This window comes from Rousettus aegyptiacus, unplaced genomic scaffold (genome assembly GCF_014176215.1).
Source record: "Rousettus aegyptiacus isolate mRouAeg1 unplaced genomic scaffold, mRouAeg1.p scaffold_m13_p_15, whole genome shotgun sequence".
Lineage (NCBI taxonomy): Eukaryota > Metazoa > Chordata > Mammalia > Chiroptera > Pteropodidae > Rousettus > Rousettus aegyptiacus.
Genome location: NW_023416290.1, coordinates 58,452,235 through 59,010,142, shown reverse-complemented (window position 1 = coordinate 59,010,142; position 557,908 = coordinate 58,452,235). Strand labels below are relative to the sequence as shown.

At 57.6% G+C, this 557,908-nt stretch overlaps 5 protein-coding genes, 2 long non-coding RNA genes and 2 pseudogenes across 48 annotated transcripts; 7 read left to right on the top strand and 2 right to left on the bottom strand.

The window, feature by feature from the left end:
- The first annotated feature begins 3,229 nt into the window (after window positions 1-3,229).
- On the top strand, window positions 3,230-134,615 carry PTK2 (protein tyrosine kinase 2). 25 transcript variants are annotated; one of them, XM_016133577.2, is made up of 36 exons: window positions 3,239-3,385; window positions 22,792-22,891; window positions 40,400-40,626; window positions 47,775-47,941; window positions 55,053-55,140; window positions 60,016-60,095; window positions 60,650-60,712; window positions 62,777-62,831; window positions 65,385-65,525; window positions 65,988-66,065; window positions 67,174-67,281; window positions 68,739-68,856; window positions 72,578-72,608; window positions 75,720-75,772; window positions 82,194-82,277; window positions 83,219-83,236; window positions 89,244-89,300; window positions 90,591-90,611; window positions 91,675-91,772; window positions 95,412-95,496; window positions 96,602-96,702; window positions 98,284-98,399; window positions 99,247-99,347; window positions 100,543-100,632; window positions 103,222-103,426; window positions 114,722-114,833; window positions 118,919-119,005; window positions 121,023-121,160; window positions 121,790-121,927; window positions 125,701-125,763; window positions 128,921-128,960; window positions 129,181-129,287; window positions 132,174-132,182; window positions 133,124-133,279; window positions 133,932-134,012; window positions 134,268-134,615. In XM_016133577.2, the coding sequence occupies exons 3-36, from the start codon at window positions 40,432-40,434 to the stop codon at window positions 134,478-134,480; spliced, it is 3,297 nt and encodes a 1,098-aa protein (XP_015989063.2). In that variant the 5' UTR covers window positions 3,239-3,385; window positions 22,792-22,891; window positions 40,400-40,431; the 3' UTR covers window positions 134,481-134,615. The 25 variants fall into 25 exon arrangements, with proteins under 25 accessions (XP_036088985.1, XP_015989063.2, XP_036088980.1 ...); XM_016133580.2 differs by lacking the exons at window positions 3,239-3,385; window positions 22,792-22,891 and adding exons at window positions 23,940-24,019; window positions 24,354-24,490; XM_036233087.1 differs by lacking the exon at window positions 22,792-22,891 and having other exon boundaries at window positions 3,260-3,385.
- Window positions 134,616-144,389: 9,774 nt separating this feature from the next.
- AGO2 (argonaute RISC catalytic component 2) lies at window positions 144,390-223,128 on the top strand. Of its 7 annotated transcripts, none has more exons than XM_036233070.1 (19): window positions 144,390-144,558; window positions 177,993-178,188; window positions 186,797-186,917; window positions 190,779-190,960; window positions 192,296-192,432; window positions 193,202-193,336; window positions 194,065-194,152; window positions 195,553-195,700; window positions 196,395-196,514; window positions 196,683-196,805; window positions 198,341-198,474; window positions 200,039-200,223; window positions 201,294-201,453; window positions 202,763-202,853; window positions 204,711-204,905; window positions 205,563-205,697; window positions 209,000-209,101; window positions 210,924-211,123; window positions 211,382-223,128. In XM_036233070.1, exons 2-19 carry the CDS (start codon window positions 178,112-178,114, stop codon window positions 211,488-211,490), a joined length of 2,442 nt encoding a protein of 813 aa, XP_036088963.1. In that variant the 5' UTR covers window positions 144,390-144,558; window positions 177,993-178,111; the 3' UTR covers window positions 211,491-223,128. The 7 variants fall into 7 exon arrangements, with proteins under 7 accessions (XP_036088963.1, XP_036088960.1, XP_015989069.1 ...); XM_036233067.1 differs by lacking the exon at window positions 144,390-144,558 and adding an exon at window positions 144,967-145,144; XM_016133583.2 differs by lacking the exon at window positions 144,390-144,558 and adding an exon at window positions 145,447-146,407.
- Window positions 223,129-224,273: 1,145 nt separating this feature from the next.
- On the bottom strand, window positions 224,274-227,442 carry CHRAC1 (chromatin accessibility complex subunit 1). The gene is made up of 3 exons (XM_016133584.2): window positions 227,247-227,442; window positions 225,600-225,726; window positions 224,274-224,973 (listed from the first exon to the last, which is right to left on the bottom strand). Exons 1-3 carry the CDS (start codon window positions 227,391-227,393, stop codon window positions 224,858-224,860), a joined length of 390 nt encoding a protein of 129 aa, XP_015989070.1. The 5' UTR covers window positions 227,394-227,442; the 3' UTR covers window positions 224,274-224,857.
- Window positions 227,443-227,656: 214 nt separating this feature from the next.
- LOC107504412 lies at window positions 227,657-235,846 on the top strand. 4 transcript variants are annotated; one of them, XR_004954682.1, is made up of 4 exons: window positions 227,657-230,782; window positions 231,388-231,525; window positions 234,680-234,873; window positions 235,395-235,846. It is a non-coding gene; the product is annotated as an uncharacterized LOC107504412 (long non-coding RNA). The 4 variants fall into 4 exon arrangements; XR_004954681.1 differs by adding an exon at window positions 231,632-231,772 and having other exon boundaries at window positions 227,657-231,525; XR_001595472.2 differs by having other exon boundaries at window positions 227,657-231,525.
- A 4,970-nt stretch (window positions 235,847-240,816) lies between these two features.
- On the top strand, window positions 240,817-459,646 carry TRAPPC9 (trafficking protein particle complex 9). 9 transcript variants are annotated; one of them, XM_036233060.1, is made up of 23 exons: window positions 240,817-241,005; window positions 255,741-256,334; window positions 262,651-262,796; window positions 265,334-265,459; window positions 271,482-271,508; window positions 276,133-276,254; window positions 277,618-277,743; window positions 285,077-285,293; window positions 287,446-287,589; window positions 300,630-300,756; window positions 310,078-310,223; window positions 315,120-315,205; window positions 318,027-318,153; window positions 318,944-319,076; window positions 320,584-320,747; window positions 322,954-323,106; window positions 331,587-331,711; window positions 394,400-394,542; window positions 407,355-407,465; window positions 422,030-422,183; window positions 430,896-430,986; window positions 458,296-458,516; window positions 459,069-459,646. In XM_036233060.1, the coding sequence occupies exons 2-23, from the start codon at window positions 255,751-255,753 to the stop codon at window positions 459,234-459,236; spliced, it is 3,441 nt and encodes a 1,146-aa protein (XP_036088953.1). In that variant the 5' UTR covers window positions 240,817-241,005; window positions 255,741-255,750; the 3' UTR covers window positions 459,237-459,646. The 9 variants fall into 9 exon arrangements, with proteins under 9 accessions (XP_036088953.1, XP_036088952.1, XP_036088950.1 ...); XM_036233059.1 differs by lacking the exon at window positions 240,817-241,005 and adding an exon at window positions 250,200-250,420; XM_036233057.1 differs by lacking the exon at window positions 240,817-241,005 and adding an exon at window positions 250,692-250,803.
- On the top strand, window positions 383,745-383,863 carry LOC118612355 (annotated as a pseudogene).
- Window positions 455,046-473,449, bottom strand: LOC107520464. The gene is made up of 4 exons (XR_001599323.2): window positions 473,360-473,449; window positions 469,372-469,441; window positions 462,605-462,771; window positions 455,046-455,140 (listed from the first exon to the last, which is right to left on the bottom strand). It is a non-coding gene; the product is annotated as an uncharacterized LOC107520464 (long non-coding RNA).
- On the top strand, window positions 467,406-467,523 carry LOC118612200 (annotated as a pseudogene).
- A 10,098-nt stretch (window positions 473,450-483,547) lies between the features above and the next one.
- KCNK9 (potassium two pore domain channel subfamily K member 9) lies at window positions 483,548-548,215 on the top strand. Its single transcript, XM_016164290.2, has 2 exons — window positions 483,548-483,931; window positions 535,965-548,215. Exons 1-2 carry the CDS (start codon window positions 483,649-483,651, stop codon window positions 536,804-536,806), a joined length of 1,125 nt encoding a protein of 374 aa, XP_016019776.1. The 5' UTR covers window positions 483,548-483,648; the 3' UTR covers window positions 536,807-548,215.
- Window positions 548,216-557,908: the final 9,693 nt, after the last annotated feature.

Below are 557,908 nucleotides of genomic sequence, written 5' to 3'. Positions count from 1 at the left end.
CTGGAAACGGCGAGCGTGAGCAGCCCTTTGCTCACGTGACCCCGGCAACACTGGCAAGTGAAATTTCAGATGTATAACGAAAGCCGCACAAACAGTCCAGATATCCTGTGAGCCCAGAACGTTCCCTCCTGGGCAAGGTGCACTAGGTGCTTGCGGCCATCCCGTCTGCCTGCTGGCCAGAATGTGGAGGAGGGACTCTGCCTTCCAGTCCCTTCCAATGGCCCTCCTTTGCCCTGCTCCCCCTTTGGGTAACTTCCCCGGGAGCATCCTGTCCCTCCCTTCTCTTCCGCTCTTGCAGCCTGCCGCTCTCCCTCTCCCCATTTTACAGATGAAGAAGTCGAGGCTCAGAGGTCGAGTGGCCTGCTTAGGGCCACCGGGTTGTCACGTGGGGGAACTGGGATTCGAACCCAGGTGTGATGGACGCCTTTCTTGGTCCACTGCTCCTGCCTCTCTCTTCCCTGACCGGCCTCTGATTCTTAACACTTAAGGGCGAGCATCCCCGGGGTGTATGTGACAGGCCCAGAGCTCCCAGGGGGCACATCTTACTGGATCTAGAAGTGTCTCCGGTGCCCCACTTTCTTCCACTGCAGTTTCTCCAGGCGGAGCTGTGTGCTGGTCAGTGCCATGGCGTGGGCAGTCACCGGGCCTCAGTGTCTCCTAGGTGACATCAGCTTCCCTGGCCTCATTACTGTGATCCGCCCCCTGGCTTTACACATGTGTTTCTGCTTCTCCGCCCTGAGCGAGCCCCTCCCAGGGGCAAGTCCTCACCAGCCCAGAGGGGTGGGGGCTCGGGCTCGTCAAGGGGGCCCTGCCCCCGGGGCTGTGCAGCTGCTTTGCCAGCACACAGGAAGCCCTTCCTGAAAGCGTCCCACACAAGGTCAGCGCTCGGCCCATCTGGCGCAGCGCAGGAAGGGGAGAGCCAAATGGTGTTCTGTGCTTTGTTGTTTTGTGTGGGGTCTGAGCGCAGCGGAGGCTGCCCGGGGGAGGGGGAGGAGCGCCGTGCAGTGGGGGGACCGTGGCTCCGAACACCAGCCCTGCTGTCTCCTTGCTTCTTTTTTTTCTGGGCCACGGTTTTCACGTCCATTAAATGGGGATGCTGTGTGTATGCGGCAGGATTGCTATGAGGTTTAGAGGCAGTTTGGGCTGAGTGCCGCTGACAGTTTTGCAGGTCCCTCTGGATCTCATGTGGCTCGGTGGGCTGAACGCTTGACCGGGGCTGAGTGGCCTAGGGGAGCCTCACTCACGTGTCCGGTGGTTGGCAGCTTGCTGGCCAGGGGGCCTCGGTTCTCTCCCCGTGGCCTCCTCACTAGGCTAGCTTGGGCTTGTTTATTAAAACCACAGGGCTCTCGAGGCCTCAGCTCAGAACTTGTACCTCACCGTGACATATTTAAGGGTCAAAGCAAGTCACAAGACCTGCCCAAATTCAAGAAGTGAAAAACTAGATTCTGTTTCTTGTTGGCAGGAGTGTCGGTGGCCACGTTAAGTCTCCAACACTAAGCACGATGCCCTCCCCCAAAGACACCCTTAATACAATCCCCGCTGTCCCTCGCCCCCCTCCCGTGACTCCCATTCCCTTCTGATGCTTTTCATAATACTTCTCACTTCACGTCACCCACAACTTCATTCACGCACTCAACAAACATTTTATTATGTGTCAGGGACCCAGAAGTGAACGAAACAAAATCCCTACTCTAATCAACCGAATATTCCAGCAGAGCGGACAATCAAGAAATAAACAAGGACACATTGTAAGGCTTTGGAGAACAACAGAGCAGAGTAAGAGGGTGGGGAATGTGTGCGAAAGGATTAAGGGGAAGTGGGTGGTTCCTGTTATAATAGGAACCACAGAGTGGTCAATTGACACCTAATGAGATGACTTCAGACTTGAAGGAAGTGAGAGGGATTAGGTCCAAGCAGAGGGGCAGAGTTCCAGGTAGCGCAGGCAGCCAGTGCAAAGGCCCCGAGGCTGACAGGGAGGGCGCGATGACTGCGCACACTCTCGAAGGTAGTTAAAAAAACAAGCATGATGCGTTTCATTAAAGAACAAAAAAGAAACATTAAATACGGTAAAACTCTTGCTAAGCGGTTTATTTTACCTGATTCCGTTATAATGAGAGCTAAATTACAGCTTCTGAGAAAGGGACGGAGGGTCACCCGTGGGCTTCAGGTAGCTCACCGTGCTTTCTGGCTTGTGGTGAGGATTGAAATGACACCATAAAAATGAAAGTTGCTGCTTCTGGTTTCATTTCCGACCGCAAGGTTGCCAGTGGTTTTTTTTATTTTTTATTATTTTAAGAACACAAATTAACTATCACTTTCTGCAGTAAACTGTTCCGAAGGTACCTGATGGCTAACGAGTAAACGGAGGCACCAAGCAAGACCACGAGGCCTCTGGCCGTCCGCAGTCGGCATTTTTCACCTCTTCCATTACACCCCTGCCCCCTATGCTCCTCACAACCAATCTGCTCCTCTCCGACACTGGCTGTCACTTCAGACACCCCCCCACCTGAAGACTGCCAGGTCCCGGGGATCCTCCTCCCCTCTTTCAAGATCCAGGGCCTCGGGTTAAGGGCCCCAGATCAGCGCCCCACAGGCCTTAGGCAGAAGCTCCAGCTCATTTAGAAAGCACCTTTCAGACCATCCTCCAAGACCAAGTCTCAGTACACTCCCCGTTAGCTATGATGCCACTAAAACAAATTCCTGAGCCTCAGTTTCCCTATCTGCAAAGGGGCCCAAGACACGGAACTCCGTGAGGTGGGCGTGAAGCCTGGAGAGGTCACCGGCCAGGCTGCTGCAGGGTCCGACACCGGTGGTTCCGACTCGGGGCAGGGCTGTAGGGCCGCCGACCAGGGCGTCTGGGGTTTGGGGACAGGGAAGGGGTGCGAACGCTTCTCTGAAGTGTGCCCGCCGCGACCCTGAGCGCCGAAAGTGGGTCCCGCTGGCACGTCCGCCCGGCAGGGCGCCCCCTCCAGCCCCCGGCCAGGGCGCCCTCCAGCCGCCACTCGCGGCCGCAGCCACGCCCGCGCCCAGCCCCGTAACGTCCCAGGGCCCGGGCCCGGCGTCGCCCGCGCGGCCTCAGGCGCGGAGCCCGGCGGCGTGCTGCGCATGCGCGCGCCGTGGCGCGCAGGCCCGCGCGTCCGCGCGGCGGAAGCTCGCGGCGGGCGCGCGCGGCGCCGGGGGCGCGCACCTGAGCCGGCCGCCGCGCACGCGCGGCCCGCGCCGACGCAGCACGGCCCCGAGGGCGCGAGCCCGCCGCCGCCACCGCCGCCGCCGGGCCGGGACCGCTGTGCGCCCGCGGCGTGAGGCGTGGGAGGGAGCGCGGCCCCTCCGCCCGCGGCGCCGCCCCGCCGTCCGCCTTCGCCTGCCTGCGCCGGGCCGCGTCCGGGTGAGTGCCGGGCCGGGCCGGGCCGGGCCGGGGCGACTCCCGGCGCTGGCAGTTGGCAGGGCCGCGGCCCGCGGGCGGAGGGCCGAGCGGAGCCGGACCCGCCAGTCCCGGCGCCAGATGCGACGGAGACCGGCTCCGCCGGCGCCGCCCGCCCGCCGGCCACGGCTCGGGGAGGCCGGGGATGTGCGGAGGCCGGGGGCTCGGGGCGGCCGGGGCTGGGCTTCCAGGGAGGATGGGGCTGAGGGGAGCTTGGGGGCAGGCCGGGAGCTCAGTGAGGCCAGGAATTTGGGGAGACGGGCTGTGGGGAGGCCGGGGGCATCGGGGAGGCTTGGAGGCTCTGGGAAGCCAGGGGCTCGGGGAGGCCGGGGGCTGGGGGAGGCCAGCGATATGCGGAGGCCGGGGGCTCGGGCGGGCCGGGGCCGTGGGGAGGCTGGGGGCTCGGGGAGGCTGGGGGCTCGGGGAGGCCGGGGGCTCAGTGAGGCCAGCGATGTGGGGAGGCCGGGGACGTGGGGAGGCCGCGAGCCCAGGTCGGTCCGGGTGTTCGGGGCGGACGGGGAGGCCGAGGATGCAGGGGGGGCTGGGGGCTCCGGGAGGACGGCCGACCTCCGCCCCAGCGGCCAAGTGCCTCCAAAACAAAGGGGAGAGAGGAAGGAGGAGGAAGAGGGAAATCGGCGGGGACGCCGGGGGATCCGGAGTGGAGACTCACCGGCCCGCGGGCGGGGAAGGCTGGGCCCCGGGGGCTGGGGGCGGGTGAGCCCCGAACCCGCGGCCGGGGCGGGCTCCATCCCCCGCTGCCGCCGCTCAAGTTTTCTGTGGGCCGGTGGTCCTCCCTGCGGTGGCCCGAGAGACCCCCTTGGATTCATTGTGCCTCCCGAGTTTCCTGCTCCGTCCCAGCCCCCCGCGCCGCTGCTGCGCAGTGTTAGGTGGGACAACTACTTGCTGTCTCTCTGTTTCCATTCCTGTCGCCCATTCTTTATCAGGAGGGCGTGTGTGTGCGTGTGTGCGTGTGTGTGTGTGTGTGTGTGTGTGTGTGTGTGTGTGTCTGTCTGTGTGTATCTGTTACTGGGCTTGACGTGATTACAGGATTTTGTAGCTTGATGCACTAACGGTAAAAACATTTTTTTTGATCCATTTCAACAGTGTCTCATTCTTGCATGTTTAGCCTGCAGCTGGGTTTGGGGCAGTGCAATGAAGATAATAGTAATATTGTAGTAATTATAGGGACCGGTTGAAATCCGGTTAAACTGCAGGCGATGTAAGAGTTCAGGGATCTGTGTTTAAGACGGCCATCACAGGGACTTTGACTTAGAAGGTAAATATTTTCATAGTTGGAAAAATAGACAAGCCGTTACTCTTTGAAATGAAATACAGAGCCTCACCCTTAATTTTTTAGTTGTAAAACGAGTAGTGAAAATAGTCTCCTCTTTGAAATGACACAGCTAAGTGGAGCGCTCTGGTCAGTTTTCCCATCTTTGAAAACCTCTGAAAAGTAGGAGGAAAGTATGTGGACGAAGTGGTACATAAAGTAGCATTCAACTTGTTTTTGTCAAAGTACAGTGTAGATATTTTTATCCAGTTGTACTATTGAGTCAGTTTTTAAAACCCTGCTAAACACATGGAACTTTAAAGGAAGTTCGGATTTCGGTATCTTTATGAGCATATTGTTTTATGTTTGTGGCTCTCCTTGGAGGGGAAAGACTAGCCGAGCTTACTGTTAGATTCCTTTGAGCACTTTTGTGTACTAAATGCTGCAGAAGTGGCAAGATTAAATATTATAAATTCTCTAAAGAATTTCTTTGAGGTCATTATCAAAAAACCCATTTTAATAACGAACACTGGAAAAGATCGTTTAAAACGCATGTTCCCTTTTAAAGAAGCCCACAGTCACGTAAGACTTCGGTACATGTAGGCACAGAATGAATATAATAGGCATCAGACAGCAAGTCCTAGGGTAAATAAAGGCACCGAATCCAAAACTTAGTATTTCTGGTTTGGGCAAATACTGGACTCCTACAGGAGATGTGACTTAAGCCTCTTTTGAGACTGGCAGTTCGACTGGGAGTGCAGTTCTGTGAGTGCAGCCGTGATGAAGTGTCTGTGGGAAGCGGAAGTTATGAGCAGCAGTGTGGATCTTTAAGACGTTTTTAGCAAATTGCCTCTAACAGTCCATGCCCATTGCTGGAAATTACAGAACTTAATGTCCCAGTTCTCAAAACTGGGTTCTTCAGCTAGGCAGATAACTTTCTTGGTAGGAAGTTGGAGAAATTGTCGAAATAATAAAATTGTATTGTTAAAGTTAGCCCCTTTAAAAATTGATTAGCTCCTGCAGAAGAAATCATTCATTATAAAGTATTTTATGTGTGTGTGTGTGTGTGTGTGTGTACTATAATTAAAAAGTAATTTTGAAAATTACTATCCTTCTTTTGGATGTTATTTTGAGTAGGATCTTAGTTTAAATTTCTAAAGATTTTATGGAATCCTTTTCCCCTGTATTTTAAGGTGTCTTAATTTTGAGAAAATAAAAATTGTCTTAAGGGTAACAGAAGGTACAAGTGTTAATATTTAAATCTGAAATCTTTGAAATTAAACCTTTTTAAAGACATTTTTACATAGAATAAATCTTGTTTTAAATTTCAGTAGCATTAAAAATTCTGTTATCATATTTGTGAAATGAGATTTCTTTTTGCTAAAAATATCAGAGAAGTTTAGTTCCTATAGTACTTTATTTCGCCTTAAAGCTCTTGTTTAAGAACGTATTTTCATTACTGCTTAATAATTAGGAAATAAATGCTGTGGAGGTCTTTGAGACTTTTTAATGATGCCTGTTTAAATGATCTAAAACTCAAATTTTTAAAAATTGGGCATAGTAAACGACCTTGTTTGAATGAGTTGTGACAAAGCCCGGGAAGTTTATTACTGTGAAGGGCGAGCAGCTCACCAGAGGGGGGCGGGGGGGGGGGGGAGCAGAGTCGCTCCGCGCTGCGTGCACCTGCGCCTCGCTCCCCGGCTGCACTGAGAGGTTCTTTAGCTTCTCCAAGAAACTGTTCAGTAGCATTATTTGAGCCCTGTATTGCTTTTTCTCTCTACCAACATTTTGGCAAAGTTTTTTTTTTATCCCCCTTCATTTCATGACTACCGAAAGGCAACCTAATGCAAGAGAAATGAAATTCATGTCTACCAGTTTCTGGCATTAATTTCTAGGAATTGTGCCAAAGCTTACCATTCAGAACTGCGTAAATAAGTTTGTGATTATACAGCAGCAGAGGAACCCCCGCCGTTCTTATCTATAACAGTCGTTTTGTTTTTCATGAGGCTCTGATGGAAATAAATTCAGATAAGCTTGTATAGTTCAGCTTCCAATTTAAATGGAATTTTTAGCAAATGCTATGAATTAAGAGTGATTTGCATAAACACTACTGAAATGGTTTATAGACAGGAGTAGGAAAAACGTTTTTGCCCCAGTGGTACCATTCGCACTCTGGAGCCATTGGAAGCCTCAGAAAAATACTAGTAGTGTCACCCCAAAGTTTACCTATTTTTAACAGCGTGAATGTGTTTCCGTACAAACTTGGTATTTAATTAAAATAATCCGACCTAAATCTTATGTACATACATCGCCATTTACTATAAACTTCTCAGAACCAGAAAAATGACAAATTATTCAGAGCATCATGACGGGAAGAAGTGCAGCATCGCTGGGTACCTGTGTGAGGACGTGTGTCGGCAGGTTAACTACGTTTTTACAGAAGGGTTACAAAGAGGCTCTGTGCTGTAAGTCACATGCGTTGAACACCATGTGCCGGACCTGAGCTGAGTGTGTAATGCTCCATCCTTTATTCCTCACAAGAATTGTAGAGTCGTAGTGTTATTTGTCTCCTCGTTTCATAGGTGAAACACTGCAAGTTTAGAGTTAGAGGAGCTCGCCCTGGGTCTCTCAGTCCAAAAGTGGCAGATCCTGGTTGGCCGGGCCCAAGGGACCCCAGCCAGTCTGTAAAATCCTAACTCGGTCTCCTGAAGCAGGAGGAAATGGTGTCTAAGAGTAATTACTGTGTTTCTGGGAAAGCTTAACTCTTATTTTCTATTTGAGTCTGATACTTTCAGATCATGAAATTCTTATGTGGCCAACGTAGTGTAGGTAAACATTTTAATGACTATACCAAAATTGTTTAATTATTTTAAATTAACATGGAACTAGTTAAAAATGTATAAGGCATGGTATAGTGATCGATGCTTCTTTTGGTCAAAGGACATGCTTTAGGAACTTACACATTTACAGGGTGTTTTCATTGGTGACTTTTTTTGGGGGTCGATTTTATTTATGAATGTAGTTTTGTGGGAAGCAAGGAGTAACGTAAGGTGAAAGCAAATTGCACGTTTCTCACGAGGGTACACACCCCACGTAGTAACCCTGGTATTGATCCTCTGTAACATTACTGCTTTAAAAATGCTTCTGGAATGAATGTGCTCATTCTTGCCAATTTAGACGTTTCCATCCTGCTTTTATGGGTTGACATACTCTCCTTTATTTGGGCCAGTGGACCAAAACCGAGGCATAGAAGAACCTAAACAGCGACGTGTGTGGGCCGCCTGTGCCCAGGACCTCCTTCTGCCCTCACCGTATTTGAAAGTCTGTGCCGTGGTTTGCGTTCTGCGAACACCAGCAGCTCCTGTCTGCTGGCGACCAAAGCGCCACGCACTTGGCTTTGCAGAACTGAAGAAGGAGCTTAGACGATTTTATGCATTATGTATCCTCAGTAGATTATGTGTCTTCTCATGAGAATTTAAGCACCATGAGGGCAAAACTTTGTTTTACGCAGTATTGCATCCCCAGCGTCTGGCGCAGGAAATCCTTACGAATGAGAAGAACCCAGGCGTGTCATTGGAGGGCTTCGTTTGCCTTGGTAAAGGAGCTCGCTTAGAGACCTCACAGGACTTGCTGCCAGGGGAGAACTTGGATTATCCGTTTTTACTGTGGTCTGCTTTATTTTAGATTGCTGGTATTATCACGATTGGGCCAGGAAAAAATACTGCTCTGCCCGTCACAATTTCAACATGTTCTTTTTTTCTAGATATTGCCCCTGTGTTCATAGAACTTAAGTTCTGAAGACAGACAGTTGCTCAAGGTGCCGCTAAATGGGTGGGATATTCAGAAGGTGCTTGATGACTGGCCCAGAGCTCTCGTGTCTTACTGGCCAATCAGCTGGACCCCCTGGGTGCTCCGCATGGCTTCGCATTGTGCCCTGAAACCGTTTTTTAAAAAGCCGTCCTCTAAGATCGCAGTGCCAGTTACGCAGTGTGCAGGCTTTCCCTTGACCCGCTGCTCGGAGTGCTTTACTGTCATGCTGTCATTCAGATAAGACATCTTGAGAGTGACAGGTCGCTTACCTTTACTTAGGTGAGGAAAGTCAACATTTGGGTAAAACTGTTTGCTCTTCCTCAGCAAGGCCCTTAGTGCTATACACTGAGGGCACACACGCGTGTGCGCGTGCACACACACGGTTCAGGTTAGCCAACGGCTCTCATTGTAGTCCCTGGGGGGCATCATTGCCACCCCCAGAACTGAGAAATGCTAGAGCCACACCTCGCACCTACCTAGACTGTGGGGTGGGGCCCGCAGGCGTCCTAGCGAGGTGTCCAGGGGCTTCCCATGCCCGCCGACGTCCGCGGACCACTGCTTTAGAGCGCTTTAAAATGCAGGTCCCAGCGGCATGGCTCAGCTATCGATGGCCACACGTGTGGCCACTTCGATTCGCGAATGAGAGTGCCTCCCCTTGGGGACTCTGACGTGTTTCTTTAGCAGTGACTTTTGTCGAGGTACTCCGAACGTTTTATTCTGAGACCACTTAATTCTTTTGAATCTTGGGTTGGACATTAAGTGAAGAGTTTTACGTCCACACAGTTGGTATGACTTTGGGACGTGAGGCTTTTGGCGGCTAGGAGAGTGTACACGTGAGGCTTTGTTTTGGTGCTGAAAAATCGGCCGGCTTATAGTGATGGTAGGATGATTGCCACGTCTTGGGGTGACCAATGAAACTATTGTGTGAATTGATTCTCTGCCTAACGTTCAGTTCATATGTAACTTAAATACATTTTGTTTTGCCTTTTGCCCTTTTTTTCCTAAGAAAAAGGCTAAGTAGAAGTTACACAGTGTACAAAGGCGGGTCGGTGATGTGCCGTTTATCTGTGTCTTATGCTGAATTAGACGCACCTGTCGGCAGGTACAATATTGTGAGCCGGGGACAAGGCTTCTGCGTCGTCCTTTGCATATCCTTGGGTCCCGGACAGCTTCCTCACAGCACGAGGGTGGGAATGGGGTCAGCAGTTTGTTTACTCTCCTGCCAGGTCCTGAAGGGACTCGGTACCAAGACTAACATAAGTGACCGTTGCGCAGCTGTGTGGTCAGGGGTCTGTAACTATGTGAAAGTTGTTACAAAAGCAGAGAAGAAGGATGAGGGGTTGACAGATGGAATTAAGTGCAGTGTGCACACAGTGAAAAGGAGGTTGCCATGTGACCCCCCCCCACTTGGCTCCACCTCCCTCACCCCGTGACCAAACTTCCAGTCAGCTGCCCAGCTCTGTGATCTGGTGTCTGGTGTGAACAGTGTCTTTCTCCTTAAAATTGGGCAGATGCAATTAAACTGATAGATTAGAGCCAGGTAGGCGGTGACCCCCGTTAAGTGTGTCGGGGTGCCTGGCCCAGAGTGGCTTCTCAGCAAAGGCCAGTAAGCGACGCCCCGTTACCCTCGCCAAACCGTTAGGCTCTGGCCAGCGCCCGTCTTCCCTCCGGTTCTCTCTTCAGTCCCCCTCGGGTCTCCCGGGTCTCTCCTGCCCACGCCTTCTGGTGGTTTCTGTAGAACTACGCTTCGTGGTTTTGAACAGCCTTTTCCTGGTTGTAATGAGGTTGCACGTCTTTTTATGTATTTCCTGACCGTTTGGCCGTTCACTGTTCCACCAAGCGCACGTATCTTTTGGCGAAGTTTTTCACAGTCGATTCGGAGACTCCTTTGCGCACTCACAACACGAACCCTGCTGGTTATGAATTTTGCCGCTGTCTCTACCCACTTTGTCGTAGGCAGTTTCACCAACTCGGCGGCTTGTCCCGTTTCGTTTCGTCTTGTGAACAGACGTTTTTAAGCGTCACCTAGTGTGGTTTATGCGTCTCTTCCCTGATGGCCGGTGCTTTTGTGCCGTGCGCCGCCGAGGGGAGCGGCCTTCTCCCGGCTCGGTGGCGCCGCCCCGGGCGCCCCGGGCGGTCCGCGCGCGCGCACCCGCTCTGCGCCCTGCTCCGTCCCGAGTTCCTGCTGCGTCACCGTCACTCCCGTCTCACCGGGGCGCCCTTCCCACTCGCCTCCTCAGGTGTACTTCGCGTCCTTGACCTTTGCAGAGCTGTACACGTGTGAGAACCGCTTGTCAGCTCCCGCACATTCTTCTGGGCGTTGTTGGGGATCACAGTGAATGTACAGATCGACGCGCGGAGAACCGTTCCTAGTCTCGGCTTACCGCAAGCGAAGCCTGGGATTATTTTCGTGCGAGTCCTTGTGCGCACGTCGCCTTTCGTTTCTGCTGAGAACGGCCGGGCCCTGAACTCCAGCGGCCGGGCCGCGGCAGGCGCGCGCTTAGCTCTTTAGAAAGCGCCGCGCCGCGTCCTAAGCGCGTCCTGAGCGGCCGCGCGCGGCGCGTTCCCGCCAGCAGCGAACGCGCGTCCCCGTGGGTCGCCTTTTACATTTCAGCCCTTGTAATAGAGGTCTGTGGCCTTTCATCGTGGTTTTAATTTATACTTCGCAAATGTCCAGTGATGCCGAGTATCTTTTCATACACTTGTTCGACATCCACATATCTTCTTTGGTGTTCAAATATTTTCCCCATTAAAATTTTTTTTCTCGTACGGGTTCTTCGTTCTGGATACGTATTTTTATATTTATCACATATAAGTTGCGCTTTTCTCCTGTGCTGTGGTTTGTTTTTTTCTTCTCTTAACATTGTCCTCGAGGGCAGAAGTTACACATTTCGATGATGTCCCCTTTATCAGTTTGTCGTTTTACGGATTGTGCTTTTTCGTTTCCATATTTAAGAAATCTTTGCCTAGTCCTCGCTCACAAGGGTTTTCTTCCATTTTTTTTTTTTTTTGTTTTTCCCCTCTAGAAGTTTTGTAGTTTTAGGTTTTACATTTAGGTCCGGAATTCATTTTGAGATAATTTTCATTTAAGATCGTGGCATATGGATCTAAGTTATTTGTAGGACTCTTTGGAAGCCTGGCATGAAGGTAGCTCCCTTCAGAGAGTGTTTGTTTTTGCTTCAAGCAGTCTGGGCTTGCCTTGAACCAGGTTCAAGGCTTGAGGTGCTTTGGACCGTCCGGAGCCGTAAGTCTGCCGGAGAGGTGGTCTCCTTCTGGCTTACTCTCGGCCCGAGCTGTGTAGCCTTTGGGCTGCTGTTCCCGCAGACCCTTTGTGGGACCCAGCCTTTGATGCTCGGCCCTCTTTCCACGTCCCGTTGTGATAAAGGAAGTTGGCGATGTCAGGATTGGCAAGTGAGCTCAGGGCAGAGGTGGCCTCTGCGCTCGTGTGTGTCCCGGCTCCTGGTTTCGCTTTGGCTTCAGCCTGGTGTTTCCATGTTGTCTTGTCACTGCCCAGTTGCTTTTGATGTTTTTGAAGGATCTCGTCCGGCTTTTTCAGTCTTTTTCAAGGGGAGGGTCGGCGTGAGTAGCAGCCCGCGGTCGGGAACCACGGAAAAGTTTTTTATTTCACTCCGTGTCGAGAGTCTGGACTTGGACCTGCTGTCTCCTGTGGTGGCCGCTAGCCACAGGTGGCTGTAGAGCTAAAATTAAATTAAAAGTTCCATTCGACAGTCACACCAGCCCTGTTTCAAGTGCTCAGCTGCCACGTGGGACAGTGCAGACAGAGAACCTTGTCACCGCCGCAGGAGGGCCTGCTGGACAGCGCTGGCCGGACCCCGAGGACCCCCTCAGGGACTGGCCGTGGCCCGCGCCCGTGTCGGAGAACCACTGGCACAGGCGTCCTTGCTGTTTAGAGTTTGACTTTTTCGGAAATCTGCCACGGGCTGGCCATCTGTCCGTAAAGAAAAGGGCCAGGACAGTGGCAAACCGGCCTCGTTGTGGGGAAGGGGCGCCCGCCACCCTTCCTCACCAAGACTGCCGGCCAAGTGGACAGGCTTGCGAGTTACGTCGCCCTCTGACGTGTTGAAACGGGAGACGTCGCTGTTTGCGCTGGGGCCCGGCCAGGGCTCGGGGGACTTTAAGGGGCAGGGACTCGTGCTCCCTGGCCGATGTCCTTTCACTTTCTCAGCCACCTCTGACAGCTGCCGCTTTCTCTGTCAGGGTCAGACGGCGCAGTGCTGTGGCGTCGCGTAGCTCTTTAAATAAGCGTTTTTTTTTCAGTTGCCAGTAGTAAGGATGATAGAAAACTGCTTTGCACTAAGAATTTTGAAAGGTGTATAAATGGGAGTTGTATGACAGTGCCTAATACGTGAGTATTATACTTAATTAAAGTTAAAATAGGAATCTTCAGTTTTATTTTAAAACTTTGTGGCAGTTTCCAGACATATGCGAAAACTGCGTATCCATTACCACCTCGACAGTTATCATGTAATTAATGTCGTTAACTCTCTTCAGAGGGACCACTTTGTGTTTAAAAGATGTGACAGCACTTGCTTTGGGGACCTGTATGCTGACAGTGGACAGATATTGTGGCCTCTGCTGCAATGCGACATAACAATTCATGACACGTTTCTTTAAGAAGATGGGGAAGGAAGAGGACGTGGCTCCAGAGGTGTCCCGTAGTCCTAGTGACGCGGACGTTAGTGGCCTGTGGACTTGGAACTTGTAGCGGAAAGGTTCCGTCCGTCCTCCCCTCCCTCTCTCCCTCCCGTCTTCCTTATTATACTCGAGTCGGAGTAGCCGAAGCCGGCCTCGCCCTGCCGAAGGGGTTTCGTGCTCCTGCGGGCGGCACACGCGTGCCCGTTCGAACGTAGACGGCAGGGTGGAGGAGAAGCATGCAGCCGTACTAGGGCAAGGTTCGTCAGAGAACTATGCTTAATACGGTAGTCTTCATTCCAAAAATGATTTTATGAAATGCTGAAGAGCCATGAAAGAATGTAAGATGTGTGTGAGGCGTCGATCAGGAGAACTCCGAGCCCCCAGAGGAAGGACACCAGCGTCCCCACCGGTGCCCTAGCTTAAGGGCTGGCCGGCTCTCCGTTGAGGGCCTGCCGGGAAGCATTTTAGGCTTCGCGGGCCACACGTGGCCCCTGTGGCACACGCGCAGTCCTGCCGTCGTGGCGGGACAGCAGCCATGGACGGCGCGGAGAGGACTGAGCCCCAGTTTTCTGTCTGGACCGTCAAATTTGAATTTCATATAATTTCACGTGCAGTGAAATATTATTTCTCGTTTTTTTCCAGTCGTGTGCAGTGTAAAGACTGCGCTTAGCTCATGGGCTGTGGGCCCCGGTTGGGGTTCGCCATGGAGCACCCCCGCCCCTCCGCGGGCCTCTGCGTGCCCCCGTCGCGCCCCCGCTCCCCGTGGAGCCGTAGGCGGCCGCCCCCCTCCGCCCCTTAGCTCCTCCCCCTCCCCCTCCGGGCCCTTTGACCATTTGACGGCGCTGGTGTTTGACTTTCCTCGACGTTGCTTCCTCACTTGGCCGTGGGCCGAATGTCTGTCTGTTCAGTGCTGTGTCCCCGGCTCTTAAAACCGGTCACTGAACGAATATCGGATTTATCATCTCTCCTCTCCGTGTCAGTTGTTGGAGTCGCACTGTGTGCGTTTGTGTGACTTGCTTTCCTCTGCTCCGCGACTCTGAGACTCGGCTGAGGGCGTGCGCGCTGTCAGGGTCCGTCCGTCCGTCTCCGGCTGTGAAGGCGGACGGCAGGGGACGGCAGGGGACGGCAGGCGGGACGGCAGGGGACGGCAGGGGATGAGCCTGCGGCTTTTCGCCGTCGCCGACGCCGCCCAGCACATCGCCTGCCTTCCGCGTGCATGGACACCTGCAGCCTGTACGCCTCGGAGGGCAGGTGCCGGGGTCGGAGGCCGGCCAGCCTTCGGGTCGCTGCGTCACTGCCAAAGCGCTCTCAGAGGCCTGTACCAGTTTCCAGCCCCGCCGGTGAAGGGGGGGGACTGCCGGGGGCTCCCCCTCCTTGCCGGTGGTCTCATTTGTGTGGCTTGTGCAGTCCTGCCATTCTGGAGAGTGTGTCCTAAGGTCCGTTTGTGTCTGTAGATTGCGTTTCCCTCGTCGCTGAGGCCGTCGAGCCTTTTTAATACGTCGGCCGCATCTCTTCTCCGAGGGCCTCGTGAAGTCACGGGGCCCATTTTCCTTTGCATCTTTTTGTCATTGACGTGCAGCTGCTCCTTCTGTGTGGAGAACAGTCCGTTGTCACTATGTGAGTCGTAAATATTTTCTTCCAGTTTGTGGTGTCTTGGAACTAAAGTTCTTAATTTTAATATCAGCTTTATCAGTATTTTCCCTTATGAGGAGTATTTTTTTGTCTCACTTAAGGACTCTTTCTTTACCTGTGGGTTAAATTTTGATATGAGGTGGTTTTGTTATTTAGTTCATAAAGCATTTATTCTATTTAATAAATATGTTCAATATTTAGCTATGTATTCTAATTTCTATTAAGATTCCTTTGATGACTCATGATTTAAAATGTTAGATAAATTCTAAATCAATGAATTGTTCTACGTACCTTGTGAGTTATTTCTAAAATTGAATCGTACTCAAAAAATGTGTTCTGTATGGAATCAGTTCTTTGAAATTAATCTTATCATAACTAGACCCGTATCAGACTTCACTTTGGCTAAGGTCTTGGTCTAACTCAGAAACTTCTGGGCACCGAGCTACGTAAACTCCAGCTCTATGTAACTTATACCTTGATTATGCAAAATAGATCAGAAGACTAAGTTTTTAGTAATAGTTCCTTACACTCGGTTTCTGCCTCTGGGAACACCTGTGGCGTTCGCTGGCCCAGGTGGGGGTGTGCATGCGCTCTGGCAGCTTTCGGCCTCTGTTCTGCCCAAAGCGAAGCTTAAGGACAGGTGACCGCCTCCACTGCCGGTGTGGCCAGCTTGGCTGACAGACGGGGGGCTCGTGCTGAGACGGCAGCTGCCTGCCTTTCAGTGGCATTTGTTAATTAAGCTGTTTAATTTTACTTTCTCAGGGACTGTGGAAAAAAAAAAGGAAAGAAGATTTTTAGTTTATGACCATCTGAGGCCATTTGGGCGAGTGCTCCTTTTGGGTGTCCTTTTCATTTTTGTTTTGTTTGTTTACAAAAAGTAAGATTAACTTGACCCTTATAAAAATTAAATGAGTCAGAAATTAAATTTTGTTCCTTCTCTAGAGTCTCAAGTATTAGTAACTGCCGCCGTGTGGGCATCGTGGTTTGTATAGGGGGCAGGTCTTTCTAATAGAAAGAGCATCTCCTGGGGAACAGGAGACCTGGGTTCAAATATTGGCTCTGCCTTTGGTCATGTGACTTACGACAAGTTGTTGAGTTTTCGTAATTCTCAGCGTCCTGTTCTGTAAAGTCTGTGTTTATGATCTCGGCCTTTGAGGTTTTACGTACCGTTAGCACGTACCGCGGACACAAACGCACCGTGCTAGCGTTAGACCTTCCCTAGGCTCACGTCGTGTGCTGCCGCCGAAGGCCCAGTGCTCTGCCCGTTGTGTGTGTCCCTGGTTCTTGAGCTGGTCTGTCCGGTTCATGCACTGATTCAGCAGTCATGAAACACCTGTCTCGTTTCTGGTACAGGATTAAGACCCGAGGGGACCAAGACTGGTCCGGTTCGGTGACGTGCAGCACGATGCCCACAGTGCTCATGTCATAGCAGGTGCGCTGAGGAGCCGAGGGCACGTCCCAGGGGCGGTCAGGTTCAGATGTTTTCTGTTAAAGGCCAGACAATAGACACTTACGGCCTCGTGGGCCACGTGTGGCCTGTCACTTTTTTTTAACTCTTTAAAAAGTTCAAAACCACTTTTTAGCCCAGGAGCTATACAAAGCTGGCTGTGGACCATACGCAGGTCCCAGCTGCCAGAAAGGGACCATAGGCACTCAGGGGACGGGGCGGCGGGGCCACAGAGGGGCCTCCCAGACAGTGGGCACACTGGGGCAAAGCACAGAGGTGCGAGAAGCTGGCACTTGTGGAACTGAATGTTTCTACCCCGTGTGGGGCACAGGATGGGTTGGGTAAGACAGAGGCGAAGCTGACGTCACAGGCAAGATCAGTGTGGTGTGCACATGATTCTGCTGTAGAATGATGTGCGTGGCAGGCAGGGGCGTGCGTGGACTGGAGTTCGGGCTCCAGTGACGGAGGCGTCAGGGAGATAGATGCACCTTAGAAGGCGAGGGGCAGACCCGTCATCGAGGAAGTGGCTGCTCACGGCGCCTAGCCATGAAGTGACGGGCAGAGTTCAGACGGCCTGATTTAACAGCTCCTGTTCTTTTAATTATTTAACTACGTTGCACAGACGAAGGAGGAAGGCCTTAATTAAGAGCGAGACTGAGGGTCTGGAGAGCAGGGGTTGCTGTGAAGCCTGTCTCTGAGTTCATCGCCAGGCCCTGAGCAGGTGACCGGGGCGCAGGGTGGACGGAGGGGTCCAGGGTCACTCCAGCGTGGCTGCCGGCTTTCTCCTTTGGTGATGAATTCACAAAGCTTGTTTTGCTCTTAAGCACATACTGATGATCAGACTGTTGCTTTGAGGAGGTGACATTCTCTCCTAGGTCTGTGAACCCTGGAAATGGTAAGAGGATCGTGTGTGCGTGTGAGTCGTTTTCCCTGGGGAGAGTCTCGAGGGCTTTCATCAGCTTATCAAAAGGAGCCCAGCCCCCAGGGGGAGCTGCTCTGGTAGACTGTGGACATCTGGCGCCCTGCAAAGGTCTGAGGCGGTGGGGGCAGGCTGATCATCCAAGTAACAGGAGTGTGACTTTAATATAATACATCCCACACTGCTAAGTGAAATGCAAACACAGGCAGCTGTCTCCTGAAGTGAACCATTTCAACCGGCAATTACGACGTTTCCCCTGGGCTCCCTTCCCCCTCTGAAAGCCAGAGCAAAACAGGATTTTGGTACGCAGGGGCCAGCCAGGTGTTTGGGGTGCTAAGTGGCACCGGATGGTTTCATCGTGCTGTTGTACATTAGACAAAGCTAAACTCTTACGCCTTTAGGCAGTAGTCACATGGCTACGAGAGAGACAGGTGTCACTGTGAAGTGTAGGGGATGCCAGTGCCCCAAACGAGCGTGGTTTCTTCTACAGCGAGTCTGAAACAACACCTAAATCGCGTCGTGACGGGGAGCTCTTAGGTGACACCTGCAGGAGAGGCAGGGCGGCTGGTGAGCAGTTGTTGAAGCACGAGCACCGGGCAGTTAACCTGGCGTTCCGGAGTCGAAGTGGCATCGGGTCGCGCTCGACACCATTATCGTGTCATTTAGAAATTACAGACCGCAGCAGACTGTACAGATTGTAGCAGTCCTGCGGAGAGTCGGTGAACTTGGGGGGAGGTGGCTGCCTCAGAGGGGAGAGGTCAGAAATGGGTTTATGCCAGCGAGGGTGTCTCTCTTCCTGCCGAGGAAGGTTGTGACCTCCATGAGGGCAAGTGCTGTGAATGGGGACGATGTAGTGAGTGGTGGAGTTGAGCGAAGGTGCCAAGCTGGACCGTCGAAGGCGCCGCCCGCGAGCCGCCTGGCTGGGGCGGCCGTGACGCCGTGCTCGGGCCGGGTTCGCAGTGCGCCGTGCGTAGGCGGCACGTTTGCTCTCTGTGTGGAAAGGACAGCGTCAGTCGCACCTGTCGGGAGTTGACCTGGTAGAACAGGTCGCAGGAGGAACTCAGTTTAAACGTAAGTTGTCTATATTCGAGTTAAGTTTGTTATTTTGTTTTTTCATTTTAAAATTATGGTCGACCTACAGTATTATATTAATGTCAGGTGTAGAACGTAGCGAGTCATCGAATTAATCTCTGACAGCTCACGGTGGATTATTTGGTTGGCGAAGAGTTGATTTCTTTGATTTGCATGTTCCCCAGGAGCCTGCCCTTTTGACCGTTTTGCTGGAAAGCATTCACACTTTCCTCTGGGTCTCCCCCCCTTTATTCTTATTGCTTTACATAATCTCGAATTTTAAAGGTCGATCTGAATTTAGGGATCTGATGTTCCCGAGTGCTCACCGAGTGCTCAGTGCTCACCGTAGAGACGAGGGAGGGCGAGTGACTGTTCCATGGTGAGTGGGGAGTGCCCTCACGACGGTATTAGCTATCTTGACTTTTAGCTCAGAGGCGACACTTTTGGTAGATGAGGACGGTGTGGAGACAACTCGTAAAACTCAACTCGCCTATTCATTGGCGGAGGGGAGATTGAAACAGTGGACACCGTTGGCCAAGTGGCGTAAGCAATGGCCGTCGTTGACCGTTGCCCGGATCGTTCCCAAGCCGCTGTGCTTGCCGTCCATTCGTTTATTTCCGCGTTACCTCGGATGTCTGAGAACCACGAATGAGACTTACGTGTTCATACGTTCTAGGTTTTGAAAGACATTGTGTTAGTTCTTCTCACCTCCAGTTGCATTTACGGGGCTTCCCTGAGGCTCTCTGGAGCGGTCTCCCCACGCCGGCCCTGCCGGGTGACGAGAACTTCTCCAAAGACACAGCCCCTGCCCTCATGATGCTTCTGGGTGGGTCAGTGGTTCTGAAGGGAGCTTACTCAGAACCGCCAAGGAAGATGTCTTGAAAACGCACGTGCCTGGGCCGTCCTCCTGAGCTGTCGAGTTTTCGTCCTGGTGCAGAGTTCAGTCACTGCATTTTAAATCACATCCCCGCGGGTCGAGAAGCGCTGCTCTCGCGTTGGTGAAAACGTGTTGTGAATCCCAAAGACCTGCAGGCCTGGGCGCCCCCGTGACTCTGAAGGCTCGGCGACTCTCTGGAAGGACTCAGAACTCGGGCGGCCGTCACACGCGCGGCCGTGGCTTCTCACAGGGAGAGGGTGCAGATGACAGTAAGCAAAGGGGTGGCGCCGAGGGCGGAGCCGGTGCAGTGTGGCCCAAGGCTCCCCTATGAATCACACTGGCGGCACAAGCTATCCGCTGAGACCAAAGGCCCCAGCCAATCGAGGGTGACCCTAGCAGGCAGGAGGTCCCAAGGGCTGAGGGGCTGCTTCCCACGAGCGAGCTGGGCAGCGGGAGGGGGGCCTTCCTTTGGGCAAGTTTAGTCCTTGAATACGTGCAGCCTGAGAAAGTAAATTACTACTTCTGTCATTGCCGAGGAGTGTAAGAAATTATAGCTTTTAGGTAGAAGATACGGGTTGCAATCACATGCAGTGTAATTTACTACAAACCTAAAAATCAGAAATCCTGCACATAAGATGTCTCTAGGAGTGTGTCACATTTGACACCTGCCCTAACGTTTTTATCAGGAATTTGCATGAAGATCAGGAGTCACACTGGGAGATAGCTCATTTTTTGAATCAGAATTTTAAAATATTTTGACAGGTGGTAACGAAGTGCTAAAATCAATAAGGTAAAATTGATCAGGAGTAAATGTAAAATGGCAGACTTACTTTGAAAAGGAAACCAGCTGAGAAAGGTAAGACTTCTATTAAATTCTTCCTGATCCTTGCCCGTCAGCATGTCGTCGCGTCGAGGTTCCTCACTTCCAGTTGACGGTTGGTCTGTCGGGACCATTTTCCAGCAGTGTTTGCTCACTTCACGGCTGTCACGTTTCGATAATTCTTGAAGTACTTCAGACACTTTCATTATTATATTTGTCGTGGCGGTCTGTGATCAACGGTCTGTTATGTTACTATTCTATTTTTGGGAGCGCCATGAACTGTGCCCATATAAGACGGTGCCCTTAATTGATCAATGAATGTCATGAACTTAATCGATAAATATGTCCTTATTGCTCCGCCGACCGGCCATTCCCGCATTCCCTGTCCCTCGCCCTCTTCTCTGGCCTCCCTAGTCCAAGACACAACAATATTGAAATTAGACCGATTAATCACCCTGCAGCGGCCCCTAAGTGTTCCAGCGGAAGGAGGGGCTGTGTGTCCCTCACTCTAATTGAAAGCTGGAAACGACCCAGCTCAGTGAGGAGCCTGTGGGACGCTCGGCGGGCCGCAAGCAAGGCCTCCTGTGCCGGGGGGCCAAGCCGTGAGTGTGAAGGGAAAGTTCCTGAAGGAGATTACAAGTGCCACTTCAGCGAACACACGATCGATAAGAAAGCAAACAGCCTATTGCTGCTACAGAGGACGTTTTAGTAGTCTGGATGGGAGATCAGACCAGCCACACCCCGATCCAGAGCGAGGCCCGGACTCTCTCCAGTTCTGCGAAGGTGCAGGAGAGAAGCCGAAGCCGGCCGAGGCTGGTTCGTGAGGTTTCAGGAGAGACGCTGTCCCCATAGCGTGGAAGTGCGAGGCGATGCCGCAGGTGCCGGTGGGGAGGCTGCAGCCCGTCACCCGGGTCTTCCGGGAGCACTGATGGGCGCAGCCACACTGACCAGCAGATTGTTCAGGGTAGACAGAGCAGCCTTAGACTGGAAGGCCATGCCGTCTAGGACCTTCGTAGCTGGCGAGGAGAGGTCAGTCCCTGGCTTCAGAGCTTCAAGGCCACGGCGAGTAGGGGCTGATGCCGCCGTGACTTTTGTTGAAGCCGGTGCTCACTTACCATTCTGAAAGTCCTGGACCTGTAGGAGTTATGCGCAGTCTCCTGCCCGTGCTCTATAAACGGGAACACAAAGCCCGGATGCCAGCACATCTGTGTACAGCACGGTTTACCGAGCCCACGTTGAGACGTACTGCTCAGAAAAACACCCTTCCAGACATCACTGCTCAGTGACAGTGCGCCGGGCCCCCGGGAGCTCTGACGCGCGTGCGGGATGGGTGTCACCTCCATGCCTGCAGACACCGCGTCTGTCCTGCAGCCCACGGATCTGGGAGCGACTTGGGCTTCCAGTTCTCCTTCTTTACAGAATATCTTCTGTGAGGACATAGGCCGTAGATAGTGGTTCCTCTGATGGACCTAAGCAAAGTAACCGAAAACCCGGAAAGGACCCCCCATTCCAGATGTCATTGAGAGCATCCATGGTTCACGGAGAGGTCAGAATGCCAGCATTGACGGGAGTTTGGGGAAGTCGATTCCCAGGCTCATGGATGACCCTGAGGGGCTCAGGACCAGTGGAGGAAGTCACTGCGGATGCCGTGGCAACCGCGCGAGAACGGGACGTCGACCTGCACACGTGACCACCTGTCGCCTCACGGGTGACCGGAAGAGCGGTTTCTCGAGGCGGAATCTGCTGGTGAAGATGCTGCGGAGATTGTTGACGTGGCAACAAAGGGCGCAGAATGTTCGCAGTGCGGCATGGGTTTGGCTGGGGCGCAGCGGGGGGGCACGAGCGCAGGTCTGCGGGACGCGCTGCTCTGGGGCGCGCCCTGGCCGCCGCCGCCGTGGGGGGCGCTCGTTCGCGGGGCGCTCGTGGGCCGATGCCGGCCTTTGTCTCATCTCGGCGTCGGCTTCTCTCGATTTTCTTTTTCCCGAGGAGTTAAGGGCTTCCTGTCCGTCCTGTGTCGAGTGAGTTTGGAGCGGCCCGGCACGCAGGCCGGTGCGGCAGGAGACCCGTCGTGGGCGGCCTCCTCCCCTGGCTGCCGCTCGCCCTCCAGAGCCACCAGGCAGCGCGTGCGGGCGCCGTGTCAGGTTTTCTAGCCGCGTCCTCCGCGACAGGCAGGACGGGCCCTCCCGTTCGCAGGCTGCTTCCGCTGGCCGGCGATGCCCAAACGCCTCTGTGTCCCTTGATCAGTTCTCTCTCCCGGTCCCTATGGGAAATGCTCCTTTTAATGACTTCTTAGGTTGGTTCTAAAGGCCCTTCTTTCCCCGTCTCTCTCAGGTAGATAAAATGACCCCGAGATGCAAAACGCGACTGAAGGCCGGCCTCGTCGCCAGTGTGTTCACTGTGCCTGTTGACTCGTTGGCGTAGAATGGCGCGTCTCTAACATTGTGAAGACTTTCTCACGATAGGATTTTCTGGGGCCGTCATTTGCAGTGCAGCGTGGACAGTGTGGCGAGCTCGGGCACGGGCTTTGGACAGGTCTTGCTTTGAGGCTCAGCTCCGCCCCCCGCTCCTCGTGTGACGTGGACGGCGTTGCCGAAGCTCCGACTCTGTCCTCCCCCGTTCAGGGGAGGTCGCCCTGACTTCTGCACATGTGACATAACGGCGTTCTCAGGACGTGACCAGTCGTGTAAATCATTAAAAACTTACTCTTTAGGGAAGCGGGTAGAAGACAGGGGCTTGATATCGTATTTCTTCTCCCTCGTTCCGCCCAGCATCCTGGGAACGAAGCCGACCGTGAGGTGGCAACGCCATAGAGCTTGGAAAAAGCAGTGACCGCAGGGGTCTCATGTGCGTGATGTGCTTCCTCGTCAGGTTCCCTTTGACTGCTATGGGAAGAGGGAAGAGAAGCTAGGCGCATTTCTTGTAAATCGTCATTTGACTTCTTCACAGAGCTATCGTGGCCTTCTGAACTGTGAGTATAATTCTCTTGCTACACTTGTGTATTTCCTTTGTTTTGTTTGACTTTTTTTTTCCCCACCTGCCTTGGGGTTACTTTGACATACAGTAGAAACAAACAAAAGATAATTGATTTTGCAGAGTAGGTGAGGGAAGAAGTAGAAGTCGTTTAGTGACTTCTGTGTGTCTTTTTTCTGATATAGGCAGTATTATGATAATGGTTAACAATAATCCTACTAATAAAAACAACAGTAACAACACATGCTTTAGAGTAGTGCCTGGTACACTGTACACACTCTAAGTCATGACTGCTGATTGAGACCTCACAGTCACCCTGTGAATAGGGTTCCTCTTCTCCCCGTTTCACATGCACGTAACTGAAACACAGAGAGGTCAGAGGTTATTACGGTGGATTCGGAGCTGGGACGTGGGCTCCATCCGGCTTCGGCGTGTGCGCTCTTATTCTCATGGGCGCTGGATGCAGCTGTGGCTTCCCGTACTGACTCTACTGAGCACCTGAACCCGCTTTCTCCTCTGACAAGGGGCGTTGTTACAGGACCACAGCTCCCCTGGGAGGTGTACCGTGCTCAGCGCTCACAGATGTTAGTGGTGATTATTCGCTGGTATTTTCCCCATTTAATGAGAAGAAAACCGAGCCCCAGAGAGATGGGGTTATTTGTAATTCGTTAATTTGTAATGTTGGAATTGGTTTTTGCTCCACAGTAGAGAAGTTGTAGAAGTGAGTTTCTCTCCCAGTTTGTCTATTTTCATACTGCTTATTCTGGTAGGTTAGTGGTAAATTGAGGACAGGCAGCTGATAGAAGATTCATAAATCTCTCGGGCGTAGACATTGGTAAGCATTTTGTATTACCATCATGTTGCTATGGTAAAAGCCTCATGAACTTGGGCTTCATGGATTTACAGTTCGTGATAATTTGTAATCATGTTGAATTTGACTTTGGCCATGTCTTTGTGTGACATTTCCGAGGGGCAGGGAGGGCCCTGGATTGTGTTTTTCGTTTCCGTCTGAGGGTCAGCTCACTTTCCTCCTTTGTTCTCCCCAGACCCACGCCTGTGTCTGCAGAGATGAGGCATTAGGGGAAGGAAGTGATGTCATGCGAGTCCAGTTTCCCAGCAAGGCCTGGTGCGTGGCTCCTGTTTTTGCAGGCCCCCCTGCTCTGTATGGGCTGCGAGAGGAGCCGACTCCGGGGGTGCGCCGTGCCGGGAGTGTCACGCTGCAGGCGTGAGGTCACAGACCGGCCCCCTTCCTTGACTCGCCCCTCGCGGTGCGCAGTATGTGTTTCTTCCCACGACCACATGTGATGTGCATTCAGGTGCTGGTCTATTTCTGAGAGTCTTTGGGGGCCGAGGGCTTGTTACTCCATCTCTGTATCTTTTCTGCTTAACCCACAGATAGTTTTCATTAAATGTCGAACGCAGGAATATTTAATACCACACAATAAATTCTCTTTCCTTAGATCTGAACAATGATAGCAGCTTTAGCCGTTAGAACGAGTCCACCTCGGTAGAGCAGAAGACAGTTGTGTGGAGAGGTTACGCAGAAGTTTTCTTCTTAGTGTGATGCGCAGTGGACGAAGGCCGGGCAGATGACCAGGTGAGCAGCAGTGAGCTGGCCAGTAGAGATGCAAGAAGAATGTCCCGTAGGCAGTTGGAGATAGGACCTGGAGCTTGGGAGAGCGGTGCCAGCCGGAGGTGGAAATGAAAGCCCAGTGCCACCCTGTGACGCCCTGAGGGTGTGCGCGCCTGCGCCCTAGGGCGCTCCGCCATGCCAGGTCCCGCTGCTCACCACCAGGGGGCCGCCTGCCGCAGCTGCGGTGGGGCCTGCCAGCCGGGGCCTCAGGCAACCGTGGTCCGCTGTCTAACGGGAAAGGCCTTGAGACTGTTGCTACTTGCTAAATGAGGCGAGTGATCACACCACGGTCAGTTGGATCTATAAGGTAAAGAAAACTGTACAGCGATGGAATAAAGTAAGTCGGATAAAATCACCTTCAAAGTCAATTCGAGCAGTGTCGGCATTAAATGACCACCTGACTTGCTTTTGACGATTCTGTTATTTTGATCAATATAAGCTAAAGAACCCTCTGTGTTACAGCATTTTTATTTAGGTTGAAATTTTTGCAGTTTCTTGCCCTGTCCTGTGTTATCATCATGTCTCTACCTGTATATTTGAAAAACTAAAGTGGCATCTTTTTGCAGATTCCAGGGAACTTCCTAACAGTTTCTAAACCTATAATTTAGCTTTCTCTCCTGTATGGTAAAACAAATAAGAAATGGCCGTTAATCCTCTAGTTCAGGATTGTTGAGGATTTCGTGCCCTGTTAGAGTCGCATTTCCCTTTGCTTCTGCACATCTCAGTGCTGCATCATTCAGAGGTCGCGCGTGCTTCCTGGTGGCTCTGCCATGTGTCCAGCATGCACTGCGGTGGCTTTTGCATGCATTTGTGCAGGGGGCATTGCCGACCCCAGAGGGCCGGCCCGTGAGCGCAGGCTTTGGTGACAGGTGTTGCGTAGGGAAGAGAGCCACTCACCTATTTCATGTTCTTTCTGCGGGCGCATTTCTGCTCCTCCTCTGTCCCTTTCGTCCTCGCCGTGGGCCAGTCATTCCCTGTAGGCCGAGTGGGGCCTTCTTCCTTGGAACAGCGCCTGCCACAGAGTGGGCATTACCCGGGCGTCATCATGATGCCATCCTTCTCGCTGGTAGTATTGCTGTTGCCGTTACGTTGTTCTATGACTGGCTTGTGGTCACTATTCAGTAAGTGATGGGCCTTTCTGCTGTCCTCGTTGCACAGATGAGCAGACATAGTCAAACGATTCTTTGTGTCACGGACAGAACTGGGGCTCCTTTGTGTCTTCCAGTTATAAAATCAGTGCCTTCCTTGGCTCCGGGTGGGTACTGTCCCAGGTGGGTACTCTCCCTGGAAACCTGGCAGCGTTCGGAGTTTCTCCGGAGTGATGTCAGGGACGTGGGGAACTTGTTACGAAGCTTTGCAAGGAAAGCGGGCGATGCCAGTGCCGTCATCTCGCGGAGTGCGCTGCTTAGAGACCTGTCGTTTGTCTTCCAAAGGTGATTGTGTCCCTTATTATAACTAAATTTCTTTAGTCCTTACCCCGTTTTTGTGGCAGAAAGAGTAAGACACAGTGACATGGAAATGATAATTCTAGGAGTCTGAATGGAAGTAAGTTTAGGATAGGATACCTAACGTTCCGAAGTCAGGGTATGTTGTAATTATCAGTTGCCAGTGGAGAGACCGTATTGTGAAGTGTTGATTTTATTTACATCTGTAACTTGATTAATGCACACATAAGTTTTGAATTATATATACACACACATATATGTGTGTGTATATATGTGTGTGTATATATATGTGTGTATATATATGTATATACATATAATACGAATTACATTTTTCTGTTACATTCCTCCCGTTGTGCGACATGGAGCACGTACCAGCACTTTACTCCTCAGGGGAGCATTGGGAGCTCCGGCGTTACTGCCTACGGCAAGCAGATAAAACCCTGCCAACTGGGTCAGAAAAGGGGCCGCAGACTTGTGTTTGTATGAACTGCTGTTGGTGACATTTGTAAGTACTTCGTTTAATAGTTCTTTCCCAGCGACGTCCTCATGACGGCTGGATTTCTGTAGGGAGGCCGTTCGGACAGGCCGTGTAGTGTTTGGCACTGTCCTTCTGGCTTGCCGGTCTGGCTCCTGGCATCGTCTTCTAATGGTTTTTATCTACTCTTACACGGGATTTTTATTTTTGCTCTACTAAAATTTGCAGTGGGAGCTCTGGTAGGAGCATCAGAATACTCCAGTCGAGTGATTTATTTTTTATGTGGTTGGGAGAGAGGCGATCCATGTGGTTTTCCTAGATTTTATTTAAAGGTTTTCAGTAACTTTAATTCACTTACTTATTCAGTAAATAGTTCTCAAGCCGCCTGTGCCGGGTCTTGGGGGTGGACCGAGGTAGGCCACGCTCTCAGAGAGCTTCGTGTCAGGTCCTGGCAGTCTGCGTCTAGGTAGCACCTCTGCAGCCGTGGCCTCTAGAGCAAACCAGGAATCCCCTCTGCCGCGTCCTCGTTTCTCACAGGCGCGGGACGGGCGTGTGGAGGATGCCTGCGCTTCTTACTCGCCATCTTCGTGACGCGGCCCCAGAGAGGATGCGTGCAGACCAGACACGGTTCTTTCCCGCCATGCAGGTTGCTCTGTGGCGAGGACAGCCAGACAGTCAATGTGGCGTGTAAACGAGTCACATGGGGTTCCAAGGGGGCGTCAGTGCCGCGGGGAGGGGGAGAGTAAGGCGAGGTAAGCGTCGGGCCTGCAACCTTAGATGAGGTGGTCGGCTAGGCCTCGTGGAGTAGGTGACATTTGGGCAAAGACTTGGCCCAGGGGAGAGAGTGAGCCTTGTGGCTCTCTGGGGCAAGAGTGTCCTGCCCGCGGGGACAGGCAGCGTGAAGGCCACGAGGCCCGGCCGTAGGGTGTAGATGCTGCTGTAGCATCTCTCCAGTTCGGGGCAGGTCCCTGTGCCTGCGTGTGTGCATGTGTGTGAAGACCCGTGGCTTCCTGGATGCCGCGTGGGCTCAATGACACCGTGTCTCTTCCTGGTTGTCTTTACACATCTTTAAACAATGTGATAGCACTGATTTTGCTTAGAAGATGTGGGAAGTAGTTGCATCAGGATTTAGTGTATAGAGTATCGTAAGTGACTCGTCGAAGTAGCATTGATTTTTGACTTTTGAGAGTCATGAGCTCTGAGAGACACCCACGGCTGGCTTGGGTGGTTTGTGCAGTCAGTTGATGGTTCAGATTCAGCCCCAAGCCCTTCTCAGGGGTCTGAGTCGGATGTCAGACTTGCTTCGGCTCTTATGACAGTGGCCGTGGACCTTTTATGTCCTGGGCCCTCCTGGATAACGGTGGAAGTGGGGGTATTTTTCATGTATTCGAATTGACCTCTCTGCCTGTTTCTTCTGTTCTTTTTCTAGTTTGCTTGCCTAGGGTTTTCTGGAGCCCTTTTCTTCCCAGTGTTGCCCGGGGTCAGAGTTCACATTGGTGAATGATGTGTTTCCACTGGGGCACATAAGAGGTCGCTTGAGCTCTGGCTGCTATGAGGAGCCTGCGTGTAAAGCCCGGAGACAAAGCCGCCATCAGGAGGAGTGGGTTAGGAGTGAAGCAGACTGGCCGGGGGCGTCACAGGCCACAGATCGGGCCCCTGTTCTCAGCCTTTGTTCGGTTCGGCTCTTGTCTTCACAAGTTAGTGAATTCATAAAGCCTCAGGCACGGTCACCGTTAGGTAGAGCGCTTGCTCTCGGTTTGCGGGGTTGACCACTAACGGAGCGGCCCGTATGTTTGTTGAGCTTGACTGTATTCCATATGTTCGGACGACAAAGGATCTCGTTGCTTATCATCTTACCGCCGAAGTGGAATGGGTTCAAATGGCCGAATCTTTGGGATGACCTTGACTCTGTCTCAGTTTGCATGGAAAAATAAGTAGCTTTGCCTTTTTGAAATGTTGCCAGTACAGATCGTTTCTTGTCCTGCTTCTTCAGTACGAGTTTCTTTCTCGCTTATACCTCGAAGCTAAGAACTGATCATGCATTTCATTTGCCTCAATGTCCTTTAAAAATAATTTAAAAAGATTTTGGCAACCTCGGATTCTTGTCTCTATGTGTTTTCCAGGTAGTTTTATATGTTTACAAACTTACTATGAAAGTATCGATCTGGAAAAATGGTTTACCTCAAAAATATTCGGGTTCCTATGGAGGTATTTTTTACACTTGTTTTGAATGTCGCTGAGGATTTTTTCTTTTTTTCAAAATGATTCTTATTTCATCAAGGTCACTATTTTAACTGTAAGGTCAGAATTAGGCTGGAAGAACGCCAAAGGCATAACTCGGAAAACAGTGGGTTTGCGGGCCGCGTTCCGGGCCCTACCTGACGCGCCTGCTCCCGGGCCGCGATCTGGGTCATGCCTGACGCGGCCGCTCGCTTCTGGAATCTGTGCCAGTGTCAGTTTTGCAAACAGAACTAGATGGACTGAGCAGAAGGGGGAGATTAGCATGTTAATGAGGCGCTGGCGGCTGGCCTGCCTCCCCGCCCTCCGTCCCCTCCTTCCCCGGCGAATCTAGGAGCGCAGACCCGCGGGTCACGTTACCGGCTGCTTTCCTCCGCGCAGTGGCTCAGTCTGGCCAGGATGGTCTGTGTTTCAGATTGCGGAAGCACGAGAAGATTCTGTAACTGAGAGGCAGCCTTCAAGCTCCTGCAGGATATCACAGCAGCGACACCTCCCAGACTTGGCTTCATGCTCTGAAACGCGGGGCGCAGGGGGAGCTCCCTATGGGAGTGATGGCCTGGGGCTCGGTGTGCAGACTCCTGGCGCGGGCCTTCTAGCCCGGAGTTGATGTGCTTGGAACTGGCGGGCCAGGAGGCCCCGAGGGCGGCGGGGGCCGCCCGCATGGAGAGGAGCGGCTGCAGCCCGTTCCCGCTGTGCTGGGCCGAAGGTACGGGGAGCCTGGGGGTCTGGGCCGTCTCGGTCTGGCTTGAATTCATGCTTTTGCACTAATGGGTAGGGTAAGAGTCTCTGAGAATTTACTTTAGATAGATTTACAATTAAATTGAAGGAAAAATGCAAATGTGTGTGGTATGGGTTTACAGCTATTTCATGAAACCAACTAGCTTTTTCAAATAGGAAGTAAAATTATTTTCATGGAAATACATTTTAAGTGAGTAAACTCTTTTTAGTGCTCAGTCCTGTGTTTTTCGAGGTTTTATATTTTATTTTGTGTTTTAATCAAGGGATCCATATCCATTCTGTGATGTGGAAGGTTTTAAAGGATAAAGAGGCCAATTTTAAATAGGACTGTAGCAAAAAAGTAATATGGATTTTCTTATTTCAAAAGTTAGTTTCTATTGCTCACTGTAAAGACTATGTTTACCTTGAAACACTGTCTTATTTTAAGGTGACCTTATCACCAAGGGTCAGCAATGCTGTGAATAAAGTTTTCCACCTGATAATGTTAGGGATTTTTTTTTTTTATGTGAGAATAGAAATACAAAATGTAACATTGTCATTATACTATTCAAGACAGTACTTGGGGAGCATGTTTAGAAGCTGAAATGCCCTGCAATTCATGTATAAATAAGACTAAAACATTCAGTAATGAATGTTTAACCTGGGCGATAAAGTCCTTAATGAAGAATTTAATAAGAACATTATTATTTTTAAAATCATACTATTTACATACATATCATGTTACTCCACGCAGGAAGTCTGTTCAGTAGGCAGGGCCTGCCCTGGGTAGCGGGGAGCAGTAGCCCCACCAAAGAGGCCGATGGGTCAGCGCCAAACTGCGGGCTCACCATTAAATCGATTTTCATTTATTGATGTCATTAATTATCTATTAATTCTTTTCTAGGCTTTTAAGCATCTCTAAAACAAATGGTATTAGAACTCTTAGTATGCTACTGTCTGAACAAAGCACCTGTCACTGTCAAATAATTAAATATTCAGAGTAAAGATTTTGCCGAGTTAATTCAAACTCTTGAATTTTAAAAGGCTTTGGGTTTGGGAACTTTTAAAAATTAGGTTTAGGAACCTCAGGTCTAGTATAATTGAGGATGGTCAGTAATGAGTGCCCAGAGGCGGAGTTCTCCCCTTGATGAAGATTTCGGTCCCTCCCCGGGCTTGCTGGGGTGCGTGGGCATCACGCCCCCTCCATCGCCGCCTGCACGCACCCTTCACAGCAAGGCTCTGCTCTCAGTCACGAAGTCTAGGCAAGGGCCAAGACCAGGGGTCCAGTAGCAGTGGGATAGTGACTGATCAGCTGCTGGGTTTTTAAAATTCAAAGTGACTTTAGAAATAGGAACATCGGGAGAGAGATCGTAGCGTTTTCACTCTTCCCAAAGTGCTGGATCGAAGCAGCCGAGTGTCCCACTGTGCTTGCCGGGTGGCGGAGCACGTGAGTGGGGCGCTTTTCACTGAGTTGCCGTTCTGAGAGAGGTCGGGGTCGGGCAACGTGGCAGGACTCCGTGTAGGAGGCGGGAGAAGGAGGGGGTAGCGTCAGGTCAGGGTCGGTCTCCTTTGCAGGGCCGGGGCAGGCCCTCTCCGCAGATGCATGGTCTTGCCTCTGGGTTCTTCAGGAGGAGGTTCTGAGCGCGCTGAGAAGCCCGTCCCGGTGCCCACATGGCTTCCGCAGCGAGCCCCGCGCAGGCGTCTCGGTACCTTCCCCACCTCCTCGCTTACTCTCCTGCCCCAGGACAGGGAGACCGGAAACCTTAGATTTTATTCTGGTTGATTTTTGTCATGCGGTCAAGATAAAGATGTGGTGTATAGGAATAGGCTGGATTGGTTATTTTCAAGTATGAAAGTTACTATTTTTAGATAAAGACAAAGTAAAAAGCCCAACTCCAAAGAATAAACAATGTCTGTTTGCAGCTGGGTGTCTGAACCTCACCCTCGATCTTATCGGTCCCATTAACCTCAAAAACGGCAGTGTCCCGATTTGAGAAGACACATAAAATACTTATTAGAACAGGCTAAAAATAGTGATACAGACCTATATTCGTGTACTTTGAACCGAAACCTTTAAGATATCCTTAAAGCTCCCTGGGATCTTTTTTATAATAAAGTTTGTTACACTGTTAAATTTGGTGTGAAGAATCCACCTTAGAGCCCACCCGTGGAAGATTGATTACATTCTAACATTTTGAAAAGGACTTTGTTACAACATGTATTCAACTGTATCATAATTTCTTAGGCTTAAAGATGGTTTTGGTTTAGAGCATTGGAGTGAATGTAATGTTCACAGCGCTGAGTTTGGTTGCAAAGATTAAATGCAGAAAGCCCTGCTTAGAAAGTTCTTTGATTATATCAGAATGTACATTATGTGTTTCACCGTTTGAAAAACTGGGAAGGATTAGAGGCGTCAGAGCTCTCGTTGTTAGGAATGAGTGTGTTGATGTTTTTTCCTATATCCTTCAGCAGTGGATTGAGATTGAAGATACTGTTAATGGTTCGTTCGTGTGACTCTGGATTCTGTGGTTCCCCTGAATCGGTATTTTAAACTCGCCTCTTCCCTCCCCCCATCCCGCCCTCCCTCCCTCCGAGCAGCTCAGGGCACAGCCGTCTTCTCGTCTGTGTCTCAGGGCTCCGGTGTCAACTGCCTCTTGACGTCTCCGTTTGTATTTGTCACGAGCATCGATCCTGACCTGCCAGAGACGAGCCTCTTGTCGTCCCTGAAATCCGTTTCTCCCCACGTCCTCTCTGTCTCAGTAAGAATGTCGAACCCACATCGACGCAGTTGTTCATGCCACAGACACAGGAAGCCTCCGACACCTCCTTCAGTGCGTGATGAGTCCGCCTTTTTACCCCCCGATTGTCTCTGAAACGCGTCTTCAAGTCCTCACCTTCTCTCCCTCCCTCTCCGCGGCGTCCGCCTGGGTCCACGCAGCCCTCCTCTCCCTCTGGACCGTGGGGGCGGCTTCCTGCTGGTCTTCCGGTTTGCTCACGTGTTCATCCTTCACACAACTACCAGAATGATTTTTTGAAAACAAATCTGTTGTGATTTCTTTTTAAAACTCCCCAGCGGCTTCTCGTTGGAATCAGGTGGAACGCGGGTCCTCAGCGCGGCCGCCAGGCCTCCCCGGGTCCGGCTTCTCCCCCGGACGCAGCTTCGGGCGTCGCGTCTTGCTCCTCGGCGGCGCAGTCGTGTTGGCTGTTCAGTGTCGTGGAGACCTGATGCTCTTTCCTCTGAGGCCTTCTGCACCTGCGGTCGTCTTTTCCTTCTCTGCCCAGCCGACCCCTACTTCCCTTTCCAGTGTCAGCTCAGGTGATCTCTGTCCCTCTCAGCCTAGCCCAACCCCTCCCTGAGCCGTCCCTTCCGGTCCTGCCCAGCGTTTACCGGGGCTGAGCGTCACCTGTTGTACTTATATGATTTCTCTTTTCTCTGGTACGTCGATTGTGTCAGGTCGTTTTCTGTTTTTCGGAAGTAACTGACACTGACGAATATCACCGTGACGCGTGAAGAAATTCCCGGTAGGGTAAGCTAATCCACGTGCCTCAGACAGCTCGGCGGGAGGAGTCTCCCTGCAGAGACGCCCACGCCGCATCCTAGTTCTTAGCAGACGGGTCTGGGTCAGGCTCCCAGGGTCGCGGCCCTGGGGATTCTCCCTGGTCCTCTGTCCCTCCTGTGGGATCGTGGCCGTCCAGCGTGACAGCTTGAGGGGCCAGTTGACTCATGGGGAGACAGATTAAAAATCTATATGTGAGCATATAAGATATTTTATAATCGTATTTATGTACATACCAAGATACCTAGAAATTTACAGTAAGACGTATTAAATACTTTCTGAAAGGGTGAGCACAGAGCTCGGGGACCGGCTCAGGTGCCCGCTGCGTAGGAGGCCGTCAGCGGGTGCCGAGCGGAGCCCCGCGGGTTCTCCAGCTGCCTCGGTGACGTGAGAGGCCGCGCCCCTCTCCACTCTTGCGCCCCCACACCCGTCACAGGCTGCAGCCGCACAGCACTGCGGGCACTCAGCTGTCTGGAAGCACCTGCTGGGCCCCCTTCGGGCCCCCGACGTCCTTGCTGCTCGTCCTGCGTGGAACTCCGCTCTGTCACCGGCAGTCCTGGCTGGTGACACCCAGCGTGCCTCACAGTACGTGGCCGTGAACCTGGGAGGGCCGGGTTCGGATCTTCCTGCTCTTCAGATCCACGTGGTCTGACCTGTTGTCGGCACTCAGTGATTTGGGGGTGAAAAGACACCCGAGTCGGTGGGCGCTGAGCCCTGTTTGGTTCAGGCAGATGGGGCGGGGAGGGGCTCCGCGCCGTGAGCACCAGCGGGAGTGTGCAGGAAAGCGTGTCTTCCCTGCGGACGGAGTCAGAGTGGCGTCGAGGCTCCAGCGAGGGCCCAGTGGGCCAGGCTTGCTCTCCCGCCCAGTTTCTTCGAGGTGCAGGGCTGGGCCCTTCTTCCCAGGCCTTCGCCTGGCCTCTCACGGGTGGCGTTCCCGGGGGTCGGTCCCAGACTTTCTGTCTGGTCCCTGCCTGCCGGTCACACGCTGCTGTCCCTCTCCCTGGGCAGCCTCATCCTGCCCTGTGGCTTTGCACGCCTCGTCCGCCCCTGTCCGTCCCTGCCTGCGCTCAGCACCTCGTCCTCTGGTCCCTGTGAGCCCCCAGCCGCTCCATCGTGGAGTCCTCGGTCGTGTCTCTCCTGGTCTCCTTCCTTTGTCAAGCTTTTCACGTCGTGACCACTTACTCGTTGGTACATGTCAGCGTAATGTGTTCGCATCACCGGCGTGTAGCACGGAGCGGGTATGTCGCTAAGCGAGCTTCTGACAAACCGACAATGTGAACGTAGAAGGCGTCTCTGTCACTGCGCAGGGGGAGTGGGGTCGGGGGGCCAGGCGGGCAGCGAAGGAGTCGAGGACGGGCGGGCGGTGCCGGAGCAGGAGCGCAGCCGGCTGCGCGGCCGCCTCCCTGTCCCTCACTTTGCAGTTTGTGCCATCGACTCCCTCCCCGCAGAGGCGATGCAGTGAGCATTAAAATGCATTTGCCTTTCGGATCCTTTCACTCGTCCTTGCTCTGTTTGGGGACGAGAATGCTGCTGTCCCCCAGGGTCCTTTTCCTGTGCAGCGTTAGAGCTTTCAGTCGCTGTGCGTGGTTTGCTCGTCCGCGACCTTCCCCGTGAGGCAGGGGCGCCGCGTGGCCCAGTTTGTGCCCTTTGCCCCAGACTTCCGTCCGCCTTCTGTGTACGCCGCCCTCTCCAGGCCCCGGCTCGGACAGTAAGCTACGTGGAAACCCTGGCGACCACCCCTTTCGATTGGGGCCGTCCTCCCCGGTCACCGGTCGCCCGTCTCTCGCGCTTCGTGTCTCCTGCGCGGATCACCCTCTGGTTGACGTGTCTTGGTGGTCCCGCCCCGCAGAGGCGCACCCCGGGGGCGGGGGGGCTGGGTCCTGTCCGCTGTGCAGTGGCTCCTGGAGTCGAATTACTTTCTCGTCTCGCTTGTTGGAGCTGCGTTGACCGAACAGATCAGTCTGGGAAAACCGGCCCGCGCGCGGCCTGAGACGTGTGTGCGTCCGGCTCGAGCGTCGTCTTCCCTTCCTTCCTGCTGAGAGTGCGCAGGAGAGCGCGGAGGCCTTGCCGGTTCCTCGGTGTATCGTCAAGCAGCTCTCGACCTGGTATGGAGGAATGGATTATCGTGTGTCCTTGTTGACCAGGGTGATGCCAGCACGCTTCATTAGCACCCTCGCTTTTTTTTCCCCTAGGAAATAAAGTCCTGCAGTACTGCCATGTAGGAAGACCAGGTGCCGTAGGTGTAAAACGAAACAAAACAAAACGGTGCCGCCGGGACCTCATGGGAAGCTGGTTTACTTTTTCACTGTGACAGTCTGCTTCGCAGAGTCGGCAGACTCTGGGAGAGGCCGAGCGAGGACCCCGGCTGGTGCGTGTTTTCCTCGTCTTAACTTTCATCGCGCACGTGGGGGAACGGGGTCCCCGGTGTCAGGTTTGAAACGTCCCTATTGTTCTTTTATAGGGCAGGGTTTGGAAGAAAATTCTAAAGGAACACCTGTGCTTAATTTGGTTATTGATTTTAATAATACGCTTCAAATGTACCACATCTTGTCGTTGCAGGGGTGGTGATCTGTTGTTCCCTTTTTGACAAGGATGCATAAGGCCGTGCAGTGTGACAGGAAAGATGCTTCTCTGGGGCCGTGATGGTGCTTTGAGGTATTAATTAACCGGCGGGCCCGGGAGGACTTCCGTAGAGAGCAGGCCTACTTAGCCGCCCTTCCCGCGGCCTAGCGAATTCAGGTCGCCCTTCTCAGACAGTCGCCACCGGCGCAGCTGGCTCTGCTTCTCGGGTCTTGCCGAGCGTTTCGCCTTTGTCGTCTCCTCCCCCGGGAGAGGTGTCATCACTTCCACTCTCAGGTGAGGGGTCGGTAGTGTCTTCGGAGTCGTGTAGCCGCGCGTGGGGAGCGTCTCGCTCAGATGTCACTGCCCGTGAGGCCGTGTGAGACGCGCCTCTGCTGGCCAGGTGGAGGCTCCGGGGCCACCCGGGGCCCACTCTTTCCGACGCTGGTTTTTGTGACGAGGCCAAGGACAGTCTCTAGGGTAGCTTGTGCGTAGAAAGCAAGCAGATGACTGAAGGCAGCGGCGACTCGGTCTCGCTTTTCTGAGGGGCACAGCGAGCCAGCGGGCATCTTCAGGGCCGGGACAGTGGCCCTGCTCCTGCAGCAGGTCGCTGTCGGCACGTGTCGTTCAGAACACCGCTCTGTGGAAACTTTCTGATGGAACATACCGCTGGACTGCTAGCCAGTCCTCGTGCTCACAGGCAGCTTTCGCTGTCCCCGTGGCCCCGGGACCCGGCCAGGAGGCGCGCGGTGCGAGAGACTGGTCCAGGAGAAAGGCGGTCCGGACACGGGGCCCCTGCCGCCGGTGGCAGCCTCTGCCTTCGAAACATGAGACCAGAGCCGAGGGGAGCGGAGAAGACAGTTCACGGGCAGCGAAGCTGAGACCCCAGGCGGAAGGGAGGCCGAGCACGGGGCGACACCTCCCAGTCTCCGCGTGCGACCCCGCAGAGCTGGGAGGAGGCGCGCATCCGTGACAGATGGACAGGACTTGTGAAAGCACTTGCGGGAACAGGGCGTTAAAGTGCGGGAGCAGCAGCGAGGAGTGATGCGGGGGAATCCCTCGGAACGTGGAAAGGAAGGACAGGTGGAGGAGAAGAGAAGGAACTAGGGTGAGGAGTGTGGAAGGCCCACCCTCTGGGAGCAGGATAAAACGGCGTCACGGATGGGCGCGAGAGCGTTTCCGGAACCGGAGGGTGACGGTTTCTGGATCGACGCTGCCCCGGTATCGAGGCCCCTGCAGCCGCCCCTCGGGCTGCCTGCTCACCCTGCCAGGGCTGAGGTGGCCTCCCCCAGCTCCTACGGCACCCGGTGCCGCTTGGGCGGACGGGCCTGTGATTTTGATCTTTTTCTTTACAGCTCTTGCTACGATCGTGACTTCCTCGTCACACTGGTTACAGCTGTAGTTAAATGATTACAAGCGTGCGTGTGTCTCCTGACCAGGCCGAAGGCCCTTCCGGGTGGGATTACGTGTGTCTGGTTTAAATTTGCTGTCCATATCCACACCTGTTACAGCGCCTCGCCTACTAGTTGGCTCAGTAAATATTTTTTTAGAATTAATCCATCTAAGCGAGGTGCAGCCCGCTCATCTGCCTGCGAGGGCTGGCGCGCACGCGTGAGCGAGGCAGGCGGGCAGAGCGGCATGCGCGGCAGCGGCTCGTGGCTTAGGACGGCAGAGCGAGGCGGTGACTGGCAACGGGGGAGCCCTGCCTCTCGGCCGTGCCGCCACGCAGCAGTGTGGCCCACGAGCGCCAGCCTTCAAGAGAAGACGGAAAGCCAGCCCTGCAGAGCGCGGCCCCCAGGTGGGCGGCCTAGCTTCGAGTTCAGGCCCTGGGCATCTGGCTGTGGGCGGTCACGCCTCTGTCTCCACGTTTGAAAGTGGGGAAAACAAGGTTATTCTGAGGATTAGTGATTGCATTTCGCAGTGCTTGGGACAGCCCTGGCATGCTAAGTGCTGCGTAAGTCATCGCTTAACGAACTTCTGGAAGCCCTGGTCTGCTCAGCCCTCCCCGCTCGTGAGCAGCCTCTGCCGGGGGTGCCAGCCCGGAGCGGGATGCCAGCCCGGAGCGGCCTCTGCACTCGGGGAAGCGCGCTCGGCTCTGCACGCTGCCGCGAGCCCTTGCCTTATGCTCTTTTGATTTTGCAAAGAGCTTGAGAGAGGGGGGAGGGGGAGAGGAGGGCCACTTGGGAGGGAGCGCACGCGCCGGGGAGTCTTTCCCCAAAGGTAAACCGTCATCTCCGTGGGAATAAAAGACTCAGAGCCATGAGATTATAATTTCCTTTCAAAGGCTTCAGAGCCCAGATCAAAATGTCAGAGCCATGTGCCCCAAGCCTGAGAGCAGTGGGGACCGACCAGGGTGTGTTCCCTTTCCAGCAGAACATTCTGGAAGCCTAGGCCCCCTGCTGACCCCTCTCCTTCACTCCGGCAGGAGGTCAGGCCTTGCAGCTTGTGCTGTTCCGCACACTGAATGGATCCTCTTACTCCCTGCCTTCCCCTTCCCCCCACAAACAGTGTCTCCCTTCTTCTGTCCCTTATCTCAGCAAGTGGTGTCACTTTCCACCTAGCTGCCCAAGCCGGAGAAGTGGCTGCTGGCGGCTCCGCTTCCTGCCTCGTGCAGGCTTCTGGCCGTTCACGGCGGGGCTGCCCCGGGCCCCGCTGCTCCCTCGTGTTTGAGTCTCGGGCGTGGATTCTCCCCCGTGTATTGGGATTAACATGCCCTTTTTAGGATTCGTGTCAGGATTGAGTTGAACGGGGCATACCACGTATAACCTGCTGCGTACCTAACGTCAGTATTCAGTAAAAAGCTTTTGTTTGTTTTTGTTTTTTACCTCGTAACCCTTGGCTCAGCTTTGTCTTTAGCCGCTAGACATAGACTGTCTTTGAGTGAAGTGGGATTTTAATTGACATCTGCAAAATCACCTAACCTGGTTTCCAGTGAATCTTCCTGTTGGGTGGCCTTCATGTGCCCGGCAGCAAGGCCCGCAGGAAGACTCCGTGTCACCTTCAGGCGGTCCCCGGTCCTTGCTCCCCTCTGCAGCAAAGCGCCGGGCTCTGCTGCTGTGTGGAGCCCGCCTCCGTCGAGCCACCCCCCGCCACGCACTGCGCTGAGCACTGGGCGTCAGCGGGGCCCGGGCCCCCCGAGTTACCTGATGCAGAGGCCCTCGTTTTGACTGGGTGGTGAGGCTGACGCCTCTTTGTTCCGGAACTAGTTCCTCGGCGTCGTTTCCGAGCGGTCGCGCTCAGCCTGCCTCTCCGCCTGCCGCCGCCGCGTCTTCCTCCCTCCAGGGGCCCCCTCCAGGGCTGTCTCTACACGCTACGGCGACTGAACTCGGTTTGCACGCCGCCTTCGGTTTGGAAAGTGGCTTTAAGGGGAGCAGACCCGACAGTTAAGAGGCGAGGAGGGATGGGCACGTGCTCGACCCCCTTAGCGCGTCCGGGGCCCTGAGACGCTGGGACACACAGAGCACAGCGCCCCAGTCGCCGCCGTGGGTCAGGGGTCAAGTTTGCAAGAGTGTTGGGGACGGAGGTGCCAAGGACGTTGGGAAGGAGTGGGAACTCTGGCAGGCAAGACTCCCGGGGCGTGCGACCGGGACGTGGCGAGGAGAGCGCGGGGGCTTCGAGGCCTGCGTAGGCCAGGCCGGGCACCTGACGGCGTCGGGAAGGTGCGCGCGCTGCGCCGCTAGTTGCGCGATGAGGTGGCGGGGACGGCGAGCGCCTTTGCGTTTACCTTGGCGAGTTACGTCAGGGTCCCCGCTCTGTGCCGAGGACCGCTCGCACTTCGCGGTAGCTCAGTACGTGCTAGGTCTGTTGCTGATAACGGGCCATGGCAACACTCGGTGGCTTAAAATGACAGTAATTAGTGTCCAGATCTGTAATCGGGACGGGGCCCAGCGGGCACAGGTCACCCCCTTGCAGGTGGTGGCGACCGTCCCACAGGGAGCACCTGCGGTGTGCGCCTCAGTTCTTCACCCCGTCGTCCTCACCAGATTCCCGGGTCCCTCACACCCGTGATCTGGGCTCACTGTCAGGGGCTCTGCTGGTTTCTCACTCACGTGTGCCTTTTTGGGGGGCGACCTTCAGGCTCTTGAAGGTGCGGCACTGGCAGATGCCCTTCGGGAGACGGCAGCCGTCGCCTGTCCGCTGTCTTGGGTGCCTCAGACCGTCTCAGACCCTAAACGTTCTTCGGGTTGCGTCTTAATCCGACTTTGCCGAGTTTTTTTGGCGAGAGTTTTGGTCTCGCTCAAGCTGTTCCCTCACATTCGAATGAAGGCCTCCTACCACACTGTCTAACGGTCCAGTTGTTATGCTTTTTGGTTTTGTTTTCTGTTGCAACATGTCTGACTTCTGCAAAGTGACTAAGTGGAAGGACCTGGTTTTAGCTATAATTTTTCATCACCCACGCCGAGTGTGTATAATGACTACTCATTGAATTTTTGTTGCATGAAGAAAACTTGTATCTCACGTATAGGTTTTCAAAAATGGGCAGCAAAGTTAACGTGTTTGGTTTTCCTGTGAGATCTTCCCACAGATTCAAAGTCTGTGACTTAGAAAAGGGGAGGGCCGAGTTTCAGTGCTCATTGATGACAGCGAATTTGTGACAGAGCTGAAATAGGGCTCCTGGCCTTCGAATAATTTGTTTAGCAAACATTTATTACGCGCTACCGTGAATGGTGTGCTGCCCTGGGGCGGGGTGGGGGCGGGGAGACCCAGGGGTCATCTCGTTGGGTCAGGCCCCGTTCTCCTCATGCTCACTCTCATGTTCTGTCCGTGTGATCACGTGTCACGTGCAGAGAATGTAGAACAGCGTTGGTGATGTACGTATCGACATCTCGTTTTAATCGGATTTCAAATACTGTCTGATGAAGATGACCTTTTTCTCGTACAGAATATGACAGGTACCTAGCATCTAGCAAAATAATGGCAGCTGCTTACCTCGACCCGAACTTGAATCACACACCGAATTCGAGTGCCAGGACTCACCTGGGGACAGGTGTGGAACGTTCCCCCGGAGCGATGGAGCGCGTGCTCAAGGTCTTTCATTATTTTGAGAGCAACAGTGAGCCAGCCACCTGGGCCAGTATCATCAGGCATGGGGACGCCACCGACGTCAGGGTAAGTGTGCTCTTCAGGCGACGTCGTCATGTCGACTTAGATGAAGCGTTCATGGCGTTTCCCAAGGAGATAGAGCGGAATCTTTACTCCCCTGTCGCAGTGTTCACTTTCTCCCTGTAGTTCTTATTCACGTGATATGTGACTGACTAGCGTTTCAACTGTCGTAAAATTTCTTGGGAAAATAATAACCAAGTCATATGTTATTTATATAATGCCATCGACTTGTTTTTCTCCCCTGGGTTTCTTTTTAGTTCCTCAAAGGACACAAAAAACCCCCAAAGCAATTAAAAAAGCCTCTAATACTTCTTTAAGAAAGTTATTTGTAGAGCGTGTAACGTGAAAGTATTTGCATGACACCAGACAGGTAGTTTCTTAAAAAGTGTTGACCATTTTCCATGTACCAGACACTTGCCGGGATCTGGAGGTAGAAGAGGCCCCTGGCCGTCCAGCTCAGCGTCCTGGGGCGCGACGCCGCGGCCCTGGCTGCAGGCGGTGCGGAGGCGCCAGGCCACCCGCAGGCGCGGGACCCGGACGTGGCCGTGAGCCTGGGAAGGGTTCCTGTGGGCGGCGAGGGAGAGGTGGTGATGGAGTGTGGGAGGGCCATGGCCTGCACGTTTGCTGGCGAGGCCTGGGGAGGTCGCACGGCGATTTCAGAAAACCAAGTTCAGTATGTAAATTTCAGGAAGTGTTTACTTTGCTCAAATGTTAAAGAAACGCCTCCTCCTTCCTGCCTCCTCTGCCTAGTCCATAATCACCTTTAAGGGGGACAAGTGTCCAGCGACTAGGATGAATAGATAAGTCTTTTTTCCCCCTTTGTTTTTATAAAAATGAAACTAATTAATTTGCTGTTCTTTAACTTATATGTCTTAACTAGTTTTAAATGAAAAGGTAATGGTAGAATTTAGAATTGAGGCTGCAATAGTACATTTGAATTATATCTGATTTTCTGGTATCTCTGTAATGTTGTAATACTGACTCTTCATATGGATTAATTATTAAAAGGAGATCGTATCAGCCTTAATGAACTTAGAGCATTTGTATATGAGGGGAACCTTTCCAGGATTATGACTTTGAACAGACGTTTAGCAAATGTTCAAGATTTATCATGTCCGATTCACCTCGGCGATATTCCACGGTGAGCGTGCCATGACATTAGTGTCATACTTGCGCATGAGATTTTGGGCACACGGAGGGGCAGTGATCACTGGGCACCTGTCAGCCTTTAGCCAGTGTTAGAAACCTACCAGAAATCAGAATATTCACATGAAGAAAAATTCGTAAGTTGGATACACCTACCTAAGTTATGAGAACATGTTCATCAGACTGTGGTGAAGATCAGCTCAAGCAAATCTATATAGCCAGAAAGCAAGGTGTTTCATGTCATAGTCATTGATAAACGTTTGAAATTAGTTACTCTTATCAGTTGATGATTCTCAGCTTGGGGCTGAGAAATCTCGATTGACATTGATTTGCCACAGTCCTTTCCTGGAATAGCATGGAGTCCACATGCTACAGGGTCACTGCGACGGAAAGTGGCATTTTTCATAACCCACTTTCATCGAGTGCTCTACTGCTGTCACATTGAAAATGCACTCGTTCAATCATAAGTTAACTGCTGGATGGAGCCGCACGGGGCGGTACTGGAGAACATGCCCTGACGTCCTTCTCCCCGAGACGAGGTGTCGAACAGAGGAACGTCGTGGATGCAGAGACCTGCACGTCGTAAGGCAGGGATGAAATGAAGCAACGCACAGCATTCAGGGGCCCCACAGCCTCAGAACGGAGCTCAAGAGCGGGAGTGCAGCCACTGGGCAGAAAGAAACGGACCGTGTCGTGGTAGCGGAGAGGAAGCCATGCCCACCATTTCTGGAAAGGAGACAGCTTTTTGTCACCCAGAGTCGCTGAATAATTAGATTCAGTCTGAGGCTGTCCTTGCACTGCCCGACGTGGTCGCCGCGTGCTCGACCGTGGCTGGTCTGAACCGACGTTGCGTAAGTGTGAAACACTCTCTGGGTCTCAGAGGCTTAGCGTGGAAACGAATGTGAAATATCGCATCGGTTTCTGATGGCACGTCAAAAGGGTGATGTTCTCGACATATTTAGGTTAAATAAAACATTTTCAAAATTGAATTCACTTGTTTCTTCTTTATTCTTTTTAAATGTGTTACTAGAAATTTAAAAACGACATGCGGCTTGCATGGTAGTGCTGCCGAAAGTTACGCTGCGAATCATTATCAGGGAGACGGGGCCAGAAGAACGAAGCCTTAGGAGAAGTCGAAAGATTTGTTTTCATCGGGAGTGCGTCTGGATTCTCTCGATAGTTCATTAGAGAAGTTTTATTTCTCATGTTTCAATTAATAAACGTTACTTCGTGGCCTACATGTGCTAGTCATGCCTTGCTGGCTTAATGCCGGGCCGCTGACGAGGATCACGGACTCCGCTGTTGCCGGGCACAGCGCACAGGACAGCAGCGGCAGCACGCATGGAGCAGGCGACCTCGGGTGCCGCCCAGGAACTGTCACTGGCGCACGCGTGGGGCACCTGCCTCCTCGTGGCGGGGTTTGCGAGATGGCCAGGCGGGCCCCTGACGTCCGGTAACCAGCCTTGACCTGCCTAGCTGCCCAGGTGCCGCCACAGTCAGGCGCGCGTCAGAAGTCCGGTTGTGATCACAGAACCCCCTGGAGGGCCGGCGTGCTCCGCCGTCGACCGTCGGGAGGCCGTGGCTTCGGCCGCGTGCCGGCGCCGTGGGGGTGGGCGAGGGGCGGGCTGAGCGAGGCTGCCCCTGGGAAGTGACCCTTCAGAACGTCAGGAGGGTAGAGAGAGTCCCAGATGCCGTCAGAGACGTCTCCTGCCCGCGAAAAGAATGGCGCTATGGCAGACCTTTCGTCGGCGACGCCGGGTGCGGGGAAGTGTTGGACCGGCATCTTCACAGGGCTGGGGGCATCTCGTCCCTCAGGCCTGCACCAGGTGACGCGTCGGTCACGACGGCGTGGCGTGGAGTCTTCCGCCGAGAAGTCAGGGTGGAGAGTGGACAGCAGAGGCCGCCTCTGAGAAGGCCGTCTCCCCGGCACCGCTCTCGCGGCGTCCCAGGCTCCTGGAGCCGCGGCCGCGGGTTACGGCCGCTCTGCCCGCGCCACATCGGGCCCCGTCCCGCCTGGTCTCGTTCTCTCGTTCTGGCCTTAGCGCCACCCGGCACGTCTGTACCCAGCTCCCCTGTCTTCCTACTCCTTGCTCCGGGAGAGCTGCCCAGGGCTTCAGCCTGGGGCTCTCTCTCCTCGGTTCCTGGGGTCCTTGGAGTGAGCCAGTGTGTTAACTAACCCCGTCCCCGTCATCTTCAAAACGTACCTCGACGCACCCACTGCATGCGACCTCCGCCGCGGCGCTTTTCTCGGCCGCCATGCCGTGGTCTCCGGACGCCCGCCCTCCCCACGTCCCCTGGCAGTGCGCTCACGGCCCGGCAGCCAGAACGGCCCCGCCGAGGACCTTTCAGGGCCTTCCCGTCTGGCTCAGTGAACACGCAAGTCCTCAGGGCTCCTCCCCTCCTTTCCCATCATGCCCCGGGACGTCTGTCCTACTGGTCACTCACTTTTACTTTCCACTCCCCAGACCGCTTTCTAACACTCTTCTAAACAGTGGTTGGCGCAAAACCTCCAATAACTCACCATTTCTCTCAGAGAGAAGCCAGATTCCTTTGGTGGCCTCCAAGGACCCCCAGGGTCTGTCTCCTCGTTGCTCCTTGCTGCTGATTTCCCGTGACTGCCTCTCACGTCTGCCCAGCCCGAGAATGCCCTCCCCTACCTCGTCTGGTCCCCGTCACCCCGGTCGGCCGTATTTTCTCGCCCGCTGGCCAGCTGCCCCTTTGCATGCAGTCATCATCACGTCTTTCTCCTACGAGAGAGAGACCGGAGGGCGAGGATCATGTCTTACCCATCGCTGGTCCGCCAGCACCGGGCACGCGCCGGGCCCTGCACACATCTGCTGAGCAGGTGAGCCACGGACGCTCTCGAGCGAATGCGCACGAAGGCGGAGGTCGCATGGCTTCCTTCTACCAGCCCGGAAAGGTCATCGCTTCCCAAGCACCGTCTAAAAGCTGAGTGACCGAGTGAGCCAAGCCAAATCATAAAAGGAACTTGTAGAAACAAGCAGGACTACAGCTTCATCTCATTGCAAGTAGTCGGGGAAGTGTAAATTACAACCACAGAGAAGTGTCCCCGGCTCCCTGTGCTGGCCCGTCAAGGCGATAACCATTTTGAGATCGATTTCAACCGGTATTGGTATTAAGTATCAAGTGTAATTGGTGTAGTTTTGGTGCACGTTTTGGGTGTCTTTGTTAAAATGTTCCATTTTACGTAGCTTTTGACCCAGCATGTCTGTTTCTAAGCAGTGTTTCTACACATGTATGCTAACAGCCAGAAGGGTATTCATAGTAGTGGTATTTGCATTTTTACCTCCCTTTTTCCCCCAGAACAAGTAAAAAAGAAAGTAATTGTCCGCCAGTAGTCAGATGGCTGTGTGCATTCAGTGTTACATTCTTGATAAGATGTAAGCATTGGCTTCTTTTATTTTCTTCCTTAAGAAGAGTTATTTTACTATGAATGTCCAATATGAGAATTTAATCAGGAAAATTGTATATTTTCAAAGTTTGGGATATAACATAAATGGATAAATGGAGCTTTCGGAGTAGCCGAGTATCGATTTGTATGCTGCAGGACTAGGTTGTCGTGAGCCTTCAAAGCCAGGATGAGAAATTTAAATTTAATTCAGCAACCGTTAGGGCATCTTGTGACCCAGCTCTTTGAGCTCCCCAGGGACAGCCGCTTTTCCAAAGTTGTTTTTTTAGTTATCCAGAACCAAATATTTGGTACTCAGAATTTTTTAAGTCACTGGGTTTATGCATTTAGCATCCTTATTCAATAAGCAATTTGGTCATAATTTTGGCTGCTGTCCACACCGAGCCAGAGCTGAGGTTCGTGAGAGTTGGAGAACGGGAAACAGGACAGAGCACAGCGTGGAGGCGGAACGAGGAAGCCAAACATGAAACGAAAAGAAGCGCCTCTGTCGTCGCTTTTGCTTTTGCTGTGGGAGTCTCGTCTCGGCAGCCCAAACCCGGAGTCCCTCCGGGCGGCCTCGGGCAGCACGGGCAAGCGAACGCACTCAAATTCTGTCTGTCCCGTGGAACTCCGAAGCTGGGACCTGCTTTTCTGCTAATAAGCTCCAGGGCTCTGGACTGGGCTTCTCGAGCCGTTCTGCCTCTCTGCAGATGGGCCCCTGTGTGCCCCGTGGGTTCGGAGGACATGAAGGTCGCCTTTGCACGAGGGGTCATTGGGGCAGGTGCCCAGAGAAGGTGGGGTTTCTCCTGGGGTGTGGAGAGATGGTTCCTGTGCTGCCCTTCGAAGGTCGGACGAGGGCACCGGGACCGGCCGCAGTGGCAGCGAGCCGTGCGCAGCGCAGAGGGGGCCTGTGTTTTCGTCAGGGTGGCTGGCGTTGGCGTGCCCTGGGTGGCGAGCGGGCAGAGCCGAGGCATGAGGACAAAGGCACCTTTGTGGGCATTGGACAGCGGCGCCAGCGCCCGTCCCCCGCAGCTCAGCGACCGTGCACTGGCCTGGAGGAGACGCCGGAGTCGCCTGCGAGAGAGTTACCGGAAGAAGGGCGCCCTTCCTTTAGGCAGGTCCCTGCCCCACAGCACAAGACTTGAAGGCCGGAGCCCAGGCTGGAGTCCGACTCCCACTGGCCGCCTTGGCCGGGCGCCCTCGGGCAGGGCACAGCCTGCGCTGTCTTTCTCAGTGGCCTTGTTAGAAATTCCTGGCCTCGAATCCTAAAGCCAAAAAGGACATTTTCCACCTATCTCAGTCCCACCCATCCTTCCTGTCCCCATGGGACTTCTGAATACGCTGTCCTTGACTCTCCCCAGCCTGGCCCTTTGTTCCTGCCTTCTCCCTGCCACCACGTTTACCTGCTTCCTCCGCCCCTGCCCCCACCGCTCCCCTGTGCTTGGTACCAACGTCCCCGAAACTGAGCATCTCTAAGGGAGGCCGGCCCCGTGCAGGCACCGGGGGCGCAGCACAGGGCTCGGCCCTGCTGCGGACGCGCTGGGCCCTTGTCGGTTTCCCCGTGTAGCATGTGCCATTGCGTTTCCTGGCGAGGACTGGGAACTGCCGTGATCAGCGGCGTCACACTGTGGCAACTACTGTGTGCAGGAGCTTCTGAGATGTGTCTGACGTGTAAGTTATATGATAGCTTCAGTTAATTGCTCATTTTTAAAAACCAGTGATGATTTTCTCTAGTAGCTGTTTTCATATTAATATCAACATCATTTAAAAAACTTCATGGCCTAACGGACCGAGAAGGTTGCAGGGACTGATGAGCACGGCCTCACGAAGGGCAGCGGGCGGCGTCCATCACGTGCCCAAGTGAGGTCCACGCATGCGCCTGCTCCCCAGCACCTGCACGCGACTCCCACACCTGCGCAGGTGCAGGCCAAGGGTCACGTCTGCGGCTTCCCCTGTGCGCAGCCCCGGGAGAAGGCTCACTTCTCCGGGGGGCCTTCCCCCATGACCTTCCGGGGTGACCTTCACCTCGCGGAGCTCACAGGCCCCGTGCGTGAGAAGCATCAGATCCGGGGGCTGCTTTAGATCGCTGCTCGTTGATCTGGAGAGAGCCAGTAGGGCGGTCAGGGCCAGCTGCGGATGACGTCATGCATCATCGCTGTTATCAGCAAAACTCCCTCGTGTGTTTCTGGACGAGTGTTTTAAAGAAACAATATTAGTTGCAGCCTGGTCTCGAACAACGAGCTGTCCTTGGTTCAGAAAGTGTGACCTGCCGCACCCTGGTCCTCAGCAAGTGGCCCCGAAGGGCGGTGCTTCGCCACGTTTTGGCAGAGGGGGAGGAGCTGCATCGTCAGTGTCCGTGGCTCGTTCGTCAGTAATGAGAGGGAAGAGCAGGGGCCTCTTTTTGCATTTGAACTTTTTCTTGTTCATAAAAATACTTTCTGAGAAAAACGATTCCTGAGTCAAATTAAGTGATTTATTCAACTTGATACTCTTTTACCAAAGATTTCCGATAATAAATGAAAAGAAATGAACATTGCATTAATTTTTAGCATACGGTTTTTTGCTTATAACAGTCGTTTTTGTGGGGGGTATGTTTTAGGGCATCATTCAGAAGATAGTGGACAGTCACAAAGTAAAGCACGTGGCCTGCTATGGATTTCGCCTCAGTCACCTGCGGTCCGAGGAGGTTCACTGGCTCCATTTGGATATGGGTGTCTCCAATGTGAGGGAGAAGTATGAACTTGCACACCCACCAGAGGAGTGGAAGTAAGATCACAAACCTACTTTGGTGTCGCTCACACTTGCTTTGTTTATATAGTAAGTCACGCGCAAGCGGATGAATGTCTTTGCTTAATTTTCACACTGATTGTCATTAAACTGCTGTGTAAAGTCGGCTGGTAACTGTTAAGCTGTGACCCCTTCTGCACTCGTCTTTGGTCTGGTCTGTCTCTGGGCCCCGCTGACTTGATTGCCTGAGCGTCTGACTCGTTCCGCTGTGCTGGCTTCTGCTGGACACGCCGCCCTTGTCGGCGCCACTTGGCTTCAGCCTCTCTGCTCTAAGGGCTGCGGCCCCATTTCCTTGCCTTCCTGTTCCGCTGGCATCCTCGTGCATGGCAGCACTTGACGCGCCCCGAGGTGACCACACCTACTTACCGTGTTAATGGACCGCATGGCTTGCTTTACTGTGCCCAGGGTGTGTTTGCTGTTCGCGTAGGACAGTACAGCAGGAAGTGATCTGGTCACCCCTGCTGACCTTAGGAAACTGAGACGATTGAAGGTGAGTTAAAGGCATTCCCGACAATTGCCCTTTCCTCGGCTCTCTCCCAATGACACTTTTCATTACTACGCAAACCGACAGGTTAGTAGGGAATCCTGCGTTTGAAACACCGACGTCGGATTGAAGCGTAACTCGTGAGAAGGGGGTTCGTGTGTGTGTCGATAATGCTGCAGCAATGGGGGGGTTGGAGGTGGGAGAGGCCGTTCGGATGTAGCTCCTTCAGCCAAGCCTCTGCGTTCACTAGACACGTTTGGGCTCAGAAATCTCTAGTTGAATAAAATCTTATGCCAGTGACAGACTTTATCCAAGGAATATACTCGCGTCTTCAGACTTACCAAGGAGCTACAGCTGAGCAAACGAAATAGTCCGTGACAATGTGGTGTGTGGCTGGTTTACATCAAGGGCTAGTGAAAACCTGACCTCCAGCTATTTAGTCAGTTAATCAAACAAGTGTTTAAAAACTAAGAATATTTAATAATTAACATACCTGCAGGTCTTTTAATTTAACACAGTTCTATTATTCTCTTAATTTATGTAGACATGCAGAGGCATTCTTCATTATAATATTTTTTATGCTCCATAAAATGTTCGTTGAGTATCAATCTCTTGAGCACATGAGCTTTGTTTTTGTTCTTTTAAGGCAATTTATTTTACCTTATTTCAAGTAGAATAGGCAGTACTTTATTAAATGGAACTTGAATCCTCAAAATAAGAAAAGTTTGGGCCGGGTTACATAGAGCTTCACATAGGCTGACCCTGCTGGAATGAAAGGTCATGAAGATGCTCCTACTGCTGATGCTACCCATGACAGTGAGGGTGATGGTGTTGATACATTGTCACCACCGAGTGGCTGGTAAGAACCAGGTGGTATGTCCACCATATGCCATTTGTAATTGTATATGCATAATTCGTAAAATGTGTATTTCATTTAATGCTCCCAAAACCTTAAGAGGTAAAGACGATTGTTAAACCCTATTTTACAAATGAAAACAGGCCCAACAAAATCAATTTAAGTTGCATTCACGTAAGTAGTTTGTGACACAGCTTTGACTTGAATTTAGCTATCTGTGACTGCATAGTGCATACAGGTTTTAAAAATCAATGTGCCTATCTCGATAAGAGTAACACAATCTTAAAAACGCCAAGAGTGTAGCTCGGCTCCTAAGGTTAGTGAAGGTGGCGTGGATGGAAGGTGACAGATATTTTCCTTGGAGAGTTTGGCAGCACAGGAACCCCCTGCAGACATTTTCAGGAAACAGGAGAATGGTTTCCGGCGGAGGGTGTCAGATTCAGGAAGGAACGCTGGCAGAAAATGGGGTGGCTCCAAGTAAGCATTGGCTCTAACAAAAATAACGTAAAGAACGGATTTTTAAAAAATATTTAATGCGTGTCAGAAAAGGTGGTGAGAATTAAAGCTCTGTCAGCGAAGTTTTAAACTTATATCTTAGGTAACAGCTAAAACGTTAGCATCGGAGTTTATAACTTAAACAGGTGCCTAAGTAGATGTGAAGGAAACGCAGCACATGGAAGAAGTGGAGAAGAGGCGCGAGGAGACGGGACGAGTCACTAGTAAGATTCGAGGAGTGAATGCGAGTTACTGACACGAACGGTCAGAGATCAGTGGTGTGTGAGTAGAATACGTTCGTCCCAGCCACCTGCTGTTCACGAGAGCTGTGCGGAACAGTGGTGGCCAAGCGCGTTTCTTTGATTTACGGGAGGAAGAATTTTTTACCAAAGATCTGTACACATGCACATGTGTATATCTTAGAGCTATTTATATGTAATGGATCTACAGAAATAGTCTACAAAACTATTCTTAGTCTTACTATTTACACTAAAATCTAAGGTTTTCTCTTCAGTGTCATTCTGTTCTACTTCATTTAGATAGAAAGATAGGTAGATAGATACATGAACAGACAGACAAAAGAATTTCAATACCCACTAACCAGTGGGGTAGGGGTAGATTAGATTCGTTTTATTAATATCCTGTGAAAAAAGTTTTAAGACCAGCAAGCATTATTAGGGACGTAGAGGCCAACTACATACTATAATAAAAGGCTCATCAAGAATTTAATATGTACAGTCTGTGGCCTTGCTACCCTGAACAAGACCAGTTCCATCTGATCTTGGAAGTACATGGGGCCTGGTTAGTACTCGGATGGGAGACCACCTAGGAAGACCAGGTGCTGTGGGCATAAAAAATAAAAAAATAAGGGATTGTAAGCTGACAAGGTCCTTGCAATCTGCAAGGTCAACCAAGGGTTGCTTCACCTAAAAAATTTAAAAAATAATGATAGTATGTACAGAAATAGATATAATTCTAAACTTATAAATTCCTAAAGAAGATATTTCTCAAAATATGTAAAGCAAAAATGTTAATAAAAGAGTAAAACTCACCTAATAATTAAAACAGAAGGAAGACAATAGTAAATAATTTTTAAATTGCGTGTTTATTCTTTCTATAGTGGAAACGTAAAATTTTGCACATAACAGTATATGAATCAGTTTAAAAACACATTCTCAAATATTTCAAGGTTCAGAGCACAGCACCCAGCTTTCCGAGGGTCCGGCTTTAATGCTTGACTCCAAAGCCCCGGCGGGCTCTGCGCCGTCCTGCTGCCGGGAGCCCGCGGCAGCGGCCGCCGCCCGTCCCTCCCGCCCGTCCAGCCCGTCCAGACGCTCCCTCCCTCAGGCTCCCGGAGCCCCGGCCGCCCCCTGGAAGCGGTGCTGCTCCTGCTCTCCCGACCGTCACGCGGCTTCTGCTTAGCTTCTGAGTGTGGCCTGCCCCCGAGTCTCTCTCCCTCCCCTGCTCTCTCCAGACCTGCGTGAAATCCCGCTTCAGTTGGATAGACACGGGAAACCATGAACGTTATGGCGGTCACCCAGGCAGAAATCACAGATGTGGCGGACTAGGGCGGTGGCAGTGGGGGGGCACGAGGACATTCGTACAGGGGTATGCTTTAGGGTACAGCTCTTGAGATTTGCTGGTGAATCTTAAAATGTAAACATCCAATGACATGTGCAGATCCTTCCTGCTTAGAAACTTCTAGTAGCTCCTCGTCCGCCCAGGGCCAGCTCCAGAGTTTCTGAGCCCCTCGCAGTGCTCGGCATGCCAGCGACATGGGCCTTTGAAATGCCCGTGTGCTCTTCGCAGGCGCGCAGGCCGGGACCCGTGAGGCCGGGCCCCGGGCTCGCCGGCTGGCGCAGCCGCCTGTCTCTCCTCGCCTCCGCCTTCATCTCCTACGTCTCGCTCGCTCCGCTGGCCACTCCGGCGCCCTCGCTGCTTCCTGGAGAAGTTAAGCGCGTGCTCCATGCGATCGCTGACCTTGAACTCGGTGTGATCGCGGAGTCTGCTCTTCTGCCATTTCCAGCATGGCTTGGGTCTCCCTTCGTTCAGGGCGAGTGCTCCGCTGTCCCCCCCTCTCCCCCATGGCCGTCTCAGGCCGTTCTGTCCCTAGAGCCCACTGCTGACTGATACCTTTCTTCCGCGGACACCTAGGATTCAGCAGTCACCCAGTAAAAAATTTTGAGTGAGAACTGAATCAGTGATAACGAAATTGTAGAATAAACAAGAAGCACAGTAATTCGATGGTATAGTAACTTGTATCCAATTAGTACTAGTTTACGTTAGTAACAGAGTTCCCATAGCAACACCACTTCCTGTGCGTTAGACGCTGCGCTATGCACTTGACTAGGCAAAATGAACTCGTATCACGATCGTCTTACCGAGGAGGGCGGGCTCTCCGCTGCGCTTCACAGCGGCCGGACGCCTCTCCCAAGGCGCCGCCTCCGTGGGTGGCGGAGTGGAAACCGAGGCCAGGCGCGCAGCTGTTTCTCCTCTGCCGAGTTAGACGCGGCTGCAAGAGACAGAACACTCGGGGATTCCGCTCCTCCCCAGCGGACCCCTCAGCGCGTAGGTGGGCGCGTCAGGGCAGCGTGGTTCTGGCGCCAGTTCTGATGAAAGCGCGGGACTCGTGGGATAACGGGACATCGGTTTCTGCTCCTGTGAGGTTCGAACAGGGATGTTTTGTGTCGTGTGCCATAGAGCTGTTCATGTTGTTAAATACACCTGCGCTGTAGGCTTGTTCGCGTGATCTTCGGTTCTGCACAGACCTCAGGAAGCCAGCGTGCAGCTCACGTATTTGGGTACAGCCGTCTCGGGGATGAGCGGAGGAGCTAGGACATGTCACTGGGGAAAGAAGGGCCGGCTTGGTAAGTGGCTATTCTTGTAGGAAGGGTAACAACAGAATTAGATCCTGCCTCAAACAGTACGCAGAAATCCACTTGAGATGGATCAAGTTTTGAAAAAGAGAAAGTTTAATGGAAAATATAGTCGAATGTATTTGGCCCTGGAGTAGAAGATTTTCTAAATACTCTAAAATGTTCACTGTAAAGGGAAAGAATCGCGGGTTTGACTTTAGTGAGACTGAGAGGTTCTCTCTATCAGAAGATACGTTGGTAAGAGTACAGAGCAGGTCGCAGCTGGGAGAGGACCTTGGCAGCACACGTGGCGGGCGGAAGCCGGTGCCCAGGCTTCTTCCGGGCAGTGTGGGAACGGCAGGCAGCTCAGTGGACAGGAGACGTGAAGGTATTTTCATAAGAGGAAACAGGTTTGGGCACTTCGTAGGGGGACACCGTCTGCTTCGCTGGCGATCACTTCAGGGAGATGCAGGTTAGGGACGGAGGCGGCCTGGACCACGGTGAGAGTCCCGCTCGCTCTGCCTGGTGAGCGCAGTAGCAGCCGGGGGGGCTGCGGCTCCCGCGGGTCTCGCCTGCTCCGCTGGGGAGAAAGCCAGTTGGGGAAACCGTTCGGGAAAGCAGCCGAGCGTCCCCGGGAAAGCCCGGCCGTCGCATGCCCTCCCGTCCTGCGCTTCACTCCAGGTTCTGCCTCGAGAGGCTCGCATCTCTGGACGGACCGGGCACCCAGGAGTGCGCCCGGACGAGCCAGCGCCAGGTCAGCCGTGGGCCGGTCACACAGCGGGGTGTTGCCCAGGTCAAAAGGGACGGGCGACGGGGACAGGCACCCCTGTGGCTGGATCTCAGCCAGATAGCACCGCGCGGCAAGCCAGCCCCAGGGCGACGGCGCGGGTGCTCTGAGCACCGGGACGGCCGGCGCGCACGCTGCAGGGTGTCCTTTCCCTTGTCATGTCAGTTTTACCTCAGTCTTTAAAAGCGACTTTCCAAAGACGAGGTACAGTGCCCGGAATCACCTACTGGAGTCTGTTTGGCGCCTCTGCTCTCCACTGCGCAGAGGGGCCCCCCGACCTGCGCAGGGTACGGAATCATTCACCCAGAGGAAGGGCGTCCTTTTTCAAAGAAGGCAAAAGAAAATGAATAATGATAGTGTAGAAGTTTTAGATCGTATTTTGATAGTGACATTCTATGTGCATATGTCTTAATTTGAAAAGCTAGCCTTTCATCGTAGTACAGAATTCAACAAGCGGTCCTAAAGATTTCAAGCGGTAAGACAGTAAGCGGAGGAAAGCTCTAATGAGTTTGGAAGTGACCCCTTTAAACACAGGCGAATCTCCCAATTTTCTCATTTATTAATGGACGTTAGCTGGATGCTTCTGTCCCGGACACCGACGGTGCAGAGATGAGTAGGTCTCCATGTGTCTGTGGCTCTGCATTTATCGACCCCGCTGGTTTGAAACTGCGTCTGGTGGGTGTTTGCTGCCACAGCTGCAGGACAGTCGGTCTTATGTGTCTGGGAACTTTTAAAAATTCTCAGTATGTATCAAAAGTTGCAAAAATAAGAGCCTCCCTGAATGTTAAAATCTTGCATAAACAGTCCAGTTATTGACACCAGGAAGTTCACATTGATTCATCGCCATTAGCCACCACACGGGTGTGATTCAGACTCCACGGCTGCCACACTAGTGTCCCCCTTCCGGTCCGGGGCCCCGGTCGGGACCCCGCGTCGCCTTTCACCGACGTGTCTCCTTCGGCCTCCTCCGGTCTGGGCGGCTCTCTGTGTTCGTCCCGCGTGACCTTGGCAGCTTGGGAGAGCACCGGCTGGTTATTTGTGCTGCGTCCCTCAGTTAAGATTCGTCTGGTGCTTTCCCTCGTGAGGACGTTCGGGTTATGTGTTTGGGGCAGTCTGCCTTCGGGCATTTGTGCGTGTTCTTGTGGGAGAGGAGCCCCGTGTCTGCCTCTTAACCACGTGGGCCCTGGGCAGCGTACAGAATCCCCCGAAACCCTCCCCCCGTGGCGACAGCGGTGAGGTGCTGACCTGGTCGTGCTCCGCGCACAGTAGCGCGGTCGCCCTGGCCTCCTCCTCCTTCCTCTGGCCCGCGTCCTCGGGTTCGTCGGGTCCGTACAGTGTCGCCGGGCCAGGCCTTAGCCAAGCGCTCGTAGGGCGGCAGGGACTTCTGGCTGCTTCTTATCACACTGTCTCCTTGTCAGGTGGTTGAGCTGAAGACACTTGTGTGCATGTTTTTGTGCTGAAAAACAAAACATTTACAGATTGCTTTTATTTTAACTTACTCTAAAAGTATTTCGGAGTTATTGGCAGTGCCTTACTCACCGTCATATTGTAGCTGTAGACTGTGCATTGAGATACTTGTTTCTAATTGTTCTGTTTTGTGAATTATCTTTTAGATATGAATTGAGAATTCGTTATTTGCCAAAAGGATTTCTAAACCAGTTTACTGAAGACAAGCCAACTTTGAATTTCTTCTATCAACAGGTACAAGAGGGTGATTTAATATAGTTGTTTCTTTTGTTTCTTTGAATCCTGTTTACTACCTGGTTTTTATTAGGATTAGCGTAAACCTAACATTTGGGAGACTGTGAATTTGTCGTTACAAGGCAGTGAGAATCTTAACTAATGAGAAATTTAAAATTTTGTGAATTTTTATGTGCTCGTGCAAATCTTAAAAGATACTCTTTCTTCGTGGAGACAGTAAGTCCTTAAAGACAGAACACGACCATTTGTTCTGTCTTTAAGTCAAGTACATTTATTATGCCCGAACATCAGCAGGTTTGTCAGATGTGGAATTCATCGTCAGAGCCAACTACGTCATGTAACCTTGGTAGCAGTTTGTATGATGATAAAGCCAAAACTGACTTTCCACTAAGAGTAGGTTACTTTTATCCCATAAGGTGTTAGTCAGGCAATAAATATATGCGGCCTAAATGAACCAACACAGTTTTATGACCAAATAAACGTCACTTGTGAATATTCACGAAGAATGCCCCCCAAATTGTCTAATGAATGTCAAAGAGACATTTGTACATACAATTTTGCCATTAAATGCATTTGGTGATTTTTTGGTTGAATAAAAATATTCATTAAGTACCTGCTGTGGGCTGGGAATGCAGAGATTAATTCCCTCCCCGGCACCCTTCAACCCCGCAGCCCAGTGAAGGTGCCCCTGAACCACTGCGCACGGTCGCCCCCGTGGGCGGGGCTCAGCCGCGTCGGCGTCACACACGCGGAGCAGCGCGGTGCGGGGAGCTCGCACGCCGGGTGTGCCCGCCGCGTGCCGACGCCCGCGGGACTCCGGGCCCCTCGCCGGGCTCCTCGCGCTCCACTGCGTCTCGTGCTAAAACGCGCCCGTGCGAAACCTGCCCCGTGGGTCGTCCTATCGATTCAGCGAGAAGACACGTCCACCGCGTAATCGCCCCACGAGTCTTTGAAGCTGGGGCCGCGGACAGTGCCAGGCGTTGTCCGGCCGCGAGCCCTGACACGGGCGTGAGCGGCGCGTGGCGGGGCGGCCGTCCCCTCCCTCCCCGCTCGCTCTCTCCAGGAACTTCCTCCCACCCGGTCCTGTCCTGCGGTCGGTGACGTGCTGCTTGAGTCAGTCTGCTGGGTTTCGAGTTGGTGCGCCCCTCGTAACAGCGGTGGGCTCTTCGTAGACAGGGAAGGTGTCACATCAAACGCTATTGCTTAAAACAGCCCATCTGTAAAACATGAGTAATGTAATTCCATTTATGTGAAAAAATGTGTAGCTTTTATTTTCACCCCGATCTGACAAGGAAGCTTCGTAAGTAGGATGGTTTCCGCATTGCTGGTTTGGCAGGTGGTCGTATATTTATTTCTCTTCCTGTGATGAAGTCGCAGTGCAGAACCCGTCCCGTGCACGTGCGGAGCTGTCAGAACTGTCGCAGATGAGCCGCGCCACGCCGCGCAGGTCCCCCCGGCGCGGGGAGCAGGCTTCATCCCACTGCCGAAAAATCAGTTAGAAGCAGAACACTGCCCCCTGCCAAAAATAAATAAAAAATTGGCCCTTCAGCTGTTTTTGTTTTAGCCAAAGTCTATTTGAGAAAGCAGCTGAAATATTTTGTAAGAACTTGTTTGGAAATTATCACTAAAAATTCTAAGATAAATTATTTTAAAGGGGCATCAGCATTTTATGACACACATTCTTTAAATACTTTTAATATTTGATGTATGTAATATAAAATGTGTACACATACATTCCTGTATTTTCGCTGAATTCCAGGCTAAATTGATCCGTTTTTAAGGGGCTCTGAACTTGATGACATTGATTCTTTCAATGGTGGAGATCCTGTAACATTTGACTCGCGTGTTCTTTTGTAAGGTGCGATGCTTAATCAGGTGACGACACCCTATGACCCTGCCGCCCAGACGAAGAGCGCACATCCCGTGTCCCTCAGGACTCCGTGGCAGTCTCCGCTGCCTTTGGTTTTTATTGTCGCTGTGGAGAGGCTGCTCACTCTGTGTCCTTGTGGGCGACCTGTCTTTTCCCTCGGGGTGGCCGTCGGGCCTTTTCTTCGTTTTGCAGTTTTTATTACAAACCAGGCGTGGCCCCGCAGCTGCTCGATCCGGTGAGATCCCAGTCGTGCAGCTCGTGCCTGTGGGGCGTGTGTCCTTCCTCAAGTAGGAAATGTCTTCGGTAATAACTATCAGATACTGCCTTGTCTTCGTTTTTTGTTATTCCTCCTGGGATTTCAGATTAGATCTACATTAGAATGTCTCAGCCTGGATTAACTTCTCTTTCCCATTTCTCTCCTTGTCTGTTGAGATTGATGATTCAGAGAAATCTGTCAGGTCACCAGGTCTCCTCAGCTGTGGCCAGTTTGATGTGCAGTGCGTTTGTTGACTTTGTATTTTTTTTTTATTTTTTAAGTTTATCACCCCTCCCCCTCCCCACACACAAACACACTTTTAAAAAAAATCTACCAGGCCATGTTTTATGGCCCTTATTGTTTACTGATTTTTCTGCCTTTTATTATCGTTTCACATGGAGTTACTATCTCTATTCTGAATCTGAATTACAGCATCTGAAATCTTGAGGTTTCCATCTGTAGTTGGTGGCTTACACTCGTTTGGTGACACATTGCCTTGTGTGTGGTTATAATCTGTTATCTTGTTGACCTCGTGTGGGGATCTTCAGGATCTAGACTGGGGAACAGTGAACATTCCTGAATGTTTTCTCTGCTATTATTTCTGTTTCAGAAGAATCAGTATTTTTATCAGCTTTTTTTTTTTTAATCAGGGCAGAGATAAAAGAATTATGTTTAGATTCTCTCTACCACCATTCCTACCTCGAGAGAGAAAGACAGAGAGAGAGAGAGAGAGAGAGAGACAGAGAGAGAGAGACAGAGAGAGAGAGAGGACTTATAGTACCCTACCGTATGTTATTACTTACTTTGAAGTTGCATCCAGCTTCGGCCCCTGTTCATTACGTGCCATGCCTTGGGATGGTGTCTAGGAAAACAGTGTGCCAGGGGACGTGCCGAGGGTTGGGTGACGGGCTGGACCGGCTGGAGGGTGTTCTGTGGATGCACAGTTCCGTTTAAAGATGTCCCCGATGTGACTACCAATGTGAGATGTTGTAAGCGATTCACTCAATGTTTTGACCCATTTTAGAATATTCTGAAAGATATTAATCAGCACACTCTAAAAATAAACTAGGATCATGTTGTAACTCTACTCACTGTAGAGCAGGAGTCTGTAGGTTTTGACACTAAAGCAAGACAAGTATGTTTTGCCTCCTGTGTGTGAGGAATAGAAATTCCTGTTGCTTGTAAGACTTGTAGGAAAGTAAAGAGGCACCCGAACTCCAGTCTGATCACTGTTCATTCATTCATTCGTTTGCTCACTCATTTAGTCAGATACTATTGCGCACAGAGGTCTAGGTGCTATGCAGAAAATAGAGCAAACACTTTGAGGGGAAGTGGTGCTTAGGGCAGAAAGAGCAGACAGTTGTCCTTGCTCAGAGCCACCACCGCTCCCACCGGAGGAGGAGAGGTAGGTGAGTACAGGCGCACCTGCGTTGTGACCCTTGGTGTGTTAACGAGGCCATGGCCGTCTGAAGCCTTTTCCTTTCTCTGAAAGAAAGGGATGTGGCAAATTAACTGGAGAAAATGAGACTCTGCGTCGGCCAGCTTCGAGGCAGGTGCTGTTGACGTCCCAGTTCCGCCCGACCGAGGTTTATCGTCGGGATTTAAAGCAAAGCTCACGCCGTTGTTTCTTTGGTTGCTTGGCGGTCGGCTGGGAGAGGTGTGTGGTTTGTCTCAGCGTGTGCTGGTTAATGTTGGGAGACGGGGTCTCTGCAAGGGATGCTCATGACGGCGAACTGTCCAATGTGAGGCAGGCAAAGTAATTCACTGGGGAGTAGGAATCTTTTAAGCGACAGCCTAGGAAGGAATGGTTTGGAATTTTTCTAGGGTTGTGGCCAACACACTTTTCTGTAAAGCGTCAGAGAGTAAATATTGTAGGGTTGAGGACCAAGAGGCAAAATTAAGGGTAGTGTGAAATACTTTATGACGAGAGGCAAGACGAATTTCCACAGTTGCGTTTGGCGAAGTTAATAATCTCATAGTTGAGCGCAGTTTTTTTGTGATACAGGTCTACTGAAGAGAAGAATGGAGTTCCTTTAGGGGAGAGAGAACATTTCACTGAATTGAGGTTCACAGTGGGCGCTCCCCATCATTACAGTTAGTTACGGATGTGGACCCTTTAATAATCTGTGGGGAGGTTTTACGTATTTCGTTTTTGAAATTGTCTTCACACTGATAGGTATTTTCAAATACCGATAGAGCCCATCACTTAGTCGAGCATAATCACTGTTGGAAGGCATTTATAAAACCCGTTAGATTCCTCTCTTTACATTCGACTCTATCATTACTCGGCGGATCAGCCCTCCCGTTGTTGGGCGGCCCGTCAGTTGCAGGGCTAAATGGGTTTCGAGATCCGTAAGTTTCCTTCGGCCCTGCACAGAGGTCCCACGGTGCCGTGGAACTGAGGTGTGCGTTCAGAAGACGTGAAGACCGCGCTTTCGGGGTCGTCTCTCCTGCCTGCTGGTTTGCGCTCTGGCAGCGCGGGGCGGGGGAAGCAGCTCGGCGTGGCTGTGCTCGGTGACGCCAGTCGTTTCTGAGCGTCCCGGCGAGGCGCTGGAGGGCACGTCAGCTCTTCGTAGCGGCGGAGCCGTGTGTTTCCTTCACCGCTTTGCCCGTCTTCATCTCCAGCCGCCGGCACACTGAGTGGCGCGGGGTGCACGAAGTGTGTCAGGGGGCCCAGCAAACATTTACCGGACGCGTCGGTCTACAACGGTTTCTTTTAAAACAGTGTCGTTCCCCCTTTCTGTCGTAGGTGAAGAGCGATTACATGCTAGAGATAGCCGACCAGGTGGACCAGGACATCGCCCTGAAGCTGGGCTGTCTGGAGATACGGTGAGGTGGTGACTGCGTTGCGGTCTGTAGTCGCCATTGGTTTTCGGTATTTTTGGAAACTATTCAGGTATTTTCCTCATAAATATTATCCATAAAATATTGACTAACATTTGAGAAGATTCCGAATAGGTTAATCTTTCTGTTACGTGTCTGATACAGTTACTCCCGCGACACGTGCCTTTGAAGGGCCGGGTGTGGCGCACACTGGCCACAGCGGCCGCCTGGTGTCCCTGTGGCCGTCCGCGTGCACACGCTGTGTCCTGTGCAAAGACGCAGCGCGGACGTGGCCGGCGTCTGGGTCTCCCTGAGCAGAGCCAGGCCCGCCCACGCGACGAGGGAGCGAGACCGCGGCGACAGGAAGCCTGCGCGGCCTGCGCGTGGGCCACCAGGACCCGGGGACGTGCCGTGAGCCACGCGCGTTCCTCGTCGAGCGTGTCAGGACGTGTGCGGCTGAGTCCCCAGTAGTTAGGCGCCCCCCTCACAGGTTTTATCACATAACGACATAGACATTTTTCACGCGTGTGTGTAAAAATTCATCTCTCTCCTCGTTTCAGGCGATCGTACTGGGAGATGCGGGGCAATGCGCTGGAGAAGAAGTCCAACTATGAAGTTTTAGAGTGAGTGTCACGCTGCGCCGTCAGAGCAGAAATCCACAACCAACCCGCCCTTCACACTGGAGTTTTCATCAGTTTCTCTATTTAAACATTAGATCGGAAACACGCCTGTTTCTAAAACTTTATCTGGAAGAGGGAAAGTTTTATTTAGAAAAGAAGTCTTGATAACATTAGCTGTGTCAACAGACATGTAAATTTGTTAATTAAATAAATGTCTTAAGGCTAATAATGTCTGTGGCATGCCAACATATACATGATAAACTTTTTCTCTGTATTTAATGATATCGGGATGAAAGTTTTACTTTTAATTTATATTGAAATCTATACTTGCCTATAAATTGCCTATAAATTATTTATATTCTCTTTACAAGCTTACTAAGGATTTTTTTGTTAGTAAAAAGAGTAGAGATATGAAAGTTTAGAATAACTGAAAAATTGTCCAGCCACGAAATCATTTTGCCTTTTGTACTGTTAGATTAGATTGCTTTAAATGCATTCAGAGCCATGCTGGAGCGTACGCCTTGGGATGCTAGAAGGTCTGCACTTCCTCATTCGGTGATTAATTTAGCAAAGATGATTGACGTTCGTTATGTCCCAACGAAAGCCGGTTTCGTTTCACGAGCAGCATGGCGGTCTTAGGACGTCCTTTTCCTAGCCGTGTTACTCCTGCAGTTCTCGTGCTGTTTGGAAGACGCTGCTAAAGTAAAGTGAAAGGTCGTCGAAGTGGAAATAAGTACTTTTGGAAGTTAGTCACGAAGCAGGTATAACCGTGCGAAATCGTGACTGGCGGTAGCGATGGTCGTCGTTTTCGATAATCGCACGAGCCTCCTTTGTGCCGAGTCATGACACGGGCGTGGCCTGGGCCGTCCGTCTGTCCTGGGAGCTGGGAGCTGCTCGTCACTGGGCTTCGGCGTGCTGGGTCAGTGCGGCACGTAGCAGGCAGCCGCCGAGCATTTGTGCTTGTGTGCCTGTGAGGTCACCCTTCTCAGAGGTGGGGCCAGAGGGGAAATAAATGTGTCCTTGACCCAAGAATTCACTTCTGAGGAGCTTGGTCATGTAAGTCAAGCTGCCGTGCCCACAGGCCTCCCGAAGCCCCGTGTTCAGGGTTCACGGCGTGAACTCGCCGCAGGGCGAGGCCAGGCGGGCGCCTTGGGCGCGCTGTCGCCGGGGCCGTCGGGTGACGTCTCGTCAGCCGTGTGCGCGTTAGGGTCCCCTTCGTGCGGTCTGAGGAGGCGCCTGCATTTCACTTTCCTTCTTGATCCCTCTGTATTTCCCATGTGTCTCCTGACGGTTCTCGTGGTCCCCAGGCTTTATGTCATTTTAACCAGCACAGGATTGCCATCTAGTGGCCACAAAGCCCAGGTCACTTGGTACCCAAAATAAGTAGGAGAAAAGAGTGAGCTGTTCTTTCCCACCTGTTTTCTTAGCCAGCGAGCTTTGAGGCTCTGCATAATAACGGTTGATTTTGTGGTCTGATCTAAAGAAAGTTAGTGGGATTCCCAACATTTCACACGTTCAGCTTTTAGACCTTAGGTAAATCACTTAATTTCTCTCTTTTTGTTTCCTATGTAGAACTGAGACAATAAACTTTGATTGAGTCCCTTTATCATCAAAGTTTATTTTTTAAAATAGTCAACTTTTAGGATTAATCCAATGGAATTTTTTTAAGATTTCCATAGTATATCCCGAATCTTGCCCTAATCAGGCCAGTCCACTTTCTCTACAAATACAGCAGTACCCATTTGGAACTTACCTGTATAAAGTGAACCTTCAAGCAGTACTTGAAAAAGAACAGTATATTTATACATTGTGATTTGCAGTGTTAAAAAAACAAAAAGACTTTCTACTGAAACCAAGTCGTAGTGATGTTTTCTGCAAATATCTAGAAAACAATCCGTCCCACCCCTTCCGTGACTTTGCTGGTGAAGTGGAGCTGTATTACACTTCCTTCCTGAGTTGTGTGTAAAAGGGAAATAACTTAAATTGCTTTTCTTTTCTTGTAGCAGTGTCACTGTATTGATTGATTTGGTGGCGTCATTTGTTAATATGCTTCTTTTTATGTTTCAGAAAGGATGTCGGTTTGAAGCGATTTTTCCCCAGGAGTTTGCTGGATTCCGTCAAGGTAATTGGTTTGCTGTGTCATAATCAGATGCCACGCTGCGCCACCGCCTCCCCTGTGACATGTGAAGTTATGGTGCGAGGGGCTGGCGGGTCCTGTAGGCACGTTAACGCTGGGGGGTTTTATCGTGCAGCTTTCTGGTCATTGGCCTTCGGAAGCACCGAGACGCCGTGAGCCGCCAGAGGCTGAGGAGAGGCAGGTAGATGCAGCGCGGGCCCCGGGGCCAGCGAAAGGCTGTCCATGGCCAAAGAGCGAAATCCGAATGCATCGGTAGCTTAGCAAACAGCACGGGGCCGGAGCCGGTTTCTTAGTTTTACCGCTGTGCCAGTGTCGTGGAGGCTTTAGAGGGGGCTGGTGAGGAGCGCTAAAGAGCCCTCCGTACTGTCTTCATAGCTCCCTAAATCTAAACTTAGGTAGCAAATCCAAAAAAATAGCCAGATTTCAAAAATTTATTTGAATGTAATTCACAATAGAAACCTAATTTCAGAACTAGAAATGTTAAGAGAGTGCGTTATTAATTTCTTGACATATCTCTACAATCCCAAGTAATAAAAGTGCTTTCCTGGAGTGCTATCAGGAATGCCTAATACTCTTAGAGAAAACAGTCGTCCTTCCCATGTCCGTGATTAGCAGGTGGCCGCAGCAGGCGTTCGTTCCGTCAGGCACAGGAGAACCTGACTCACTCGTCCCTCAGCACCCGATGCCTGGCCTCTGCTGGGTGCCGGCCCCCGAGGGGGGTGCCGGGAGGATGAAATCCGTGTCTGTGTCTGCATGGAAAGTGACCCTCCGATACAGGTCCCTGTAGACAGACGAAAGGAGGCGCTCTGTAGATAGCTGCACCCTTGTTCACTGCAGCATTATCCACAGCAGCCAGGCACGGGAGGGGTCTGCGTGTCCACCGACGGGCGAGTGGATAGGAAGATGTGTGAGCACACACACACACACACGCGCGTGCGCACTGCATCTTCAGTGAATGTTACTCAGCCGTAAAAAGGAAGACGATTTTGCCATTTGTGACACCACGGGTGGTCCTAGAGGGCATTTTGCTAAGTGAAATGAGTCAGACAGAGGAAGATAAATACCGTGTGATCTCACGCCTATGCGGAACCTGAAAACAAACGAACAAAAACCAGACTCGTAGATGCGGAGCGCAGGGTGGCGGTTGCCTCCGGTGGGGGTTTTGCTGTGGGTGAAACGGGTGAACGGGATCAAAAGGCACAGAGTTCCAGTTTATAAAACAGACGTCATGAGGACGTAACGTACAGGATGGTGACGTTAGTTAATAATACTGTGTTGCAGATTTGACAGTTGCAAAGAGAGTGAGTCTTAAAAAATTGTGATTATGTGAAGTGGCGGATGTTAACTAGGTTTATCGGATGTGGCAATCATTTGCAATATATACAAATATAGAGTCATGTTGTACACGTGAAGCTAATATAATGTTGTGTGTCAATTATACATCTTTGCGTGCACTGTTACCGTATCTGTATTTAGCATTTAGCGGGTAGGTGGGTAATTCTTTGGTTAATGTAGTCTCAGCCTGTTATTCTTTTGTTGGACGTTTTCTTTAGCATTGCATCTCTAGGGGTCCACTGTTGCTAACAGCATCTGATGAGTTTTAGGTCAACTAGCATGAAATTTTCTTTGTAGTTAAAAATGGCTGAGTAGCAGCAATTTCTGATGACGACCTAATAATGATATCGCTTCATTTTGGAGAAGTCTCATAATCTGAGTAGTTTTCTCTGTGTATGTGAATTGGTTTAAAATCGACTCGCACGCACAGATGCCTTGTTTCCTACCCAGAAAAAGCAAGCGTATTGCTCCATCTCCTTCGGTGCACGTCGGCGCGTGTGCTCACCTGTGTGCACGTGCTCACCTGTGGTCGTCGGCACCCGTGTCCGCATCCTATCCTCCGCGCTCTGCTTTTGAAAGTGTCTGCGTGCGCAGGTCGTTTGCCATGTTTCTCCATGTAACACCGGTACGGATTCTAACACTAGCTCCTCGCTGGAGCCCTCAGCGCCCCGTAGGGCCCCGATGCACAGACACACCGTGCGTGTGTAGCCCGGCCCCGTGTCGCCCCAGGCGGCTGTGCGGCGAGCCTCCTTGTGGCTGAATCATCCCTAAGGAATAATGTCCTGCGTCCAGACGTGTGGTTTTTCATGGTTTTTGACTTGTGTTGCCAAGTTGTCCTTCAGGAGCGGGTGCCCTGAGGCCTTCACCTTTCCCAGGTCCCTGTCATGGGCAGATGAGGACATGCTTTTCATGCTTAACTTTTTACATGTTCTAATAAGTAAATCATTGCCTTACAAATTTTTATTTAAGAAATAAAATTTGAAACCACTGAACTGTACACTTAAAAATGGTTAAGGCGGTATGTCTTATGATTTTTTTTTTTTAAAGAAGGAAGTGAAGCTCTCGTAAGTATCACATTTCGTTAACTGTGAATGTCGGTATCCAGCGCAGGGCGGGACGGGTTCGTCCTTGCTGTTGGGTGGCCTTGCCGCGGTCTGCACTCGCTGTCGACCCTGAAAAGATTTTCGTGATTGTGTCACGCAGGCCAAAACACTAAGAAAACTCATCCAGCAGACGTTCAGACAGTTCGCCAACCTGAACAGAGAAGAAAGCATTCTGAAGTTCTTCGAGATCCTGTCCCCAGTGTACAGATTCGATAAGGAATGCTTCAAGTGCGCCCTCGGTGTGAGTGTGGGGGACGAAGGGGCACGCTGGGTCGCTTTGCTGTGCTTTTCTTACCCGCGTGTATCTATCAGAGTGAAATTGAATTTGTCACATTTTTAACAAGCTGAGAACATGGTATCAATGTGAGATGAAAATCACCTTTTTCGAAAGGTATGCCACGTTCATAGTAGATTATTTTATCCCAGCCCAGCGATTTGTTGATGAGCTGCGCTCGAAGGGCTAATTTACCTATTCATGTAACCTTCCCGGGAAACCATTCGCTTAGACTGCCTGGGCTGAGCACAGCTGAGCTGTCGAGGCTGGGCAGACAGGCGTGGGGTCAGTGGCGTTACGGGCATTCCGTGTTACTCGGTTAGAGAGATTGTGGCGAAGCCCACTGGTTCCTTCCTGTGTCATGGCTCTTTGTCTAAAATACATTTTTCTTTCTGCGACTTCTGTTTCCACTTGTTTCGCCTTCAAAAGTCGAGCTGGATCATTTCGGTGGAGCTGGCGATCGGCCCAGAGGAAGGCATCAGCTACCTCACGGACAAGGGCTGCAGCGTAAGTCTGCCGGCGAGGCCGCGCGCCCACCCGAGCCCGGCACCCACCTCGCGCCCACCCGAGCCCGGCACCCACCTCGCGCCCAACCGAGCCCGGCACCCACCTCGCGCCCGCCCGAGCCCGGCACCCACCTCGCGCCCGCCCGAGCCCAGCACCCATCTTGCGCCCAGCCCCATGTAGAAAAAGTGGTGTCGTGCCAAGGACGTGGGTGCTCGCTGGGCCACGCACAGCTGGGGGACGAGAGGGGTTCAGGACTCCTGTGGGCTGAGCAGGGGAGAAGCCAGGAAAGGAACCGCGAAAGGCCAGGGAGGCGGAAGGGCGCCCCCCGGGGCACGGGCCACCAGGCCGGGACAGAGTGGGCCTTGGGCCGGGCTGCGTGCTGCCAGAGGCCGGGGCGGGGGGCACGCGGGACCGCCTGTGGGTGTCCGTGCACGGGCGGGGAGGCCACAGGACACGCCTGTGTGTGACAGCGGAGTCGTGGGGACATTTTCCTGTGCAGGGAAGCCGAGGATGCGTCACCCCTGACCCAGAGTTCAGTGGCATGGCCGGTGCTGAGCGGGGCCACGTGACGCTCCCAGAGCAAGAGGCTTAAGCAGCTCGCTGTTTCTGAATAGATGTGTAGGGACCGTGACGCGCGAAACGACGCTGCCACGAGCTGCTAGGAGGGGAGGGGGCGGGTGGGCGTGTTCTGTCTGCATGAGAAAAGTTTCTTCTGCTGCGAAGCTGCAGTTTGTCCAGCCTGTCGGTGCGGGCGGGTCCTGCAGACACCGGCCGCCTCCACGTCAGGAAGTTTCAGAGACGTACTCGGGCCCGGCCCCTCCCTGGGGGTGCGGGAGCACGATGTTCACTCCGACCAAGGGTTTCACGCGGTCACCCCCAGGCTGGTGAGGACTCAGGTCCTCCGTTCCATGTCTTGTGTCTCCTCTCTGGTACCGGTGAGTCCCTCGTCCCGTTGCTGGGATGAGATGGAGTGCTCCTCGGCCGTCGGGAGCACGGCCTCGAAGCGAGCTCCGCGGACGAGCCGCTCCCCCCAACGCGGGGTGAGGCCCGCGGCTGGGGAGCCCTCCCAGCGTCGGTGGGCCACACTCCGTGCCTTTTCTTTCTGAAGCCCACACACCTGGCCGACTTCAATCAAGTGCAGACCATCCAGTATTCAAACAGCGACGACAAGGACAGGAAAGGAATGCTCCAGCTGAAAGTCGCAGGCGCGCCCGAGGTACGGACACGCCGGTCGCCGCGGGGCAGGGGGGGGCCCGAGACGGAGGGGCGTTGAGGACGAGGGTGAGGTCTTCACGGATCGTCAGAAGCACAACTTTCCCGTGTAATTGTTAGATGACAAATAGCAGTGCTTAAATGCCCCCAAGAAGAGAATGGGACACAGATTTAACAGGCGTTCGGGAGCGTCATTGTGAAGATGACTGAGAGTGACAGTGCGTACCCCGGAAATCAGCTTCGCAGACTTACGTAAAAACACGCCCACCCTGTGAGCTGCCGTCCGCGCCGTCCCCGGGGTGGGGGTCACGATCATGACCGCGGCGCCGGTGCGTCCTGCTCACGTGCCCCCCGCCGCTCCAGCGCTTTGCCCAGAGCCAGGTGCAGCCCCTGTCGGTCTCACAACCCAGTGGAAGGGGCGCCCCGAGGTGCTGGGGTCACCCCCACTGGGTAGCTGAGGGGACCGAGCCCGAGGGGTCGACCGCGGTCCCAGTAAGCGGTGGAGACGGTTCGCCCCGGACCGTCCAGAGCCGCGTTCCTCACGAGCCCGGCTCAGCGCTGCCGAGGTGGCGCGGCGCCTGCCGCGGGGGGCCGGGGTGCTCGCGGTTGCTCGTGCCGGTGGCCCCTGGGGGCCGGGGGCCCTCGCGGTGCCCCTGAGCCACCTCACCCGCCCTCGGCCTTCCTCTTCGGGTCGTGTCGTTTCTGAGGCTCGAGAAGTACACTGGATGGTACCTTAAAATCCTGAACCGTACTGCGCGCGGAGGGGCCCTGTTTGGCACCGTCCTTTTCAGACCGTCCTTCCCTGTTGCTCCCCCCCGAATAACACGGGGACGATGCAGGCGAAATAATGGTTCGCCGAGGGGGTTGCGAATGCTGCACGAATTAGCACGTGCCTGAATTTGAAAGTAAAATACGTCTTTGACGATCTCCTGGGTAACACTTAATGATAGGTCTCCAGGAAGTTTGTCAAAATCGCGTGTTTTATGTCTGATTTCTAAGCTCTTAGGCAGAACGTGCTATGCGTGCTAAAAATAATGAAATCTGACTAATTTTCTGTAATGTTAGAAAAATTATGATGGATGGTTTATAAAAATTTACTTCACATTAGTTTAGTTACTAAACTAGGCTCTGATTATCTAAATTCTTCTCTTAATTAGAATGTGCCAGAGAGGCCAGACATCCTGAAGGAAAATATTTTTTCACTTCCTTTTGTTCCAGAAAGTGAGTCTCCGTTGAAGTGATTTTCTGTCGTTTTCATCTGGGTTTGCCTTCTGTCACACGTTCTAGGAATAGCGTCCTTAAAGACCAAACTTCCTTTTTTGCGCAGACCGTGTGACAGATCTCGCTTCGCTCCCACCCCTCTGTTTGCGAGTGCCTAGAGATCTGATGTCAGCGCGCAGCTGTCCCTTTGATTGCTGGAAAGAACAATACCGGCTCTCTCTGGGTCTTCTCCCCTTGCAGCCTCTGACGGTGACAGCCCCGTCCCTGACCATCGCCGAGAACATGGCCGACTTGATAGATGGGTATTGCCGGCTGGTGAACGGAGCCACGCAGTCTTTCATCATCAGACCCCAGAAAGGTGAGCTGCCGTTTCTGTGCGAGCGGTCCCGCCGAGCTGTTCGCGAGCCTCGCCCCGACAGCCCGTGACCCCTCTTCTCCGTAAGTCTGTAAGTGCGAAGACCAGACGCACGACTCGGCCGCGGGTCTGTGTTCTTGTTTCCCCAGGGAGGGGATCCAACTCACCTCCCAGGGGCCGGGCTTTCAGTAGAGCTCACGGAAAGCTAGTGCGCTTTGAGCAACATACTCGGAGCATTTTCTAGGGTACCATTAGTATTTTTGAATAAACTTCCAGGATTCTGTTCTGGTTTTATTATTTTTTTCTTAAAGTGTCTCTTACAACTCGTAAATAAAGCCTCTTCTCCCTTTTTTCTTCTACAACTCAAAAGCTTTTTTCTTGTACATCCACGAACAAAATTAGCTCTAGGTCATGATGTGAAATGAATGATTAGGATGAAGAACTGTCTTGGAAACAGGGCTGTGCCCCATCAGAAACGACGGGGGCTTTTCGCAAGGGGTGTCTCGAGGGTCTGGACTTCTGAAGTCCTCCAGGGAAAACTTCCGCAGAGGAGCACGGCGCAGCGGGCGGACGCGCGGGGCGGGGAGCTGCGTACGTGCCGACCCCGGCCCTGTGCTGCCGTCCGCGGATTGCTCGACCTTTCTGTGCCTCAGCTCCTTGTCTGCGTCACCCGAAGAGTGGTGCCAGCTTCTGTGGGAGCTGGGAGGACAAGGGGCCTCACGTGTGACCCGAGCCGAGCCTGGCACGTCACTGTTCGTAGGTTTTTGTTCCCATCACCGCTGCTAGTTGCCGTGTGACCTCGACACACTGTGTGAACCTTGACGTCTAGATTCCTCATCTGTGAGAGGAGGGTGGTACCAGCCCTGCAGTGCGGTGGCCCCTGTAACGCAGGGGGCTCTGTGGCAGGTGGACACTCACCTCTGTGACGAGCACGCGTGCCGAGGAAAGAGCCCGGGAGGGCCGAGCGCTGTGCGGCCACGTGAGCCGAGCTGGGTCCGATAGTGACGAGGATCTAGAAAAGCACAAGGGGAGCAGACAACAGAGGCCTAAAGACACAGAGGACGCCCAGCCTCCCCGGCAGGCCGGGGCCCCATGTCGCAGAGCAGGGTGCAGGCCGTGTGGCTGCGTGCGTGCGTGAAGGAATCACGGGGACCGTGGCTTAAAAGTCAGTGGCACGATGCCGTGTCCTGAAAACAACAGCCAAACCCGTAAGCCACAGGCCAGTGAGTGCGTGCGTGGCTTCCAGGACGTAGCCAGCAAAAATGTTTTCCCCGCTGTGATCACACCAGTAAAGCCTGTTTGTTCGTTTTCTTCCCCAGATAGAGCATATGTTTGTTGGAGCTTGCTTTATAGGAAATACAGTGAGGAAGTTGGTTTTAGAAGTGTCTGAAGGCCTCTCGGGTAAAACTTTTGCAGCCATAAGCTCTTGAGTTTTCATTTTGTGCAATAAACAGGGGCAGATACGTTGCAAGTATTATTTCAATGTTTTGAAAGAATTCCCTCACTTGAAGATAGTATTTTGTGAGAATGTTAAATATGACATGGCGTCTGTCTCCTTTTTAGTAAATAGTTCTTTAAATTTCATGCTAATTTACCAAAATGTTCTTTAACAATTTATTGGTACAAATTAAAAAAAAACGGTCAGACATTAAGCATTAGATGAGCCATTCCATGTTTAAAGCTTCAACATCTTCCTCTGTTGGTTTTTAATTGGCTTTTTTCCTTCTCTAGGGAGAAATATTTTGATATCAAATCTAGTGAAATGAAGTGTATTAAGTTCTTCATTCATATGAAAAGAACATAACTGAGAATGCTTCTCGGAAACTAGTAGAGCGTTGGTCGTTGCCAATTTCATGTTGTCTTTATAGGATGAATTATTAAGCTTAATAATTTACTTATTCTGAATCACAGCGTATTTATTTATTACATAGCTTTTATAATAGATACCTAAAATGACAATATATTGCCTAATTGAAATGGTATTTTAAATTAAATGTTTAATGGACTGCATTCAGAAATACATTCAATAACCGTTTTCCCCTCTGAGGAAGTAAGAACTTCAGCAGTTCAAACAGGAGTCACAGGGGTGCGCTGTGTGAAAGGCCGTGGGGGGCGGGGTGCTGCTGGGCGTGGCGGAGCCGGCGGTGGCCGCCTTCCCTGGGTGACAGACTCATCGTAGGGTTTTCCAGTGATTCTGAGTCTGTAACTTGGTTATTTTGCTTGAAGACTTTGATACCAAAGTCTTAAAGAATGAAGAAATTTGGACTTCTTATACAAAGAATCCAAACGTGCAGGAGATGTGTATGTTCTTTGCTATGTAAACTCACGACTCTCCCTGCAAACGAGGCAGTTCGATCTTTGTGTTATAGGTAAATAAAGAGTCATTCAGAAAGAATCGCTGACTTGGGGTCCAGTGCCGATTCGGTTATTCATTTACCGAACAGTGGTCTGTGAGCCTCGAGCGCCAGGTGCTGCACTAGGTGTCAGGGACGCCTGCGGGCGCGCGCAGTCTCACCTTCGAGGAGCCTGACTCGCGGGACGCTCCCCGTCCAGAGCCACGCGAGTTCCAGGAGGGGCTCCGTGGAGGAGGCCGTGTGCGAATGGAGCTTGGGAAGATTGAGGGATGCTGCTTCCCCCAGTCGGAAGAGCATCTCTAAGGGGCAGAATGTGTGAGGGCAGCATGGCGCGGCCACGTGGGGTCGGGGGACGGCAGGAGAGTCTGGAGAGTGTGCCGAAGGTAACGCGAGCCGTCTGGAGGAGGGGGGCCGAGTTCGAGGGCAAACGCAAGGAGGACGTTCAGGGCAGACAGTGCACGTGAGCACACTGGGGGCGTTACCCAGGAGCTGCCCGGGAAGGCATCAGAGACGCGGGTGGTAGGCGGACCCCTACCTGCCTTTACGCCCTTCCCACAGACGCACCTGCAGATGGTGGGTTAAGTGTTGTGGGTTGAGCCCAGGTGCTGGCATTTCATCCTGAAAGCTGTGGCGAGACTCACATTTTAAGCAGGAGGATGACCTGATGAATTTATATTTGTAGAAGATTATTCTCATAGTAATGAGCCTGCTGGATTGATCTGGATAAAAGAGACTAAGCCAGCGGCTGCCGAGCTGCCTGCTCTAGGAGAGCAGGGGCGGGGAGTGTCGCCCCCGTCACCGAGCACAGGCTCGAGCTTCGCTGTGACGAGACCAGCGGGAGCCAGGCACTGCCCAGAGGGACGAGCCCGCCGGCCGTTGGCGGGAGGCGAGCACGGCGGGCGGAGGGCTCCCGGAGTGGCCCGGCCGCCCTGGCTCCCGGCCCCTGTGCCGCGTCCGTCCCTCGGGGGCCGGCCCTCCGTGCGTCTGCGCCCACACTTCTGCGTGTCTTCTGCACAGGGCTGGGGGACGCTGCTCATGAGCATGTTCGGTCCTTGGTCAGAGCGCTGACTTTGACCGGAAGACAGCCTCATCTTTTGGCGCCTCCTGGAAGGGCATCTCCCGCCAGGTCACCACCTGAGCGTGCTGTTGCCGTTAGGCAGGACCTTGTCACCATACGCGCCTGCTGCCTGACGGTTTACGTTCCGTACAAATATCGTGAATGAAACAAGAAAGCCCGAAATAGTATCAGCTTCCTTTAAAGGGTCGTGGCTGAAATGCTGGACCGCCTCTCATCCTCCCCAATTTCTGCTCGTAATCTTTTCAAGAGGAATAGAAGGAACCTCACCATTTTTTTCTTTTTTTTTCCACAGAAGGCGAACGGGCTTTGCCATCAATACCAAAGTAAGTGCCGCCTCGTGCATGTCGATGCTTCCCGAGCTCGAATCTGTCAGGGAATCACTGCGTTTTATCATCCGCTTGCCGGGACAGTCAGCTTTCCCCATGAGGCAGTAGGGATTTAGCAGGTATTTCCAGTAGGAAGTCGGTCGTAAGTCGCGTCATGTGTTTAGGTTTAACCAAACGTCTGTAATAAATTTTCCCTTTGCTTTAAGCTTAGTGGGGGCTCGAGGCGCGTAGTGGTGATACTGGGGAGGCAGGTGGCAGTTCCTTTAGAGCCATCGTGGGTCTTTACAAGAACTTGAAAGTAGCTGCTGTGCCGGCTGTTTTCCAAGTGAGAAAATTAAAAATAAGTAATTTATGTTAATTTTTTACTTGTTTGGTTCATAAATTTTTTAAGAGATACGTTGATTACAGAATTTTAAAAATTGAATAGTGACGCCAGAAAAACTTATTTAACACCCCCTCTGGGCTCGGCCAGTGTGCCAGGAGTGGGGGACCCAACGAAAGTGAGCCGAGGCCCGCGGACGCACAGGCCAGTCTGCGTGTCCAGCCATGCGCTGAGTGCACAGCGAGGTGTGAGCAGAACCCCGGGCACCTGCAGAGGACGCGTGCCCCCGGGAGGCCCAGCATCCTCTCTGCCCCGTCCTACACTGTTCTCCGCCGCCGGCCCCTCACTGGGCCCTGCGGCTCTGCTTCCTGACCCATCCGGCCCGTCCTCTCTGCTGCCTTCCCACGGCCCTTCCCCTGTTCATGCCTCTGTCGCTGTCACCCGTCTGGGCTATCCAGTAGACTCCTGTGTCGGGGTCCCCAAGACCCCCCCAGGATTCTCGATTCTCTAGAGAGGACCCAGCGTAGGTCACACTCGTGGCTGTGGTACAGCAGAGGGCCACAGAGCAAACCCAGCGCAGGGAGAAGGCGCAGGGATGACCTCCCGAGGGGACAGGGCAGGCCCCCAGGGGCCCTCTCCCAGCGAACTCGGGCCGGACGCCCCTGCTTCCGCTAGCGGGCGGTTGCCGCGCCTAGGAACGTGCCGAGCGCCCGCAGGCGCCCAGTGTGAACCGCGTCCGTGCGGACCGTTTGGGCACAGCGATGTCATCGTCGCACCTTCAGTTAGGGGGCAGTGGGAACCCCCCTAAAGTCCACGTCCCCAGCGACAGCCCCGGAGGACAGCAGTCCGTCCGTGCTCTCGCTGGGCTGACGTTTACTGCTCACCTCCCGCCCTGTCGTTCTGTCCACTCGGTCCCACAGCGTGAAGGACCCATCCTCAGTCCAGCCCTCGCGTGGCTCGCTGTTGCCCTGGGGACGAGTGCCAGCCTGCCGGAGCCAGCTGGCTGGGCCCCGCTCGCCCGCGTAGCCTCCCGCCACCGCTCCTCAGCCGCCCTGGCGTCTTGCAGGCGCTCAGTGCCACCCTCCTCTTCCCGCTGTCCCCTCGTCCTCGGCCGGGCCCTGTCCGCCTGGCTGGTCTCATCCTCGTCTCCTCCCCTGGAAACGTCCCAGGACCCCCTACTCCTGGGAGCGTCCCTCTGTCTTTGTCCGTAACATCTGCTTCGCCGTAGAACCGTCACGCTTTACAGTGACTCTCTGTGTGTCCACACCCCTGTGTCGCGTGGTGTCATAGTTCCGACACGGGCACAGTGGCTGTGCAGGTGCATGGGCGGACGGAGTGGGCCGGTTTGCGTCTAGCTGTCAGGCAGTGTGCTTCACAAACTCAGCAACGTTAATATTTATTAACGTCCCATGTCAGGCCTGGAACTCATGCTCAGAGGACCTTCAATTGTGGAAAGTCTCCAGGGAGTGACTTTGAAGCTTAAAACACAGGCATGTTAAGCATAGATATAAAAGCGAGTGAAGAAGGTCGTAGGTTAGAAGTGGTCGTAGATACTGGAAAAACTGAGTAGATAAAGCAAACCGTAAGGGAGCGGCGGCCCCTGTCCCCGCTGTCGCCCAGGAGGACAGTGAAATCCACACCCGAGTGAGCAAGGCGGCTCGCAGCGGCAGAGATGCGGTGTGGCCAAGGGGACCCCAGTCTGTTGGCCACAGAATGCGGACGCAGATGGGGCGCCTTCTTAGGAATCTGCCTGTGGCTTCCCAGGAAATGCATGCAGTTCAGCGGTAGCTGCGATACCGGGAAACTGATGATTTGTCAGAAAAGAACTTTTGTTAAACTTTTATAAAAAAGGTTTTTCACATATTTAGAAAACTCAATGAAAGTAACTCAATTCTGTGGCTTTATACCATAATTATTCATCATAAAGGGCTTTCAACTGCACACTGAATATTTCTAGTTCTCAAAAATGATCTTAATTCTGATATTTTCTAGTGTGAGTTCTATGCACCACAACAAGTTTCTATTCAGTGCTTCTGTAGTAAATGCTCACGTACCTGGAAAAAGCTTTTACTACAAAAAGGTCAAGGTAACTTTGACATCTGAAGACTGTAGGGTGCCTTTGTTCTGTGTGTTTTATTCTTTCCAAAAATTTTAAACTAAACTAAACTTGTATTTTTAAATCGTCACTAAAACTTTTGGTGAGACTTTTATGTGGGTCAGCATGTAAAGCGCTAATGTCATTAAGCCATCTCCTGAAACAAGTGGCCAGGCGCATTGAGCTTACCTCTGTCCAGTCTAAATGATGACACATGTGAATGTACTGCCTGCTTCCGATGCGTGCTGAGTTTAAGAAGGAACAGCCGTGCAACAGCGTTTCAGGTCATGTTTCAGAGCGCACATCTCAGTTCTAGGTGTTTTCCCCGCTCTGTGTCGTAACTCCGGGCGGTCCCTTGCCGCCTAGCATTTAAACGTAGCGTTTACGCAACCCGAGTCCGCCACTCTCAGTGGTACCGCAGCATTTTCTGTCACTGTCACGGGCTGCGCTCTCCGAGCAGGTCAGCGTTACTGGTTGTCTGTCATGATTTCTGCTCTTTAAAACGTGAAGGCGGATGGTTATTTTAAGGGCTTCGCGTGGTAGAGCCCGAGTTTTTAAAAAGCCTGCGCTCTGGCAGGTCAGTCCCCACGGGACGCGGCCCGGCCCCCCCGATGGCCGGCAGCGCTGGCGGGGGGCGTGGGGCCGCCTGGGCCCGCGGGCGGCGTTCACAGCATGTGCGTCTCTGTTGCAGGCTGGCCAACAGCGACAAGCAGGGGGTGCGGACACACGCGGTCTCCGTGTCAGGTAAGAGGCTCCGCGCAGACGCCGCAGAGCCGGCCGTGCGGGGGACGCGCCCACGGCAGGCGGGCGGCAGCAGCGCCGTGTGGCGGCCACGTCTCCTGGGACAGCTCGTGAAGGTCCAGCGTTCCAACTGCCTGCTTTGCGTAATGCGCCCGCATGAAACAGGCTTCCGTGTGGCTCGCTGATGTTTTCCGCACGAGATGCATACGTACGATGCCGTGTGACTCAAGAGTAAACAGAGCTCCAAGTGGTGTCTCGGTTTTACTGTCTTGTTCATGTTTAGAGTGAAAACGTTTACTTTTGAAGTTGCCATTGTAATTTATCTTTGCAGTTCAGCAGAATTTAACAATATACTTTGTATATTGTTTCTGAAGTTAAGGATACGTGAAACATTTTTTAAACAGTTTTTGTCTTTCACAATTAACATATAATGGTGTTTGAATATTGCTTTTTAAAAAATATAGTTAAGATACTGGCGTCAGAATTATGTTAACTCTTTGTTGGTGTGATGAGTGTGGTGTATTTTCTGTGCTGTGTTTTCAAAATATATGTGTCTTTTCCCCATCAAAAATGCAGAAAACAGGAGAAAGGGGAGAAAAAGGAAAAAACATCTTTTATGGAAGTGTGTGTGTGTAAATGTGTATCTGCATGTGTACACATAGTACATATGTGTCGTATACGCGCATATGTAGGTATACACGTATACGCATTCACACGCATGTACCCTGGTTTTAGATATACGAGTTGCATTTCTACAACACGCAGTAGCTTCCTCTTAACTCTAGTATCTGACCATCTGACTGAGAGGAAACCTGATCCCCGTTGGTTTAATTTGCCTTGAGTTAGCTTTCTCTGCAGCGAAGTTCTGTGCTCTCGCCCGGTTGGTGGCGGGATTCTTCTCCTGTCCCAGCGCACCGGTGTGACTGCTCGTGGTCCTTTCACTGTGCACAGACGCCCCACAAGCTCCTTTCAGGAGATGCTCCTGCGCACACTTGTGTGCTTGGTGGAGGTACTCTGGCGGCGAGCTCGGGTGTGACAGATGTGTGTCGGCTGCTATGGCCGAGTCATCGCCCGCTTCCTCACGGGGTGGCATGGAGGGTGGGGAGCCGGAGGCCTGGCGGGCCCGGGGCTGCCGGCGCGGTCTCAGGCGTACGGTTAGTCGGGGACGCTGTGGCCCTGAGACGTGCTCGGCCTTGGCGTTTGTCGCCCGTCCTCGTCCAGTCCTGCTGGGAGCGGGAGACCCGCATGTGAGCCGGGCCCTCGGGGAGTTTGTCATCTCCCCGGGGCGGGAGGGCCACCGCGTGCCCGGCGGTGGGCATGCCGGGCCAGCGGAGGGAGCACTCGCTGGGCATCGTTCGCGCAGATGAGGCTTGAGCCGGCTGAGCGATCCACCCGTGTCTGGGCGCCGCCCACTGGACTAGGAGCAGCGTGTGCCCCGCATGTCCCCACGTGTGCTGCTGGTCGAGGGAGCCGGGACGCCCGTGGGGCCCATCCGGGCTCTTCAGCCAGTGCTGACGTAAACGGGGCCGCGGGGCGCCTGCAGGTCTGGGGCTCCTCCCGAGTCCCTGGTCCCCTGCGTCAGCGTCCTCAGTTCTCCGGGTTCGAAACCCGAGTTCGTTTCTGGGACCGCTGTGGGCTTCACCTCGCGCGGCCAGGCCCTCCGTCATGCTCCCGCCTTCGTCATCGCCGCCTCCGTGTCCCGTCTCCAGAGGTGCGGACGTCGGTCCCCTCTCGACGTCCGTCCCCTCTCGACGTCCGTCCCTTGGCTGACGGCCACCACGCTTCTTTGAGTAGACGGGTGGTCTGCGGTCAGAGGGTCCCAGAGTCGCTCCGGCCCCCGCCCGCACGCGCGCTCTGGCCGGATGAAATTGGGAATTTGCCCCTCCGGCCCCACTTCCTCCCCAACGTTCCGCAGGAGCGGTCGCGTCGCGGGGTTCTTCTTATCGTCGCCCCTCAGAGTTGGCAGCACTGCCTCCCGAGGGCCCCCGCTCCGGTAACGGGGGGCGCGGGCAGAGGGCCGCGTGTCCAGTGGGCACCTCGTGCCGGCACTGGGTTGACAGCCCTGTCGCTCCTCCGTCATTCCGCCTACCGCTTGCTCCTCCGGTGGGGCCGGACCCGCAGGCCTGGCGAGCGTCCATCTCCGCGGAGACTGGTACAGGGCGCCTCGCCCGCCCAGCGGCCCACAGCCCGGCTCTTCCGCTCGTCCCGCAAGCTCTTGAGGAATACCTAGGCCACCGGTCCTGTCACCAGGCCCGAGGCTCGCTCTCTACCTTGCCACCTGCCCTGTGCCCTGTGGGTGCGGTGCGAGTGGGGAGGCCCCCCTGCGCCCCGATGCCCGCGGGCTCCGCGTCTGCGTCCCCCGTGGAGCCGGTGCCGTCCGCAGCCGGCGGCCGAGGCTGCAGCACGTCCCCGTGCGCTGGCCACGACTCGCCGCCTCCTCCAGCCCCTGGCCAGCCCCGCACGGGAGAGCGCGGCACCTTACATTTCCCACGAGCCCTAAGTGCCCGCTGTGCGCCGGGCACCGTTCTGGGCGCGGGGGCGCGGCCGCGAGCACAGCCGGCCCTCCCTTTACGGCCCCGGCGTCCCGTGGAGGAGACAGACCGCGGCGCGCGCTAAGGCAGGCGACGGCGCAGTCGTTTAAAACGTGGTCCGGGAAGGTCTCTGAGCAGGTGACAGGTGCGCAGGTCCCTGAGTGAAGTGGGAGGCAGCCACTGCCGACCTTGGGGCCAGTGAGCACCGGGCCCAGGAGCGGGGGCCGGGCGCGCCCAGCGTGGCCGAGGTGGCAGGCAGGGTCGGGCAGGGTCGGCCCAGCTCAGGAGCTCGGCCAAGGCCACAGGCCGCTAGGAGGTGACAAGTCTCTTCTTCCGTGTTCAGTGGGGTGTGCGTGGCATTAGACAGTGTCTCATTTAATCCCTGCTCACCCTCCCCCCACCGCACAGTTACGGGGCAAGAAACCCAGAGAGTAAACGACCTCGTGGACGGCCGAGCCGGGACTGCGTCGCCTTGCGGGACCTCCTGCGGGCCTTCGCCCAGTGAGGCCGCCTGATGCCCCGCCTCCGTCCCCACGCGAGAGGGTCCGCCCTGGCCGTGAAGGCCACGTTCAGATGTCACCGCTCAGGACAGCCTTCCGCAGTGTCCCCAGCCACAGGCGGGGGGTGCGACTCACGGCGGCCGTGGCCCCGCCCGGCCCGCATCGCGGCCAGAGGAGGGCGCCTGGTCCAGGCCCGGCCTTGGGCTCGGGGACCCCTCGCCTCTCCTTAGCCCACGCCGACACAGTCGGGAAGCCGGATGGTGTCCCCGGAGGAAGGGAGCAGTGCTTGGCGGAGGGCGTGGCTCCCGTGTGGTCCCCACTCGTGGGGACAGCACAGGACCGCGTCACTTTCGACGCCTTCTTTTTAAGTTGAGGCCATTGCCTTACGTCCCAGGCTCGGTGCCGACGATGCCGTGGTTGACGAGGTGGTCTGTCTGCTGTAGGCTTGATCTAAACGCCAGCTTTCAGGAATTTTTAAAACGTGTCCCAATTTAGAGTATTGTCGCCTAGTACATGCAAGGTTAGTTTTTATAAATTATACGCTGTACGACGTAATTTAATCAAATTAATGCTCCTGATCATCGGTGTGTTCAGAGTGGTAAGTATCATCCGATGCTGTTGGCTGGTTCCCAGCGCCTGACTTGCCGTAAGTTCTTCTCACTTCAGCCGTGGTGTTAGGAGAGACGGAGACACCTTTAGCCACTGGGAGGCCGACAGTTGTCCCTGAGCAGGGAGAGACAGGATGGCTGACTGTGCTGTGGGTGAATACAGAAGCGACTGATCAGACTGCCCCACTGTGCGCCTCATTTCCCCCGGGCCCCCTCTCTCCGCATCCCCCCCTCCGCATCCCCCCCTCCGCATCCCCCCTCCGCATCCCCCCTCCGCATCCCCCCCTCCACATCACACCATTTGAATGCTCTTCCCCTCTTGAGATCTAAGGCTGCCGCCAAATCCCATCCCTCTCCTCTCCGGTTTCTAAAAGACTTGAGAAAATACTCTGGCATCACGTAGGTGCTGAAGCGTCCACGTCACACGTTGTAAAGCAGCACCCTTGAGTTGAACTTGACCTCTCAGTGGCAGGCACGTTGCATTCACCCGAGGGCCCCTGGCAGGGAGTGGCTGGAGACACTTTCCCGTGAAAAAGAGCCCAGGTGAGAAGCAGAGCAATGATAAGAACGACACACATTTGCAGAGGATGTTTTCTTTACGAGCTCCTCCCCGGCCATGCAGGCCCTCAGCCCCGTGGATTTCGTTCGCGATGTGGAGAGTGTTTCCGTCTTCTGGCTAACACCCTCCACGTGATACCGGGCGATGCGGTGCTTCTGAGACTTTGAATCCAAGTGTAGCTCTGTCTCTGTAAAGTGCGCTTCGTGATTGGCAGCGTTTACGTGTGCTTGGCTCATAGCCTTCTTAGTCGTCTGGCTAAAATTATTAACAACGATGAATAAACTTTAATGATCTTTTTAAAATTTGTTACTAAAATACATGAAGCTCAGGTATCTCGCTATGTATAAAAACAAATATTGCTACTATCAAAAGACCCTGTTATTTATTTTCTTTACAGAGAAAAACTTTAAAGGACAACTCGACACTTTTAAACTATAAATTCTAGAATTTAACTTGAGGCTCCCCTACCCCTCGTTTGTAGCATGTTGTGGCTGCAGAATAATTGAGTAATTTATTAAAATCAAGGTGCATGAGTTAGGACGAAAATATTTGATACTTTTACAAGCAAGAAATCGTATGGATGAATGAATGTTATTAAGCTTTTGAATGTTTAATTTTTAAAACTTTTGATTGTGGGGAATTTCGGACATACAGAGCAAATAGAATAGAGTCGTGCGATGACCTCCGGGTGCTCACCACCCAGGTTCGCTCGCTGACCGCTGTGGCCAGTCGTGTCTCACCTCCGCCTCCACCCATCGCAGAAACACCCGTTCCCCAGGAGTCGTAACGTGTCTAAGGGCCAGCTACGCAGTGCTGGCGGACCTTGGTTTGCTGCGTCTCCCGTCTGTCTCCTCTGTCCAGCAGGACTCTTTCTTTTTTCTCTTCCCCGATTGCAAGTTATCTATTGAAGAAACGGTGACGTGCTCGCGTTCCCCACCCACACCCCGGACCTGGCCGGTCGCAGCTCTGTGCTGTCGCGTCGAGTGTGTCCCTCGCAGGCCCCTGTGGTCCCGCATCTCCTGCAAGCTAGTCGCCAGGCCTGAGAGGAGAACCGCGGCATGCCATCTGGAAACGCTGCCAAACTTTATGTTCACCTCCACTTTTTTCTGCCCCTAACATGCCAGTAACGCCTGCGAGTTGGGCTATCTCCCCGGGCCCAGGCCTGACGTCCAGATCCGTGTGGGGGCCCCTCCCACGCCCGACGCCCCAGTCTGTGTGGGGGCCCCCTCCCACGCCCGACGTCCCGGTCCGTGGGGGCCCCTCCCGCGCCCGACGTCCCGGTCCGTGGGGGCCCCTCCCGCGCCCGGCGTCCCGGTCCGTGGGGGCCCCTCCCGCGCCCGGCGTCCCGGTCCATGGGGGCCCTTCCCGCGCCCGGCGTCCCGGTCTGTGGGGGGGCCCCTCCCACGCCTGGCGTCCTGGTCTGTGTGGGGGGCCCCCATCCCCCTCCCGCGCCCGTGTCTCTTCTGCCGCCTGTGTCGCTGCGCAGAGCTGTCGTGTGTCCCTCCTTTGACTTCACTTTGATCTGCCCTCTGTCGCCATCATGCACGGCGATGTTGCTTCTCCAGTTCCTTACGGTCTGTGATGTGTCTCCTCGGTCCAGTTGCCTTTCCGATGCGTTTCTGAGTGGTGAACGAGGGTGCGGATGCATAAATGATGCTCGCGGTGGGGGCTTTGGCATCTGCATGTTCAAACATCCTCATCACCAGGTTTTTATGGTCAGGGGACTTATTTAAGGTGCCTTTGAAGGTCTGCAAGTCTGTTTTCGCTGATGATTTGGGGAGAAATGACCCAAAAAGCTCTTTCACAAAGCAGGTTCTAGTAGTTTCCTGCAATTTTTTTCTCCCCCATGGTTGAATATTAGATGCGCCTTGAATTATTTATTGGTCTTTGTTTTTTGTCTCGTTTCATTTTGTTTTGGTTTTCTTATTTGTAAAAATATCTGTGCCTCTACATGGCTGGCTCTGAGGAGCTGTGAGACTTGTTATGTCTTGCTAAAAGTTTGCTTCTAGCGCTAATCTTTGCTAAAAGAGGAGATTGCATTTTAAAATATTAATGTGTTTTTAAAACCCAAATCAATCATAATAAGAAATTGTGTCAGTAGTCAGATAAAATGTTGCAATTTTGTGTTTGTTTTTATAGCTATACCTTAAGATGTAACGGAAGTTTTCTTTTGAATTGAAATAATGTTTCTGTTTTTCTCTTTTCTCCTCCTGCCTCTTCGCACAGGAGTCAGTCACTGCCAGCATAAAGTTAAGAAAGCCAGGCGCTTTCTCCCTTTGGTCTTCTGTGCCCTCGACCCTCCCCCCGCGGGTACTGCCCTCACTAACCGCAGTGCCCATGCCCGGACCGGACCACGCGCTGTGGCTGGCCCCGCGCAGAGGCACCTTTCCTGGGTGTCCGCGTGTGTGCTGCCCGCTGCCCGGCAGCGACGGGGGTGCGGGTGCGGGTGCGCGCGCAGGTCTTTGGGCCGCTCTCCCGAGAGCGGACTTTCCTTTGCCTGCTTGCAGATTCGTACGTGCATGGCAGGCCCGGAGGAGCTTCCGGTGCCACCGTGGGTCTTAGTGTTGTACCCCGGGGGCCGGCGGACACGCCGTGTTTGCATCTGGTAGCGCATGCAGCTGGATGGGGAGAGTGGCCGCGAGGCCCGGGGGCTGCTTTTTCTGCTTCGGGGGCAGCTGTTCAGGGGTGCCGCAGCCAGGCTGCTAGGAGGGTTTTCCAGGAAAGCAAAGGTGATTTGTAATAATGGAACAGGAATTTTTCCAAATGCCGTGTCAGTATAAATGGAAACTTGACTTGTCGTCAGAGCCTCAAGTGCCAAACTGCTTCAGGGCTGGGCTCACCAGAGGAGCCCCAGCCGGTCCCCTAGTCGTCATTTAGCACACACACGACTCACTGGTAGTGTTGAGGGGGATAGAAGCCATTTTTACCATTTAATCGTGAGAGGCAGTCTAATTAATTTTGCTTGGCATTAAACTGACTTTAAACTCTACAGCACTGCTATGTAACTGTATGATGTGTTGACAGCTTAAAACTTAGCATAATGCCTTAAATCAAGTAAACATACTTACTGCTACAATCTTTCCTTTAGCTTTCGAATTAGACCTTGGGGGGTATTTTTTTTGTTTTCCTTACGCTTTGATTTACTTGTCATTTTAATAGTGTTTTCCCTCTCTCCCCTCCTCCCTCTCCTCTCTCTCCTTCCCTCTCTCCCGCCCTCCCCCCCTTTCTTTGCATGCCACCTGGATCTGCAGATGAAATTAGTGGGGACGGTAATATTCATTTTCACATTCATGTTACTAATATAAGATAATTATTTATTGATGTAAATGTAGTTCAATATTTAATGAAAGGCGAAATGTGGTTTTAAGCCAGCAGAACAAGTCCGAAAGTGATGGGCTGAACAAATGGTCTCTTACAAATCGTTTGGGGCTTTGACACGGAAAGCTTATGTTTATTACATCAGCGGTAAATTTGAGTCATATGAGCTCATAGTGAATTTTTAGATTTCATTATTAAAAATGTAGAGTCAGAGAAAACAGTGTCAAAATGGTGTCACTCAGCAAGATGAGTCCTACTGGACAGCAGTGGCTGTCCAGGAAAGCAAAGGTGATTTGTAATAATGGAACAGGCATTTAGTGTCTCCTGTTTCCCGTTTGCCTCGGGCACGGCCTGTGTGAAACTTTGCACCGTTTATACAAAAGAAGGGGGAGGGGCGTTTGTGCGCCTCGTGATTACATGGAAGGTGGACGCGGGCGTCACCTCTGTTCGCCGTGGCGAGCGGGTTGGTGACTCTGGCTCAGTGAGCGGAGCCCTCGCAGCGAAGGCCCTGGACTCCGTGTCCTCGGGGACGTGCACCTGCTCCGCGGCTCTTGCAGCCCGGGGTTTGAGCTCATTTCTAGGCGGAGACCCTGGCCGTGGCCGGCCGGCAGCGTCGCGGCGGGCCCCCGTGGGAGCAGGGTCCACCCTGCCCCTGCTTCTGTCTTCGCTGTTGTGCCGCTGAGCAAACGCGGTCACAGGGCTGAGGGACGAGCTAGCCCGCGGCCGCCGGACGGGCTCAGGCCCCCGCCCCAGCCTCACGCCCCCCCCGCCCCCCTTCCCCCCGCTGTCCTGGGTCCTGGCTGCAGCCCACGCGCTGAGTCATCGTGAGCAGATTGCTCCGTGTCCTGCGTCCGTGATGCGAAGGGCCTCCGGGGTTGGGGGGGTCGCTGCAGCAGCCCGAGAGCTAGAGAAACGGCGGCACGTCATCGGCCGTCACCAGCTGTGTGTGAAACGGAGCTACCATGCATTTTCCCCGCACCCGAATCTCCCGGGACAGGGCCCCTAAGCGCTGTTGTTCCCATGTGGCCGACGAGTGAGCCAGGCCTCAGGCGTCGCATCACAGGTCTGGGCCAGTGGCCCACAGCCCGGGGTCCACGGGCCAGACGCGCGCGCCCCCTCCTTTCACGTTGCCCTTGAGCTACATTGAAGAATGAGCGGTGCATTCTTCAATGGTTGGAAAATCAAAAGAACAGTATTTGTGGCATCAACTGCACGAAATTCAAAGTTCAGCATCGCCGAGTGAAGTTCTGTTGGAACAGTCACGCCTCTTTGTCACCTGGTCGCTGTGGCTCTTCCTTACCCACTGGAGTGGGGACAGCAGAGCCGAGTGGGCGCAGCCGAGACTGTGCGACCGGCCAAGGAGTCGTACAGCTAGCTCAGGTCGGGGCGAGGCCTGCGTCCTGGCCCGAGAGCAGACCCTCCCCGCAGACCCTCCCCGCAGCTCCCTGCGGCTCCAGGCCCCGCGTGTCGCAGGCAGGGAAGGAACTGTGCAGTTGGTGAGTCCGCTGACTGGCCAAAGCCGTCTAGTCACAGCGCGGGTGGGACCGGTGACTCATTCACACTTCCCGATGACAGCGGGGGGGGGTGGGGGGGGGCCCGTCATGGGACCAGCTGGCAGAAGGTCAGGTGTCCAAGCCAACACCAGTGCCACCAGGGGAGAAGGGCCACCGTTTCCTTCCAGGCAGGCGGAGGAGGTGTGGGACAGTCACCTGTCTGCAGCCTCTGCCCCAGGAAGCTCAGCAGGGTGTCAGCGCCCACACGTTTTTGAGCCTGGAAGTTTCCGTGGGGCCCCGCGACGGCGTTCCTCGCCCACGGAGGCCCCTCCGAGCCTGCAGCCCGACCCCCTTCCCGGCGACGCCAGAGGCCTCAGGCGCGTTCTGCGCGGTGTTCCCCGTGGCGACTCCCCGTGCGTCTTTTCGCCTCGCGTTGAGATGGGAGCTCAGCGCGCCCCTCGCTTCCGCGCTGCGGCGGCCGCCTGTTCCCTGTGCCCCCCCGTCCCCACTCGTCACGACACCAGGCCTTCCGCACTAGAACGTCGTCCAGGGTTTCCGGGGTCTCCACATTCAGCTCACGGGCCAGCGACCCCCAGACTGTCTCCCGAGTCCACAGTAGCCGGGGGCTCCCGGAGCGGCCCCGGGGGGACGTTCCGCGTCTCACGAGAACACGCGCCCATCAATGGGCCTGAGGACGGCCGTGCACTGGAGCGCCGTTCTGGTGCCAGTCCCCAGGGAGTGGCTTTGGGACCTCGAGAAACTTACATACCCTCTGGGTGCCTCAGTTTCCTGCCCGCGAAACAGGGACGATGACATCAGCACCACCTCTTGGACTTTTTCAAGGGTGTCAGCGCCGACACGTTTCTGACCCCGTGCGTCATTGTGGCCGCGTCCGCGTGCAGTCAGCTCTCGCGTGTTCCCTGCGGGCGTCAGTGCCGAGTGGAGGGCGCGGATCTGCGAACGTGTCTCCTGCTCTCCTGACGGTCTCCGTTGACCATGCCATTCCTTGGGAGGCCCCGGCCGTCGCGGGCTGGGCTCCAGGTGTCGAGAGGCCCGGGGGTGTGTAAAAACGCCTCTCCCGCCTGCGTCGCACCGTCCCGCAATCCTAAAGCCAGGAAGTTAAAACAGAGTAGAACCAAGTCGACATCGAGACTTCTTGGAGACACGTGGCCAGCGTTGCCATTCGCAAACGCCTGTGGCGGTTACAGTGGGACTTCAGCGGGTCCGCGCACCCTGAGCAGTATGGGCCCCGCTCTGCGAGAACCCGCGCAGGAAGGGCACGCGCTCCTGCCTTCTCTGTTCACGCGACCCCCACGGCACACGTCTGCGCCCCAGGTGTCATTACGGGTATTTCCCAGGTGGCCTGGATGATCCCCGCAGGTTTCCTGTGGAACTCACAGCGCGTCAAGGGGGGAGAGCGCAGGCTCCTCCTGGCGACCGGAGTTTCCCCGGCGCGGTTTGTGCGCTAGCCTGACGCGCGCCAGCCTTGCCACTTCCCGTGCGTCGGTGTTTCGGAAGTTGGTATCTCCGCTGAGGGCTGTGTGGAAGGGGGCATCCCCAGCAGCCGTCACGGCCAGACAGACGGGGCGGCCGAGCCTCTCGGCCGGTGGGGAGCCCAGCGCCCCCAGCGCCCGCAGCGCCGAGTCCCCGCAGCAAGCGCAGGAGCAAAACCTCATGCACTCAGCAGGGCCGCCCTCAGCCAGCATGGCCCCGAGTCCTCGCAGCGACCTCGTTTGACATGTGAGGGCGCAGCTGAGGCAGAGCCGGGCAGGGCTTTCGGGGTCGGGCAGGCGGCCCCGGCGCGTGGTCCTGTGCGTCGTCCCGAGTGCCGCGCTCCGCCCTTCGCTCCTCGGCTGCTCTTTCCCACGTCCACAGGGACGCGGCCACTCATGCCACGTTCCGTCTCCCGCTCGGCAGGTGCTCACGCAGCACCCGCTCCGTGCCGGGCACACAGGGCTCTGCTCCCCTGGGGACGGGGGCCGTCAGTGGGTAGGGAAAGATACCGAGGAAGGTTAAGGTCATGGGTGTGGGGGGCAAGTCACTTTGCGGAGGGTGACGCTGAGCAGGTGGCACTCTGGCTGAAGCTGGAATTGCTCTGAGCAGCAGGAGCGGTGGCCGGTGGGCCCTCCGTGAGGTGGCCCCACTTTGCTGTCGGGCAGTTTTGTGCCTTCTCCATCCAGGCGGCAGACACTTTTTCCCTGACAAACCTTAAGGATGGGGACAGTGACCCCCCCTCCCATGGCCCTGTGACACTTTGGTGCCCGTGGAGTTGCGTAGTCCCTAGCGTCTCCTTAGGCGAGGAGCCAGGTGCAGGGCTGGTCGGAGATCCTGGAGCCATGTAGCGACAGGGCGGCCGGCGGCGGGGAGCGGAGCTGGGAGGGCCAGGGAGGTCTGGGCAGCTTTCGTCCCGGAATCCGGCCACCTCGGCCTCAGCGAGCGCCTTGTCCGTCCTAAGGCCTGTGTAGAGGAGGCAGGAAGGGAGCACCCGTTTGTGGCCATGCGGCCTCTGTCTCGTTAGCTTCCGGGGGGAGAGGCCGCAGCCGCGCCCGCTGGTGACCGGCTGTCGAGAGTGAGTGGGCGCCCGTCCGCGTCGGCCCCCCTGAGAGCAGGAGCCGCCCCGCCAAGTCCCGTTTCTCGCGTGGGCCCCGCGGCTCCCTCCCGTCTCCACGTTTCACCCCACGGCGCCTTCTGTTAGAGCATCTTACCCGAAAGCAAAGCCGAGGGCCTGGGACGGGACAGTCGACTGTTCCTGACGTTCCGTGAGGACAGGATGAGAGGGAGGAATGTAGAAACAAAGAGCGGAGAGTCTGAGGCTGGTTCACGTTTTCTTTAGTCCTGTGTGTGATGTTATTGACGAAGTTAGAATAATATAGATTATCTACCTGTCACATATAGTACTTCTGGATGCTTCATACTTGCTAAATGTCCTAAAAGAGAAATAACTTTACATTCTGCCGGCTGAAATTTTAGTGATGATTACAAATTCAGGAACAAATTCTCCCAGGAGCTCTGAGGTTTGATCTCAGCCATTACCACAGCCATACGTGGGGCGAGTGAGTCCTGGAGTCTGAGCTGCATTTAGTCTCCGTTTGTTTGGTTCGTGTAATTTTAACATCCAAATGAAGCAACAGCAGCACGTCAGAGGAGAGGGCTGCGAGCTTTCGGCCTCTCCGGGGTCCCCGGGGGCTGCCGGCTGCAGTTTTCAGAATGGACTCCGTCCACGCGGTGACTCGGGCAGGCACCCCCCTTCCCCCCCGCCCAGCACCCAGACCCTCCGCGCAGGCACCCAAGGGTGTTCCTCTTCGCGGGATTTTCAGTGTGATTGTTACCCAAGTGAGTGCTGGTTTTCTTCACGTGGGTTTCTCTCCCATCGATGTGGTGGGTTTTTAAAAAACATTTTATTATGAAAAATTTAGGCACAAGCAAAGAAACTAGGATCATGAACCCCGTCTACCCATCACGAGTTTCGCAGAGTCCCGTGTTCTCGGCCCCCCCGCACGCATCCCCTCACCCTAAATTACTTAGCAGCAAACGCCACACTTTTTCACCTATGAATGTTTATCTTAAAAGAAGGGGAGACCCCCCTTTAAACACAACCATGCCATCCACTGAAAACACATGAGCGAAACGTCACCTGAACTCACTGCGGCGTGCGCTGTGTGCACACGTCGCCCCATAAGCTCACACAGTGTGACGTGGCAGCGATGTGCCCAGGACACCGGAAGAGGAGAGCCGGCGAGGGGGGGAGGGCGCCGGCCAGCAGCGGCCCTTGCGCCGCGGTGCTGGCTGCGCGGTTGCCGTGTCACCGACAGGGACACGCGGGGGCCCTGGGACGCCTCCCTCGGCTCAGGAAGGAGCGCACTGTTCGCTCTCGGCGTCGTCTTGGCACCTCTTTTACCCTTTTGACATTAATTATGCTCTTCACGTATCTGAGTGAAGAACTTAACAAGAGATAAATTCCTGGTTGCTTCCGCCCTGAACAGATGGAATAAAATGGCCCAGTTAATCTCAAAAGTCAGGCTGCTGTTTTCGTTTTCCAGAGGAGAGCGTTCAGGCGATGCTGTAGAGTCTCGTGAATAGCGCCAGACACCGTGCTTTTGAGACGCCGGTCGCGTTTGGAGACCTCCCCGCAGACGGGGCGTGTGGTGTGGCCGGGGCAGAGGCGGGCAGTCGGCGCAGGCGGGGGGCTGCCAGTCACCCATGCGGTCATTTCTTTTCCACAAGGGCCTTCTGTGTTGGCGCCGTTGGCTCTGAGAAACAGGCCTGTGTCCTATAACACAGGACCATGATGTCACTTTTCTTTCCATAAATGACTCATGTGTGAGCAAAAATTGAGTAGTAGTGTTTTAAGAATATGACAGCGTAGTAGGGAATTTGAGCAGACCGTTTTGCCTTTCAAATTATGTTAAAAGCCAGGAGGTCAAATATGTAACGTCTTCCAACACATTTGTTTCCTTTCGTACAGAAACAGACGATTATGCGGAGATTATAGACGAAGAAGATACTTACACCATGCCCTCAAGTAAGTAGATATGCTTTCGCTGTCCTTCAGATTTGACAGATTTTTAACTTTTAAATATCTCGCATTTAAAAGTTTTACGTATTTCTTGTCTTTTTAGAACTATTTTTAATACCTCATTGAGTGCATTACCGATATATTCTTTTCAGCCTTCAGAATTCTGTATTTTAAGTGCCTAAAACTCAATAGTAAGTTAGTTCAGTTAAAGGACTTTCGTCACCTTGCTTTCTGGCTCTATGGTAGTGCGGCCTTCGTTGGTTAGGGTGTCATCGAAGTTAAAGTGTACCCTATATCCAGTTTTGAATAGGTGCCGAGCAGACTTTCCCCTTGGGAACGCCGCCCCGTACCGCCCTTGACCGGCTGCTCACGGGGCATCCGGGCGGCTCCGGTGGGTGGTGTGGGGGCAGAGAGCCCCCTGCCGCCGGGGAATGCCACACGCCCTTCTCCCTGCTGCGCTGCTTCTCGGTTGGGGACAGTCTGGAAGCCCCAGGTCCCGCGCTGGAGCGTGCAGTCCCAAACCTTGATTTGGAGACACCCTCGAAATTTCGTTCACACAAAAAAAAATTGTAAACCCGCCTCTTAAAGAGGCCTCGTTCCGACTCCACCTCTCAGGTGACCTCGGTAACTCGGCACCTGCTGCCCAGGTTTCGGTAGAGCTCTGCATGTTCGTGACGTAAGCGTTGGGGTGCTGTGCCCTGTTGCGTAAATGTTTTAAGGTGTTGAATGTAGATTTACTGTACACACTGAGGAAGATGTTACTAAAAACAGATGCTCAGGTGTGCGCATCCCGGCCGACCCCCGGGCCCCCTCCCAGGGGCTCCGGTGTCGCGGGGCGGCGTGAAGCAGAGGCCAGCACGGCGACTTGTGTGCGCGGTTGGACTCGCAGACATTTGGAAAAACGTTTAAATTTGGGTTTAAATTTTTGATTATCCATTTAGTCATTTTTACATTCCTACAGAAAAACTAAATTTTTATTTGTATGTTTATCATTCAGAGTCTAGTAGTAAATGTTCAGCGTGGCTAACTTTTATCCATACCCCACAAAACCGAGTTATCATGTAGGAATTTATGAGATGGAAACGGAAAGCATTGTTTACATCACATCGAATTAAATTGAGATTTAGTTTTTACTTGTGTCTTGTCCTCTTTTTTAAAATTATATTGGTGGTTACAATATTTGACAAAGTAAATGTTATTGAAGTGTGCTCTCCGAGTTTATTGTTGTTAACCTAATTGCTTTTAGTTATTTCTAAGCAAGGTCTTTAATTTTTTTCTCTCTTAATTGCAATACAGAAAGCTATGGAATAGATGAAGGTAACAGGATTCCTTTAAAATAACTGCATTTGCTTGCAATTTTCAACCCGTGGAATGATATGGGATGTTTCAGTTTTCTGTTAACTTTTATTTTTTGCTATTTTTCATTGGTTTACTCAACGTAAATCAATGGAACTATTAGCTAAAGTGATTTTAAAGAGGAAAATAACCATCTGAAATGTGGGTTGAGTTTTCTACATGATTTATAATTTGATAAACCAGGGAGAATGTTTTAAAATATTTGGCCATCGTTTTATTCCATTGGTGATTACACTAATGGGGACATAGCAGTTTGGGCTACGGGATGACTTTCCTGATGGGACGAAATTGAAATTCGTACTCTGAGGTTAATTGGATAAGAATCAAACTTTCCATGCGCCTCAACGGCCTAAAAATAATTGGCTTTATATAAATCAGCAATTTAATCCATTAATTTGAGGCAGATGCTCCTAAAAACAAAATATTCATGATTTGTGTGATATGTTCAACCTGATTGCAGTTTACCTGATTTTGAAATTGGTTTTCAGAAGCTACCTCTTTAAACTCTTTTAGCTTCATGAATAATACCGAGACAGGGTTATGATAAAGTGGAACACTCTTAAACTTTTAAAATGTACGGTTACTCATGACAATTTTTGTTGCCTCCATATTTACAAACTTTATTTATAAAATAATTGCTTTAAATAACTTTTTAGCCTTCATATATTAATACCGGAACTAATAGCACTTATTAATTAAGCATATAATTTAATATCTGGAGAAATTATTTAGAAAGCTATCATATAGCTATAAACTAAATCGGACACTAAAAATAGTTAAACAATCTGCCTTTAATAGAACTCATTGTGTTGGTGGTGCAGCCAGTGCCATAATAGTTACATAAATTCCTTTAAAAATGCTATTTAAGAGAATTCCACTGTGTTTAAAGCATTTCCATAGAGAGATGTGTCCCTGATGAAATCTTTACTCGTGGATGATAATGAAACAAAATGTGTCCCCTGTTATTTCTATGTGTGGAATGTCGCTCGTAAGCCCCTTTTGACGCATGCATTCTGTTCTGCAGCCAGGGACTATGAGATTCAGAGAGAGAGGATAGAGCTGGGGCGATGCATTGGAGAAGGCCAGTTCGGAGACGTGCACCAGGGCGTGTACATGAGCCCGGTGAGTGCGAAAATCCGGGCCGCTCGCGACTGGTTGGGTTTGAATCGCTTTTTGTCCGTCTGTGTAAGTCCTTAGTTCTTTGAGGTATGTACAGTTTTCTTTTTTAAGCTCGTGTACGTCAACTTACTCGGTACATTCAAAAATCAAAAAATTGTCAGAATTAGCGCCCAGAGGGCTGGGTCCGGCCCTTGATTCATTCTAATCTTTCGGCCTCTGGCGTCAGTAACAGATCCCACAGACGGTTGCCCCGTTGCGTGGATCTGACAGACAGAGGGCCCGCGTCAGAGGCAGGTCGCCAGTATTCCTGCTCACCTGCATTTTCAAGAAAAGAATATTAACTTGCCCCAAATTGCCCTCCGAGAGATCCGTGAATTTTAAGTCATTTCTTTAGTAATAGCTTTATTGAGCTATACTTCACATCATATAAAATTCACTCTTAGTGCGTGCAGGTCAGTGGTTTTTTAGTATTTTCACGGAGTCGTGCAGCCGCCATTGCAATCAGTTTGAGAACGTTTTCTTTGTCCCCAGAAGAAGCCCGTTGGTAGTTACTTCCTGTCTGACCGTCCCCCAGCCCTCGGCAAACACCCATCTACTTTCTTTTCCTATAGACTTGCCTGTTCTGGACGTTCCGTGTAAGTGGAATTAAACGATACGTGGCCTTTCGCGGTTGCTTTTCTTCCGTCGGCGCGGTGTGTTCCGAGTCCTCCCATGTCGTGTCGCGTGGCGTTTCTTGTGCTGGCAGCGACACCCCGTTCTGCGGATAAACCGCCCTCCGTTTATCCGTTCATCAGCCGATGGTCGCTGGGGTCGCTGCCACGTTCTGGCTGTTACGGAGAATGCCGTGGACGTTCGTGCGCAAGTGCTCTGCTTCCACGGCTCCCGCCCTCGCGCGCGCGTGTTCCGGGGCGGCCTTGCTGGGTTGCGCCGTAGCCGTCGAGCCCGGGGCGAGCTGCTGACCCACGCTAAGGAGACTGCGCCGCGTACGCGCCTGGAAGCCGCGCGTGACCTGCTCGTTTCTCCACGTCCTTGCCAGCGCTCGTCGTCGCGTCTTTTCATTAGATCACTAATTTTTAAACGGCAGTTAAAACTAGTGGTGTCTGCGAGTGACTGACCCGTGGGGGCGCCCCTGCCGTGCAGAGTGCCAGTGGCGTTGCCCCCAGGGGCTCCGCACTCAGTGTGTCCTGCCCACGCACGCGCTGGCGCTGTGCTCCTCATGGCTTCCGTGACCAAAGGCCGTGAAAGTTCTTTGGTCAGGGGCGACAGACACTTGCCACCATGCAGCCAGCGAAACACATCAGAGGCTCCACTTTTCAAAGTTCAGTTACAAAACCTTTACCTTTGAACATACGGGTGCGTAAATCTTCTGAAATTCGTGTTTTGGTTGTCTTTGGATCCATGCCCAGAAGTGGAATTGCTGGGTCAGAAGGTAGTTCTATTTTTCGTTTTGGGAGGCTCCTCCACAGTGTTTCATGGCGGCTGCACCCGTTGACATTTCCGCCAGCAGCGCACAGGGCTCCCCGTCCTCCCTGTCCTCCCTGTCCTCCCTGCCCTCCCCGTCCTCTCCAGCACTTGGTGTTTGTTGACTTATCGATGCTGGTCGTTCTGACCGGTGTGAGGTGGTGACTCATCATGGTCTTAATTTGCATTTCCCTGATGATAAGTGACGCTTAGCATCTTTTCGTATATCTGTTGGCCATCTGTATGTCCTCTTTGGAGAAATGTCTGTTCAGGTCCTCTGCCCGTCTTTTAACTGTACTGTTTGGTTTTTGGTGTTAAGCTGTGTGAGTTCTGTATGTAGGCCGGACGTTAGCCCCTCGTTGGACGCATTGTGGGCCACTATCCCGCCCCATTCAGTAGGTTGTCTTTTCGTTTTGTTAATGGCTTCCTGGGCTATGCAAAAGCTTTTTAGTTCGATGTAGTCCCGTTGGTTTATTTTTTCTTATCTGTCTTTTGCCCGAGGAGCTATATCCAAAAAACTGTTGCTAAGAGCAATGTCAGAGAGTTCGCTGCCTGTGTTTTCGGGTCCTGCGTTTAAATCTTTACTCCGTTTTGCATTTGTTTTGTGTATAGTGTGAGGAAACGGTCTAGCTTTGCTTCCGCACGTATACCTATCCAGTTTTACCAACGCCGTTTGTTGAAGAGACTGCCTTTGCCCCCTTGTATGTTCTTGCTTCCTTTGGTCGTAGATTAAGCGATCGTTGAGGCACGGCTTTGTTTCTGGGCTCTGTTCTGTTCTCTTGGTCTGTGTGTCTGTTTTTATGCCAGTACCATGCTGTTTTGATTACTATAGCCCCGTAGTGTAGTTTAATATCCAGTAGTGTGATACCTCCAACTGCGGATGGATTAGACGCCCTCCCAGGGGACCCCGTGCTCAGCGCCCCCCGCACCCGTGTGGCAGCCACGCCCTCCGTCTCCTCCCACCGGGAGCTGCAGCGTCCCCGTCCCCTTGCTTGGTCGCGGCCCCTGGGGACCCTGGCCGGAAAGGAGGAGGGCGCAGCGGCGCTCGGACCCGCGGCGGCCCCCGCGCCGTCCCCTGCTCCTCCCCTCGCGTCCGCCTCGCCTCTCTGGCTCCTCAGCAGAGTGCGACGCACCTCATCGAACACTCGGGACGACGCGTGACGTGAGAAACAGGTGGTCCCGGCGAAGACGTTGCGGGGCGAGGGGGGGATGAGCAGGAAGCCGCTCGCGGGCGCCGGGCGCTGTGCGAGTTTGCGGGGCGCCTGTCCCCGCGGGCCTCCGGCGCCCCGTTTGGACTGTCGGGACGAGACCGGCTTCCGTGCCCCGCAGCACGCGCGTTTGCTGGGGTTCCCCCACCTCGCGGGGCAGCTGTGGCCGCCGCGCTTCCCCTCTCCTCCCTGAGCTCGCTCGGCTGGCCGGCCCGGCACCTCCGTCTCCCAAGCCGGGCTCCGCTGGTCCGGGGCTCTCGGCCGGTGCGTCCGCGTCCCGGCCGCTTGCAGACCTTCCAGCCCCGACACCCTGGACCGCGGTCACTGTGCTGCCACCCACTCGCCTGGGCGGCTCGGGCGGCTCTAACCTGGCACGCCCAGAGCGGGGCTTCCATCTTCCGCTTCTGCGGCCCCCCCGTTTCCCTGGGCCCAGACCCCAACCCGACATCTGCTTGCGTCCCTCAGCCCCGCAGCAGAGTGGGCCTGCCCAGCTGCAGGCCGGTGACCCACCCCCTGTGGGTCCGGGAGGCCCCGGGGACACCGTGGCCTAGGAGCTCAGCGCCCCGCCCCACCGCAGAGGGAGGCCCGGCTGGCAGCGCCGCCCCAGCCCGCCTGCCGCAGAACGACGTGTCTTGCAGTCTGGACCCGTGTTCCCCGCGTGGCAGGGGGTGGGGGGGTTGCTGTGGGCGCTCACGGTGTGCCCCCAGCACCTGGAACGGCACCGGGGTCGTGGAGCCGGTGGCGGACGAGTGGCCGGCGGCGTTTCGCGCGCACGTCCGTGTTCAGAGGGTTTCCTGCGGAGACCCGGCATGCTCCTCTCGCGCTCAGGGTCTCACCGTGCTGGTCAGTTCCGGTTCTGCCGGGTCCAGAGCCACGGAGGCGCAGGCAGACAGCCGGCCGTGAGCGCGCCGCCGAGTCGCACGGAGGGCCTCTTCTGGCACGTGTGTGTGATTCTGTGATTTCCCCAACACAGGAGAATCCGGCTTTGGCGGTTGCAATTAAAACATGTAAAAACTGTACCTCGGACAGCGTGAGAGAGAAATTCCTTCAAGAAGCCTGTAAGTTTCTAGAAACATCTGTGGAACTAACTCCATTTGATTTTGCATCAGTGAAATCCAAACTGTCTCTGAGGAAGAAAAAGAGCGTTTTGACTTTATGAGAGAACTACATTTATCTTGCCTTGTAAATTAATACTTGTGTTTGTCGAGGCCAATGTCTGCCTACAGGTTTTCCCAGGTAAGCCCCGGTGTTTGGGGTGTAAAGGTAGCTTGACTTGCTGTCTGTCCCTTTATCCTTCGGTGCCATGTACCATTAAGCGTCACGCTGGCACTGGGCACACGCAGAGATGGCCCTGGCCCGGGTGCTGCCGGCCCCCAGCGGTGCTCACAGGCCAGGGAGGAAGCAAGGACCGCATGACAGTCCCCTCCCCCTGCCGCAGCCGCCCCCTCCAGGGCTCTGGGCTCTGGGCTCTCACCTCCCACGAGGAGCCGAGGAGTGTGCCGAGGTCTCTGTGGGCCGTGGGTGGAATCTTGTCTGCTTGGAGCCCAGGGCTCTTTCCTGCCTGCCCTCAGGCCGCACGCCCTTCTTCCTCTCACAGGGCTGTCCCTCTTCTTGGACCACATAAATAATCCCTCCTTAGAGAACTTTGTCAAGGCCCAGGTTCTTTCCTTCTTTAAGTATTCATAGTTAAATGTGCCTTGCTCCAAAATTATTATTGTCTCTCCCCCCCTGGAGCTTAAGTTCCATGGGATCGAGGACAGTGTTTTGCTCACTATTCAGACCCGGTGTCCAGCACGGGGCTTAACCCGTAGCCCGGGAGAGGCGCTCGGTGGTCGTTGGCTGTGTGAATGAATCTCGGTGTCCTTCGTTCCTTGTGTATCGAATGACTACCATCTGCTCTGTTTCCCTAAGTATTTACCACGTGACAGTCTGATAAGTTAACAAGTCAGAGAGGAAATCGTATTGTAATTTCATCAATTAAGTGTAATTATGTGCTTAATCCCGCTCCCGTGTCTCTGCTCGAGCACAAGGCAGGGCCTGGCCGTGACTTCTGTCTCTGGTAGTTTATTTCTGTAGAGCGTTTAGGCCGAGAAAGCAGGCGGCATGAGCCGTCCCCGCCTGGCACCCCACAGGGGAGTAACCGTGGGCACTGTTCCCCCCCAGTAACGATGCGTCAGTTTGACCACCCTCACATCGTGAAGCTGATCGGTGTCATCACGGAGAACCCCGTCTGGATCATCATGGAGCTGTGCACACTCGGAGAGGTACCGCGTGCTTGGACCTGCCCCCGCGGGCCGGCTGCCAGGGCAGCCGGCTCCTGCCGAGCAGTCGCGCGGTCTGCGCTCCGCGGGCTGCGGGTGTCCCTCGTCTCAGGGAAGGAGGTCCAGGGAGCGCAGAGCCTCGGGGTTTTGATTCAGAGAACATGAGTATCACGGCTTCGTCCTTAAATTCCCAAGCGGCTCCCTCAGCCGAGTGTCAGGGCCGCAAGCTGCCGGCCTCGCCCGTGCCGTTCCCTGAGGAACCAGCCCAGTGATATGAGGATGAGAGGAGCAGTGTTAACGGGGTTTGGGTAAATTAATGCAGAATTTAGTTACCTCTGCACAGTTCCTCAATCTTCTAGAGAATTCACTGTGCGGAGGCTTAGACAGACTAACATTAGTCACAGTTTCTTTTTAAAATGTGAGTAAGAGTGTGAACAGCTCTCCTCATCCGGCCTTCTCCAGAGTACAGAAACTAACTCTTTAATCACCTGGAAACCTGGTAGAAATGCAAATCCTTGTGCCCCTCCCCAGCCCTGCTGAGTCAGACCCTGGGCGGTGGCCTGGGCCCAGCACCTACTTATCAGACTTAGTGTTCTGGTACCGAAACTTGGTAACTTAACCTTCTAGAGTGGGACGCTTGGTCCTTCCTTTTAAAGGATGCCAGGCAAGGGCTTGCTGTTCATGAGTGTTGGGGTTGCCAGCTACCAGGAGCCAAAGTTTGGGTCCTCGTCCCCTTCGAGGGGGCCTCAGCCCTCCCTCCCAAAAAGCCCTGCCCAGTGGCCCTCGCCTTCTCCTCCTGGTGCGGTGACAGTCCCCAGAGGGAGGAGGGAGCCTCAGGCTTCCCAGCGTCTGTCCTCTGTGCCACCTTCCCGGAGGCGATGGAGCGCTTATCTCATTTTTACATTATTTTTTCCTTTTGAGGAATTTGCTAATTCTCCTGAGTTAAAAAACTTGCTAAATGTTTCTTCTTTTTTTTTTTAAGTGTTAAATTCCTCTGCCTTTCTTTGCTCTGTTAGCATTTAGCTGAATTAATCCTGGGTGGTGGGATAAGTGCCCAGCATGTGAGGGTTTTATCTTCCTGTACCCGAAACCCCGTGGGCTGGGAGGGACAGTGCCTCTTGCCTCTCCTTGGTCCTCGTCACCTGTCCTCGGATCCGCCTGGGACCTGGTGAGGTTTGGAGCGGGGCGAGCTGGCCGTGCTTGCGTGTAGGGCTTCTCCGAATGGTAACCAGATGTTTTTGTCCTCCAACTGCTATTATTTAGCAATATTTTACAGTATGCTTTTTGTTCTTTCCTTGGAAGGATCTTTCTGTATTTTTTTCCCCAGAAATTTGTCTGCAGTCATGAAGAATCTAATTTTACAATAGGATTTCAAATAAAGAATGAGTAACCATAATTTCTGAGCTAGTGTGCTTCATTCGTTATAGGTTTTTTTTTCGTGTTATCGTTAGGGGAGGACCAAGGCCGTTCTTAGAAAAACCGTGCTGGGAAATAGGCAGCATCGCGTTGACCGGGCTCCTTCATGTTGCTTTTGAGTCCCTGTCACTAATCCTGTCTCCTCTCCCTCCTGGCTGCTGCCCACAGCTGCGGTCGTTCCTGCAGGTCAGGAAACACAGCCTGGGCCTGGCGTCGCTGGTGCTGTACGCCTACCAGCTGGGCACGGCCCTCGCCTACCTGGAAAGCAAAAGATTCGTGCACAGGTGGGTCCAGGCGCCCCGCTGCTCAGCCGCCCGCGTAGTACGCAGTGGAGAAATGGGGGGAGGCCCTTGGTACCCCGGCCCGACCGTACACGGTGCTGGTGTGTCTCGCCGCGTGCGTCCCAGCCGAGCGAAGTGTCATGGCATGTTAACACGTGCATCCACAGGGTCTTTGTCACAAGGGGGTGGAAATATCTCGCTGCTCTCAGATCAGGTATTCCTGCCACAGATGCTGGAGCCAGTACGTGGCACTAGAGCAGGGAACATACAGTCCTGCAACAGAGATTGTCCTAGGACTTCGAAGCGCCCCATAGCGTCACAAGTGACATCCAAGGGCATTCTTTGGAATTTCCGATTGTAACTTGGGCCTCTAGTGTGACTGGAAGTAAAAGCCCTTACGGTCTGTTGGCCCGGTTTGTGTCGAGAGTTTTGTCATCCAGCGTTAGAACAGGCTGCAGCGGCAGGCGCACTCACAGGCGCTCAGAAGGTGCCTTTTCCTCTGCTTAATGACGTCCCTCAGGAAGAGTGCGTCGCGGACCGTGGTCGTGTGCCCCTGTCCGTCAGCACTGCGCTTGGTTGTAGGAAGGGTAATGACGGTTTCATTATTTGGTGATAAACTTTGCCATCATTCAAAATACTGATTTTCACGTTAGTGACTGAATATCTGCCACAAGGAATACATTTGGAGTAAAATAATAAAAGTATCTTTTTTGGGTATAGAATGAGTTTCCCGTTCGCACTGTATGTAAATGGTCTTTCAAAGTACCTATATGTCTTCATATAATGTGGATGAGTTTGTGATTTGTTTGCCTTGTGTTAAAATTTATTGTCCCAAATTCTTCCTTATCAGGGACATTGCTGCTCGGAATGTTCTGGTGTCCTCAAATGATTGTGTAAAATTAGGAGACTTTGGATTGTCCCGCTATATGGAAGACAGTACCTACTACAAAGGTAAGAAATCGCTAATAATAAGCAGACGGGTTCTTTAGTGCTTTTTATTTCTTAAGGTGTTTTTAAGACGCATGCTCAGCTGGTTGTTGATAGGCGTAAAGTCAGCGTGGTGGCGGAAGGCCGGGCCTTTCAGCAGCCGGTGCTGGAGCGTTGCTAATCCACACGCAGAAGCGGGACCGCAGCCCGAACCCCACCCCACATCCACTCGAGATGGGTCATACTCGATTACACAATGTGGGCTTCCGGGAAGAGACATAGGAGTACGCCTTCGGTATCTAGGGCTGCACTCGCTCGGCTTCCAGGGCACTTGGCTCGTATTCAGAATGTCCGTTACGCCCGAGACACTGCTCCTGCCTTCTAGAATTAGAACTCCTGGAGGACGGCTGTTCCGTCCTGGGCAGTGCTCGTCACCCAGCAGTCAGAGGACTGTCTAGCGAGGGTATGAGTCGCTCGCTTTGCAGCTCGTTCGCCTCTGCACTAACATTTGTCACGCCCCAAATCAGTACTTGCGATCTTTCGTGGTCTCGTGTGGACGTGCGGGGCAGTGAGAAGTCTGTCCCTTCTAGCCGGAGGAGGGAGACGAGCGGCCCATCAGCACAGTGCAGGCGCCTCTGGCTCTGGGACAGCTGGCCGGGTTTAGGTGGCCCCCCTCCTGGCACCTGCTGGTGCGGCGGCCTTGGGCAGGTCACTTAACACGCCTGCGCCGCGTTTCTAAGAAAAGAGAAGCTGCCAGGAGAGGTCGTTGTGGACTGAAGACGACCTCTGTGAGATGCGTGTGCACGCCCATGTGTCCCCAGGCCTCAGTGGCTCTGTGTTCGAGGAGGGGAACGGACTGTGTCCTAGCGGGCCAGCTCCAGAGCGTGGCTTCCGGCCAGTGCGTTAGCGTCCGGCCTGCGAAGCCGCGAAGCCGCAGGCCGATTCCTCCGGCGGACGGGCTCTCTCCGCCCTGCCCCCGCCTTTCTCCAGAGAGACGAGGACGCCAGTGTTTTATGTCCGCACCCCGGCGTAACCACGCTCCCCCAGACCTCCGGATGTCAAGGAAAGGAGAACTAGTTCTCCCAAAGAAGCAGAAAGCCCCAGGGGTCAAATATTTAAAGCTTATATTGTATTATTTAAAAAAATCTTAGCTAGTTCTAACTGTTAGGTTCTTCAGCAGATCACAAGGAAAATTCACTTTCTAAAATTAATCTTCCAGCTTCCAAAGGAAAATTGCCTATTAAATGGATGGCTCCAGAGTCAATCAATTTTCGACGTTTTACCTCAGCTAGCGATGTGTGGATGTTTGGTGAGTATTTTGACGTTTCGTGTTCTTTAATATGTTCTGCAGCATAAACCGAGCATTCTTTCTTTCCGGAGTGTGCGGGCTGGTTTGCCTTCCCGTGCCGGCCCGCCCCCTTCGTCGGTCCGCGTCTCGGCTTCGGGCGCCGGCCGTGGAGCCAGCCGTGGAGCCAGCCGTGGAGCCAGCACGTGCGCTGGCTTCCGCGCGGGGCGTCCGCGGCGCCCTCTGCCCGAGTCCTCTCCCGTCGCGCTTCCCTCCTGTTCCTCTGCCCTCCCCCCTCCCCTCGCAGGCAGATACCTTGCCATCTTGCTCTTTCTCTCTACCGACTGTAAGTAGTTAACCTGTCCGTCCGGTTCCGTGACCCCCCAAACCCGGGGTGTCCCGAGTCGAGTCGAGTCGCACTGCAGCCCTCTGTTCTGGGCTCTGACCTCGCTCTGTCTCGGGCCTCGAAAGTTTGACCCTGCATCCTCCATGGCTTTGCCTCTTTGATGCCTGGCCTGCCCCGTCCCGCTCGCTCCAAGCCGGCCACCGCCGTCCTCCTCTGCCCCGCGAGCCGCTGCAGCCCCTTCCGACGAGCGCGGACACGTGGCTCTCGCCCGCCGCGCGCTTCCTCCAACTGCTTTATCTGCCTTTCGACCTTGCTGACCCTTCGCGTCGCGGGCGCCGTGCCCTCCCCCACCTGCCTTCCTGCAGGAGCACCTGTCCTTGGGCCCGCTCCTCCGGCGGCGGCGTTCTCCCTGCCACACCTCCGGGATCACGGGAGATGGCCCACTGCTGTGAAGCCGACACACAAACTCCCTTGCTCTGCGTTTCTGACTTTCTCTCTGTCATAACGCTCACGTCGATCCTCTGAACAGTCTCGTGTGCGCATTTTCCGTCAGATTTTAAGCTACTTCCGAGGGGTAGTGTGTTTACATGCCTTTTTCCTAGAAATAAAAACAGCTTTATACGCATCAAGTCTCTGTTCTTAGTCTTTCCTCTGTTTACTTGCTGTCGGGCTTTAGTAACTAGTGTTGGTGCCTTCATTGATACCAGATACGGGAAGGACGTCTTCAGTGGAACGGGAAGTAGGCTCCAGACACCGCCTGATGTGGCCTCAGGTCCCAAGACCTCATTTGTTAGCTGTGTGACCCAGAGAGCATTTTCTTATCCTTTCAAGGAAATTCTAGATTTCAGAGATTCTAAGATGCCTGTTTTTCTACATTTTAACATTTTTGATACTGGGATGTGTTGCAAGTCAGTGCATTTCACCTTGGGTGTTAATTGGGGGCATGTTTTAGGTGGCTGCCTTGAACACTTGGTCTATTTTGTTCCTACTGCTAATAATTTCTCCTCTGGATGAGTTAAGAGAGCTCTTTGGTAAGAATAAAATAATTCTAAGATGCAACAAAGGATTGTGTCAGAATTTGGGTGGCAGCATCCCTCCCTTTGGTCATAAAACAGAATGGTGTATCTTACGTAACGGCGGCATCTCAGGGTTGATAAACACAGTACTTAAAGAAACATAAGGCGTGAGGATTCAGGACCACACCTGTCCGCTCAGCAGTGCCGGAGGTGCACCGAGGTCGCCCAGAGCGGTGCCCGGTCTGTGCCGATAACCGCACGCCTTCGGTGAGCAGAGCAGAAATAAGGCGACCTTTCTGTCGTGCACTGTCCCCTTGGGGCTGGTTCCGGGCTCTGATTCCGCTGCACGTGCATGTGCGCCTCGCCTCCGTGGGGCGCGCACCGTTTTGGGGCTGAGGGTGCGGGAGGAAGGCCGCGGCTGCTCTGGGGGCGCGCACTTAGACTCAGGAGAGGCGGGGTCGGCCCGGGGGGCTCAGGAGACGCGCAGAGGAGCCCACAGGCGGCCCTAAAAAGAGGAGAATGTGCGAAGAAGATCGAAGGGCGTTAAGTTAGAGGAGTTACCACGAGCAGAGGCACGTTCGTGGCCTGTTCGGGTGGCAAGGTCTCTGGTGGGGCCAACGTGCCAAGGGGGTCAGACGCCGCCAGGAGAAGGCCGCCCCCGTGGGGGCCGGCGTTGCTGCGGCTCCCGTCGCTAGGTCAGACGGTGCAGTAAACTGTTTGAGGCTGGTTATGGACTTCGGGCGAGAAGTCCCGGGCGTTCCTGTGGGAAACGTGGTGAGGAGTGAGTGGCTCAGCCAGGTGGCGCTGCCAGTGTGTCTCCCGGGCCGGGACCGGCCAGCTCAGGAAGGGCAACTCTAAAGGGCCCCGAGCGTTCTGGAAACGTACGGCTTACGTTTTGGGGTCGTCTTTGTTGAGCCTCAGGCCAGCTGCTGTGGTCGCGAGCAGGTGGGGCAGAAATGGGGTCCAGTCTGGAATTCCTGCAGCTCGTTTCGAACTGGTCCATTAAGCCAGGAAGGGCCCCGAGAGCGGCTGGGCCGTTCTCCAACACAGGATTTTTGGAGAAGTAAGCCTCTTAGAAAAATGACGTTTCCCTTCGAAAGCTTCGCATGCCAGTGGCCACGCGACGGCAGGCGAGGGCGGCCGTTCGCGGCGCGTGAGAGGTCCTCGAACGCTGCGTCGCGCAGCCGATCGCCCAGAGCCGCCCGGCGGCTGCCCCCGCTAAGCGCGCTGTCTGTGTTCACCGTTCCCCAGGCGTGTGCATGTGGGAGATCCTGATGCACGGCGTGAAGCCTTTCCAGGGCGTGAAGAACAACGACGTGATCGGCCGGATCGAGAACGGCGAGCGCCTCCCGATGCCTCCGAACTGCCCCCCCACGCTCTACAGCCTCATGACGAAGTGCTGGGCCTACGACCCCAGCCGGCGGCCCCGGTTCACCGAGCTCAAAGCCCAGCTCAGGTGGGAGTCGGGGGCGGGCGGGCCGGGCGTGGGCGGCATCCCGGGGTCGCTTACCGGTGCGTCCGAGGCCGACCTAGTTCAGGGGCGAACAGGATCGCCTTTTCAAATAGGGTTGCGTTTATCTCTGCCTTTCTAGAGTCTTAAGTAGAGTGTGTCCTAAAGTCTCAGCAAACGTCAAATCACGATCAGATCTCTCGGCCCTAACTTCCAACCGACGCAGCGTGGCCCACAAGAGCCGTAGGCGTGTGACCCGTGCGTCGTCTCCCGTCAGCTTGCACGAGCCCTGCATTCTCGCTGCGGCCCCCGCGACCACTTCCGGTCCTCCCAGCGCAGCTCGCCGTCTTCCGCGGGCTGTGTTCCGTCTCAGAGGTGCCCTTGACTCCTGCCGAGCCTGCTCAGCTCAGTCTTTAGGATCCAGCTGAGACGCTACCTCCTGCAGGAGCCCTCCCTAGTCGGCCCTGCCTCCAGGGGGACAGCCACGCTGCCCGCCACCTTGTGGCCCGTCCTCTGTGCCAGGCACTGTCAGCTCCCAGCTCCCTGGAGGGCACCCACAGGGGCTTCTCGGGCACTGAGCCCTCGGTCTGCGCGGGGTCAGCCCCGCCGGCTGGCCCAGAGGCTCCCTCGTCTGCCGTCTCTGTCCCCAGCCAGGCTCCGCCCGCCGTGCGCCCCGCTGCGCCTTCTCGTTTCTGTGGCCCCGGCGCAGAGCTCAGGACCAGGCCCCTGACAGGTGCTCAGTAAGCGGTTGTCGAAGTCAGTTGAGTTAAAGTCTAGATTGAGATTTAACACTCCACTAAACAAGATCATTTCATATAACACGCGTGTGTGTGCAGGGAGCTCAGTTACATAACCCACCAGCCAACGCCTTGGCTTGTGAGTCGCCTGTTTTTATATTTGGGGTCCTTCCCTGATTTCATGTGAAATTGTTTTTGTTCTATTTGCTATACTTCAGCCTTTTGTTCATAAAAATTACCAAACATTAGGGTCCAGGAGACCCTGAGCTCATCTGTCCCAGTCTTTCCCCCTAGTGCTCGAGCTCTCTCTAAACTTCCTGCGGCCTCGCCATCTCTCCAGCAGCTCGACCCGCTGGGCGAGGCTCCTGGCCGGGCACTGACCGGGCAGACCGCCAGGGAAGAAATCAGGCCGGCGGGCGGAAACACAGGAGGTGGATCCTGTCAGCGCCGTTGGCTCGGTGGCTTTGTGCCAAGCTGCGTTCAGGAGGTTCAGTAGCGAATGGCACATAGTCCTGCCCCAGAACTTAGGTCCCGCGTTACTGATGCAGTGAGAGGTGCGCCCCAGGGAGGGCTGGCTGCTCCCGCCCGTCACGGGCACCCGCCCAAGTCCTGTTTTCTAGGGCCACACAGAGCAGGTCGGCTCTTTATGTCACGGGGTAGGTCTTCAGCAATTCTAGCCAGCATTCTTTTAGCAAAAATCTCATCTGTTCTTACACAAGAACATAATTATTTTTTGTTCCTCTTTGATCTTTCCTCACAATGTGGCAGCTTCTGTCCTTGAAACTTGCCCCGTCTCTCATTCCGAGTGCCTCCCCCGGCCTCCGCGGCACCTCGGCCCTGGGCCGCTGCTCCTCCGCCATCGCTGCGGCACGGGCCCGCCTTCCCTTCTCGGCCGCCTGGCTCTCCGGCCGCTGAGGCTCTGCTGCTCGCCTCCGTCTGCCGTCCGCTCCTGCCCTGCCCTTTGCTCGGCCTTTTAAACTGCGGCCGGACATCACGTTTGTCCGCGCGGCCAGCTCTCGCCCTCTCCTGCTGCGGGTGACAGTGGTGACTTTGTCTTCGTCACCATCTCGGACTCAGCTGACTGCCGGACAGGCCTGACCGCAGTGTCCGCAGACCTCCTCCCGCTTGCCCTCCCGTCTGTCCCTGTCCGGCACGACTCGTGAGTCGATCTCCCTGGACCGTGGCCCAGGAAGAGCAGCCCCCTCACTCCGTGCGGGCTTGGGGGTGCCTGCTGCTCCCCGCATCAGGTGGGCGCTTCCGGAGTAGCAGTGAGGGGTCCCTCCGTCGTGGCCGGACGGCGTCTGTCCATCTCCTTCTCGCACTGGCCCAGCGACGCCCCCGCTCGGCCTGGAGCATCTTCTCTCGCAGCGCTCGAAGCCCTGCCCATCTCACTCTGCCTCTTCCCGCCCTGGCTCTTCCTGGCTTCCCAGCCGACTGGCCTCCGCCCTCAGGGCCTCCAGAGCACTCGCTCTTGCCCCGTCGCCCCACACTGCCACGCCTGGCTGCGTCCCGTGCTCGGTGCCCCAAACACGGCGTGCGCCACACTAGCCGGGCCTGGCGCTGGTCACGGGCAGGGTGACCAGAACACTTTTCCTGCCCTCGAGGAGCTCACAGTCTAGTATGTCTCATCCCCTACTAGACTGAAGCTCCTTGAGGACAGGGATCGTCATACTCACCTCGGTGTCGCCGCACCTCCGGGCCAGGAGCCCGGACCCAGTCAGGGGTCGGGGAGCCACTGAACCCGCGGCTTAGTGCGTGTGCGCTAACCGTAACGTTAACCGAAGCCCGCTCCTTTAGGGGGAATTAGCTCCCGAAACTATCCACGATGAATATTTACAACTAAATATAATTACTTCTATACATATACCTATACACACTTATATACGTATACGTAATATAATGTACCCAGACTGTAATTTATGTATATCTTCTTGTGCTCCATTGGCATAGGTCACGAGCCTTGATTTAGTCAGAAAAGGAGTTTAACTTTGCATTCAAATATGTCTAATGTGGCTACCGAATAGATCAATAAAACTTAGCTATAATATAATTGCCAGATCACTTATATGTAACAGTGTATCACGTAATTAAATGCGTTCTTTTGAGGTTTTCAGAATTTTAACTATATCCGAGATGTTAACAAAGTAATAAGTTTTGGATAGTCCTTACTTCAGGGCAGTTAAAAATGTTTCCCAAATCTCACTCTCCTTGTCTACCTTAAAAGAAAATTTTGCAGATAGACTCATTGCTGTGGGATTCCACTCGTCTTTGGCCGTATGCTTTTTACTCTATTATAAATGGGAGAGAGGCGACTCTCAGGATGACTCTTGTTAGACAAAGGCGTGACGTGCTTGAGTCATACTTTCACAGGTTGCTCTCAGCGACTCAGAGTCTGTCCTCCTTGCGCCTGCTCTCATTCATAGATGCGAATCCACTGAGAAACGGAATGAGATTAGCCTACCTGCAAGGGCGAAACCTTCTTCGTCGGAGCAATTTCTCTTAATCTGTGTGCTCTGGCCTTTCCGTCCTGTGTGACTGACAGGTTATAAGAGTACAGTAACTATTTTTTGAACGAAGAAGTCGTTTCGTGGCCGTTTAACTCCGTTAATTCTTTGACTGACACCTTGCCAAGGACACCAACGACCGGCTTCGGTACTTGCCTCTGGGCCCACGTTCCAACGTGCTGCCCCCCAGCAGTGCCCTGCTTGACTCGCGCCATTATAAAAAAAATCTGTCAGTTTTATGTCAGTTTAGGGAAGCGTCTTAAGTTAATGTGTAGCTTCTTAATCCTTTTCAGAAAAATGAAAGCAATGAAAAAATGATCAATTAAAATTTTCATACCATGATTTTTATGTTTTTTAAACTTTTTCCCAGCTTTATTGTGATGTAATAGACAATCAGTTGCTTATATTTTTACACTGTACAATTTAGTGAGTTTTTTTTTCAATTGTAGTTGGCATACAATAACATGCCGGTTTCAGTTGTATACTTTTTAAAACGTTTTATTGACAAAGATGTGAACATGCAAACATACCAGGAGGTGGACGGCTCATCTTGTTTTCGCGGCGTGGGCACACGCATGTCGCCAGCACCCAGAACAGGAAAGCTGCGCTGAGGCACCCCGAAAGCCCGCTGCCCCCCAGCCCAGGGGAAGCACGGGCCGCGGCGCCCTACCAGGCCGAGGCCCCCGCCCCGGCGTCGTTCAGCCCCTGCTTTCCCGGCGTGCTGTGCGAGGTCCCCCGCGCCCCGGGGGCCATGTGCGTCGTCCGTGGGGGGCGCACGCGGTTTGCACACTCCGCTGCGGGTGGGGCTTTGATCCTTCCCGCCGGGCTGTCGGGCCGCTTGTCGCTTGAGCACCCCAGTGAGCTGCAGAGGCGGCTATGTATGTGTTGTGTGTATAATCGTGTCATGTTTGCTGTTAACCTTATACAAAGCTGACCTTTGATCTCTTCGGTCAGGGTCATGACTTAGCTTGGAGTGGTTGTAGCCTCATATTTATTACCTTTTCTTTTTATATTAACCTCTTAATATCATTATACCCAAGTGAAGTTACAAAGTATCGCAAGACACAGACTGTTTCAGTTGATCTGTGAGGCTGCCAGTTCAAGCCAGCAACACCTGTAGAGTACATGGGTGTGTGTGTGTGTGTGTGTGTGTGTGTGTGTGTAACACGCAGAGAGCACTTGACTTTGGAGGAATTTAGCCTGGTGTTTAGAGTTAGGTATTTTGTATTATGAAGGTTGGAGTTTAAAAAGAAGTTTGAAAAGGTCACGTGGCCTCGGGCAGGTGGCTTCTGCACTCTAGTTTTCAGGATTAAATGAAGTCACCTGGAATCCTCCAACTGGACATGGCTCCTGCTGTGCTGCGGCTCCAGGGGCCGTGGTGACACAACGCTTTTCCTGAAGGCCCAGAGGGGACCTGGGGGTCTTAGGGTACAGAAAGAGTATCAGTTACCTTTTAAACTGCTGATCGAATTAAAAGTGTTTGCCGTTATTACAGATCCCGAAATGCAAAGCATATCTTTTTGACATTTGATAGAGACATGGATTTATCATTTTTAATCTGTGAAAAGCATCTTATACAAGTTTTTGATTCTTCACTTACTTACCCTAAAATGTGAACTCTGAAGTAAAAGCTCTAGGTTTGGTCGATGAGGCAAGGTTCCTTGTGCTTCTTCACCGTGCGCTTTTGTAAGTGGTTTTGTATTTGCTTCCAAAATCCCTTTCAGAGGTGGAGCGTAAAGTCCTCCTTAGTCACCGTAGCAGCATCTCCCTTCTCATCGCTGTCCTGTTGGGTCACGACGGTGTCTAGAAGATCTTTCCCACTCGTCCCCACGCTCATCTCAGAATGTCCCTGGCGTCTGAACTTTAAGGGGTTTTTTGGTTTGTTTCTTGGTTGGTCGTTTTTATCTTTAGCCTTCCTGGTAATAAAAAGTAAGTAGTAAATCTACATTTAATGGGAATGTGATGTAATATTTAAATTATTTGCACCGAAATCACGTCTCCGCTGGGCCTCATCGGAGGGTCGTTCTCACTGTCGTGACTCAGCCACGCAGCGAGGGGAGCTTGGCGAGCACAGTTACTCCTCCACGGTTCGGTTCGATCTCGTGTGGCGTCCACAGGTTTGCAGTGAGACAAGCTTGCGTTTCGTTTATAAAGTCCGCCCTCACGTCGCTTTCCCACGCATCGCCGCGGCCGGCTCCGCAGCCACTGGTCACGCGCAGTGGTACCGGCCGTTCCACGCAGAGGCCCCGCGGCGCTCCGCCCCGTCGGGGTACCCAGCGGCAGGAACCAGTGGAGGGGGCCCCACGGCCCGTGTCCCGGGGCCCGTGTCTCGGCTCTCGGCGGAGAAGGTTGGCACGTGGAAGCCAGCAGCAGGTCCCCCACACCTCTCTGTCCTCTGAACCCCGTATTTGCCTCTCGGCAGCACCCTTCGCATTGTGTTCTTATGGTTGACCTGGGTCTTCATCTACTGCACACGTGGAGGCCGCGCAGCGCCTCGGGCCCCCACCCCCGGGCCGTGGACCGGGACTGGTACCGGCCCTGGCCTGTCAGGAACCAGGCCGCACGGCGGGGGCGGGGCGGGGGGGGAGGTGGCCAGCGAGCTGAGCCTCGTCTGATCTGTAGCCGCTCCCAGCACCGGCGTCACCGCTCGGCTCCGCCTCAGACCGGCAGGCACCAGATTCTCACAGGGGCGCCGGTCCCTGGGGCCACGAAGGTTGGGGGCCGCTGCTCTAGATGGCACACGCGCTGCTTACGTCCGTAAGTGTTAGTAACCTCACAACACGCGACTGCGTTTTGGGTTTTAAACAGCATTTTAAGGAAAGGAAGGGAAGTCTTTGCACTCACCCCGCACCGTGCTCTTCCCCAGGGCCGCCCTCCCCTCGGCCTCCCGCTGCTCGTGGGGCAGGTCTGTCGTGCACTCCGTCCGTTTTGGGTGGTTTTCAATCTGAAAAATTTGTTTTTTCAGGGAAAAGGATTGTGTTTACTAAATACAGAATTCTAAGTTGACAGCCTTTTTTCCCGTTAGTGCTTTGATGCTGTTCTCGCAGTAACCTCCGACCTCCGTTACTTCTCGGGAGAGCTCCCCGGCCTTCCACTCCGTAGTTCCCTTCCACGTAGTTTGTCCTTTTTTGGCTGCTTCCACGACTTTCTCTTTTCCTTTGGATTTCAGCAGTTTAAGTAGCATGTGCTTGGGTACGATTTTTGTATCGATCATACTTGGGGTTCACCGAACCTCTTGAATCCGAACGCATGTGTCCGCGACCATGGTGTGTTCAGGTATTTTGCCTGCTCCGTTTTCTCGCTTCTGACACTCCCGTTTGTGCGTGGTGAGCCTTTCGGTGGGGCCCGGCAGGCCCCAGAGGCCGCCGTTCGTTTCCTCCCCTCCACCCCAGTCTTTTTTCTCTAGATCCTTCAGATCGGGTAATTTTTACTGATTTATGTCAAGTTCCCTGTCTCCTCTGTCATCTTCATCCTACCCATCCCCCGATCCTGTGGGGCTTTGATTTCAGACGTGGTATCTTTCATTACAGAATTTTCATTTGGCTCATTTTTTGCAGTTTTTATTTCTGTCGATATTTCCTATCTTTTCATTAATTACGAACAAGTTTTTCTTGATGTCCTCTTTAAAGTCCTTGCCTGCTCATTCCAGCTTCCGAGTCATCTTTGGAGTCAGCCTCCTTTAGATTTGTTTTCCTCTTGAGAACGGGCCATGTGTGTGCATGCGTGTGCATGCGTGTGCGTGTGTATCAGGTAATTTACATCGTCCTGGACATTGTGACTCTTTATTCAGTTATTCTCTGAAGAGTGGTGGGTTGGTTGGCTGGTTGGTTTTAACAGGTAGTCAGCTTGGCTGGTCTCGGATTACAGACTCGCTCCGTGCTGCGGGCCGCGTCACCTTGCGGTTCTCGGCCTGAGGCGGCTGCTGGGCGCCTGCCTCCCTGTGCGTGGCTTCGTGGTCAGCCGGAGATGTGGGCGGAGTGTGTGCTCCCGGGCTCTCTTCTTCTTCGTGGGCTTTCCTCTCTCACTTCCCAGCAGCCGTGGGGGCCCCGACAGTCATCCGGTTCTTCAAACCAGTAAGACTGGGGTCTGCTTCTGGCTCACGGCCATTAGAATGTGGGACCTCACTCTGCACCAGTCCCCTCCTCTAGAGCCCGCTCCCCCGGAATCTGGAAGCTTTGGGTTGTCCCCCGGCTCCCACACAGCTACTTCTGAAGTCCATAGTCCAAAAGTGCTATGTGCTGGAGGGCTGGTCACAAAGAAGCTACTTGAACTTGCCAGAAATACAGCGAGGTCACCATTTTAAAGTAACGTTTTGTAGAAATCATTTTTTTATTAATAACTCTGAGATGGGTAACACCACAACCGAACAGAAGGGCCTGATGTCCTACAGGTTTAGAGATGTAATAAGAGAGAAATGCGGTTTCCGTGCACTCGTGAAGCCAGACGCCTGCCTGTGGGAGAAGCAGCAGAGGCCTGAGGCCGGGACCTCGGCCGTGACATTCCGCTGTGACATCGGGCCGAGGGGCCGGACCCTGACACACACGCCCCCCCCCCCCGTTTCGTCTCAAGTCTCCAGCCCTGGTTTCTGCAGAGACACCAGGGGATTTTTTTATTGTTGTTAAAAGGTCAGTTCCATTCCTTTGTGGTGAGGCAATGTTGGGGTAATTATAAGAGATCGTGTTTCAAAACTGGTATTCCCATGAACTTGCCAAAACAAGCCATTTCCCTCTTGGCTTTTTTTCCTTCCAATTTCTTGCTGCTATTTCTGTGGATATCTTTCAGATTAGTCTAAGTAGCTACAAACTCAGATGATTTTATATCCAAAGCAAATTTCGTGATGTCACCATGAAATTATTATGTTTAGGTGATCGAAGGTCCACCTTTTTAAAAAACAGTTATTTGGGCAAAGAGTATTTCTTATATTTAAAGAAGAAATGTTTTTAGTTTCAAAGAAAAGAATAGTAGCATGGTCACTCAGGAAAGATGCTACAAGAATGGAATGGACTTAAAAACTCTGTTTTCCTTGGTAGTGTACAACGCAGGTAACAGTGCAGAACTGAGTTACATTTACTTAAGGTTTTACTGTTGTTTTTTTCCCACATATTTAATGTTCCCACCCAATAGCAGAAAGGACAGGCGGTGTTCCGTTTATGAATGTCTGACAAGTGGAAATAGGCCAGGCTGCCTGTGCCGCCCGCCCCAGTGGAGACGCAGCCCCGAGCCGTGCCCTGCCCCCTGGGCCTGCTCCGCGGGCTTCTCAGCTGCTCGGGCCGATGGCCCTTTTCCGCTCTCACCCCCGTTGGTGCTGGAGACTCATGTTTGTGTCTTAGCTCAGTACCGGAGTCAAGGGGCCCATCAGGCCGCTTTCTGGCTCTCCATGAAAATACCTCAGGAGTGAGGTCACATTTTGTTGCTCTGAACGGAAATGTGATAAGACTTCTCCATCCCAGCTCGCAGAGGCTGTGAGGCCAGGTTTCGGGGAGCGCTGCGGGCCAGGGACAGGCAAGCAGAGCGACCCTTCCAACTGCCGATGGCCTTTTACTCTGAATTGGTCTCTTTGATGACTTTTTCTCTTAAAGCAAGGGGAGTGAAAAATGAATCTAGAATTGAACGAAGTATCTTTTTCTCCTCTTCAGGCTTCTCCCTAGATCGGATTTGTAGATAAAGACGTGATCTTGCATGTTCTGTTTGTTTCGTGGAAAGTCTGAGCTTTTGTTATTTCATCTGCTTGCAAGTTCGAGACTTAGAAACCACCATCCCAGGAAGGAACATGAGGGCTCGTTGCCAGCTCACAGCGGGCAGCTGCAGGCTTTCAAGTGGAATACATCGCTTCTAAAAATATCTGTAGTTTGGGAAAATATGTTTGCATCTGACCTCCGTGGCACTCCACACGTCCTGTCTCACTGGTCTTGGTTCTCGAGCAACTGGGAAGGGGAAAGTCAGAAACGTCCTCCCGTGCACCCTCGGCTCCGGGCGCGGGGCGGCCTTCCCGCCGTGAAAGCAGAGCCCACCGAGCTGTTCGTGCCCGGGCTACTTCGAGCGGTCAGCTCTGCCTTCCCAGCGGCGTGTGCTCTCGCTGCCCGGCCCTCGCTGTGCTCTTTGAGAGATGAGCCTGGCGCTTCCGTGGCAGAGCGTGGACGTCCCCGTCGCATGCAGATGCTGTGCAGCCGACGGGAAGTCGGAGCCAAGTCTGATGCGCCTGGGAAGCTCGCGACCCAGATCCCGTTAAGCAGAGAAATGGCATAGGTGGTGGCGCGTGACGGACGGCCAGAGCGAGCGCTTCAGACAGGAAGTTCAGGGGCTCGGTGGGCGGGCGTGGGCGGACGGGGCCGGGAGGCTCTCCGTGTGGCCAGGGACCTCGTGGGACCCATTCGGAGAGGATTCTGTGGGGAACAGCCGCCTTAGGATCGGGGTGGCCCATTTCACAAGGCAGCGCGTGTGCGATGTATTGCCTCGGGGGGCTGGGGATAAACGGGGGCTTCCTCGCCTTTAGGGCTGTGTCACGCTCGGCCTTCTCAGCTGCCTGGATTTTCATTATTTGAAGAAGTTGGGAAAAAAAGGCAATTATTTTTTGTTTGATTTTTATGGTTTGAAACTATAAAATTTTCGGAAGATTTGACTCAAGGTCCGTGGGGCAGGTAATTGGGCCCGTGGTCCCGGGCTGGACTCCTGCTCCGCAGCCTTTCCCCGCTGAGTGCAGGAAGCTGGGCGACGGGCCAGACGGGCTCGTCGCCGGCCAGTGGGTGCAGTCGCCGACTGTGGCTTTGCTCATCTGTCCGCCGTCAGCGTTGACGCGTGATGTGACCCAGGACCGGTCCTGTCCCGGGCGTGTGAGGACAGGCCGTCAGGTGGCAGCCCTCGGCCTCGCGGGGCACGGGACAGGCGCGCGGACGCTGCCGGGGCGTGTGAGCCGGCTCCAGCGCAAAGGTTTCACGTCGCTTTCTCGGTCGCGATCATCCAGCTGGAGCTGGGAGAAAACCAAGGTCGTGCTTCCAGGAAGGGAGTGGAGCCTTTTGACTGCAAGCTTTTCTCATGTGATCATGGAGGAAACGTTCCCTCTCCTTTAAAAAAAAAAAAAAAAAAGCCGCCTGCCATCTGTAGTGAGGGCTTGCTGACTCAGGGCGGCCGAGAAGGGAGTCTTGTCTGCGTTTCCTGACTCGGAGGGCGGTTGCGTGAGTCGGGCTGTGTGAACGGCCCGCCCCAGTCTCGCCGGGCAGGAATGTCCGCTCGCAGCAGTCGAGCGCGTTCCCAAATTGGAGGGGTCCGGGGCGGCTGACCTCACTCTCATGAGTAATCCCGGGTGGCTGTGCGCCGCGCTCCGCCGGGAGGCTCTGCTGAATGAGCCGCATTATTAGGACGGCGAGCGGCGGGCGTGCGGGAGGGAGCTGCGGGGCCACAGTGGGGACGAGGGTCCCCGGGACCGGCCCCCCGTGGAGCCGCAGGGAGCCAAGTGGAATGGGCACTGAGCGGGGGCTCGCGCCGGCCGCCCTCGGGGCAGCGTCTGTGCCGGCATGCGGCCGGGACTGAGACACCACGGGCCGTGGGGGCGGCAGGCGGCCCCGGCGCAGCGGCGGTGAGTATCGTGCCCCGCCGAGCGCCCCCCAGGGAGGGCGGCGTGTCGCCTCGTTCTCCTGGGGAGGAAAGTCCTGCTCGAGCAGAACAGAGGGGGGCCGCAGCGCGCAGTTCCGGGAGCCTGCCTGCCCACGGTGCGTGGCGTCCCGTCGTGGGGGGGCCGCGTTCGCCTGCACACCGCCCTGCGACGCGTCTGTGCTCGACGCAGTGCCGGTGCGTCTGTCCCGCTCCGAGTGGGCGTGCAGCATTCCGCCTCGCCGTCCCCCTCGCGCCCTTGTCTGCCCAGCTGGCCTCTCGCCTGGGGCCATGCCGCGGCGGGGCGTGCCTCTTGGGCCCAGGCCGTTCCGAGTCGTTTCGTGGCGGGTCAGACAGCGGACCCTCGCTCCGTTCTTGACTGTGGTCGCAGCCGGCAGCCCGCGGGCGCTGCCGGGCCGGGCCGGGCGGGCCGTGTGTGCGCTGCCCCCTCACGCCCTGTGCTCTCTCTCTAGCACGATCCTGGAGGAGGAGAAGGCTCAGCAGGAGGAGCGCATGCGGATGGAGTCCCGAAGACAGGTCGCGGTGTCCTGGGACTCTGGAGGGCCCGACGAGGCACCGCCCAAGGTAGCGGGGGCCCCGGCTGGGGTTGGGGGAGCAAGTACGGGTCACGCTAAAAGCAGCCGCTGTCAGACTCCACTTTGTCCGCTGCTTCTCTGCGGGGCCCTCCTGAGCACTTGTTTTCCTAATTTGCATTTCACCTGTTCTGATCCGAGGGTGATTGGATTCGCTTCAACCTCAAATTGCCCTTCCTGGTCCGCCCCCCCAATCCCCTCCACATTTGCTTTATTTTAAAGTGGGTCAAAGTCCACCTGACCGTGTTCCTTTGGGTTTGGTTTGGTTTTATTGAGAAACTTGTGCCTGTGGCCCTGGCCGGGGTGTTGGCGTGGGCCTTCCTGAGCCGTGCTCTGGCCTCGCCCGCCCCCTTGCTGCACAGCCTTGACCTTCACTCTTCCGGCCAGCAGACCACCCCAGTCTTCCCCTGCTGCCCGGCTGTGCTGTGCCGGGGACTGGGACGTAGTTGGCCCTTCGACACTCCCCTTCGGTCGGGGGTCCCCAACCCCCAGGCCTTGGACCGACACTGGTCCCTGGCCTGTCAGGAACCAGGCCGCGGGGCAGGAGGGGGCGGCGGGCCCACGAGCGAAGCCTCTCCTGCGTCTGCAGCCGCTCCCAGTGCCCGCATCACCGCCTCGGCTCCGCCTCAGGCCTCAGGCCTCAGATTCTCACAGTAATAAAAAGTAAGTAGTAAATCCACGTTTAATGGAAGCCCGGCTGCCGCTTCCTGGAAGAGGAGCTCACGACACTGCGGCGGTTCGAGCCGGCGTCTGGCAGCCGGCTGCTCAGGAAGGAAGCGAGACTGTCCCGTCAAGGAAAACGGCCAGTGGTGTTTGCCACCAGTGACAAAATTTGAATTTTCCAGCAAAAATGTAAATATTGAGAAACTCACATCCATCCCCGTGACCTTGATGGTTGAGACTTTTCAGATGAGTGCAGGGTGACGTTAACATTGTGTACCGAAGCGTGTCAACACTGGGAAGGTCGGTGTGACCGGTGACCCATGCTCCCCGAGTAACGCAGGAGGCTGAGTCCCACGCGGGCGGACGCGGGCCCTTCACGGCCCAGGACGGGCTGGACCTCGGCAGAGCGGCGCGCCGCGGCCCCGGCTTCCCTGTGGCAGTCGCCGCCGAGAGCCACAGCCTCTTGATTTGGGTCGTGGTGTCAAAAAGTAACACACACACACTTGTGCCGTGAGGCCCTGTCCAGCCGCGCAGCTGCGTGAGGCCGGAGCCCTGTGCCCCGCGGCCGGGCGTGTCAGGCCGCTGGCCGCAGGGGCGGACGTGAGCGTGCGCCCCGCAGGCCTGGGGAGTCGCGCCGTGCAGGGGCGCCACCTCTGTCGATCGTAGCCTTTTGGGGGCGTTTGAACAACAGTATTTTTTAAAACATGTAATTAGTTTATTTTTAAACACCTATTTTAATTTCTAATAATATAAATATTGGTAGATGTATTCCAGACCCACGAAAGCGCTTGAGGTCAGCAGTTATTTTTTGGAGTATAAAGGGGTCCTGAAAATAAGTTAGAGAGTAGGTGCGACAGGGTTTTCTAGAATGGCAACACATCTTGGTAAAATTAAACCAAACAAAGTGAAACCGCCCGTCCGTATGCGCAGGATGCTCTTCTGGAAAGTCCGGTGTCTGATAAGCTGCAGACTCGGTGTGCGCCCCGGGTCCCTCGGAGCTGGCTCTGCGTTCCGATCACAGGGCTTCGCTGCCGGCCTCCCCGCACGCTGCTGGGAGAGACCCTGCTGCGGACCGGGCCGTCTCCTGTGCCCGCCACCAGCCCAGGGCCCGCCACAGTGGCCGTCGGATGCGGCCTCTCAGACACCCTCGACGCCTGCCGGGGCGGCGCCACCCGCCACATGTTTGGGACACGTCAGCGTGCCCTCTCTCTGCCTCCTCACCCGGGAGGATGTCGCAGGAGCCCCCTCCACTCCGCGGTTTGCTTTGGGAAAACCTAAGCGTCTGTCTGTGGGGAGATGTAAGGTCCTTGCTAAGTCGTAGCAGTTAGTGGCAGGCAACACTTTCGGGGCTCACATGGAAGCCGTTCTCATGGGGGAACCTGACAGCCCTGTCCCCACTCGTTCAGGGAGAACACGCGGGCACGGGGAGGTGAAGTGCCCTGTCACACACGCTGGCCATCCGCTGCAGAGCCCGGGCCTGGACCGCTGCGCCCGGTTCCCGTTTGCGGGGGATGCAGGGGACGGCTCGCAGTGCGTCCGGGCTTCTTGGCTGCAGGGCGTGGTTTTGTGCTGTTCTTCGCAAAGTCGTTTGGTTTTCATCTTTGTGCCGTTGTTTTCATTCTGACATAGAACCTTTCCGGTGTTATCACTTGCTGCCCTTTATTTAAGTCCCCGTAGGATGTCGTCCGGAGTCCGTGCCATTCTCAGGCTTGTTCCTCTCGTATCTGCCTTTTTATTTGGTGAATCAGAACTGCACTTGTCCCAAAGCAGCAGCACAGCACAGCAGGCCCGGAGCCAGGCGGGTCTGCCGTTCCTGCCGCACGGCTCTGTCCCCCACGACGTGGGCCGGAGACGCTGTGCGTGGCATTTCTCTGGGAATCACGGTGAAGCACCTGGCCCCGTGCACGCAGGACGCACCGAGCACAAGCTTGTATTTGGCCTGTGTTCCTCAAGATGCCACCTCCAAAACGTGAGCCAGGGGACACGACCGCAGAGCCGCGGAGGGTGTGTGCCGTCCCGGTTCCTGCTCTGCACCTGCCACGCCTGGACCCCAGGAGCGTCTTCCGCGCGCCCGCTGCCGCGCATGCACGCTGACGCCTTCAGACGGCCGTCCCGACAGTCGGACCTTTTGCTTCCTTTAAACGACTCGTTCGAATGAAACCTTCACAAACGTGCATCGGAAGCGCAGTCCCTTGGGCTTCGTGGAACCGGCTTGGGAAGCCCCCCGCCCCCAGCACGCAGCGAAGCCCCTTTCCTGCCCCTCGCCCGTTGCAGGGGCCTGGGGGCCCGCCCTTCAGTGCGCAGCGGACCGTGTCAGGACTGTTTGCAGCGCTCGAGGGACGAGTGCGCGCCTTGCCCGAGGTTAAGGGGCCCGTGACAGTGGGGCCGCGGCAGCGCACGCCCCGCGGGGCGGTCCCAGGCCGGGTCCACAGCACGTTGGCGGGTTCACGTCTGCTGGGAGCCACGGCGCCGCCCCGTGGGAGAAGGAACGTGTGACGCCCTCGGAGGGCGGGAGGCGTCCTGCAGGCAGGGGGGGCCGTGTAGCAAGGCGGAGGGTGGGGGGGGACTTTAAGGGTCCAGACGTGCTCAGAACCTCGCACGAGCAGAGACGTGCCCACCCCAGACTGAGCGCGTCCGCAGGCGAGATGCAGGCCCCGAGGCGGCCCCGTCCCCCCCGGCTCACTGGGGCCCGAGCCCGTTCCCTTTCACTCTGGCCGTCATTTGGGTGGAGAATAATGGGCTTCCGCTTTGCAGCTCCCTCAGGTTCAGATGTCACGGGCTTGTCTTCTGTGTCAAACCAAACCTTTCTTCTGCCGTGAGCTTTGAATTCAGGTGTCTCAGAAACAGTGAGAATTTTAGAGCTGGAAGAGACTTCACAGTTCTTCCAGCTCAACCTCCAATTATCCGTGAGGCATAAGCTGGTCGGTTTCCCCGCTGGTCCTCGGTCCCCCAGCCCCCAGGTGGCCGAGCAGCGTTTCGCGCAGGAGCTCGTTGGCCGTCGGTCTGTCCTCATGGCGTCTGCTCAAGTCCGTCGCCCCCTGCTTGATTAGAGTATCTGTTGTTTATCCATCTTTGCTTCGTCGATTGGGCTTTTAGTGTCACGTCTAAAACCCCGTCGCCTCTCCACGGGCGCACGTTTCCTCCTAAGAGTCTTCTAGTTCGCGGTCTCACGTGGAGCGCGACGGCGCGTTTTGGGTGTGTGCGCGAGCACGTCGTGAGGATCGGGCGGCCTCACTTCCTGCCACCGTCGCTCGCCAAAGGGGCCGTTTCCCCCCCGAAATGTCTCGACATCCTCTGTCGTTCTTTTCAGCTAAGCTCTTTTAGAGAAATATCTTTTTCTAATATTTTCAATAACAGGATTTACTGAAATAATCAGAATGCTTATTCACGTGATGCTCTGTGATTGGTTCACAGCCCAGCAGACCCGGTTATCCTAGTCCAAGGTCCAGCGAAGGATTTTACCCCAGCCCGCAGCACATGGTACAGACCAACCATTACCAGGTAAACCCGTCGTTCAGATACGAGGTGTGTTATTTTGGTTTTCAGCACATCTAGGGGTGGGGAGGCACGTTGTATTTATTTTTTATTTGTGTGTTTATTTGTTTATCTGTGTGATTTGGCAAGCAGAAGGGTAAGAACATAATCAGCCTAATAATCGTCCGAGTGACCGTGGTCTCGGCATCCGCTGCAGAGGCTGCAAATAGCCGCTGGGTCCGACAGCGGTCGGGGCGGGCGTCACGTGCCCCGCGGCCGTCGGGTCTGCCTCCTTCCAGTTCTGAGAAGGTGCAGGGCAGATTCAGAGGCGATCCTGAACTGGGCAATTTCTATGGAAGGGAAGAACAAAGTTCAAAATGGCCTTTAAAATCAGATGAGGTGCCCACTGGACAAGGGTGGAAAGAACGTTCGGCTTATAGGCAAATACCCTGTACAAGTGAGAAAAGAACATCTTTGAAAGAAAAGGGCAGGAAGCAGGGTCAGTAATTTCTTGTTCCTGTTTTGAGGGGCGGTGTTAGCTTTTCTTGAGGCGCGGGAAGTCAGCTCCGGGGGCGCCAAGCAGGCGCCGGAGGCCGGAGTCGTGCGGAGGGGACGTGAGGGCGGCAGGGAGCGCGCGGAGCCCGGCGGCCGTGCGGGTCCTGGCGCCGTGGCCAGGCCGCGGCACCCTCGGCACCTGGGGCCCGGTCGCCTGTCCCCATGGAGCGGAAGCCCCTGAGGAGGGGGACTGGTCTCCACTGGACGCCGAGACCACTGTGCAGAGTAGAGTTCAGTGAACAAGTTATGACATTTCGTTTTTTTCTCATCGAGCGCTTGAATGGTCAGCCGCTCCCAAGCCCCGAGTCCCCTTACCTCGTAAGCGCGAGCAGCGAGCGGGCGTTTCCTGGTGTTCCTCTTCGGCCCCAGATGCTCCTCTGATCCTTTGGCGTGGTCGGGGTCACGCAGAAAACTGCCCGAGATCATGCGACATCTCTTTGTTGTGGAAATCCCTGGAAGTTCTCGGGAACTAATGTGTTCATTCTGACCAGAAATAGCGGTGACGTAGCATTTTATGTTTAGTGGCACTTTCTATGATTAAATGTTTTCATTCTGGTGAAGTGTGAGAACTCTCAGTTTTATTTGGAAGTTTTATCAGCTGCACGTCGTCCGGTAGAAATCGCTGCTTGGAGGCCGCGCAGACCCCCGAGGCCCTGGTGGGAGGCGGTGTCTCTGCGGGGAGTCGGGACTTGGCTGGGCTTCCTCTCGTTATAGAGCTAACCGAGCCCTGGCCGTCCGGGTCTCGCCCGGTGGGTGCTGGAGGCGCGTGCGGACTGCGTCCCTTGTGCTGAGCGAGGCGCCTGTTACAGACACCCCCGGCTCGCCCGCGCCGCGGCCTTGTCCCCGGCTCCAGCCGAGCGTCTTTTCTCTGGCTGGTCATCGCTGTTAGAACATGAACTTGGCTGCTCCCCACCCGCCCTGATCCCTGACGTGTGGGACGGGGGGAGTCGGGTGTTGGGTGCTGGGCAGGAAAGGGTGTCGTAGAGCCGCGCGTGGCCCAGCGGCATTCGTGGCTCCCGCTGTCCCACGCCCGGGTCGTCTGCTCCGTGTCGCAGTGAGCGTGAGATTTGGAGCAGGTCGTCTCCGTCTGACTTCTCAGCGTGTGTTCGTGCAGTCTGTCCAACGTGACCGCAACAGTGTTGCTCCTGAGGTTTCAGCTGAGGATCCACTGCCTTGTCCTCCCCAGTTTCTGCAGGCCCCCCGCACTCCTTGGCCCATGCCCGCCCCCCTCCGTCTCCCAGGCCAGCATCCGCGCCCCTCGGGCCATCCAGGACGATCGCCCCATCTCCAGATCCCTGATTTGTAATCCCGTTTCCAAAGCCCCTTTGCCGTGTGAGGCGCCACATCCACAGGCCCCAGGGGTAGGACAGGGACGTCTTTTGGGGGCCGTTAGTCCGCTGCCACCGCGTTCTGTTTAATCTGAGCTGCTTGCTTTCGTGGGGGAAGTCGCGCTGCGTCAGAGCCTGACCGGCCACTTGCTCCTCTGCAGGTCTCTGGCTACTCTGGTCCACACGGGGTGACAGCCATGGCCAGCAGCATCTACCCGGGACAGGCCTCTTTCCTGGAGCAGGTGGACCCGTGGAGTCACAGGCCGAAGGAGACGGCGACGTGGACGCCTGCCGCGGAGGTGAGCCGGGCGCGCGCGGGCTCCAGCTTTCGGGGCTTCGCCCGGGGCACCTTGCATTTCTGCACCCCAGGGTTTCTCGACCTCAGTGACCTAATTCTAGATCGAGATCCTCCATCCACGCAAACGCCGTCTGGCTCTGTGGGTCTTTCTCACTAAGGAAGGAGAGATGCCGCCATCGGTAGCCCATTTGTTTGAAAGGCATCAGCACGAACAGGGCCCGAGGGAGACAGACGCGGCCTCCCGTGGGCACCTCGTGCCGCGCGCCTGGCACGGCCGACCCTCCTTATCGCACTTCCAGGTCGTCTCCCTTCCACGGTCACGAGCGACGAGTTCTTTGCGCGTGTCTGAGCTTATTTCCTGAACCAAATCCCTGTGGTGGGAGCTGAGCGAACCGACTCTGCTTCCTGAACGCGGTTTGCGCGCGTGGTCGCGCGCCGCCCCGGAGCGGTGCCCACAGCACCGGGGACCGTCGCCGTCCCCCGTGCTGCTTTGCTGTATTGTGGGGAAGGCGCGTGCGCACGTGCGGGCGCGCACGCACACACGCACGCACACACAGGCACACGCACACGCACCCACAGCAGGGCCCCGTAACCAGACCGCGAGAGCAGACGTGCTGTTTTTAACTCCAGGACTCTGCCGTGCTGGACCTGCGGGGCCTCGGCCAGGTGCTGCCGCCGCCGCCGCACCTGATGGAGGAGCGGCTGATCCGGCAGCAGCAGGAGATGGAGGAGGACCAGCGCTGGCTGGAGAAGGAGGAGCGGTTTCTGGTAATTGAGCTTCGGGGACGTCCTTGCACTCCGCGCCCTGCCGGCGTCACCCCGCTGCAGGGCTGCGCGTCTCCGAGGCGGGAGACTTAGCTTCCCCTCTGCCTCCTGAAACGTGCCACAGCAGGTTCTTTGCCTTGCTCGAGTCAGGTATTCAGGGTGAGCCTCTCAGGCGGCGTTGCGGGCTCGGGTGCGAGCTGCGCGGCGGGGCGGCGGGCCCCCCCCCCCCCGTCCTGGTCCGGCAGGCGTGCGCCCCTCCCACGCGTGTGCGCAGTTGTGGGTAGGACGCGTCTTTCTCGGCGACTCTTGCTGACGCCCCTCAGAGGTCCCCTGGGGACAGAGAGGAAGTGGCGACACAGAGCCGTCTCTGTGCGTCGCGTAGCACAAGGGCTCTTTTGGACTCGGGGCCCTGCCGAGTCCTCAGCCTCAACCCCGCCCCCCGCCCACGCGGCTACTGCAGTCTTCCCGAAACAGTCTGAGAAGGGCGGCGGCCGAGTGGGCCCAGGACTTTCACTGTCCCCCGCAAAACCTCGAGTGCGCCTTGCCCTGGGTGGCCCAAAGGCGGTCCCTCGTGCTCAGACGCAGGGGACGTCCCCTGGGGCCGGCCCTGCCAGGCCCTGTGCCGGGGGACTAGAGGCCAGTGTGGGTGGGACGCAGCCCGGCTGGGGGAGCGCGAGGCCGCGCAGACACGAGCCTCGGGCCGGTTTCCGGCGTGCGGCGGCGGCCCCACACTCCACTCCGCAGAGCTCGCCGCCGTGATTCCGATCTCACTCTTTCCATGGGCCTTTCGTGTCTTACACCGTAGTTTAAAGTTAAAGCGACCCGCACATTCAAGTTTGGTGAAGCACGTTTTAGCCCGTTGGAGGGGCCAGTGCCCTCGCTGCGGGGTGTGCTGGGGCCGACCTCCGTGAGCCCGCCCGGTGCACGCCCCTGAGCTTGGACGTAGATCGCGTTAGGGGGGAGTTCCTTCTCACTTTGTTTAAAGGCCTGCAGACACCACGCATACTCCGAGTCAGTTAACTGCCAGATAGGACTAGTGCACACGTACGTAGCGCACACCCTTGTCCCACAGTTTAACAGTCACGAGAACACACAGTATTCACTACGTGCCAGTCACTGTCCTACGTCACCGCCACTCTGGGAAACGGGTCCGACATCCTTGATCTGAGTCTCGCAGGTTCTGTGCGCTTCGGAATCCCACGTTTTTCCCTTCCAGAAAGTCCGGGTGGCACGACGTCCATCCCACGTGTTCTGTGGTGTTTCAGGAGCGTCCCCGAGGTGAAAGCACCGGTATTTCTGCAGCAGAGCACGTCTTTACATTAACATACACGAAGACGGGCCTCGCATCGGTTCAGGTCACGTTTTGCCACGAAACTAGTTTTTTCAAATGTAAAAAAACCCAAACAAACTTGTCTTCAGTGGTTTTTTAGATTTTGGAAATGAGGATAAAGGAACGGGAGCCTAGCCCCTCACGCTCATTTCAGAGATGAGGACATTGGCCCGCGTCACTCGGCCAGCGTGTGGCAGAGGCGGAACCCTCCCGGCCTCCCTGCCACCTGCCCGGGCACGTCCTGCATCATGTCACGCTGAAGACAGCTTGGCGTCGTCGTCTTTACGTGGGTCCACGATAAGGTCATAAAATGTTCACGGACATTGCGAGGGATTTACTTTTGGAAAAGTTTCGCGTTGTCGAAATTCTAAATTAGCTAACTAAATTAAAGCATGTCTCGAGGTGAGAAGTCAGGCTTTGAAAAATGGTCGGTGTTTGCTGTGCTCATCTGAGCGAATCAGTTTGGATGTCGCACGGGTTCTTAGAATGCAGCTTGTCCTACGGTTTCCACTTCTTGCCAAGACAGCCTGTTTTCCCACACCGATGTGCCTTTTAAAAACTTAGCGTTTCAAGCTCTCCGCACTAGAGTCGGCCCGTTCACTGGCGCCGCGTGTGCGGCCGCGTGTGGCCAGGGGGTTCGCTCCGCGGCGCTGCGGGAGCCGCCGCCGGGATGATGCTCTGATGGCCGCGCGCGCCCGGGGGTCGGGGGTCGGGGGTCGGGGTGGCACCGGGGCCGGGGCCGCAAGGCAGGTGGGGCTCGCGGGCGGACAGGCCCGGGAAGCACGTCCTGGGCCGAGGGAGGGGCGCGTGTGACGACGCGGTCATCAGACTCGCCAGCTCGCCCGCGTGAGGCGTGCCTGGGGCCTGCCCGCAGGGAGGCCCACGGGGGCTCCAGCACAGCGTCGGTCTCCTGAGCGACTCACTGTTCAAAGCGGAAGTCTCGAGACCGCCTCGACTCTGCAGGCTGGGCGGTTTTTTCTTTTAACTGACAGTGTTACTGTTGCTATTCTGGATGACACTGTTGAAATTCTGAAAATGGCCCAAATGTTCGACAAACACAATTGTTTCTTTTACGTGACACAGTGTGGCGGTAACTCAGTACTGTGCCAACGTCACTTCGTTAGACCCTGACCAACAAGCCTGTGCAGCGGGCACCGGTACTGCCCCACGAGAGGGACGGATGAAGAAGCAGGCCCGGGTCGCCCAGCTCGGGGGGGCCGGGGCCCGGCGGGACCCATGTGGCCTGGCGCCGGAGCCCTGGCCGCCCTCTGCCCTTTCCGCGTTACGGCGGCGCTCGTGCCGCAGGACCTTCTGCGGCCGTGTGCGGTCACCCTCCCGTTTCCACTAGGTGACGCTCTGTACAGGTGATGAGACACAGACATGGTTTCGTTTTTGTAAAAATGTTTTAGAGAGAGAGAGAGACGATGCTCATTTCTCCATCGCTTCCCCTGACAGGTGCTTGTGACCGTGCCCTGGGCGCCGGGTCGGGTCAGGTGCAGCGAGTGCCGACGCGTGGGGCGTGAGGGCGCTTCGTGGGAGGGAGCAGCGGTCGCTGCGCGGTCCCTGCCAGACAGGGCCCCCTAGGGCCCCCTGCGCGACGGCGGCCGCCGGGCACAAGGCAGACGCTCCCCAGGGAGGGGGGCGAGCGGCCGGCGCGTGCGGCCAGCGTGGGCAGCGTGGTCACGGGGGCAGCATGGGCAGCGCGGTCAGCGTGGTCAGTATGGGCAGTGCAGGCACTGGGGCAGCGCGGGCAGCGCGGGCAGCGTGGGCAGCGTGGTCATTGGGGCAGTGTGGGCAGTGCAGGCAGCGTGGTCATTGGGGGAGCGTGGGCAGCACGGTCACTGGGGCAGCGCGGTCAGTGTGGTCAGTGTGGGCAGCGCGGTCAGTGTGGTCAGTGTGGGCAGCGTGGTCAGCGTGGGCAGCGTGGGCAGCGCGGCTGCCCGGGGCTGCACGGAGCCCAGCGCGGCTGGCGGCTGCGTCGTGCGTTCTGGGGCGAGTGAAGTGGCTCCCGCGTGTGCCGAACCCAGGCCTCCGTTTGCTGCCTGTGCCCCGGGTGCCGGGGGCGGGGCTCGTCCCTGGCCCGTCGCCGCGCTGGCCCGACAGCTGTGCGCCATCAGGAAGTCGGCGTGGCGCCTGTCGCGTGCAGCCCGGGTCGGGGCTCCCTCGCTGAGGAGGGAGCTTGCTCTGCTGCTGGGAAGGGAGGCGAGATGCAGGGCGCCCAGCGTGGCGGGGACCGCCCCTGGCAGGCGCATGTGCGGAGTGGGGGTGCTCTGCCAGGGCAGCCAGCCGGGCTGGTCATCGCTGCGTTTTGAGAATTTTTCTGAAACTGGGGACCTTTCCCTCTTCCTGTTCGGAGGACAGTCGTGTTGTGAGAGGAAGCGGCTGCATACGGCACGTGCCGCTGCTCCTCAGACCGACCGTGAGACTGGCTTTGTTTTCCCCCTAGAAGCCTGACGTGCGGCTCTCGCGAGGCAGCATCGACAGGGAGGACGGAGGGCTCCAGGGCCTGGTAAGCAGCGGCCCGGGTCTCACCGGGGCTCGGACCTTCATTTTTACGGCACATGTACTGATGGCGTGCTGTGGAACAGTCACCCACGTACAAACCCAGTGCCCGCTTTAGCCTAGACTGCCGAATACGCGACACATGGCCCAGCATTCTGACGCAGATGCCGACGCTTTCGGCCTCATCCCAAATGCCGTCGTTCCACAGTAAGCTGAGCGCTGGGCCCTGAGGAAGGATGTACACGTGTTAACTGTTGATACACATAAGTTGTCATCTGCCAAATTTTTATACTCTATCTCCAGGGCTATAAAAGTTTCTGCAGTCACAGGAAACTTATTTTAGCAAGAGTTTTTCTTCTGGGTGTCGTGACAGGAGATGCCTGATGATCTCTTCAAAGCATCAGCTTATGATTGCTCCGAGTGTGTTAGAGCCCTGCTAGAACTATTCCCTGGTCTTCTGGGGAACATCATTAAAATTGTTAGCCTTTTTTTCAGCAGATGTCTGGTTGAAATAAATGCAGATTTCTTCGACACCTAAAAAAGTTTCAGTGGAGAAGGGAAACCTGTGCCCGGTGGGTAGCAGATGGATGGAGCTAAGTCTCTACCCCAGGAAAGCAGCATGGAAGCACTGGTTCGCTTCCGGACAGGCGTTGTTGCCCAGCCCCACGGTGCCCTGCGCAGGGGACCGCCAGGAGCTCCCCGGGCCCAGCCAGCACCGGAAGCGCTGGAGTTTGCGACCGGAGTGAGCTGGTGCGGTGGGCTCTCCCGCAGTGGGCACCCTTGGCTCACGAGCACGAGGTGACACTGACCGCCATCGAGCATCACGCATACCGCGAAGAAGCAGCCTGTCCTAGCGTGAAAGTTAACCCTGGTCACAGGCCAGCTATTCAGAACATCACCGATGGGAAATTTTGCTAGAAAAGGAAAAATGTGTGTGTTTCAGTGCGTGGCGCACAGGACACCCAGAAAACATGTAGAATGACTAAACTCGGGAGTTGTTCCCGGCGCAGGAGGGCTCTTCAGAGACTCTGTGAAGCGTGACGCGTGAAGGGTCCACGTGTGCTCTCAGCACGTGCTGCTCGCCAGGCCCGGGCGGCAGTCCCGGCTTAGTGCTGACGGGGAGGGCGCTTGGTCCCGCGGGGCGCCGTGCGGCCCGGTCCTGCAGGGTGCCCTGTGGCCCAGTCCCGCGGGCGCTGCGCTGGGCGCTTCGCTCGTGCCGCCTCCCGGAGTCCTCAGCGTCCCCGTCGAGGCTGCTGCCCCGCGTGCTCCACAGATGAGCGCACTGCGGCTGGCTGTGGAGCACTGTCCCAGGGCCGGGCGCCGTGCTCACACACAGGCCGGCGGATGGCCCGCCGGGCCCCGCGCGACTGCGCGGTTCAGGCCCTGGCTGCCCCCTTCCTGGGGGTTGGCACACGCTGTGACCACATCGGGTTTTTTCTCTTCTGTCCTTTGCTAAAGACATCTATGTGGTTTGGCCGATGTCTGAGGCATTCCAACGAACGCTTTTGAAAATGTGCCACGGTTTCCGGGAGAACCGTTCGGCCGGAAAGCAGTATGAATTGTCGCTCATAAACACGGCGAACTGGCTGGGGGGAACCGATCCCATCAGTCTGCATGAAAGGCGAAAAGCGCTTGGAGTTTCAAACTGGCGCACTTGTCTGGTGACACGAGCTCGCGGCCGGTGAGTGTCATCAGCCTCGGCGTGGCCGTGGGGAGCAGAGTCCCAGGCAGCCGGGCGTGTCCCCCGGGGCCAGCGGCTGGGCCAGCGCGGCCGACACCACATAGCCCCACAGGCCCCCGAGAGCGGGCTCCGCGCCCACCCTCCCGGGGCAGACCTGCGCGACGGCCCCGCACAGTGCCTGCTGTGTGTTCCTGTCGCACGAACCCAGAATGTTCCGAGGTCAGGGTTGTCAAGTTATTTGAACTTTCCTATTACCTATCAACCGGAAAGTTCGTTTTTGTGCTTTAAACCTTTTTAAACGAGTGTGGTCTGTGGCCGGGATCAGTCTGCACGGCACGGCCGGCCGTCCTGTCTGCAGAGCTGCGTCCACGTTCCCCTCTGCCCCCCCTTCACGCCGCACGTCCTGCCCCCCACGCCCAGCCGCAGCCCCTTTCCCCGGACGCAGCTCCTCTCGCCCGCTCTGTGCAGCCCGCTGCCCCGCGTTTGTTTTTCATACCCCCCACCCCCGCTCTCAGTTCCGACGGGGCGGGGGCTCTTCTGTGTCTGGAACAAGGCAGGTGTCCAGGAACTGTTGAACAAATAAGCGACAGGTAAACCGTGAAGTGCAGCACAAAAGCAAGTCACTCGGCCCAGCCCCGAGGCGCTGCGGGTCTCCAAGTCCGGAGCTGAACGGGGCGCAGAGCAGCCGGTCGCGTCTGCCGTCCTGCAGTCCCGCAGTCCCGCAGTCCGTGTGTTTTAAGGACCTGGGTCTCTGAAGGAGCAGCACCTCAAAATAGATATAAGCCATTTTATTATTTTAAAATAAGCAAGGAAAGTCTGTTCACAAGTAGACTATAGTTCTAAAAATATTTCCTTTTATTTAGTTAACCCAGGGTAGGCTGTTTACGGCATGACGACCTGCAATTGGGCCGGTCCCAAGTGGAGCCGCCTTTCTACCCTGTCCCTGGGGAGAAACTCGGGGCTTCCACTTGGGTATCTCGGGTTGGCCTGCGGCTGCGTCCAGACCGGTGGGAGGCAGACTGCCAGGTCCTGGCACACACAGGGCTCTGGTGACAGTGACAACATGGGCACGGGGACTGTCTGGAGGCCCCAGTGCTATGAAGCCTCTTCCGGCAGGGCCCCCGCCGCGCCCCTCCCCACAATGGGCGCGCGTGGCTCGGCGGCGGAGGGAGCTCCCTGCGGGCACAGCCGGGGACGTCCGTGGGCCTCACTCTTTCTAAGAGTTTAAACGGGTCGTGACGGCCACAGCCCTGTTCCCGTCGTGCCCCGTGCTTCTCGGCCACGGCCCGTGTGTCGCGCCCTGCCGGCGTCGTTCGCTCACTTGCCTAGCCACCCCCCCAGCTGAGGCGTGGCAGCTGCCCCCCTCCGCTGGCTGGCCTTCGCGCCCCATGTTCGGCACAGGTGCAAGGGGACGGCTTGGGGGCGGGGCGGACGCGGCCCCGTGGGTACCTGGCGCCTCAACTGACCTTTTCTGTCCCCACAGACCGGAAACCAGCACATCTACCAGCCCGTGGGGAAGCCAGGTAAACGCAGCGAGGACGCGCGTCGGGGGGTCCCTGGGACTCGGGGGCGCGGGCGCTGCCTGTGTCCGCCCCTCGGCTCTGGACGGCGAGCGAGGCCGGCGGAGCGTGGGCTGCCGCGTGTCACGTGGGGGCGTCGGCGGTGGGGGCGGGCGTCGCCCTTGTTTGGGAGCCGTTTCCCGCCTAGAGGTGCTCACCGAGTGACCCCCGTTCCCTTTGCCAGATCCTGCGGCTCCTCCAAAGAAGCCACCACGCCCTGGCGCCCCCGGCCACCTGGGCAGCCTCGCCAGCCTCAGCAGCCCTGGGGACAGCTACAACGAGGGCGTCAAGGTGAGCGGCAGAGCCCGCATCCTGGTCGGGGCTCCGTGGAGTCCTTTGCTCTCGGTCGATGGCCCTGTGACCCGAGGTGGAGCTGGCGCTGAAGGCAGGATCGTGGGGGTGGGGCTGGGGGGCTCCAGGACGCAGCACCGCCTGCTCCCCGCCTTTCCAGTCTGCACGAGCTTTTCGGGGAAACTTTCTTCCCCGTTTTTCTCTCACACGATGGGTCCTGGGGCCTAGGTCGGGACAGGGCCTGGCTTTCCTCTCGCCAGGCAGCGTGTGGCTTCAGGCTGCAGTGCAGGGTGGCTTCTGGTGTGAAACATTCGCTGGACCAGGGTGCGAGGCCCGCCGCAGTCACCCAGGGCTGCGTGGGAAGCTGGCCGGCGTCCGGCCGGGCCCCCAACCCACAGAGGGCTTGCGAGGGTGCGTGGCTGCAGCCCTCCCGCCCCCGGAGGAGGGGCCGCTGCTCTCCCCTGGAGACCAGTCTCCTCTCCAGCTTGCTCCCTCCCAATTCTGACACCTTTTTTTTTCGTGTTTTAATATCTCCAAAATCAGGACGGTGTGTCGGTTCACTTGGCAGCGTTTTTTTCTTAGTGGTACAGAGAGAAATTGCATCTCGTCCTGAGTGTCCCCTTAGAGTCCAGCAGCTGTGGCTTCGGTTAAGGTGAACTCAGATTCACTCCTAACCGCCGTTGACTCAGGCCGCCCTGCGGCCCCGAGCTGCGGCAGCCCGGCCCGGGCGTCCTGAACCCTCACGGCAGTAGTCGTGCCCTTTCTCCCACTCTTCACGAGACGGCCAGGTGCGCAGAGGTTCAGGGCGTGTTCAGGGTTATGCCCTCCCCACAGCTGAGCCCACGCTCAGCCTGGCCCTGGCCGTCCGCGGCGCCCCCGCCAGAGCCGAGGGGCAGTTCCTGGGTAGAAGAAGGTGTTCCGCTGTCTCCAGGAGTCACAGTGGCCGTGCTGGGGAGGAGGAGTGTCACTTCCAGACACAGGGTACACGGCACCTGGCAGCCCAGAGGGTGGTGACCGGCGGGGAGCAGGCTGGCACCCGCTCAGACCGGCTAGGCCGCTGCCGGCATGGCGCGGTGACCTCGGGGCTGAGGGTGGCCCTGCCGGAGGCCGCGTCGTCACAGTCAGTGCGGGCTCTGGAGCACCGCCCAGCGACTGCTGTCAGACTGGGGCGTCACTGGGGAGGAGCGAAGGGGGACACAGCCCTTCCCGATGTGGCTTCTCCACATGGAGGAGAGGAGGAATTCAGCTCACGAACTGTTCTTGTGTTTTATAAGCCGCAAGAGCAGACTTTCAAGATGGCTTGTGTGACGACAAAAACACAGCTTTAGCAGTCGGTCGGATGGCGGCTTAGAATTCTGACACGTGTTCGTTTTCCCAGCGGGGCTAACGCACGAGTAAACGCAGCCGGGGGCGCCCTACTCCAGGGCGGTAGGCGAGCAAGAATCTTGGTGGAATTCGTATGCTCGCTTAAGTATGTTAAGTACAGATCTTTTCATTAGTGCGAGGGACATGTCTCTGTTTATTAGCCATCGGTTCAATAGAGGTTATCAAATCAGCCTTAAAAACACCGCTGTTTGGGTACAGAAATGCTCACCTGTAGCTGCGTATAACTGAAGTGATTCGTCTGGGTGACTGTCAGCCAGAAGCCAGGCTCGGGAGCCATTTCAGTTCTGAACTGTCCGCACCGTCTGGCACCTGCCAAGCTGGTCAGAACCGGCCGCGTCTGTGTGGGTGCTGGGCTCCCAACTTGGGCGTCTCCAGGTTGTCAGGCTCCAGAAGAGAGAAGACCAATAACTGATGTCTCTCCAAACTAAGCTTTCGCTTTGAGGTGCCACCGGGAATGGTCCCCGGAAGCCCTGTGACAGTGCTGTGACAGGAGTTGAGCAAAGGGGGATATAAGAGAAAAAGAACCAGCTTTACGCAGGTTAGAACGAGGTGCCCCACCTCCCAGAGACGAGAGCCATCGCGGACCGCGGTGGGCTCTGCCCGCGGCTCCCCAGGGCGCCGGGCCGCAGCCCTGGTCCAGCCCGAGGGTGCGCGGGCCATGTTAAACGGGACGCACGGGGACCTTCGCTGGGGCGGGTGAAACACACGGTCACAGCCAACCTCTGGCAAGTGCTCACGACAGCGAGCCGTGCGGGTCGGACCCCGACGTTTAAGGTTCTGCCCAGCTCATGTCCCAAACAGTGTACTTTTCCCAGACCACCCTGGGAAGGGTCAAGAGCACCCATTACCCCAATCAACTCTGCCTTTCAGCGAGAGTAGGGTGGCCTGGGTGTCAGCTGTAGAGAAACAACATCGAACAGAACCTCTAAATGTAAAGCAAAGGAGCCAGCCAGAAGAGTGGGTTCAGAGGAAGCGTTTTTGTTTTAGTTTTGTTTTTGTTTTTAAAATAAGCTCCTCATGTTTTCATAAACACAGCTGAAGCCAGGGATCTGTTACAGCAGGATGGCCAGGCAGCGAGGCCCATTCCCGAGGGGGCCGAGGGGGGTGCGGTTTCTCCCAGTCACTCAGCGGTCCGAGGGGCAGCGCTCAGTGATGACAGGTGTCTGTCCTCCGTCCCTTTCGAAGACCCCTGGTTCTTTGGATTCTTGCACGGCCGGCCAGACTGTCACTGTCGGGCTTTGCATGTCATTGTCCTCGTTGGCTCGTGAGGCGGGCCGGGTGCATGGCAGACCTCTGCCGGCGCGCGGCGTCCGGGGCGCATGGCCGGCAGCTCTGCCCGACCGCCGGCGAGCCGGGGGCTGGCGGCGGGCGCACGCGCCTTTCACTCTGCTTGTGTGTGTTTGTGGGGGGTGCGTCTGCTGCCTTTATTAATATTGTTTTTCTTTTTTCCCTTTCTCTGATAATTTCTTTAACCTTTCCTCACCTTCCGTGCGACAATAGCCGTGGAGGGTAAGCACCTGTGTCTGTGTGTCTGTCCGCCTCTGCGCCACCCCCAGCGCTCTGCATGCGGCTGGCCCGGAGCCCAGAGGCCAGGGGGGCGCTCCCGCGTGGCTCGCGACAACACCGCCTTCGCAGCTGCCAGCAGTGAGGTGGGGGCACCTCTGCAGGGTCCTTCTCTGTCTCATGCCGAGACTTGGAACTCCCAGGTTCCGGTCTCGTTGGGCCAAGGCAGCCCGAGGGCTCAGACACGGGCACCTGGCGGTTCAGACCGCGCCCCGCAGCAGAGTCCCACACGCGGGACGCACCGCTGTCCTCTGGGGTCTGGCCACACGCACAGGCTGGCCCGGGCCTGGGTCAAACGCCTAAATACCGTGAGATTTCCCAGAAGCCCTTGCGGAGCTCAGCTCCCCGTCTGCCTTGGGTGACGCCCGGCGATGCTGCTGTGCCCAGGCCCAGGGAGCCGTGTCCCGCGTCCCTGCGCCAGGGGGTGCCGCCGGCTTTGCCGGTGCCACCGCAGCCTCGCGTGGGCCGCGTGTGCTTCCCGCAGAGCTCGGGGCAGGTGGGTGTTCTTCGGGTCTTCACGCAGACTGGGCGCCGGGCCTCTTAGCTCTCTCTAAAATCCTCAGCGAGCTGTAAAGCCTACGGTGTTTTCCTCTTTTGGCGAATGATTCTGGGGGTGTCGAATCACTTCTCTGAGAGAATCTGGGGCTTTTCCATAAAATCGTATGATTCCAACTCATTTCCTTTAACTGAGCTCAAAATTAGAAAAAGCGATTGCCTCATTTGTCACTCATCCAAACCAGTTCACTGTCACCCTCAAAGTGAACTGTGCCCCGAGCAAAGTCGTTGCGCGGTCTGCCTCCGCCTCCTGAGGTGCTTTGACCCGGGCGCGGCGACCTGCCCCCCCCCCCCCCCGCAGAGCGGGCGCTGACCGGCTTCTGTGTTGGCAGCTTCAGCCCCAGGAAATCAGCCCCCCTCCCACCGCCAACCTGGACCGCTCCAGCGACAGGGTGTACGAGCATGTGACGGGCCTGGTGAAGGCCGTCATCGAGATGTCCAGCAAGATCCAGCCGGCCCCGCCGGAGGAGTACGTGCCCATGGTGAAGGTGAGCCGCCCGCGCCGTGCGCCCGCAGCCCGCGTCCCGTCCCCGGGGGAGGCCGCAGGGCCCCGCGGTCGGGCCTGGCGCTCCGGCGGGTCCGTGCGAAGGCAGCGCGGTGACCGCCTGCCGCCACCGCCGAAGTCACACGAGTCCCCGGCCCCGCCGGCCTCGGGGTGGGCCTGTCCTCAGCGGCAGGGTCTCTGATGCTTCCTGTTCACGCGCACGACCTCGAGTGAGCGAAGCAAGCGGCGGCATTGCCGTTCGTGTAAAGCTGAAGGATGCGCCGGCGAGTCCCGTGAGGCCGGGCGGAGCAGACGCGGCGGGTGCCCTCGCCTGCACCGGCGTGCGGGCCCTTCTGAGCCAGGAAGCACCAGAGGAGAAGGGGAGGGCCCTGGGGCGCCGCCCCGAACCCCCGGGGTGCGCTCCTCCGCCAGCCTCTGTCCCTCGCCCCGCTCCCGGACTCGTGGCGTGATGAGCACGCAGAGCTGAGTCTCGGCGGGAAAATGACCCCATAACTTAGGAGCCGAGGCTCCAGGCAGAGGGAAAGGCGGGTAGCAGTGTTCTCCACAGTGGGGGGAGGGAGCAGGAACCGACGTAACCGGAAGGGGAGGCGCCGCGCGGGGTCCGCCGCCCTCAGCACTGCGCTCTCGTCTGTCAGGAGGTCGGCCTGGCCCTGCGGACGCTGCTGGCCACGGTGGATGAGACCATTCCCGTCCTGCCGGCCAGCACCCACCGAGAGGTAGGGCCCGGCGCCTCGTCCTGCTATGGGACGATGCGGGCGGGCGGGCACCCGGGGGCAGGGCGGGCGGCCCGAAGCCGGTCAGCGGTGGCCATGGCTGTGCTGCCCACGGCGACGCTGACTTTGCAGCCTGTGGCGTTGAGGACGGTCTGAGGGCAGAAGGACCGTGTTTCTCACGGAGGTGCCGAGGGAGGCGTGTGAACCCCCTGGGAGGCTCGCGGGGAGCAGCTCCTGACCCCTCTCTCGTCCCTCCAGATCGAGATGGCCCAGAAGCTGCTGAACTCCGACCTGGGGGAGGTCATCAGCAAGACGAAGCTGGCCCAGCAGTGCGTCGTGACCAGCCTCCAGCAGGAGTACAAGAAGCAGGTGCTGACCGCCGCCCACGCGCTGGCCGTAGACGCCAAGAACCTGCTGGACGTCATCGACCAGGCCCGGCTGAAGCCGCGCGGCCAGACGAGGCCGCACTGAGCCGCGCCAGGCCGCGCACCCCGGGCTCCACCAGCAGCGAGGACGCCGCCCGTCCTCCGTCCCAGCAGCACAGTGCGACGTCTCCGCCGACAGCGGGCCGGAAACCCCGTGCGGTCTCACCACGTTCTGAGTCGGGCTCGTTTTTTCTCCTTTTCTTTAATCGGTGTTAAGAAAAGTTTAGCATCCAAAATGTGGCATTTTTCTAAGAATGAAAGTTGTACGTGGGTCGCTTTTAAGAGTCACAGAGCAGAGCTTGCGTGCGCGAGGCTGTGTCCGCGGCGAGGCCACGGCCAGACGCGTCGGCTCCTGGACGCGCCGAGCTGTACGGTGGGAGGAGACGGGGCGGAGGGGAAGCCGACCAGAACATTCCCCGCACCGGGGGTCTCGTCGTCGCTAGGACACTCTTCAGTTGCAATATGCTAATACCACTTTACAGAGAAAGAATATTAAAGCTATATTTTGAAGACTTGAGTCATTTCAGAAAAAGAACTACGACCCTTTCGTCTCTCCTGCCTTTTACCTTCACGTGGAGGTGTGAAACGTTGGGTCGGAAACCAGCTGTAGACACCCCCGAGACACTCGTCTTTTCCCACCGGAACAGCGTGCCAGTTTTGTAGCGATGCTCCCAGAAGCAGAAAAGCTTCGGGCCAGAGCACCTCCGCCCGCCGCGAGAAGAGGTTCTGGAACCATCCGTTTTCCATTTTTGTATAATTTATAGAGAAAGATTAAAGCCATGTTGACTATTTTACAGCCACTGGAGTTAACTAACCTTGCGTTGTGTGCGTCTGCCCAGGAGAGAGGTGAGCGAAGCAGACCGGGTCCCCTTCTGTGCAGGGACACCACCATCCCGTTCAACGGTTTTGAGACTGCGCCCTCCCTGTAGTTTGTCGGGGGATATAAATTATTCTCAGGAAGAATATAATGAACTGTACAGTTACTTTGGCCTATTAAAAAGGTGTCACCATTAAGGTCTCGGTGTGTCATTTTTCAGGCGACTTGTCAGAGTCAGTAACGTACAGGGAGCTCTCAGCGGTCGTCGGTTTCTCTCCTCCTCTGCCTTCCGGGCAGGTCAGGGATGTCGCCACAGAAGGGCGGCCCAGGGCGAGTCACCCGTCCATCGTCCTCCTCAGTAAGGGCGGAGGTCGGAACGGGAGCGGTGCCGCCTGTGAAGGAGGCCCCTGGCAGCCCGGTGCCTGTCGCATCGTTCCAGGCCAGCGGCTCCCACCAAGGTCGCTGTGCAGGGGACCGTCAGCGGCGAGTGTCCCGCCCCGTCCTGCCGGCATCTGGGCCGTGGACGGAGCGGATGGACCAGGGCCACAGCACGGGGGCTCGGAGGTCAGGCCAGGCGCAGGGCCTCCCAGGCTGAGGGGTCGGATGCGCCCTGGGGGAGTACGTGCTTTGTCCTGCTGTGGCTGTGACATTTACGTCATCCGAGGTCACAGGGGTGTCACCCCTCTGGGTTTCTCCTATGCTTTGGCATCCTTCGGTCCCCGCGTCTGCGTCCTCGCCGCTGCGAAGGCGACCGGGAGGACAAACAGGGACAGTCGGGTGCCCGTGGCGCGGGGCTTGGCCGTGGCGTTTGGCCAGGCGCGCTGCTCCCTCCCGGCCAGGGCAACCCAGACTGCCCCTGACGCTGGCTGCCCCATGGCCCGGGGGCAGGGGGCCGAGGTGCCCAAGTGAGGGCACGGCCCCTGAGCAGGCCCCTGAGCGACAAGTCTACCTGCAGCAAGGGCCCTGCGCCTCCCGGGTGGACTTCGCTTCCAGTACAAAGAGGAATTGCAGGTGGCCTCGCACATCCCGTAAGTGAGAACGAGGGAGGCGGTAATGACGCGTCAGCGCGTGAGCTGGGGACAGGCGCAGCGGGACCCCAGAGGCCACTGCCTGGGCGTGTCAGGATGGTGGGCGTCTCGTTGGGCGGAAAGGGGAAGCCCCTTCAGACAACGGCAGCGGCGATCGTTCTGAAACCGAACGGCTGCTTTCTGGGACGATCGCGTCACGCAGGATACGCCGGCTAAAACCCAGGTCACACTTCACAAGCTCTCGCTTCAGATGCACGTGGACGGCAAGGCCGTGAAGACTCGTTAGATCGATTAGAGAACTACTGTGAGTCTGACCGGTTGTCCTCCCATTTCCCCTTATCCGATACTGGACGTCTGCCACCTTAACGGCAAAAAGTGCCCACGGTGCGTGAGCTGCGGGGGGTGGGGGGGCGGACGCTGTTCAAGCAGCACACCTGCCTCTCTCTGCCTGTAAATGCGTGAGGAAAGGGGGCAGGGCTTCGTGCCAGAACGAATGGAGTCGGTTCCGAGTTTCACACTCGACTCTCACTTGCTGGATCTCAGCAGCCAAACGCGCCGTCGGCATCCACGTTCACGCGCAGGCGCCACGGGGAGCCTGCGCCTCGCAGCACGGTCCTCGCCCCCCGAGCAGCGGGTCCCTCTCGGTGCGGGGCGCATTGTGCTGTCACAGGCTAAGCCCGTTAGAGAGCTCAGGTGTGTGTCCCTGCTCACGGAACGTGACAGCCACGTCAGTCGTCCGGGACCTTCTCCGTGGACTCTCGGCCTGACCCGCTTTTAGTAATCCGCCTTGAAGATGCCGCCTTCATTCCCTTCTCTGGAGTCTGGACCAGCCCTGTAAATGCGCGTTAGCGTCGGAATGAAGTCGCCTTCCAACAGAAAGTCACCAGTGGCTGAGTGTCTGGGGACCGGCTCTGCGGGTCAAGTTATGCACGGTCCGTCCGTCCAAGAAACCGGGTAAACGAAATTTGCTGCTCTAGGAGTTGGACCAAAACGTATGTCAAGAACTAATAAAAACTGTCTAAAAAGTGTTTACTGGCAAAAGCGTAGCTGAGCGAACTATTTTTATGTCCACCACGCCTTTCCGAATGTTTTGGGTGGAGCATGGCAGCTCTGGGAGAAGGGGCCGGGCGCCGGCCTCTGAGCCCCGTCCCGCAGAGGCGCGCCCCACACCCCCCTGGGGCGGCCACATGGTCCATCCCATTCTCTCCTCAACTCTTGACATTTTCCTTGTGGCTTTTCTAACCCCTTCGTAGCGTTAACCTAGGAATACACTGGCTTCAGAGTGAGAGGCAGCAAGCATTCACTTGAGATTTTAACACACAGCTCTTCAGGAAGCCTCGTGTCATCCAGGGGACCAGGCCGGGTACCAGCCGCGTTCTGGCCGGGAGACGGGCGGGTTTACGGGCAGTGGAAGGGGGCCTGTGGCACCGACACAGGCAGGAGGAAGGCGTGTCCGCTGGTGCAGGCGGCCGTCGGTCTGTCTGGGCGCCGCGGCGCGGCCGGCAGTGCTCTCTCGGCAATCTCGCAACCAGTTCAGGGCACAGAGGCACTTAGGCCCCGTCCGCCCGTTACTCGGCCCCGTTTTCACATTCCGAGGTCTGAGGCGTGAGGCGTGCGAGGCGGCTCCTCGGGGGTGGTGGCTGCAGCTCCACGTTAACGCGGCTCCTTTTTCTTTCTTTCTTTTTTTTTTTTTGACAGCGGTTAACATAAATTTTAGGGTCACTTTGTCAATTTCCATTTTTCTAAAAAGCCCCTCGGGGTTCGGGGCCAGTCGGCGTCCACTGTGCAGCTGCGTGCGCTGGTCCCCTCCACGTGTGCAGCAGCCGGACGGGCTCACAGCCACGTGGCTGGGGTCTCCCGTCCCCTCGGGCACCTCGGGCAGGCTGTGCGTGGGGAGGGCGCCAACCCTGAGGCCCAGCCACGCCGCAGCCGGCTGCTCGCGTCCCCGGGCCTGAGCAAGTCACCGTGGTCGAGCCCAGCACCCAGGGAGTGACAGCCATGACCTTTGGACAGTACCCCGCCACACCTTTCTTGCAGACCCCCCGACTCTCCTGGGGTCATAAAAGACCTTTTTGGAAGCCAGGCGATTCTGGAGCTGCCTCTCCTCCCCCAGGGCAGGGCTCGTTGACCTGCCAGCCGTTGGTCATTGCACCTGGTCCTTGGAAGGAGCTGGCAGTGTGACTCCTGGCACAGCATTCGGAGGGGTCCTGAGGCCGGAGTCTCACTGCTGGAGCACGCGAGCCGAGCGGGGGTCAGAGGCGGGGACAGAGGGGCAGGAGCCTTGTCCCGCTCGCCGGTTCTTACCGGACTCAGGGAAAGAGGGAGCCCCGCGTCCCCGGCAAAGGCGCGCTGTCGTGGCCCTTTGGCACCTTCCCAGATTTGCGATGTATTTGTGTTTTGATCAGTTGTAAACTGATCATCGTAACGATAAATAAATCCAGAAGAATTTGTCTAACGAAGCCTCAAAGGAAACAAAACTAACGTTTCGATCCACGTACACATTTTTCTCATAGAGAAGTATGTGGAGTGAGCATCGAGACTTTCCACTGTGAAAACGTCACCTCAGGGTAACTCTGGAAGCAGAAAGAGGAGACGCGGGTCGTGTGGCCACGGAACGACCGCCAGTGTCCCCGGGGCTGCAGGACGGCCGGTCCCGTGCTGGCTCTAAGCGGACCGCGTCACACGCCATCTGGCTGCGTTTTAAAAAGTGCTGGGATGGTTTTGTTTTTCAGTGTCAATATTTACGATCTGCCAGAAATTGTATTCTTTGTAACTACTTTGGCTTATGAAACGTTTTAGGTGTCAACTTAATGTGTGAAGGGGATAAAAATATTTAAAATATTTTTAGGGAGTACGTGATTGAAACTGGAGGCTACCAATGCCAAGTGCTTCCGTGAACCTCACGGTCAGAATAAACCAAGAGACGAGCTACAGAGCCCTCGTGGCGACCGTCCCACTGTGCCCGTCGGCGGTGGCTGGTGCCGCGGTCTAGTTCCGAGCCTGGCCCTGCTGCCGGCCAGCCGCGTGGCCTCTGTGCCTCAGTTTCCCGCCTGCCACGTGGAGGCAGTGCTCTGAGGGTTGGCGACAGCGGGCACCAGGCCGGGGAGCAGCGTGCTGGCCGGTGCTCAGCGGGACGTGTGCGGCCCCGGGGCGGCGGAAGGGTCCGCTTCCCCGAAGGGGGACAGCGCGCGCGCCCTCTCAGCGTGAGGGGTTTGCGCGGATCGACTTACGCCGCCGTCCTTAGCAGTGACTCCACAGCACCCATGTCCCAGTTCTGATTGCCCTTCGCGGGTGGGGCCGTGGGGACCCTGGGTTTTGAAACAGAGGCCCCGGGTGAGTGTTCGGCACCACGTGCGGAGTACCCACTAACATACCGGGCCCATGGCAGGAGCGAGACGCACGTCGCCTCACTGCCAACCACACCCGGCTGCGCGGTCCCATCGAGGGTGCTGTGCTAACCCTCAGCGGCGGAGGTCGGGCGATCCGTCCCGAGCCACGTGGCTCCACCCACTGCCTCTTCAGAGAGGTGAGGCCACCAGGGTGACGTCGATGGGACAGAAACCGGGCGCTGCATGAATGCTGGCTATCCCTCCTCGGTTCGTCAGAGTCCCCCACGCGGCACCACTCAGAAGGGGAGGCGTTGTTCCGAATCTGGGCAGACGAGGGAGGCGTGTCGGCCCACGGCCGCCTCTGGTTTGGGAACGAGATCGCCACACTCACCTCCGGGTTAGCCGTGGGCTCGGGGCGTCACGAGGACAAGCGACGGGGGGCACGGTGGCTCAGCACAGCTGGGCGGGGGGCCGGGGACTGGTCCAGAGGCAGGTTACACCGCGAGCAGCAGGATGGACAGCAGAAGTTTGGACCAAGAGTGACACGGCCTGCGTGCTTCGAAAATTGCAGAGGTGAGGCTACAGGAGGCTGAGGGGCGTGGGCGGCACCCTTAGGAGCCGATTCCAGCAGCCGGGGCAGGAGGCGACGGGGGAGAGAAGGGCGGGTGGCCCAGGGGCGTCAGAGGTTCTGCTGACAGTCCCGGCGATGGGTGGGGGAGTGATGGAGAAGAAGGGGCTCATCGTTAAACACGTGACCGCGCCCCCCGCAAGCTTCGACCCCCGCGGCTGCCCAGCGAGTGCCTTCTCACGCCTTCCTCCTGACTCCGGGGCAGCCGGGCCCTGCCAGGTCCTTGAGCATCCACCTCCCGGTGACTCACGAAGCACACGTTTGCGGCCTTGTGCATGTCTCGTTTCGAAGAGTCTGTCTGAGTGTTTTGCCAGCTTTTCGACTGGATTGTTTTAAAAAATGTGTTCAACTCACGTATTCTGGACAGGTTCTTCTGCCGTTGCTGGGTATGTATGTGGAAGTGCCCTCCCACTCTGGGGCTCGCTATCTTCAGGATGCCATTCTCTGACTTCATCATGGGCATTTCAAATATACAAAACAGAGGAGTGCGATGGCCCCACACGCCCATCGCTTACCTTCTGTCCCCTCTGGGCCCTGCGTCCGAGTGAGTTCCCGCCATTGCATCGTACTCGAAAACGCTTCGGCATGATTCTCTAAACTTGATAAGTTCTTTTACAGTGACACAACCAAAACGCCATTTTCACAGCTAAAAAAATGAGTAGTTATTCTTTAACATCATCAACTATCCAGCCAGATTTCTGATTTTACTAATAGTCTCCCAAATTTTTATCTAGCTAAAAGAAAATCGATTCCCAATAAGGGGCACGTGTATGGTGTCTTTCGATAAACAGACATTCTTAATTCAATGACATCCACCATTTCATTCTTTCCCTTCGTGATAGAGTTCTTTTGTGTCATTTAAGAAACCTTTCCCTACCTCAAGGTCATGAATCAGTCCCCTGTACAGCCCCATACAATGAGTACTGTTTTGCCGTTCACGTTTGGTCTATAATCCATCTGAACTCGGTAGTGATGCACCTTTCCCATACAGGTGTCCAGCTGCCCCAGTGCCGTGTATCAAAAAACCCATCCTTTCCCCCCTGCTCTGAGGCGCCGACTCCTTCACCTGCGTGGTGGCACCTGCCGGCCCCTCTCTGCTCCTGCACCGGCCTGCTCACCTGTGGGCAGCAGCACCAGCCTGTCTGAGTAGCCACGGCTTCGTTGTGGGGCCCGATACCTGGCAGACCGAGGCCTGCCACCCGCTGCGTCTCTGTTCAGAGTGACCTGCCTCCTTTGGCCCTTTGCATTGCCACCGAAACTGTGAAATAAGCTTGTCAGGCCTCTCGCCCCGAAAACGACGAAAACCAAACCTATTGAAATTGCATCTGTAGGTCACTTCGGTGACAAGTGACATCTTGCCACTAGTGAATCCCAACACGGGAACATGCTATCTCTATTTATTTGGGTCTCATTACATTTCTCTAATGTTTTACAGATTTCCGTGCAGACATTTTGCACTTCTTTTGTAAGATTTATTTCCAGATTTTGGATGTTTCCCTCCATTTCAATTTTATTTTTAGCTGTCACCAGTATGTAGACTGGTGGTTAATTTTAAAATATTGGCCTCCATAGCCAAAAACCTTACTGAGTGGTAGTTTGTCCGAAGATTGTTTCAAAGAAACATCCTATTAGATAAGAACGACGGTAAAGGAATTATAGAAAGTTAAACATTGATACTTGTTTATTATATACTTTACTACTTTGACAAATCGTATAATGTTAATTAATGGTTTCTCCCTATATAAAAAACAGCTTTTATTTATCTCTTTGACTCCAGGAAATGCTACAAGTTGCATCTGCCACATCCACATTCATCCCCCAAGACCTTTGGAGAACATGCATTTGAGTTTGCAACTTTCAACATTGTAGCGGAAACAAGTCTGTGGCATTGGCACGTTTTTTTTTTTTTCCAGCCATTCTAATAGGTGTGTGGGGCTGTCTCAGCGTTGTTGGAATTTGGTCAATGACTCTGAGCATCTTTTCATGGGCCTCTTAGCCCTTGTATTTCCTCTTCGGTGAAATGTCTCTTTGGGTCTTTTGCCCATATTCTGAATAGGGTTCGCTTTATTATTATTATTATTATTAACGCCTACAGCACCTGGTCTTCCTAGGTGGTCTCCCATCCAAGTACTAACCAGGCCTGACCCTGCTTAGCTTCTGAGATCAGACATCGGGCTTATTCAAGGTGGGGTGGCTCCACTGGGGCGTGAACCCAGGACCTTCTGCGTGTAAAGCAGACCTGTTAACCGCCACACTATGGAACCTTGTCCTAGAGTTTGCTTTTTTTACTGTCGAATTCTGAGAGTTCTTTATATGTTCTAGTTACTGGCCCTTTGTCAGATGTGCGGTACACGAATGTTTTCTCACACTCTATAACTTTTTGCCCTTTTCATGGGGCCTTCCGCAGAGCAAAAGCTTTAATTCTGACAAACTCCATGCATCTACTTTTCTTTTTACGGATTATGCTTTTGGCGTCAAGTCTAAGAACTGTTTGCCTAGCGCTAGATCTCAAAGATTTTCTCCTTTTTCTTTATTTTTTATTTCTTGTTTGTTTCATGTTCACATGTAAATCTGTTGTCCATTGGGGACAAGATGGGGTTCCTGCAGGTCGTGACGTGCAGGCTGAGCAGGTCACCAGCATGGCGGCCTCCAAGGCTGTCTGCAAATCTTCTTTGGAGCAAATGACGTGAGGGTTGGTGCATTCGTGGAGGAGACAAATATGGAGACAAATACTATGAAAGCAACAAGCAGTTTTGGGCCGTTGCCGATGGGCAACGTAGACACTACCGAAGCGAATGGCAAAAATGCTTCCTGGAATGAGGACGGGACGGGACGGGACGGGAGCCTGAACGGCATCGTCGGCTTCGCTCTGTCTGCGGTGAGCCCGCAGCCGCAGGACCACCTGTGCTCACGAATTCATGTGGACAAGGCGTAAGTTCAACGTGATGCTCCGTAACCACATGGACCTTCCCCCGCTGGAAAGGACGTGCAGGAGTGGGGCCCGCCTTCACCATCTTTCGAGTAAAGACGATGACAAATCGTTTAAACATGTGAACTGTGGGGCTTTTCATGTCATTGCACGTTTACTGTTTGCTATTGATTAAAATTGCTTGATGAGGCAAAAGCTGAATCTGCCGTCCATTTAATTTTTCAGCATGCTCGTGCTGGCGGCCGCCTGGCCCTTCTTCTCTTACGAATATGGCGGGAAGGCCCGTCCCAGAGTTGGCAGCGTCTCCCGGGAGTGTTAGACGCGCCCGCTTGCACGTCCGGGCTCCGCGGGTGACCCCCCCCCCAACCCGCACCATGGCATCGTGCAAGCAGCGGCCGTGATTGCACATTCAGGGGTCTTGACGTAGCCTCGGCTGGGCGCACGGAACGACACGATCCACGTATTCGGACCGAGCGGTTGCCGTGCAATGTTGGGTTCCGAGTGGAAAAACCGCTTACGTGTGTCCTTTGTACTCTCGGGGACAGAAGTATTTGTCAGTCCACGACCAGAGTCTTTTAAGTTATTGTTTCAAACAGCCGATGTTTTTATTCAGAGAGTCTTTGAACATTAGGGCTGGAAGGGGTCTAGAAGACTGCAACCTCAGTGTTTCCCGAAGTGTGCTCCGTGGAACCCGAAGGTGGCTTGCGAGAAAAGGGTTCCGCGCCAGTAGGTTTGGGACAGGATGCGGCCGCCGTTCTCCATCTGTGGGACCCCGCTTCTGAATACTTTGTTAAAGGCTCTGGGAAGGCTTGCAGTCAATAAATCTATTCAGTGTCGCTTAACTCAATGCTCCCCAATTTATTCGACCTCTCAGCCCCTCTTTTATCACTCACAGACATGTTTTTGGAACAACCCATTTCTTCCAGGGTCTACGGTTTCCGTCTTGAGGAACTCGAGAGCCTCCGAGCGGAGAGCGTCGCGGGCGGGATGGCCACCGGGGGGCGCCGCGCCGCCCCGCCCCTCGCCTCCCGCGCGCGTCGCGGCTCCAGCCCGCTGCACCCACGGTGCACCCCCGAGCTGCCCAGCGTGGGCGGGGGGCGCGGGCCGTGCTTCCGGCCCTGCAGTCTTAGCAGAGCGTAGGGACCCCCAAGTATGGAGCGATGACTCGTGCGAGGGAGCGGGACTGGGCCCCGGAAGACCCGTGAGCCGGCCCTGGGTGCTCAGCATCCAAGTGCTGGGCGAAGACCGGAGGAGCGGGGCAGCGGCGGGGTGGAGGGGGTCCCCGAGCCGTGTCACAGCCAGAGCTGCGCGGACTCGATTAAGTGGGTTAAGTGGACTCCCTGGCTGCGGGAGAGGGAGCAGGCAGAGGGCCTGGGGTTCTCTTCGGTGGATGGTGAGTGTTGGCCATGCCGGGGGCACCGGAGGAGGCTCAGGTCGGGAGGACCCGGGAGAGGCTCAACTTGGTTTGACTGGAGCCGCGGGGGGCGGGGGCCTCAGCGCAGGGGTGCAGGCTGCAGTCCGGGAGCGGAGGGCGCAGGGGGACCCGGGTCCCGGCGGCGGGGGCGGGAGAACCCCACGCAGAGCCCGGGCGCGCGCGGCGCGGCGCGGGGCGGGCCCGGCAGGCGGCGACAGCGCCCCTCCACCAGCAGGGGTCGCGCGAGGCAGCCTCGGCGGGGAAGCGACACAAAGAAGCGCCCGGGAGACACTGTCTTGCCAGAGGAGCCCTGGCAACAAACTTGAACCCGCGTGTGCGCTCGCAGGGCCCGGGCGCCGAGCGGAAAGAGAGGAAACAGTTTTCCGGTGCTTTCCTGGGGCCAGAGGTTACAGTGGCAGCAGCGCAGCGGCCAGGGCTGAGTCATCGGGGAGTTCGGGCGCAGCGCTGAGCCGCGTGTGTAAGACCGAGACGCAGCTTCGGAGGGCATGGTTCGCACCCAGGGGAGTCATGACGTGAAACGTCTCGGTGGTGAAATACAGCAAAGGTACAGAGAGGCATATAAAAAGTAAATGTGCAGCTCAAGAGACCTGCAGTGATACCAGAAGCTGCCTGCAACCCCAAAGCTCCCAGGGCCTCTCTGTGGCCACAGCACCCCCCAGCAGTACCCCACCATTCTGACTCCGTGGCAGCCACCTTCTTGCTTTCCTTTAGCTTTGCGCTAAAGGGTGCGCCCCTGAACCGTGGAGTTTCGCCGTGCCTGTTGTGGAAACTGCAGACATGGAATCCTGCGGGGGGGGGGGGGCGGGGGGGCGGGGGGCTGCCGCCTCCTTTCACCCAGCGTCTGTCGATGTGATTGCACCTAGCTGAAGGGGGTTCATTTTTGCCGCTCGAGTCCCCTTTAGGAATACATGCAGCTCTCATGGCCTGCTCCTCGGCTGATGGGTACCTGGAGGGCACCCAGTCCTGAACGGGGGTGCAGTCCCACCCACTCCTGGCTCTGGGACACACGGTCAGCAGCTTGTGCATCTAGAACCCAGTGGTCAGCTCTTCCACACGCTGCCGGACACGGTTTCCAAAATGGTTCTGCTGAGTCCAGCTCTCAATAACACTTGAGAGAAGAGCCCAAAGAAGGTGAAGTGACAAATTCTGGCAAAGCTGGCAGGGCTGTGTCACGCAGGGCTCGGGAAGCCACACAGAGGCTTTGGACCACATGCGGATGGACGCAGGGAGCCAATGAGGGGTTCCGAGCACAGCAGGCGCCCAATCAGATCTGTGCTCACAGGAGGCGACTGTTGGGTGCAGAGCCAGTCACAGGAGGAAAGTGAATTCAGGGGCTTCTCAGTTGGTCCAGGCCGCCTGGTCCACCAAGGGGGTGCAGGTGATGGCTGAGAATTAGGGAGCGTGGATGGGTGCCTGGGAGGCTGATGCCAATGATTTGGTGAAGACTGATGTCCCTTTAATTTCCTCTCCGGAGGAACTGCTGGCTTTCCTGCACTTCAGGGATGTTCTTGAAGATGGCAAAGAACTCGTGGTAGACCTGTTGCATGAGGACCTCCCTGCGGCCAGGACTCTCAACCTAGGCCCAGGGACCGTGCAGCTCCTTGCACCCAGTGTGTGGATGGTACACGTTTAAAGGATGGAGCCAGCAGGCAAGGGCGTTAGGAGCTGATGAGCATTGTTTCACCCTTGACTTCTCGTCACCCTCCATTCCGGGAGAAAGGAGGTTCCTGCTGGCCGGCTGGCTGCCCCTTAAAAGGCCTCCCCCAAACCCTGGGACCCAGGGGATCATGAAGGATGGAGCATTCGGGTAGGAGGGAGGACTTGCGGGCCCAGGTGGGGCAGATACAGAAGTGCATGGAGGAGCACGATGGGTCCCCGTGGCAAGAGCCTGCGAGGCCCCGGGTGCTGGCAGGGGGCGGGGAGCGCGGCGGTGGGGGGCGGGGGGCACAGTTTGATGGCATTACTGACGAAAACTGAAATTCACCGGAACTCACTAAGGCTATTTTTTTACATGGGTTTTCTGAGCTCTTGGCCGGGAGGTGGCGGTGTGGTCGTGCGTGAGGGCCGGACGTGTTCAAGTTCAAACCCCGGTGGGGAGCTGGCTTCCCGGCACTCAGGACATTCAGGTTTCGCTAATAACTTAAAAAAAGAAAGAAAAAATCCAGGCTGAGATGCTGGGTCGCCAACGCGGGGGCCAACACTAGGCCAGCACCGTGCTGCGTGCTCGAACGCACCCGGCCGCGGCCGAGGGTGCGGAGGGGGTCCCCGGGCGCCCGGGGGCGGCGGGGACAGGAGGGCTGTGTCTCCTCGTCCTCCTCCCGGGTCTCGGGCAGCGACGCCTGGCGGGCCCCGCTCCGCCCCGGCGGAGGCCACGTCGCCCATCTGAGTGGCTGAGAGGGGTCCCCCCGCCCTGCGCCCGTCCCCATCCGGGTCCCGCCCCAGACCGTGCCCCGGCTCCCCCTGCCCGCCCACAGCTCGCAGCGCGCCGCGGGGTCCCCGCCGGGGCCCCCAGACCCGCGCGCGCGCGGCCGCCACCGCCGCCGCCGCCGCCGCCGCCGCCGCCCGCTCCCGCCTCCGCTCGCGCCGCCCCCCGCGCGCCGCCCCTCCCCCGCCCCGCCCCTCCCCCCGCCCCGCCCCCGCCGCCGCCGCCTCCGCCCGCGCCCGGGCCGCGTCGGGTAAACCTGTTTGGCGAGGCGGCCGCGCCGGGGCGGATCGAGCGGCCGGCGGCTCCCTCGCGGCTCGCGGCGTCGGGGCCCGTGGCGCGCGCGGCCGGCCCCCGGCCCCGCAGCGCTCGGCGGCGCCACCATGTACTCGGGAGCCGGCACCGGTGAGTCCTCGCGCCGGCCCGCCCGCACGCGCTCCGCCCCGCGGCGGCCTGGCAGCGGTTGGCGTTCGGGCCCCCGAGCCGCGGCGCTGGTCCGTCCGGGCCGTTGCCGTGCCTGGCTTTGCGTTTGCCTTTGTCCGGTTCCCTCTCCCCTCTCCTATTCTTCTTTTCTCCCGTCTCGCCCTTTTCCCCCTCTTCCCCCCCTCCTCCTCCGCTTCTTCCCCTCCCGCGGCCCGGGACCAGGGCCGGGACCAGGGCCGGGACCAGGGCCGGGCGGGCGGCGCGTAGGCCCCAGGCCGCGTCTGGGCCGCTGCGCCGCGGGGCGGGCGCGGGGGGCGCGGAGGCCGGGCGCGGGGCGCCGGGGCGCAGGCCCGGGTCGGGGCGCGCGGGCGGCCAGCCCGGAGCGCGCTCGGTTTCGCTTTTCTGGTTGCCAGCACTTGTGCGGACCCCCTCTGAAGGAAAAGTCTGCAGATGCTGAATTTTGGCCAATTCCCGTTGGTAGTTATGACTGCAGACTGAGAGGGGAAGGAAGCGGCCCCCCGAACCCCGAAACTGCGTGCGGCTCATTCTCATTCCAGACACGCCGTCCCCTTATTCAAGGGCTAATTGCCTTTTGCAGTTTACTACGAGCGGCGAGGAGATGTGCCCATTTCCTTAGCACCCCGCTCTCGAGTCGGCCCCTCTCTCTCCGGAAAAGTTCTCAAAAACTTAAAGTGCTAAAAGCAGACCCCTCCCCACCCCCGCCCCCCTCTTAAACGCACAGTTACCAGGGCTCTTGACTCCGTGGGCCAAGGGACCGGGCCAGTGCCGTAAAGCTGCTCCCCGTCTCCCGCCAGGCACGTGGCTCCCGGAGTTCCCGCTGGCCCTGCCACTGCACGGGGCATTGCCTGTCCCCTTTGTCCGCCAGGCTCCAGCGGGCTGCAGGCCCGCGACCACCGTGCTCGGGGGTCCCGGCCCCAGGCTCCGGTGTGTTCTCTGCCTGCCCCCCACCACGGCCCCCTGTGGAGGGGGCCCTGGCCCCACCTGTCCCAGACCTGCTCCAGATCCAGTCTGGGAGCCCCTTCCGCGCCGCTCGGGTCCCTTGGTGTCCCCCACCGCTGTGTTCATTCACAGACAGCTCATGCCTGTGACTTCTGTCTTTTTTCTGATCTCACTTAGAAAGCTGCTCCCGGGCTGAGCCTGAGGAACTTTTAAGGGCGCTCAGCAAGTTGATTGAAGAATGACTATAACCCCACACCTGGGAGGTGGCCCAGCCTTTGTGGGGAAGGGTCCTGGATTCTGTTGTCAGTCTTGGGGGCATATTTGGCTTCTTGAGACTCTGGGCGGTGGCCCCCACCTGCCTGCCCCCCTGTAAAGGACCCAGTGAGAGTTTGCCGCCACGCTGCATTTTTCTCAGATTTTCGGTTTAAAGGTTGAGGGCCTGGAGCAAGTGAAGAAGCCTGAGGAAGCGCAGGCCTCTGTGTCGTGTTGGACGTTATGAATCCTTGGCAGCTGGCTGAGTTGGTGGTATTCGTAGGCTCAGAGAGGTTAAGACCTTGCCAAGGTCGCAGGGCCAGTGAGCATTAGGGCGATCTGCCTGATCCCCAAGCCGACTCTCTCCTTAGGGAAGTGGCTGTCAGTCTTCTTGACCTTGACCCGCAGTAAGAAACACCTGTGCTGTGTAGACTAGATTGGTGCGCGAGTATGCACAGGTGTCGTTGAGACGAGAGCTCCAGGAGGCGCCGTGAGATTTCCTGGTCTGGTCCATTTTGGGGGGAATGCTGGAGCCCTGTCCAACTCCAGGCTCTCACTTCTGGTCGCCGAAGGCCTTGGGGAGGCTCTGGCTGCCGTGCGGGCCTCTGTGCTGTGGCATGGAGAGAGGGCCACGGTCACGGTCACAGATGGACCTGCCTGCCGTGGGTCAGCTTCGGACAAGAAAATAAATGGGTCCATAGGATAGTTCTTAGCTAATGGCAGGATGGGACGGAACCCAGCTTTCAGGCTGTGTGAGCGAGCTGTAATTATAAGGCTGTGGTGCAGCACAATTGTATTCTAAATAAGTACTAAAGGCTTTTAATTTTGTTTAAGAGGAATTTTTGGAATAGAATCTCTTCATTGAAACTCTTCTTAATATTATATTTCCTAATTTAGAATAATGAGAAGACATTTGATCTGGAGTGTACGAAAATTACAAATAGTTTTGTTACTTCCAATTTTAATACACGTATTAAGTGGCGTACGAAGTAAATTAATTTTAAGGAGAGTTCATAGTAGGTTCGCGTCGTGCCCGTTGCTGATGCTGTTACACAGGCGAGTGAATGGCTGGACTCTGAAATTAAGTCTGCTACTGTTCGTTTCGTGACTTATTCAAAGGAGTTAGTGGTTTAGGACGGGTGGATTCTCCAGTGACCCCGAACCTTCATAGGTGAGCAAATGAGTTTTTTTTTTTTTTTTAAACCCACTTAACTATCTTAGAGTGTGTCTGAGCGCCGGCCTGCTGCAGGGGGACCCCTGAGTGTTACACCGCCTCCCAGATTTGCTACAGAGTAACCTCTGGGTCACCTCAGGCTTGTTTGAGAGTTGTCTGCACAGGATGGTGGCTTTGAGAATAAACAACTTTCTCTGTGGTTTCTGACTCCTCCTGCACCCCGCTTCTCCCTCTGTCATCTCGGGGAGGATGGGACCCGGCCTCCCCCTGACGGGGCATGTGTGTCCTCACAGCAGATGGCACCCTGCCCTGGCCGGAAGCTGGCATGGTGGTACGGTCTCCTCAGATCCGTTGTAAACCGTACAGAAGGGTTTAAATGAGTGTGTGAGAAAAACGACGCAGCAGCCTCTGAAACCTAGATGGCTTTCGGGAGCAGAATCTCTTCTGTGAACTTCTGGGCGCAGCGTCGGAGGTTTTAACAGTGCTTGCTGGGTGTATCGTGTGTGAGTTACGCAATGCTACTGTAACGTGCCAGTCTGATGTGGACATTTTTTTGTTTCTTGAATCATTGTGAGCCCTCAAAATGTAACAGTTGATTCTTTTTGAAATAGTTTCCGTTGCGAACTCATTTAAAATACACAAAAGTAGGGTGATGGTGCGCTCCCATTTATCCGTCACGAAGCTGCCGCGGTCGTCGGGGCTTCCCACCTCTGCCTCACACATGCCCCTGGCCCCCTGTCTTTGCCGCGTGCGATAAAGCGAGTTCCAGACCCGTCATCTGTCCCCCTAGTACCTCGGCACCCTGTCTGAGGAGGGGCCGTTTTAAACCCAGGGCCGTTATCACACGTAACAGGCTGGGAGTTCCTTATCTCGGGAGGAGCGTGTTTACCGTTGATTGTTGCAGATCCTGAATTTGGTAAAAGTTCGCCGTAAATTTGGTCTTATGCCTTTGGAGCCTCTTTGGTCTGGACTCTAAAGCTGCCCTTTCCCCTTACCCCTGCTCTCGACGTGTGAGACCATTTAAGTTTTAACATTCTCCTCTCTTCGGAGTATCCCGCCCCCACACCCCCCTCACCCCGTTTTGTTGAGGAAGGCGGTTGGGGGGCGCGTTGCTCGTGGTTTTCATTCCGGCACACTGCGTGTGAGCGGCGTGTCTGGACGGTAGCTCCGCGTCTGTCATCTCCGGTGGCAGCAGAGGCTGCCCCGTGTGGCGGGCAGAAACCACGGTGAGTCTAGTGGCCCTCGCGCCGCTCAGCTCCCCCAGGCATCGGGTGCGCTGGGCTCCCTCCCGCACCCCGGGCAGACGGCTCCTCCCATCACCCCCACGCTGGTCTGTCCCCGGCCGCCGCTCCAGACGGGTCCCAGCCGCAATGCCAGCACCGCCTCCCCACCCCGATGGTGGCGCCCAGGTTTCGCGCCTGCCCTGCTGCCCTGTGCCGAGTTAAAGGGTCATTGAGCAATGTGTCTTTCTCTTTTTTTCTCGCCACCTTTTTCCCCTCGAAGTTTCAAAACCTGAAACTGCCATTCGTGGTCCGAGCCTTTCACATTTAGCCCTCAGCAGAGCTGTGCCCGGATGGCTGTACCATTTGTCACCTAGACCGGAAACTTTTGCAGGTGCGACAGGCACCCTTGGGTATTCCTTGGGTCAGTGGGCGTGCAGGGCACTGTCTGGGCCGAGCGGGCCAGGCGTCTGCCTGACCGAGGCCTTTCTTAAGTCTCAGGCTGGTCCACAGGCCCAAGATAAGGGGCTCAGACACGGTTAACCTCTCTGTCCGGTGGCTTTGCACCTACGAATATCCTCGTAAAATCTGCAGGGGCACACGCGGGGTCTTTGAGGGGTTGCTGCCGGTTTTTACCCGGTTTGTGCCCGGGGTGCCGGCTGGAGCAGCAGGTGCGAGGTGACATCCAGCCTCACTGCCGCCTGCCGAGCAGTCAGTCGCTGGTGTGGGACTCAGAACTTCACCCCGCCTGTTAACCTGCCTTTACTTTCCTCAAGGTCCTGGGACAGACAGGGGGTCTGCTTGTCAGTTCCCGCCCCATCCTCGTCCCAGGTCTCAGCGTCCCCACCTGTGAAGCAAGGCGAGGGCCCGGCTGGCGCGGGTCACCCTCGCGCCCTGCGGCGCTGCGTTGCTGGCCTCCGACGCGGCTGGGCCCCGGGGCCTGTGTGAGGGAATGCCGCCGTGAGCGGGGAGGTGGCCCCACGAGCCGAGCGCGTGCGGTGTCGTGCGACCCCAGATCGGAAGCCCCGGCAGCTCTGTAGGCGGAGGAGGGGCCTGGGCGGTGGCCTGGGGACGGAGCCGTGGAGGTGGGACCGTGGCGGGTGGTCGGGGCCTCCGCGTGGCACGGCGGTGAGGGCCGGGACCGGGGTCTCGCACCCAGAGCGCAGCACCCCGGCCCGGGCCCGGCTTTGGGGCTGTCGCGTGCACTTCCTGGGGAGCCTCCCCCGGCAGGGACCCCAGCTGCTGCCCGGGTCCCAGACCGCCCCTGAGCGGCTCTGCCACTCGGCCAAGTTAGGCAACTTTTCTGCGCCTCAGCTCTCACGCGGGGACAGGGGATGACGGGGGGCCCCCAGAGGAAGCGTTCGGGGTGGGGGCCGCACCCGCGCGGTCATGCCCCTGTCGGCCGATGTCCGGACGGCCGATCTGAGGGGGTGGGGCCACGCTGCGTCCAGCTCGGTTACCAGTTAACGAAATGGATGAAGAGGGCCCAGCAGGCTTTCGGGGGCAGGGTGCTTGTGCTATCCGGAGGCGAGCCTGTGGTCTGGGGGGCCGGGGTGGGTGCTGCAGAAGGCAGCTGGCAGGGCACGGTGGGTGGGTGGGCGGGGCCCTGGGCGCGGGGTCACGGGTGTGGGCCGGCGCACGGGTGGCGCTCTGAAGTGGGTGGGCCCTGGACCCCACGCGCAGCAGCTGGTCACAGAACCACCTGAAGCCTTTCCCACCTCCACCCCGAGACCTGGGGAATCACCCTGGGCAGGTGTCCCAGCTGACCGCCCTGGGGGGCTCGGGACCCAGTGGTGGCGGGAGTGGTGTGGGGAGGGGCGGAGAATCGGCCTCCAGCACCCTCGGGAGGAGCGGGGCTGAGGGAGGGGCTCGGGCTGGGAGGAGACATGGAGGACGGCCACCAGCCCCGTGGGGATGCACTTCCAGGAGGTGAGACTAGACGCCCCAGGGAGGACTTTGCGATGGACCGTAGGAGCCCAGCCCACGTGGGGTCCCTCTGGCGACGAAGCTCGGGGCCTGGCGGAGCGCTGGCCGCTCCTGCTGGCTGCGGGTCTCCACGCCACCCACTGCCACGGTGCCCCGGGCACAGCCTGTCTGGACCACACGTAGAGTTGGGCAGAGGGGACTTCTGAAGGTCATTACCGGGGCGGGGTCTCTAAGTCCTCAGCGGTGTCAGTCACGTCCCTCTTGAGCACCTACCCCAGCAGACAGGGGTGGCGTGGCCGGCACCTGCCTGACTCAGGAGCCGGGCGGCTCCCCACCCGGGTCTCAGGGCCAGCGGTGGGGGCGTTGACCCTCTTTTTGTGGAAACGTAATTAATGTGGTAACAGACGGGAAACAGGGGGCAGAAGGAAAGGGAGGTGCAGAGTGAGGGGGACGCCTGGACAGACGTGGCTGTCGGGCGCCTGGGCTTGGGGCCGTCAGGTGTCGCTGTGCGCGGCAGCTCCCCTCCCTCACGCACGAGCTCCCGGCCCCCCGAATCCTGGCCGCAAGGCGGGGCGTGCACCCCCTCCTGCCCTCGGGCGAAGCGGGCGGGTCCCCGCCGTGTCTGTCGCTGACCGTCCGTCCCTATTGTGTGCTCGGCCGCTCGGCCATGTGCACCTGCCCCCGACGGCCGCTCCCCTGCGCGTCCCTCGCGGTTGACCGCTGGGTCTCTACTTTGCCGGCCGTGAGGGTGAGGGGACGTTGACAGGCCGTGCCCCAGGCAGGTGACGCTCACCTGGCGCTTCGCGCCCGGTGCCGTTCCCAGGGAGCGGACTCGGCCCTGGCGCCCTGAGCGCGGGTCCTGGCAGAGTCACCGGCGCGGAGCCCGGTACGGAGCTGCGCAGAGCAGCCCCCGGAGCTGGGTCGCCGCAGCCGGAGACCCGCCCCGCCCGGCCACCGGGACGGGAGTGACTCCGTCTCCGCGTGACGAGCCCGGTCACAACCTGGCGGACTAAAAGCCCATTTTCTGCTTGTAGTCTCTACACGGTGACGGGGGACATCGCCGAGGATGCTTTGTCCTCTGTGATGCAGCTTTGAGAAGTGCCATTTGTTAAATGTCAGAAACTCTTGGCTCTCGGTGACGACATCACGTCAGCCTCGGAAGGTGCCTCTGAGCGTCTGAGACGGGGAATTAAAACTTCGCCTTGAGCTGTAGGCATTGAAAGCGCGGGGGATGGACGGTCAGGAGCCGGGCAAGAAGACAGGACGTCCACCAGCAAAGCAGCGAGGAAGCGTGTCGGCGTGTGCTGCAGGCAGACCACAGCAAGCAGGGCCGGGCCGAGGGCGGGAGGTCAGGGTGGGCTCGGAGGCCTCCAGAGGGACCTGGAGCCCAGGAGGACTGAGCAGGGGACAGGCATCAGCTGGCCGAGTTTCTCAGAGGATCCCAGGGCTGCCGTGTTAAAAACAGACTGAAGAGGGTGGGCGCAGGCAGGGAGTCTGCCTGGAGGAGGTGGCAGTGCAGGCGCCGAGCTGAGTCCGCTGGGGAAGGTGAGGGGTGGAGCAGTGTGGCCTCCACGAGGCCCACACGCCACGGCCCTGGTCGCAGCCCCTCCCGCCGTTCTGGCGCGGACAGTCACGTCGTTTACTCACGGACACTTCTGAGGACGTCTCTGCAAAGCGCAGGGCTGTCCCCCCCTGCCAGGGAGCCCCCCAGTCGCCAGTTTAAGACCTGGGTGTCCCTCAGCGTCCCTGACCACACGGGTGCTCGAATCTCCCGCTTTGGTTTCCAGATTTCAGCGCGCGGCCAAATCAGAAGCCGAGTCAGGGCCACGTGGTGCTCGACGTGTCTCTCGAGCATCTTCTGACAATAAGTCTTACTAAGGCATAATCCTCGCACCACACAGACCCCCATTCCAAGTGCGAGCCTCGGGCAGTCGTCCTTCATTCGCAGACTGGGGCAGCCGTCACCGCAGCCTGGAGCGTCGCTGTCCGAAGGCCCTGTCTGCAGCTCACCTTCGTCCCCCCAACCCCTCCTCGAGACCGGCGGGTTGAGGGGACCGGCTCGGGGCGCCGTCAGCCTCTCGCCTCCTGGGCTTGGCGGCTGCGTCTTCCTGGTGTGAGGCTGCGTGTCCTTCTGTCCCGTGCCCTTCGCGCACACTCGCAGTCGGCTCCAGAGGCTTGAGCCGATGCCGGCTCCCCTCTTTCGGGTCAGCCCACTCGCGGGGTGGCACGTGAGCCGCAGCTCGTGGGACACGCTCTGCCAAGCTTCCCGAGGGGCCCGGCGCCATTCCAGTAGACGTTAGTTTGGATTGTTTTTGCTTGTATGTGCACATGTTATCGAAATAAGGTGGTTTGATCCCGTGCTGTAGAGGGATGGTCGTTGAAGAATCTTGCGAAGTCGTCTTTCAGACGGATTGTTCTCAAACCGGTGCTGTGAGGTGGTGGCTTTATGTCCCCGTTCCAGAGGAGCCGTCCCGGGTGGCACACTCGTCACCTTAACTCTGCGACTAACCCTGCAGGACTCTCGGCTGCTGTTTATGTTACGCGTGTGGTCTGTTTCTCGTGTGTCTGCACCATTAACGAAAGGAAGAGGAAAGCGATAGGCGTTTTAGAGGGAAGAAGCTCTTTTGAAATGTCACAGCCTTTTAAAAAGATTGAGGTGAAATTCCCATGAACCGTTTGTAAGTGAACATCAGTGGCATTTAGCACCTTCGCGGTGCTGTGTGACCATCGTCTTCACCTAGCTCCCACACACTCTGGTCACCCCACAGAGACCCCCGAGCACATGAGGCGTCGCCCCGGCCCCGCCCCCGGGCCCTGGATTTCCATGCAAGCGGAATCGTGCAGCACGTGACCGTCTGGCTGCCTTCGCTGAGCTCAGTGTTTTCGAGGTGGCAGCGTGGGTCAGGTCTTCCTTCCCCTCGGGCCGAACCATCCGCTTGCGATCGTGTCGCGGTTTTGTCCGTTTGTCCCTCCGCCGACGGCCGCCTGGGCTGTGTGGTCGCTTGGGCCGTCGTGGGCGGGCCGCCCGGGCGTCCGAGCACGGGTCGGCGTGTGCACGTCCGTCTCCGTGTCCGCCGGGCGCGCGGGGCCGAGCCGCAGCGTGGACCTTCCTGAGGCGCTCGCGGCCTGCCGTGCCCCGCGGTGATCACAGCCTCCTCGGAAGCGAAGGTCTTAATGAAATAAACCATTTTTGGCGTATCTTATTCGTTACCAGAATGGACTAAATACTAGATTTAAGCACATTTTGCCCAGATCTACCTGACAGCTGTAAGGTGCATCCGCTTCTTTATAAGAGTTTAGGGGGCCCGCCGGGACAGTAAAGCTGGACGTCCTCTCGCAGAGCGGGACCGAGGACGAGAGCCCAGCACCCAGGTGAAGGCCTGTGTGTCCCGCGCCCGGTCCTGAGTGCCAGCAGCGTGCCGGGCGCCGTGCCCGGAGCCGGGGAACAGGGAGGAGGTCAGAGCCACCCGGCACCTGTGCACCGCGCTCACCGCCCGGGTCAGGGCGCAGGCACGAACCGAGCGGTGGCCACAGACCCGCGGGGACAGGGTGGGGAGCTTCCGTCCCAGCAGCGGGGCGGGACTGTGACCCAGGGTGCGGCTTGTCGGGGCCTTGGGTGGTGCCGGTCAGGCCCGGGGGCAGAGGCCACCCTGGACACGGCCCCTCGACGGCCTGGGCCCTCCCTTCTCCTCGGCCCCTCAGGGCGCCGTCTCTGTTCCGTCGTCCCCCCCTCACGGGCGCTGCGCCCCGTGCATTTGGGGGCCCCGTGTGCCACGTGCATTGTAGGTTTACGTCTCCTGTGCCTTTGCTTCTAGGCCGTGAGGAGCCGAGTTAAATGTTCGTGGAGGGCAGGCCCCCCTCTGGACCGGAACATGAGGCGGTTACTCGTGTTGCACGTAAAACCAGAACCGGACGGAGGACTCAGAGCCCCGACTTCTCTCGTGATTGCTCTTGGTGTAGCACGTGCGAAAGTTAGAGTCGCCACAAAGTCTGTGCCCGAGCCCTTGGTAACAGTTGCTACTGGATGCGCCCGTGGCCCGCAGAGACTGCATTTCGATCCCCAGGCGTGCACTGCTCAGAAGGGACACGGAGCCGAGCCACCCGCCGCCGTGATCCCAGGGGGCCGCGGGGCTCCCCGTGCTGTGGACGGTGGCCAGGGCAGTGCTGCCTTTCAAGTCTGGGTCTTTAAAAAAATTATTCTTCCCTTCATGGTACACGGGACGCATGCTCATTTCAGAGAATTTAGAAGATTCTGAAATAAAAAGAGAAGACCCGCTTGTGATGTTATGTCAGAAGAAACACTCAGCGTGTTAACGTGGATGTGTTTATTTCCAGACCTTTTTTCAGCACACACACGGTTGGGATTAGCCTACATCTATGATTTTATGTTTCCGAGTGCTGTTGTGTGTGTGCGCGCACGCGTGCGCACATGCGTGTAGGGTCCCACGTTTACAGCAGTGTTCGAGAGGGTGGTGGTGGCACAGTCAGTCCAGACGGTGGCCTCCCGGGCAGGCAGGGGAGGCGCGTGGACGGCTGTGGCCTGACTCCTCGTTAGCGGCCGCCTTGCTGTGACGTTGGCGGGTCAGCGACCTCTCCTTGCTGTTGCTCAGTCTTATCTGGTAAAACGGGCAAAGTGGTCCCCTCAAAGAGTCGCTGCGGGTCCCGTGGGCCGATGAGCGCGAGGGGCTGGTGGTCGGCCATTGCCCATCGCTCCGACGCGTACTCACAGGGAACCCCCACTTCCTTCAGGCACTTCGGCAGCCTCGGGCGCACTGTCGGAGATGGTTCGGTGTCCTGTCTGTTAGGACTGGGCCGCACGCCCCGCACCTCGCACGGGTGGTGGCCGAGGGCGGCTCATCAGTCTCTGTCGGGCGGAGAGTGTGTGTCGGGCGGGGCAGGGGACAGGCTGCTGGGCAGGACTCTGGCATGTAGGTGCAAACAGATAATGCTAAGACGTGTCTGCTTCCCAAAGGGTTGGCTCCAGGAGCCCCTTGCTGTAAACTGACTTCCTGTGTAAGGCGGGGTCCAGGATGCCTGCTGAGCACTGTTGGGTGGCATTACACCCCAAGGCTGAGTAGAAAGGCATGCGAGCTCCCCACCTCCCTGAGGCTCCCCCGTTCTTGGGCGGAGCCCAGAGTAACAGGCAATTCCAGGGGCTCTGCAGCTGCATATCCGGGTTCTCATCCTGGCTTTGCTCGTCGCTTTAGTTTCTGGTGCCTGTTTCTTGTCTATAAAATGGGAGTGATAGTACTACCTACTTTTGTTATCGTAGCTAGTAACAACGTGTAAATGTTAAATTATGTATCGGAACTCAGAATAATTATTAACATAGTGTATTACATTTTGCATATAGTAGATATTTAGTTATAATGTTGATTACACTACGTATTGTAATTGTTAATGATTATCATGATAGTCACATAATAACTAATGTAATTAATGACCATTATACTTGTCCTGATTTGCGGTGATCATCACCGTGGTGGTGAAATGAGTGGGGTGCGCTCCGCGCCCTCCCCCCAGAGCCGTGGCCATGTTCATGGCGGGGGAAGCGTTGCCGGCCGTTGGGGCGTGGCGCGTCCTCCGAGGGGCTGGAGGCTCAGGCCTGGAGTCGGTCTGTGGCCGGGGGCTGTCTCCTCCCTGACTTGGACGACAGGGTGTAGAGGTCGTGCAGGGCTAGGTTACGGGGCGCCCGTGCAAGGATGAGGACACCTCAGTGCCAAGCCCGTGTTGCCCCCCGGGGTACCCCGCCCGGCGAGCCCACGTGGCGGTGCGGCGTTGGTCCCGGGAGGTGCATGCCTGGGGGGCCGCTCGACTTCGGGTTACATGCCAGAGGCTGAGGTGGAGCGTGTATTTCTCTTAAATCGCCCTTCTTTGGACGGAGACAGATTCGTCTTGTTCTTCTGAGTGACCGCTCCCGTGTCTGGTCCCAGCTGTTTGCTTGGACACTGTCAGAGTTGTTTTCTAAATAAAGCCCTGGAAGGGATGAAGCAGACGTGTTAACGCTGTGACCCAGCACTGCGCTTCGGTCCAGAGCTGACCCCCGCGGGGCTGGGGTCGTGGGCGCCGAGGGGAGCGTGTCTGTGCGCGAGAGGCCCGGCCAGTCTATGGGAGGAAGGAAGAACGCAGAGCGTGTTCGTTGAGGCTGTGTTCGTCCCCACCGAACACACCGCAGTCCACAGAAAAGCTCTGACCCGAGGTGGTGCCCTTTTGCCTGTCCCTAAAACCCCGGCCGCCGGTCCGGTAGCGGAGAGGCCCGTGTCGCTTGCCGCGTGGCGTGGGAGCCCGCCTCTGCTCAGCCGGGCCGTGTGCTCGGCGACACCGCGAGGGCCCGTGGGGCCTGCGGGCGGACGGCCGCCGCGTGGGGCCGGGGGGCCCGGAGCCGCTGGTGGCAGCTGCGTCCCGGTCGGCTGCTGCTGGGCCATCAGGACCTGAGTCCTGCAGGGCGGAAGGCGCCCGTCACCACCCACCACGCCACGTTTTCGTTCATTTAAGAAGCCGTCTGTTTTCCACGCTTGCGTTTGGCAAACCGGCGCCGTTAGCCTCACGCACAGCGTCATCGCAGGACTCGCGACGCGGCTGCCGGTGGCACTGCGTGGAGAGGACGCGCGAAGGGCAGTGGCCCGCGGGGTCCGCGTGTGCGAGGCAGGTCGCGAGCGTCCCACGGGCGGGCGGGTTCCGGGGCCGGGTCAGCGACGCCGCCGCTGGGGGGGGAGGGGCCGCGCTCACTGCGCCCGGGCACGCGTCGGGCGCTCTGCCTGTGTTCACCCCCGCGGCTGCCGTCATCCCAGTTTTGGAAGTGAGGAAACTGAGGCACAGAGCGGTTCGGGTCGTGCAGCAGGACATGCTGGATCCCAGATTCGGACCTGGGCGGCTGCCTGCAGGTTCTGGGCCCTTGACCGGCGTGGCCGTCCTCCGGGTGTGTTAGACCGGAAGTCAGGTGCTGGCCGCAAGTGGAGAGCCGCAGGTGGAGAGCCCTGGCATCCCCCGCCTTCGTTATGCAAACGCACAGGACTTTCAAGGGGAGTCTTTGTAGTAGCACAAGCTTCATTAAGGACTCAAAGGAAAGAATTGACTTGAAACTAAGTGGGTTTGGATTTTTCCAGTCTTTTAATTAAATAACAATCACTTGAAGTTTTTTTTAAAGGACGCCCTTTAGAATTCATGAGTGCTGGCTGACTTGAGTTTCACTTTCTTTTTCTTAAGTGTGGGTTTGCGTCTTGTTTGGGGCTGTGACTCCCCATCCGCTTCCTGCGGCTGACCCTGCAGGACCCGAACGCGGTGAGGGGGGTTCCGGGAGCCGCCCCTTCGCTGGCGTCAGGCGCCGTCTCACCGGTGTGTGTGCCCAGCCCGCATGCTTGTATGAAGCGCGATGGCCAGACGGGGTGGTCAGGTGAGGAGGCCCCGTCCAAGCCCGGCTCCCGGCCCCTCTGTGACGCCCCCCCCATCTGCATTGGAATGAAGAGGGCCGTGCTGAGGGCCCCGAGAACCGCGCTGAAGTGGGACACCTCACGGCAGTGTGGGGGGCCCTGCGGCCCCCCGCTTCATGCGGTTAGGACATGGGGCGGAGGGACCCAAACCCAGGGGCGGTATTCCTTTTTTTTTTCTTTTCAAGTTAAACTAAAAAATAGGAAAAGGAAAGCAGATCGTGGCATTTCCCAAAGTCCTCAGATGGTGTCTTCTCTGCTCTGTGTAGGGCCGTAAGCGATCGCGAGGCCGGCGAGGGGCGGCGGCTGATCCCCAGCTTGGTGGCCCGTGGGGACAGCTGTCCGCCCAGATCTTTTCCCTGGTGAAGTGTTACGTAGTTTCAAGTGAATGATGTTTGCTGTCTCTGAGTCGAGCACTTGATAAATAGTTTTCCAGCTGAAGTAACCGGACAGACTTGGGCTTGGCGTGACGATTTGCCAAACCTTCAGAGAAAATACAGGAAACGAGGGTGCGCCCCGTTATCCTGGGGTTCCGGAAGCCCGGCGCGTACACGGCGCTCACGTTCCCACCTGCCTCTGCATCCCGGGTGGCTCGTACCAGGAGAGCGAACTTCTGGAAATGAGCTTCGTCCGCTGAGGTCCGTCGCGGATCGCTTTGGTTCCTTTGGAGTAAGCATGGACCGCGTCCATGTGTGCGAACGGTTAGCTCTGTTTACTCTGTTGAAATTGTGTGTGTTTCCGATTCCCCTTTCTGGGTGGTAGTTTCCTCGAGAGAGTAGTTTGTTGGGTGCAGTCCCAGGTCAGCCTCCAGCTAGACCGCCCCTCTGCCCGCCCAGGCGAGCGGGGGTCCGGCCTCAGTTACCCGGCGTGGCCAGACCAGCCAGCGCCCCCTGCTCACCCGTGCGGTGCCCTCACTGCCGGAGGGACGCGGATCGGAACCGCCGGCAGGTCCGCAGGAGCCCCGTGTGTCCCAGGCGCCCGCCGGCAGGTCCGCAGGAGCCCCGTGTGTCCCAGGCGCCCGCCAGGATCGCCGTTATTCCTGGGGACCTGAGACAGAGCCTCCGTGTTTCCAGAAGAAACACGGGGTGACAGTCACACCCACATGATAGGGGATCCAGGCAGGGGTGTGTGGATGCGGAACACCCCGGAGTGTGTGAGAGACGTTCCACGGAAATTGGGTACGTTTCCATCACACGACCGAGGAGCTGGTCTGGATGGAGTCCGAGGCCTCTGTCTGGTGGCCCAGCTGTGGCTGGTGGGGGGTGGCGGCTGGCCTTTGTCTCCGGGTCCCTGACGGCCTGTCCCTCGGGGCCAGTGTGGGTGGGGAAAGCCTTCCACCTCTGGTGGGAGGAAGTGGGGCCCCGCGCTGCAGTCTTAGGGTGAGCTCTGGCTGGTCGCTGTTTTTTGGGGGCGCTGGCTCTGCATACCCCTTTAAAAACAGGCGTCTTTGCCAAGTGGCGTTGTAGTAGTCGAGTTCTGTTTGTGCTCTTCGTGGGGTGTTTATGAAAGTCGCCCTGTTGAGGAAGCCTCCGTCCTCACAGCTGAGGGACTTTTCCCGTCTTTCCTCACGGCTGTAAGTGCTCGCTGACTTGCGTGTGCATCTGGGAGAGCTTAGCGGCCTGGAAGCGCCTGCCGTGCCTGGCTGGCGTCCAGGGTGAATTTAAATCCTTTCGTGGGCCCCCTCCCTGCCGCCTGTCCTCTTGTCCCTTTTCCCACTGCGTTTAAAAATGACGCGGCCCCTCCCCCCCCCCCCGAATGGCCAGCAGCCCCCCGGCCGGGGGCGTCTGTGGGTGGGGAGTGCAGGCCAAGCCGCAGCGCGGTGGTGTCTGGGGTCGGTCTCCACGAGCTTCGCCAGCAGCTTCTGACCTGCTCTAGAAAATGCCGGCGACGGGCATGAGCCACAGAGAGGAAGGTTCCTTCGTGGGGTCTCGACCCGCGGGCAGGCGCGTCTGTGTGTGGAAGTCGTTGGCAGAGAGTCGAGCTGACTTATCTGCTGTCTTGTCACAGCCCTGGCCCAGGGACAGGGACAGAAACCTGGTTATCTAATGCCAGGATCAGTGTCGGGTCCCCCCCCCTCCCCGGGGGGGGAGGGGGGAGGGGCAGGAGGCCAGGGCAGAGGCAGTGGGCAGGGGCCGCCTCGCGCCCTGCTGTGGTCACACTGCCTGCTTGGGCAGTGGCCAAGGTGGCCGGCCATTCATAGAGTACGCTGACCCCTGGAGCGTGGCATCAGGCCGCGTGTGACCCCCTCAGCCACCCCCAGCCCCTCTCCCGGGCCTGCCCCTCGTGCCCCCACCGGCCACCTCCCGTGCACGTCCAGCCACCTCGCCGGTGGCTCCTCGGTGGGGGCACCGGTCCTGCCCGGTTCCCTGCTCATGGGAACTCCCTTCCAGAACCTGCTTGCTCTCACGGGTTTCTCGCGCAGCCGTGCCCAGCAGCTGAGGGAGAACGCCTTGGCCCTGTCTCCGCAGCCCTGGAGCCGTGCAGGCCTGTCCCCCGACGATGGCCCTGTCCCCGATGACAGCCCTGTCCCCCAACGGCTCGGCCAGGCCAGCCCCTCAGGGAAGGGGCTGCGGGGCTCTGAACTCTGTGACTGCGCTCCGTCCCACTCTGTGGCTTCCACAGCGTCTGCTGTTGTCCTGACCTCCAGGCTCGCTGGGAGCGGTCTGGGCCACGGCCGGCTGGCCAGCCACCTTGGCGTCCTGGCCAGGTCCTGTTGGAGGCCTGGGCAGCTGGGCTCAGCCAGCCCCGCCCCACGCACCTCGTCCCCGAGATGGCGAGGGGCCTGCAAGGCTGTTTCGAAAGCCCCACCTAGTTGTGGAAGAGTCTCCTCCTGTCCCAGCTGGCCAGGCCACATGCCCGAGTCAGTGCGAGGGGCCGATGGCGGGCTGTCAGCCCCACGTGCTGCAGCCCTGGGACCACAAGCTCGTGTAGGAGCAAACTCCTGGTCTGTTAAAGCTGCCCTGGGTGACGTGTTGGCGTGTGCTACACGGATGGACTTGGAAGCGTCGTGCTCAGTGACGGAAGCCACGGTGCAGGAGGCCGTGTGTGTCCGACGCCCAGAGGGGAGGCAGGACGAGGCTCAGGGTCCCCGGGGCGGAGGGCGGGAGGCATCGGGGAGCCATTGCTGACGGCAGGCGGTTCTGTTGGGGGCGATGAGAGCATTCTGGAATTACAGTGGCGATGGTCGCACAACACTGCGAATGTCCTCAAAGCCACCAAGCTATACGGTTTAAAATGGGTAAGATGGCGAATGTTATGTTATATGAATTTTAATATGATAAGAAAAACCTGGTGCTGGATCACGTCATGCATATTCATGAACCCAGAGTTCCAAACTCGGCGCTGAGCTCGAAGGCGCCAGCAGACCTCGCCTGGAGGTTGGTCCATGACCAATCAAAAATGACATCTGGGCTCCCAGCTTATGCCAAACAGGGCCACCAGGCCGCGGGAGACCCGGTCCCGTCCCTGGTCTTCCCCAAGCCGCAGAGGGCGCCGTGGGAAGCCGCCCGCCTCGGGCCTTACAGAGACCAGATGACAGAAGTCTGGCTGGTGGCGGGAGCCCAGCAGCCATGGGGAAGTGCCACCATTATGTCACCAAAGACGGCAGCCAGCACTCTGCGTCTGGCACAGTCTGAGATCCCAGATACGTGCAGTATCTTTAAGAACAGAGAGCGCTTTTCTACTTATTTTAAATTGTGGAAGAATTGATTAGAGAGGCCCAGCAGCCCTGGGGTCTTATCTGCTCGGTTTTCAGCAAGCTCACCCCTAATTAATTGTCCTGACTTGGCAAAAACTGAACCTCGGTGGGGCGCCAGTGTTCAGAAGTGGCCTTTCACATGTCTGGGGGATTTTCCGTTGTCTGTCACTCGTTGCATCGGGGGCTCGTGCGTTCCCAGCGAGGGCGTCACGCTGGTCGAATGAGAGCCGCGGGCTCGGCCCAGACGCCTCGCCGAAGCACGCGGGGAATTTCACTTCTTAAAACAAAGTCGACGTGTGCTCCTCCAGGTCTTTTCAGACGCTTTTCTTGGTGAAAGGAGCGTCCTGGGATTTGTTTGGTGTTTTCAGATCACAGCACCGTGATGTTTGCTCTTCAGCCTGCACCCTGTTTCATGAACGTTAAAATAACATTTCTTTTCACAGAGCGTGGTGACTGTGATTTAAAGTAAACACGGGAGCATTCCCGTAACGAACTCCGGGCCAGAACGCCGACGTCTGACGTGTCAGACGTGACCTGTGGGTGCCCAGGCTGGGAATGTTTTCCCGTGTAACAAAAAGCCACGTTATCACTAAGAAGATATAAACAGAGACTGTAGCTGTCCCTTCGGAACACTTATTTTTAATCTCTATTTTACTGTGTTTAAAGAAAGGCCTCTGCGGCGTCCGCGTGGGAAGCCGTGGCTGCAGAGGGTGCGGGCGGCTCGTACACGGGCGGGCCCGGGGACCTGGCAGGCGTGTGCCTCCCTGTGTGTGTCCCCGGGGCCGCGGGCTGGCTCCCTGTCTCCCGGGAGGGCTGTGACACTCAGGCGTGCGGCGTCACCCGAGGAGCAGCGCTGTGCGTGGCTGCTGCCCGCGAGGGAAGCCCACGGGCGTGGACGGCGGGGCCACCGCGTGCCGCTCGGCTCTGGGGGGCGGGCGGCCCGGCCACGCGGGGTGAGCGACGAGAACGCCCGGGCCTGCGGGGGGCCGTCGCAGCCGCCGGCACCCGCCAGCCCGCTCTTCGCCGGGCATCGTCCTGGGTGCTGGGCTGGGGCCCCGAGCAGCGCCGGGGTGCGGCTCCCTGGTGCGGGGAGAGAGCCGGCGTTGCTGACGGGGGCAGCACTGGTCCAGGGAGGCGGCGTTTGGACAAAGGCCTGAAAGCCACGGGCGTCTCTGAGGGTTCCGGGCAAAGCAGAAGGCGCGTGCCGGGGCCCAGGGCCCGGGTGGGAGCCGGTGGACCGCGCCTGCCTTCGCCGCCCTCCTGATCGAGAGCGGGCGCCGCTGGGGGCTCTGAGGCCGTCCGCCTGTCAGCCTGTGTGGACACGAGGCGACCAGTGAGGACTTGCGGCTTGGCCCTGTGGGCGGGGGGGGGTGAGGGGAGGCGGGGTGAGGGGAGTTGGGGGGTCCGGTGCGGGGTCCGGGTGTGAAGATGGGGCAGGGGGGTTCCGTCGGGGCTGCTGGTGAGGACGTCGTAGCTGTGACGTCTGTGACAGTCGGGCGGAGGCAGCATTCGGCCTGAGCTGTGGCCTTGTCACGGAGACGGACACTCCCGGGGATGTTAACAGGGGGGTCCCCACGATGCCAAGCGGGTTCAGAGTTGCGGGGCGATCCGGCTCACCTGGGGGAGGGCAGAGGGAATGGAGCCCGCGAGTGTGGACGGCTCTTTTCAGGAGAGGCCTGAGGAGGGGAGCGAGGGGTGAGGGAGGGGTGTGCGGGGGGGCGGGCTGGCAGGGAGGGGCTGGGTGGGGCGCGTCAGTCCGAGGTGTGCCGCGGACACCAGGTCTGGGTGCCGAGAGGGCAGCGGGAGGCTCGTGGGGACTGGGGAGGGGTCCGGGGTGGTCAGGGCGGAAGCCCCCCGGCCGGGCGACGTCCCCACGCGAGCCGTGGGGCGGGGCGGGACCGCGTCCTGGGGGGCCCAGTGGCGGGCGCGTGGCCGGGGCTGCGATGGGCAGGGCCGAGGTGTGACCGCGTGACGCGGTGCGGGACTCTGCGAGGGCCGCTTCGCTGGCTCGGCGGGGGCACACGCCTGACGGGGGCCGACCGGGGACTGGAGGGCGAGCCGGCGACCGGCCGTGGGGGGAAACGGGACCCGGAGTTGGCCCGGCTCCCGGAGTTGCCGTCTCTCGGGCGCCTCGGCCCCGGCGCGTGCTCCAGGGACGGCGTCCCCGGGCGCGTCTGCAGGTTTCCCGCGGCGCGCGCTCCTCCGGGCGCTCGTCGTTGCCGGGGTCGCTCTTCCCCGGTGGCGCTGGCTTCAGAGCTGGTCCGTGCGTTTCTCGCACGTCTTCGAGGGTCTTGTCTCTCTGTCTTGGCTCATTTGACACAGGAGTCGTCGCAGCCTGTTTGTGCTACAGGGAATGACCTGCTGGTGGGGGGGGGGGTCCTGCGGGCGGGAGGCGGGGCGCCTGGCGGTGCCCACTGGCGGGCACAGGTCTGTGGGTGGGGGCCGGTCCCTGCAGGGCGCCCTCTGTCCTGTGAGAAGCTCGGAGATGGCTTTCGTCCCCCCGTGAAGCCGAGAACGAGTCCGATGCCCCCGCCTGGTTTCAGGTGCCTGCACCACGCGGGGATGTGTGTCGGCATCGCAGGGGGCCCGCCCGGGCCCGGCAGCTCAGGTGCGTTTGGAACCTTGACCTGTGAGCGCAGGAGCCTGCGGCTGCGGGTGTTCAGGCCAAGTGCGCCGTGGCCAGCTGACCTCAGCACCGCGAGCCCCCCGGGCTCCCGGCCGACATTCGGGTCGTTACCGCCCCCGATGATGCTGAGCCTCCGAACCCAGCGGTCTGGGTTTTAACCTCAGCATGTCCACCTACTAACTGTGTGACCCTAATAATTAGCTTCAGCCCATCCTGTCGATGAAGGAGGGCCAGTGATGGACCGCTTTGTGGAAGGCCTGATGCTGGTTCAGAAGATGACTCCAGCATACCTGTCCTGCATCCCACGGCAGGTGCTGAGGAAGTGTGGCTCCCGCGCGGGTGGCCGGGCGGCGGGGTCCCACGTGCTGGCTCTAGCTTAGTTCCAGTGAGTGCCGACTGGGCCCCCACACCCCCGGACTGCAGCATCGTGCCGGGGCCGGTGCTGCCCTCCGCCTCGGGGTCCACGGGAGGACGTGCAGACCGCCGGGGTACACGGCCGTGCGGGCGCTGGCATCAGGCCGAGGCCGCTGGACGAGGTTGTGGTGTCACCGCGTGTCTCTGGTTGAGCCGATGGAGCAGAAGCGGAGAGGGGGGAGTGTGCAGCCCCCCACATGTGAGGCCCCGGTGTCTCTGGGCACTGCGGTGACGTCCGCCGTAGCTCTGCATCTCGGGGGGGGGGGCGGGGACCGGGGTCGCAGAGGGCGAGGACTGTGACCACAGCAGGGCGGGTCACACGGGGGCTGGTCCTGCTGCACAGAGGGTTTGTTCCCCTGGGGAGATGCAGGGGCCCCCTGGAGCCGCGGAGCGTGGGGCCTGGCGGGGAGCGGGGAGGGGCGGGGCTGGTCCCGGGCCGGTCAGACGGGAGGAGACGTGAAGTCGCTCTGGGCGGAGAGGGTGGCCGCTGGGGCCCCATCGCGGGGTCGCGGCCAGCGGGAAGGAGCCGCCCGCCCCTCCTCACCGGCACCCAGGTGTAACACCACCGCGGTCCGCGCTCGCGTCAGAACGTGCGGAGCGGCTCGGCCCCTCGTGCTGCGCGTCCTGTTCCTTCTCCGCTGCCTTTTCCTTGGTGGCCACGCGGAGCCTCTCGGTGGTGGACGGGCGCCCTGCGGCCGGGGCAGCCCGGGCCCCCTGTCAGTGCTCCGGGACGGGCAGGCGCGGCGCCTGGGTCCTGAGTGCCGCGGGTTGTGCGTGAGCAGACGCGTGGAAGGCGTCGTTGGGCTTTGCGGCCGACCTGGTAAAAACAGACGTTCGTTTTTCTGCAGATGAGCAGAAGGCTAAGGCCTCACTCAGCAGCCCTGTGGGACGGAACTAAAATTGCGGCTTTTTGTTCTCGATGTTAATTTTCTTCCTAATTTTTTTTCTTTTAAAATTTATTGCACCTCACAAGCTAATACCACAAGAGCAGGTGTCAGGGGACTTGCGTGAGCCGGAGAAATCCGAATGCTGTTTATTCTGAGCCCATCGCCGAGATCGAGGCTGGAGCTCAGGACTTAGTGCCCGTGGAAAGGGTCCCGGCCCTGGGGGCCACTCAGTGGCCACGCCTTCGTTGGCAGAAAGGCCGAGCAGGTGGCGGCCAGCCCTGCTCCACTGCAGCTGAGTGAGAAAGTCAGCTTTCCGAGCACCGAGTCCACACCCGCACTTGCGTGAATGTGACACAAATGGACGTTTACACCATGGGGGGTCAGATGTGCTCTCAAGAATAAGCTTTTCCTTCCCATTAAAAAAGAAGAAACTCCGGTCCACAGGCCGGGACGTGGCAGGGACCGACCGCCCCAGCGAGCGGCGGGGGCCTGTGCGGACGGTCCACAGGCCGGGACGTGGCAGGGACCGACCGCCCCAGCGAGCGGCGGGGGCCTGTGCGGACGGTCCACAGGCCGGGACGTGGCAGGGACCGACCGCCCCAGCGAGCGGCGGGGGCCTGTGCGGACGGCACCCCGCATCAGTGCCGCCGTGCGCCCCGCAGTGTGCAGCAGCGCGGGGAGCCGTGCGCGCATCGGGGCCCTCGGCGAGTGCGTGCCAGGGCGTGTACGTAAATGAGGTGGTTTTGTGCCACCTCAGAAATGATTTGACTGTGCAGCCCGCAGGGATGGAGAAGGGGGACCCCGCTCTGAGTCAGCTGAGCCGAGCGAGGAGCAGGGTCCTGCTGAGGGGTGCCCTGGGGCATGTTTATAAGTGAGTAGAAACAGACCTGAGGTTTTCTGTTCCTTCTGTGCGATCCCAGTATGGGTTCCTTTCATTTGGGGTGTAAAACCCAGGCTGCGGCCTGAATCCTGTGTCTCGAGTCGCGTCTGCCAGCGGCGGTGCAGGGGAGAGTGCGTGGCGAGCCTTGATGCAGGGACCCCTGGCTTCTCTCCTGCGCTCGGCTGGCGGGCAGCACGGGCGGCTCTGGGGCTGGGCGCGCCCGCCCCGCGGCGCACGGCCGGCGGCCACCCGTCGTCTCGCAGCTGGTGGAGTGACCCCCGCCTGCCGCCTCCACCCACCTGCCCGCTGCGGGGCCGTGGGCAAGGGGCTCGCGCTGCAGGCCTCCGCGTTCACCTGTAAGGCGCACACGGGAACGCGACGGGCCCGCCTCGGATCGTGAATCGGGCGGGTGTCAGTGTCCCCCTGGACGTCCGTTAAACGGGGCGATGGCTGTGCTTGCATCTTGGGTTTTACTGCCTTTGGCCCCGGGGGACGTCAGACAGTGAGGCGGAGCGATGCGTCCAGGGCCCGTTCGCCCTCCTCCCGGAGCTGACTCATAGCTGCCCCTGGGTTTCTTAAAAAACCGAGGCGGGGAGAAGAGCGGAACGATCTCGGGGGTGTCCCCCCACCCCGTCTCGCCTCGCGGCCCCCCCGGGGGCCCCCTCAGGCGTGGGAGCGCCGGACACACGCGGGGCTGCGCCTGGCATCATTTTGAAACTTCTCCGCCTATTTGTGGGCGTCTCTTCATGTAATAGCCGCACGTGTGCAGTGCCAAGAAATTGTCGTCGTGACGTATTAATCCAGCCGCTGCCGACGGGCGCGTGCGCCTGGGTCCGTCTCCTGCCGGACACCGGGGTGAGCGCTCGTGTGTTCAGGTGTCTGCGTGGTGTTTTAGGGTGAGTGCCGAGGTGCAGAGTTACGAGACTCCTGAAACACACTCCAGAACCACCTGGCTGGAGCGAGAAGGTTCATTTCGTCCACGTTCTCAGAACTACCATGATTTTCAGTTCAAATTATAAGAGTATTTATAATTTTAATTTGTGTTTCTCTGACTGAAGGCTGCTGTGTTTTCTCGTCGGTTGGCTGCTAGAGTTTCCTGGACGCTCTGTCTGTCCACGTACGCTGTCTGTTTTCCTGCCGGAGTTTTTGGTCCTTAGGAATTCACAGACTCTGTACATCCAGGTTTATGTCCTCAGGTCTGTGAGTTTATTACGTCACAACATTGTCTGAGTTCATTGAGCTGTCAGAGAAGCTTCGAAAGTCTGGCGGGGTCCAGCTTGTCTCTCGTGACCTGTCCTTTTCGGTTCTTTGCTCCCACCCTCGATTTATTAAAGGTTGTTACATTTAAGACCGTTCTCTGGATGTTTTGTTTCGCTTCGGAATGTTACATATTTACAGTTTGTGCCCATTTGGAGTTTGTTTTGTAATAAAGAAGCGAGGGTGTTCACCTTAACTCCTTCCCCCTCAGGTATCCAGAAACTGGTTATAACTCCGTTCCCGAGCGCTGTCCCTTGGAGTGCAGTCCCACCGCAGCCAGCCCAACTGTCCCAGGGGTCTGTCTGCTCACGCGCGACTTCTCCTGTGGGCTTTCTGCCTGCCTGCTCCTGAGGGTGGCGACCTCCCTGGGATCAGGGACGGAGCAGGCGCTCAGGTAGTGACGGGGTAGAATCAGAGGGCGCCCTTGCAGCCGGGGCTGGCGCACGGTCAGGCCTCAGCTCTCAGTCGCGAGGCTGAACTCGGCGAGGTGGCGGCGTGGGCCACCGTCAGTGCACGCGGCCTGAAACCTGTCCTGTCCACGGTCTCCAGGGACGTGGGGCAGCTTGGCCCGTGAGCTGTTTTCCGGACCCCTCGGCTTCCCGTCTGTGCCGCGGTTGCCTGGTTCGGGTGGCAGTGTCGGGTTGTGAATCGGGGCGTGTCCACCACGAGTGAGTGTGACCCCGAGAGCCTCGCATTCCCCTGTTCACTGGCTCCTGCCTTCGGCAGTCGCTCAGCGCCAGACACTGTCCCCGCCCTGGTGACGCCCGCGTGTGGGCGGAGGAGGCAGGCACTGGCCAGACGTGAACGACACGTGTGTGGAGACGGGACACACGGGTCCTCCTTCCTCCCCAGCTTCGGCCGCGTGCTGCCCTCGCTCGGCCAGGCCCTCGGGCCCCTGCGCTAGCGGGGACCGCGGGGCCCGCGCCCGCCGTCCCGGGGCCAGTGCCGCGGTGCCATAAAACCTTAGGTGCACGAGTATTTCTTTAATTCCTCGTGTTTGTTGCGGCATTTCTAATACTGTCACGTAAAGACAGATGGTGGGTCAGAGGGGACATTTTTAACTTACAAGGGGAATTTCGTGAAAACAACTTTTATAAGAAAAAATTTGTTTTTCTTCTCACGCGTCGCAGGGGTGGCTTTGGGAGCCCTTTCTCGAGGAGATGGCGTTTGAATGATGGTTGGAATTTCAGGTGGATCCACGGCAGCTTGTTTGGAAATCCACTCTGGACAGAAGTCTTTGAAGTTGCAGGAAACTTGAGAGCGAGCTGCCCGCCCGGCCCGAGGGTGGCGGCTGGGCTTTCGACGCTGGCCCTAGGCCGCACACGTGTGCACTGTGCACAGTGCACGTCACTCACCACGGCGAGGTGGTATTTTTAGAACGTTAGTCATTCAACCACGGAGGCTGGGCGAGGCGTTCACGCCTCCCGCGGGGCCCCCTGCACCCCCGGCCGCGCCGTCACCAGCACGGCTGCCCCCGCTCAGGGCGCCTTCCAGGACCCCCTCCGGGTTTGCCCAGCACCAGGCCGACACAGAGGGGACTTTCCCAGAGAATTTTTACCAAGAGAGGAAGAAACGAGAGGCTTACAGGAACTGCGTGGCTGTAGATGACACATTTCCAGAGAGGCTCTGTGACCCCATGGTCGGCTGGCTCCCCACAGGCCGCCCTCCCGCAGCCTGCCGGGGCTGCGTCCCCCACTCCCCCCCTCTCGTTTCCTCTTCTTCCCTCAGCGGGAGGCACTGACCGGACCTGCCCAAGGGCAGGAGGGGTAGAAGCCACCGTCCCCCTGAGGGTGGGGACATGGCCTCCTGTTTATCATGACATCGAAACCCCTACTGGCTCCAGCTGACACTCTGGGTTCCAGAGCGTGCTGGTCACAGACGCTCCTTCCTGATAGTGACCGTGCACCTGTCGGCCTCCGCCCAGGCCAGGACCTCCAGGGGCGTGGGTCCCCCGTGCCGTCGCGAGCCCAGGGTGCTCATGAGTAGACCTGGAGCGGAGACCGCGGAGGCCGGCAGTGAGCGCGGGCTGCGCAGACCGCGTCCGGCCAGGCTCCGCGTGGGCGGGACCGGCGGGGGCGGCGGGGTGCGGCCCGGCACCCCGGGAGCGCGGCGTTGCCGTGTGAGCCTTGCCGCAGGCGCTGCCCGGCTGCCGGGCTCTCTCGTCCCTGCAGCCGCCGGAGCAGGCGCCCGGCCCGCGGTCGGGTCACCGCACAGGCTGCTGCGAGCGTGTGGGGCGCGGTCCCGCCAACCCGGGGGCCGTCCGCGGACCTGCCCGTGTAGGCAGCAGGTGGGTCCCGTGAGCGGCGGCCACGTGTCCGGGGTGCTCGTTACACAGCACCTGCTTCCTCGTCTGCCCCCTGCAGCACACGGTGGAAGCCCGTGCGGGAGGCACAGCCCTGGGGGGTGGGCCCGCCCAGCCACTGCCTGGCCGGGGGACCCTGGCAAGTCATCCACCCCAGAGCCGCTCAGTCTTCCTCACGGGGACATTCAGAAGCCTAAAGGAGCTGACGTCCACACGGGGCTTGGCCCAGGTTATGGAGTGGCTGGGTGACCAGCCCTGAGCTGTTTCTGTCACTGTCTTTTGCCCAAGAGAATAAAAACAGCTCTAAGAGGAAAGCGGGCGCACGGTTTTGAACGCGGATGCCCGCGTCGAGGTGCGAGGCTCTGCGGTGGCCTCGTGGTGTGGGGGTGGTACATCTTCGTCTTGGTCCCGCTGAGACCGGCCGCTGGCGGGCCTGGCTCACGTCCTGCAAGAGAGCCTCAAGCTCCCACCCAGACCCGCAGCGAGCTGGTGGCACAAGCCCAGGTGACAACAGAGTGGCCAGTGACATACGGAGCCTTCAGGACACCGTGGTCACCAGAGCCGCTCACTTCAGAGCCAGGCTGTTTGTTTATTTAATGACTGTAGTTTAGATTTTTCTTAAGGAACATGCAAGCCCGCCAGGAGTGAGCCGTCATATGGAGTGTTTGTTTTCGAAGGTCACAGAACTCGTCACGGGGCGTGGCGGAAGGAGTGGTCGGGTTGGGGGTGGTGACAGGAAGCGGGCACTTTGGCCTTCTAGGAAGTCTGGGTGCCGCCTCCCCCCTGGCTGAGCCCCCGGCCCTGTCTCGGTGGCGGCATGTCCCCAGCACCCGCCTACGGCCGGGCTCACCGTCGATGACTCAGAGCAGGTTGGAGGGGGAAGGGCGAGTCACTCCCCCACACCCCCGGTTTCCAAGGTGACTTCCGGCTCCCAGTTCTGTGATTTAGTGTGTGGTACGTGTCACCTGTGGTCAAGGCTGCTGTCTTGCCCGCCGGCACGGGCCGGCGCCCGGCTGGCCGCACAGGGACACACGGTGGCAGTTGCAGTAGGAGGCCGGCCGGGGGGGTCCGTCGTCTGCCCGTGAGGGTCCAGGTCCGTGTGCCCGGCCTCGCGTGTCACGCGGATTTTTAAAATTCACTTCCACGTGCTAAGTGTCGAGGGACCAGCGGAGGGGACGCCGCGTCCCCGGACAGCTGTGACCGCGGCTCTCTGCCCGTGGGGCTGGAGCCATGAGAGCAGCAGGCGATGCCGTCAGGCCTTATCAGGATGTCTGGTTTCTGAATCCCGACTCCGAGCCTGCGTGGTGCGCGAGTCTGGAGAGCCGGTTGTCATGGCAGCCGGTGCATCGTGAGCTCACAGCACATCAGGGCCCGGCGTTCGCAGGGCAGCCATGGAGACCAGCCGGTCAGGTGCCAGCTTCCCCGATGGGCTGTGGCCCTCGTGGGCGCTGGGCGGCCCAGCTGGGCGAGTCCCCAGCACCTCTCAGACCGCTCCACGCCCCCGACCTGGCAGCCTGTCCTGCCCTCCCTCCGCCCTGTCCCTACGAAGTGGCCGCGTCTGTTCTGCCCCGCCACCCTGAAATAAGTTGGATGCAATCAGAAGCCCCTGGGGAGCACTGTTCGCGGGGTCGCCCCCTGCAGGAGCGTGCAGGGGGGCGGGGGGCGGGGGCGGGGGTGCCGAGCAGCTGCAGCCCCGCCTGTTGGGGACCCTCCGTGCCCTCACCCTGCCAGTCGCCCCGGTGTCTTGCCCTGTGTGCGAGCCCTGCCCTCGTCTCCTTCCCGTGCTCGGGGGTGCTGGGACGAGAGTGTCACCTTGTGAGGGGGCAGGCGTCACACAGCTCTGTGACCCTGCTCTGGGAAGCCGGCGACAGCCCCGGCACGTGAGGACGGGTAGTGGCAAGCGCGCCCCCCGGGGCGCCTGTCGAGAGCGCCGTGACTTCCCGGCTGCTGTGGCCTGTCACTCACACAGGAAGCTGGTTGCTCATTCACCGTGTTTCCCTTTCACTGATTGAGATGTGGTTCTAAAAATGGAGTTTTCTAGCACACGAGTGACGTGGTCGGCAGGCACCGCGCTAGCTTCTCCAGCTCGGGCGCCCTGTCCTCAGGACTCACCCTGGCCGGGAAGCCAGACCCATCGCTGGTGCTGAGGGGCCGGGCCGGCCGCCACCATGGACGCGTCCCCGCGGCACGGCCGGGGTCCCTTTCAGCCATCGCCGTCCAGGGGGCTGGGCGAGAAAGGGCTCACCCCGCCAGCCCACGGAGGCGGGACTGGCACCCACAGAGGCCGCCGGACACCCGTTTGGGACAAAACCGAGGGCTTCGTCGCCACGAGGGGCAGAGGGGCTGTGCCCGCCGGCCTGGCCGCGGAGGGAACACGGGCCCGGGCGTCCGGTGTCCTCGCGGAGGGAAGAGCTTGCACTTCCCCTCGATGGAAGGGGGAGGCGTGGGAGGACCCTGGGGGCGGGAGCCTCGCTGGGCGCAGCCCCTGGTGCAAGGTGGGCATCTGGGGCGGCGTCTCTGCCGAGCAGGCGGCGGGAGCCGCGGCCGGTTCATCCCGCGCCGGCTTGGGGGCGTCTCCTGGGGACGTCGTCCCACAAGCCACCACCTCTGCGACATGGCCACTCAGGCTGTCGTTTAGGCAGCAGAGGCGGAGGGCGCCACAGGGAGCCCGTGGGCAGGGAGGTCGGCCAGGGCACCGGAGCCCGCAGGGCACCCTGCCAGGCGGCCGCCCCGGGCTTCAGGCCTCCCGCCCTCCCTCCCCCGTGACGTCTGTCCACTGCATGTCTGCCGTCACAGCTGCTCAGCTCCTCCCGCAGGGCCAGTGACGGGAGGTGGGGTCGGAACGGGCGGCGAGCTGGGCGTCCGGCGAGACGGGGCTCACGGTGGTCCCCCCGGCCGCGCCTTTCCCGTGCACGCGGGGGACTCTGGGCGCCGGCGCTGCGCTCGGGGCCCCCCGGGGCGGTGTTTGCGGGTCCTCCTCCTCATCCCGGCACCTTGCACTCGGGGCTTCCCGTGAGTCATGACAGAGACCCGGGGTGTCTCGGGACGGAGGCCCAGCGGCTCGCGGAGCGTCCTCCCCCACGGTACGAGGTCGTGGGTCCTCTGCCTGTCCCCTCTGCTGGGGAAAACGGCGGCAGCGTTAGCTCGTGACTCCGCGGCCGTGTGCTTCCCCACGACTCGGTGTCGTCCTCGTCAAAGGCTAGCAGCAAGGAAGCGATGCCTCGCGGAATTGCGAGGTCTGTGAGCGCGGCCGCTGCAGTTTTCACGCCGCTCTTGTCGATAGAGGTTAGGGACGTGAACGGGCGGGCGGTCCTCCTCGTTTCTCGTGGCGGCCGCCCTGGAAGGAGCTGGTGCTGGGGTCGAGGGAAGAACAGGCTCGACCTGAGAGATGGGGCCCGCGGCCTGAGCCGTGCCAGCTGGTCGGATTTGTGTAAGGCGAAACCGTCAGCATCTGCCTGGGGACAGATGGCGGCCGACGGGGCGGGAAGAAGCCCCGGTTTGGAGCCGGGCCCCTCAGCCCGGCGTCGCCGTGATCCGTGGCCGGCTTCACTTTTCAAAAGTGACAGCTTTGCTGCTCCGTGGCCAGGAGGCACGATTTCGAAGTGTGAGGAAGGACTTTGTCACCGGGGGACCCCGTCAGTGCGGAGTCCGTCCCTGCAGCCAGCCACGGGGGCCGATCTCTGTGGCTCCGCCGTGGACGTTTCCTGAGGCACAGATGCAGCTTCCTGTGGCTGACCCGTGTTTCTGCATTCGCGAGATGCCGCCCTCCTGCTGGGTAGGAGGCGTCCCCCCGAGGACAGGGACCAGGGGGCAGCGGGCCCTCGGTGCTGAGCACGGAGCGGCTCTCAGTCCGCGGGGAGCACGCCGCGCCCAGCTGGGCAGCGGTGTCCACGTCTCGGCGTGGTCAGGCCTGGGAGGGTGAGGGGTCACGTGGGACCTGTCGCACGTAGAGCGGTAAACGCACCTGACGCACCGGGTGACGACCTGCCCGCAGACACTCTGCTGGGACGTGACTCGGCTGCTTGGTCCCCGGCACCCTGCTGAGCGTGTAAGGGGCACACGGGTGTGCCTCCGAGGGGACGGAGTGTTGTGTAAGTCTGTGCATTTGTCATCTGTGAAGTCCCCGTGGCTTAGTGGCGAGAGGCCCGAAGGCTTCCGGATGTCCAACTCCGCGAAGTTAGTAACCTTTAAAGCACGTTCGTTTTCTCATCGAAAGAAAACAAAAAGGAATTCAAGGACTCGGCTTTTCTGGGTCAGAAATACAGCAAGAACAGCTAGCGTTATTTTTAGTGGACTTTTGTTTCCGGTGAGCGTCAGGATCGAAGTACTTGGAATTTTTTTTTTTTTTAATGAGAAATTTTTTTTGAAACACATTTGAATGAAGATTAAAGCATTCTGTTATTGGAAGAATATTTGGTTTTTTTCCCCCCCACTAAAGTCCCAGTTTTCATTGTACCAACAGAATTACGGAAAATTTTAATTGGCATGAAATTTTTTTCTGTATATGGAAAAAAAAGAAAAAGAAAGGGCCCCCCCTGGTTAAATCAACCATCGGGGGGCGTCACGTTGATGCCTGGGGTCCCGTTAGCCTTGTCCTCACGGCCCCTTTGCCGATGGTCCACGCGGCCTCATCTTCCCTGTCCCCCACGCGCGAGGCGGGCAGAGACGTGCGTGCCGGACAGGCGCGGGGCTCCGAGCGCGGAGGCTGGGTCCTGGGCAGGGCGGTGCTGGGGCCGCAGAGATGAGGCCGAGGCTGCCAGGTCGTGGACACCTGCGCGTGCCTGCCCGTCAGAGCCGGGTGCTGGGGCAGGTGAGCTCAGACACTCCGGCCCGCGGTGCGGAGAACGGGTGAGGGGGCGCCTGGAGGCCGCCACCAGCCCCCAGGACCGAGGGGGGCCCACACCGAGGCAGGGAGTGATGGGGAGGAAACCGTGTCTGAGAGACGAGCAGGCAAGACCGTGAAGAAGGCGGGAGGAGTCGCGGTGCTGGGCGGGCGTGGCCTCGTGGTGGAGGCCGACCGTGGGCGTGGGGGGGGGTGGATGCCATGGGGGGGGATGCCAAGGGGGGGATGCCGGGCGCCCTCGGCGAGAAGCGACGGGGGCTGGAGGGCAGAACGCGACTTTGGGAGGATTTGGGCAGAGCAAGGAGAGGACCAAGGAGGGGGTGGTCTGAAAAGGGAGGGCTTGGCGTGACGTCACGTGCCACCAAGGCCGGGGGGGACATGCTGGGGGGCATGTAGTGAGGGCAGGATTCCTCGAGCGTGGCGGCTAGGGGGTGTCTGTGACCGGGTCTGCTCGGTGGGGTGCGGGCGTGAGTTCAGGTTTTCTCTGGGACCCCGTGACTGTGGAGGAGGCGAGAATGGAAGCGCCTGAGGGTCACTGATGGCAGGGGGAGGGTCGCGGGGAGGGGGGGGCTGCCCGGGCACTGGGGGAGCCCCCCACCGCCCCAGCGCTGCCGTCCCAGGCGCTGCCCCGCGTCAGGAAAGCCGGCTGTTTCCCTGCCTGACGGTGACCTTTCTGTTCCAGTGCTCACGCCTCCTGCACCGCCACCACCCCCCATCCAAGGATATGCCTTCAAGCCTCCGCCGAGACCCGACTTCGGGACCTCCGGGAGAACAATCAAGTTACAGGCCAACTTCTTTGAAATGGACATTCCAAAAATTGACATCTATCACTATGAATTGGATATCAAGCCAGAGAAATGCCCAAGGAGAGTTAACAGGTATCGCTTCCTCCTTTATTGGTCCTGATTTCTGTGTGGGATCCTTGCATGCAAACGCAAGATTGTAAACTCCTCAACCTCTGATTCTCAGTGGATCCTTCTGATTTTTTTCTCGAGGAAGTTTTGGTTGTGTTTATTTTTTGAAAAACTTTTTTTTTAAATCAAGACGCAATGAAATACACGTAAGTGCGACTCATGAGTTTTGACAAAATGCACGTATGTGCCCCCCACCCCCAGAATGTTGCCTCGTGCCCTCGTGCCGTTGACCCCAGCCCCCTAAAGTCCGCGCTCTGGTCCGTGTCGCCGCGGATTCATCCCCTGCCCGCGTACACGGATTCGTGCAGCCTACAAAACCCTCCCCCTTCATCCTGCCTCTGTCGCTGGGCACAGTGATTCTGATATCGACCTGGATCGTAATGTGTGTTAATAGCTGCTTGTTTTTATCGCTGAGGAATATTTCATCATGTGAGTGCTTCGTGATTTATTTATTCATCCTCTTGTTAGATGCTTGGGCTGTCAGGGCTTTGCCATCATGAATGAAGCAGCTGTGAACATACTTAAAGTCTTTTTTTTGTGGACGTAACATTTTCACTTCTCTTAAATAAATAACTAGGAGAGAAATTTCTGGACCGAAGGGCAAGAGTGGGTTTGGCTGTGGAAGAGACGGCCAGCTAGTTTTCCAGCGTGGCCGTACCCTCCTTTCGGCAGAGTGGGAGACTTCCCGTTGCTCCACATCCTCGCCAGCACTTGGTGTGGTCACTCTTTTTGTTTTTTTGCTGTTTTGGTGGGCGTGGAACGGTTTCTCACTGTGGTTTCATGTCCATGTCCTGCCGAGTCGAACACCTTTCATGTACTTGTATCCATAATTATATTTGCATATGATGTTATAATATTTTGTTTCTGGAAAAGTGTCTGTAGGGGTCTTTCCCAGTTCTGGGGGGTGCGTGTCTTTTGGTTACTGATCCGTAGGAGTTTTCGCTGTGATCCAGGTGCAAGTCTTTACCGGGAGTGTTTTCACACAGCCTGAGTTTAGTCATTTCACTTTCTTAAGGGTGTCCTTAATGTCAGAATTTTAAAATTTTGATGAAGTCCTGCTATGAAATTTTGAAAATGGTTATTACATGGCGTGGTCTAAGAAATATTTGCCTACCTGAAGATTACAAAGAACTATTCTTTTTTCGTTTGTTTTTTTTTTACAAAAGTTGTAGTTTGGGCTTGTATATTTAGGTCTGCAATCCATCTTGAATTAATTTTTGTGTATGGTGTGCAGCGAGGGTCTGCTGAGAAAACTTTTCTTTCCTGCTATTTTAAACCTGTGTTTTCTTTTTTTTTCCTCAGTCAGTTTTGCTGGGGGGTTGTCAGTTATGTTCATCTTTTCACAGAAAGTTTTTCACTTCATTGATTTTTCTCTTTTGCTCATTGATTTTTGCCCCATTTTTTCTTCTCTGATCTTCACGTTATTTTCTTCCTTATACTCCCTTTGAGTTTCGATCACCATTTCAAACCTTTCTTCTTTTCCAATCCATTTTTTTTAATGCTATAAATACTCCCTGTAAGCCCGGTTTTAGCTATAGCTCCCTTATTTACGACACCAACGGTTGGATCACTCAGCGTGACCCATATGCATTAGTCCAGACTTTTTAGAAGGCGGTTTCTTGTATATATTAAAAATAGTGTAAACCCCTTGACCTACCCATTCGAAGAGTCCCCAAAAGACGTATCTCCAAAGAGACGGCCCCTGACAGTTATCGGAGATCCTTTCCACATGTGCTTACCGGAAAACGTGTTTCTGAGCAAAAAAGTGGGGGCACAGCCGGCTTGAACGGCTTTGTTTTCTGAAGGTCCGAGATGTTTTAACGTGTCTTATGTGCTCTGAGCCGCCTCGAATGGGCCGCTCGTGTGTGTTTGACTTTTCGTGAGACACAGACCGGTGCGAATCTGTGGTTTGGGTATACTCTCCGAGCCGGGGTGAGGGCGTGGCAGGCACGCACACCTTCCGGGCTTCCGGGCTGGGCGGCGGCAGCCGGTTTCTTGTGCCGTACAAACCAGGAGTTTGGTTTTATGAAAATAGGCATGACTAAGGCTTCGTCATCTGGCAGCAGAAAAAGGCTGATGGTGATTAAAATCGGCTTTCTGTGCTTGACTGTACTTCCGCATCCCCAGTGTAGTTTCACCGGAAGGTTTTAAAGTTACTCAGTGTTTAGAAATTGCCTCAGGGCAGACAGCCAGCAGCGAAGGTGGGGCCCGCGCGGCAGGTCGAGGCCAAGGCCAGCCCCGGCCCGCAGGCCAGCACGCTCCGCTGCTCCCGAGGCGGGGCCGGCCTGCGGGCTGCCGCCTGGTTAGCGTGTGAACCTTCAGGGTCCTCTGTTTTACTGTTGATTCTGATGGGCTTTGGCTAAGGTCCAATGACACAATTATAATCAGTCAAAATAGTATGGAAAATGTTGTAAGTGAAGTTTTCGTGCAGGCAAAACCTACGTGCCAGGGCCTCGCCATAGTCCTGCCTTCCACCCCTGCCGGCGACCAGCGGGCTCAGGAGACCCCACTCGTGTGACAGGCACTGTGCCGCTGGGTGTCCGCCGGTGGACAAGACAGGCCGGGGGCCCGCCCCTGGGGGCCCGCCCCTGGGGGAGGGAGAGTCCGGCCAGCCAGCGCCCGCGCTCAGGGGGCGGCTCAGAGGGGAACGGGAGGCAGAAACGGAGGACCCAGTCCACGCCGGGGACTGGTCCTCGCCAGGGGCGTTCTCAGCCCCCGCTCGCTACCTGCCTCCCCTTCCTCCTGCGTCCCCCGGTGTCTTCATCCTGGGTTCCCAAAGCCTCGTGCAGAGCACGTGGCAGGCGCGTAGTAAGTTCAGCCCGGAGGCTTTGCATGGGCCAAGAGGAAGGTGTCATCGAGCACTGTGTGCTGAGTCATCGTGAACCCGGCCCCGTGACCCTCGGCCTCTGTCTGCGCAGGCGGCCAGTCGTTCACCGCAGAGCCATCCACCGCGTGGGAGGGGCCGGGTGTGGGGCAAGGTCCGTGTTCTCGGGCCGCCTCCCGTGTCACTCAGGGTGCAGGGATGGGGCTGTGCTGGCCTCGCCACCTGCCCGAGGGACCTTCCTGATGGCTCACAGGCAGAAGCGCTCTGCTCAGAGGCACAGCTTGGGCTGCGAAGGAAGGTGTGCCTCTCATCTTTCAGCCGCTCTGTCCTTGGCCCTCTTGAGCTCGGTCAAGCGGTAACACTGGGCAGGGGAGAGGCGGGGGACAGGGCAGCGGGACCGTCGTTCGTAGCCCGCTACTTACCTTGGCCACTGTCCACTGGAGCGAGTGCATTGGCCCAGGCTTTTTGAAAGGGGTGTGTGTGTGTGTGTGTGCGTGCGCGCGCGTACGTGTGTGTACGTGTGTGTGTGCCTCCCTTTGACCCAACAGTGCTGCTTCTTACTATCCCAAAGAGGTAAGATGTACAGGGATGTCTAATTGTAAAGGCGAAAAAAAAGAGGAAAGAGAAGTCCACCCACGTGTCGCCTGTAGGGCTGGGTAGACGGACGTGCTGCGGAGTGCCTGCTGGGGGGCCGTCAGCATCGTGACGACAGTGAGACGGCACCTCACGCTGCGGACCCCGAGTCTGGAAACAACGGGCAGGTGTGTCCTGTGTGGTTTGTTGATGTTACATTGTAGTACCTGACGCAGTAACGTCTCTTTCGGGGCTTGACGGCCACTTTGTATACAGTGACAAGGGAAGTTCTCAAAGACATGCAGTGAGGAAACAGCAGGCTCCGAACCCATGCGTTCGATGCCAAATGTTTAATAAACGGTGATGCCGTGTATTTCTTTCACATACCCATGTGCTTAGTCACGTGCATGGGTTTGAAACGGTCAGGTCGCTTCCGAGAAGGGGATGGAGGCGAGGAGGTGGTCCGGGCGGACTTCCGGCGTCATCCGTGTTTGAATCTTACAGTGAGAATGTATTAATGCGAAGCCCGTGTCACTAGAAATTAAAAAGAGAGAGCGTCCCGCGATTACAGCAGAAACGGCAAACGAGCCGCTGCGGGCGCGTCTGGCCCTCTGGTCAGCGGGTGCGGTGGCCCCAGGAGGCGGCGTGGCATCTCGTCGCTGCCGCGTGCCGCGTGCGGCCGCGCATCTCCGGGGGTCCTGGGTGACATGCAGAGGAGGGCATCGGCCTCGCCGGTTGCCGTGAGGAGCAGCTGAGCCGGGCGTGGGACGCGCCTGGCAGAGGGCCGGGGCCGACGGTCTCGCCGTCGCCGTCGTCACACGGTTGCGTTTGTGGCACTGTGTGCAGACGGACGCGCAGAGCGTGCACAGAGGCCGCTGCCTGCCGAGTGTGGACAGGGGGCCACCTACCCCGGGGAGCTGTGCGACCTCGTTTCCAGGGGTCACACTCGATGCTAAGGAAGAACTAAACTGGGGACGCCTGTAACTGGGGTGTCCCCCGGCAGGTCCGCCTTGCTGGGGAGCAGCCGGTCAGGAGCAGTCACTGCGGCTGGGCAGAGGGGCCTGCGGAGCTTCCGTTGGGGAATAAGAATGTTCTAGAGGCGGACGGTGGTGGCGGTTGTTCCGTGGATGTACTGAATGCTCTTGAACGTGAAAATATGCTTGAAATGGCACATTTTATGTTATTCTTTACCATAGTTAAAACAGAGATTGGAGGGAGGGAGGGAGGAGGAGGCAGGTCAGCTGCCGGGAGCCGCCCTGTCGATGGGGGGCGGGGCCTCTGCCCTCGAAGGAGCTGCCATCCTGCCATTGAATCCGAGCATCTGCGTCTCGTTTGCACAACATGATTCAGGCGATGGCACCTTCAGCCCCCACGAAAGTGGGCTGCCCAGGCCTGGGCCGGGGTGCGGCTGGCGACGAGGCATTCTCCTGGCCGTGGGGTGTCCGGGGTCGCCCGCCCCTGGCCACCGGAGCAGGATTGCTTTTCCTCCGCGCGGCGGGTCCTGGTACTGCTGACCTGACAGCCTCCTCCTCCGAACCAGCCCCGGCTGAGCCCCTGGTGTGCCGGGCTGCCTGGTGCTGGGCGCTCCTGGCGGGCAGGACCGGACTCCTGTCCCGAAGGCCCCGTTACGTGTGGACAGGCGTCCCCTGTGGCACGGGCTGCGTTGCGTTGCGCTGAATACCAGACGTCTGGTCGCCTCGGCTCCGGTGTTTGGACAGTCTGCCCCGTCCCCCCTCTGCTGCGACTTCTGTCCCCGCGAGGACGCGCAGATGCCCGCCTCTGCCCCGTCCCCTCTCTGCTGCGACCTCTGTCCCCGTGAGGACGTGCGGACGCCCGCCTGTCTTTCTTGGGCTCTCGCTTCTGTTCCCGGGCCTCCTCGCCCGTCCCGGCTCGAGCACGGTGTCTTCGTCACTGCGGCCTGCACACGTCCGGCCCGGGGGTGTGCTGGCCAAAGCCTCCGCCCGACTTACTTCCAAGTACAGTTTAGAATTGGTTTATTAAGTTCCATCAAATAAAAATAAACCCCTCCGGATCTCTTTTTTGGGATTGAAAGAATGGATTTGCTTGGGAGAATTGAATATTATGGGCCATGAATGTGGTATGTTAGTTGGCGGTTCTATTTTCAGCATCTTATGGTGTTTCTAACTCCCGGATAAAAGATGGGTGTGTGTCGCTTGAAGCCCGTTGTCCCCTGTCCCTGCGTCCCTGTCCGTTTAACTCCAGGTGAAACCATCCCTCGCTGTAACTGGGTGTAAGCAGGACACTTTGGTTTGGCTGCTTTTCTCCATTCTCAGGGGACGGGGTGCCATTGGGTTGAGGCTCGCCCAGAAACCGGGAGGAGAGAGGGGAGGTTAATGGCCATTGGTCCTGACAACGTCAATACGTCACAAGTGACTGACTTATACTATGTTGCATTATGTAATGAGATAATGTAAATCTGTGTTTCCAGATGTGACTGTCCTGTGTGGCCAGACCACTCAGGATTCCTCTGCTGCTTTATCAGAGTGGCCACAACCCACGACTTCTCATAGGGGAAGAAGGAAACAACTCCATGTTTACTGCTAGAAACCGAAGCTTTGTGGGGAGTCTTAACTTTATAGAGGTTGAGAGGGTGGGGGCCTCGGGCACACCTGTCCACCTGGCTCTCCAGCCTCTTCCCTCGTTGCATTTCTGCCTGAGACTGAGCTTCCCGGGGCTTCCTTACTGAAGTCGGTTTACTTGATGGTTGACTTTGCCATTCTGGGCTCTTGGTCCTTAAGCGTCGCTCTGTCTCGCCTGTCCCTGACGGTGTATAGTGAACAGGAGAGTGAATGAATCAAGACTTATTACCCAGGGAAATACGTGCGTTTGTTCAAGAAACATTTATGGGGCATCCGCTGTCTGCAGGACCCCGGAGTTAACACAGAAAAAGGCAAGGAGTCTGTCTTCCGGAAGCTTCCAGTGTTCCTCTGTCGGTTCGTCTGGGTTTTTAACAGACGTGGTCGCCCCGTCCACCGACTGTGGCAGGTTTTCCTCCTCGCAGCCTCTGCCTGGCCTGCGGCCCAGCAGCCGACGAGGCGGCCCCGGAGCCGCGCTCTCACTTAAGAGCGGTTCCTTCTGTTCCTCGCTGGCAGATTTAAAATAAATCGTGAATGGGTGTGGAATTTTATGAATGCTTTTCTCCCCCCCTACGTTTTTGAGATGATCGTGATTTAAAAAACTTCTTTACATTTCATTTTTGAAATACAAATCAACTTTATTGAGATACAATTACATGCACAGCACATCCATTTTAAGTGTATAGTTAACGAATTCTTAAAAAAATGGATGCATCCCTGTGACGCTCATTGACACAGAGGTGATAATCAAGGTGTAGAACGTCCTGAGGGGCCAAAAACTGTGGCGCCCCTTTACAGTTGACCCTTGACCCTCGCTCGCTGTGGGTCCCCTGCCCCGCGACATCCGCTGAGGTGCTTTCTGTCAGCGTGGATCGGTTTTTGCCTATTAGGAAATTTCATATAAATGGAATCATGCAGGAAGTACTGCTTTACGCCTGGCTTCTTTCCCTGAGCTGTTTTTAAAATACAGCGATCCTGTTCCCTGTACTAGTAATTCATCAATAGAATAAAAGTATTCCATCAGAATGTCGTACCATAATTTGTCCACCGGTTAATGGACATTCCCGTTGCTTCCAGTCTGGGACTGTCGTAAACATTTGTATACACGTGTTGATGTGGTAACGAGCCTTCATTTCTTTCGTGTAATGATCGGGTATTGTGAGATGGCGCGGTGTATACACGTTGACCTTTGGAAGAGATGGCCAGACTTTGTTCCCCTTAAGGGGTTGTGTCATTTGACATCCCCAGCAGCAAAGCGTCAGAGTTAACTGTCCCCATGCCCTTTTGCCAACCCCTGGTAGGGCGGGTCTCTAACGTTAGCCATTCTCTCGCAGGTGTGGGATGATGTTTTGTGGTTTTTTAGCATTTCCCTGATGACTAATGCTGAGCGTCTTTTCATGTGCTTATTAGCCATTTGTGTATCTTTTTTTGCAAAGTGTCAGTTCATATCTTTTACCTGTTCTTAAAACTAGGGTTGTGTGTCTTATCAGGTTGTAAGTTTTTACACACACACACACACACACTACGCATGCAAGTTCTGTATCAGGTGTATATGTGGCTTTCAAATATTTTTTCTCAGTCAGTGGTTTGCCCTTTTCATAGCGGTATCTTTTAAAGAATCAAAGCTTTTAATTTTGATGAAGTACGCTTTATTATTGTTTTATTTTTCAGTTGATTCTGTCTGTCTTCTAAGAAATCTTTGTCCCAGGGTTCAGAAGATTTTTCTCTTTTGTTTTCTTCCAGAAGTTTTATAGCTTTAGCTCTTACCTTTAAGTCCGAAATTTGTTCCATGTCAATTACTTTAATCAGTTAAACCAGACCTTTCATTCCTGGTATCTGCCCAACGCTGACACATTGTATTGTTTTTAACATGTTGCTGGGTTCTGTTTGTTACTTTGTTTCTGCATCTGTGTTTGTAAGGGAGACTGGCCCCTGATCACCTTGTCAGGTTTCAAGATGAAGGTTTTGCTAGCCTCACGAAAGGAGCAGGGCGTGCGCCCTCTTAATGCCTTTCCTGACAAGTTTGAGTTGGCTGGGCGACTTGTTCTTCGAACGTGGCTGGGGCTCCCCGGTAGCGCCACTGGTCCCCGAGTTGATTGTAAAGTCTTGACCGCGAAGACGGGGTCCATGAAGCTTGGGGGACGGCATGTCTCAGGTGGTCCAGGGTAGCGTGTGGCAAAGCAGGTGAGATCGTGCCCTGGGCACGGGTCAGGAACGGCAGAGATGAGGGTGGGAGGTCTCTGGGGCTTTACGCCTCCTGGGGCTGTGATCTCCCGTCAGCGTTGGAGCCGCGTGCTTGGTGGCACGATCAAGGTGTTTGGAGAAACTGCGTCTGCCCCAAGAGGGACTCCCCTCAAAGTCACCCGAGGCTCCAGCGTTCGCGTGGAGAGGTGAACACACACCCACACACCCACCAAAGGTTCTGATTTGGTTCTTGGCAGAAGGAGGTTGGAAGTCACCTTACTAAAAAGAGCCACAAGTCTTCTAAGATTGCCCGGCATCTGGCGCGGGAGAACGTGTCCTCGCATGCCGTCTCTGCCTCCGCTGACATTCTGCTCAGACTCTTCTCTCATTCCAGGGAAATAGTGGAGCACATGGTCCAGCACTTTAAAACACAGATCTTTGGGGACCGGAAGCCAGTGTTTGATGGAAGAAAGAATCTCTACACGGCGATGCCCCTTCCAATCGGGAGGGAGAAGGTGAGATCGTGGGGGGCTAGGGTGTGGGCGAGTCACACCGTGCACACTAAAGTGCCGTCCAGGGCCCTGAAGGCCATCGTGTTCCCCCTCCCCACCACTGACCACCACCTAGGAGGGGAGGCGCCCGCTGGCCCCGCGCTCCATCCCGAGACCCACGAGGTCCGCGTTCCGTGGTGGCGGGTTGGGTTCCGTGGCCACGCGGGAGGGTGTCTGGAAGCCACTCGGCGTTTACGTGTCTGGCACAGGCAGGCGTCCGTGCCAGACACCCCCACCCGGCGGGAGCCTGGTGGACCCGTGGGGATGGCGGGGACCTGAGGAAAAGCATGTTCGCGGGCGGGCGGGCGGGTGTGACGACGGCAGTGAAGCAAAGCCGACGTTCGGCGGTGGCCAGCGGCGCACCTGACAGCGTCGTCCTGACGCTCGGTCACCGTGGGAACGGTGGCTGTGTTAAAGTGTCACCTCCCGTCTTTATTCTGTCCCGGGCTTTATTTAAAATGTAACCCAATTTCTGCCCGGGAATCGCCACCTCTTGGCCCATCTTTCCACAGACGGTCTGCGGCTCCGGGGTGATCGTGGGTGCTGTTTACAAGGGCAGACACTCGGCTCAGCAGTAATCTACCCACAAACTTAAAAGATAAAAAGTGCCTACCCCAGTGAGGACGGAAAAGCCGGTTCCCTGAGAGGACAGCCCACACAGTTAGCTTCTTGAACCCCAGGTCGCCGAGAAGGCGCTCGGAGCGTAAAGGGTCTCGGAATGCTGTCCAGTGACCTGCGTGTTCCCTGCAGGCATCGGTTTTTGCTTCTGTGTTTTTGCGATAATCTTAAGAAGCCGAAGCTCCTTTCGCCCGTCCGGATGGCCGGCGGGTGGTTTTGGCGCCCAGCGGTCCAGCTCGGAATTGCTGGGCCCTGATAAGCCTTGAGATCTGAGGGAGGGCTCACGGCAGGGCCCCGTGATAACGGCTCCGTACTGCGGGCTCCCTGGGTGATTCTCAGAGGTGGCACTGGCGCCCGGCCGGGCACTGCCTGGCCCAGGGCGACCGACGTCGGCATTCCGAGTCGGAGGGAGTGCCGGGACCGTGCTCCTGTCGGCCGAGCAGGGTAGCCCCTTGTAAGGTAGTATGCCGCGCATTTAAAATTGATGGATAAAGCTTGACGTTTAATTTGTGCATTTGTTTTTGTTTAAAGTTTGTGTGAGAAAGAGAAGCATCAGGAGTCTGTTGACGGTTTCCTCTGCACGGGTTTATGATCAGGCAGGAGGAGGGGTGCGGGGACACTTCCCCTCAGAGGGGCGGGGGAGCAGTGCGGCACCCCCATCCGAGACGCGTGGCCGCAGACGGTGACAGACGACGGCACAGCTCCCGGGGTGGAGTAGAGCCCGTTCCAGTCCTGGCTCCACCCTGACGCCTGGTGGCTCCTCGGCCGCCGCGCCCGTGAGATGCGGAGCTCGCGTGGACACTGCCTCCCGGGTCTCCGCGCCCGCGCACCCCGAGGCGCGCGTCTCCACCGTGCTGCGTCCTGCGGCCCTGGGCACCTGCCCCCTGCAGGGGCCGATTCGGGGTCTGGGGCGTCTGCGTCTCTCACCAGTGGCCCCGTCAGACTTCGATGCCGGCGTCTCGTCCTTCTTTGCGTCTGGGGCGTGGCCGCACTTGGCAGGTGCTGCCGGACGCTGTCACGGGGCCGAGGGGCCCGCTGCTCACCCCCACCAGGTGTTTCTGGCGTGCCCGATGCCACAGTGTCCGGTGAGCGTGGGGGTCGCCTGACTGCAGGCCACTCCTGCCGCTCGTTTTTAAGGTTCCGTCCAATGTTCTTGACACACAGAAACTGACCCCTCCCCCGTCCCCATGCGCTCACGTCGTGTGGCCAAGTGCCGCCCTTGGTTTGGGTTTCCTTTATGTTTGCTCTTTTTCTGTAAAGTCTTTGTTTTTGGTGTTGTGAGCACGTCTATAGTAAGAGGGGAAATCCTGGAGTGTTGTGTTAACCCCGTGTCCTGCAGCAGCCAGATGGGGGCTGCGGGTGGCTCTCGTCCGGGTCCGTGCGCTCTCACAGAGTGTCCCGTGTCCCACGGCCCTTCCTCGAGGAAGGAGCCCTTGTCAGCTGCTCTTAAGCCGTCCTGCCGGAATCCTCGCCCACCCGCCCGATTCCAGCCCCGTGTGGAAGGAGAGGTCCGTCCCGTGCGGGCTGAGAGTGCACCCAGGCCAGCCCCTCGCTTCTCAGAACAGGAGACGGGAGGCTGCGCAAGTCGCTCGGGACCTCGGATGTCACTGCTAGGTCCGTTCCAGCGCTGACGCGATAGCGCTTGTGCGGCCGGAGCCCTGCGGCTTCGCCCATGCCCCGGGCCTGCCGTTTCCTGGGCGACGGCCTCTCTTCGTTTCTTCGGGGCGGGCATGAGGACGCTGCTCCTTGCAGGCCTCACTGTCACCCCGGTGCCTTTCGCACGGGGGACGCGAGCACGCGTGTGGCTTCGGTCTGTGCGGGTTGGACCTCCCAGCGGTCCCGCCGTCCCCAGGCCCTGGGGCGGTGCCGTTTGCCGGCGATTCGGGCGTCCGCGCCCAGAGCAGGGCAGTGCGGTGTCCCGCGCCCCGGGTGCTGGCAGCCTCGGTTGGCACTCGTGTTCCGCGAGGGGGGTGGGCTACCCTCCTGTCCCCCGAGTGCACACGGGGAGCCCGGTGGAGCCACGTGCCCGTGGGCAGACTGCAGGAGGCGACAGGGCTGGGAGCCCCGCGTCCTGGGCCCCCCCGGTCGGTGCCCTTTGGGTGCTGTGTCCCTCGGACCGAGTGCTTCAGGCCGTTCGGAGACAGGTGTCTTGGTGTGTGGACCGACACCGCTGGCCAGCGGCCCGGGCAGACACACAGACTGTCCTCAGCCTCGCGTCACAGCCGAAGCCCAGTGTCGGCCTGCCGCACGCGGCGCGACATTTCTGCCGAGATCGCCATCGTCCCCAGGCCGTTAGACGGGTGCGCCGGTCGGCCCCTCGGGACACCGTGTCCGGCAGGGGGCGTGGCAGATCCTGCCGCCTCTTCACGGGGGCCGCGCGGGGCCTGGACGAGAATCTAGCGAAACACGTGAGGACCTTTCACTGAAGGGAAACGCCGCCCTCCGAGGCCCGCCTCGGTTCGGTCAGGGTGTCGCCTCGGCCCTCCGGCTCACCGCGCGCTCCTGGGCCGCGGGGCGCCCTGCCGTGCTGCGGGGTCAGCCCGGCCTTCCACGGCCACCTGTTCCGAGTCCTCGGCGCACCTCGGAACAGGTGGGACCACGTGCCCCCTCCCCCGCTGCCAGCCCGGGGCCCCCACCGCCCACCTGCTGCTTTCACAGACCGACTTCCCACGTTTGAGGGGGTCGCGTTCGCACAGACAGAGGCCGAGGGAGCGGCAGGGTGCGCGCCCGTCGCTCCCACAGCTGTTGGTGTTTGCCGTCTGTCTGTCTGTCTGTCTCACCACACGTCTGTTGGGAAGGCGTTTGTTCGTGGTTCAGTCACGGCAGAACTAGCCGTGGGCTCTTAATGGGCCCAGAAGTCGGGGACCCCCGGGCCCACTGAGGCTTTCTCAGTGCCACTGGGGAGGTAACCGGCCAGGCCCCCCATGAGCTGCCACGCCCCCTTCCTCTGCCGGGGAGCAGCCTCCCTGGGCCCCGTCCTCAGGGGTGCCGATCACCCCCCGGCCGAGCGGTGCCCACCCCTCTCCGGTGTCGCCTCCCAGGAAGTCCCGTCTCACCACTCGCCTCGGCCGCGGCCACGGGCACAGAGTGAGCACTCGACCCGCGGGGACAGAGACGTCCCCACTCCTCCCGCCCGGGGGCGTCCGGGAGCCGAGCCCCTCCTTCGTCAGAGGCCGCGCGGATGACCGTGTGCTTCGCCCCTCACAGGTGGAGCTGGAGGTCACGCTGCCGGGTGAGGGGAAGGACCGCATCTTCAAGGTGTCCATCAAGTGGGTGTCCTGCGTGAGCCTGCAGGCGTTACACGATGCACTTTCGGGGCGGCTGCCCAGCGTCCCCTTTGAGACGATCCAGGCCCTGGACGTGGTCATGAGGCATCTGCCGTCCATGAGGTGAGGGCCGTCCGCGAGGCGGGGGCCGTCCAGAGAGCCACGAGCGTCTGCTCTCACCCCGCGTGTTACCTGGACAACCTGGACGCTCCGTCCGAGGACGAGCTGGGCCCGGGGTCAGGGTCACGGTCATACAGGTGTTTCTGTAATGAAAGTAATAGCAGTGCCGACGTGGGGAGAGAATTTTAGGGTGACCTCTGTCGCCTTCACACTGGGGCCGGCGGCAGGGGACCGATGTTGGAATTCTTCCACCGTGGGGGGGAGGGCCTCTCAGCTGGGGGTCACCCCAGATGCTTCCGACTTCTGCTTTAATCTGTGGGGTCGCTGTCTCGCCGCAGATCGCCACACTTGAACTTGCTGGGACAGAGGGCAGGCGACGCCCTAATGGCTCGTAATTTCTGTGCTTAAACTATCCCAACATCGACCAAACCTCCGAGGCTTGCGGGGCGAGCGCGGCCCCCGTGTCCCTTTGTGAGTGCAAGAGAAGGACCTAGAAGCACCACGCCCGGCTCTGAAGGGGACCCTGGTGGTCTCGGTCTTCAGACGTGGGCGCTGATGACCGAATACAGAGCAGGCCGCCCCTCCCGGGAGGGTCTCCCCCTGCCTCACCCTCCCCGGGCCCCCAGCACATAACCTGCTACCACTCGGAACCCTCGATGGCAGGAAGGCAGCGGACGCGAGGAAGAAAATACAGCGTCTTTGCCAAAATGTCGAATACATTTGGGGGGGGGGGGCACGGATTACTGTGATTCTTATTTTCTGGATGCTTTCGAGTTAATTTCCATGTTACTTTTCTGATCAGGAGGGAAGTCTGTTTTCAGTCTGGGAAATAACAGGAAAAGAGGCAGGATCAGTAAGGTCGGGCGAGTGAGAAGGGCCGTGTGCCCCAGCCGGTCGACAGGGCCGCCAGCGGCTGGGGGTCGGCGCCACTTTAATGACGCGTCTCCTGCCCGGAGCCCTTCGTGGCGCCGCGTCCCGGTGACCAGGCACTGGAGGACGCGCCTGCTTCGCGCAGGTGGCCTCCGGCTCACGGCCGACCGACCCTCGACGCCCGTCCCCCCGGGGGGCTGTGAGCCGCCGCGGGCTGGGGGACCGGGCTCGCGCGGGGAGGCTCTCGGCGCCTCCGCCCTGGGTGCCGCGTTGAGGCGTCTCTCGCTGTCCCTGTGTCGAGGCCGTGTGTCCCCCAGTCTGTGCCGCACGCGGCGTCCCTCCGAGTCCCTCGTGGGCGCGGGCGGCGGGGTGTCCGGCGAGAGCGCGGGCCAGAGGCGGGACGACCAGCGAGCCCGCGGGGTGGGCGCAGGCGGACGGCGGCCGCCCACACGGGGTCTCTCGCTCCAGGTACACCCCTGTGGGCCGCTCCTTCTTCACCGCGTCCGAGGGCTGCTCCAACCCCCTGGGCGGGGGCCGAGAGGTGTGGTTTGGCTTCCATCAGTCCGTCCGACCTTCTCTTTGGAAAATGATGCTGAACATTGACGGTAAGTGTGGCCCGCGTGCGGCGGAGCCGGGGCTGGCCGGGGGTCCAGGGCTGGGGAGGGCTGGCTCCGAGCACGGCCTGCACCTGGCGTGCCTCACCGGAGTGTCCGGTCGGGGCGGCGGCCCCAGGTGGAGCAGCGAGCCCCGTGCAGGGTGCACTGCGGTGGCTGCGGCGGAGGCACCTGGGGTGTCTGACAGCCCCAGAGGCTGCGCCGGTGCCCGCTGCGCGGGGTCAGGTGTTCCGGGGGGTGGGGAGTGGACGCCCCACTGCCAGGTCCCCCTCGCCTTCATGTGCATTCTCTGCCTGGTCAGCGCGAGCCCAGGCTCACCCCGTCTGTGGCTTTCTGGATCCTTCTGGTTGGGGGTCACTGCCCTTCTTGGGGGACTCGCTGTCTCTCTGTGTCGGGGCACCGGGGGAAGAACGATAAACCTCAGCTCTAGGCCCGAAACCCCATTGTACTGTCAGTTTGTCCCAAACCCAGTTTTCGTCACGGAGCGAGGCTTCGGACTCTGCTGGCCTCTCGCTGTTGCCGCTGACCAGAGGGGGTGTCAGGCCGCCCGCGACCGGGTGCGGCCTGCCCCTGCCCTGGCCCGGCTCTGTCTCACCTCCCAGGCCCAAAGGCGAACTGGGTGGACAGTGAGGGCAGCGGCCCGGCGCCCGCCCCGCGGGCCCGCGGCGGCCCCGGAGCTGTCCGCGGCCGGCCGCGTCCGGGGCGCCGTCTGGCGGCCCCCGTGTCACGCTGCTCTCCTCCCTTCTCTTCCCGTCTCCAGTCTCAGCGACCGCGTTTTACAAGGCGCAGCCAGTGATCGAGTTTGTTTGTGAAGTTTTGGATTTTAAAAGTATTGAAGAACAACAAAAACCTCTGACAGATTCCCAAAGGGTCAAGTTTACCAAAGAAATCAAAGGTCAGTAACCGCGCGGGGCTTCTGGGGTCCTGCTCCTGGCCGCGCTTCCCGAGCCTCGGGGGGCGGCAGAGTCCCTGTCAGACGAGTTGGCTCGGAGGTGGGTCGCCCCCGGTCGGAGCGTCCCAAGCGAGCGGCTTCCCGTGTGGGGCGGGGCGTGGGTGGTGACCCAGGGGTGCCGCCGTCGAGGCTGGGATCCGAGGGCGGCAGCAAGGCTGGGGTCGGAGTCTCGACCTCGTAGACGGCGGTGGGGGGGGGGGTGCCTCCTCCCCGCGCTCGCCCCGGCCCTGTCACCCTGTCACACCCACCCCGCCTGACTGTCACCCCAGCAAACTGCCCTGGCCTGGGCCTTGTGCCCGTCGGCGGAGAGCTGGCGGGCACCCATCGCTCCCCTGCAGGCCGCTCCGGCCCCCTGCACCTGTCCCTTCCCGAGGGCGTTCTAAAGGCCATCGGCAGTGCTTCTGCTAAAAATAGTCCCGCAGGAGGCACGGAGAGCCGTGGTGGCAGCCACCGGCCTCCAGGCTGAGCCCGCGCCGTCCTCTCTTTAAGAACAGTGTCCTGACTGTGGCCCCGCGTCCCTGCGGGTGACGTGGGGCCAGCCCGGGTGTCACCACCCCCCTGCTGCTCCAGAACACCACCCTGGCGTTCTGGACGTGGGGACGGTCGGGAGGCGGGCTTGGGCCCCAGGCCAGGCGGGCTGGACGCCGGAGCGCACTGTCCTCTGTCACCAGGTCTGAAGGTGGAAATCACGCACTGCGGGCAGATGAAGAGGAAGTACCGCGTCTGCAACGTGACCCGGAGGCCCGCCAGCCACCAAACGTAACCGCCTCCCCCGCCGCGGTCGCTGCACCTCGCCGTCGTGGGCGCCCCCCTCAGGGACGCCGGCTCTCGGGGAGAGGATGATTCCATCCAGTTTTTAGGATCCCAAAACTAGCTCAGTGGATCCCAGACTCTGCCTGAGACGGGACGGGGGGCCCGCCCGCGTGGCCGGGCAGGGGGCGCCCTCCCGCCTTCCCCTGGGCGACCCGGGGACACGGTCCTTTTGCCGTCAGTCCTCGAGGCCGGGCCAGCGCTGGGGGACGGCAGGCCTGGCCGGACCCGCTGCCTCGTGCCGGGTGCTGCGCATTTCGCCGTTGGCCCCGAGAGCACTGGCCGGCGGTGCTGGCAGCTGCGGCGTTCACCCTGAGATTGCTCGGGGGGTCACAGTCCTGACCTCACCCCCAAAGTCTGCCGCAGGGGACCTCGCTTTCATTACTGCCTTCACATCGCCCTAGCACATCGATGGTCTTTGGAAATGAATGACATCGTTTCTCTCTATAACGTTCTGTTTTTAGTAGTTTAGTTGCCGAACGTGGCAAACCCCAGAAAACGTAGCGTTCCTACGCGACGCTAGGGGAGCCCCGGCGGCGAGCCACACCGTGTTCCTAAACGGGAAGCGAGCTCACGCTTCGCCGCGCAAGCCCACGTCCTCGCGGTCCACGAGGACTCAGTGCCGTCTTAGGGCGTGGGTTAGTTTGGGGGAGAAGTGACAGACTTGGCCCCGGGGCCCAGGGAACACTCGGTCCCTCGGTCCCTCCGTCACCGTGCCTGGTCGGTCGCTGGGCACCGGGGACGCGAGCGGTCCAGAGCCCGCGGAGCAGGAGGGCGAGACGAGCCTGCCCCCTGTGCCGTCCCCGCGCAGAGCCCGCCACCCGCCCATGCAGGCCACCCTGTGCCGTCCCCTCCCTGCGCACCAGCCTCCCCGCCCGGCCGCCTGCATGTGGCCCCCAGGCCCGAGCAGCCCCAGCTCCTGCCTCCTCCCCCGCCCGGGAGGTTGCGGCCCTTCGGGGCGGGCGCACGGAGCACTCGGCCCGCGGCCGGCTGGGAAGCCGTAGGCCCTTCTTTCTGGGTTCGGCTTCCTTTGCCCTAAACGTCCTACACACGCTAGCTGCAGTGCGTCGTGTGACGGCTGCGTATTACAGCCCTGTGGGCGTCTTTTATCTCCCAGGAGATAAAGTGAAAGGTTAGGAGCTCGGGGGTGTTCCAGATGACCCAGAGGACACATCCGATTTGGGCCCCCGGGAGGGACTTTGAAGGCTTGCCCCCAGGCTCCACCCCTCCTCCCTCCTTCTGCCCCGAGGAAGCGGCCGCGGGCGAGCGGGCCCTGATACCTGTCCCTGCCGCCTGTCCCCGCGGGCCCCGGGGGCCTCTGGGCCTGAGCCAGCTCTTTGCTCCCCCAGGTTCCCGCTGCAGCAGGAGAGCGGGCAGACGGTGGAGTGCACGGTGGCCCAGTACTTCAAGGACAGGCACAAGCTGGCCCTGCGCTACCCCCACCTGCCGTGCCTGCAGGTCGGACAGGAGCAGAAGCACACCTACCTGCCCCTGGAGGCAAGTGCCGCCTCCCGCGGGCCCCTCCGGGCGGGTCGCGGGACTTCCCCAGGCAGGGTCCCCTCGGCCCCCCGGGTCCAAGCTGGCACCCCAGCCGCCGCGCGAGCTCGGCCAGGGTCACGCCCCCGTTTCCCCGGCGATAAGTCAGGGTCGGGCGGCTTCTCGTGGGACCCCGTGGAGACCGTGAGCGTGTGTCGTCCCTGGCACACGGGAGAAAGTACACGGCTTCTTTCTTCCTTTCTCGTCTAAAATTCACTTCTCGCTTGAAAAAGGCTTGCCGGGGGCAAGAGCAAACACTGAAACCGAGACGGGAGTTTTAACCTTTTTCGTTAGTTTTAAACTCTCGGCACTCGTCCTGTCAGCCCGGTACCTGGGGCCCCGAAGGTAGGCTCTGTCCCCATCGGCAGGCTCCGCCTTCCTGTGTTCCCGAGGACACAGGCCCACGTGGCTGGGGGTCTCCAGGCTGTGGCCTCTCGGGCCGGGGTGGGTCCCCCTCGGGTTCGCGTCCCGCGGGGTGCACTTGGGGGCTCTCCGTCGCCAGGCACAGGACCCCTGGGCAGCTCGTGCAGGTGTGCCCGTCCCGGCGGGGCTCCGGGCTGTCGGAGTCCGTGTGGCTTGCGAGGCGTGGCGGTGTCGCAGGCGGAGCCGGCGCCGCCCCCCCCCCCCCCATGACGCCCCCTGTGTGTCCTCGTAGGTCTGTAACATCGTGGCGGGGCAGAGATGCATAAAGAAGCTGACCGACAATCAGACCTCAACCATGATCCGGGCGACTGCCCGGTCGGCGCCCGATCGGCAGGAAGAGATCAGCAAGCTGGTGAGCGGCACGTCCTCGGGGCCAGCGCCGGGGAGGGGGCACCCTTGGGAGGCCTACGTAGGGTGCCCCGGGAAGGGGCTCCCCTCCCCGATGCTTTGGACAGACGGCGTCTTCCGGGAGGAAGCAGACTGCCCCTGACTCCCTGCCTTTTTTTCTCCCTCTTCCAAGATGAGAAGCGCGAGTTTCAACACGGATCCGTATGTCCGGGAATTCGGAATCATGGTCAAAGACGAGATGACGGACGTGACCGGGCGGGTGCTGCAGCCCCCCTCCATCCTCTACGGGGGCCGGGTACGTCAGGGGTCAGGGCTGGGCCGGGCGAGCGCTCGGTGGGTGTCCGGGGCCTGCGTCTGCACGCAGCTGACTGACGCCCCTCCATCCTCTACGGGGGCCGGGTACGGCCAGGGGTCAGGGCTGGGCCGGGCGAGCGCTCGGTGGGTGTCCGGGGCGTGCGGTGTCCGGGGCGTGTGTCTGCACGCAGGTGACGCCCCTCCATCCTCTACGGGGGCCGGGTACGGCCAGGGGTCAGGGCTGGGCCGGGCGAGCGCTCGGTGGGTGTCCAGGGCCTGCGTCTGCACGCAGCTGACGCCCCTTCCAGGTTGGAGTCGCCCCCGGGGCGCTGGACCGACCGCGATTCAGTCTGGGTCTCGTGAGAGTCGGGGGGGAGGGGGCTCCGTAGGAGAGTGTGTTTCCTTGGCCCTTTTTGAATTTTTTTAGAATTGTCCTCTTTCAAAAGGTAATTTTTAATAGGCCATCAAAATTTCGAAAGCATCATCCTTTGTCGTCGGCCGGTGCTGAATTACTTCCCAGGAGCTTCCGCTGCCTTTCTGTGGCTTAGCCTTGTGTCGGAGGCGCTTGGTAGTGGGCGCAGCCATTAGTCACCTGGTGGGGGGGGCTCTGTTTTTGCCCTTTGACCCTCTAGCTTTTATCAGTAGGTAATCAGAGGCGTCCTGACCACTGCGCCCTGCAGAGCTCATGGAAAAGGCCTCCCCTCGCCTGCTGGTGGCCGCACAGCCCAGGGTCTGGGGCTGGGAGCGGGCAGGGCGGGGCCCCCAGCTTCCAAGGTCGAGGTCAAGGTCGCTGGGTCCGTTTGCGAACGTGCGGGAAGCAATGCTGTACTCACTTTCATCCTTAGGGCCTGTAGCAAGGTTTGGTGAGGTTTTGTTTGTAGGGGTTTTTTTTCTTCTTTATTTTAAAATACAAGTTTTTGTTTTGTTTGTTTGTTTTTCTATTGTTTCCAAGTTCAAACGATACAAAAGAATCATAGGCAAAGGTCTCTTTTTTCCTAGCTCTCGGGTGCTCCCCAGGAAGTAATCAGTGTTATATTTTTCCTTTGAAAAATTGCCCGGGGATGACTCACATGTTTTTTTTTCACCTCTTCTTATGCAAATAGCATGTTAAACGCACTTTTGTGCCTTGCCTTTTTTTTTTTTTTACTTAATATTTTCCCTCAGAGCTCGCGGAGATCTGGGAGACGGTGTCCCGTGTTTGTAACGCCCTTTAACTGCCATGCGGTGTTCCTTTGGTGTGGTCAGTGGGCACGGGGGTCACTCTCATCTGCACGTCCATCCTCCATTCACCTCTCGTCCGTCTGTCCATCCATCCGTCCATCCCTCTATCCGTCACACACCTGTTCCATCCACCCACCTGTTCCTCCTGGATCCAGTCGTCCGCCTGCCCTCCATCCTGCAAACACCTGGGGACCTCCTTAGCCTCAGGAGCCACCTTCCGCTCAGGGGACCAAAAGCAGTGGGGACGGTACCAAATCCAAGGTCAGAGAACTCTGTTTCCCGTTTTTCTCACTCTGGACATCTTGCCATTTGCAGAATAAAGCGATTGCCACCCCCGTCCAGGGCGTCTGGGACATGAGGAACAAGCAGTTCCACACGGGCATCGAGATCAAGGTGTGGGCCATCGCCTGCTTTGCCCCCCAGCGCCAGTGCACGGAGGTGCACCTCAAGTAAGCCTGCCCGTGGGACCCTGGTGTCCTGGGGTGCAGGGGCGGGGGTGCTGGGACGGCCCACTGCTCGTGGGGCGGGGGCTGGGGCGGGGCCCGGCTTCGGTGGCGGGGCGTGGCAGCCGGTCCCGGTCAGGGGGCAGCATCCTGCACGCCACTTCGGCTTCCGTGCCCTCGTCGGAGGGAGTGTGGAGAAGGCAGCAGCAGGGGTTAGGCGGAGGGAGCTTAGAAAGCAGAGAGACTCGGATTCAGTGACCTCGACTCGCTTGTTGAAGCGTGAGCGTCACGTTTCTGTAAGTTACCGAAGAGAGAATTTCACCCGGTCGAGGAAGAGCTTCATGGAGAAACGGGAGAGCAGGAGGGTTCCCCACGTCCCAGGCAGGGGGAGCGATTACACATGGGGGCCGGGGCCGGCGCGAGGGGCGCAGCTTTGGTTCGCTCTGCTCTGGGGTCCCCCACCCCCACCACTGGCCCAGGCAGCCAGGTCGGGGAGCCGACCGCCCCGGAAGCCCTCGCCACGCAGCAGGCCCGGCCCGGGCAGTGGGCCCTTGGGCGCTGGCGCCGTGAACCTGCGGCTTCTGTGCCAGACGGACCCCCAGGGCACGGCGGCTTCTGCTTCTCACCTCTCGCGAGTGGAAGCAGGAGCGGAAACGGCCCGTAAACTCTGACTCTGAGAGGCCGTGGCTCTCACAAAGTTCCCGGGGCCCAGTGTCTGGCGAGAGGCGTCCGTGGGAGCCCGCCTTGGCCCGTGCACCTCGGCCCGCCGCGGCCCAGAGTCTGCACCCCGGGTCCCCCCCCCCCCGCAGCGTGTTCCGCCCTTGGCCCGTTCATCCCCCCTGTGTCTGGAGCTAGGTGGTCCCCGGGTGGACTCTGTGTAGACGTAACGCAGGCGTGGGCACATGCTGTGCGGGAGACGGAACCCTGGCCGGCCAGGGTGGACCGGCGCGCGCTTCTCCGGACTGTGGAAGGCGCCGTTGTTTTTACTCCTAGGCTTAGAACAGAGGCCGCTGCCCCCCCCCCCCGCCCCCCACCCCGCCCGTGGCGCTGCCGCCAGCTGCTGGTGCTGCCCTCGCTCGGGCGGTTTTGTTTCTGCCACGCTTATGTCATCCACGTCTCCAGGTTGTACACATGAGAGTAGCTGGGGGGAAGAGTCCCCGGGGATAGTCAGCTGCCAGTTTCTCTCTGACAAAGCTCGGCATTCACGGAGCGACCGCGCGGGGGGTGTCGGCCGGCCCCGGGGGCGGGGTTGGCAGCTCCGTGCCTGGCTGTAGGTCTCCTCGCCCTGCGCCGGGGCGTCCCAGCTGCTGAGCCAGCACGGGCGCGGCCGGCACGGTGTCCACGCGTCTCTCCGGCAACCCGCGTGCACGCGTCGCACACGCGAGACCCTGTCCGTGAGGCGCCGTGTCGACGCGGCTCCGTCCGGGACTCAAGTTCGGACTCTGCGCTCGGCGAAGTCGGTTTCGGGTCGGTTCTGTTAGCGCCATGCCCGCCGCCGGGGACCGCCGGCCGGGCTCGCTGCGCGGCGCCCCCCGCCAGGGCGCTCGGGGTCACGAGCCCGCTCTCCCAGGTCCTTCACGGAGCAGCTGCGGAAGATCTCGCGGGACGCCGGAATGCCCATCCAGGGCCAGCCGTGCTTCTGCAAGTACGCGCAGGGCGCGGACAGCGTGGAGCCCATGTTCCGGCACCTGAAGAACACCTACGCCGGCCTGCAGCTGGTGGTGGTCATCCTGCCGGGCAAGACCCCTGTTTACGGTAGGCGCCCGGCCCCCTGCGCTCTGCCACACGGAGGCGGTGCCCCTCGCTGGCCCACCGTGCGCCGGGAGCCCCAGGGCGGCCTCTGATCACGGCCGAGCAGATGCGCAGTCTGCCGTTCCTGGAGGCCAGCGTGGCGGTGGTGGGCTTGCCCACCGCCCGGCGTACACGGAGCCGCGCGTGCTGGGGGCCGTCGCCAGCTCTTGCCCCGACCTGGTCCTCCACATGCGGTCGCTGGGCGCAACTCAGAAATCTCTGGAAGTTCGCCAGAGCCCTTTCTGCCGGGAGGCCAGAGCGCACTCAGCTCGGGTTCACCAGGCCCCAGGGGGGCATCCGGGCTGTCCCCGGGCCGGCGGGGGCGCCGTGCAGACAGGCGGCAGTGTGTGCTGCCGGAGGTCGCTGAGAGCCGGGCTCCTAGTGGGGCGCGGGCACCGTGGGCGGAGCCAGACTAGGCCCGTGTGGCCGGGTGGGTCCCCGGACATGGAGACAAGTGCCCCCCTGGCCACTTACAGATCCAGAAGCAAAGGAATGAGAATGTCATCAGGCGTCTCCTATGAGCGCTCCCCCGGGAACCACCTGGTCCCCCAGGCCTGCCCAGGGAGCAGGTGCCAGTTGCCTTATGGAAGAGCCAGAAATAGAGGGTTTGGGCCCAGCTCGCGCTTTGATGTGGACTGGCCGTGGCCGAGTGTGTGCAGGATTCCAGTGGGTTTATTTTTAACTCCTCGAGCACTTGCTCTTGGCCCCAGGCGCTGCGGCAGGCGGTGGCGTCTCTCTCCAGGAGCACCAGGCCCTGGGTCCCGGCCGGGCTCGTGTGCACTGCCTGCCGCCCCGGCCGGGTGGGGCGAGGCTCCGGCAGGCGGGCCGGTGGGTGGGCCCACGCAGACCAGACCGGAGGCTCCCGCCTCTCCCCGCCCGGCCGGGCACCCTCTCGCTTGGGCTCGGCTGCGGGTGGGGCGCGCACGCGCGTCGGTCGCACCTGCGGCTTCTGCCGGGGCGGGCAGGGGGTGAGGGCCGGCCCAGGGAGGCGCGCCGGCGAGGGCCGCCCCACGTGCGCCTTCTGTGCCCCGCAGCCGAGGTCAAGCGCGTGGGGGACACGGTGCTGGGGATGGCCACGCAGTGCGTGCAGATGAAGAACGTGCAGCGGACCACGCCGCAGACGCTGTCCAACCTCTGCCTGAAGATCAACGTGAAGCTGGGCGGCGTGAACAACATCCTGCTGCCCCAGGGCAGGTGAGGCCGCTGCCTGGCTCCGCGCTGCCCCAGGGCGGGGGGGGGGGCGCTCCCCGGGGACACGCCCCCAAACTCGCCGTCAGGGGGCAGCATGGGCCCGGATGTGGTCCGATAGCCGTGACCGCGGGTTCTGGTTCTGGGAGGGGTCACCAGACGCGCTCGGTCCGGGGGTGAACAGGACCTGGCGAGGGCACCTTCTCAGTCGGCAGGTTGTGTGTGCGCCGAGTGCCCCGTGGGCCTGGAGTTGGGGCCGCAGTGGTGACCCCCTCGGGCAGGAGGCTCGTGAGTGAAGTGCGCTCCAGGCGCAGTGGGCCCGCAGGCTCCCGGGGTATCAGGGGACGTCTGGGGGCAGGCGCGGGGCGCCCGGACAGAAGGGTGTTTGAGAGAGGAGACCCAGGGCTGGCTGGTTGATTGGTTGGGTTCTGCTGTAGGCGGAAGAGGAGAGCTAGGTGGTGAGTCCAGGGCTCCCTGTTCCTGGGCCTGTGGGGAAAGGAGCCAGCCCCTCGGGCGAGGGGCCCTCAAGGGGAAGCAGGAGGTCGGCATTGGGGGTGCAGGTTTGGGGGTCCACAGTGTAGGGGTGGTATTTAAAGCTACGAGGCTGGCGAGGCTCCTCGAGGGAGGGTGTAGACAGGAGGGAGGTCCCAGCCCTCCTCCCCGGGGAGTCTGGGGTTAAGAGGCTGTGGGGTGAGGAGCCAGCAGTGGAGCCGGCGAGGAAGGGGGAGAGGGGTGGGTCCTGGCCCCCAGAGGTGGTGTGTCCGGTGTCACGTGGTGCTGCTGGGCCCAGTCTGATGAGGTCTGAGGCTGGACCACGGGCAACTCAGACGTCGCTGGTGACCTTGCACAGAGGAGTGTGGTTGCCATGGCAGCGTGGAGCCTGGCTGGAGGCTGAGCACCGGGAAGCAGGGAGTGGTTCAGCTAATTCCGGGAGCGTTGCCACGAGGTGCTCCCCCGGCGAACAAGACCAGGCAGAGGGAGGGGCGGAGTCCACGGGCGCATGAAGGGGGGGCCGTGTGGCTGGGCGGGGGGGGGCATGTGGCCTGTCGCGGGCCGTGTGGCCTGTCACGGGCCGTGTGGCCGGGTGGCCTGTCGCGGGCCATGTGGCCGGGCGGGGGCCGTGTGGCCGGGCGGGGGCCGTGTGGCCGGGCGGGGGCCGAGTGGCCGGGCGGGGGCCGTGTGGCCTGTCGCGGGCCGTGTGGCCGGCGGGGGCCGTGTGGACATGACCTCGTCACACGTCGTGACGGCGCCAGCCCCACCAGGGTCCCCGCGGCGTCCGAGCCCCGGCCTCTGACGCCCCCGCTCCCCTCCGCAGGCCTCCGGTGTTCCAGCAGCCCGTCATCTTCCTGGGTGCCGACGTCACGCACCCCCCCGCCGGGGACGGCAAGAAGCCCTCCATCGCTGCCGTGAGTGTCGGCGCTGCCTGCCGGGTCCCCCTGGACGGGGTCCGTCCCCGAGCTGCCCATGGGAGGGGACGCAGCCCCACTGCGGCTGGATGCCGGGGGCATCGAGGCCTCCTTAGTGCATCCGGGGAGATCAGAGTCTCGTGCACCGCAGCCGTGCGGGCGGCATGGCAGGTGGATGAGGAGGTCTGAGGACAGCGAGCGTCAGCGCTGTCCTGAGGTCCCCCGTGAGGGACCGTCATCCTGTGGCCGGCCACCTGCCCTCCTGCCGACACCCGACGGGTTGGCAGCCCCCCGGGGAAGGGGCCTCCCCAGGTTGCAAAATGCCAAACGTGAAACGACCAGACAGACCAGAGTGAAAAGCCGTCTTTCCTTTTCCCTCCCCTTTCGGTCTCCTGGAGGTGGCGCGTCAGCCGGGTCTCTGCAGTACGTGCCTCGCCAGCTTCAGCCGCGGCCCCTTCCCTCACGCTGACCTGGCGGGTGCTGTCCAGGAGGGGTGTGGCCGCCCGTCACCTCCCCTCTCCTCCCCTCTCCTCCCCTCCCCTCCCCTCGGGCTGGGCCTCGCTTCTGCACCCGGGTGGCTCTTCCGGGGAGGGCGGGCGGCGTGGTGCCGGCTGTGGCCTTTCGTTCGCGAAGATGAGCCAGGCACGTGCTCCGCGGGCTGCGGGTTTGCATGCGGGTGCAGAGCACGGCTCTGCCACCGCGCAGTCCTCGTCCGTGGGCGACCCCCGTGCTCTGCAGCCGCGGCCGGGGGCTGGGAGGGAGGCCAGGTGCGCGGCTGTGCGTCCCCACCGTCCCCAGTGGGGCCTGCTGGCGGGTGGCGTCACTTGTCGGAAGCCACCCGGGTGGCTCGTGCGTCCTGCAGGCTGACCAGTGACGCGGGCACTTTCTGCTGCAAGCCAGGCACCGGGCCGGGCGCGTCACCGCGTGGTCCGCTGATCTGACGAGGGCAGCGTTAGCTCCGTCACTTACACACGGGGTTCAGAGGCCGAGCTCCGTGCCCGGGAGGAGCAGTGGAGAAAGGCCGCCCGAGGTCAGGGGGCGTTCACAGCGGCATCCTGCCCGTGCTGCAGGGTGGAGGGGGACGGCCACACCGTGGGGTCCTCGTGTGCTGCCTCCCTCCGCGTAGCGGCTCTTTCTAGAGCAGCCACAGACACGTACGTGTCCCCAAACGGTCTCAGGTGAGGAGCCGGAGGCACACGCGTGGGCAGGGCCGCCGCCCGGCAGCCCACTGCTCCCCGAGGCGCTTCAGATCCCGAGATGATGCGGACCGTGGCCTGCAGCCTCTGGGGGTGGGGGGGGGCACCCGGGTGGCGGCCGCCGTCTGCCCCCGGCCACGGCACGTCTGCTTCGCTCGGCGCCTTCCGGCCCTTTCCGTGTCCGACGCGGGAGGCCGGCGCAGGGCGGCCTGGTGCTCCGTGGCCCCCGCTCTCGCTGCCTGTCCCGTCGGCTCCCTCTGGACACCTGCTCAGGGCCAGCCTGCCTTTGGGGGCCCCGCCACTCCTAGGGGTCAGAGTCTTGGGGTGCTGTGCATTGGTGTGCAAACAGCTTCTTTGGGAAAGCAGTATCCTGTGAAAGGACTGGGGATCCGTCCGCAGGTGGCTCCGTGGGCCGGTGGAGCTCAGCCTCGCCGGAGCATGCGGGGGAGGGAGCGGAGCAGTCGCCTCTTTCACTGGGCGCCTCGGGCAGGCGTTGGTTCTGACGCTGTGCCGCACACTCGAGAGCACGGAGGCCACGGGCCAGCGTCTGACAGGTCGCCGTCGCCCCCCCGCGGTGTGATGCTCGGGGCGGAGATGCGTCTGCCGGGGCGCCCTGGGCCGGCCCCCGGCCGCTCCATCACACGCTCGGTCCCGCCCACAGGTCGTGGGCAGCATGGACGCCCACCCCAACCGCTACTGCGCCACCGTGCGGGTCCAGCAGCACCGCCAGGAGATCATCCAGGACCTGGCCGCCATGGTGCGCGAGCTCCTCATCCAGTTCTACAAGTCCACGCGCTTCAAGCCCACCCGCATCATCTTCTACCGCGACGGCGTCTCCGAGGGGCAGTTCCAGCAGGTGGGCGCCGTCCGCCGCCCCTCTGTCCCCGCGCGTGCTCCGTGCACGCGGCCGTCCCGCGGGGCAGCCTCCGGGCTCTCCAGCGGGAAGGGCGGTGCCGTGGCCGACCCGCCCATGTTCCTCTGGTCCAGGCGTTTTCCATTTTAAAAGTGAAAAACGAGATCAGAGAGGGCACGTGGCCGCCCGAAAGCCACCTGGCTCCTCAGTGGTGGAGTTAGGATTCGAACTCAGCTCTGACTCCGAAGCCCGTGTGTTTCCCTGCTAGATCCTCCCCCTTCCTCTCAGATACAAAAAAAACAAGTAGTTGAATCAACGTGTTCACGTTTGTGTCTTCCGCGGTCCCTCCCGGCTACTGTGTGTGTGTGGTGGGTGCCACGTATGGAGCACTGAGGACCTGCCAGGTGCTGTGCTGATCGTGTTGCTGGATCATTTCATTTAAGCCATTTAGCCATGAAACCTGGGTATCATTCACTCCATCACATAGATGAGGAAATAGGCCCAGAAAGGCAAAGGCGCACAGCCAACAGCGGGCCAGCTGAGCCAGGAGACCTCACTACTGATACTCGTCAAGTGGTAGATGTCATTCGGGGGTTTCCTTTCAGGTGGCCGGAGCCCGTGAACACCTAACAGCCTCAGGCGCGCCTCTCTTGCCCGCAGGTCCTCCACCACGAGCTCCTGGCCATCCGGGAGGCGTGCATCAAGCTGGAGAAGGATTACCAGCCGGGCATCACCTTCATCGTGGTGCAGAAGAGACACCACACGCGGCTGTTCTGCACGGACAAGAACGAGCGGGTGCGTCTCCTCGGCCGGGGCGTGCCCCGGGCCCTGGGGGGGGCCCTGTCCGCAGAGGGGCTCCGTGGAGACCCAGCCTTGGGCACTGGAGTAAGGCCGTCAGACCGGGGGTGGGGCTGGACCTGTAAATCCCACAGTTCTGGGACCAGGGCCAGGAGATGTATGTCGTTCGTCCGACACAGAGATGACCAGAGAGGCGGCTCTGAAAAAGAACCGGTCAGCAGCCGCGGCGATGGGTGGCGGCCACGAAGGGTGCAGGGGGACAGAGCGGACTCGGGAGGCGGGGGGCCGGAGGGCAGCTCTGGGGGCACGGTCAGGGGTCTGGGGAGGAGGTAGAAGGTGACAGGTGTCACGGGCGGCCAGGCCCCCTGTGTGTCTCTTGGGTGTTGCAGAATCAGAATAACGAGCGTGAGGGAGAAGCGAGTTCTGGGGCCGTAACTGCTGGGAGTTCTCCACAGTGAGGCAAGGTGGGAGTCCTCGGGTTAAAGCGTTTTCTGCGCTCCCAGACAGTGAAGACCAACCACGCCGTTTTAAAGCGGCAAAGCCTCGAGGTAGCCCGCTTCAGAAGAGAGACCCTCCCAGAAGGAGGGACCTTAGACAGACCGTGAGCAGGCCCGGAACTGGTCCCAGCAGGGCCAGACGCCATGGGTTGACATCCACACGGTGCCAGAGGCGGGCACGGCACAGCAGTGCCCAGCCACCACCGTGTGACAGACACAGCACGGGAAATGCTTAGTGTCTAAATGGAAGACGAGATGCGGCCTGAGAGCCACTGCGAGAAGGAGGGAGGCTTCGTCACACTCGTAGGGATGACTCACCGAGGGGGTATGACAGCTAGGAGCTCGGAGGTACCGAACTCCGTGACCTAAAAATATGTGACGAGGAAAAAAAATAGTAAAGCAGAAACCGACAGAATCCCCAGGCACGGCCGACAGACCTGCGCTCCGGGAGGTCCGCCCTGACGCACCGCTGTCCGACGCCGAGACCGGCACGTTGGTCGAAACCGAACGTCGGAAGCACGACGTGAAGGAGCCGCATCGAGGAGGTAGATGGACTCTTGCCCGTAAGAGCTGAGTTCACGTGGAAGGCTTTCGAAAGTCGGTCTCGTACCAGGTGACAAAGGAGGTCTCAGGGGACTTGTAAATCTCCGGGTCGTGCAAACTGCAGTTTTTGATCATGATGTGATTAAATTTTAAATCACCGGCAGGAAGAGACATTTAAGAAAGCTTGAAATTTTAAATTCACTCGTAAGTAGCACATACATTAAACAGGTAAAGAGAATAACGATTATAAAATAATTAGAACTGAACAGAAGCAAGACGGTGCTTGGAGATGAGCGGCTCGGCTTAGAGACTTTAAACAAGAAGGCCATCAGGTCGGCCGAAGGCGCAGGAAGGACGGAGCTTGGAGCCCTCGTGGCAGCTCTGGCAGAGCCTCGGAGCTGGGGTTCTCGGCCCCCTCCTTCCGCCTCGGCGCGCAGAGCCCCCTTGCCAGCAGGCCGGCGGGCTCGTTCCTGCAGCCCGCTCCTCTCCTCGCATAGCAGGCACTGAAGTGGGAGGTGAAGAGGCGTGGGACAGAGTAACGGAAGCAAAGCCTACTTCTAGGCAAACCTCGCAAGACCCAACGACGAGGAAAATTTGTAACAACATCTGGAGCGAAATTGGAACTGTAACCGCAGAAGGAATATTATGTTATTTAAATCATAGTAGGATCTTAACAGCTTTCTGTCGGTACATTGGAAAACTTGGAAGAAACAGATACAGTTTTTTTGTAGAATTATACAAATTACCAGAAGCAGCTGAGGAGGATAATTCAGTCATCATTCATAAAAGCATGAGGCCCGGAGAGTTTTACAGGCAAACTTTACCAAACTCTCGAGACTAGATCATCTTAAAATGAGGCAGAGAATTGGAGGCAGGGCTACTTAGGCTGATTTATGAAGTTGGTCCAGAGATTTTTAGAAGCAAGTTTTACCCAACCTTCGAAGAACAGTCGTATAGACATCATTTCAGACAGTGCGGAATTGGGGGGAAACTCACGTAACGAGGTCGGCCTGATAATACCAAGTGTTGGCGGGGATGTGGGCGCTGAGCCGTGGTCAGGAACACAGACAGGGTCTGGAGCAGACAGCCCAGCGCCAGCCGGCCCCTGGGCGTGCGGGCCGCCGGCCTCCCTGCCTCCCAGGACCCCCTTCCCGAGGACGTAGGGTTAACAGAAGCAGCAGGTCGCACGGTCCTTGGCCATGGTAATACGACGTTTGAAGAAAACTCATGGCCGATGGGCGCACTGACTGACGACCTACTGGGAACCCGGCTCTGGAGGTGACCCTGGAGTGTGACTCCATGGCCTGCACGTCCAGAAGCAAACAGCCCACCTGACCGTCTCCCCCCGGGATCAGAGGTCGCGACGCATTCGTGTGTCGGCTTCTCCACAGCAGCGGAATCAAGAGGCTCTGTCTGTCACGTGGACGTGACAACCTACCGAGCAGCGCCGTGGCGGGCCACGGAGACCCCAGGACGCAGCGAAAGCAAGCGTGGGGATAACGGCGTCTGAACTTGAGACACAGCGTGGGGACGTCGTCTTCCGATGTCAGACTTCAAAACCTCCACGTGTACCGGGGTTCGGCGAGAAGTCAAGCGGTGCACGCGGCGGTGCGAGGGGCCGCGTGGGGTCCGTCCTCGCGTGTGTGTGTGCGTTCGAAGCGGCGCACAACCAAAAAGTGGGCGACTTGGTGACCGGCTGGGGTGCGGTCCTCGAGCGGGGGGTTGCCGCGGCGGCGGCAGTAGCCAGGTCTTCGGCCACGTCGCCCCGAGGGTTCAGCAGTGGGCGTGCTTTGGAGGCCCTGCCTCCCTGCCACCTGCCGCCCCGGCTCCTGGGCTCTCTGTAGGCGGCAGCGGCAGCAGAGCCCCGAGGCCCCGGTGGCTTTCGGGGTTCGCTGGCGCCTCTGAAGTGTCGTGCGTGTTTGCGCACAGCCGGCCCGTCGTGTGTCCGTCACTCGTGGCCCCAGGTGGCCTGCTGCTGGCACTTTCCATCCTGGCCTGAGCGTTAACACAGACCCTTCGGTGAGGGGGGGACGCCGTGTCTCCCCCCGGGACCTGTGTGAGGCGTGGCGACAGGGTGACCCCCGCCCAGGTAGAACAGGAGCCGACTTAACGTTGGTCGTTAGCATTTGCTGGGTTTTATCGATACTAGAGCCCTGAGCAAACGTGTCGGCCGACGTAAAGACTTGGAAGGCGGGCAGCGAGCGGCCCGCGCGGTCTGCTGCCCTCTGCCGGCTCTGACGGGCTCCTGTGCTGCCGCAGGTCGGGAAAAGCGGGAACATTCCAGCAGGCACCACCGTGGACACGAAGATCACGCACCCCACCGAGTTCGACTTCTACCTGTGTAGTCACGCCGGCATCCAGGTAAGGACAGAGGGACCCCTGTGGCCTGGGTCTGGGCGTCGCCGTGGCCTCGCGTGTACAGCCAGCACACACACGAAGGGCGCGGACCTCGTGCCAGGCGCTCCAGCGGGCACTGAGGACGCAGTGGTGAGCAGCTCGCGCGGGGCTCCCGCCCGTCCCGAGGGGAGTCGGGCGCTTGACCGGTGGACAGAGGCTCAGGACGGCCAGTGTTGGGGACGAAGGACCCACCGGGCTGCCTTGCCGGGGGGCCTGGGTTAGGGGAGATGCGGTCCAGGTGGAAGGAGCAGTGAGCGTGAAGTCCGGGTGCACTGGTGGGGGGCCTGGGGGCTCAGCAAGCCAGACGAGCGCTCAGAGGTGACAGGGCCACCGCGGCGGAAGGCCCGCTCGGCGTCAGCTCACACGCCCTTGGCCGGATTCAGCCCCGTGCGCCGCTCCACCCACAGCCACTGCCGCCGTGCGGCTCGTCGGCACCCGGAGGCTCTCCTGGTCTCTGTCGGTGAAGAGGCCCACAGCTGGCCACCACGGAGGTGCCACGCCCAGCCGCACCCATTGCCGGAGCCGGGCCCCCAGGACCTGTGAGGCTGTGCGCCCTGGGACAGGGGCGCCTAGTTCTCGGGCCCCTAGCTCCCCGTCTCAGGGGCCGCCTCGCAGAGGGCCTTTCGGTTTGTCAGGGTGTAAGTAAGGACTTGAGTATTCCAGCCCGAAGGACTCGAACCTGGAATTCGAGACTGCGCCACGAACGTCGGGCCTTTAATGTTCCAGGGGAGATAGAGACTCCCACGCCGCCCGCACCCCCAGGTCTAGACCAGGGCAGGGCGCGCTGCGGTCTGTGGGCTGAGAGGGTTGTTAGAAAGAAAGGAAAAACGCCTCGCATCGTCCGTTAGTGCGGTGTTTGCTAGCGCTCGCGTCCTGAGTCCGGCCGGCGCCTGCTCTGTGGAGGGCCCCGTCCTGGACGTTTGGGCTTCGTGCTCTCTCAGGCACAGCCCCTCTCCTCCTGGCTGTCCTCCTGGGGGGCGGAGCCCTCACCTCCCTGGGCCTCTGGTCCGTGCAAGTGCCGCGCCGTAAAACGGGCCTCGAGAGGACCTGCTCTGCCGGCCTCGCTGTGTGCTCAGCAGACGCCCCATGCAGACCACCCCGCTGTCCACAGGCCCCTGTGACAGCCAGCGAGTACGTGCCCAACGCGGGCGCCAGAACCTGCGCACTGGGGAATCAGAGCCTGGGGACTTCTGCCCTTGCCGGCAGCCTCCACACAGACGGGGCCCGGGCGGCTGGGACTGGGCCGCGGGGCTCGGGCAGGGCGTGGGAAGCCGCGGGAGGTCACCGTGCGTGCCCCAGGCCGGGCCGTGCACCCGCTGACACCGTGCGGGCGGGGCCTGCACGCCCCGACAGGTGGCGGGCGAGGCCACCAAGTCCCACTTCCTTCAGTTTCAGAACGTTTCAAACCACACAGGACGACGTGTTTAAACGCCCATTTATAAAGGGTTGTGAATGTGTCATTTTTATTAAGACGTCTGTTCTCAGACCAAACATTGTAGAACGTGTGATACATACAGGTGGGACCGTCTTCGACAGCAGTTTTTATAGTGCTTTGTCTCTTCCTGTGATTTTTCTATACGTGAACAAATGTGCGTAAAGTCCTGTGTTTGACCCACGGGGTGAAGAACCGCACGGTTCCGACGCCTCTTTCTAGCCGCGCGCGAAGGCGTCGGTGTCTGTTGGCCGTTAGTTTCTGTCACGTCTCCCACCGCGTTCCTCGCGAAGAGCTTGCGCGCCGCCTGCCGTGTGCTCCGGGCCCCTCCCTGACCCTCTGACCCGCCCCCAGGGGACAAGCAGGCCCTCCCACTACCACGTGCTCTGGGACGACAACCGCTTCTCTTCGGACGAGCTGCAGATCCTCACTTACCAGCTGTGTCACACTTACGTGCGCTGCACGCGCTCTGTGTCTATCCCGGCGCCCGCGTACTACGCTCACCTGGTGGCCTTCCGGGCCAGGTACCACCTGGTGGATAAAGAGCATGACAGGTGAGTGGGCGGCAGGCCTTTCCCGGCTGCAGGCCACAGCAGGGGGGCACTTCTGAGACGGGCATCGGCAGCTGCTTTCTTCGGAGTGGGAACCGGCGGGGTCCGGCGTCTGGAGCCGACTGACCCAGAGGCGGGCACCTTCGCCGTCCCTCGTCGGCCACGTCCCCAGGTGTGTGGCGCGCGGCCCTGACGCGGCCGTCAGGGCGCTGCCTCGTGCCGCGTTAAGGGCCGCGCTCTCTGTGTCCCCTGTCCCCACAGTGCTGAAGGAAGCCATACCTCCGGGCAGAGTAACGGACGAGACCACCAGGCGCTGGCCAAGGCGGTCCAGGTCCATCAGGACACGCTGCGCACCATGTACTTTGCTTGACGCGTTGTCATGTTTACGATTGTGTGCCGAGTTGGATTCACATGAGACCAGCTACACTCAGACCAACAGACACCCAGCCCTTCTGTGACAGCCAGCATCGAACATGAGACGTCATCGATTTTCGCAGAGCCTCTGTTTTCCAGAATGCCTTCCGTCCCAGATTTCAAACTCGGATTCCGAACTGCAGACCTGTATGTGACCCCATTGCCGCAGGAAATATGGTTTGCCAAAATCTATAAGCTGCTTATTAAAATAGAGTCCCGTGTTTCCTAAAAATCTCCGAAAAGCAGTCTATGAACTCAGGGCTTTAAAACATTTTTAATTTATTTGGTCATTCAATGTACTTGTTTGTAACACATGATTCTGTATGAAATTGATGGGCTCAAACTAGCTGTGGACGTTCTCTGAGAGAGAGCACCACGAAACACGACTGCGGTTTTAAAGCCTTGAACCTTCTGATGTTGTCACTAAAGTCGATTCGAAAGCTACGCCAGCGTGCTCCTGACGTGGCTCACACAAGCTCTTCAGGGCGCGAGGGCAGGTGTCCCGTTCTGCCACTGCCACTGCCCGCCTTGCCCTCCGCGCGGAGTCAGGAGCAGTGGCAGAAGGCGGTCCACGTGCGTTTACAGCATTTCTAGGTCCAGAGAGATTGGCAGACAAGTGCCATTTTAATAAAAATTTATTTAAAAAAAAAAAAAAAAAAGAAAAAAGACGATATGCCGACAGTCTAATCATAAGATTTGTCCTGTAGGACTGTGACATTTATTTTCCAAAGTTTCTAAAGAATACGGGTCTGTGGTGATAAATACAGTACAATCCTTTTTCACTGTTATGTCTTTGATGTAAGAGAAAAAAATATATACCTGGTTTGCAGTATTAATGTGATAGGTAGATGCCGTTTTCATTTTATTGACTCTGGGGTGCTTCATGTGATCGTCCAGCCTGTCGAGAGTGTCCGGAGCCTGGGGACGGAACCGCCTCTTGTGGCTCTCAGCGCTTAAGTCCAAGAGTATGCAATCGACTGATGCGACCGCCGCCCGCCTCCCCTCCGCGTAGCCCGTGGCGCCTGTACCGTCGGGAGGACCGGCGCGGCCCCGCCTCCGCGGCCCCGCGCGCGGCTCGGCGGACCAAGCACAAGTGGGGCGCGCGCGCCTCGGCCGGGGAGGCACGCCGCGTGCCCGGGATCGATGGCGCGCTCCGCGTGGGGCGCGAGGCCGGCGGGGGCAGCGCCCGAGCCCTGCCGCAGGAGGACGGCCGACCGAAGCCGGCAGCAGGGGCGGCCGCCTCTGCTCGGATGCGCGCCCTGGGCCGGGCGCGGGTTTGCCAATCCAGAAACCATTGCACTAAGAGCGACGCCACGGGCGACTGGGGAAGGGTGACGACCGACAGCTCCGTCTGCGCTAAACGGGCCTGTTGTCCTCGTAGGCAGTTTTGTGAGAGCCAAGTCCACGTTCATTGGAGAGGCGCGAGGAAGGACGCAAGCCTTCCCCAGTGCTGCTCTGTGGGTTTCCGGTCCCTGCTGACCGCCCTCCCCACCTGGCCTGCCCTTTACCTCTGCGCTGTTGGTGACGAGGGTCCCCACCCCCACCCCGCCGACGGGGGCGCCTCGTGCTACAGCGAGTGCCCACCTCCCGCCCGCCGGCTCCGAGGGCCGGGAGGGGGCCGGGGACCGCAGGCGGAGCCCTGGCGGACGCTTAGCCCGGGTTTCGGCGATGGCGAAGGGGTGACTATTACTTGTGAAGCTATTCACTCAGAGTGGTGTGTGCGTGCGTGAGCGTGGGTGTCCTGTGTGCATGTCGGTGTCTTATTAATGGCATTAGTCTCTTTTTGCTGTATCTTTTTTTTTATTTTTTCGTCTCTTTGAATGACAGAAGCCTCTGCTCTAAGAATGTTGCAGTTCCCTGTCATTTCAGTGGCAAGCGGCACTTTCTCTTACTTTCAGAAGGACACCAGTACACTCTTGGCTTAGGTTACCAGGAGCTTTCGAGCTAAGGAGGGAGCCTTCACTTTAAAATTCGTAAACTAGGTCGGTTTCCAGGCACCTGTAGGGTCGTCGAGAGCCGCGTGTCTCAGGCACGGTCCCGCCACCCGCGGGGGCGCCTCGGTGGGCGCAGTGGCGGAGCTTGGTCAAACGCCCACCCTGGGCCTGGCCGCCGGCCGCCCGGATCCGGTCCTGCAGGGCTGCCTGGGGTCTCCGGGCCCCTGAGCTGGAGCTCGCTGCAGAGGGACGGTTGTCCCCCGAGTACGAAGGGCCGAGCAGGGACACACACGTTCTCTAAGCTGAAACCCAGGAGAGGGCACAGGCCGGCAGGAAATTAGACCTACGTTTTTGTTTGCTTTTATTTTTATTTTTTAGTTTGAAGGAAAAGTTTTCTTTTTGGTGGGCCAAAGTACTTCGAGAAGGGCGTCTCTGACAGCCCGGTGCTTGTGTTGAGAAACGCGTCACACTAAAAGCGTTCCCGGACCAGCTGTCCCCAGCTGGGCTGGCCACCACCTTTGGTCGTGTCTGTTGATTGGGAATCCAGATGGCTGTAGGTGTGATCTCTCAGGTAAATACTTGTCCCAAATTCCTACCAGTACCCCCACCGTTAGGATGATTCCGCGTTCTGAGACGGCGTGAGAACTCGCGGGGCAGCAGAGTCGGTCCAAGCCCCAGGCGTCTGGAAGCCGAGAGGGGCCCGGGCGACCATCGGGCTGGGCCGGCGCCGCTGGCTCTGCCCGCCCCGCTCTCAGGGGAGGTGTGCCTTGCTTCCAGCAGACCGCACGTGCCCGTGACGGCGTAGAAACGGCGATTCGTTTTGAAGGAAACCTGGGAGCGCGCTCGTGTCCTTAAAAGACGTCTCCCGATGAGATCCTTATACCGAACTCCTCCTGGCACGTCTTAAAACGCTCTAAGAAACCTAACGTGGTCCTGTCCCTTTGCCACCATCTCGTACGTGGGGGACGCTCTCGCCCTGAAGAACTGGGGCCGCTGTCAAGTCGCCATTCCGTGAGGAGCCCTTTGGGGGCGCCGGGGTCTCCCTGCCGCCTCGGCCTCCCAGCTCCGGCCCCGGGCGCGCCGCCGCACTGCACCGTTGGGGGGCGCCGGGCTCGGGCTGCGGGTGCCCGGTGCGAGGGGTCTTCACACAGACTGGCTTCCTGCGCGTCGGGGCCGCCTCTGCTTTCCAAGGTTGCGTTGCTTCCCGCTGGCGGTCTCACACCCCCGCGAGCGAGTGAGCGCGCCCTAGAACCGCAGCCGGTCCCGCGCCCCGCGGGGCGACGCGTGCTGGGGGCGGAGAGACATCCGCGCCCCCGGAGGCTGGCCGCCACCACTGCCATTCCTGACGCGCATCTCCCTGGTCCCCGAGCACAGGTCGGAGAAGACGATTTCAGTTCAGTTCCTGCGGGGGGTCGGGAGGAGGGTTACCGATGTTGTAGTGTATGTTATTTTTATTGTTGTTAAATGCAAATGTTGCTATTTATTTTTTTCTTTCCGCTCTGGTTTGATTTGGCCGATGTAGATATGCCAGTGCACGTGGTACCTGATGGATACGATAGAAATTATTCCCCCCAACTTTTATAAATCACCTAATGTTTACCTTCAAGTTTGCCGGATGCTTTATTTTTTTGAAAGTCACAAATGTAACTTTTCTGGATGAATTGTTTTTCTTACGTACGCAGCAGTGTAGTTTTACATTGATCTGCGGGGTGATTTAAATTTTATTTTTGCAAGGCAGTTTTTTCAGTCAAATTATATATTTGATACAGTATATTAAGGGTGGACCAGCCAAGCGTCGTGCGGTCGGGATGCCATCGCTGTTCCCAGGAGGCCTGTGGGGCCGGGCCAGCTTCTCTCGGTCACCCGACGTCACGGACGCAACCCGGCTTGTTCCCAGAGCTGTCAGCATCTGGGGGTCGTCCTTCAACGGGACTTGGAGCTGTCGGACAGTTTAAAGGATTTCCGTGGGCATTTACCACAGCTGAGGCAGTTCCGTTAGGAGGGCCTGTAGAAGCTGACGTAATCCAGACAGTGGACAATCCCAGTGGCCCAGACAAGCCATAGAAATTTCCCTGTGACCTCTGACTCATCTCTCACGCTCACGCTCAAGGAATGTACAGCGAGGAGCAGCCTCGGCGCCTCGTTCGCAGGACGCACTGTCTCATGTACGGCGTCGGCCCTTCCCGGAGGAGCCAAGGACGTGCTCCCTGGCTGCCGCGCCTGCGGCTCCGGCTGCTGTGACGTTTTTCAGTGTAGACACAGTGCACTTCGTCATGGGGTTGTCCGTGTTACCCACACATGCTCTCTTTTTTTTTTTTTTTTTTTGGTAAGGAAAATTTTCAGCTCGAAAGCATTGCACTGACGTTGACGACTCCCTTCTTTACCACGTCCACCTTCGCGTCTGCTGTGCTCGTCGGAAATGATTGTAAATAGGCGTAGGAGAGCAGAGATGACGGGCGCGACACGTCGTTCTAGTGACACTGCCACGTTTCTCAGTATTACGTGTTAGAGTTGTGTGGACTTATCCTGTTCCTTAGCCTCGTGTCTGTTAACCGTTCATGAAGGACAAATTAGCCTCGTTTTCTTGTTTTGCGGAAGGGAAGTGAGCATCTCTCTCGAGAGTGGGCTCTCTCCGTGAGGTCTGAAGATTTGCTTGTAAGAGGATTAGTTGTAAGTGCTCTGAACACTCTTGTGGTCTGTTTAATTCCTGGTGGTTCGCCATGACTCCCGAAATCATCTTTTTTCCCAGTTCCGTCCAGCATTGGACAGTTTGGACGGGAAGCGTCTGCGTGGCCGGTGTTCGCAGGGGCCGAGGGCCTCCCTGGTCAGCCATCATTTTAAAGCCACGAGGTCACTGTCATGTCAGAACCGTCCTTGGCGGCTTAGCCCGTAAATGCTGGAGAGACCCGAAACCCCGTGCTGTTCGTTCCTTTACGTCCTGTGATTTTTCCACTCGATCAGCCGTGTTTGCCCCAGCCCGGTGCGCGATTCCGTCTGGGGTCAGGCAGCCCAGGAAGACACACGGGGGCTCCTGAACCCAGCCCCGTCTCCTGGGTGCTTGCGAATGTCACGTGGATGCGGTCACAGCGCCCTCACCTAACGCTTTTCTGGATATGTTTTGCCATGTTGTCGTCTAAAGTGAATGTAAAAATCACTACAGAAGGTGGTTTCTAAAGACCTTTTAGTTTTTAAAAAAAAAAGCAACTGCAGTTAAGGCTACCTCTGAACTCTCAGTCGATTCATGTTTGCTCTTAAGCGTAGCTGTCCCCACTGAAAGCAGCCAAAATGTCGCTCGAATAAACTGAATTGTGAACATCTCTCTGTTCAGTTCTGGCTTGAACATGTGTGTGCCATACTGTGACCCGGGGGCAGTCCCCTCCGCCCCCCGCGGTGTCGGCGGTGGCCCAGGGCGCGCTCACGGCCTCCCAGCTCTGAGAGCCCAGGGTTCTGAGTGGCGGTGGGTGTCACATGGGGGCTTCCCCGCGCCGTCCTCGCAGGCTGGCGGGAGCGTCTCGTGCGGCGGGCGTATGTGGCGGGACCTCGAAGCGACCTGCTGTCCCGGCCCCGTTCCACGTGAGAAAGCACTTTTTTCCCCACCGCTTGACTTACGAATGAGTGCAAATGGCTCCCTCTGCCCTCTCCTCCCTATATGTACACGCCGTAAGGTCACCAGGGTGCTCGGACACCGACTCTCACACAAATCACACTTCCCCAGTTGCCTCCTGGTTTTGAAAAACAATGCAGGCACAGTCACCCTTTGGCTTGGGAACCTGGGGTTCCCCGCACCCTCCCCCGCCGCGACGTGACGCTCATCTAATGTCTGAAAGCAAAATCTCTGGCCAAGGCCCTCGTTTGCAAGGACGCTGGGCCACAGCAGCATGGCCAAGCAGGAGCCTCCCGCTGGGCCGGGCCCCTGGGAGGCCGGCTGCGGGGAGGCCGCCCCGGGGGCCAGCGAGGACTCTGCGTGCCCCCTCCCAGCCGGTTAGCCGCTCCGCTTCAGGGCCGCCCTCTGCCCGCCCTCCGCTGCGGGCGGCTGTCGCCCTCCGCCACCTGCCTGTCTTTTCTGTAGGTTCCCTATGTTTCTTCATCCTCAGGAGCTCGGCGCTCGCTCCCAAATGCCTCCCTTGGTTCGCTCGTGACTTCCGGAGGGCCAGCGGGTGGTTCTGTGACGACAGTGTCTGGTGTGCAGGTGGCTCCGCTCTCCTGCCAGACGCTCACCAGACACCGACTTTGGCCTGGAGGCGTCCCAAGTGCATCACCACGTGCACGTCATCGCCTCGGACCCTGCTGTTTTCAGTTTTGATGCTTTTCGCGCTCCATGGCATGCTTGAATTCTGAAAGAGCTAAGTGTCCTTTGAGGTCTTTCTCAGAATGTGCTGTAATTCTGCGATCACACTGTCCACCCCGGGAAGCATGGACGTTTCGGGTGGGTGCCCGCATGTCTGCTGCCTGCTTCTGGGGCCACCGGGGTCCTCTGGGTTGGCCTCGTTTCCAGCCAGGGCGCCACACAGGGTCTTTCGGAGGACACTGCACACCAGCCCCCTGCCCGGGGCGGTGGCGTGAGCCGTGGAACTCAGACCTGCCCTTCCGCCGTTCGTGCGTTTGTCTCCCGAATCCTGCGGTGAGCCTCGCCCCCCTCCCCCCATCCCCCCGCCCCATGTTTGCGTTCATGAAAGATGATTTGGAAGCGAGAAAACTGGAAGTCACTGGTGCTTTTGTCGACACTTTTCTATGGCGCTGGCCTGGCGCGCGAGATCTTCAAAAGCCCTTGGTGGTGTGACTGGGGCGTGAGTCCCCACCTCACCCCGTCCCCTTTCCAGCGGGGCTGGAGGAGGCTGAATTCTCTCTTCTTTCCATCCTCCTTGGCTTCAGGTCGGGCAGAGTCAAAGCTGCACCGCCAAGTCTTACCTCCTCCCCCCAGGAGTGTCCAGGCACTAGATGCCGAGGCCAGCCTCACTCAGCACCTTCTCAGTCTCCACGGGCCTTCGGACCATGCGTCTACCCCCGGAGCAGCCCACACCACCGGGCCAGGGGCTGCAGAGCAGACTGCCCGCTCGGCCGCTTGGTGCCACTGGACAGAGCTAGGTGCGCGTGTGGGGGGCCCAAGGCTCCTTGGAACTCTGGAGGTGGTGACGGAAGCCCTGGGGGGCGGGAGAGGGCAGGGCCCTCACTCCAAGAGGCAGGCGGCCCCCAGGCCGTCCCTTGGTCTCCATCAGTACCAAACCCAGCGTGTTCTGGAAGACCCCGTCTCAGCCTCTGTGCCTTTCAAGTCCGGTCCTCAGCGTCCTTTCGGGATCATGCTGGGGCTGCGTTTTTCTTGGGAAGTCAGCCTGCACCTTGGGGCACTCCGCGCGCCACTCCTCGCCCTCTGCCTGTGACACTCCCTTTGCTCCTCAGCCCCTGTCGTTGTAAACCGTGAAGCCCGTGCATACCGCCCCGGGGCAGACGGCGCTAAGTTCCAGTCGCATGATTCCTCCCGTGCCCTGACCGAGGCCACACCTGCGGGGGTGCCAGGAAGTGGGCACGGGGACCCCCGTCTGTAGTCAGACCAGAGCGTGAGCAGCACCCCGTGGTTTCGGTCCCGTGTAGTCGCGCGACAAGGCTGTTCAGCTAACGGCACTCGACGTTTCGTAGGGGACTCGGAACCGGGTCTCGGTGGCGTGCGCGCGTCGTCCCCGGGCGCGAGGCGCTCTCCGGTCCCCGCGTGCACTCGGCTTTCGTTAGCGTTGCTGTCCCGTGGCACCCGGGAACCCGCGTGCTTCCGTGTGGCCGTCACCTCGGGACGTGCACGGAGGATCCCGTTTTGACATGTCCGACACGCAACGTGCGGGTCTCACTTTCTCAAGCCGGGCATTGAGCACTTTTCTTGGCCGACGGTCTAGCGAAAAACCGCCCTTCCCCGTCCGGGCTGGTTTTATTGGTTTTCAGCGAGGGAACTAACGCAATGTTACTGATTTCACACACGTACGGAGAAGCCCGCTTGGTGGCTCCTGTGGGCCTCCCCTCACCCCAGACCCTCTGTCGTGAGCCGAATGGCCTTTCCCTCGGCAGGGGTGCTGGCTACAGGGGTGATGGGACAGTCGCAGTGTGGGTTCCTCGTCTAAGCCAAATAAAACACACCCGACTCAAGTTCTGGAAGTACATAGTTTAGCACTAAATTGAAATTCGAGTCCTGAGTTTGATAGTGGGTTTTAATGTAGTTGTTGAAGGTATGAGCTCATGTTTTATAACTGTAGAGACAAGTGAGTTTTTACTTTTTAAAACGTTTTCAGAGAATAATTGTAAGTTTCTGTGCAGCAAAGTGGCTAATTACTCATTAAATACGAGAAAAGAATGTAGTGTCTAAATCCAGATTTTTCTTACCTCTGGTACACTTCAGATTACTTACCTAACATGTATTGAGGGGTTCGGACCCTGAGTTTTATCAACTTTTCTAATTTTATTTTATTTTTATAAAATAATTGAAAAAGAACCAAAAACGAATTCAAAAGTTCCATAGGTAGGTCTTGCCCCTTCTTCATTTCCACCCCCACCAAAAAACGTTTCAGAAGACATTTTGAATCAAAATGTATTAGGAGCATTCTAAGTTTACTCTTTCTAAGAAGCCGAGCGGCTTCGGGGGGCAGGGGGCCTCGCTCCCGGGGGACCCCCACGCGCCGTTGGCGCATGCGCCCGCGGGGCGCGTGTGCCCCCCGCCCCCCCTCCACCCCGGTCTGTGCTTGCGACCCAGAAACCGTGCAGTGCTGTGCAGTAAGTCGGCAGTTCCTGTATAAACGATAGTATTTATCTCCGTTGGCCTCTCTGTATAACGTTTCGTTTGCTACATGAATTGTAAACTTAATCCTAAAGTTATAGTCCCTGCTAAATGCAATTCTGAGGCGTCACGTCCTTGTCTTTAGTTTACTGCCATTCTGTGTGTTTCAAGGATGTCCCACGCTTGCATGATGCTAGGTGGTAATGCCACTTTAAATTAAGCCTTAATCAGATGTTAAATTTGTAAGTTTCAGAGTATGCAAAAACATTAGGCAGAGCGAGTTTAAACTGTTCAGATTAAGATGCTATATCGTGATTCCACAAGTCTCTTCTCCATAGCGACAAAGGGAAACTTTCAGCGAGACACATCTCTTCCCCCTCCCGCTCTCTCTCTCTGTCTCTCTCTCTGTCTCTCTCTCTCTGTGGTCTAGCTTGGCTGTTGCCAAATCGCTTTTTGAAAATGGACCATTGTGCAGTTCTGTGGCAGTCAGTCAAAAGAGACCTGTTCTGAAAATCTCGAGACTTTTTCAGGGTTATTTTTAAATGTCTGGATTTTTTTTTTTCCCTCCAGTCCGAGATGTATTTATGGCTGACGGAGAGTCTGACTTGGCCGTAGATTTTACTTGCGAACCTGCTCACGCGCTAAGCTTTCTTCAGGCAGCGCCACCCGCCATGGCTTCTGCGTCCGATTCAATGAATTTTTGTTTTTGTAAAAGCATCTTAAATTTAGACATAAAATGGAGGGGACCCAGCTTTCTTTACAATGTGGATCTACCTCAGTTAAACAGTTGGGTGCTATTTACTAAGTCTGTCAAATTAAATTGGAAAAAAGTAACCAAACAGATATAACTCCACACGAAGCTTGAAATCATAATTTCCGTTTATTTAATAATATTTTTATTTATGTTGTGCCTTTTGTGTTGAATTCTAATGCATTGAAAAAAAAATCAGTATGAAATTAAATATTTTATATTGCAGGTGGGGAGAAAAGCCCATTGGCCATGGAATTTGATAGATTACCCCCAGCCAACCACTAACATGCATTGGAATCCCAACTGCCCTCTTGTGGGGGAAAAAAAAAAAAAATCCAAGAGAAAACGTAACATTTTACAAATTCCAAACTCTTCTATGCACATGTTTTCAGCTATCACTGCATTTTCTGTGCCAACGAAGGGGCGGCCAAAACCAGCCCACATGTACTCTAATCATTGCTTTCTTCACTGTTGGGGGCCCCCTCTTCCTCTGGCCTGTAAGTTTATGTCGTAAGCATAACAAGATGGACAGTCGTAGATGTCATCTCTCCTGACCTGGGAGAGGTGGTGATGACCAGGGCCAGAGGAAGGGGCGCGCCCAAGGCCATCTGAGGAGGGGGGAGGCCTGCCTTCAGCAGCAGCCCCGGGGTTTCCGTAAGTCAGGAGAGTTTTCTGGCAGGTGAGAAGATCAGAGGAGATCGATAACTTTCCATGCTTTTATATTTGGCAGTTTACAATTCTAGACTTTTCCTACTATGGCGATCTTTTTTAACTTCTTTGGAGGTAACACAATATTTTGGAGTCTTAAGAATTTGATTTTATACCAATAAAAATTGAAAATTAGGGATCTTTCCTGTAGTATATAGTTTTACTATTTTAAAGAGATCTCTGAATTTTACAGGAGAACCAACATTCCTTAGTGGCAAAATTTTGAAAGTTGATTTGGGAGGCTTTTTGCTGCAGGATCTCAAAAAAAAAAAACAAAAAACAAACAAAAAAAAAAGGATGATTCTAGTTACACGTTTTTAATTTTTAACCTCCCATCAGGTCGACCCTTAAACTATATTTTGTAAAGAGTAAATCACCCTCGAGTATGCTGCATATAAAGATCAGCGTTGTTGCACTTTCTCGGTAATAATAAATGCCGTGCGATTGGCTCACCAGTAAGCATTTTGTTTTTTTACCTGACAAGAGTACTTTGGGGCAGGTGATTAAATTCCTATAGGTACCTCAAGAAAAAGAACCTGAATATGCTGCATTTTGTTTCTTTAGCTTTTATATGTAGCATTTTGTTTTGCTCTATTTTGTTTAGATATATGCTTTTTGGACCCCAAGACTGTTGAAAGAAATTTTAAAATTACCCTTGTATAGGGGTACAGTATCCTTTTAAAAACAAAACAAAACAAAACTTCAATATCTGGTTCAAGCGTTGCCCACCAGTAGAATGATACTTTACCCAAACACCCGAGAAAAAACAAATCCCATGTCTGTCAGCAGACAATAATGTTCCCAATCCTTTCCGTTCATGCTGCTTTCTTGATTCTTTTCTCCATGTCATCAAGAGGTTGGGTAACTCATTTCTAAGGTCAAACTTAAACATTGTGGCATCGTAATGTTTTCGGCATAGACCTCACACAGTTGCCATTGAGTAAGTAGCATGATCCTAAAGGTATTGCTGGCATTAGGCAGCCAGGGCAGCCTGGCCCCTCGGAAGAGCCGGCCTCCACCTTTCTCTCTTCCCCAGCACTCACCCTCAACTGAACAGGTGGGGAGTGGTCTCGATTGACAAAAGATAAACTGGTGAAGAAAGCTAAAGGCTGAGACACTGAGCATCTATTGTCGTGTTTAAGCTTAGCTGGGTCCTTTCGAGTTTGTTTTACAGCTTATTAGATTAAGTAGTTTGCACTATTTTTGCAATAAATTCATGGAGAACCTAACAGTTATTTGTTTCTTACTGTGTGTATATAAACTAATACTAAAAGTTTGGCATAGTGTTTTTCCACCTCCTTACATAACCCTTAACATGCACAGAATGCTGTAAATCTGATAAAATATGATGTGAATGATATTTTATAAAGTTATTTTGTATGGTGTCAATTTTGTTTTGCCTCATAGTATGTCAGCAAAAAGTAAAATAAAATTCCTCGTATTTACAGCTGCCTCTCCGAAAGGTCTTCAATTACTCACGTTTATTTGGGCACTTTCTCCTGCACCGGTTAAGACTCCAGGCTTCCAAGGTGAGAGCCTACCTTCGATGACAGAAATCCAGGGCCTTATTCTACACGCGCTGGACCTGTTCTTTGAACGGTGGTCTCGGTAGGGCGAGGCGTTACCACAGAGAGTTGGGATTGGGGATGAAAACCACGAGAATGCAAAGCTAATGTCTCGAGGATGAGCCGAGTGCTTCTACTTTAGCAGCCATGAGACAGGACAAAGGGGGAAAAAAACTGTTTCGACTATGCCCCAGTCAGGTGCAGAGCCCTGAGCTCCACGTTGTGTGGGAATCAGTGCTGACCATATCCGGGGCGCGTGGCCTGGTGGCCCGCCCTGGCTGTTCACACATCCTGGTATAGTTCTGAAACCCCTGCTGGCCTCACTGGGCTGTTTCTGACCTCTCTCTGTACTAAAAAGAACGTGTGGTGTTGAGAAAGGAAAGGATAATTGGCTTAAGAATACCAAAAAAAAAAATACAACTGAACATCCCTAGGTTGTACATTATTGCTAAAGCAAGCCAAGGGTTTGTTCTCTGTGCGTAAATGTTTACTGGGCTTTATAATCATCAGAACTGGAAACAACCCAGGTTGGGAATTATCCCTCCACCTGAGGACTGGATATGTGAATGGTGCGGTGTACCGACGCAGTGGAATCCCGCTCGGCACTGGAAAGGAGTGGACCGCCGCTACCTGCGACACGATCAATCTCGGTGCATCATGCCGCATGTAAAAAAGGCAGCCTGAGTCTGCACACTGAACACGCTGGGAAGACAGGCCAGCAAAACCTGGTCTGTGGGCCGAATCCGGCCTACTGTGTTTCTGTGGGCCTATCGGCTAAGACGGTTTTTACATTCTTAAATCGTTGGCGGGAAAAAAAAAAAAAAAAATGAGATACATCTTCAGTATACAGAATGTTCTAAAATGCTTTTTAAGAAGAAAAATGTGCTTATGCAGAAATAATAGTTCTTTTCGTACTTATAATCTGACTTGAAATTTTTCCCTGGGAATAAAAGTGCTAGCGAGGCTTGTTTTTAAATTTCACAAAAGCCTCAGGTAATAACGCATTAGAACAGAGGGCCCATAAAGCATTTTACTGTAAAAATATGACAGTTTTATTTAATAAAGTTTTGTCTTTACAGTTAAAAAAATGCAGTATTTGGACAAATATTCAAACGTCTTGAAATACAAAATTAAAATATAACATACATATAACATAACAAAATGTAACAAACTACATATTTAGCTAAAACTGGATCTAGTTGTTTAGAAAAAGTTTCAAAATACACATATATGAATTGACATAACTGATATTTAGAAGTTCTCTAAAATCTATCCATAAATTTAAAAGTTAAGCAAAGCTGTCTTTGCCTCTACAGCTTAGAGCTGCAGGTGGACTGGCAATGCCTGACTGTGCTGGTAGCCTTTTCTTGGTCACCTCCCACTAGTGTGAGCCTGTCAGAGAGAGGCTGTTGTCTGGGTTACTTTGCTTTAGGCTTTTATAAGTGTAGGTGCATCAGATGCTCTTTCTTAGCCCAGAAAGAATACAATGCACTTGAAGTCTCTGAAAAGTGAGGAGACCGAAGTCTCCCAGTGCTGTGCTTACTTCAGAGCACTGGTGCCGATCCAGGAGGCGCTTTACCGGGCTGACTTTCAAAGCACTTCTTTTCTGGTTTAGGATTCCGCTTCATCATCACTTTCATCATTGTCGTCATTCTCCTCCTCGTCTTCCCTCTTCTCCTTAAGCATTTTCAGATACTTACTAGCTAATATCTTCTTTGGTAATATATCTTAAAAACATAAAGCTAACATTAGCAATTGGTTATGATGGGCCATGAAAACCACAACGCAAATTCCAAAAAGTACTAGTTCCTGCTCTGATCTCTAGGATAGTTTCCAGAATAAGAAAAAATGCAGACTGCCAAATGCTGAAGACCAGTTTCCATTCCACTGACTGCAAACCACAAGATGCTCCTACGTGCAGGTTAAGGGCTGACTGTGAGGAACTCTGCCCAACCTACCTGCCACAGGCCTGCTGGCCCCAAGGGTAGACTTAAGCTCTTTTTAGCTGTGGTCCACACAAATTGTTCCACAAAATAGCTATTTCTGTTTGGGGGGCCAGGTAGACTGGCCCAGAGCTTCCCCTTCAGTGGTAAGGAGTCAGGGGGTGGGCCTGCCAGGCTCACCCAGCCAGCCAAACATCCTTGTACAGGTTGTCGACTTCATTATCATTCTAGGTGAGCCACATTACAAACATACTCAAACAGACAAAACTAAAAATGTCTTCCTGTGCCAGGTCATGGTAACCTCTGGCACCTAGAGAAAGCAGCAAAATGTTTATTTCAGTGAAAGCAGGGGGAAAAAAGCTGTACATTACTAAGCATTTTTTGACAGGAATGTTTCAAAGACTAAGTACCTGCAAGAAACTGAAAAGTTTCCGATTCCTCTGCAGTGTTTGATAAATCATTGTAAGTGAGTGCTTTCTTTTCTTTTCCACTGCCATGTCTGTAGGAATAGGTGGCTAGATATTGAACAAAGAGTTCCTAAAACAAAATGAAAAGGTAAAATGAAAGGTGTACTTTGAAAACTTACAGAACTTAACTTTTTTAGTTATGTTAAGTTTTGATGGTTGCAGACTATCTTGGTTTCTCCAATTACAGGAAGTCACTGGGGAAAGGAGAAATATGAGATCAGAAAGAAACCGAGGCCGTATCAAAGTTGGCAGGGAAGCAGGCATTTTCCTAAGGTTTAATTCAGATTTTTAACTGATGAAAAATATTTGCAAGTAATCAAGTAATGAATCATAAATGTTTAGTGACCATTCTATTCAGTATAAATAGGAACAAGAAACCATTCAAAAATTCTGCTTGGCTCAGGAATACTTCATATCTAATATGGTTCGCTTCTAACTGTAAGTCAACCACCGGAAGCTGAAAATTGACCACATTTCCCACTTTGCCCAAACACCCTCCCTACAGCAACAACCTGGACTGAGCTTCTCTCAACATTTTTACTTTAACTCCACCTACTCTGGTTAGTAAGGAACGAAGTGCCTGCATAAATCTTAGTCCCGTAAAGCTTACAGAATGAAATTGTGCAGGAAAACACAAATTTCCCAACAGCACATGCTGAACTGGCAATTATTTCCCTGGACTCTTAACAAAGCATGGCGCTGGCATAAATCAGGCAAGGAATCTGAGACTTCCCACTTCCCTTAGCTCTAGTCCCACGTATTGAAGGGACTCTGTGTACTGAACTAAGAGCTGGAAGATACAATCTAAAGAAAGTTAAAGCAATCAAGACTGTACAGCTTCAACATAGCCCAATGTAAGAACAGGAAAGGTCTTGACCTACTAAATAAACCAAATCAAGAGACAAAATTATCTATTTTGCACCCAGGAGGGGGCTAATACAGCACGCTGTAAAACTAGGGTTCCTGGAATTACTTCGATCGTGGCCGGGGGATGTCTCCCGTAGATAGCGACAGATGGAGTGAACGAACGGCACCATAGGCCGTAGCTCCAGAGAAAACCCTCGACCTTCGTGTGTACGGCGCCCGGACCCTGTCACTGGATCGTTTGAGGAGCTGGGGCACCGAAACCAAGGAAATAGGCCGGACGCGAGAAAACGGGCAGGCTTTGGGGCCGAAAATACAGTCACACGAACAGAGGAGATGCAAGAGGTCCGCGACATTCCGAGCCGCTGCCCAGATCCACCCCCCTGACGCGCGGACGGGGCCGCGCGCGAGGGCGGGCGGGAGCGGCGCGGGGTGGGCGGGGCGAAGTGCGCGCGAGGCAGGACGGGAGCGAGGTGGGCGGGGCGAGAGGTGCGCGAGGCAGGACGGGAGCGGCGCGGGGAGGGCGGAGCAAAGAGAGGGAGGGCGCGCGGGGGCTGAGGCGCGCGCGGCGTGGAACTGAGTCGGCTCACGGAGGGTCGCGCACGCGTGAGCCCGCAAAGGGGCCCCGACGGCGCGCGGGCCGACGGGGACTGGGCAGCGCGACAGCTTCAGGCGGCCCCCAACCCCGCTATCCTCTCGTTCCTTCCCGCGCGGCCTCCGCCTCACCGTGGCCTTAGCCGTGAGCACCAGCGCTTCCTGGTTGATGCTGGACACCTCGGGGGAGCTCTTCATGATGACCCGGATGCGGGACAGGGGCAGCGACACGAGACGCTGCTCCCCGCACTTGTCTCTGCCCACGACCACGTCCGCCATCTTTGCGCCCCTCCCCCGCCGCCGCAGCCAGACCCGCCGCGAGGTGGCCGGCCGGCACGGTCGGTGCGGCAGCGACTCGCCGCTGCCCCTGGGAGTTGTAGTCCCGGGGAGGCGTGTCCGCGGAAGTCAGCAGCGGCGCTTCCGGGGGTGGACTACAAGCCCCGTGATGCCCCGCGCCCAGAGCCTGCGCGGAAGGATTCCACGGCGCGCCAGGGCAGCGGAAAGGGCGCACCACTCGGGGACTCTGGGGCACCCAGGTGGAGAGGTGGAGGGGTGGAGTGCATGTCACCGGGTGGGATGGTGGCAGGAACCCGGGGGAGGGCGGACGCTGCCGTGGGGAGTTGAACAGCGGTAGCGGTCCTCCCAGAGGTGAGGGAAGGTCTCACACTCGGTTCTTGCACTCAGTGTGTGTTCGGTCCCTTCACTCTGCTAGATTGAGAATGCAGATGTGAACAAAACGGTTTCCTGAAGCCGACATTCTAGAGGGGAGACAAAACAAACGAGCAGACAATACTGCTGAGTATCGCGAAGGAAAATAAAGCAGTGTAAGAAGATAGAAACGGGGTTACTGTTTTAACCGGGATAGTGGGGAAGAAGGCTGGGCGGTGAAGAGAGGGAGCAAGGCCCGACGTCTGAGAAAGCGCTTCCCTGGCAGAAGGAACGACAAGTGCAGAGGTCCTGAGGCAGTCCTTTCAGGAAAGCTCAAAATGACCGGTGGAGGATATATGCGTTAGTTTTTATTCCAAGAGAAATGGGAAGAGATCGAAAGATCAGAGGCGTGATGGGATGTCGTAAGTTTTTTAAAAGCCCTCTGGTTGCCGATTGTGACTAGATTGGGTAGTGAAGGGGGTGGGAGAAGAGGTGGTAAGGGTAGAGGAGTCTACAGATGGAAGCAGAGAGACCAGGTGGGTGATCGCACGCGATAAGTGGGATGCTAGTGTGACTAAAGTGAAATGAGCTAGGAAAAAATGGTGGAAAGTGGTGGGGGACCAGGCCTGGTGGGGCTCGTGCGCTGTGGAATTCTTTCTGAATGAATCGAGGGGCCCTAGGAGGAGTGCGCCCTACTCAAGTTGCGGTTCGTGAATAGCCAAGAGAGGGCAAAAATGCAAGCAGGCAGAGACCTCCGGAGGCTGTTACTGGAGCCGAGAGATGCTGGCCAGCTAGAGGTGGTGGGAAGTGGTAGGATCTGGGATGTAATTTGAAGACAGAGCCAGCGGGACTTGCTAATGTGGTGTGAACTATTAGTGAATGAATGGTGGTGCCATCCACTGAGATAGGGACCACCGCTGGAGGAGCAGATCTGGCAGGGTTTGGTTTGGAGCAAGTTAAGTTTCAGTTGCATATCAAACACTAGTGGCAGGTTCAGTGAACAAGTGGATATTGCATCCTGGAGCAGTGAATTTAGAAGCCACCATTGTCTAGGTGCTAGTTAAAACCATGGGCCTGGGTGAACGCATCCAGGAGGAGAGGGTAGGTAGGGTAAAAAGATCTAAGGACCACATCCTGGGGTACTACCACATTTTGAGACAGAAATAAAGGAAAATCCAGCAAAGGAGACTGGGAAGAAGTGGCCATTGAGTACGAGGAGACTGGTTATCCATGAAGCCAATTGAAGAAAGCTTTTTTTGGAGGGAGGAACTGACCGGCTGGATTGAATACTACCAAGAGGTCAAATACGATGACTCTCCTACTACTAGCAGCGTGACCCCAGGCAAAGCAAGTGTTCTCTCTGAACCATTGTTTCCTTATTTGCAGAGATGGGGCCAGTCATGCCTATCTCAGGTTGTTACAAGGTGTGAAAGTGACTGGCATCTAAAGATAAACGTTCCCTGTCTTGCCAGTGACATTCCATCCAGCACTGTGTCCCTCAGGTCAGGAAGCTATAAAGCACTCTGCAGAAGCCTAAATTAGTGTATGAAGTCTCAGTATGCCTGCTGCAAGGACTCGTCACTCCAAATCAACTGATGAAAAGTCCATGTGAAAAAAAGAGCTTGGAGAATTCAAAGTATATCTATTTAACCTCTCAAATGTCAATTCTGTCCAATCACTTAGGTAATGATTACAGAACTTAGAATGTGTAGTTGTAGAGCATGTTTCTAAGGTTTAGCGGGTTGTGAAAATGACTGCCCTTCCATCTTCCGGAAGAGGGACCTCAGGCCAGATACGGCAGATGTGATAGTTCCTGGTGTTTGTGGTACTGGTACTGTCTTTTCATATCAACCTTCAGTCATAATGACTTAGGAATCAGCATCTGCTGTGTGCTTTGTCACTAGAAAGTGAAGGTCCAGAATGCAAGGATAGTGCCATTTTCACCATTGTGACCTCAGGTCTTGACCCAAATAATAGCGCCAAATAGTGTCAGGCCCTGCTAGGGACAAAGGTACAGCCAAGTGAGCAAGACAGCTAAGCTCTCGCAGAGCTTGCTTTCAGTGCAAGGGTGACATAAATAAGGATATCTGTTGTAAGTGCTGTGAAGAAACCGATGAGAATGATAGAGTGACCTCTGAGAAGTGGTATTTAAGCTCCGATCTGAGGAAGGGAAAGGAGCCAGCCACTCAGGCTGGGCAAGGGGTGTGTTCTGAGCGGGACAGTCCAGGGGGGGAGATGCTTTGGCAGGTCGGAGGAACCAAAAGGCCAATAGGGCTGGAGCTTAATGAGGCAGAGCGCAGAAGATGTGGTTAGCGAGGTAGGTGGGACCGGCTCAGGCACGCAGCCGAGAAGTTTGGCGCTCGTTCTGAGAGCAGTGGAGAGCCAAAAGGGAGCGGATCCAACTTAGAAGCTCACCTGCTGCCAAGTGGTGACTCAGTGGTGCCATGGCCTGTGCAGAGCGGAGGCAGAAGGTGCTGCCTCAGCCCCAAGGTTCCTCCATAATTGAGAAAGGCCCCGATATTTGCAAGAGGAAGAAACTACTCAGTGAACACCGGCTGCACAGCGGGCGCCGTTGGTCCACACGAGAAGCAAGCAGTGTTGTTGACATCTTTTACAGTTTTTAGATGTTTGCTGCTTTAGCTGATTATTGATTTTTGTAAGGTTTGTCGTTCTCTTTCTTTTTTGGCATGTTTGGGAGCAGGGTGGGTTAAGATTAGCAAAGAACAGAGGAGGAAGGCATCTGTGCAGGCCCTAAATGATTCCTTACCTTGGGGAACCCTGGAGGAGAAAGGGATGAAGTTCAGACCTACCTACCTGTGATCTTACTGGGTACCTGATTACAAGATAAGTTGAAGTCAGCTTCACCAGGTCTTTTCTGTGAAGTTCTGCTATTGATTATGAAGAGTGGGGTCCTGAGAATTGGGGTGATCGGGAGGATACAGGCAAATCGAGAACTTTACCCCCCGCCCTCATCCATCTGAGCCTCTTTGTCAGTGGAAATAGCCTCCTGCCTTTCTGAGGTTAGTCTTTGCCTGCTGGAAGTCCTATTAATGAGCTCACTTGGGTGCTTACCTGGCAAGAAGATGTTGAGTCTTCTGAGACTCGCTCCTCATTAGCTCCAGGCCATAATTGGAGTCAGATCCCAGCGTGTCTTGGGGAAACAACCGCAAAGCTCAATTTAGGAGACATTTAAACACTGAGAGAACTGCGGGATGGATATTCATGCACTTTTATCATCAGAACTTGGAGAGCAGATTCTAATGTCAGCATATCATTGGATTGGGCTGAATTGATAAACTTAGCTGACTTATCACAGATTCTGGGTTCCATGTGTGGCTCCAACAACTGGGTGTGGCGTGCTGAGCTAAGCTGGTGGAGAGAGATTTGGAGGGTCGCACACTGGTGGCCCCCTTTGGCTTTTAGAGACTACATGAACTGCACCTGAGTGTGCTGCTCTGACCCCTTCACCCCATAAGCCTGCAGAACCAGGGTGAGGTGTCTGGGATAAATAGCACTCTAGAAAGGAGTCCTGGCAAATCCCCACAAGGGAGTCATAGCTCAGACTCCAAGGGGTTTGGGGTGAAGGTGTGTCTTCTGCAAGTAACTATGTCCATTTGAACAACAGCTTCAGATTTTTCACTGGACACTGGTAGAAACCAAATACCAGAGCACAAGACCCCAGATGAGTGTGTGACCTTGTTTGGGTGTGACACTGTCAAGAGGAAGTTGAATACAGTGATAGCAGCCTTGAGCAGGAGCACAAGTAAGTAACGTGAGCAGGTGGCTCAGACGCCCACGGCGCCTTTGCCCGCTTCCTCCCTTCCTTGCCCACTCCCTACAATTATGGCCTTGTGGGGTTCTCTGGGCAGAAGAGTGAAGAAGAAAAAGGTGGACCCAGTTAACAGATGGCTGTGCGGGTATGCTGACACCAGGCAGAAGGCGTCGAGCTTCAGTCAGTGTGCCCGAAAGAGGTGGAGGAGAGAGAGCCAGAGGCGCGGGCTCTGCCCCAGGTCAGTGGTGGCAGCTAACAGGACGGCCGATGGCCCACGAACTTGTAAAGAACAAGGTTGGAGACTTAAGGACCAAAAGGGAAGGGGTTTATGAATGAACTTTCCAGAATGGGGAGAGATGTGAGGGCATGTGAGTATGGATGCTCAACAAAGGGCACCTTCTACACAGGAGGCCTTTACTCAGCAGGTGGGAGGAGGCCCTATTTGTGGAGCCATTTGGTCTCTTTCCAGCTCCCCTCTGGTGCCACCCAGTGCTTGCTTGATCGGCTTTTGTACCAAGTAGCCATGACCATCTGAAGCTCATGAAGCAAGGATGTCAAGGACCCTCCCTGGCTCTTCTTTCTGCTCTGTCATTCTTGGCATGTTGGATTTTGGGTCTTCCACCATGCTTGTTGCCTCATGGTTCCAAAAGGGCTGCTGCGGTCTCGGACTCGTCCACTGTTACAGAAGAACCACGGGGAGGGCAGGAAGCAAAGGCTCTTTCCTCTTCAGACCTCAAGGTCTCCCCACTGAGAAGAGGCGAACCCCTTGGCGGTATTCTTACTCTCACTTGTCGGAATTGGTTCACTCGCCAGCTCGGCCTGAGACCAGTCACCGGCCGAAGGGAATGAGACTGCTGGGGCCGCTTCACACCAGTTGAGGTTCATCCCCTTGGGCTGTCTTCCTGGGATAAAGGGTGTCGTCCCCACTGACAGATTGATTTGGGGTGGGAGCTGAGGTTTAAGGCAAGCAATGGTTGTAGGTTATATAACCAGTATCTGCCAGAGTCGCCAACATTTAAATTTTTGGAGATACCACTTACAAATCTAACTCGAAGAGTGGGACAGTGAGCCGTCACTGATCCCACATGGCCTCTGGGCAGAATCGGGTCTCTAGATGTCATGTGCTCTCAGGTTTGCCACAGGCCCCACCACTCTATCGCTCATCTGTCTGCTTTACCCATTTCCCCTACCCACGTGGCTCCTGCGAACATTTGAGTTTATGACCTCTGACTTAGGACATTGTTTTCAGGGTAGCACAGTGTGGCACTTAAAGTGTAAATTAAACATGCACACACACAGGCAGCCCATGGCAGTGAGCCAGGCCCTTACATTGCATGAGAGGGATGGTAAAGGACCTATGTTTGAACCTGACCTGGCTGCGCGCCCGGTTCCGCAGCCTGACTCTGTACATCTGTAAAGCAGGGAGTAGCAGCGCGTCCCAGCGCCACTGAGAAGCCACAGGGAGCTCGTGCACATGAAGCGCCCGTTCCTTCCCCAGAAGGAACACCCGACTCGAGATGAATCTGAGGTGGAATTAGGACGGTTTTTAAAAGCTGAGGCTACATCTTATTAGCTTTGCATTGCTAGAAGTGCTTAATAAATATTTAATAATGATAATAACGATGATTTAGCTTGGTAGAGTATAATTATACAAATTGTTAAATACAATTATGCCAGGCTGTCATTACAGATAATAGCCTGAATACAGGATAATGAGGGGCAAACCAGAGCCCACCATTGTGATGGCTGTCAATAGGTAGGTGGCTTGCAGTGCTGCTGTAGAAACTCATGCGGCTGGGGGGTGGGGGCGGGGGGACAATCTGGGCCAAGGGGAGAAGTTGGCAGGAGCCAGACACCACAGAGCCTTGTGGTCCAGGATGGGATAGTGAGAAGTCACTGGAGAGATTTCAACAGGAAAATGACGAGCTGATAATACATGCAACATATATGCAACATGAAATTTACTTTTTAGACCATTTTTAAGAACATGGTTCAGTGGCATTAGGTAAATTCACGTTGTTGTGCAACCATCACCGCTATCCATCTCCAGAACGTTTTTATCTTCCCAAACTGAAACTGCATACATATTAAACACTAACTCCTCTCTCTGCCTCCCCCCGGCTCTCAGGAACCATGCTACTTTCTGTCCCTATGAACTTGACTAGGTATCTCAGATGGGTGGAATCACAGTATTTGTCCTTTTGTGACTGGTTTATTTCACTTACCATAATGTTCTCAAGGCTCATCCATGTTAAAGCATCTGTCAAAACTTCCTTTTTATGGCTGAATAATATTCCATTGTCTGGCTGGACCTCATTTCGTCCGTCCGTCCGTCCGTCCGTCCATCCATCCATCCATCCATCTGTTGGTAGCCGCTTGGGATGCTTCCACCTTTTGACTGTTGTGAATAACACTAGTATGAACATGGGTGTGCAAATATCCACATCCCTGCTTTCTGGTCATTTGGGCAGAGACCCGGAAGTGAAATAGTTTCATCATATGGTAATTCTGTGTTTAATTTTTTAAGAAAGTTTTCCTACAGTGGCTGCACCATTTTAACACTCCAGCCAGCAGGATGAAGGTTCCAATTTCTCCACATCCTTGGCAACACTTACATTCTATTTTTCGATGATATCTGTCCTAATGGGTATGAAGTGGTATCTCACTGTGTTTGAGTTTGCATTTCTGTGATGATTAGTGACGTTGAACGTAGTTTCACAGGCTAATTGGCCATTTGTTTATCTTTTTAGAGAAATGCTATTTAAGTCCTTTGCTCATTTTCTAATCATTTGGGGTTTTCTTTGTAGGTGACTTGTAGATGTTCTTTATTGTAGATATCAACTTCACAGAGCCATGATTTGCATAAATGTTCTCCTGTTCCGTGCTTTGCCTCTCACTGTTGCTAGTGTCTTTTAATGCATGAACGTTTTTAAGTTTGGCGTAGTCCGACACGCCTATGGTTTTCTCTTGTCTCTGCTTTTGGTATTGTGTCCAAGAAATCATTGCCAAATACAATACCATGAAGCTTTTCCTTGTGTTTTTTTTTTTCTAAGAGTTTTATAGTTTTAGTTCTTATTTTAGGTCTTAGATCCATTCGGAGTTAATTTCTGTATATAGTACGAGTCCGGCTTCATTCTTTTTGCAGGTGGATATTCGGTTTTCCCAACTCACATTTGTTGAAGAGACCGTCCTTTTGCCACCGAGGGGTCTTGGCACCATCGTCAAAAACCATTTGACCATGACGCAAGAGTGTATTTCGGGGCCCCGTGTTCTAGTCCGTTGGTCTGTGTGTCTGTCTTTGTGCCAGTGCCGCTCCGTTGCGACTGTCGCAGCTTCGTGGTAAGTTTGTAAGTGAGGGAGTACGAGATCTCCAGCTTCGCTCTTCTTTTTTAAGATCGTTTTGGTGATTTAGGGTCCCTTGAGATTCCATATGAATTTCAGGATGAATTTTCCTATTTCTCCAAAACTGTCACTGCTGATACGTGATTCTAAGTTGGGGATGCGATGAGCATGGAAGCAGGACAACAATTAGGTGGCAGGTCAGGCAAGAATCGATGGTGCTTCTGAATGGCGAGGTGGCAGCAGATGTGGAGAAACCTGGAGGGGTTTGGAAAGCATTTGGATGGTGACATCAACAGCATTGAGTGAAGGATTTGAAGTGGATGAGGAGGAAAAAAAGAATCTAGAGTGACTCCTTGGTTGTGAGTTGGAGCGAATGATGTGCGCATTTCCGTGATGGGGAGAATGGAAAAGGGACAGGTTAGAAAATCAGGAGTGTCAAGAGTTCCTTTGGGGAAAAAAAAAAGTTCATATGTGTTTACATGTGGCCCAGCAACTCCACTCCTGATGTTTACCCACAGAAACAGATGCCCGTGTGCACAGAAGATTGTCCCCAAATGTTTGTATCAGCGTTATTCATGATGGCTAAAATGGAAACAGCCCAAATGCGCATGAACCGGCGGGCCGCGGAGCACACTGGCCCGTCCCTGCAGTGGACCTAGCGGTGAAAAAGGAACTGCTGACGCGAGCGGCGATGTGGCCGGAACTCGGGCGTCATGCCGAGCTGGAGAGCCAGACGCGAGAGCGCATGCTGCCTGACTCCGGTCATGTGAAGTCCGGCATCAGGCAGAGCTCATCCGAGGTGGTGGAAGGCAGATGCCACCAGGGGACGGGGCCGCGCCGGGGGCCTGTGGAAACGCTCTCTATCTCGATTGCGACGGTTGGTTACAGGGTATAGATGTTTGTCAAAACCCATGATGCTGCACTTAAAACGGTGCCTTTATTGCATGAAATCATATTATGATGAAGCTGATTTAAAAAGACACTGCGTCTCCTCTCACAGAGCCAGTGGGGGTGAGAGATGCAGGCCAGGAAGTGACAAATATGTGCAGAGCCACCAGCTGTGGTCAGTGTCCTCAAGAAAGCGTTCAGGCCCTGGCAGAGGAAGAGATCAAGGCAGCTTGGGGGAGCAGAGGGAGTGTCACCGACGAGATGGACGCCAGCCTGGCACGCGCCTTCCTCCTCGTCACAAATGTGTGTGTTTGTTACCAAAGCAACAAGTTTTGAGTATAGGAAAAAAATGAGAAAAAGCAGATGTGTAAAAGGAAGAGGAAAGACCTGGTGCGCACACCCACAGTTCTGCTCACACGGGTGCTAGCGCCCCTTCCTGGCGTGGACCCCTCTGGACCCACTGAGCAGTTCACAGAGGCGGGGTGTGAAGTGAACCCAGGCAGGCCATCAAACCAGGGATCGCGCTACTCACCGCCATCTGGGTTAGTGACAAGGATGTTGGAGAGAGGACAATGAGGAAGTGGCGGGGGCCCAAATTCCTGGTATAGGAGGGTGGGGAGGAGATGGGAAGGGGTTCAGGATCCGGCTTTGATGTAGGGGTTGTACCATCGTCCCCATGAATCCATGCCCTGGGGCTGACAGAATTTAGCTTTTGATTCACAAACCACAAAACAATTCTGCTCATCAGTGATTAGGCTCAGAGATAATTGGGGAGCTGAGGTCCCCAGGCGCTCATGTGTCGCCCACATGGCCAGAGCCTCTCTGGGCAGTGCCTGCCGAAAGTCTCCTGTGTCACTCACAGCCCTATTGTCTTTCCCCGCAACTGAGGCTGTTCCAGGGAAAACCTTTTTGTGTTTCTAATAAGAACCCAGCACTTTTCCGGTCTGGATTAATGCAGGCTGGGAACCCAGAGCCAGCACGGTGGGTGGGTGGTGGGGGGTGGAGGTGGGGAGGAGGTGGGCACCGCCGCCTGCCAGGGTTTGTCTGGCTCAGCACCCTGAGGGTTGCTGGGCCTCTGCGCCCAGGGGTTCCTGCAGTGAAGACGGTGAGGCACTTCCCTTCACTCATTAGCCGCCCAGCTTGGGAACTGACCTCCGCCCAGGTGGGCGGTGTTTGCAGAGAGCTCACCCTCAGACCCCGGCACCTGTTTCCTGTCTCGTGCCTCAAGGACCCAATCTCCAGACCCTGGTCCAGCCCCGCCCTCACTGATCCTGCCCGTGGCCTCCTGGAGCACTTGTCACTGTTGCTATTTGGGGGCTTGCTGGTCTGTGGCACCAGGCAAAGTGCTTTGGCCCCCTGCCCCCCCCCCCGCCCCAACCCCAGCCATAAAGGAAAAACACTTAGCAGCCAGTGTGAGAGCACAGAGCACACGTGAGTGTCTGTCCATCCAAACACTCAGGAATTTTTTGCCATGATGAGGCAGCCGAGAGCACATGGTCTGGTTTGCACAGAAGGTCCTGGTGACCCAGAGTAACTATCAACAAATTCCCCTCTTGCTTTCAGAAGTGTCCTGGCTTGGGTGACAAATGATGGTGTTACCCGGTTAGGAACCACTCACCTCGATCAGATCCTTTCTCACCTAGGAAGGGAAAAGGGACCATCTGAGTGCCTACCTGTGTCATTTTATAGGCCGGGAATCGGCACGCCAGAGTGAGGCTGCATCCCACAGGAAGCACTGAGCAAGATCCAGGCTGGGGCCCACAAACGTCACGTGCGTTTCAGGTTAGAGCGGTGTGTGTAGCCCATGCCGGAACGGGGGCCAGTCAGGTTTACGTTTAGCCCTTAGGGGAATCCTCGCTTTGTATTTTGTTAGAGAACTTTTGAGCAAAATTATTATTATATTATTATTTTGTGAGAAGTCTCTTGGGACTCCTTTGCCTTAATTTCAAGCAACAAGCAAATGTTCACATAACTACAGCCGACAAAGTGGGCTCATTCAGGAAAAACCAATCAGAAACAAGACATTGTCGCCCCCTTAGAATCAGAGAAGGGCCATCTCGGCACCTGTGTCCATAGGTTTCTCTGTCTTCCCGTGTGGTGGCCTGGACGAAACTTGGAATTCTGTGAGAATACCGTGGGCGGGGCTCCCCCTTGGCCTGGACTCCTGTGGGCACGCTGGCCGGAGCTCCTGCCGGCCAGGTCCTGTGGCAGTTCTCAGTGATTTTGAGTAATAAAGGGCGTGGAGACGAAGCTGTGGTTTCTTAGCGAAGGTGGCTTGTGCCAAGGGCTCTCGTTCACGCCCGATGGGGGCTGTGCAGAGGCCACCGACACGTCGGAGAGCTGGCTGGCAGTGTGTACCTCGGGCCTTGAAAGGCCTTTGCCTTTGATCCGGGAACTCTGCCTCTGGGAATGTCTCTAAGGAAGTCACCTGAAATTTGGAAAAAGCATATGCACTAAGATGTTCAGAACAGTGTTATTTATGACAGTAAAAGTGAGGGCAATTGACCTGTGCAATGATAGGCATTTGGTTAAGTGCACACAACCCTGATGGGATACTGCATAGTCATTGAAAGTGAGATGCACACGCTTGTCCCAAATCTGCTGTCTGCCCTCCACTGCCTCCTGTCGGTGGTCTGGTTGGATTTTTTTTTTCTTTTTTCTTTTTTTCTTTTTCTTTTTTTTTTTTTTTTTGATGAGAGGAGAGAGTGGGGCTATTAATGTCAGAAATAAAAATTTTACATAACAGTTTTGAAACTGACATTTGTACATAACTTGTAACAACATGGGAAATGGTTTGTTAAATGGAAAGCAGGCTATGAAGTTGCATTGTAACCATGTTAACTGGAAATCGGTTAGAAAAAGTCTGAAAAAGCTTTTGGAAAATAATTTTCCACGGGTATCTCAAGTTTCTGCATGAATGCAGTATTAGGAATATTAAGGAAACATCAACATATATTAGCGTCTTTAAACAGACACACACATCAAACAGTTACTTATTGGGCAGTTGATAAAAATGTTGTGGCCAGGGTCTCACAGGAACCTGACGCTGTGCAGAGTGTCCCTGTGGCTTTACGAACTGCCACCAAAAACGAGATGTCCACTGGTTTATAAAGCAAAAGGAAGCGAACGTGCTCTCGCGGCGAGGAGGTCGCCCTCACTTCCGCCTGAGCTCACGCCTTTCATGAAGTCGTGCCGCCTGGGTCCTGACCTCCTATCAGAGCCACTCACCTGTGCTGCCCTTTGTTCGCGCGCCCCCGTTTCCTGGGAACACTCCTTCACTGGGTGGTCTCGCCTCCCCCGTGAAGGGACAGCACCGTGTACTTGGTGAAGAGACCAGGGTGGAGAGCCCGTGGCCTGGCGCCCGCCGGTCCATGCCCAGCCGCGGCCCTGCCCCCGCTGGTGCTTTTGCCCCGTGCTGGGCGGGGAGGCTGAGGCTCCGAAACGTCACGGTCTGCGCAGTGACACGTGCCAGCAAAGAGGCAAGAGAGAAGACTCGAATCCGGGCTCACGACCCCCGGGACTGGGTTCTTCCGACCACCATTCCTACGTGGCTGAGTCCGGGCTCCTGCGTCTTTCTCTCGCTCTTCCACGGACTTCACTCTGTTTAACTTGGGTCCCCGTACACCGCATGGCTTCGTCCCCTCTCTTGCCTGAACTGCAGGCATAAGGCCCACACCACCTTAACTAGGTTTGAGAAATACGGCAAATGGTGAATTATATCTCAATTTTAAAAAGGCATGAGACAGGGCAGGGTCCTTTTCCTGTTTCTGGGTTTGATATATAAGTGTGTGATGCCTGGAGCAGCTGCAAGCATGTTGTGGCCATGAGGGACACTGGACACACAGAGAGCAGCCGAGCACAAGGACGGGCAGCCCCTGGGCTCTTCATGACACCGATGAGGCCCTAAGAAAACTGACCTGCCCAATCTCTTGTCATGTGACATAATTGTCGGAGCCAGTCGATGCATTCTTCTGTTCCTTGCAGCCATGGTCACCCCTCCACAAAGCCCTGAGCAGTGTACACTGTCTCGGGGTCTCTCTCGCCAGAGGAGCGGGTCTCCCCCCGGGGGCTGGGAGGAGAAAGAGGCAGCTGTCTTCGCTTTGCTTCTGCTGCCTCTTCCCTTCTTCATCCACCTGGGGCCACCACTGCCACCTCGGCTCTCCTTTCTCGGCCTCTCCCAGAGCCTCTGCTAAGACTCCCCTGCAGTACTGTCCCAAGGCATCGTAGTTAGCCAAGTGCCCGCTCCCCCCTTCCTGGGGGCAAGGCCAGGGCCTGCTTCATTAGGCCTCCTGGTTCTGCACAGCACAGCGCAGCGCCGGCCCCGGCACTTAGTAGGGCCCCAGGAATTGCTTACTAAGTTGATCAAAGAGGTGAGGGTGGCTTAGCCAATGTACATGCAGTGAGAAAATCAGTCTCTGTCGAGCACCTACTACGTGCAAGTCACAGTGGCCTCTTTTCAGGCCCTAGAGCATTTAATATTCGCACTTTGCAGATGAGGAGGGAGGCTCGGCCAGGTGAAGCTACGTGCCCAAAGCCCCGCAGCTGCTAGGTGGACGAGCTGGGATTCAGACGCAGTTCTGACGCTGACCCCTTCAAAAATAGCAGCAGTAACCACCGACCTTTGCTTTATCATCACGGTGAACCACACCCTGCTCTGACTGAACCCTCCGACGCCGCTGCGAGGTGGGCGTTAGCTCGGTCGTGTAGATCAGGAAACCGAGATGAAAGAGCGTAAACACCCCGGCTCTGTGGCTAGCTGGCGCTGGGAGCTGGCGCCCCGCTCCGGCATCCGCGCCCCACACCCGGAGCATCCCGGCTCCGGCTCACGATGGCGCCGGGGTCCCCACTGCCGCCTGCACATCAGCAGGACCAGGTGCGCACAACCAGGGCGCTGGGCGGAGGAAAAGCAGTCACTTCCTCAAGCGGTTTCAGGGGGACCGTCCCACTTGAGGTCTGTGCTGGGGCTGTGGGGCGGCTGAGGTCCCCCGCCCTCAGGGGACCGAGTGCCAGGCTGGCGGAAGAGCCGGCCACACCCAGCCAGGGCGCGCCCGCCCGATGAGTGCACGGGGCCGGCGAGGGGGCTTGCAAGGGTGCGGTGCTCGGGCCAGCGGCTGGCAGTGGCCAGGAAAAGGGGCAGAGTGTGGAAGCGGCACGTCTGGAGCCTGACTGGGAGCAGGCCACCCGACGGCGGTGACGAGGTGCTGACTAATTGTGCGCACCAGCCCCGCTGCGGGCTCCGGGGTGAGTCAGACGTGGCTTGACATCACTGTTTACTAACTGTAGCCTCACGGTGCCCCTCTGGTCTTTGAAATCCGACAGACTGGTTCTGTCCCTCACCAGCTCTGTGACTGTGGGCACATCGTCCCTTCTCTGAGCCTGGTCTCTTGGAGCGTAAGAGGAGGGGACATGTCTGCACAGGACGACGTGAGGGTCACGAGTCAGTATGTACAGCCCACGACGGGCTCCTTAAAGGATGGCAATATTCTTGTCACTGAGTCTGCTCTTCTCAGAGCTCAGGTCTACTTCCTCCCTGTGGGGAGCTAGACAACTGTCCCCAAAGATGTTCCCAATCCTAGAACCCGTGGATATGCTGCCTTATATGGCAAAAGGGACTTCATAGTTACAATAAAGTTATTGACCTTGAGCTGGGAAGATTGTACACGTGGGCCCAGGGTAAGCACAGGACCCCTTAAAACAGGAAGAGGAGGAAGGGCACAAAGTCAGTCTCCACAACAGAAAAAGAGGCAGGAGAGTCAATGTGAGGGGGACTTCTCTGGGCATTAATGGCTTTGAAGGCAGAGGAAGGCGGCCTCTGGAAGCTGGTTGGGGGCCCCAGCTGACAGCCGACAAGGAAGGGGGGCCTCAGTCTTAGAACTGCAAGGAATCGAATTCTGCCAATGGCTCGAATAAGCCAGGAAAATGGGTCGACCAGCGGAACGTGCTGGGCGTCCACACTGTAGAACTGTAGGATGATGAGTGTGTGTGGTTTAATGCCGTAGCCGTGTGGCGCTTCGTCAGCAGCAGGACGTGCACACAGCCCTCGAGCGAGGGTCCCGCCTACCGCAGCATCTAGTCGCCCCTTAAGGGCTGGCCTCCCAGCCCACTCTCCTGCATCAACGTGCAAGGTCATTTTCCACGGTCTTCAGCTGAAACGTGGGCAGGACGGCGGAGCCTTGAAAAGGCCAAGTATACTTGGCCTTGTGCCAAAATAAAAGTCTGGAAATGAGTGTACTTGTTTAAAAAAAAAAAAAAGCCAAGTGCTGACCCACTTTTTCCTGACTGCTCTGCCTCAGACACGTCCCTCTAAAAGGAAATTTATTTCCAGTACACGCTGTTCCCAGGGCTGACATCACCCGCCTCGACCAGGAGGAGGACTTACAAGAGTTCTCGGAGGCTGGAGTCCAGCATCTGATAATGGAGCCCAAGTTCTGCAGAAAGCGGCGGGTTTTGGTTTGAGTTTATTATTTTTTTTTTAAACTGCATCTGCATGGCCCTGGAGGGGCTGGGGCTTTTTAGCCTGAGGTAGAAATTCCAGCCAGGAGCAATGCCACCTGGTGGTCAGCACCCCGCACTGCAGCCCGTGTCTATAGACCCTGGCAGGTCACGAAGCAGCAGCATAGCCTGGTGGTGGCAACAGCCACTGCAGATGGGCACAGGGGCTGTTACAAGGACAGAATGCCTCCCCTGGAAGACAGCTGCTTCCGAGTGGCCACATGCCTCCGAGCAGGTCTGGGCTTGGTCCAGGGTGGCTCTGTCAACACCCCCTCGAGGCCTGAACTAGCACCGAGATCCAGGGATGCTCCTGGAGGCTAGCGCGCTCCCGTCTGCCTGGGGGCCTTGCGATGAGCCTTGGTTACCCCCTCTGTGCAATGAGAGTTGTGTTCCCTCACCATCGCTGCTGTGAAGAATCACAAACTCGGTTGCCGAAACAACACACATTTGTTATTTTAAATGCTAGAGGACAGAAATCCTGAAATCCAGTGTCCACGGGGCTGTGTTTCTTCTGGAGAGAGAGTCTAAAGAAGAATCTGTTTCCTTTTACCAGCTTCTACAGGCACCTGCATTTTTCGGCTTGTGGCCTTTCATCTTCAAAGCCAGCAAGACGACGTCTCGCGTCTCTCTCCGACCTCTGCTGCTCTCACTACATCCCCTTCTGAGTGTCCTTTCAGAAGGCCCTTTGAGATGACCTTGGGCCCGTACCGGATAATCCAGGTCGTCTTCCATCACGAGACCCTTAGTTCAGTCACGTCCGCAGAGTCCCGCGTATTCCTGGGTTCTGGCGGGGGGTGGGGTGGGGTGGTGTTGACATCTTCAAGGCCATTAGTTGCCTCCCATGGGGACATATTTTGAAGGTTGATGGGAGGTCGCAAGACATACATGGCCTGTTAGTTTCTAGGGATCTTCAGTGGGAGCCAAGGGTCTCCTCCCCTCAGGCCGTGGGACTCGCGCTGCCCTTGTGCCCCTACAAACATGTATTTCAAGGCCACACCCCCGCATTCTCATTCAGTGTGTCTGCGTCTGGCCAGGAAACTGGCGTGTCTTTTGAACTGCTTGGCCTTTCCTTGGAATTCTCCTTTGAATGATTTTTAAACTGCAAACTTACGTTTCGAGTACAGTACGAATAACTTATTTTCCTGAATAATTTTAGTGTAAATGGCTGACCTGATGCCCCGACACTCCTAAAGAGTTCACCGTGTATTCTTCACAAACGGGGACCTTCTTCTGCATAACCACAACACAGCTGTCAAAAGACAGAGTTAATACCAACACGGTATTACCCGATCTTCAGGCCGCATTCATGTTTCACCAGTTGTTCCAATTATGGACACACACACACACACACACGCAGTAAAATGATCCAGTCTGGATTCATACATGACCTTTAGTTGCTATCTCTTCAATTTTCCATCCTCGGCGTTTCCTTAGTCTTTCCTTGACTCGCACGACCTTGATGCTTGCTTTTGGAGGTTACAGGTTAGTAATTTTGTAGACTGTCTCTAACTTATTTTAGGGACCAAATTGTTATGTCTTCATGGTTAAGCCCAGGTCATGTCTCTTAGGCAGAAATATCACAGACGTGACGCTGTGTTCCTTTATTGCATCCTATCAAGTGGTGTGTGATTTAGTTTTGTCCCATTACCATTGCGTTTGATGACTCCACTTTCTAAAATTGAGATACAATTGATATATAACATTGTGTAAGTTTAAGATAGACGTGTTGATTGATATTTACATATCACAGTATGATAACCACGGTGTTAGCTAACGCCTCCTTCACATCACATAATTACTATTCCTTTTTTGTGGTTAGACCATTTAAGATCTAGTCTCCTAGCAACTTTGAAGTGCGTAACACAGTATCGTTGACTGTGATCACCGTGCTGTGCACTGTGTACTCTAACTTGTTCATCTAACTGGAAGTTTGTACCCTTTGATCAGCATTTCTGCATGTCTCCCGCCCCTAGCTTCTTGGTAACCACCATCCTACTATGTTTCTATGAGTGATCTGAATCCATCCTCTTTGTTTTAGAGAACGAAAGAAAGAAATGGCAAAAGTATGGATAATTGAGGTTAAAGAAAACCCCAAACCTGTCCACTTGATCAATGTTATTTGAATAGTTCAGAGAAATCCTGTATTAAGTTGGCAGGTAGCAGAGCTGTAGTATGTCTTTCCTTTTGAAAATAAGCCTTAATGCTGTAATATTTAAGACACATCAAAGGTATAAAGAATAATATAATTTGGTATAATAACTTGATATGTAAAATACAACATATTTCCAATTCGATCATTATATATTATTTTATATGTAATACATAAAATATATGATGTAATAATTGGAATTCTTGAACCACTCAATTCAAGAATTAAGCCACTGGCCTTATCTCTTTTGTGTATTCCTTCCTAGCTTCAGTCTGCTCTGAATTTGCCTAGACCTGACTGACGCAGGCTCTCTGGACTACATGGCAAAATCCAGGGTTTGGAGGGCAATTAGGTAATTAGATCCTAATTCAGAACAGTCGCGCATATTCTCTTTTCTAGAATAGCTACTTAGCCTTTTCTGACACCTGGTGGTCACACATGGAATTGCAGCTGCTCATGTGTCAGGATTATTGTTTTTTGAATTTTTTTAAATATAAATTTTATTTCCAAATGTAAAATGCAATTTTATTTATTTTTAATTAACTTTTCAAAATTTATTAAATGTACTGGGGTGACATTGGTTATTAATATTATATAGGCTTTGAGTGTACAATTCTATGATGCATCATCTGTACATTGCCTTGTGTTCACCCAAAGTCATGTCTCCGTCGTCACCTCCTCTATCTCCCCCTCCCAGATTTACTTAAGTGGGACCTATTATAACTTATCTTTACAAGCTTGCTTGTTCTGCAAGTGATTATCATGCATTGGTGAGAACTCTTAAGTATTAGTTGAGCATATTTATAATTTTTCAGTCTTTTCAATGTAGTTTCTTGGTGCGTGTGTGTTGTCCTTTGTTAATTCAAAAAATTTATTGCTAATATGTGACAGGCACTGATGTAGATGCTAGCGGGAAGAATAATCATCCGGATGGCAAATAAACCTGGTGCTTTTGATTATATGCTGTGAAACAGGAAACCTCTTTATTAATCTATAAAGAAGGAAACCTAACATAGTAAATGATATTTACTGATCGCCTATTGTCTGCTGGGTGAACACGTTATTTCCCAGAAAACATGCATTGTTTGAAATGTAAATAGTAAATGACAGTTAATGCTAGGCTGTTTGGTCATCATTCTTGAGATATCTGTGGATGCTAAATTTGTTGGTGAAAGTTTGATAGAGAATAGGCTGTTTATGTAATCTCAAAGTATCTCCAAAAAATCCACACATTACTTAGTAATTACAATGGGAAAAATAGTAACTTTACAGTGGAGAAACCGGGCCGCTCCACATTAACAAGTGGTTGAAGTTGACATCACAATACAAACCAACATCATGTGCCTCCTGAGGTGACGCTCTAAGGGCTCATCACTTCTGTGGTGTTGTGCAAAAAAACCTATGTAACCTGAATGTACTCATGAGAAAGTATTAGACAAACTCAAATTGAGGAATGTTTTACAAAATAGCAGGCCTGTATTTTTCGAACATATTAAAGTCACGAAAGACAAAAGACTGAGAAACTTTCAGATAGGATATTAAAGATATGACTAATTGCAACATGTGATCCTGGACAGGGGGAAAATAGCTATGAAGTACATACTTAGTATGTCTGTCTGTCTGTCTGTCTACCTGTCATCTATCTAATGATAAAACAAATGAGGTAAAAACGTAAGCAAATGCCAGACATGGATAGAATGTATGGGAGTTCTTTTTACAATTCGTGCCAGTGTACTATGTTTGAAATTATATATAAAGAAGTTAACCGGAAAAAAGTGTTTCCAAAAGTATCAAGCTCTTTGAGGACAAAGGACTGGTCTCTTAGGGAAAAATGGGAAAAGAGAAGTGGGCTTGCTTTGCGGGCGGGAAAAGCTGCTTTTAAAATCGAGCAAATGAGTAGGTGGGCTACAACTTCCAAGGAGGGAGACCGGTGGGGCTGGAGAAGGATCCGCGCAGGTCCAGTTCTCCCCTGGGCGGGCGACCACGGCGCCTGGCACGCGGCCGGTATCTGGTGCACGATTCTGGGGTGACTGAGGGCACACAAGGCAGGCTCAGGGTCCCGTTCGGTGCGCAGGGGACCCTGGCCGGGACCCCGCCACGGAACTGCGTCGCCCCCACGCAGGGACCTTGGGGCCGCTGACGCACTCGCGCCCCGGCGAAGGCTCGGTTTCCAGGGCAACAAGCAGTGGGCCTCCGCGCTTCCGCTCGCTCGTATGCGTCACTTCCGGCCGTTCGCTGCGGAGCGGTTCCGATTGGACTCTTTTCCCCTGGCCTCGCAGGGGCGAAGTGGTGGGGGCGATATTAGGCACAATGAGGCTTCGATTCTGCAGGGGAAGCAGGTGGGGGCGGACAGGTGGGGCTCAGCTTCATCTCCCAGCCACCCTTTCAGATCCGCTCCCTGGGCCCCGCGGAAAGGGGCGCCTCGCCGTCGCCAGTGCGGAGCATGCGCACTGGGCGAGGCCGCTTGGCTCCGCTCGTTCCGGGATTTCCGCGCGGCCGGAGGGAATCGGGGCGGGGCGGGCGGGCGCAGGCGCTGATTGGCCAGTTGGAAGCCCGGCTCTCGGCGCCGCCGTGGACCCCTGTGGCCCGCACAGGAGTTTCATTCATTCATTGTGTCACTAGGTGGAAGGATTCTTTCACTTCGTTCACCCTTCGCGGAGACAGCGTGGCGGCAGGGCTTGTGCGAGGCGCTGGGATTCACAGATGAGTGGGACCGTCTGCGGTGTCCCCTCCTTTCTTCCTTTGCAAGCTTATCGCCTCCCTTCTCAAGCCCGGTGTGGTGGGGTTCTTGCACGAGGGGGTGACACTCAGCCCCTCTCATTTCCAGGACATTCCCTGAAGGCGCCCCATCTGTGAAAGCATCGGTTGAACACTGAGAGGCCCGAGGTGGAATCCTGGCCAGGGGCTCAAGCGCCCAGCCGCTTCTCTCCCTTCACATCGACTCCGAAAGAAGACTGGTTATTTGCTGAGGCGTTCTGAGGCTTAAAATGAGCTTTGGCGCTTATCTTTGGGTGAACCCCACCTTTGCGCCTCATTAGTTTGTGTGACTTTGGGGCCTTGAGGGGAGGCCTCTGGTTGTTCAGCACTGGCTGAGACCTGAGTCTGAATAATTCTAGGGTTCAGGATTCAGTAAGCCAAAACCAAACTTCCGGTTCCAGATCTCAAGCACCCTCTCCAACGACGGATCGGTTATGACACTGACATTGTAAATATTCATTAACTGTTTCCTGTCTTATTTTTCAATTGTTCCCCACTCAGGAAGCATTATCCCTTGGTCCCTTTACGTTAGAACAACCTACTTTATAGGGTCGTTAGGAGGATTATATGAGAAATCTATGCCAAGCACATTGCACGCTACCTATGAGGTAAATGATTGTACTATTTTGAGGGAATAAGATGTCCTGGCTCTTAGTGGTGCTTATAAACAAATGTATTCCGGTAAATGAATCTTCCCTCTTGGCTTGAGAACTCGGGGTGTGGAGAGCAATGCCAGGACAGCAGGCATAAGCTGGGATTGTCCCAGACAAATCAAGGTCTATGGTCACCCCATCCCAAAGCTGTATAAGTAGCATGTGACAGAATTGAGATAGAGCGAGATCTGTCCCTCTGTCTCAAAGTGCTTTCCCATACTTGGTTTTATCTGATCCCAAAAAGGGCCCAATAAAGTGATCACCCCATTTCGTCGGCCGCAGACGGTGAGGGCGTGCAGTTAGTGATGGAGCGGGCGCTCTGACCTGCACGTGTTTCAGTGACAGTTCTCAACTCCTTTGAGCACTGGTCCTCACCTTTGAGACTGCATGACAGGTAGTTTCAGGGAAGCAGATTCTGCCTCGTTTCACTGGAGAACTTTCTGACGGGGCTCTGTGTCATCCAATTTTCCACCGCCATTAGGACTTTTGTGGAGGGGTCGTGGTGTGGGTGTGGCCTGGACCTGGTGATTTTGGAGCCTCCCTCCAATCCAGCTTCAGGTGTCTACAAACTCCTTGAGTACAGGCTTGGTCTACTCTTTAAATTCTCAACATTCAGAGGAGATGTTTAAGAAATTTAAAACTACGGCAGGACGCAAAGCCAGGAGCAAGATAGCCTGGGACTGGTCTGGACACCCCCGTTTGATGGGGTGTGGGGCCGTGGCAAGCCCTTGTGTTCTCTGAGCTTCAGTTTTCTCAAAGACAAAATGCCGATTAGTCTCCTCGCAGAACCCCCCATTCCCCAGGATTTGCTGGGGCAATAAAATAAATGAGTATAAGTGTGTACATTTTAAACAGAGACACATTGTACAAAAATAGCAATCCTTCCTTTTGCCAGCTTTCATTCCTTTCCAAATTGCTTGTCTTATCCATTTATAGAGAGAAAAAGAACAAAGAAGGACTTCGGGAAAAGTACAGGCTGTAAAGTCAGACAGCCCCAGATTTGAATCCCTAAATAGCACCAGACACTTGTGTGACCCCAGCCAAGTGGTGTCCTTTCTGGACGTCCATGCTAAAAATAGCTACTTTGCATGGTCTCAATGAAGACTTGGGAGCTAACATGGAGTTCTATTTCTGGCACACAGACCTCCTGAAAAGGTGGCCTCTTTTAATGTGTTTTCTGTACTCTGTAACTGTCAACCTGCATGGTAAACAATATGGAGCAGCCATCATAGGCAGCTTTTCGTGGTGTCCCAGAGGCACTTTCTCTTGGCTCTTGGGTACCTCTGCTGAAAACCCTTGGCACACTGGAAACCCACTCCACCTGTTTTTCCCTGAAGCTGTGTTCTGTTTATAACTCATCCTTACTCCTCAGAAAACAATTCAATAAAAACTCAATTGGTTTTCCACTGGCTCTGGTCAGGGATAACGGATAGCATATTATTATTTTATAAAAAATATAAATAATAAAATAAGTCATAAAACAGCACTGGGCACATAGCAGAGAGTCAATAAATGCTTGCTGGCTTAAAGCAAAAGTGATGGCTCAGGCAGTTTTTCCATGGCTGCTGCATCTGCTGAGAGACGACTCCTGTCCTCCATTATATTTAATTGAAAAAGAAATAAGTGCACATGGTTTAAAAAAAAATGAAAAAGACAAACGGGAGAGAGGGTCGGTCTTCTTGGTCCCTGGCTCTCTCATCCTGCCCTGAAGATGCCACAAGTCACAGTGCTTGCTCATCTTTCCACGTGTGCTATGCACATTTCGATGTTTGTATGCAAATTTTTCTTTGTGTTTATTTATTTATTTTTAACATAGAGCGGTTTAATTCCTTCAGTGGCTTCCGCCATTTCCTAGCAAATTGGGCACTTTGGTCCTGGACTGAAGGATAGCTGTCCCACACCCAGGCGCCTGTCGGGAGTCCTTGATGTTGGGACCCCTTGATGTGGATTGATGGCTGGAGCCCCCGAAGTTGAGAGTGGTTTTACCCACGAGGGATGGGGGTGACAGCAGCTCTGGGAGCAGTCTGCTCCCAGGCCAGGGCTGCCACCGGCCACCTCGCACCCTGCTCAGCCCCTAGGACTGTGCCAAGGCAGTGCGTGCCTCAGTTCCCCAACTTGAAGGGGAACTTAGACTTCCCTTGAAGCGACGGCGACAACGGTGTGGGTGCTCGGTGTTCCCAGAAAGACACGAAGCCAGGCTGCAGGGGGTTCGCAGGGGCCGTGGCCAGAGGATTGCCCGCCTTAAGGGGATAGAAAGGTGATTGGACGCAGGACAGGCCCCTCCTTCCGGTATGCGACGCCCTAGAGCGAAAGCTTTTCAGGGCACCCCTGCTACTCCTCCTCCCTCTGTCCTCCTCCCTCCGTCCAGAGGGCTAGGAGCTCAAGTCCTGGGAGGTCCTACTAAATGCAGGCTGTGCCAGATGCTACAATGTAGCGCAGCGTGTTGCGGATGAGCCGATCTGGAACCAGGACAGAAGTTTAGACGACCGCAAAAAGGAAATCAACACGTAGTTCACCAAACAGTGTATAATAGCAATGGCTACGGCCCCCTTCGGGGGCGGCAGAGCTTCGGAAACGATACCCCTGCCTCCTTTACTTGTCACAGGTGAAAACAAAAGTTTTTCTTCCAAAGAGAGTTGTGTTCCTCTGCGCAGACGCTCCGAGCGGCGAACCCACGGCCCGGTTGCTCATCCCCCTCCCCCCTCCTCCTCCCTCCTTCTGTGTCCCTCCGACCACTTTTCCTACCCCCTCCCGCGTGCTCCCCGCGTGCTCCCCGCGTCCGCCCGGGCCCGCCCCCCACCGCCCCCGGCGTCCCGGAAAACCCGGAGCGGAGCGCAGGCGGCGCCCGGCCGCGCATGCGCAGGAGCGGGGCCGGCTCGGCCGCCAGTCGGAAGCTCCAGCTCTGAGCCCCGAGCGGCCGCAGAAGCCGCTCCGCCCCGCCGCCCGCCGGCCAGCTGGCTCCTGCCCGGATCCGGGGCCACTGGCTGTGTAAGTGCAAGGTGGGGGGCCCCGGGCAGGAGGGGGGATCCCGCCAGCTGCGGGAGGGCTGTCGGGGCGGCGCGGCGGCCGAGGGCGCTCGTCAGCTTGCGTCCCCCTGAGGGGCTCTCCTCAGCCCGCACCTGCCCGGGCCACCTGTCCCAGCCCTGGCCCCTGCCCGGCGCCCCATCACACCTGCCGGGGCCGGGGCCGCACCTGCCGCCCCTGGGCCGGGCCCGCGCCCCCTCGGCGAGCCGCGGCCGGCCGCCCCCTCCGGCTCCCCGGCCGGCCGCGCCCCCCGGCCTGGGGCCGGGGCCGGGCCGCGCCCCCCGCCGCCCTCCCCGCGCCCCCTTCGCCTCCTCGGCCCCTCGGGACTGGAAGCGCCCGAGCCCGCTGGGCGGCGGCAGGACCGTCCCCCTGGGACGCGACGCGCGGGACGAACTTGTGCTGTGAGCTCGGGGCTTCTCGGGACGAGAGGCGTCAGCGCGGGGCTCGCCTGCCGCGGCGTCTCCGCGCTTCCCTCGCGACGCACATGCCGCGCGCCCCCGGGCCCCCGCGGGCACGTCGGGGTGCCGTCGATGTCGCGTGTCGTGCGGAGACAGGGACTAATGCGGAAAGCAGAGCTCGGTGTAGCCAGCGTGAGCCGCGGGCGCGGGGCCGGGACGGCCTCCGCCCCCGGTGTAAACGAGTGACTGAGTGACCGTCGGCTTCGAAAAGACGCTCGCAGCCACTTCCTAGTGCGCCCACTGGTGGTGCTTGCAACCTGAACCTGCAGCCGGAGGGCCGTCGTGGGCTGGCCTCGCCGCCGTCCTAAGGATCTGGCGAGGTGTCGTGGTTTTACCTCGACTACTAGAACAGAGGGAAAGATCGTGGCCAAGAAAGATTTTTCACGTCACAGCTTTCCGGAGGTATCCGGCGCGCGCCATAAAGTCCACTCGTTTAACGTGCACAGTTTGGTGGTTTTTAGCACGTTGACACTTGTGCGTCCCTTACTGCTCCAGCAGCTTCTTCCCCTCAGAGAGAAACTCTACACCCAGCGGCTGTCACTCGGCATTTTCTCTCCCACACCCCCTGGCAGCTATGAATTCACTTTCTGTCTCTATGGATTTGCGTGTGTTGGGGCATTTCGTGTAAACAGAATCATAGAACATGTGGCCTTCTTGCGACCGATTATTTTTCATAGTGTTTTCAAGGTTCATCCATGTGGACCAGCATCAGAACTTCGTTCCTTCCTTTTTATGGCCGAGTAACAGTCAGTTGTGCGGATAGAGCACGTTTTGTTTATCTGCTCATCAGCCGATGGACATTGGGTTGTTTCCACTTTCGGCCGTTATGAATAATACTGCTGTGAACGAACATTTGTGTACAGGTTTTTGCGTGGACATGCGTTTTCATATCTCTGTGCTATAAACCTAGGAGTAGAATTTCTGTTTCTATGGTAACTATGTTTAACTTTTTGAGGAATGACTAGTTGAAAAAAATATTCTTGACGTTTTAATATTTGCATTAGATTAGTCTCAGACACCAGAACTGGCTCAGTGCCAGGTCTGACTTCATCATATTTCTCACTCGAAGAAACCAGTAGAAAAGCATGGACCCTGGAGCCTGGCTCCAGTTTGTCACTTACAGGTTAGGAGCCTGGGGTCCCCCATGTGTCAGATCGAAGCGAGCAATGCTTATCTCTTAGGATTCTTGTGAAACCTAAATATGAGAATTGGTAAAGAGCCCAGGGCAATTCTTTTTTCCACTTTACAGAAGACAAACTTCCTCCTGCGTTGGTTGGTCCCGTGTTTTGAATCTGGGGCCGTAAACAAGTTTGCTTGATGCTGAGCTGCGTTCGGGAAAACCCCTGCTTGAGGCCGTGTGGCTTATTGAGCTCTGGCAGGGACCTGCGCTGAAATGTGTTTCTGCACCCAGTTAGAACTGAAAGGGACCCAGGGGATCATTTAGTCCAGGGCGGCTTTGTCGTTTAGACTTCGCAGATTGGTAAATTACAGAGAGCTCGAGGATCCGGAACGGCGCTGTCCGACTTTATTTTTGCCCACATAGGGCGGCAGAAAAGCAACCACCATCTACTCTCACCACGATTTTATAAAAGCAAGAATGTTGTAACAGCAAAAAACAAGGAAGTTCATAACCTAAAAATACGTAACAATAATAGTTAATATTTATAAAGCACTTAACTGGATTTACTCAAGTTTAGTTTTATGGAAAGCTTATAATGTTATTCTTATTTTTCTCATTTTACTTCCGACTAGAGAAATTGAATACCTGCTGTCCTCAGACCTGTGTCCGGGACCCACTGTCCACCTCTGTTCAGGCAGATCTGTGTCTGTGACACACTTGCCTTTTTCGTGCATTGATTTTCTCGCTCATGAAGGAAGAGTATTGCGGAGACAGCAGCGTGATCTGTAGCTAGATGAGAAGGCCTGAGGCTGGGCTCTGAAACTCACTGACTGGCGGAACACGAGGCTGTAAGCTCCTCGAAGTCGCATCTTCTTCCTTTTTTAACTCTAAACATTTTGAAGTACGTAATACATCCAGATGTACATAACGTTTATGTACAGTTTAAAGAATGGCAAAGCCATCCCCCCGGGTCTGCCTTCCCGCTTAATAGACCATCACCCCTGCTCTGAAGCCCGCCGTTTCCCTCTCAAGCTGCATTCCTCTTTGCTACCCGAGTAACCATTATCCAAATATTTTTTTCTTTATAGTTTTACCATATGCGTAAATACCCCTAAACAATGTATTATTTAGTGTTGCTCGTTTTTGAACTTTATATAAGTGAAATCGAGCTGCTAGCATTAATCCACAGCTTGCTTTATTCACCCGTCGTGTTGCGGAGATTCATCCACGTTCCTGCGGCCTAGCTATAGGTCATTCGTTTTCACTGTTCTAGAGGATTCCATTGTGTTATGAGACCACTGTCTACTTATCCATTCTCCTGACTGCGGACGCTGGTGTTGTTTCTGCTTCTGGCTTCTGTGAGCCCTTGTTTATGTCTCCTGCCACACACATGCCAGGCCTAGCCCGTCGTAGTCTACACATGGACCTGTCGCACATTAGTTAGCTTGACCTACATTTTTGCAAACACTTGGCGTTTTTCGTACTAAAATGTTTTGTCTGTACACCCATGTGCGTGGTATCATTATTTCCAGTAGCCCAAAGCTAGAAACAACCCAGATGACCCTTGATGATTGAATAAATAAATAAGGTGTGGTAAGTACATGCGCTGGGCCGTCATTCTGCATTACAGAAAAAGGGGATTCTGATAGATGCGACGGTGTGCCTGAGCCTCGGGGACATTATGCCAAGTGAGACAAGCCAGTCACCAAAGACAAATAGCGTACGATTCCACTGATGGGAGGTCCCTAGAGCAGTCAGAGTCACAGAGACAGAAAGTAGAAGGGTGGTTGCCAGGCCTGGGGGAGGGGAAGTTTGTGTGTTATGGGGACAGGGTGGGGACAGGGTTTCAGCTGCGGAAGATGGAGACGTTCCGGGGGCAGTGGGGAGGCGCGCGATGCTTAGCACTGTGCACTTGACAGTGATGCCACTTACGGGACGCGTGTTCTACCGCAATGGAAAAACCGAGATTCCAAATTCTCAATTTCTGTATACCATTCTATCCATGTGTGTTTCGAAGCTCGTGGAAGGTAAGGGTTGAAACCCGAAGTCCGTCATGGGTGGCCCCAAATTTCCCATCCCCTCAACATCTTGCTCTCATTCCAGGATGAAAGGCCTGCCGTTAGCATAATAGTGGTCTTGTGGAAATGGCCTTTTAATTTTATAGTGGAGCACACCGGAGGGCTTGCTTCAGCGGAAGCTTTACTTATTTGTTTGTTTGTTTGTTTATTTATTTAGAAGTATTTGTTGAGTGTAGCTTATGGGTTAGGTGTTTTCCTGTTTGTGTGACGTCTTCCTTATTTCATATAGGGAGCTCATTTAATCTCAATAGCCTTTAAAAAAAATTAGAGTCTTTATTTGGAGTGACGATATGGAGTTCCATGGAGTCGTAAGAAACAATGCTGAGAGCGCCTGTGGACCCTGCGCCGGCTTCCACTAATGGTGCCGTTCTGCAAAACTGCGGATGACGTCAAAACCAGCGGACTGATGCGCTGACCCTCGGCAGTTTGTGCTGTTGTTGTCATTTTTATTCACGATTCAACAGGGGTTTAGAGAAGCTTGCAGGCCTGGCCCGGGTCACCCACACGGTTAGGCTGGAGTCAGGGGTCGGACGTGGTCTTCGGATTTACAGGCGGTGCCATCTCCATTATGATGGTCTGTGGAAGGGGGCAGTAGTCAATTCATTTGGTCATTTGTTCATTCAACAAACACTTATTGAGTAGCTCCTATGGTCCAGATCCTTTTGCATGGGGTATCTAATTTAATTCTTCAGTGCTACCGAGACTTGGGTAATACCGTTTTCTTTTTCTTTCGGACCATATTGGCTCACAGAGGTCACAAAGCTCTCCCTGGGTACCACCATCTCCACAGGAGGGACCGTGCTGTGTACAGCCCCTGCTCCTCTGCCAGGCTGGGTTTGCAACCTTCCTTACTCCCGATGGATTCTTAGAAGGCAGGTTTTCTTGTTCCCATTGTTCTGCAGCTCGGCGCTCAGGCAGGTCCCGCCCTTCTCATTCCCCTGTGCTTCTTTGCATGTAGTCTGCGGAGGGGCTGGGACAGCCATTCATTTGTTCCTTCACTCACTCCGCAGACTTCCGAGCACTGACTCTGCGCCAGTACCTGGCTAGGTGTTGGAAGCAGAAAGTACGAGCCCCTTTTTCTGGGCGTTCAGGCCCAGTCCAAGAGCTGTGGCGCCACGTGCACACTCTGAGGACAGACTGTCCTCCGCAGCTTTGCGTGGGCCGCACACTGCCTTCCAGGGGCCCAGGCAGAGCCCCCTTTGCCACCGTGTGCGCCTCAAAGTCTGCTTTTGTCTCTTTGGGCAGGGACTTCACCATGAGCGTCCCCGACTACATGCAGTGTGCCGAGGACCACCAGACGCTCCTCGTGGTGGTCCAGCCCGTGGGCGTCGTCTCGGAGGACAACTTCTTCCGGATCTACAAGCGGATTTCCTCCGTGAGCCAGGTCAGCGTGCGCGACTCCCAGCGGGTGCTGTGCATCCGCTACCGGCACCACTACCCGCCCGAGAACAACGAGTGGGGCGACTTCCAGACCCACCGCAAGGTCGTGGGCCTCGTCACCGTCACAGACTGCCGCTCGGCCAGGGACTGGCCGCAGACCCTGGAGAAGTTCCACATGCAGAAGGAGCTCTACGGCTCCACGCTCTACGACTCGCGGCTCTTCGTCTTCGGGCTGCAGGGGGGCGTGGCCGAGCAGCCGCGCACCGACGTGGCCTTCTACCCCAGCTACGACGACTGCCAGGCCGTGGAGAAGAGGGTGGAGGACTTCATCGAATCGCTCTTCATCGTGCTCGAGTCCAAGCGTCTGGACAGGGCCACAGACAAGTCCGGGGATAAGATCCCCCTGCTCTGTGTCCCGTTTGAGAAGAAGGACTTCGTGGGGCTGGACACGGACAGCAGGTAAGTTTACCCGGAGGCCTGGGTTCCTTGGCTTCATGCTCGGGGTGCTCCCTGACACCAGGACGGGGTCAGGTGACACTCAACCGCAGTGGGGGGTAGAAAGGGGCAGTCCTTTGGTTTTCAGACTTTTAACAACAGGGCCGCCTTTGCTCTGTTCAAGGGGACTTCCTGAAGGGCGAGTATGTGTACTTCCTGCCCATTTTCAGCCGGGGCCCTAGTGGGACCCGGAGCTGCTGTCCAATGCGGTAGCCACAGCCACTTGGGGTTCTTGTGTCCCGGAGAGAAGGCCACCAGTCTGAGCAGATATGTGCTCTGAGCAAAAGCTGCGTCGGGTTCAGACACTCAGCACAGAAAAAAGAATGCGAAACATCTCGTTAATATTTTTTATATCAATTACCTGTTGAAATGATATTTTACATCTATTAGGTTAAAGCGTATTATTGAAATTAGTTTCAAGTGCTTGTTTTTTACTTTTTAAACGTGGCAACTAAAAAAACTTAACTTTACTTAGTTGGCTCACGTTTATCCCTATTGGACAGCACCGCCCTAGAGCAGTTTGCAACTTGCGCTTGGTCTTAAGCCTCGGGTTTATGGATGAGGGGCCGAATCCGGGCTGGCAGCAGAACGAGGTGCCAGCCAAGCGGGGAGCGGAGCCCGTGTCCCCTGCCTCGCAGGCCAGGCACTGTGCACGGGTCAGGCCCCGTCTTCCTTCCCGGAACCCACAGTGTCAGAGTCCTGGCTTGTCAGCCAAGACGAGCGTCAGGATGTCAGAAAGGCCACCAGGGACTTTCCGGAGAGCCCCTTGCACAGGTGAGAGCGTGGTCACGGTCTCTGTGGACCAGGCGTGAGGGCCGAGCAGGAAAGGGCACCTGCCCGGCCTTCAGTCCTCAGCGTGACTGTGTGCTAGAGCCGCAGGGTCCCCTCTGCCCCCCGCACGGTCTCCGTGTCGCCACGGCGGCGTCTGTCCGGCAGCAGAGGGCGAGGTGCAGGCGCGGGCGGCGACCGTTTGCCAAGCGCTGGACCCCGGGTAGCTGAGTCACTCGGCTTCGTGCCTTGTGCTCTCTGTCTCTCCTCCCTGCTCTGTAGACGTCCGACGGCGGTCTCACAGGTGACAATGAATGACACACGCACCTGCCGGCCGAGCGCTCGCTGCGAAGTCGGCGCTCGGTGTCTTTCTTGAAGTGACATAAAGGCAGACGCTGTCTTTCTCTGGGTGTTAGTTTGTTGGGGGAGAAAAAGTCGGACTTGAGAAAAAATTGGCCCGGGCCAGACCTGTGAGTGAGAACCAGAGTGGGCCAGGTCGCACCTGCGCGTGTGCCTCGCAGGGTCTGGGCGACGTCCATTGCCTCGCCGGACATGTTTACGTGGCCCGAGGGAAGGACGAGGCGTGCCAGAGCCACGACCTGCACAGAGTCCTCGCGGTGGCCCTGTGGTCGCATGTTAGCGCTCCCTCCCCTTCACCCCCTGGAGCTGAGGGAGCGAGGTTAGGAGGCTGGGCGCCTGCTGAGGGCACAGCTGCTGAGCCCCCCGGCCGCCAGGTGGGCGTCCCCACCGAGCGGGGCCGCCCAGCGCACTCAGCTCCCTGCGCTCCCTGGGGCGGCCGCCCGGGCTGCTTCTCCCCATGGCACGGCCTGGGGGCGAACGCCGGAAGCCTGGGCAGGTAGCGCTGCTCTGACCCCTGGACCAGCGCCTCCTCCTTTGCTCCATGAAGCACTGGTGACATTATTTTGCTCATTGGCTCTACGGCTTTGCGGCCACAGACCCACCAGAGAAGGTCAGCTTGATTTTACCTTTTGAAACCTATGCTCACCATTCGGTGGGAATAGGGAGACTGTTCAGGCCCGTCTGCCTGGCGTGTAGTGGCCGATGATACGCACACGTGTTTACGGAGTGTCAGGCCCGGCGCGGAACCCTCGGCCATCCTTTGAGCGTCAGTGGGACGGGTAACAGTGGCACGTCTCCTCCCGTCACTGCGGCCTGCACTACTCCACAGTTCTGTAATTTTTGCAATAATGATTTGGGGCAGGTGCAGAGCCCAGTTTGCACCTACAGCTCTTGGAGGGAGTGCTCCAGGGTGTCCAGCCTGAAGCCAGATGGGTTTTGCAGTGCAAAGGGAAATCTCTAGATGCAGGTTGGGTTTCGGTTTGAGGCTCGGACCTCCCTAATGGGCCCCCCTGCAGAGGGCGCCCACTGCGGGTGGGGCTTCCCAGGAGCACCAGGTGCCCGCGGGTCTTATGCTAACGTTACCTGTGTCCCAGTCTCGTCAGAGCCCGTGGTAAATCCTCGTATGTGGAGTGTGCTAGCTGTCAAAGTTATTTTTGTTCTCGTGTGTTTCTAATTTTTGCTTGTTCTTCTTTCTTTTCTTTTCCTTTTTTTTCTGTCATACCGCCCTGTGAGTATGTTGTTGGGTCTGAAAAGGTAGGCTGTGTACACATCGCTTTGCAAATGGCTGCATTTCCCTCTGGGCCGCCTTCTCATTGCCTTCCCTGCTTGAAAAAAAAACTGACTGCTGCCTTGATCCATGCGTCATCCTGGTCATTCTCTTATTTTCTAATTTTTTTTTTTTTTGAATTTGAGCTTTATTGGCACATAACCCACTGATGTTTGATATCCGTCAAGACACTTGCTTTGGGGAATTTGTTTGGTTTTCTTTAGTATGTGTGACTGTTGAGCTCATTCATTTTTTTGTTTGTTTTGACGGAGGGAGATGCCGGTTGATTTAGGCGGCTGCAGAGGGACATGTCATGGCTGTTTTAACTCGGGAAGCAGAGGACTGTAGTTAGTGCCTTGCTTGGCTCCAGCTTTCGGATGACGCGTGGGACGCACGCGATTCGTGGCTGCCGCTGGGCGACGTGCGCGCGGAGCTTCCTGGCTGGCGGTCCCGGGCGCGGGGCGCCCAGCACGGGGCGTGCTGGCCACGGAGGGATGCCGCGAGAGGACGCAGCTGCCAGAGCTTCTTGTGCTGCCACCCGAAGCATGCCATGGGCCTTACTCCACCTTAGCGACTCCTTCCCAAAGGGGCAGGGGCTACTCTGCTACCGGTCGCACGCGCCCCTTATGAGGGCGACTTTCCTCGGTGTCACGAAAATACGGCCTCGTAAATAGCTAGTGCATTTGGCTCTCGTGGGACGGGGACCTCTGTAATCGGCCAGTGCGTGCAGACGCAGACGTGAGCTCACCTTTGGCAACTGCACGGCCCCTCCCTGCACCCCGATGGCGAGGACTCGCTGTTCCTGTGTTTGCTGAGGCTGATGCCTGTCCCCGAGGGGCCATGAGTTTGCGGTGATGAAATTCCAACACCCAAGGTCAGCGGTGCAGGGAGGACCTTCGGGGTCCCAGGGCCTTGTAATCTGCCCCCCAGTGCATCTCGCCCGTCGGGAAGGGTTTTGCCACCACCATGCTGGCCAGGAGGCCTTGGTTCTTTAATGCTCTGGTCCAAACGTGAGCACGTCTGCCCTTCACTTAGTTTGTCTCTATTGAGACTGGCTGGACTTTTCTGAAAGAGCCCATCACACTCTGTGGCAGGGGACGAAACACAGAAAGGTGTAGCAGGGACCAGACGCTGAGGCTTTGGGCTTGGCGGGCTCGCGGCAGGGACCCTGTGATGGCTGCGCCGCGCCCTGGACCCCAGGGGATGGGTGCGGGTCTAGCCTTGCCCCGGTTTCTCCAGCCTCGCCTTCTCACCTCTGGCCAGTGGCCAGTGTGTCGGTTAACCGGGGGACCCTTCAAAGTTCAGAGCACAGGGGACCGGGATCCTCACCCTGGGTGTCCCCTGGCCTCCTGTGTGAGACAGATGCCCTCCCTCAGAGGCCGGCGCAGGACAGCCCTCCCTCTTCGGCGGCCCGTGACTCAGCACGCACTTACTGTGAGCGGGCCTTGTCCCGTGCTAGGTCCCGTGGAGCACAGCCGAGGTGCACTCAGAGACGGAAACGACAGGACTTGCTGCTGGCCACGGCGTGGGGCGGCGTGAGGAGAAGGAAGTCCAGTGGGCGTGTGGGCCTGGGATGGAAAGACAAGGGCGCCCAGCAGGGTCCTGCCGAGGGCCACATGGCGGGGCCCCTGCCGGGTGTGTTCTTGAGATGCCTAGTCCGCGTTCCCGGGCCATTTCAAAGGGGCGGTCGGATCGGTGAGCCTGGAGCTCGGTGAGGGAGTTGGACCAGAGCTCTGCATTGGGAGGTGGCCGTGGTCGCCCCGCGTCTGAGTCATGGACGTGGACGAGCCCATCCAGCGAGCTGGGAGTGAGGCAGGAGAGGGTTCTGGGGCGGTGACCACGGCGCTGGAGGGAGGTCCGGCTCGCGGGTTTGTCTGTTACTCAAGGAGTTTGGGATTTGAGAAGCTGCCGTGTATCCTACAGGTGCTGGGGGCGGGGAATCCGGAGGGACTGACAGGCCAGTTTGGCCACTCAGGAGTTGGGGAGAGTGGGGAGGAGACGGGGTCACACTCATCCTTGCGGAGGGGCAGGCCAGAGGAGGGCGGCTGTCTTTCCCACGGAGCAGACAGGGGGTCCGAGGAGATGGGGAATTGTGAGGAGTTGCTGGCAGGGGGAAGGATTGTTGGATACTTCTAGAAGAGTCAGTCTTTCTCCCCAAAAATAAACTTTAAAAAATCCCAGACAAACCTCTTGAGAATACTGATAGTTACTGTGAGGACATGGTCCTTTCGGGATCCTTCTAGGCATAAGGCACTAGGTTGGTGGATTCGAAGATGAAGGTGGCACAGGGGCTGCATTCCGGGGGAGCAGTTCACGGCTAAAGAGGGGACGGGGCAGGGGACCTGGCACGGCCACGGCAGGCACCAGGCAGCCACCCGCTCTGCCTGAACGTTCATGTTCGCACGCGCCCATGATTCGGGATGACCTAGTCTTGGGGCGCATGGCGTGCCGAGAGTTAAGTCCTTTTACTTCATGTAAACCTATGATAGAATTTTGTTTTGTTGTGTGATATTTTGGCAATTTCCCCCAAAGTATTCAGAGTCATTCTATTTTTACATAATTTAATATTTTATATTGTTCTGTTGAATCATATGACCTTAATATGAAAACCTGTGAGTGTATTGGGATGGCTCCTTTATGTAAAAATCCCGTGTTTTCAAAACAAATGGGTTCTGATCACAACGACTGCAGTTTTATTTTTGAAAACTCAGGGCCACATTTTGCTACAGCAGACGTACACCTCTGTTAAGTTCCTGCGAGGATGGAATAATACACCTGTTTTGAAGAGTTCAGACAGGATGCTTTAAAGCGTCCTTAGTCTAACAGGTTAGGAGTAAAGTCTGTTAGAGTCTAATTTAAACCCACCGAGTTGGTAAAACGGCAGGACTCACAAACTTAGCCGCGTAGCCAGCGTCGACGGCCACATTAGCAGAGGAGGAAAATGTGGTTTTCCTGGTTAGGGCAGGAGGGCCCAGCAAGGGAGTGAGCCAAGCACTGCCCAGGCCCGGAGGGAGCGGCTTCGCAAGGGCGTTTCTGTGTGGGGCGGGGCGATCCCGTTTCTCAGAGTCCGGGGGCTGTTCCCCGAAGTTGCATGCGGTTTTTACTCTTTCCCATTATTTTTCATCAGGGAAAGATAAGAGTCTCTACGTAGCACATTCTGTTGATATCAGAGTAAGGTACTTGCACAGTTGTTAAGTGGAACTTTTACTTTTGAAAACTCGGCCACATCTTGCTACAGCAGATGCATCTTATCTCCTAAGAAAAGTAATAGTCAAAAGAATAGGAATATTTTAAATGATAAAGGAAGATCTTGGTACAGTTGCTTCGGTTTCTGAGTTGATAGGGAGGCAGAAGCCCTCGCAGTGTTGAGCAGCACTCCTCGCCGGTGTTTAAGGAGCTGTTCGTGAGTGCCCGGCCCCGGCCTCGCAAGGCGTTGCTACAGCTGGCTCCGAAATTCTGAAGATAATGGTCTTGTTTACAAAAGCAAAATGCTTGGTTTATAATATGCAGCATAGCGCTCTTCATAAAATAATAATAGGGTCGAAGTTCAGAAAGTGGAAGATCATCGGGTTTTTAAATAGCTGAAAAAAACGTTTTTGTGCTAACGTTGTGATCGGAAGATGTGCAAAGAAAAATGGTGCTCGTGCTGTGTCGGCGGAGTGGTGGCGGTCATCGCCCCCGTCACATCCAGCACGGGGCTGGCAGCGGCCTTGCGGGCGGGGCCGTCCAGTCACGCACTGACGGCTGCTGGCTGTACTCGTAGAGCCTCGGGCCGCCTTCCTAGCGCTCGTGGGGAGGGAGCTGCCCAGTGCTCCGCCAGTGTGCTTCTGGGGGCAGGCGTCGTGCAGCGGCAGCGACAACGTGGCCGTGCGTTTTATTTTTCAGACATTACAAGAAGCGGTGCCAGGGCCGCACGCGGAAGCACGTGGGGGACCTGTGCCTTCAGGCCGGCATGCTGCAGGACGCCCTGGTGCATTACCACGTGGCCGTGGAGCTCCTCCGCTCGGTGAATGACTTCTTGTGGCTTGGAGGTAAGGCTCTCTGATGAAGGTGATCACAGATGTATTAATTATGGCAACTGTTACTTGAAACAAGAGAAAAAAGAAAAAAAAGGCTCTGAAAACACAGGACGAAGGCGGAGAAGCATCGGCTGGGCTGGGTGCCGTGAGCAGTCGCCTGGGTGGCTTCGCGTCTCCCGCGCTCCGCCCCCAGGCCTGCACCCTGTCCTGCTGGAGCCCGCGGGCACTTTCCTTTACACGGCCCTGCGTTTCTGGGGCCTCTCGTTTTCACTGTTAGCATGTCATGCCCTCCGCTTGGAATGCCGTTCCCCACGTCGTCTGCCTCTCACACTCCTGCTTCAGACCCCATCTGCACATCACTGATGGATGGATAAACAAAACGGGTGTGGCCACGTGGTGGGATATTCTCCAGACAGAAAGAGGAATGGAATACTGACAGCCCCACAGCACGGACGAGCCGTGGTCACGTCGCGCTGAGTCAGAGGGGCCAGACGCCGAAGGCTGCGTAGCGGACGATGCAGTCATCAAACGTCAGGACCAGACAGCTCCACGGCGGCAGCGCGCTGGCGCCTGGCTGCCAGGCCCGGGGCGGAGGGGAGGGGGGGGCGACTGCTCGTGGGCACGGGGTTTCTTCGGGGTGATCAGGGTGCTCTGGAATTGGACAGTGGGGATGGCTGCACGACAGTGAAGACACAAAAAACCACTGAACCGAGCACTTTTAAGTGGGCGAGTTTCATGGCGTGTGACTTTTATCTTAATTAAAAAGACTAAATAAAGAAAAGAACCCGCTTCAAAGGACAGCCTTTTCCGAGTCGCCAGGCAGTAGGTGCCTGAGGCAGAACCCTGACTGCATGTTCCATAATGTGCGCGAAGTAAACGCGTAAGGACTGGAAGAAGCCGACAGTTTGGTCCGTGGGCACCGATCCGTCAGCCACTTACGGTAAACACAAGTCAGACGGAGTAATGAAGTCAGTCCTTTGCTAGAAGTTGACGTGCTATGGAACAGCGGTCCCTCACCTTTTAGGCACCAGGGACCGGTGCTCCTCTGAGAATCCGACGCCTGAGGATCTGAGGTGGGGCCGAGGCGGTGGTGCCGGCGCTGGGAGCGGCTGCGGATGCAGAGGAAGCTTCGCTCGCTCGCCTGCAGCTCCCCTCCTGCTGTGCGGCCCGGTTCCTTACGGCCACTGACCGGTGCCGGTCTGGGGATTGGGGACCCCTGCTATAGAATGTATTAAACAAAAGAAATGGTTAAAATGGAGTTCAGTGTCATATTTAGCTTCTTAAGGAGGACAGGGAAATAAAAATGGGAAAGAGAAAGTGAGAACTAGCAGTAGATGGAAAAGAGAAACAAATAAAGGATAAAGAAGGACGAGAAAGACGGAACGTGAGTTTTACTTCTCCTTCAGGAGAGGTAAATACTTGTTATTGGTCGGTGGGATAGCTCCGTCCCCAGGCGAGCCTCCGCGTCAGGTGCTTTTGCAGAGGGACGGTCGCCACCCACGTCCTGAGTCACACCGGCTGCGCGGAGATGGCCTGTGTGCGCCGTGCGCGGCTGCCTCTCTCACCTTCGTCTCACGTGACCCAACAGTGGCATTTCCCAGAGGCCATGCGATGCGTGACATCACAACAGGTTGAATGAGTAAGCAGATATGAGACTGTAGCTCAGGCAGTAAAGAAGTTTGTCAAAATGTAAACTAATTTCACTCCCCCAGCATATTATTTTTGTTTTGGAACATGGTTACTTTTCATAAAAAATTAACATGTAATGGGCTTCTTACTGTTTTAAAAGAAAATCATTTTCTAGTTTTATTTTTGAATACCGTAAATATCTCTAGCTGAAACCCGCAGGGAAGAAAACCTTTTTGTGATCCTCAGTGTTTTTTCGGAGTGTCAGAGGGTTCTAAGACCAAAAAGTCTGAGAACTAATGAATAAAGATGAACGCTATTACATACCTTATAAGGACCATGGCCTTGCTTGAGATCCTTAGGCTATAATGGCCATAGATAGAACAAAATGTGCTCCGTGTAAATGTGGCTGCCTTTGAAAAAGAGACAGGCCCATGAGTGTTTGCTCCCGACGGAAGAGGTGCGTCGGGCTGTCTGACGTGGAGGGGTTCTGGTCCTGCTCTGGAATTGCTCTTAGATATTTTCGATCCAGGGCACTTTCCACCACATGTCCCTGTAGCGTCGGAATCTGGTGCGGAGCCTGCCACACACGGAGCGTGCGCTGAACTGTTGGTTGAGTGGACGAGTGCATGGCCGAGGGGGCGGGCCTCTTCCACGTGGGACCCCGCCCCTCCACGAAGCCGTGAGCGTCACGGGAGTCCTCTGTGCCAGTCTCGACACGGACACGTGAAGGATGACGGGTGGCCGGTGCCGTTTGTAACGAAATCAGCGATCTGTAGTTTGATCTTCGTTTGGTGAAAAAGTGGCATTTCCACATAAAGCGTTCAAATCATTCTTAGGCGCTGCAGTCCGACTAGTGATGGGCCACTAACGTGACTAATTGTCCGTTTTTTTGTTTTTTTGTTTTTGTTTTTAATGTCCAGCTGCCCTCGAAGGGTTGTGTTCGGCTTCTGTCATCTATCACTATCCGGGTGGAACCGGTGGTCAGAGTGGAGCTCGGAGGTTCCTGGGGAACTCCCCTGCCGACGCCGCCAACAGACACCGGCCAGGTGAGCCTGCCCGTCCCCCGCCTGGGCTCAGTCACGTCCTTAAGCCAGCAGGAGCCGTTTACCACGTCTCCCTCTGGGCTAAGCCTGGCCAGTGTCTAAATGAACTAGGAAATCTGTTGACTTAGAATAGAAACCCTGCACGTGAGATGTTTTCCTTTGATTTTATTGACTGTTTATCTTATTGAATCTTAGTGATTCATATTCATGGATTACCATGATTGATTGGAACACTCGCATAAAATTTCATGGTCGACCAACCTTGAAATTCTGTGTCTGGGTCTTTTTCCTGATTTCTGTGTTTTGGGTCAAGGTAGTCTCAGTTCTAACAGCTAATTCCGGGCCTGGGGCTTGTTTCTTAATATCTTGTGTGATGAAGTTCTCTTAATGAGTTAAGTCTGATTAGCTTATGTTGTGTTGGCACCAGTGAAGCCTAAGACGTCTTTGGAGGAGAAGGCCCCCATGTGCTTGCTGATGACCTTGAGCCTTAGACCTTAATGAACGAACTTGCCTTTCATGGTTCAGGATATGATTGTCATGTTGCATGGGTCACAAAGGCAGTGACAAAGAATGCAGCGACTGAGGCTGGACACAGAGCTGCCTGGCGTTTCGTTCCGCGAGATTTTTAGACGTTTCCTCAAGAGAAAGGCGCGGTAGCTGACGTGTGTTGGACGGGGAAATGCCTTGAATTATACCAACGTGTGCAGAGACCGGCTTCACGGACCTCTGCTGAGCGGCGAGGTCTGCGCGTGGACGCACTCTGCGCAACGGCTTAGATGAATCTCGGTGGCCCGCGAAGTGGGTCGGCACCTTTGGCACGGCTGTCCCCGCGATTCCAGCGGTGTCTCGCTCCCTCGAGAGGAAGGGAAGGCAGGCGGCGGGGCGAGAAGCCCCGAGGCTCGGAGCGTGCGCCTGTTCCTCGGCGTCTGACCGCTGTCCGTGGCGTCGAGTCCCGCCCTCTCTCTGCAGCCGCGAGCGCCCCGACCTCCAGCACGCTCGGCAAGGCGGGAGCCCGTTCTGTTTTTTCCGTAGGCGGAAGTCTCGTCGCCAAGGGTTGGAGGTGGTGGCCGCGTCGCCCCGTGACTTGAAGAGCTATAATGTGTCCGCACTGTCCTGGCGGTGTGATTAGTGAGACTAGAGACTTTTCGGAGCAGTGTTTCGTTTTTTGCCCTTGCCGAATGTAGGTAAAAAAAGTTTTCAACTTTTTTGAAAAACTGCTCTGTCTGCAGGAGAGAAATGTCTTTATTTAGCTTGGCAGCAAAACTCGGGAGCTTTTCTCTGGTGAAGGCAGTCCGTGGGGGAATGTCGAGGGCGGCTCAGATGGGTCCCGGAAGAGCAGTGCTCATCCGCGGAGTGACAGTTTCACTGCCGGTCACGCAGTGAAGGGTCCAGATCCAGTAACAGCCATTGGCAGGCCTGATGCCGGGGACTTATCTGGGGTGTTAATTTCAAGATCAGTCAGCTTGCCGCGGCAGCCTCGGCTTCCATCGGGAGCTTATGGCATCTCCCGTCTAAGGTGAGGACCAGACAAACTGACGATTGAACATGCTCCCTGAATTTATATCTTAGATTCCTTCTTCAACAGCAGAGCTGCAGAAATAAAAATGTCACTTAATATCGGTGTGGCCTGGAGCAAGTTGTTCAATCTCTGTGTGCCTCAGTTTCCTTATCTGTAAAACGGGCAAGGTAATAATTATACTCACCCGTAGGGTTTGCGTGAAGGTTAATGAGATACGTATATAAACATTCAATGCTTGGTGAATGTTAGCAGCTGTCTCTATCATTATTGATTATCAAGTCATCGTAAGAATTGGTAATATGAATTCATGAATAATGTTAAAAGACTCTTGGCATTTGAGATCCAGGTGTCATTGTTTTCAAGAAGAATTCCTCTGAGAAAGGGAATTTTTTCCCTCTTAAAGTTGAGTTATCTTAATTTCAAAAGAAGTAGTCCCTACCTCTTTTTTGCTTTAATTCTTTTTGTTTTAATTTTTTGAAAGACTTTACTTTCCTAGTATTCAGAGGTTAAAGTCCACGAATTCTTTTTTCTGGAGACTTGTGTATAGACCTGCAAGTCTATAATTAATTGACAAAATTTGGTTTATTAAAAAAAAAATCAGTAGGACACTCTGCAATCAATCCTAAAGGAAATGTTTATTGACCAGTAAATATTTCTCCTTTATGGCCTTTTTAATTAACAGTAACCATCATTATCATAATTATCGAAATAGCTGTGACTTCTTCGGTACCCACCAGAGGCCACGGCTGTGCTCAATGCTTTCTGCGTGGTTCACTTCACGGCAGGACCGAGGGCAGGTATCAGTGTCTCCTTTTTGCAGGTGACAGATTAAGGTTTGGAGATGAGAGAACATGCTCCAAGTCATGCAGCGAGTGAGTGGCAGACGTGGGACGTGAACTTAAGGTTGGGTTCACTGCATAGTAGGCCTTCTTTATTGCTCCCCTGATCAGCCTCCCATTGACTGGTGGCATGGATATCTGTGGGTTTATAAGTGACAGATTTTAGTGGTCTCAGCCTGATGAAGCCTTAGAAGGAGAGGTATCAGCGAGACTATGAGACAGGGTGGCATAGATCACATTGTACATTTATTTTTACAAATGGTTTATTCTCAGCTCACGACCTAGGAGTCCATATTTTTAATTTTAACTCTTTAACCACTAAAAACAAAATATGGAAAATTATTATATTGCAAAAGAGAGGTGGGTTTTGAAAATCCACCAATTGCTAATGACTTATTGCTTTTCTTCTTCTTTTTTTTGATGCTTGTTGAGGGGAAAAGTTAGTTATAAAGACTGAATTGGTTTTATGTGGTCTTTAGTATGGAAGAAAGATTAAGTCAGTGAATGTTGAGAGAAAGTAAAAATCTGTACTTTCTTCTTTCCCAGTGATGAATATGTAAGTTTTGTGGGACTTGGGGCTTGTCCACTTTGTTTTTTATGGCCTAAGTATATTTCCTCATTTGCAAACTTAGACCGTTGTTGTTTACCTTGTATGGTTGTGAGGTCAGATGCCACGCATACAAAGCATCTGAGAGGTGCTCAGTGAAAACAGGAATTAGAGTGTGACTTAGAGCACAGCCAGCTTTGTTTATTTCCGATGCATATTCAGTACATATATACATGATACATGTGATCATGATTTAAAGTGGTCAGGATTCAGTTAGATTTTTTAGTGCAGAATAAAGTTTCGGTGAAATCAGTGTCATTCTAGTAAGATGGGGAATAGCTTAAGCTGAAGAGCTTAAAGCTGACTTGTAGAGAGGGATATTTTTACAACTCAGAATTCATATGGCTACGTATCATCCATTGAAACCCTTGATAACTAGGACTGAGACCATAGCCGTTAAGTTTAGAAATCTCGGCATGGAGGTATTTTCAGGGAATCAGCTTATCTCCTTTGTGGCTGAAGATGATTTTGATTTTTTCTGTATCCTTAATAGGTTAAAAAAATCACAATGTTGACTCGACACCTACCCCTTTTCCTTTTTAGTATATGAATAAGCATTTTTGAATTTCAGCAGAGTTGTAGTATTGTAGTCACCAGCCCTGTGGGAAGCATAGACTACCTGCTGTTGGTAAGATGCGGATGTGACCCTTGAGGAGAGAGTTAGTATAGAGCTGCTGGTTTGGGTTTGGTGCAGGATACAAGGGCGAGGGGTAAACTTCGCTGCTGGCCGCTGGAAGGACAGAGTCCCTGGGCCTTGGTCTCCCCAGTCTGTGAAATGAAGAGGCTGGCCTGGACGCCCAGGGTGCCTTCCTGTTACGAGATTAGTCCCCACGAACCTGTGTCTGTCTTTTGTATCCAGGAGTGTCAGAGATTTCAGATTCAGCACCGAGTGGCACTCCCGTCCCCGAAACAGAACTCGGTTTGTGCCAGCTCAGCTCTTAGCTGTGGTCTCTGGGCATCTTGATTTTAAAAACCGTACCCATCATTTCTTGTTATGCAGGCAATTTTTCGGTTTCTTTTCCAGCAACTTGGAAATTCTTTTTTGGACATAGGTGGCGCTGTCGCTCCTTTTAAAGTCTTTAATTTCCGTGTTTGTAACGGGAGATTTAAACACGGTCCTTCTTTAATTTGATTTCTGTGTTTAATGCTTCAGAATCCAGCTCAGTGTCCGGATACCTGGAAAAATCATTCTAGTTATATCTTATTTTTATTCTGTCATCTCAGCGTGGAAATTTCAAACATGCTGTGTGAACAATGATTTTATAAAAAAGATAGAGACCGTCCCTGGAGCACCTCAGAGGCGGAAGGCGCGTTGTGCTCCCGGAGTGCCGAGCCCCGGTCGCCTGTTAGTCAGCGCAGGAGGCTTCGGCGTCAGGGAGGAGCCTGGTTTGCTGGCCCGGCTTCGAATGCACACGGCGCCGCGTGATGGGTGTGCGGACCGGAGTCGGTTCTTTGAGTCTTTTCTTCATCCGTAAAACAGGGGTGGCTAACACCTGCCTTGCAGAACTGCGAGATTTAGAGAGAAATTGTGTAAAGTGGATTTGATGAAGCAAATTGAAAATGCAGAAAGGGGTTGGTTCCAGCTGGTCCATCCTCACCAGTGAGAAGCGATAGCCCGTGTGAGGCATGACGAGGATTTTTACAGACAGAATAAAATAACTCTAAGCGCTCCGCCGTCTCAGGGCACTTGGTATGGGGCCCAGTTCATCACCAGACGCGCCGAGAGGTCAAGTGGCTGAGGAATGTGATAATGACTCAGGCGTCAGAAACGGTTCAGCCGTAATCCCTACTTCAAGGATACGGCACAGTGTCACATACTTAACCAGGTTTTTCACGAGCGCAAGGCTTTCAGCTTATCCTGAAATCTAGACTTCCCCAAGGCTCCAGGCAGTAGGATGAGTCCTCATGCAGGTCTGTCAGCTCGTGTCGTGGGCGGGGTGTCGTGGGGAGCGTGACGGGGGAGCGTCCTGGCTCCCGTGAGCTTCTGTCGCCTCATCCACAGCCAGGGCCGGTCCCCCCGCCCGCTTTGTGGGCCGCTCTGAGAAGCGCTCATGAGGGCCCCGGCGGCGTGCTGGGCGCACAGCTGTGTCCGCAGGGAGCTCCTGGTTTTCTTGTGACGTGGCTTCTGGGTCGCTGTGCTTCTTGGGCTGCGTTTAATAGTGGAGATTGTGATGCGCCAAATAGCTCCTGCAGAGGACCACGGTCCGGGGCCTGTTCTCTGTGTAGACACTTGAAAAAATCTGCTATTTCAGCAAGAGTATCTGTTATAGGGACATACCTTTTTGAGTGCCGTCAGTGTGTTGACAGGTGATCGTAGCTGGCGAGAAGCATGACTCTTGGAACTAGCACTCTTCGGGCGTGTTCTGCCTTCATGGGAAATTACAGTCTGTAGAGAAGGCTCATCAGATCTCACTGACATTTAAATAAGTTAGCAGATGATCAAGGCTTTCAGAAGCTTCTTATAATAATGAAATTAACTGTTTTGTATTTTAAACTAATTGCAAACTTACCTTCTAAAAAGTTGGAAGTCCTTAGTTTGTGAAGTGTCCAGTAATTATGTGTGTGTGTGTGTGTGTGTGCGTGTGCGCGCGTGTGTGTGTGCGTGTGTGTGTGAGTGTGAGATTTTAGGGGGCTTGTAATAAGTTCCATATAGCCTGCTGCTACCTTCTCTCCCCCTACCCCCAGTTCCACGGTGTGGGCATCTATTTGCACAAATAAGTTATTATTCCCTTGTCATTAGCCTTATTTGTGGAAGCAAGAAATTCTCATACTTATTTGACGAGATTCGGGGAGCGTGAGGTTAGAAGCGGGGGGAGGGAAAGAGGCCAGGAGGCTTTGCAATCCATGCAGGTGTGAGTGACAGTAGTCTTTCTTTTTTTCCTCAAGAGCAAAAAGGCACTGAGCTTGTAACGTACCGTTACACCGAATTGCTTCTCTGAGCAGATAGAAAGTGTGTCAGGTTTTTCAAGCCTGCGTGAATTATGAAAGATGATTTAGTCGTTACCTTTGAAAGTCGTTTTGTTTTCCAAATAAAAGACCACACTCTCTTCTTTTTTCCAGGGGCACAAGAAGTCCTCATTGATCCAGGTACATGGTCTTTGTGCTTAGTTTCTTCTGGTTGTATTTTAAGTGCTTGCTTCATGGTGGTGCGAATGAATGGTTAAAATTTCTGGGTTGCGATCTTTGGAACATTCTGATTTAAGTCACACTAAATCAGAACTGTTCAGAACCTGATCACTGCTTGGTCCTTGTCGGATGGGGCCCTGAATGATTTCTGTCGTCTGTCGAAGAGGGACGTTCCCCCTCCAGCATGGCTACGTGAACCATTCGTAAAGTGTGCCTTTAAACTTTGACTGCACTGAGCATGCGTGTCCAGTTGATTCTGAATGTGTTCATAGTAATGACTTTGCTGTGATTCTATGGTTTATGCTCCTCTTAACGTGAATTTGAATTTCCTACTGCATTTTGTACATGTGTTTCTATCAGGGCAAGAAATTCTGCTTTTTTTTTTTTACAGAGGGTTTTTTTCCCCCTCTTAACACCTTCTGTAATGAATGCAGCAAACATCTTTTATTGCAGTGCCTAATTATTTTACGATGAGCTCTATTATTTCCTGGCTTAATCAGAAATAATGACAAAGGGTAAATAATGAAAAACTGAAAAACTTCCTCCCTTTGCAGGGATAGAAGTCACAGTCCTGCTTACGCATGCTTTGACTGTATCTCATTGTGTATCTTGATTCTGCAGTGAAATCTCTTCAGGTTTGCAGATTTTTTTTTTTTCTTTTAACGTCATGTTGAATCCTTTCCCCAGGCTGACGTTTCAAGATCATTTCTTGATAGGCTTCATGGAACGTGTTGAGGAAGAAAAACAAGTGCTTTGTTTCGTTGCCAGGAGACCTGAGTTGCTGATAAAACAAACAAACAAACAAACAGTTTGAGGGTGGGCTGAGGACCCTCAAACTGGACATTGTCGAACAATGAAAGTGATGTTGGACGTGTTGGTGTTTGACCTACAGAAGTTACTGAGTCCAGCCTGGCTAGCTGTATCGAGTGGAAAGCGCTGGATTTCAGTGTTTCGACCACTTTGCTTGCAGGAGAATTAGATGCTTATACCAAGTACAGGTAGCTTAGAGCTATCAGAAAAGCCAGTCGTTTGTTGAGATAAAAAAAGAATAAATATTTTTTATTTCCAAAACTTTTCCAAATAAGGTTGCGTAGAGACGAAGTTGAGTCTAGAGGGCTGGGAGGCGGGATGAGGGTGGGTCTGTGGGGCTCCGTTTCTGGGGATGTGTCAAGATCCTGCCGTGGAGATCGAAGGGGCAGGAAAGGACACAGCAGCCAGTATTTGGCATCCGAGGGCATTGTCTGTCCTAGACCAGAAGAACGTGGACTTGAGCTCCACTCAGCGGAGGGAGAGCACGCCAAGGGAGTGTGATCCCCTCCGGCCCCCGCCCCCAGTTCCCGTGGCCTCTGGCCTGCGCGCACAGGCCCTGCCGAAGCCTCCGCCTCGCTCACTGCGCTCTGGTCTCTTCTCCAGCACCAGCCTCTTCCCTGCTGCTTGACCCCTGGCAGACGGTTGGTGGGGAGTCCCTTCACAGGTCCCAGGGGCAAGGGTGACGTGACGATTCTCGATTCTCCTCCGTCTCTAACTCTGAGCAGCGAGCGTTCCCTCGGGGCTTATAAGGGCGCTCAGCTCCACAGGCAGCCCATCCCGTCCTGTCCCGGTGAGGCTCTCACCAAATCTCATCTCTCTCACTTTCCTTTTGAATTTTAATGGATATTTACTATTCAAAGTGATTGGTTTCTAAGTTTTTGCTGCCTGCTTTTCCCTCGGCCTCTTTGAAGGCCGGGAGAAGGATCTGACGGTTTAGGGGTGCCGGCTTTTCTGGTCATCGCACTGCAAGTAGAGTCAGGCCTACAGAAAGTAAAAGGAAGTATCTGATGGATTTTATTCTGCCGACTAATGCAGCGAGGGCCCTGGCGTTGACGCGGACGGCGAGCCTTCCAGAGCGGGGCCGTCGCCTTCCTTGCATCTCGTTCTCTGGGCTCGTGGTGTCCAGACGGCGCCTTTATTGTCCAGCGGGATGGTTAGAGCCCTTCTTGGTGCTCGCGAATCCCTGTCTGAAGCGAGAGACTTTTGACAGCATCTCAGATATATTTAAAAAGGCTGAAATTTTCAGGAGAGGCCCACAAACCACATGTAGGTATTTCCACTAATTTTAGATCTGTCTTAAGACATGTTACGGTTACATGGCAGATTGAATTCATTAACTCGATTTGACAAGAGAAGTGTAGTATTGATTATTCGTCTTAATTAAAATATTCTGCCTCAGTTAAAGTAATTGGCACCTGTGAGTAAACAAAAATGAGTGCGTTTATATGCGACTTGGGGGCAGACTGTGTGTGTGTGTGTGTGTGTGTGTGTGTGTGTGTGTGTGCATGCGCATATATATATATATATATATATAGTTTTTCAGTGCAGTTTTATAGCTTTTCAACAATGTTCTAACTTTAGAATTTCTTTTAAAAAATCATCACTGTGTTTAGTGCAGTTCGTCCTGAGCTCATCCCTGTGGTATGCACAGACTCCCACTGTCTTCTAGTGAAGATTTTCTTGTCATTATACTAAGTTAGTGCGAGCGTCACAGGAGTTGTGATTTCTAGGCCTTTCTTCCTTATTCAAGGGTTGTTCGTGGTTCTTTTTGTTCTCACCGTTGGCGTAATTATGTTATTTATTTGAAATATAGTTAATAGCTCATGTCTACATGCCATCACCAGGTTCTCCTTCCTTTATTGGTTGCTATTTTTTATCATGTCAAACATGAACATGGCCCCAAAAGTCAAAATTGGACCAAAAGGTATAGTCGGAGAAGTGTCACGTCCTCTCCATCCCTCCCACCTCGTTCCTGCCTGCCCCTGTAGGTAACTGACCCTGACCGTGTAGTGCTTGACGAGGTGGGGTGCCACGCAAAGGATAAAGGACCCCCTCATTCTGACCCCGATTATCTTTCCCTTCCTTCCTCCAAAAGACAGTAATGAAATTCAGTACTATAAACATAGATCGTTAGAGCCTATGAGGTAAATCAAGACGACCTCTCATTTATTAAATGTCGTCTCGTGGCGGAAACAAATATGTGACACACATGAAAACATGCAAAGGACGATGGCACGGCGGTCGCAATCACAGGCCCCGTCGCAGCCCTGCTCCGGGGCGGCCGGTGCCGCACGCTCGGGAATGGCAGGGAGACCGCAGCTCTCTGGGGCTCGGCGCCTCCCCGTGGAGAGGGGCGCACCGCCACAGCCCCGAGCGCAGGGTCTGATTCCCGTGAGCGCAGATGACCTCGCCCCCCCGTGAGGGTGTCGTGAGCACCCCGCGTCCGCTCTCGGGGCTCCAGAGCGCTGCCTCGTGGTGCGGGGCTGGAGTCCATGGTTCTGTAGGTACCCCGAGATGGTGTCATTGGGCCTCGCTGTTCTTTTAAAGTACGTATTTTAGATACCTTTTTCAAGTATGCCCTTTTCTTTGATTATTTATAGTTCTGCCCTCTCATCGCTCACCGTGATTTTCACAAAATCTGCAGAAAACAAAATCCTCAGCCACCTGCCTCTTCACAGTTCTCCGCGGCGGCTCTTTCTAGAAGAGGATTTGGCACAGGACATCGTCTTTGTTCGCTCTCCTTGGAGTCTCTCTGTCCATCTGTTACCTGTCCAGCTGTCACCTGTCCATCTGTCTATTTATCTATCCACTCATTCTTCTGTCTTGCTCCAAAAAGCTTATGCGACAGCTTACAGAGTACCGACCGAGCAGGGAGAAAACGGGACGGAGACGAGATCGCAGGGGCAGGACGCGAGCCCGCGTGGGCGCTGCTGAGTGCGAGAGGCGCGTGCTGTTGGCCTGTGCGTTGTAAAGATTCACAGCGAGCGGTGCCAGAGCCTCCCAGGGCGCCTGGGAGAACAGGGTGCCGAGAGATGCTTCTCGTCTGGGAGATGAATGGAAAGAAAGGCTGAGGGGCAGCCCAGCTCTTCCTGCTGCCGAGGCTTAGGGGATGTTTTTTGAGTGTTCTATGAAATCGAAGAATATCTCACCTTCTTTTTTTTTTTTTTCCTGTCAGAGTTCTATGTGTAGTTGGTTACATTCTGTAAATAGAAATTTCTCCCAAACTCTTCTCCATATGAATTTGACGGCTAGGGAATTAGGTGGTTCTGCTTATTGACAGGGATTGGCCAGAAATAGAATGTGACAGGCACAGAAAGATGCCAGTATTTGTGAGTTACATTTTTTTTTAGAGCTGTACAGTTTGGAAAGTGCGTTCGCATGGCTTATCTGCGCTTGAGGGTACAGCGTGTTCTGCCGCTGGCATTAAGAGCTTAAGGCCGTGCGGCGGTGCGTGCTGGCCGCGCCGTCCGCAGGCACCTAAGCTAGTTATCGTGGATGTGCTACTTTTGTATAATGCATTTCGTGTTCTTTAATAAAAGTTTTAACAGGGAGGAAAACTTATTGTGAGTGAATTACCATTTAATACAGTGCTTTGACCATGAGACTATTACAGGGAGTACGTAGGTTGTGAAGACTTTACAACTGATTCCATTATTTACATTTCAGTGGGGAATATTTAAGTTTTATTGTATGTGTGCCCCCCCCCCCTTTAAATTAACAAAGAAACGAGACAGACAAAGCAAACGCGATTATTTTCCTTCCTCTCCGTTCGCAGGCGCCTTGACCACGAACGGGATAAACGCCGACACCAGCGCTGAGATCGGACGCGCGAAGAACTGCCTCAGCCCCGAAGACATCGTGGACAGATACAAGGAGGCCATCTCCTGCTACAGCAAGGTGACCGCGCCGCTCCCCGGCGCCCTCGCGCGGGTCCTCTTTTATACTGTGCGGTGCGGCAGTACCTCCTAGGTATTTCTCTCGGGTATTACTCGCTAACTCTACTGCATTGCACTATACACCTAAAAAATTCTTTTTCTGATTTTCATGTTTGGAAAAAGGAGAAAAAAGAGACAATCCCAGCCCCACTCAGATAATCATTGTTACCACATTAATTTCTATTTTCTGGTCTTTTCGTTACTGTATATTATCTGTATCATAAAAATTAGTGAGCACTCTGTACTTATTTGCTGTGTGGAGACCCGCAATTTTCCTTTGGCACATTATGTGTTTTTCTATGTTAGTAAATGTCCCATGGCATGATTTTTAACCACCTGTATAGCATTCCATCTTGTGAAGGTACCATTCTTTTTACTTTGGACCTAAACAAATTTAAATTTCAAGTATACTTACTGAAATACTGAAAAAAAAAAAAAAAGAAAAAAGAAAAAGAGCTCGTGCGGTACAGAAGAGTGGAGTAGCAAGTGAATAATGAAAGCTCCCCCCCCCCCACCCGTCTTTCTGGAGAGTGACAACTGCGGAAAATTCTGTCTCTTTCATGCCCTTTATGCCTGTGAAATTACATGTGAAATATTTACATGAAACATGTATATACATCTGTTTTATGTACAAAAATGTGGTCGCACTATACATGTTATTCTGCGTCTCGCTTCGTTCACTTAGCCGTGTGTCACAGGTGACCTGCCACCTCAGACCTGCTCTGTTCCCTCAGATCGTGTGACGTCTTCTAACACACACACACACGCACACGCACACACGCATGCACATCGGGCTCTCTCCCACTTTCTGAGGGAGAAGCACTCCTTGCTTTGCAGTCCCTGAGGATAATAGCGAAGTTTCTCGAGCTTCCCGGGCGATTTTTTTACTGAGTAGTGATGTGAAGTTCACAGCGCTTTTTCTGTTTCCTTTGTCTCCTGCCCTTCATCCCAGGATCTGAGAAGCAGGAATAAGTAACTGAGAGCAAACCAAAGACATGAAACATTTAGGTAGAGGATGGGCACAATGATACAAGGAGCTAGAATTTTTGCAACAAAGTACAATGAAATCGCCTTCCTGCCTTAAAGCTGCAGGTGCGGGAGAACCTAAGTGTTTAGAGTACCAGAGATGAAAGCGGAGGCAAGTAGCGCAATGTCCATTGATGATATTTTGAAATTTTGTAACATATCCCGCTATTATGGTCGAATTAGTTGAAGGAAGGAACTTTTGTAAGTTCCCTCCTCTGCCCGCAGGAGGGACTCTGCCCTGGCGCACAGAACCGCCCTCACTGCCTCTTCTGACGGCGGGTCCCGCTCTGTCCCCGCAGTACAAGAACGCCGGCGTGATCGAGCTGGAAGCGTGCGTCAAAGCCGTGCGCATCCTCGCCATTCAGAAGCGGAGCATGGAAGCCTCGGAGTTCCTCCAGAATGCCGTTTACATCAACCTTCGCCAGGTGGGTGCGCCGCCCGTCGGTGGAGGCGCGAACGCGCTTCTCCCGGACCTTCGCCGCCGCCAGTCCCTCTGCTCCTGCTGTGCCAGGGTTCGGTGTGGCGGGTAGAAGCTCTGGGGTCGGAACTGGCCACCCCGATGAATGTGGTGGCTCTTTGTGTCGCCGCCTTACACGATGGTGCTCCACTTTCAAAATTCAGGGTTTGCTAGTCTTTCAAATGTTTTCATTTTTGATTGGAGAAACAACTTTGCCTCTTACCAGCTTTGTGACCTTGAGTGAGCTAGCTTTATGTCTCTCGCCTGACTGTTGTCACTTGTGAAGCAATTGCCATTTGTAACCCTGTCCGGGTGGTCAGGTTTATAAAACAGGAAGTTCGTGAAGGTCACTGCGCTCGGCATCCACAAACACCCCCTAGATCCGAATCTGGATGTGTTAGTTGTTGTTGCTGTAGTTTTTGAATGCGTTTTTAATAAAACAAAGTCATTAGAACAGTTAGCTGCAGGTTGCTAATGAAAAATACCAAAATTGGTAGTCCAGGAAGATTTTTAGCTACTTAGCTAACTTGGATTTTTCTGGACAGGTTTAGCAGTTCGCTGAAGGACGCGAGACTAGGATTAGAATCCAGGTAACTGTAAGTCAGCAGATCCACACTGAGCACGCACTGTGCCAGGTGTGGGAATGAGGCAGGCACGTTCTGCCCTCGCTGGGCTGACAGTTTTGAGGCAAAGACAGACATTTGACAGCAGAGCAGGTGAATAAAGGTGGAGGTACAGGGTGCTGGGGAGCCAGTGGCCAAGGATTTGACCCAGTTTGCTGGCGGTGGAGGGCGTGGGGGTCAGGGACTGTCGCTGAGCCACGGAGGTTCCATCTGGGACGTGAAGGATGACCGGCCGGGAGAGGAGAGGGGGGGACAGGGCTTTCCGGGCAGGTGGCTCAGTCAGGGCGAACATCTGACACATGCCATCTGGAAGGAGCCAGACAGAGTGACAGATGGGTCTGGAGAGAGAGCGGGGGTGGGGGTGCAGAAGGGGCGCGGGTCAGGGTGGGGGGCCTTTCTCTGCCAGGTGAAGGATTTGGAGTTTATTCTAAGAACAGTGGGTTTTAAAAGAAAGGTCTTCTAAGCGTAGGAATGGAATGGTCCTCGTCTTGAGTGGGGTAGAGCGACGTCGGGGGGCCAGTCTGGAGACCCTTAAGGAGTCCAGGTGGGCAGTGTGATGGCGTCCACCTGAGTGGGGGATCTGTCGCTGGGAAAAAGCGACTAGATTGAAAACATGTTTTCATGGTGAAAAGGAAGGGACTCATGGCTGCGTGGAGGGTCGGGCGGAAGGACGCCCAGGCGCCCGTCTGGACCAGCCAGGTCAGCGATGGTCGTATCGTGCTTTGAGAGGGAAGGTGGCATAATGAAGACTTAGACTCGTGGGTCGGGGAGCTCAGGTGCGAGGGGGTGAGGGGTGGGGAGAGAGGAGACCGAAATCGTTTTGTGCTTCGAACATGTAGAGTATGAATGAGAAGACGCTCGGGCCTCTGCCATCCAGATTTAACGTTTTGGCATCTTGACTGCAGAGGTTCTTAAAATAGAGATAAAATAACTTAAATAGGAGATCACAGGGTTGATCGACGTCTTAGAGCTGCCGTGTATCTTTCCGTCCATATTTTGATATTTAACACGTCTACAGCCTTAACCTACAAAGAGAGGAGTAGTTCAGGGGCCCAGGGGCTCTGGACACAGAGGCCGGGCTTTGAACCCAGCTCGACGCCCGGGGCCGGTTCCCTGGGCTCCTGCACCTTGGGTCCCTCGCCCCAGGTGTGTTTGCTGGCCCTCGGGCCATTCCTTATGATTAGACACGTGGGGGGGTCGCCTGTCGTCCTAACCGAGTGTGTCCGTGTGCCGGAGTTGTGGGTGCAGATGTGCCGTCAGGAAGGTGTTAACACAGGTCTTTTGGTTTACCTGGACGTTTCCTGGTAAAGGTGGGTAGGGAAAGCAAAAACCCACCCTTGGCAGGAGGAGCTTCCGGTATGCGGGAAACTGACCAAGGGGAGGACGCCGCCCTCAGTGGGGCTGCAAGAGAAGAGTGGACGTGGGGACTTGATTTATCATCGGACACCGTCTCTGGTGGCCCGCTGCGCGGCAGGCAGGGTAGCAGGGCTGACCAGGGCATGACCCTGCCTCTGAGGCTGCGGGTCTGACGAGCAGGCCCGCCTCTGGCCATCCCGGTGGGCGACTCGGGGTGGCCGGCATCCACCACACTGGGGGTGTAGGGAGGGCTCCCCGGAGCTGCCCCTCTCTGCTGAGCAGAGGGACGGGGTGCACATGCACGACCGGGCGTGAGCGCGCAGCGTCTGGGGCCTGGAGGCACTTGGTGAGCCGCGCGATCGCGGTCTTGAGGGGCAGTGTCGGGGAAGATGCCTCAAAGGCGGGCTGGGGTCAGACCCTGTCACAGGCCGTGAGCCAGAGTAAAGAAGCATGTGTGGCCTTTCGCGGGCAGGCGAGAGCGGGTGCTTGCGGGAGGCCGCGCCAGGGAGCCACGTTGGAGGGGAGCAGCGTCCGCGGGCTCGGGGTCAGAGCCACCTCTGCCACGCGTTGGCCGTGGGACCTGGAGCAAGTTCCCTCCGTCTGACCCTCCGCGTTTTCATCTCCAACGTGGCAGGACAATAAGCTTACCCGGCGACGGGGAGAATCAGTCCACCTTGTGTGGTGCTGTCTTAGCGCCTCTCCTCTAAGATACGCCTGCTCTGGTCGGGCGGGGGGGCGGAGTGGGACAGCGTTAGTGTCCGAGTGGAGGGCGGGTCATGCATTTTAAAGAGGCGTCGGAGCTGGGACCCGAGGCAGACCCATCAGAGGAGGGGCGCGGGCAGGATTGTGGAGGATTTGTGTCTTAAGACTTGCTTCCCCTTGAGGACTGGAGTTACCTTTGCAGAGTAATGTTGAAAATTGGGCTTCCTGAGAAGCTGTTTTCACAGGTGGGTATATAAATACACATATTTTCTAAAATAAGATGTTTTTGGTTAAAGTATGTGGGATTTGCGACTGTTGACGCCGTCTCCACACTGACCACCAGGGGGCGGCAGAGACACGCCAGAGGGCCGACCGTGCCTTCCCGCTGCGGGCGGGCAGGCTGTTGCTGCCCGGCCTTCGGAGTTGTCCCCAACGCCACACATCGCTTTAGATGACTCATCTCCACGTTTGCTTGCCAGATGAGCAGACAGCAAAATAATGAGTTCTGGTGGGATTTTATCATAACAATGAAAAAAAGGGTCTGTCGTTTTTCAGAAATGGCACAGCATTTGGTAATTGAGTGTGTTCCTTTGTGGAATTGGCGGGTTGTATCTATTCCTGGGAATGATTTGGGCTAACGTGGAGATTTAGACAGGAACGGAGACGTGGCCATTGCAGGTACCTTCTGCTTTGAGCGGCCCCGTGCGGACGTACATACAGGCTGAGGAGCAATATGCTTGGGTTCGGTGGCTTCGCGGGGCTTGCTGCACAGAACAGCAGACTTCCAGGCACATTGCTCCCTGTCTCCCGCGGAAATGTGAACCGACCTGTCTTCCTGCGCGTTCACGGGAGTAGTTGGTGGTGATTACCTGGCATTAAAGCAAGGTGGCACACGTTTCACTTTAATGGGCTGTCCGTGAACTTGCATATTGGCCGCCTGGACGTCCCTCACGGGGAGGTAGACGCGAGAGGACGACAGGGGCGTCCAGACGCTGGACGCTGTGTCGGCGCCCGCCGGGCCTAGAGCATCCTGCGGGCGACGGCAGACGTGGTTCTGCGCTGCTGGAGCTTCGAGCCGGAGGGGGCGGCAGCGTCTCAGCGGACGCTCGTGAGTGAACGACTACGCCGCAGCCAGCTCTGTAGCGGGAAGGGACGTGCCTGCAGGGCCGGGGCTCGCCCGTCGCACCGGGCTCCCTCCCGCCCCGTGCCTCTGCGACCAGGCACGCCGGCACTCACGGGCGCCGCCGGCGGTGAACCGAGCAGCCGCCGGGGCGTTTCCTGGCGCGTCCTGGCCGGCTGGCTCGGGGTCGGCACGCGTGACCTCGGGGGCGGTGACGGGCAGGGCGGCGGCCCGTGTCGCGAGCGCCGTTGGGAGTGTCAGGCCCTTGCCGACTGTACATGTCATTTCACTCCCCGGCAGTCGAGGTTAGCTTTGTCCTCCCCGTTGAGAAGGGAGGTGCCAGCGCTAGTGACGTGCACATTTGGGACTGGAACCCGGGCCTGTGTGACTCTCGCGTCCTCTCCCTATGCCATCCTTCCAGACAGCCAGCGACCTTCCTAGGCCCCGAGTTCCCTGCTGATGTCACAGCTTGCTTTTTAGGAGCATAAAGCAGGTCTACACCTACTTTCAACCTGGAGGTGGAATGGCGAAGAAACACGCGAATTCTCTGTGCGCGAAGCCACTTGTCCCACAAAGCCTTCGAGCCACTTCCGCCGGACCTTCCGTCCCGTCCGGCCTCAGCCTCCATGCCCTTGCAGCTTGCCGAACAGTTAGAAGAAGGCGCGTGCTGATCAATTAACAGTCCCTCAGGGAGCAGCAGGTCGGAAATGAGTTTGGGGGTTCAATTTCATTCCAGAAGGTCATGAGGATCCCATCCTAAAACGTTGCCTGGGCCCGTTTCGCGCTCCCCAGGGTCCTGTGCTGAGGGCAGCCCTGCACACCTGACGGGGCCCCGTCCTGAGGCCCACAGGGCCCGCGGCCAGCGAGGCGCGTTTCAGGCAAGTGCGCGCCGGGCTCCGAAGCCCTTGTGCCCGGGCTTTCTCTGTGAAGCGTTGTTTTCTCCGCGAAGCATCGTTCTGAGGGCTGGCAGTGACTGCGTTCCGCTTACTTCACAGTGCTTATCATTTGACGTCTTGGTACGGTCATGTGATCACAACCTTTCACCTTTAACTGATGACTCCGCGAACAAGTCCGTGGGAACGCAGAGGGACGCGAGGTCAGGGCCCGCGCTCTCGCCCTGGCCGTCGCCTTCGTCTTAGACGGCGGCCTCACTGGCGCGACCACTGTTTGTTTTCTCTCCCCCGTGTCTGTTGTCGTGTTTGGCTCTCGGGTGCAGTTACAGGCCTGGCCGTGTCCAGGTTCGTGGTGAAGGCATGAAGCGCTCCTGCCGCTGCCGTGGGGGCCGCCGCGGTCCCCTGCGCGTGGCCGGCAGCTCACCGCATGGGACTCTCCGAAACGGTCCCGTGTGCTCCTGGAAAGCGGAGGCTGTGTCCTCCTCAGGTCTGCACGTCCACGGTCATAGACCAAACATAGAGCTTCTAGAAGAAAACAGTATCTATGGGATCAGGGCAGGTAAAGGTTTTCAGACAAGGACGCAGAAAGCATTAACCATAAAAAAAAAAAAAGACGCTACACTGAGCTCCTGCACAGTCTCTGTTGGTCAGAAGCCTCCCTCAGCAAAATAAATGAGCACTGGACTCGGGGGGAACATTTGCAAAGCGTGTAGACTACGGACTTACGTTCAGAATACGTCAAGAACTCCTACAGCTCAATAATAAGACAAGGGGTCTGACTTGAAAAATGCACAGAAGGTTGAACTGGCACTTCAGCAAGGTCCACATCATCAGTTACTCAGGAAATGCAAGTTGAAGGCACCAGAACGACTGAAAGGAAAAAGACGGGCAACGTCGGACGTTGGCGAGCGCCTGGGCCGGCGGTCGGTCTCGCGCGTTGCTGGGGCGAGTGTGCAGTGACGTCGCCACTCTGGGGGCGGGCGGGGGTTCAGCACCTCACAGAGGAGAGAGGCGAGGTGCTGGGCAGCGGGGCGGGCCTCTGGGGGACGCAGCGCTGGGGCGGGTCTTTGACGGCGGGGTCGGACCTGGACTGGGGAAGGGGGCGGGGCGGGGAGCCCTCGGGGACCACGCGTGAGGGACGCGGCCCTGGCGCCGGGCGGGCGCAGGGAGCCTGGGGCTTGATTTTGCTGCTCTGCCGGGAGCCTCTTCACCTGGTCGATTCCTCCTTACTCCTCCTCTAAGCGGGTCCCGTGGAACGTTTCTGTGCGCTTGGAGTAGTGATTTCACCTCTTTGTTCACATACTGGTTGCCACCGTCCCCCCGGTTCCAGGCAGGGCTCAGAGGCCGGGAACTTGTCGCTAGTGTAGAAGCCCTCGAGGGCAGGGGTCTGGGCCTCGTGCGCTCTCCGCTGTGTCCCCGAGCGCGGTGGTCGTGGGCGCAGAGAGCGCATGCAGTAAATGCTTGTCGACAGAATGAGCGAACAGGTGCGTCGAAGTCGTTCGCTGGGGCCAGGTCACGGTCGGCGGCGGGATCTAGAGTTGCCAGGGCAGGTAGTGCTGAGCCCCCGAGGGCCTGGCGCCCCGTTACAGAACCGCCGGGTTTCCAAGGTGCGGTGACGGGGCATTGGTGTGGCAGCTGCATGTGGTGGCTTAAGGGGGGTGGAGAAGGCTGTTGGGGAGACTGCTTGGAAGGGTCCCCCGGGTGAGAGCTAGCGAGCGCCCACGGGCGTGGGGGAGCGGAAGGCAGCCCTCGGCAGGGCGTCCGAACTGTGCTGCTGCCCTGAGACACATCCGGAAAACAGAGTTAGCGTCCAGGGCGGGAGAGGCGGAGGCCCCCTTCGCTAGGCTGTGCAGCTGTGAGCAGCGGGTAGGCTGTGGCCGGCCAGTCTCAAGTGGCTGCGGCGTGGCCCGGTGGACGCGGGCACTGAGCAGAGCCCCAGCCCGACTCAGGCCGTGTGGCTGACGCCTCTTGGCCGTGTGATTTTGTGCAGGCGATGAATACCTCTGAGCTTCACATTTCGTTGGGATTGTCGCGATGATTAAATGCGGCGCGTTAAGTGTGCTGGCGTACGGTCGGGGCCTGGGAAACCAGTGCCTGCCGTCGGGGGGAGGGACGGAGCAGGCGGGTCGCGGGGCACAGCCAGTCCCGGTGCGCCGTGGAGTCCTAAGGCTAGGTTAGGCGCTGTCGGTGTTAACAGTGGATCGGGCAGGCACACGGCGCTGTGTGTTCCCTGTTTTGAGAAGTTTTGTACCTGATGAAAGTGTCCGCCAAGCTCCTCGTGTCCGGGTGAACTCTTTCTTGTTCCTTTTACGACGGAGCTCCACGCGGACGTCTTATGTGCCACGCAGCAAGCACCTTTGTTCAGGGGGCACGGCCCCTCTCGGCAAAGGCACAGGTTGGACTCGGAGCCGCGTGGGAGGCCTGGGACTTGCACGCGGAGCTTCCTCGCCGCTGGCCCGGGCGTCACCCTCTGACCCGCTGTCCCCCGGCGCTCCTGTCCCTTCAAGTTCAGTCACGTCTGTCTTACAGAAGAGCTTTTATTTTCTGTTTTCTTTTTCCTTTTCAAGTGTCTCTCAAAAGCCGTTAACCTCTCTCCCCATGCTGCAGCTTTCGGAAGAGGAGAAAATCCAGCGCTACAGCATCCTGTCCGAGCTCTACGAGTTGATCGGCTTCCGGCGCAAGTCGGCCTTCTTCAAGCGCGTGGCCGCCATGCAGTGCGTGGCGCCCAGCATCGCGGAGCCCGGCTGGAGGGCCTGCTACAAGCTGCTCCTGGAGACGCTGCCTGGCTACAGTCTGTCGCTGGACCCGAAAGACTTCAACAAAGGTACCCGAGCCTCGTCTCTGGGACCGGAGTGCCGCTTTGATTCAGACGAGCGTGTGTTGCTTGAGCACCTGCTCTACCCGTCAGGCATGGTGATTGGTAGCTTGGGGTCAGAGGTGACCAAAGCCCTGTCCTGCCCTTGGGGACGTAGGATGACGCAATCCTCAAAGAAAGGGCGCTCTGCTTGGGGGCTGCCACCCTTACACTCTGCCCGTGGGAGCCAGCAGTCTGCCCTGAGCTCATGGACGTAGTGGGTCATCCACAGAACCCCTGACATCGCTAATGAATTTCACGTAGCTTTTGAAATCTGGCAAAATTAGCAAAAATCAGTACACTCGGGTATATGTGTACACGCGTAGGTATGCATTTGGTGATAAATCCTTATCCTGCAATATTAATGCAGGGTAGGGCGTGTTAAAAACAAAGCTGTGACTCTAGCCACAGGTACACACAGGTATGAGCTCGTGTCAGGCCAAGTGCGATTAGCAGGAGAAAAAGAATTTCCTTTGGTTTCAGTTGTCGGCGGGACCCTCTTAGCACGTTTACCCAGCTCGTGTCTAGAGTCAGCGAAGGCTCAGGCTTCCAGGTCGGACACGGACTGAGGTGCCATCGAGATTCTCGTCCCACCAGGGCAGGATGTGGTCATCTGTGTCAACTCAGACACACGTGCTCACCTGAGGAGCTCGTGGTCTTAACACCGAATCCAGCTCTGCTTTCGGGTAGTTCCGGTTACTAGGGGCTTGAGTCTCTGTCCTTCCCTGTAGTAGCAGAAGCAGTGCCATTTTACGCTCCAAAAGATGGGTCTGTAAGGCAGGGGGTAAAGGAAGTTGTGTGTGTGTGTGTGTGGGGGGGGGTCGGTCAGCGCCAAGAATTTCAATTAAAACGTTATTATGAAATAATTTAAATATGGATGAAGTAGAGAGGCTACTGTGAGCCCATCAACCAGATTAAGTAGTTATCAAGATCTTGCCACATTTGCTTTATTTATACCTTTCTTTTCCTTTTTTTGTTTTTTTGTTCTTTGTTGAAATATTTCCCAGCCTGTCCTAGAAATGCTGTCATTTTATACCCCACATGCATAAGTCTGCATGTCTGGACAATGGGCGTTTTCTTCGTCAGGCTTTCGCTTCACCTACATGCTGGTTAAGTGCCAACTGTGTATCAGGCCTTCCGGGGTGAATGAGGCACAAGGGAGCGAGGGACCGAGGGAGCAGACAGGCATGCGAGCCTGCAGGGGCCTCGCCGTACCTGCCGATGCTGCCTCTGGGTCGCTGTTTGTGTGACACAGTGGAAATGTGCAGAAACGGCCGGTCAGCGGTGTGGGGCAGGGCAGCGGGGGGCGGCAGGGGGGCGAGGGGGACTATGGGCTGAGCGGAGGGGCCTTTGGATCAGAGTCTTAAGTCTTTTCTCCCAACTTTTCTACGAAGCGCCTAGGGCCACTGCAAGCTGGGTGTGTGTGTGTGTGTGTGTGGTAACTTACTTGTTTTGGATTCCTGTTACCATGGCTGCTTCATGAAGGATTTTAAGGTGGAAAATACTTAAAAGTGATAATCGTTGCCCAGAGGGGAATGGAATAATTAATTCTAAAATTATGTGATCTTAAAGAGAGCTTTTTTGATGGCCGTGCAACTGATTCCCCACCGTTAATCTCACACGCGCGACACTTTGGAGGAGCGGCCCCGGAAGTTCGCCGGTGACCCTGTTTCCGCTCTGTCTGCCTTCCCGCACTTCTGTCACGCTTCAGAGAATAGTGTGCTTTTGAGCCTCCTGTCCTTGGTAGAAAGCCCATCAAATATCAGTACCTTGTTGGAAAAAAGTGTCTAAAACTCACATAAATGCCCCGGAAAACATAATCTTTTGTTCTAACCTTATGATAATTCAAAATGGGTTATTTTTATGGTTGAGTCTTTGCAGAAGAGAGAAAGTATAACATAAAACACATTTTGACTATGAAAAAGCACGGCTCGCTAGAGTCCTCCTCCGGGACGAGCGAGCAGGGCTCGCTGCCGAGGCTGACGGCCGAGGCGTTAGTCTTCGAAGCTCCAGGCCTCCCCCGTGCGGCGTGTGCACGTGTCCGCGGCCGCGGCCCGTGTGCTGTGGCCGTCGGGCTGCCCCGTCCCCACGCGCGTCACGAAGCTTCGTGTTTCGGTCGCAGGAACGCACCGAGGCTGGGCGGCCGTGCAGATGCGTTTGCTTCACGAGCTGGTCTACGCCTCCCGCAGGATGGGGAACCCGGCGCTCTCCGTCCGGCACCTGTCCTTCCTCCTGCAGACCATGCTGGACTTTTTGTCAGACCAAGGTGAGTGTGTTCAAACTGATTTTTTTTTTTTAAGGAGTGATGAGTGAGGGCGTTCTTGCTGCCGGCCCACGTGGAGACCTGGCTCGGGCTTGGGTGGGCGGTGTCCCCGGGTCTCTGCCGGTAGACGACACCGTGCTCCACCGTGTCCTCGGCTCCCCTGCTGCCTCCTCCCCTGCCTGGTGCCCCGCGCTGCTGCCCCTGGGGTCCTCCCTGGGGCCTCGTCCCCGAGCCTCTCTCCACACCCCACTGCGTTTCTCTGCCTCTCTACCTGGGCCCCCTTGTCTTCCTGCGTTGTGTGAACTACAGGTGTCAGCGTATAACATTACGGAGAGGGGAGCGCACTTCACAAGAACACAGCTCAGTGGATTTTCACCATGTGACCTCCACGTGACCACCGCTGTCCCCGGCACCCAGGTCACAGACATGCGGGTTCCTCCTCCCACACTGCTCCTGGGGGCTAGCGGCTTTTGACTGCAGCTGCCGTCCGTTTCCAGCCCAGAGTCCCCCTGGGCCCCAGGCCTGTTTGTCTCGTCCGCCTCAGCTGGGACTTTCTCCTCTTAAATGCACTTCTCCCCATGGCAGGGCCTTTGCGCTCCCCCTTCCCAGGCCCCGACCCCCTTCACCTCACGACTCCCCCGGTCCCACTGCCTCTGGGCCCCCTGCTGTGTGTCCTCTTCCTTCAGGAACTTCTCACAGTCGCGGGGGGAGAGTCGGGGCACACTCGGGGTAGAGCCCGTCTGCCCTCGGGAGCTGCACGGGAGAGGGAACGTGCTAGGTGTGTGCGGTCATGTTAATTAGTGACGTAGAGACGCCGTGTCTAGGCGGGAGGAACCGGGCCGTTTGCACGCCGAGCAGATCACTGCCTCCGTGAAGGGCCGCGTGCGACGGCGTTCGGCTGGCTGGGGCCTGGGACGAGGATGGAGGTCGGAGGCCTGACGGGCCCTTTCCACCAGCCTCGGCCCGTCATCCCCGTAACCGCAGGTCGATAGTTAGACTCCCCCTGGGCCTCATCTTCCCAGGGGAATGGCCAGGGCGTTCCGCGTTGGCTGGCGGCTTCTCATCGTCATTTTAATGGTGAAGACGTTGCTTTACGGGGTGACCCTCCTCCCGCGAGCTCAAGGCGGCCCTCGTGGTGCCCGCGTCTAGCGCTTGTAAACACCGCTGCGTGGAAATTAAACATGGCCCGAGCAGCAGCCGAGCGGGAGAACGACGAGCGGGCCTGCGGAGGGGCCTCTCTCGCTGCTTCCCCGGCGGCGGTCCTGGTGTACACGTGCGGGCGAAGGCAGCGCGATCTGGGGTTTCTCGCCACCCCCCACATACCCTCCGATACGTGCGAACACGAGCGAACTCACGAGGTAGGTCACCAGGCGGTCGTCGACGGGAAAAGGGACCTTACGCGGGTGGCTCCTCGGTGTCGCTCAGGTCTCACTGCGCACGGCGAGTGCCTGTCCCTGACCTCCTGCTGTGGCCCCCATCGCCTGTGCCTAGTAAATGTGGGGGGGTGGGGGGCGTGGCCCGGTGACTGGGTTTGGGTCTCGTTCTTCACGTGCGAGCCGGGAACTCTCGGCGGGCCGCCGCAGCCTCGGCTCCTCTGTCCGTGTTATTTAACGGGGGTGACAACGCGTCTCTGCTCGTCCTCCACTGCGGAGGGCGGACGACGACACAGGGGCGGGAGCGGCGTCCTGAGAGGGGCCGAGCTCGGCCGCCGCGGGACTCGCGCCTTCGTCTCGCTCCCTGTTTTCTTCTCTGTTCCTTAACATTCTCGCGCTGTCTTGCACATCGGGGTGCCGCGGACCTGGCTTTGTTTGCCACCGTCCTCACCGCTTTGCGACCTTGTGAAGGCTCACTTCTCCCAGCCTTGCTTTTCTCGTCTGCACACGGGGTCCAGGGCTGTCCCCCAGTGCTGAGAGCCCCGAGTTTCGTGGCGAGCCTTGTGGCCGCGGCGTGCCGGCACAGGGCGGGCAGTCAGCGTCGGGCGCGGGGGGACGGCCTGGTCAGGGCTGCGGAGGGGCCGTCGGTGTGAGCAGTGGACATGGTGCCATCGGGGCACGGCCGGCTCTTTTCAGGGGTGGAGGAACGGTCTGGGCAATGTTCCGCACGCGGTGCTTTTGACCTTGAAGGACCAGTCGGTGTTTGCCAGACCGGACCGGACCCAGCAGAACGAACAGTTTCAGGTAGAGCGACTTTCCCTTGTTCTGGTGGCGTGAGGAGCACTTGGTCCGTCTGGGGGAGTGTGAGGCACTCTCGTGCGCTGCGACTGTCGTCTGGGACGTCGGGGGCGAGGCGGTGACCGGCAGTGGTGCGGCGCGGCCGGCCCTTCCGCTCCTGGCCGTGTGTCGGGACGTCTGAAACCGCACAAAACCTTGCCCGTGAGCGTTCACAGCAGCACTTTGCACAGTGGCCAAAGAGGGAAATGACATAATTGCCCACTGACTAGACACGGAACGCGGCGCAGCCGCCCGCTGCCCCCGGCCCCCGGCCCCGCCTCCGTTTGCCGGGCCTCCGTCCACCCCCCCACCCCCGGCCCCGTCTCCGTTTGCCGGGCCTCCGTCCACCCTTCCCGTCCTTCCCGTCGCAGGCAGCGGGACGCGCTGCCGCCTCCCTCGAGGCCTTTCCCGGTCCTCCCAGACCAGCCTGTGTTCCTCCACACGTCCCCACCGGGACAGTAACCCGCCCGTCGGGGCGCTTCTCCCCCACGGTGCTTTAATCACTGACTGACTTGACAGACTCCCCGCTGAGGCCGCGGGCTCTCTGAAGGTGGGGTGTCTGACTCGCTGTTTTCCTGTAAGTCAGCCAGTGGCATGAATTGGCATTCACATATCGTCAAATGCAGTACGAATGAATGTTTTTCCTTTTTAAAAAACGACTCCATTGAGATATAATTCACATACCACACAATTCACCCATTTTAAATGTACCCTTCAGATTTTTAGTATATTCGCGGATATGTGTTCCTGTTACCACAGTCGATTTAAAAATATTTTCATTACCTCACAAAGGATCCTGTGTCCCAGCGCCAGCAAGGGGCACGTTTTGGCGCTCACACCTTGTCGGATGCATTAAAAATAATTACTTCCTTTCGTTTGCTCTCTCTCTGTTTTCGGTTTGTTTTTGCTGTTTCCGGTAGTGCTGGGGTGAACATTTTTCAGGTCCTTGGCTTTCTGAGCAGGAGAGAGATTTTATCAGGAGAGGGCTTACTGGGTCAGCCACTGCGAACAGTTTTATTGCTGTTGAAACCTATTGCCAAATTGCCTTCTGAAAAGATGGTTCTAATTATACCACCAGCGGCAGTGCTGCTAATTCGATGTGTGTAGAATGTTGCCTTACTGTTTTAATTTGTATTTTCTTGGTAACTTGCAAGATTGAGTATTGTCCCCCTGTGTTTGTTTACGAATTGTATCTCTTTTACATGAAACTCTTTTACAATCTGCTTTCCTGTCTCTTGCTGCCTTTGATTCTCATTTGTCTGTGTTTGGGAGGCAGGTGGTCTCCTGGCCACCATGCTGATGAGGTCTGTAAGGCTTCGAGATGCTCATTAAGTAGTTTGCCCGAAGTCTCCCGAGTTATTCAGGGCAAAGCCAAGTCTAGAACGCAGCTTTTAGCCCCAGCCCAAAGGACATGTCCACAGCTAGCCATACTCTCTGCCGTGACAGACCCGGGCGGTGAACAGCGGGTCAGTGAGAGCGAAGACACCTCCCGAAAGTGGCTGGAGGGATCGGGAGCATCTGTTTCGAACATTTTGGGAAGGGCCTCCTTAGCCTAATCTGGAATTTGGAGCCACTGCTGGAGCTTTGGTAGATCCATCGCCGCGTGACAGACGGCCCGGTGGGACCTGACAGGCAGCGCGGAGCCGCGTGCGCTGCTCGTCGGCCGCCCTTTCGTCGGTCGTTTTTCCCGTCTCGGGACTTCGGGAAGCACTTTCCCTGCCTTTCCCGTGACCGTTGAGAAAAAGATTCCCCCCTCCCCCCGCCTTTTTTTCTTTTCTCTCTGGCATGTTTGATATTTAATTCTTGTTTTAATCCCACAAACAACTTTTTATTTTGTTTTTTCTTCGTACCCGCCAGTTTAGATGGGCCAGACAGGAAGGAGCCCCCCACCCTTCCTCCTCCTCCTCTGAAGACCGTCGATCTCAGATCACGTGATGCTCTACGAATGAGAGTGGATCGTACTGTGAAGGGGATAACAAAAAATGGAATGACCGCTTCCTTCAAAAATTTTGTTTTTTACATGTAAAGTAGATAGGTTTTTCAGTTTGAGTGCAATTACTGTAGACCCCGAGGGCTCGTAGGGGATGCATTTCAGGGTTTCCAGGAATACCTTATGGAGAATAAGGGGCCGGGAAGGGGTGGACGGTTATGCGGGAGAAGGTCTCTTCATTTCCTTTCTGTAGTAATTATCGATCATGACTCATGCGCTGGGTACCGTGCCAGACACGGGCGGTGGGAGAGGTGACCTCTGATCTGAGCTTTGGGACGGGGCCAGCAAGGTTGTGGGAGGGGCCGGTCCTCGCAGGCAGCCGCAGGGAGCTCTGAGTGCTCCCGGTGCACTTGGGCGTAGCACCCGTGCCGTGTAACGTCAGGTGCCCACACGGCCGTGGGCTCAGGGATCCGCAGGAGAGGCAGCTGGCGAGACAGACGGGGCGGGGTGGCGGCAGCCGTCACGCTGGGCCGGGGGCGAGGACCAGCCCTGCAGGCGGGTGCACAGCGGGCTCGTCAGCGTGGTCATTCACTTCACCCTGGGGAAGGAAGGGACAGGCGGGGGGTGGGGGTTTGGGGATGAAAGGGAAGAAGCCGCAGTTTGCTGCCTTCCCCCTCCCTGGACGACATGGTCGTTTACACTCTGGCCGCCTCTCCTCCCGCGCGGGGGGTGTCGGCCCCTGGCGTCTGTCCTGCGGCTCCCCCGCTGCCTCCGCCCTGGTGACTTCCGTGTCCACACAGAGGGCCCCTTCGGCCCCTGCCCGGCCTGTGCCGCCTGCACGTTCCGTGGGTGGGCGTCACTGGCCCCCGGGGCTGCGGAGGGCTGCACACGTGGCTTCGCGTTCAGTCCCACCCAGAGCCCTGGACTCGAATGTCTCCCCGCCCCGCCATCTGCACACCCCAGCTCCGCATACGCCACTGCTGTCCGTCCCGTCGCTGGGGCCAGAAACCGTGAGGTCGTCCTTCACATCCCCAGACCCCACGGCTAAGCCCTCACCCGTACGTCGCGGGGCTTTACCTCCTCAGGACATCCCAAGTGCGGCCGCTGCCCACCGCCCCCGCCCTCACGGCCCAGTCGCAGCCGCCGCGCCGCCCCCGCCGCCCTGTCCAGCAGTCACAGGCCCGCCCGTCCTCAGCATCACGCGGAGTGCCGTCTGCCTCACGCTCGCCGTGGGCTCCCATTACGCGGGCAAGAAAATGCAATGAAATCCACATCATCGCCAAGAGTCTGCCAGGCTCCTCGTGATTTTATTGCTCCTTCTCCGAAATAATTCTCCCTCCAGGCTGTGTCGTTCAGTGCGCTGCAGCCGTGTTTGGTCTTATTTCTGTCTCGTCAAGAAAAACCCGCCTTCGCCCCCATCCCTGGCCCGCGCATCTCTTCTCTCTGCCGCGGCATTTCTCTCCGGGGCGTCGCCGGCTTTCTTCACTCTTCCCGTCTGCGTCAGGTGCCCGCTCACTGCTCGGCATCATCCTGTCTCCCTGCCTTTCTACCGTCAGCCCCCTTCCTCGCTGGGACACGGGCTCCTCGGGGGCCGGGACCAGTCTGTCCACCTAGGAGTGTGTGTGGCAGCCGCTCAGCCAGAGTTCGCTCGCTCCGTGTCCTACTCGGGCGCGTCACCTGCCTCTCCACCTGATCCTCCGAGTTCGTGAGCCAGGCACAGTGAGGACCTGCCTCCTGCAGTGCTGAGAGAGTACGAGACGATTAATCCACGTCGCCGCCACCGCTCTGTCTTACGCGGACGCCCCAGCAGCTGCTAGATCACCCTCCCCACACACACACCCCACTCAGCTGGGTGCGGATTTGGTTATTTGGTTCAAATAAAGACTTAGCCTTCAGGAGAAATACTGATATTTTGAAGGAAAATATTGCTCAGCCCACAGTTAACTCAGAATTTATGACACCAGTCCCCGCTCTGGTCCCAGGCCCCGGAGTCCGCCTGTGACACGGTCCCCTGGGAGGCCAGGGCGGGAGCCGCGCTCCGCTCCGCGGGCTGGGAAGCAGCTTTCACAAGCACAAGTTACTAGCTAGCGGGCGTTACTCACCGAGGCCCTTTAGGGTCTTTGCTCATCCCTGGGAACCGTCCTCCCCACGTGGACGTTAAGTGCTTAGAGCCGCGGCTGCCGCCCGCCACCCTCGGGGCTCTGCGGCCTGCAGCGCCCCCTGCTGCGTCCCCAAGCAGACTTGTGACCCAGGGAGATTTCTCATGGTTTGTAAAATCACATGTGTGAAAAGTCATGCAAAATGATGCAAGCCATGTCACATGTAGTCAGAGGGTTAGTGAAACGCTTTTATTATTTATCCACGTACATAATGGTAAAAATTCTGGGAAAGTTGAAGGATGAAGCTTGGGGACGGGAAAAGCTTGGCGTTGGGAGTCAGACAGGAAATAATTGTGTGAAGTGCTTATATTGAAAAGAAAGATCCGAGGCCGACATGAAATCTGAGCTTGCGGATGCCACGTGGGCAGCAGACGTCATCCGCGAGTCCAGGCAGCAGACGCTGAGAGGCCCTTCTCCCTGGCCGTGCCCTGCGCTCGCTCACTTTCCGTAATTCTAGACTTCCTGCGAATTATAGTGTGCTTTTCCGGTCATCTTTTATAACCCTAGGTATATGTTCTTTACATATTTTTGAATTTCAGTAAATTTTGAAATGGTACCGAAAAAGAGAATGCATTATTTTACTAGATTTTGGTATCAGAGATTACGGGTGAAATAACATGACTGCGATACTCGAAAGTGCCTAAAATATGGACTGACAGCTTAGAACACGCAGGATTTGGGTTCGAAGCCCTGCATCCTGTGTCTCACTCCTGTTACAGTGTCCTCTCAGGCCGTAGGTGTGCGAGCCGCCCTCGACGTTCACAGCAGCGCACGCGGGCGCCGTGTGGACTCCGGCCGACAGCGAAGGACGCGGTTTTCAAGCCGCGGCGGCCGCGTGCGCGACGTCGCCGCCTGCCTCCTGTTCCCGATGTGCCTCTCCCCTTGCGTTTTCCTGCAGATGGTGTGTGCGGTTCCCTCGGGAGTCCGGTTGAGCGTGTGTCGTCGTCACACCTGGGTGGGGGAGAGGGGAGGGTGAGCGCGTGCCTCGTTATGTTACAGTCGCCTGGAGGGGCCTCCGCAGGGGAGAGCACTAACTTGCGATTCGTACGGTCCCTTTGCTCTGTCAGAAACAGACGGGCGGGGTCGTGGGGTCGGGCGAACGCCGGCGCCGTGAGGGGAGCCTCCGACTTCCTTGAGTCCTGCGTTGGCGACGTACGTGCCGCGTCGTGCCACGTGGTGAGTGCCTGTGACAAAGTGGAGAAACCACTCGTGTAAGATAGGGAGAAGAAGAACGATCCGTGTGTCAAAACCCCAAACACATTAGTGGATTTACTAGTTACGAGAAAATCCCGATACGCCAAGTTTTAGGTGAACCGAAGTACAACTTCCTGGGCCGGTTTTACAAAGGCATTCTGCAGCTTCTCGAAGGATTTCGTCTTTGTGGGACATGGTGCCTCTCAGCGACATACAAAATCAGTGTGCTTCCCGCGGCGGAGCGGTCCCACTTTCTCTGGACCTGCCTGGCGGCCATGAGCAAGGTGCCCGCACAGCGCCACCCGGGCCAGACTCTGCCACTTCTGGTCTGGGAGACGGCGACACCTCCTTGCCTCCAAGTCCCCCTTCTTACCCATCTTCCAGCCAGGCTACAGAACGATCGGCCTAAAGCTGGCGCTCACCCGCAGTGATCTTCCGCTCAAATAGCATCAGAGGCTCCCCACTGCCTGCAGGAGTCAAGTTCAAATTCCTCAGCGTGTTTGGTACACAGTGTTCTTTTCAGTCCCGCCCAGTTCGTCCTTTCGCTTAGGCACTAGGCTTCCCTGCTGTTCGTGGGGCGGAGGACGTGCCCGTGCACACGTGCGTGAACCGCACTTGCCCTCCGAGGGGGCTGTTACAGGCCGTTTTTACCATGAGGTAATCGGGGCATAATGGGATGAGCCGACATGCCTCAGGCCTCCGAGGTAGGACTGGGATTTGAACCTGGCGTCCGGCCGTGGAGTCCGTGCTCTTCCTTGGCCTCGGTTACCTCCGGTTGTCCGGCACACTCACCGAGTTCATCGCATGTGCATCTCGCTGCCCCACACTGACACGGAGCAGAGCCCGCCAAAGGATGCGCCGGCCGGCATGGACCCCACGCTCTGGCTGTCTCTGTCGCAGAGGCTCTCGACGTCAGTGGAGCGGTCATTCGTTTGAAAGACAAGGATGGGATGAGAGAAAACGTCAGATTTAATGTATTCAGCGTCTCCTTCGCTTTATCGCCAGCTCATTACTTTGCTGCTCAGCCCAGGGAAGATGGGTTGGAAGTTGGCCATTCATCAGTGTCAAGGTGGCTGGGGCCGGAGCGGGGCTCTCCTGGGACCTCCGCAAAGCTGGGCTGAGGGCCAGGAGAGAAGTTACGCACTTTTCGAGTGTGTCCTATGGTCCCCGTTTTTACCTTGCCTTTCTCAGTCCCCAGCTCTACATCCAGCTGTCATTTGCTGCAGACATTGGGGTAGCCAGAGGCAGTCCAGTGTATGCGGAACTGCCTTTCCCAAGTTACTCCGCAGTCCGTCTTAATCGGGACCCTGCCAGGCGGAGGAGGAGACGGAGGACCTACGAGCGTGTGGTCTTTGCAGGCGCGGGTCCTGTCGGGTGCTCAGGCGGGGCCCTCCTCCTACAGGACAGGCGCTCCGTGTTTCTTTGTGCAAGATGCGTCGAATGAAATGCGAAGTAGTTTTAGAAGAAGGGGAGGTGGCTACGCGCTGCCGTTCACTCCAGAGGAGCACCTGGCGGAGGGGGGGGGCGCGGTCTCTCTCTGCTTCAGTTTGCTCGCCTGCAATGCGGAGACGACATGGCACCTCCCTTGAGGTTTCGGGGACCACCACGTACAGTGCTTGGCCCAGAGCCCGGCACATAGTAGGGCCTCAGGAGACGTCAGCTGCCGCTGCAGATGTCGTCCTCAGCACTGCCAGGGACAGCGGCACGAAGGCCGTGACGTGGCCACGGTGAGCTTCCGCTGCAGGCACGCGGCCCCCGCATTTCCTCAGCCCAGTGGCGTTTCAGGACGCTCCGTTTTCCCCTCCCGTGGGACACTTACGAACGACCCCTGGTTTTCCCTTAGAAAACTTCTTTGAAAATTCAATTCTTAAGTATTTTTGAAATAATTTTTTTATTTGGCCAATGTGTGCTCTGTTTAGAAGTCTTGGAAAACGTAAATGGAATGGAAGAAGTTATGCCTAGCCCTGCATGGGCAAATACCGTGGCCATTGTGGTACATTTCCTTTGTGTTGTTTTTTATTTTTTCCAATGGTTTTATTTTTAAATCGAATTTATTTTATAAAAATAAATCGCATCCTGTTTTCCTTGTAACAGACTTTTTCGGTATTACCGCAGCATCTTTGTAAATGTCGTTTTTAATGATTGCGTGAGTCGCAGGCTGCTGCTGCGCCATATCTTACCTAACCACTACTTCATAATTGGGTGTGCAGATTCTTTCTAATTATGTGCTAAGTCTTCATTCTTAAGATAACTTCACCTTCTGGGTGTTATATTGAGGTCTCTAGAGATATTCAGATATTTTCCAGGTAGTGCTTTAAATCGACGATGATATAACAGGCTGACGGCTTAACATAATCGCCTTCCGTTTTGGTGGAGCGTGTTTATGTACTTGACGAGAACAGGGAGAAACGTCGAATCTCCTGGCGTACTTGAATGATCGCTCGTCGGGGCCTCCGAGGGGTCGCCGTGTAAACCGAGTGAGAGGCAAACATGAAGCGTTGCTGACGGGGGCGGTTCGAGCGTCGGTCCTGCCCGCGTGCCCTTAGGAGGGGCTCGTTTTCGGGACAGGCCCGGCCGACGTCGGCTGGTTTGGCCCTCGTTAGTGTCTGCAGTGGTGGCACATGCCCGACTGGTCAGCCTTTGTCTTCGGATCGCTGTGCTGCCTGGTCGTATTCGCAGAGTGGACAGAAAAAAGCGTGAGTTGATTTTTCTTGCCATGTGAGAAGCTCCGCTGGCCGCAGATCGTGTTTCAAGCGGTCCGTGTCCTCGGTACCCTCACAGGTTGGGGGTCTGGGCGGGCTGTGTGACACAGTGGAAACAACAGGAGGAGTGAGCTCGTAGGTCCAAGTATATGTGCGGCTCAGCCACCGGTTACCAGAGTGACCCCAGGCCAGCTCACGTGGCCCTCCCAAGCCGCAAGTCCCCTCCCTGTGGAGCGGGCACGTTAATGCCCAGGGAGGTCATCCGGGTCAAAGCCCGGGCGGAGAGTCCCCGCCTGGCTCCCCGGCAGCCTGGGCTCAGGGGGGCGCGTCCCGGGCCCTCGGTGTTCTCGCCCCTGCGGTGGGCTCCCTGTGCTTCCGACCCGTTCGCTAGCTCGTCCCGTCCCACTGCCCTTAGCCAGCTTCCCAGACTGCCGTCCGCGGGCCGTTTCTCCCGCGTGCTCCCCGCGCTCCGCGGCCTCCGCCTGGTGCGTGGCGGGGGCCTGCCCGTCCACGCGGCCTGTCTGGGTGGGATGGCCTGTCTGTCAAAGTCCGGGTGTCAGAGAGGAGTAGCGCCTCCTAAGACACCGGGTCGTGCCCTTCAGCATGGTCTGTGTCGGTGGTAAAGGCGGTATTTAGCTTCCATCTTTTCTCTTTGGTTTGTTTTCAACTTATCTAGAAATGAGGGGCACAAGAGGGGGCCTGCTTGCTGGGAACCCCCGGAGAGGTCCCGGCCTGATAATACGGAACGATCAGTGAGTTTATTCTGACGAGAACATTCTCGCCTTTCTGTTCTCTACCTGTTTATAACATCGTGGCCGACCCAGTGCGCACACGGCTGTCTCGGCTCACGGCCTGGAAGAAACGAGGGTGGCCGCACCGCGGAATCGCCACGCGCTGCTTTTCCTGCCGGCCGCGGCCCAGCCCCGCAGTGCCCTCCTGCACACGCCTTTCCTCCCGGGGCGGCGCGCGGGCGGCACTCGGCATCGCACACAGATTCGTTCCCGTCTTCATCTCGGCGGGGTCGGCTGAGAGGGCGTGATTCACGCTAACGAGATACCGAGACCCCGCGTGCGCTACCTCGCGTTAGGCACACGAGGCCATTGACGCGCTGCCAGCCGGAGCCCCATGGGAGAGCTACCATCTGTGAATTGGAGATGATTTGATTATTTAAACAGTTTTGTTCATGTTGTGATTAACATAACTGTGTTGTATTAAGAATTAATTCTGGTTGCTTTTCTGCCCTCCTGCTCCCCGAAGAATGATGATGCCTAGACAGAGAACTCCGGCGGCAGCCGTTTACCCATTAATGCGTGCGCCTGCAGTCTGTGGAGTCCTCGCCCGGGAATTTGTCATTTATGGCCACCAGCCTCGGTGGAGCGCTCGGCCTCGCTCTGCAGCCATTTGCGCATCCTCACATTTCCTTCGTTGCACACGTGTGACGGCGATGACAGTTGCCATCACTCCACTGTGCTCACCGCCCGTGTCTCCCGGCTTCTGCTGCCAGCGCGTGGCCTCGTTCCGTTCTCGGCCCGTTCTTTAGACGGGAAGGTGAGGCCGGAGAGGTGGACTGGCTTCCGGAGGTGGCCACGCAACAGGCGGGGAAGACCGTGCCGGTGACCCAGACCCGGCTCTGACTTCCTCGCCGCAGGCCTCCCCCGTGGCCGTGTCCCCAGTGGCCGTGTCCCCCGTGGCCGTGTCCCCCGTGGCCCCCTGTCTCTCCCAGTCTTACGTCTTCCTCTGTCAGCAGTGACAGTGGAAATGGAGGCTGGAAGGATTAAATCCGTCACCCACGCCCACCCTCGGTTCCTTAACCTTGTTCCTGTTACCAGCACGGTGACAGGACCACGGGCTCAGGGCTGAGCGCGTGACCTTACGCGGATTGCTCAACTTCACTTGGCCTCAGCTTTGTCATTTGCAGAGTGGGCACAGTGACGCCCGCCTGCCCGAGTTAGTGTGAGTCTTAGAGCAGGAGAGCACCCCCGAGCTCCGCAGTGCGGCAGTCACCGAGCTCCGCAGTGCGGCAGTCACCGAGCTCCGCAGTGCGGCAGTCACCGAGCTCCGCAGTGCGGCAGTCACCGAGCTCCGCAGTGCGGCAGTCACCGAGCTCCGCAGTGCGGCAGTCACCGAGCTCCGCAGTGCGGCAGTCACCGAGCTCCGCAGTGCGGCAGTCACCGAGCTCCGCAGTGCGGCAGTCACCGAGCTCCGCAGTGCGGCAGTCACCGAGCTCCGCAGTGCGGCAGTCCCAGTCTGTGAGCAGGTGTTGGGAGCCCGTTGTTGGCTCCAAACATCATCGATTGTCACCTACGCCCTCTTTTCCTCCCTCCTCGTGCCTGGGGTGGGGACCAAGTGGAGAGAAGCCGTCTTATCTCACAAAACTCTGTCTGGGCATAAACCGTGTGAACTCGTGTTTGTGCTTTTTAATATCTTTATACAGATGGACTAAGAACTCCTTGGGGATGGGGCCTGGCATGTTGCCTTGTAGAAAAATATTTCTTAAGTAATAAAAAACACTGGTTCTGCGGTCTTGCCTACCTGCCGACTTTCTGGGAATTTGGTGAGAATTTGTTCTCTTGGAAAATGAAATCTCCTCGAAGATAATAACTTAATTTGTTTTTAGCCACAGGTCCTTAAGTGGAGCAGCTTCTAGTGATTATTTAAATAAATTGAATATAACTTCTTCCTTCCTTTTGTCTCTTGTGGTCACTGCTCGCTTATTTCCGCCCGAAGGCTGGGCTCACTGGACCATTAGACATTGGGTTAAGAATTTTATTTTTGGTTACATAAAATAAAACCTCCCACGTTTACTTTTGTTTAATTAACGGTCATTTTGTTTTCATTTTCCCATCAGAAAAGAAAGACGTGACTCAGAGCCTGGAGAGCTACACGTCCAAGTGCCCCGGGACGATGGAAGTGATCACGCTCCCGGACGGCCTGACCCTGCTGCCCGTGCCCTTCACCAAGCTTCCCATCGTCAGGTAAGCCAGGCCCCGCCGGAGCGCGAAGGGCGCACGTCACTCTGGAGCACCGTCCCCTCGTCCGGTCCTGAGTACACATCTTTAGAGGCGTGTCCGTTGGTCGCCGGCTGTGGATCCGGTCCAGTTTCTCGTCAGACCTCGTCGGCATTCCTGACATGAGAGCAGGGGTCACAGACGAGAGAATCAGGCCAGTGACATCGTCACTGTCACAGTCACGTGCCTATCCAGCAGCAGAGCCAGATGCAAGCCCATGTCCAGCTGTGTCGTGACCGCTCGGTCGCAGTACAGACCTGGCCTTGTCACTCTTCTGCTCACCAGCTTCCCTTTCTTAAGCGGTGCAGGTGCGCACGGCGTGGGTGTGGCTCCTTGGACACACACGTACTCCGGTGGCTTTGCTGACATGCCACCCCCACCCGTGTCCATGTTTCCCTGACATCAGTCCGTTTACGGCACGGCCGTTCTGTGACTCGCTGCATGTGGGAGCCCTTAGCACACTTCCCCTGCTGCCCGCCACGACCCGGGGCTCCAGGCGTCCCCTGCCTGCCCAGAGCCCCCGCCGCTCACCTCTCGCACAGACACGCCAGTGCGCACAGTCCTGGAGCGGCCTGTGTAGGGGACCGTCCTTCTTCACAGATCGTAAGGTGTTAGAGACGGGGGCTCTGTAACACTTGCCAAGTGGGCCCTTAAAAAAATTTATGACCGAATTTCATGGAATGATTCTGAGTTTCTGAAAGACTTGTGTGAAGACTGAAAAAACAGTGGAAACTTGCCATTTTGCTGGCCACGGAAGTGCTGTGACCTTAGGCGGTAGCCGGTGGGAGTACTAAGCATCTCCGAGGCGGTCTGGCTTGGCCATCGTCCCCAGGTCCCACTGGGCATTGTGACATGGCGGGAAAGGCTGTGCGGTACGTGAACAAGTCACTTAATCTCCTTGGGTGTCAGGGTGCTTATCAGAAAAGAATGGCGTAGGTCGTTGGGGGAGCTCGGGGGAGCGGCGTGCGGCAGCGTGAGGCCGTGCTGACAGCTGCGCCCCCCCCCCGCCCCCTGCCGCGTGCCCTCACGGGCCGGCAGTGCCACCGCATGGGGCGCTCTGTCGCCCGAGCGAAGCGCGCCTGTCCCCGAGCAGGGGGCGGGAAGGGCCGCCGTGCCCAGACGTCGCTGGCTGGCCGATGGGCACTCGGCACTGAGGAGGTCATCGGACAGCGTCGGCAGGCCACCCCGTCCAGACGGCGGACTGCGGCCTGAGACGGTGCCGAAACCCCTCGGAGCAGCCGGGCAGTGGCTCGGCGGGGAGGCCCGAGGAAGGGCGGGTGTCCTCCGGCGCACGCGGCCTCCTCGTCGCCGTACACACTGCCACGGGGCTGGCTGGGCCGTCCTGTGCGCGGGGCTTCAAGTGCAAGACGTTCGTTTCACGTGGCTCACAAAATCCGTGGCCCGCTCTAGCTCCAGACTTTGATCGTGCCCCTGGTCCTAACTCCACCCATCCTCGTAACCCTTGTAGAAACATTCGGAGTAGGCGCGCGTGTGATGGGGTTTTATTCCTTTGTTCAGGCTTCGTCTTCTGCTTGAAGTGCCTTTTCCTCCCTTACTCTGCCTGACGGTACTTAGTCATCTTTCAAGATTTACTTAAAGGATCATCTCCTACGTAAAGCCTTTTTCTAAAGCTGCACAGATAGAAATGTCTATACCTTCTGTATAAATGACAAATTATTTCACCTGTTAAGAGCAGAAAACCTAGCAGTGGCTAGCCAACAAGAGGTTATTTTCCCTAAAGTTTATTAGGAAGCCGGGAACAGGTGACCTCTCTGCAGTTCTGTCTGTGCCTCGTGATTGTCATATGGCTGCTGCAGCTCCAGGTAACACACCTGCATCCGAGACAGGAGGAAGGGAGGAGGGGCCGTGCGGGCGGCGTGTACCTTCTGTTTTTTAGGGAGGCAGGCGTGCTCTGGACAGGTTCATGTTGGGCTTCTGGGCCAGTCTCACAGGCTTGCAGCGTGCCGGGCTCTCCCGGCCTCTGTCACGTGTGTGGGTGAGGGAGGCAGTGAACACTGGCCCTGGGTCAGGTGACGCACTGGCCTTGGATCAGCTGGCCAGCAGTCAGTCGGCCATGTCTCCTGCTGCACTTAGGGAACTTGACTCCGCATCTGTGTGGACACTGGGGGTCCTGCTCTTCGACGAGCTCCTTGAAGAGTTCCTTGTCTCCGTGGCCCCTAGGCAGTCACGTGTGTTGAACGAGTGGACAGCTGCATGCCTGAGGATCCTCTGTACAGCAGTCGACAGAGCACCCCACCCAGACCATCTTCGGCCCGTCCACCCGAAGAGCCCGGGGCTGGCGGGGGGCTTCGGGAAGGGCTGAAGCTGGGATCCAGACAACCTCATCAGAGCCCGGCCTTCCTCCTCCTCGAAGCTCTGCCCTTGGCAGCGTCGGCTTCAGTCTCGGGCCCCAGCTGGTACCCGGTGGCGGCAGCTGCTCGTCCCCTGACGTCCCGGAGAGGGCGGGCAGCTTCTCTAACGCCTGTGGGGGAGATGCCGCTTCTTTCACGAACGCCCCCTCACTTTCCACTGCCTCTGATGGGGTCGTGGACCCAGAACTGAGCCAGTCCCCCCAAGCCTCGCACCTGAGAGGAGGGCGTGTGGCGGTTCTTAAAGCCCGACCTGAGAGTTGTCGGCACGGGCAGGGTGCGCTGCAGGTCGGGGGGCAGCCGACAAGGACCGCCACAGTGGCCTGCCCCCCGCCTTGCCGCTGGCGTCCGAGCTGTGGTGCTCGTGAGTCAGGGCCGCGGCCGCTGTGACCTCGGGGCCGCGAGCCCCGTCCGGAGGCGGCACCACCTCGTTCTCCGAGCTGCGTCTCCTCTTCCTTGGACCTGCGACGCTCTCCGACCGGAGGGCTGGCTGGGTGCTTCTGTTCTGACGCGTAACTGGGCCTTTGTTTTGGTTCGAGATTAATTTTCACACACAGGTAGTTTGGTTTTGGTGCCGCTCTCCCGGGTTTTTGCCGTGAGGAAGTATAAGGAGCCGGGATAAATGTGGTGTCCGCGCACCTCGATTCTTCAGCCTCTGTCACTTTCCTTTCTCCTTGTCAAATCAAGGTCGTTTTTCTCCGAAGCTGCACCACGGGTTGTCCTAGAATGCACCACGTGCTGCCACCTCCCCCAGACTTCTCTGTGCCATGGCTACGCGTGACGGATGCTGCATAAGCATTTCTTTGGGGTTCGGAGGGGAAGGACAGGAACTCAAATTTATTGATGTGTCTTATTTATGCTATGCCCTAGTAAATGCCCTTCATGTAAAATTGGGAAAATACCCTAAGATTTGTTCCTTAGCCTTACGTGTGAATCCTGGTTTTGAAGTTAATCGTGTGGCTTTGTTCGAGCTGTTTCACTTCTCTGAGCCTCGGTTTCCTCTTCTCAAATGGGGGCTGATGACGCACATTTCTGCATCGAATGGGAAGTGTGGGGCGGCGCGTTGCCCGCGAGGAGGCTGCCTGCGGGCCTGGACCCTTCCCGAGGGTGGCGGGCGCGCTTCCTCCTCCTGCGTGGGGGGGGGTCTCGTGGCCGCTCCTTGTCGGCTCTGGGTTTTGTCTCTACGTGTGAAGTGGAATCGGCTGAATTGAGCCCCGTCGCGCTCTCAAGGAATGCGGAAAAATTCCTGTTGTCCACAGCCAGAAAAACCTGCACGTGGCGATTACGTGGACTCGAATGTCCTTTGCTCCCGTGCTAGCGGGGCGACGTCTCGGGGCTGGGGAGCTCCGCATGGCACTGGTCTTTCAGTGTGAATTCTCCTCCTGGCTGGAGACGCAGCGGTGCGTCTTCTGACGAGACAGAGTCGCCGTCAGGAAATGCGAATTTTATTTGGTCTCTCTGCACCAAAGATTTTATCATTTGGAAAGCAAAGAATCGGTCATCTTCACGTCGCAAGGTTTTCAGCGCGGGGACAGTTACTCGGTGCCCGGTGCAGAGATAGAGGGTTCGCCTCTTACCTGCGGAGGGATCATCGCCGAGTGGGGGAGGCGGGCGGTGAGCCTGGGGTCCTCAGACGTCACACGGCCTGTGTGCCGGGGTGTTCGGTGCGCATGTCACGGTGCACGGAGCCTGGTCGCCGGCCCAGTGCTGCCCTAAGCAGCTGTGGCCCCAGGGGTGCGGCCACGTGCTGCACACAGGGACGCCTTCCGGCTGCGGGCAGTTCAGCTCTCAGGTGCCTCAGTGCGAACTTCCGCCTGGCAGGCAGGGGCACGGGGTGACTCGGCCCTGCCACTGGCCGGGGTGGGGAGGTTCCAGCGGGCGGTGTCCCCCGATCCACACGTGGGACGGTGTTCGGAGGCGGGGCCTTCGGGAGAGGACTAGGTTTAGACCAGGCCATGAGGGTGGGGCCCGTCAGGATCAGCACCTGTATGAGGAGCTGAGGGGACCTGGGCTCCCTCTTCCTCCTCGGTACGGGGACACAGTGAGACGGTGGCACCTGTGACCAGGCGGAGGGCCGTCCCTGGGACCCCAGCTGTGCCACACCCGATCTCGGACTTCCAGCCTCTGGGCCCGTGAGGAGCGAAGGTCCACCGTTTGAGCCGTCGGCCTGTGCTGTCCTATTAGTGCAGCCCGAGTGACCGGTGAGCACCCTAGCACTGGGGTGGCCCCCCGCACAGCCGACACCGTCTCGGGTGACGGACGGACGCCCCTTCACGAAGACGGCTGCTCGTAGGCAAGCCTTTGGCGAGACGCAGGCGGCGGAGAACGGAGTCCTGTCTGAGGCGTGAGAGGGGACGGCAGGTGGCTGTGGCACTGAGCGGGGCGGCGGCCCCCGTGACTGGTGTGCGGCTGGCGCCGGAGCTCGGCGGGTCTGTGGGACGGCTGCGTGCTCGTGCTGCGAGGGGCGTCGCCTCTGAGCCCCGCGTTCCCGTGCCCCGGACAGCGCCAGCGGTGCCGGGGCCCGGGCCAGTGTTCCTCCCTAGAGAGCAGGTCTGGGGCTACGTCAGTGGATTGGCCAGGCGCTTCAGGGCCTTTGCTGGGAACGTGGACTTTGTCGCCAGAGGAGCTCAGCAGCATGTTCGAAGACCAAAGCGCCCGATGAATGTCACGGAGTGAGCGTTGAAAAATGCTCACGTCTGTGAGTGAACTGCTGTGTGGAATTTAGACATGAGCTGATTCATTGTTGGTGACGTTTCGTAATTACGATTCTGGTTTTAGAATAGATGATTGGAGCCATTTTTTCCTATGAGGAATTTTCTAGTTTTTGACAATAAAACCATTCCATCAGTTTATGGGAGAGTACTTACCTGTTCTCTGTAACGTGGGCTCATAGAGTGGGTTCACCCCAAAGTGGTTTCAGGTAATCATGGTGCAAGCTAATAATAATAGTAAAAAAAAGCCAAAATATATTCTTGTTTTAATTCTATTCTCAAATTTGGTTAATCAGTATATGCTGAGTGCCTAAGATGCGCCTGGCCCAGTGGTAAATGCTAGGGATTTTGCGATGGTCCAGCACGAGCCTGTGTGGCCGGTCACTACCGCCCAGAGTTAAAGCAGAAGAGTCTTCAGTCAGCACTGTAAGGAATCTTATTTTATTCCCCACAAAATTCTCCACAGAAACGGTACCGTACCTCAACGCCAACACGGACCGCCACACCCCATGGAGTCACGTGGATGACCCGCACATACCGGTTGTGAGTTATCACAGGAGAAGCCCAAGCAGTGCGTAGATGTCATTAACAGGAAGCTGACGGGTCTTTCATTCCGTCGACGGTTTTCTTTGATAAACCAACAGCTCCTTCAACCTGGCCAAGAGCTCTAGTGTTAATGAGGATGTTTTAATTGGTGAAGATCGAAACCCTCAGTCAGAGGAGTTTTGAGACTCTTTGAGTGGCTTTCGTGCTTTTAAAATTTAAACTTTTAAGTTAATTACATTGTTCGAGGAGGGATTTCAGGCATTCATTCGTAAAAGGGCATCGAGACCACAATATTCAGGCCGGTTTTCCTTGGTTTATGAAACAGCAAAGTCAGCCTCCCGGGTACCAGGGAAGGGATGGCTCCCGGGGTCCTGCCATGCCCAGAACCTGCTGCCACCAAGCCTGTGCCTCCCTTACGGGTTTCCTAACCCAGAGCTTTTTGAAGGGGACAAGGAATGGTCGCATTCAGCTCTCGCATGTCCGGTCTGGCTGGCAGGCTGCGCCCTCTCCCAGGTCGGGCATGTGTGGCCAGCTTTAGGCACAGCCCGGCCGGCAGAGCTGTCCAGTGGGTTCACAGACGTGTTTCTGCCGTGAATAAGGCTGGGGGGTTAAAACCAAGGGCGGAGAGGGGGACCGCGTTCGCCCGCGTCGCCCTCCTCTGCCGGGGGGTTTTGTGGCACTTCCCCAGTTAGTGTTCTGGGTCGCTCCGCACAGTCCCTGTTGGCCGACTGTGCGCCGAGAAGCCAGCAGTTTCCACACGGAATCCCTAAAAGCAATGCTCGTCGTGGACGCTTTGTCCCTGGGATCCCGCTTCCCCGTCGGCGGCTTCACAGACCAGGCGTGTTATTAGTTCTGCTGCGATTCGTGCCAAATGCACATGGTTCCCTTTGGCCAGGCAGACGCTCATTCGCCTTGAGCAGGTGTCTTTCCGTAGGGTCAGACTGTGCCCCCGAACCCCCTCGCATGTTCTACAGCCGTCGACGAGATCTGGAACTTCCACGCTGCAGGTCACAGCATGGCGAGCTGGCCATGGAATAGAAAGCTCTCTGCGTTGCAGGTGGAACGGACTCGCTCTGCAGACGGGCCCGTGCTAAGCTAGAGCCCGCCTGGTCCGAGGTTTGCAGCCGCTCGTGGCAGGGTTGGGGCCAAAACACCGTTTCTTCACTCCAGTCCAGTCTCGTCATCTTTGCACCAGGAACGCGACTCTCTGTTTATAAAAAGTGCTGTTTGAAGGAGGGGACAGGAAGGGCTTCGAGTCAGGTGGTGTGACAGGTGCCTTACTTATGTTAACGCACTCGGCCCTCAGAGTAACCTGCTGAGGTTTGAAGGTTTGAAGATGTGGATCCGACTGCCCTCCCTTCCCTGCCTGAGTTTAGAAGCAGTAGAAAGGAACGCTTGGCTCAGGCATGGCTCAGGTCTGGCTGGCCGATGTCACCCCAGCCTCTGGCAAAGCTGGGTGACCGCACGCTCTTTCTTGGGCCAGACCCTGTTCCGTCCGTGTGGGGAGCAGGACGGCAGGCAGGCCCCGAGAGGACGGGAGCAGTGCACCCCTCGCCGTCCTTCCAAATGTAGCACCGCCCTCGGGAGGAGTGGGCGAGGGGCGGAGTGGGGCCAGGACTGGTACCCCAAGGACGGCCCTCCCCACGGGACATGGAACCCGAGAAAGGAGAAGTCCTCTTTCTGCACGGTGTCATCAGGGACCTTTTATTTTCCCCATTTTGTAAGTGAAACACTTGAGGTCCAGGAAGGCAAGTAACCTGCCCGGTTGTACAGGTCTGCGCACTAGCTGGGGAGGTGTCCCGGCCACAGACAAGGGCCAAGGGCAGACGGGGGCAGGGGCAGACGGGGCCGGGGCAGATGGGGGTCAGGAAAGACAGGGGCCGGGGCAGGGGATCTCTTCCGGCTGGTGTGCGTGGCATCCTGGCCAGCGTGAGGTCCCAGTGCAGCGCAGCAGGCATTTTTCGAGTGTTCACGAAGGGTGAGATTTGCCACCGTCGGTAATGAACTGCTCAGCCTTGAGTATCGCGTTTCAACAGATTTGGAAGCCGAGTTTGAAATTCAGCTCTCGGGAGGGCATTCATTCAGCATTTGCTGAGAGCTACGCATTAAAGAGTTGCCCTTGGCGCTGGACTAGAGACAGACTAGGCTTTGGAGAGCTCACGGCTGACCTGCAGCGGGTAGCACACGGCGTGGTTCTGACCCGTGTGATGAGAGCATCCTGAAGGGATGGTGTGCGGTGAGGCAGTCAGGTGAGCCAGGTCGGGCTATGGGACGGAGGTGCGCGAGCGCCCGCCAGTGCCCTGGGTTCTCGCGGGAACCGGACGAGGACCACGCACGTGGCCCTGACCCTCAGGGGCCGCAGCGTGTGCCTAGCACTGTGGGGCGCTCACGCACGGGACAGGATGCGCCAGGTGTCGGGGCTCCTTCCAGCTGACAAAGGTGAGGTCTGGGGGGTCTTCTACGAAGGGGTCTTTAGTAGGCTGGCCTCTTGCCGGGGCAGGAAAAATCAGCCCCGAAATCTCAGGAGAATGAACCTTTACTACAACGAGGGTTTGCGCGGCACACGAGTCTGAGGCACGTCGGGCCGTTTCCCAGGGTGGCTGACCTCCCCGAGGTCACCGGGTGGCCCAGGCCACAGGCGTCTTCTGCGCCTCTCCCCGCCCGGCCTCCAGGACTGCCGTGCGGTGGGGGCAGAGCGTGGGGGCCGGCGCCGCGTGCTCTGCGTCCGAGGCACCCGCACGGCCCCCTCCCAGCCGCCTGGCGCACTTCCTGCAGGGGGGCCGAGGGCGGGGCCGGAGGGGACCAGCAGCGAGTGTCACTGCCACAGCCTCTGACCACCCGTCTCCCGTCTTTCCAGTCTCGGGCCTTGGCGTAGTCCTGGTCCCAACCAGGGAGGTCGCAGGCGCCGTGGTTTGAGTCATGTGTCTCCTGCTGCCGCTGATCTCTGGCCGTGGGAGTTGGGCGGCATGCTTAATCTCCGTGTCAGTTTCCTTGTTGACGACGTGGAGAGAGTGGCGACCGCACCCGAGCCAGGACGGTGGGGTGCTGTTCGCTCGAGCACACGCGTGGTTCGCACGGCCGCGCGTGCTCAGGCTCCGTGGGTCGGTGAGTGCAGACGTGCAGAGTCAGGCCGCCTGCCCCGAGCGTGGGCCGCGACGAGCAGACCTCACCACTGGGGACGCAGTGGCGCTCCCGGTGGGGACGTCCGTGCGCGGGCCTGGACCTCGGGCCTGGACCTCGGGCGGGGCGCACTCTGTCCGCTGTGGGCGTGCCTGGCAGGCCGCGTGAGGCCCGAGGTGGAAGGGCAGGAGGGACGCAGTGCGGAGCAGGCCGCAGCAGACCCGCGGGGGAAACCGAGTGACCCCTGCGGCAGTGCGCGCGCGAGGGGCCCCAGCTGCACTTTGCAGGCGGGGGCGTGAGTCTGGGGACGGCGCTCGCCTGGCCAGCAGGGCGGTGGGATTTCAGCCCTTTCAGCCTGGCCCTTCTCGCTGGGGCCACTGCCCCCGGCCCGCGGACTGTCCTCACACGCCACCGGCCGTGTCCTTCCTTGGTCATCTGCTGTTCGATTGATTGTTTTTCTGACTCGTGCTGTTTGGTGCTGCGTTGGCCGAAACCACACTAACGAGGCCGTTGACGTCTTTCTGTTCTGTTTGAAACAACAGGCGTGTGCAGCTGCTGAACCTCCCCACCAGCCTGCGGCCACAGAAAATGAAAAGCCTGCTGGGGCAGAGCGTGTCCGCCAAGAGCCCCTTCATCTACTCGCCGATCACCGCCCACAGCCGCGGGGAGGAGCGGAGCAAGAAAATCGGTAGGGCCGGCCCCGCCCTCCCGCCGCGCTCAGCCTGAGGCGCCCTGCGGCTCTGCAGGGGGCAGGCGGGCGCCTCGCGGTGTGCTCCACGGTCCACGCGTGTGCCCCACGGTCGCGTGTGTGCCCCACGGTCACGTGTGTGCCCCACGGTCCACGCGTGTGCCCCACGGTCGCGTGTGTGCTCCGTGGTCCACGCGTGTGCCCCACGGTCGCGTGTGTGCCCCACGGTCCACGCGTGCGCCCCACGGTCCGCACCGGCCACCGGTCGCTTCTGTTTGCCGCCTCTGTCCGGCAGTTGCCACAGATCTGATTTTTAAAAATGTCTTTCGTAAAGGGCGATGTGTGTGCAAGTGCTAGAAGCCAGGGGACCTCTGTCAGCCGAGCCCGAAGCCGAGGCGCGGTGCCGAGTGGCGATCAGGCGGTGCTCCGGGCCCGGCCTGACTTCCGAGTCATCCGCAGGATGCAGGCTGCCGTCGCTCGGGATCGTCGGGGTGGGGGCGCTGCGTTATTTTCTCTGCTGAGCACGGGCAGCCCTTGTTCTGAGGGCGCTCGGGGTGACCAGTTCCGAGGCGCCTGCCGAGCTGCGCTGCGGGTCGGTTGAGAGCGGACGCTGCTGTCCCCGGGAGCCCCTGGGGTGCCTCTCTGTGCTAAGCTCCCCGACCTTGTCCCGGCCCCGCCCGCACCCGTCCTCTCCCACACCGACCGGGGCTCCTGTGAGCCTTCGCGCGGCCCTCCGTGCCCTCCCCGGCGCCCTCTTTCCGGCCAGCCCCCGCTCCCGCCCCTGGCATTACGAGACTGTGATCGCCGATCGCTGCCAGGCGGCCTGCACGCCCCAGTGACGGAGCCGAAGGGCGGGGGCCGTCCTGGCGGTCATGGCCGATCCCCTCCGCGAGTGTCAGCAGGGGGCCTGCGAGTTTCGCTCTCTGCTCCCGAGTCTGGCGCCTAGGCCGCGCGGCCACCCTGAGAACCTGCTCCCTCTGCTTTCGAAATCCAGTGCTTTCTTCTCTTTCGGTTTTCCTCGTTTCTGCTCTTACTTTCTGCGCCCCCAGAGTGGGGGGGAGCATCCTGACTTCACGTGGGTGTCCCGTTGCCCTTACGGCGCCCCCGCAGCCAGCACGGCCCTTGGCTCGCCCGGCCCGGCCGCTGGGACCATCCGCACCGGGCCTGCCCTTCCATTCTCCCCAGCTCACGCCCCGCCCCCCCCCGCCCCCCGCGCCGCACACCCAGCCTCACGCTGCTGCCCGCGCTTCGGTCGCAGCGCCTCGGGCCGGGCTCAGGGCCCCGTGTCTGCCGTGGCCTCTGCCGGGAGCGCAGCCCCGCGTCGTTGGCTCCCTCGACCGCCCCCTCCCCAGAGGGGCCTCCTGTGGCCGCCGCACCTAACAGGCCTCCCTGCCGTCCCCCGGACCTCCGCTGCCGGGTTTCCCCGTGCGGGTCCGTGTCGGCCTCCCCTCCCCCCGTCTGCCCACTGCCGTGCCCCCAGCTGCTGGAGCAGTGTCGAAGGGTGAGCCAAGGCCTGGGGTGGTTGTGGTGAATCCCATTTTGCAGAGAAGGAGACTGGGACTCAGGAAGTGTAGATGACGTGCCCAGGAACTCACGGCAGAACCCGCGTCCGTCATAGCACGGCCCCAGCCGCAACGCTGCTCCCAGCTTGGGGTGGGCAGCAGGGCACAAACACGCCGGAAGCAGACAGGAGGCAGTCGGGCTCTCTGAGACTGTAGCAGGGTCACCGGGCAGCACCTGGCGACTTACCGCTGAGCTGGGGCAGGCGGCAAGTGCTGGCTGCACCGGGAGCCGGGCGCCTTGGAGGGCGGCAGGGAGCGGGGCTGCTCCGAGGAGCGGGGTGATGTGGCCCGCGGGCCCGCGCCCTCTGTTCGTTCGTTCGTTCATCTACCTATTTATTTATTATTATTTACGCCTACAGCACCTGGTCTTCCTAGGTGGTCTCCCATCCAAGTGCTAACCAGGCCCGGCCCTGCTGAGCTTCCGAGATCAGACGTCAGGCTTGTTCAGGGTGGCGTGGCCGCAGACCAGGGACCGCGGCTCCACTGGGGTGTGAACCCAGGACCTTCTGCTTGTAAAGCAGACGTGCTAACTGCTACGCTATGGAAGCACATCCTGTTCATTTTTAAAATAAGAAAATAAAGGAAGAAATCGTTTAGAGAAACTTCTCAAGGAGATCTGGGGGCTGCAGGTGTGAGACTTCTTCTCAGGACCTGATTCGTAGGGCTCAGTGCAAAGTGAAAATTCAGGGCCCCTCTTCAAAAATTATTAACAATTTGGAGAGAGTGGGGCGTTGAGCGAACACGGACCCTGGGCGCCTGCGTGGCTGCGGGGCTGCTTCCCGGAGGCCGGACCCGCCTCCTTATTTTTCCCTGTTCAGTATTAAGAAGTTGTTGAGGGTTTTTTTTTTTTTTTTAATGAAAATAATATTCTTTGTGTTGCAGAGGGCTTCACCGTTACCCAGTGATTCTCATAACCCTGTGACGCTGCAGGCATCGTATTCCCAATTTACAGACGAGAAAATTAGGCTGAGCGAACCTGAGTTACTGCCTTAGGTTAGAGAGCTTGGGCTCCAGCCCAGGTTCAGTGGCTCAGGGCCCGAGGATTTTTCCTTTATAATGTGGCTGCGCGTCCCAGTGAGGAGCAGCACCTGCTCATCTGGGCAGAGGACAAATGCGGTGGACGAGGCGAGATTTCTCCTGAGTTATAATGGAAGCCCCAGCCAAGTGCGTGCCTTTCGTTGCATACCCGTGGGTAGGAAAACGTAATTTACATTCTGTGGCTCCTAATATCTCTTCGGCAATATGTTTATAAGCAGGGACATGCCTAGAGATTTGAAGAATCACGTGTCTTTAACCCAAAATTCCAATCTCCATAAATGAATTTTCGCGTGTGGTCGGGGGGGCTGCCATCGCAGCAGGGGGCACAGGGCACTGGAGGAGAAGCTGGGGGCCGTTTCCGAGACACTTCCCACTGCCACTTGGAACAACTCACGAGTCGTTCTGTCTGCACGTTGCTGGTGTCGCCTTTGTCCAGGTCAAACTGCGCAGAAGTGACCGAGCCCACGTCCTGAGCTCGAGCACGGGGGGTGACGGTTTTCAGGCGAAGGGACTCTGTGGCGCGGCCGGGCTTAGTGCCGAGGTCACAGCCGCCCAAGACCGGTGGAGCCGTCTGACTCCTCGGGCCACAGCCCGGCCCTGCGGCCGTGCCCTCCGACCGGGCCACCTCGCACAGTGGTGGCGGCTCCCTGGCTGCAGCTGCGTCCGCTGCAGAGCGGGACACGGGGGACGCTCACGCGGAGGGTTCTGCTGAGGGTCAGGACAGCGTTGCTGCAGTGCCCGCCGTGCCGGGCTCCCAGCAGGAAAGCGGGTGCTTCCTGCCACGCACGCGTGCGGCGTCCTAGAGAGTGACCGGCCGTCGTCAGGGCGGCTGACGGGTGCCGTGAGCCCGGGGGCGACAGCAGGGCCGGCGCGGGGCGCGCTGTGGGACCCGGCTCGCCACGCGCTGCTACGCGCCAGGGGTCGGGAAGCCGGCTGTCCCCGTCCAGACAGAAACACCTCTTCACGGAATCAGCGATTCGCCTCGGGAGACAGGGGCCGTGCAACTGTGCGGGTCTTTTCAGGACTCCAGGCAGATGGAGTTTTCAAATGATTTTTTTGACCACGAGAGAGACAACAAACAGTTCCTTAGCTACGAGGCATAGCACCGCGTTCAGACGAGTGAGATTTTCATCCTCTGGAGGATGGAGCCGTCTGCGCTGGGCTCAGGGACACCGCGGAAGGGCGGGGCGGGCACAGCACTGTGGATGGGGACTTCTGTGAGCCCTGCTCCAAGGCCATTGTGGCCTGGGGTGCGGGGGGTGCGGCCGAGGAGAGGCGAGAGGCGGAGGGAGGACACCTGCGTTTCCGGAGCGGGAAGGGCCCGGGGCAGGAGGAGTCTGTCTTCCTGTCTGCAGGGTGTCGGTGCCCTGGGGCAGGGTGTCTGGTGGGGGGGTGTTAGGGGACAGGAGGGGGAGTAGGAAGAAGCAGGGTCTCTCTGAAAGCTGAGAAATTCTCGTCTGCATCTGCTCACGAAAAGGCGCCTTCCACCACCCACCGGCGCCGTTCCCTCCCTGCGTTCAGACACTTGGGCAGAACGTCGCCCACTGGCCCTGTGACTCCAGGCACTGCTTACCCTGTCTGGGCCTTGACTGCCCGGCCGTAGCAGTGGGGTGATGGTACCTGTGTCACCAGGTAGTCAGGAGCGCGCCTCAGACCCCGCGCGCGACCCCTGGAGCGCCTTCTGCTTCGTCTCGTGGGGTGTCTTGAGGGAGGGGAGCCGTGGGCATGCGGCAGACAGTGCTGCTGTGTGCAGCTTTGCTTATGTCGCCACAGCAGGAAAGCTAACTCCCTCGCTGTGTCCATGGGTCGTCTGCTCATCCAGGGGTCGGCTGGGGCCTTGGGGGTCGTCTCCCAACCCTTCCTCCCATAGGCATTGAGCTGCAGCCGGCTTGGGAGCGGCCGGGGAGGACCGCCACCATCTCCTCTCGCCCCCTCTCGCGGGGAGCATCACGTCCAGTGGGCTGCAGGGCCAGCCCCCTAGTGCTGCGCTCCGGGCCGGTGAGGTTCTGCGTTTGGTCTGGACTGATGTGGGCTTTGTGGAGCCGCGTCGGGCGCGCTGGCATGACCCCGCCTGCTGAGGACGGCAGGAAGCATCTGTCGCGTAGCATCCAGGGGCAGCGAGGACTTGCTCTGTGTTGGAGTAAGCTAGCGGGAGAACGCGCTTCGGAGCGTTTGTCTCCAGGTGATACCAAACGCCCACCGCTTCACTGGAGAAGCGATCGCCAGCCGAGTGTTCCGAAACCCTGGGGAACGGTCCAGCACCCGCTAACACACCGATGCTTGTGTGCGTTTCTAGATTTCCAATGGGTCCAAGGAGATGTGTGTGAAGTCCAGCTGATGGTGTATAACCCAATGCCGTTTGAACTCCGAGTTGAAAACATGGTATGTATCACCACCTGATTGACCCTTTGGGACAAAACACCAACTTAGCATTAAAATGTGGTTTTTACTTAGTACTCGATGCACACATCTTATGATATGTGCCTTTTCTTGTATTTGTTTTGCCGAAGATCGTAAGCTTTCTGTGAGCGGAGAGCACGTCTTATCACTCCTGTGTGTTTAGTGCTTGGTACTCAGTAAGTAAATTTTTCACTCAACGAGCAAAGACCCCTCTGATTTGGATACCCGGTGAGCTTGGTTGGTTGGATATAAGATCTGCGACAGTCACGGTGAAGTTTACGTGAGATCAGTGCAGTTCACGTCCTCGCTATGAGATGATGAGACGACCAGGGTCCCCGGGAAGAGCAGGCCCCTGGGAGTGAGGGGGCGCCGCCGCCCCGGGGAAGAGCAGGCCCCTTGGAGTGAGGGGCGATGCCGGCTCTGGGCTGCGGGGCCCGAGGCTGCGTCTGCGCTTTGCGCAGGGCGGGGGAGCTGCCTTCACAGCGGTGTCTGTTGGAACCGCCCAGCCAATCCCACGGCGGGGCAGACTTGTCCTGGCCCTGCAAGCTGACTCCGGTGCTCCCAGGGCAAAACCACATGACCACCATGCGGGTCCCACTGCTAGGTCTTCTCCGTGCATATTAATTCATAGTCCTGCTTTGTGGCTTTTCAGCGACGTGCTGAGACAATTGGCATTTTCTTTTAGAGTTTTACAGGGTCAGAGGTGGACTCTTCATGCAAATGTCTTGCTGGGCGCCCATGCCACCCGTCGGGCCTTGGGCGAGACGCTGGGGCGGGGGGGACCTGGTTTCTGCCATGACTGGCCAGTGCTGTGCTGTCGGGGTGCATGAGGTGCTGCAGAACCCACGTGCTGAGTCAGGGAGAGGTGACGGCCGGTCCGGCCAAGAGCACAGGGGTGAGCCGGAGTTTGCCGGGTAGACGGGGCGTTGTTCACGGTCACGGCCAGGCCTCCAGCGTGTGGCGCTGTTGTCAAGTCGGTTTGAGACTCAGCTGCATGGTAAGCAGACAGTCCTGAAGTCGCTCCGAGAGCAGGCCTCAAGGCTGAGTGTGCGCTGCGGCCTCCTGTCCAGGCCCAGGCTGGCCTCGGGGTTGGCCCGTGCCTCAGGCCTTTCCCGGTGACTTTCTGTCTCTTAGGCTGAACAGGAAATGGTCGTTGTTTTAGAGAATCTTCCCCAAACTGGTTAGGCTGTCTATCACATGCTGGCTGCTCTTTCTTATGTGTGTGTTTTTTTTTTCCTTAAAAAGTAGCTTTTATTTTTGTTGGGTTTAAAAGTAATATGTATTTTTTTTGTGTCAAAAATTAGGAAGAACAAAGAATAAAATAGAAATTACTACCAGGCGATAGCTCACAAATCATGCTCAAGATTTAAAAAATTAAGTTATGAAATATTTCAAACATATCGAATGTTACGAGGAGTAATACACCCTCACATAATAAACCATCCACAGTTAGAAAGTATCAACAGTCGGCCATACTTGCTTTACTTAGGTAACTCGGCGACAGTGCCATCTCATAGGCGTCTGCTCCCGCTCCCGCCCACGCCGTCTGTGCCGCGCATCCTCAGAGCGCGTCACGCTTGTGCTTAACTCTGGGCCCAGGTCTTTGCTGCTCTCGTGCCTGTGCTTCCGTGTGCAAAGTTAGGAAACGTGGGCACGCGTGTACGCAGCCGTGGGCTTCCCGTGTACCCACATGTGTGCATCTGCAGATGGACAGACAGGGACACGTGCCCGTGTACACAGCACAGGCGCCAGTGTCATAGACCCCGACGGCACCGTGTCACCTCAGCCCCAGCCCGTCCCCCCGGGTTCTCGCTCGCCTTCCTCCCTTCCACAGCCGTGCCTTCTCTGCCGGCGTGAGAACGCGGGCGCAGGCCTGCGATGCGTGTGAAGCAGCGTCGCGGGAGGAATCCGCGGCCGTCGGGCCTTCTTTAATCGGTCTCGGCCACGTTCCGTGGGGGAATCTTACGCTTCGTTCGGGGGCTTATTGCAAGCGAGTTGATTTTTTAAACCTCCTGTTAATGGTGTCTTTTACATTTTATTTTCTAATTGTTCATAGCTAGATTATAGAAATACCTTTGCTTTTTTTTTTTTTTTTTAATGCTGACTTTGTCACTTTGCTAAACACACTTGTTCAAGTTTCATGGTAGATTCCATGGGGCTTGCTATGTTCACAGTTTTGTTTCTTTGTGAGTATCGTCTGTATGCTTTTTGTTTTTTTTTTTCTTGCCTTATTGCACCGGGCAGCACTCCTGTTATGATGCTGAGAATTCCTGAGCGCTGACACCCTGCATGATTTTTGGTCTTGGGGCCGCTCCTTGAGCCCAGGGAATCTGTCTAGTTTCCTGTTGAGCGCAGTGCCTGGTACACGTTGGTGATTCACGACACACCGAAGAGAGATTAATGGACAATGTATTTCCGCACTTCATGGTTTTTCTTTTTGTTTACATTCCCATTTGGTAAAATAGCAAAACAAAACAAACATCAAAAATATAGCATCCAAGGCTTATGTCAAGATGGCTCATTTCCTCGGGCGCCCGCTTCAGGGCTGTCTTGTGTTAACCACACTTTGAGTCTCCACGGTCCTCTGGATCCTTAGACAAGCTGTTCCTTCAGTCAGTGCTGGAGCTCTCTGGCAGTGGCTGCGCCACAGCAGACCGGGGTCCGTGGTGGCGCGGGTCTGGGCCGAGTTCGTCCGCGGCCCGTGGCGTGGCGGCGCGGGTCTGGGCCGAGCTCTTCCGCGGCCCGAGGCGTGGCGGTGCGGGTCTGGGCTGAACTTGTTCACGGCGCCTGTCCTTCGCTGCAGGGGCTGCTGACGAGCGGCGTGGAGTTCGAGTCTCTCCCTGCGGCACTGTCCCTTCCGGCTGAGTCTGGTCTTTACCCGGTAACGCTCGTCGGGGTCCCCCAGACGACTGGGACGATCACCGTGAACGGTAAGGGGGATTGCACTCGGGTTCGGGTCGGATGGCTGAGCTCTTGTCCTGCCTCACTGAGGCCCGTCCCTGGTCACCCAGCATCCTGGTCCTAACTGTTGGGTGCTGTTTAATTGTTATACCGTGAATGTTGTTTATAATCACCCTCTCAAAATTTCAAAAGTCATTTTAAAGCTTTGCTTGAACAATTTCAAGTGCTTATCTAGCCAATGGCGTCTTTTTTTTTTTCTCTTGGCATGGAAAATTTGCTCATCTTAAATTATAGTACTTACACACTTGCAGCAGACTCGCCATATCACGTAGCAGTGATGATAACAATAATTAGCTCTCGAACTTTCATCTCCGAACAGACGATTCGGAATCATTTCTCAAATACTTAAGTCGCACCGTGTCCAGGAAAGGAGCGCTAGCTCCCGCTCTCACTCAGAGATGGATGAAGCCAAAAAGCAGATTGGCACAGGGACGAGATTCCCTTATCGAGTTGTGCAGCGGTTCTGGCTTATGAAGACCCTCGTGTGCACACTGTCCTTTGGACGCAGGCCGCCTTGCGAGGCGGGGCTGCGGGCGCCGCCGGCTCCCCTCCGCGCGGCTGGAGCCCGGGGGCCTCGGGGCGGACGGCGGGAGCTGGGCGACACCAGCAGGGGCGGGGCCTGAATCTCAGCTCAGGTCTTCGGAGCGGGACCCTGTGCCCCTGTCACCGGGGGGGGGGGGGAGGGGGGTGGTGCAGCCTCGAGGCGGGGGCACGGGACGCGAAGCCGGGCGGCGTGCAGCTTCTCCTCCCGTCTCCCAGGTTACCACACCACGGTCTTTGGCGTCTTCAGCGACTGCTTGCTGGACAACCTTCCGGGACTGAAGACCAGCGGCTCCTCTGTCGAAGTCATCCCCGCCCTGCCCAGACTGCAGATCAGCACGTCGCTGCCCAGGTAGATGCCCAGCGCACGGCGTCTGCTCTCCGGCGAGAAACGGTGCTTAGGACGGTGTTTTAGGATGCATCCTCCAATGGCACGCAGGGCCTTGAGCTTAGCTGTGATTTTTGTGACCAGGGTATGGGCGAAGGCTTTCTTCAACATAACCGGTGGGCAGCATGCTTTGCTTATAGCGAATTGGAACGGAATTGAACTGTTTCTTACCAAGATCAGAAGGAAGTGTGAAATCAGCCTTCAGAAGCATGGTTTTTGTGAAAAACAGTACAGGGTTTAGGGAATTTGAGAAAAACTCTTATCTTTAAAAAAACAAACAAACAAACAAACGTCTTTTGTTAGCATTTTGGAAAGCAGAGGAAAGGGACGTAAGCCTCAGGAGTTTCAGAGGCAATTGCCTTTGGTGCTTGCTGTATTGCCTTCCCTTCCAGGGTTTATTCATCTCTTAAAAAAAAAAGTTTGAATAGCTGAAATTATACTACATTATGTGTAGTGTCATAGATTACTTTGTGCTTAACCACATAACATAAGCTAAAAAAATCTTATTTTAATAGCTTCAAAAAGTACATCATAAAATATCTCAAAATCACATCACCATTTATTTCCTTGCTGTTGGGGTTTGGGATCATCTCAGTTTTTGCTCTTGTGAATAACGCTTAACGTTTATCCTTTTGGCTGCGTTTATAAACCGTACCTTCAGATCCTTAATGGACCCTTCCCCGCTGCTGCCCATGAGCACGCTGGGGCCATGAGTGTGAACACACCAGCCCTTCGTGCCCAGGAGTCAGTTTGTGGCCTGTGGGTTGGGAAGGGGACACCCAGGGTCACTAGCATTCTGGACTAAGTGACAGGAGAACTCAGGCGAGAACTTACAGACCCAGGGCCGGAGTGCGGGAGCCTCGGGGGAGCGCCAGGTGAGCTTCGGGCCTCTGGATGCAGAGCCACAGCCCCAGGTGGCCTGGGGCCTCGCCTGACAGGTGCCAGGGCCCCATCCGGCCTGGGCGCCGGCCGCCCTGCGCCCCATCGGGGGTTTGCGGGCCTTGCCCGTCATGCTCCCCCGGCGCGGAGTCTGTCGTGTACACTTTCACTCCTCTTTCGTTCCGGTTCTCATGTCACCCTTCGTAATGGCTCATTGACATTTCCTTCTCCGATCTTTGGACTTCCTCAAGGCAATTCTGAGCCTGGGGTTTTTCAGTTTTTTGAGAGAGCGATGCGCTCACAGTTCATTTGAGCTGATGTATTGTCTCTGCGTTGCCTTCACCACGACCCGGGAATCGAGTACGAGCGGTCACGTTCTAGCACGTCGGTGACCCGGGCGCGTCTGCGCGGGGAGGGCACCCGGCTCGTGGCGGTTCACCCTTCCCTTCTCGGGAGCCAGGTGCTTTCGGAGCCAGGGTTCCCCGGCCCCTGTTCCCGAGGTGTGCCGGTGTGCTGACGCGAAGCACTCCGCCGTTCCCAGGCCGTCGGTCTCCTTTCTGTTTAAAACGTGTTCTCATTACTGTCATTTTAGATCTGCGCATTCACTGCAACCTTCCTCTGGTGATGAAATATCTACTAATGTCTCAGTCCAGCTTTACAACGGGGAGACTCAGCAACTCATCATTAAACTGGAAAATATTGGGATGGAACCGCTGGAGAAGCTGGAAGTCACCTCGAAAATGCTCACCACCAAAGGTAGGCACTTTCGGTAGGTTTGACCCCAGTAACGTCTGTCTTCCTTGTTGGCAGAAGAGACGTTTCATAACCAGTGTGCAACGTCTCAAAGCTTCCTGCACTTCTAATCTGGTGCTGTCGTGAGACCGGCGTGCCGATCACGCATGAACACGCAGGAGTGAAGAAGGCGCCCGGGGGCTCTTTGCGTCCGTGCGGCCTGGGAGGAAAGTCCCTGGGGACTGAGTGATGCAGAGCGTTGGCAGGCTCAGAAGCATTCCCACCTGGGGCCCATCCGTGACCCGTCCGGGCGGTGTTTTCTAAGGGGGGTCAATGCTCAGAGCCCGTGGCCCCCGTCACAGGCAGGGCTCTGTTGCCTAGTTCCAGGGCATACGAGCCGTGGAGACATTTGGCTTCACCACCTGTTAGCTGTTTGTCCTTTAAGTGGCTCGGTTTCCTCCTGGCCAAATGGGGGTTAGTGCTGACCACGTAAGTTGTCCCGAGAAGCCAGGGGGTGGCGTTTGGCAGAGCACCCGGTGTCGTGAGGTCAGTGAGCAGCCCTAACCACGGGGGCCCGTGTTGTACAGAAGGAGGGAAGGGTGTCGAGGGCAGCAAGCAGAGATAAAATTGGGTCATGTTACGCAGTTAGAGGAGCTCCACAGGCCAGTGAGGCCAGACAGAGAGAGACAGAAGTGGGGTGCCCGCCGGTGGGACCAGGGGCGTTTGCTTCGACGCAAGAGCCAGGCAGACGGCGGGACCAGGGCCGTTTCCTGTTCTGTGTGCAGGGGAGGAGGCACTGTGCGTCCCTCCCTGGCAGGGGGCTCCCTCTGCGGGCTGCTGTCCTTGCGATGGGGACAACCAGGGGCAGAGAGGTGTAAGAGGCGGAGCCGCAGGCCGTCTGGGCAGCTCCCTCCGGAGGGAAGGCCCCGCGAGGAGTTTGTGAGGGGTGGTTGTGCACACAGCCGGGTCGTGCAGGAGGGTAAATCCGAGCTCGGCCCCGAGGAGGGTTTCTGGGTGTCGTGTGTGCTTGCATTTCTCACTGGTTTGGGGGGAAATAAAGCAGGTGTCTGCAGGTGGGCCGGGCACCAGGGCGAGAACCGACGGCCCCACACTGCCCACTCTGGTGCCGCTGCCCCGGCCACGAGCCGGAACCTCAGCCCCGCCGTGCCCAGCACGGTGCGGCCGTTTTCAAAATCGCACACTTTCCAGTGAAAAATTAGAGCTGTCGTTCTTTTAAAATTCTCATCCCAAGCTACAGTACATTTACATGTGGAATTAAATGAATGGAAATACACCATCTGCTTCTAAGGTACACAAAGGCAGTAATTCCTGTCACTTACATCCTACAGTACCCCAAAGCTGTCAGTGTTAATAACTGATCTAACGTAAATGAGAAGATGGGACGAGCCGTGAGCTGGGCGGGCGGCGGTGACCGCGGAGGGCGCGTCCCGGGGGGTGGCTCCCTTGCCCTTCCAGCGGTACCTCGCGTGAGCCCGTGGGCTCAGCCTCTGCGGGGGCCTCTCAGACGTCCGCTCCAGGGAACTCGTCCACGTGGCACCGAGCCCTCCCTTCTCTGCGCCCCATGTGATGCTTTTCCTGCTGACGTTGGAGTCATTTTCTGTCTCGGCGGTAATAGCAGCCTTGACTTTTCAGTGCCAGCGAGTGGCACTTCAGGTGGCTCGTTGTCATGAAGTCATCAGACACGCCTGAGAGGTCTTCCTGGGCGTGGCGCGGCCTGCTTCTGCCACGGCGAGGTCCCCGGTGCCCCAGAGATTGCGACAGGGCGTGCGCTCACACAGTGCTGGTCGCGTTGCGTGGGGCCGTCCATCGTGAGCTGCGTGTTGGTGCAGAATCAGGGACTCAAACCGGGACACGCGTGCCCCAGGCGGTTGCCGTTCGCGGTGTCGCCTGGCCCTAACGTGGGGAACCGCATGAAGCAGCTGCATTGGGTCTGTAAGGGCAGAGGGCGACGATTCTGTCCGTGAAGGGAGGCCGCTCAGGGGCTGCAGAGGTGCCCTGGCTCCAGGCCTGGTGCCGCACTCACAGGTGCAGGTGATCGCCTCGCCAGACCCAGCATTCTAGAATTTTCTTGGTACTTTGGTCTCTCATTTGAAATGGTTTGCATTTATCTTTGCTGTGTGAGAATGCACCAGAATTTCCTAGGGGGGCGGGTACGTCTCATCCTCCCTCAGCCACGTTATCATCGTCACCACCGCTATTGTCATTGTAGAAAAACTGTACGGCGACTTCTTGAGCTGGAAACTGGAAGAAGCGCGCGCCCAGCTCCCCCTGCAGCCTGGAGAGGTGGCCACCATCACGGTCAGCATCAGAGCGAAGCTGGACTTCTCCTGCCAGGAGAACGTCCTCCAGGACCTCAGCGACGGTGAGCTCCTCCCGCTTCTAATTAGCACGTCGCGGCCCCAGGTGCCCGCGGCGGTCACCACGCCAGCTGCCCGCTGCTCGGTCTTGGCAGCGTGCTCGTCATTCGTGAAGCCGGGCGGCTCGAGACGTCCCCGGGGCACTTCGCCGGGCGAGTTACCGGGTATGTCCGAGAGTAGTGAAAGTGCTCGCCGTTAAACGATCTCTTAGTTCACGCTCTTTGCTGTTCCGCGCGCATTTGCCCGGCGGCCACCCTACAGTGGCGGCGTGTGGGAACGGCTGTGTTTGTCCAGAATAACTGCTGCGCTCTCATCAGCCGCGATGATAAAGTTCTCAGAATCTGGCGATTTCTGTAAAGAGATGGAGTCTGAAGAAAACGAGAACGTGGGCTTAGGAATGGCTCACGTTCCCCGGCGCGGTCCGGCAGGGTCTCCCCGAGCTGCCGTGCGGCCTGGGCCTGAGCCAGGAAGTTTCCCAGTGGAAGGAGCAGCGTGGGTGCCGCGGGCCTTGCAGGGGCAGCGGCCGCCGGGGCCCAGGGCTGCCATCGGCTGCGAGGGTGCTGCCTCCAGACCCTCGGTGTCTCTGGGAGCGGGCTCCGTCCCCCGGCTGCTCGCCCGCGGCCCTCCCCGAACGTCACCTGGACCCTGAGAGACCAAGGATGGTTACGGGTTTTGTTTCCCTGTGGTGGCAGTTGCGGTCTGCCCCCTTCCCTCTCTGGGGAGTCCCCAGCCAGCCTGGCCGCCTCGGCCCCGGGCCTTTGCACTCGTCCTTGCCCGCTGGCCCCCTGCAGGGCTCACCCCAATTCCTCGGGTCTCAGTTCACACGTCTCCCCGGCGGAGAGGCCACCCTGGCCACGTCAGCTGAATTCCCACCCTCCCTCCCCGTCCTCCTCGCCGTGTGACCGGCCTCACCCAGTCCCCGGCCCCCTGCCACTCTCTGCCGCCATCCTCTGGACGTAAGTTTCATGGGGACGGGCTCCGTGGTCTCATTTAGTCCCACATTCACGGTATCTAGACCGTGACGGACACAGAGCCACCGTGTGTGGGAGTGGGGGGTCCGGGCGGCCTGTGGGGGCTTGAACCTCCGGAGAAGAACTTGGGACCCTGTTGAGAGCCACTGAAAGCTTTCTGAAAGGTGAGTGGCGGACGGCAGGGCCGGCCTGGGGCTCACCCGGGGGGGCGGTGGTGACAGGTGCGGTGGTTTGAGGGGAGGCACGGAGGACTTCAGCCGGAGAGAGGCAGGGGACCAGGGGGTGGGGAGGGGGGAGGCCCCAGCGCGGGCCTCCAGGCTGTCGTCGCAGGACTGTGTTCACTGCAGAGTTTCGTAGCTGGTCCGGCGGTGTGGCGAGCTCCTGTTAGAATTTATCTTTTCCTCCGTGGAAAAATGCATTTCTTCTCGCCTGAAATGTCTCTTGTTTATTAAGCTGAAGACAGACCGCCTATGGGAAGTCGGAATCCGTTCAGTTCTTAGTCCAGAGTTGGAGCCTGTGTAAAAAGCAAACCGTGTTTACATTTGGGATTGCATTATATTTTGCTTCTTTGCGATTTAATGACAACAGATGCTTCCGCTGCTTGTGGGGCCCAGGAACCGGTTTCCTTTGGGAGCCGCCGCTGCAGCACGTGCCGTGCTCGCCTTCGTACCATGTCCCTTTTCCTGTCGCGCTCTGAAATGGGGGCATTATCCAGCGTCCTTATCCTGGTCTGCCGCTCTCCTTTGAAAAGAAATACTAGTTTTTGGAAATCTCAGTGTTTAAAAAAGAAGAACAGTGACTCATCCTGAATTACTAAGGTGGTTGGAATCTTAATGCCGTCATATGCTTTTTCTTTAGAATTCCTAGATCCCCGAGGCTTTTATAAACATGTGGTTTTAAGAAGGCAGGGATTTTAGCGAAACTTGAGTTTTTCTCTGAGGCTGGAGGGAAGACACTTTCACTGACCGCTCAGCGCCAGGGCCCTTCCCTCAGCGACTGTCGACTGTCGCTGGACCCGGCGAGGCTGGCCGGCCGCCCCTCGGGCCATGTCCCCTCCGGCCTCTCGGGGTGTGCATGTGCTTGTGTGTGACGGAGAGAGTGGGAGGGGGACGGGAGGGCGATTCTTACAGTTGGGCCTCAGGAGAGTTTGCCCACAGGTATTCACGACTAATTTGTTGGGGAAGAAAGGTTTTGTGGGGTGCCGGGGTGAACTTTTCCTTTTGATGGTTTTTGAAATTAATGCTCCACCTTGAAACTGTCAGCTTTGTAATTTTTGTGGTTCTTTAATGAAGAACCTTTAATGAAGAAATAGTGACTTCTGCTGCCTTTCGGGAATGGGCAGCGCTTTAGGCTGCTGTGAAGAGTGCGTGAAGCCTCCAGATCGTGTCGTGGCTTTCTGTCTGAAGGGACACACGCGTGTCATTGTTTGGCTCGGACAGCGGCCCTCTCCCTCGGTATCTCGTGAAAAAACAGCTTTCTCCGTCTAATTTCACACTGGCAGTTCTCTGGTTTTGTTTCCTTAGTTTTTGTCCTAAAATAACATATGCTAATTGAGCTATTTCTGTGGCTTTCTTCGGAGAATTGATGTTCGTTTATTTGTGTGTCTCTTCAAGTAGAGATGGAGCAACACACGTAAACACGATGGGAAGGGCGGGAGGCCCAGAGCGAGGCGAGAGGCGCGCGAGTCCACGCCGCTGCTCCCAGCCCCGGTGCCGCGCCGTCCCCAAGGCCGCGGGCGGGCCGGGTGGGTGGGGCCGGGGCAGGGAGTGGCGTTGCCGCGGGACCCTGTGCGTCGTGTGTGCCGCCCGGTGGAATTCTTTCTTTGTTTCTTTTGCTACCTGGGACGCCGGTTGGAGACCCTGGCCAGATGTTAGGGGCAACTTTAGGGGCCATGTTCAGCCTACGTGACGTCACCTTGCGTGTGGCCGAGGCCGAGGGGACGGGACTCAGGCGCCAGGCTTGGGAGTAAGTGAGCGCGTGCGTGCCGTTCGGCGGTGCTCACACACTGACCTTCCTTCGGAAGTTCTCTTCTTCCTGAAGTATGTTGTTTAGGACAGCGGCCCCCAACCTTTGCGGCACCAGGGATGGGCGCTCCTCTGAGAATCCGACGCCTGAGGATCTGGGGCGGAGCTGAGGCGGGCACGCTGGCTGCAGACAGACGAGGCTTCGCTCCCGCTCACCTCCTGCTGTGCGGCCCGCTTCCTAACAGGCCAGGCGGGGGCCGGTACCGGTACCGGTCCACAGCCTGGGGGTTGGGGATCCTGACTTAGGAGTCTTTGTGCTGCTAATGCGTTGGCGTTTTCTTAGTTTTTGCCCTGGAACGTCTTTGTCCCTCTCACTGTCAGAGACCAGTCCTGCCGTGTGCTTCGTTCTGGCGTAGCAGGTGACTTTTCTTAAACCCCGTGGGGGCAGATCCTTCCTGCGTGGCGGCTCCCGCTGCTGTCGGTGCGATTCTCGTTTGCTTGGATGCAGTCTCTTTCCTGTACCTTTTCCCCCTGAAGCGCGTTTATATCCCGAGAAAGTTGTACTACCCTTTTGCTTTCTGAAACATTTCAGATATAATTCACATACCATAAATTCACCCATTTAAAGTGTACGATTTGGTGGTTTTTAGCATATTCACCAAATTGTGCAGTCACCACCAATATCAAAATCAAAACATTTTCATCACCCCCGAAAGAAACCTGCACCCCTCAGGGGCCGTTCACCACCCTCCCTCCCCGCAGCCGGCAGGGTGAACCCGCCCTGGGGTGTCGTGTAGACGGAATCGCCCGCCGGTGGCCTTTCGCGCCTGGCTCTTCGCTCGGAGCCGCCGTAGCCTGCGCCGGTCCTTCCTTCATCCCGACTGTGGCCACGTCGCAGCCGGCCGCGTGGACAGACCATGCGTGTTTGCGCGCCCCGGCCGCGTGGACGGATCGTGCGTGTTTGTGCGCCCCGGTGACGGCATTTTGGAGGTTTCCCTCTGGCCGTCGTGGATGCTGCTGCTGCGAACATCCACGCACCAGGCTTTGTGTGGACGCGCTCCCACATGTTTTTAAAGAACGTCTCATTTTTTATAGTCTCTTATTTCCGCAGTTTTACTATGTCCTTTCTAGGTTTGCATTTCTTTTTCTTCGTCCCATCGAGCTTTCTTGCGCTTTCTGAATTTGGGGATTCGTGTTTTTCAGTTTCGGAAGACGTTCAGCCGGTCTTCCACTCGCCGCCCTCCCCGGTTTGCTCGCCGTCCCCTTTCGAGCTCCCGCCGGGCCGCGCAGCCCCTCGCTGTCGTCCATGGCCCCGGTGCTGCCCTCGCATTCTGCGTCTTTCCCCACGCGCGGTGCTCTAGACCGTTTTTCCACCTGTTGTGTTCCAATTCACTAATTTTTTCTTTTCGCCTGATTTTCTGTTTAGCTCTTTGATGAGTGTCTAAATTGTTCTCTTTCACGAGTGCTTAAATTGTCCTACTTTTCATTTTAAGGGGTGATATTTTCTTCTCAAATTGCCTGCTCATTTCCGATAGGCTCTTTTTCTCATTTATTCATTCGAGTCCTATTTTTATTGTTTGCAAGCGTATCGATAGCTCAGTAGTAACTTTCTTGGAAAATCAAATATGTTCTTACTATACGGCCCAGCCATCTTACTCCTGGATGTTTAACCAAGAGAAATGAAAGCATGTGTCCTATGCAATGACAAGTGCTCAGAGCAACTTTGTTTGTAGCAACCGAAAACAAGAAGCCGCCTGAGTGTGAACAAACAGGTGAATGGATAAACGAGTTGTGTTGTATCCATCCACTCAGCGGAATGTGATTCAGCAACAAAAAGGAATGAACTGTTGATACGTGCAGTGACTTGGACTGACCCCGAGATGCGCGTGCCGAGGGAAAGACGCGGGACAGAGCAGAGCGGGCGATGGATTCGATTCCACCTGCACTGAAGCCTGGGAGGCGCACGGCTCTGGAGGGGGCCTGGGGAGGGCGGCCGGGAGGAAGTGCCGGGTGCTTGAGAAGCGTGGTGGGTGGGACGTCCGCTGCCTCCTCCTGCTGACTGTCTTACGCCGGTCCACGCCACGCGCACACTGTGTCCCTGGAACACGGCCACCTCCGTGGGTCGGAGGGTGCCGCAGCTGCCTCTGCCCCCCCAGTGGCACAGCTGAGCAGTTGGGACCGAGAACTGTGGCCTGCAGAGCCTGAAATACTTACTCTCTGATCCTTTCCAGAGAATTTTGTGGCCTTTGGCCTGCACCATGGACTTGAAGGCCGACTGCTGTAATGAAAAAGCATCTTCAAAATATATCCTGCCTGGAACAGCACACTCTGCCAGCGTCCTGCTGGGAGACTGTGGCCTCCTTTTGCCTTCGCAAATGTACTTCTATTCTAGTTTATTCCATATACCTGCCGCAAGAGAAGAAAACGTGTGTTCAGCCGTACGCATTAGTGTCTCTTTTGAAAGTGCAGAACGGACAGCTCCCTGAGTAGACCCGTCTCTGGGGATGGTCGCCAGGCAATCGCGAGGGTGCCGGTGGCGGGCTTGGCGCGGGGCACAGCGCCGAGCAGCCTGGCAGCTGAGGTCCTGTCCGAGCTCAGGCTGGGACGGAAGCGCGTCCCGCGTCCCGGTTTTGCTGACGGTCCCGAGTTCCGATCCTGGCTCTGCGTCTGCTCAGCCGTGCAGTACTTCTCACCTTCTCGAATCTCAGCCTCGTTGCCTGCCGACCTGACCGGATGATGCCTGCCTCGCAAGGTGCGAGGACCAGTCGGAGGCATGTGCTGAGTGCCCGGGGCTGTGCCAAGCACGTAGTAAACACTCGGCGCCCAGCCCTTCCCAGTGGAGCTATTTTTATTGTGACTCTGCTTTTTCTTTCTGCCACACAAACCCCACTTTCAGCTGCCGTTTCTCCCAGCTGTCACCGGGGTTGTGATACAGCCGAATTCAAGAGAGAAGTATTATTCTGGTATCCAAAATTGTATTTCTGAATTGCCCACAGAGATGCTCTTAATAGAAAAATTGAGCACTCTGAAATTCTCCCTAAAAGCTCAATTTGATTCATGATGATCTTGCAGACTCCCACATTCTTAAATACCCTCTGTCCTCGTGAATGCACTCGACTGTGGTCCTCCTACTAGGCTGCCTTCGTCTGTTTGTAACTTTTTTGGTCTTGTCTTCCTATTAATTGTCATCCCAATCTGTTCTCTGTTCTATTTGTGATCGCCTGTGTTGGCAGAAGAATTGGCCGAATGATTGAACAGAATTGTCTCTGTCTCCGCCCTGCCCAGCTGGAGAACTTTTCCTCTGCAGGCGCTTGGTGACTCGTTTCTTTGCTTGCCGTGTTCATTCCATCCAGCCTGTCCCCGCGGTCCCCCTCCAGGACACGGCCGTGTCCGGGCCAAGGACTCAGCTCCTGCCTTCCGAAGACTGGCTACTGTAGAGAAGCTGTGACTTGGCTTTAAGTGTTTTTTTTTTTTTTTAATTTTTTTTTTTTTATTTTGAGCTTGAAGATTAAGGTCTTTGAGGTTTCTTTGAGGTTTTGAGGTCTGTGTCTGAAAAGGACGCAAATTTCAGATGTAGTTTTTAGCCTTTTTTTGCACTGTGGATCTGTTTTTTTCATAATTCTCCTGTGTCGGTTCTCATTTTAGAGCCAAGAAAACATGTCCGTAGGGCTGCGTGGCTTGCTGAGGGTCTCCCAACGCAGCGGGAGGCCGGCTGGCTTCAGGAAGGCCCCAGGCCTGCCCCAGACCCGTGTCTTCATAGCATACGATTCAAAGGAAGATTCCCCACACCCCTGAATTCGTAGATCGAATTGCATAGTCTGTGTGACCCTCTCGGGTCTCTCTGTCCATCCTCTGGTGTGACCTTTCGATGGGATGCTTCCATCTCTGGCCATGGCTGGGCTACGGCCTCCCTGGACCCTGCCAGAACCACGTGGGCTGCAGTGGAGCGCCCTGTAGGAGCGAGAGGGGAGCCGGGCCCTCAGCCGCCCGTGCTGACCACGACTCCCCACGGCAGTCAGCGCCTCTGGACCACTGCAGGAACGAGACTGTAGCGTCGTTCTGAGTGAAATAGGATCGGCATTTCCAAGGCAGCAGAGAATCCGTGTCCTTCGGGAGCCCACAGAGTTCGCGTAGCCATGGGTGCTGATGATGGGGGCCTTCCCTGGGGAGCGGCACAGTAACCGGGCGGTGAGGTGGCACTGCACTTCCCACTGGGCACTCGGCCTGAACTCGAGGAGGGCGGCCCAGGCGGCTGAGGGACGTTCAGTGGTCTTCGGCACCGTGCTCTCTGGGAGGCTCCACTTGACCTAGTTCCTAGGACGCTAGAAGTGTGGAGTTTATGTTTTGCAAACGTCTGTGTCCACAGCACGAGTTCCCTTCGCAGGCGGCGCCATGGGGTCGCAGAGCAGTTTTATGGACTGAGCCCAGGGTGCTGGGAGCGCGTGGAATGGGGGAGGAAAACTCATTCACACCCACCAGTTTTGGGTCGAGTCTTCGCAGAGGGGTTTCTGCGCACACGGTGAAATTGCGTTTAACCTGGAGGTGATTGCTGGATGTGGCTTTGGGATGATGTGTTTTTGTCGAACGCTGTGTCTAAACTAAGTATCGAATTTGACTCTAATATAACAGTTCACGGACTCGATATTCACCTCGGGTTTCCGGTGTGCTAGAGCCCGCGCCCGCCTCGGTTGGGGATACGGCAGCGACAGGGACAGGAAGTCTGTCCTCAGGGAGTTTATGGTCACGTCAGGACCCTAGACGTGCGCTGTTTTTGTGGGGCGCAGCGACTCGTGTTCTTCCCGGTAACCTGTAACTTCTGTGTTCACGTCGTTCCCACTTTAGGGATGAGGGATTTAAAGTACGCAGAGGCTGAGCAACGCGGCCAAGGCCCCTCAGCCAGACGGCGGAGAGGCCGGCCCCCCCCCGCCCCCGCCCGCATCCCCGCCACATAGCTGTTTTCTGGGTGCGGGGCAGCGCACCCCGCAAGGCTGAGGGTCGGCAAGGTGTTAGGACTCAGGGGAGCAGTACTCGCTCTCAGCCAGGTGACTGGGGGGGCATTCTGGAGGAGGGTGCATCGGGCTTGAGACAAAGACACGGGCAGAATCGGGCGACAAGAAATACATCGTTCTCGGAAGGATGGCCCGAATCCCGCAGCTCAGCCCTGGGCTGCGGTGCACGCGAGACGCTTAGTGTGTCGTCCTCTGGGATCCCGCCCAGAGCTTCCGGGACGTCGCCTCCTCTCTCTCCGGGGGACGCCCAGGGCCAGCGAGGATGTCTCAGGCCCTGCTCACAGCCCCGCCTCTCCACCAGCTGCCCCGGGATCCGCGGGCTCCTCGGGGGGCAGCGCGGGGCCAGGCTCGCCTCTCACCCCGCCTTCCCCCGGCGGCCGGTGCGCGTCTGCGCACGGAGGGGGCGCCGGGCGGTTGTCGCGGGCACAGGGTCGGACGGCAGGATAGACGAGAAGCTCCCCCGTCACCCTGCTGTCTGAACGAATCCCTCACGTTGAGCAAGTCCTGACCGGCTGCTGACGCCTTCGTCCTTTCGTTGCAGATGGGATCAGCGTGAGCGGCTTCGCCCTGTGCAGCCCCTTCCGGCAGGTGGTTAGGCCTCGGGCGGACGGCAAGCCCGCGAGCGCTCCCGAGGGCGGCAGACCCGGCGACACGAGCCAGGCGAAGGTGAGTTGGCCCCGCGTGCCCGCCGCGCGGCCGGGCGGCCCCGGCGTGTGCCGCGCCTCTCGGAGGCAGCGGTTTGAGGCCTTGTCGGGCGGCGAGGCCGCGTGCGTTCCCGAGAGGCGGGTTTGCGGCAGCCGGTGTCTCCGTGGCCAGCGCCCCGAGTGGTGTTTCTCAGGAGCCGTCGCCGTGAGCACGTCGGGCCTCGGAGTTGCCCGCTCTCCTTCCCTCGAAGTGTTGGGGATTCGCGGGTTGAATCGGTTTGTGGGATCGAAGTAGAATATTTCCTGTCCCTCTCTTATTCACTGAAAAACTTATGTATTGCCAAATTATTCTCAGTTCAGATATTTACCCATAAGCGCTTGTTAATCCTTTGGCAACTCCTTGTCAGTTTGTACACACGAAGGGAGCCAAGCGAACGCGCGAGCGTCAGGTGGATGCCAGTGCGCAGACGAGGTGCCTCGCGACTCTGGCGAGTGGGGACAGTGGCTCCGAGTTGTTCCAGGAGAGTCTGAACTAGGGGCCCTGAGTTTTCGAGTCATCGGCACCCAGGAAAGCCCTGCTCGTCCGAGCCTGCCGGACGGTGTGTCGAGTGAGGGGACTAAAGGTCTTAAGAGCCACGCGTGGGGGGCAGGCTGCAGGGGCAGGCTGCAGGGGCGCCGCAGATGACTCTTCGAGGAAGCGTGCACTCAGGCCCAGGCTCTCGGGGCACTGCCGACTCAGGCCCATCAGAAGGGCCTGGCCCAGCTGCCTGTGCGTCAGCGGCACGATGAATGTTGAGGAATCGGGGCGGCCGCTGCCACACAAACAAGACGAGGGGTGGCGGGCAGGGATGCTGGCCGCAGGGCGGTCACAGCGAGGGGAACGAGCTGCGTGTGGCGCGTAGAGGTGGCTCCGACGTCGCGGGGGCTCGGGGCCGGGGAGGGTCTCGTCCATTCGGGGCCCCGTTGGTGCCCGGGAGCTCGCCACTGTGGGTGACGGGCACACAGAGGCTCGGCGCTGGGCGGGGCGCGCGTGCGAGCCGAGGGGGCCTGGGGTGTAGGAAGACGCTTCCCCCAGTGGGAGCAAAGGCGCAGAGGCGTGAAACAGTGTGAGGCCTGCGTGGGACCGCAATGTCTGGTGCCGCTGGGGTGGGTGTGGGGCCGGGAGCGACGGAGGAGAAGCTGGAGGGGGGGCTTCCTCACGGGGCCCTCGGGCGTCGCTCACCTCCTAACTGTGTTTCCCCTTGGGGTTCGGGCCCCCACATCCTGACGGTCGCCTCCTCGCTTCGGCTCCTCCCTCGTGTGGCCTTCTCCCAAAGGATGAACTCTTAGGGTTTAGGGGGAAGTTTCACACTCCTGGCCTCACTGTTCACGCCGGGTGGGGTGATCCTGGCTTCGCACGGATTTCGTTTTCTTCCTTTGGGTGTTGCAAGCTGAGCGCGGTTTTTACGATGACACTCCCTGTGTGGAGATTCGGGCGACTGCTTGTCAGCGTATTTAAATGTCATCATCTCGACACAGCTCCACCTCTCGAGGAGTCCTGCGTGTCACGCGCTTGTCCCTGAGTTGTTTTCCATTCTCCAGACACCTCTCCGAGGAGGCGGTCTCACTCTCCAGGGAGGGAGCCCGGGCTCCGAGGCGCGTGGCTCAGTCCGCGACATCCGCTCGGCTCCCAGCCGGTCACGCTGCCACGCTTCTGACCCTCCGCTGCCCTCCTGAGGTTTACTTGTGTATAGAGCCCCAAAGCCTCTGGCTTCTGCATTCGAGGCTCTTTATGATTTCCTTTTATTTTGGGGTTTTTACAACATTTATTTTTTAAAAGTTAATCTGTGCATATAATAGGAAACCAAAAAACAAGAAGCAAAGAACAAAGTCGTATATAATTACAAGCAGTTCCTGTTCGACACGTCCGTATAGGTCCCCCGTGTGTGTCTGCGCAATTAAGCCTCCATTTTTAGGTAATTAAGATCGTATAGTTATGTATCATGCTTTTTCACGCAGGAATATTTACCATTTTAAGTCCCAAAGCTATATGAGTATTTTGATAACCAACAATACATTACACCAACTCAATCTGGAAGAAAAAAAAAATGTAATACTGCCTTTCTTGGCGACAGAAATTTCACAAAGGACAAAAATGGCAACAGGCCTCCAGACAAAGGTATTGGCAGAATTATGAAAATACTATATCCCCTCAATGTTCAGTTAAAATGAGACATAAAGCAGCGGAGGACATAAAGCGTGATGCTTCTAAGAGAATTTATTGTCTGATCTTTGCTTTTAAAATGTTAGCAAGGAGGCAAGGTTCCACTGGGATGCGGAAGAGCGTGCCCCCGTCGCACACCCAGAAGACGCGCCCGCGCGGGCAGCGTCGCGGTGCAGGTCCATGCACGTGTGCCCCCCTCCCTCCCGCCGCCAGGCCGGGCAGCCCGTCCCGGCGTCCTGCTGTCTGTCTCTCGGGTGTCTCGACGGTTCCGGTCCAAGGTGCCTCTTTTCTGTCGGTTACTCCGTGAGTCCGCCTCCGATCGCACGTGGCCGCCTCGGGGCTTCGGAAAGGCGCAGGTGGCGCAGCACGCAGAATGCACGTGCACACGAAGGGCACAGGCGTGTGCTCAGGATGCACGCGCGGGCCGCCGGTGTGCCCAGGGCTGTCCGCCAGGGGTGGGGTCCTCGCGAAGAGCCTCGCCCTCCCCTGCCCTGCTTTCCCCTCCGCCAGTTCGATGACCAAGCCCAGGACCATGGCCAGCTCCAAGACGCGGGTCCACAAAGAGACCCCGAAGACAGCGCCTACTGAAAAGAAACAGAAGGGCATTTCTGAAAGGATCGTTTCGCTGCCTCTGCTTGGATGTCCTGAGGGCATTCGGGCTTTTCTATCCTGCTCGGGGCCGCTGTGATTCGACCCCCCTGGACCCGGCAGTTTGTAGGCTCTCTCCGGCCACTTCCCTCAGACTGCCTGGGGACCCTCCTCCACTAGCTTCTTCCCAAGAGACCTGGAAGGAGAAGGAGCACTATTTCTGGAACGTGCTCTGTGAGCCGGGGACTGCGAGGTGCAGATGCCCTGCCAGGGGCGGGAACTCGCGTTCCGGGAAGTGACGTGACTCGCCGGGGTTCATGGAGTCAGCGGGTGGCGGACCGAACGCACGACTGCGCGTCTCCTCCACGCGGACTGGGGCGGGACCCTGGGGAGGACGGGGTGCCCCAAGGGGACCCCACGCAGGGCGTTCCAGGAGATCGACCCTGCCCCACCCGGGGCAGGTGGTGGCGGGGGCGGGCCCGGGAGCCGCACGGGCCGGTGGGAGCGGCCCCGTTTGTCCGAGGCGCCTTGCTGGCGAGTGTGGCGGGAGCTCCCGACCGAGGCCACGCGGCGTCTCTCTCGCCACGATGTCCTCCGCGGAGCAGTGGCGTTTCTGAGGAGTGGCCAGTGGCGGCGGGCGGTGCTGCCGTGTGGGGCCCCCCACCACCGGGGCCGCTGGGCACTGCCCAGCCTGGTACCTGGCCGTCCTCCCCAAAGCAGGGATGATGTGATTTAATTGGAAACGTGCTCAACCTGTAAAACTATCACCGAGGAGCGGCGTAGTCATGGAAACCAGGACTTCACTGGCAGCGGCGTGCGGGGAGGGGGGGAGGATCGCGCGCTCCTTCAGGTTTCCCGCGGCGGCGTCCTCCCCGCTCAGCCGGCCCCGGTCACGTCCGTCCGCGTTCCCGACTGCTCTTCCCGCGTGAAGAGTCCTCCAGGACGGGACACAGGTCGTGCGAAGCGGGCGCGCGGTAGGAAGGGCGTTCCCGTGAGCCGCGCTCCGCAGCTCGGCCTCTCAGCCTCAGTTTCCCGTCTGTAAAGTGGACCCATAGTGCCTCGTTCCGAGGGTCATTGGGAGGCTTCTGCGGCAGAGGAGCCTGGCAGGGCAAAGAAGTAAAGCGGGCCCAAATCGAGACGTGGTAACGAACTTGGGACTTTATTCGTGTATAGTAAGAGAAGAACGAGATCTGGTGAACGGGTCCTGCCGGTCATTAGGATGGGGGTAACCCTGGGGGGGCCGAAGCCTGGGGCCGCCCCGTCACTGGCCGAGGCTGTGGAAATGCCCAGGGGACGAGCAGAGGCTTCCCGCCTGCATCAGCCGGGGCCGAGTGTATCACAGAGGCCCCCGTGGCTTTGCGCGCCGGAACCCCCGAGCTTACAGCCTCCAGGGCTGGACTACGTGGGAGTTGGGGAGCCGGCCGCGCCCTGGCACACAAGCACTTGGGGAGGCTGGACCTGCGCCCCGTTGGCTAGTCCAGCTGGGACACCGCAGCTGTCCGTCACGTGTGCACGCCGGCCGCGCGTAGACGCCCGTTTCGCCCGTCAGCCGCAGTATCGCCCTGTAAATGCTTTGCACCTGCCGATCAGCTGCTGAAAGCACCGTGGAAACCCTAACGGGACCAAGACCTGCCAGAGGTGGTGGGCCAGGCCCGCCTCGGGCTCCGCGCGTTTGGTTCTGGGCGCCCTTGCTCCATGCCCATCCAGGTCGACACCACTTGTCTTTAGAAACATCACACAGAGCAGCCTCCCTCAACAACCGCAGCCACGAGGGTAGCAGCTTCGTCCAGGGGTCCAGGGGCCCCGTGCTGGGGGCAGGGGCTGTGTTGGCAGCGCCCCCTACGAGCGAGGCTCTGGGTCCTGAATGGCGGGCCCGCACGCCGGCCTGTCCTGTGGTGTGTCTCTGCTGCTCTGACGCCCTGCGTGACCCGTCCTGTGTGCTCGTGACCGACGTGAGCCTGACCCCCAGTTCCTCATCTGCAGCTGAGGAGAAGAACCCTCTTTCCCACAAGGTCATTACTGAAATCCATTGAAATAATACAAACAGCAAGTTGATAGGTGATAAACCTAATCATGTCAGTAAGCATATCAAAAGTAAATGGTCTAAATACTTTCATAAAGGTAGAGGATGTCAGAGTGAATAAAAGACAAGACCAAACTCTAGCTACCTCCTAGTCAAAAATTTTAAGTATAAAGACACAAAATAGGTTGAAAGTAAATGGATGGAAAAAGGTATATCATGCTTACACTAATGGAAGCAAGCCTGAAATGGCATCATTGACATCAGAGAAAAAGGAACTTCCAGAGCAGGGAACATTGCCAAGGACACACAGGGCTTCCCGTAATGATAAAGGGCTCGATTTTTTAAGAAAACGTAATAGACATAAATATTTATATGCCAATAACAGAGCTTCAAAATAAATGAAGCAGAGACTGATAGAATTGCAAGGAGAAATAAATCTAGCGAGTGTAGTATCCTTCAGTAATTGGTAGAACAAATAGGCAGAAATCAGTGAAGATATCGAAGATTTGAACAATACCGTCAACCAGTTTGACCCAATTGACATTTATGGAACGCTCTACTCAACAACAGTTGAGCACGGAATACGCGTTTTTTGTTTAAGTCCACTCAGGACATTCACCGACGGACCCTAGTGGTGGTGACACTTTGTGTCAGTGTGGCGGGCTGTGGTGCTCAGCGTGGTCCAACATGAGACGTTGTCACGCTCCTTTGTGGATGCGATTAACATCTACAGTCAGCTGACTCTAAGGCTGCCCCCGACAGTGCGGGTGGGCCTCATTCAACCAGCGGATGGCCTTGAGCCAAACGGAGGTTTACTGGACAAGGAATTCTGCCTCAAGACTCTAACACAGTCTCAGTAATTAGGAAGAAAACCGAAGGCTGTCGCATAGATCGCCTGCGTGAGCTTCCTGTCTGCCTGGTCCCACAGTCACGCTAGCCAGCTCTGTAAGTCTGTCTGCATATATGCACACACATGTCACACACATGTGTGTGTATACACACATGACCTGTTCTGATTTTCTCTGAAGAACCCTGACTGATAGAGCCACAAAGCAAGTTTCAGTATATTTAAAACTATTCTCATTTTCCCAAGGATGTTTTACGACAGTAATAAAATTAAGTTAGAAACCAGTAACAGACGGGCCATGAAAATGTCACCAACAGCAAGGACTCCTGCTGGATGTAGGTGCAAACATTTCGAGGAACACTTGAGCATATCCTATTCAATAGTATATAAAACGTTGACCTCGCGGGATTTCCTGAGGAATGCAAGGCTGGTTTAATGTTAGAAACCCAGCAAATGTAATTCTCCGTATGAACAGACTACAGGGGGAAACTCTACACACAGCTTAATAGATGTAGGAAAAGCATCTGGCGGAACAGTGTCATTTCCAAGAAAAACTCTCAGCAAACTAAAAATAGAAGGGGATTGCGGAGCTGGAGAAGCACCCCCGCCAGCCCACGCTGTCCCGCCGTCCTTCGAGGCGCGAGACCGAGCCCGAGGCCCCGCCCCCCGCCACCATGTGCTCTCACCACGCGCGGGCCGCCATCCACACTGCCGCTCGCCTCTGTCCGAGTCCTCCCTCAGTCCCCTCCATTCCTGGCATCTTGCCCCGGCCTCCCGCAGGGCCACGCTCCGCAGACGCACGAGCAGGACACCCCTTCCCGCGCCCTGCCCCGCCCTCCGCTCCCCCCTCTGCGGTCACTCCATGCTCATGTCTCCGAGTTCCCAGGAAGGGCCTGATGGTCACGGGCGGGTCCCTGCCACCTGGCGCACCGCTCAGCCGTCAGCAGATCTCCCTTGATCCGGACAGTCTAGATGGCTCGGTGAAAGACTTCCTCTCCACAGACCTCTCTTCGCCCTGAAGAGTCGCCATCAGGGAGGCGAAGCAGGACAGTGAAGTGTCCCCTCAGCGTAAAGTCCACCTTAAACCACATTCAGATGATTAGCTTACGTCACCTGAATATTTTATAATTCTTTAGCCTTTACAATAAAGAACTGTGGGATGTTCGTAAAGCTCTTATGTGCGTTTATGTTTTAACAATTGTGTTTGTAAATGGACTGACTGGAAGAATCTGCTGAGGAAACTTAAGCTGTGTTACAAATGAAAAGTGGTCCCATGAGCCTGTGGGGCCCGAGGGCGGCAGAATCAAGGTCCCCGTCCGCTGGGAGGGGAATGAACGTGTCTGTCGGTTCATCGATCACTTACACACTCAGGGATGGCGCGCAGACGAGCATGCCTATGCCGGAGGGACGCGCTGGCCGGAGGGGCTCGGGGTCCACACCCGGAGGTTTAGCACTTTAAATGCTTCTCCCAAGACTGCAGCTTCCTGTTATTCAAGTGGAAATTACCGAACAGCTCAGAAAGATTAAATAATGTGCCCAAGGTCAAGCAGTTACTAAGTAGAAGTTAAAATTTAAGCCCGGATATGTCTGAATCCCGAGCTTGTGCTGTTTCTGTTTTCAAACTTGTTATTGGATATGAAACGTTCTGTATCGATTTGAGCCATGTTTAGAGAGCAGCGAACGTGCGCTTTCTCGCCTGTCTGACCCCCGGTTTGCAATCTGTTAAACGCAGATAATAAGACTTCCTCCTGGGCTATTATGAGGAGTAAAGCGTCTGCTATTAGCCCTGGTAGATAAGAAAAGCTTACACAATGGCAAGTCCAATTCAGTTCCGAATTATTTCTGATCTGTCCCTATAATAGTTACAGAGACGGGAACTTCTTTCTGCAAAGTTTAAGCATAAAAGCTTCAACAGAATCCTTTAATCTGCTCAACGATTTCAAAACATAATAAGAAATTTAGCAGCGAGAAGTGGGAGGAGTCTACCGCATGGAGAATTCTAGAACAAATGCTAAGGAGAGAGGTCAGGAGAATGTTCTGTGACACTTTGAGGACCTTCGCCTCCACGCAGTCACATTCACGGGGACCCCCGTGACCCCTCGTCCCCTCCATCTGTTCGGCAGCTGTGTAGTGAGTAAGCGGGCCCGGTCAGCCCGGTCTGGATGGCGGGGTGTAGCAGCGAGCAGGCGGAGCTCTGGGGCCTGCCTTCCAGAAGGCAGAAGGGACGAGCAGTAACGCTGACTTCAGGCCGTGAGGCGTGCCGCGTGGGAAGGAAGGGGAGAAGCTGGGTGGGGGGCTCGCTGGCTGAGGCAGGACGGGCCGCCCGGATGCTGGGGAGACTCTGGGATGTGGACATCGACGGCCAAAGTGTTGAATTACGACACATGGGCCATCTGCCCCCAGTAGACTGAGTGAGTCAGCACTGAGGACGAGACCGTAGCAGGCTCTGCGTTTCCTGCCCCGGTGCAGGGGCCGGTGCCGAGGTCCCCAGTAAACACGGAGCGACCGCGCCCTCTTCCTGCGCTGTCCATCGCGGGCCGCGTCTGGTCACAGCCGCGCCTTGAGGTGAGCGTGTGAGTTCACTGCCCTGGGGCTGGGGAGCCCGTGTGCCGGCCCCGCCTGGCTCTTCATGGAGCGGCGGGGACTGCGTGCCTGCCGAGTCCCAGGCGGTGCCGCGGCGGGGGCGGGGGCCGCACCGGGCACCAGGGCGACGCGCTCCCTCGGCGCGTTTGGAGCGGTTCCGCTCACGCGTGGGAACGGCGGATGCGGTGAGGGGGGCGGGATGAGACCGCGGGGCGAAGGGTCCCGAACGCCGCCGCTTCAGAGATGCTTCAGACTGAGCTGGCAGAAGCTCCGCAGGGTCTGGTGCCGAGTCGTCGACGGGGAGGGTGACGGGGGTCTGGAATCAGACAGGCAGTGGGGGGCACGGAGGGGGCGGCTGCCTTTCGGGGGCTTCCCCTGGGCCGCGTCAGTTGAGCTACGAGTCAGTGCTGAGAGTCTGAGGTGAAATCACAGGACGGGCTTTGTATGAGGCCCCACCCCCGTGCTGGAAGCCGTAGGGGGACGGGGAGCGGGAGCCACGTGCTCGGACCACGTGCCCTGACAGTGTTGTCCAGACCTGCCGGAAACGCCGGCCGGTGGGAGTAACCAGACTGCGACCGGGCTCCGGGGCCGGGCCGCTTAGCGCCTGTGTCTCATCGGCCTGTTTCAGTTCTCAGTGGCCTCTAGGTAGCTCGGCTGGCGCCTTTGTCGTTTAAAATCTCTGATTTCCAAGGGGGCCGTAAAGCGGCCGTCTTCCAAGGATTTCCGCTTGAGCTCTCTGTGTTACACGCCCTCTGGGTCACCAGCGCTCAGTGTCAAGTCTTGTCAGCGAGGCTTGCGCAGCCGCCCATGGTGCCTGTGGTCACGACGGCGCCTCTTTCTGGCTTCCTGGTTTGGGGTTCGCTTCCTCATGGGCTAAAAGTAAACGGACACTTTTCCCTCCGCCTCCATGGATCGTGGGCAGTAAACTGCTCTCTTTGATACCCTTTTGCTTATCAAGTGACTCATTCCTGAGTTTGAGGATCTTCGTATCTTTCGAATGCCAGCGATGTTTCGTTTAGCCCCCGGTGACACCACGGCCTCCTCAGGCCGCGTGACTTTGACATCAGGGTCATAGGACGGACACCAAGCTTGCTGCTTCGTAGGAACCGGGCCAGGAAGTCCCGCAGGTTCTTCTCTGCCAGGGTCTCCCAGCCAGCGACCGGCAGCCGAGTGGAGCCGTCCTCACCTCCGCTGAATCCCTGGGGTCCCTCACTGGCCTCCTCGCTCTCTGTGTCCACGCTGCCTCGCACGCGCCTGGTGCTCAGCCTTCCCCCAGGCACTGGTCACTTCCTGCCAGGCAGCTTACCGCTCACCGGACGGAGGCCGGAGTCACCCGCATCGTCTCGGCTGAGAGGCCGGCACACAGGGGTACGCACTCGGCGCTGTCGCTGTGCCGGGCTCACGGACCAGCACCGTGAGACCGTCGGGGCGCGGGGACATTTCGGACTGCAGACGGGCACATTCTTTGTCGTCACAGCAGCGGCACTGGGCCACAGTAGTTCAGGGTGCAGCTGAGACCAGCAAACACGGAAGCAGTGAAGCTTCACTCTCCTCCTGCCCAGGGGGCAGCGCTGCGAAACCGCGGTGCGCGTCATGCTGGGTTTTGACGGGAAAGCGCGCAGGCGAGCGAGCACCTGCTCACACGTACCTGCTGCAACGACCGTGCGCACGTGGACACCTGGGCACGCCGCCTCCCCCAGGGCAGAATCAGATCGCCGCAGACACGTCGCAGCTGCCTTGCCTGGTTAGTGCTGTACAGGTCTGTGCAGACGACATCAAAACTTATCCCGTTTGACTCCCACGTCCTATTACAACTAAGTAGGTGGGACCGGCGTGCGGGCCAGGACCGGTCGCCGCGTCTGCTCAGCATGTCGCATGAGCCGGCTTTAATCCAGCACTGTCCCCGCTTTTCGACCTTGCGCAGAGCGCAGGCTGGGAGCGTGCCGAACAAACGGTGCCCCCGAATCGCCAGGCCCCACGGCCAAGGACACCAGTTCCTCTCTCACGGGAAGGGAGCTTAGGAGCGAAGCTGTAACCCAGTGAACCCTGGACGTCCTTAGGGAGACAGTAACCCGAGCCCCGAGCCCCGAGCCCCGGCGGCGTTCAGGGCATCTGCGGACCAGCTGTCTGACTCCGAGGGGAGCCACAGAGGAAGGCGCGCCCGCTGCAGCTCAGTCGGTCGGACGGGCCTTGCCCCCGGGGGCCTCGGTGCTGCCGAGGCCGTGGTCGCTGGCTACACGGCCGCAGAAACTCAGCCCTGAGGGACCGTGCGGGCGCTCCACCGGAATCACGCGCTTTACGTCCGGCGGGCGCCCCGTAATCTGCTGTCTCCATCCGGGGTGCGGGAGCCGAGGCTCACAGCACACACTTCGTAACAGTTCGCACGCTGCCCAGTGGCGGGGTGGGGTCCAGACCCCGGCTGTGTGGGCGCAGAGTCTCTCCCAGGGGGCTGGGACCTTCCGTTCCTCCCGCGGTGCCCCCAGCCCGCCCTGCTCTGCTCCTCCTGCTTGGCACGGCACGGCTGCAGACAGGTGCATCGGTGCCACGTCTCTGGTGCCCTCGGGGCGACACGCGCCTCCGCCCCGCCAGGCTGCCATCCCCTCCCTGAGCGCCACCCGCCCCCGGCCGCCGGCCTCCTCCTCTTCCGTAAGCTCTCGAGCGGGAGTCCAACGTGATGTGCGAAAACGCCACCAGCATCAGAACGACTCAGTTAAAGTGTGACCATATTTTTACATTAAATATCAAGGCCTGTCACCTGACCGAACGTATAAATGACAACGAGATACAATGCTTGAGATCAGAGCTGTGTCCTGGGAGTCCCGGATGCAGTGTACACGGTCAGCAGTGAGCAGCTCTGCGGGAGGCTTTCTGGAAGGGTGGAAGGTGAAATTTGTCACGTACCAATTGATTACGAAGGAAAACCCCCCGAAGACGCTTGGCAGCGTGCGGGAGCAGTTTTTGTTTTGCATGAAGCCAGGCGGCAGGGTAGCAGTGTTGAAGCCTTTCCCCCCAAGAAACGTAATCTAGAAGAGCACGCAGGGCCCTCCATCAGTTTAAAAAATTCCAAGACAATCAGCTCGCTGAGACGGGGCGGAGACGCGCAGGCATCGCCCGCGTCGGCATCGCGGCCCGTGCCCCGGCCGTGGCGGGCGCGCAGCCGGCAGGTGCCCGCGTCTGGGTGCATGCTCGTCGGCCCCGCAGCCCCGCTGTCCCCGGTGCTGCCCGCCTGGCCGCGAAGGTCGGGGGACCTGTGCCCCAGCGCGTGGCCTCCTGACAGCACGTGGTCTCAGGCCACAGGGACACAGGAATAACAGCATGCACTTTCGTCTCATCCTGTTTGAAAAGCACCTTTTAGGAGAGTTTTAAATTTACAGGGAAGGTGCAGAGGAAGCGGAGAGCCCCTCCAGAGTCCCCGCCCGTCCCCCGTCATGCCCGTGTCACACCGGCCGGCACGTGTCCCGGGAAGAGGCCCGCACGGGCGTGCCGCCAGCCGCCGCACCCCGCCCGGGGCCGGGGCCCCCGGCACCCACCCCGTCCGGTCCCAGCGGCCACGCCGGGTGCCAGGCGACGTTTCGACTTCAGGCCCCTCGGCTCCTGCTCTGACCCCCGCGCAGTCTCGCCTCGTCTCGTGGCCCTGACGGCTCTGGGGGTGCTGGCCAGATGCTCCGCCTGGGCTTCCCTGAGGGTGTTGCTGTGGCGAGACAGCCGAAGTGCCCTTCTCGTCCCGCTCTGTCACTGATGCTGTCGACCACCCCGGCCTGGGCAGTGGCAGCCAGCATAGTTTCCGTACTCAGTTCCGGGGAAGCAGGTCCCTGCGAGCAGCCACGCTCTGCTCTGCGGGTGGGCGTCCAGCCCCGCCTTCTGCGGGGGCGAATCTGTGGACAGTAGTGGGAACCCCTCCGCGCGGAGGCTTTCCCTGGCGTGGCCCGCTTCCGGGAGCCCTCCCGACAGCTAGAAAGTGTGTGTGCGTGTGTGTGCGTGTGTGCGCGTGCATGCGTGTGTGTGTGTGTGCATGTGTGAGTGCACGTGTACTCACTCGCATGCGTGCGCATCGGTACCAGCCATGCTTTTACCCATCCGTTTAAGTGAAGCTGGGTTCATGCTTGTGTCTGGCCTGGTCCGGGCTCACTGGGTTTGTTCCTGGGTCCCCGCTCACTTACTGTCCCTTCAGCGAGAAGCCTGGCCCTGCCGTGTGCATCTTCCTCCACACGCAAAGCAGGTCGAGAACGGTTAATTCGTGCCCGTGAGGAATAACGTCACCAGCCAGGGGACAGAGTTTCTGTCAGCTCCTTTTGTCTGCAGCCCCATAGCTTCCAGACAAAACATCGTCTTCCAGAGTTACCATCTCATCTTTTGGAATATTGATTTTTGCATATATTTTAAAGCATATATAATTTAAGTGTGCATTTTGGGGAGGGATTCTGAAAGGTTTTTAAACTCATAGGGGTGTGTAATAAAATTAAGATCTGTGGATATAGACTGGTATGGATGTAGGCCAAAATTATTTACCTTTGGTTTGGGGAAAAACCATATTTGCATAGCTTTGCCTCCTTCAATTATTGATTCGAACGGACATTTATTGGAAGCAGCATGAGACGGCGGAAATAAAAGGCTTCCGGGGTTAGACAGCCCTGGGTTCGGGTTCGGGTTCGGGTTGGTTACCCGTGGACCGCGTGCCATCAGGCAAGCTCCGCAGCCTCTGTGCATGGTTTTCGGTGCTGCCGCAGGGTCAGATGTGGGATGTTCTGAGTGCCGAGGGAGGGCGGGGGCTGGGGAGCCGCTTCCCCCTGGGGCCACGGGCTTCCCCCAAGTCTTGAAGTCTGGCTGCCAGGGGGCTCGGCCTCCTTCTCATCTCATTGCACGGGGATCCCAAGGAAACCGGACGTTCCTTTGCCTCTCGAACATTCACCTTGGGGGTTCGCTCGTTTCCTGAACAGCTCATCTCGGCGCTCTGTGAGCCTCGGGGGAGGACTCTGCTGGAGCCCCGACCACCCACTCTGCCTTGTCTGCGCCCCCCACCTCGTGGCTAGGGTTTTTTTTCCCTTTTGGTCTGTGTTTTTTTGTTTTATGTTCTGTGCTCTTGAAGTCATATAGCTATTTTTTAAAAAAACGTAAACTCATTAAATGAAACATCTCTAAGGGTTGGGTCGTAGCCTTCCGTTTCTGGTAAGGAGAGAGGAAATTAAAACCCTCGTTCCATTTCATCTGGAGAGTCCTCTGCCCCGGGGCCGACGGGCCCTCCCAGCTGGTCTGTGTAGAGGAAGACCTGCCCTGGGCTCGGACCCAGGTTCTGATCCCTGCGACCTTGGGAGGGTACTGGGCTGCGGTGGCCTCGGCTTCCTCATGGGCAGAGTGGGAGCACCTGCTCGGCTTCTCCGCCTTCTCCCCAGGCCTAGAACGAGGCCTTACAGATGCAGTTGGAACCTGTGGCTCCAGGTGAGCCCTGGAGGCAGGACCGGCCGCCTGTTCTCTTTTGCAAAATGATAGCACATCGTAGCCTCCGCGCGTCGGGGACCAGCTTAGCCCCCAGCACCATGCTAGGGGCTCTGTGTGTGTTGCTGGTGGCTCTCAGAACCCCCCGGAAGGTGACTCTTCTGATCCTCAGCCGCAGAGATGCCTGTCCGCAGCTGCTCCGCCTCCCCCGCCAGCCTCACACCTCACTGCCGGACACCCTCGCGGTAGTCATCACGATCAAACAAGCATTTTTTCCTAAAGGTATAGAGACTCCTTTTGCTTATGGAGCTTTGTGGGAAAGTGTCCTTTTCCCTCTTCTGGCTCAGATCCGAACTTTGCAAACTTGCCAGTGATCTGAAAAACGAGCAGTTCTGTCCTAGATGTTCGAAGTGCAGCTTTGCAGATTTATATCCAAGGTTTGTGTCCAGCGGACTCAGGTGGACTTTGCAATCCTACAACACGAAACTGCTCTCAATTCTGAAGGCAGGTCACTCCCTTTTGGGTTAAATCTGTGTTCGTGATTTTTAGGCTGAGATCTGCAGGAAACTGCCTGAGCTCTGAGTGTGTAATTTAAATTTATTCCTGTGGGGAAGCAGCCATGATCCCCATTAGAAAGTCACCTTGGAACCCACTGTCACATCTTAGAGAGTGTTGAGCTAGGGATTTAAAATATCGTATATTTAGAAACTTTCCTGCAAGCAGCTCAGCTGTTTCAGACCTGTCTCTCCCCAGTGGGATACCCCTTACCTGTGCTGGTTTCAACAGCCATTCCTCCGAAGTCTAGGAAAAGTACCTAATAAAGAGTGGCTGCGGGGCGTTACTGTCGGTGAAAATGGCCAACGGCAGACAGCCCCCTGTGTGACGGGCGTTCCCCTGAACACACTGCATGTCGCTTCCGGCACCGAACGCAGAGTGGGTTTTGCAGGGCCAGAGCTGAGTTCCATGTAAAGTTGCTTTAAGTTCCTGGAACCCCCCACCCGAGTCGTGGCAGCGTACCCAGCCTGCCAGGCCTTCATCGCTCGGCTCTGGGTTTGCTCTGGGTTTGTCCCCATTCAGGGCGCCCGTGCTGGAAGCGGACGCAGCTGGGGTGGACCCTTGCGGTTCGCCGGAGCTCCGAGACGGTACCGTTTTCAGAGGACAGAGGGACACCTCATGTCTCAAGGGCTGCTGCGTGCCAGGCCGCCTCCGGGGTCTCATTTCATCCTCCCGTCAGTCCCGAGCGGTGGACACTTGTGTCCCTGCTGGGCGGCTGAGGCCCAGGAAATGAATAATTTTTTAGTGTCGTGTGGGTGGGACGTGCACGAGAGGGGCCCCCCTCAGGTTTCTGACCGCCCACGTGCCCTTCCCTCTGTCCCCTTCGGGCAGCGGCCGGTGTTATTGCTGGGCCATGGCACTAAGAAAGACCCGCTTGAAAGGTCGGCCCGGCTCACATCAGGGTCCAGCCCTGTCTGCCACCCGTGGGCCAGTCCCTGAGCTTCGGCGAGCCTCAGCTTCCGTATGTATAAAGTGCGCAAACGATGGGCCTCAGAGGGTTCTTGTAAGGATGGAGAACTTGCGCACGAAGCGCAGAGCGCACAGTAGGCCCTCAGCGGGACTAACTCTCCCTTCTCGCGCCAGCGCCTCCGCCGGTGCAGCTGAGCCTTGCGGGGGTGTGTGCCGAGGTCTTACAGGATCGCATGGCCTCCCCCATTCCCCGCCGTCAGGCCTCTCTGGGGGACAGCGATTCTGCTTGCTCGAGAGCGGGGACTTGCAGGGGCTGCCACTCTGGCCTGGCGTGACCCGAGGAGCCCCCGCTGTGCGGCACTGGAGGTGGCGTCCTGCGTGGTGGCCGAGACACGCTGCCGCTCGGCAGATTTCGCTCCCCTCCCCTGGCCCCCCCCACCCACCCCTGTCTCTGCTCTGACGTATCACGTTCGACCTGCTTCCTTTGGTAAAGTCTGGGCAGCAGAAAACAACTGAGTTTTTGAATAGGCTGAGAATTTGCTTTTTCTTTTTTTTCCCCTCTATAAACCTGCTTTTCAAATAGGAAGTTTCTAGAGTAAGGAAGCGGGGAAAGAAATGACAGCTAAGACGCCAGCAGTTGCTTCTTCCGTCAGGCTGCCCCTGGGGACCGACAGCCGGCTTCGGGGTCTCTGGCCCTCGGTACCTGGGCCGTCCCTGTGCAGGGGCCTCGAGCGCTGTGGCCAGGCCCGCGGCGGAGTCTCACCGTGAGTGTCTCCATGGGCATCGAGGCTGCTTCCTGTCCCGGCACACAGCACAGGGGCCTCGGGGACGCGGACTCTGGGGCCTCCTGGCTGGCCCCTGGCATCCCTCTGCCCCCGAGACGCACTGCCAGGAGCCGGCGGTCTGCGTGACGGTCCCGTGACAGGGGGCGGGGCCTTGGTGGCGAGGCGCTCAGCTCTTTTATGTGCTCTGACTCCGGAGTTACTTGTATGCTTTGCTATTTATAATTCTTGCTATTAATAACTCTTAAAGATTTAACAGGACAGAGCCGTAAGCACAAATAATCACGGTGACCCTCAGTGACTTGTAAGTCACGTTTTTAAGATCCGTTTCTCCAGAGAAATTGACCTTCGGCAGTTGCCTAGGCAATTCCCTATCTCCGTGGTAAAAGCTCGGTGCTGTTTCCAGTGACTGGGTGAATACGCGAACGGCGTCCCGCGTTTACCTAGTCAGCGAGTTTATTCCTTCGGGAGTGTTTCCCCTCGCGTGTACCTCACCTGTGTGTTCCCCCATCCATCTACTTTTATCTTGAGTCGTGCAATTTGTCTCCGTAATATTTATGCATAAAAATGGTGATTGCGGGGGACTTTTCGATCGTTTAGCCAGAGATCCAGGAATGGGCAAGGGGGACTCGAACCCCCTGGCCCCCCGAGGTCTTCAGGGAGCTGCGTCGGAAAAGCGGTCCAGCCGGGGCGCAGAGCATCGCGTCATTGCGGGGCGGGGACCGCGGACGCCGCGGGCTTGACCTGAGCACAAGCAGGCTTGGAGCGCAAGGCGCAGGCTGCAGACGCAGCGGGGTCCGCGCCGCGCTGCTCTCCGCCCTCTTCCGATTCTGAGTCTCGCAGCTCTCGCTCTCTCGCTCTCTCTCCCCAGGCTGTGGCGGGGGCGCGGAGCAAACGGCCAGGTCCAGCCCAGTAACTCTCCCAGCCATGTACCCGATGGCTACAGGAAGCGCAGTGGGGCAAGGCGGTGTGGCTCTGCCGGCCGGGACGTGCGCCCAGCCATGCCCCACGCTCACCAGTGACGGCAGCTTCCCGCTCGGGTGGAGATGAGGCAGTGTGCACGCTTGCCCGTGTGTGTGAGTGTGAGTGCGAGTGAGTGTGAGCGATACCTGAGTCCGCCTGGAGGACAGAGGCGTGCCCGACGCGCCCGTGGCCACGCTGTCAGAGCAGTCTTCCCTGACGGCCTGTCCTTGTCCCGTGGCTGGGCTTCCTGGCGGGTCTCCCCACATCGTCAACGGCCCAGGTCCCAGCTCTCGGTGGTGGGCTCAGAAGAGGTCGTTGGCCGTTCGCCGAGTGGGAAGTGTAGGTGGAGACTGATTTTCAGGGTCCAGATGAGCCTGAGTCGCAGGCGGGTGGCTGGTGTGGGCTCGGACCAGGTGTGGCCACCGGAGAGGACACACCTGGGAGCCGTTTGAGGGGGACGCGGGCGTGCCTCGCGGAGGACAGCATGGGCCGGCAGCTTCTGGTCTCTGGCTCGGGCGGTGTCTGGATGGAGGGCAGCGTGCGGGTCTGTCCTGAGCTCCACTCGGACAGCCTGAGTTGTGGCCGCGAAGTCCAGAGCACAGTAGTAGCTGGTTGTCCAAACAAGTCCGAGGCTCAGGGGACAGGTCTGAGCTAGAGACAGAGACCTGGCCGTGCGCACCAGGCTGGGGAGAGCAAGCCGTGACAGGCGGTCAACCCCCCGGGGGTCCTGCGGGAGAAGGGGGCGTTGCCGGGCTCTGCCTCAGCCTTGTCCGGGGGATGCACATGAAGAGGTGCTCGCGGGGAAGAAGGGAGGAGCCGGAGCCGGGGTCATCCACGCTGCAGCAGCGGGTCTAGCAGGGGGCACCGGCGGGAGGGACGGGGAGACGCCCCTGCCTCTGGCGCTGTGGCCGGCAGCCCCGGAGGTCCCGCAGGGCCGCAGTCCAGCGTGTGGGCGGGAGCGGGGGCTGCGGGGCTGGAGGAGGCAGCAGGCGGGGCTGCGGAGTGTGGCTGGGAGAGTGATGAGGGGCCCCGCTGCCCAGAGCCACCCGGCCGCGAGCCGCCCTGCCACGTCGGCTCCTCCCGCGTCGGTCACGGGAACACCCAGCGGTCTGCCCCCGGCAGCTCCGCGCGCCTGGTCTTCATCACCGGCTTCCGTTCGCGGCTCTTCGGTATCCGAGAGAGTTTTGCTGGATGAGACAGTTTTACTTCCTCAAAGTTCCTCTTGCCGTTTGTGCGTTAACCCCGGGTCTTCTCCATGTAGTTTCTCAGTCGGCCCTCTTTTTACCACCCTCTTCTCGGGCCCGGCGCTGATGGGCTTTTGCGTTGACCTCGCGCATTCCTTCAGACCCAACCTGGCGTGCTCTGAGTCTCTCTCTCCCCACTCTCACCCCTCCGCCTCCCCGTCTCTTACCCGCCTCCCTCTCTCCCCCTCCCTCCCCCCCACTCTCCCTCCTCCTTGATTTTCCCTTCCGGGTGCAGTTTATCGAAGCAAAACCTGTGATAGTAAATGGAAAATCTCCATGTGTTACATAAGCAGTCAGCCCAATGTGACTTCAGGACTCAGGTGGTTTCCAAGATGTTGGCTGCGGTCCAGAGTCCTCGCGTCCCGCTGCCGGCTGCCCTCCGTCCGCCCGAGGTCACTCCCTCCGCCTTCGCTCCGCCGTTTGGCGGCTCCTTCAGCGCTGAGACGGCACCAGACTGCGGCTTGACTTTCCTTCTGGTAAATGGCAGCGACAGCATCCAGAAGCCACGTGATCTCTGCTCAGCACCTGGCCGCTGCCGCCCTGTCTCGGTGGAACGTCACCGGCTCCGGGACCCTGGGCGGGGGTCTGGGCACTGGAGGAGCAGGTCCATCTCCCGAAGGGTCCCAGTCTAAGTCGGAGCCTGGAATGACGTGACCCGGAACGTCACCAAGAGGGAGCAGTGCCTGGTGTGCGGGCGGGGGACGGTAGGTCCCGGACGTGGGGTGGCCGCAGGGCCGGCCCGCGAGCCCCTTCCGCCTGCACAGAGCGGCCTTCGCAGGAAGCCGGCCGCGCTGCAGGGGCGCCCGCTGTGGCGCGTGCCCCCCTTGAAAACGCGGTTTCCTGAATCGTGGCAAAGCACGGCGCAGGCGGCTGTGTCACCCTTCGGCGAGGGCCCCGGCTCTGGGGGGCCCGCCCGCGTCCCCCCGCAGCCCGTCACGCTGTCGCCCCGTCCTCCTCCTGCGCAGCGGTTTTGCAGCCGTGGCTGCACGGAGTTATTGATTATGTCTTCATTCGTTCATTCATTAAATATTTATTGAGCACCCACTGTGAATTAGGCATTGGACTTAGTCCTGGGAATGCAGGTCGGGTAAGACAGGCGCTGTCTCCCCGAGACCCCAACTCTAAGGAGCACAGTCGTGAGGGACCAACCCCGACGAGGTGGCCGTGCCTGGAACGGCCTTCCGCAGGGAGGGGCAGCGCGAGGACGGGCGGGGGACCCACGAGGAGGAGACTGAGTGCTGACGCCAGGGGCGGGGTGCTCGGGGGCGGGGTCGTGGGCTGGAGGGCAGGGGGGAGGTCGCAGCTGGTCCTGGCCTTCCCTGGGTTTTCCGGCCGCACGCCGAGCGCTGAGCGCTCACATCGTTCTCAGGTCCCGCCCCGGGCTCTGCGGGCGGCCACGGCATATCTGCGCGGAGCGGCAGGCCGCACGCTCAGGGCAGGTGGACGGCCCCGACGTGGGGCTGGTGTCGCAGCGGCCTCTGGTGAGGCCGGGGGCAGCACCGTCCAGGGGAGGACAGGGTGGGGCTGAGGACGGCATCTTCCTGGAGGGCTGCCTCTACACGCCCGGCCGCCGGAGCGCGGGTCTCGGCCTGGGCAGGCCGCCGGGCGTCGGGGTTCCGTGCAGTGTGGCTGCTCCGGCCTGCGGTGGCCGCTGCAGCCGGCGCCGGTCTCTGCACTCGCCCGCCACCTGCCCGCCCTCGTGGCCGGGCGCCGTCTGGTTTCAGTCCTGACCCCGCTGCTGTGTCTCTGCCCTGCGCACGTGGCACGGGGGCATGAACGGTTGGCATCTGGAGCGGCAGGACCGGGGGGGGGGAATGTTCCCTCTGCCACCTGCCGTGCGTGGCCCCGGGCGAGCGCCTTCCTCTCTCCCAGCCGCAGCCGCTACACCTGTAAAATCGGGATGAGTCTTACCTTGAGCATCCCTGCAGAGCAGTGATCCGTGTGCCAGGGGCCTGGAGCACAGCGACCCCTTGAGTGCCCGCGGGTGAAATCTGATTCTGCCCCACCGAGGCGCGGGGCGGAGGAGGGGCCAAGCCCGCTTGTTCGCATGAGGGGCGCCGGGCTCCAACGGACTCCAGGGTTCGTCAGCTTTTGGCTATGGGACCTTTTAGCAAGCCGTCCGCTCCCCTAAGCCTCAGCGTCCTCGTCTGGGGCGGTAGCCACACAGTGACTAACTCGGAGGGTCGTCGACGCCCTGGACGCATTTTGGCAGGTGGCGAGCGGGCAGTGATTGACAGGTGCCCACCGCCTGTGTTCCTGCCCCTAGAACTGTTTTTCATCTCGTGCTCGTGGCACAACGCAGGACAGCCTGGGGCACCGGTATCCGCTCTCCTTCACCTCCTGTTAGCCTGGGCGGCTGCGGCTGGGGCAGAGGCCAGGAGACTCACTCCCAGCTTCTCAGGGGCTTGGGAGGGAGGGAGGGTGCAGTGCCCGATCTCGCCACACGGGGCCGCCCTTGCTCGGCACGAGCTGCTGCTGCACTGCTCTGCGTGCTGAACCCGCTTGCTTCAGAAATAGGACCCAGGATTCGGTTTGTGTTTTTAGCTCCTCTGTTGCATGTAATGCTTGGTTTCCTTTGAATCTGCAGAGTGAGAGACCCGATTTCCTTCCTTACTTTAGCCGAATGGTTTGGGTGAGATTCGGAGGAAATTCTGCATTCCCCGTGAAAAACACTGCGTTGTGTAAAAGGCAGACTCTCTTCCTCCCCAATGTGCTTTACCTGCAGACGCGATCTGGAGGCAGGGGGGAGGCACACCTTTGCAGGGGTGCTGACGATTTCCATGGAGCTGCTAGCAGCGGGATACGGGACATGGGTTTGGACAACAGCTGAGCAATGGGGGTCTGCTGTGCGCAGGGCACTGTCCCCAGCCTCCCCACCCCTCGCTCCGCGGAGTCTGCATTCCACCGGAGGTGACGGCGAGTGTGGCGATGAGTCGAGTTAGGCATTTAAATCCGAAGTCACCGAAGTGGGCTTTCAGGCGGCGAGTATTACGGGAAAGGCGGCAGAGTGGAGCAGGGGGCAGCTGGCAGGAGAGGGGGGCGTGTCTATGAGGTGGGAGGGCGGCCCCCCCACTCCTGTCTGTCACCCCCCGGGAGGGGGGCTGGCTAGGGGCAGGGCCTCTGTCCCCCGTCACTGCTGCGTCTTCGGTGCCTAGGACTTCAGCCCGGGCGGTCGCAGGTGCTCTTTCACTACCCGGTGAATAATTAAACGAATAAGTGCGTCTGGGGGAGATCACTTGGCCTTCTTGCGGGCCGGCTGGTTACGCCGCCAGCCCACATTAAATCAGACCGCGCCTGCACGTCCCGGGGAAGAACGTGTCAGATGGGCCCGTCGTGGCGCCCGGCGCAGAGCGGACGCTCACGGAGACGTCCGTGCCGCCGTCCTGCCCACGGCGGTCCCCGCGCTTTGTGCTGCGGGAGCCGCGTGCGGTCTTGTTCCACGTGACTCTGCCCGGGCCCACGCACTCATTGTGTCATCCTCGATGGTGGCCGGGTCGCTCCCTGCTCCCCCCTTGTCCACAGAGAAGAAAAGGAACGCTTTCGAAGGCTTTCGGATAGAGAAAGCGCTTTTCTAATTTTTGCTGCAGCCCGATGGCTTCATGGACATTTCGTGCGGATCTGCTGTGGTGAGGCTCACTTCTTGCATCAAAATTCGTGTTGCCCTCTCTGCTTTTCACGTATATTGTTTTATTTTTACACGCTTTCCGAGCCCCGTCTTCTTCCTAGAGGTGCCGTGACAGTCCCCGCATCGTACCGGTGGCTGCGTGCTCGTCTGCGCGGTCGTAACGTGAGGAGGGGGGCGACTCTCCTGCCCGCCCGCGGCCGAGGCTGCAGGGGCGGGAAGGAGCAGGGCCCGGCCCCGCGCCTGTCCTCGGGCTCGTTGTTTCGCGTCGTGTTTCTGGGCTCCCGGGGCAGGCGCAGACTGTGTGCAGGTTTCTTTCGGGAATCACGTGGCTCTTCTCCTCTCGTGCTGGAAAAAGCAAAAGAAATTTGTAATTAGAAAGCGACCCGGTGGTGTTTTCGCCGCGATCGTGACGGAGCGAGACAGGGCAGTTTGGAGTCCGTCTCCCGCTCGAGCCGTCGCCTCGCGTCGTCCCGGTGGCTCTGCCCGGTGCCTTGGCTCCCGGTCGGCGCCGCCGGGCCTCTGTGCGTGTGGATCGGAGCCCTCGGAGCCCTCTAGCTCTGGGAGGAAGGCGGGGCGGTGGAGGCGGGGGCGGTGCTCAGCACGGCCAGCGCCCCCTGTGGGCCGGGCCTTGGTGTTGGGGTGCTCTTCAGGTCTCCACCATGGAGGCCCAGAGAGGGGGCAGAGCTCCCTCCCTCCGTCACCAGCTCCTGGGGTGGGGGAGCCGGGCTCCCGATCCCAAACCCGGCGCTCTCCCCCTCCCCAGCATCCCTGTGGGCGGCGGCCAGCAAGGCCTGCCTTGAGCGTCACTGGCAAAGTGTTGGCTCTCAGATAAGTTATTTCAAAGGTTTGCAAATGTTTCCGAAAAAGCGAGATGAGGTCTCTTTCGGGTGTGGTTGCGAGGACATAGCCCCTTTCCCCTTAGGTGTCGCTAGTCAGTTTGGCAACTATTGCAAGAACCGAATCATGCACTCAGTTGGCTTAGCGGGCCTGCTTTTGGGGCACTGATTGATAGGCAGGCGGTCACATGTCGATGGACCCAAAGAAATTTATTTTTTGGCCAAAGCGTTACTTATTAAAATAAATGGGACTGTCCTTTCAATTTATGAAAGTGATTTCTTAGGGCCTGAGGCCCGCAGCGGTCTGAGCGGCCCGTCGCCGGCCCCCCCTGTGCCGTGTGGACTGCCTCTGTCCGTTTTCCTTGTTCTGGCGTTCGGGTAAGTGGCGTTTGACCAATATTCATTGGACTAAAAGAGAATCTAGTTCACTGCACCAAATGCGAGGGTCGTTTCCACGGCACGTGAGCCCTGGCTGTGGGGTCTCTGCTTGGTCGTGTCCAGTGACGGCGACTCGGGTCCTTCCTCGTGTTAGCAGCCCCGGCTTCCAGTCCCTGCCCCGGCCACTGCCTCTGGGTCCTCACGAAGTCTGTGTTAGAGGCTTTAGCACTGGGGGAGCAGGGAGCAGGGGGCTCGTCTAAGCCTTTCTGTCCGCGAGCGGAACTGTCCCAGTCTAGCGGCCCATCTGGACCCCCTTGCCTCTGTGTTTGCCGTGACCGTGTTTGCCCTTTTGAATGGCAGCGGCCAGAAGCAGCCACCCAAGGAACCAGGCCTTCAGTCACAGGGCAGCCGTTAAGCATCTGCCAGGTGCCAGGGCTGAAGTGAAAAGCTTCCTGTCCCCATGGACCTCGCAGTCCGGCAGGGGGAGATTAATCAACACAGCACCTGCTGGCATCGTCCGAGAGCCGTGGCAGGATGCTGAGGAGGAGCAGTGGCGTGGAGGAGGACGCGCTTGTTTCTGCGTGAGGGCCGCAGCGAGGAAGGGGTCACGTACACTCAGTCACTTACCGGACGCTGAGTGGCATCTCTGTGCACAGCCTGTCGACACGGTGCGTCGGGTCGGCGGAGGACATCGTCTCAAAGTGACATGCAAACGACGGGGGAGGCGAATGTGGGTCTGCGGGCCCACGGGCGGGCCTGGCCACGGCTTTCCGACCAGGCGCGCCTGGGGAGGCACTGAGACACACGGGGTGAGCAGGCGTGAGCCCGGCGAAGGGCAGGGGCCGCGGACGGGGGCCCGGAGGCTGGGTGCTGGCCAGGGCGACTCGGACACGCAGCCTGGGGCCACTGAGGGTCGGAGTTTGTCGCCGGGGTGACGGGGAGCCTTCGGAGGACTGCAGGTGGGGGGAGGGACAGGAGCGAGATCGGGGGTGTTTGAAGGAAGGCCAGCGTGCACGGGTCAGCCAGGAGGCTACTGCGCAGACCCAGAGCAAGGTGACGGTGCAGAGCCAGAGGGAAGGGGGACCTTTCGGAACGTTTGGGAGCGACGAGCGTGGCCCTTGGTGCTGGAGGACGCAGGGGGAGGCGTTTGGGTAGAGCGGCGCCGAGCTGGGGACCCGGGAAAGGACAGTCTCTCTCAGCAGAGGCAGTCCGGGGAGCGCCACGAGTTCAGTCCTGGACCGGGGGAGTCTCGGGTGCCTTTGAAATAGCCAAGCTGAGCGGACAGCTGTACAAACAGATTTAGGCCTCGGAGGTGATGTTTGAGCTGACTCTCGGAAAAATGGTTGGGTGGCTTCCAGGTAAACGGGGGAAGGACATCCAGGCGTGGCGGGTGTGACGTCCGCGGAAGCGGGGGGACTTGATGGAGCTCTGGCCCTCGGGGCTCAGAGAGGGGGCGCGTAGCAGAAGAAACGGAAGGGGGGTCGCGGGGAGACCCCGTCCAGCCACATCGGGGCAGCTGGGCTTGACCCCCGAGGGGACGGGCAGCTCTGAAGGGCTTCTAGCACTCGGATGTTGTCAGCACGTTCGCACGTCAGAGGACTCGCCCTCTGGTAAAGCGAGGGGCTGGCCGGGCGAGTCGCTCATCCATTGGTCGGCAGTGCCGCACGTCACTGCTGTGTGCTGAGCGCTATGTCAGATGCCGGTGAGACAGATCAAGGCAGAGACGGGGCTTCGAGACGTCAACTGCCCGTCGGGGTGAGAGGGGCCGAAACACCAACTCATAATACAGCGTGGTCGCACACAGAGAGCCGATGCGTGAACCAGGGCCCCGCACCTGGATCGCGTTTAGAGAAGGTTTCTAAGACAGAGTTTTAAAAGAATCGTAGGGGAAATGGGCAGCCATAGAAATTGCATTCCACGCAAAAAGACAGAAGGAAGGAAGTCACAGAGGGAAGACGCCGCAGAGGATGCTGGGGAATCTCCTCGGCTTGTCAGAGGCAAAGAGCCAAGAAGTGGTGGGAAGTGAGGAGGGAAGGGGGGGCAGGCAGCGTTCCCGCAGAGTCCAGGAAGGCATCAGCGAGAAAAGCCGTGACGCGATCAGCCTCGCGTCTTCGGTGTCTGGCAGCAGCGGGGAGAATGGATTTGCAGACAAGAGACCATGAGGACCCCCCTTCATGATATCCCCCCCCCAAAACAAAACCCTAAGACTCATTACGAACAGAAGTGAACTTGCTCAGTGCACCACGGGCATCTGGGAAACCCCCCCGCGAACACGGTTTTCAGCGGCCGAAGACCGAGCGCTTCCGCTGAGATCAGGAGCAAGACAAGGAGGCCCACCGCAGCCCCGCCTGTCAGCACTGCGCAAGCTCTGGCCGGACAGTGCAAAGAGAAGCATCCGCGTCGACGAGCAGGAGTGAAGCTACCTTTACGTGCAGATGACGTGGCGTCAAGTCATTTGCTGAAGCGCCGACAGAACTGACGAGTTGTGCAAGGTCGCGGGACGTCAGATCCACACGCAGGTGTTCACAGTGAGCCACCGGGAAATCGAACGAGAGCGATTCTTTTCATGATGGTATTAAAAGTAATAAAGTAATTAGCGTAACCTTAAAAAAAGAAGTGCGAGACTTACGTGCTGAACACTGTGAAACGTCGTGGAAAGGAGTCAGAGAACACTGCACTATTGGCGAGACCTCCAGGCTCGCGGCCCGGAGCCCGCGCCGACGAGATGACGGTGGCCCCCAGGGTGACGTCCGGGTCTGCTGCAGCCCCGAGCAAAACCCCGGCTGGCGCCTTCGCCGAAAACGGCAGCCGGTCCTCACAGGGGTGCTCTCCCCGTGCGGTTCCTGGGAGAACGGCTTCACCCAGACACGGCCAGCTTACCTAGTTGACGCGCATGCGGCACGGTGGTGTCCACGGCCTGGTTCCGAGCCCTGGCCAGGTACCGGGCAGTTAATCTTTATCAGAAGCCGGCGGGTTACCGGGTGCGGAAATGGGAAGGAACTAACCCGCCAGCACCTTGCCCTGAGACGCCCAGCCCCGGAACCATGGGACCGTGATTCGCGTGGGTGCGGCCCCTACCCTCCCCCGCCCCCCCCCGTTTGGGTAGTTCATCATGGCGGCCCGAGCAGACTGATGCGAGGGGAGGGCGGGGTGCAGTAGGAGAGACTCAGCGGGGTCACCCCCAGCCGAGGAAGGAAGCCAGACCTGCCAGCGCCTGGGATCACAGCGGCCTCTGCACAGGGCTGCTTGGTCGCTTTGGTGGCCCGAGGGCACGCCCCCTGCTGAGTCATGTGGTGGGGGGGGTGGGGGCCCTCCCGAGCTGAGCAGACCTGCCAGGCACCTCTCCCCACTCCTGATCCCATGATCTGCTGTCAGTCTCAGCCTCCCCTAATCTGTCCCTGTGCAATTGATTTTTTGCAACCTAAATGTGGGCGTTAGATGATTCCTTGTTAAATGTCATCTTCTTGGCTTTGATTCCGTATATCAGCCAGAAGTCACTTATAATTTCAGTGCTGTCTTTTAGGTTAGCTTTCCCTGGAGACCTGTGGTAGCCACAGAATTGAAATAAACTTGCTTATTTTGTCTTTATTTAAGTCACTGATGAAAAAAACCAAACCCGTAGGAGATAGTCCCACAGGGCCAGCACCGAAGGGCAGAGCCCCTGCCTTGCCCCTGGGGGCCCTGCTGAGTCCTTCTCTGGCTCCTGGTCCCATCTCAGCACCCACCCCACCCTTCGTTGACTCCTCCTAGGCTCTCCTCCCCTGTCCCTTCAATGTGGGCGTGGCTGCGGTTTGGTGATCAGCTGATCTCTGCACCTTTCAGTCCTGTCTTGCTGATCCCAGGTTCTAGTGACCACCCTTGGCTTTCAGGGATCCTTTGGGTTAATTCCTTTGACCCGCTGGTATCCACCGCAGTTCACTCCTGGCCATCAGCTCCCTCCTGTGCAGAATGAGGGTAGTAGTAATATAGACACATGAGATCTTTGCGGTGATTAATCGAGGTAACCGAAGTACAGAATTTGGCAGTGGTGCCTGGTAATGCTAAGTCCCCAATATGTGTTCGCCGATGCGCTCGCCGCATCCCCACGGCCGTCACCGCGCGCACGCGCTCCCCGTCGCAGACGCCCCGGTCGCCGACCCCACCACGCCTGTTACTGCGGGGCGGGCTGCAGGTGGAGGCCCTGGCTCTCCTGTCTCCTCCCCTCCTCCAGTCTGGAAGGCAAACGTGCATGCCTGTGTGCGTGTGTGTGTTTGCGTTTGTGTGTGTGTGTGTGTGTGTGTGCGTGTGCGCCTGTGCACGTGTGCGTGTGTGTTTGTGCACGTGTGCGTCTGTGTGTGTGTGCGTGTGTGCGCCTGTGCACGTGTGCGTGTGTGCGTGTGTGTTTGTGCGCGTGTGCATGTGTGTGCCTGTGCACGTGTGCGTCTGGTGCGTGTGCGTCTCACACGAACTCCTCTGACGGAGCTTCCTCGGGCTCGTCCTTGTGCTTCGCTTGCTGGGTTGGGCGAGACGAGTGAGGAACTGATAAATATTTGCCAGTCGCCTCGGAAGATGATTAATACGCATCTTAATCGACACAGCAGCCCTCGTGGTAGATATTTTATCCTCATTTTACTAACGAGGAATTTGAAGCCCATCTCTAATCTAAGAGAATAATATTCTCACCTTTATTTGCGAGCCTAGGAACCTGCTGCTGCTTTTGAAATCCCTGGCCCATGCGGGATCGTCTGGTCATCTAGGGCCACGCTGACCATGCTGGCGGGACCGTTAGTTGTTCGTGGGGGAACCCGCACGGTGGGGCTGGGGCCAGAGATGTAAGAATCATAGCAGTTCCTGCCACCCGGCAAGTGTTTTCACGTGTATTACCTTCCTTAGCTCCATCAGACAAACGGCTTCAGCCCAGCAAAGTAACAGACTGAAAATTTACTACTCGCCTGTTACCTTTAGGCACAGTGACCTCAAGAAGAAAACCACCCCTCACGGGGCAGCTCCCTCAGCAAGCGTGACCGACAGAGTGTGGCCGTGAACGGGCTCTGCCCGGCAACGGTCCCCATGGTGCACGGACGCATTGCACTGACAGACCGAGCACAACACGAGGAACTGTTCCTGGTGTGCGCCACGTCCTCCTCCTGGTGCTCAGCACGGCGAGGTGCCAGCTCCGGGAGCCTCGCGATGGCCCTGCTGCAAGGTGAACACGGGCCTCGCTGGGTACGAGTCTCGAAGTGAACTGGCCAAGGCGTCTGCGGGGCGCAGCCGGGGCGCCGGAAGGCGCCCACCTGAAAGGGGGGCCTGTCGGGGAGACGTGCGGGTCAGGGCAGCAGACGTGCTGCCCGGGGTCCGTCCCGAGCCTGGCGAGGACAGTCGGTGGCGTTGTGGTCCATGCACACGAATGAGACCATAAGTGGACAGTCCTCAGCTTGCTTCTCAGGTGCTAAGTCCGTCAAGTACACTGAGAGTTTTTTTTCCTCTGACGACAGAAAACTTGCCATAGAGACCTGGGTGCAGTCACACTGCGCCCAGAACCCACACGTGACAGTCACGTGAAAATGCGGTTAGTTCCTGCAAATGGCCAGTGGGAATTACTCTGAAAGTGGAGAATAATGACTGAGGGACTCATTTCGATGAAGGCGGCCTCTCCGTGCCGAGGGTTCAGGTGCGCGTGACCCGCGCAGGTAGTCTGGAAGCCCTCTGCCCCTCCTCACATGCTCGCACGGTGTCTGCGTCACCACCCGGGGCGAGGCGTCGGCCCCCTGGCTCTGCTGCTCTGCCGCGGGGACCAGAGCCAGCGCGGCGCGGGGTGCAGCGGGACCTCCGTGCCTGTTCCCTGCGCGAGCGGGCGACCGCGTGGCCGCCTTTCCCCTCCATGCGGAGCGCCGCCCGAGCGGCATGCATGCTCACTGCCCCCAGCCCGGCCTCGCGGCGCCGGCATGGCACACCTGGCCCGCCGGCCTGGGCGCCGACCCCCCGGGCTCCCCGGGCGAGGGGCGCCGCCCCGCCTATTTCAGCCGCAGTCTCCTCTGCTGCAAATTAGGCCTCTGTAGCTCAGTTTGAGAACCAAGGGAAGTCGTTCTTATAATGCTCTTAAAGCCAGGAAGTGCCGGTGGTTGAGCTCGAGGTGTGCGCACGGGCGTGCGTGTGTGTGTGTGTGTGTGTGTGTGTGTGTGTCTGTCATCAGTCATTGTAATTATGCTCATTTAGGCCAGAGTGCTGTTCACACTTAGGATAAAAATAACTCTGACAATGTTAGGGAGTTCTGACTTATTCTTTGATTTCCCGTCTTCCTGCCATGAAGTTATCAAGCTATAAATAAATATTATGACTCTCTTATGACAAAGGAATTGAAACAGTGTGTCTTATCTGACACAGCCAACTGATCTGCGCGGCGTTAGCCGTCTCCTCTCGCTGTTGATTACGCCCTGCTGTCTCATGCCGAGAGCGAGGCATCGGCCGAGAAACCGAGACGTCCGTGAGACGTGGACTTCTGCGTGCGCACTAAGGGCACGTGCCGCCCCAGCCGCTCGAAACGGTCCCCGCAGGCGCACGTTGACCAGGAGGCGTGCGGCCTTCTGGTCGGCTGGCGGAGGGAGTCAGGCGCAAAGAGATGTTCTCGCCCAGCGAAGCGCTTTGTCGCTTAAGTTCATAGCAAAGTGGGTATTTAGCTGCTTAAGATTGTAGGGTAGAGTAAAACGGGGCTGAAAACTGGAAGAAGAGGTGCTAGTATCCAGAGAAAAGGAAAAAATTGATATTGAATGGAAATGGAAGGAAATCAGTCTTTATTGAGGCCCTGTGTTACGTGATGGGACATTTCACATACTTTATTGTATGTAGGTATCAAAATCATACTGCAAAACGAGTGCTGTTTTCTCCCTTTCTTTCCTACAAGAAACTCGAGGTTTGTGGATATTAAGTAACTTGCCCAAGGTTATAGTTTATAAATGACTAGGCAAGTGGTTTTAGAGTCTGAAGTGTAGGAATGATAGGAAGCTAATTAGCTGTTATTTATTCATTACAATGTATAAGAGCCGTAGTAATAGGAGAGGGGCAGTCAAGAGCCATATCATTGGGTAGAAGTAACGTTTTCGAAGGAAATTTAAAAGCAAATTCATTATGAAGTATCATAGTGTTTTCCTTTTTAAAAAAAATAGTTTTAAGCAGAGTCGACTTCCAGGAGCTTTTCAAGGAGAGATACTCTGGCTCGAATATGTGTCGAGCTGAAAACGTGTGTGTGCGCACAATCCCGGGCACGAGGAGCCCCTCCCCCGCCCCTGCACGCTCGGCGCCCGCTGGCACTTACTGCTCGAGGTCGCGTGCGGAGGATCAGCTCTTCGCCGAACCGCACCTGGAACCCGCTCTGACAGGCGGGGCGACAGGAGCATGCCCGCCTCGGCCCGCACCGCACGGGGCCTCTAGCACACGCAGCGTCGGCGGCCTCGTCGCCAGAGGAGGCACAGCAAGCCGCCGCCGGGAGGATCCAGGAGCCGGCGGAGAACCCACTGAATACGTCCTCGGCTTCCTTAGATACGTCACGTTTCCAAACACTGTGTTCCTGAAAAACTTGGTTTTGAAAATTCAACTACACATTGAAAATCACTGTGACTTTTTTTGTTTAAGGGAAATCGAATTAAAACTAATTGTGTTTGAAGAAAGAAAAAAAAAGAAAATTCAACTACAGCAGGTCCTTGATATAGCTTCGTGGCAACGTTGAGATGCTGTAGGAATGTGACACTTGCCGGCGTCCGGTGGCCTGTGATGAAACTGGTTTCGTTGTACGTCACTTTGCTTAAAGTTGCGGCACCTACGACGCCGTGAAGTGAGGACTCGCGGTAGTTCATCGAACATCCAGCAACTTGTCACCTGGGCCGAATCAGCCCCGTGGCATGCCAGGGATCCGTCTAGGAACCTCATGGTACACAGTCCCGCCGGAGGCGGTAGTACTGAATTTAAGTTTTCCATAGGAGTTTTAAAATCAACTTGACCAGTTCATCTTAGAATTCATGTAAAAGGAACCAAGAGGAACCAAGATAAACTGAAGATGTGACGCATTCAGGAGTCTCTCCCTGCAAGATAGTAAGAATTACAAAGCAGGAGCAGTAAACGCAGCCTGGGAAATGTCCAGCACAGACAAGTGGCAGAGGCTGGATGGCCCAGACCCGACGGGTGGCCCCGGGGAAATTCAGCTGCCCCGTTTCAGGCCTGAGAAGCTCCTTCGTTTCATCGCGAAGATAGAGATTCATCTTACGGTCTGATGTTTTATAATTCTTGTCAGCCAGATGGCAGCCCGAACATAGTTTTATAATTCTTCTGATAAGTATTTTAGACTTGATGAACTGTGCCATGACAGGACGGCATTGGACGTTAGGGAGAAACTGAGAACCTTCTCAACATTCGATCATACATGTGGCAAAAAAGGAAAACTGGGGTCCATCGGCGGCCTCCCCTCCGCCCGCTCCCGCTTCCCCGTCCTCCACGGCGCGGAGCGCCGCCCGGTGTCCCCTTGTCATCTGTTTTACTGGCGTTCATCGCCCGCTCCTCCAGAAGGAGCCGCTGAGCATGCAGGAAGTTTAGCACAGCGCTGGGCACACAGCCGCCAGATTGCTGAGGACGGACGGACAGACGGATGGATGAGGCAGGTGCACGTTCACATTTGTAAAATCCGTCCCCGTCTGACGGGGAAAGTTAAAAAAATAAAGGCTGTCATACCAGAAACGGCAAGGATACGGCACAACAGGGACCGCGTGCACTGTTGGCCACGGTGCGGATCGGGACACTCCTTGGGCACTTGCAGTAAAGCCGAGGCCGTGCGTGTGTTTGACCCACTGTTCCCACAGCGTGGACGCTATAGCAGGGAAGCCCTGGAGCAAGGAGCGAGTGGAGACCACTCCCCGCGCTCAGGCCGCGTCCCGCAGCGCTGTCTCCATGGCGGCAGTTGGAGCGACCGAGCGTCTGTTAACAGGGGACCCGTATACCATGCGGTAAGCGCGTGTCCTGAAATGCCCCACAGCAGTCAGGACGGCTGCACCGGATCTGCATTTATCGCTGTGGTTACACCTCAGCGCGACCATACAATTCAGTGAAAACCATGTGTTTCAGAATAGAGCGCTTGCTGCGGCTGCATTTCCGCCGTGCGTAACAGCGTGCAGAACACCGCACGTCTGCACGCCTGTGCTGAGCTCGCGCGGCCCGTGAGTGTGGCACGCGGCCCGTGAGTGTGGTGCGTGCCGGCGTCAGGGCGGCGGGTAGCGCCGAGGAGGAACGGGGCCTCCCCTGCAAGCAGATGTGGAGGAGCGTTGGGCGCCGTGGGCTGGGGTCCATGGCCGAGGGTCCTGCATCCAATGCTAGTTAAGTTCTACATGTCTCATACTCCAGACAAAGATATAGAAAAGAAATGTCTGCTTCAAATTCTGGTCCTTACCATGCGACCCCGGCCTACCTCCTATCTCCCCGAGCATTAGTTTCTTCATCAGAAAAATGATCACTCCTTTGCAAGACAGTTGTAATCATTAGCGTCAGTGCCTGGGAAGCGCCCTGTGTGTGCTCGTGAATTCAACGGAAGCTGCTGAATTAACGAGGTTAAGAGAGTGGCGCAGAGGCCCGGGATGCAGGGGGTGCCACGCCGGGACCTGCCGGACCTGCACTTGCACCCGTGCCCCGCGGCCGGCTGGCTCTGTGGCCTTGAGCAAGGTAGTCAGTTCGAACCTCGGTTTCTCCATCTGCGAACCGGGACGGTCACTCTCTTCGTAGGAGTGGGGGGCAGGGCAGAGTCCGCGTGACCAGAGCTTTGTCCTGGCGCGCGCGCGTGGCTGCACCCGTCCTTCGGGGCCGTACGCGTGATACCCTTGCGTCTCTTCTCTGCGGCGGGATGACTAGGGGACCGTGGCGGGCGGGGACGGAGGAGCAGCCCTCGCCTGGGCCGGGAAGGCGGCGGGGCCGGTTCATCCCATAGTCGTGCCCGAGGGCGCAGGACGGGGCTCCGGTCACTCAGCCCTTCGCTCCACCATCGGCGGCTTTTTTGCCGTCACCGCGCTGTGCGGGTGCACAGCGTGGGAAGCGTGGCCCCAGCCTTCCCGACGGGACGCCCCTGCTCGAGAAGGGGAGAGGGCGCGGGGGAGGGGGGCGGGGAGGACCCGCGGCCGGGCGCCGGCGCCCGCTCGGCGGCTTCCTTCCCTCTCCCGGTTGCTCCTCGCAGCGGCCCCCTGACCCAGGCCTTTCATCAGCCCGCTTCGTAGATGGGGAAGCGAGGGTGTGCAGGGGGGATCGATTCAGGTAAGTAACCCAAGCAGCGTGGCTAAGCTGGAGTCCAAGCCAGCAACTCTCTGGCTGCGTGTCCTCTGCTCCTATGTCCAAAATAGCCCATATTTTAGGGAGAAAGCGGGTCAGATGTCCTTGCAGCCTGTACCCCAGCCGTGAAGCCGGGCGGGGCGGGACACCCCTTCACCCCAGCTCGGCCACCTCCACGTGGGGTCATTGCAGGGACAGCCTTCCCGGTCAGCACGTGGAGCCCGCGGGCTGCTCAGGTGGCCGCTGGAGTCGACTGTCCAAGCCGGACCCACGAATGGCTGTTCTTTCCGTCGCGGGGGACTCTCTTCGGAGTGTCACAGTGCGAGGGGGTCATGAGATGTTCTCCGTCCACCGCGTGCCTCCGGCGTTCGCTTCTGGGCCTCGGGGGGGGGGGGAGCGCGCGGGGTGTGTGGATGTGTGCGCGGGGCGCGGTGCTGCTGAGGACACGTCTTCAGATGCAGCCGTGCACGGCTATTTTTAGGCACCCTTTCTCCCAACAGTGCCGTTTAAAGATTCAGCTCAGGCTGCTAATAGGTATATTTATAACCATTCTGTCGGCTGCCCCAGCATGAATGCGGCTGCAGATGATGCTATTCTTGGAGGCGTTACCATGGTTACCATTAACCCTTTGCCTCAGAGGAGCCTATCAGTCGGTGTGCTTTGTTCTCCCGGTAGCATTGGAATGCCTGCACGCGCTCCGAGATGGAGGCGAAACTCGAGTGCATTTTATGCTTAAACGGTGAATAAACTCAGTAAACGGATGGGCAGCACGAGGAATTAACATTAGTGGAGGTTCTTCCCTCCCCTTTAAAAGAAATAGAACAATGAGGTCAGCGGCGTAGCCACTGCCGAGCACACTGCAGTGCCGAGACCATTTTTCCGTGCGAATGTAGACTCACACGTGCAGAGAAAGACGGCTCGGTCCCTTAAGATGTATTGTTCCTGCTTCACTACCTACGAGTTCTCCAGCTCTGCAACTTACTGGCTTAAAAAAAACCCAAGTGTCTCTATTAATATTTATTTGTTAACAGAAGCATGTCTACAACCAGCTCTGAAGCTGGCATCCCTTAGGGCAGCGGTCCCCCACCCGTGTGGCCCCAGGGGCCGGTGCTCCTGTGAGAATCTGAGGCCCGAGGCCCTGAGGCGGTGACGCCGGCGCTGGGAGCGGCTGTGGACACGGATGAAGCTTCGCTCCCCGCTCGCCCGCCCGCCGCCCCCTGCCGCCGTGCGGCCTGGTTCCTAACAGGCCACTGACCGGTATCGGTCCGCGGCCTGGGGGCTGGGGACCCCTGCCTTAGGGCGCCCGTTCAGTCTCATTTCGAAGGGCTCGTCAGCCAGCAGGTTCTAAGTAAACAGAATGGAGACAAAGCGCAGCGAACCCCCGTGAGGCAGGCTGTGTTGGAGGGGGCTGGTCCCCCCACCCACACGCGCTTATAGTGGGAAGAGGGATTAAACAAGTGGCCGTCCTAGCACGAAGGACAAACTCAGTGTTCCAGAAAGGTAGCGGAAGTGTCCCAACTCGAAGTCGCCATGCGGGCCGCCCCTGAGGGCGAGCTGTGATTGGCATCGGTGGGGGAAGCAAGAAAGAGCACCGGCCGAGGGGGCCCGCGACATGTGGGGGGGGGGGCTGTGGCGTAGCGTCTCTGGAAGGGTCTGGTGCGAGCTGGCGCTGCGGCCCCGCGGGCTCGGCCGAGGAGGCCTGAGACCACCGTGCCGTGGCATCACTGATGACTGAGGAGCCGCCCGAGGGCTGTGAGGAGGAAAGTGGACGAGGTCTGACCCCCGCGCTGGGAAGGCGGCCAGGGGTTACGTGGCAGGACTCTGGAGGCAGAAGGACAGTGGGACGTGAGGTGTCACCGGGCGCGCTGAGCTTTTATTAATCGGTTCATAAGAGCATTGTTCGTCGAGTTATCTTTCACTCATCGATGGAGACGTCTACAGGTGACGTGTGACTCCGTTAACTGCCGGCTGTACCGCCAGGCACGCTGGGGAGGCGAGGTGTTCCGTGTTAGGTATTAACCACCCCCCCCCCCACATGCACCCACCAGTAGGAGAATGGAGGTGATTCTCCTCACTTAGGACTCGTGACTCAATTGGAAGACGTGCACCTCTGGAGAGAGCAGCGTCTCTGAACAAGAGAAGGTGAAGTGCGTTTCATCAGCGCGGAGGGGGCGCTGTGAGGCGGCGGTGATGGGCCCTGGGGGCGCTGGGGCGCCCGAGCTCCCGGGCCAGCCCTCGGCTTTGACCTCGTGTGGAGCGGAGGGACAGGGGGCGCCGGGTCGGTGAGCGAGCGGTCCCTCTGGCAGCACGGGCTTGCTTCCAGGCGGTCCTCTGGTTTCCGGCCACCTGTGCCCACCCCCTCACCTGCCCAGCACGAGCTGGTCACCTGTCCCTGCACACGAGTGCCCCTTGTGGCGGTGTCCTCTCGCCGCGTGGTCTTCATCCCCGTCCTGGGTCCCCGCTGCCCCGCTCGCTCCCCCCCCCCTCCCCCCGCTGCAACATCAGACCGCAGTTTCCTCCCGGGCAGGAACAGGTGTCAGAGACCGGCATATCCCCCGCTCCTGCAATGGAGCCCGGCTGGTAATAGGGACCAGTGAATGACGAACAAATGAAAATAAAACTGAGAAATGATTGGTGACCTTTTGGTATAGTAGGTTTTTAAAATTTTATCAGGAATTATTTGACATAAACTAAAAAGGTATAGAGAATAATGTACGATCAATTACGTATCTGCTGTCCAACTCGTGACACCTTTGCCGTCCGTGTGTACCAGGACCCGGTCAGAGCGCCCCCTCCCCACGGAGCAAACCGCAGCCCCCAGCTGGGTGTGTGTCGTTCCCACACGTTCCTCTGTACTTCTGCCGAGAGATGTCACTCACTCGGCAGCATGTCACATTGATTTGCATATTTCGGCCGCCTTATATGTTGAATTCTGAGTAAGCAAGTGGAATGTAGAGACCGGCTTCTGGGCAGCGTCAGACACTTGTGGGAAGGGACGTAGAGGCAGAGAGCTGAGTCGTGGCGCCTACACGCCGGACAGGCGTGAGCACCGCCGGGCGCGCATCGGAAGCAGGCGGGAGGGCGCGCGTCGGAGCCGCCGCGGACACGGGCTTGCAGGGCACCTTCACATTTTTTCTTCTTCCATCTGTGTCTGAGAAACAAGCATGGCAGTTACTATCCTTATTTTATGGGTGAGAAAACTGAGACCTAGGAATATAACAATGCTGGATTTTTCGTCAGCCGCACCTGGATTTTCTTTGGGCGCTAAGTTTGAAACCTAATGCTGCGAGCTCCACATGTTCATGGTATTTGTAAATAAATTGTGTGGGTCAGATTTGCAGCAAATACAAGATTAAAAAAAAAAAAAGACCAACAAGTCTTTCCTTCTCGTCAAGCATGCCGGTGCACTGCTACAGATTAGAAATCAGCTAGGGATTTCAGACCTCGGGTGGAAAACAGAAAAATGCAACATTGTTTTCTCAAAGATGTTTTAAACAAAACAAAGCAAAACAAATGACGTGCCATGAGATGGCTTTCTAGTCTCTCTTTTAAAGAGTTGCCTAAATTGTTTGATGTCAGTTGCCCAGGAAGAAATTAACCAAAATGGCAAGCAAACGAAGCCAGGAGGAAATTTCGGAACAATCTAGCAGCTTCTGACAGAACGTACATTAGAGGTGCATTTTTGAGCAAAGATGCCGTTTTTAAATAACACGTAGTCGGTAAAGAGACTGTGCTATCAACCCGTAGTTGAAATTCTGGGCTTTTTGCGTCAGCTTGATTGCCCATTGCAGGGTGGGTCGGAACGGGGCTGCGCGCCCACCTTGCGGGGGTGCTTTGGGTTGACTGGCTCCCGCGTCGAAGTGGTGACCCATCGGGAGGGAGCTGGCGGCACGAAGGCGGCTTCGCCTTTGCCCAGGGCACGTCCGACGCCAACGCCCTTGTGCTTGGCGGGGCTTCTCTGGGCATTTAAAACTCCAGAAGGGGAGAAGGCAGGTCAGTTTTCAGACGAGCTGAAAGCGCACTCTCGTGGGAAAGCAGTCCCTTCCGCGGCGGCGCTGTGCGTGAGCCGAGTCTCCCGGCGAGAATCCAGGCGGTTCCGGCAGGTGCTCAGCGCAGCACAGGCCGGGCCGTTTATTCCTGTTTTCCTGGGGCGGAGTCGCAGTCTTCTTGGTGTTAACCTTAAAAACGTCTATGCCCTGTTCACCCAATAGTTCCACTTGGCAGGCACCTCAGGGAAAAAATATTCAATGTGCAAAAGGATTTGCATGCAAAGAAGGTTACTGCAGTGTTATTTGTAACAAAGAAAAAACTGGAAACAATCTGAGTGTGAAATATTGAAGGATGGTTAATTGAATTATTGAGCGCTTTTACAATAGAGTATTATACGTCCATTGAGAAAGTTTAAAAAGTACATTATAAAATACTTTCACAGTACAATTTCAGTTTACTTTAAAAATCTATGCATAGAAAAAAAGACTAGAAGGCTACTTATGGAATTAATGGCTGTTACCTTGGAGATGGAATTATGGATTATTTTAATGTTCTGTCCTATTTTATAAATATTTTATGAGCATTGACTGTGCTTGACAAATTTTCGTGTAATTTTTTAACATTTTGAAATAATTGCACACTCATTTAAGCTTTAAGTACAGTACAAAGAACTCTGTTTTTCCTCGTTGGAGAGTAAGCCGTCAGCCTGGTGCCCTCCCGCCACGTGCGCTGCACTTCCTGCAGACGGGGGCGCCCTCCGCGCGACCCCTGCCTGGCCCCCGGAGCAAGGGGGCTGCCGGCCGCGTCCTTCGCTTTTCGGGGTCGCGGCCCTGAGCCCCCCGCAGCCCGGGTCCGTCAGCACCTCAGACTTTCTTTCCGTTTCGTGACCTCGATGTTTTCGCGGATCATAATGCCGAGAGTTGTGGGCTGCCCCTCAGCTCGGGTTGGACGTTCCCTCTTGATCGGGTTCAGGCCACGTGTCCTCGGCAGGACTGGCAGGGAGGTGACGCCGCGTCCCCGTCGCCCCCGTCGGCGGCGCGTGTTTTTTGTGTGGCGGTTCTCGTGGTGTTTGGCACGGTCACGGGGACGCAGGTGTCTGCCAGACCTCTCCCCTGACCTGCTTCGCGGCTCCTAGGGCCGCGAAGCTGCGTGGGCCCCGGCCCCCGCCCGGCCCCCCACCCAGCCCTCGCCCGGCCCCCGCCCGGCCCCCCGCCCGGCCCCCCGCCCGGCCCCCACCGGCCCCCCACCCGGCCCCCCCCCCCCGGCCCCCGCCGGCCCCCCGCCCGGCCGCCCCCGGCCCCCCGCCGGCCCGCTGACCTGTCCGCTCCAGTGCGAGCTCACGGTCTCGTTCTGCCTCGCGGGTCACAGCCCCCTGGTGGTGTCGCTCATTTCGATGCTCAGCTCGTGTCAGAGCCTGCTGGCGGGCGCCGCCTCAAGCTGCCTCTGTCCTTCCGACCCATGCCCGTCGTTCCTGGGTGCCCCTCGATCTCCGGCGTGCGAGGTGCCTCCTCTTCGCTCAGGCAGGACCCTGGCTCTCGCCACTCCCAGCGCCTTCCCCAGCAGTTCGGCCTCCCTCGACCCCACCACGCCTGCTCCGTGCACGTGACCGCCTCCCCACACTCGGGCTGTCATGCCGGGCAGTGCCCGGACCCTTCTCGCCCTGCTCGGGCTCCGTCCCCGGGCTGGGTCACCCGCGGGCATGGTAGACGCCCTTCGTACCCCGCCTTGGTTCAGATGGCCGTGCCCGTCCTTGTGGAGAGCAGCATGCTGATGCCGGGGCCGGGGCTGGTTTCCACGAAAACTCACGTTTCCCCCAGCGCCATCGCAGGCTGCCTCCGTGTCCCGCGTAGCCGTGGTCGAGCTGCCCCGTGGCAGTCCGGGTCAGGCCGTGGACAGCGCCACGGGGAAGCGGGACGAAGGTTTCTGGCCTTGGGTGGTGATAAAAAAAGTTCAACAAACTCTAAACTCGGAGTTTTCGTTCTGTCATGGTCCATCTTTGTTTCGGACCAAAAAGCCAGCTTTGATCTTCCCTGCGACTCATTTTAGTAAGTCAGGTGGATGCTGTCTTTCCTCGTTGGTTTATTACTCACCCCGTGAAGGAAGCTCCGTCTCCTGCATTCCCATAATCCAGGTGGATGGGACTTGAGAGTTTGTGACTTTAGACCGGTCTGGCGAAATCACCTTATTCCTTCTTTAAAGTGACTCTTTAAGGAGGCCAAAAGTTACTTCAGTTTATTGAACTCTGTGGGTGTTTACTGAGTGCCCGCTTTGTACCAGGCACTCGCCTGACTGCTGGGGCGGCCAGTGCCTACAACGTGGCCTCCGCCAGGGAGCCACATGATAATGCGTTTTATGGGGTGGGGCGCGTACCCATGGAATCCAGTCTTTCAGTATCTGACGCGCCGAAAGTCATTTTAATAGTTTCTTCACTTTACTTTTGTGTTGAACCGGCAAAGATGCGTGTCCCGAGCCCCTGTCCATGGTGCTGGTCGAGCAGGCCGACCTGGTCTGCGCCCTCAGGGAGCTCTGTCTAGGGCCTTGTGTGTTCTAAACTGCATGCTTTAAGGAAGCAACTGCCAGATAACCTGCTTCGAGCAAAGTACCTACTAAATGGTTGTTTTATTTTATTTTATTTTATTTTTTTTGCATAGTACTCTATTTAATTCTCATAGCCATTGGAAGTGGCGTTTCTTTCTCTTGTCGTTTACAAATAAAGACCTGGAGGCTCCAAACTCGTTTTTGGAGAGGCACACACCTGGCTGTTGGAGAAGGCTAAGCCCGGCCCCACCCCGGCCCCTCGAGCCTGCACGCGGTCCCCTGCCCCGTGGTGACAGGGCCGGCCGAGGACTCAGCCTGCCCGTGGTGTGGCTGGAGCCAGCCCCCGCCCCGGGGAATTGGGCCCGCAGAGGGGGTTCGGTAGGGCTGGCCAGACCAGGCCCCTTCTTCTCACGACTTGCGTGCTAGCCAAACACACCGTCCTAACTAAACGGTGCTTTTTCATTTAGAATCCCACAGCGCCGTGACTCGAATGAGAAGGCTGCTGTTCGGATAGATGATATCGTTTAATTCGGGGATCATCGTGCTTCTCATATTCAATGGCAGATTGAACTGGGCCCTGTCTTGCAGCTTTTACACGTTGTAAACATTACATTTTTCCAAGCGTCTGATTGATTCTGCTGAACCCCTTTGCATGGGTGGGTTCGGTTACTTAACTGGCTCATTTGGAACCTGGTGCCTGGCGATTCCAGGTCAGAAAAGGACCCGTAAGTCTTCGTTTGTCTGGTGGCCACAGACCGTGGTTCATAATTAAAATGTCCCAAACGGAACACTCTACTCCGCCCCTTCCGCGTGTCTGGCTGCCTCTTCCCCTGGACCGCCCCGACGGGGGACGAGGAGCAGCACCCCCGCGCCCTCTGACTGCCCTCTGGGGCGCCTGACTTCGCCTGTGGGCTGCTTCTCTGCGGCACCATTCACGTGCGGCGAAGCGCTGTCATTCTAGTTGCAGAGACGCTGGGGCAGACGTGTCGGCCCACGAACCCACCCGCAATCCGCAGGCAGGACGTTTCTGTGGCCCGCGGTTTCCCCGCCACGCCCCACCCGTGTCCCCGGACACCGTTACACTTGCGGTGACGGCCGGCGAGATCGGCCTGCTCGAGTCCGTGCACTTGAGCACGATCTCACCCCATCTGCACGGACCCCAAGTCCCCGGCCTCGGCTCCCGAGCTGGGCGCGGGCTGGCCGTTTCTCAGAGCGGCCCTGTCCGCCCCCAACTTCTCTTTCCTGTGCGTCCCCCAGTTCCCAGAGTGAGCTTGTGGGAGGCAGCCCAGCCTTGGGGTCCCCACTGAGGACCCTCTGGTCAGCGCTTTGGCAGCCTCAGGGAGGGTGGTGTCCTGCACTGTGCCCTCGATGGTCCGACGCCTGCTGCTTCTCGCCTGCCCTGGGCCCCGCCACCTGCCCCTGGGCCCTGCCACACGCCCCCGGGCCCCGCCACATGCCCCGGGCCCCGCCACCTGCCCCCGGGCCCCGCCACCTGCCCCGGACCCCGCCACCTGCCCCCGGGCCCCGCCACCTGCCCCGGGCCCCGCCACCTGCCCCCGGGCCCCGCCACCTGCCACTGCTTCCGTTTCCCCGCACAGCGCCCCGAAGGAAGTGCTAAAGGGATTACTGTCATCTCTCTTTTGAAGAGGAGAAAAGCAGCCTCGGGATTTCTTCACGGCCACCAGCCGGGGCGCAGGGAGGCCTCACACCTTGTATCGGAGTGCAGGGCTTTCGCTTAAAAAAGGCAGGCCTGAGACCTGGGACCAGGATGAAATCTTAGTTTCCGCTCTGCAGAACGTGAGGTGTTCTCTGGAGCTGAATCTTGCAGGCCTCCTCCTTCAGGAGCCCCCCGCCGAGGCAGGCTGTTTAGCAGGATAGGGCAGGAGGGGGTGTAGCCGTGTGTCGTGAGCGGGCGGGCAGCAGCCGCCGTGGAGGACCAGGCCCCACCAGGCCTCCTCGGCCGTGGCAGTCAGGGGTCGGGATTTGGTGAAAAGACAGCGGACACCAGTTTCCAAGCAAGAAAGTGAAAGTTCCAGTGTCACTTAACGGAGCGACCCGGGCTGCAGTCTGGGGGGCGCAGAGGCGGGTGTGGCCGCAGCCGGCCATCATGAGTTCAGGTGAGAGCCGGGCGTCCTGACCGACCGGTGACAGTGGCGGTCGAGGGATGAGGAGGGAATCGTGTGCGTTTCGAGCCCAGCAAGCAGGTTTGCCGTGGGGCCCGGAGGGTGAGCGGCAGCAGCGGGGCGGGAGGCGGGTGGCTCAGGGGGATGGGGAGCCTGGGAGGGGCGGGTTCGGGGGGGAGGTGAGGGGAGCCCCTGTGGAGGGCTCCGCCCCGCGGCGCGTGTGACCCGGGAGGGGATCCGGTCGCAGGTGTTGGGTGCGTCTGCCCAGGGCGTAGGAGGGGCACTCGGCGGGCTGGGCCAGCCCCTCCCCGAGGGGCCGTCGCGTCTGTCAGCTGCCGCCCCCAGAAGGGCACACCCCAGATCTGAGCGCAGCCCGGGGTAGCTTACACTCACCGTCACAGCGGGCATTTATTGTCTTTAAAAAAACAACGGTGTCATGAATCAATTTTAGTGCTCGAGAGATGTGTGTGACTCAGTGTAATAGCCACTAAAATTTGTAAATTACAGGCTTCGGCATCAATAAAATAATGACAAGGCAAACAAGTGACTCATCGTCTCCTCCGGGTTCCGCATGACCCTCACCTGCTCCCAGAGGCAAGGAGCGAGCGCTCCGCCGCCCGCCCCGCCAGCCGTGTGGAGCTCTCCATGAGGACGGGAGCGGCCGGCCCCGGGGGGGGGGGGGGGCCTTCTCGGCGCGGTGCCCTGCCCCCGGAGGTCGCCGGGGTTTCTCCAGCAGGCGCAGGGCAGACCCCCTCCGCCTGCCAGCCGTAGCCAGCACGCCGTCTGCGGCGCGGGTACCCCACCCTGCTCCAAACCCGCGCGCGCTCCCGGCCTCCAAAGGCAGAGGCCGCCCGCTCCCACTGGGGCCCGGGCCGCGCCCCGACCCCACACCCCCACACCGCCCTCTTCCTCCCCCCGCAGTGGCCGCTGCCCCGAGGACTCACCAGCCCCTTCCCTGCAGTCCGTGCTGCGGTCCGGTGTGGCCCGCCACCAGGAGCCGGCCCTTCGTTCTCCTCTTTCCTCCACGGCCCGGCGCGGATCTGGCCCGGGCTGCGGGCCCAGGGCCCCGGGCCCAGGGAGTCGACGCCCAGCCGTGGACACCGCCTCTGTCTCTTTGAGTCCTGTGTTCTCGGTTATGTCGGAAATCACCGACTTCTGGGTCATCAGCTCCCCGCTCCTCACCTTGCCTCTGGACTTCGCTTTCTTCCTGGTCCAGAAGCCTCTTCTGTCCGCGCTGAGTCTTTGTGGGAGCTGGCGGGGGACCGAGGCGCCCCGGCCCCTCGCGTGGGCCTTCCCGTCACGTTGCTGTCCCAGCCAGGGCACGTCGCCTCGTTCCTCCTCCTTTGTCCCTGAGCCCCGAGCGCGATGAGCCGGCGCCTCAGAGCCGCAGTGGAGTGACCGCGTCAGTGACGGCCACACCGCCGGGCCGGGTCAGTGGCCGCCTTCGCGTCACGTGTCTGATCGAGCTTGACTCGGATTTTTGCCAACGAGAGTCGTGAAATCGGTGCCGTGATGCGAACAGGCTTCTGCGTCAGGCCGCGTGGCCCTGAGTGCTCCGCTGCTTTGCCAGGGTCCGCGGCCGCTGTCAGGAGTGTCTTCTTTCTGGAGAGAGTTTGCTTTGTGTTTTAGGCTTCCTCGTCCCAACACGAGGCACGTCGTGGGCGTTCGGTGTTAACTGGCGCTGTGAGTGCGTCCTTCCCCAGCGGGTGCGAGGCTGGGCCATGGGTGTGCACGGGACTGAGGCACAGCCCTTGCTCTGAGGAGGGACACATTTCGGGGGCCTCAGATGAGTTCGCGGACAGCGCCAACGCCGGCGGATGTGGGGGGGGGGGTTCAGCCCTGACGGGAGAACAGTTCCCGTGACGAGTGGCCCGCCCGCCGACGTCCGCCCTGGCGCCGTGAACCGGAGGTGGTGCCGCCGCAGGGGCCGAGGCCTCCCGTCGCCTCCCGGACGCCGCTGTGACAGGGCCTGGCGTGGCACAGGGAGCGGCCTGTCGAGTTTGAGCCTGTTGGACTTGGAGGTCAGTCGGAAGGCAGAGACCACACCGCTGTGACCAGCAAAGCTGGCAGCGGGGAACCCGGCGCCTCCCACCGACCCGAGTCCCCCGAGGACCGGCCCGCCGTGGCCACTGCGCAGGAGACGGCGAGCTTCCCCAGACGGGCAGCTCCCCGCGCGGCGGCAGCGGCCCCAGGCCTGGCAGGCCGAGCGTGTCCACCCCTTGCTCACAGGCCTGGCAGTGACGCGGGGCCCGGCGGGCGACCGGGCCGTCCCTCCCGCGGAGCCGCCCGGGGCGAACACCTGAAGCGGGGGAAGGGTCGTTTCTCCCGCCCGCAGCCCGGAAGCCACGTGCCATCGTGCGTGACGGCTAGAGCACCGCGCAGCGCGTCGGGCGGCCCACACCGCGACGGCCACAGCCCTGCGCGCCCTCGGAGGCCCGCGTCCCGCACCCCTCGCTTCCCGCGGGGCCCCGTCTGTCCTGTGGCGGCCACGGCACGCGCTGCCCGGGTCGGCGCTGGGCCTCGCCCTCCGGAGACAGAGCTCCTCTGGGCGAGGACCGGGCGCCGTCGGCCATCACGGCTGCCGTCACGTCTGCGTCATGCTCCCGGGTGCGCCCGGGCCCACGGCACCCCCTCGCTGGTCCCTCTCTGCCCCCCAAAGCGACCCTGGGCCCAGCCAGTCTCGGAGACGACGTTTACTGGATGCTCAGTAAGTAGCGAAGAAAGGAACGGCCGGTCAGTGATAAATAAGAGCAAGAAAAGTCGTGGGGAAGAACGTTTCCAGGTGATTAAATGTCGACAAAAGAGGAACCTAAAGGAGGCTGCTTCTGGGGTGCTTCTGGGGCGCCGTGCGACGTGGTGGAGGGACTTCGGCCCTGGACTCAGACGCTTGGGGCTCGGCCAGCCCTCGACCGGGGGCTTCTTAGCAGGAGGTCCTCGCCTAAGCGGCGTCTCCGTAACAGCGAGCATCGTGGGGCGTGGCCGCATCCCCGCTGCCCTGACCCGTAGTCCCTGGTGCCGAGATGGGGCCAGCGCCCGCACCTGCGGGAGGGTTGCACACGGCGCACCTGCGCTGTCCAGCCCGGCGCCCACGGGAAGAGGAAGCAGCGTCGCCATGTTCTAGAACCCGCCGCCGCCGCACCTCGTGCCCCGAGGCGAGGCCAGGGGACCCGTGGGTGTTGTTACTCCCCTCTGTTTATGGGCACGGCCGGGGCGGTGAAGGAGAAGGCGGCCCAGCCCCTTCTCTGCAGGAAGCCGTGAGTGTTCTGCGGAACGCGCCGAGTCCAGCCGGGGCCCCTCCGCCTGCCGCAGCGGTCACCTCGTTAAAACGTCCCCTTTGATGGACGCGCGGCATGTGCAGGAGGGCTTGCTTCTCTCCGAGCCACTTTAAGGCCCTAAATGTTTTAAGGCGTGTTGTCTGCTCCTGTTTCCGTACATTGACCTGCCGGATGGCTTAGCTCTTCCGGACGAAGGGGGCGAGGTGCCTTTGTTCTCGGCAGGAAGTCACCGATGCGTCTGTCGGCGCCTTTCATTCTTTTTCTGTCCTGCCGCAGTTTCGAAGTGAGGGTCCGTGTTGCGCCCGCGCTGGGCGTTGGGGACTCCTCGAGGTGATCGCCGCCCCGAGGGGACGAGACCGTGTGGCCAGGTTGCCCCCTCGGGCTGCGCCCTCCTGCGTGCGTCAGTTCAGCGGTTCCCGGGGGCCGGCCAGGCTCCAGGCTCTGGGTTGGGGGAGGGAGGAAGGCCTGCTGCTCTGTGTTCCCCTCCGGCCCCCCGCAAGTCCCAGAGGGAGCCGCAGGATGCCTCGTGGGGCTCGGCGCCCAGGGAGCCAGCTGGCAGAGGCTGGCGGAGAGAGGAGCGGGAACGGCCTTCGGGAAGGTGGTGAGCCCGAGCTCGCCCTGTGAGGAGCTGGCCTCTGAGGCTCGGCGCCTCCCCGGGACACGGGGTGGGGGCGGTCCACCCCATCGACTTGCCCGCAGGGTGCCGGGCCCGGTTGTAATGGAAAAAGAAAGGGGCTCTCAGTGGGCCTGTGCTCGGGACCCCCCCAGGAAGCAAACAGAGCCCTCAGAAGGTCGCTGGGGAGGGGCGCGGAAAGGGGGTCTCAACACAGTTGTGGGTTGTGAGCAGCTGGGACCAACAGCAGCTGGGAGCCTCAGCCGCCTGGGCGCAGGGGCCGGGAGAGGCAGCATCACGGGGCCCGTGTGGGGCTGTGGCCAGGAGCCGTGCGAGGGCTTCTTCCCGCAGGGCGGCGGGGCGCGGGGCGGAGCGCGGGGCGCAGGCCGCGGGGCCTGGCCGTCGGTCTCACTCCTCCCTCTGCTCGCTCACCTGCTGGTGCTCCCATCGCGAGCCCCACAGGAGGCCAGGGTGGGTGGCTGCTGTCACACGCTCCGCCACGCGGGCCGGGGCGCGGGTCTGCAGAGCGCAGAGCACGTCCTGCCGGGACTCGGCCTGGACCCCATGGCCTCTGGGGACCTTCGTCAGCGTTCGTGAGCCCGGGACACAGTAGGCCGGGCTGGGACTCGGGGGCGGGACCTTGGGCCGCATTGCCATCTGTTCCGAGGCTGTCGGGTGGAAGAGGGTATTGAGGGGTTTTCTCGAGAGTTCGATAACTTGCCCCACACCCCAGGGTTTCACAGGGCGGAGTTGGCCGCCCCACCCCCCCCCCCAGACTCCCGGTGGCTCTCACCGGCCCTGCCGCCCTCTGTGCACCCAGGCAGCCGTGTCACTCCTCTGTCCTCTCCTCACTCAGTCCTTGACCCCGCGAGGTCAGTAGCATTGCATTTCGCCCTGGGCCATTCACACCCAGGTGCGTGGGTTCCCAGGAGGCTGTTTCTTCTCCAGCGTTTTCTGAGTGGCAGCCGCTTCCGCCAGGACGGGCCCAGGGCCTGAGCAGGCAATCGCCTTCCTGCACGTGAGGAACGGTGGCCTCGCATCCAGTGGCTCCACCTGGCCGTGACCAGAGTGGCCTCTGCCCCGCTGTCCTGGAGAGCCCCCTTCCCTCAGCGCGGTCCCAGCGTCGCCGAGGCCGTCCCCGCGTGCTGCCGGCGAGGGCCCCGCGGCGTCCGCGCCGGCCCCCGGCCCTCGGCCCTCGGAGGGACGGCCGCTGCCCTTGCCCCCCCTTCGCTCGTGCGGCATCGCTCTGTTACGTAAGTTTTGTAGCATTCGAACACGTACCTGGAGGCATTTTGGAATCACATTTGCTTCAGAATTGAAAAGGGAAAGGGAAGTGTTTCGGGCAGTCGTAGATCACCTCTGTTTTGGTTTTTGAAAACTCCATTTATATTCTGCTTTTTTCAGTAAGTAAAAAGGTTTCTTGAAATAAAAAGAGAAAAAACGCTGCCCTCCGGATAGTTGTTCTAAACTCGTTCTGAGCCACAGGACATCGTGTCCGGTGAAACCTTCATAGGCCCACGTGCAGGACAGACGCACGCGGAGCTGCTCGGTTTGGGCCAAAACGTGGGGCGTCCGGGGAGCGTGCGCCCCGCGAGGCCGCGCCCCTTCATCTCCCCTCCGCTGCAGTGAGCCATTGCGGTTTCTTGCGTGGCCTCACGCGGGACGAGGGAGCGGCCCCGAATGCCGTGAGCCGTCAGTGGGGACGCCGCCCACCGCCCGCCCCACGCCCGGCCGCCCCGCGCCTCCGCGCTGCGGGCGGCCAGCAAGGCGGCTGTGCGAACCGAGGTTTTCAGACCCTCCCGCTGGAGAACGTGACCCTCCAGCCGCGTCTCGTGTGCTTGTTCTCGGGCGTGTCCCCAGGGCCTAGGTGACCGGTTCCAGGGCCAGTGATAGTGCTTCAGGGGCCTACACAGAACTTGGCCTGAGCTGGCCGGAGTGTCCAGTAAATGCGGACTTATTTGGATTAGCCCCAATCCCCGGGCCCCCCAGGTGCCCGGAAATGAGTCACCTGGTGCCCGGTGGCAGCCGTGGCGATAAGCATGACGAGAACACGTTTTTCGAGCACCAGCCGTTTGATGTCAGGTGCAAGGACGACGTGCCCTCAGATCGGGGCTCCCTCCAAGTCCGGGCGCCAGCAGCGAGCCCTCCCCACCCTGCCCGCGAGCACCTGCACCCGGCGGGCCGCCTGGCGGGCCGGGGCGGGGCGGACAGTGTGTTTATCTAAGGTCTCGCGGCCTGAGTGTTTCCGTGTTACTGGGCAGAGCCCGAACTCACACAGAAGCACCCGACGGGCTGCCGTGCCGGAGCACCCCGTGTCTGCTGTGCCAGCTCCCGGGGACAGTACCGCCGCCCGTGTGTGTGCAGGTGCATAGCCCAGCATCCGCCTGCCGGTCGGTCCCCTGAGAACCGAACATCTGTCGTGCGCCGTGGGGCAGCAGGCGGGACGCCTGCCCTGTGGGAGCCCCGAGTCCGAGGGGCAGGGACGGGCAGGGGACCCCTCAGGCAGACCCCAGCCCTTGCCTGCCCTGTGATCGCAGAGTCTCCCAAGAACGGCTCCTGCTCTCTCTCTGCGCAGCCTGCGGGGTGCCGCCTGGCGCGAAGTCGCGTGAGGCCGTTCGAGGTCTTCCTTCACGTCGCCGAGTATGTCCCTGTGTGTGTCTTTGACTGCAGACTTGCAGGGTGCCGCCGAGCACATGGTGTGTGTACCCCGTCACCTTTCTAAAACCCCGAGAAGCCTCCGTTCTGGAGAACACCGGGCCTCGGGGGCTCTGGACCAGCGTTTCCCCAGCTCCCCAAAAGGAGACGTTGGGGCGGAGGATGGGGGTGAGCGCCAGCTCTGTCGGGTGTCAGGGACCCCACCGGCGGCAGGTGTCGCCCGAGGCAGCCTGTAGGGGGCACTTTTCGGGGAGAGAAGGAGGAAGGAGGCTTTGCCGGGGCACCAGTGGGGCGAGCAGCGGCTGGGGCCGCGGCGGGAACCGGGCTGCCAGCTAACCAGTCGGCAGAGCTAGTTTCTGTGTTGGTTTCTAATGCAGTTTGTTTTGATAGAAATGATCCTCGTATTTGAGAATGTGAAGCCCAACGGGAAGGCGTTCAGAAGAAAACACTGCAGGTCTCAGCCCCAGAAACACTCGTTGACGTCAGGGGAGCCTCCAGACAGACGCACCTGCCTGTGTGTGTGGACGGAGAGCCCACACACAAGCCAGGGTGCTGACGGGGCCTCACGGGGTACAGCGGGACGGGAGGCCGCGGGAGCCAGCCAGGGCGCAGTGCGGACCGTCTTTGTCCTTTAGGGCATCGGCCCCAGCCCCGGCCTCCCAGGTGGCCATGTCATCTGGCCGAGGATGCTGGTCGTCACTGGAGCCTTCCCTCCCTCCCTCCCTCTGGCCACACCAGCCCTGGTGACGCGATACACCCTGCTCTTCACAATGGCCCCTTAGAAAGGCAGGTCGGGCCCAGATCCAGAGGCCCGTGTGTCAGGCGGTGAGCGTGGAGGGGCGCAGGCCGCCATCGCAGGTTTTTAAACAGAAAAGAAATGCGCTCAGCATGTTTATCACCAGAGTAACCATGATATGGATTAAAAACTGCTGGGTTCCCATTGAAATGTGAAATGAACAAGGGTACTAATAATATTTCTATTACCTTATCCATTTAGGATTTTTTTATTGGACAATTTACAGTTATAGAGATTTATTTTCATTATACTAGTATAACGTGTTTACTATAGAAAATGTTAAAAATAAAAAAAAATGTGGGAGGAAAGAAAAAAATCGCCCATGGTTTCCAGCCCGGACTCAGTCACCGCATGTTGTAATTTCCTGCACGCCCTCGTCAAAATAACAGGCGGTGTTTACGAGTGCCTACCGTAAGGACAGACGTCTCCCTGCGCTCTTCATCAGCCCGGCTCTCGGGGTGCTTTTCTTCCCCCCGTTTTCCACGCGTAGACTCTGAAGACCAGACGGGCCGCGGGTTTGGCCGGGATCGCACGGCGGCGGACGGAGCGGGTGACGGGTGAGCCCGTGTCGCTGGCGCCCCGCTCACCACATCGCGGCCACGCGTCTGTACCCCACGTTCACGCGGTCTTGGTACGGGAGCGTCCTCCCCTCTCAGCCGGCATTATCGCCTACATAATTTTAATGGCTGCATGACATTCCATCATTCGATGTAGCCAGAATGTTCTAAACAGCTCTTTCAGATGTCGGCATGTGAAGTCCTGCCCCTCTTATTATTAAGTTTATGAACACTGTGCGACGGATGCCGTGTACCTCCACGGGAAAGTTTTGTCTGAATCCCAGATTACACTCACTGGATAGATTCCTGGAAGCAGGATTACTTTTGTCAAAGGCACAAACGTTTTGAAGTCCCTGTCCTCTGCTGTCAAGTCGCTCTCCAGAGCAGCCGCCCCGGGTGAGCACCGCCATGTTTGGGGATGTTTCTCTTACTCCGTTCTCCACAGCAGTGGATGTTGTCCTTGTCATAACCTCAGACAAACGTGGAGCAGATGCCGTTTGGACCTGCAGGCACGTGGGCTCACCCCGAACGAGACCATTCTGATTTCTTCTATTTAACAAAAGGAGACAAGAATGCGTTTAACAGTCTTTTGCGAAAGCTGTATTTCTAGCAGAAAAATTAATTTGAATGTCTAGCTGGAAAAGTATGACATTAATAGCAGTTTGTCAAGGGCTGGGCCAGTCAAAGCAGCGTTTTTAAGTGTAGCCGTTTATGGTCCTCACCGTCTTACCTCCTTTCTGCTGTACACCTGTCACTACCTTAATGTCGTTCAAATGCACTGAAATAGCGAGATGCGGTGACACTTTCTTCTTCCTCTCACCCGTCTCTATTACTTGGCAAATCAGACGCTCCCTCGGCCAGCGGTTTCGCGACCTCTCATTACCGGCCAGCGTGGGAGCGGGCTTCCACTGAGCTATCTTTGTGTGGAGGAAAACAGTGACGTTCTGGTTCATTCGGTATATTTTTCATCTCCGGAAGACACGTTGCTGTCTAATGTTAGGTTTTTAGACTCTTTCTTCCTTAAAATTTTTAGAGAAAGATTGCTTCTGGGCCCAGGTCATGAAAATGTGTAGCTTTTGTGGGGCTGTTGGGTCTGATAACAGAAACCTGTGGCTTTTATGTGGGCTGGATAAAAACTCAAATTTCAGATAAGATGTGAGTCAAAATTGTAATGATTTTCCTTCCACTGATGCCATCCTTCCCTTGTTATACATTCTTCAGTTTCACGTAGCTCCCAGGCTTGTTTTGAGAACACACTGTGTGCTAGAGAAGGCTGGGTCCCCGAGTTCGGAGGTGGACCGCGGGGCGCCTGTGGTCCCCTGGGGGAGGCGGAGCTGCGTTCCTAAGCACTAGGTACGTGATACGCCTTGGGCGGCTCGTCCAGGCCTGGCCCCGGGTCCGACGTGGGCGGCTCGTCCAGGCCTGGCCCCGGGTCCGACGTGGGCGGCTCGTCCAGGCCCGGCCCCGGGTCCGACGTGGGCGGCTCGTCCAGGCCTGGCCCCGGGTCCGACGTGGGCGGCTCGTCCAGGCCTGGCCCCGGGTCCGACGTCGGGGCAGAGAGGGGTCAAGATGCAGATGAGCGGAAGGCGGCAGTGCTGAGCCCAGCCTAGCAACAGTTTATGACCCGATCAATTTAAGGTTTTTAGCGGATAGTTTAACTTATTCTCATTATGGTGGAACGGTGAGCCGAACACACACGGTGACCCTTTCCCCTCCCGCACCCCCCAATAAGGGACCCCACAGGGCGCTTCCCCTCATCTGTAAGTGCCATTACCTGAAAGATCTAACAGGAATCCGATGCGCACCTTCGAAGGCGTGGATTTTACCCTTCACCTCGACTGTCTTGCAGTAAACGCGCAGAAGCCAGGCGAGATCGGTGCCGTCTCCGTTCGCGGTCGGTCCCCCAGAGGGCTGGCAGGCGGTGCTCCACTCGGAGCTGCCCCGTGTGGGCGCGGGTTAGGTTCCTGGCCCAGCCCGCCCTCCGGCCTTCCTGCCCGCGTGCTTCCTTCCACCCAGGGCGTCTCCCGCGCGCTCAGCCCGGCCAGCGCTGGTCCCAGGCTGAGACTAGGGGTCGCAGGATGCTGGCAGGCGGCTCTCGTCGGCGTCGGGCTGGTGCTGAGTCGCCGCGCGCTCTGCGCGTGAGGCCGATTTCCAGCCCTTGGCCGCGGGCAGACCACTGCACGGTGTCTGCACCTTCGTGGTTCGCTTCTTGACCTTTGTTAAAGAGAATTTTTAAAAATACGTTTAAAAATCCCACAAAACTCATGTACAGCCACGCCACCCTGAACAAGCCTGATCCCGTCTGATCTCAGAAGCTAAGCAGGGTCAGGCCAGGTTAGTACTTGGGTGGGAGACCACCCGGGAAGACCAGGTGCTGCAGGTTCTTTGCAGTTTTCGGCACACATACCTTGCACTTAATTTCTTTAGGTTTGTGCCCAAGTATTTCATGGTTTTGGTGGTATCGTCATCTGAGCATGGAGACAATTTTGTTTCCTTCTAATATATATGTTTTTTATTTCGTTTTCTTGCCTTATTGTACTTGGTAGATCTTCGGGATAATGTCCAGTGAGAATGGCGAAAGCGCCATGTTTCTGCTTTATTCCTGACCCCAGGGGAAGCGTTCAGTTTTCAACCATTAAGTGGGACGTTAGCTGTCCGTTTTTCACAGATGTTCTTTTTCAGGCTGAGGAAATTCCCTTTAATTCCTAGTTTTCTGAGAATTTTCTTTTTTACTGAATGAATGTCGAACTTTATCAAATGCTTTTTCCGCACCTGTTGAGATGCTCATACAGTGTTTCTTCGCTTCCTGTCGAAATGGTGAATCATTTTGATTCGTTAGAAAATTTGAACTTGCCTCTCATTCCCAGCCCCGCTTGGTCGTGATATATTATCCGTGTATCTTTCTCTGTCAGTCTTTATCTGGCACTTATTAGTGCGTCTTTATAAATGTGTATTTCTGGATTTAATTTGATACTGCTTTGGTGAGGAGGTTAGCGTCTAAGTACATGGGTGATATTAGCCTCTAATTTTCTTGTGTCTTTTTGGTTCTGGCGTGGGGCAATCCAGGCATCATACAGTGGGTTGGGACACGGACGGTTTATTGCTCTGTAGCTGTCTGATGGGCAAAGTCACGTTTTGTAGATTAGACTTTTTTCCCTCTGGTTGTTAGAATGGGAGCGATGCTCTTACTGGCTTTTTCTATCATAGGCAGAAGATGGAATTTTTCATTCTTAATGGTCTTTTTGGGTGGGCAGTTTTAACTTTCATGACTCTATTTTATCAATATTTTCTCTTCATCCACAGTTCTCTCTCGCTTCTAAGAGGTAAGAGATCTTTCCCCCCCGGTTCCTTCTAAAAGCTCGGTAGTCTTACCATTACGTTAGACCTAGGATCCATCTGGAATTACTTTGTTTGCTTTACTGCCTTTTTCGGAAATCAGGAATTCGATTTTTGGCCCGTGGGCGGTGACCCGGACACTGAGGTCCGACTGTGGCTCCTGACCTTGTGGCGCGGCACGGGGCGGCGGTGGCAGGACAGGGACTTTGGGCCGAATTCTTTTCCTCTTCACAAGTCTCTAATTCTGTCTCCTGCTTCCGCCCCTTGAAAGTCCGTGGGCCCCGCTGGTTCAGCAGGGGCGTCGGCGCCATTTCTTCAGGCATAACTGCTCGGAGCTCTGGGCGGGAGGCCCGCTCTGTTCGCGCTGGGCCTGGGCTCCGCCGTGGCCAGCTGGTTTGGGCATTTCAGAAAGTCGTTCTTTGCAACAATATTTTAAAACCTTGTTTTCCTCCTAGTGTTTTTGTTTGTTTGTTTGTTTTGTTTTTAATCTCCAACATAGTGCAGATGCAGGCGAAATTCAAGGGTGAATTACTTGATATGGCAACACAGATTAAATAATGATATTCACATCGACAGTGGAAAAGCCCATGCATAATTCAGGTAGTTAATACTCACCGATTTAATTTATTAGGCAAAGCTATATTGCTGTGCCAAATGAGGCGTTGTTACGAGCAAGTGTCCGGAGCAGTGGTGTTTGTGGTAAACTCATTAGGCTTTGATTGCTGCCTGCGAAATACAGATGGGCTAATTAAGCTGTTCTGCTTTAAGAACCTCATACTACAGGTGAGCACCTGTTCTCGCTTTATCCGTCGGCCTGATTTTGTTAGGAGGCCGGCTGCGTTTGAATCTGTTCTTTTGCGTGAGGAATACTGGTGATGGATATGTCTTTGAAAGTGAAAATTATTTAATTCACAATTATTTAAAATTCCCCAGTGAACGTCTCCTCTAAATATGGACATTTCTGTCGCCTGCTCAGGAGGCTTCGCCATGATGTGAGGTGGCCTCGGGGCCGCCTCCGGTCCCACCGGGGTTCGGGTGGTCTCCTCCCGGTCGACCTTGGTGCCCATGACTCGAGGGGCGCACGCAGCCAGCGGAAAGCAGAGCACAGGACAGGCTCCCTCATGTCGCTTGCTTCTCCTGCCCGCAGCCACCGCCGCCCTCCAGCCCCTGTGAAGCGCCATGTCTCTCCGAGATGATGGCTCCCACGTTGTTTCTTCACGAATGCTTCTGTCTGAGCGCCGCGTGCCAGGCCCAGCCCCGGAGGTGTCAGGGTGCTGCCGTGGTCTTTGCTTGCAGGGAGCTCAGACGGATAAGGAGGCCGACAGTTCCCTTACGCGGAGGTGCGTACGGACGCGCGCACGCACACACACAATACGTGTAAATGCCAAGTACAGGCGACCCGAACAGCGACTGGAGGAACGCGCACCGTTCACTTGCGCGGGCGACAGGCCTGGCCCCAGGCCCTGGAAGGAGCGGGCGTTTGACAGTCGCCTCCTGCATGCCGCCACGTGCGGGGCGCCGGCCTCATCCAGCGAGGATTTACGTAGCCGCTGCTCCAGGCCAAACTCGTGTCCACCCGCCCGGCGGACCCCGTCCCTCGAGCAGGCGCGTGCCCCGAGACCTGGTCAGGACACTGTCTCCGCCGGGTTTTCTCTGCAAGGGGGGAAGTTGGGGAGGACGGCCTCCACGTGTCCCTGCGCTCCTCCCATGGCTTAGATTTCCCCGAAGGCCCAGCCCCGTCCACGCCTCGGCGGCCTGCGGACAGCAGTTGGCTGGCGGAATGTGAGGGAGGTGAGAGCGGCCGGGCTGCTGCCAAGAGCCGTATTTGACCATTCACAAGCGTAGACGGTTGGGGCGGGGGAAAAGGCCTTTCTCCGGCCACCGCTCTTCCCCTGACACCCGCGGCCTGCGTTGAAAGGACGCGTGACTGAACGGTCGCAGGGGAGGAAACGCTGTTTTCACTGTCCGAGGCTCCTCTCACCTGTCCTCCGGGGCTCCCTTCCCCGGAGATCGGCCGGGAGCCACGGAGAGGGTGCCCATCACCGGGCGGCTCGCGGGCGGAGACGCGGCGCGCCCACCCGCCCAGCCCGGGGGCAGAGCCGGTGCCCTTCTGCCTGCCCCGCGCGTGCGGTGGGCGCTGTCCCTGAACCGCCACCTGTATCGGAAGGCCCCTCGACGAGTGGTTTGATGCCACCCCGGGTTTCTCCGTGTGGACAGGAGCCGCAGGCTAAGCGACGTGCGGGCCGGGGCGGCGGCGCGAAGCGTCAGGACGAGACGTGTCCGCCGTGCGTGTGGAGCTCCGTGCTTTAAACACAGGCGCGCTACATCTTACCGCTAAGTCACCGACCAGTCGCACTGTGCAAAGTCCGGGCGCGTCGGAGAGATGCCAGCCATGGGAAGAGAACAGGACCGTTCCTGCCCGCTGCGTAGACCGGACGGGCTGTCACTTTGGGTTCCCGAAGGCAGACCTGTCGTAAAGGCGGGAGTTCTTCTGCGTATTAAGAGGCACACCCAGACCATAATAGTCTGATGTCCAAACCATTGAAACATGTGACCTAGATTCCGTTGCCAAGAGCTCAGACTGCTGCCCGGATACACTGGCCGAGGTTTGCAGAGGTCCGGGGCGGGCGCCTCGCAGCGCCTCCTGCCGGCCTGTTGGCCCTCCAGGCTGCGGGCCCCTGGCACCGCCACGTCCAGGTCCCTGCCACCTGTCAGCTCGCGAATTCCCTGAAGACCCCGTGCCGAGCACGGGGAAGTGCGCCGGGCAGCCCCGGTCCGCGGCCTCCCGGACGCTCTGCTGCAGGCGAGCCGTGCCGTGGGCCGTCGTCCCGCCCAGGGGCCTCCCCGTCTCACCAGTTCAAGAACGCCTTCTCGCCGGCCTGTGTTTTTCTCTCTTCTTTACCCCGAGAGTTGACATCTCCAGCTCGTGTTACACAGAGTTTTAGGTACGCATCAATAAACGCCACTTTGCGAAACAAGAAGCAGTAAGAGAAAAGCTGACCGTCTCACCTAATCCGTTACTGTGTGAACACAATGACATTCTTTGTATTTTTAGGAAAGGGTCATGTGGGTTAGTGTATAATTGGCATAGGAATCTGTTATTCCTGCCAAATACATCAGTCGAGTTGGGAAAATTATTTGAATATGCCGTTGCGGAAGGGTATGTCGCTTTGATGCATCGAGTCGTAAAACCGCACGAAATAAATGGCTAACTGAAACGTAATGACTACACGGAGAAACAGGAATTAATTTTCCCCAGGACAGGCTTCGCGGAAGGGCTGCCATCTCACCGCCGTTTCTGTTCAAAGGGCTGGAGTTTGGGTGGGAAAAGGGGGGGCCCGGGCGTTCTCAGAGGCCTGGGGGCGCGACCGCGTGCCGGGCGGGGGCTGTGCCTTGAGTTTAGCGGGCGAAGGTAACACGCGAGCCTGGGGGGGTGACACAGGAATGTGGGCCACTCGGGAGACGTGGGGGGGTGCTGTTGGAGGGACACGACCCCCCAGGGCCCCTCGCGTGTGCCGGGAGGCTGAGTGGCATGTCCTCCCTCCCGGGACCCGCTGGTTTCACCTCCCGAGAAGGCCGGGTGCCTGCCTCCGCCTCGGGTAGCGAGCCAGGTGTCCTCCACGTGGAAACAGGGAGCTGATGCTCATTAAACCCCGGTCCTGCCTTCCCCGCTAACGCTCCTAACCGCCCTGCAGGCCGGCGAACCTTCACCTGCTGCTCCCGCACGGGCCTGAAGCTCCGGGGAACGGCCGGCAGGGCGGCCGTCTGGCCCGGGGCTGGGAGCCTGTGCCCCTGCCTGGCTTGTCCTCTCCTGTGTGTGTGTGCGCGAGTGTATGTGTGCGTGCATGTGCGCATGTGTGTGCATGTGTGTGTACTTGTGCGTTTGTGCATGCGTGTGCATGTGTGTGTATGTCGGGGGGCGAGCAGAGGCGAGGAGTCAAACGCCTTGGGGGCCCTCGGCTCCTGTTTCGGGGAAGTTCTGCGCCCTCGTCTGCACCTGCTTTTGTTTTAACGCTGACGATTGTTCGTGGCAACTGTCTCTCCGCGAGGCCCAGCTTACCTCCCTCTCGCTCCGTGTTGTCAGCTGACAGCGAACGCTGCTCCCAGGTAATTATATTATTTAGCTATTCTTAGTCTTCAGAGTGACTACATCTTAGGTGAGTGTAATTAGAAATGCATATTTAGCACACAAGGGACAATGTTCTCTCACAGCTCTGCATTAAAAAAAGCCGCTGGCCCCTGCAGGAGCGTGAGGCTGCCGTCTGAGACAGAGCTGCTCTCCCAGAGGCTGGGGGGCCGCACCCGACAGTCGGCCTCTCGTCTCGATGCCGAAGGCGTTTCTTTCGGTCGTTCGTTTGTTCAGCGGGTGTGTATTAAGTCCCCCTCCACACACACACACACACACACACACGCGCGCGCGCCAGGCGGCGCGCCAGGCTGTGGGCGAGCGCGGGCTACCGCCACACCTGCGGGGACATCGCTGGGACCTGACACTTACACAGCTCGTGCTGGCCATTTGCACAGCACTGCCACGTGTCGGTGAGGACTCCGGACTGGACAGACGTGGCGTGCACTCTGCCACCGACGGGCTTTGGGATTAGCGGGGCAGGCTGCAGACTGAAGCCGCCGTCTTCAGTGAGAGGCTCTGCCAGCCAGTGGTCAAGGCGACGTCTTGGGAGTCAGCGCCCCGGTAGAATGCCATGTCCCAGTCTGTGGTGAAACTGGTTTCCTTGTACTTCATTTCACTTAACATTGCCCGTGGGTCCTACGACTTTAAGCGAGGGCTTGATGTACATATTTCTCAGATTTGTTCACTGAAAAAGCCTTGAAGCAGGGGCGCCTTAGGGGCCACGCGCACATCGAACGCCCATTTCTCGTTATCATTCCCCACCCCAAAGAGCCAGTCCTCTCCAGAGCAGTGGCCGATTCCCAGGGCAGGGAAGAGAGGAGATGATCCTGAGCATCCTATTGTTCCATAATGTAAGGGAGGCCTTGGAGAGCGACGAGGGCATGGCGAGGGGCACAGCAGCCCGACCAGGCGGCAGGCCTGGGAGAACCTGAGCAGGACACGGACAGCGACTGCGACAGGCCATCACCCCTGGAATAAAACGGGAGTCCGCGATTCCATGCGGATGTTAGCAACCAAAGAAATAACGGGAGGCCACAGCCCTCCGTTATGCGGAATGAATGATGCTGTGAGACAATCATCGATGGATGCTAAAGCCAGTGGGTGGAAATTTAATGAGGAATCAGGTCTCTATCAACTCTCAAAGCATCTCTGCACAAACTACTTCCTGATTACTAAGGGAAAATGGAACTAAACAATGGAGAAACTTTGTGGACACCATCTGTCTGTCCGTTTGTCCGTCCATCCATCCATCCATTGTCTCTCTGCAAGAGAGAGATTGAGAATTATAAAATAACAGAACAAAATGTGAACAAGTTTTGAATTGGGTCATAGGGAGATTTTTTTTCGTGTGTATTTTTCTGTCACTTTGAGATAATATCACAGTTAAAAATGTAAAAGGTAAACTTTAGTAGAAAAAGAACAGGAGAATTATATTTTATAGCTTTGGAGTGTGGAGAGTATTTCTCACCATGATTGAGGACCCATAAAAGTGCAAGAGACGTGAAAGATTGATGCATTAACTAGAAGAAAATTAAAAATTTCTGCAAGGCACAAATAGCATGCAGAAAGCTAAGGACAGTGTCCAACTGTGAAAACTCTTTGCAATTTATATTACAGGCAAGGCGTAATTTCCTTAATATATAAAACCCCCTAGAAATCTGGAAGGAAAAAGACTGACGGGTTGATAAAAAAAATAGCCAAACGATACGAATGTGTACTGCACACGTACACACGCAGACACGAACATGGCCGCACTTTTCGGTACTCGAGATCAGATGTTTGCCGTAGTCTCTTACCAGTTCCCGGTCACATCCTCTCCCATCGGGACCAGCTGTCCTAACCCTTCTCAGCCAATGAGAGACTTCTAGGCCTCTTGAGTAGGAGTTGTTTTGATGGCTGGTGCTGCTCAAACTGATTTCCGCATTCCTGTGGATGTGCCATTAATTTGTAGTCGCTTGGCATCTTCAAGGCATAATTAACACTGAAGAAAGACCTTGGCCGCAAGTGTTAACTAACTGGGAAGGAATGGTACGGCTTTCGTTTGTATGTTTCATTGACCTTAAATAAACTGTAGGGCTGGTCTCCTGGGGAATGAGCCCCAGCTGGGACCTCTGGTCTTGCATGCTTGACTTATTAAGTGAATCACATCGAAATTATTACTACATCACATCACAGGAATTAAGCAGAAGAAAATTTGTGAGGGAAAGGTCCAGTTGAGGTCTTTCAAAATCAGAGATCTCTTTCTTAGACACATAAATTAGTCAGGATACTGTACAGGGTGATTGCTTTTCTCCGGCCAGAGCCTAAGTCAGGTCAGAAATCATGGCAGGCTAGTAATACAGAATGAACAGTAGCAGTTCTTACAGAAGTTGGTAAGAGCCTCGGGCTACACTGGCAGGACCCAGATTTTACAGGCGAGGACATCGAGCTCCAGAGGAGGGACGTGACTTTCCCCAGGTTCTTTTTTATGCCTAGTTTGCTGAGGTTTTTATTTATGTATTTATTTTTAAATTCATAAAAGGGTTTGAATTTTGTCAACTGCCTTTTCCGAAGCTCTCAAGATGATCATGTGGCCTTTTTGGTCTTGGTCAATGGTCTTTTAATATGGTGAACAGCATTGATTGAGTTTATGATGTTAAACCGACCTCGTGTTGTTGAGATAAACTTACTCGGTCCTGATGTGTTCTCGATTCAGTAGTATTTTGTTACAGGTTTTTACGTCTAAATTCATGCAGAATTTAGGCCTATGGTTTTTCCCATGTAAAACTCTTTCTGATTTTGGTGTTTGGGTAACACTGGCCTCATGAAAAGAATGGGGGTGTTTTCGCCTTCTTTTTCTGAGGCCGTTCATGTAAAACTGGTGTTATCGCCGACAAAGTTTTGCTGGAATCCAGCTGGGAAACCATCCGAGAGCTTGGAGCTTCTTTCAGGTGGGCGTTTTCAGTTACGAGTCCAGGGTCTTCCTGCAGTCGCTGCGAGGCTCTTCAGGTTTCTATTCTTGATTCCATTGGGTACTGAGCCTGTTCTACTAAATTGTTGGATTTATTGGCACTAAATTGTTTACGTTATTTCTTTATGATCATTTTACCGCATATAAGATCTGTACTACTGATATTCAGTTTCATTCTTGATATTGGTAATTAGCCTCTTTTTTTCCTCTATGAGCCTGATTTAGGGGATTGCCACTGTCATCGGTATTTTCAGGAACTAGGTTTGGGTTTGATCGATGTCTCTGTTCTGCGTCAGTTTTCAATTTCATAGTGGCCTGACCCCGTCTTCCCAGCTGGGTCATTGTTCCTTTCCGTCCCCTCCTGCCCACCAGGCGCACACGGTTCTTTCTTCTGCATCCTCACATCCCACGTCGCGTCTCTGTGATACGCCGCAACATATGTTAGATGTTTCCGGGCTCGTGTCTTTGACTAGACTTGAGCCCCTCGAGGCTGGTACTGTTTTCTGCCATAGTCCCTTACCGTGCAGTAGATCACCCAGGGCCAGTGAGTGCACGATCGGATGGGTGTCCGAGTGCTATTCTGAACGGTCTGTGTAAAAGGCAAGGAGCGGGCTGCTGAGCCATGCGGCTCTGTGTTCACATTCTGGGGCTGCCGCTCCCCGGTGTGTGGAGTGGGCCAGTCACCTGACTGCTCTGAGCCTGTTCACGAAAACAGGACTTTCCTAGTGCATGTTAAAGGCAATGTGCCCGGATCACTTAGCATAGCGTTTGGCACTCAGTAAAAGGCAGCCATTGGAAGACCTTTCGTTCTAGCTCAATCAGCTGTATGCCTAGAAAATGTTTTTTCCTTAGGTCTTTGCCCATTCCTGACATTTGTGACGGACCTCTTCTCAAAGTGGAGACGGCAGCGGGCTCTGAGGAAGGGGTCTCACGGCAGAGCGCGGCTTCTCCTCACATTTTGATTGAGAAATGTGAACGTCCTGTGTCTTGCCTCACCAACTCACTTTATGGTTTTATTAAAATATTCTAATTTTATGTGTCCCAGGAAGCTTTTTTTTTTTTTTTTAAATCAAGAAAGGCGGTAATACTCAATTTCACGAAACCTTTTTGTGCTTGATTTTCATAAATTAGACAGATATTTTCTCCATAATTGTATCTTTTTCTTGGTTCTCTACAGAGAAAAGATACAGACAATTCCAAAAAAATAGACTATTTCTTCTCTGTTACATGATACTTGAACATTACCTATCTCTGTTTTCTTGTTCAGTTCCCAGATGATTTCTACTATATTACTCTCTGGCGGCGACTTTCAAGTTTACCTTAAAAAACAAAAAAAGCCAGCGAGGGCGGCGCGCGCGGCCGGGCGCGGAGGGAGCAGCGGGCCGGTCAACGGGGACGGTTCCGCTCGGGAGGATGGCGGTGCCGGTGGCACAGCCGCCGACTGTCCACGGAGCTGTCCAAACGGTCGAAATGGTCATATCCATGTTGTATGTATTTGACCATTAAAAAAAAAGGTGACCGAAAGGAAAGAAAAGGCACCGACACCCATTTCGCGTTTCCTCCCGGTGTAAGCCGCGCGGCCTTGGGGTGCCGGGCGGCGAGGGGGCGGAGGGCGGCGGGCGTTTATCTGACTCGCTCCCGCCTCAGTCTCCTCGCGGAAGCCCCTGCGAAAGGCCAGCGAGACAAGTCTTCGTCGTCGTCCCCGCGGAACACGTGAGAAGCCGCGTCTGAGACCGGGAGGCCGCCCATGGCCCTGGCGTCGGGTCCGGGCCCTCGCCCCGCCTCTGGAGGCCCCCTGGGGCGGCATGTGTCGCTCCGCCTCGGTGGCCCTGGTGCGTGCCCCCCTCCTTCGGAAGCTTGGGGGTTCGCTCCACGGGAGAGAAGGGTCTGGACGGGCGCGGGCGGGGGGCGGGGCCGGGGTTCGGTTTCTTACCGCTCCCGCACGCCCGGGCCACCCGGAGAGCCCCCCTCAGCCCCCCTCAGCCCAGGCAGTTCACGATCGCTCGAGCCGACCTCTTCCTGTTGGCTGTGTGGCGGCCGGCTCTGCCCCCGGTGACACGGCGTCCTCGCCCTCTCCCCTTAGACGGCCTCGTCTCTCCTTGGCCACTGGCTCCTGGTCCCCCTGTGACCTCATGTCTCGGCGGGTTCAGAGGATGTCGGCCTGGGAGCCGTGATCTGCCTCCCTAGTGGAAGTGTCCCCTGACTCGCGCCTATACGTGTGTTTAAGCGATGCCGATCGGAGTGGGCTTTTCTCTCTCAAATGCTGTATCCAGCCACAGGACAGTTTGGGAGCCCCTTTCCGTTTGCACATCTGGGCTCAGAATTGCTGGTGTCATCACAGGGCATCATAGGAGAGATGGTGCCGGCTGTCGCCCCGGGGTGACAGTGGCCTCGAGCTGATAACTCCCGTTTGGGGTTCTCGTGAGCCTCACCTGAGCAAAGCCTGCCTCCTGGGGGACCGCCGATCAGCTGGCGCACTGACAGCATTTTCTGCCTCTCTTTAGACCCTGGAAGCTGTCCTGAGTTTCAAATACTCCGGAGGCCCGGGCCACGCGGAGGGGTATTACAGGAGCCTGGCGCTGGGGCTGCACGTGGAGGTCGAGCCGTCCGTGTTCTTCAGCCGCGTCAGCACTCTGCCGGCGACCAGGTAACGCGGCCCCGCCGCGCCATCGCCCCGCCCCGGGGGCCGACGGGCCGCGTCCGGGGTGCCCGCCTCGGCGCTCGCCTCGGCCCCGCTCCCGCCACACCCAGGTGCTCAGCCTCCCGCGCACTGGCCCGGAGCCCGGTCCCGGCCCCGGCCTGGGACGGCCGTCCTGTTAGCAGGACACTCAGCGGGTGGCCACCTGCCTTGGGGACGCCTGGGGGAGTCCAGTGTCTCTACGTCGCTCCTGGCGTCCAGCGGGACTTCGTGTGCGGGCCGGGCTGTCCAGCATCTCAGCACCCCCTTCCCAGCCCCCAGCTGTCCGGAGCATCCGGGCATTTGTGCCCAGAGAGCCCGTCTTGCCCTGAGCCTCTGCCTCCCCTTCCAGGCCAAGTCTTCCCTTGGGAGGAGGAAATCGGACATCGTGTCCACTTCAGGCCCAGAGCGGCCGGGGGTCCCGGAGGGATGCCTCTGTAAGGTGGGGGTGACAGTTCCTTCGACCTGCAGTGAACTGGGAGTGGGGGGGCCGGAAGTGCTGGGCGGAGTGCAGCCCCCTGGAGACCTGTGCCGCTCAGGTCCCTGCCGGCGGCCAGCGGCCTCCAGAGCGGGTGCCGGTCCCCGCGGCGCCCCCACGTTCCCAACTCCGGCGGTGCACGCGGGCAGCAGTGTGCTCCGGGCAGAGTGCCGGCAGCCGCGGGGAGACACGCACCTGAGTGGCCCTGGGCCGGGGGCAGAGCGTCCCGCACCCCCGTGGCTGTGTTGCGCAGGGGAGGCTGAGGGGTGTCGTTGCCCGTGTGGACGTTGCCGTGAGACTCCCCGAGGAGCGGCGCGGCCCTAGGCGGCGAGTGCGGTTCTGGTTCGCGGGAGCGGCTGTGGCCCCGGCCGTCGTAGGCCGGCGTCTGCCAGGAGGAGAGGCCCAGCTCGGCTTCCTGGCATCGCGTCTCATCGTCTGTCACTTCCTCTGTCATTTTTTAAGACCGCAGGCGGTGGTCACTTGCTCGGCTGGCCTCTGCTTTGAGTGCGCATCAGGCGTCCCGGCACTTGCCCCGGGGACGCCGGGCAGGGGCGGCCGCCTCGCACCGCGGCTCCCCCAGGCGCCTTCGGGCGCTGGGTCTGCTCCGTCGTAAACCGGGTGTCTTCCTCGTCCCCCATCTCCTGCCGTCGCCGCTCATGAGCCAGTTCTTGGAAGCAGCACAGATTGTCGCCGAGTGGGTTGTTGCCCCGCTCTCGGTACCTGGCTTCCGTGCCATGGCGCCTGCAGCTCTGAACGCCAGTCTCAGATGCGACGGACGCGGCCGGGCGGCACAGTATGAGGACGGCCAGGCGGCGCGGCGCGGGGACGGCCCGGAGGGGCCCGCGGCGAGCTCGGCTGCCGCCTGGCTCCTGGCCTCCCAGCCCGTCGACCCTGCTCCACTTTCTCTGCTCTGCTCTTGGATCGAGGCCGGTCCCTTCCGTTCTCCCCCTCCATTCCTGCGGGTCCCTGCGGATCGGGCCCGGGCTGTGTCTCCTGACGGCCCCGCCGCCCCGCCGCCCGCCGTTCCGGGCGACCCCTCGGTGTTCGCCCGCTCGGCCCCGCGCCTCTCCCCAGCCCCTGCATCATCCTTCTGGTTTCGAGCCTTTCCCGGCGCCGACGGGATAAACCCGGTCCCTCCTGGGCCGTTCGAGGTGCCTTGAAGTCTGTCCTCGGCCTTCCTGTTCAACCCGTTCACCCCAGGCCTCCACGCCTCCGGGGAAAGACACCTGCTTGTCGCCGTCACCAGGATGTGTCAGACAGTTGACTCCAATGTGCCCTCACGTGCATCTTTTTCTACAACTGTTCTTTTTCTTAACCTGTCTTCCCTTCACTTAACCTTCGGGAAAACGTCTCGATCGTTGATGATCCGTATGACCATTTTAGTAAAATTTTTCTGAACATGACTAGGCTGAGTGGATAAGACCTTCCGTGGGCTCCCCTGTCCAGTTCATGTACTTCTAATAAAGCACTTAGCAGACTGAACTTTCAAAACGACACTTTCATTGTTTCCGCGCTATTCGAAGCACGCACTGAGCTAAGCGATGGGAAGGTCGCGGGCTTCGTGTTTCGTCCACCTGATAGAAGCTCGGCAGGCAGCAGCGGTGCCACACGGAAGTTCGGATCTACGTTAAGGAATGACACGTCTCAGAAATCATGAATATGGGGATAAACATCAGAGATTTCTTCCCCTCACCTCCTAATTTCTTTAAAAGACTATTGACTGTTTAAAGAAGGAACGATGCATTTAATTTCATAGTGTAGGTCTCATACACAGAAGTAAAATATGAAACAAAAAGGTAGCACCAACTATGAAAGAGAAGAGGAGGAGGGGGTGGACGTTCTCACATGCAAACTGTCGTCACGTTGTTTGCGGTTAGAATGGGGTAAGCTAAAGCTGCAGACTGTAAACCCCTGAGCTACCACTTAAGGATAATCAGCCAGAAGGGATAAAATAGAATACCGAAGATACGTAATTCAGAAAGGAGGAAAGAATTGTCAAGAAAGGAGGAGAAAAGAACCTGGAACATATAGTCAAATAGGAAACAAACAGCGACGTGGTAGACTTAACCCACTGTACCGAGAAGTACCCTAAATGTCATTGGACTGCACGGTACATTTAAAAGTGGAAATTGTCAGGCTGTATAAAAAGCCTACAGCCAACTAGATGTTCTACAAGAAACATTAAATGTGCACCATTTGAAAGCAAAAATATAGAGAAAAAGATATGCCATGGATACACTAATCATGAGGAAGTCGGCGCGGGTGTATGAATACCAAACAGGTTGACTTTCAGGAGCAAAAGAGACGGAGAGGATCATTTGAAATGATAGGAAGTTCAAGCCGTCAAGGACACCTAGCAATCCTAAATGCAAATGCACTTAAAAGCGTAACTTCAGAATAAAAACTGACATCCGAAGGGAGAAAGGGCAAACACAATTATAGTTGGATATTTTAACACTCGTCTCTCAGTAATTGATAGAACAAGCAGAAAATCAGTGAAAATATAAAAAATTACATAGTTCAAGTAAACAATTCCAGCTTATAAATTATAGGACATTAAATGTTTATATTAGAAAAGTCGAATGGCTTAGCATCAGCGATTTAAGTGCCCAAGTTAGATTAAAAAAAAAAGGGCAAAATGTACTCAGAATAAACAGAAGTAAAAAAAAAATGTGGATATCAATGACATAGAAAATGAAAAAATAATGTGTAAACTCAGTGAAACCAAAAATTGATTCTTTGAAAAGATTAATAAAATTAAATGACAGCTGGGATGATCAGAATTTTAAGAATTGAGAGAACACAAAGTATTAATAATGAGAATGAAAAAAGGGCCATCACCAGATTCCAGAGACACTGAACGAATAATAAAAGTATATTATGAAAAATTAGATTCCAATGAATTTGACAACTTAAATGAAATGGAAAAATTTTCCGAGAGACGCAAATTACTAAAATTAACATAAGAAGAAATAGAAGCCTTGAGATGGTCACATATCAAAGAGTTTAAATGCTTAATTTAAAAATTTCCATGAAGAGAACTCTAGGCTCCGATGGCTTCACTGTGAAATACACCAAGCTTTTAAGAAGGAAATACCACTTTTACAAAAGCTTTTCCAGAAAATAGACAAGGAATACTTCCAACTTCCATTTTATGACACTAGCTTCATCCTGACGCCAAACCCAGAGGCATTAAGAGAAAATAAAAATTAAGACCAGTGTCCTCATATGTATATAATTGCAAAAATTCAGAACAGAATATTGAGAAATCAACTCCAGCGAGATATAAATGGGATAATGCAACATGGCCAATTCAGGTTTCACCCGGCAACGTAAGGTAGTTTTACCATTGAGAAATCAGCCGGTAGAATTTACCGTGTTACCAAAATAAAGGAGAAAAATGATGAGAGCATGTCAGCTGATGAAGCAAATTATTTGACAGAATTTAACACGTACTTATGATAGGAACTCTCAGTAAGCCAGGATTAGACGAGAACTCCTGCAGCCTGAGGCAGGGCACTTACAGAAACCCTGGCGTTAAGTGGGTGACGTAGTCCTTAGCAGTGGGCGGCAGGCGGGGCACTGTCTGCGCGCAGGAACAGGGCAGGTGCATCTGCTCTTACCACCGTGTTCATTATTTTTCTGCCAGTCATGTTCAGAGCGATAAGATAAGAAAGCTGTAACAACGGGAAACGAAAAAGTACAGTTACGGTTATTGACATGGATTTTCATGATCTACATGATCATGTGCATAAGTATCCTCAGCGATCTACTGCCCCAAAGAAATAATTCCAACTAATAAGTCAAATAGGCAAGATTGCAGGATACCATGTTAATATTCAGAAATCAACTGTGTTTTTACATAGTAGCAACAATTTAAAAATGAAATTTTGAAAATAATATGTGCGTTATAATAAAAACATAAAACACTTAGGGATCAATTATTAAAAAATATTATCTCTATCTTGAAAATGAGAAACCACAGCTTAGGGAAATTAAAGAAGACAGTTGGAGAGATAGACCATGCTTATTGATTAGAAGAGTCAATTTACTACTAAGATGCCAGTTTTCCTAAATTTGATTATAAATTCAATTTAATCCCAATCAGAATCTCAGCAGGGTCCCCCCCCCCCCCGGCTGCCGGGAGTGGGGGGTGGAAATTGATAAGCCGTTTTTAAATGTATTTCATGGTGGAACAGACGGTTGCCAATGGAGCAGGCAAATAACTTGACAATAAAAGAGCAAAGCTGGAGGACTCAGGCCGCGTGACGTTACGGCTCACTGTAAAGTTACAGCGACCGAGAGGGCGCTGTTGTGGAGAGGACACAAAGGGGCCGGCGGACCGTAACGGACAGTCCAGAAATGGACTCACTCACACGTGATCATCGAGTCTCAAAAGGTATGAAAGCAGTTGTGTGCGGGATGAAAAGTCTTTTCAACAAACGGTGCTGAAAGAACTGGACGTGTGGGGGGAATAAACGTGAACCCACGCATCACACCACGGGCGTTCGTGTGGGAGGGATTCTGCGCCTAAACAAAGAGACCGCAGACTTCCTCCGAGGCAAAGTAGCAGAGTATCTTTGTGACTTTGGGGCAAAGGTTTCTCCGATGGGCTCAGAAACTACTAACCATAAAATAAAAAGTTGGCAAGATGGATTTTATGAAAATTAAAAACTTGCCGCTCATCAAAAGGTAAGCTACACACTGGGAGAAAATATTTGCAATACATTTATGCAACAAAGGCCTTGTATCCAATATCTGCAACGAAGTCCTAAAAATAAACGCTAAAGAGACAACATGAAAAACGGGCAGAACAGATCGTTCACAAAGGGAGCTCTACGAAGGGCCCTTAGCTGCTGGGAAGTGCACAACCGATGTTAAGCCACTGGCTCCTGGGACGGTGTGTGTGTCTGCGCGTCTCATTAATATTGATAATTTATGCAGTTTTTCTCATTAATTTTTTTCATGGTCATGTCCTGGAAGAGGAGGAGGGACGGGAAATCCTGTTCCTTTAAGGCCCGCTCTATTCCGGGAGTGTCCTTGCGGCCAGCGTCCCATGCCAAGTCCAGAGAACCCGTCGAAGCTGGCATCAGTGTCTGGAGATCTTACATAACTCACCCCGTGCTACATGCTGCGTGCGATTTGGATCGTGGCCGTTTTTTTTTTTCGGATTCATCAGCAGAGCAGCTGTTTGCTGATAACGTTGTGGCCGCTCACCTGGGCCATTGCGAGCGCAGGTGGCCGGCACAGGGCGGAACACAGGGAAGTCGGTAACCGTTCTTGAGTCTCCAGATTCCATTCTCAGTGCCGCACCAGGAAGAGGCGAGGCGCTTACGACGCTTTATCAAGCATTTAGTCTTTTGAGAAATGTGACTTAAACGTGGACACGGAAGGAGCCAGTCCAGGTGGGCAGTCACGGTCGCAGGTGGGAGGTCACGGTCGCAGGTGGGCAGTGATGGTTGCAGGTGGGCGGTCATGGTCGCAGGTGGGAGGTCACAGTCGCAGGTGGGCAAGGCGGCTCTGTTCCCTCCAGATCCCGGAAAGTCATCGGCCTCTCATTCCTTGAGGACGTGTCGCCCAGAGGAGTCGTGGCCTCCTGGGCGCCAGACCCCATGCCCTCTGCCCCACGTCCTCTGAACTGGGGCCCGGGGGTCCGGTTCCGGCGCTCAGGGGCCCCTCACCCCCGCCACGTCTTTGCCGGCGCGCCCCTCCCCCTCCCGGCTTCAGCCTTCCCGTTTCTCGCTGCCGCTCGTCGGCAGACGGGGTGCACATGGGAGGTGGCATGCTCATCGGTCTCTCACCCTGCTCCCTCGGGGCGTACGCAGGTCTCGGTCGACTTTTATTTAGGCGATCAATCACCTTCGAGAGTCGCGCTTTCCACAGAGCTGCTTGGCAGCGTCGTTGGGGACGAGCTGGAATGGGTGGGGCCTCGCCGCCCCAGCTGAGCGCTGGCCCATTAGGGTAAACGACCCGATCGCAGACATCGCTGCCGGGACCGGTGTGGGAAGAACACCCCTCTGAGCGGGGCGGGGGGTGCGACGGTCATTACATTTTTAACGGAAATCACAGCGCTTGACACATCACCGCACTAATCCCGGCCATTTAGAAAAATTCTGTTTCGCCTGTGGGGGACACAGGCATGAAATCCAGGCAGTCTAAATGCTGAGCTTCCCCGTGGCCGATCTTCGTTAAGCTGCTAAATGTCTTTATTAAATTGGTTTTGAATTTAACAACAATTTAGAAATTTTACAAGCACCGGGATTCAGAATCCAGCGTATGTGCATCTGATTTCAAACTCCGATTCTACTGCCGATTTGCTCTGTGGTCTTGAGCAAGTCATCCATGTTTCTTTAGGCATCATCTTGCCTTCATCTTGACGTAGAAACAGCATTGGTCTTGCAGGGTCGTGGTGGGCAGGGGTCCCCAACCCCCAGTCTGCAGGCCGGTCCCGGGCCGTGGCGTGTTAGAAACTGGGCCGCACAGCAGGTGCGCGGTGGGCAGGTGCGTGAGCGAAGCCACTCCCAGCGCCAGCACCGCCGCCTCCACTTCGCCTCGGACCATCAGGCGTTGGATGTCTCGCAGGAGCGCCGGTCCCTGGTGCCAAAAAGTTTGGGGACCGCCGGCGGCATGGAAAGTGTCCCATACAGTGCCTGACGCAAGGGAGATCACTGGAGATGGTGGCCGTCGTTTTCCTCGTGTGTGTGACCACATCCGTGCAGCCACTGTGTGCCACGTTCTCGGGACAGGGATGAGTCGGCAGCGGCAACACGTGCCAGCCCGCGCAGGCCATCGCTCGCCTTGGCACGGCCCAGGCCTGCCGGCCGGCCCTGCCCCCCGTCGGCGGGGCTCCGCATGCCGCCTCCAGAGCCACGCGCGTGCTCCGGGCAGTCCTTGCCTGCGCTTCGAGAAACCCTGGTTGCTGGACGGGAAATCAGTCACCGTCTTTGAGGAGATTCGAGAGCTCAGGAGCTCAGTGTGGCAGAGGGGACAACGAACTCATGTCACCAGAAGCACGTTTGGGATCCTTGTTCTGTCTTTTCTTCACTTTCGGCTGAATTAAGCTCTCAGCTTAAGACGGCCAAGGAAGCTCTCCATCCCGAAACTGGCTACTATGTTTTTTATTTTTTTTTTTTTCCGGAAAGAAGAATGAGAAACTAGACAGGCTGATAGAATTTTAAAAGACCCCAGGAACGTGGCCCGAGGCGCCCGCGGCCCGACCCCGTCTCGGCTGTGTTCACGCACTCCGCCACGCTCCCAGGAGAGATGGAACTCTGACGTGTGGCCTGCGCTGGCTCCCCTGACCGCGGGCGGCCTCGGGGGACGCGCCCCACCTGCCCTCTGGCCTCGGCGCCACGGCTTGCCGACCGACGCAGCCGCTGGTGTGGAAGCACCCCGATCTCGGCCCCCGCCGAGTCAGTGCTGAGTGATCAGCGGCCTTCGCTGCTCCGCTCGGCGGCCACACTCACGACGGGGCACGCGCCTCGCGCTTGCACAGCGACGGCCACTGTGGTTCCACGAAGCACTTTCACTTAAGTTCTTTGTTGTTGGAGCCTCCTAATCATTCCATTCTCATCTCACTGGGGACACTGAGGCTCAGAGAAATGAAGCGGCTTACTCAGGACGTTACAGTCATCCCGCAGAAAACCGTGTCCGGAGCAAGCTGCACGCACTCGGGCTCGTCAGGCTCGTCTTGGTATTTGGTTTTTAATTGCACTGATTTGAAGACTTGTCGGTTAACGTATCGCAAACTTTTCCGGTGCAGTTTTGAGCTCTGACCTCATGCGGATTCGTGCATCCACGATGATCAGGATAAAGGACACGCCTGTCGCCCCCCCGACTTCATCATGCTGCTCCTGGTAACCAGACCCTGCCCCGCCCCTGACCTCTGGCGACCACTGACCTGTCCTCCGGCCACTCACTCACCCGCCGCTATGGTCTGGACTTCCCCAGAACGCGCTCTACGTGGGATCATGGTGTTCGTGTGATTGCGGAAGGTGCACGTCCTTTCTAGGCGGTATTCGCATCACACACACCTTACATCCTCGCCCACTTTTTACACGCGTTAACCTCTGTGGCAGCCAGGTTTACACGAGAGTAACCTGACAGCCCCTCACCCCAGCTGCGCGGTAGCTCTCGACGTCTGGAATATTCTAAATGCCGTCTAGGTACCCGCTCTGCACAGTGCCCCTCGGGGGCAGCTCGAGCACAGTGGGCAGGAACTGGAGAAGTGATTCCTCTCCTTTGTCTTCTGGGCACAGTCCCCGTGGCTCCTCAGAGGGACCGGTGGGGCCGAGGCCCAGCTGCCCACAAGGTGACCAGCTCAGTCACACAGCGGTCACGCACCCTGGCGGCGCTTCTGGCCTCCCCACATCCTCCGCACCCCGCTGCCGCTGCTCCCGGGGTCGCCTCCCAAGCCTCGTCTGAGCGAGGTGTCTCTGTCAAGGTCACGTGCCGTTCGCCCGTCTTTCTTCTAAAGGGTGTTAAATGTTCCTCCGTCGCGTTTGCGTACGCACCCAGGGGGTCCGGATGTGCTTTTTGCTCGCAGTGCGAGGCGGGGTCCCATTTCCTGTCTGTCCCTGGGGCCAGCTCCGTTTGCCCGCCGCGTCCCGTCGAGGACCCGCGTCCGTCCTTCCGTCACCGACGCGCTTTCCCGCCACTGCCCAGCGCCGCCCCCCCCCCCCCCCCGTCCCTGCAGCATCGGGCCGGGGCTTGGCGTCCGGTCGTCCGCACCCGTCCGTCGCTTCGCCTGCCCGTGGCCCTCCGCCCGCCCTCACGCGTGAGTGGTGGACGTGGCACGTCGAGCGTGGCCACGACCCCGCTGGGATTTGTTTTGTCAAGTCGCGTTGAATTTATACAAAAGTGGAAAGAAGTGACTCCTTCAAAAATGTTCATTTTTTGTAATTCTTGAACAAAACACATCTACACATTTATTCATCTTCTTTAATACCATTCCATAAAACTCCAGAGTTTCCTCCACAAATAGTCTTCAGACATTTTGTTCGATTTATTTCTAGGTGCGTTGCTGCTGCAAGTCCGTTTTCCTAAAAATTTCGTTTCGTGATTGTTTTTAGTCGCATGTAGGAGTGTCGCCGCTTCTGTGTGGGGGCTGTGTCCCCACTTACCTCCGCTCCGCAACCTTTGCGAACCCAGTTTTCCTCATCGTACAGTCTACAGACTATGCCTAAATTAAGAACGATTTTTAACTCCCCTCCCCTCGCTCGGCCACCCCCTCGGGAGAGTGCGGTCTCGCGAAAGCGGAGGGCCCGTCTGTGTCCCAAGTACCCGGGCCAGTGCCTGGCCCACCCGGGCGCCCGGCACTCAGCAGACGTTGGCATTTGTTCAGTGAGTTAATCAAGAAAACCCGCGTTTCTCGGCAGAGGAGGTAGCGCGTGCCGTGTCGAGGTGGTCGCACATGCACACCCTCCTTGCCTGGACCCCGTGTCTCCTTCCCCCCCACAGCCTCTCCCCTCCCCCCAGCTCTGCCCCCGGCTCTTCCCTGCTCCCCCAGACCAGGCAGGCAAGTCTGTCTGTCAAAGACTTGCTCTGGTCTGGTTCCTCCGGGCAGCTGCCCTGGGCTTCTCTGTACTTCAGAAAGACGGATTAAGGAAAAATAAGTAAATAAAAAGCAAGCAAGAGTTAGTGCAAACTGTATGCTCAAATGGAGCATAAAGCTTAAGAGAAAATTGTCCGGGCGACGTTGGGGGGGCGCGGAGAGGCCAGCGCCATGGCGAGCCCTAGTGCAGCCCGCGACGGAATTCGTTTATGAATGACAGGTAGAAGGCAAACATCCACCACCGGTCACGCTGTCAGCGATCAGAAGGAGGAGGGACACTGGCCGAGGCACCCCACACGCGACAGCGAGTCGGAAAACGGGGCGGAGGAGCCCCGTTGTCCACGCCTGCCCCGTTTCCGTGCCGTTCTGTGGAAATGAGAGCGAGCGGAGCTTCCTGTCCCCCGCTTTTAAAAATCACTTCCGTGGTCCTCCTCTGATAAATGTTTTACGAATTCCCTCTTCCGATGAAAGATTTCTCTGTGATTAAAGATTTCATGAAGTTATGACAAAGGCGGAATGGATCATTCTTGAAAGCTCATTTTTCTGTGAGCTGAGTGGAGAGGCCTCTTGTAGGCAGCTGTCAGAGCTAATGAATATTTTCCAAGTGTCGAGCCTCGGGAGAAGACGCCCCACCCAGAGGGCCCACCACCACCGGCGCGCGCCCGTTTGCAGGCCCGGCGGACGGTCCCAGCCGCCCTGCGCCGCGAAGCCGCCTCCTCCCCGGGGAGCGGGCTCCGTGTGCGCGCTGTGAAACACTGATGTTTCGCAGGTGGCCTTTCGAGGACGTCTGTATTTGAGCGTCTGTTTGTGTGTGCGTGTGCGCGCGTGTGTGTGCGTGTGCGCACGCACCCTTGACGAGTCACCACGCCCCTCAGTCCCCTCCTCTGGGAAGCACAGGGGACGAGGTTTAGAGTCGAGGTACGCTCGCATCCGCCACACGAACGAGAGGACTTTGCGTTCTGAGTCCGGAATCTCTGTCGTCTCCTTAGCATTCCCATCATCCGTGGAGCCCCACGTCCCTGCCCCATAAGGGAGGCTGGCGGGACAGCTCCCAGGGCCGCCGGCTGGGGGACAGCTCCCAGGGCCGCCGCGCTAGGGGGACAGCTCCCAGGGCCGCCGCGCTGGGGGGACAGCTCCCAGGGCCACCGGCTGGGGGGACAGCTCCCAGGGCTGCCGCGCTGGGGGGGCAGCTCCCAGGGCCGCCGGCTGGGGGGGCAGCTCCCAGGGCCGCCGGCTGGGGGGGCAGCTCCCAGGGCTGCTGCGCTAGGGGGCAGCTCCCAGGGCCGCCGGCTGGGGGGGCAGCTCCCAGGGCCGCTGCGCTAGGGGGGCAGCTCCCAGGGCCGCCGCGCTGGGGGGGCAGCTCCCAGGGCTGCTGCGCTAGGGGGCAGCTCCCAGGGCCGCCGGCTGGGGGGGCAGCTCCCAGGGCCGCTGCGCTAGGGGGGCAGCTCCCAGGGCCGCTGCGACACACAGCAGTGCAGGCGGCCCGGCCTCCCGCGCTGTCCGCTGCCCCCGCTTCCTCCGCAGCCAGCGCGCACTTCAGGAAGTGCGTTCGAGAACGCAGGCGCCTCCGGCAGGGTCCCGTTTTAAAGTCGCACTGCGCTGAAAATGACCCAGGGCAAAATCCTCCTCTGGGCTTTCTGCCTCTCGCCACCTCCCGTGTCTGCGCGCGTCGTGGGCGCGGCTGCCCCATTTAGACCCGCAGACACGTGCCCGCCACGCGCCGGCTGTGACCCTGGGCACTCGGGTGCCGCGTTTGGGGCGCCGCCCTCGTGTAAGCGGGCGTCCGGTTCGGTGGACGCCCAGCGAGTGGTGGCGAGCGCCCACGGGGCGTGGCGGGCGGCGTCTTCGTTCCGCGTGGGTAGCCGATGGCCCAGAGGGCGGGAGGCAGTGCGGGGCCGCTTCGGCTGTCACGGCGCCCTCACTTCCCTGTCCCCTCGCGACCCCACTGGGCACCCGCAGCTCGCGGCGTCTGTCATGGCCTCCGGGTGGCCCTGAGCGTCTTGCTTCCCTCTCGTCTCGAGAGAGGAAGGAGAGGGGACAGGGAGCCCGGAGGCTGCGCACGTCCTCTGAGGCCTCGTCTTCCTGTTGGGATGGGGGGTCTCCGGGCTCCACCCTTTCTGGCTGGAGCTTTGTCCCACGGTCCGCCCCTGGGGCACAGGCTCCTCCTTACCATCTGCGATGGAGAAGACGGGGGGTGGGGGGCTTCCAGTGGGGGCGGGTGACAGACCGACAGTGCCCTCCACGGCTCTGAAGACGCAGGGCAGACTCGCGCGCCGCCGGCTGGGGCTCGCCTCTCCGCGGACCGGGGCCCCGCACCTGCTGGCGCCCGTGGGGCTCTCCCGAACGTTTGCTGGCGGGACGGTGGCCCACGTGGCATTTGCCGAACGACGCCGTAGCCAGCTGCCTTCCTGCCGGTGTCCCAGTCACGCGTCGGGCATTCTGGCCCCCGCGTGTGCGAGGCTGGGAGGACCCGAGTTCCCTTCGAGGGTCACTTGGTTTGCAAAGGGCACAGCAGGGCTACGCAGGTGACGCCAGGAGCAACCAGCTCTCCAAACCACTTCTGGGCACTCACGGCTTTGTCCACAATGAGTCTCGGCAATCCCTATGTCCAGGGGCACTTGGCATTTTTGATAAGTCGCGTTTCTGACACCTTCCAGCAGTGGGAAATCTTCGGGGAGGAGGCAAAGGCAAAGTCGCTCTCCTCTCCGGCTGTCGCGAGGCTCTGAACTCGCCTTTGTCTTCCCCACGCAGTACCCGGCAGTGCCACCTGCTCCTGGATGTCTTCAACTGCGCCGAGCACGAGCTGACGGTCCGCGCCCGGAGCAGCGAGGAGCTCACCCTGCACCCCGGCGAGTGCCAGCGGTGAGTGTCCCCGCGCGCGCGCGCCCGAGGGCCCCACGTGTCTGCTCCTTTTCTCTTCATGGGGGGCACAGGTGGCGGCTTCCTCTTGCCTGACCCTACCCCCCCCACCACGCCCAGCGTGAAACTCCGGTACCAGACACGTGCCAGGCGCACGCACCTTCATCCCTCGCGGGTCGGTAAACATCGAGAAACCCCATAGCTTCTTCATAAGCTCCAACTAAACAAAACGCAAAAGCGCCTTCTGTCCGAGGTTGGGAAAAGGACCGGAGGCGGCGGGGCGGCTGTTTCCCGCAGGTGCTCGGCTCCGAGCCAGGTGCTCGCCGCGCCGTCAGGGCTCACGCTTGCTGGCCCCAGTGGCACCGCTCAGTGCTCCCGGAGGCCCACAGGACCCGGAGGCCTCTCGGCAGCCTGTGGTGGCCGGCGTGGCCCCAGAGCTGAATCGCTCCAGGTCTGGCTCACCACCCGGCCCCCAAGGGAGCGACAGTACCCTCGCTCTCCCTCGAATTTGTTTTTGGGGGCTGGGGGAGAGTTCAGGACGTCTAGGACTTGCCGCAGCCCGTGGGGTTTGGCCGAAGGGCAGACACGGCCAGCGTGGCCTCGCCATCATCGCATTCGGGCGGCCGGGGAGACGGCCCACCTCTGCCAGGTGGACGCCGCCGGCCGGGGGCGACGAGGCCGCGCGCAGGCCTGCCTCCGGGAACGCGCGGCCGTTACCTGTGCCGTCGCGGCCCTCCGCGCCTCCCCGGGAGCCGCCCCTCCGCGTTCCCGCGTCCAGCGGCCCGGAGCGGGGGCCCACGGGGCGGCTCCTCGCACCGGCCTCCTTTGCGCAGCGGCGCGCGGTTCGATTTCCCCGCGGCCGTGCCTGGCCCGACTGCTCATTTGTTCCCGGCACCGAGTCCTTTGTTCAGGGTGACCGCGGTTAATCCCTTCGCCCGCCGAAGGACGTCTTGGTTGCTTCCGAGTTTCGGCGATTCTGATTAAAGCTCCAAACATCCGTGCGCAGGTTTTGTGCAGATGTAAGTTTTCAGCTCCCTTGGGTAACCACCGGGTGCGCGAGGGCTGGATCACATGGCGAGAGTACGCCTAGTTTTCTAAGAATCGTTGCGCATTTTTCCCAGCTAAACACGATGCACGCTGCTTTTGCCTCTTTCATCGCACTGTGTCCGGCTGTCGTTCCCCAGCAGAAGGGAGGAGGAAGAAAGGAAAGGCGCTGGGTGCACGCAGCAGGACCGCCGGCGGGGCCGAGGCTTGCCCCGCGCAGGCCGCCCCGTCCTCCCGGAGAGCCCTGCCCGGCAGCCTGCCAAGCACGTCTCCGCCCTGCGAGAGCCAGGCCGTCCGCTGGGTCCCCTGGGCCCCCTGCTCCTCCAGCACTCAGTCCTCGCGTCCTCCGCATCTCATGCGGAGAGCACTTGCTTCCGTGTCTGTCTCCGCCCTGCGAGCCCCCTGTACGCAGGGCTCACGTTTTCGGGGTCACGTTCTCGCCACCTCTCTGTGCTGCCATTTAGCCCCGTGCCCGGCCCGGGAGGGACGGAATCGAATCACTAGTGTGTCATTCAGTTTAGGCTAAGTTACTCCGTGGTGACGGAGGACCCAGCATCTTAGTCACTTAGGACAAACGGCAACAACAGTTCCGTGTGCGTCCCGGGCCGGTTTTAGCTCTGCTCCATTTCGTGGCCCCCGTTTGTGACCCGCGTCCTCTCCGAGACGTGCTGGTTTGGGCAGAGGGAAAAGAGGAGAGGACAGGTCGCCTGACGGCTCAGGAGCATTCCACCAGACGTGGCCCACGTCACTTGCTACGCATTCTGTGGGTCAAAGTGAGTCACAGCGCAGCCTGAAATCACGCCGGCGAGGTGGCCCGTCCTGTAGCAAGGGCCCCGGGCGCTGGGGACAGACTGCGGTCCCCACCTCCTTCGCATTTGGAGGGAAGGCACCGCACTTATGGCTTCGTCTTTATCATTCATTTTTTTACTGTCTTCGCAGGAAGGTGGCTTTTTTCCTATATTAATATATCACGTTACAGTTGACAAAACATACTTTTATTTTTTCCCGCCGTCCTTCGGAAGTTAATGGAGCGCCCATCGTGTGCCGAACGGCGTGGCCAGCGTAGTGACGAGCGCCCCTCTGGTGCGGCCTGGTGCGCGGTGTGTTCACTGTCCTCGTCATTGTAATCGGGGCTTGCTGAGCTCCGGGAAGCCAGCCTCGGCTCTCAGGGGCTTCGTCCTGGCGGGATCGGGAAGGGGCGGTGGGTGTGGACGCCCTGGGTCAGGGTCAGGGAGGGGCGGCAGGTGTACCTGGGATCGGGGAAGGCCGGCGGGTGTGGACATGGGGGGGAGTCGGGGAGGGACGACGATGTCGCCATCCCCTCGGCGTTGGCATCACCGAGGACAGAGACACAGAGCTGTACCTAGGTCTGAGCGGTTACTGTGCCACGGCCCCGTCACCCCCCTAGGCCCCTGCTCCCCGTGGGGCATCTCGCTATCACCTCCTTTCCGGAGCAGGCGGAGGGCGGCCGTGGCTGGGACCGGTGTCAGAGGGAGCGAGCCAGCGGCCTCGGTGGCACCTCCCCGGCCGGGCCCCCCGGCCGCCGCAGCCCCGGGGTCTTGCGGGCAGACAGGCCTGCGCGCCCGCCTCTCCCAGGGCAGCGTCCAGTGTGTGCGGTTTCTATGGCAACGCCCTGCGCCTGGCCAGCAGCTCCCGTGGACAAAGGTGGCTGTGGCTGGTGGGGCTCATTGGAATTATAGTTGCTATTTTTAGCTCCTGTGAGGAAACTCATCTGACTGAGAAATGCTGCTGGAGAAACGGCGAACATACCGACACTCGCCGTGGAACGCGACTTCGCTGCCTCTCGGCGAAATGGCCTCGGCTGCCCTTTCGCCTCGGGCCCAGCAGCCCACTCCAGGGGTGCCCTCGGTTCCCCCAGTTCACCTTCTCTGGCTCCTTTAGCTCCCAAAACCGCATCCATCGCTTCAGGGCTCATCGGACGAGACGGCCGTTCTTTGTCCACCAGGAACGACCCCGTGGTGACGTCCCGTGTCTGGTTCAGGGCGGGCGTGAGGCAGGTGCGTCCTTCTATGGGGGGGAAGGCGGGGGAGCGCGCCCTGGGCTCCCCGTCACAGCACTGTGCAAGGCTCGCAGTGTCTGGTCCCCACGCAGGCCCCCCCGTGTTCACAGCCGTCTTTTTTGTACTCTTGTTCACTGTTCGAGCCCTCGGATAATCCCAACTGCTACACGCCTGGAAAATCGTACCGTTTCGGGTCGTTTAGTTTTTTCTACTTCGGCCTCCCATGATTTTGTCACTTGTTTAACTGTTTGACTTGGCCAGTCACTTAAACCTCCGGAGTCTGCAGGGAAAATCACTTCCCGGGTCCTGGCGCCGATCGGCTGGGCCAGCGAGCACGGACCCCTCACTCAGGCTGATTCGGAGAGTTCCACGGAGCAGGGCTTTGGCCACGAGACTGCAAAGAGCGCTACCGCCCTGAGCCCGAGTGCGGAAGTGGCCCAAGTTGTGGGGGAGGAAGAAAGCGAGGTACCGAAGCATGTGCTCGAAATCGAAGCCTGGCGCGGGGTTCGCGTCCTGCTCCCGACTCCTCAGCGCTGTGTGTGGTTTCAGTCATTTTAGGTACATTAAGGCTGGCTTTGCGGACCGCCGCACGGTCGTCTCGTGTGAGTGGAGTTCACGTGCCTGGCAAGAAGGTGCGTTCTGAAGCTGCTTACTGCGGTGTCCTCTGGATACCAGCTGAGTCGTGGACGATACTGTCCAGTTCATTCATGTCATTTACGTCTTCACTGTGGTTTTTTTATTTTTGGTCTTTTGGTGAGGACAGAGATGGGATGTGCCACCCAGGGCCCCTCTGTTGGCTACCACGGGTGCCCCGCCTGCCCACTCTGCTTTTGTGGGTGCCTGGGGTAGCCACAGCCTCGGCCCCTCCCCGGGCTCCTTTGGCCGGGCCCCTCTGCCAGGGCGCAGACTCCATCCCCGTGGGAGGAACGCGTCCACCCCTTGCCTGCAGGCTGTGAGGGTGCCGCGGGACCCCAACTCCCAAAGTTTTCTGGAGCTGCGAGGCTGGGAGGGGAGGGGCTGTGTAGGGGGTCTGGTGCGCTCACAGCTCCTCGGAGGGGGCTGCCTCTCCGTCCTCGGTGTGGGGGCCTGGGTGAGGTGTGTCCCCCCCGCCCACGCCGTCCAGCCATGCTCCGCGGCGCTGCCGCCCGCGCTGACCGCGGCCCCGCGGCCCGTGCGAGTCGGGGGGCTCTGCTCCCACACCGAGCGCCGCAGCTGTGTCGTCTGACTCATTCACATTTTTGTTTTTTATTTTCCCCCCGTTTCATTACGATGTTTCACTTCCTTCCATCTGGCACTATGAGGTTTTCACAGTATGAAATGTAAAATGAAGACGAAGAAGATGATAACACTGGTTGGGACAGAAGATGACAAAAGCTCCCCAAAATAAACTTTAGTTTTGGCTTCTTCCCTGATTCTCTGTCCAGTGATTCATGACACCATAGAGAGATGGCAGAGGAGAGGTGTTAAGAAAAACTTGACTCACAGAGCCGACCAGAAACGAGAGAGACTTCCGGTTCGGCCCCGCGCGCCCTCTGCCCGTGCCGGAGCTGGGGGCCGGTCCTCCACGGGGACGCTTTGGGGGTGTGGACTGCGAGGGCGCGTGCCCACCGGATGACCAGGCAGAGGCTCCCGGACGGATTTCTCGGCTTTCAGATCCCCGAAGACGAGAGACAGCTTGGGGAGTGGGCCTCCCTCTGCGTGTCTCGCGAGCGCGTTTCCTCCGCGTCCGCTTTTCTGAGCCGCGCGGGCCGGGCCGGCTTCGCCACGTGCCGGGCAGAGAAGGCGTCGTCCGCGAGGCCCTGCAGCGCCGCGGCGGCGGGGACGACACGTGGCCTTTGCGGCGACACTTCCGCCCCACGCGCGCGGCCTCACGCGCGGCCTCCCCGCCCGCCAGGAGCCGCCGCAGCGCGGCCCGGCGTTCACCCGCTCGCAGCCCGGGGCCGCCGCCGCCGCTGCCGCTGCCGCACGGTGCGCGCCTCTGCGGTGCGTGCAGGGCCCGCGAAGCCCCGCGCGTGCGGCCCGCTCAGCGCGTGCACCTGTCCCCAGTCGCGGGCCCCGGAAGGCACCGGACACCACCTGCGCTGCCCGGGATCCGCAGGTGCGACAGTGACGGGAGGGGGAAGTCGCACGTGCTGCTCGGGGGCGCGGTGCCGGACACTGAGCGGAGCAGGACGTTTCCCTCACCAAATTCGTGTGAGAATGCCGTGCCGAGGGCGGTTTTTCTCATTTTGGGGACAAGGACCTTGCGGCCCAGAGCTTCCAGAGCTGGCTGCCCCTCCGGCACGCACGTGAAGCAGGCAGGCCAGCTGGGTCTCCCCGTGTGGAGACGAACCCCAGAGCAAGTGCGAGGAAAGACGTGACCTCCCTCCTTCCCCCAGACCCGCCAGGCCCGCCCGGCTGGGGGTGCGCACAGGCGCTTCTGCTCGAGGCCGCGCTGTCTCTGACGGTGGCGAGTCCCTCTGAAATGTAGTTTCAGCTTAGGACAGAGACGTATGGGCAGGATGTTCTCACGGTCAGATGGCTTTCTAAAACAACAGTCGACAGCAGCGAGCGGCCACCTAGTGTAACAGGCCGTTTCTCCTCTACCTTAATCCTACAAGGCTTTGCTATCGCTTTCTGCAGGTGAGGAAATTAAGGCTCACGCAGGTTGTGTCGTGTACTTGGGCTCACGCAGCCAAGCGAGGCAGATCTGGAGTTTATATGCTTGGTCTGTCAGGGCCGGTTTCTTAAGGGAAATTCATGCTAACACAGAGGGGCAAATAAAAAACTGATCGTGGGCCACAGTTAGACATCAGGTATGTATGGCTCGACCCCCAAAACCTAGCGCAGGTAGAGCAGGAAACAGGGCGGCTCAGCTGAGGGCAGGGATCAAGGACATGGTGAGTGAGCGTGCGCAGAAGGGGCCGAGTGCGCGGGAGGGAGGGGCCCTGACAGGGCAGGCGGCGTTCCCCGCCTGTGCCTCAGCTTCCACGTCCGGGAGAGGGAAGCACTGCCAGGTTGCGACCAGTCCATGTCACACATGTCTGCCGCGCGGTGAGTGCCCGCGCTGTCACTGTGGTCACTCCGCGATGACCCTGGGTGGCCTCCTTCCTTCCTTTTGCCTCTTCTGAGCCGCCCCGGGGGACGTCTGGCCTCCGAGGGACCCGCGGGCGCCGTGGCTGGTGGGACCTCTGCCCAGGTTCCCTCCTTCGCGGGGCCAGAGGAGGGGTGTCTGACAGGCCTGGGAGGGTCGAAGGCGTCTTTACTATTCATCTTGCCACTGTTACCTTTTTGTCCTTTTAATGTCTTGGTTGGAAAAAAGGATATAAATAGCGCCCGTCTGCTGCCTTGCAGGTCTGCGGGTGTGCGGCGTGTGCACGCCTGAATGCAAAGCAGAAGCTGCTTCCAGAGCTTTGATCTCGTCATTAACTCCCTTGTTTCCCGCGTGATCCGCGCCGGCCGCCACCCACCCCGCGCCGCGCCGGGGCAGGCCTGCGGGGAGCGGCCCGCGGAGGGAGGGCGCGGCAAGGTGTCCTCGCTCGGCTCGAGCTGCGTGTCGGCCGCAGGCCGGCCGCGGCCCCAGCCCCACCACTCCGGCCGTCCCTCCGGGCGTCAGGAGGCGGCACGTGCCTGCTACAGCCGTGGGCGCCCGGCCCCGCGGGCGTCGGCCCCTCGCGCCCTCACCTGCGGCGTCCAGGTGATCCTGGAAACAAGGGAGACGAAGTCCTGCTGGTCGCACACCGGTCCTCTGAGGGATCTCTTTGTATCACGTGGCGGGTTTGGAGGGACAGCGGACTCTCTCACGGCGCCGGCCATTTACGCTGTATCTCCTGGGGCCAGGGACCCCGTCAGCTACAGGCCCCATCACCCTATTTTACGGATGAGCGCCCTGTCTCTTGTGCCCCAGAGGAGTTTGAAATGTGCGGTGCAGAAGGTGGGGCTGGAGATGGGGCTGGACAGGCCTGGTGTGCGGGGACCCTCCAGGCCCCTCCCTTGGCTCTCGAGACTCACAGCCAGCCCCGCCCAGCCTTGCTGGGGTCACGGTCCCAGGCCAGGGGCCCCTCAGACCCCGTCCCTTCCACGGCGGCACGTCAGGCTGTGGGTGCGCGCAGAAGAGGTGCAGGATTATCAGGGGGCGCGTCCTCGCCGTGGGCATGCGGCAGCAGTTCGTTCCCGTCTGTTGCTGACTGGCGGTTCATCGTGAGGCTATAGTGACGTGTGTTCGCCTGTCCACCTGTCAGTGGACCTTCGGGTCGTCCCTGCTTCCCGGCTGTTCCCGGTGCAGCCGCCGGCACCGTTCACGAGCGAGTCCGTGTGGACTCTCGCTCTCGTGTCCCGTGGCCGACGCCCGGTCGGACCGCCGGCGCGTACGGCGGCTCCGTGTGTGACTGTCCGAGAAGCCGCCCAGCCGTTTCCAGCGGCCACGCCGCCTCATGTCCAGCAGCACTGCCCGAGAGGCCCCGTTCCTCCACGGCGCTGCCACGCTGGGTGTGGCCGGGCTTCCGCCGGGCCAGCCTCGGCGACATCGTGGCTGTGGCCGGGACCCCCTCGGCGCACGCCGGTGCCCACTGCGTCCCGGGCCGGTGCCCACTGCGTCTCGGCCGGTGCCCACTGCGTCTCGGCCGGTGCCCACTGCGTCTCGGCCGGTGCCCACTGCGTCCCGGCCGGTGCCCACTGCGTCCCGGGCCGGTGCCCACTGCGTCTCGGCCGGTGCCCACTGCGTCTCGGCCGGTGCCCACTGCGTCTCGGCCGGTGCCGGCCGCGTCTCGGGCCCGTGCCGCCCGCTCACGCACCTTCTGTGAATGCCGCGTCAAGCTTCTGAAGGCTGTCGTTGGTCGCGTCGTTGGTCGTGGAGTTCGGGACTTCCCAATGCCGTCCGAGTCCCGTCTGACCTGAGCGTTGTGAAGACCTTCTCTGTCGCTTGCCGTTGAAGATCAGAGGTTTCAGTGTGATGGGTCCAGTTCATCAGCGTTTTCTTCTGTGACTTGTCCTCACGCTCACTCAGCTGCCTCTCGTCTCTGTCCTGCCGAACTAAACAATGAGATTTAAACATTTTTCCTGTTGCGGTTTAAGCTGTGACATTTCCATCTGCCTTTTTAAAAACCCGTTTTCCGTTTCTCTGCCGTGCGTTCCTGCATTGTTCCCTTTCCTTCCCATCGTCCGAGCCGCGGGGAGCCCGGTTCCGACACCCGTGCTCGCGGCCGTGCTGTTTCCCGCCTCGGACCATCTTGGGTCACCGTTGGTTCTTGAAGTTCGGTCACATTTTCTGGCGGGTTTTTTTTTTTTTTGCATCCTAGCTGTGTTACAGTATGTTTGGGCGTCGCGACTGCTTCGTCTTGTCGCCTCTGGCTCTCGCTGTCACTTCTGTTGGCCCCCGGAGAACGCCGACGGTCGGTTTCGGCAGGCAGCCTGTGCCGTCAGGCCCCGATCGTCGATCCTGCCTCCTGCCGTGGGCGGACGCCGACACGTGCGGCCTGAGCTCCCGTGGCCCTCGGCCCGTCCAGTTGTGACCTGGTGGATCACTACCACCGACCCCGACGGCCGCATGTGCCCATTTCTGGTTGGCGGCCACGTTCAGGCCTCCAACGTGACATCACTGAATGCGGCACTGGGAAGAGGTGCCATCAGCTGGCCCTCAGGAGCGGGAAGGCTCTGGCCCTGGCGCGCCCTGGTTCAGTCCCGCCCTGTGCCGCTCGGGGTTGGGCGGGGAGGCTCGTGCATGGGGATCCCGGTCCGGTTCCCCAGGTCTGTGCTGCGCTGCTGAGCGTGCAGTGCAGGGGGCGCGTGGGGGTGGCCCACAGATGAGGCCTAGAGCCGCGTGGGCCCAGGCGGCGGGGGCCTTGGGCGCCTTCCTAGGGAGTGTGTGTTCTGTGTCCTCCGGGTTCCCTTGGGCGCCCTGCGGCTGGGTCCTGTGCCAGGGCGTATGCCGCAGGCGGCGGGGACCAGCGCCAGCTGCCACCAGCGTTCGAACGTGTGCTTGGTGCTCGGCTCGTCTGTTTTCAGCCTCATTTCACGAAGCAAGGAAGTGCTTCAGGAGGCCAGACGATCGACCTAGAATGACACAGACGCGGAGGCAGACAGAGCTAGGGAGCAAGTCCGCGTGTCCTCATCTCCGCAGCCCCGAGAGGGCCTTCTGTCGCCCGCTCCCCGGGCCCCGGGGGCCAGGCCCGGAGCACGCGTGGAGACCCCCTCCCTGAGCTTCACACCAGCCTGTCGCGTGCTTGCGAGGGGAATCTGAGTACTTCCTATTCCTGTTTGCTCTTCTCGTTTAATTTAGGAAATATGAGGTTTAATTCAGAATCGATGAAATGTATAATTAGATGTAATAGCATTTTTTTACTAATGGCAACTGATTTAGTATGATTGAGGCATTTTGTTAACAAACTAGGGCATTTCGCTGCCTTAAAACCAGTCAGCTCTGCACTGAGCGGCTCCCTCTGGCAGGACCAGGCCTCGGCCACACGAAGGGCGTCCGGGTGCCTCGCACGTCGACCAGCTATTTTCCTCGGCACCTACTATGTGCCGGGCACTGCTCAGCACCTACTACGTGCCGGGCACTGCTCCAGCCGCTAGGAAAGTGAAGGCGGACAGGTCGTGTCTCTTCCTGTCGGAGACCCCTCTGACCTCTGGGGAGAAGTACGTGAGCAATGCTGATCTTTTCGCCTCACGTTTATCAGAGAAACTTCTAGAAACACAGGGGCGTGAGAAGGAGGCATTTTGAAGGAGAGCTTAGCCAGGTGAGGTGTGGCTAAGCCATGGGGCTGGGTGAGCAGAGTGCTGCTGGCCAAGGTGCCCTCGCTGAACAAGGCGCTGAACGAGGTGGGGGGGGCCGCGACCCCCATCAACGCCGGCGGGGGGGGGGGGACGGCTGGCCCTGAGGCGGCCCCCGCGGAACTAGACCTTTCAGACCCAGTAGGCAGGCAGCAGCCGGGACCGGACCTGGCCCGCACGGGGCCGAGGACGCAGCGAGGGCCAGGGGCTCGCCTGGGAGTCTCGGTAAGATGCTTAAGAGCACAGGACAGTGAGCAAAAAGAATGAGTATCTGGCAGTTATCTCCATTTTATACTTCGCGAAATGTCTTCATGAATGCTGTCTCCCTTGATCTTTATCACGATAACTGCCTTTAATAGCTATAATTTTTTATAATAGCTTTATTGAGACGCGATTCACATATCATACAATTTGCCCATCTAGAGCACACAGTTCAATGATTTTTTTAGTACGTTCACGGCATTGTGCAGCCATCACCACAGTCCATCTTAGACCCTTTTCCGTACCCCGAAAGTAAGAGCTGTCAGTGAGTGGTTCACTTTACTGCTCCATGATCCTGACTGACTGCCGTGGGGGAGGCCTGGGGACACCCAGGCCACTGGCCTCTGGCCAGAGAGGTCCTCGGTGACGAGGGACAGATCCGGGGCCAGGTCTGTAGCTTCAGAGGACTGTGCTCCTCTGTCTCCACCATTCTCCATCCCAGACGGGGGCCCCACCGCTAGGTGTCAGACCCCCCATTCCACACCCGGTCAGGAGCCCGCCTGCAACCCCGCCCTGCCCCGCTGTGCCGCTGAGCCCGCGGGCAGAAGGCGCTGGGCCCGAGCTTCCTGCTGCCTTTGCTGGGCCGATGGCCACACGGACCCAGCAGGCCAGCTGGCGCTTTCAGGGTGCAGACTCTTCCCACGGGAGGCCTAGCGGAGAGAAGCGAGCAAAAAGTGACCTGGGCAGCAGGAGTCCAGCCCTCGCTGTGCTCCTTGCGGTTTCGGGGTGCACGCGGGGTGCGCACACCAGCAACTGATGATCACAAATACATCTCGTTTTATTAAGCACCATCTTCTGTGCTGAGGAAAGAACTTCAGGCCCTAATGTGAATGTTCGTCTACGGACGTGCGAGGCGAGGTCCTGCTGCCACGGAGACTGGCCGTGGTCGAGGGGACGTCCCCGAGGTCCTGACCCTCGGGAGCCGGCCGCTCCTGCTCAGCACCCCCACCTCTGGCCGTCAGACACGGCACTTCGATTCATTTTTCTCTAATACAGAGGAAGTAGGTATGAACTTTATATGGGCAGCGTCAGCGTTTGAGGGGCTATCTCAGGCTGCGTGTGCGAGACGCTTCGCTCAGCTCACATCCTCTTACCAGCCGTCGGGGGCGGAGCCCTGTGCTCCCCGATATGATGGCTGAGCCCACCCCCGGGACATGGGCACGGACGCTGGTGACTGTGGGGTGGGGGCGGCGAGCACCCCGGCAGGCCCGCCAGGCGGGGCAGGTAGGCGGCGAGACTCCCCGCGGAGGCCGTGTCTGGCGGGGTCTGACAGGGTGGGGAGCGGCCCCCTGGAGAGGGTGCAGGGCGGGGAGTGGCGGGCCAACCTCCGACCGAGGGCCCCGGGAGCACGGGCCCCGGGCAGAGAGGGCGGGGCCGGCATGGAGGCTGCCTCCCCCCAGCACCTGGAGGCCGCAGGGTGTGAGTTCCACTGAGCTCGCCCATCTGTGAAATGCGGGTGGCGACACAGGCTCCCCCGAGTGTGAACTGAGAGGGATCAGGCCAGATGGTCACCTTCTGAGAAGCTGCTTCATCAGCAAGAAGCCGCTGTCCCCTGATAGCCGGTCCCTGCCCTTGGCTTTCATTCAGCTCACAGAATCAAACCCGAAGATGCAGGTGGGCCCCACACGACCTCCAACGTCCCGATGAGGGGCTGAGGTCCGGGCATACTGGATACCTCAGAAACATGGACTTTTACCACAAACAGAGAGCCAAGTGCCCCCCTGACGCTGGTGTCTCCTGAGCTGCTCCCCACCAAGGGAGCACCCACCAAGGGACCACCCATTCTGTGTACTAAGGACGAGAGGGCGGGGGGCCTGGACACCGACCCCCAGCCCCTGACTCGTGTATCAGCTGCAGAGACCCCTCGCCCAGCTCTCCGTCCTGGAGCTGCTCAGGGCGAGCACCGGCCAGGTGTGCTCAGGGCGAGCACCTGCCAGGTGTGCACCTGGAGCTCCCGGGAGTAGGGACGGGCTCGTCGCCGCACGCCGCAGGTGTCCAGGCCTGGTCAGGGAGTCTGCGCCGCCCGCCTGCCGTGTCCGTGCCCTCGGGCAGGTGATGTTACCTCCCGCGGCCCGCACACAGCCCCGCCCTCAGCCGCCGTGAGGGTGGAGAGGACCGTGGCTGGGAGCGCCGGGCGCCGCGGCCCCAGCGTTGGCGCCATCGCCGGCGACGCTAAGCGGGGACACTCAGACTTTCAGGACGCGCTGTGTCTTTCCAGTTAAAGATGCTGATGAGAAGGGATTGCTTCCCCCTAATCGATTGCGAGGCTTAAGGAGAGAGCGCTCTTCCCTTCGGTGTGATCCAGGTGTCCACGTTCGTGCCGCCTTCTCGTCCGCCGCGCGCCTCGTTCAGGGCGGGCGACTCGGGGGGCCGGCGGCTTCGTTTCACCTGGGTCGTACGTCCTTACAGGGCAGAGCACGGGCCAGTCTTCTGCGGTCGGATCCCCGCCCCCCCGATGCCCACGCGGGTTCCGAGCACCAGCCTCCCGACCGCCCGTCATCGCCCAGAGAAAACGTGGTGTGACCGAGCGGCCGGCCCTGCTGAAGCCGACGCCTCGGTCTGCGCTCGGCGCTCATCATCATGATTCCCCCGGCGAGGTTATCAGCTGTTCCAAGGCTGAATCAGATGATACGGTATTTTAAAAACCAGTGCTTTTTTATAGACTCCAAAAATCACAGCACCTTTTTTTAGTGCCAACTCTTGACTATTATTGTCACATTTGGCCATAAAATTAAACATGAAAATTGGCATTCAATAGCGGTATTAATTTTATTTAACTCTGACTCATCAGAGACGAGCAGAGCCGGGTGGTGGTGGGGACCGTCCGGGCGGAGGGCCGGGGCGCACGCCGAGGACCCGAGCCTCGGCTCTTCCCTGGACGGCCGCGGTGACTTCCTCGGCTTCTCCTGGTCTCTCCGTCCGCGGTGGGGAATCACTGGCCACGGCAGCGGCCACGTTTGTGCAGGCCTCTTTGTGGTCCGGGCCCCGTGCGCGCCGATTCGTATCCACCATCTTATGTAATCGGCACAGAACCTTACGAAGCGGGGTTCGTTAGCCCCAGAGGTGAAGCCACAGGGCCGTGGTGTGTGGCGTCCTGCGGGGACTTTCGGACCGTGGGTGGCAGCTCCCCTCCGGGAGGAAAGGTGCTGTCAGGGCTCGCGTGGTTGGACAGGCCTTGGGCACAGCGGACATCCGATCACGTGCGCGATCACGTCGCGGACCTCGTGCCCCGGGAGACGTGTCTGGGGACTGGGTACCTCCATCCGGGCCTCACGTCTCGCCCCGGCAGCTCTCTGGAGGGACCCTCCCAGAGCGCCGTCCACATCCGCATACGCCGTCACGCTCATTTACAGAGTGGCCGGCGACCCAGCGGCGTTCTTCCTGTTGTACACAAGGAGCTGGGCTGCGGAGAAGTCCAGTGTGTGGCGGATACACAGGTGACGAAGCCCTCCCCCGGGGGCCGCCAGCCTCGCTCCGGAGACTGCTCCCTGGCTCAGAGGCGGGGGCGGCAGCGCCTGGGCGGCGGTACGCGTCGGGGGGCCGGGGAGGGCCCGTCACTCACCCGCTCTTTTATCCAGGGCCGCAGCAGTGCGACAGGCACGATTCTGGGCCTGCGAGACTGTGGTCAACGAGACCCAGAGATCCTGACCTCAGGGAGCTCAGTCCAGTAGAACTGATAGGCAGTTAAGTCCAGAAATAAATATTTCCAGCTTGTGACCAATGCCGCAGTGGAGCGTGAGGCGAGGGGGATGGAGGAGGGGGCCTGGGGGGGCCTTGTTTAAGCTCGGACCTAAAGGTCAAAGGCTCCAGCTGTGCCCGGGGTCAGGAGGAAATCGCTCCCTGCCTCCAGGGCAGCGAGCAAACAGGCTAAGGCAGGAAGCGCCTACCGTGTTCCAGAAGCTGCCGGAAGGTCGAGAGGGTTGGGTACAGCCTGCAAAGCCGGGAGCCTTGCAGAAGCCGTGATGCTTGAGCAGAACCCTGAGGGTGGGCAGAGTGGCTCAGGAGGCGAGCGGGTTGGGCGCCGGGGGCCACAGGTGAGCAGGTGGGTGCCGTGCCGTGGCCAGCGCGTGTGAGCAAGCATGCCTGGCCGAGGATGAAGAGTGAGGGGATGGGCAGGCCTCTGACGATGAGGCTGCGGTTCCCAGGGGGCCCTCGCGGTCCCCAGGGTTAAATAATTGCTGGTCTGTGATTTTCCACATGGGGTCTTGTCTGCCGTGTTCTGTCCTGGAATTTAAATTTTCTTCTGGGGCACCTGAGCCTTCTCCGAGGCCAGAATCTACGGCCGTCCTCAGTTCTAAACTGTGTGTTGAACCAGCTCTGAAGCCAGTGCCACCCTGGGAGTCTATTATTCCATTTTCTTGGGATGAGTCCGCTTTGAATTACGGCAATGATTCATTGTACCGTCTCGCGCCGGCACGTGCTGATTCTCCAACAGCCAGCAGAAGAGATTGTCCTCCTGATTAATTCTCTGCTGTGTTTCCCCTTCTTGTAGAATGGCGATCCAAGTGGACAAGTTCGACTTCGAGAGTTTCCCAGAATCCCCCGGGGAGAAGGGGCAGTTTGCAAATTCAAAGCAGCTGGAGGAGGAGCGGCAGGCGGCCCGGAGCCTGGAGATCAACGGCAAGCTGGGCATCCGCTGGGGACTCATATCCTTTGGTGGCGGGCCCCTCCGGGACTTGGCGGGTGCACCCCGCTCAGGGTTCTCGGGGACCCCTCAGGGTTAGCCATCCAGTTTTAGCCATGAGCAGCCCAGCAAGGCCGTGGCGAGGGGGTAGGGACCGAGGGGGCGGCACCGCCCTGGCCCCCCACCACCTCCGGGTGCTGCGAACGAAGGCCGTTCGGCCGAGGAGGCCACCTGGGCCTTGGACCATGGACTTCCTGCCAGCGCTGGCATTCGTGTTCGTGACAGGTTCTCGTGGCCACCGTCAGTGCTGGGCCCGAGGATCCTCACACACGGACAGCCGAACATGGGTGTGATTTACCTGGGAAACCGCAGCTGGCCTGCACGTCTGGCCAAGCCACAGAGGTGCCATGTTGGGCACTGTTCTGTAAGAGCGCGTCGTACAACAGCGGACCCTGCCCTGGGCGTCAGGTCAGCGCCTGGCCCGTGGCAGACGCTCCGCTGGGGGGCCGAGCATCCTGGAGAAACCGGGTGCCCACGTTTGTGGATGCGTGTGGTCGGCGGTCTTTACGGGGCACCTGCTTCGCATCGGGAATGTCGCGAGGCCCGTGAGAGGCCAAGAGGCAAAGACGAGGCCTCGGGGCGGCCGCACCGTCTGCAGGGTGTGGCTCTGTCATCTGAGTTAAAGGCACTGCGGGGTGCAGGGGCGGGATGCCAGCCCAGCGAGGTTCAGAGGAGGAAGCCGGGGGGGGGGGGGCAGGGCGCAGCTGGAGGAGACTTCCCGGGAGGTGACATCAGAGCAGGGGCTCAGAAAACGCCCCGGAGGTCCTGGGAGGGGAGAGGGTGGCCCGCCCAGGGCCGTCTCCTGGCAGAGGCGGCTCCCACGTGGCCGGCTGTTCATCTCGTTGACACGTCGACTCCGTCAGCAGGGGACGGTCGCGGCTCGCCGTGCAGTCTCCTCATCCCAGACCGTCTCTCTGGGGAGCCCCTCGGTCTGTGGGTGACATAGGTTCCAGGAGCTGTGGCAGGTTTCTTCGTGCAAACTAAAGTGGAATTGGGCAGGTAGACCCCCGTCTCCAAAAAGCTCGTGACCGAGTGCGCACGTCACTTGTAGACGGGAGGCCTGGAGAAGGGGTGCTGAAGGCGGGGGGGGGGGGCGCCCCAGCGCGCCGTGGAGTTAGGGCGCTCGCCTTTTGAACAGAGAGATGCTGTGGAAAAGCGGGGGCGAGTGGACTCGTCCTGCTCTCAGCCCTCCCCCCCCCCGCCCCTGAGCTCAGCACAAAGCCAGCGTCCGGTCGGCCGGTCGGCCCTCGCCGGCTGCGTGAGCAGCCTGACAAGCGCGGTGGAGCCGGCCCCGCCGCCTCTGCCGCCTCGTTCCCGCCGCCCGCGTCTGGTCGGCGCTCCTGCTCCGTCGAGGAAACGGAATCTCAGGGGTGAACTGACTCACGGCGAGTCTGGCGGCGAGTGGCAGAGCCAGGGACCAGCCCCGGGGGGGGGGGGGGCCGCCGGCGCAGGGCGCACAGCCAGTCCCCGTCCCCAAGGGGGAGGGCAATGCAAACAGTCAGGTCTCTGCGGGCGAGACCAGGGAGGCTGTTCGCGCTCACGTGCCGGCATCTCAGGGGTGCTGGGGCCGGGGAGGACTTGGGTCTTTTGGGGGGACTCAGCTGGGACGGGCTCCCTGACCTCCTGGTGTGGAAGTCCCCAGGCGAGGCAGAGGACATGCATTCCTGGGTCCGGCAGCTTCGGCTTCACGCAGGGGGCCCCGTGCCACACCAGACGACCTGGCTGGGCCTCGTTCAGCCTCCGCTCACGGTCACTGGCATCCGGTGGGGGAGGGGCAGTGTGCGTGGGGGTGCCCCAAGGGAGGGATTCATCCGCACAAGTGGCCTCACTGTGGCTCAGCGGAAAGCGGGGAGCCCGGGAATGGGGGGCCCTGCCTCCCCGTATTCCACAGGGATCAGGCCTCGCTAGGTGCCAGGGCACTGGGCAGCTTGTCCTGCCGCCCCACCCCCACGCCCCAGGTGCTGCCCCGGGCTGGCCTGCGTCACCGTGCCCCTCAGCAACTCCCGGGGCGTCCGTCGTCCTGCCTTGCGGAGGAAAACTGCCCGTCGAGTCGCGTGCGCAGAGCAGGAGCGGCACTCGGAGCCCGCGGCCGCCTCCAGGCCCGAGGGCCCCGCCCGGGTCCTGCTGCCCATGAGAACGGCCGGAAGGAACCGAAAACGCCTTTGAGCATCTCTCCTTTCAGCCTCGAGTCCAGTAAGAGGTCGACTTCCCTGTTCTCCGTATTCACCCAGTAATCCAGACGACCAATGTTTACTGAACACCTGCCACGGGCCAGGCACATCTGCCTCCTAGATCCACGAGCGACCGCCCCGCTCGGCGAATTCAGCGGAGAGCAAACACGACGCTCCCTGTCGCCCGTGTTGGTGCTGGCGTGCAGACCCCTGCTACGGCACCCCGAGTTGGGGCAGGTGGGAAGGCCCCAAGTCGCACTGGCTACTTACTCCGTTACGCGCGTCAACAGCGTTTTCTCAGTATTTAGACACTATCAAAAGCTTGAGCCTAATTCGACACCTGTTCCTCGCGATGAAAACAGCCTCTGTGTGCAGCGCGTAAAGCTGGGTAGTCGTGTTTCGGGGGGAGTTGTGGCTCCTGAGTAGACCGACGCCCGCCTGTCTTCGTCATGCCTACGACACCCGGGGACATCAGGCTCCGGCCCCGCTCTTCGCCCGGCTGGTGAGGGGTGCGTCGTGTTGCCCCCGTGTGCTGGGCCCCGGGGGGCCCCCGCCTCGAGGTCCGATGGCGTCGTTCACTCAGCAGTGGTCTGCTGGTGACCTGCCAGGCGCCGCGGGGTGTGGACCGGGCCCGGGAGGGCGCGATCCCGTTCTCCGGGCCCCGCGCTGCGTGTAGGCCTCGCACGCTGTCGTCAGGACCGCGTGGCGCATGGACGTCAGCGTCTTGCTGCCGCAGGAGCCCCGGGCGCCGGTGCGGCCACAGTTTGCTGAGTGCCAGAGGAGCATGAAAGGGGCTTGCACCTCGTGCGACTTGTCCTGAATGAAGCCCGGCGCCCTCCCCTGGGGCAGCCCTGCTCCACCGACCTGTGGTGGAGACAGGTGGGGGGCCAGCTGGGACCAGGCCCGGTGTTGCCTCCCCGCCGCATTTTCCTCGTTTCTGGTGCAAATCCCCCTTCAGGCAGCACTTCCGGTGTTGCCGACACGGCGAATCCGAGCCCATATGGGATTCAAACCAGAACTGGGTGCACAGTTCAGCTGATCCCACGAAGGGCACGGACCTGGACCATCTGGGCAGCGTCTCTGCCAGGTGTTCTGATAAGCACACGTTTCCCGCTCTGTCCGGGGACCATTCGCAGCCATCTGGCTGTGCCGAGGGCGAGGCCGGGGCTCACAGAGCCCAACTGCAAAGCGCTTTAGATGCCTCAGACTCAGCGTCCCATGGGGGGCAGGGAGACTGGCTCTGTGGGCTGCGGGGTTCTGGGGACGGAAGGAATGGAGCAGTGTGGCTTTTCTTTCCAAGCACAGGGTCCTGCATTCCAGGGGGACTGCCCATGTCCCGGGCTGTGTGTCGTCGAGGGGGGTCCGTGTTCGGCCTCACAGACAGACACACGCCGGCCTCTATGAACCCAGGAAGCTCAACAGTGGCTGCGACATTGGTCCTCACTTTTTTTTTGTCTGTGGTTTCACAGGCACAACCCAAGGCCGTAGGCCCGGTGCCTGCGGCTTCGCTGATCGGGGGCGGGACAGCCAGCCTGGAGCGCGGCCAGGCCTGGCGTCTGTCTCTGAGGCTGCTGTCTTTGCAGCAAGGAGAACCTGCCTGCGCCCGGGCCCGCCCCCTGGAAGTCGGGCGGAGAGTTAGCTATCAGCGCTGGGCTGCCCACGCTCGCCCTTTACCCTCTCACTGGCTCCCAGCTTATTCTCAAAGGTGCTTCTTAGTAGAGCTCTGTCCTCTCACGCTATGAAAAAAATCAGAGACCTTTAAACAAGACTCCTTGAAAATACGGTACGCTATGTTCTCCTAATAGTCATGTTGGAAGAAACAGTTTCGTCTAAATGGATTTTAATACAAACAGCTCCTGTCATCAGTACAAGCTGATTCCTTGATCAGCTTAAGTAAATAGAGAATTGCGTTTTGTATTTGGCTTTAGGGAACTTAGCTTTCATGGCTGGTGGCAGTCACCTGGTTCAGAGGCCTCTGGTCTCTCGGTGGAGACGCTTTGAGGGCCAAGGGGAAGCGTTGGACCTTCAGTGCCGTAGTCACCGCAGCTGTTGGGCCATCGGTTGGCAGGGGAATAAGGTGGGAGGGACACAGATTCAATTGCTGTCTCCCCAGAGCCAAATACAGGAGCCATGACATTACTTAAAAGGAATCACGGTTTGGCGCACAGAGCACGCAGTTCGGATTGGGCTGGTCTGTGAGAGTCGGGGAGGACATCCCCCGCCAGCAAGCCCCGGTTCGAATCTGTGTCGGGGTGTGTGTGATGCGTGGTGTGCGTGCGCTCATGCACACAGATCGGCGTGCATTGGGCTCGCGTTGGGCTTCGACGCATTTTGTGCACTTTTGGTGTGACAGTGCTTGTGAACATGAGTATCTTATATGACAGAACCATCAAATCGCAGAGCCTGAATGACAGCTAACACACCTGTGGCATTTACGGGATGCCAGACACTGTTCTGAGTGGTTTATATAGATTTACCCACTCAAGTTTTACAAAACCCTACAAAGTTCTTTTGATCCACATTCCACAGATGGGGAAACTGAGGCCCAATGAAGTTAACTACCTCGTTTCGGGCCACCCAGCTTGTCAGTGGCAGGGCTGGGATTCGCATCCAGCGCCTGGCCCCGGAGCCAGTGCCCTCGGCTCCGAGCTGCGGACAGCGACGAGCGTCCGGTCCCTGCCACGGCCTCCGAGCTCTTCCCCTGCTGCAGACGGAGCCCGAAGCGCCGGCCGGGGCCGCCCCGCAGCGCGCTCTCCGCTCCCCCGCCGTCCGTCCTGGGCCGTGAGAGCGTCTCGGCCTCTGCCCAGTTGGGTCTCACCTCGGGGAGCTGACAGGAGACGCCGGCACCCCCACTGGGGCGAGAAAACCAGCATCGGCATCCTCAAAGTTCACGGAGCAAATCGAAAAACAAAGTCCTGGGAAAGAGGCTCATTAATCACTTAAAGCGTCTTTCCATTAGTGTAATTTCTATTTATGACAATTTGCTAATTTATTTGCGCTGGAGTGGGGCTGGGCTAAGTTCCCGCACCTGTAGTCACTCCAGGGCTGGCACATGGGCACAGACAGCCCGTCTTCTGGCGGCGGGGCAGCGGGCTTCGAGGTGAAGCCCCCGGCCCCCACTCCAGGGCACTCGCCTGGAAGCCGCCGTGGCGGCGTCTGCGTGAGCTGCCCTCCTGTGACAGGCTGGTGACAGGCGTCCGGCTTCGCTCGGCACGCCGCGTGGAGCAGCCAGGCGTCCAGACCACGGCGCTGCTCTCCGCCGGGAGAGGCGAGGCCGGCGGCTCCGGCCCGCAGGCTCGGAGGAGTCTGGCCACTCACTGGGCCACCCGGTCCCCAGGGGGAGAGCTGATCGAACAGTCGTTTTTTCCTGAAACGCCAGACCAGTCACATGAATACAGACGCGGTGCCGCCGGCCGCGGGGCGGTGGCCTCCGACGCTCTTCTCCGCGCGCGCTCCCCACATGCGTCGCCGCCGACGGCCGAGCGGGAGACGAGAGGACGGGGCTTCTTCGCCGTCCCCGTTTCCCTCGCATCTGGCTGTTTCTCAGAGCTTCGGAAGCAAACGCGGTTCCCGGACACACAGAGGATTAACGGAGACGGCGGCGCGAGAACATTTGTAAACAAAGAGGCTCTGCTCAAATACTGATTCGCTCATTAAATTGAATTAATAACGATGGGTGACTAATAAGATATAATCCTCCCACGGTAGACCGGGCTTCTTACAAGTAGGAAGGATCTCATCTCGGTCGGTCTTTTCATCCCCAGCACCTTCGCAGCGTGCGTAGTAGGCACTGATAAGTACTTTGGTGTGGACTAAGGCCGGAGCCCTGCAGGGGCAGGCGTGGAGGGCGCCGTGGAAGCAGTGCGGGGTTTCTCGCCAGGGCGTTCGAATCCACCTGCGGGAGGCTCCCGAGACAGGGCGTGAGCCGGGCTGCACTGAGCTGGGGGCTGGCTTCTGCTTCAGGTGCACGGGGATTGTCAGTCACGCGAGCCTGTGGTCCAGGAGACTCGCAAAGCCTGGGTTGGCGCCAACAGTGACTCCGCAGTCCTGCAGGGTCACCGTCCCTGCTCTTCTAGAGGACAGTTGCAGGTCTTGGGTACAGGAACCTGTGATTTACTTGGGAACATAATTGCTGTGTCCCCGGTGAGGAGTGAAGGCTTCCGGGGAGGAGGCTCTTCAGCACCACGGAGAGTTCCCGGCAGACTTTCCTCAGGGCTGGCGGGAGGAGCTAGCCGGCCGGGCTCGCTCCAGGCTGAGTGTCCATGCTGATGCCACTGGTGGCCGTGGGGACCAGCCGGACCCCGGCCCTGTGCACAATAACATTCTCGTTTGTCAGCAGGGGCTCGTGGGGCCCGGCTTCCAGGCTTACGGCGAGGGATCGATACCGTGTTGACAGTGAGGTGTCTGCGAGTGGGGCCGGGACATGCGCTCCACGGTCCCACGGCCTCGACCCGGCCGCTTCCGAGCGAGCTGTGTTGTCAGCTTCGTATTCTCTGCAGGGGCCTGAATTAAAAAAAAAAAAAAGAAGTCTTTAAAATCAAATTAACAGTCCCTACTTTATACCCACCAGGTTCTCAGGTCTTAATTTGAAAATAGTATAAAATTGAGAAGACAAGTGTTAAACACTTACCACAGGGCCTCTCTCGTGGGCGGCAGTTTAGAACGTACTTTCCGGTAGAAATAATGGCAGCAATTATGGCCGTCGCCGTCATTATTTATTGACCTCTTGCCTCACGTGCCAGTGTCTGTGTGCTTAAGACATAGTGGCCACTGCCACCGCTGCCATCGCCCCTGTAACACTGTCATCTCGGACGGGATCGTGGCTGGCTCAGCAGCCGCACAGCTGACCGGCCAGCCCGCTCTGCATCCGTGCGTCCACCCTCTCGGGGGCTTATGCGGCCCCCGAAAGGGAGGGAGGGGGACGTGCTTGCAGGTCATTAGCTCTGTCATTTTATGGCTCATAACTGCGGGCACGTTAATACAGAACTGCGCTGCTGGAGTGGTTTGCAAGGCCGGGTGCCGTCGGCCCCTTCGCGGTGACTCGCCGACTCGCCCCGGTCACCCGCCGTTCCCGAGCTCCGCGCCTCGGCCCTGCACCGCAGTGCGACCTGCCTTCAAAGCTCGCGGGATTGTTTTAATATACAGGGGTAAGATGCCACACAGTCTGAAGTCTTGACGTCATGCAAGTGAAAATCACCCCTGGAGAGAATCGGTAAAGAAAATAGAAAGAAAGACGCCCCGAAGTGTGCATCTTAAACCCAAATCTGTCGGCGGTCTGCGTGACGGGGCTGAGGGCCGGGGGTTGTGAACGGACTTCGTCAGCCGCACCCTCGAGCTCGGCTGTGTCCACAGGTCCCAGGCGCACGGCCCTCCGCCTCAGACACGTGTCGTTAGGAGAACTTTATTATTTACTTCTCCTACAATAACTTTTATTTTATTTTAAATAGGCAAAATGTACACGTGGTTCCAAAAGTTTTTTTAGGTGGATGTTCCCACCTGCCCAAATGCCCACCTTGATTCGTTCCTTGCTCATATTTCAGAATTTCTTCCTGAAACTGGAAGTGAATGTAGGCACATGGTCTTCCCTTTTTTAAACACGGAAACATCCTGCTTTGTTCGCTTAACAGCACGTGTCTCGGGAAGTCGCGTGTCACTGCGGAGCGAGCGCCCTCTCTCCCGCCCGGGGGCGGAGTGCGCACCTGCATCCCCATAGCTCTGCCCTTGTGCAGGTTTTCAGGCTCTTGGTGGACGTGTGTTCTTGAGCAAGTCACTTCCCCCTTCTGGAGCTGTCACGCCTCAGGAAGGAGCTTGGGCACGGGGTTGAAAGGAGCCCCGGGAAATTTCTGCTCCGAGTGACGAGGACCATGCCGTTGAGTCCCCTGCTTCTGGCTTCTCACCTGCACTGCGTGGACTCTGCCTGTCCCGCTTGGTTGAGAGGAGCATGGTGGTCACGTGCCACGGAGCCTGCCGCCTGTCGGGAAGGCCCCTGTCCCTGTCCCTGTCCCCGTCCCCATTCCTGCTCTCTGGGGCCAGCTGGTACGTGCCGAGACGGTCCGACTCCCTCGATGGCGAACCGCGTGAGGGAGCTGGTCCGTGACCACGTGCGTCATTCCACAGGGCGCGCGGCTCGGCAGGCGGGAAACCGCGTGAAACACCGAGAAATGCGCGTGTGTGTCCTTCAGGACGGCGAGCATGGTCTGCGTGCTCTGTCAGGGAAGAGTGGCCTTCCGTTTTCTCCCCCGCAAGACGATTGTTGGGGTAGCACCCCCCGGTGGGCTTCCCTTCCTTACGAAACAGCAGCTCGATTTGCCTGGGTTGGGGGTGGGCGGCGGGGAGGCCCTTGAAACGTTTCCACACGCGCAGGTGATGCCTCAGAGGCCGGTTAGACCATCACGAGAGAAGAGGAGGGCACGTGTCTGCTGTGGGCGGTGTCCTGTTGAGGGGTCTGCGTAGAAACCTCTGGAACCCCTCCTCTCGGGCTGTTTTCCTTGACCGAGGCCCACCCGTCCCTGAAGCGCACGGGCGAGGCGAGCGTGGAAGGGCTGCTGAGCCAGCCCGTCCTGGAGCAGCTGCAGCTGGCCCCTCTGCAGTGGGGTGAGTACCGCACGTCGCCGCTCCGCGCAAGCGCGTGCTCGTCGCGTGTGCCCCGGTCGCCGCGCGGGCAGCGGAGCCCCCGTGGCCGCGTCGTCTGCCCCGGTTTGCGTGCTGGGGGGGCGGGTAACGGGGCGCAGCTCCCTCCTGCCTCTGTTCCACGCACGCGGATGGCTTTGGCAGCTTCTCACGGGCTCGGCGTGTGTCACACGCCCGAGCTCAGCCTGGTGCTGGGCGCGAGGGGCTCCGTGACTTGACAGTCGGCACGACGTGCTTGGACGTCCGCTTCCCCTGCACCTGGGGACGGACATCCACCCCAGTCTGTGCCGTTCTGAAGAGCAACCGAAAATGCTTTGCTGAGAAGCAAGCTAAATGTAGGACTTTTGTTGAAGCGAGCGGCTTTATTTTTTATCACGTAATCTGTTTTCAGTCCAGTAGGAACAATCGTTTGCCGACACGTCTACATCTTCTCTCTTTACCCAGGAAGCCATAGCAGGGTGGTGTCTGGTCATTTCTTCCACCAGGGAAGGAATGAGCTCGATCTCCCCCTTTGCATGCGGGAGACAGGTGAAGCCTATCCCAGGGGCTGGAGGGGAGCAGGCCCTTCCCCCAGCCTCCCCGCTCACCGCACGGGGCCTCGGCCCCGCCGGGCTGCCAGCGCCCGCAGGTGGTCGGGGTCCCGTGAGCGACGCCGCCGGCCGCTGTGAGTGGGCTGACGTCACACCCAGGCGGCTCCCTCCGTGCCCCCCGCCCCGAGCCAGCCCGCGTGGAAGGCAGGTGACGGTGTTTCTACAGAGGGCGTCACTGCTGGCACCTGCAGCCCCCTGGATGGAGTTGGCCGCGCGCGCGGGCCCTGGCACTGCTCCCGGGCCTCCCGGGGGGTGCGGCGGCCCCCCGTGTCTCACCGCCGCCCCTCCGTCTCCGTGGCCCCGTCTGCGTGTGGCCTCGCGCTCAGGAATCTGGATCCAGGAGCACCAGGTGCCAGCGTCCTGTGCTGCTGAGGAGTGTCCCGGGCCTCCTGGGGCTCTGTAGGAGGAAGTGTCCCCCTCCCTGCAAAGTGTCCTTTCGTCAAACTCTGTGTCGTGGAGGCCTTGCGGGGGCGGGGGTGGGCGGGTGGTTGGTTGTTTCTAACATGAAATTCAGACGGAGTCACTGCAGCAAGTCACCAAATGCCCCTTGCACCCCTGGGAGAGGGAGCGAGAGCCGGGCTCACCCAGCCATCCGCAGGCTGTGGGCAGCCAGGCCCCCCTGGCAGCCGAGCTTGGTCCTGACCTCTGCCGCCTTCTCAGGTAGCCTAGCAACAGCGCTGCACTGCGCCTCAGACTCCGCTCCCAGCAAAGGCGTCCGTCAGCGCCCAGGGCCCCGACGAGGCCGGGCTGCCGGCCGCGTGAACCGGGGGCTCCCGGGCGGCTGGTCAGCCCAGGCCGGGGACTCTTCCTGGGCCCAGCCAGGGCAGCTGGCCAGGCAGTGGGTACAGGGAACCCAGAGGTCGTCACATCGTCCCTTTGGCATTTTTGCCAAATATAAACATATAGGTTTATAAAGAAGGATAGAAAACGGGTTTTGTTTTTTTTTTCCAAAGTAAACACAAAACTCACACAAAGAAGCAGCGCTAATCCCCCATCGGATGACCACGCGGGGTTCCTGGGTCCCTCGCTGCCCTTGCGTCCGCCCGGGCCCCGCCCCTGGGCCCCTCTGAGCAGCCGTGCGTGCACACGCTCAGGCCTTCCCGGCGCACAGTGTCAGCACCTGGCGCGGCCTCAGGTCGCACAGTCCCCCGGGACGGGTAAAACCACCGTCACACAGAGGGAGCGCGGACTTCAGAGGCCCTGTCGCAGTCGCCACGCTCAAGGGGCAGTCCCATGCCCAGCCCCAGGGCGAAGCTCCCCCCGCCTGTGCTGCCGTCGCCCTGAAACGTCACCTCTGCGAGCCACGCCGCACACTTGGTTTGTCTATGTTGCGAGGCCCCGCACGCACGAACACGCTTTAAGACTTCGGCAGTGCGAAAAAAATACGCAGTGAAATAGGGGGCTCCCTCGCCCCACGGGCGCACAGGGGAGAGCCTGGCACTGGCCGAGCACAGGGCGCCTCGAGCGAGCGGGGGCCTTGCTCGGGGAGAGGGCTGAGCCTGCCGACCAGGCGCCCGCAGCCGGCCGCCTCACCCGCTGCCTCCCCCACCTCGCGTGAAGTCCAGCCAGCTCCCGCGGCGCTCTCAGGGAGCACAGGAGCCAAACCGCCTTTCGTCGGTGTTCTGGAAGCGTCTGCTGAGCTGAGAGCGCGGGGCTTGGCCCCGGTCTGGGGCCATCGGCACAGGTCGGGTGCAGAAGCTCCGGCCTCCAGCTGCACGTCTGAGTGACCTCGAATGGGTCACTCTGCCTCCACTCACTCCCTTCCCCCTCCAGGGACAGTTCTTCTCAGCCAGGCTGAGCGTGGCATGAAGTGCTTACCATGTGCAGCGTGTGCCGTGACCATGAGACACAGTCAAGGCCGAGGGCTCACGGGGGCGCGGATGTGAACGGGGTCCCCGAGGTCACCTCACATCCCTCGTGCCGCTCGTAGGGTCATGGCAGGACTAGACCTGCCTGCTTCGTTCTGGTCTGCCCCGCTCCCGGGGCCGCCGGCAGGCAGGGTAGGCTACCGGCCCGGCTGCACCTCACCCTCGTTTTCTGGTCGTACCCACGTTACTTAGAATGTCCTAAATAAACACACAGCAGATGCTTAAGGGAGGGTGTTTGGAGTCAAGCTGTTTAATTGCTTGGGAAGGAAGAGAGCTCTGAAGCAAATGTGGGTCAGCTCAGGCTGCAGCCCCGGTGGTTTGGGGGGACTGGCTCCGTCCCGTTCAAGGAGTAGACGTGGACGCGGCCCTTCCAGGGGCCTGGCCTCTGGGCCACGTAGCAGCCAGACCTGGAGCCTGACAAGGCAGCTTCAAAGACACAGCCTCCTGACCTGTGTCAGGCAGCTCCCAACACCATCCTTCTCCCTAAGGCCCTTTGCTGGTGATTCGTCCCCGGCTGCTTGACCCAGCCCAACAGCTGGGAAAAGCCCGCCGAGGGGCCTCCACCCTGAGAGCTCAGTGTCATCAGGGGACGGGCCCCTCAGCTTGGAGCACGTTCATGTGGTCACCCTTGAGAGAGGCAGAGGAGGAACAGGTCCAGGTGCGTAGGGAATGGGGGCGTCACCCCCCTTCTAGAGTCATGGCGGGTGGGGGGGCACGGGCTCCCACTGAGCCTCTCTCACTGTGGCCCTGGGCATGTCGTCTGCCTCTGAACCTGTAAATGGACCACGGTCCCAGCGTACGTGGCCCGGTGGGAGGTCAAGGGGCGTGACGTGCCCTGGTGTCCTGAGCAGGAGCCCCTGAGCAGGTCGTGTCTCCACGCTGGCCCTGGCGCGGGTGGCCCTGGCGCGGGTGGCCCTGGCGTGGGTGGCTCTGGCGCGGGTGGCCCTGGCGCGGGTGGCCCTGGCGCGGGTGGCCTGGCCCACGTGCCCCGTGCGGGAGGGGCGGTCGGCCCCGGGCGCAGCTCCCTGCTCCGCCTCCGGGGACCCTGCGGCCTGCTCGCGGGGGCGAGGCGAGGTGCTGTCGCTGCACAGGTGGCCTTCGGGCTTGTTCTGCGTGGGGGACGGCGCGGCCCTGGCGGCGGGCGGGGGCTTCACGCGGCGCCTGTCCTCTCAGCCTCTGCTGGGGCTGCTGCGCGGCCCAGGCCTGGGCGAGTGCGGGGCGGGGGGACCCCGCTCCCCTTCTAGCGAGGAGCGCTGGCGCAGTGCCCCCCCCCCCGGCGGCCGTCACGTGCTCCGTGCGTGTGGGGTCTTCCTCCTGGAAACAGGTCTGTGGTTTCCATCGGAGCTCCCGAGGGCCTGGGTCGCCCTGTCGAGCGCGTGGCCAGCCAGTGCCCCTCGCCTGCCCACCCCCCCGTGCTCTGTCTGGGCGGCTCAGCGGCCGCCTGCCCCGGCGCCCCTCACTGCTGTGTGGGGGCCCGCCCTCCTCCATGTGGCCCCCGCTCTCCAGGGCCCCGGCCCCGGCTGGGCTCTTCTCCGTCCCTTGTCCCTTGCTGCCTGCTCAGAGCAGAGCCAGTGCCAGGGCCCGCCCCATGTGCCAGGGACAAAGGCCACCGGCTGTCTGCGCCCGGGGAGCAGAGCCACCCTCGGGCGCTACTCGCGGTGCAGGCGGGACCCGCCGGCGGCCCTGCTTTCTGGAGCTGGGGCACGTGGTCATGCACGTGCCTTTGCTGTTTCTGGAAGCATGAACTTCATGATGCAGAGCCCGGTTTGCTTAGGAAGCAGTGGAAAGCCCCATCAGTCTGGTGTGGCCACCTCTCAGGGGCGGAGAGCGGGAAGGCCACACCATGCCCCCTACCCCACGGCGGGCGTCGTGGCTACAGCCAGGTGTTCCTGACAGGAGCTGGGCAGCCCCCCGCCCGGGAGGACACCCCAGGCCCTTCCCCCGTGCTCGTCCTTCTGCCCGAGCCAGCGCCCCCGCCCGGGTCCCAGGGCGCCGGGCGGCCCTCCCGCTGCACTCTGCTGCTCTCCTCGAGAGCAGAGGTGTGGCTGAGTCATTTCCCTGTCCCCATGCCAAGCACGGTGCCAGATGCATCGCACGTACTCAGAGAACGTTTGAATGAAACACGAGCGAGTGAATGAACGAACGCACGTTAGGACGGGCGCGTGGATGGGTGTTCAGTGAGCGAGCGAGCGAGCGAGCACATCCTTTTACCTCGACCGGCTTCGCCTGCGCTTCCCCCAGCCCCCGCTCCTTTCCCCGTCGGTCCGGTTCTGGCAGGCGTCGGAACGTGACGCGGGGCGAGGTTGGCTCTGAAAGCAAGCCGGTCACGTTCGCGAGCGGGGACAGCGCTCAGCCGCGGTGAGCGCATCCGCTCTTGAGAGAAACCCATGTCGCCCGCTCCCGGTCCGGCCCCTCTGCTGTGACCCGTGCTCCAGGCGAGCCCCCGGAGGCCGACGCGGGCCCCGTCCACACGCCCCTGCCTGCCCGGACCCTGGCTGCCGCCGGGAGTTGGTGGGCTCGCTCACTGCCTCGCAGTCTCAGAGTCTGGGACGTGGTCCCGGGTCATCTCCTGTGTGACCCAGGGAGGTCGAGAAGCCACGCCCCCTTTCCGTGTCCACATCCTCGTTGGCCCCGTGGCCTCGCCCTGCCCAGGTCTGTGCTTCCTGTTCACATCTCACCACAGAGTCCGGACTCGAACCCAGGTCTCTCGGCTCCGAGCCCTCATCGCTGTTTTTCTTTAAAAACAGAACAGAATGGAAACACGGGGGCAGAAGAGGGTCCCCGGGGGCCTGCTTCCCACTCCCCGGGGCAGTGGGGCCGAGTCCCGCCCCACTGTTTTCAACTGGAGCCAATGCCTGAGTTTCCAAAAGATCCTGTTCTTCAGTTTACAAAATGAAGTGTCTGTGAGTAGACGCTTCCCCCTAGAAGGGCGTTCATTCCTCAGAACAGAGCGAGTGTGCTGGGACTTCTCAGAGCCTCGGTGTCTGCCCAGGGGACTGCAACAGAATCTTCCAAACAACTTTCGAGAAGCCGGCTTTGTGTCTTCCTGCACCCGGAGGAATTCCAAGTCTCTGGCCTTCAGCTAAGTTGTAGGGGTGTTGCTGCCGGCGGCCAAGTGCACAGAGCCGGTCTGGGCGCAGCCGGCCTGGGCTGCCTCCTGGGGCCCGACTCCGGCAAGTTCTGCCCTCTCCAGCGGTCTCCGGCTTGGGGAGGATTACGGAGACGGGCACAGGCCCAGCCCGGGGTCGGAACTAGACCGGGCGTCCGCCAATGCCCGAGAGCGGAGAGCGCTCCATTCTCCAGGAGCGTCCGCGGGGGAAGTCCCCCCGTGCACACAGGACGTACAGCTTGTGCAGGCAGCCGGCCCGCTGAGGCCACGCGCCCCGCTGGGGGCCCGGCGTGGGCTCCGTTCCTCAGCATCCCTCGCCTTTCTCTGCTGGCCTCCGCGCCCGGTCCTTTCTGTCACTGCTTCTGCGGCTTTCTAGGGAACCTTTTTCTTCCCCAAAAGCCTTCAGTTTCCCCTCTCGCCTCTCAGCAAAGCACGGAGGCTCGGAGTCTCATTTCACTGTGACGGCTCTTATCAATCTCTCCCTTAATTAAAGAAAGCAGGTCTGGCAGCCGCGTCTCTTATCCGCCGCCAGCTGGGACTCGATCGAGTCACAGCGGTGGCCGTGACTGGCCTTCCTCGCCGCCTTCCACTCATCTCCCCAGGGTTGTTAGGGTGCTTCGTGGACGTAAAATAGATAAATAGATGGATGGGTGTGTGTGTGGGGGGGGGCGCAGATGATACCTAGTCGCTCTGGGCCTGCAGGAGAGTGAGAGATGGTGATAAGGACACTTATCACAGAGCCACGGAGTGGCGGAGCCAGGAAGGACCGTCAGGATTCTTCAGCTCAGTGGCTTTCAAAATGAGTTACTCGGTCGCAGTGCATTTGCAGCCTGCCACATGACACAGTGAGAGAGCAGCCCCACCTCCGTCGTGGGGCGAGGAGGCCGGGGAAGCTGGCGGAGAGGCGAGGACGTCCCCCGGTCCAAAACCCGGCGCGGGCGGAGGGCCCCAGGCGATGGCTGCGCACGGCCACGTTCATCGACCGCCGAATCGCCGGGCACCCGGGCTGCGACACCGAGGGCCCCTCACCCCTGGCCCTCGCCGCTTCCTGGGCACCTCTGTCTGCCGTCTGCCCCTCGGCGGCTCGGCCGCCCTGTCAGAGCGAAGGAGCCCACCGCCCGTGAAAGAGGAATGTCCTAGTCCACGGAGGCCGTGGCTGGTGGGCCGTCGCCGGCCCCGGGCTCCCTCCCCACAGCGATCTCGCGCTGGGACCGTCTTCAGGCTCGTGCTCAGCTGGTTTTCGGTCCTCAAGGCCTGCCTCCCTGCGCTCGGGTTGCTGGGCCCGGGCGAGCTTCGCGACCCCCGGCCACTCCCAACGCTGGCTGCGGACTCTGGGCGTTGGGCTGGTGCGTGGATTGTTTTTCAGCTAATTGAAAAGGACGCTGCGAAACGCTAAGCGATGGTCGTAAGTGCTCATCAGAGTGTCCACTTACCGATGACCTCAGCTCTCCTGCTCGGCTCCGATTACAGATCCTATCGGCCGCATTGCCTGGCAATTAAGCTGTGCGAGGCCCAGGGGGAAGCTGCGTGTGAATCACGGACACAGGCCGTTTGAGCTGTGAGGGTCCCCGGGCAGTTCCTGGCCAGCTCCCCCATCTTCTAGGCGGTATTTGAGGTCCCCGCGTCCAGGAAAAGCATGGTGTCTTGCTGAAGGGCTCACGGAGGGGTCCCTGGAGACACAGGGTGGCAGCCTGGCTCCCCTCACCTCTCAGCGGTGGCCCTTCTCCTGCCCGTGTGCGGGCAGGTCACGGGCCGGATGCAGACCTCGACACGGGAGAGGGTCTGCCCTGGAGCCAGCACGCCTGGGCCCCCACCCTCGTCCCACGGTGGCCTGCGGAGACCCGGGCCCAGGCGGGAGCACCCCGCACGCTGAGGCCCTGTGTTGGGAGGGAGCGTAGGGGCCACGTGGTGGGCCGGGCCCTCAGGACGAGAGGGTGACAGGAGAGGAGGGTGTGGAGGCTCCAGGCGTCCCAGCCAGGCCTCCCCCACGCCCAGGCTCACTCCGTTGCCGGCATAGTCCCCCCCCCCCACCCTCCTGCTGGTTTGGGGCCGCGTGCGCAGAGCCGGGCGCCCTCCCTTCCGCATGCTGCCTCTCTGAACAGCAGACCTCCATCCGGGCGTTCTGCACCCAACCCTGGGGGGCCCGCAGGGCAGAGGCCCGGGCTCCCCGTGCACCGGCTCCCGGCCTGTGCACCCACAGCCAGGCCCCCCCAGCTCCCGGCCTGCGCACCCACAGCCAGGCCCCCCCACCCACACACACACCATGGCACCCGGTCAGCAGGGCGGCCTGCGCAGGGCCATCGATTCTCGGGCCGCGGCCCGTGGGAACCGAGGCGGTCGATCCAGAGCCTCTGATCTGATTAGCGGGGCCGGCTCCTTGGCGCCGGCGAGCGGAGCACTTGGGTCCCTGGTTCACACAGGGCGAAACGTGTCTTTGGGAAAATAGACTGTGTTCGAGGCCTAATCACAGGCATTAGAGCCATTAATTAGTAATAAGATTCAATTTCGCGGTGTCCTGGCCCACGTGGTCCCGGCGCAGAGACGGTGCTGTGAGCACTTTGCACAGATGTGGCCACCGACACCTGCTGTCCCCACGTGACAGCGGCACCGCGCGGCAGTCTGTGCCTGGCCCGCCAGGCCCCGCGTAACCCCGTTCCCGAGGAGGGCGACCCACGGGGCGGGGTGGCCCGGGCGGAGGGCGGGGAGCCTTCCCGGCCACGGGCCTGATCCCCCGGGTCCAGACGAGGCCCACGTGCCTCTCGCCGCCCTTTCTCCCTGCCCCTGGCCGTGCTCGCCGTGGGAGCAGCAGGCCTGGCCCTGCCTGACGGTTAACAGTTCTGACAGGCCGGGCTATTTTTAGAAACCTTTTCCCTGTGAGAAAAGGAAAGCAAGTTAAATTTTAAATTAACCCTCCTCCCCACCCCCCGCCAGCAGCAGCAGCTCAGGGTGCGAAGCCGCGTGCAGGAGGCCCGGAGGGCGGGGGGCAGGGTGCCGAGGGCCTGCAGACGCAGGGCTCTGTGCGGGGCCCTGTGTGTGATCGGGGCGCAGGCCCGTCTGGGGCCCCTCACTCAGCACAGACGGGCAGGGAGAGCAGCGGCTCGTCGGGGTCACACGGCCACGAGGGCCAGCGCCTGCTCGGGATCGGGCCCCCCGGCTCCACGTCCAGTACCCTCTGTTGAACTGGGCTGGCGGCAGAGGACCCCGTGGCAGTGAGTGTGAGTGTCCACGGCAGGTGGGTCCTTCTCTCCCGCCGAGCAGCCTCCTGCGCCCCAACCTTCTTGGTGCCCACGATGGCCCTGGAGAGGGGGGCGGCACCAAGGTGCTCACCCCATGTGGCTGGGCCGCGAAGTCACAGGTGGCTCCGAGTCACACTGGGGGGTGGCTGTCACACGTGCAGACGGACAGGTCGCACCTGGCCGAGTGCAGGCGTGTGCTAGAGCCACGGCAACGAGGTTGATTTGAAAAATAAGTGTAAAATCAAAGCTGAGTGGCCGCCAGTTCTTAACTCTCAGCCCGATGAGGATCCAGAGGGACTTAGCCGGGCGCCGGCGTCTTTGACTTGGTCCCTTGGTGTGTGAGCCTCAGCAACACCCTTTTCTGTTCTGGCCCGACACCTCGGGGAGAGGCCACCTCCACGAACCGCAGTCCTCACCCTCCGAGCAGGTCTGGCAGGGCCGTGATAGGAGGGGGACAGCGGTGACCGCACTGCGCCCACGGGGCCGGCCGTCCCCCGTCCCCCATCCCCCGCCCCCCGCCCCCCGCCCCGGCGGTAACAGACAGACGCGTGCCGGGGCTCCAGCAGGAGCCGCCCCCTCGGGCTCAGGCTGAGCGGTGGCCGCGCCCCCGGGCTGTGACCCGTCGTCCCTTCACTGCTTTTCCGTGGAAGAGGCGGGGCCTGCGGGGGCCGGAAGGTGCAGCCTGGACGGTTCGGTCTCCGGGTTTTTCCGCAGCTCCGTTGAGGTCCGGCTGACACCCAGTGAACTAAACACGTTTAAACTGTACAGTTCGGTAAGTGTGGACGAAACGTAGACGCCGGCGAGGTCGTGGTCACCCCGCGTTTCCGCTCGCCCCGTCACGAAGCCTCCCTTCTGCGCGCACCCACGCCCGCCACCCCGTGGCCGCCGGTCGGCCCGCGCCTCCCGAGTTTGTCTGGGCGACTCTCACGCGCCGTCCCGTCTGGCCTTTCTCCAGAAGACTCGTTCTGGGACTCCTGCCTGCCACGTCTGCCGACAGCGTGTTCCGTTTATTGCCAAACGGCGTCCGTCGTGTGCACATGTCACAAGGTTCCTCGTCCGTTCACTCGTGGACAGACACGTGGCCGTTTCCAGCTGCCACTGCCGTCCGCGGGCCTCAGCGCGAGCGTTTACGCAGAGCCCAGACCGCCTTCCCGGGGGGCGCAGCACCCCGGAGCCGGCGGCGGGGACCGGGTTCCGGGGCCGCCGCGTCCCGCCCCCGACGCCCGGCAGGCGTGACGTGACGTGCAACATGCTGCCGCGTGGACGGCCACATCCCTGCCGGCCATGCCCGGACGTCACACGTGGGCGTGTTCGCCGTCCTTAGTGGCTGTCGGGTGCGTGTCCGGATCTTTGGCCTGTTATGTTACCGTGTTGTTTACTGTCACATCCTTAGCCTCTCAGAATTCTTTATATGTTGTGTATAAAAGTCCTGTATCGAATTTACGTTTTGCATATCTGCTCTCCCCATCTGTAACTTGTCTTCTCGTACTCTGGAGAGTGTTCTTCAAAGAACAGAAATGTTTAATTTTGAAGTCTTTTTCATCTATTTTTTCTTTTCTCGAGTGTGCTTTCGGTATCGTATCCAAGAAACCTTGGCCTAACCCAAGGTCGCAAAGATCTTTTTCTCATGTATCCCGCTGGGAGTTTGTAGTCTCAGGTTTCACGCCTGGATCTGTGATTCGTTCTGAATTAATTTTTTATGTGATACAAAGTATTGATCAAAGTTTGTTATTGTGGAATATAGACATTCACGTTCTTGAGCACCATTTGTTGAAAAGACCCTTTCGTGACCGAATCGCCTTTGCACATTTGTTAAAAATGTCCTGCCCGTGTCTGAGCAGGCCTCCTAGACGGTGTTCTCTCTCTCACTGGTCTGTCGGTGCGTCTCGAAGCTCTCCCCACACAGTCTTCATTACTGTAGTGTCAAGTGTTGAAGTCAGATGTTATTTTGCCCATTCTAGGTCTTTCGTGTTGTATTTCTACAGGAATCTCAGAATCAGTTTGTTACTTTCTCCAAAAAAAAAAAAAAAAAAAAAAAAAAAAAAAAGCCCCCTGGGGCTTCAGTTGGAATTATGTTGATATACAGATCAGTCAGGAAAGAGTTAACATCTTATTGAGTTTTCCTGCCCGTGAACCTGTCTCTCTCTCCGTTGACTTGTCTTTAATTTTGCTAAGTAAGCAGTCTTTTATAGTTTTCCGTGTGCCAGTCTTAACACATCTTCTGATTTACCCTGAATTTATATTTTTACGCTGTTGCAAACGGTATCACTTTAAAAATTTTAATTTCCAATTGTTGGTTGTTAGTATGTAGAAATACAGCCGATTTTTGTATGTTCGTCTTGCATTTCGCCATCTTTCCAAACCCACTTATTTATTAGTCCCAGCAGCTGTTTTGATAGAGTCCGTTGGATTTTCCAGTCAGTCGTGTCTTCTGAGAAGAAAGACAGTTTTACTCCTTTTCCAGTCTGGGTGCGTTTCATTCGTTCCGCCCAGTGCCACGCTGGCCGGAAGTGGTGAGCGCGTCGGGCTTTTACCCCCAAACACGATCTTACAGGTCTTCAGAGGTGCCCTTTAACGCGCGAGGGAAGTTCTGCTCCTAGTTTGCTGAGGGTTTTTTTTTTTTAATCAGGAGTGAATGTTGGATTGTGTCAAATGCTTTTTCTGTCTCAGAATGATCTTATGCTGTTTTTTTCTTTTTTCGTTTCTTACTATGGTGAATGACATGGATTTTTCAAATGCGTTCTTGGGATAAAGTTCAATTGGTGATGATATATTGTCCTTTTTGTATATATATGTTGGGTTCAATTTCCTAAAAAAAAAAGAAAGAAAAATCCTTTCAGGATGCTGCATCTACGTTCGTAAGGAACGTTTGTCTGCAATTTTCTCTTCTTACAACATCAGTCGGGTATAGGCATCGGGATCATTCTAGACTCATACAGTGAGTTGGGACGTTTGATTTTCTGAAAGGTTTTGGGTAGAATTGGAATGATTTCTTTCTTAATGTTTGGTGGACTTTACTAGTGAAATAATTTGGGCCTAGAGTCACTTCGTGAGAAGGGTGTCGACTACAATCCAATTTCTTTAATAGATAGGTTAAAGAATATTCCGATGGTCTCTTCGTTAGTGAGACTTGGGGATACATCTTTCGAGGAGACCGAAGTGTTCCGTAGTTTCCCCTTTTCCTTTTCACAGTTTACGTGCCTGATGTGGCTCATGTGTGGCTCCCCTCTTTCCCCCTGGTCAGTGTGGCTGGAGGTTCACTAGTTCCGTTGAGCTCAAAGGACCAGCTTTGGGCTTCATTGATTTTGCCTATTGATTTTCTGTTTTCTGTTTCATCGATTTCCACTTTGCTGTTTGTTATTTCCTTTCTTTTCCTACTTTGGATTTAATTTGTCCTTCTGGCTTTAATTTCTTAAAGCAGAAGCTAAAATCATAAATTTGAGATTTTTCCATTTTAAAAACATAGGTGTTCTGTGCTCTCAGTTGTCCAGTAAGCATCGCTATTGGCATCTCACCAATTCTGATAGGTTGTGCTTTCGTTTCCACTCAGCTCATGATCATTTCTAATTGGCCACTTAATCTCTTCTTTGAGCTGAGAGTGATTTGGAAGGGCGCTGTTCGGTTTCTAAGTATCCGGGGATTTTCCAGGCCTCTTTCTGGTATCCATTACTAGCACATTGTCCGAGAACATACTTCCTGGGACATGAGTCCTCTTAAACTCACAGTTGAGACTGCGGTCTGTATTGAGAGGTATTTCACGTGTACTTGAAAACAGCGTATGTTCCGCGGTTTGGGGAGCATGCCCGCTACACTCAGTTTAGCTCGGCCAGGGTGTTTGATCGTGCCGTTCGCGTCTTTCATGCCCTGGCTGACTTCCTGTTTCTCCGTTGCATCAATTGTCGAGAGGGGTATTGAAACATCCAACCACAACTGCAGATTTCTCTGTGTCGCTTGGCAGCTCTGTCAGATTTTACCGTACACATGCGGAAGCTCTGTTATTAGGAACATAAACATTTAGGATGCGTATGTCCCTTTGATGAATTGACCCCCTTACAGTTGTTAAATGACACTCATAACTTCGCAATATCAATTGCCCTGATATTGTACAGCGACTCCATCTTTCTTTATAACGTGTTATCTTTATGACGTATCGTCACGCTGTGCTTTTCATCGCGCTTTCTAACTTACCCTGCTCGTTGCTTTGTGTTCGAGGCGTATTTCTTGCAAGCAAGAAATGTTTTGTTTGTTTCGTTGTTATCTTGAACATCTCTGCCTTTCGTTTGGGTCCACTCGCATGTTACATGAAATGTTAGCATTTAACGTGATTATTAATGCATCCGGGCTTGGTCTGTGCTCTGCTTTGTCCTTTCTGTCTGTCCCAACTGGTCTCCGTTCCATTTCTCTCTTTTACTGTCTTCTTTTAGATTTGTTTAGTATTTTCGTGATTCCATTTTTAAAAATAGGCTATTTTACACAACAGTTTTAGGTTCACAGCAAAATCAAGCAGAAAGTACAGAGAGTTTCTGTATACCAGTACCGCCCCCCCCCCCGGCCTCCCCCACCGAGCGGTACCCCCCCGGCCTCCCCCACCGAGCGGTACCCCGCCCCCCGGCCTCCCCCACCGAGCGGTACCCCGCCCCCCGGCCTCCCCCACCGAGCAGTACCCCCCCCCCCCGGCCTCCCCCCCTAGTTGTTACCCCCCGCCTCCCCCCCCCCCCCGCCTCCCCACCCGGTACCCCCCCCTACTCCCCCCCCGTCTCTTCCCCACCCTTCCGTCCCCCCCCTCCCCCCCGACCCCCCCGCACTCCCCCCCCTACTCTTTACCCAGCCCCCCGCCCCCCGGCCTCCCCCACCGAGCGGTACCCCCCCGGCCTCCCCCACCGAGCGGTACGCCCCCCCGGCCTCCCCCACCGAGCGGTGCGTTTGTTCTAACCAGCGCGTCTGCGTGGACACACCAGTGTCCCAGGGTCTGTAGCCGGCACATTCTGTGGCCTGGACGCGTGCGATAACACGTCTCCGCCCCCTCTGGGTCCCTATCGTCCTGCTCCCCTCTCTCTGGTTTTCTGTCCCACAAACTCTGGCTGCCGTCACCTCTCCGGACTCCGAGCACCGTCTCCTTAGCTCAGAGTCTTCTAGAGTTCCCCTGAGGTCCCCCTCCCTGTGCGGGGACCCAGAAACTCTCAAGGCAGCCGGCTGCGGCCACCACAGGGCTCACTCATTCGTCCCCCTCCCTCGGGGGGCGCTGTCCTTTGTCGCCTGGCGGCCAGCGCCTCGTGGATCTTGTCTGTTCCTGTTTGGCTTTGGCTTCACGTGCCGGGGCGGGGTGGGGTGGGGCGTGACCCCATCCCTGCTGCTGCTCCTTCTTGGCCAGAAGCGAAGTCTCTTCCTCTCTAGCTGTGTTGACGTGATTTTGTCTCAGCAAAGCGCGTGTCGATGCGTAAGAAGTCTCGTGGCCAGGGCGAAAAGCTGCCCATCCACATGAAGGGGAAAAGTCGTTAGCTCGTCCGTTCGGTCGCTCAGCATGTTTTTACCTGCAAGGCAGGGAGAGAGCACAGCGCCCAGGACAGGCCCCTTCCTCCGGGGCTGAGCCGGAACCGGCTCCTGCGGTGTGAACCGCTCTCCTGGGAAACTTGAGAACGACGCCCTCCATCATCCCAGCAGACAGGTCCCGAGCACCGCCATCTGCCAGGCCGTGCTCTGGGCGCCCGGCGGAGCACGCGGTCTGAGTCGTGCATGACAGGCGCGCGGTCAGACACGGTAAGCACGAGGTGGAAAGTGGCCCATCCCAGAGAAGGTGGCGGTGGAACCGAGTGTGACAGATGGTCGCGGGAGGCACAGGGCACGGAAGGCGGGGCGCGGGGGGCGAGGGGGCACGGTCAGAGAGGCAGAGGCGCATTGGGTGGCTGCGGCCTGGGTGTCGGGGCTGAGTCAGAGGCGAGGCTGCCAGGGGAGGCGCCATGCGGGGCCACACGCAGCTGAGGGTGGCGCTGTGTGAGCTGCCGACGGTTCAAGGCGCATCAGGTGCGGGGTTCAGAAGAAGTGATTCTGTGGTCATTTTCCATGAATTCAGAGGCACAATGGACTTTTGCTTTCACTGCCTCAAAATCGCTTTCGGTTCCTCTGAAGGAGCTTTATGGTGGCTTCGCAAGTAAAATTTATAACAACTCTGTTGGCTTGGAAACCAGCTCCCACACACGCCTTTCCCCGGCCAGACGTGTGCCTTCCCATGCACATGTGCATGCACACACACATCTGTGCACACACATGCACACACATGCGTGCACACACACATGCGTGAACACAGGCAGATGGGTGGGCAGACAGGCCCCCATCAGAAGCCACTCTCTGGAGGCCGGGTTCAGGGCAAGGCTGTGGGGGAGGTGGCCTGGCTGCCGTGGTGGTCGGCTGTGCCTTCCGGAGCGGGTGATCGATTTCGTAATTAAGACCCTGTGTCTTGAAGGAGTCGTTACGTGTCCCCTTTCTGTAAACAGCTACGTGACCCACGGGGGGCGGGCTCCCATCTTCACCTTCTGCCACCCATCCTCACCGTGAGGCTGGCTTCTCTTTGGGCCACAGAGGTCGTACTTGGTCAACACTGTTGTGACAGATGCGATGACGTCACGCAGCAGCTTACGTCCCCGTTTACCCCGTGGCCTTTGCTCATGCAGCCGAGTCCCCCTGACCGGCCGTCTGACCCGGCCTGGCCTTCGTGAGCAGGAGAGGAGCCTCCTTGGGTAGACAGAGCTCCAGCTGGGAGCAGGGAGACCTGTGTCGGGATCCCAGGCCCCACTGAGCTGGCCATGGTCCTGACTGAGGGCGCCCAGCATCGTCCCCCTGTCCTCGGTGAGGCAGTGGCCTCGGCTGCGGCTGAATAGTGCCAAAGACCTCTGAGAGAGTCTGCTGGGAGGAGGGAGGCGGCTCAGGTGCCCGGAGCAGCTGACGGGGCCTGGGGTGGGACCTGACGGGACCTGCCTTTGGGTAGATCCCAAAGGTGGGGGTGGACATCCGTGATAGAAACAGAGAGGACATCCCACATTCGTACCGCCCTGTCGGGGCCCAGGCACCGGGTCAGGGGGGCAGCAGGCACGGAGGACGGGGCCGCGCACCTGGTCCTGGAGTTTGGGCCTCACCCTGGGGCGCCTCGGGGACAGAGAGAAGTGGCTGTCCTCATGTCCCACAGCCCACTGCGGGGAGGGCCGCCCCAGCCCGTCGGGCTGAGTGGTCACTGCAGGGGCCGTGTCCGCACCGGCCATGTCCTCGTGCCCCACGCGGCCTGCGCCCCTCCCTCCCGCCTCCCGGACGTGGCCTCAGCCCTGGACTTCCCAGGCCCCCCGAGAGCAGCTGGTGGTTTCGAGGCCTGAATGACATGCTCCATGCCCAGCTGGGGACAAAAGCCCTCTTCTCAGATTCTGGGAAGAAAAGCAGATGGATCAGCTTGCGAAAAGGGGAGATGTATACGGGAAAGGAAGGCACAAAACGGATGAATAATCGCAGCCTGGTTCTTGGTCCCCAGAGACCAATATTCTAGCCTCTTGCGTTTATTAGAAAAGTGAGCCAGAGAGGGCTGGGGATTGGGCCCCTCACGTCCCCAGCTGGCAGGCGGGGAGGTGCCCCGAGGGCCTCCTGCCAGGGTCCGCCCTGCACAGGAGCGCCGAGGGGGCCAGCGTCCGCCGAGCAGGACGGGAGCCCCAAGCTCTCCTGAGAGCCCGGCCCCTACTCGGTACGCTCGAGATGCCTTCTGGGCCCGCCGAGCCCTAGGGTGCCAGGGTCCACGTTCCCTCTTGGCCCCCGAATCACAACCTTCCACTTCTTCACCAGGCTTCACCCCGAGGTCACACGGCGCCTCTGGGTCATTTCCCTCCCGACTGGCAGCCTCCGTTGTTGACCGCGCATGTTCCCCGCCGCTCCTGGGAGTCCCCAGAGTGTGTGCCCTGACGGGACTGGGGTGGGGCCCGAGCAGCTGAGGTCAGTTCCCAGCGCTGCCTCTCACTCGTCCATTGGCCTAGTCCCCTCCCCCTTCCGAGCCTTCAAGTTCCTATCGGGAAATAATCTAAATAATTAACGGTAATGAGTCGCTCGCGGGTTGACAGGAAGACGCTTGTCCCTTCGGTAAGTGCTCGGAAGCACCTCCTCCCTGTCTGCTTCCGGCCTGGGGGGACAGGCTGGGGGACAGGCGCGGGCACGCGGCGTCTGCTCTCTGGGGTCTGAATCAGGAGACACAGGTCATCCTCACTTGCCACTTGCGCAGGGCCTGCCTTGAGCCAGTGACCTCCACCGCCGCCGCCCGCCCCGGGGAGGTCGGTTCAGACGATCAGCGAGGCCCCCCCGTCGCGGCCCCGGTGACCCGGGCAGACTGCCGTTTCCTCTCCTTGCGTGTCTTTAACCGAAAGCGTGCCCTGCAGCCCCTATTTCAGAAGAGGGCGCGTAAGGACAGCCGTCCTGCCTCGCCAGAGTCCGGCCGTCACGCTGCTGCTCGGGCCGGGGCCCGTGCGGCTCCGAGGCTCAGGCGAAGGGTGCCCGGAAGTGCCCGGGTCCACTCTGACCCCCAGCTTCAGCTGCCCGCTGTGCTGGCACGTGCCGCACGGCACCAGTCCTGCCGGAGCAGGGCCCACCCTGGCCGCGCCGTCTTAACTCGGTCACCGCGTAAAGGCCCTCTCTCCCGTACACGCAGTTGCGTTCTGAAGCACGGGGCGTGAGCGCTCCAGGGTGTGAATCTGGGGCGACACGGTTCAGCCCCTAACACTAGACTGGCGTACACTCGGGCTCAGTGAGTACGGATTGTACGAAGGCAGGAGGAACAGTGAGCCACGAGCTCCGCTCAGGTAACCCTGAGCTGAAAGAAGACTCACGCTCACTTAAAAAAAACAGTTATAGTAAATGCGAAGGAGAAGTTAAATGTGAGCAGTAATCCCACCATCCAGAGATGGCGATTAACAGATGGCTTGTGGTCGCCTAAATCAGGGGTCCCCAACCCCCAGGCCACGGCCTGGTGCCGGTCCCGGCCTCTTGGGAACCGGGCCACACGGCAGGCGGGGAGCGCGCACCTCCATGAGGGCCGGCTCCGTCTTTCCGCACCAGCCGCGCACACGTCTAAAGCATGATTTTTATGGCCGCGTCGCGCTCCTTTGCGCGGACACTTGCGCCCTCGTTTACGTGCGCACCCCTTTATTTTTAGAGCACAGGTAGCTACCAGTTTCTCCGTGCGATAGTCCAAATCCACCCACACTGGTAATGTTCTAGAAGCGAAATTGTCGAGTCAAAGTCTCAAGGCTGTTTGCTACTTAATAGGAGATTGTTCTCCATAAATATTATGGCTTTTAGATGCTAATCAGCTGTGTATGAAAATATCTATTTCTCTTGACTCTTGCCAGCAAGAGCTTTTATTTTCCCTTAAAATCTGTGTCAGTCGACTAGGTCAGGAAAGAAAGGCCGCGCGGGCTTTCCGTCCGCATTCTGCGGTTCCCGGCGAGGCGAGGTGTCTTGCCGTGTGTGTGTGTGGGGGGGGCTGCACCTGTTGCTTCTTGGGCCAAGGGCCCGTCTCGCCTGCTGTGTCCCTGGTCTCTGTGCAGAATCTGGGCCCAGCCAGCCCAGACCCACCTTCCCTGGTCTGCACTCGGCTCCCACGTCTCCTCCGTCTAGAATCTTCTTTCTCTCCCCCCGCCCACAGCTGCCTGAGTTCTCTCCTGGATCCGCCTAACCGGCCTTCGAGGCCCTTCGCTCCCTGTCCCCTCCAGCCTGCGGACGGGCCCTGATGCGGACAGGGCGCTCCTGGGCCCAGCCCGCAGTCACCCTGCTGGCCGCCCGCCCTCGTGGCACCTGGCCCTTTCTCCAGGTTGAGCCTCCCCACGGTGCCAGTTACGCAGGTGCCCCCGACGGTGTGTCCTCTCCAAAGTCCCCTTGATGGGGAGCGTCAGGGCCCTGGCGTGAGCATCAGTCTGATTCCAGAGACCCCGGTTCAGAAGTCGGTGTGTGGAACCGCGGTTTGCGTTTGGAGGATCAGCTGTGACCCTTTGCAGGCAGCTGGAAGTGGAGGGTCCAGAGAGCACCGCCCCTACGCTCACCCTGGGGATGGGGGCTGAGAGCGGGCGGCGAGGGGGCAGCCAGACCCCAGGTGGTGGAGCCAGACCGAGCACTGCTGGGCGGGTCACAGGCAGGGGCGGAGCCGAGGTGACTTACCCAAGGATAGGCATCCTTACAGCTGGGCGGGGTGGGGGGCCTCGGAAACGCCTTCTTCCCAGCCCTGTTCCTCAGCTCTGGGGCCAGAGGGATTTGGCGGGTTCCCTGAGGCCTAGTGGAAAAGGAGAAAAGGTAAAACATTCCGCCCTCGAGTTGCTTCACGTGCGAGGTGCTGTGTCTCTGAAAGTGGCTGGGTGATTGTTTGTGCAGCTGTAATTTGGGGATAAGGCCCTCGGGCTGGATCTCTGTCCTTAAAAGGGGCCACAGGCAGTCCCCAGGCTCCGGTCAGGTGCGGGGAAAGCCTGGCTAAGCGAGTCCCCCCGGCCCCCAAGGTCCCTGGTGGGGGGCCGCTCAGGGACCAGTGCGACCTTCACTCCGCGTGGGTGACCCTCGCTTTGCGTGGGTGACCCTCGCTCCACGTGGGTGCCCTTCCGCTCCGCGCGGCTGACCTTCACTCCGCGTGAGTGACCTTGCTTCTGTGTGGGTGACCCTCGCTCCATGTGGATGACCTTCCGCTCCGCGTGGCTGACCTTCACTCCGCGTGGGCGACCCTCGCTCCGTGGGCGCGCTCACCGTGGAAGGCTCCGTCTGGGTGCCGCTCGGAGCTGTCGGTGTGGCCTTTGCTTGGGGAACGTGCATCCCTCTCTCCCGCCCCTGCAGTTCTCGCGTCCGGCCGCCTGCGGGGCGGCATGGTCCTCATGCTCGCACTCGAGGAGGCTGAGACCCTGGCCGGACCTCGAGCCCGACGGCCCCTTCCTCTCCTGTCCCTCCCTCCTGACTCCGCATCCTCTTGCCCTCACCTCTCCTCTTGCCGCCAGGGGTCAAACGGCCCTTTGGGACATTGGCCGTTAACCCTCTGGGGCCTCGGGCTGTTGGACTGGATGAGGGCTTTGGCCCGTGTGCTGGGGAAAGCAGCACCCACACTCGGACGCGCAGCACGTACTCCCGGGGGGTCCCGGGCCGCAGAGGTGGGCTCCCCTCCCCTTCTCTTGGACTGCGCCCATCCTCAGTGATGCTGTGACATCTGCCCTCAGTGTCACGGCCTCCTGTGACCCTGCAGGGCTTCCCCTGCTCCCGCAGCCCGCCCATGAGCTCTGGCCTGGGCACCCGCTCCTCCTCCGCCTGGCACATGGCCCCCAGATGCTGTATGTCCATCTCCTTTAAAGCTCAGCTCAAACGTCACCTCACAGAGACCGCGCCTGACAGCCGGCATAAGACAGCCTCCCTCCCCTGCCTTCATCCTTCACTGACTTATCACCACCCACTGACCGATACATGTACAGGCGTGTGCGTGTGTGTGTGTGTGTTCATGTGTCTGGCAGTTTGTTCTCCTGTAGGAGTAAGCTCTGGAAGTCGGGGACTTGCTTTGTTCTTACACCCAGCACACTACCTGGGACACAGTGGATGCTCAGTGAGCAGATTTGCTGGGTAAATGATGGATGGATGGATGGATGGATGGATAGATGGTGGATGATGGATGGTGGATGAATGATAATGGATGGACAGATGGGTGGACAGATAGACCTAAGGGGCTCTCTGGCATGGGAGCCAGGCCATAGTTTACATCAATTTTTCAGAGTTTCCCATGACTTAGTAAAGACATTTCAGTAAAGAATTGTTTTCCTAGATAAATCCATGGATTTTTTTTTTCCTTCTTCTTGGAGACTGGGGCTCAGTGCGATTGCGGTGAATGATCCTGAGTTGTGGATTCAGACAGAACCCTGTTTCCATCCCAGTGATGCCCGACAGCTGAAATCAAATAGCTCAACCTCTCTGAGCCTTGATCTTTCTCTCTAGCATCTAGCTCACAGGTTATTAAGACAAAGACAGGTGTGGCTGGAGACCTGCCCGTAGCTGTCTCTAGCACCTACTTAATGTTAGCTCAGGCCCTCAGTAAATATTATCCTCTTTCCTGTTCAATTGATCGTCCTGTCGCTGGGACCAGCCCCCCCTCTGAGGGAGCCGTGTGGCGGGTCGCGGGCTCAGGACTCAGAGTGACCGCCGCTGTCCCACTCCAGCGCTCCCTCCCTGGGGCTCCGGCCCGCTCTGCCGGCCGGGCTCCTGCCTTGCCCCATCTCCACAGCCTGGGAGCCTCAGGGCTGAGGTTCCGGTGCCGGCTTCCAGGTGAGGGGAGGCCACGTGCACACCCGAGAGGGCAGCCCGGGGCTTCTGGCCCCCGTGCCCCGGCCTGCTCCGCCACCCTCTTCCTAAGCAACCAAATGCTTCTTGGAAGAAGATGGTGGTGGCGATGATTAAATTATTTAAGAGAACAAACTGTTTTCCAGCACCCTGATTTGCATACTGGCTCCGAATACTCTCCTTACAAACCATTCTTCTTGGTTCTCGAGGCCGCGGCCCTCCAGGTAACTGACCTGTCTGGTCGGCTGTCCCGTTTGCAGTGGGGGCATCTGGACGGTGCTCTTAGCTCGCAGACCGCTCAGAGGCGGGTCGTCCCCTCCTCCAATGCGTGCGTGGCCTGGCTGGCCTGTGCCTCCCCCGGCCTTTCCAGCAAAGGCCGCAGCTGCCGCCGCCACCACCCCCTCGTGTCAGGAACCCAGGGCCCTGTGTCCTGCCCGGGATTCTGCTCTGTCGTCAGAGCGTCTTTCCCGCTCGGTGAGCAGGTAGCGTGGCAGGCAGTCTTCCCCAGCTGCTTCTAAAATGTCCATTTTCCTCCTGGAAGCAGCGTTGTCGGCCCAGAGTTACTGATAGGAAGAGGCCGATCGGCCAAACCGGGAGGGCGCCTGGGAGGCTCGTCCGCCGAGGCCACGTCCCATCACCCCAGCCGTTCGAGGATCTCAGACTGACTCCTTCCCGAGCGTTCGCTGAGCTCAGAAGCTCCTCCCCTGAGCCACCTAGAAGACCCGTGTGCTCGGCGCCCACCCCTCCTCCCCGAGCTCCGCACCCCGACACGTGCTCCCCTCGCTGCACTCACCCCCTGCACCGCGCCCCAGCCCGTGTGAGCCACTGCTGCGGGCGGGTGAGCGGCGGATGAGCGGGCAGCGATGGGCGGGGGATGGACGCGTGTCCGGATCCTCGTTTTACGTTGGGGTGCAGGAGCCCAGATAACGAGGCAGATCAGAAGGAGCTGTGGGGGTCCCTCCAACCAGGGTACCACGAAGCCAAGGTCCGCAGTTTCAGTAAGGAATGTGGGGAAGCCTGCCCTGTTGCCAGTGGTTACGAGCCGGTGTTGGAAGCTGGTGGGCAGCGTGCAGAGTCTGAGAAATGAGCAAGGGCCGGGGCATGACCCTTAGACCTGGAGCGGGGATGCTCACAGTGACCTGGTTTTTGCAAGGGCCAGGTCGACCTAAGAGCCGAGGTCAGGTCAGTGCCAGGCAGTGAGGGCTTGGCCCCTGAGCATCCGTGGTCTCTGGGGTGCATTCTGTTCAGTTCTGCCCGCCGGTCCCTTCTGGGCTGTGACCGCCTTGTCCCTGTGTGGCCTGCCTTGGCCTGGGTGGTGGGAACCGGAGGAGCTGCCCCCTTACCTCATGCACGTGAGCCTGGAGCCCCCTTCCGAAAGGCTGGTGACAAACCTGGCAGAGCGGTGCCCCCTGGGGAGTCCAAGGGGACACCCTTTCTCGTGGCCCTGAGCCGCCATGCTGTTCGTCCAGCTGCCTGGCCCCCGTGGGCACACGGGAGGCGCAGGGGGTCCTTCTGTGGCCCTCGTCCTTCCTGGTTGATCTGTGTGCACTCTGGGACGTATGGTTCCACGGAAGCTTCCACTGTCACCTCTTAGAGTCTGTTTGACACAATAAACATTGACCAAGCAGCAGGCAGGTGTCTGGCCCTGGGCTGTATGAGTGGGGGCTCCGGGCAGTGTCAGGCCCAGGCTGCCGTGGCTCGGTGGAAAGGGGTCTGAGCGTAGGCTCAGCGGGGCTGGGCCCCGGCACAAGCGTCGTGAACTGCTAAGGTCGTTCCGAAGTCACCCAGCCCGACCCTGTTCTGTAGCGGTGGGCAGTGGAGGCTCAGGGAGGCTCAGGGGTTGCCTTACCTGGCATTCGCTGTCAGTTAGTCCAGGAAATGAGCCCTGGGCCCCTACCCTCAAGGAGGGCGCCTCTCTCTGGGAGACAGTCCATCAGCGAGTGGCGAGGGGCTTGTGCAGGGCTGGGTGTGATCCGGGAATCCTTCCTGGAGGCACTGCTTGAGCTGAATTTTGAGAAAACCAATAGAAGTTGGCAAGGGGGAGAGTATAAGGGCCATCGCATGTGACATAGGCAGGAGGGGTGTCACAGGGCACTGGCTGAGAGGGCACAGAGGACAAGGAGCAGACAGCCCTCAGCTTGGTCTAGAATATTCTGGAGGAGCAATGGAAGACATCATATCCACATCTGTCTCATTTTATGCCTTCTTCCCCTTAGCTGGCTTCCCCCTGGACAGCCCCAGGAGTCCAGAGACATGGCTTCCAGGCCTGTCCCCACTACCAGCCAGGGAAGGTCTGCAGGTCCTGCCAGAGTCCCCACGTGCACCCCACTGGGCACTGGGGGATGGAGGGGGTACCCAAGTCCTGGCTCTCAGTCTGTTGCTGGAGGCAGATGCCCTAGGGAAGTGCGGAGTGCTGAGTACTGAGTCCTGAATGCAGAGTGCAGAGTCCTGAGTGCTGAGTGCTGAGTCCTCAGTGCTGAGTGCAGAGTCCTGAGTGCCTAGTGCAGAGGGCCAAGTGCAGAGATCGAGGTGTTGGGGAGCAAAGGCTTCCCAGGTCCGTGAGCCTGCGTTGGACAGGCGGACAGGCAGGCTCCAAGCAGAGGCGATGCACGACCCATGCACAGGTCCAGAGGCATGAAACCAGCCACACAGCCTCTTCCCACACCTGCTGGGACCCTCCCCGTGCCCCTTCACGCTACAGGTGAGACGGTCTGAGGCTGGGATGGCACTGTAGTGAGGACAAGGCTAGACGCAAAGCCATGAGAACAGTGGAGGGTCCTGCCGGGTGGCAGGAATCTTTGCTTTATTTAGAAAGGCTCGAGAGAAGATGAAAAATGAGATTGAAAAGGTAGAGACATTGCTTGGGGACAGACGAGTCATTTCACATTCTCTGCTGTTCTCACAAGGCTCTTTGCATAAGGCTACCAGCCAGCAGGCGTGGTTTCCATTTTCTCCTCCTGTGTTTTTCCTGGTTTATCTTCGTTCGTCTGAAGTGCTTGTCTAAAAAGAGAAGGTTTTAGGCAGAGGCCTTAATAGTGGCATTGTCTCCAGCAAGCAAGATGTTCCCTGTGCAAAAAGCAGTTCTGCCCTCATTGGGGAGGAGAGGGGACTCAGGTTCCCGTGCCTGTGCCACCACGAATTCAGTGTGGCCCTGGGCACGTCAGCCCTGTGCGGGATCCCAGCGTTCCCATCTGGACGGCGAGCGATCGCTTAGATGACTGCCTGAGTCTATGCACCTCACAGCCAAATGCTGTAGGAGCCCAGAATGGCAGGGATGCCCCACCCACCGGTGGCCCCGCCCCTCCGGTGGCCCCGCCCATCCCACTGCTCCTCCCTCCTCCACCTGTCGGTTCCCTTAGTCCTGCCAGGGAGATGGGCGCTTGTAGGAGGGCCGTGTTTGTGGACCGGCTTTGGGGGGTGCCTTTTCCCCCTGCTTTCTATTGGCTGGGACTCAGTTTGTGTCACACATCACTGCTGGGGAGGCTGCGATCCGGCCGTGTGGCCAGGGGGAACAGGATCGGTTTGGTGAGCACCCAGCCAGCCTCTACCGCCAGCTTTCTCAAGTTCAAGTTTCCTTGAGGGGCGGTGAGGGAAGGGCCCCGGGGAGGTGGGGCCTTGGGACGCAGAGCTGGGGCGCGTGCCCGGGAGCAGACACGGGAGCCCAGCGCGGGGGTCACGGTGGGCGGGGATGGCAGCCAATGCGGCCACAGAGCCCTCCGGTGAGAGGTGCGCACCCGCCCTGTCGGCCGCACTCCGAGCTGCTGCCCCTGGTCCCCACAGCGACCCTCGCGTTGTGGGCGTGTCCCTCTGCTCCGCTCTCCTCCTCCGTGCAGCCCTGCCGGGGCGCCCGTGTGGCCCGAGGACCCGGGCCTGGGGGCCGGGGAGCGTGACCACGGGCAGGGTGGGTGGCGTTGGCAGTGTGTTTCCTCCCATCATTGGAGGCAGTGCTTTGCCATGGCCACCCCAAGACGCAGCCCAGAGGCCTGCCTGCTGGGGCAGACATCGCCCCGCTCCGAGCTCCCCCTGCACCTCCCCAGAGCCCCCTCCGCAGGGCCGCCGTCCCAGCATGCCCCGCGGCGCTGGCCTGTGGCGGCCCCACTGGGGGCCCTGGAGAGCCGCCCCACAGGAGAACGCCGGGCGCACGGGGCTCCTCCCTAACTTGCCCTAATTTTAATTCCCTTTAATCTTTAATGAAAAGTTGTAAAAGTAAATTATTTACTCGCAAGAGCCCAAAGGCTCCTGCAGAGCTGTCCTGATTCGAGGGTAATTACACCGTGCGGGTCTCCAGCGCCTCCCCACCCCCTCCACCCCATTCCCTTCCCATCCCCCATCTCCCATCCCCCTCCTCACCCCCGACCCCCCACCCCCGGCGCTGAGGCTTATGAACTAATTCTCTCCCTCGGTAGCTGTTAGGACACACGCGTCTGGGGGTCCAGCAGGGCCCTGGCCTGACCCGCTGGCTACTGCCCCCATGCAGAAGGAGCCTGTGCTAGGCTGTGGCTCGGGGGAGCTGGGTGGCAGACTGCAGCAGCCCCCCTCCCTGCCTGTCGCTCCCCTCTCCAGCTGTCCCTGCGTCTGAGCCAGCACACCCGCAGAAAGACCCCTTCCCCGTGCTGATGGAGGCTCCAGCAGCGGGGGCAAGGGTGACGGGGAGCGGCAAGGGGGGCTGCGGTCTGACGCGCCCCTCCCCACTCTGCGCGCTGCCTCTTTGCTTTGAGACCCCTCCCAAAACACTGTCACCCTACCTCCTGGCCACCGTCCACGCTTCTCTTTTCCAAACTCTCTCTCAATATATAATAAAGTAGCAAATTTTTTTAAAGTTTTAAATGTCTGGCTAAGGGAAACCATATTAGCATATCTGGTCAACACTTGGAAGAGTGGGCGTGCAGGAGAGGCCATGCGTCTGTGTGTGTGTGTGAACACCAGGGGCGGGGCTAAAATGTGGCTACCGAAGCCTCTGGATTGGCACATCTTAGGCCCTGAGCTTCCTAACAGCCAAGGAGAAAAGGTCGGTTACTTGATTCATTGGCAAAGAGAGAGAGCTTGCTGGGTCAGGTGCCTTGGCATTAGAGGACAGCGGCCACTTTCCACTGGATGACTGGAGAGTCCCGGTTTCATATGAGATCTGCCGCGCCTTCTCCCCAAGGCTGCTGGCCAGCCTCGGCCGAGGAGGAGCGTGAAGCTGGACCAGCAGCTGGGGCCCGGCCGTAGCCCTCGCCTCACAACCCCCAGTCTCGCTGGGTTTTTTTTCCACTTGAACTTCTTTGGCTCCGTCCAAGGAGTGACAGAGCTCCTTGATGAATTCCCGGGCCAGGCCTTGCCAGAATGAAATTTGACTCTAAACTTTAGGCTCACCCAAGATTTATGTCGACTAGAAAAATGTGTGTCTTGTGAAATTTAAAATTTAAATGTGCTTTAGCTGAAGTAGCCTTGGCAGAGCCCTGAAAACCTGGCTCCCTGTGCCTGTCCCTAGGTCTCCACCTCATGAATTCCTACTGCCTTGCTCTTCTGTCTTTGAATTTTTATTTTATCCAAAATTAGGTATTTGTACCCAAAGTCTACTTAACTGTCCCTTGTTTCTCATACTCGCTAAAGGCGGGGAAAGTGGAGTCGTGGGGCCGGGTAGGGAGGGTGTCGCGCTGAGAGTTTGGGCTCTGGGGGGGATGAACCTTCACTGCCTGGCCTGGGGCGTGGTGCTGAGGACGAAGGAAGCAGATTGCGGGAGGGGCCCCAGGCCCGCCGGCCATTCCCTTGGCCGCTGGAAAGTGCTTTGCCCAGGGATGGGGGGAGCCCTGCTGACATTCCGGGGGCTCCCTCTGACCGCGAAGGGAGCCATGCTGTGCAGGCCCCCCCGTCCAGCCCCTCCCCGCTTCCACTCCTTCGCACCTCGACTGGTCCCTCTGCAAGCTGGGGCGGTGACAGTGCCAGCCCGCGGGACCGAGTCAGCCGATGCCTGCACCGCCGAGAACGGCAGTCTGAGTCCAGCAGGCATGGACCCGCTCACAGGCTCGTCCCCTAGCCTGTCCCCTCCGGGAGAGCAGGGACTCGGCCATGCATCTGTGACCCAGCGCCTTGCCGGTGGCCTTGGTGACGGAATGAATGATGGATGGACGGGGCCGAGGCCCTGACCGTCTCGTGTCCTGTGTCCCTTGCAGACGTGCTGGTGGACGGGCAGCCCTGTGACCGCGAGGCGGCGGCCTGCCGGGTGGGCGACCCCGTGCGCCTGGAGGTGCGGCTGACCAACCGCAGCGCGCGCAGCGTGGGGCCCTTCGCCCTCAGCGTGGTGCCCTTCCAGGACCACCGGAACGGCGTGCACAGCTACGACCTGCACGGCGCCGTCTCCTTCGTGGGCTCCAGCACCTTCTACCTGGACACGGTGCGTGCCCTCCTGGTCCCACTGTCCCCCACTGTCCCCCGCCCCGCCCCCGGTGGCTGACGCAGGGGCTTCTCCGTGCTGAGCCTCCGCCCAGCTGGCCCTGAGGCCCTAGGCAGCTCAGCGCCCACCTCGTGAGTCCGGGAGCGAAGCCTCCCCGAAGGGTGCAGAGGCCCGGGGGAGGCGGGGACGGGAAGCTGACATCCTGCCCTGTCTCTGTTGCCCCCCCTCACGGCCCTGCTTCGCCCCTGCAGGGGCTCGGAGGGACAGGCGAGTCATGCAGCCCCCCCGGCCCCGCCTCCTGTCACACACAGCACACCCACCGGGGGCCGAGCCTGTGCCTCGCCCCAGCCCCCTACCACCGCCTGAACCCCCGAACGCCCCGGGAGGGAAGGGCTAGTAGCGCTTTCCAGAGACCGAAGCTGAGGCTCAGACAGGTGCAGCAGCCTGCGGGGGGCAGCACAGGGGGCAGCCGTGGGGCGCTCCCCTCCGCCGGGGCGCCGGGTCCAGGCAGGCCGCGTCTCCCGGTGGCTGACGCCTCCTCCCCGCCCGCAGGTGCAGCCCTCGGGCCAGTCGGCCTGCCTGGGGGCCCTCCTCTTCCTCCACACGGGCGACTTCTCCCTGCACATCCGGTCGCAGGCGGACGGCAAGAGCAAGGAGCTGCCGCGGTCCTGGCTCTGCCTGCCCGGCGTGCGCGTGCGCGCCCTGGAGGCGCAGGCCTGAGCCCACCCCGCGCCCCGGAGCCGGCCGGGGAGCCACGGGGGCACGGCCTTGCCCCCAGCCGCAGCACCCCAGACATGGCAGCCTCACCTGTTCCCCTACTGTGCCCCAGGACCCTGCTGGACCCTGATAGAAGGTGGCATCGACCCAGCCCAGGTCTGGGCGCCCTGCACCTGTACCCTGGGGTCTCAGCCCAGCCAGAAGGGAGAACGGGGAGCCTGGGGGAGGTGGGGAGGCCTGGGGGGGCCCTGTGGGCTCTCAGCACCCCCCAGGGCTGGCTCTTCCCCTTGGCCCCACCCCCACGGGCCGATGTCCCGGCCCTGGCTGTTTCCACGCTGGGCGCCAGGGCCTCTGCGTGTCGCTATGTTGGTCACAAGTTCTCCAATAAAGGGCCGCCTTGCCCCCCGCTGCTCCGCCGGCCTCCGTGCGTGCGCCTGCGCCGCCCTGCCCGGCGAGGGCCCCAGCGCGCGGGGCTCGCTGGAAAGCCCCAGGACACAGGGCTGGTGGCGGCAGGGTCGGGCCTGAGTCCGCCTGTCCCTGCGACCCCACGGCCCCCTCCCACGCATGTGCCCCTCGGGCCTGGCTCCCAGCCCCTCTCGAGACAGACTCCAGCCCCGCCACCTCGGGCCTCAGCCGGGCTCGTGGCTCTGGCCGTCAGCCTCTTGCTCCCTCTCCCCCTTGTGACGATGTTCTCAGTCCCTTGGGAGCTCTCGGGCCCCAGCCCTGGCCTCCCGGACTGGGCCGCTTGCTGCTGAAACCCTCCCATGGGGCCGAGTGACAGCAGGACTCCGCCTTGCCGGGCTCAGGGGTGCCACCCGAGAAGGCGCACCTTGCCAGACTGCACGAAGCCGCCACGGGGGCTGTGGGGGCCCGTTCCTGCGGCCCCATCAGCCTCCACCCTCGCTGCTCACGGAGGTGTCCCCCTGCGGCCAGCAATCTGAGCATGGGCAGCTGGTCTGGGAGCAGGGGGACCCCGAGGAGGGCAGGGGAAGGGCTGAAGCCGTGAGGGAGGCTTGCTGGGTGGCGGCCACAGTGGGACCCTGGCGCTGAAATCCTCAGGGGAACTGGGGGACAGTGACATGTCCCTAGCTCAGGGGTGAGACTGTGTCCTCCACCCCAGAGGCCACTCTCATGTGGCAGGAGCCAGCCTGCCCACGCCACACCTCACTTCTGGGAGCATGAAGAGACCCCAGCCTTGGGGGTCTCCCGGACCGCAGGTCCACGGGGTCCTGGGGGTGGGGCCTGGGGAGCAGGGGCCTGCGCATGCGCACGGCTGTTTACTGAGACCGGCTGAGTGCGACAAATAGGTGTTTGTCCCGCCCCTGGTTCCTGACACGCTCCCACGTCCCTCGGAGTTTCCTGGTAATCGGAGCATGCTTTGATGAGGCGACTCTGGATGGGTGGCTGCGGGATGGGGACCAGTCACCAGGAAGACCCACATGATAGCAGCTGGGCCCTTTCAGCCCCGCCCCCCGCACCGGGGGTAGGGAGATCAGAGAGGTCTTCCTGGAGGCGGTGTCCTGGGAGTGAGGCTGAGGGGGGGGATCTCCATGGGGAGGGAGTGCCGTGTGAGGGCCTAGAGGTAGGACGATGGGCTTGTGAGTCCTGGGGACACAATGGACCGTCGCCACCGCTCAGCCGCGGGGACAGGGTCTGCTGGGCAGGGCCAGTGATGGGGTGACGGCCTCCTGGGACTCAAAGGAGGGTGGCCAGCTCCGTTTGGGATCCCGGGGGCTTCCCAGAGCGGCGACAGTGGCCGGGGCCTTGCTGGGGTTCGCCGGGAAGAAGATGGGGGAGGGTGTGAGGTAGACGGAGCAGCAGGCGGGGAGACCGGCAGGCGCGGGACCCACCAGAGGGAGACGCACCGATCGGCGAAGCCACAAAGCACGCGGCCCCGGACCCCAAAGAGGACAGAGCTGCCTGAGGTAGGTCGGGGGGCCCTGGGGCCGGCGAAGTGCTCCGCAAGGGGACCACAGAGCCCAGGAGCAAGGACGGGCCGGGAGACAAGGATTCGGGCAGGGGGTCTGCTGCGTCTGGGGGCGGGAGGTTGGTGGCTGCCCCACGCCCCTCCACCCCCCACCCCTCGCCCCCAGCTCTGCACGCGAGCTGCGCCACACCAGGCCCCTCCTCGGGGCCGCGGCCGCCCTCTCTGCTTGATGGACGCTCTGCCCGCAGACCTCACCTGGCTTCTTGCTTCTGGTCTCTGGTCCAGGTCGCCGCGCAGAGGGCCTTTTCCTGACCACCCTGGCTAAGCGGGTCCCGTTCCTGGGGGCGGACGGCCCGATGGGGAACGCCCTGTTTGCTCGCCCCGTGCGCCGTCCTCTGTGGCGGTGCGGGCACCTGGGCGGCTGGCCGGCGGCCGAGGGCGCTGGGCGAGCGCTGGGACCACGCTCCAGCATGCCTTGCTGTGCGGCCGCGGGCTAGCCACGTCCCTTCGCTGAGCCTCGACTCTCTCATCTGCAAGATGGAGGTACGAAGCCCACCTCGGCGGGGGTCGCGGAGGGGCCTGACACCCCTGGGCGCTCAGTGAGCATTCGTGGGCCGAACGAGCAGAGGGGTTCGCTGCGTGGGAGGCTGTGGCCTTGGCAGCTCACCGCGCCTTCCTGGGCCTGCGCGTCCTGCTGGGGGGAGCAGCACATGCCGCGCTTCCGCCGCCCAGTGCGCCCCCGCGGGAGCAGGAGAGGGGGTGCGTGTCCGAGGGGCTTCAGCCCCCAAGGCGCTCTGTGCCGTCCACGCGGGGCTCCGAGGCCGGCGGGGCCCCGGCGGGACACCTGCTCCTGGGTTCTCTGCCTCGGCCGGCAGTGCCGCCAGCAGCGCCCCGCTCTGCAGGCTCCCCGCCCCTGTGACCCCACGGCAAAGCTGCAGCATCTCACAGGGCGGGCAGGCTGCCCCGGGCCTGGTTCAGTCGCCTCCTCCGCTTGAGGACAGCGAGGCCATCCCCGCAGGCCTCACTTGGGCCACTCCGTGGGTGCCGGGTTAGTTCTAATCCCCCCTCCTTTGGGAAGGCTTCCAGGTCCCCACACTGTCCGCTCCTGGGTGGCTGTGCCTGGAGCCACCCGCCCCCCCCCCCACCAGGGCCAGGGGCGGCCAGACCAGAAGCCGACCAGGTGCTTTTCACTTCACGGGCAGCGGGGCTGGTTTGCCCTCCGACATTTGTTCCCTTTGGGCAGGACAGGCCTGAAGTGGCCCCATAATCACCCAGCTGTCATGCTCTGTCATCTGAAATTCACCCACTAGAGCCGAGATCTGTAGGAAGATGTCCCAGGAGCTGAACCCCGGCTCAGCCACTTGTCAGCTCTGTGACCTCAGACAAAATGCTTAATTTAAGCCTCACTTTTCTCATCTGAATGATTGGAAATAAAAATACTTACTGGGCACTTATATGTTAGTAGTTCGGTTCCATCTCGATGTCCCCACACATGACAGCGCGCCCCGGGTAAATGCTGGCTCCCCCTCCGCCCCTTCCAGCTACGGCCGGGGCGCCCACCGTTCCTCTGGGGAGCTCACCGGTGCCATCGCTGTTCCCCAGCAGCAGGCCCTGCACGACAACGAGAAGTAACATCAAACAGGGCCTCCTGGCACCAATGCTCACGTGGGGATGGCCCGGCCGAGGGGCGAGCTCCACGCCCGCCACTCTGGGCTCTTTGTGTTCAAGCGAAGGCTGGACTTGCGGATGGTTTCACAAGACACAGGTACCAGACGAGGCATCTGAGCGTGCCAGCCCCGAAGCCACGAAGCCACGAAGCCACGGTCGGGAGGATGTCGGGCCGGGTCCCAGCGAGCAGAAAGGAGGCTGAGGGGCGTGGTCACCTGGCTTCTGGGGCCTCCAGCAGTGTCTTAAAGGATTAAGGCAAATAGTAAAGATCGAAAGGGAGCGTTGTCGTGATGGACCAGGGCCAAGGAAAAGCCTCCTACGGAAAACAGCTAAAAATTGTGGTAATCATACTGAAAACATTCCCGAGTGCATCAGGGAGCTGGCAGGAAATTAAGAAATCCCCAGCCCGGCACCTGTGTGTGGGAAAGGCCAGGGAGGTGAGCAGTGCGCCGGGGCCAGCTGTCACCGTGAGGCTTTGGCCCAAGTCTTACAGAACAGGAAAGAGGAAGGCAAACCCCAGGGCCTGCCAGGTGGGCGTTCTCATGGGAAACTGTTCCTCATTAACTTGGGGAGCCCAAAAGATACACCTGAATATGAGATGAACTGAAAATACCCGCTCCCCCACTCAGGGGAAATGAACGGTCTTATCTCAACCCTCCGATTCCAACCCAAACTGGCCCTCCTGTGAATCTGCCATCCCCATATGCCTCCCCAAACCTTGAGTCATTCATTAACTTGAAAGTGGTCCTGGGCATACAGCGTGAGCATACATGTGCGCTCACACACACACACACACACACACACACTCGCCACCACATACCAGACATGACACAGAAGTAAACACATCCTTTCTGGAGGAATCCGCTTTTGTCCCAAATCTCCAGAGGTTTCTATAAGGAGCATGAATAATTCAGAGTCTTAAGAGAAAGTCATCAAACACACAGAGAAACAATGCATTGTGTGTGTTTGTGTGCTGGAAGACACAAAACCAGCCAACCCAGGCTTGAAAAAGAATTAGATATTGGCTCTATCAGACAGATTGTAAAATAAGTGTGCTGAATATGACACAAAAAAAATGAAAAAGAAGATTAAAATCAGTAAAGATCTAGAATGTCCTAAAATAATCGAATGGAACTTCTACAACTCGACAACAGAATTGAAATTAAATACTTAATGAATAGGAAGAGCGGATTGAACCCAGCGCGAGGGAGAACTAGCGAATGGAAGGCAGAGCCGAAGGCGTTTTAAAAAACGCAGCCTAGGGAGACCGGAAACGAGCCCGGGGCTTGGCACGGAGGACAGAGAGGAGGGGACTTGGCACGGAGGACAGAGAGGCGCTCTCACACACATCTAGTCAGAGCTCCCGGAGCAGAGCGTCAAGAGGACAGAGAAAAGGCAGTATTCGAAGAGATAATAACAACAGAGACTTTCTTAGAACCCATGAAGACAAAAATCCACATATTTGGAAGCTCAACAAGTTCCAAGAAGCATTTAAAGGCCACTGCAGACATCTTAATACATTTTCAAAGACCAGATGCAAAGAGATGATTTAAAAGGCGCTAGTAACACAAGACAAATTAATTACCTTCAAAGAAGTGGCCATTTGATTGGTAGCTAACTTTTCATCAGCAAAAAAAGTGGAGAAATCAGTGGAATAATACCTGAGGATGTGCCGAGTGACAAAAAATGTTTTTTTTATTGGGCGAAATATCAACATTTTCATATGAACCAAAATGGGGTTTTCTATCACCAAAACCGAATTAAAGGGGGTTCTGAAGAATGAATTCCAGGCAGAAGAAAATTGATACCAGAAAGTCAGCAATACAAGAAAAAAGGAACAACAAAGTGAGTGAATCTAAACTAAGATTCGCTGTAAAAATAATCACTATGAAGCACAGAGTTAAAACATAACGGACTTAACACGTGTAGCAAAATAACACGTAAATGATGGGGACAATCGGAGTCAATATTTCCTAGGGCGCTTCAAGTTCAAAGGTTCAGGAGGACGGTAAACATATTGATTAACTAAGCCTTAAGTTTCGGTGCTTTAATTATGGGGATTTCAATTTCTGGGGTAAATATTAAGAAAATGAGAAATTGTATGTGCAACTTCTAAACTAGATGCTCCAAAAAATTAAGTAAGGAAAACTCATTATTCAGTCCAAAAGAAGACACGAAAGCAAAGAACAAAAAAGAAAGAAAATGGCCAAATAAAATCACAGCCATAATGATATTATTATCTTTATATTGCAGTTGAGAAAAATGAGGCAGAGTAGTTAAGTAATAGCTAGAAGTGGTTGTAAAATAAGGTGTAGAAATAAAGTATTTTAGTACTTACGATAGATTAAAATAGACTAAGTGTCCCGATAAAAGATTAGACGATAACCACAAAATGTTCACAAGAGACGCCAAAACATAAGGGGTAGAAGGGTGAAATAAAATGGGCTAAAAGATGCACCAGAGTAATCCTGAGAAAAATAAAGTCTAAAGCAAAAATTAAGTTACTTCTAGAAATAAAGACAACAACATCATGATGATAAAAGCCATAACTCACTAGGAAGTGGTAATAACTCCAGATGTGTATGCAACCACTGTTAGAGCCTCAAATGCATCAAGCAAAACCCGATAGAACTACAAGGTAAAACAGACAAACCTCTCTTCGTAACCGAAGGATCAAGAAAACAAAAATTATTAACAATATAGAAGATTTGAAAAATTCAATTGAGTACCAGATTTATACAGGATACTTCACTCAACAGCTGTAGAAAGACATTTTTATCAAGCACCTACGTCGAGATTGGCCTGCGGCCCGTGTGTAGTTAAGGACTGTTATCACACAGATACATTTTCTGAACCCAATCTGCTTAAGTTAGAAATCAATCGCAAAAAAAAAAAAAAAAAAAAAAGATAATTATAGATGTTTCATGTATTCGGGAATTAGGAAACACTTCTAGATAACTCAGAGTTGAAAGAAGAAATCACCATGTAAGGTAGGAAATATTGAAATTGCACAATAATAAAATATATATATATAAAAAAACCTGTGCGACGCAGATCAAGATTTAGAGAGATGGCTTATAAACTGAAATGCTTATATTCAAAAGGAGAAAGTGTGGACGTTGGTGACTGGGCACTGTCCCCTGGAGCTGAAAAAGGTGGCAGAAGAGATCAATGAAAGCCGAAGGATATAATAAAGATAAGATAACGAATTAATAAAATAAGAGAAAAAAAAACACAATAGCAAAAAGTCAAAGGTTCTTTTTGGAAAAGGCTGATGAAATTGAGAAACCTCCGACTGGATTAATAAAAAAAGAAAAGGCACAAATAACCACATGACAAATACAGAGGGGACAGCAGATCCTGCAGACAATGCCAGGAGGCTGTTATAACAGGAAATTAGGAAGGACTTCGTAGCAATAAACTTGAAAACATAAATGAAATATAAATTTCCTAGGAAATGTAATGAAGATTAAAATGTATGATAATGAGTAGAAAAACGGAACAAATCCATCAAAGAAATCAAATCAGTAGTTAAAAATCTTTTCAAAACGAAATTTCTAAGCCCAGAAAGTTTTTACCAGTAAATTCAAGAAACAAAAAATGCCAAACATACACGAAATATTTCAGAATGTGGAAAAAGAGGAAAAACACATTTTTTAAATGAGGCCTGTATAACCTTGATATCAAAATCTGACAAAGACAGCATAAGAAAGGAACATTTCAGGCAAAACCACACATTAACGGAGATGCGAGAATATTCACTGAAGAGTTAACAAGCATTCAGTGGTGTGTGGAAAAGGCAGCGTATCATGATCAAGTTCTACCTATTCAGAGAATGCAAGGTTGGTTTTACGCTGAAACGGTATCAACAAGTTCACCACAATAACAAGAAGAATCATGACCATCCTTCTGCGATCATATAAGGGAAAAGTCCTTGATAAAAGTCAATAAATAATACCCTGTCCTGACTTTCAACCTTTTCCCTCCCTGCAAAAATTTCTAACAATCTAGATCCAAAAGAGAGTTTCCTTAACCCGATAAAAGGATATCTATGAAAAGTATACGTAGAGCAAACCCTGATGTTGAAATGTCGTGAGCTCTCTCTTTAAGATCGGGAAAAGCAAGGATGCTCATTACATCCCCTTTTGTTCAGCGATGTATGAGTGGTCCGCGCCGGCACAGAAACACGAAGGATGAACAAGCAAAAGGCACAGGAAGGAAGAAACAGATCTGTCATGATTCGCACGTCGTATCGTCTATCATATTAAAAGCTCATAAAGAATTTTCAGATTTATTAGAATTAGTGCTCAGCAATGTTGTTGGCTGCAAAATCAATATAAGAACAAAACCACAGCGTTGTTATACCACAGCAACAAAGAGCTAGAAAATAAAATGAAAGCTACCATTTGCAGAACTACAAAATATAAAAAGAATCCGTGGTAGGCAGAATGATGGCACCCCAGAGACGTCCACATCCTAATTCCCAGGGCCTGAGAATACGTAGGATTCTATGGCAAGAAGTAATTATTGGCACAGATAAGATGAAAGTTGCTGATCACCTGGCTTTAAAATAGATTGTCTATGGCCACACCACCCTGAACTACCCGATCCTGTCTGATCTCAGAAGCTAAGCAGGGTCAGGCCTGGTTAGTACTTGGGTGGGAGGTCACCTAGGAAGGCCAGGTGCTGTAGGCATAAAAAAATAAAAAAATCAGGGATCGTAAGCTGACAAGGTTCTTGCCATCTGTAAGATTAACTAAGAGTTGCCTCGCCTAAAAAATAAAAAAAAAAAATTTTTTAAATGAAAAGAAAGGGAGATTACGCTGGATTACCCAGGTAGGCTCAATGTATTCTCCAGGGTCCTCCAGGGGCGGGGGCAGAAGCATGAGAAGAAATTAGCCTGATGTCCGAGTTCTGAAGGTGGAAGGAGGGGCCATGAGCCACGGGATGCCCCCACCTCTAGAAGCCGGAATAGGCAAGGAAACGGATCCTCCCCTACCGTCTCCGTGAGGAACACAGGCCTGACACACCCCGACTTCTGCTGAGCGAGGCTCGTTTTAAACAGCCGCCTTCCAGAACTGTAAAACAATAAATTCGTGTAGTGTGAGCCACTCGCGTTTGCAGTACCTTGTTGCAGCAGCAAGAGGAAACTAATACAGAACCCGGGAATCTTTACTGTGCGAGACCATTGTGGAGACAGTTGTAAAAATTTATTGGAGAACATTAAAGATCTAAGCACATGGTTGTAAGGCTGCCTCGCAAAGATGGAAATTCTTGTAAAATTGATCCCTAGATTTGGTGCAACGCCAATAAAAATCTTAATTTCTTTTGGTGAAACTTGTCAAGCTGATTCTAAAATTTATGTGGAAATGCAAGGACCCAATCAATATTCACCAACGTACTCTTGAAGAATAAGTCAAAATGTATTATAATGGTAAACAAGTAGATGCTAGAATAGAAAAATGGACCAATGGCTACCCCAGAAATGACCGATGCAGAGACAGACATGCGATAGAAACATCGCTGTCACATCCCTATGGGAAGATGATGGACTTGTCCTTAAACAGTGCTTGGAAAGAGGCACTGGACCCCACAACACACCATACGCAAAAAGCTATTCTAGGCTAAGACCTCAATGTAAAAGGCAAACTATAAAAAGGTTAGAGGACGTTGTAGATCTCTTTATGAGCTTGGGTTAGGGATGGAGGTTTGAAACGAGAGACACAAAACACAAGTCATGAAAAATGCTCAATTCTGCTATATTAAAATTAAGAACTTTTTTCATCAAAAGATTAAGAAGGTGGAAAGACAAGTTACAAACCAGGAGAAGCCTCAGGAGCTTCTGACACCGTAATGAGATTATTCGACCTGGAAATAGTGTAAGTCACTTCTGTTCACAGTCCACAGAGAAGAGCATGCTACGTGGCCCCACCCGGCTGCAAACGGGGCACGTGTCCTACAGGGAGGAGGGGAGAAGGGGAGAAGGGGCTATAGTGAGGACCAGAAGTCTCTAGCGCTCCCCGTACAGTTGAACCGGACAGTCCCTGTGACCCAGCGTTTCCACTCCCGTGGACGTATTTTAATGAACACTTAGTGGTTTGTGCCGCATGAGTCAGGTACCAGAATGTTTATAGCAGAATTCTTCGTAATGAGAACAAAGGACGTAAATCTCGATGCCATGCTAAGAATGGAATGTAAATACATTGAGGTGCACTCGTGTAGCAGAATGCTATGTGTCGGTGAGTATACAGCAACGTGGATGCACTTCGAAAGCGCAGTGTCGATGGAATCGAGCCGGCAACAGAAGAATGCACGCAACACGGTTCTAGTTACGCGGAGTTTCAAGAGCAGGTCGGCGTGTTTGCTAAGGATACACACGCAGGTTGTTTTTAAAAATATACAATGGAGACAACGTGCAATTGACACTAATTTAGCATTGATTCCCTCTGGGTAAAGGAGAAGGATGGGATTGGAACGGGGCACAGGGGGTGCTTGGGGACTTATGTGACGTTCCATTGGTTCTGACGGGCAGTGGAAACTTACGTCTATGGCTCTCTCCCAACACGGAGCTACTCAGTTCAGGCCTAGGTGATGAGAATTGCCAAAAACGTGGCTGTGGGTATAAAAAAAAGAAAAGAAAGAAAGATCCTTTGGCACTGATTCAGTAAACCCGTAAAGAATTCTTCCCTCCTCCCTTCCACCTTCATAGTTTAGTTTGCGGTTTCAAACCTGCGGATTAATGGCAGAATGTGCCGGGCAGCTGCCCAGACCCGCCCCGTGGGGAAGCAGAGCCCACGGGCAGCACCACGGACAGCGCCCCGCAGCCGGCTCTGCGGAGGCCGGTCCTGCGTATCAGGATCCCAGGACTGGGCGGCAGAGGATTTCAAAGTCATGCCCCGACCCGCCAGCAAGCTGGCGGCAGAGCACGGAGTAGAACCCGGGTCTCCCTATAGCCAGTCCGGTGCCACCGCATCGCTCCTAGCTTCCCGGAAAGGGGTCAGGGCCCTCCACGAAGGCTCTGGAAGTCGCCGGGGGAGGGGGGCGGGGGGGGGGGCTTGCACATGTGGCTTCCACGTTTGCCATTAAAAGCTTGGGCTTCGCAGCCAGTCTCGGCAGGGTTTCGATCCGGACTCTGCCCTTGCCATCTGAGTCTCTAGGAAGCCACGGCACCTGTCCAAGCCTCAGTGTCAGTCACATCGACGCCCCGCCGAGCTGCCGCGCAAGCTCAGCGATGCTAGATGGAGTACGTGCTCCGCACGTGTCCTGTGCTCCGGTGTCAATGAAAAGCGAGCGATTCCTTCACAGCCTTTCCGTCGGTGGATTTCAGATCAGACCGAATGGTTTTTAATGTTCATAAGATGTCAAAACAATACTACCTTTTAGAGCCTGGTTTTAGAAATAAACCCTGGAAAATTTCCATATAAAACCTTAGCGTTTGCTAATAGATATGAAGGGTCCTCGGATGTCTTAGTGCGGTCCAGTCCTGTTCGTTCGAGCCCCCTGGTCACACGTCCTGACTCCATCGTGCCAAGAGATGCTCGGAGAAGAGGGCCGACAGTATGCCTACGACTGTCCCCAGGGCCAAGGGTCCCGTCCGCACCTCGCCATCCCGCGACAAACCTGAACGGTGATGTAGTCTTCTCTTGAGCAGTTGCTGGATTCCATTTGCTAGTATTTTGCTGAGATGCGTTCACTCACATCCGTAAAGCGCCATTTGTCTGTCGTTCCTCTTATTTCCTATCATTTGTGTTAAAGTAATTCTGGGTGCGCAGAATAAATGAGGACGTTTCCCTTCTATCTGTTTCTATGCCCCCAAATAGTTCAAACAGCACTGGAATGATTCGTTCATTAGAAATTAGATAAAGCTCACCTGTGAGGCTGCCTGATTCTGGTGCCTTTCACTGATAGACCTCCAATCGCCTTCTAATCTCTTCCACGGTAATTGGTCTATTAAAATTTTCCATTTTTTCTTGGGCTGATTTTGGTAATTTACTATTAGTAGGAAATTGTCCATCTCCCTGAGGTTTTCACAGAGTTGCATATAATATTCTCTCATAATTATTTTTTATCTCCCCTGTATCTGTAGTTATATTGGTATGTCTGCCTTCTTCATTCCTAATCTTGTTTAATTTTACTCTCTTTCTCTTCATTCTCCGTAATTGGACTCATGAGGGTTTTTTTTTTTTTATCCATTTTATTAGCCATTTCAAAGAATGAGCTTTTGCATTTACATATGCTATCCACTGCTTTAAAATTTTTCCTATTCCATCAATTTTAGTTCTTTATAATTTTTTTCTGTTTTATTTCTTTTGTTGTTTCTTTTCCTAATTTATTCCTGAAGATGATGCTATGTTTAGTCTTTTCCTCTTTCTAATGAAGGTAGATGGGCTGTGTTTCTAAGCTGTACCAACTTTTTTCCATGTGTTTTAATATGAGGCATTTTCTTTTTCTTTGTTTTCTGACTAGCATGTAATTTCTCCACTGATTTTCTTTGTGATCTAAGAGTTGTGTGGGAATGTTTTAAATTTGCAAGTAATTAAAATTTTTTTGGCTCCCTTTTTATTATTTATTTCTACTTATAGTGGATGTGGCTAGAACATTAGGGCCCATGAAAAACATTTTTCCTGCGTCTTTGAGTTTGGTGAAGTTTTCTTACTGACCTATTATTACATACTGATTTTCATCAATGGACTTTGGGCATATTAAAATGTATTCACTATCTGAGAATGTATAAAATTGTATATTACATATACATTCATATTTATTGGTTGCATTATTTAATTCCGGTGTTATTACTTTGTTGTTTTAACATTACAAAGGCACAGAAAAGCAGAGAGACAAGTACAATGTATATATATAATAGCTCCATCTGTAAGATTCAATAACTGTAGACATTTTGCCATATTTATTTTCTATTGAGATATTTAAAATTAAATTACAGGTGTCATGGTGTTTCACCCCTAGACACTTCGGTTTGCCTCGCTGATAAAGAAGGACGCTTACCCCTGTAACCGCATACCATTATTGCACGTGAGAAAATTACAGGGTTGTAGATCTTTTAGAATTACATCCACTTTCAAAGTTCCCTAATTGTCCCTAAAATAACTCCTTAAAATCTGATTTGTTCAAACGAGGACCCAATCTGCGATCATGCCATACAGAGGATCGCTTCTTAATTTCTGATACTTTTGTCATTTCTGGCAGTTGGGCAGTTGTCTCTCACTGTACTTTTTTTTTTATCAAGTTCTCTTTCCTAATATGTTTTGCTTTACGTATTTCACTCTACTTTTTTAAAAAATATAGGTTTATGGCTATCTATTCTTTCATTGTATAATGTTCTGATTTATTACATATACATATTTTAAAACTTCTTTGAGATTAATATCTGTCAGTCTCATTTTTTTTTCATTTGTTTTGTCCTTGTAAACATTTCCCAACAATTTATTTTAAATATTTAAGATATTATTTTGTTTTAAGTTTATTTCTAATAAATAGCTTTCAGTTAGCTTCATTTCTTTTGCTTGTTGAACCCAATATAACAATGTCTCTTTTAACAGGAGAATTCAGTTCTTTTCATTTATGATATTATATTATCTCATATAGTTAATGTAGTTCCTACAATATTCTATTGCTATTTATTTTGCATTATTGTTTCTTCCTCATTTTTCATGATTTGATCAAGTTACTGCTCCTATTTTTCCTTTGTTAATTTAGTTTGCGATTCCTTAGTTAATTATTACTTAGTAAGGATTGCTTAATTATTAGTTAATTATTACTTAGTGAATTATTCCTCAGCTAACCCCTGCTTATGCTCTTCTGTCACGGACTGGATGCCTGCGTCTCCCCTAACCCTGGGTTTCCAGATCTGGCCTCAGAGGAAGTAATTAGGGTTAAGTGGGGTCATAGGGGCGGGGCCCAGATCTGATAGGATTAAGGTCCTTATGGGAAAAAAACACCAGCGCTTGGTCACCTCCCCTCCCCAGCCTGCACAGAGAAGTCACATGAGCACAGAGCAGGATGACGGGCACCTGCAAGCCAGGACATGTGGCTTCAGGGCGAAGCCTCGATCTTGGACTTCCGGCTTCCAGCGAGACACAGCTGGCTGCTCTTCAAGCTCCCTGACCTGCGGCGTTTCGTCCCGGCGCCGGGCAGACCCTCAGACCCCGTCCACTGCATCGACGGCCGCCTTCCTCTTCCCCGTGCATAGAACCAGACAGAAAATGAGATACCAACTGTTGCACGCAATGAGATGTTGTCTTCTTCCCCTAGTTGTTCCTCCGCAGTCCTATGCGACATTTCTAGAATTCTTGTCTTTTCTTCCTGTCCCTTCCCCCTCAAGGATGCCACCCCCTGCGCGTGCTCGTGGGCGCCGCTGAGCCGAGCCCCTATAAGCAGCCCGCCGTTAGGACTTCCCCTCTGCTACCCCCTGCCTCGGGAACCCTCCCTCAGCACGGAGGCGGCGCCGGATGAGACAGGTCCGTCCAAACTCATTCTGACTTAATTTATCCTCACACCGAAGTCCTCTGCTTACCACGATGTCTTTCCCCTGGTCACCTTTCTTCATTTCTCTGTCGTGTCTCATTTATTTTCAGCCTGGAGTCTGCTCTCGAGTCTTTTCCCAAGCGAGGGATGGGGCAGGGGCGGGGGTGGGGTGGGGGGGAGGACGAGGATCCCGGAGGGGTGCTCCCAAACGTCTTCCTTTGGCCTCGCAGGCGAGTGACACCAGGTCTGAGGACTTTGCTGAGTTGGACTGGACTGTCCGGGTTTGGCCACGTGGCCTTGGCCAATAGAACACACTCAAAAGTGACGCAGGACGTCTCTGGGCAGAGACATTCCGGCCCGTGGCGAGATTCGTGAGGTCCTCTGACGTGTGGTCATGGGAGCCCGTGGCAGGACGTGTGTCTCAGCCTGGGTCTCGGACCTCCGTGAGCCGCACTGCCTGTTAACACACATGGGCAAAAAAGAAAGCTTTGTAATGTTAACCACTGACTTTTTTAAATTTAAAAGAATTTTGGTACCGCTGTGTCTTAGTTAACCTAGGCTCCCATAGCAAATACTGCACACCGCGGGATTAAACAACAGATGTTTATTTCTCCTGGTTCTGGAGGCTGGATGTCCCAGATCGGGGTGCTGGTACCTGGTGAAGGCTCAGCGTGCAGTGGCCCCCTGCTCCCTGCGCCCTCTGATGGGAGGAGGGGCACTCTGGTCTCTCCTTCTTCTAATAAGAGCCTTGATCCTGTCACGAGGGCCCCAGCCATGTGGCCTCATCTAACCTCCATCACCCCCTAAAAACCGCACTCCAAATCCCATTCCGTAGGGGTTAAGGCTTCACCATATGGATCTGGGGGATTGCTGTCCATAACATGCGGTGTAGTCCATGCCATCTTGATTGATTCAGAAGCCCGTAGGAGGTCGGGGTCTCTCCCCGGTGTAACCATTGCCGTTCTGTGTGGCTCTGGGCCCACTCAGGAGCTGTGATTTTTCCTTGTCAGCTCTTTGGGGGCTCAGATGGATTGTGGAATGCTCCTGTATTAGCCTTGGACCCCCCAAGAAGCAGATGTTGAGATGCAGTTGAACACATAAGAAATTTCCTAGGGAGAGCACCACTCGTGATGGAAATGGGGCGGGAGCTGGGCGAGGCTGGGCGAGGCTGGGCGAGGCTGGGCGAGCCAGCATGCCCCGGAGACCCGAGGCGCAGGTCCGACCCCAACGCGCGGGAGCGGGGGGCGGGGCTGCAGCGTGGCTACGCTCCTGCTCAGAGGGAGCCGGTAGATGGGGGGGTGGAGGGAGGGGAAGCTGGCCCCGTGTCACAGGAGAGGGAGCAGACTCAGGTGAACTGCCAGGCCCGAGGCCAGGCGCCCGTATGAGGCGAAGCAGGCCACAAAGCCCAGCTGCTCTCACCCCGAAGCCCACCTGCTTCAGGTCCAGCGGCTGTCAGTGACCGGGGCTCCCCCTGGATGTTCGTGGTCTGCACTGCCAGGTCGGCAGGGAAGGGCCTGGGGCCCAGAGTCCAGGGGCCCCTCTGGGGAAAGGCGGGCGCTCGGGTCTGGGCCAGGCCTGCGGGCTGAGCTTCTGCTCACCGGCTGCCTCCTCCCCGGGGGTCCTCCCCAGCCCCGCCCCCTCCGAGTCCTGCGGGCCCTGGCCCATGCCGGAGTCAGCCCAGATCTGGGGATGTTTGCTCGCGCTGTGTCAGGACAGCACACTTGTCATCGACTCGGCAGGGACAGCATCTCTGCCCGGCTCCATCTGGACTGCACTGTGGGGACCAAGTATGGCAAAAGAAAAAAAAGATCTCTGCCTGTGACGTGGCCGTGGTCTCCGCCACGGCATCTGTGCCTCCCCCCCTCCTCCCATGGCAGCCGCCCGCCCCTGCCCCTCCCTGGACGCTGGGAACATCGCGGCCCCTCCCGGCCCGGGCCCTGGAGCTGGGCCCCTCCGGCAGCAGCCCTCGGCCTCCCAGACCTGGAGTCAGGGGCAAAGCCTTGGGATTTTTTTCTTTTTTTCTTTATGTTTTCTTCTATTTCTTAGATTTTATGCAAAAAGCGTTGTTGGTGATCAAGAATAAATCAATGAAAAGGATTAAAAGATTTTTAGTAAAAAGAGCCAATGATCCAATCTACCACCATTAAGGAGATTTCAGCCATCGGGGCAGGCCGGGAAGGGATCCGGGATCCTTCAGGGTGCTGTGGAAGTCACACGGGGTCTGCCAGGCCCGTCCTAGGGCGTTGGGGGCAAGGCGGCATCAGAGGCTGCGGTGGCTTAGCCCAGCCCCTCCCCCCGACCCCGGCAGATCGCGGTCCCCGGCACGAGGCACCCAGCGGTGGCCTCCGAGTGCTCACTGCACCCCAGCACCTTCTAGCCGTCAGAGCTGGAGTCATCATTGGTTTAATTGGCCACCCGTTTCCTGGTGGCCTTTGTTCCTCCGGGTCGGTGAGCCATCCAGGCCCAGCCGCCCGCGCGGCAGGAGGTGGGGGCTGCCCCCGTCCAGTGGGGTGCGGTGTGACACCTGCCTGCTCCGTACAGTGCGCGCGCGGGCTTCTGCGAACGCACCAGCGACACCCGGCTCCCCACCTGACCTGCGAGGACCCTTGTGATCTGGCCCCGACCTCTGACCTCGGCTCCGCCACCCCTCACGGGCCCTCATCCCAGTCTCGCGTGCCTTCCGGCGCCTCCCTGAATGAGCCAAGACCATTCTCCTAACCCCGGGCATCGGCGGCCCCCTCGGCCTGGACTCCCTCCCCTGGGGCCCGCAATGTCATTCAGCTCTCAGTTCAAATGCTGAGCCCCCCGGGAAAGCTGTTCCTGACCCCTGCACCCCAAATATCCATCCACCGGACCGTACCCTCTCGCGGCCCCGCGCCTCGTCTGCAGCCGCCGGTCTCGGGCTCGGCCCTGTCACCCCGCCGGTGGCCCGGGGACTGCCTCCCTCAGCAGGTCGCCTGCCCCGCCTCGGCAGGGCCCTTGCTGCTGCCTCCTGACGCCTCTCGTGGGCGCTGGATGCGAGAACTGGATTGAGCTGCGACGACTCCCCGGGGACCCTCGGGGGGCCCTGAGCTCAGGGAACTCAGGTGGATGGCGCCCCAGGTCTGCAGATAATGTCTCCGTGGCTGCCCGTGAGCCCCGCCGCCTCTCCGGGCCGTGGTCTCCACATTCGCCGAACAAGAGCTCCTTCCAGTCCCGCGGTGGCTTTTCTCCACTGCGCACACGTGTCCTCGGGGCGTGACCACCACCCCCGTGCTCATAATAGCCCCGAGAGCAGGGGACGAGCCTGCTCCGGGGCCCGGGGGCTGGAAGGCAAAGGGCCCTCTGCTGGGAAGCCCTCCGGGGTCCCCTAGTCTAAGCCGATCCGGGCTCCCGCAGCCCCCAGGTGACCTATGGACCCCAGCTCCGCACCCCGCTCCCTGCCGGCCGTCTCGTGTCACAGACGCCAGCACCCGCCGGCTGGGAGACCGCCGGAGGGGCAGCTGATGTTGGAGGCAGAGAGCAGCTCCCGAGCGCCCAGGCACTTCCAGGGTCCCACTTGCTGGATGTTCAGCAAACCCACCTCTCTGCTGGGGACACAGACGGGTAGGACAGCCCCGTCCCTCGGGAGCGTGAGGGAGGCCTAGTGTGGGCATGAGCAACAGCGCTGTCCGCGATGGCGCACACAGGGTGGGCAGGGCGGCCGGGGAGCCGGGGCTCACGGGGGCCTCAGACGCACCCCGCCCCTCCTCTCTCTCTCTCTGGGAGTTGACAGGCCCGTAATGACACAATGTCACAGCTGCGAGTCCCCGAACAGCAGTGGTGTGTACAGGGCCGCGGTGTCACGCTGTGAAGCCGCTGTCACCTCGGCTGCATTCACAAAAACACCTTCTGCCACACGAGGCGAAGAAGGCAGGGGTGACAACCAGGCTTCCGGGGAGGGGACATATCTGGGCACCCCCCCACCAGGCTCTGTCGACTCGGGCACAGGCCCCACGAGCACGCCATGTGACCGGGCTAAAGTCAGCTCCCGCCCGCAGGGAGCTGGCTGCAGAGTAGCGTCCCCACTGTGCGCATGTGGGGGCTGGCACTGCTCCCGGCCGCGGCGGGCCGCCAGGCGGGGAGCGGAGGGCAACGTGCCCTCCGCACGCGGGACACGCCAGCCGGGCCTCTGCCGGGAGCCGCACACACCTCGGTTCACGCCATCCCCTGGGCGGGGCCTTCTCCCTTTGCTGAACCAGCTGGGGAGAGAGGTGCGGGGAGGGCCCCTCACTTGCCCGAGGCCACAACCGGCGGAGATGACAGCCCGGGGTTTGGTCCCAGGCTGCCTGCACTTCCTGCACCGCCTGAGTGGGATCCGGGTTCGCCTGGGAGAACCGATAGCCGTGAGGGACAGCCTGGCCACGCGGGGGGACAGGCCGTTTCTGTGCGGAGCCCCCACACCTCCTTCAAAGCCTATTTTTGCCCCTTCCTTGGTTCTGGCACTGTGCCGACAGGTGTCACCCCACCGACAACCGCAGTGGTTAACCCCGTCTCACGCCCGAGTTCAAGACGAGGGCGCTCGATTGGGCCGCTTCCCCAAGGTCCTGTGGTTTGTGTCTTCTCCATCGCTCTGTTTATTTTTAAGAGCAGAAGTTATTTTTATTTTTTGTTTGATTTATTACTTTATGCTTATTAATTTAAGAAGATAGAAGAGCTGGGTTGAGTTCCATAATTGTCCCCTCTCCATGAATGTCTAGTTATTTCAGGCACTTGGTGGTGTGGAGGTGACTGGGACAAAGGTCACCAGTGCCATTTCCTGGCCACCGGTATGTTGTTCCCAAACCCATTTCATTAATCTTGTCAGCAAACGCGCCCAGGAGAACTCTGCTCTGCCAAGCCCGGGTACCTGAGGCGGAGGCTGGACTGACATCCTCCCACTGCCCAGGGGGCCCAGCCGTAGGCGTGGGCAACTGCCTGGTCCTGGAGCAGCCTACTGCTCAGGCCCCTGTTAACGAGACCCTCCTGCCAGGCGCGGGGTCGCGACCCTTGGCAGGCCCCTCAGGAGCTGTCAGATGGAGAAGCCTCTGCCCATCACCCGATGGATCCTGGCAGCCCTGGGCTTCGGGGAGTGTGGCGGAGCTATTTATGGATCAGGCCCCATGAAGGAGCCTGAGACCCACTAATCACATTTCTTCCAATAAAGCAAAGGCGTGCATGCGTGCGGGGCCCCGGGGGACGTCCTTGGCTTGGAGGAAACAACCTGAGCAAAGACACAGGGATAGGGCTGCACTGGATGGCGGGAGCGGGAGGTGGGAAGGAGGGAGGCCAGAGCTGAGGGTGTGAGGGGCGTGGCCAGGTGGGAGGGGCGTGGCAGGGGTGCGAGGGGCATGGTGGGGCAAGGGCTGGCGTGCTCGGAAGGTGGCTCTGGCCGCTAGCAGAGGAGAGAAGGGGGCGCTCAGCTGGAGGCAGGGGACCAGCGAGGAGCTGGAGGCCATGAGGACTTGAACTGGCAGAGGGTTTGTCTGTGTGGGACCAGAAGTGGAAGCCAGGCTTCCTGTCATCGTGGACCCCACTCTGGGCTGGGCCATTGGTTCTCAAAGAGTGGGCACCAAGATGTGGTGCTGAGAGTGACTTTGTGCCCAAAGGCAGATTCCGTGGTCGAATAAATATGGGACACCGTCTCTCTGTCTAGGGCCACGGTGCCTGTTAGTAGACTGAAGGCTCTGAGAAGTCCTGAATCCTCCCGTTTGATCCCAAACTGTGTAACCATAACACACTTCCTCAGTGCCACACGGATCCACAGCCTGAACAGTCTGGGCAGCTCGGGAAGGGCCTGGCTGCCTGGCTGTAGAGTGCTCACCTCTGGAACCTGCCACTGCTAGAGGTCTAACACAGAGACAAGCCGTCATGGCAAGTGTTGTGGGCCACATGGCAAAGCTAAAAGTGAAGGGAGGAACCTATAGAGGTGGCATTGGGGTCCCCAGGAAGGGCAAACTCGCCACAGCTCCTCTGACTTGGGGACACTGGACTCGGTGCCTCGCCTTCCCCATCTGTAAAATGGGATGATGATTCTGCATCCTTTGCCTATTTTCAAAGATGTGAGCATTAATATGACAAAGCACTGAAGGAGCCCAGGGAGTCAGGTGTTCTGGGGGCAGCAGACAGCTCTGGCTCCTTGCCAGCAAATGCGGCCAGCACCTCTGAAGGCACCTGGGCATCAGCAGACCAGTAATGTTGGTGCAGAAGGAATACTGGACTGGGAGTCAAGCCCACTCTGACTCACTGCAGAAATAAGCTGGCCTTTCTGAGTAAAACAGGGCCATAATCCTCAGACCGGAGGCTATGGGCACACTCCATGTGTGTAAGGCACCTAGCAGACAAGGAGGCGGTGTTAGTTATAAAACCATGACGTTCCTTCTCATTTAGTCACATACGTCTGTTTTTACTAAAGAAGACACGGAGGTTCAGGGGCGACTGCTGGAGGACTAACAGACAGGCTGCCAGCTCCCCGGCCCAGGGGCAGCGGTCCCGCTTGCGTCCAATTCACAGTAGCCTAAGCCGATGAAAGAATGTGTAGGTTCCCCCGTGGGGTGGCTCCGTGTGCCCGGTGGGTCTGTAGCCTCCCTCCTTTTAGACATGCTTTCCCAGGGCTCTCATTGGTTGAGAAGTGAACCACGCCCAGCCAATCACTGAGCGTGAGGGGAATCCTGGGCTCTGATTGGCCACACCTGAGCTCTGACTCCACTGCATGGCTGGGCTGGAGTTGGTACTCTCATAACCACAGGTCAGAGAGAGGGAGGCAGGCTCCCAGAAGCACCTGCTGCGCCCTGACCTCTTTGGGGACTGTCATAGGGCAGCAATCTACACTGATAGCTGAGCAACTGCTTGGGGATGAGTGCTGGGGACACAGAAAGATGTCTGCTCCAAGGAGCTCACGTTGCACCTGCAGGTCAAGACCATGGAAAGAGCATGTAGGGTGAGGAGTGTGGTGTGGATGGACAGATCTGGACGCCCGCTTCGTCCACCCCCAGAGCCTGCTGAGGGCTGGCTCCCTGGCCTTGTTTCTCTAGAGTCCAAAGGCTGTGTTTTGGAGGAACCAGCGCTGGGGGTGGTCTGCTATTCATGGCACTGTGAACGCGGGTTCAGAGGCAGCTGGGTTCTTGAAGGAGCGCTGGACAGAGCGGGAGGAGGATCCAGTGTGAGGTGTAGATTGGCATTGCCGGTGCGCCTGGGCATGTGATCCTTTCCTGTTGGAAGTGTTCCCATCTGTAAAACAAGCGGCTTGGACTAGTTTATCTCTGAGGTCCCTTCCAGAGCGCACCCAAAGCGGTTCCGTGTCCCTGGAAGGCTGTGTGTAAACCGAATAAGAGTGGCTCTCTACCAAGCCTGGACTCTGCGGGTGGAGAGCATCCCGCTCCCCGCTCCGCACGTGCCAGGGGGGAACAGCCAGGACGCCTTCCGCGGGGTTGGCTCAAAGCGGGCCCACCCGTGGGTCGGAGTCCAGTGCCCCCTGGTGGCGCCCAGGCTAGCAGGCCGCTTCCGGGCGCGGAGGCCCGACGGCTGTGACTCAGGGGTGGCGCCGCTGCAGGACTGCGGGAGGCTCGACTGGGGTTCCGTCGTGGGCCGAGCCACGGCGCAATTAATTACCAGCTGCTGGGAATCCTTGTCGCCCGCTCGCGGTGACTCACCGGGCGGCCAGGCTCATCCGCTGAGCGCGGGGGCCTTGGTTTCCAAAATGAATTTTAGGGAGAGCGCCTGCTGGCGGAGGGCCCTCCGCCTTCTTCCCCCTCCCCAGAGCTCAAGGTCGCCCGCAGACCCAGCGGAGAACCGACGGCCCCGGGTCGCCCAAAGCGGGGGCTCCCTTGCGCGGTGCGACGGGGGCACAAGTTCCCCTGAGTCCTTGAAATGGGGTGGAAAGCTTCCCACCCCGAGACCCCTGGTGAGGCATAGGGTCCCCGGACCCTCTCGGTCCTGAGTCTTTAAGGACGGCCAGCCGGGGCACCGCTGAGGAGGCGACCTGGGGCGGGGGTGGGGGATCAGGGGTCCCGGAGCCCGCGAGTTGCGCGAGGGTTGGGGCTGATTCTCTGGCCTACCGCGCGTCGCCCTCGGCCGCCTCTGCCCCGCCTCTGGGCCCGCCGCCGGGGGGCGCCCCTTTGCTCAAGTCTCCATCTCTTCCTGGGTCCCGAGCGGTCGCCTGACCCAGAGAAGGAGCTCGGGGGATCTCTGCGGCTTCGATCCACCCATTCGGAACTCCATCAGATTAGGGGGCCGGGGGTCTAGGGAAACCCCTCGGGGACCTGAAGGGAGAGGGGGAAGGGGACAAGGCAGGCTGCAGCGGGAAGGGGATGAAGCCGGGCGGGACTCAAGGAACAGGCTCGTCTCCGCAGGGCCTCGCGTTCCCTCCCCAGGCGGGTCCCGCGAGCTGCGGGTCCGCGGCGCGGGGAGCGGGGCGGGGGGGGGGGCGCGCAGGGGTGCGTTCCGGGTGCCACCCGCGCCCAGCCTCGGGAACCAAGGAATGCTTCTTGGAAAAGCAACAGGGAGGAGACAGGGAAGGGGGGCTGTGGCGTCCTCCCCTGCGGCCCGGCCCCGAGGAGTGGCGGCCCGTGCCACCCTCGGCGCTCTCCGGAGGGACGACTCAGGTCGGCGGACGCTGGGCCATCCGGCCGACGGCGCTCGCTGGGGCTTGAGGCGTGGAGGAGGCGCCCCCGGCCGGGGACGAACGCCAGCGCCAGGGGGAGCCGCGTGCGCTGCCGAGCTCCCGGGAGCCCGCGGCCCCTCTCCTTGTGCCCCCCGCTCTCCGCCGGTCTCTCCTCTCCCTTAAGCCGCCTTCCCGGGCCGAATCCCCTTCCTCCGCCCGCCCTGGGCGCCTCAAACTCTCCGCGCGGCGACGCTGCTTGCTCTCTCAGGGAGCTGGGCTCGAGGACCCGAGCAGCCTCCTCAACCTTCCCATCCCCCGCCGAAACCTGCTGGTGGCTCCGCCCCCACCTCCGCTCTGGCGACGCCCAGTCCTCCGCCCGCCCCCGCCCCCTCCCGGGCGGCACCGGCCGCCCCTCCCGGGCTCCCTCCGCGTGCGCCCTGCGCCGCGCTCGGTCTGCAGCGGGAGCTGCCACGGCCGCCTCGCCAGCTGGCTAGGGACCAGGCGGGTGGTGGCGCGCGCGGGAGGCTGCGGGAGGGAGGGAGGGCAGAGGGAGGAAGGCCGGGCCTCGGCGTAGCCCAGCCCCCGCCCCCCGCGGCCCTCCCGCCAGAGCGGGTCTGCCACGCGCGCGCACACGCACACGCACACACACACACACGCACAGACACACGCACACACAGTCGGGCTCCCTCCGGCGCGCACGCACGCAGCGCCCCGGGCAGACCAGCGCCGCGGCCGCCTCCCCGGACGCCCGGACCCGGAGGGCCCCGACCCCGGCGCGGCCGATGCGCCCGCGCCCGCCCCGCAGCTCCGCGAGGCCCGCGGGACCCCTCCCGCCGCCGCCGCCGCCGCACCCGCCGCCCCCGGAGGAGCGGGCTGGCCGACCGCCGCCGCGCCGTCTCCCGGCCGCCCCCGAGGCCGCTCCGCGGCGGGCCCTGCTGCCCGGGGGCCGCGCCCCGCTCCCGCGCCTCGGGGGCTGAGCGGAGCAAACTTCGTGGACCGGCCGCCGCCCGGCTGGGACCCCGCCACGTCCCTGCGCGCCCTTGCGGGCGCGGGGCGCTCGGACCTTCGGGCCCCCGGCCGCCCCGCCAGCTGCACCTGCTCGGCCCCCTCCCACCTTGCTGGGGACTCCGGAGACGCTGCCACTTCGCAAACTTTTCCACACCCCACCTCGAGAGGGGGGCGAGGAGGGGTACAAGGGGAAGGAGGTCCCACCGGGCGCGCGCAAACCTGCGAGCTCCTGGTGCGGCGCCGCCGCCCGGAGGCCGGACCCCGAGGGGCGCGGGCCCCGGCGGCCACCCTCGGGCCACGCTCCCGCTCCCGCCCCTGCTTTTCCGGCGGGAGCAGGGGGCGGGGTGCGGAGGCCAGCGCGGTGCCCGGCGGGGCCGCCGTGCATGGCCCTGCGCAGTGGGGCGGGCTGCTTCGGCCGGGTCTGGCGCAGGGTGTCGGGGCTCCCGGACGCCTGGCCCCGGCGCTCGAGCAGCCTCCTGTGCCTGTCCGCCTTCTCGCCCGAGCCCGGGCCCGCGCCGCCCCTGCCCTGCCAGCCGCCTCGCGGTGGCGGCGGCTGTGGCGGCCCCGGCGGAGGGGGGCCCCCCCAGCCTCCCCGCCCCCCGCCTCCCCGCTGCTGCTGCCGCCGCTTACAACTTGGAGGCGGCGGCGGCGGCCGCCGGGCGCTGCAGTGGGACGCGCGCGGCTGCGAGCCTGCGGGACATGCCCCCCGCGCCGGCTCCTTGCTGGCGGCCATGAAGAGGCAGAACGTGCGGACTCTGTCCCTCATCGTCTGCACCTTCACCTACCTGCTGGTGGGCGCCGCCGTCTTCGACGCCCTCGAGTCGGACCACGAGATGCGCGAGGAGGAGAAACTCAAAGCGGAGGAGATCCGGATCAAGGGGAAGTACAACATCAGCAGCGAGGACTACCGGCAGCTGGAGCTGGTGATCCTGCAGTCGGAGCCGCACCGCGCCGGCGTCCAGTGGCGGTTCGCCGGCTCCTTCTACTTTGCCATCACGGTCATCACCACCATAGGTAAGGGCTGGGCGCGCCGCCGCCGGGCCCCGCGCGCCCCAGGAGGCGTCCGGGGAGGCGGCCGGACGCGCGGCGCAGGGCTGGGTGCGGGGCGCTGAGGCTTCGACGCAGCCTGTGGCTGGGGCTCCTCCGGCAGCGTCCCCTCCTCCCTTGGGAGCCCCCTCCTCTGCCGCGCCTCGCTCCTCGCGGACCCCACCCGGCGCTCCCCTCCGCGCTGGTGTCGGGCCCGGCGTGCGAGCCCCGGACGAGCGAGCGTGCCGGGAGCCGGGAGGGCGGAGGCGCCACTTTTTGCGAAGAGAGTGGAGCGCTAAGAATAATCCCATAGCAGACACCCACCCACCCACCGCCCCGGCGCGGCTGGGCTGCGCGGGGCTCCAAGCCTTACACTTACTACCTCGCCCGGAGTTGGAGAGGGCTGGCCCGGCGCCCGCGGCGCGGAGAGGGGCTCTGGCGGCCCGGGCCCTGCTGCTGGCGCGTGGGCGGCGCTGACCCTCGCCAGCCTCCAGCCGTCTCTGAGCCCAGACTCAGGCTCCTCTCCCTGCTGGCGTCTCCTCTTGGAATCCTGGGGCTAGTCGTGCCAGGCCTGAGGGGACAGAGTTTGCTCACTGGTGATTGGAGAGGGGGTGGCAGCCGGGCGAACTGTGCTAGCAGCAAGGTCGAGGGCCGGGGGCAGGGCGGGACCTGCCCACCGCGGGCTGTGCCAGCGGGTACCGCAAGTCTGCGTAGTGCCCAGAAAGCTAACTGCCGCCTTGTCTGGGGAGAGAGTCCAGTTGGTACACCCTGGGGACTCCTGAGGGTCCCCCCGCCAAGGGTGCTGTCCTCTGAGCAGTCTCTGGTGGGTGCGAGAGCGGTGCCCCCACCGGAGCCCTGGGCTTTGGGACCTGCAGACGATTACACTAGGTGGGGACCCAGGGGGAGCCAGGGCAGGTCACTATCCCAGTGGCCGTGGAGATGCCTTCCCAGGCGGAAGGCAGGGTGGTGGCTCTGAGTTTTGCAGCTTGTCCCAGCCAGCAGGGTTCCCTGGCCCGCCACAGTCCTCCCTCCTTGGTCCTGTCGGGGCCACCGTGTTGGCTCGGGGAGGTCCCCGGTGGTCCCCTCCGGGCCCGGGGCCTCGGCGCCCGGAGCAGGGGCCTCCGCCTCCGGGTCCCACTTCTCTGGACCTCCTCTCTCCTTCCCCCCTTGGCGTCTTTGTCTGGAGAGCGCTGCGTGCTGACAGAACAGGATTTGCCAGTGCCATATGCAACAGGAAGCCCCGGCACAGGACGGCCTGTCTCCTCCTCGGTTGAAAAGACTTTTCAGAGAGTCATCTTGTTTGCAATGTTTAATTCATTGGTGCAGGGTTTTTATGTTTTTGAAGGCAACTGTCCTTCTGTCGCCTCCGTGGCCAGCTTTGCTCCCGCGTGCCCCACGCCCTCGGCCCAGGGGCCCAGACACAGAGAAGCCCCTCCTCCCCCACCCTGCGCTTCCAGCCCCCGAGGGGGCCCGCGCCTCGCCGCCTTGGCCGCCTTGAAGCTTCCAGCGTGAGCTGTGGCCGTGACGGCGACGTGCAGACCGGCCGCCCCGGGGAGGGGTCAGCCCTCCTTCTCTAGCTGTGCGTGTGGTGATCTCGGCCCAAGACTCACAGCATGCTGGCCCGGACAACGTGGGGTGGGCCCCAGAGTGGGCCAACGGCGTCAGGAGGCGATTGGCGTAGAAACAGCCAAGCCCAGAGATGTTCCAGGCCACCCGAGAAAGACGTCGTAGGGCTGGTAAAGTTCTTACGGAGGTGTGTTTATTGCTTTTGATGGGGAGCTCTGGGCTTACGCGTCTCACGTCGAGACTCCGGAGAGAAGCAGACAGGAAAGTGGCTGGGTTGAGGGTGCCACCTCAGCCAGGGGCGCGGTGGGACTCGGACCACACAGGCACCTGATGACCGGGCTCATTGATCTCACGTCCTTTACTGAGTGTTCAACTGATTCTCTGGAAAGAAAGGTTGGAATAGATACGTAAGGGGAGGAAGGAAAGACTGCTCACTCGGCTGCCCCGCAGGGGAAGGGCCCCAGACTCGGAACCCGGGGCCGGCCGTCCTGGGAGAGCATGGCACGGTCGTGGTCCAGCCCCGGCCTCGGTTTCCCCACCTGGGGAAGGAGCGTTGCCCAGCAGCCTCCTGCAGCGACGCGGCACAGCGCGGTGTGCTTGGTAGGTGTGTGTCCTTGCTTCGTGGCACCTTGGCCAGAGTCCCCTGCTGTCGGGCCGAGGACACCCGGTTAGCGGAAGCACTGGAATTCACAGGAAACAAAGCACCTTTCTAGTTAATTCTGTTTGTTTTCTCCTTTTTTTAATATAAATGCAAATTAAGGTGCTCCTAGGCCTCCGAAGAAACCCAGCCCCAAGCCAGGCCCTCCACGGGACCGTCTCCTGCTGGACAGTGATGCTCATGAGTCACGTTAACCTTCGCAGCTGCTCTTTCGCTTAATCTAACCTTGAGCCGGCTCTCCAGCGGCCTTCAACTTTGGGCCCGTCTGGAGGTGGGGCGGGAGCCACCGGCTCGCTTGTCTGCGAGTGACCGATGCTTCTGGGGGGCAGTTACCAGCTCGCTCTGTGAAATGGGGTTGAAAACACATAGGGACCACTTTGCACTGGACCTGTGGCCGTGCCTTCGGGGAGGCTCTGCACGGACGATCACATCGGGGCCCTGGGCGCAGCCGCCCTCGTGGTGAGAGGGGCGAGCAGAGGCCCAGGGGCTCCGTGGTTAACGCGGATCTGGTTGCCACTTGTCCCCCCCGCTGCGTTTGATGTCTGCGCCACTTGTGGCTACTTCCCTGGAGATCGAGTTGTTGAGGTCTAAACTTGGGGAGCCCCCCACCCCACATTTGAAGTGGCAAGCCCTGTGCACCCCAGCAGGACAGTCAGAAGGCCTCCCCCGCCCAGGCTGTTGGTGCACATGGGGAGTGCGCGCGTGTGTGTGCGCGCGCGCGTGTGTGTGTGTGCGCGTGGAGTGCAGAGCGTTTGACTTGGCTTTCTCTGCTTGGGGCTCAGGCCTGGGTGCCCTGGGGACCTCGGCTCACTCGTAACTTCTGCAGGAGGCTAAGATCATGTCATGCGGTCAGCGGCCGTGCGGGCCATCTGCAGGGGTCTCCACGGCACTTCTGTTTAGAAGCCGACGTCTGTGGTCGGAGTTGTCACCACCTTCTGGATGTAAGCCGTAGCTTAGTTCTCCACAGGAAGGCCGGAGCGGAGCCTGGTCACCTCCAGCCCCGTCTCAGAGAAACCACACTAGGGATTCTGGTCACATCTGCAGGGGCCTGGAGGGCGACTTAAGCACTGGCCTGTGTCAGGGCAGGCGACTGGGTTTTCTTCCGTGTGTGCCACAGTTTGGGGGAGCAGGAGGGAGACTTAGGCCTGGGGCAGTGTCTCCCCAGGCCCTGTGGGCCCATCTAAAGCCCAGGGTGGCAGCTGTGGGAATTGAGGTGACTGCCTGAGGAGCCAGGGTCTGCTGGCTGGGGTGGAGCACAAGCTGAGACAAAGTTTTGGGGCTCCCACGGTCTCCCCTGTCCAATCCTGCGCCCGCTTGGGCCCAGAATGCAGCGAGACACCTGCCTTTCGCTTCGCGCACGGGTCGGTGACCGGCTTTCGGGAGGTGCGAGGTGGCCCCGTCTTTCCGGCACTCCGGGGTGTAGTTTTCCATTCGGTCTGCCCTCTTGGTGCTAGCCTGCCCTGCCCGTCTGCCCCGCCTCTGAGGCTCTGGGGACAGTCTAGATGACAAGATAAGGCCTCGCCCCGAGGCAGGAGGGGAGCTGGAAACCCAAGCATTTGGTTGCAGTCCAGCCTGAAGAGCAGGGACAGCTAAGCCCAGTTAACCCCTCCGGTGCCGCCAGGTGCGGGGCCTTGCAGCCGGCCGTGTCGCAGGCCCTGGTCCTCCTGGAGGTCCTCTTGGCTTTTTCTGGTGCCGCTCTCCGCCTCCCAGAGCCGGGCCCCCTGCCCGCCGTGATTCCACTGCAGGCCGAGCTGGGTCTTCCCTCGAGCCTGGCGCAGAGTGGGCACAGAGTGGGTGCCTCGCACAGGGCCACAGCCTAGGAGCGAGCCCGCGGGTGCCTGAGGGTGCACAGAGCCGGGCACACTGTGCCCCCTCCCCCGCCAGGCAGGAGCGGGTGCCGCCCCACCTCACAGGCCCCACCATGGGTGGAGGGCCTTGAGCTCCAGGCAGTCAGCGCCTCCTCCCTGGGCCGGGAGCGGGGCTGTGGAATGTCCCCTCTGAGCCTCCTTTAGCTCCGCCACTCGGGAAACCTGCTGGGCCAGACCAGGTGAGGAGCTGCCCGCCTCTGCCACGTGGGCCTCGTGGGAGAGGGGCACTCCTGTGGCTTCCCGGCGGGGCGGCTGGCAGCGTGCCGGGGACGTGCGCTGCTCTGTCCGCAGGGCCCGCCGGGCCGGCCTCACTCATGGCCAGTGCACAAGCCTGGTTCTAGATGTCACGGGGGAGGCGGAGAGGGGTGAGGCAGGTGGGGGTCCTTCTGCTCTGGGCGGCATAGACAGGAAGGCGCTTCTGGAGGGTGGGAGGCCCCTCGGGGAGGCCCGGAGGCGGGGCGGGCATCAGACAGCGGGACGCTGTCTGCACCTGCTCCTCCCTGGCCTCGCTGTCGGCGGAGCCCAGGGACAGTGAGCAGCGGCGGGCCCGGCCTCCCTCCGTGCACCTGTGTTTCCGCCGCCGCCCTCCGCTCCCAGGTGCTCGCTCGCACGGTCCTGCACGCACCTGTCCATTCATCCCTCGTTCGGGTGGTTTTTAATGTACCGCAATGTTCATGGGTGGAGGGGGGCGGGCATACCGCTGGGTCGCTTACGGATTCTTGAAAACAGGCCACGTCCGCGTCGCCAGCATTCAGATCAAGAAACGTCACCAGCAGTGCAGAACCCCCTCTCCTCAGTCAGCTTCTTCTTGAGTGTCTCTGGAGACAGGGCGCTCACTACCTCACACGTGATGAAGTGCTTTGCGTTGAGACGGACGTTGAGGTTGTCACGTGAGGGCCTGATCTGGCGTGCGTAGGGGGTGTTTTAAAGGGGTGGCCTGTCTCTCTGATGGTCACCTGTGAAGGAGCCAGATGACCTCCATTTATAAACGGCAACTCGGGGGTCCCAGGTGGGGGACTCAGTCTGGAGTGGGAGGGGGTGTTGAGGTGGTCCAGGCTTTGGCTGGCACAAGGAGCCAGGGTGGACAGCCTGCCAGCCTCGGGGGCCTGTGCCTCTGAGCCAGGGTGCAGACCAGCCCCGGCCTTGCCAGAGGACCAGGAAAGCTCAGGTGGGAAGAAGCATGCCTACCTCCCGGCCTCAGCAGAGCGGGAGTCAGGAGCCGAGGACCCCCGTTGGGCTGGCTGCATCAGGGAGGCGCAGTGGGCACTCTTGGGAGCACCCCACGGGCAGAGGAATTCTGGGACATGGGACTGTGGGTGAGCATCTCCCCCTCTGCCTGGTGCATCTCCTCCTCCTCCATGCCAGCCTTGTGGATGGAGGGGTCTGGTGTTCATTTCCTTAAAAGATTTTCTTCAAGGGCCCCTCTGCTCTCCCACCTGCACCCTGGGGACATCTCATCCCTGCCTGCCCCACCCTCCCGGTGCCCCTCCTGGCCCGGCAGCCCTGGCCCTGAGGGGCTTCCCAGTGTCCACTCCGCACTTACAAAGCTCCCCAGGGACAGGACAGTTCCTGCCGTACAGCAGAAGGGGGTTGTCATGGCGGCCGCCAGGCTGGGGTTCTGGGGCCGCAGGGTCAAAGCCTCGGTATCAGATCTCCCCAGTTTGGTCTTGTCAGGGAACTGCGGCTCCCCGGGTCACCGCCCTCCGCTCTGCCGCATGCGGCCGAGCCCAAGCCCACCCGCCACGTCCCTTGCCACATCCTGGGGTGCCCTTCCCTCTCGGGTCAGAGCCGGGTCCTCAGGCCACAGCCCCCTCGTCTGATCCAGGTCCCCCAAACCTGTCTCCCCAGGGGTCCCTTACTCCCTGGGTAGCTGATGTGTTCCCCTCCTCCCAGTCCACTGTGTCTCGTGGTCTGGGAGCACCCCCGTTTGTGTTTGGGCTGCAGCCCCCCTGGGAGACACCTGAGTCCCCAGGGCTGGGCACTCACCTGTCTAAGGCTCTCCAGGGCCCAGCCAGGACGAGTCACACCCCCGCCCTCCCCTCGGCAGAGCAGGGGGACTTTGAGTGGAGGGGTTCAGGTGACGTCTTTCTGCCCGGTTGGGCTTCAGGACCGCTGCGCAGGTGAAGGACAGCCCCAGCCTCCTGAACTTGAGCGTTGGTTTTAGGAGAAGACGGTAGGTGAAGGTCCCATCTTGCCAAAGAGGGAGCTTCTCAATCCCAGGACTTAGAGGTGTCATCTCAGTCCCCAGGGCCACCACCGCTACTGCCAGGCCCGTGAGTCTTCTGGCACCTGTCAAGAAGAGACACTCACCTACCTGTGGAATGGCCTTTGGCTCCCACTGGCCTGGCCAGCGCGTGGGTGCGACCCATTCAGGGAGGCGAGAGGCCACGAGCAGACGGCGTCACCGGACCGCTGCCCGGGGCCGAGGGGCACAGGGGCTCCAGTGCAGGTACACGGCGTGGCGCCCAGCCCTGCACCAGGCCACACCCTGGGCCCTGCCCGGCCCTCCGCCCCCGCGCCCTCCACTGAGACGGGCCTTGCCTCTGTCCCCTGGGCTGGGCTGGGGCGTCTCACGTGAAAGCCACCTGAAGGCCAGGGCCCTGGCGCCCGGCACGCGCTGGCTCTAGAAGGTGTTCGCTTGTCGACTGCCCGATGGGGTGTCAGGAACAAGACACTGGATCTGGGCGCACCCCAGTTCGTGTTTGGGCTGCAGCCACCCCGGGGACCAGCCAGGAGTGTCGTGAGCGCACGAAGCATGTGGTCCTGTTGGTCATCTGTGGGAGGTGTGCGGGGTGGGCACGCATCTGGGGTGCTGTGAGTTTGAGGGGCCCGTGAGGCCTGCTGGGGCTGAGGGGCGGAGACGGGGGGCCGGCAGCCACTGGGGGAGCTGTCTGGGGGAGGCGGCAGTGGAGGCGGCAGTACTGGGGTGCTCCGGGCCGCACCGGGCTGTCCTGGGTCCGCTGTCATAGTGCGCCCCTCCCCCGTGCTCCTCCCACACCGCCGAGCCCCGTGGTCCTCGTGCAGGAGGAGCCCGGCGGGGCCCTGCCGGGCAGCTCTTCCGTCAGCCGCGCCCGCGGGCAGCGTTCTGTCTTCTGAGGCCGGAGACCGGGCCCTCCTGGGGACCGCAGTGGGGACGCTGGCGTGAGCGCTGCACAGAGCCTGGGCAACTGGCCCCCAAGTTATGACAAACAGAAATGTCTCCAGATGGTGCCAGATGTCTCCCGAAGCGCAGAGTGGCCCTGGCTGAGAGCCCTGGCCTGGCGACTTCTCTTCACGGAGCCCCTTCTGCAGGGCGGAGAAGGAGCTGCCTTCCAGTCGATGGCGGAGGGGCAGCGTGGGGGGTGTGTGTGTGCGTGAGTCAGGGTGCACCCTGGGAAAGGGGGTTCCCTTCCTCTGTGTTTACCTGCCCCTTGTTTCTGCCCGGGGTGGGGTGCCCAACAGGAGAAACAGCCACACGTGGTGGAGGACTCTGGCGGAGGTGACCGTTGAGTTGAGACTTCGGGCCCCATCACGGTGGGGACGGGAAATGAGCGCTCAGGCGGGCGGGGCGCGCTCCGCGGTGTTGGGAGAGCTGCAGGTGCGCGCCCGGCTTCTGCCCGTCCCCAGGGGCTGTTGGCAGCAGCGTCATGCTGGGTGCCCGTGGCGTGTGGTCCCTGCTCCGGCGAGGCCGCCAGGCTCCCACTGCACCTGCAGCCTGCACCTGGGCACGTGGCGTGGCGGCCTTCGTGTCTTCCGGGCTGTGGGCGGGGGGTGACCTGTGCCACTGCAGGGCTGGCCTGGGCCGGGCTTCGGACCGCGAGTCTTGTCTGGGCCTGGGAGACGGGCCGGCCCAGGGGTGCTGCAGGCCGCAGGGCAGTGCCCGCGCCAGCCCCGGTCAGACGAGGGGGCTGTCAGCGTGAGCGCCGCGTCTGGGGCAGTGACGACCTCTCTGACGGCACCTCGAGTGTCGGGGACACTGGCAGCTGGCAAAATTGGTCTCATCCATTCGGGGCAGTGTTCAGGCCAGAGGGACCCAAACACCGATGAAGTGGACGCCAGGGGGTGTCGATTCCCAAAACAGCTCTCGAATCGCTGAAGGGGGGAAGTGGCGGAAGGCGTTTCACAAAGCGGGGACGGAAGCCCTCGCGGCGCGCGTGGCCCCGTGGCCACAAACAGGAACAGCGTTAACATGCCCTCATCGCCCGAATGCGCCCACTGGTTTTCTGTTTTTTTGGTCATTTTGTCAGAACGACTGTCTTAGGGATCATCTCTAAAGCCGAGACCCAACTGTCATGCTGTCATTTCATCCACACGCCACTGGCCGAAGCAAGTCACGTGACCAAGGCCAGCGTCCGAGGGTGGGAAATGCGCCTGTCCACAGCGAGGCCGGGCGGTGGTACCGTCTCCTCCTCCTGCTGGCCGGCCAAGAGCTGGCCCGTGTCCCCCGCCGAGCCCCTCCCTGCCCGGTGCAGTGGAGGGAGCGCTGGACTGTCTTCCGTGTTCAGCCATTGTGCATTTCACACCTGTTTTTTCTCATTTGCAAAACCAACCGGGCACCATGGACCTCTGCATCAGTCCGTTTGGGCTGCACGAGAAAGTACCACAGCCCGGATGGCTTCAACAGCAGAAATGTCTTGTCTCACAGTTCCGGAGACTAGAAGCCCCAAGTCGAGGTGCCTGCAGGGCGGTCCCTTCTGAGACCTCCGTCCTTGGCGTGCAGACGGCCGTCCTCTTGTTGTGCCCCCGCATGGCCTTCTGCGTGTGTCCGTGTCTTAATCCCCAATTCTCACGAGGACACCAGTCGTGGGATTGACGGCCACCCCTGGGACCTCGTTTTAACTTTAAAGACTGTCTCCAAATCAGCTCATATTCTGAGGTCCTGAGAGCTTCAACGTAGGGATTGGGGGTGACACAGTGCAGCCCAGAGGACCCTCCTAGGACCGCCGTGGACATTTAATGAGAAAATGGAAATGAAAGTGCCTCTTGCAGGGCCCGTGACATGGAAGTCATGTTGGTTCTCTGCTGTACCACGTGTGTGAGTGTGAGTTTAACAGATTATGGCCAGGCAGATTTTGTTGTTTCAAGTTGTTAATTCTCAAAGTCGGTTATATGTCGGGTCAAAAGGCTGCCGCGGTGCGGTGGATCCAGCTCAGAATGTGTCCTTAAGGGACCCTAGCTCAAATCCCTGCTCGGCCTCTTACTGGCTGGGGTACGGTGGGCGAACTCCTTCACTGGTCTCGGCCTCAGCGTCCCTCTTTGTAGGCTGCGGGTGACCCTGCCTCCTTCAGCATGTTTTGGGGTATGTGAAGTCTCCTGTGCTTCTGTTAAACTTCTTAATTGGATTTATCGACACGGGAAATGCACCTGCCCACAGCGAGGCCAGGCGGTGCTACCGTCTCCTCCTCCTGCTGGCCGGCCAAGAGCTGGTCCATGTCCCCTGCCGAGCCCCTCCCTGTGGTACTTCTGAGTTTAAACACATACATACTTATATTAAGTTTTTGATGTGATTATTTTACTATGGTTACAAATAATAGGCGAGTCCTTATCTTTTAGAGAGATATGCTAAAACACTTAGAGATGAGATGCAATGTCTGAGATTTGCTTCAAAATCATCTGAATTGCAGGGGACATGGCAAGGGTTTAGACAAAACGGGATCGGCTATGGGTTGTTAATTATTGAAGCTTAATTATTTGTATCTAGGGCCTATTATACTTTTTCTTTTTCTTCAGTATGTATTTGAAAATTTGCATAGTAAGGAATTTACAAAGTGGAATGGAGCAGAAGTGGGAGGGTCCGGGTATGGTCCAGCCCCTCCGCCCGCTCGCGGGAGGTAGCAGCTCCCAGCGGGTTGTGCAGAAGAGGAAGCCACGCTTGGCTCCCATGCAGGCTGCGGCCCACCCACGATGTTTCTTGTTTTTTGTTTTTTTGAGCTTACATTGCTTGAAAATATTTGGTATTAGTTTCCAACATATACCGATCTTTTAAAAGAACCAGCTCTTGGTTTTATTATGTTAGTTAGGTTATCTGTCTTATTGCTTTTGCTTTTGTAGGAATGAGGTACTTATTTTACGTTCTTTAGGTTTATTTTTCTTTTCGTATTGTCAAGCACTGTCAGTTACCGTGCTTTCTGGTGTTTAATCGCTGTGTGAAGGGCTACACACGTTCCTTGGAGTGCCGCTTTGGCTGCAACCCATGGGTCTCTCATTATCACTGATTAGTAAGCAATTTGCAAGTGAGTTAATTTTTCTTTAATACAAGAGTTATTTGAAGTATGCATTTTAAAATTATACATTTACACATGTGCACATGCACAAGTGTACACACACACACACACACACACACACAAACACTTTCGTTAGCCTGACTACCTGGATATTATCCTGTCTTGCCATTTACTAACTGTGTGACCTTGGGCATGTAATGCAACCTCTCTGTGCCTTGGCTTTTGACATCTATAAAACAGGGATGATAATAGTAACAGCAACAGCAACAACGTGAGGATAATAACAATAACCATAGCCCTCAAAGTTGTCGAGACGATTAAGTTAGCTCTCGCATTGCAAACATTTAAAATAGCTAACATCGAGTATTTGATATCTGTCGGCACATGTCTAATGTATAATTTCTAAATTTTAAAATTTGATGGACTCTGTAGCTCAGCGATTGCTTTTCATAGAGTTCCACAGATATTGGGAAAGAATGTTTATCTCTTTGTGCATCAAGTTCTGCATAACTTAAACTTGTTTATTGGGCTACTTAAATTCTTTTGAAGGGTTGAAAACTAGTTAGTGGTTAAATCGGCCTGCACAATATTGGATTAAGCACATATAGTATTTTAAATTATCATTATTTAGTTAACTTTTATGCTTTTGATGGAGCATATTCTTTGCTTAGTTCACCACAGTTCCCGTCACCATTACATCAGGTCACCTCACTCATTTACTTCAGCGCTCAGAGGACATGGAGTTCCCAGGGGACGTCTGGGTGGACTACTGGTCTTGGGATACAGAGTCTGGGGCCATCAGGGCCCAGGCTCCTTCCATTTCTAGCTTTGTCTTCTTTAGCGGGTTGGCATTTGTACTTGTATTGGTCAAATCTCTTCTAGGCAGGAAGAAGGATGGGGCAGAGGTCAGAAGGGTCAGGTTATGCCAGCTGAAATTGCCCCTAGAACAGACTTTCCTGGATGCCCCGCCCAGCAACCTCTGCCTCTACCTCATTGGCCGGGGTGGGTCACATGGCCACACTTAGACCTACCATTAGAAGACGATGAGGGGGCGTGGCCGCGTGCTCCATCTCGCACCTGCCGCGAGGCCTGGGGGACGTGGACGCGGGAATCCCAGGGTCTGAGGGACCCCCTGGCAGCCTGTTTAGGGCCCTGGAGACTCTGCTTGGATACAGCCAACGACCAGGTACAGCCCTCTGAGGCCTTGGCCATGGTCACATCCCAGGTGCCACATGGCCTGCTCCAACCCCTTGGGCGCATCTCCCTTCTGACGGGGCTTCCGCTCGGTGCGGGGAGGAAGCGGGCTCTGGGGGCTGCAGTGCTGGCAACGGAACCTCTCGGACCCATTGCCGCAGGCACGGGGCATCTCGGGGTGTCCCAGGAGTCCCTGTGAGGGAGTCGGAGGCGAGGGTGAGGGCGAGGTGAGGAATGCAGCCGGCCAGGGGGAGCTGCCAGCAGGGGCGTGGCGCTCCCGGCCGCTGTCTTCTCGCGCCTGGTTTTCAGACACCTGCTCCCCATCGCTCCGGGCCGGGGAGTCTGATGCTGGCGCCACGCTGACCTCATCTCCCTAAGCATTTCCTCCTGGGCCCAGCCATCGGCCTTACACGGAGGCCATTAGAGGCCACCAAGTGCTGCTCCTGCCTTTCCTCTCCCCGTCCCATCAGGGGGGCGCTGGCCCTCGGCCAGGAGCTGGCCCTTGGCTGCGTGCTCCCCACCCCGGTCCCGGGGCACCTGACCATTCCAAACGCTCTGGGTTTTTTCCTTTGGGTTTTGTGTTCCAGCTCAGCCTAGGTCCTCGGCACACGGAGGAGCCCTCTCCAGTTTGGCTTCCTCTGGGGATGACCTAAGCATTTGTTTTAAAAGGGCTGGCGGGGGGCCACCGGCCATTACACAACACCGCGCCTCCTCCACGTTGCCCACTCGGCCTTCTCCCGGTGCGTGAGGTGGGTGAGGCGGGTGCTGTGCACGTCGCGCGGGCCAGGGGCCTTTGAATCAGAGCGAGCCACCCCCTGGCTCCCTGCGGCCCACAGTGCCTGGGGCACTGCTTGCCGTGGCCTTGAATCCAAGCTCTTGCCTGCCACTCAGCCCTGTCCCACGCTGCACCCTGGGCGGTGCAGACCCCGCCACCTGGCCACCAGCGTCCTCCCCTGTGGAGGCCCCGCTGGCTGATCGGGTGTCCCTGTAGCTCCAAGGCCCCTGCTGGCTCAGCACCTGTCACCCTGTGCCACGCTCAGCTCCTCCCAAGCCCGGCTCCCTTCCCTGCCCTCGGTCCCCTCAGCGGGGACGTCCTCTTTCCTGGACTGGCAGATATGTGTGTCCGCCAGCATCTGGCACCGAGTGGGCCTCAGAGGACGTCTGCTAAACGAACACAGGCACGTGAATGCAGCAGCTTCCACGAGTGCTATATTTAATTGTTCTAGAATATTCTCCAGATGAAAAGCAAATCCTTGAAAACAACAGCTCACAAATCGGAACAGCTGGTGTTTGCAGAAGTGGTGGGCGGTCCCATGGGGAGGCCGGGATGCTTCCCGTGGGAGCGCGGGTTCTCCCCGCACTCCTCACCTGGCCCCGGGGGGAGCCTTTCTCCCCCCTTCGCAGGTGGCCCGCTTGCCTTCGCTCCTTGCAGGCTGCTCGGCCCCTAACCCCCAGCTGTGGGCAGTGTCGCTCCAGGCACTGGTCGCACGGAGCTCTCCAATCAGGGTGGGTCCCGGCGTCCACGCTGGGCTGCCAGCACCCACCCCACGAGGTGGGCCTCACTCACTGCCACCTCGGCACGGAAGCTTCTGGACTCTAGTTCCTGCCGCGGCTGTCGTCTGCAGCCCAGCGTGTTGCTGAGCTTCCTAAAGCCAGGGGCCCTTGTCCCAGCTCCCAGACCCTCGGGGGCTCCAGGAGGCCTGTGAGGCCCAGTCAAGCCTCCGAGACGTGTGGCCCGGCCCACGTGACTCCGCCCTCTTCGCCGCCTCCTCTCCGCGTCCAGCGAGCTTGCGTGTCTTCCACGCGGTCCGTGCCGCCTCCCGCCACTCTGCGCAGGCGCGTCTCTCGGGGGCGTCTTCGCCGGCCTCCGGTGTTCTTCGCTCTGCGCACGCGTGGGGGGCAGCCTGCGGGGCGGGGCGGGGCGCGCCGCGTGCACAGAGCCGCTGTGGGCGCAGGCGGCGCAGCCCAGGGCGGCCGCCTGGGAACTGGGACCAGCGGAGGCTGCTGCCCGGGGGTGCGATGGCCACAGGGAGCCGCGGCGCAGGCCGCCGCGCCAGGTGCCGCTGGCCCAGAGGCGCGTGAAACGGACGTGAGAGCCGCGCAGGTACGTTCGGACGGGCAGCTGCTGAACAGGTGAAGGCGCGATCTGGAGCCGCACGTCGGGTCGCGCTGCGGGGGGGCAGGGAGTGGGCGGTCCGGGCCGGCAGCCCCCGGAGGCGCCGTTCAAGCCGAGACCTGGTGACTTAGGGAGAAGCTCCTTGCCAGGACAAGGGCACGGCAGGGCCTGTGCGAAGGCCACGTGGCGGCACAGGGACCGAGCCTGAGGCGCGTGAGAGGCCTGGGCCGCACAGGGCCGGGCGTGGAAGGGCGGGAGGAGGTGGCGGAGCTCTGGAATTAGAGAATTCGACCAGCTGGGGTCCAGTCCTGGCTCAGCCGGTCAGACCAGCTGCCTAACCTCTCTGTGCCCTCGTTTCCTCAGAGAGCGGGCATGGCGAGAGCGTCAGCTCAGGGCTGGGCGTGGATTCAGGGAGAACTCAGGTGGCGAGACTCCCGTCCGCCGGAGACTCACAGGCCCTCAGCTGAGTAGCACCTGCTGCCGCTGTGGTCCGGGCTGCAGGGCCTGGGGTCAGAGTGGTGAGGACGCCGCCCTTCACCCGGTGAGTGCAGATGAGGCTTCGCGTGGGGAGGTGGCTGTGGGGAGGGACAGGCCGACTGGAGAGGCTGGACAGCTCCTCCCCCGGAAGGGACCTCCCTTGCCTCCTCTCCCAGCCCTAGGACTGCCCTGGAGGTGGCTCCCCTCCTTTGGAGGCGTGCGGGACCCAGCTGGCCTCCGGCGCTGCCCCCCACAGCCCAGGACAGTGCCCTCATTTGGATTCCTGGGGGACTTGAGTGGGAGATTCAGGTTGGGAGGCAGAAATGTCATTTCATGGCCGGGGACGGCTCTTCCCTGAAGCCGGGCCCTCCCTGCCCCCTGGGCCACCCCGGAGGATGAGCCCTGGAGCTTCCGGTCCCTCCATGGCTGCTGCTGCTGGCCAAGGCCAGGCCAGGAGCCCACACTTGGCTCACTCTGGGCAGAGGCCCTGCCAGCCGGAAGGAAAGCTGCCAGCTCTTGCCGGCCTTGGGCACGACTCCCCAAGTCCCTGCAGGCATGGGGCGGGGCCGAGCGGTGCTGGGGACGGGACCCCAGACAGTGCTTCGCAGGAAGGCACCAAGCCTCGCACGTAGTGGGTGCTCGCCTCACCCGGGACACTCGCGCTCGCTCATGGGAACACCCTGACTTGGTGCGAGACACAGTGAGGAGCCCCGGGCCGCGGGGGAAGCGTGGGGCGTGGGGCCGGAGCCCCGGTGGTGGGGTGCTGGGGCGGCAGCCTCCACCCTCGCTTCTTCCTTGTCCCCGGTCCTAAGGCGGTGCCAGGAGCACAGGAAGGGCCTAATGAACGCTCGCTCGTTAGGGGGCGGCTGCCAGCCGCCTCGCTTCAGACTGCCCTCCTGCGGGGGAGGAATCTGAGCTGCTCTGACGGCCTGGGTTCGAATCCTGTCCTTCGCCCTCCCGGGCTCTGTGACCTTGGGTGAGCCCGCGAACCTCTCTGGTCAGTTTTCTCATCTGTCAAGTGGGGCTCGCCGTGCGCGGACCGACCGAGGAAGTCCTAGTACATGGTGAGCTCGCGGCGACCTCGGCTGGGGCCCACCGAGCGGCCCCTCGGTGCGTGCCCAGCAGGCCCAGGCTGCATGAGTGCTCTGTGTCAAGACGGACTGCGTTGACTTCTTGTAAGGAAAATCTGCCCGTGGCTGAGGAGTTCGGAGCAGGAGTTTTGGGGGTCAGCAGGCCAGGCCGGCACAGCCCCTTGGTCCTCGAGGACCGGGCTCCCCCCTTAGCCAGTGGCTTCTGATGGCCTTTCTTCATCCAGCCTTCTTGGGCAGGTGTCCGCTGAGGCTCACCTGGGTATCAGGGACGTGGTGCTCCCGCAGAGCCCCGCCTGGCATGAACTCCCGCTGTCTCTGGCCAGGTCATGGTCACGTGGCCACCCTGGTGTTTCTAGCTGGGCTCGTGGCTGTTCCAAATGAAACTGGGGTTCTCTCAGTGAGTAGTGAGCAGAGAACCTGCGGACAGACCCGGAATCTGATGCTTATGCCCCCGGAACGGGCTTTTTACAAACCCTGCGAACGCGTCAGCATGTTCTTCCAGGCCGGCGTGGAGCCGCGCCTCTCAGTGGCTGCCCCGTCTCTCTCGTGTGGGTGTGGATGCTGGTGTGACTGCCCTGGGGAGGGGCCGCTCATTCCTGCATCTGAGACGAGGACCTTGGTCCCGGACGGGAGCTGGTACGCCAGCAAAGGGGCCGTGACAGCCCTTGGCCTAGCCACGTGGGGTGCAGGCCGCCAAGCCCGCAGGCCTCACTCCTGCGAAGGGAAGGGCGTCGACGTTAGAAGTGGCCGTGCGGCTGAGCCCGCGACCTTTGCCAGGAGGGCAGAGGCCACTGGAGGCCCCCGCAGAGGCCTGGAGCTGGGAGCCAGAGCAGGGGGCCTGAGCTGGAGGGGTGTCCCGAGCACCAGGGGGGCACGGGGCGGTGGTCCCACGGGACGGTGACCTCAGGGCGCAGCCCACAGACGGGAGGTGGCTTCAAATCCTGACTCTGAGAGGGGAGGGGCCCGAGGGGCATGCCTACCAGGAGCGACCTCACGGCACACTTATTCTTGGAGACTCAGGTGCAAGCTGAGCCTGGAAGGCCCTTTGGGGACAAACTTCTCATTTTCCAGGTGGCCCGATTCTGAACAATTCTGGTGTGTTCATCAGGCAGAATTTATGAGTGCCCACACGGCACCAGCCCCAGTGAGGGATGCAGGAAGCAGTAAGTCCCGGGACGTAGCTCAGAGTCCAAGGCGATGGACGAGAGCCGGCAGGTGACAGTGCCGGTGGCCGAGCGGCGCCGCTGTGCTCCGTTCGGTCACTCAGAGCCCAGGCTCCTTCCATCTTGGGGCTCTGCGGTCCTGTAGGTCCGTGGTGTCCTCTCCGTTTATCTAGCCAACGGGGGGAGAGAGCCTGGAGACGCGTGCGGGGCGTCCGTGGGGAAGGCCTGGGAGCGCGTTTTGCTTCTGCCCACGCCCCGCTGGCCGGCACGCAGTCACGTGATCCCGCCCAACGGCGGAGGAGTCTGGGAAACGTCAGCCACCTGTGCTCCCCGCAGGTCGCCTGTGAGGTTCGGGGAACAGCAGCAGGGGCTGTCCCCGGAGGCTTCTGGGAGACGCTGAGGGCGCCCCGGCCAGGGAAGAGGCGGGGAGCGGGGAGGGAGGACAGGTCCCCCAGGCAGGGGTGCAGCTTGGGCGGGGGGCGGGAGGGGAAGACAGGCAGCCCAGGGCACGGGTGGGAGGAAGGGCACGTGGGGGTCAGTTTGTCCCCCGCCCCACGTCCCTGAGCGTTTCTGCGTTGGCCGCCAGTCCAGGCACGGCCTGCGCCCGAGCAGGACGCGCCGTGGACACCGCTCGCTCGCGCGGTCCTTCCAGCGCGGCCCGCTCGGGGCTGCCGGACGGCCGGGGCTCTGGGGGATGAAGTCATTTTCCTGCGGCTCCCTCAGCCAAAGCGCGCGGCCAGGACTCGCGGCCCGGCGCGTCTGGCTCTGTGGCCAGCGCTATTTCCAGTGCCTCCACCGCGTCTGTGTCAGCGAGGCCGCGAGGCTGGGGGGTGGGGCTGCATGTGGGAAAGGCTCTGGGGGGGGGGGGCTGTGTCCCCGGGCTGCTGTGCCGGGAGACAGGGCCCTCGGGTGGCCTTTCCGGGGGCACCTGTCCCCATACTGCCCCGCCAGGTGTGTGGGCTTTGGAGATCCTGGTCACAGCGGCTCCAGCACAGGCGTGACAGGCAAAATTGGGGTGCTGGGGTCATGGGGGTCCTGGGTTTGAGTCCTGGCTCCTCCCTCTGTAGCCGTGTGCCCCCAGTGTGAGCAGGAACCGCAGGATCCTCGCCTGTGAGGTGGAGGAACTAGGCCCCCTGCCTTGCAGACAGATGGTGCTGGGGGCCACTGAGTCTGTCCCTCTGACCCCGGCTCCCTGCGGCCAGGACAAAGCGCCCAGGCCGGGGGCTGAGACCACACAAGCTTCCTTCTCACAGCTCTGGGGGCTGGAGCCCCGAAGCGGGGAGCCAGTGGGCGTGGCTTAGCACCTTCTTCCCGGCTTGCAGACGGCCACCTTCTCACTGTGCTCATGGGACAGAGGCCCTCGACCCCACCCTGGGGTCCCCGTCTCATCTCCTCGAAACCTAATGACCTCCCAGAGGCTCCAAACACCATCACATTAGGGCTTCATCAGGAATGTTGGGGGGCACAGACATGCGGTCCATAGCACCCCCAAAATGGGCTGTTGGAATGAGCTTGCGGTCAGCGTTCTCCGGCGAGCTACGGCGGGCCCACTGGAAGGAGCTGCAGGCGGCTCAGACAGAGGGGCCAGCGCAGGGCTGCAGCTGGAGAGTGGCCTTGGGCTGGAGCAGTCGGGGTCCAGGAGGAGGGGCCCCCAAAGCCGGCAGGCGCTCAGCTTGATGCCGTGATGAATTCTTGTCTCTTTGTTGGACCCCGAGGGCCGCCCCTGTCCCGGCTAAGGCACAAGGAAGGGAGCCCACCCGCCGCCCCGTGGGTGGCTTTGTTGCAGCCTGCAGAGGGGCTTCGCCTGCTGCCAGGCGCGTGCCGTGTGCAGCGGACAGCGAGCCATGTGCCAGCGGTGCGGGTCCGCCGAGCCCTGGGTGTCTCCGGTCCGGCGTCTCCGTCCGTGTGGAGGGGGCCTGGCGCTTCCCAGGTCTGGTCATCAGGGCCCTCAAGGGAGGTGCTGACCGTCCCGGGGGTAGGTGCCGTGTGTGGGGTCCTCGCTGCTTACGCGCACCTGCCCGGTGCTGCCAAGGTGTCCCCCCCTGGCGCAGGCCTGGCGAGGTGCGCTCTCCTCTGCCTCCGCGGGCAAGTGTGGAACCCGCTCGTCAGCTCAGACCCCGTGCCCCTCGGCCGCCGCCCCCTGCCTCCCGCCCCCGCCCCCGGCTCCAAGCGATCGGGGAACTGCCCTCCCTCCGGGCAGGCTTGGGCCCATTTCTGCCTGTTGTTTGTCTGGCCTCCTAGTGGGGAATCAGGTCCCCAAGTCCAAGGACCAGCTTCCCCACTGCCCTTTCCTGCGCCTGGACCCCACGCTCCGCGGGCAGCGCGGGGCCCTGTCGGCGGTGGGCCCGCCGGACCTGTGGCTGTTTGTTCGTTTGGGGCGCCCGGCTCGTCACCCCCCGGCCCCCACGGCACTGCCTGCCCCAGCCCGGCCTCCCTGCCTGGCGCGCGTGGTGACACCGGGACCGTCGGTGGGGAGGAGAAGGCCCCGCGGGCGCGGACCGCGTCCCCCTGCGGCCCTTCCTGCCCACACGTCCTGGGACGTCGCTGACGCCCCCCCCTGGACCCCCAGGTCCCTCCGCATGCCTGTGGTCCCGGTCCTCGGACATGACGGGGGGCCGGAAGCGGGGCCAGGGCCCTCTCTGTCCCGCGGGCTCACGGTCCCGAGAGCCCGGACCCACCCTGCCCCTCGTCCCCTTGGCTCCCCACTCCGAGGGAGGCGGCCCTCAGGCACGGGGCCGTTGCCATGGGGATTGTGTATTAGGATCTATTTTGAGACCGTTTTGTAGTGTGAGTTTTTAACATCGCCTGGTGTTGGCTGTTGGTCTTTCTGCCTCGCCCAAGTGAGCAGATTCCGACTAGCCAGAGGGGTTTGGCCGATTTTGTTTCTGGCTGTGGCGTTGCCCACAACATTTCTGAGCAATTAGTAACAGGTGACAGGGGCCTTGCGAAACCCTCACGAAGGCCATGCTGCTCCCTCCGCTTTTGCCTCTGGCCACCTGGGTGACATTGGCGGGTGGGGCCCTGTTCTCTGGGACAAACGAGGAGCCCAGGGAGACACCCCCATGCTCCCAGGTATTAAACGGGGGCTGAGGGGCGAGGGACCGAGTGTCGAGCCTTGGCAGGTCCCTGCGACGGGTGGCCGCTGTGCATCAGCTCCGGCCGCTGCCCACCCGAGGCAGTGTCTCCTGGCACTGGCCCTCGGAGCCCCAGCCTCCCAGCCCCTCGTCAGAGTGAGAACTGTGTGTTTATGCCCCTAACGTCGGCCTCTCCCACTGCCCGGCAGACCCCACAGTGTGCCTGGCACAGGGGAGCTGTGCGTAAGCGCTCGTGAATGAGAACGCTTCTTCTGGGAGGGGCCTCGGGAAGGGGCTCGGTGCTGGCCATGCAGAGACAGGAGCCCCCTGCCCGCTGAGGGCACAGAGCACAGGAGTGAGGACATGGCCCGAGGGGTCGCCGAGGGCGTGCCCTGCGGGGGATGAGCCAGGGAAGGGAGCCCTGACCGCGGGGAGCCTGTCTCTGGGGTCAGACAGCCCGGAGCCCAGGCATCCTCTGCAGATGAGCTGGCCGAGCCACCTCTGGCTCCAGGAGCAGGACGGCAGGGGCCACGTCTGCGGCCGCGCAGGCCGGTCGACTTCCTCCTCGCTGCTGACGTCGTCGGCGGAGACGGCAGGTCGGGGAGGAGGCGCGCGGGGTGGGCAGGGCGTGAAGTGGCACAGGGGACGCTGACGCGCCTGCTCCTCGGCCTCGGCCCCCGGGCGAAGGGGCCGTGGCCGCAGGCAGCTGTCACCGGCCTGCTCGGGCTCGTCCCCGCTCTGCGATGGGCACCGTCCCCAGGCCGCCATCAAGGCCCAGAGCTGGGGGAGACCCGAGGTGGGAGGCCAGGCCGCCCGCGTCGGACCCGCTGCCGTGTGTGGGTCCAGCCATTGCAGGGAAAGTGGGAAAATGCAGGAAAAAGTTCCTGGTCTCCTGCCCGCCAGGTCTGCGGACCGTAGACTCCGGATGACACCGGTCCACGCTTTTCTTTTCAAACACACAGATGCTCGGCAGCTGCGTCTTATTTGCGTATTAAGAATTTTACAAACCCCAGGCTGGCACCACGACCCAGTCCTGTGACGTCGGCGTTGGCCTTGACCGTGGGCAGAGCCCACTTTCGTGGACGCAAACATGAGGCTGCAGAGTCCGTGGTGGGCGTTCCCGGCCCCGGGCGATGGGGCCTCCCTGAGCCCTGAGCCACCGCCCTGCTGCTCCCCGGAGACATGGCCCGGCTCCTGCCCAGGTTTCGCCGTGTAGGAATGCGGCCTGGTGCGCCCGGCTTCGCCCTCGGGACACATTCCTAGAAGTGCAGCCGCAGCAGGAGGGACGGGAGGGACGCGTCCCCGGCCCCATTCCATTCCAGCTTCACAACGAGGCTTTCAGGGACGAGTCTCCCGGGCTGAGACCCTGCGGCCCTGTCAGCCGGACCCTCCCACGGCGCGGGTGGTGCGGGGCGGACGTGTGGGGCTCTCCGCGCCGTGCGGGGTCCCCTGCCGCGGGGCCTGCTAAGCCTGTTTGCTCGCGGGGTATCGTGTGTGTGACCGAGAGCCAGAGACTTACTCCCCGGCCTCGGTGTCCCCATCTCTGCATTGGGGACACCTGCTCGCCTGCAGCTTCTTGCAGGGGTGGGATCTCCCGGAGCCTGGCCAGGCCCGGTGACGCCAGCGGGTGGGGCCCTGTTCTCCGGGACGGAGGAGGAGCCGGCCTTTCTGAGGAAGCATGTGCCTGTTGCCTCCGACCTCCCGGCTTTGAGGCTGGGAGCTGGGCCTCGATCCTCTCTGGGCCCGGGCACCTGTCGGCAGGACTGGCCTGCGGTGTTGGAGATCAGTGTTTACAAAGGGAAGTGTTTTGCAGCGAGGCCAGGTGGGGGTGGGTGAGGGGGGACCCAGTGTCCCCTGCACCACCTTCACCGCCACCTGGGCGTCCTGCAGGTCATTCAGGGGGGAGAGAAAACAGGAGCCCGAGTGAGGGGTCGGGGTCATTGCCACGGAAGTGCTTCCGGTGCGGCGGGTCGGGGCCCCGGAGGCCTGAGGGATGCGGCAGGTCTAGGGTCTCTGGTCAGCCCCCCTTAAGGGGGGGAAGTCGGGGTGGGGGTTACCCCACTAAGGCACCGGTGGCTGGCCCAGCCATTCTCAACTTAAGGAAGGAGGTAGGAGCAGGTACGGGGCGGCCGGTGGACAGAGCGGGGCTCCGATGGCCCGGGCAGCCCCGTCCTCTCGGCCTCGTTGCCCGCAGCTCGGTGGCGTGGAGAGCCGGGCACTTCCCCGTGCTGCCCGCCCCCCACCTGGCCTGTCCTTGTTCCTGCCCTGCCCGGGGTCCAGGAAGGGGCTGCGGGTGCCGGTGGACACCGCTGTGCCTCACAGGTGGTGGAGCTGCAGTCCGTGCTCCCGGAGGCATTCTTGGCTGATGCCGGTTCCGGTCTGTCTTGGGGAGTGGGCGTAGGGGGAGGAGGGGGACTGGGCCCACACCTTCTGCCCCAGTCTGTGGGCTGCTGGCTGCTCCTTGGCCCCTGGCTGGGTCCTTATCGCACTTCAGGCTAAAGCGTGCCAGGAAGGAAGTGTCACAGATTAGGGTCCGGCCGTGCTAAGCCCATCTCTGGGCAGGGAGCCTGGGACCACCGCTCACCTCCGGGAGGGGCCCGCCCGCTCACCTCCATGGCCACCCCTGCCCCTCCTTGCAGGAAGGTGGCCGGGCCTGAGGCACCTTAGGATCAAAGGGACTGGGAGAGGCCCAAGGGCTGCGTGAGGAGGAGGAGGCCGTGACACAGGCCCACGAGTAGTGGGACAGGTCCCCGGTGCCAGCCCGAGCCGTGGAGAGAGGGGACTCTGAGCCCGGGCTGGCCCGGGCAGGCGCCGGGGGGGCGGGGGGGGCGAGGCCGTGGGCCCAGCGCAGTCCTGCACCCCGCGTGGCCTCAGCTGCCGCCTCTGGATGCTGTGCCCGCCTCATCGTCTCTGGGCAGCGAGGTGCTTTAAGGCAGTTGCCAGGGCGACGGGGAAGCAGGGTGGGGTGGGCTCCGCCTCCCCGCAGTGGGTGTTGGCGGCCCCCCAGGGGCCGTGGGGTCCAGGCTTCATTCTCAGGGAAGACCCTGGTCTCGTCTCAGGGGGCTGCGGCTGCCCTGAGCAGGTGGGGGCCTTGGACCAGCCCCCGGCCTCTGGGGTGCCTTAGGCCACAGGCACATTTTGCCTAGACTCATCTGACACTCTGCGGGCCCCGGGCCTCCGTGGCTCTGCGCATACTGTCCCTGTCACCTGAGGGCGCTCCTGCAGAGAGCTTGTCAGTCCTCAGCATTGAAATGTTTACCTTTGGTCACTTCTGACCTCATCCACGGGGGGCGGGGGGGGAGGCGGGGAGCTTTCCAGGACCCTCATCTCCACACCCCACTAGGAGAGTGTTAGGCCTCCCCACTGTGTTAGCCTCTGAACTTGGGGGTCTCAGCACCTCGGACAGCGCCCGAGTCAGCTGGGACCCAGAGGGCAGCTCCAGGGGCGGTGACAAGCCTGGGACTTGGGCAGGGACAGTCCAGAGGCAGGGCTGTCCCCCTTCGGGATGGGCACGCAGGCTGTGTCACCGTGGGGGTCAGGCTGGTGGCTGCCGGCTGGCCGCTGGGCCCCCATCTGGTTTGCGACAGTACTGGCTAGAGCCAAGGTCTTGCTCCTTGGGGGGGGGGGGGGGGCTGGCTGGCCCCGAGAGGCTGTGCTCTCCCCGTGGTCCGCCTCCTCCGTGGGGCAGCGGGGCCTGCAGCGAGGCATTGCTGGGAGCTGGGTGCCCGTGGGCTGGCCGGGCAGCGACGGGGTCAGGGGTGGCCCAAGGGCTGCGTCCGTACTGTCCAGCTGTCCTTGCTCTGAGCTACTGCGAGGGGGAGATTGCTGGGGACTGGTTCCGAGTGCATTCCCCGTTCCAGATTCTTCAAGTGCGTCGTGTTTCCTGGTCAGACCCATGAGAGGTCAAGCTCGGAGAGGTCCAGCCACCCGCCGAGGCCCCACAGCCCGGTGGAAGCACCAGGTGCCTGCGTTCGATCGGGGCGCAAACCCCGCCTGCCTGCCCAGTGCTCCGCGCAGCCGGGCCCGCTGGGGGCGTGGGGCGGGCCCGCTGGGGGCAGCGGGTGCTGAAGCTGAGTCCCGGGGGACCAGCCGGGCTTGGCACCAGGCGGGGTGGAGACAGGCAGCGGTGTGGAGGGGGACAGCGAGGCTTAGGGTGGACCCCGAGGCCGGGGGCTGTGGGTGGGTGTGACCGGAAGAGGGGAGCACAGGGTGCGTGGGGGCGGGAGCGGGGCTGAGCCTGTGGGGGTCCCTGGCATGGGCGTGTGATCAGGGCTGGGGGGTCCTGGTGTAGGGGCTGAGCAGGGCCGGGACGTGAAGCGATTCGTGCTGGAGAACGCTGGCCACGGGCTGGTCCGCCCGGCGGGCCGGGGCCGGGGAGGCCGTGCGGAAGTGGTGGCCTGTGTCTGGGTGAGCACCGGTGGTGGCCTGCACCGGGCCGGGGTGCGGGAACCCAAGGAGACAGGTCTGGGAGACGGTGGCGGCCACTTAGGAAGTATTCGTGGCGGGATGGAGCGTTGTGTGGGTCTGAGCCCCTCCAAACTTCGGCCAAAGGAGAAAGGGGTCAGCCCTTTGTGGGGAGGTGCAGCAGGGCTGGAAGGCTTCCTGGCGGAGGGGCCGTCTGGCAGGGCTCCGTGCACCTGGCTGCCTGCTCACCTGTCTGCTCCTCTGGGCGGGGAGCCGGGCAGGGAGCGCAGCGGAGGCCGCCCTGTCCGAGGTGCTGGGGGAGAGGCGGGTGCCCTGGGAGAGTGGGGAAGGGCGCTTCGGGTGGGGGAGCAGCACGGGCGAAGGCCCGGAGGCGAGAAAGTGCTGGCCGGTGTGGACAGCGGGAGCGGGGGGGGGGGGGGGGGTGCGGGCTGGGGGAGGCTGGGATGCCGAGTCCGGGCCGAGCCCTTCCTGCTCCCCGCTCAGGGGGCTCCGCTTCCGGCTTTCCTTCCTGTGCCCCAGAGGCCGAGCTGCCTGCCAGGCGGGGTTCATTCGCCTGCACCTGCGGGCCTCAGCCTGCTGTGCCCAGGAGGGTGGCACAGAGGGGCCCCGGGCCACCCGCATGTCCCCAGAGCCGCACTTGCCCCGAGCCTCTGCGTCTCAGGTGAACCTGTCTGGATCAGAGCCTCCCCTGCGCCCTCCCGGGGTCATGGTCCTCACACTGCAGATGCGGAAGCTGAGGCTCAGAGCACCCCGGCACTTCCCCAAGGCCCCGCAGCCTCTCACTTGCCATGGATATGAATCCTCCTTTGAACCCTGCCTCCTCCTCCAGGAAGCCTTCCCTAACTAGCCTGGCGCGGCCCACCCCATCTGCTTTCTCCGCTCCAGCGACTGGGATGAGGAGGCCCAGGGGCGCGGGAAGAGCCGGCCTGTGTGACTGTCAGCAGTGACTGCCCCTCTCCGAGCCTCGGTTCACTCGTGCAAGGAGCGGGGCTGGCAGCGCCTCGGTCTCATGACGGGGACTGGGTGGCGGAGAAGCCCCCGGCACAGGTCTCGGCGTCACTCAGCTCCCTGCTCCCCCTCTGAGGCGGCACCGCCCTCGCCATCCTGCCTCCTGGACCTGGGGGGCGGCACGGCCCCCCCCCCGGCCCCTCCCCGCCCCCACCCCAGGCTCAGCGCTCTGAGAAATCCGCCTCGTCAGGTCTGAGTGAGGGGGAGCCAGCCAGCCAGTGTGTCTGGGTGGCGAGAGGCTATTTTGGGAACGCGCTGGGAAGGAGTGTTTTGTTTTGTTTGGTCCTTGTGATTACAAGAGGTGGCGAGTCCTGCTCTCCTCTCCTGGACACCGAGCGCGGTCTGAGCGGCGGGTGGGGGAGGGGAGGGGGCGCAGCGCTCTGCGAGATGGACTGTCAGGCTTCGTGACAACCCGAGGCCGCGCGGGGCCGCAGCCTAGCCCCCGTCACTCGTCACTGTCAGCTCGTTCCCAGGCTGTCTGAGGAGGGGGAGTGGAGGAGGGGAGGGCTGGGAAGCCAGGGAACTCGGATCCTGAGACTCCGGGGTTTTACTTCCAGCTCCGCCACCTGCCCATGCGTCCAGCCGTCCACCCCCTGACCCGTCCGTGTGCGGCCGGCCGACCCCCACCACCCACCCAGCCATCCAGCCATTCGTTGGCTTCGACCATCCATCCATCCACCCGTCCATCCATCCATCCACCCGTCCATCCATCCATCCACCCGTCCATCCATCCATCCACCCGTCCATCCATCCACCCGTCCATCCATCCACCTGTCCATCCATCCACCTGTCCATCCTCCTCTCCATCTCCCCACTCGCCCATTCATTTGTCGATCGGAACCATAGATTCACCTATTCATCCATCTGTCTGTCCGTCCACCCGCCCGCCCCCGCTCACCCGCCCGCTTGCCCAGCCAACTGTCCTCTCACCTCCTCTTATCCATCCCCCCGCCCATCCCCCACACCCATCCCCCTCTTGCAGCAGACGCCACAGGTGCCCCACAGAGCTGTGCGTGGTGTCGGGGGCCCTGGCTAGGGGGGTGCACAGCTGCGCACTGCTGCCCGGCCCTGCCCCCCACCAGAGGCCGTGGCCAGACAACCAACGTGATACCCCGAATGCTCGTCTTTCTGGGGCTCGGCCTCCCCAGGCGCTTGGGAGGGCGGAGCAGGGCGCCGCGTGCGGGGGCCATGCAGGGACAGGAATGCAGGACCTGGAGAAGGCGCCGTTTCAGCTGTGGCCTGGGGAGAGTCCAGGTGTCTGGCCGCACGCTCCTCCACTGCTGTCGCCTTAGCCGAGGGGGGAGCCCGGGAGGCCCCGAGGGGGGAAGGGGCTGTTGTCAGAAAGCCGGGGTGTCTGGGCCTCAGCGAGGGGTGGAGGGGGCGGAGCAGGGGCCGGAGTCGGACAGTGCTGGGGTCAGACATTGCCAGGCCCAGAGGGCGTCCGGACACAGGCCCCGAGGCCGGCGTCTGGCTCCGAGGTTCTTCCTCTTTGATCAGGCAGAGACGCCCCCAGACGAAGGGGGCTGGGGCCGCGGGACCCTGGGCGCCCAAGTGGTCGGTCCAGTGGCTTGTGTTTTACGAGTAAATGTTAAAAACACCCTCGGAGTCGTTCCTGGCGGTGTTAGCAGAAAATCCAGCTACCCTTAGGCCGTGTCTGGCCTTATTTAGAGTTTTCTCTTTTTAAATAAAAGCATCACCTACATTCCTCCCCGGGAGTGTTAACCAGAACGCTTCGCTCCTGAGGGGACAGACGAGGCCTCGGGACAGGCACAGCACACAGCCCAGGCGCCGACTTGCCCTGTGGCCTTCGAGCACCCACGTGCCCACTCCGAGCCTTCACGGCCCCCTGGGGAAGGGAACGTGGGGTTCGGTGGCCCCTCCCGCTCTGAGGCGCTGGGGTTTGGGGCGGGCGCGGCCTCGGGCAGCCTGGAGCAGAAATTCTCGGGGGTTCGTAGCCTGGGCCCAGTCGGCTTGGGGAGGACGGAGCCCGCGGCCTCCGGACAGGGTTGAAGATGCTTCTGCCTGAGCCGATAATACCACCTCGTGTTTATAAAGCGATTTATGGATTTCGAAGGAATTTCCCTCGTGCCGTCTAATTTGAGTTTTGAGTGGCTGTTGGACAAGTGTTTGCGTGTAGTGGACGAGGGGAAGCCAGGCCCTGTGGGGTCAGGAGGGGTGCAGTGGGCTCTGTCCCCAGGGTCTCGCATTCCCGCGGGGCCTCAGCCACACCCCGCAAATGGAGAGAGGGAGGGAGGGAGGGAGGGCCTCTGGTGGGGCGTTCTCAGTGAGGGCTGCTGGGGTCAGGGACCCTGAGATGGGGAGAAGAGTCACCTGCGGGGGGGAGCAGATCGGGCAGGGGCTGGGGGTGGGGCGTGGCTCAATGTGACTTAAAGTAAATTCGGCACAAAGAGAGAGAGCACTTCTGGGTCTTTACCTGTTAGGCTACGGCACAGTGAGATGGATGCGCAGCACCTCTTGCCGGCCTCGTATTCGCGATCGCCTACGACGAGATGCTTTTCACTGAGTGGTCTCTGCCGTTCGGAGACCCACTCGCCGTCCTCCGATGGGGCTGGTGGCCTTTGTCGTTCTTCATGGCTTCACACGGTGAACACCGAGCAGCTGGGCCCAGGCAGGCCAGCGTCTGCACCCCGTCCGTCAACATCGGAGAGGCAGGGCAGGCTGGGGCAGGAGGAGGGCCCCGGGAGAGAAACCCGACCCCAGGAGGGAAGGCGGGGCCAGAGCCCGTGCAGGAGCCCCTGTGGCTTTGGGCTCAGAGGGACCCCCGCCCTCTGCCAGCTGGGAACGCGGGCGCAAGGGGTGTCCGCCAGCTGACTGGTGCTCCCGGCGGCGTCTGGCCGCACGGCGCTTGGTGTTTACGGGCCCACACGAGGCTGAATAATCATCGCGCGGCTCTGTTCCCCCTGGAAGTCGTCTAGGGCCTGCATTTCCCGTTTGGAAGGCAGGACAAGTAACCGTTTCATCAGCTCCCAGCTCCCAGCACGAGAATCCTGCCCTTGGAGGGCGCCGACATGGGCACCCCACGTTCTACAGGGGGGTGGCAGGCAGCAGGCCAGCAGCAGAGCTGGGACCTGAACTCCCAGCTGCGGGGCCGGGCGGGGGGCCAGGGCGGGAGGCGGTTCCCCCGCGTGCGTGTGGTCAGCTCCCCACCAGGCTTGCTCAGGCGTTTGTCTTTAGAAGCACCTTGTCGTGGACGAGGACCCGGAATGCTGGAGCCGGGATAGGCTGGGGGGCGAGCGCTGCTCTTGGAGTCGGGGGACCCGCTGGCCAAGCCACCTGCAGCTGTGCGCTTGGAGACGTGGCTCTCAGGCGCCCCGCGCGCCCCTGTGGGCTGCGCTGGCTCCCGTCCGCCGGCGGGGCTGGGCGCCTCGTGCGACCCCTGGGGACAGTTTCTCACCTGTGCCCCGCAAGCCTGTGCCGGCGATCCCGTCATCTCATTTGGTCTTTGCGAAAACTGAGACCATGTCACCCAGCTCATAGGGTTCGAGCGTGAGGACATTTGGGGCTCAGACTGGTGACGCAGAGGTTTGCAAGATGGGGAGTTCAGAGCAGACCAGACTTCAGAGAAGGTCCGCTTAGCGAATGACTGCAGCAGAGAGGTTAAGTGACTGGCCCAGGGTCACACAGCCAAGACGTGGTGACCTGGGGGTGAGCCCAGGCGCGGGACGGCCACCGGCCAGGCTGGGGCTGACCTAGGGCTGGGAGAGAGCCCACAACAGGCACCCGGGGAAGGGCAAGCGGCCTGCGCCTGGGGCACCCCGGGAGTGAGTGTGGCCCCTGCTGGTCATCCTTAGTGTTTGCTAAATCCACCCCCTGTCTAGACCCACATGCCCTCTCGCTGCCAGGCCCCCGGTCGCCTGCCCGTGCCCCAGGCGGCAGCGTCTGCATAATTAAACACGCGCTTCTGACACGCCACTTGGCCAATTTTCCACACCGACTCCGCTTGGAAACGCTGTCATTTGCTGCCACCTGAGTTACGGTGAGAAAGGACGATGTGAGCAGTGCGGGGCGTCCCCAGCGGAGGTGAGCCGTCCGCCCCGTCTGCAGTCGAAGGCCCCACAGTCAGGGTGTGGGAGGGGAGGGTGTGGATGGAGGGTGACCGCCAGCGCCGTCCTTCGGAGATTCGGGGGGACGAGTCACAGAAGTGAATTACGAAAGTCAATGGAAGTAATTCCTTAGGCTTCCAGTGGCTGCCTCCCCCTTGTAAGCAGGTGGCTCCCTGCCGCAGGTGGAGCTTGAAGTTTGAGGGGCGGGGCGGGGGCAGCAGCAACGCCCCGCTCAATCCCCGCGGCCGAGCGCTTGTCCGGTCTGCCTGGCAGTGGGCTCCGTGGGGCAGGTGCCGTGTCCTCCCCGTCTGCCGGCTGGAAGCTCTTGTCCCTCGTTACTCACACTTGCACCAGGCTCTGGGCGGAGACCCCGCTGCCCGGGGGCGGCTGGTGCCAGCAGGTGTTTCAGCAGTCGAGTTGCTGTGTTTGTGCTGAGCCAGCGGCCGCTCCTCGGCCAGGGGGTGGGGGCAGGAGCCCCACGTCCGTGCTGGGGGTGACAGGGTAGGGGGCAGGAGCCCCACGTCCACGCCGGGGGTGACGCCGCAGCCACCAGCATCTCGAGTCTGAAGTGCGGTTCCCCACACTAGAGATAAAACACACCACGTCCAGGATTTCAGAGGGTCCAGCCCAGCGGCATTGAGCACGGTCACTGTTGCGCAGCTGTCACCTCTAGTCCCAGAACATTGTCATCACCCCAGAGGACACCCCAGACCCACTGAACACTGCCCCCCCACCCCACCCCATCCAGCCCCGGCGGAACCACTGATCTGCATCCTGTTTCTGCCGATTCGCCTGTTCTGAACATTCCCTGCACACGGAACCACGCGATACGGCTTTGCGCCTGGATCCTTCCCCTCAGCTTCGTGTTTTCGAGGCTCGTCCACGTCATAGCGGGGTCGACCTTCGTCCTGCCCCCGACACCGTGGGGACGGAGCTCGCTTCGCCTCTCCGTTCAGATGCTGTCCGCTTGGGTGGCTCCCGCCTCTTGGCTGCGCGCACAGCGCCGCTGAGAACGTGCGCGTCCAAGCGTCTGCATTGTGCTCCGTCGTTTTCGGTACAGACCTAGTTGCAGGGTCACTGGCTCCTGTGGCTGGTGGTAGCGCGGCCACTTCGGCCTTTGGGTTGGTTTGCATGATATGTCTTTTTCCCCATCCTTTTGCTTTAAATCCACGTGTGTCTTTGAACCTAAAGTGTCTTTTATAGACGGCGCGTAGATGGATCATGGTTTTTTTCTGTCTATTCTGTCAATTTCTGCCTATTGATTATAGTATATAGTCAATTTCTATTTAACGTAATTATTGATAAGGCAAAATTTAAGCGTGCCATTTTGCTATTTGTTATGTCTTTTTTGCACCTTTATTTCTCCATTACTGTGTTTTGTATTATTTTTTAGTACAGTTTTAGTTCCTTTGTCACACACACACACACACACATATACACACACGTATATATGTATGCATGTATATTTTGAATTATTAGTAGTCACCCTGGGGATTATAACTGTCACCTTAACTTTAAAAAGTCTAGTTTGAATTGATACTGACTAAATTTCAATAATATAAAAAATCCTTGGTCTAATATAACTTCATCCCCTCTCGTCCTTTGTAGTATTAACATATAAATTACACTTTTACATGTTATAAGCCATTTCTACACTGTTTTACTATTATTGCTTTATTTAATTGCCTTTTAAGTCAGGAGAAGAAGAAGTTTACAAATAAAGCACATTTATACTCTCTTTTATGTTTACCTATGTTGCTTCCTTTACTGGCCCTTTTTATTTCTTTGCGTGGATTTGAGTTACTGTCAAATGTCTTTTTGTTTCAGCCTGAAGGACTGTTTCTTGTGTAGCAAGTCCACCAGCACTGAATTCTTTCCGTTTTCGTGTATCTATCTGGGGACATCTAAATTTCTTTCTTGCTTTTGAAGGATAGTCTTGATAGGTATAGAATTCTTAGCTGACAGTGTTTCCCTTGGAACACGTCGGCTCACCGCCGCCTGGCCTCCACGGTTTTGCATGAGAAGTCGGAAGTTAACCTCATCAATTCCTTGGACACCATGGGCCACTCTTCTTTTCTTTCAAGATTTTTTATTTTCGACTCTGCAGCAGTTTAACTGTGATGCGTCTAGGTGTGGATCTCTTTGAGTTTATCCTACTTGCGGTGTGTTAAGCTCCTTTGATGTGCCAGATCTTAAAAAACCTTTTTGCCTTTTTCTCTCCTTCTAGAATACCAATGAAATAAGTGGTTGATCTTTTATCATAGCCGCACAGGTCTCTGAGGCTCAGTTTATGTATTTTTCAATTCTTTTTTCGTTCTGTTCCTCAGACTGGGCAATCTCGACTTACCTATCATCAAGTTCACTGACTCTTTCTTCTACAGGTTCAGGTTTGATACTGAGCCCTCTAGTGGATTTTTTTTTTTTCATTTCAGTTATTGTACTTTTCAACCCCAGAATTTCTATTTTTTAGAAGAAACAGTGTCTGTCCCTTAATCGATACTAATTAGTGAGATGTCATTCTCACGCTTTCTTTAATTCTTCAGGCATGGTTTCTTTTGCTCTTTGAACATATTCATAACAGCTGATTTAAAATCTACTGATGCTGTGACTTTTCTGTCGAAAACTAGATGTGTAAAATGGTGCGATGTGGCACCTCCAAATCGGACTCCTGTCCACCTGCAGGGTTCAGTGCTGGTGTCGCCGTGGCCGCCGCCGCCGGTGTGCTCAGGGACGTCCCGGGTGGAGTCTGCAAAGTCTGTGTTTTCTGTCACGTCTGGCCATGAAGTTCCTGCCTGGGTAGATAAGTGGCCAGCTAGGTATTCCCACAGGTGTCGTGATTGCCGAGCTATTGGTTTTCAAGGCTACCGTGGAGCTGGGAACAGGGAGGTGTGACAAGGACAAGTTAAAGCATCATAACGCTTCCCTTTCTTACCAAAATTTGGTCATTTTTCTTTAGGAAGCTCTCATTGGATTATTTCAAGCCTTTAGTTAATTTCCAGAAATTCGAAAACGTGGGTTCTGACACTTTTCCCAGGACGCTCACCGCTCCTGTGGAGAAGCAGATCTCTCGAGGCCCTTATGCTGTTGTTCCGGAGACTGGCTGCCCACCTCAGCGAGGGTCTGTGATTTCAGACGGCATATCGGGGGGCGGGTTCGTCAGCAGCAGGCGGGGTCCACCTCTGCCGAAGGGAGGGACCACACCGGGGGGAAAGCAGGGATTCTGGATCTGGCCAGGGCAGAGGCTCAGGAATTGCTCCTACCTCGAGGTTCACAGCCAGCCCCGTTCACCCCAGCCGGGATGTCTCCAGCCCTGGCTGTGACTGTCGGCACACCAGCATGAGGACAGCTGGGACTTCGGGGTCAGAGAGACGAGGCTGGGAATCTCAGCGTTGCTCCTCACCAGCTGTGTGACCTGGGACAAACCACCTGACTCTCTCTCATGGTTCTTCATCCTGGAAAATGGGATGAAGATCATCTCTAGCACTTGGGCATGCTGTGGGAGGAAGGTGCTCACTAGACTGCTTTCGGAAAAGGAGGCGATGAAGGGTCTATTTGATTTTGAATCTCTTGTGGTGCTCGGCCCAAGTCCAGGCACCGTATTGCTTTCTGGTCTTTTTACATGGTATGAACAAAATACCCAGAAATGGCAGGCGTTTGGCTAAAGCACGCATGGTTCTTAGCAACAGAGAAGTAATGGAGACTAATGGATTCCCTATTCAGCCTAGTTAGCTAAAGAAATTATGGCACATCTACTGGAAGTTTATCAAGAATTAAAAATGACGTTTATGGAGAATTTTTATTGGCAGTGCCATGGCATAAGTATTTTTCTTACAAGTAGTAAAGAGAAGGCTACATAATTGCTTACATACAGTTTGCTGTCAGGCATGGGAGATGTTTTAGGAAAGGTTTGGAGGAAATGTAACAAAATGCCTCTTGATGGTGGGACTGTGGGTAATTCTTTCCTGCTTCTGTAGACCTTTTTTAAGTTTAAAAACACTTCGTGTGTGTGATTTTCTTCAGTGAGCAAGTATTTTTCCTATAATTATCAATTTACGAGATGAAAACATCTAAAAAGTAGACAATAAAATTAAGTGGAGTGGCTGGAAGTGTAGGAGATAAACCGAGGAGGATTAGGTCAGCGGGGATGTTCCCGTCTCTCGTCGCGGGGTTCAGTTTGTGATCTCTGCGAGGTGAGGTGACTCTCCCAAGGTCACACAGCTGAGACGTGGAGGAGGGGGTGGCAGGGCCGGGTGGGTTTTCTCTAATCACTATGACAGGATAATTATGAGCACGAACCTTCCCCCTTGGAGATGCCAGCCTGCGCCCCTTGGTGGTGGCATCCTGTGATGGACAGTGATAGAAATTGGCAGTGACAGATTCAGGAGAGAGTCCGCCCCGGCGACCGTCACACTTGGCTTTCCCAGGAAGGGCATCCCGGGCAAGGCACCGGGCGGGAGTGATGTCCTCGCTGTGGGGCTGGTGCGGAGAAGCGTAAATCGGCGGGTATGTGCACACGATGCTCGGAGTGCGCCCAGTGTTCCCAGAAATCAGTGCCAGACCCGGAGCCCTGCTCACGCCAGGGCCACGCCCCCACGCCCCAGCCTGGGGGTTCTGATCCCATGGGTCGGGGCAGGGCTCGGAATCTGCATTTTCGCCAGCACCCGAGGGAGTCCACGTTCTGTGGCCAAACTTACACAAACACTGGGCTGGGGAGCATGTGAGCAGCTGGCACCTTGGAAGGAAGGGACTTGATATTTTGCAGGAGGATGCGTCGGGTGGCCCGGGGCCAGCCTGGGAGAGAAGGTGGCCCCGTCAGGCCTTCCATGTGCTCAGCCCTGGGCTGCATGTCACACAAGGCCCACCCCGTCAGGCTGTGGAGAGGATGGGTGGGGCGTTCCTTTGCCTGTGACAGCTGATGAAACTAAGGCTCCCTGTGGCTATGTGGCCTTCTTTGTCAAACAACTGTTGCGAGTCCTGCTGTGGGCCCGCTGGTGCAAGCAGAGACCCCCAAATGTCACCGCCGTCCCCTTGGTGGTGGTGGGACAGGCTTCTTCCTGCAGTGCCGACCAGGCTCTTCTGCAGATCGTCCCAGGGGCATCGCGTTGTGGGGAGACAGGCTTCGACGGGGAGCGGTGGGAGAGGGGTGAGCTGGGTTTCCGCCACCGTCGTCGGGGGCCTACTCTGTGCCTTGTACCTGTGGTGCCATTTCCCATCAGCCGTGGCGCTCTGTGCTGGGCCAGGTGACAGCGTTTGTGTTAACGCAGCACTTTCTGCAGACGGGGCCATGTTTTGTCAGAGTTCGGCTGCTTTGCCAGGTGACCCCATTTGGCCCTCCCAGCCACCCCCGCAGCAGGACCAATCTTGTTCTCATGTGACAGAAGGGAAACTGAGTCCCAGAGAGGGCAGCAGCCTTCCTGTGACCTGAGCCAGTGTTCTTCCCAGGCCCCTCCCTCGAAGGCCACCTTCCCTAGTGTGGTCTCCCCATGGCCAGGATCTTGGGGTCTCCAGCGGAGCGCCACGCAGTCAGGAAGGGACGTCACGGAGGCAGCCACAGAAGCAGGAGCTGTGGCTTGCTTTCCCCAGGGGCTTGGTGTAGGGAGGCCATCCCGGCAGAGAGCGCGGCTGTGCGTGTGGCCAGTCTGCCCACCTCTGCAGGATGCGGTGGCCCCCTCTGGTCCGGTCTGTTGGCCACGGCCGTCTCCTGCCCTGTGCGAGCCGCTCCGGCTCGCCCAGCCGCTCACGAGGCAGGCGCAGGCTGCTCTCACGTCCAAGGGCCTCGCTGGCAGACAGCTGCGAGCCGTCGCCATCGAAAGGGTCTCAGCCCCAGGGCGAGGCCTCCAGGACGGTTTCTGTCCTCGAATGCTTCCCACGGCACGGGTGCGCGTGTGGGCAGGCTGTTCTCCTCGGGGATGGGCGGGCGGGCGGGCGGGCGGGCACCCTCCCCTGCTCCTCAGACGCCGGGCCCAGGCTGGGTTCCCCATTTGCGGCCTGGTGCTGGGCGGCACGTGAGACCCTGGGTAGGTGACAGCCTCCCGGTGCCGCAGCGCCTCCCCTGCTGCGAACCGAGGTGGCTGCAGCCCAGCCGCTCGGTCTCCCGTACCTGCAGCACACCTGAGCGATGCCGCGCCTTCCGCTGACAGTGCGGCTGGTCCGCAGCCTGGGGAACAGCATCCGACACGGCATCGGTCCCACGGTCGTCACCGTCACTGCCATCGGTGTCACCGCTCTCGGGCTCCTTGGCGCCTCGCAGGGTGCCTGCCACGTGGCGGGTGCTGAACCGTTACCTGCGGAACGAGCAAGGGTGCTGAGAAAGCGGAGGTGCGGGACAACCACTCCACCCACCGCGACGGCCCCCGGGCCGTGATGCTCTCTCCACAGCAAGGCGGGCGTAGCCTCGCGCGCCGCCCGACGTCTCAGCCAGCGGTGGCCCGTATCCAGCCGCGGCGCGGGGCAGGCCACGCCACCGGGGCTTGTGTGGGTGCACCCGGCGACGTTCGCACGAGGCCGGGCTCCCCCAACGACACGTCTCGGGACGTGCCACCGAGCAGTGCGTGGCCGCACCCCCCGCGGTGCGCGGGGTTCCCCTCGCTCCACGGCCTCCCCGGCACGTGCTCCCTGTCGTCCCGAGAGTAGCCATTCTACCAGGGTGTCTCCTCACGGCTTCGGTTCGCGTTTCCCTCGTACCTAGTGATGTCGAGCATCTTCCCATACCTCTTGGCCATCCGTGCGTCTTCCTCGGAAAGGCGTCTACGCAGGTCCTCTGCCCATTTTTCAGGTGGGTCGTTTGGTTTCTGTCGTTGAGCTGAATGAGCTCTCCATGTGGTCTGGATTTCCCCCATTCGGTCGGTGGCCTTTCCGTTGTGCGGATGGCTTCTTTGCTGTGCAGAAGGCTTTTAGTTGGATGTGGTCCCGTTCGCTTAGTTCGGCTTTCACCGGCCTTGCTTCTGGGGTCGAGTTCGCAGAACCCCTCTGAGGCCGGGTCTCTAAGCCTCGTGTCTGTTTTCTTCTATGTGTTTTGTTCTTTCAGGTCTTCCACTCAAGTCTTTAATCTGCGTTGAGCTGATTTTCGTGTGTGGCGTCGGAGAGCTGTGCAGTTTCATTCTTTCGCAGGGGGCAGTTTCCCCAAAACCTTTTATTGAAGAAGCTTTCAAATTAGCTGCCCGCGCGCACGCGGGTCGACGTCCGGGCTCTCCGTCTCCTCCGCTGGTCTGCGTGTCCGCCCTTCTGCCCGCGCCGCACTGTTTTGATTATCGTCGCTTCGCGGTATAATTCGAAGGCAGGGAGTGTGCGGTACCAGTGGTTTTGTTCTTGTTCCTAAGGATTGCGCTGGCTATTTAGGGTCTTCTGTGGTTCCGTGTGAATTTGACGATTTTTTATTCCATATTTTTGAAAAAGGCTATTGGGATTTGGATGGGGATTACATTAAGTCTGTATGTTGTAGGTAACATGGCCCTTTTCACTGTTAATTCTTCCAATCCACGAGCGCAGAACATCTTCAGCTTCTCTCAACAGTGTCTGATAGTTTAGGTGTACAGGCCCTTCACCTCTGTTCAGGCTATTCCTAGGTATTTTGTCCTTTTCGTTGCCATTATAAACGGGCTTGTTTTCTTCATCTCTTTTTCTGATACTTGTTAGTATATAGGAACACAATAAATGCTTGTGCACTGTTTTTTTTTATCCTGCAACTTTATTTGTTTATTGTTTCTAGTAGTTTCTGTGGCGTCTTTAGGGATTTCTGTATATAGAATCATGTTATCTGCAAATAGCAACAGTTCCATGTTTTTATTTCCAGTTTGGATGCCTGTTATTTCTTTCTCCTGCCTGACTGCTTGGCTAGAATCTCCAGGACTATATCGAATAGCAGTGGTGAGGGCAGCCTCGTCTTGTTCCTGATTTTAGAGGAAAAGTTTTCAGTTTTTCACCATTGAGCATGATGTTAACTGAGGGCTTGCACTTGTTACATCGAGGCACTTTCATTTCATACCCATTTCATTGAGTGTTTTTATCAAAATGAATGTTGTATTTTGGCAAATGCTTTTTCTGCATCTGTTGAGATGATCATTTGACTTTTATCTTTCATGTTGTTAATAGGGTGAATTATGTCAAATGATTTGCAGCTGTAGAACTATCCTTGGATCCCTGAATAGACCCCACTTGACCATGGTTTATAAAAAGGAATGATCCTTTTAACGTATTGTTATATTTGATTAGCTGGCATTTTGTTTGGGATTTCTGCATCTGTGTTCACCAGAGAAATTGGCCTGTAATTTTCCTTTTGGATGTTGTCTTTACCTGCTTTTGATATCAGGGTAATGTTGGCCTTATAAAATGAGTTAGGAGGTATTCTTCAATTTTTTGAATGAGGTTGAGAAGGATGGGTATTAAATCTTTAAATTGTTGGTAGACTTCATCATCAAAGCTTTCTGGTCCTGGACCTCTGCTTTTTTTGGGGGAGGTTTTTGATTACTGTTTCAATTTCCTTGATAGTGATTGGTTTAACTTTTCTAGTTCTTTGTGATTCAGTCTAAGAAGGTTGTATATTTCTAAGAATTTGTCCCTTTCTTCTAGATTATTGAATTTGGTGGTGTATAGCCTTTCACAGTAATTTGTGTAATCCTTTGTATTTATGTCATATCCATTGCAACTTCTCCTCCTTCATTTTTCACTTCGAGTCTTTTCTCTAGCCAGAGATTTGTCAATTTTGTTTATTTTTTCCCCTCCATTTCATTTGTTTCTGCTCTGGTTTTTACTGACTTTGGGTTTTGCTCTTTTAAGGTATAATGTGAGATCATCCATGTGAGGTTTTTCTGGTTTCTTGAGGTAGGCCTGCAATAGTATAAACTCCCCTCTTAGTATCAATTTTGTTGCATCTCAAAATTTTCGATGTGCTAACAGTATTTTTATTTTCATTGGTCTCTATGTATCTTTTGATCTCTTATTTCCTTGACTCAATAGTTCTTCAGTATCATGTTGTTTAATTTCCACATATCTGTGGGGGTTTTTTTCCCCCAACATTCTTCTTATAGTTAATTTCTAGTTTCACATCGATATAGTCAGAAAATACACTTGATATTATTTCAGTCTTCTTACATTGATTGAGACTAGTTTTGTGCTTGAACATATTATCCTTGAGAATGTCTCATGTACAATTGAGAAAGAATTCTGTCGTTTTCAGATGGAAAGTTCCGTAAGCATTGAGTCCATTTGCTCAAGTGTCTACTCGAAGGCCAGTATTTCCTTATTGCCTTTCTAGCTGTCAATGGGATATTCGGGTCCCTTAGGATAATTGTATTTTTGTCAGTCTGTCCCTTTAGGTCTGTTAGTAATTGCTTTGTATACTTAGGCGCTCCCAGGTTGGGTGCATATATATTGATAAATGTTACGTCTTCTTGATGGATTGTCCCCAAAGGTGGGAGAGGAAGGTCAGGGTGCCCCGGCCACCCTTGCTCAAGGCAGCGGCTGGCTGGAGCCAGATGGGGCTGCTCCTCAGGTGGCACATGACCCCATGGTGGTCAGCGCCCCCACCCAGGTCACGGACAAGTCCTGCTGCCCGTGATGGACACTTACCTGTTCCTGAAGTCATCTGAGCTTGATACCACCGGCCTAAGGGAGCAAGGGTTAGGGACACCTTGACCGACCACTTGGGTCCCCTCGGCTGAGCAGCCCAGCCCGAGGCGGGGAGGGGGGTGAGGTGGAGCAGAGGATGGGTGCTGTGTTTCAGGCCGCAGCACCCAGTGAACGAAGGCCCTTGGGCGTAAAGCAGAAGAAATGAGAATCACGTGCATCTGTGACAAGCTCGTGCACACGTGCAGGGCCTCCTGGAAACCAAAAGGGAAAATCAAAGACCAGAGGCGAGGGAGGCTGCGGGGAAGGACGCCGGACTCGCCCCTCCCGCGAGCAAACTCAGCTGTGCGCGGATGTGGACGGCGGCCACTCCCGCGAGGTGACCGAGGGCTGGAGGAGCAGCTTCTGAACCCCAAGCAAGCAGAGGAGGCACGTCGAGAGGCCGGGAGCCGCGGGGGCCCCGGCCCGGAGGAGCCGGCGAGCCGGGCGTCCGTGCCCTGGGCTGTGACAGGTGCGGGGCGCCCGTGCGGGGCCCGGCCGACCTGCAGGGTCAGCACGGCGCCTGCGCAGCTGCCCGCCCCGATCCTTCTGCCTCTGAACAGGGAGGACGCGAGGACAGTGAGCCGTCGCCGCAGGCCCGGGCCGCCCTGCCGGAGCCGCTCCCGCCCGCCCCGCTCGCCTCGACGCCCCCGAGCTCCCGGCGCGATCGGCCCGCGCAGGGGGCACGTGCTCGCACTTCCTACGGCGAGCAAGAAGGAGGCTGGTGTGCGGCAGGCCAGGGAGCTCGGGGGACGGAGGTGTCGCGAGGGCGGGGCTCGGCGCCCCGGCCCCTCCACGGGGTGGGCAGGGCTGTATCCGGCTGCGCCTGCCCCCCCCCCCCCCCCCCCCCCCCCCCGCAAGGCTATCGCGCTGCGTTCCCGGCCGCGTCGCCCAAGCCCATTTCAGCCGTGAACGAAAGGAGCAAGAAGAGTCACCGTGGCATTTGTACACGCACCCGGCCTCCCCGCAGGCCAGGGCCCCGGACACCTTTGGGACCCCTCGTCTCCCACCAGGCTGCCCAAACCACCCGTCACAGGCAGCCAGCCCACACGGAGGCCGCGTCTGGAGCAGGCTACTCCCCCAAGACTGAGAGACAGCTGTTTTGTCTAATTCATATAAACACGAAGTCAAACAACATGAAAGGACAAGACTCTCAAATGAAAGAACAAGAAAAATCTCTAGGAAAGAAAAAAAAAAAACCCCGAAGGAAACAGATAAGTGATGTGCCTGGGAGACAATTCGAAATCGTGGTCATGTAGACGCTCACCACACTTGAGAGGCTGAGAGGAACTGGGGGGACTTCAGCAGAGTTAGAACTAGAACAAAGAACCAGGCAGACCTGAAAAATACAGTAACTGACACAGAAAAGACATTAGAAGGACTCGGCGGATCGGCCACTGTGGAAGATCGGACTGGCGAGCTGGAGAGAGACCGGTGGGAGTCGATAAGAACAGCAAGAAAGAAAGACGTTCAAAACAGCAGCAGCTCGCGGCCAGCGTAAGAGACATTCTCATCGCGGGGGCTCCAGGGAGGAAGGAGGAAGGAGCAGAAACTCGATTTCAAGAAATCACGGCTGAAAACTTCCCACCCTGGGGCAAGAAGCCGACAGACATCAGGCCCGGGAGGCACAGAGCTGCCGACGAGATGCACCCAAGGAGACCCACCCCGCGACGGAGTGTCGCTAACATGGCCAGCGCTAAAGACGAAGAGACAGACGGTCTCGAAGGAAATGGGGGAAGCGAGGAACGGCGCACGAAGGAGCCCTGCGAGATGATGAGCTGATGTCTCGGCGGCCGCTTCACAGGCCGGGAGGGGGGAGCAGGCCACCTCTCCAGTGCTGCCACCTCTGACCGCGCATCACGTGCCCGGCAAGGTCATCGCTCAGAGTGGAAGGAGAGAGACAGACTCCCGGGCGGGCAGCAGCTGAAGGACTTCGTCGCCATTCAGCCAGCTTCGCGGAAAAGGCCGAAGGGGCTTCTTCAAGCAGAAAGGGAAATTTTTTAATTGTCTCCCAGGCATAACCAGAAATAAGAAACTATGAGAAAAGGAAAAAAAAAAATCTCCCCAGGAAAGCCGAATATTTAATACAGCAAATCAGACATTTAAAAAGCTGCTATGAAGGGCAAAAGAAAAAAGTGTCAAGTTCAATTCAACCTGCAATGAGTAGTTAGGACATACACAACATAAAAAAAACCCAAAAACATCTAAAACACGATGTCGGCAACCAAGCTGGAGGGGAGAAGAAAAATGTAGCCCTTATAGACTATATTCAAACAAATGCCTTTCAGCTTAAAAGGGACGGCTGTAGGTACAGGATGATATACGTAAACCCCATGGAAACTGAAAACCTACAGAAGATGTACAAAGAATAAAGAGAAAGGGAAACCAGAAAACCACGAGGGAGGAGCTCGAGAGAAGAAAGGAACAGAGAGCTGCGAAAACAACCAAAAAACAACAAAATAGCCATAAGTTCATGTCTATCAATAATGCAAATGGGCTCAATGCTCCAATAGAAAGACACAAGGTGGCCGAATGGATTTAAAAACACAACCCACCAAACACTGCTTAGAGAAGGGCTGGAAAAAGATGTTCCGTGCAAATAAAAAGGAGAAGCAAGCCGGGGTAGCAACACTCGCATCAGACAAGACGGACTTTAAAACAAAACATGCAAAAACACAGCATTACACAGTTATAAAGGGGTCGAGCTAAGAAAAGGATATAATAGCTGTAAATATCCACACCCCTGATTTAAGTACCAAAATATATAAAGCGATTCTCGATGGATGGAAAAGGAAGAATCCATAGTAATTCAATAGATTTTAACACCCCGCTCACATCAATGGATAGATTATCGAGACAGAAAATCAATAAGGAAGGAATGGCCTCAAGCGTCACATTAAGTATACTTGAAAAACTCCTAATAAATAAAAATCCAGGACTGGACGGCTTCATAGGTGAATTTTACCCAACAGTCAAAAAAGGAGAATTAATACCTATCCTTCTTAAACTATTTTGAAAAATTGAAGAGAAAGGAATGCTTCCGAACTCATTCTAAGAAGCCAGAATGACCCTGATACCAAAACTGGACAAAGACCTTATGAAAAGAGAACATTGTAGGTCCGTATGCTTGATGGGCATAAATGCGAACCTGACTTTACAATAAATTAAAAGGCTTAACACCATGGTCAAGTGGAATTCACCCCAGGCATGCAAGGGCGATTCAGCACTCGTAACCTGATCGAGGTGATACATCCCGTTAACAAAATAAATGACAAAAACCACACGATCATCTCCAAAGATGCAGATGAAGCATTTGACAAAATTCATCATCACTTTATGATAGCAACTCAACGAAGTGGGTAGAGAAGGAACGTGTCAACATAATCAAAAAGCTGTGACAAACCCACAGCTAGCATCATACTCAGTGGTGGAGAGTGACAGCTCTTCCGCTAAGATCAGGAGCAGACGAGTTCCCACGCTCACCGGTTCCACTCAGCAGAGTACTGGGAGTCGTAGCCAGGGCGGGAGGCAAGCAAGAAATGAAAGGCATCCAACTCAGGAGGGCGGAAGAGAAATCCTCATTTGCAGATGACATGACACGACATATAGGAAGCCCCAAAGAGTAAGAAATTGAAGAAGATGCAAATAAATGGAAGGATTACCGTATTGTGAAAAGGTCCTTGGTACCTATAGCGCCGTACGGATTCGAGGCAGTCCCTATTAAAACGCCCATGGGGTTCTCCTCAGAATTGGAACAACTGATCCTACAATTTATATGGAATCATAAAAGACCCCAAACAACAAATAAATTTTGAGAAAGAACTACCTGGGTGGTATCACGCCCCCTGAGATCAGACTTTAAAGTTACGATAATCAGAACAGCATGGTCCTGCCATAAAAACATCCATATATCGATGGAGTACAGTGCAGAGCCCAGGTATAAATCATCACTTACATGGTCAATTAACCTGGGACACAGGAGACAGAGATAACACAATGGGGTAAGGACAGTCTCTCGATACGCGGCATCGGGAAATCTGAAATCGGGCTACTTTCTTGTACCATGCGCAGAAAATAAACTCGAAATGAATTAAAGCCTTGGATGTAAGACCCAAAACCAAACCCTAAAACTCCTGGGAGAAAACACAGGTGGAAAACTCTTTGTCATTGCCCTTAGCAGTAGCTTTTTGCATAAGTCTCCTCAGGCAAGGGAAAGAATGAAAAATAAACAAGTGAGAAGACATCCAACTAAAAAAGTGTTCGCACCGGTAAGGAATCCATCAACAACACGAAAGGACAGCCTACTGAATGGGGGAAGAAATTCACAAAATAGAGGCGCAATATCTAAAATGTATAAGGCTCTCATTGAACTTAACACCGAAAAAACAATCAGTCCAATGACAAAAAGTGGGCCGAGGACCTGAGTAGACATTTCTCCATACGGGGCACACAGATGGCCAGCAGACATCATGAAAAGATGCCCGACATCACTAGTCATCAGGGAAACGCAAATCGAAACCCTAAGGGGATATCATCTCACCCCTGCCAGGATGGCCGCCAGTAAATCCACAAATGAGTGCTGGCGAGGTCGTGGAGGAAAGGGGACTCTCGTGCGCCGTGGGTGGGGTTGCAGACTGGTGCAGCCCCTGCGGACAGCAGCGTGGAGGCTCCTCGAGAAATCAAAGATGGAGCTTCCGTAGGGTCCCGCAGTCCCACTTCTGGGCATTTATCCCAAGAAAACAAAAACAGTAATTCGAAAAGACAGCTGCTCCTCCGTGCCCTGCAGCATCATTTATGACAGCCAGGACGTGGCGGCCCCCGGGAGCCCGTCGGCGGAGGCCGGAGTAAAGAAGCGGCACGCGGGTACGCTGGCACAGCACTCGGCCACAAAGAGGGCGGCGTCTCGCCGCTCGCGACAGCACGAGGGGCCCCAGAGGGGGCGACGCTACGCGAAGCGAGCCAGAGAAAGACGAACACGACACGGTTTCATTTACGCGCAGAGTAAAAAAAACAAACGTGAGCGAACGAAACAGAAACACACCCACAGTACAGAAAACTAGCCGATGGCTCTGAATGGAGAGGAAGGAGAAAGAGGAGGGAAAAGCCCGGAACGGTGCGGGGGGAGGGGCGGGGGCGGCCCTGGTGCTCGGGGGCTGTCCCTGGCGGTCCCGTCCGTTCCGCCGTCCGTTCCGCCCCTCGCCGCGGCAGTCCGCCTGCGGCCTGCGGGGAGGCGCGGTGCTGTCATCCTGGGCGCGGGACAGACCCAGCTGTGAGCCGAGGATGCATTTCCCTGAAGCCGAGCAGATGAGCCAGGTCTGGCCGGCTGCTACGTGGCCTCCGTGGTGGGTGCTCCGCTCTGCCTGGGAGCCGGGGACACGGGGCGCTGTCCGTGGAGAGGGCCTGGGGGAGACGCGGCTCTGGGCTGTGTGTGCGCGTGTGTGTGTGTGCATGTCTGTGTGTATGTGTGTGTTCCGCAGAGGTCAACACAGGGTGGCTTTGTGGCAAGCGAACATTGCCCACCTTAGATGTGTGTCCTCTGGCAAGTGACTCGGCTGAAGCCATTCAGTCCCCCCGGTCCGGGAGGCTGGTACTGTTACCGTTCTCCAGCGACCAGCAAGGATGCCGAGGACAGAGGGCGGCGTGCCAGGCGCTGGGCCACGGCTTTTCTGAGCATTCACGTTTACGTCAGTAATCAGGCAAAGAGTGAGCGGGGCTTCTGATGTTTTTCGGTTTTATCTTGCTGCTTTTCAGCTACTTTCCAACAGTGTCTCGGGCCACTGAGGTGTCCGTGCATATGTCTTTGTGAGCACACTTGCGCCTGGTGTGCGCATGCATCTCTGCGCATGTCTGCGCGCACACGTGTGTGTGTGCATGCGCGTGCAGAGGTGTCTGCGTGCGTGTGGGCACATGTGCACGGGGCTATCAGTGCCAGAGAGCAGGTTGTATGGTACGATCATGGCCACGTTCCCACTGCTGAGGTGACACCCTCAAAATCACACAGCTGCTCCTGCCCCTGAGATCCAGTGCTGTCACCCGCGAGGAGGCCGCGACTGTGAGGACGGGGGGTGTGGGGGGCTGCCGCAGGGCTTCGTGGACCGCCGGCGTCTGCACGCACGGCCCGCCCCCCTCGGGATGACCGGGGCCGTGACGTCAGCCCGTGCGTACTCACTCCGTGCTCCGCCTCCGTGCTGGTGACGAGCCAGCTCCGCCTTGTCCCCGCGAACTAGGCGTGGTCGCTGTCCCTGCATGCAGCAGGGTCTGTGTCCCACAGCCGTCCCCCGCCCCCCTGCATCCTGACTCCTGTCTTCAGGCAGAGCGAGGGTTGGGGGCCGGGGTGTGGACGGGGTGGGGACAGGGGAGAGAATTCCGTGAGGCTGGTTTTCACGGGCCAGGCCTGGAAGCCCGCTGGCCGGCGCCGAGTCCTGCAACCATGCCTCCTCACAAGGGACCGTGCGGGCCAGCCATGTGCCCAGGGGCAGAAGGCCATCTCTGTGGGCCTTCAGCCTCTGCTGCTTCTGGGCAGAGGGAGCAGCTCTCAGTACGTGAGGCTCTGGGGGCGTGTGCCGCCCCCGGACCCCGCCACGTGCCGACGCTGCGTGAGCCCTGAGAAGCTGAGTCTGACGGCCAGAGTGTGCTAAGAACGGGCCGGGGCCTCCAGAGGCCCCGCGCTGGCCCCAGGCGGCTCTGGCCACGCCTCCCCTCTTCAGAACCCTCTCTTTGCGCTGGGAGGTCCGGGGAGCTGGCAGGATGCAGAGTCCCAGGCTCCAGGGCCGGGCCCGCAGCACCCACCCAGCCGCCCTCACGAACCAGCGTGGGAAGCGGTGCTTTCGAAGCCGCAGACACGCAGCTCGCACCTTCGTTTCAGCCGACGAGCCGTCTGAGCGGCCCGGACGGCCGTGGTGCGTCGTGTCCGCCCCCGCCGTCGGCCTCCCTGCCCCGTGGACCTCACGGCCTTGAATCAGGCTCCTGCCGCCGATCAGGACGCCAGCCTCGGCGTTCTCCTGACTCCGCGTGGCTTAGACCCCTGTGTGCCTGGCGCTCCTTTGGGAATGCGAGGAGGGTGGCGTTCTGCAGAAGGCGGCATCTTCTCCACCTTCTGGGAGAGGGGACCACTCTGCCCTGTGCTGGGACAGGAAGAGTTGGCAGAGCTGTGGCGTGAGCACAGCCGGGCAGGTGGGCGTGGGGGCCACGGCGGCCCCCGGGGGTGGCCCCTGGGATGGCCATGAGTAACTTGGCCTTCAGGGCTCCGTCCTGCCCCCCGTGTGAGTCCGCCTGCTTCCTCTGTCCTGAACTCCAGGGCGCATCAGCCCCACAAGAGAGTCTCCCCCGCGGGCAGAAATAAAGCATGAGCTGGAATATTTTTGACTCGGTTTCACTTCAGTTGTTATGTTGTTGATGAGTGGGTGTTAATAGGGATTGAGCTCGGCTTTACGTTTTCTTATTCTACCTGGACTTTTCAGAAGAGCCCAGTTTTATGTAACGTTTCCTAGGAACTTTGTTGTGAGATTTGTTTCCCTGCATTTCCTTGTGGGACTGTGTGCCGGGGATGGGAGGGGAGAGGGGAAGTTACTGCGAAGGGAAGGAGGGGGCCGGGAGGAAGAGGCCGCGTCTCCGAGTCCCCCGCTAGCTGGAAGGTGGGCAGCACCGCCTCTGCGGTGCGGGCCGGCGGAGGACAGGGACTAGGGTCCCCCACCCAGCAGTCTAGCTTTTGGGCTGACGAGGACAACACGGGGCCCCCCCACTTTTCTCATCCAGGCGACGGAGGGAACACTGCTCGCCGGGCACGGTGTTCCCACGAGAATCAAAACTCGGAGTGCCCGTAAAGCGTTTCCCCCGGTTCCTGGGGCCGCGCACGCGCGCCCTCGGGAAATGGCTGTGGTCACCATCGTCGTGTTATCATTGTCGCTGTCTCTTAGCGGTGCTGCCGCTGATTGATGGTAACTCCTGGGGAGATGCTCACCGCATTGCCAGCGCGGCATCCGCGCCGCGCGGAGGATGAATGGCTGCGCCCTGTGGCTCCCGGGGGCTGGGCGCGTCCCCGGGGAGCGGCTGTCGGCGCTGCGGCAGCCCCGGTGCCCGCAGTCGCCCCGGCGCCCGCCAGAGGGCGCCCTTGCATCTCCGGTCGCGGGCTCCCGCTGTCCGAGGCTCTTCAGCGGGCGGGCCCGGACCATCTTTTTCAGCCCATTAAACGCGTTATTGGCCGCTTTTTATAGGAAATTCTCTCTCCAAAAGCAAGTTCATTTGGTAGATGTGGGACCTCAAGTCTCTTCCAACAACTTGGCCCCGTGCTCCTGGGGTTCCAGGCCTCGGACGGCTGTGTGGCTGGGAGGGGCTGTGCCTTGGCCCGTCTAGCTCCTGATGGCTGTCCCTGCAGGCGGGAGCCGGGGCCCTGGTGGGTGCCTCATCAGAGCCCCAACCGGTCTGCGAGAGGGGGCGGCATTGGGGGAGGCGGGCCGGGCTAGGGGGGGCGGCATTGGAGGAGGCGGGCCAGGTGACCCCCGTTGCTGCTGCTCAGAGGGTCATTCCCACCTACCTCCCACCCCTGCACCCCTGTGGTGAGTCCACTCCCCACCTGAGGGGCTTCCTGGCGCCTGCCTTGCAGCGTCATCAGGGGACTGGAGGGGAAGGCCGGCTGCCCAGGCAGCTTCCTCGTCCCTGAAATGGGGATATGACACTTGAATTGATCCCCACTGGCTCCTCACGCGGAAAATGGGGCCCCAGAGGTGCGGCCCCAGAACAGAGGGTAGACCCAGCTGGAGTCGGGGCCCGAGCTTCTGTGCCCACCGTCCAGGAGATGCTGGGCCCTGTGCAGGTGCCCTGCGTGACGAGCAACAGCTCAATGTCCAGGCATGTCCATTCGGCACAGCCACGGGCGGGGGGCTGGCCTGGGTGCAGAGGTTGTGAGGCCAGCAGGCCTTGCCCTCACCTGGAGTCCCCGGACCTGGCCTCCCCAGTCCTCCAGAAAGGGCCTCTGAGGGGACAGAAGGGAAAGGCCTGTTGTGACCTGTTGTCAGAAACATGTGTCTTGCAAGCTTTTGCATATTTTTTAAAAAATATGTTTTTAGCCCCCTTAAAAAATGAAATGAAGGGAAACCAAATGCGAGTTGCTAATAAAAAGGTCTATGAGGAAATTGCTCTGTTGTTAAATCAAACTCCAGCTCCGTTGGACTCTCTTCCAGAGAACAGCAAGCCGGCTTGAGACCCAGGTCCCCAGGTCCCCAGGTCCCGAGAAGGGCCGAGGGCTTGGCATCTGCGGCCCTGGGCACAGAGCCTCTGCCTCCTCACCCGTGGAGCTGCCCGTGTGCCCCGTGGGGCGGAGTCACCCCGGGGACTGTGGGAGGGGCCTCGGCCTGCCAGGCTGACCGGGTCCCCACTGGGCGCTGCCCCTCCGCACTCTGGGCACACCTGTGTGGGCCACGCGCCTCCTGCCCTTACCTGTGCATCTGTGAAACAGGACGGACTCTGGGCTCACTGTGATGGAGGGGGCGTATTGGGGGGACCCGGCGGCGTTTGGCGGGCCGCTCTCTGACACCCCGTGCTGCCTGCCTCCCCTCCCCTCCCTGTTCTTCCCCCTTGTCTCCATTTCAGGGGCATCCTGACCTCCGCTCTGGACAAGCAGATGGCCTGTTTTCTCTTATCTTGTGTGGCCTGTAGCACATTTAAGAACATTTAGACACCACTTAGATCCCCCACTGGAAAAAAATTCTTATTTCCAGCTTCTCTTTTGAAATCGGGAAAGCGGGTCACCCTGGCCGCAGCGCGGGGTGCTGTGGCCCTCCAGCCAGCCGCCTGCCCCGCACACCTGCTCCGCCTCCCCGGTGGAGGGGGAGGGGCTTGTGCGCGAGACCACGTGACCGGCAGGGGGGGGCTCGGACTGCAAAGCGCGGGTATCAGCACAAAACTGTTATTCATTATTTGTTGTCACGCTGAGGCACAGGGCATGTTGAGTGTTGATCGGTTGCAATCAAAACACTGGCAGAAGCCAGAGGGATGACTGGGAGACAGGCAGGGACGTCAGCGCGTGGGGCCGAGTCTCGGCTGGGTGCAGACACGCGGCGGAACGATGTCCCTGCCCGACACCCGCTTCCGCGGGCGAGCGTAGCTTCCCGCGCTGCCAAGACGTCATGGCTGCGGACGTCACACTCTGGGTCCCTTCGAGTCTGGCGGGAAAGCAGGAGACTCATCGGCTCAGGGCTTGGCTGGCGACCCCGTCAGAGCCGGTGTGGACATCAGAAGCCCTGCACGGAGGCCCAAGCCCAGGCGGCACCCAGGGACATCAGGGGTCTGTTACCTCGTGAGATGGGTGACTCGACCTGGGGCAGCCGTAACACCTCGTGCCCCTTTCAGATGACCGAAAGAATGCGGAAACGCTTTGTAAGCCATAAACCGTAGTTTTCTGGAAGCTCGTAAGGACCTGTGCTCCCCACGCCCCTCTCCCTGTCCCCCACGGGCCCGAGGCTCGTGGGCTGTTCCGGTTTTGCAGACGCCTGGGTCTTAATAATCGTGCAGAGCTCCTCAGGGGACATGAGCAGGGCCACTGCCAGGGGAGGAGGAGCTGGGGGCATGTCGCGGCTGAAGTGGGGAGCCAGCCGGGAAGCATGGGGGCCGAGGCCAGCCCCCTTCTCCAGCACCGCCCCTCCCCAAAGCCACCCTGAGTCATTCTTTAGTGGACTCTGTGCCTGTGGAATTCCTCCCAGCACAAAACCTTGTATGTCCTTTATAAATATTTCATTCTCTTCCAGCAGCAAAGTTCCAGATGCCCGAATGCCTGTGTGGCCATCTCCTGCCCTGGGCAGGCAGTCTGTCCCCGGCCCTGGGCAGTGGGGGGATACGGTCATGATCACCCGCACCTGGCACCTGACCCGCACCCGGCCTTGACAGCCGCTTCTGCTCAGGGAGCGGCCACGCCCCCCTGGGAGACAGGGATTGTCGTGAACCTGGCAGAGGAAGAGGGCAGTCTCGTCCCTCCAGTGCAGCGTCCCCGAGTGGGGCCTCGAGGCTGGGTGGATTGCTTCTGGCAGAGGCATCCGGGTGGACTTCTGGGAGGGGCACGCCCCAGCCAGGGAGCTTTGCAAGCCGGGAAGTGCTGTGTGAGTTTATGGCCAGCCATCAATGGGTGTGGCTCCCCAGGGAGCAGGAAGGAGCCACACACTGACCACCGGAGGGCCGGGAGCACAGCAGTCACAGGGCCCAGCGGCCTCATTCACCCTCACGGTGGGGAGAGCCCGCCGGACACTTGTGCTGTCTCTAATGAAGCGCTGAGCCGGCCCGGGAAACTTCTCCTGGCCCCGGGAAGTCTCACAGGAGTCCTGCGAGCCACAGCTGGCTCTTTGGGGAGCCCCAGAGCCAATAGAAGTGATTAGTTTTATTACCCTCCTTCTCCGGAGCCTATTCATTTTGTTTTATTTCGTTAGCCAGCTGCAGCCGAGAGAGGCGGGGCCCCCTCGCCACACAGCCACTCCAGGGCAGAGCAGAGGGCCCCACTGAGCGCTTACAGGGGCTGTGAAGACCCACTGGCTCCTGCCGTCTCGGGTGGGCTGGGGTAGGCGCAGGACAGCCGGGGCCCCTAGGTGGCCCGGGAAGGCGGATATCGTTTGAACGGCTATGCGTCCCCTGTAATTCCGAGCACTTCCTCTGTGCCAGGCTCGGGGACGCCCAGGGGTGAATCGGGAGCGGGCTCTGCCCGCCTCAGACCTCACGTCTGGCCAGGGGACAGTGGAAGAAAGCTCAGGCGCGTCCCAGTCTGGCGCGGGTCACAGGCACGCATGCGGTTACTCCGCCCAACATACACGTCTTGTCCAGAGTTCCAGGTGTGCTCCACTGGGCCCGGTCTCCAGCAGACACCAGCCCTTTTGTGAATAATCAGGCTGTGAAGGTCTGTGGGTTGGTAACACGTTTTAGGTTATTGTTTTGTTTGTTTGTTTAATCTGAAAATGTGTTTTGCCTTCATCCTTAGGGGATATTTTCTCTGGGTTGACGGCCTTTTTAAAGAGCCCTTTAAAGGCGCTCTGCACTGTTCCCGGCCTCCACCACTGACGATCAGAGTGAGAGGTTCTCACTGTTGTAAACTCAGGCAGTTGCTCCCCCGACCCCCCCACATCAGTGACATAGCGTTTCTCTCTGGCCGCCTTCAAGAGTCTCTCCTCGGTTAGTCAGCAGCTTGACTCCGAGGTGTGGTTTTCTTTGTATTCGTTCTGCTTGGGATTCACTTAGCCGCTTGAATCTGTGCGTGTGTCTTTTACCCGATTTGGTTAGTTTGGGTTATTGTTTCTTTGTGTTTTTGTCTTCTCTCTTTTCCTTCTAAGACACATTTTGGTATTGTCCTATAGCTCTCCAAGGCTTTGTTCACTTTTGATCTTTTTTCCTCTCTGTTCTTCGGGTTGGATACTGTCTGTCGACATCTCTTTGCTCTCCCCTTCAGCTTTTCTGGTTCCCCATTCCTTCCTTCCTGGCCTGACTCTGATCATCTCTCCTCTCTCTCAAGGGCGGTGGGGTTTCTGAGGGCTCAGAGCCCAGTGGGAACGAGGCCCAGAGCGGATGCGGAGAAGGCCTCCTGGAGGCAAACACGTGATGCCATCTCTCGAGGGACAGTGTGGCCTCTGGAGCAGGTGGGAAGAGGCACGTGAAGGCAGAGAGGGGTAAGCTGGAGCAGGCGGCATGCCCGGGGGGCCTGGCACACGCGGGCTGTGGTCCGCGGCTCCGCCTGGGGCGTGGACCCAGGACCTGCTGCGTGTAAAGCAGGCATGCTGACCACTGCGCTATGGAGTCACCCCGCTTTCTTTTTTCTGACGAGTCTACATGCCGCAAACGTATTCCTCTGCGAGAAGTATTTTACCTGCGAGGTATTCATTCCTCTAGGCGCGGGGGATCCAGCAGTGAACAAAACAGATAACAGTCTCGTCCTCGTGGGGTTTCTGTTCCGTCTGTGGTGGTCTCTCTCGACTCAAACCCTCTGCTTTTAAGCCGCATCCTTGGTAGCTGAAAACCGTCTGTTCAAATCCCGGCTCTGAAGAAATCAAGTTGCCCTGCTATTAAGTGACTCGCTTTTCTTGTCAGTGGTGTCGGACTCGTCATGCCTGTTTTATAGGGTCATTGTGAGGATGGAAAGAGGCAGCGGAGGACGAGGCGTCAGCGTAGAGCCCGGCATACAATGTTCAGCGTTCTTGGACTGTTGAGCTTACCATTGGTCCATGGCGGGCATAGCTGATTTTGTCCTTTGGGACTGGTGCCTTTGCAGTGTTCTTAGTAGCAAATATGCTGTTTTCTTTCTTTCTTTTTTTCTTTTTTAAACTTCGTGTTGCCCTAAGAGCAGTGAAACGCCCCTCCCCCATCCCACCAACCTTCTCTTCCTGCTGAAAGGCCCCGAATCACCACCAGCCCCAACCCGCCAGCTTCCAAGGGCATCCCTTCACTGACCCTTCGCTGGTCTCCTTTGCCCCTCCCCACAGGTGCCCCCCGCCCCCGCCCCCGCAGGACCGGCCTCACGCCCTGTTCTCTCGCCCCTCCCCCAGGTTACGGGCACGCCGCCCCCGGCACGGACGCGGGCAAGGCCTTCTGCATGTTCTACGCCGTGCTGGGCATCCCGCTGACGCTGGTCATGTTCCAGAGCCTGGGCGAGCGCATGAACACCTTCGTGCGCTACCTGCTGAAGCGCATCAAGAAGTGCTGCGGCATGCGCAACACCGAGGTGTCCATGGAGAACATGGTGACCGTGGGCTTCTTCTCGTGCATGGGCACGCTGTGCATCGGCGCGGCCGCCTTCTCCCGGTGCGAGGAGTGGAGCTTCTTCCACGCCTACTACTACTGCTTCATCACGCTGACTACCATCGGCTTCGGCGACTACGTGGCGCTGCAGACCAAGGGCGCGCTGCAGAAGAAGCCGCTCTACGTGGCCTTCAGCTTCATGTACATCCTGGTGGGGCTCACGGTCATCGGGGCCTTCCTCAACCTGGTGGTCCTGAGGTTCTTGACCATGAACAGCGAGGACGAGCGGCGGGACGCCGAGGAGCGGGCGTCGCTGGCGGGCACGCGCAACAGCGTGGTGGTCCACCTGGCGGAGGAGGCGCGGCGCGGCCGGCCGCGGCCCAAGGCGGACGCGGCCGACCTGCAGTCCGTGTGCTCCTGCACCTGCGCGCGGCCGCAGGACCTGGGCGGCCGGCCCGCGGCGCACCAGAACGCCTTCGGCGCCAAGCTCGCCCCCCAGTACTTCCGCTCCATCTCCTACAAGATCGAGGAGATCTCGCCAAGCACATTGAAAAACAGCCTCTTCCCCTCCCCCATCAGCTCCATCTCCCCCGGGTTGCACAGCTTTACTGACCACCACAGGCTGATGAGGCGCCGGAAGTCCGTCTAGGGCGCGGCGGGCGGCGCGGCCCGCGCGCCCCTGCCCTGCTGCGGCCCGGCGCGTCCCGTCTTCCCCGTTTATTTACCATTCTCCTTTACTGTCGTCGTCGCCGTCGTTACTGTCATGTCACTACTCTCCCTCCCTCCTCGGTTTCGCCTCCTCCCTGCCTCGCCAGCGAGACCGAGCAGGCCGCAGGGAAAAGGAAGGCCCGTTCTCCTCCGAAACTCGCATCTGCGCATGGAGCATGGATTTCTCCCTCGCCAGCGACGAATGCCTTACATCCCTGCCCGGCCCGCCCCAGCTCGGGGGCGGCCTTCCCACGACGGGCGCGAGCCCGGGACCGCGGACAGCCAGCCGAGAGGACGCCCGACCCGCAGCGGCGTCTCCCACCTGAGTCTCCTCTTTCCTCTGCAAGGAGTGGGTGGCGGCGTGCGCGCGTGCACGTGGGTGGTAGAGAGTGTGTGTGCGTACACGTGCGTGGTAGAGTGTGCGTGTGAGGGCGCGCGCCAGTGTGCTGCTGTGTGTATGTGTACCCTGGGACAAAATGGGAAGTGTCAGGTACTCATTTTTCTTTTCCATCACAGTTTTGTTAACAGCTCGCTTTCAGCTGCCTCCAAACCAAAGGGGAAAACGAGACCCACAAGGTTTTTGATTTATCATCTAGCCCAATCAAGCATGTTCCGTAAGCGGTCTTCATCCCAGATGTCTCATGACCATGTTTTTAAAATGCTGGGTTCTAAATTATATTACCTTCTTTTTAGGTGGGTGGGTGGGCAAGGAGACATGGATCATTTTAGCTTGCCAGTTCAAACAAATTTTCTAGAGCATGCACTTTGTTAAAACTGGTATGCGTTATCAACACAAGAAAAAACTGGAAATGGAATAATCAAAAGCCAATAATGATGTTAATTTGTTAAAGACATTTTTTTTATTTGATCATTTCTGGTTCCAACAATTTACCATGTGACTAGAAAGTGTCGGGGTAAACTGGAAAATTGTTGGAACATCAGAATGTCTATTTTATTATTTCCTTCTTGTTTATATGATGATGACGGTGATGATGGTGATTTGTGCAGCATCTACCTGCATGAATAAGAATTACAGTTTGGGATGTGTGGATGAGAATGAGTATTAGTAGGTGGATGTGGTTTCTTTTCCTATTAAAAAGACAGGGCATTCCTCATTAAAAAAAAAAAAAACCTATATATGTATTTCAAGAAAGATTGTCTCTAATTTCATTTGATTTGTAAATAAGGGAAACTTCATGTTGGTCTCAGGAAGGGTTTAGAGGCAAGGAGCTGTGTCTTGGCCTGCTGGGAACTTGTCAATCTCAGGGGACACTTTTTTTCTCAGTGGTGGAGAAATCCCTCCCCAAAAGGGAGAGCCTGCTAACCTCCTGGGAGACAGGCTACATCGGAGGCCCTTTCAGCGATGGGAGTGAAGGAAAGCCTGACCTCCAGATTCCCAGAGGGGACTCACATTCCCCGGTCACTGCCCCTACCATTTCTAAAACCCCCCACGTTCCTACTCCTTTTTCCTAAATGGGAAAAGCGCATGGCTCTCGGATGGAAATGGACTTTGGCCACCCCGCTCAGAGGGAGCAGGGGGAGAACCAGGAGGGTCCTCCAGGATGGAGGGCTTGTTCTCCAGGGAAGGTAAGCTGACAGGATTTCTTAAAGGGGACGGCTCCGAGCACCGCCGGTCCCAAGCATCTGGGCCATCGGAGCGAAGCACAGCGCTCAGGACCCGTCTGAAGAGGCACGCTCTTTAATGCCACACGCGCATCCAGAACGGCCCCCTTCACGCGGGACACAGGGCCTGCGGACGGCGTCCGGGAACCTCAGGTTCTCTAGCCGAAGTGGACAGTTACCGGTCTTCAAGGTCTGTATTGATTCGCTTCTCATTGAGATTTTAAATTTCGGGGCTCTAGTCTGTGCAGAGAACAGAAACGGTTGCTCTTAAAATTTTTTCTTCTTTCTCTTAGAAGAGATTGTTGGCCTTAGGGGATCGTAGGTGCAGATACTAATGCGCGTTTGTAGAGTGCTTCATGCTTGGGAGGCAGCTGCTTGGAGTAAGTGCAGGATTTCTCCCGAAAACCTAAGTTTTGCCCTCGCGTGTGTGTGCGAGAGAGATTATCTTTGATCTATAGAAAAAACCGAGGCATGCGGAGGAGGAGTGACCTGCTCAGTGTCACGGAGCCGGCGGTCCTCGACAGCAGGGAGGGAAGGGTCTCCGTCTGGTCTCTGAGGGGGTCTGAGGAGCTGATTCCGCGCCGTGGCGTCCCGACTCCGTTCTCAGGGGAAGCCCGCTTCTCTCTCTCCACGGGGAAACGCATCAGGAGTGGGTCGGAGGAGCACTCGCTTGGCTCGCCGCGCAGGGCTGGCCTCCGCATGGAGACGTCTGTGTGGAATGGTCGCAGAGCGGCCGCCTTCTGCCCGGACGCACCCAGTGCCCGCGGGAGTTCAGACCACATTCCACCTTTATCGCCACAGAGTTGACTCTTCTTTGTAGGATTAAGAATTGTAGGATGTAGTCTTTCTTTTTATTTTCTATTCATGTGATGGCCGCTGACTTAAGTATCTGAAGCGACTTGGGCTGTGTCTTGGTTCTATACCCCTCCTGCTTTTTTGCCCTTTGCTGCCAGTCCGGCCTCGGAAGGACAATCACTGAGTCCTCTCTTCCGAGGTTAAACATCCTCGTTTATGCTCGGAGTGTCCGGGGCTGGCGGGGAGGTGAGCCTTGGTCTGCTTTCCTTGTGACATCCAATTTTCTTTTCAGATGGTCTGTCTGTTCCCCGGCATGGTCTCTGGCCGAGGAAACTTCTAGGCACATCAGCAAGGTGGTTTCATGGGGCCACAGAGCCAGGGGTCTCCAGGGCCCCTTCTGCAGGGCAGTAACCTGAGCCTGAGCATCTCTATCCAGAGCTTGGCCACCTGAGACCTCACTCAGTCAACGTCAGAACCCACAGAGCCAGGGGGAGGCTTGGTCAGAGTCACCTCACTGTGCCCCTCAGTGTCAGAGGAGGAGAATGAGGTTGGGAAGGGCGAACACGTCTCTGCGGTCACTCGGCCAGAGTTCGGGCTTCACGCTCAGCTCTTTTTCTGTTTTCCCGGCTGCTTTTCACTGCTTGCCGACGCCTTCTGAAGAGCCTTCGCCGCTGGGCTCCTGAGCGTCTGGGGCCCAGGTGTCCCTTCCTCCCTCTCCCACCTGGCGATGTCTTTCTTCCAGTCCAGGCTCCTCAACTTCTTCCCATTAATCATGTTTGTTCAGTGAGGGGGAAGAAGCCACACCAGCTTGTTTGGGTGCAGAATTCAGCTCCTGGGAGACCGAGCTGAGGAAGCGCCACGTTCCACCCGACTCCCAGGACGTTGGCCCATCGCCCGAATCCAGGGGCGGGGTCTAGACATCATCATGCCTTGTAGGTCCCCACGGAGATTTCAGCCTCTCACTCGAGGGTTTTCCAACCGAGAGATTTCAGTGCCTCAGCCCCAGCAAGGTCGGGGACAGTGGATGTGGTGTTGATCATCCTAGACGGCTCTGGGCTCAGCGCTTTCTAGACGCCATCCCGTTTTAATCTGTCACACTTATCCGGGGCAGAGGGTGTGGTCAGGCCGGTCATGCCACTGGACCGTTGCACCCTTTTTTTTGGGGGGGGGGGCGTGGCAGTGACCCGATCTGTCTGGGCTTCGGGACGCCTGGTTAACCCTGGAGCTGGGATCAGATTCTTCCTCCCTTCTTCACCCTTCTGTCCTAAAACCAGGGCAGCAGCCCTATAAGCACAGCGGGCTGCCTGGTGCCCTAAATTTCGATGCCCTCCCTGAAGTCTGTTGTCCTCCCGATGTGCGTCGCTGACGGGAAGGCGGGGGCACAGCTCGGGCATGGTCACAGTGGGTCATTCGCAGCCCGGGGACCCCGCCCTGGGCCCCTAATCTTTCCAGAAGAGGAAGCGGATGTGCGCAGGCCACTGGCCTTCTGAGCAGGTGCTCGTCGAAACCCGTCCATAAAAAGGGCAGACTGACCGCTAATCTCGGCTCACTGTTTGTTCCCTGCAAACAGGGATTCAATTGGGAGCACATCTGGACAGTAATGCAGAAACCCAGATAAGCCCAGGCAGGTAGCGTCCTCTGTCTCATCCAGACCCGAGAGCCCGTGGGGCCCGGTTCTTAGTGACGACCACTAGCAGCTGGAAGCTGGCGAGGAGTTTGGAGGCGCCCGTGGTCCGTGCGCACTGAGCCGGAGGAGCTAAGGGGGCAGGAGAGCGATCAGAGAAGGGCGGTCGTCATCGCCGAGGTCGACGGCCCCTCCCTTCATCCAGTCTTTTTAAGTCATGAGCCCTGATGAAGATACTCGTCGGGGGTGTCCACAGAGGGGCGAGGTCTGACACCCGGAACGCATCCATTCTGTTCGAGCACAGGATGCTGCCGTCTGCGAAATGCTCCCGCGCATCACGGCTGTGCCCCGAAGGGGGCGTGACTGGGGGCCCGTCCCGTGCAGGCCCGCTGCCTGGGGGTCGGGACTGTGTTTCTTTCAGAGTCATGGTGTGTGGAGGGGCCAGGCCCGGAGAGGTGGGCAGGGGGCCTGTCCACACGCCTGCTTCACTGGGCTCCCGGAAGCCATCTCACTCCCTGGGCCTCTGTGGCTTCCTCGTCAACACAGCGGGGCCCTTGGGTGGGATGGATGAGCATTTAGCACAAAGTGAGTGTGACCTGCGATGACATTTGGCCTGGATGTTCTGGTCACTGGGGACGTTCGAAGGCCGAGCCCTCGAAAAGAAAACCAAGAATCGTTCTGCTTGGCAGGCACCCGGAGCAAGGGAGAGGGATGGGGGACAAGCAGTTTCACCAGGAACAGTGATCACGTCGTGAGAACCGAGGCCCTGCGCATTCTGGGTTCCCCAGAGCCCTGGGCGTAAGTCCACGTTATGTGGTTCTTTCTCGGCCGCACCTCAGTAGAGGCTGCTGTCTTGGTGGGGAGTGGGGGCGGGGAGAGGATCTGTTCCCAAGCTTCCTGCCCCCACCCCTCTCCAACTTTGTTTTGAAAAGCCCAGACTCACAGAAAAGCCGGAAGCCGCGCTCGATGAAGCCCCGTAGGTCTCGCCCAGGCTCGCCGGCCTCCTGCGCCCTGCCGTGCTGGCCCAACCCTCCCTCACCCTCCTCACCCTCGCATTCCGGAGGATGACGCGATGTCGGCAGCTTCTAGGTGGTTCAGGCAAAGAAACACGTACTGGTCCCTCACGGACAAGAGCATTCTCGAAATAACTAGTCATAAGAAATGCAGCATTCAGACCACGTCATTCTCTAAAGTCCAGCCCATCTTCGCCTTTCCCCGGCCACGCTAAGCATACCCGCTGGAGATGGTTTCATGAGCCTGAGAGACAATCTGAGGCTGCCTGCCACATGTCCCCGAGTCCCCCTCCTCCCCGTGGTCCAGCCCTTACGTCCGTCTTGCATGGCATCTGTTTCGCAGAGCTTGGGCCACCTCTCCCAGGCCATGCCCACAATATGCTTCTGTCTCCTGAGGACAGGATAAAGAATTTGGGGCAAGAAAGCATTGGCAATGATTAATGCATTTCATGTGATGGGCTCTCTGCAAATCTCTGTGATTACTTCTCTCACTGTAGGTAAATCAGTGACATTAAAATTTCTCTGTGAGAGACACTCTCTGAAGCTTCAGGAGAGGTGTCCTTGAGTCCCCGGATGCTGGCTTCATTGTCAAAGCAGAATGAGGCTGTGCTATTTTTTGACTTCTGTGCTGAGCATCAACAATCCGTCCCCTAAACACCTGTAGGGATGAGGCGGCTATAAATAGACATCACACACAGAGAGATGCTCTCATCGATGGGGAAGATGGCTAGCAGGTGGAACCCAGTAGGTTTGTCAGAAGGATCCCTGTAAGCCAGTTGGAATACGCTGGCACCCAGAAACTTCTCGATGAGCATAATGATTGCCGAGCCCTTCCTATCATTAATGATCATAAGCATGTCATTTGTTGTTATGGAAATGCTCTGGACCATTAAGGGCTACTTTTCGTGACCTTTGCCTTGGACATGTTTGTGTTGGCGAGTGCTACAGCATGGCCTTCGCAGTTCCAACAACACTGAGCGGTCCACCTGCTGTGGCTAAGGAACCTTTCATGTCGATTACCACGTCCAGGCAGAGCCCCACCCCTGAGTCTCTTCCCACACCGTTCCTGCTCCCGAAGGCCCCCCGTGGCTCCCCAGCGGGAGGTGGGAGCATCTCACTCCCCCTTTAGAAGCCTCCCCTGCCCCTCGGCCCCAGATGGAGTCAGTGATGCCTTCTTTCTATCATGGACGAAGGTACCGGGAAGCAGACTCAATGGCCTTGGCCTCGGGAGCTGCAGGTGCTGGGCAGCACCCAGGGAGAGCAGAGGCACTCGGCTTCCTGGCTTCCTGCCCTGGTGCCCATTCGTTGTTGCTGTTAAGACGTGTCTTCGGTGCAGGCATTTTTCATCCCCGGACATCGAGGCACAGCCACACGTGCCTGGCGGGGTCAAGTGTGCCGTGTGCAACAGGGCCAGGAGCTGTCCATAGCCGGGCATTTCCCGCGGAGCAGGCATGGGTATACGTTCGGACTCCAGGAACACGCTTGTGACCTTTCACCCTGCAGTGGGTGGGCCCTGAGATGGGAATGTCACCAGAAGCCAGGCCAGCACTGTCTTGTGGAACTACTTCTAGCAGAGGCTGAGCAGTGTGGGACCACGTGCCGTGAGCGGCAGGGGCCCCTGGGCTCAGCTCCGCGCCTGCCCAGCTCTAGCGTGGCGCCCTGGGCGAGGGCGGCCTCTTCTTGCCTCCGTGGGTCAGCGTGTTGGGGGTGGAGGCTGCTTGGACCGCGGCCTCTCACACACCGGGCACCGGCTCCTTCCGCTCACAGGCAGGTGGGGGCTTCGCTTCCCTGAGCCTCGGCCTCGCCGTGTTTAAGTCGGAGATTGTGAACAACCCGCTGCACAGGGTGCCCGTGGTGACGTCTGCTGGGCACCTGCTCAGCGCCCGGCGCCATGCCGGGGTCTCACGAGGACGAGGTCCAGGTTTCCGGGGGGCGTTTGGCTCGAAATCATACTGTAGAAAGGAAGTGATTGAGTCTGGCTGAGGAACTCAGGGACGGCTTCGCGGAAGAGGGGGCTTCGGGTGGTGTTTGAGGACAGGCTTGCAGGGCAAGCGGGCGCAGTTTCAGGCCGAGGCGAGGCACGCGAGGGCACGGAACTGTGGAGCGGCAGGGCGGACTCCATCCCGTGGTCCGTGGGGTCCTGCCGCAGGACCGTGCCTGGCGGAGACGGGGCAGCGTAGCTGCCAAGGCCCTTCGCGAGCTGGCCGCGGCCTAAGTCGTTCAGGCTGTTCCCCTGCTCAGGGGCCCCCCGTGGCGCCCCCGTGCCACACAGTAGGTTGTCAAGGGCCTGAGTCGTGGGCTTCCACGGAGGAGTTTCCCTACTGGGTCCTCCAATAAGGAAACTCTGAAAATAGACCCTGGAGTCACCAAACTTGAATTCTGTGATGCCCTCTGGTTTAGCTGGGGCTAGGTGGCTTTCTCCACTCGGGACATGAGTGCTAACTCGCAAATAGGAATATCTCAGGACAAGATCTACTTGTCTTTTACTCAGGTGCCCCAAGGATCTGTTCCGATGACGTTTTCTAAGAGTTTTATCAAAGATTAGCTTGAAAAGAAGAGAAAAACATGTGTAATTCCTGGGCTTGGTTGACGGCTCCTGGTGGACCCTGTGACCAGCAGGTTCTGTGACTGCCGGTGATGAGTCCGGGGACAGAGCATGATGCTGATTTGGGCACCTGCCCTCATTCTGTCTCCCTGGGGTAGGGGCCTCTTTTGGGGCTGGCACTGAGGGCAGGGTCCTGAGCGAGGGTGTCAGCAGCAGAGCCAGGGGCGTCTGCTCAGGGACGATGCCTCGTCATCTGCCCTCACCAGTGTGTCTGGGACTTACTGCCAGGGTCGAGTGGCATCTCCCGGTGCAGAGTTGACACCCGGGCGCTATGACGTGGACTTCGGCTTTGAGATGTGGGGTCAGGGCGGTGGAGGCTGAGGGGAGGCCTCAGGAACGTGGGTTGAACCAGGACTTGGAGCCCGGCCTTGTCATGTGCTGTGTGACCCAGGGCAATTCACTTCCCTTCTCTGGGCCCGAGTTTCTCCTCCTCCAGACCAAGGCATGTGGCTGAGGTCCCACATTCCAAGGCCCGCCCCTCCCTCCAGGGTCTGCCCAGTTCTCTCTGCCACCACCTCGGCCTGGGAGGGACGGCCGGGCGGATGCCTCCCCGAATGCGTTTCCCCGGACACCCGCTGTCGCAGGCAACTCTCTCCCGTCGAGACGCCTTGCTTTAAAAACGGCGCGTGGGTCTTTCATTAGCCGGGAGCTCTGCACAGCGCATGCCGGCTTTGTCCCCTTGCCAGGCTGTCCTCCATGCTGACCGCACAAGGTGGCCCATCCCAAAGAGAGAGAGAGAGAAAGCCACGGGCCGCCCAGGCCCGCAGGGCTCGCTCAGCCTCACCTGCTAATGAGGGCTGTGACTCCCCAGGTTTGCCCTCCGGTTGCCCCTGCGCCCCAGTTTTGCCCTCCCACCCGCCTCTGCTGTGTGCTCTGCCCTTATTTCAGGGCTCTCTTTCATTCCTGGGAGGCGATGCGCCCCCCCTACAGGAGCCACTGGCCGGGCACAGGACCTTGGGCGAGACCCCGCGCGACTCGGGTCAACGGCCTCTGCTCTGCCGGGACTTCCTGTCGCTCGCCCGCTCTCCACGCTCAGTGTCCAGCATGTCCCTGCTCGGGGCACAGGGCCCGGCCGTGGGGGCGAAGGGGCTCCCAGGGCACCCCTCCTGGGCTGTGCTGTGTCACTTGGGCAGGTCACCTGTCCTGGGAGGCAGAAACGAGAGCAACTCGGGGCCAACAGCGTCTCAGTGCGTCCGCCGGGCAAGCACGCCGCAGCCCCGAGCCTTCGTTCCTCCATCGGTGCAGAAAGGACCCGGAAGGGCGGGATTGTTCTGGAAGGATCAGAGGCAGAGCCTCCTGCCCTGGATGCTGCCTGGCTTCTGTCCGAAACTTCGCGGGGGACACAGGGTGGCAGGGAACCGGGGAGCCCGCGGCTTTCCCGTCACCTGCCCCTTCTCGACTGGTGACCGTTGGTCCCAGACAAGGAAGAATCAGGGATGGAGGGAAGATGGGGGGTACCTTCGAGGGCGAGGTAGCTCTTCACTTGGGAAGTTCTTCCCCATGTCTTCCCTGTCACTCCGGGGCCTGGCTCCGGCCACCCCGCGACTTCTGTCCAGCGGCTCGGCTGAGGAGGGCGGTCCCGTTTCGTTCAGCCAGAGACCTGGCCACTCAAATGTCAGAGCTCAGCCTCGCCTCTCTCGGCTCGGGGTGGCGGAGACCTCGGGGGCCCCGGCTCGCTCCCGTGTGGCTTCCCTCTGTCCCGTTTGTGACCAGGCCGCGTGACCTTAGGCACGTCACTCCTGAGTCTCCTCCACAAAGTGCGAAATGGCCAGGGCGAGAAGCAGGCATGACCCAGCGGGCTGGTGCAGACGAGAGGATGTAAGCGTCATTGTGGACGAGGCTTCTGGCTGGCGTCTGGGGGAGGGGCGGGCGCGGAGGCCGGTCCTCCCTCCCGGGGGCCGCGTTCTTCAGGTATGGTCGTCCTGCAGCCGTCCTCCCTCCGAAGAGCCATGCCTCTGCCCCCTAACCCCACCTGTCCTCTGTGGTCCCAGCGCTCAGCTCCCAATGGCCCAGATGCTTGCCGACCGCGTGGGTGGGACATTTTCCAGCTGGCCAAAGCCCACCTCCTCCCCGATTAACTTTATAGGAACCTTTCCTTAACCTGAGAGCTGCCGTATGGCCCGCTGAGGGGTCCTTTCACCCCTTAATTATGCATAGAGTGTCCGGGCGCCGGCCGTAAGTCAGCCTCAGTCGGAGGCCACTGCGGGGCGCTGCAGGGCCGAGGGCCCCGGCACCCTCGGGCTCTGGTTCCCCGGGCCGTGCATTGCTGGGAGGCCCGGGTTCCAGAGGCAGCTGGGCGAGCAGGTGCCGCAGCCAGAACTTGCCTCGGGAGCTGCTGCCTCTTCTCGAGCTGCATTTTTGAAACTGGGCAGGAAGATAAAAATCCGATGAAAGGAAAATCACGGTGAGTGGGAACCCAGTGAAGCGGAACCCACAATTAACAAGCTTTCTCTATAATTCGATGGCTCCTCCGAGAAGAAAACGCTCCTGAACAAGGCTAATTATATACTTGCTTTTATTCGGCCCACAAATAGCATTTTGACAGCCATCTGAGGTTGGAAGGGACCTCCAGAGGTCACCTCGGTCCACCTGCGGCCTTAGCGGAAATCTCCGTGGACTGGGTACCGCACTAGCTTGGGAGAACCTCTCGGTGTTCTTAAATTTGAGTAGGAGGACGGACGAGCCCCGACTGCGGGATCCGAGGCTGCCCCGTGTGTCCACGGGTGCTGAGCGGAAGGCATGTGATTTAGCAGACGCACACGCAGGCAGAGGCGCCAGAGACAACGAGTAGGTTCTAAACCACGGGACCCATGACTGAGGACGAGCTTCCCGTCTGTCCCCTGCAGGCCAGGAAGCAGCTGAAGCCCTCTCCCAGACGTGCGTTTTTATCCTCAGCCAACCGTGTATCCTTGTACCTCAAAGCATTAAAAAAAAAAAAAAAAAAAAGTGTCATTCGTGACCCCAGGCATAGAAGTTAAGCTTGACTCAGTTCTGAACCCACACCCACGAATGAAGCCGATGGGCATACACCCGGGGGGTTCGTTTACACCCCGGGGGGCTCATTCTGGGCCGGGCATGGAGTGGGATCCTCACGGACTCATGCGGGCGTGTGTGTGTGTGTGCGTGCGTGCGCTGACTGGGTATCTCTGGGTCTCTGATGTCTCTCTTTTTTTGGCATTGCTGGACATTTTCATGGCTGTGTGGTAGGAGGACCTGGGTTTGTCCCGATGGCGCTGATGACGATGTTGATGATGCCAGTGGCCTTCCAGAACATTCCCCGGGGAACTTCCACCCGAAGCTGGGTGAGCTTGGCCACGTTCCCGGGAGATTGGAACAGTTTGTCCTCAGTTCCTAGCAGGGACCTGCCTTCCCATGGTGGTGGGACTTTGGGATTCGGGCGACAGGCCCAACCGCGGTCAAGGCATCGGAACGTTGGTGGGAAGCCACACCGGACTCTGCAAAACCAGTCATTCCAGCTGGACCGCCGCGAACCAAATTCAAAGAAGCGTGCTGTTCCCGTCGCTGTCTGTTTTCTTAGTTTATCTTCTCTGGCCTTCTCTGCCTGTGGAGAGGGCGCATTTCACAAATGGCCTTAGAATGCCGTTCTGAAGCTTAACAGAATGAGACAACCATCAAACGAATATCAGAGGTATTTATTATCGCAGCTTATCCGAAGAATGAAAAAAAAAACAAAACAAAAAACACGAAAACAGAACTGTATCACCAATGTTTACAAGTCCAAGTAGACATCCAGCCCATGTAAAATATGTAATTTATGCAAGAGATTGCATCTTTCTTTTGTAACGAATGCACTAAGCAACCCTGTATATATTTTACAATGTCTTTACAGAAGAAGAATCACTTACTGTAGTGTTGTAAAATAATGCACTTTTCTAATTTTTTCATTAAAATCTCTATGGCACGTTTGCAAATGTGTCTTGGTCTTCCTTCACTAAGAACGGTGACGAGTGCCACCGGCCTCGGCCACATTCGGGAGGCTTCCTCGAGCGAGGCGGACAGAAAGAGGCAGAATCATGTCCCATCTCAGGCGGGCCCTCTGAGAACCCTTCCCCTCCTACGCCCCTGCGGAGACGTCACCTGAACTGTCCCTGACTCGCTGAATTTTGTTTTTCTTTTCTGGCTGAGGAATTTTCCTTCCAAACACAAGACGACCTCTTCTGCCCCTTTTTCGCCCGCCTGAGTGTGCGTGGAAGAAGGAAAGGCAGGCAGGTGAGAGATGCTCAGTGAGGCGCCTCCGCTGAGGACAAAATCTGTTCCCGCGGCCGGCGGGCGCCGCCCGAATGTTAGGATTCTCCTGGCTCCGCTGGGGGCCCAAGGCAGGACGCAGGGGACTCTGTGTGGGGACTCCAAGGGCAGAGCTCCCTGGGAGATTTCCATGGCACATCTGGAAGCAGACGGCCGGCCTCACCCTCAGGATGGGGCCGGGAGCACGTGTTCCTAAGGAGGCCTCTGGGGACGCTGGGTGATGATGCGGGGACCACCCCTCGAGGACCACGGCCTTCTCTGTGCTGTCCCAACTCTGAGATGAAGGGGCGACTCTGGCCAGTAGCCCATCGTGGCCACAGGCGAGGCCCCACAGGGCCAGGCTCCTTCCCGTCCATCTCGGAGGAAGCACACGCCTTCGCGCTGTGCCCCTGCCGCTCGGCCCCAGCTCGCGCCCCGTGGCGCCCGCCCGGGGGCTCGTGCGGCCCACAGACCTGACCCTGGACCTTAACTCATGATGACGTCCCGTGTGTCACGACCCTTCGGCCACCTGACGGAACACCTCGGTTCAGGAGCTGGGTGTCCTGGGCAGGGGCGGGCCACCTGTTTCTGTCAAGGGCCAGAGACCGCGGGTTTTAGACTTGGTGCGATGACCCGACTGCCTCGGCGGCAGAGACGACAGTGCCGGCATGGCCGGTGGCCGAGTCCAGCAAAGCTTTCTGGAGGCGGCAGCTCGAAGGTCACGTCGTTTTCATGGGCCACGACATATGCTTTGGATTTCCCCACCCCTACCATGCAATAAAGTAATTTAGTAGGGGTCATTCTCAGCTGGTGGGCCACATGAAGATGGGGGGCGGGGCTGGGTTAGCCCTGGAGGCCACCGTGGGCACACCCCTGTCCTAAGCTGGGCATGGACTCATTTCTCCTCCTCACAGCCTTTGAGGTCAGTCCTCTTATTAAGCCTTCAGGGTTCTCTGTCACAAGGGCAGGGCCAGAGCTGGGCCCCTACCTCTCACCGGAGCAGCTGGGACTAAAATCATAGGGCAGAAGGGTCTTTATGGTCTGGGACGTCACTTCTTGGGAGGGTCGGAGAGATGGTTAGCCAGCCTCCCCTGCCTCGCCCTGCTCCCTGCCCCCTTCCCTCTGGGGCTGTCATCAGAAGCCACGGGACAGATTGCAGGGGCCAGATTTCCATGCAGCTACTTCTCACATGGGCACTTCTGTGTCCTGCTCCGGAAAGAGTAGAAAGAACTTTTAAAAAATCAAAATGTTTTTTTAAAAAAAGGACTTTGACACAGCGCCCTATTTTGACGCAGTACTCGATCTTCTTGACGGAAGCGTCGAGTAGACAGCTCCGCGGTAGGTCTGTGGCTATTGTAATTTAAAGTGGCGATGAGCGTAGATACTGTTTCCACATATCTGCGACTCCGTATTGTGACATGACAATTTCTGTCATCCCGTTGGAGGAACTTCTTTGATCTGCGGTGATTAAGACTTCTCCCAGCCCGGGCGAGTCAGTCGGCTGGTCCACTGACCACCTGTGTGTCCTCAGGCGTCTTCCTCACCTGCTGGGGGGCGGGGAGCCTGAGGACGCAGCAGCCAGGCTTTGGGGAGCAGCTGCTACTGGACAGTGCCGGGCACTGCGTGCGAAGCGATTTTTTTGGGGGGGGTTGTGTTCAGACACTGCTCTACTTGCATCGTCTCTTACTTAGTATTTGTTGGCACCTTGTGAAAAACAGACCTTGTTTTTCAGAGCAGTTTGGTGTTCACAGCAAAATCGAGAGGAAGGTTCAGAGAGTTCCCACGTGTCCCCTGCTCCACCCGCCCTGACCCCCCATTATCCGCGCTCCCCACCAGCAGGGCTCCGCACCACCTCTCTTCGGCTCCCTCCCCCGCCCTCCAGGCACTGCTTAGTCTCCTAAGTAGGTGCAAATCACGTGACTAATTCTGGCCAATGAGTGGAGAGAGAAGGTCACGTCCTGGCTGGAGCATCAATTCTTTCCTTCTGTCATTCTGCGAGTCAGGTTTCAGGAGGGTGGCCGCTGAGTGTGGGTCCTGAAGCGTGGAGGGGAGGCACATGGACGGGGCTGGCCCGCGGTGGACACACGAAGTGAGGGAGCAAATGGCCTTTAAACGACAGCCTGTGTCCCGGCCGACCCACGTCCCTGGGACACGTCCTCGGGCAGTTGGTGCCTGCGCACGGCTGGCTCGTAAATACCCATCGCTGGCCTCGGCACCCTCCTGGACACGGCCAAACACAGTGACAGCCTGCATTCAGGTCTCATGTATCTGAGCTAAGCAATCAATGCCCACTCCGGTCCCACCCCACTTCCGGGGACTTTGTTAAAAAAGAAAAAAAATATATCTCTCTGGCACGCCCGGCACTTCCCCCAGGTCTGGGGGAGGCCACTTCAGGAGATGCAACGCTCTCCACACAGGAGGAAGCCGAGAAGCCACTTCCTCTCCTGGATGGGCAGCACCCCTCATCCAGCAGCGGCAGGAGGTGAATCACGACTCACTCGGTGGGGACATTTATCCAGATTTTGGTTTTCGTAATGTGTCCAGAGCTGGTGGCAGCAGGGAAGAAGCCTTAGCCGTGATCCGGTCCTGCCAAGCCCTCAGGAGAGTCCGAGTCATTCCTCCGAGGAGGGGCGCAGGGGTGGGGCTCGGGGTCGGGGGTCACGGGTGAAGCCTGGACGGGCTTTCCACACCCGCCGTGCAGACGAGTCCATCGACTCTGCCTTGAATTGCCCGGGAAGCTCCGTCTCAGCAGCTCGGGGTGACTCAGCCCCAGCTAGACGGAGAGTCGCATTGGTTCGAGGAAGGCACACGCCGCTCCACGAGCATCTTTGGCACATGCTGCCTCCCTGGTGAAGAGCCTCACTTCCGCCGGGTAGCTACCGAGGCGGGCTCGGTTTGGAGCCGTATTTAAAAACGTAGCTTATATTCAGTAGTTATGGAGAGGCTATTATTACATGTCGGGCACTGCGGTCTGGGTACTTGGGCCACCTAAGTGACTAGGGGCACGCAAAGCCTTCGAGGAGCTTACACCTAGAAACAGAAGCATTGGAAGCAGACAGGTGACAGACGGGGTCAGGGAGCACAGGAAAAGGGCAGAGCCGGAGGGCTTCGGAGCCCGCGGAGCAGGGAGGCGCGCACCACCGGTGGAGGCTGGCCCCGGGGGAAAGGCGAACTTCCAGCAGAGGCTTATGGGAGGCGTCAGCCCCGCGGATGAGCCGAGACGGTCCAGCGAAGGGCCCGGCCAGAGCGCGGGACCAGGCAGGCGCGTCCCGCGGGCCTCCCGTGGCGGGGAGGCTCAGGCATGGCAGTGCCCCCCGCTCCTCTCTGCCCCCCGCCAGACACCGCGGCGACAGGGGCCATCCGCCATCGCAGCCCGGCCTGGGTGCCGATTCAGACCAATGGTGGGGGGGGGATGGCGTGGAGATGGGGGGCCCCATGATGGGCGCGACCTTGGGGAAGGGCGAGAACCCCCCACGGTCCGGCTACTCAACTTCCCAGTGCTCGGGGTGGCGGCTCCAGCAGGGCCAGGACGCAGGTCCCCTCAGCTCTGCCCTCCCACTGCTCCCCGAGGAGGCGCCGCCCACCCCATGTTCCCCTTCAGGGGGCAACGGGGCCAGCGGTCTCCCTGGGGAGCCTCACCCCCGCCCTCAGCCCCTGCAGTGCCGGCAGGGCCAGCCCGCTCCTGGCTTCAGGACGAGGGTCCAAGGGTGAGCACCCCTCTGCCAGGGCCTGGACCCTGGAGCCTGGGTTTGGGGTGAGGCGCCCGGCGAGGAGCAAAGGAGGGAGGGTCTGAAGTCACTGTTCGGCTCGGAGGAGGCTCGCACAGCCGCCCTGCCAGCCACGGGGTCCCCGCAGAACCATCGGAGAAGCGAGAGCCGGTTTGCTAGGTCTCCTGTGTTGCCCTGTTGCCATGGCAACGCCCCAGCGTAGCTCCAGGAATAGATGGATTTTGAAGGGCGGGTTGGTGGTGTCTTGTGAGGAGCATTAGCCGGTGTAGGGGAGGGGCTTTCCCTGACGGACCGTCGGAGACGCGCCCGGCCCCAGTGCAGGCCTGCCGGCGCCCCACCTCGTCCTGCCCCCCCCCACCTCCTCCTGCTGGCCGGCAGCTTTTCCCGTCACCCCCGAGACGAGCATCCACCACCCTCGTGGCCTGTGGGTCAGTGCTGGGCACGACGGGGGAGCCAGGCGTGAAGTCCGGGGGCACCTGGGGGCCCACTCAGCATCTGTCCACCCGAGTCCACACGGCCTTGCCTTCCAGAGCTGAAGGGGGAGCCAGGGCTTGCGGTCACTTAGGCCTGGGCCCGGGGGGCTAATCTTGGGTCCCCACCCCCTGTTTTCCCTCTGGAACTATACGATGTTTTTAACGCTGTGATCCTGTAATGTCGTGGTGATGTGTAGGGAACAGGTATGCAGAGAACCTGGCAGACATTTTCAGTCCAGAAAGTCACGTCCTTCATTTCTGGGAAAACATTAAACGACTTGATTTCCGTTCTCTGGTTACCCTTTCTGGACTATCGCTCACCTCTCGTGTCTCCTGGAGTGGTCTTCCAACCCTCTCGCGTTTCGTCTCGTGGTAGTCCTCTCTATCCTCTGCTTACCTCCCGGAGAGTTCTTCCAAAATTGTTTCACAGCCCTCTGCTAAGTTTCCCATGGCTGCACGCATCTTCGAATTCCCAAAGTTCTTCTTTTTGTTCGAACGCATTTTCCCACCAGAAATAACACCGTGTTTCATGTCATGAATCCAGTGTCTCTGAGGATGTTATTAGCAACTTTTTTTTCAACATTTCTTCCTGTTTTGTCTCAATTATTTCGACTTTGTGTTTTCCTGCTTGCTTGTTTTGGTCTCTGCTTTTTCTGGCAGACATCTTTCTCAGGTTTCTGGCCATTTTTGGTTTTCTGCTTATAGTTGAGAGCGGGGAGCAAGGGATCCGATGGGGTACGGGCACAGGGTGGGACTTGTTGACTGTGAACTTCCACAGAGGGCGACATGGCAGGCCCCCTTTGTGAGGAATCCTTGGTCTGAGGGGTCAAGGTTAGGCCACCAGCAGTTCGGAGCCGAGAAGGGGGAGAGCTGGGCATCTCACCATGCAGCGCGCGTGACCACTGAGCGGCCTGCTTTCCGGCCGGCGCCATCTCGAACGCCGGTCAGCAGAGCTGAGGGCTCGCTCGCCCGCACTCTCCAGACCAGTGGTTTTCGACTGGGGCCAGTTTAGCTATCAGGGGATATTCGGCCAAGTGCAGAGACATTTTTGGTCGCTGCAGCTCTTGAGGCGGGGTGGAAGCCAGGGAAGCGAGGCACACCACAGTGCACGGGCCAGTCCCCCAGGGCCCCCCAAAACAACGGTCTCCTCTAAAATGTCAATAATGCCAACCTGTGAAACTCCGCTCTGGAAGGCAGCCGACTGGTCAAGTACAGTTGCCATTTATTGAGCATCTACTGTGTATGAGGCCCTTGTCGTCTGAATTCCAGACTCAGGTCTGCTGGAATTCGCTACCTTCACTCTGGAGACGAGGAAACGAAGCAGAGGGAGAGCACGTTCCTCCTGGCGCCCCGTCACTGAGGACCGGGCACAGATTCGAACTGAGGCTGGTTTGACTGCAGGGCCCAGGCCTTCGGTGCCCACACGCCCGGGCCTGGGGCCTCACAGACCTGTGTGCAAAGCTGCGCAGTGAGCCGTGTTTAGCCTCTGATGGCAAGGGGCTGCTGCTGCTGGGTACATAGCGGCGGGCACCTTGGTGCCCAGAACGCCGAGTGCAGGGAGGGAACTTTCCCCTTGGGACAGCAGAAATCATTTTAATTTAATTCTTCAAATAGACAATTCATTCCCATGGTTTGAAATTTAAAAGGTACAGAAGAGGATTTGGTGAAGTTTGCCTTTCACTCCTGTTACCCAGTTTAGCCAGCGTCTTACGCATCCTTGCAGAGATAAGGCACCTTAAATGATCTTAGAAGTTTTCTATCGTAATTTTTCTATAATGAACATACGTATATTGCTTGTTTAATGAAGATAAGCAAAGAGGACCCAAAAGAGAATAAAATACCCTCAGAAAAAAGTTGCTATATATGCTTCGGTGTATAACCGTCCGGATATGTTTTCTATTCATAAGTCTCTAAAGAGCTCACTCTACCTATGAACAGAAAAATAACTTTGGTATAATAGAAATACAATGAATATAAAAGCAACATTCTTAAGACAGGAAACCCAGAAGCTTAAGACAGGAAACCCAGAAGCTAGACAGTAAAAGAGATTTGACCAAAAGTTTAGAATATTGAATCACAATAAGCACTATAAAGTCGAAAGACAAATAGCCTGAGTAAACGGTTCCTTTTATACCAATTAATAGGTAGGCAGCTTATGCAACCCATTTGAAAGATGAAAGTTAGCGTCTTGGATACTCAAGTGTCACTTTCCTATCTTGTTCCGGAAGGCCTTGAGCACACCAAGCTCATCACAATGTTTCCTAAGTGTCATTCGAGGAGTTTTGTTATTCGCGTAAAGATCAAAGTGTAAAAGCAAACATTTTTACCTTTACTTCTACGTTCGCACATTTAAAACTTGGGTCTGCCTGGAGTGCGTTCTCGTACGTGGCGTGGTGTCCTGTTCTAGCTTTGTCCTATCCCAGACGAGGGGCCAGTCATTCTGGCGACAGGTACACCCCAGGCGGGATTGAAATGTCACCCTCATCACGGTGTGGGTTCCCTCAGGTCCCCACGTCGGCCCAACGGAACAGCGTTAGACGAACTTCCCCTCCCCCCAAAGAGAAGTAACACCCTAACTCTCACCCAGACCTAAAGAGGAAATAACCATTTTGTTTAAGTAATGAGAAAACCAGTGAGCCAGTACAACTGATTCAAAGAACGCTTCCATTTATAGATCAGAAGTAGTGAAACGAAGGGGGAGAAGGAGCCAAAATACAATTTTTTGGCGGAGCGGGTGGTTCATTTTCACTTCACAGGAATTACTTCGCATTGTTATCAGTTACCTACAACTTAGAGCGGCCACATGGTTCCCGTAAAGCCAGACTCCAACTCAGAAGGGAACGCTATAGACCTACCCTTCCAGTCTCTTCCACCGAGGGCTTTTCCCTGTCTCCACAGTTTTAATCAGAGTTAACCTTAAAATTACTCTTGATCACACAGTCGGGCTGGTCCCAGTGCGGCCCGGTTATGGACATAGATGCACCAAGAGTGTTGATTTACCGTAACGGCCTTCGGTTTCCCTTTCCAGAAGTTCGCACGCGGAAGCTCGGATTGTACTTCTAACAAGAACGCTGAGAAATGCGAAGGGGTTTGGAGACCAAAAATACCCTGAACGCTGCTGCTCTAGGACACAACTCTTTGCCTCGGAAAACAGAAGCGCCTGTCCACAGTTGTACTTCTCCAAAATGAATGCTTCCAGGTAGAGTCGCGACGACTCATAGTTCTTGTGTTAGTGGCTTCAAAACGAAGGAGTTCACTATTTCGCAGAGAGAGCTAGGGGACGGGTACGTGAGCAGGGTCACACTCCAGCGCGTAGGCACAAAATACAGCTTTTTCCAGCCACACACGTCCCTTATACAACTTCTTGGTGTCAGAAAATGAATATGTCTTTAACAGACCCAAAGAGATAGCTTCTCTGTAGTATTTAAAAATAAGAAAAATCGTAAGCTTAAAATCATGCTTAGTAACCCGTGTTTCACAATTCTATTTCATGTAGAAATTGTCTAGGCCTCTAGTGAGCGTCGTTGGGTAACCTGATCGAGTCCAGGCCAGGGTCTTGTGTTACCTAAAGATTTTGGAAATTATCTTCAAGCGGACACACTACAGAATATGATGTTGAAATACAAGTTCATCAAAATGATGACTCGATTAAATGCAAATTTACATGTTTCATAATCTTAAACACATTAGCTCCTTTATCAATAAACCTATGTCAGTTTCAGAACATATCCAAGTTGAATGCTAACATGCTTGTATCGTTCGTAACACTGATAAATCAGAAGATATGGCTTTGTTTTTGTTGAACTAAAATTCATCTCATTTGCCAAAAATCTACCTAAGTTATGTGAATTTGAGTTCTTAGAATATTTGAGTTGACTTGAAAATAGCTCTGAGACACAGCATGCTATAAAATTCAGTTTTAAGTATATGATTTTTTTTTTTTTGGTATATTAATGAAGAAGGGTGAAAATCAATCACCACAGTGTAATTTGGAACATTCCATCAGCCCCACGGGCAGTCAGCCCCATCAGCCCTAGGCCACCACTAATCCACTTCCTGTATCCGTCGATTTGCCTATGATGGGCATTCGATATAACGGAATCATACAGCACAGGGGCCTTCCTCCAGCCCAGCGTTTAAGTTACAGTGCGTATCGGTCCCTCGTTCCTTTTTATTGTCCTGTAGATTTCATCATAAGGACACACCACGTTTATGTTACAGGTTCCTCAGTTCACGGACATCTGGGTTTAAACCAACTCTTAGCTGTTCGCCATTAAGTCTGAACCTTTCCAATGTGTTCTATTACTGACAGTGTTGGACCAGTGATTTTCTATTTCTTCTGCCCTGGTCTAACACCAGGATTTGGCCGATATAAAATAACCATGACAAGCCGCCATTCTGATGGTGTGAAAAACCCATTGCCTCCTATTCCCGACCTGTCCCCCGGTGCATCTGGCTCTGACTGGAGTCACTGGCCCAGAGGAAACGAGGGTGGGTGGAGGTGGGACTTGAGGTGCTAAGCCCTCTGCAAGGTAATTTCCCGGGTGAAGTCCACTCGGCTTGGGAGCTGCAAGTGAGAGGAGGTGTGACTCTTTGGGGGCGGGGGCAGGGAGGTGGGGAGAGGCTACTCAGCGGGATTGGGAAGCTCATGGTGATTTGAAAAAAAGTGTCCTGAAAATTGGAATGGAGACATTTGAATACTCTGTCTTTTACATAAGAGCCCTAATACAGATATGAAACTAAGTCTTGTAATTATTCTACCACTCGAAGGATTGAAATTTGGGTTTGATGTTATAATACATCAGACCTACGGCTACAAGAGGAGATGTTCTTTCAGGGATGTTTAGAAGCTCTTCAGGTCTCTGATGAGTTCTTTGATGCATTGAAAACATCTTAAACTTGTCATTTTTGTTCTATAACCTCTTTACCACAATCAG

Coding starts and splice junctions, on each gene's coding strand:
- PTK2 (XM_016133569.2), top strand. CDS start 29,291: ATGTGCTTGGAACTGGCGGGCCAGGAGGCCCCGAGGGCGGCGGGGGCC. Junction 75,773..82,193: donor ACACGCGGTCTCCGTGTCAG/GTAAGAGGCTCC, acceptor CTCTTCGCACAG/GAGTCAGTCACTGCCAGCAT. Junction 96,703..98,283: donor AGCTGTGCACACTCGGAGAG/GTACCGCGTGCT, acceptor TGCTGCCCACAG/CTGCGGTCGTTCCTGCAGGT.
- AGO2 (XM_016133582.2), top strand. CDS start 157,002: ATGCGCCCGTGGCCCGCAGAGACTGCATTTCGATCCCCAG. Junction 196,806..198,340: donor CCATCCTCTACGGGGGCCGG/GTACGTCAGGGG, acceptor TGCCATTTGCAG/AATAAAGCGATTGCCACCCC. Junction 202,854..204,710: donor AGAAGCCCTCCATCGCTGCC/GTGAGTGTCGGC, acceptor TCCCGCCCACAG/GTCGTGGGCAGCATGGACGC.
- CHRAC1 (XM_016133584.2), bottom strand. CDS start 227,393: ATGGCGGACGTGGTCGTGGGCAGAGACAAGTGCGGGGAGCAGCGTCTC. Junction 225,727..227,246: donor TGCTCACGGCTAAGGCCACG/GTGAGGCGGAGG, acceptor ATTTTGTTTTAG/GAACTCTTTGTTCAATATCT. Junction 224,974..225,599: donor AACTTTTCAGTTTCTTGCAG/GTACTTAGTCTT, acceptor TATGTTTTTAAG/ATATATTACCAAAGAAGATA.
- TRAPPC9 (XM_036233060.1), top strand. CDS start 255,751: ATGAGCGTCCCCGACTACATGCAGTGTGCCGAGGACCACCAGACGCTC. Junction 394,543..407,354: donor AGCACTCTGCCGGCGACCAG/GTAACGCGGCCC, acceptor TTCCCCACGCAG/TACCCGGCAGTGCCACCTGC. Junction 407,466..422,029: donor CACCCCGGCGAGTGCCAGCG/GTGAGTGTCCCC, acceptor CCCTTCTTGTAG/AATGGCGATCCAAGTGGACA.
- KCNK9 (XM_016164290.2), top strand. CDS start 483,649: ATGAAGAGGCAGAACGTGCGGACTCTGTCCCTCATCGTCTGCACCTTC. Junction 483,932..535,964: donor CACGGTCATCACCACCATAG/GTAAGGGCTGGG, acceptor CCCCTCCCCCAG/GTTACGGGCACGCCGCCCCC.